The following is a 539,215-nucleotide window of genomic DNA, read 5'->3' on the forward strand; positions in this document are numbered from 1 at the left end:
TATAAAGAATAAAATTATAGAACGTATAAACAAACATGGTTTAATGGGATGGGACAGAGTCAGCATGGGTTCAACCAAGGGAAGTCTGGCCTCACCAATTTGCTTCATTTCTTTGAAGGCATGAATAAACATGCAGATAAAGGTGAGCCAGTTGATGTAGTGTATCTAGATTTTCAGAAAGCTTTTGATAAAGTTCCTCATGAGTAGTGGTGTGCTGGTAAATGTTTAACAACAGGCTCTCTCCTCGGTCCACCTCTGCGCCCCCTCCAAATTGCAGAGCTTGCTATAGCCGGGGAGAGAGCCTGGGGGGGGGGGCAATGCATTACTCTCTCCAGGAAAAAAAAATTTAATGCTCCCAGGTTCCAATCTAATTCATGTTTAATGTGGGATAAAATGCCATAAATAAGTAAATAAATATAAACTTTTAACGTTGAGAACCTGATTCTCATAACATGATGTCTGTTTTAGAAGCCCTTTACCAGGAAAAAAAAAATCTCTGCAGTATACCCAAAATGACACAAACCAAATTAGCATACAGACCAGGAATTAGGAGAACAGACAATCTTGCCAACTCTGAAAAACAATGTGTTATCAAAATCTCAGAACCTAACAAACAGATCCCTATTCAGACACTTGGCCTTGCAGTCATACATGCAGAACAGAGATAGCCCCTATTCAAATTCTTCAAAAATTAACCTGAAATCCTAAGAAGTTAGACTGTGCATGCAGCACAATACCAGAAAGAAACAAGTTGCTATACATTGCAAAATATGATAGCAGATTTAAATTCTCAGTGGACACATTCCAAACACTAAAATGAAAATAAAATGATGTTTTCTACCTTTGTTGTCTGGTGACTTTGTTTTTATGATCATGCTGGCTCAGTATCTGATTCTGCTGCTCTCTATCTGTTCCCTTGACTCCGTTTCCAGGGCTTCCTTTCCATTTATTTCTTTTCTTTCCTCCTTTCTTCTTCATTTCTTGCCCTCCATAAGTAAAAGCTGGGTCCTCCGCAGACTTGACTGGATCCAACTTCTGCCTATTTTCTCCATCCATGTGCAGTTTTTCTCCTCTCTTCCTTTTCCCTCATCTCATCTCCTTCCTCTCTCTTCCCTCCATATCCAGCATTTCTTCTCTTTCCCTTCCCTCTCCACCATCCATGTCCAGCATTTCTCCTTTTTCCCCTCCATTCATATTCATCTCAATTTCTTTCTCTTCCCTCCCCTCCATCTATGTCCGAATTCCTCCTGCCCTCTCCTCCATCCATGTCCTGAAACTCTCCTCTCTCCCCTGCCCTCCCCTCCATCCACCCATGTCCAGCAACTCTCCTCTCCCCTCCCTTCCATCCAACCATGTCCAGCAACTCTCCTCTCCCCTCCATCCACCTATGTCCAGCAACTCTCATCTCCCCTGCCCTCCCCTCCATCCACCCATGTCCAGCAACTGTCCTCTTCCCTGCCCTCCATCCATCTATCCATCCATATCCAACAGTTTTCCTCTGTTCCCTGCCCCTCTTCATCCATCCATATCCAGCAATTCTCCTCCACTGGATCTCCAGCCCTCCCTGAACCTGGGGGGGGGGGGGGGGGATCATTGGGGGGGACCTGTGGTCCACCGGACCTCCAGCCCCCCTGTCTCTGGGGGGATTGGTTGGTCACCCACTAGGCCACCAGGGACTGTTTGCTGAGGGGAATTAGAGGGGCTGGAGACCCACCAGATCTCTAGCCCTCCCTGAACCTGGGGAGGGGGGGGGGGATCGTCGGTTTACGGTGCTGTTTTCTGATCATGTGTGTATGTGTGGGGGGAGGGAATAAGAAATGACCTCATTTTAATGGCACTTGCGCCATCCCTTGGCGTGCTTGTTATTCCCCACAGTTGGGGCCTCTGAGCATGCTGCGCCGGCAAACCTGGGTGCTAGTCTGGTGCTAATGGCCTTTGCTTTGCGTTTGCTTCTGAGCATCAGGGCCTCAGAGAGAGAGAGAGAGAAATAGCTCAGTATGGTTATGCATTACTAGGGAAAATAAAGCAGTTCACAATAGAGAGGATACAATAATGAATTGCATTTACCATTCAAGCAATTTATTGCTTAGTTACAGGAGATTTCTCTTAAGTAAAGTAATAAAATCATTATCTCTGACACAATTCCCACTTGTAGCAGGCAAGCCACACAAAGGCTTTCTAGCACTAACTTCCCTTCTAACCAAATTAGGTTTCTGATCTGAAGCTAATCAAAAAATGCATCAGGTTAATCCAATAAAAAAAGGTATCATCTTATTTTCTTTTCTCTGTTTTGTTTTATTTCTATTTATTATCTTTAAAAGTGGACTAACAGGGCTACCACATCACTTCTAACCAAAGAAACGATCTTATGTTATCATGTTATCAGTGCAATGTCTCTGGAAAATTGTCAAGGGGCATAGAATCACCAGAGCTTCTTCCCAGGCAGAACACTGTCTCGGGATGCAGGCAGAGATAGAATCCCGCAGCTGCCAGCAACCTTGAATTAGTATCCCTTGAGGGCAAGGGATTTTCTAACTGAGGAGATACCCTATGGAATGGGTATAACTAGAGTGACAGATTTTTTCCAGAGTCCTGGGGTGGGGGGAGGGGGGAGGGAGGTCCTTGCTAGAGGGCAGGAGTGGTAGGATATCCCTCGGTAGGAGGAAGCCCAGCCTATGGGGAGTGGTTTGAAATAGAATGCAGAGAAATAATGCCCTGGTACTGAAGAGTGACGGGGGGGGGGGGGGGGGGGGGGGTTGGAAGGAGATAAAGCTAAAGTTATGCCCTTTGGGGGCGGGGCCCGGAGGGTCTCTGGTTGCCTGTAGGTCTGGAATTGCCTGAACATTCCCTGCCACTGACCAGGAGGAGAGAGAGGGAAGTCCTGACAACTGTCTGGAGAGAACCTCTGGCTGTGAGAGGCAGGTTGTGGCTGTAATAAGTAGCCACTAGGAGACAGTGTGCTAAGGGTGGGTAGAGGAAGGCCCAGCCAGGGTGCAGGGGACTGCAGCCAGGGAGAGCTTGTCCCAGAACCAGGGTGGACCAAAGGTGGGGGTCACTGCTGGAGGAGGGTCAGATCGAGGGAAGTCTGAGCTCACAAAAGTGAATCAGTGTTATGAAGAGGAGTACAGCCTTTGGGAATAATAATATCTTATGTACTTATGTACTTATCTCTCTACAGAATGGGCATGAACAGGAGAAACAGTATATATGTAAATAGCCCTGAATAAGAATTTCCCTGTAGATACACCTGAGGAAGATAGTGGCAAAGGTGTTCCCTCTGGGAATAACAGAAGGTGAATATTAAGGTTTTGGAGTTTATCATGTGACAGTGCTGGAAAAGAGCTTGAAGTTAAAGTCTGCTTATTGCAGTGGTTTGCAAATAAAAGCTAAGTTTCGTTATTAAACCTTTGGAGTGCTTTGTGGTTCCTGGACTGAAGAGCTAAGTGGAACCCAGAATTGGCGAGAGAATCTGACCTCCCAAACCCCCAGATCGCTATTCCAGACCATAGATCCACTACCAAGGTCCAGGGCCGCCGAAAGGGGGGGACGGGGGGACAAAAGTCCCCGGGCCCGGGCCTCCAGAGGGGGCCCGGCGCCACCGCAGTCAGGCCCACCCGCTGTTGCTCCCAAACTAACTAACCTTAAACGCCTCATTCCTTGCCTTTCACCACCTTCGCGGCAAGCAGCAACAGGGCAGGCCACTCCTTCCTTCTGTGTCCCGCCCTCACCTGACGTAACGTCCGTGAGGGCGGAGCACGGAAGGAAGGAGAGGTCTGCCCTGCTGCTGCTTGCCGCGAAGGTGGTGAAAGGAAAGGAAGGAGGCGTTTAAGGTTAGTTCAGGGCCCGGCAGCGGGTGGAGGGGGGGCCCGGCGACCTCGGGTGGGGGGGTCCGGCGGCGACGATGACCTCGGGTGGGGTGGGGCCCGGGGGCGGCCTTGTCCCGGGCCCGGCTCTGGCTCTCGGCGGCCCTGCCAAGGTCGACTCTAGGTGAACTGGAATGGATGAGTGAGGTGAGAGTGGCCCTGAATGTGAAACTGAACTGAACTCTGTTTGTGGCCCGGGGCCAGAGCTAGTGCACGGGTGAGACCTGGGTTACATAACCATCTCCTCACTGTCTTCTGTCTATCTCTCCCTCAGATAGCATCAGCCCATCTCTCTTCCTCTCATTCATATATATCAAAGTGGGTCATGATCAGCAGAGCTAGCAAGTGGCACATACAGAGAATGGTTCTATGCATCATCATGCTTCTGTTGCTGCCATCGACTGAAGAAGGCAGGAGAGAGGGGAAGGCCGCAGTTCAAGCTGGAGAGGCTTAGCCTCCCCAAGCCTCATACAGGGCGCCTATGTTGACAAACTGAAGGAAGGAGGAACAGGGAGTGACCTGGGAGTGACCTAAAGCAGCAGAAAACTTGCATAGGCTGTTTTTTTTTGTTTTACCAGGTGCTCCGCACCCCCTTCTTATATCTCCTATACCCCTTGGGGTATGTGTACTGTGTGTTAGGACCCTATCCAGCTTATAATCGAAAAAGAAAAACGCCTATATTGCGACCCAAATCAGGAGATGGGCGTTTTTCTCGCAAAGGCGCCCAAATCGGTATAATCGAAAGCTGATTTTGGGCGTTTCCAACTGCACTCCGTCGCGGAAACGAATAAAGTTGATGGGGGCGTGTCGGAGGCGTGGTGGAGGCGGGACTGGGGCATGGTTATCAGCTGAGGAGAGATGGGCGTCTTTAGCTGATAATCGGAAAAAAAAGGCGTTTTGGCCGCGATTTTGGGTCACTTTTTTTGGACCCTTTTTTCTCACAAACAAGTCCCAAAAAAGTGCCCCAACTGCCCAGATGACCACTGGAGGGAATCGGGGATGACCTCCCCAGACTCCCCCAGTGGTCACTAACCCCCTCCCACCAAAAAAAACCCCACTTTAAAAACTTTTTTTCCAGCCTGTATGCCAGCCTCAAATGCCGTACCCACCTCCATGACAGCAGAATGTGTTCGATCCTGTCACAGCCTTTCCCTGGGTCAGATGTGGCTCTCGGGTGCAGTACAGGGTCACATCAGCATTACATTGTGGTGGGTGTAGGGTATTGGGCTCCGTGATTTCATTAGCTTGTGTTACAATCTCACGATGTTGGTAGTTGGTAGGCTCTTCTCCCATGGTGCTTTTCCCCATGCCTACTGGGTCAGAGTGTGCCCTGTTGTGTTTCCTGTTGTAGTCCATGCAGTAGTGGCCATTTTTGTAAGCCAGTTTTAGTTCCCTTTCCTGTGTTAGCCACGTTAGAGAACTTAGTTCTTACCTTGAATGTGGCTGAAAGAGGGCATTGTACAGCATTCTGCCAGCTCTGACCTACTGCTAATCTCAGTACCAGGGAGACTCGTTGCCAGTGGGGCACAACCTCTGATCTGCAGTTAACTGTGAGTAAATGCGGTTATTCCAATAAAGGACGTTTTCGGAGAGATTAGTCTTCAGGTGTCACCTGTTGTGCCAATGTTATACAGCAGCAACAAGTCCTAGAGGCCTGCGTGTATGCAGGTCCCTGGAGCACTTTTAGTGGGTACCGCAGTGCACTTCAGTCAGGTGGCCCCATTTGTGGGTAGTGGGTAGTGTACATTTGTGAGTAGTGGGTTTTGGGGGAGGGGGGTTGGGAGCTCAGCACCCGTGGTAAGGGGGCTATGCATGTGGGAGCTTTTTCTGAAGTCCACCGCACTGACCTAGGGTGCCCAGTTGGTGTCCTGGCATATCAGGGGGGCCAGTGTACTACGAATCCTGGCCCCTCCCATGACCAAATGGCTCGGATTAGGACATTTTTGAGCTGGGCATTTTTAGTTTCCATTATCGCTAAAAAAAAAACAAATGTCCAGCTCAAAAACGTCCATTTTTTCGTAAATACGGTTCGGCTCGCCCCTTCACGGACCCGTTCTCGGAGATAAACACCCATGGAGATAGGCGTTTGCGTTCGATTATGCCCAGTGATGTGCTGGAGCAGGCTCTCACAGGCTCACAAGAGCCGGTTGTTAAGTTTTTAAGAATTTTGGGAGCTGGTTGTTAAAGTAGGGCCCTCCATGGCTACTTTAACAACTGGCTCCCAAAATGTGGGCTTGGGCCCCCCTGCTGAATTATCTTTTACTTTGCTGGTGGGGATGCTGAGCTCTTCCAGCCAAGTAAATAGACTACTGCTGCTCCCCACTCCTTGTTTCCAGCTCTGGGCAGCAGGCTGGGACTTCTCAAGCATGTTCCAGGATGCTGCTCAGAGCAAGACGTAGGGAGTGGTGGCAGTCCATTTATTGGCTGCCAGCAAAGGTATGCCTAGCGTGCCTGCACGAAGGGAGAGAGGAGAGTGAGGCAAGTGTTGCTCCCCCCGTCCCCCCCCCCCATCCCCGGCCACCCCTGGCCCTTCCAACTGCAGAGCTGGCTATGTCCGGAGAAAGAGCCTGTTGTTAAAAATTTACCAGCACAACCCTGATTATAATCCTCTACGTCATAAATACTTGCATATCTGCAGCAGGACATGTTTATTCATTCCTACCCTAGCTGAGGTAATATTTAATCACCTCTCTGACCTCATGAGCATCTCTTTAAATTAGTCCCCTTATTTTTTAACTCCTCTTACTCTCTTACCTATCTATATGTTCCATCTTCACTTATACTCTACGCTGTCTATTAAAATGTTTTATTACGTATTGTGTTGACTTTGTAAGTAGTATACATTGCCATACGTTGTATTGTTATTTGAATATTTTTACAGCTGCAATTGTCTATTGCTTATGTTTGATTTATTCTTACAGTATACTGCCTTGAACAAATTCCTTCAAAAAGACGGTAAATAAATCCTAATAAATCAATCAATAAATAAATATATGTCATCCTCATGTATTTTGCACCCTAAATTTGAATCTTAAGCTGTGAGAAAATGTCAGACTCATGTATAGGTCACTACAGAAAAACACACTTGTACCCAATATGCTGAACTTCACAATTGTGTATAAGATATTCATTAGAACTATTATGTTCAAATTCAGGCTAAATAAATTGCAGCATTTAGGAGACGTGGCATGGAAGAAGAGCATATCTCCAAGCCTTCACCAAGTCTCTCTCTCTCTCTCTTTCTCTCTCTTTTTCTCTCTCTCTGCCTTCCCACCCACAATGGGTCTAGCACCTCCCCTTACCTCCCTATCCCTCCTGGGGTCCAACATCTCATCTCCCATGCCCTCCTCCAGTCCCATGGGCAGCATCTGCCAACATCTTCTCCTTTCCCCTTGTGGTCACTGTCCCGTATGCTTCATCTGGTGCTCCAAAGGTGTTTTGTGCTGGTGCAAGGACTTCCTAGACAGGCCCGCATTCATGTGCTGCAGGGTCCTGCCCTATCCCCAACAGGAAATGCATCATGGGAGCTTCCTAAAGAGTGCATCTTCTTTCCAAAAGACTTTACCTCCTGGAACTTATCAAACCTGTTTTAAACCTAGGTATGCTAACTGCTTTTACCACAGCCTCTGGCAATGTGTTCCAGAGTTTAACTATGCTTGAATGAAAAAATATTTTCTCAATTTTTTTAAAGCATTACTATGTAACTTCATTGCATGTCCCCTAGTCTTTGTATTTTTTGAAAGAGTAAACAATTGATTTGCTTTTACCTGTTCCACTCAGGATTGTGTAGACATCTATCATACCCCCCCCCCCCCCCCCCTCAGCTGTCTCTTCTCCAAACTGAGTCCTGGGCATTTTAGTGGCTAAGAGTGCTTCCAGCTAGGCACCTCTCTTCATTTTTCTTGAGACGGTGACATATAATAGTGGCTTGCCTCAGCCAGCTCCTACTTTGTTACAGATGGATGAGTTCTTGCATTTACTTTCAGCATAGGCGCCCGGTATAAGAGGCTTGGAGAGGCTAAGCCTCCCCCCTGCTGCAGCAGAATGGATCAACTGTGGAGTCCAACTGCTCTGAGGGGATTAAATTGTTGATTTACCTCCATCCTCACAGCAGGAGCTGCAGTGAAAGCCCTCTAGCAGTTGTAGAAATTGGTTTATGGTTTGTTTACCTTACTGCTGGGAAAGCAGGGGGGTTGGCTGGAGGTGTCCTGGGTTGCCAGAGAGATATTTAAGGAGGATGACTTCCTGACCTGCACTGAGAACAGATAGCAGCAGAACGGATACTGGGCCAGCATGATCAGAAAAAGTCACCAGACAACAAAGGTAGAAAAGATCATTTTATTTTCATTATAGTGTTTGGAATATGTCCACTTTGAGAATCAGGGGCTCAACATTAAAAGTTTATATTTATTTACTTATTTAAGGCATTTTATCCCACATTAAACATGAATTAGGGTGTTTTGTGGCTCTACATGAGAATTGTGATGACATGATCCCTTGTTTCATATTGTTGACGGTCTGCATTTTCCGTATGGGTGGTATATTGGTGTATTAGGTCTGCCCAGTGTAATATTTATGGTACAGTAAGGTTCTGAGTGTGTTTTTGGACAAAGTTGTGCATAGTGTTTTGCAGCTGAGCAATTGTGGTTAGAATATGCTTTGAGCAACCACATATGATACATATCTAATATCTAAATTTAATAAAAGGTATTAATTGTGACTTTTATTTTTATTTATTTATTTTTTCTGCATGTTATCAGACAATTATGGATTTAAGCTCCACCCCTGGCCCCACCCCTAACCCCGCCCCCTTTAGTCTCCCCAAACAGTTGGGCCACCGACCACCTATGACTTTCAGAGCAACTTCAGGGGTTTTCTTTACTGGGTTGTATCAGCTTCCCATGGGTTCTTCTCTATTACTTATAAGATTGGTCACAATGGCGATGGCATTCAGCTGATTAAATCACCTGCAGGTTTATGACATTATTCTCTGTCAGAAAGGGTCAAAGGCATGATACTATTTATTTCGTGCACTCAGGATAGAAGTTGATGTGACAGTTCAAGAGGAGAGCAAAAGTAGGATAGGATATGATGCCAAGACTTTGAAATAGCTTGCTGGTGGAGCTTTTTATCAAGAGATCCTATATGAAGTTTCTAAAGCTGGTAAGACCTGGCTAATTGTTAAATTTTTTTGAGCATATGGACCAATTGTGAGTAATTGTGTGACTACAAGTTAGGTTGGGTATATCTTGCTATATTTTATCTTTCTCATTAGTATTTATTATTTCTGTGGTTTTTGTAGCTTTTGTTAACTTTCATTTATTTTTCTTATTTACTACTTGAAAGCTTGAAAACTATTGAAGTGATCCCTCTCAGTGTCCTGCCCTCCCCTAATGTAATTTCCTGTTTCTGCGAGGGCAGGATGCTGGGAGGGAGGGGAGGGCTGGAGGTGAGCCTGCTGCCTTCACTGCCACTTACCGGGTTGTGCCAGTCCTGTGGCAGCCGTAGTTCCACTTCCGATGCGTTCTGGTTGGGACCCAAAATATTGAGGGTACTTGAGCACCCACAGAGTTGGCGCCTCATGGTATCCTCTCTACATCTCATGGTGGGGCAGAAAAGAGATGATCAAAATGATGGTCTCTCCAAAAATTAACTATATTCTGAGTTTCCATATCATCAAGCTGATCAATCCATAGACTGGTGGGTTGTGTCCATCTACCAGCAGGTGGAGATAGAGAGCAATCCTTTTGCCTCCCTATATGTGGTCATGTGCTGCCGGAAACTCCTCAGTATGTTCTCTATCTCAGCAGGTGGTGGTCACACACAGCAGCAGCTCTGGCTAGGCCTCCAAGCCTAATTTTTAGGTTTTGTTGAGTGCCTGGGGTTGAGGGCTCTTCTTGAGCAAGTGCAAACCTGGTGGCGCCAGGTCCCTCCTTTTCTCCCCCCTCCCGCTGGCTCCGTTAAAAAAAAAAAAAAAAAAAAATTTTGAACGTCCTTAAAGTCGTTTATTTCGACGTTTATTTAAACGTTTATTGCAGCTACTCACTGGGACACCAGGTCGTTACAGCTCGGAGCGGAAAGCAGGTAATTTTTACCTTTTTATAGCGGGCAGGGGGTTCCCCGATTGATCTCCACGTGGCATATGGCGTCGGAGGGCGAGGGCGCAAAGAGTCGCTCCCCGGATCGCTTAGGCGCTTCTAGAGGGGATGCGGGGGTCTTAAAGTCTGATTCGCCCTTGTTGGGTGACAGTTTCGTGACCGATGAGTGTCCCGGTCCTTCCTCCGGTGTGGCGGTTTTTCCCGCCATAAACGCCCATCCCCCGCTGCTCGCCCCCGCCATCTTGGCCGGCCACGCGGCTCGGACGGCTTCTTCATGGGCCGCCCTTGAGGGAGACATTAATGCCATGGACGCCCTTAATTTGGGCGACGGCACCAAAGCGGCTAAAGTTAAGCGCCGTTTTTCCCGCGCGGCTCCTTCGCGGAGTGTCGCGCCGGACGCCATTTTGGATGCGCAGCATGTCTCTCCCCCGCTCTTGCGAGCGCCGGTTGAGGGTGCGTCTAGGGCTGTAGCCCAGGCTGCGGAAGTGCACAGTCTGGGGGGTTTCTCCCCCGAGTTTGTTTTGCTGCTGCATCAGGCCTTCCTTATGCAAAACGCTGCCCCTGCTCCCTCGTTTGGTAAAGAGGTTGAGGTCCCCGGAGGTAAACGCCCTCGGGTTGATTCCCAGGCCTTGGAGGACCTTGTCTCCTCCGATGTAGATGAGGGCAGCGTATCTGAGTTCTCCCAACGGTCCTTTGCGGATTCCTTGGAGGAGACGGAAACCCGCTCGGTTGGAGCGGATGACCCCTCTGCAGCGCGGCTTTTTAGCTCAGAGGATTTGCCCAACCTGTTAGTGCAGGCCATGGGCATTTTGAAGATTTCCTCTCCGGAGGACGTCTCTCCCTCAGCCCCTGTTGGCTCTGCCATTATGCTGGGGACGAAACGCCCGCCTAGAACCTTCCACGTGCATGATGCCATGCACACCCTAATTTCGGCTCAATGGGATGTCCCGGAAGCGAGCCTCAAAGTGGCTAGGGCTATGTCCCGCCTCTATCCTTTGCCTGAAAGTGAACGTGAGGCCTATCTGTGGCCTACCGTGGATTCTTTAATCACTGCAGTGACTAAGAAAACGGCTTTGCCGGTGGAAGGTGGCACGGCCCTAAAGGACGCCCAAGACAGAAGATTGGAGGCAGCCTTAAGGTCGTCCTTTGAGGCGACTGCTTTAAGTTTGCAGGCCTCGGTTTGCGGTTCCTATGTGGCCAGGGCGTGCCTGACTATGGTGCAGCGGGCTTCCCCCTCGGATCATTCCTTGAGGGCTGATTGGCCGGCCCTGGAATCGGGCTTAGCCTATTTGGCAGACTTGCTGTATGATGTCTTGAGAGCCTCAGCTAAAGGCATGGCTCAGACAGTCTCTGTGCGGCGGTGGCTTTGGCTGAAACATTGGTCTGCTGACCACGCCTCTAAATCCCGCCTGGCTAGATTGCCTTTTAAAGGCAAGCTGCTCTTTGGGGTCGAGCTGGACAAAATCGTGACCGATCTCGGCACGTCTAAGGGCAAGAAGTTACCAGAGGTCAGGGCTTGGGCTAGTACTCGTTCCGGTACCTCCAGAGGACGGTTTCAGGAAGCCCGTCGGTACCGCCCGGGCAGGTCGGGCTCCTCTGTCCCCTCTTCCTTCAAGAGGACTTTCTCCCCCAAGCAGCATTCCTTTCGCAGAGACCGCCGTCCAGGAGGTGCTCCCTCCGGTCCTCCCCCAGGGTCTCGTACCCAATGACGGGGCCTTGGTCCACGCCCCAGTGCAGATTGGAGGACGGCTGTCCTCGTTTCTGGGCGAGTGGACCACAATAACTTCAGACGCTTGGGTGCTGGAAGTCATCAGAGACGGCTACAAGCTAGAGTTCTGCCGACCCTTAAGAGACGGGTTTGTACTCTCTCCCTGCAAGTCTCCGGTCAAAGCTGTGGCAGTGCAGCAGACCTTGGACAACCTGATCCGCCTGGGTGCGGTCGTTCCGGTGCCAGAAAATCAGATTGGCAAGGGACGTTACTCCATTTACTTTGTGGTACCAAAGAAAGGAGGTTCTGTCCGGCCTATCCTCGACCTCAAAGGGGTCAATCGGGCCTTGAAAGTGCGGCACTTTCGCATGGAGACTCTCTGCTCTGTTATAGCGGCAGTGAAGGCAGGAGAGTTCTTGGCTTCCTTGGACATCAAGGAAGCGTACCTGCATATTCCCATCTGGCCTCCTCATCAACGCTTCCTGCGTTTTGCAGTCCTGGGACGACACTTCCAGTTCAGAGCCCTCCCTTTCGGGTTGGCTACTGCTCCGCGGACCTTTTCCAAAGTAATGGTGGTCATCGCGGCCTTCCTGCGAAAGGAAGGAGTACAAGTCCATCCTTATCTGGACGACTGGTTGATCCGAACCCCCTCTTATGCAGAGTGCGGCAAAGCTGTGAACCGGGTGGTTGCTCTTTTGAGCTCCCTGGGGTGGATCATCAACTGGGAGAAGAGCCAGCTGCGCCCGACTCAGTCCCTGGAGTATCTGGGAGTTCGATTCGACCCCCAAGTGGGCAGAGTGTTCCTGCCAGACAATCGGATTGTCAAACTTCAGGCTCAGGTGGACCAGTTCCGAGTAGCCTCTCCTCTTCGGGCTTGGGACTATGTGCAGCTGTTGGGCTCTATGACGGCCACGATGGAAGTAGTGCCCTGGGCCAGGGCTCATATGAGACCACTTCAACACTCTCTGTTGCAGCGCTGGACTCCGATGTCGGAGGATTATGCTGTGCGCCTTCCCTTGGACCCAGCAGTGCGCAAGGCGCTGAGCTGGTGGCTGCAGACAGACAAGTTGTCTGCAGGAATGCCTCTGGTGACCCCAGAGTGGATTGTCGTCACGACGGACGCCTCTTTGACGGGCTGGGGAGCCCACTGCTTGGGAAGGACAGCGCAGGGGCTCTGGTCTCCTGCAGAGGCAAAGTGGTCTATCAACCTCCTGGAACTCAGAGCCATTCAGTTTGCGCTTTTGGAGTTCATCCCGGTACTGGCGTTGAAGCCAGGACGGGTCCTGTCGGACAATGCCACTGCTGTGGCCTATGTCAACCGCCAGGGAGGTACCAAGAGTGCCCCTCTAGCCAAGGAGGCCATGAATCTATGCCAGTGGGCGGAAGCGAACCTGGAACAGCTGTCAGCGGCCCACATTGCCGGAGTCATAAATGTCAAGGCGGACTTTCTCAGTCGCCATACCTTGGAGCCCGGAGAGTGGCAGCTATCTGCTCAGGCGTTTTTGGACATCACGAAGCGCTGGGGCCAGCCGAGCCTAGATCTGATGGCGTCATCGGCCAATTGCCAAGTGCCGCGCTTTTTCAGCAGAGGACGGGACCCTCGATCCCTGTGGCTGACACAAGAGCTTCTCTATGTGTTCCCGCCCTGGCCCATGTTGGGCAGGGTGCCAGACCGGGTGGCAAAGCATCCGGGCCGGATAATCCTGGTGGGTCCGGATTGGCCCAGACGTCCCTGGTATGCGGACTTGATCAGGCTCTCAGTCGACGATCCTCTGCGACTGCCTGTGGAGCAGGGCCTGTTACATCAGGGTCCCGTGGTGATGGAGGATCCCTCCCCCTTTGGTCTTACGGCCTGGCTATTGAGCGGCAGCGTCTGAGAAAGAAGGGCTTCTCAGACAAGGTCATCGCCACTATGCTGAGAGCGAGGAAGCGCTCTACTTCTACTGCTTACGCCAGGGTTTGGCGTACCTTTGCAGCGTGGTGTGAAGCAGGCTCACTTTCTCCCTTCACTGCTCCAATTTCTTCAGTGTTGGCGTTCCTGCAAGAAGGTCTGGAGAAAGGCCTGTCGCTCAGTTCCCTTAAAGTCCAGGTAGTGGCTCTGACTTGCTTCCGGGGCCGCCTGAAGGGTGTTTCCCTGGCTTCACAGCCAGATGTGGTGCGATTTCTCAAGGGAGTTAATCACCTGCGCCCTCCTCTGCACTCTGTGGTGCCTGCATGGAATCTCAATCTGGTGCTAAGAGCATTGCAGAAGCCGCCTTTTGAACCCTTGTCGAGGGCATCTCTGAAAGACCTGACGTTGAAAGCAGTCTTTTTGGTGGCTATCACTTCAGCCAGAAGAGTTTCCGAGCTCCAGGCGCTCTCATGTCGAGAGCCTTTTCTGCAGTTCACTGAGGCAGGAGTGACTATTCGCACAGTGCCTTCCTTCCTGCCCAAGATTGTTTCTCGCTTCCATGTGAATCAGCAGCTCTGTCTCCCTTCCTTTCGTAGGGAGGACTACCCAGAGGAATACTCTGCTCTCAAATGTCTGGATGTGAGACGAGTCATCATCAGATACTTGGAAGTGACCAATGATTTCCGGAAATCGGATCATCTGTTTGTCCTGTTTGCAGGTCCTCGTAGGGGTCTGCAGGCTGCTAAGCCTACAGTGGCAAGATGGGTCAAGGAAGCCATTGCAGCGGCTTATGTGGCCGCGGGGAAGGTGCCGCCTATCCAGCTGAAGGCTCACTCCACAAGAGCTCAGGCGGCCTCGATGGCAGAGGCCGGTTCCGTCTCCTTGGAAGAGATATGCAAGGCGGCAACTTGGGCTTCGGCCCATACATTCTCCAAGCATTACCGCTTGACTGTGGCTGCTCGGGCGGAGGCCCGGTTTGGAGCTTCAGTGTTGCGGTCAGGGATTTCTATGTCCCGCCCTGGGTGAGTACTGCTTCGGTACATCCCACCAGTCTATGGATTGATCAGCTTGATGATATGGAAGGTAAAATTATGTATCATACCTGATAATTTTCTTTCCATTAATCATAGCTGATCAATCCATAGTCCCTCCCAGATATCTGTACTGTTTATATTCTGGTTGCATTTCAGATTCAAGTTTAGTCTTCAGTTCCTGTTCAGGAAGACTTCGTGTTCAAGTTATTTTTTCACTTGGATTCTTCAAGAGTTGAGACGAGTTTGTGTTACAGTGAGCTGCTGCATTCCTCTCCCCTCCGTTTTACGGGGCTGGATTGAGATTTAAATTCTGCCGGCACTCCCTCCCGCTTCGTGCGGCTGTAGGGCAGCTTTGTACCCCTCCCGCTTCGGCGGTGTTAGGGTCAGTCAGCTCCTCCCGCGGTTGCGGTTGCAGGATAAGCCAGATCTCCTCGCATCGGCGGGTGTGGTGTCCCTCCCCCGCTCCGCGGGGATGAGCTGGACGGATTCCCCTCCCCCACTTGTGTGGGGATGAGCTGGGTTATTTCCCCTCCCCCGTTTCGGCGGTGGTGAGCTGGGCAGAGTGTCCCTTTGTGGGTGTAATTCTCTAAGTGCTGAGTCCTGCGGATGGAGCTTTGATATCGACATACTGAGGAGTTTCCGGCAGCACATGACCACATATAGGGAGGCAAAAGGATTGCTCTCTATCTCCACCTGCTGGTAGATGGACACAACCCACCAGTCTATGGATTGATCAGCTATGATTAATGGAAAGAAAATTATCAGGTATGATACATAATTTTACCATGATCCCCTTATTGCTTCACAACACATTTTACAAACATGCGTGGGATAAACACAAAGGAATCCTGTTTGTTTAGAAGAAATGGATCTACAGAATCTTAGTGGACCTTGGGTGGCAACGCCACTAATTGGGAAGCAAAACCAGTGCTGGGCAGACTTCTTTGGTGTACGCTCTGATTGTAACTGAATAGATATGGATGGGTTGGAGTCTAAATTTAAAGGGCATTGACGTTAGCTTCAGAACTTTTAATACAAGAACAGTGCTGGGCAGACTTTTACGGTCTGTGTCCTGAGAATGGCAAGGACAAATCAAACTCGGGTATACATATAAAGTATCACATACCATGTAAAATGAGTTTGTCTTGTTGGGCAGACTGGATGGACCGTTCGGGTCTTTATCTGCCGTCATTTACTATGTATGTTACTATATACATCCAGATATATATATTTTTCTGTTCCTGGAGTGCTCACATTCTGAATTTGTACCTGAAGCAATGAAGGATTAAGGGGTCATTTTACAAAGAATTCATACCAATTAGTGTCAATAATTACTATTACTACTACTTAACATTTCTAAAGCGCTACTAGGGTTACGCAGCGCTGTACAGTTTAACAAAGAAGGACAGTCCCTGCTTAAAGGAGCTTACAATCTAAAGGACAACATGTGCAGTCAGCTTCCAATCTAATGGACAACATGTGCAGCAGTCAATTGGGGCAGTCTAGGTTTCCTGGATAAAGGTAAAATGATTAGGTGCCGAAGGTGACATTGAAGAGATGGGCTTTGAGTAAGGATTGTTAAGTGGCAATTATCAGTGCTGATTGGCTTAACTAATTAAGTTGTGCGCACAAATCCAGATGACTGGATTTGTATATTTCTGCACACAACTTAAGTCACACTTATAGAATCAGGGGTTAAAGCACCTTAGTAAATGTACCTCTTTGTAATTTGTAATTATTTGACTTAGGGATCCCTTTAATAAGCTGCGGTAAAAAGTGGCATTAACACGTCCTTAAGTGGGTTTTTCCCACATGCTAAGACCAATTTCTTTGCAGCAGTGAAAAGGCTGATTTTTCCTTTTTTGCTTTAATGGCATTGCGCTAATGTCACCATTAGCACATAGCCATTACAAAGCAATTACTGCAGGAGCACTTACAATACTTAGGGCCTCTTTTACAAAGCTGCGCTACCGATTCCTGCGTGACAAATTGAGAGGAAGCCCATAGGAATTGAATAGGCCCTTATTTTGTAGGCAGTGAGGGCTCCTGTTGTAATCCTGCACTTATCAGTTAGCGAACGGTAATGTGGACACAATGATTAGTGCTGGAATGCCCACTCTTCACCACCATACATGCCTCCTTCATGCTAAAATGAAAAATATTTTTAATGTGCAAGTAACGCACACCAATTGGGAGCGTACCACAGGATACCTGATTGCGACCTGCAGTCAGCCTTTTTAAGTTGCAGTATGTGTGCGCTAGCATTTATCACTGCTTAGTAAAAGGACGCCTTCGTTTTTATTGTACTCTACTTTGAGTTTTTGGTTAGAACATAAGAACATAAGAGTAGCCATACTGGGTCAGACCAATGGTCCATCTAGCCCAGTATCCTGTTTTCCAAACAGTGGCCAAGCCAGGTCACAAGTACCTGGCAGAAACCCAAATCGTGGCAACACTCCATACTACAAATCCCAGGGCAAGCAGTTGCTTCCCATGTCTGTCTCAATAGCAGACTATGGACTTTTCCTCCAGGAATTTGTCCAAACCTTTTAAAAACCCAGATACGTAACTACTGTTACCTCAAAGAGGTCCAGAGCTTAACTATTCGTTGAGTGAAAAGATATTTCCTCCTATTTGTTTTAAAAGTATTTCCATGTAACTTCCTTGAGTGTCCCCTAGTCTTTGTACTTTTGGAATGAGTAAAAAAGAAAAAAAATCGATTTACTTTTACTTGTTCTACACCACTCAGGATTTTTTTTACCTCAATCAAATCTCCCCTCATCCATCTCTTTTCCAAACTGAATAGCCCTAACCTCTTTAGCTTTTCCTCATAAGAGAGGAGTTCCATCCCCTTTATCATTTTGGTCGCTCTTCTTTGAGCCTTTTCTAATTCCGCTATATCTTTTTTGAGGTACGGTGACCAGAACTGAATGCAATACTCAAGGTGCAGACACACCATGGAGCGATACAAAGACATTATAGTATTTTATTCACCATCCCTTTCCTAGTAATTCCTAGCATCTTGGTTTTTTGGCCTCCATCGCACACTGAGCAGATTTCAGTGTATTATCTACAATGTCACCCAGATCTTTTTCTTGAGTGCTGACCCTCAAGGTGGACCTTAGCATCAGGTAACTACGATTCAGATTACTCTTTCCAATGTGCATCAGCTTGCATTTGTCTATATTAAATTTCATCTGCTATTTAAATAGACTATAAATTCTTGATTAAATTAAAATTGAAATTATATTAAATTTTAAAATAGAATACTAGAAATTAGGTCCTTTTATAAATATTGTAATTCTGTTTGTTATAGGTTGACACAATAAATTTCATACATATCAGTTACAACTTTGGAGATAGATTTTTGATGTGATACAAATTTTTTCCTTTAGAAAAAATATAACTGAGAAGATTTCAGATTCTAGGGAAGAATGGTTGTTCACAGGTTGGTGCTTTTATAAAATGTATTTCTGGCCACTTGGTGTCCCTCTTGATCTGTGTTTAATTTATTTTTACTGAAAGGAGGATACATATTACTAGTTTCAGACTAATATTTTCTCCGACAAAGGTTATTGAATGAATATGCCTGCTATTGATCATGGCAAGATTTCAACACCCTGCTGTCTTCACAGGTTAAAAATGATCAGAAAACACATGGCTTTCATATTCCAGCTTTTTTCTAACAGTGCTTCTGCTAACTCATTATTCGCTTTTGAACATGCAGAAATAAAGATCAAAAAATAAACAAACAAAAAAGATGATACCTTTTTATTGTACTAACAATACATTTCTTGGTTTGCTCTTGAAAGTTAACACCCCCTTCCACAAGACCAATAGAATGAGCAGGTCAGAGCAAAAGATTTAAGCCCATTCCTATCAGAGATATACTGCATGAATCAAAATAATATTTTTATTTGATATCAGTCCTGAATCAAGCTGGTGATTTTTCCAGTTTCACACTATTGTACTCCTCACTTAGTCCTCTTATATTATACACGAGGAGCTCAGTAGTTGGTGGCAGTGGCGTAGCCAAGGGTGGGCTTGGGTGGGCCCAGGCCCACCCACTTGCAGCTCAGGCCCACCAGTAGCAGCACACCTATGATGTGGCCGGCAGAGATTCCCAAGCTGAAAACTCCCAACAACTGTCCCTCCTGCAAACCTTATAAATAGCAAATCTTCACCTGCAGGAAGCAGCAACTGATACATACTGCTTACACCGGCCCCACAGCCTTCCCATTGACGTATTCCCGCCTATGCGGAAACAGGAAGCTGCATCAGTGGGAAGGATGTGGGGCCTACATGAGTAGTGTGTATTAGTTGCTCCTCACTGAAAATCTGAAATTTAAAAGGTGTGCAGGAGGGATATTTAAGAGACCATATGGCATGCAGGCGAGAGGAGAGACCAAATCACCTATGGGATGGGGTGGGGCTCTTCTGCCCACCCATCTTGGACCCAGGCCCACCCAAAATTGGGTGTCTGGCTACGCCCCTGGTTGGTGGGATGGTAGTTATATAACTATACAGAGATAAGTTATACATATAAGGCTAGATTCTATATATGGCACCTGAAAAATCCACGTGGAATAAATTTCTACCTAAGCATATTCTATAAGTGGCACCTAGATTTAGGAGCAGTATATAGAATGTGCTTAGTTGATGTCTTAGCACTTAGAACAACGCGTATCCATTTATACTAAGGGAAATGTGGCGTAAATATCGACAAATAGATTTATGCGCAGAGCGGCATATTCTATAACAATGCATGTAAATTTTGGAATGCCCACAAAACACCCTTTCCCCCACCTATAACCACGCCCCTTTTTGGCTCTGTGCATTAGAATTTAGGCACTGTGCGTTATAGAATACGCTTAGCTAGTTATGCCCATAAATTCTAATTATTGCCAATTAGTGCTCAGTATTGCTTGTTAAGTGCTGTTAAAAACATTGATTGGCTTGTTAAGCCAATTAAATTACATGCGTTGTTATAGAATATGCTTGGATTTGGGGGCAGAACGCTAGGCGCGATATACAGAATCCCAGGGATAAAGTCCTAAGTATCTTTAGAGAGAATGAACGCACAAGTGTTGCCTCTGAATACACATATATATCTTTATATAAATAACTAGTCCATGTAAAGTTACACTTGCTATCTGTGCAGCAGTACTTATGTATATGCCTTATATAGATAGCACCTGAATAAGAGGAGCCAAGATGATCAAGGAGTAAAAAGAAGCACCACAGGAGCCTTAAATCACCGATGAACGTTTATTAAAAATGACCTGACAAGGCTGTGTTTCAGCCTGTGCCTGCAGGCATCAGGGGTCCTAACAAAACTGAAAAAATATATAAATACATATACATAAACAAATGGGTGATTTTATGAAAGACAAGGTTTTAGACCCTGCTGAGGACCTTCCTAAATTCTGCCCAAATTTAAAGGGGTTGACATTCAGCAGGCGTCACTTTGCATTTTGTTGACTGTTACTGCCGGTATACCTGGAAAGTCAATGCCAGGCCATTTCTGGGTTTACGGAGCCCAAAAAAACATTGCTGGTTAAGTGCAATATTCATCAATTAACTGGCTATGGTGAACCACATAAAGATAGAACTGACTTTTATGTGGTCCTATTTATGCAGTTACTTTGGCCGGTTAAGTGCTGAATATCGGTACTTAGGGTTTTTTTTACTAAGGCGCGTTGGCGTTTTTAGCGCACATTAAAAATAGGCACACACTAAACACTAAAGACACCCATAGGAATACATTGACATCTTTAGCATTTAGCACATGCCAAAAACGCCAGCATGCCTTATTAAAAGACCCCCTTAATCGACCAAGTGCTGACTCTGCCGCAGAATGCTCCCAAAATCTGGTTATGAGTTGGGCACTTATCAGACATTTCAGTGACATTAACCGGTTAAGTGCCACTGAATGTGACTGGTTAGCCCCGAATAAAATATTTACCTGGCCAGGGCTGTTTCTGGCCAGTTAAATCGGTTTGAACATTGACCTCAATATGACATACTTTGACCAATATTTAAAAAAAAAAAAAAAAAAAAAGCTGAGCTCCTTAATTTATGTTCCTGTTAGCCTCCTAAATTTGTGCCCTATTTGCCCTATTTTCAGCCAAATTTAGTAGCATAACTTTTCAGTTGAAAATTCATCTTTTTAGTTGAAATCTCTTTTATTAAGAAATAATAGTGTAACAATTTGTAAACAACATAAAAAAGTTTGAACATTTCTTAAATTTCCTCTCATTAGTCAGAAAACATATAGCTAACAACTCCCATCTATGCTTTTTTTGTGGTGCTTACTTGATGTCTTCTTTCCAATATTCTCTCATAACTTCTAAATAAACTAAACAATTCTATCATAGATGTACAAGTTGATGATGAGTTTTATTGCAACAGAAACCAAAAAGTCAAAAAGACACGTGGCCTTAGGTACATATTCAGGAAGAAACAATGACTTCCATATGATTGACTTGGCACCCTGTCAAAAGAAACCAGACAAAAGAAACCAGACAAAAAAGTTCCAAACAAAAAAAGTTCCCGATATAAAAGTCCCTGACAAAATAGACTCCTGACAAAAGGGCCTGATGAAATAGATTTACTGAGAAAGTCCACGGCTTGTCACTTGAAAGTCCTGGCACCTGCCTACAGCTTGACTTCACTATCCACACTTGGTATCTAGTGAGAATCATAAATCTGCTTGACAAGATAATCCAGCTTGATTAAGGGGTTTCCCTGACCTGTTTTGTGTAGAGTCTATTTTGTCTTGGGGTTTTTTTTGTCATGGTCTATTATGTTGGGGTGCCGATTGACTTAAATTAATTTGCAAAATAGCAGAAGTCCCAACTGATCCTTTACTTGACCAGCAAAGATCATCATGAAGAAGTCCACCCCATTTAGTTTTAACAGGTGTCCATAAAACAAGTAAGAAAAGATCTAAGAGCTGTAGAGACAATATGGAAGAAATAAAAAAAAACGATACCTTGGCGATATATAGGATTATATTGGCTGAATATCAGTGATTATGTGACAAAGAAAGGAGTATGTACTTCAAAGAGAAGATTAAGGCTTCCCTAAATAAACCTAGAGAACTATTTCATACAGTAAAATACTTAATAGAGGGAAGGAAAGATGAGTTAACTAAAAATGTTGACCCTCAGGATTATGCAGTTTGGCTAAATCAGAAACGTAATACAAAAATATCAACCCAAAATTTGATAATTTAGTTTTGCCCGCATCAAAAGTAGTGGACCATGCGTGGAATTCATTCCACATGGTAGATGAAACCATGGTAGAGAATCTGGTGAAGAGCTTATTTCCCACCAGTGCTCAAGTAGATCCCTGCTCCTCGACAATATTTAGATCAATGCCAGAGCAGGGGCGTAGCCAGACCTCAGCGGGAGGGGGTCCAGAACCAGAGGTCGGGGGGGGGGGCACAGTTTAGCCCACCTCCCCCAGCTGCTGACCCCCTGCCACTCTTGACCCCCCCTGCCACTGCCGCCCTCCCCTGTCGCTGCCACCGCCACCAGGTACCTTTGCTGGCGGGGGTCTCCAACCCCCGCCAGCCAAAGTCTTCTTCAGCGCCGGACTCCGGCGCCTTCGCTGATCTGCTTCTGTCAGTCCTGACTCGTGATGTCCTGCGTGCACATCCTGCACGGGGCTACATACAGGACGTGCACACAGGACGTCTGGAGTCAGGACTGACAGAAACAGATCAGCGAAGGCGCTGGAGACTGGGGAGGGTCAGCAGCGGGGGGAGGGGGGATCGAAAGTGGCGGGGGAGGGTCGGCGGCAGGAGGGGTCAAAAGTAGAGGGAGCCAGGGCTAAATCTGTGGGGGCCCATGCCTCCGTGGCCCCACCTTGCTACGCCCCAGAGATAATTGTTCCTTTTTTGAAAAATCTAGTGAACAAATCTCTGCAAGAAGGTTTAGTAATGGACTCACTTAAAGAGGCAACTGTTAAGCCATTATGTAAAAAATCATCACTGGATATAAGAATAATGAATAACTACAGACCTATCTCAGTTGTACCGTTCTTAGCAAAAACTTATTGATTTTTGCTAAGAACTTATTGCACCAATTAATGGAATTCATAGAAGAAAATCATTTGTTAAATGGCAGTACTGTTTAACTTATTTATGGCATCCCTAGGGAATGTTTTTGATTTAACATATCGTATAGAATATACACAGATGATGCACAATTCATTATTCCTGTTAACAAACATGATTAGGATTTAACTGTACAACTGAAGAATATTTTTGACAAAATTGTTCATTGGATGGGTCAAGCTAAGATGTCTTTAAATGTTGCAAAGACAGAAATAACGTATGTAGGTAGGACTCTGGATCCATCTCTATCAGGAATGTTTGAATATCAGGGTGACAAAATGGTCATGATGCCCTTTGTCTATAATCTGGGAGTCTTCCTAGACACTAATCTAAGTATGCAAAAACATATAGACCATGAGATTTCTGCCTCTTTTTTTCAACTTCAATGCCAGGCCATTTCTGGGTTTATGGAGCCCCAAAAAACATTGCTGGTTAAGTGCAACATTCATCAACTAACTGGCTATGGCAAACCACATAAAGATAGAACTGACTTTTATGTGGTCCTATTTATGCAGTTACCTTGGCTGGTTAAGTGCTGAAAGATATGGTAACACCATATGATTTTCAGACAATTGTACAGAGCTTGGTACTGACAAAGATTGATGTAACTCTCTATTCCTGGGAATGTCATCAACCTGAATCCAAGCTCTGCAGGTCATCCAAAATGTAGTAGCACGACTGATCACTGGAATCTCAAGGTCTGAACACATTACTACAACACTAAAAAATTACACTGGCTTCCTGAAACATACAGAATTCAATTCAAGACTCTGATATTGACTCATCAACGTATATTTGGGAGTGTTCCAGCCTACTTTCGAAATACCCTGCAATCATATAATCCAAAATAAGCACTAAGATCCGAAATGAGACATCCCATCAGCTCTGTTTACCTTCAGCTAAAGCATATAATCACGCAGAGACAAAACTGCGGGCCTTCTCTATCGTTGCCCCATCCTTATGGAATGCTTTACAATTGAAGTGGCTGCTAAAAACACATCTGTTTGTGAAAGCCTTTTTGGCTACATGAAGAATTACCTGATTGCCCTGATTGCCTCCTGCTTTTTTTTTTTTGTCTTTGTTTTGGTCAGAACCATCTTTCTTGGTCATGTCTTAGCGTCATGTGCTTAGCGATTAATACATGTTTAAGCCTATCAGGCTTACTTTCGAAAGAGAAGGGCGCCCATCTTTCGACACAAATCGGGAGATGGGCGTCCTTCTCTCAGGGTTGCCCAAATCGGCATAATTGAAAGCCGTTTTTGGGTGTCCTCAACTGCTTTCCGTCGCGGGGATGACAAAAGTTCACAGGGGCGTGTCGGAAGCGCAGCGAAGGCGGGACTGGGGCGTGGCTAACACATGACCGTCCTCGACCGATAATGGAAAAAAGAAGGGCGTCCCTGATGAGCACTTGGGTGACTTTACTTGGCCCATTTTTGCTTACGATCAAGCCTCAAAAGGTGCCCCAACTGACCAGATGACCACCGGAGGGAATCGGGGACGACCTCCCCTTACTCCCCCCGTGGTCACTAACCCCCTCCCACCCTCAAAAAAACCTTTTTAAAATATTTTTTGTCAGCCTCTATGCCAGCCTCAAATGTCATACCCAGCTCCCTGACAGCAGTATGCAGGTCCCTGGAGCAGTTTTAGTGGGTGTAGTGCACTTCAGGCAGGCAGACCCAGGCCCATCCCCCCCACATGTTACACTTGTGGTGGTAAATGTGAGCCCTTCAAAATCCACCTGAAACCCACTGTACCACATGTAGGTGCCCCCGTCACCCCTTAGGGCAATGGTAGTGGTGTACAGTTGCGGGGAATGGGTTTTGGGGGGGGGGGGCTCAGCACCCAAAGTAAGGAAGCTATGCACCTGGGAGCAATTTCTGAAGTCCACTGCAGTACCCCCGCCCGGTTGGTGTCCTGGCATGCTAGGGGGACAAGTGCACAATGAATGCTGGCTCCTCCCACGACCAAAGGGCTTGTATTTGGTCATTTCTGAGATGGCGTCCTCGGTTTCCATTATGGCCGAAAATTGGGTACAACCATCTCTAAGGATGACCATCTCTAAGGTCGACCTAAATTTTGCGATTTAGGCGTCCCCAAACGTATCATCGAAACAAAAGATGGACGCGTATCTTGTTTCGATAACACTTCACCAGGACGTCATGCAAGGACGTCCTCAGGAAAACTTGGGCGCCCCTTTCGATTATGCCCCTCCACGTATGTAACTATTGTCACACACCTTGGGTAAAGGCGGGACATAAATGAAGTAAATAAATAAATAAGGATCAATGATATAAAAATATTGATTGAATAATTGTTTCTGAGCTAGAGGAATGTTGGCAATGCAACCAAAAAAGCTGCCACTGATGATCTGATAACATGGCTTGGAAATCATGTTCCTATATCTTTTGCTTTATAACACAGTTCCTTCTGGTCAAAGTCTGAAAGAGCTTATAAATAGAAGAAGTGATACTCTTAGATGCCATAAGTTTAACAAATAAAATGGATAGCCACCAACTACTTGGTAAGTTCCCCAGATCAATCTTGGAACACTGTATTGCATTATGCAGTTGGAGCCATGCATAAAACTGAGCAGCTGGAAGGCCAAATTGCTCTTTGAGGGGTACTTTTACGAAGCTGTGGTAAAAGGGGGTATGCGTTGAGGCCCCCTTTTACCGCAGCAGGTAAAAGGCTGTCTATTTTTTGACAAAGAAATGGTCATGCAGTAAGTGAACCATTTACAGCACGGTCATTTCGGTGGGGAGCCCTTACCGCCATCTATTGAGATGGTGGTAAGGGTTCCTGCGCTAACCCAGCTGGAACTGGGCAGCATGCGGCACTGCTCGATTACTGCCAGTTAAGTTCCAGTGCTATAAAAATAGGGCATATTTTTGTAGCGACGGAAATGGTGTGAGCTAGAGGTAGGAACTACCGCCAGGCGTCTGCGGTATTTCCGGATTGGCAAACAGTAAGCCCACAGTGGGCTTACCGCTGCTTTGTAAATGGGCCTCTGAAAGCTTGAAAAGACTTAAATCTACCGTTTTGTAAATGTTGCCACAATGTCCAGATTTGACTATGTTGCCAAACTGACCAATGTATTGGCCTATTTGCTATTAGAAATTTTGACTTATTCCAAATTAACATTGGCATCATATTGCTTTGATTTTCTATGCGCAACTGCTCCAGTCAATGAAAAGCCAACAGAGACTGGAAATTGCAGGAAACTTTTTCCCTCTTGAATAAGAGGTCATTTCAGCTAAATAATATAATGGGATTCGACCCATTAGGGATTCCTCTAATAGCAACGAAACAGGCTTATACATGTTAACATATAACTAAATTCAATAACTTCCTTGCCTCAACAAATTTGGAATTCTCTTCCTAAATCAATCAAGTTTACAGATGATTACCTAACTGTCTTCAAAAAACACATTTCCGCAGTCTGGACTTTCTGAATACAAAGAACTCTATTTGAATTTTACCCACACCCTTTTCTTAATCTCGTTTCCTATCTAGTCCTGCCTAATTATGCTCTCACCTATCAACCCATAATTATTTGTTTGTCCTTGAGATAATCTAAATCACTGGTTACTTACTGCACATGTATTAATTTCCTTCTTGACCTTATTGTAATGTGTGTTATATTCTGTAATTTATAATGTTTTATTCACTTTATTGTTTGTTTGTAAGCCACATTGAACTTGAGTCTATTTCAGGCTAATGTGGGGTATAAATGTAATAAATAAATAAATAAATAAATAAATAAGTAAGTAAATAAATAAATAACTAAGCCAGAAGATGGTGGACAAAATTTAGTAATTTGACATCTCCATACTGTTTAGATTGTTGCAATTTCTGCATAGCAATTATAGGTGGTTGACCCTGCCATAAACATTTTGAAAGAATGGCTTCTATAGTTTTATAAAAAGTTTTACGGAAGTGCAATACACCATAGACCTGTTATAACTCTGCTCGATATTGTGCGAGATCGGTTACAACATGGTCAGAGATTGGACCACAGATTTTTCTATGTTTCAGGTGCGAGCTAATTAGTCTCGAACTTGCTAGGGTTATTTTAGGCGGTACTTGCCAAATTTAGGAGGCTTCAAGCAAAGCATTAAATGCTAACATGGAAATATATAAAAAAAAAGAAAAAGAAAAGCATGGTCAGTGCAAGAAAAGCTAGAAACTTTAGATCTTTTAAAATCAGGAAAAATCCAAGCGGAGGTGTACAGACATATGGGCGTCGGCGAGTCCACTCTCTGTGGGTGGATCAATAATGAAGCAAACTTATGGCATGCCACAAGTGATTTTGATGCTGATGAAGGTCTCCAACGAAAATGGCTAAAGCAAGCAAGCCATAGCCACCTGGATAAAGCTGCGTTCACTTGATTTGCCCAAGAATGAGCAGAAGGAACACCTATCTCCAGAGAAATAATCAAGAGTCAAGTAGAAAAACTAAAAAAAGGAACTAGACCACCAGCGCAGGATACAAGCAGAGGAGAAGGCTTACATGATTTAAAAAGAGGCATGGCATTCAGAAAGTTGCAATTTCAGAGGGAGTTTGATCGGCTGACACTCAGGCAGCTGATGATTATCCACCAAAGTTAAAAGCTATCATAGAAGAAAGAGATTATATTCCAGAGCAAGTTTACAATTGAGATGAGACAGGACTTTGCAGTCGCATGATTCCTGATTAGACACTAGCCAGTAAATCCAAGGAACAAAGGGTGCAGCGTTTCAGATTGATGAAAGACAGAGTGACATTGCTGTTTTGTGTAAATAAGACTGGCATGCACAAAGTAAAACCACTGTGCATAGGGAAATTGAGGTCCCCCTGGTGTGTTTCCACCACAAAAAATTGCAAATGCTAGCATTTTCTTACTGTCACAGTAAAAACGCATGGATGACTGCCAACATTTTTGCAGAGTGGTTTCACAAACTGTTTGTGTCATCTGTGCACGCACATTTAAGTAATTGGTATCCGGTCTAGCTCGCTTGCTGTTGGCCTTCATTAAAGTGCTTCCTGCTACCTTGCTGGTAATCTTGTGCTATGGAAGCTTAGGCCAACTACTACCTGACTCATCCCTGGACCTCTTTCTGCAAAGCGTGCACCACTTCTGGGCTACTCCTGGTCATTTTTACATTTCACAGATCCTGCCTACCCTCCTGGTGAATCTCAAGACTTGACCAGCTTTGATCCTAACCTGGGTGTGACTTGCCTGCCGCCAATTCGGGCCTACCTAGCCTCCAGGCTAGTTAGGCAGTATAAATGTGGCTGTGGCCCAAGGGCTCACCTTCCCCACACACTCCCCTGGAGTCTATATATGGCAACCAAAATACCCAAGATGTGTAAGCCAATAAGTGCCAATAATTGGGTGCTAATTGGCACCAGTTAGAATTTGGGTGCACATCTTGTTATGCACTATTCTATAACAATGTTGGCCTAAATCCCATCGCGTGCAACCAAAAAGGGGTCGTGGCCATAGGCGATGCACAGGCAGGTTAGGTGCATTTCTAAAATTTGTTCGGTCAAATTGGGCACTTAGTTTCAGCAGGTGTAAGTTCTGGCATCCAAAGTTGGGCACTGAAATCATATCTCAATGGTATTCTATAATGGGCACTCATCTTTGAGTGCCTATTATAGAATAGCATTGAGCGCCGATGTTTGAGTGTCAATTCCTGAACCTAGTCCATTTTGTAGAGTTAATCTGCTAAATAAGGGTAGCCTGTTCTCAAAACAATGATTCCCTTATTTGGCAGACTGGTCCTGCAAGCTGTCCCTCTCCCCAAACTTATTATCACTCAATAAACAAGAACCCCAGTGATGAGAATGAGTAAGAAGGATTTATTATTTAAATATACACACACAAAGGCCCTTTTGGCAACTGGAGTGGAAGAGTAGCCTAATGGTTAGTGCAGTGGACTTTGATCCTGGGGAACTGACTTCAATTCCCACTGCAGCTCCTTGTGACTCTGGGCAAGTCACTTAACCCTCCATTGCCCCTGGTACAAAATAAGTACCTGAATATATGTAAACCGCTTTGACTGGTTTCTTTTGACAGGGTGCCAAAAACCTCAGAAAGGCGTATATCAAGTCCCATTTCCCTTTCCCCTTTTACTAAGCTGCGGTAAAAGGGGCCCTGTGCTAGTGGTGACAGCCATTTTTGTTGCATGCCAGGGCCCCTTTTACCACAGCAGGTCAAAAGGTCAAAAAATGAAATGCCACACCTCCAGTACACACTTGCTGCACAGCCATTTCGGGGGAGCATTTACTGCCACCCATTGAGGTGGCAGTAAGGGGCAGTAACTGGGCAGCGCACGAGGCTGCCTGATAACTACCGGGTAACCCACTGCAGAAATATTTTGTAAATATTTCCACTAGTACCGGAAATGGCACACGTTGGGGGTGGAACTACCGCCAGCACCCATGTTGGGATGGCAGTAGTTTTGGGTCGCCGTGCAGCAACCCTTTAGTAAAAGGGCCCCACAGTAAATAGAAAAATGTAATGAAGCACAGTAACCAGATAAACAGAAACATTTAGAATTAAAGTAAGAGCGTTCAATACTACTGGGCAGGTCTTGCAAGATCCAACCAATGGGGAGTCTGTTGCTGGCTGCGCAGGACATATGCACAGGTATCATACTTCAGATAGGTAAACAAGTACAGTAGCCTCATAATATTTACAGTCAGTCACAGTTAAACAGCGCACTACTGAACAGATTTATTTATTTTTATTTATTCATACTTGTATCCCACAATTATCCAAAAGCGAATTTTGGTTCAATGTGGCTTACATGTAACAACTGTTAGAGATTACATTGATTCAATTACATGATGCTGTGTTTTACAGTGGTTGGCAAGGTAACTATTAGTGCATATGGAATTCTCATTGGGTTTTATGATGATGATGATCAAAATATCCAATGAATTATTGTCACCATTAGGGAAATCCATTTTCAGCTGCACAGGGCATCTGTTCGAGTGTCATAGCTGCTGGTGGCATTGTGTCTGATCCATCCTGAATCCCAGTGCAAATCCAGCCCTCAGTCTAATATTCTTGCAAGGATAACTATGCCATCAGCTACTCCGCCTCCTTCTGCCTTCTCAGTAGATTCAGTTTGTAAGTTCCTCTTTGTGTGTGGAGCTGTTTTTTTTTCCACACATTTCACAATAGCTATGTTTATATTATACTAAGTTAAGATGGTACTTTTAACTGCAGAGACAATTAAATTAGTACACTCCATTACAGAAACAGAAATAAGAAATATTACAATTTGTGTGAGCAAGTTCATGAATTCTTTTCTCATACAATTTCCATCTGTTAAACTTTTCTCACAAATTTGTATTATAACTATACTGGCTATTTAAATAGTATAGCCAGTTTCTGAGTATGTATTTTTCCTCTTAACACACACAAGATTCAAATAAAGGAGTAAGTAAAGGACAACTGAAACCAAAATGAGGAAATACATATAATAAAATGTAAGCCACTGCGGGTTTTTCCACAGAAAGGCAGTCTATCAAGTCTATGACCCTTTATTCTGTACCACTTTATGTATATGTAATTAGATCACATGTTTTGTTGCTTACAGAAATGCAGCCAACACCCCCTCTGTCCCAGTCCTACCTGAAGGGCCAGTCTAGTGGTCTCTGAGGAGGAGGGGGGCATGTTCTTTCCTGCCCGCTGCACTGCTGCTATTGCTCCGCCTGCTGGCGCCGCCGTGTTTTCAAAATGGCGGCCGAGACTTCCTGCAGTAGTCTTGCGGGTCTTCACAGTCTTGCAAGACTTTCACAGGGAGTCTCAGTCGCCATTTTTAAAGTACGGCAGTGCCAGGCAGGGGAAATAGCAGCAGCACAACGGGCAGGGAAGAACATGTTCCCCCCTGCAGAAGCCACTAGATCACTAGTGGTGCGCCTTTAAAGGTAGGAACGGGGAGGGCTGTAGTGTGCGGTGGGCATCCGGGCAGAGCCTCTGAGCCGGTTGCCCGAATGGTCAGTCCGCCCCTGCATTTGGGGTACCCAGACAGTGTTGTGGAATAACTTAGGCAGAGTAAAGAATTTACATGGTGTACTTTGGTATAATCAATGAAAGTATGCAGGAAAATATGAAGAGAAAATATCTAGTATACTTAAAATGAGGGTTGATTTTGGAATTAACCATGTTTGTATGTGCACGATATAAAAAGTGTTCCCGTTGATCTCTATCTCTATGTCTCCATATACATATTCGTATATAAAGAGTGTACAGCATTAACTTTGTGTTGTATACAGATAAGTATAGTTAGTGAAAACACTTACAAAAACATTAAATACATACATATACACACATAGGAAGGAATTCAATAAATGGTACCCAAAATTGTGTGCTGAACAAATTGAACGCTAATCACTATTGTATAAAGAGAGTGCACCGTTTATAGAATAGCTTATGTACACAGTCTAACCTCTAGGATCCAGGAAGCACTGCCCAAACGTCTGCCATCTCATCCCTCCATTAGAGAGCACTATGCTCAGTCATCCCACTGTATTTTCTAGCATGTTTCTGTGATTGTTGAATGTGGGCATTGCTACTTCAGGGTACCTTGGAAACTATTGCACAGAAGCTTTATAGAGGGGGGGGGGGGGGGAAGGGTAAAGGTTAGCATAGGGGCACACCATTCATGTTTCAGCTCTGCCCTTGTCCTTTGTTGGCCAATACAGCCAACTCTGCTGACAACATCATATTTGTGGCATACATACATACAGCCTACATGAGGTTAGCAAACTTTGTGCCAGTCCAGAAGGTCTAGAGGAGGCGGCAATAGAAGTATTGCAACAAAGTAGGTTCACATGTGCATAGGTTCAGAGGGAGGTCTCCACACCCATTCATTTGTTACATGTGGCAATCAAGCCCCAGAAGACTGCACTAGCGGCCTCAGGCCACACATGGGGCAGGGGGGGAGGGGGGGGGAAGCCCTCTCTGTCCATGCAGTGTTCCAAGCAAGCAAAGTGGTAGAAACATTTTGCCTACAAATAGCCACTTAACCTTTCTGTTCCCTTTCCCCTTGTCCAAACAGTTTGAAGACCATGTCCAGGATATGCAATGTGAAACACAGCGGCATGAGCACGGCACTCTGTGTAGTAGCCTCCCACCATGCTCCCCTGGTATGTTTTAGTCAGATTAGTCAGAGTGTTCCCACTGTAGATCACAGACAGGGACACTGCTGGTGGTAGGAAGGATGAACTTCTCGATACAATGCACTGCTGTTACTGATGGAATTGTGGATAACATTCTAAGGTGTGGTCCCTGTGTGTAACCACACTGCACACCCAGGCCCCAGTGTCCTTACCATTACCCCTTACAAACTTGTCTTCTGCTCTGAAATACCCATTGCACCAGGTCTGGATGACTCCACAGCAGCTGGTCACATTTATTTTATTTATTTAGATTTTGTTCACACCTTTTTCAGTAGTAGCTCAAGGTGAGTTACATTCAGTCACACTGGATATTTCTCTGTCCCAGGAGGGCTCACAATCTAAGCTTGTACATGAGGCAATGGAGGGTTAAGTGACTTGCCCAAGATCACAAGGACAGTGGGATTTGAACTGGCCACCTCTGGATTTCAAGACTGGTGCTCTAACCACTAGGCCACTCCTCCACTCCATTGATATTAGACAGGTAATCAGTTTATTCAGGGCTGTAGGTAAGTCAGGTTCAATGGGTATGAGTAGCTGCACATCATCCAGGTAGATACAGAACTGCCACCTTACATGCAGTAGTGGACACTGTAGGGCAGGTTTCTGATTGAGAGTATTGTGGAGGGAAAAGGGAGGATTGGGGGGGGGGGGGGTTCTCTTATTTTAAAAAATTGGTCAAGGGCGAAATGTTAATGCACTGTTTGTCTAGTTCTATGCACCCTGTTTAAAGTGGACTTTTTGTTACCATTTTCTTTGACAATTTACATGATGTATTTTGCGCATATATTTTTGTTTTTGATTTTGTACTGTTCATTGTGACTCTGGGCAAGTCACTTAACCCTCCATTGCCCCTGGTACAAAATAAGTACCTGAATATATGTAAACCGCTTTGAATGTAGTTGCAAAAACCTCAGAATGCCGGTATATCAAGTCCCATTTCCCTTTCCCTTACTTTTGGCTCATTAAAGGTATTAAAAAGAAAGAAAAGAAAACCAATAGGCAGGCAAGGGTTTATATTTCCCCTACATCCATAGAAAGGGCAGGCTGAAAGACAGTTAACAGGTTGCCCCCACCAAGTGATGGACAGGGCTAATAAACCATATAGGACAGGATTCACATGGGGAAAATTGCACTCTTTAAAGGGAGATTAATGGTTTTAGAGAGTAGCAATAAATATCTTAAGGGTGGGGGTATGTGGTGATTAAGGCAGTGACCCAGTTTCTCCTTTTACCCTTGTCCCTATCAGATTCACATATAAAGAACTGCAGGAGAGGTTTAGAGCTAAAAGAGGGGAGAATACCCAGAATGGAGGCCCTAGAGTGGAAAGGGATTTTTCCTGAGGCTGCAGCAGTCCTGCTGCTGGCAGGTGCTGAGGGGGAAAATGTCAGCTCTTAAGAGCCACTAATGGAAAGATGGAAACAGTCCCTGGCAGATGTCCCACTTACATTAGGAATCTACCTTTAAAAATGTGTCTCCTCTTTTCCCTGAGAAGCAAAGAAAGGTTATTCACCCTAGGGGGAAAGGAGGGAGAGGAAGCTCCTGTATTGAAGCAGGTTATTCTAAAAGGGTGGGATGGATCTCTAAGGATTGCAGAGGAGGGAAGTCCCAGACAGTTTCCTTGGAGGACAGTCAGTACATGCTCCGACCCAGAGCTTCTGACTGTCTCTGTCTCTGACCTCCACCAGTGTTGCCAATCTCACATATTTCCCATGAGTTTGGGCTTCTTTTTTTCTGAACTTGCATTTCTTTTTTGTGAAGTCCCGGATAGCTTGTTTTTGGGCTGTTTTTTTTCTGTCTGTGCTTGTTTTTACGCTTGGAATAACTCACAGAAAACCCCCCGCATGTATAGAAAAAACAGTGTCCTTCACTCTTTTCCTTGCTGCTGCAACCTCAATTTTGTTTTAAGAACATAAGTATTGCTATACTGGGACAGACCGAAGGTCCATCAGGTCCAGCATCCAGTGGCTAATTCAGGTTATAAGTACCTGGCAAGATCTCAGAACAGTATAATACATTTTATGCTGTTTATCCTAGAAATAAGCAGTGGATTTCCCTCAAGTCCATTTTAATAATGGCTTATGGACTTTTCTTTTAGGAAGCTATCCAAATCTTTTTAAACCCCACTAAGCTAACTGCTTTTACTACATTCTCTGGCAGCAAATTTCAGAGTTTAATTACACTCTCAACTGATAGACACATGGATCTGCTTTTCCTGCTTTAGATCTTACTCCTTCTCCTCCTGCCAATGTCACCCCTGACAATTACAGATAGGTCTCGCAGAAACTCATACCTGTCAATCTTTTTAACTTTCTCTGTTTTCTTTTCATTTTCTCACAACCAAACAATATGATTAAAAAAATGAAGTTCTAATCCAGAATTTCATGCGAGTTATTCAGTCAGACTGCTTGCTACCAGGGACACTTTAACCACCTATGGAGCCCTGGGCAAACTTTTATGGATGACCCTCCCACCCCCACCAGGGCCAGCCAAGCAGCTTCCATAGCCCCCTGCCAGCCAAACATCTTCCTGCTGAAGCAAGTGCAGTATAAAGGCAGGGGGGGGGGGGGGGGGGGGGATGCTGTCCACTGGCTCTGCACTTTAAAAACAGGAAGTCCATGACAGAAGAGGCAGGACCAGCACAGCCATCAGCTTTGCAGCCTACACAGCAGCTCCACACCATACCACTTGCTTACTTTTTGCTGGAAGCAGGGGGGGTGGGTGGAGGAAGCCACCAGGACCAGAAAGAAGGGGAAGAAAAATGCTGAGATGCCAAGGCTGGCCCATCCCAAACAGTGAGATTGAAGGGCAATGAGTGAGACTTTCTCCTGGTGCATTTAGAGTATGAATTTGGCACAGTGTGAAGGGATTGCAGCCTGAGGAAGGGCTGCTGGTTACTTTTATTGACAAGAATCTCTTGTATTTTGATGTGTGAAATCTAGTATATTTCTTTTGTAGTCTTACCTATAAAATGCAGCAATTTAAAGTTACAATTAAAATAACCCTATGTTAAATATATCAGGCAGAGCAATTGATGCAAAACAAGCAGAAGAAATTACCTGAATTTGCAGTGTTCCTCCTCTTTACTACAGTGAAATTAACTGTGATGTGATTGAAGACCTCTGTCTTGGTGAATTGGAACAACAAACCCAAGGGTGGGTGAGGGGGGTAGGGTGGGAGAGGTTATAAGTGCCTATAGACTGTCTGATCTGAGGGTAATCACTGATTTCTCATTCAAAAAGAACAAAACTGATCACAACAAAAAGCCACAAAATTTCCAGAAACTAGTATAGAAAGGAGAAAAGAGAGAGAGAGAAAGAGAGCGAGAAAATTAGTGTTATAAATAGAAGGAAATATTTTTGCACTAAAAGAATAGTTAAGCTCTGGAACTCACTGCTGGAAAATGTGGTAACAGCAGTTAGTGTATCTAGGTTTAAAAAAAGATTTGGATAAGTTCCTGGAGGAAAAGTCCACAATCTGTTATTGAGATGGACTGCTTGCCCTGGAACTAGTAGCATGTGATGTTGCTACTAATTAGGTTTCTGCCAGGTACTTGTGACCTGGATTGGCCACTGTTGGAAGCAGGATGCAGGACTAAGTGGACCATTGGTCTGACCCAGTATGGCTATTCTTATGTTCTTAAACAGGTTTCTTCCTCCTTTTGTGGTCAATTCAAGAAACTGCAGCAAATGAGCTCTTAATTAAAGCAATATAACGCTGACTAATCCAGACTGCTATAGCAGGACACTCAGGGCAAGCCATTCACAGACTTATTCAGAAATGAATCACCCCAAACAGTGAATTAGAATAAAATGACGCCACACTTATCCCCTGGATGCACTTGGATGCACATTGCCCAGCTTCTCCACATGGTAATTTGTGAGAGGAGGTTCATGAATCCTTTTCCTCTGATGTCACTGTCCGGGCTCATAATCATAGATGTTCTACAGTCCAAGAAGGCTCCTCCATTATTTATGGTGTTAGGGCCTGGGCTCCTTGATGCTTGCTCTGTGGCCTAAGCTGGCCTCTCCACCATCTATGCCTCACTGTCTTTGATATGGTTCTGGTTTACTTTCTATGCATTAGTTTGTTTATGCATAAACAAACAGATGCATTGGCATTCTTGTATTTTTGTAAAATGTGCTTAAAAATAGTTCCATCACAGGAGCCAAATGTTGAACATTTTGGGGACCACTTTTCACTTCTAGAAGTAGAAACCTAAGTGGTTAGGCAGGAAGAAAACCAGAGGTCTATTGAGACCTAGCCTTTTCTGATAGCTGTGTGATAATCCTTATTCACGTATCCAGAGGCAGATAAAAACATTCCAAATGCAATCAGTTTAGCAACATTCTGAAACTAAATTTGCTTAGATGGTTCCTCCAGAGATGAAGTCCAATGGCAGTGTGAGACAATTTTCATTCACGTTTCATGTAATGTTCCTGTTCTGTGGAACGCCAGCACTTTACGAAAGGGAAATTGTTCCCAATCTGCTTGCTTAAGGTTGTTTTCTAATAATATCGGGCTAGGTTGGAAAACAGCAGGGGAAAATCCTTATAGCAGTGATTGACAGTTAAACACAAGACTTCAGACACTCTGGAATTTTAATAGGCACTTGCTGGAGGTAAGTGCCATTCAGTGTAGCAGTTCTATAATGGGTGCTATCTAATGTGGAGTCAGACCCTAGCTGTGGAAATAGGGATGAGGTGGTGGATAAGGGTGGAAACACTTCTGTGCGAATACATTTTTGTCTGGGGCTCCAGTACATTTTGGGCAATAAAACAGAACAAGGGCAACCCCATTTACTTGGTTAAGAAACAAATATTTGAAATTCTTATATGTCTTTGGGAATAAGCGATAAGGAAAAGAGATATGTAAGTATTTTAATCCCTTCTTAACTAAAATGAAAATATATTTTTTCTCACATTCTATAAATGTTTAGAGCATTTTTCTTTTCCTCGTGGCAATATGAATTTACTGTAAAAATAATGGGGCAGATATTCAATGGGAGTTATGTGGTGGTCATCAAGTAGACGATTCATAAGCCCCAATCTGTATGTTGTTTTTAATTATACAGATAATATTGGGCTGTTTACATTGCTAAAAAGTATTTTTGTGGGGGTATCTTGTTTCACTGCAGAGACTCAACCATATACGTGTGAATTACATTGTCCAGTGGGTTTGATCTGATATGTGAGAAAAAACAGTTGTGGGAAAAACTAAAGACCCTTTGATGTAAAAGTTGAAGACAACATGTCCCTTCAGTAGAATAGATTTTTTTTCAGTAGATTAGATTTTTTTTAAGTGGCCAGTACAAGAAAGCCATTTTAAAACTAAGATTTTTGAAACATTCTACTTATTTGTTTCTATTTTTTTAAATAGTTAATATATGCAAAATGTGTATGTAGTTTTTTTTTGTTACATTTGTACCCGCGCTTTCCCACTCATGGCAGGCTCAATGTGGCTTACATGGGGCAATGGAGGGTTAAGTGACTTGCCCAGAGTCACAAGGCGCTGCCTGTGCCTGAAGTGGGAATCGAACTCAGTTCCTTAGGACCAAAGTCCACCACCCTAACCACTAGGCCACTCCTCCACATCTGAGAAATATTGTAATTGCATTTTCGGCCTTTATTTATTTATATATATATTTATTTATTTATTTATTACATTTGTACCCCGCGCTTTCCCACACACAGCAGGTTCAATGCGGCTTACATAGTAAATAGAATTACAAAGTATTATAAGGAGAATATAATAAATTGTGATAAAACATATTAGTAGAAAGGTTTTAAGAGTATGTGAATTGAACATGGAAAGGTAAACAAGGTATGATAGGCAAAAGGGAAGAGATTGGGAGGGGTATGGTGTAGGGAGATGGCGAAGAGAAGACTGAGGTATGAGTATAAGGAGTTTGGGAGACATGGTAAAAGGTATAATCATCTTCATAGCATGAGATGTGTGGGTGAGCTTAATAGGCTAGGTGGGGTCATTAGGGTAAGCTTGCTTGAAGAGATGTGTCTTCAACAATTTTCTGAAGGGTGAATAAAGGTTGATTGTTCGGATGGATCTTGGTAGAGCGTTCCAAAGCCCAAAAATGAGAAACTGGATGCGTAAGAGGTTTTATATTTAATTCCTTTGCAGTTAGAAAGGTGTAAATTGAGGTAAGTACGTGAGGACATTGATCTGTTTCTTTAACATAGCCTTTCCCACAATGTTCCATCATGCTTTGTATGAATAAGCATGAAGGATCCATATGACTGCTTCAGAAACTATCCTGCAGTTGTAAGGTCCTGAGGAGACTTTGGGTAGACAGCACGTGTTGAAGAAATAATCAGCAGGAATAACTGCTGGATAAAAAAACAATAGCTGGAATGGTCTGTCTGTATAAAAATTCCTTCCATATGGAACAGCCCACTTGCATGCACTGGTTGAAGCGCTGTTTATGCATAAAGGAAGCTGTGCAAGTTTCACAGTGCTAGACACTCTCTGTCTCATTCTATAATGGCTGCTTAAAGTTAGGCATCATGGGCCTGGTATCCAGCTGTGGTGATCAGCATTTTGCTGACTGCTGCTGGCGTTAAACCTAGAAATTCAATGCCAGGCCATGTCCGGGCACTGGCATTGAATTTTCGGGTTTCCAGAGCTGGCTAACACACAGTTGGTTAAGGGACTCATTTTCAAATATTTACAAAGTTACATAGGTTACTAGGGAATTTTATAAGTCTAAATGCTTTGAAAATACACCTCCAAGTACGATATTCAGCACTTAACCGGCTATGGGGCACCACATAAAGATATGACTGACTTTTAAGTGGTTAATCTGGTTGGTTAAGTGCTGAATATCGGCACAATTGGCCAAGTGCCAACTCCGGTCCAAGAATGCTCCCAAAATAGCCGGTTTTCATTTCAGTGCTAACTGGTTATTTTTAGAGGTATTAACCAGTTAAGTGCCACTGAAAATTAGCTATTAACCTTTAAAAATTGATATAACCAGCTAGGAGCCATTTCTGACCAGTTAAATGATTTTGAATATCAACCCCACTGGAAACTACAGGCCGGTAAGACTCACTTTGGTTATTGGAAAAATAATGGAAGCAAAGCTGAAGGAAATGATAGCGCATTTCCTGGAATCCAATAGGTTATAAGATTCGAGACAACATGGTTTTACCAAAGTTAAATCATACCAAACAATTCTGATTGAATTCTATGACTGGGTGACCATAGACAATAACAGTAGTAAAAGTATTCAAAAAACAATACAAAGTATGGCATAGTATGAAACATTACAACGTCAACACAATATGCAATAAAACAATTTAATAGACAGCATAGGGTGTAGGCAAAGATGGAACATATAGATAGATCAGATAGAGTAACAGGAGTTAGAAATAAGGGGGCTAATTTAGAGAAAGTTGCACTTGAAGTCAGAAAGGTGAATGAATATACTCTAGTCTTAGCTAGGATAACAGTGGATAAGCAAGTTCTGCTATAGTAAGTGCAGCCAGTGTTACTCCTTGTGTGTGTGTGACTAGCAATTAGTTACTTCTTCCACTAAAGGCCTGGGATAACAGTCAAGCTTTCTTTCACCTGCTTCCTGAAGTAGAGATTGTCTTGTGTTAAGTGAAGCCTTTCAGGGAGTGCATTCCAGAGTGTGAGTGCTATTCCAGAGAAGGCTCTCTGGCGGGTATCATATCACGTGATGTCCTTTGGAGATGATGTGGTTAGGGATACTTCTTGGGAGGACCTTAGTGACCTTGGAGGTGTGTAGAGGGAAATCCTGTTCTTCAAGTATTCTGGCCCATTTTCTTTAAGGGCCTTGAAGATCAGACATAGAGTTTTAAATTTAGCCCTGTCTTGCTGATATGGTGTGATGTGGTCACATTACTTACAACTGCAGCATTCTGAACTAATTGGAGCTGAAGCAAATCCTTTTTGGTCAGACCACTGTAGAGTGTATTACAGTACTTCAGTCTTGATGTTATCATGGCGTAAACCATTGTGACAAGACTTGCTTTCTCAATGTGTGGAGAGGGGCACTGCAGTTGTTTTAAACAATAGAAGCACTTCCTAAAGTTTGCTTGGATTTGGGGGATCAGTGTAAGTGTGTGTGTCTATCTGTACCTCAAGGTTCCTAACTTTTGATTTAAGGGGGACTTTGTATCTCAAAGAGATTTTGATGTCAGGTATGTGCCTACTTTTGTTAGAGACCCACAGGAGCTCAGTTTTAGCAAATGTTGTTGTTTTTAGCCCATTCTTGAATTATTGTTAAACAGATAATCAAGGCTGTAGGTAACTCTGATTCAGTGCGTATGAGTAGCTGCATATCATCATTTCATAAATATAGACCTGAGTGTTCATCAACCAAATCAGCTCAGCTAGTGGCTTGAGGTAGGTATTGAACAGAATAGATGACAGTATTGATCCTTGTGGTACCCTGTAGGTCAGTGCCCATGGTGGCAATGAAGTGCTGCTGAATAGTATGGACTGCTGCCTATCTGATAGGATCCAAACCAATCAAGTACTGTGCCACTGATACCTGTTTCTGTCAGTCATGCTAGCATGATACTGTGGTCCACAATGTCAAAAATGGCCGAAAAATCCAGCAGTACTGAGGTGAATTCCCTGTCTCGGTTTCTGGAGGACCATCTAGTAGGGATATGTGAACTGTATCTGTTCCATAACTGGGGCTGAATCCAGATTGACATGGATCTAGCCAGTTTCTGTCTTATAGCCAATCAAGCTGAACACAAGCTGTTACATATGTTTTACTAGAAATGGGATATTAGATACTTGCTGGTAACTTTCAAGCTTGTCCTGGTCAAGGTTGCTCTTATTTAGTAAAGGATATACCATTGCCCTTTTTAATGCTGTTAGTAGTTTCCCATTAGAAACAGAGGAGTTCATGATTTTAGTGGCACCTTCTATGAGGCCCCTGTCTTTGATGGGCAGGGGTTGAAGGAGTAGGTAGTCGGTTGAAGGCCTCTTAGGATTTTGACAAGGTTCACTAATGTTATTTGGTTAAAAGAGTCCCATATGTCTGTGTGAGGAGAGGGCAAGTTTGTGCACTCCTGGTTAGCTGACCAGAGACTGGAGGGGCCTGCCGGTAAATCCTGGTGGAGACTTTTAATTTTGTTGCCACAAAGGTACCTGGAGGTGATGGGGGAGGGTCAGCGCCGGCGGGAGGGGGGGAGGGGTCGAAAGAGGTGGGGGATTGAAAGTAGAGGGGGCCAGGGCTAAATCTGTGGGGGCCCATGTCCCCGTGGCCCAACCTAGCTATGCCCCTGCTGTAGTTGTCTTTTCATCAACATGTGGATAGTCTAAGGCCCAGGCCGTCCCATGTTGATACTTAAGTCTCATAAAATTGCATCCTGTATGAATAACTTTATTTTACTGATTTTCATAATTCTTCTCTATGGGCCCCATTTACAAAGCGGCGGTACCCATACTTTTGCTTTGCCGCCCATCATTTGGCACTTCCGCCAGCCAACCGCAAGAGCCGGCAGAAGTTCTCCCCCCCCCCCCCCCCCACTATACGCCATTTCCAATGTGATGGGTATTATTTTGGGGGGGGCTGGAGTCCTTGCTGCCTCCTAAAAAGGTACTTACCGCAATTTCCTTTTTTTGCCTTTTACCACTGCGGTAAAAGGGGCCTCGGCACATGGCAAATCCACATGCTGATGCTACCGCAGGGCCCCTTTTACTACAGCTTGGTAATTAATTTCTTAATTGCTTTTTCTGTTTTAAAAATTTCAATTAAAAGATTTGCTTAAAGGTGATTTTGGCATCAGACATGAAAGTTTGCCTGGGTTTGGCCATATTAAAATGGAGCAGTGTGTTAAGTGAAGCGTGGGCAAATTTTTAAATGTTTTGATTCTTGACCTTATTTGACATCAGAGTGGGAGCATGCTCATTACACTTTCACTGTCCTGTTCCAGATGCTGATGATCTTAGGAGAGCGATTCTGTATATTATGAAAAGGTTAATAATAGTCAAGAAGGTAATAATATACTGCACAATTTCAAGCATTTGGCAGAGGGGCGCCAATTTAAAAAGGCACGGAAAGGGCATTTGAATTATTTTTCTGGGATACCCAAGCCCTTCAATCTCTGTATTTTAGTGATTTTCAACATATGGTGAAATAATGATAAAAAGGTATCTCAGTCCATTGAGCGGCATGATAACAGTTTACATACTACACAGATCAGGTTCACATTTGGGGCAAATATCACCCATGGGTCTAGCTGTAAACTTGTTGAAAATTAGCTGAAATTGATGATGTTGAGGTCATGTTAACAAGAGTCACACTGAGAGGCAATTCAACTCCTTGCATATGTAGTCTTTTTTTTTTCTCTCTTCTTGAAAATAGAATTTGAATATTTTTATTTGCCGAGGTCCATAAGTAACAGTTTTAGATGAGTTGTATCCTAACACAGGGGCCCTAAGGTGCAGTAAAATATGGGCTTACCACATTATAACATTGGACTTTCTTATGTGATAAGCCCAGATTTTATGAGACAGGTTTTTTTTTTTTGTTGGTACCTGCAAAAGTTAACATGGGAGCACTTACATGCGCTAGCTGGAAATTCAGGAATGTCCACTCTCCAGCCATGATATGCCTCCCTCATAAAAATATTTTTTAAAAAGTAGGCAATGTGCAAGTTGCCTCCTACAAATAGGCCAAATACCAAAAAATGCTTCAACACAATTTTTGGCAGCCAGTTAGCATGTGCTAACTGCGCATGAAGGACTTTATCCCCTTTAGTAAAAGGCAATATTGTTTCTATGCTGTGCATGGAGGGGGGGGGGGGGGGGGGGGGGTTGATACTTCAATATCATGTTTTAAATTACTAGGGACAGGCAGGTCTTCTGGAGTTCTGCAGAATTTGCCTCTCTCTCTCCCTATTGAAAATGTGATATTGAAACAGCACACCCCCTACTGGCAGGAATGTAGGTGGAGGACTCCTGCACAGCTTAGAAGGAACATTGGAAGGGACCCCACAGTAACTTGTACAATTTAATAGCCTAAAAGCTTTGATTACTTAACACTGATTTAAAAAATATAATTATTGAGACTTTGAAAGTACCTTTTGTTAGCAGGTTGTTAATCCTGTATTTTAGTTCCGGTGGTTTTGTTATATAGCAGCCTCAGATGCTGTATCTTTAAGTGGCTGCATCTTCATTCTTTTTCTTTTAATACAATGTTCCTCAGCTTAAGTGGAGCCTCAATTTAGCTCAGCATAAGCTGGTTTCCCAGCTTTAGGTTTAATGTTGATTCTAATTAAGGGGCCCTTTTACTAAGCCACGGTAAAAAGTGGCCTGCGCTACTTTTGGCACATGAAATTGGCACATGCTAGGCCATTTTTTACCGTGGCAGGAAAAAGGCCTTTTTAAAAATGGGGCAATTAATGGCTGTGTGCTAATATTACTGCCTGAGCCCTTACCTATTCAGAAGGTGGTAAGGGCTCATGTGCTACTTGTGCGGTAATCGGGCATTGTGTGACAATGTTGCCATGCTGCCGATTACTGCTAGGAATGCCCCCCCCCCCTACAGTAGAAAATAGAAAATCATTTCCTACCATGGGAAACTGCGCATGCCAACTTCAGAACTACCACTGAGTGCCCAAGCTGCCCCGGTGGTAGGGTCAATTTGGCGCACACTGCCTGCTCAGTAGCCCTGCTGCAGCTTAGTAAAAGGGCACCTAAGAGAGTAAACCAACTGAGCTCCTGGTCAATGACCTCCTGCCTAACCATCTACACCTATCTGACGAGGTTTTGAATCAGGGTGGAAGGGAAAGGGGAAAGGATTTGATATACCACCTTTCTATAGTTATCAAAGCAGTTGACACATTACATACATATACTTATTTTGTATGTGGGGCAATGGAGGGTTAAGTGACTTGCTCAAAGTCACGTGGAATTGAAATGGGATTTGCTTTCTCTACCTCACCACCTCTCCCTCCACTAGTCCGTTCCCCTCTCTCTCCTTCCCCTCATTCCCTTTCCTCCTTTCCTGAAGTTACTATTGAGGAAACTACACTTCTCCTTTCTTCCTCAAAATGTACCACCTGTTCCTCTGATCCCATTCCCACCCACCTTCTTAATGCCATCTCTCCTGCTTTTATTCCTTTTATCTGTCACATTCTCAACCTCTCACTTTCCACTGCGACTGTCCCTGCTGCCTTTAAACATGCTGTGGTCACACCTCTCCTTAAGAAGCCTTCACTCGACCCTACTTGTCCCTCTAATTACCGACCCATCTCCCTCCTTCCTTTTCTCTCCAAATTACTTGAGCGTGCTGTTCACCGCCGCTGCCTTGATTTTCTCTCCTCACATGCTATTCTTGACCCACTACAATCTGGTTTTCGCCCTCTCCACTCAACCGAAACTGCGCTTACTAAAGTCTCCAATGACCTATTACTGGCTAAATCCAGAGGTCAATATTCCATCCTCATTCTTCTTGATCTTTCCGCTGCTTTTGACACTGTTGATCACAGCATACTTCTCGATACCCTGTCCTCACTTGGATTCCAGGGCTCTGTCCTTTTCTGGTTCTCTTCCTACCTCTCCCTCCGCACCTTTAGTGTTCACTCTGGTGGATCCTCTTCTACTTCTATCCCTCTGCCTGTCGGCGTACCTCAGGGTTCTGTTCTTGGTCCCCTCCTCTTTTCTATCTACACTTCTTCCCTTGGTTCATTAATCTCATCCCGTGGCTTTTCCTACCATCTCTATGCTGATGACTCCCAAATCTACCTTTCTACCCCTGATATCTCACCTTGCATCCAAACCAAAGTTTCAGTGTGCTTGTCTGACATTGCTGTCTGGATGTCTCAACGCCACCTGAAATTAAATATGACCAAAACCGAGCTTCTCATTTTCCCCCCCAAACCCACCTCCCCGCTCCCCCCGTTTTCTATTTCTGTTGATGGCTCTCTCATTCTCCCTGTCTCCTCAGCTCGAAACCTTGGGGTCATCTTTGACTCTTCTCTCTCCTTCTTTGCTCATATCCAGCAGATTGCCAAGACCTGTCGTTTCTTTCTTTACAACATCCGTAAAATCCGCCCCTTTCTTTCCGAGCACTCTACCAAAACCCTCATCCACACCCTTGTCACCTCTCGTTTAGACTACTGCAGTCTGCTTCTTGCTGGCCTCCCACTTAGTCACCTCTCCCCTCTCCAGTTGGTTCAAAACTCTGCTGCTGTCTCATCTTCCGCCAGGGTCGCTTTACTCATACTACCCCTCTCCTCAAGACCCTTCACTGGCTCCCTATCCGTTTTTGCATCCTGTTCAAACTTCTTCTACCAACCTATAAATGTACTCACTCTGCTGCTCCCCAGTATCTCTCCACACTCGTCCTTCCCTACACCCCTTCCCGTGCACTCTGCTCCATGGATAAATCCTTCTTATCTGCTCCCTTCTCCACTACTGCCAACTCCAGACTTCGCGCCTTCTGTCTCGCTGCACCCTACGCCTGGAATAAACTTCCTGAGCCCCTACGTCTTGCCCCATCCTTGGCCACCTTTAAATCTAGACTGAAAGCCCAACTCTTTAACATTGCTTTTGACTCGTAACCACTTGTAACAACTCGCCTCCACCTACCCTCCTCTCTTCCTTCCCGTTCACATTGATTTGATTTGCTTACTTTATTTATTTTTTGTCTATTAGATTGTAAGCTCTTTGAGCAGGGACTGTCTTTCTCCTATGTTTGTGCAGCACTGCGTATGCCTTGTAGCGCTATAGAAATGCTAAATAGTAGTAGTAGTAGTAGGCTACTTCTCCATGTCTGAGTGGTTAAGGCCATAGGTTACAGATCCATTGGAGTCTCCCTGTGCAGGTTCAAATCCTGCCAAATACACATTACAGGGCTCTAAATTTGTCTTATTAGTAAAGTTCTTTCTCTCTTTGGGAAGTCTTACCATTTAAATGGTGCACTCCTTTCACCGTTCTCCTAACACTGAAGCGGCAGTCATGAATAGTGTTTCACAGGAAGTAGCAGTTTCTTTCAATTGAAAAGAAGCTCTGGAACAGAGGCTCTCAATCCAGTCCTCTGGATCACGTGGAGGGGCATAATTGAACGAAAATGTCTATCTCCATGGGCGTTTATCTCCGAGAACAGGTCCGTGAAGGGGCGGACCAAACCGTATTTTTGAAAAAAATAGATGTCCATGTTTTATTCGACAATTTGTGAGCTGGGCGTTTTTGTTTTTCAGTGATAATGGAAAATGAAAGCGCCCAGCTCAAAAATGAATAAATCCAAGGCATTTGTTCGTGGGAGGGGCCAGGAGTCGTAGTGCACTGGTCCCCCTCACATGCCAGGACACCAACCGGGCACCCTAGGGGGCACTTTTACAAAAAAAAAAAAAAAAGGTAAAAGAGCTCCCAGGTGCATAGCACCCTTCCCTTGTGTGTAGAGCCCCCCAAATCCCCCTCAAAACCCACCACCCACAAGTCTACACCATTACTATAACCCTAAGGGGTGAAGGGGGCACCTACATATGGGTACAGTGGGTTTGGGGGGGTTGGACAACTAAGCATTAAGCAGCACAATTGTAACAGATAGGGGGGGGATGGGCCTGGGTCCACCTGCCTGAAGTCCACTGCACCCCCTAACAACTGCTCCAGGGACCTGCATACTGCTGCCAGGGAGGTGGGTATGACATTTGAGGGTGAAAATAAAAAGTTGTGAAACATCATTTTTTGTGGTGGGAGGGGGTTAGTGACCACTGGGGGAGTCAGGGGAGGTCATCCCCGATTCCCTTCGATGGTCATCTGGTCATTTAGAGCACTTTTTGGGGACCTGTTTGTGTGAAAAAAGGGTCCAACAAAAGTGTCCTAAATGTTCGCTAAAAACGCCTTTATTTTTTCGATTATCGCCCTAACGCATACATCTCTCCTCGGCCGATAACCACGCCCCAGTTCCACCTTCGCCACACCTCTGACACGCCCCCATCAACTTTGTCCGCATCTGCGATGGAGTGTAGTTGAAAACATCCAAAATCGGCTTTCGATTATACCAGTTTATTCGTTTTTGTGAGATAAATGTCTATCTCCAGATTTGGGTCGAAATCTAGGCGTTTTTCTCTTTCGATTATAAGCTGGCTAGCCAGTCAAGTTTTCAGGATACCCACAATGAATATGCATGAGACAGATCTGCATACAATGGAGGTAGGGCATGCAAATCTATCTCATGCATATTCATTGTGGATATCCTGAAAATCTGACTGGCTCAGTATTTCCCAAGTCGAGTCCTGGAGTTTCCCTTGCCAGTCAGGTTTTCAGGATATCCACAATGAATATGCATGAACTTGATTTGCATACACTGCCTCCATTATATGCAAATCTCTTTCATGCATATTCATTGTGGATAGCCTGAAAACATGACTGGCAAGGGGTACTCCAGGACTGGACTTGGGAAACACTGGGCTAGGTGTGTCCTGAGGACTGGGTTGAGAACCCCTGCTCTGAAATGAGGGGGCATAGGATGAAGATAAAAGGGGATAGACCAGTGGTTCCCAAACCTATTTCTGAAGGCACCACAGCTAGTCAGGTTTTCAGGATATCCACAATGAATATTCATGAGATAGATTTGCATGCAGTGGAGACAGTGCATGCAGATCTCTTTCATGAATATTATATCCTAAAACTCTGACTGGCTGGGGTGCCTCCAGGCCCAGGTTTGGGAACCACTGGGATAGACTCAGAATTAAGCTGAGGAAATACTTCTTCACTTAAAGGGTGGTGAATTTGTGGGATGGACTCCCACTGGAGATGAAAATATGGGGCGAATAGATGGCATAGATAGTTAGACTGGATAGACCATCTGGTCTTTATCTGCCTACATTTTTCTGTGTTTCGTTTGGAAACGAACTGAAAAGGTAAACTCTGGTGAAAAATTAATTTTCTGATTTTTAACCTCATGTACAGGGTTCTCTTAATTTGTAAGCAGTGTGCCTAGATGTTTTCTTCCAAAAAAAAAAAAATTGTAACCATGAATTTCCTTGTTCTTCCAGTTCCGTCCTGAAATAGTATTGCACAACTGCTATTTTAAATTTTGAGTAAAGGCTGGTCAGAGTTGTTTATTGTTCCACTTGCTTACACCTTAGAGCTAATAAATCCAAAGTCCCTGTTATCTTAGTACTGACGGCTGTCCAAATGGAAAGACAACAGGTTAATCTCGATATTTAAAACCTTACATAAGTAGGTAAAGAAACCCATTGACGTTCTTCTTTTTGGCAACATTTGCAGTCAGTATTTAATATACTAGTAGATAAGATGCACTTGATTGGAGAATGGTTTCCAGATAAAAAAAAAATTAGGAAAACAGTGGCGCCCATTGTTGTCGTTTACCTCCACGTTTGGCAAGATTAGATATTTCAGTTTTAGGTATTTATTGTATGCTGCTGCCAACTAACAATAGGATTCCAAGACCGGTGGGGCCATTAATTTATTCCTATTTATTTAATTAAAGGCCAGCACACACACACACCCAAAAACAAACTGAAAAAAAAATCAAATGTGGCCTTAAAATTCGTGCATGTCTGGGTTTCTTCAATTCGGTAAACCATGGTAGAAAAGCTGATAAAATTATGTAATGGACGAAGTCTGAACGACGTCTTCTGAAATACTCGCGTTCATTATCTTTAGAGCAAAAAAGTGACTATGTAAAAAAATAAAAAATCTAAAACGTTCAGACCAAATTTAAAAAAAAAAAACTTTTTTTGAGGACTTTGCCCATTATAGAAAGGCACTGCATATTTTACACATTGATAATATGTTTATTTTTCAGCACTGTATTTGTATGCCTTTAGGAGTTAACACTAGATGGACATTTTGAAAGATTAAAGGATCAAATGTTACAAAACACCAAAAAGTACTAATTTTTTTTGTTGCTTTGCAGATGGTTTACTAAAATTTCCGTGACTTTTTCTGCAAGTACTTTTTAACTGCATGCATAGTCAGTACAGCACTCTGGTGTTAAGCGTGATAAACCGTATTGTCAGTACAACACTCTGGTGTTAAACGTGATAAACCGTAGCTGTTCCAGGACTCTGAAAGGTGTTTTGGGATTAAGCTACTTCACCAGCGTCGGCCCCATAGAGTAACACAGCTGGTTAGGTTTCGTCAGCCAGATCCTCGCTGTGAATCCACGACAAGAATTCCAGTAAGTTGGCAACAATGAAGCACAAAGAAAATAACAATAGGGAAAACCCTTCAATGCAGAATGGAATTTTTCAAGCACTGTTCTCCTACAGTGACGGCAATAAGAGAACAGAGAGGAGGCCGAGGGCGTTTTTTTTTTTTTTTTTGTTCTTTATAGGACAGCGTGTTTCCTCCCTCTGGATTTTGTGATGCACAGCTCTGATCCCCTCTTTGTGATTCTTAGGTGCCAGCAAGCTCATTGAATATTCTGATCTGCCCCCAGTGTTTTTTGTAGTTTGACCCCGGTGCTGTGTCGTACCACTACACCAAAGAGCCCGGAACATGTATAAAATCACAACCTCGCCGAGCCCACCCTGATTTCGCCCTCCTTAGACCGTAAGATGTTTGTGGCTGCTTCCAAAAAAGTGACAATTCAGAAAATATAGTCCGGCGGCATCTGATCTAACAAACAGTAAAATCTCCAGTGATGCTGTCTAGACAAGAATTAGTGAAAGAGTAGTGGCAGAAAAATACTGCAGGCTGACCTGTATGTAAATGCCGGCAATAAACTGCTTAGTTACCCCAGGAGCCTAATATATAGTAGTTTGGCATCTTGTCCTTGCACTACAGGGAATTTACAGGGACGAAGGCAAGAGCGACAGGCTAACTACTTAACTATTTCAGCACTTCAGAGGATCTTTACTCAGAGGAGGGACGGAGAACTTTATTTAAGATGTGGTTAGGCAAGACATGAGTGAGACATTTGGATCCGGGGAGGCAAATAATTCTAAAAAGTGATGCAATTCATGAGAATAGCTACACTTTATACTTGTATCAAATGTGTAGAAGGAAATCTATTCACGTCTATAATTTATTGTAGATATATCACTGACTTTCTTATATATTAAAAAAAATTAAAGCAAGGTATTATACCAATCTTATATGAAGAGGGTGAAGGGTGAGGAATTCAAGTTCAACCTTTCTCTGTGAAATTCATTTTTCTTTCTAAAATAAAATAAAGTTTTCTGTTTTCTACAAACTTTACTTCATAACGAAAGGCGTATTGCAAAATTAATGTTATGACTCTACAACGTAGATTTCTTTGAATACATAACTTTTTACATTTCACTCCCTACCCCCTAAAAATACCTTATAAGGATTTTATATGAATGCAGAAAGCAATATGTAATATTTGATCTGTAATGCTTGACCTGGGTCACAGATAAGGCACTTACCAGCAATGCATTTAAATTCATTTATGAAAATTGGTTTATTTCGTTATCGTTAATGCTGCCTTGTACTTTGGATTCAAGCACAATGCATTGTTTAAAAATTTTTTTTCCCACTTAATGTAAGCCTTGAGAGAAGTACATTGATCTTCCAATCCTCCCCCTTCCTTAAAGCACAGAGATGGCTGGAGGATCAGCAGAATCTTGAAAGGTTATTAGTTCATGCTGATTCCAGGGTTGGCTGGTATAAAGAGCTTTAAGCAATGTTCAGAGGGTGGGAGTTTATTGAAAACGAGATGTCTTAACCGGAGACCACGCCTTTCTCTTACAACTAGTGGCTTAAGAAGAAGACGCACACTAGACTAATTTTGCAGCCGACTCGGGGGATTCAGTTTAGGGCCAGTTTCCTGGCCGCGGCATCCCCTGAGGGGCAGCGAAGGGAGTTCACTACAGAATGCAGCAACAGGCGGCTGCAGCTGCCACTGCTCTGACCCTGGGAATCCTCTGCACCTTCTGTGTGTTGCGCATCACTTGTCAGGGTAAGCATCGGCAACCTGCTTTCTGATTTTTGATCCAGCTTGAACGAGATGCTAGGGATTATTTTATATAAAAATATTAAAAAGAGTGAACTTTTAGTTAGCTGTAAACTGAGTTTTAAAACTTTTATTTATTCCCATAATCTAAATATTGAAGTGCAATCTGATGAAACCAAAAGGTTGAAATTTTTGGAGTGATAGGACAGGGCAAGTATTTATTTATTTTTTTCAAAAAGTGTGCTTCCAATTCCTATACTTGATATAGGAATTGCAACATTTGGAAATACAGTGACAGATTCAGATGGTGCAATGCACTCTATCAAGTATTTATTTTTCAAAAAGTGGGCTTCCAATTCCTATGATATAGGAATTGCAACATTTGCAAATACAGTTACAGATTCAGATGATGCAATGCACTTTATTGAGCCGGAGACAAATTTTCTAATTTCTAAACATTAATTAAAATGCTTCCCAATATATACATTCAAACCTCATCAACTATCCCAGTTAAATAAACTCCATGCTTCCTTTTTAAGAATTTACAAAGATATTCCGTTTGTATGCATATATCCTTGCCCTATCAAACAAATGCAAAACTTGCCATCTATATCTTGCTGTGTGACTATGAGTAGTAGTTTCCGCAAAAACGATGTGTAGTTCGCGGGCGGGCACTTTAAAGTCTTTCAGACACAGATCCAGACCGCAGGTTCTGAGTGAACTTTTTTTTTCCTCAGAGCTTTCGGCGTTGCCAGGCAACACCAGCACGTGACTCGTGCGGGCCCGCGCGACTAATCCAGCGCTGATGGAGTCTTCTCCTCGCCGTCGCTCTGCCACCGAAGCTTTCTCTCCCATCCCCTGGACTCAGAACAACTTAATTGCCGTATAATGAAAATGGAACCTTTATTGTTGCGGGATTAGTTTGAAGTTAAAATTGATTTCCTGCCCCAGTACTGGCTTTCTCAGCGCTGCTGCACCCAGACGTATTCAAATTGTGTAATCTGCTTTCTTTGCTCGACTCCTAGTGTAAGCTCCTTAAAGGGAATCAGTTATACTGCAAATGCTGCTCAGCTCACCTATGCCTAGTTTCGAAAACTTGCTCCTGTTTAGACAAAGTTCAGGTCATCTCTGGTGACTGCTGCTAGCACCCAATGAATTTAGGTCAAGGTCTGCTTAGAAACAGGTGCTGTTAATGGTAGTTTCTCTGTTATTCATAGGGGCTCATTTATTACTTTTTTTTAAAAAAATGAATTTTGGTCAGCTGCAAACAAGATGTTTTTCTTGATAGATCTTGCAACATTTTTGTGTTAGTGTAAAATATTTTTGTTTTCATTTCACCTTATCAGGTCATTACGCAGAGTTACACAGGGTGAAGTAACAAAATTCAGTATATACTCTTCATATGATGTCGTTGAAAAATTTGAATTATCCGTAAAATCCGCCCCTTTCTTTCCGAGCACTCTACCAAAACCCTCATCCACACCCTTGTCACCTCTCGTTTAGACTACTGCAATCTGCTTCTTGCTGGCCTCCCACTTAGTCACCTCTCCCCTCTCCAGTCGGTTCAAAACTCTGCTGCCCGTCTCATCTTCCGCCAGGGTCGCTTTACTCATACTACCCCTCTCCTCAAGACCCTTTACTGGCTCCCTATCCGTTTTCGCATCCTGTTCAAACTTCTTCTACTAACCTATAAATGTACTCACTCTGCTGCTCCCCAGTATCTCTCCACACTCGTCCTTCCCTACACCCCTTCCCGTGCATTCCGCTCCATGGATAAATTCTTCTTATCTGCTCCCTTCTCCACTACTGCCAACTCCAGACTTCGCGCCTTCTGTCTCGCTGCACCCTACACCTGGAATAAACTTCCTGAGCCCCTACGTCTTGCCCCATCCTTGGCCACCTTTAAATCTAGACTGAAAGCCCACCTCTTTAACATTGCTTTTGACTCGTAACCACTTGCCTCCACCTACCCTCCTCTCTTTCTTCCCGTTCACATTAATTGATTTGATTTGCTTACTTTATTTATTTTTTGTCTATTAGATTGTAAGCTCTTTGAGCAGGGACTGTCTTTCTTCTATGTTTGTGCAGCGCTGCGTATGCCTTGTAGCGCTATAGAAATGCTAAATAGTAGTAGTAGTAGTACTTTTTCAATAACTTGCCCAACATGGTTAATAAACAAAATATACTACATAAACTAATTCAAAAAATAAAGGGACCCTTTTACTAAGCTGTGTTAAGTACTAATGTGTGCTTACTTACCGCAGGTTAAAGACCACTACCACAGGGCAGACTCAGGCATCCCTGCCATGGTAGTTTTGGCATTTGCATGCGCTTCCCATGTGCTAAAAAATATTTTTATTTTTCACACTGGGTGCGTGTTTGGGGGGCAGAGAGTAGATGTGCCCACCACTGATCGGTTAGTACAGCTACGTTGTCATGCGCTAACTGCACAGCACGTGGTTAGCGCCCTTACCACTTAGAAAATAGGTGTCAGTAAGGGCCAGGGCTGCTGAGGGACACAGCTGGGCTTGGGGCAGGACCACCCCCCACCTGGGCCGCTGCTCCACTTGCCCACTGTGCCCCCCACACTTGGGCCACTGCCCCCACCCCGCCCTTTACCTTCCTGTGTCTGCTTCTCCCTTGGTCTGCCATCTTCTGTTCTTGTGTGCCGGGCCCCAGGATATTGTGTTAATGCAGTTATCCAGGTCCTGGCACAAAGGAGTAGGAGAGAGACAGACCCAGAAGCAGGGAGGCAGGAAGAAGCTTCTGCTTACTCGAAACCTTGCTGGCACTTGGAGGCCAGGCCTGGGGAATCTTGCCTCCCCTCTCGAGGGCCCTGATAAGTGCTCCTGTGCTAATTGGTAAATTAGTATGTAGCCATTAATAGGGGAAATAGGTAATGTGGTTATTTTACAATCGTGTTAAAAATGGCCTCAGCGTGAAGAAGGCCCCATGCTAGTTATAGTGCAGGCCATTTTTTTTTAGTGTGGCTTAGTAAAAGAGCCCCCAAATCATCTATGTATAAGCTTGTCTAATTTTATACAAGTTGACTAATTTGATGTAAATCTTGGCTTTCTACAGGCAACAGTTTAAAAGTGGTTTGGACAATTTCTATTACTAAAATAGAGAGTGAAGGAGTGGTCTAGTGGTTAGAGCACCAGTCTTGCAATCCAGAGGTGGCCAGTTCAAATCCCACTGCTGCTCCTTGTGATCTTGGGCAAGTCACTTAACCCTCCATTGCCTCAGATACAAACTTAGATTGTGAGTCCTCCTGGGACAGAGAAATATCCTGTGTACCTGAATGTAATTCACCTTGCGCTACTACTGAAAAAGGTGTGAGCAAAATCTAAATAAATAATCTATATATATAAAAGGCACCTCCAACGTTCTAATGAAGCCTCAAGCTGGAAACTTGAGGCGCCCGAGATATCCGGTTTGGCCTGCAGTCAGTGTAGCTCCGCCCTCGCGTCAAAACGCGATGACGCAGAGGGCGGGACGGGCCTGCAGTCAGTGTACCTCCGCCCTCGCATCAAAACGCGATGACGTAGAGGGCGGGGTGGGGAACACACAACGCACGAGTTCCAGAGATTCAGTGACAGCAGTGGGGAGTCCCACACATTCAGTGACAGCAGCGGGGACAGCGTTGCGAACTTTAATCTCAAACTCACAACCAAGTGACTGAGGGACGGAGGAGGGGGTCTGGAACTCGGAAGGGAGGGAGGGAGGATGGTGGGCGGGAAATTACCTTGCTAGCGCCCGTTTCAATTTTTTCCGAAATGGGCATTTCTTACTAGTAATAAATAAGATGGACTTGGAAAAGTCCACTGCTTATTTCTAGGATGAGCAGCATAAAATCTGTTTTACTTGGGATCTTGCCAGGTACTTGGACCTGGATTGCCACTGTTGGAAATAGAATACTGGGCTTGATGGACCTTTGGCCTGTCCCAGTATTGGCAATGCTTATATTCTTTTCTGAATTATAAAGAAGTATTTATTAAAAATACAGAGATAACAGAAAGACAGACATCCAAAGATATACAGTAGCATGCTCATACATAACAATACAACATTAAAGATCTCAGATAAATATCCAAGTTCACCTTAAAAACAACTTCTAAATTTTTAATTTAGTGTTTATGAAAATAATCCCTAACCCATTCCCCCCCCGACAACCCCCCCAAAAAAAACTCAAAACGAACAGTGAGTTATAAAAGGCACCCAAATATCCTCCCACTTTGTTAAAGTGTGATGTCTGATAGCCGACAACCTCTCCATTTCACAAACATACCCCAACTTATTCAACCATGAAATCAAGGGTGGAGCATGTGCAGACTTCCAATGAGCTGCAAGCGTAACCCTGGCAGCGGACATAGCATGACGAACCAAAACACCCTGGGATGTGGTTAGACCTGGAGGAGTACCTGGAAATAAGAAAAATTCTGGGGACCACTTAATAGATTTTGAAAGCCCTTTCTGGAGTCGATATTGAACTGCCTTCCAAAATGCTCGTACCTTAGTACAGGTCCACCGGACATGACTCATGGTACCCCTTTGACCACACCCCCTCCAGCATAAAGGCGAAACTGCCTTAAACATGTAATGCAAACGAACAGGAGTCAAGTACCACCTATATAAATCTTTTACCGCATTTTCTTTAAATGGTACCGAAACAGACGTCTTTAATAGCACATGTTCCATAAGAGCCCAAACATCATCACCCAATGTCAAACCCAGCTCCCGATGCCAATGCATACGATGCTCAACAGGATAGCGCCCCAAACCACGTAGGTAAGCGTATAAACAAGAGATAAGACCCCTTGTAGCAGTGGCGTTCCTAGACTCGACGACACCCGGGGCGGATTGCCGATGCGCCCCCCCCGGTGAAATGACACCCCCCGGGTGCACGCCACTAGGGGGGGTGCCGCGACATGTGCCTGTTGGCTGTGAGTTCGAATCGCTACATTAAATTCTCTCGTTCGCTGCAGCTCCCTCCCTCTGTCCCGGAACAGGAAGTAACCTGTTCCGGGGCAGAGGGAGGGAGCTGCAGCGAATGAGAGAATTTAGCATAGCGATTCGAACTCGCAGCCGACAGGCGCGCGCCACGGCACCCCCAGCGGTGTGCACCCGGGGCGGACCGCCCCCACCCACCCCCTTGGTACGCCAATGCCTTGTAATCCCTGCATCTTCACACAAGTCTTCCAAAAAGGAAGCCGCCTTAGTCACCAGCGGCTTGATTATACAAGAAGTTAGAAAATGCTTAACTTGAACATAACAGTGACCGGACAAAGTAAATATATTGCAATAAAAAATCTGTTGACTGAAGAGGTTATCTCATAAAATCCAAAAAGTCCGTGTGTGCCAACTACTGTTGTGGCTCACAGGTCTATGTAAATTTGTAATCATTGATCACCTCCAGCCAGCCAGTAGTACCAAATGGTGCTCATATATACAAGCTTAGGTGCCTCATTGTCTTTCAATGATTAAATGGAAGCATAAATACATTGGCACAAAAATATCTATGTGTACTACTGTTCAAAAAGTTCAAAAATTAAACATTATTGCAACATTATTGCAATAAATAAGCAAATAATGCACAAAATCCACTTAACTTGAGAGCTCCAAACTCTATATGCTATCTTCTAAGGCTGGAGCTCATCAGGTTTCACCGTAGCGTTGTGAAACCTTACTGGCAACTCCGATAATGTTGTAAGCCCCATATAGAGTTTGGAGCTCTCAAGTTAAGTGGATTTTGTGCATTATTTGCTTATTTATTGCAATAATGTTTAATTTTTGAACTTTTTGAACAGTAGTACACATAGAGGGGCATAATCGAACAGAAACGCCTATCTCCATGGGCGTTTATCTCCGAGAACGGGTCCGTGAAGGGGCGGACCCAAGCGTATTTTCGAAAAAATTAGACGTCCATGTTTTATTCGCCAAGTTGTGAGCTGGGCGTTTTTGCTTTTCAGCGATAATGGACAATGAAATCGCCCAGCTCAAAAACGAATAAATCCAAGGCATTTGTTCGTGGGAGGGGCCAGGATTCGTAGTGCACTGGTCCCCCTAACATGCCAGGACACCAACCAGGCACCCTAGGGGGCAGTTTTACAAAAACAGAACAAAAGGTAAAAGAGCTCCCAGGTGCATAGCACCCTTCCCTTGTGTGTAGAGCCCCCCAAATCCCCCTCAAAACCCACTGCCCACAAGTCTACACCATTACTATAGCCCTAAGGAGTGAAGGGGGGCACCTACATGTGGGTACAGTGGGTTCGGGGGGGGGGGGGGTTGGACGACTAAGCATTAAGCAGCACAATTGTAACAGGTAGGGGGGGATGGGCCTGGGTCCACCTGCCTGAAGTCCACTGCACCCCCTAACAACTGCTCCAGGGACCTGCATACTGCTGCCAGGGAGGTGGGTATGACATTTGAGGGTCAAAATAAAAAGTTGTGAAACATCATTTTTTGTGGTGGGAGGGGGTTTATGACCACTGGGGGAGTCAGGGGAGGTCATCCCCGATTCCCTCCAGTGGTCATCTGGTCATTTAGGGCACTTTTTGGGGCCTTATTCGTGAAAAAACAGGGTCCAGGAAAAGTGCCCTAAATTCTAGCTAAAAACGCATACTTTTGTCCTATTATCTGTGAAATGCGCCCATCTCTGTTCGGCAGATAACCACGCCCCAGTTCCGCCTTCGCCACACCTCTGACACGCCCCCATCAACTTTGTCCGCATCCACGACGGAGTGCAGTTGAAAACGTCCAAAATCGGCTTTCGATTATACCGCTTTATTCGGTTTTGTGAGATAAAAGCCCATCTCCCGATTTAGGTCGGAACTTGGTCGTTTTTCTCGTTCGATTATAAGCTGGATTGATATTTTTGTGCCAATGTATTTATGCTTCCATTTAATCATTGAAAGACAATGAGGCACCTAAGCTTGTATATATGAGCACCATTTGGTACTACTGGCTGGCTGGAGGTGATCAATGATTACAAATTTACATAGACCTGTGAGCCACAACAGTAGTTGGCACACACGGACTTTTTGGATGTTATGAGATAACCTCTTCAGTCAACAGATTTTTTATTGCAATATATTTACTTTGTCCGGTCACTGTTGTATATTTTTACAAATTATTGTTGGACAAAGCTGAGCCATTGATTTTGTCTTTTTGTAACTTGAACATAGGCATAGATATCCGTGGGCGAAATTGAATAAGAATCTACTAATGTTTGAAAAGATACAAACTGTGCGTCATCAAAAAATGCTTATATTCTTATGTTCTTACATATACAGCATTATATACACTGATGATGCCATATAAATAAATAATTTCATAGCTAATATATTGTAAAATTCTGAATACTGTAAAGCAAATGAGATGTTCAGATTTTACGGAATTGTCAAAGATAATAAATAGAAATTAAACAAAGAAAAGAAAAGAAGATACCTTTTTTATTGGACTAACAATGCATTTTTGATTAGCTTTTGAAGTCAATACCTTCTTCTTCAGATCAGAAATGAGCAAATGATGGCATATATCAGAATATATATGTGAAACATAAAAAATGTTCCAATGACAGTCTCATGGGGAATGTAGGGGTGGATGGGGAGGGGGGTGGGAAACAGGGAGAGATGGATGGGCGATCAGAGGGTGACAAAAAATTAGAGAGCAATAATCCATTGATATCTTAACATTGATATCTTAACACATATCTTATTTGCTGTGTAACCCAAACTAATAATTGGAAAGTAGAAAGTAACAGTACAGTTCTATCATGATCAGGGGTCCTTTTACCAAGCTGCGGGAAAAAGGGCTCTGCGTTAGCGGCGGGGGACGTTTTTCCCATGCACCGGGGCCCTTTTTACCACAGCGGGTGAAAAGATCCCAGGCACACATGGCCATGCGGTAAGAGAGCTCTTACCACATGGCCATGCGACAGGGAGCCCTTACCGGCCCCCACTGAGGTGGCGATAAGGTCTCCCATGCTAACCTGGCGGTAACTGGGCAGCATGCAGCAATGCCGGATTACTGCCAGGTTACCGCCGTGCAAGCCATTTCCAGGGGTTTTCTTTTTCCCCTGGAAATGGCATGTGCTCGGGGTGGGACTACCGCCAGCAGCCACGTTGGGCTGGCGGTAGTCCCAGAAGAGCGAGCTGTAAGTCCACATTGGGCTTACCACCACTCTGTAAAAGGTCTATTCAGTACTTTTTGCTTAAGGCAATAGCTTCTCTAATATGTAGTACACAGGTAATCAAAGTGTTTATTTTGCAAACCATTATGATGAGATTAATACTAATAATAAGTCAGGGACCCTTTTGCTACGCTGTGTTAAACACTACCACACACTTAATGCAGGTTAAAATGGTGTACAGTGGATGCGCTCAGGCTTCCTGTAGTAAAAACCACACCTGCTTGCATTAACCACGCAGTAAAGAATATTCTTAATTTTTTTTTAGGGGGTGTGTCAGGGGGGCAGAGAAGGGACAATCTCTGTGCTAATTAGTGCTACTACATTACCACATGCTAAATGGTTAGTGCAGGAATAGCACGTGAACCCTTACTGCCTACAGAATGGGTGATGGTAAGTGCAGACATGCAACATTGGTGTATGACCATTAATGGACAAGAAAAAGACCATTTATACAGCTGCAGTAGAAATGGCTTTAGTGGGCTAGAAAAACCTGCATAAGGGCATGCTAAAACCACTTTTTACTGCAGCTTAGAAAAAGGGCTCCAGAAATTCCATTGTTGCAAAAGAGGTTGAGGGGAAGTGGGATCTAAAGTGTGGCTGTCCTACTTCCCAGCTGTTGCACTTAACTATTAAGTAGTATGGTTGCTGTTAGTCTATTTTAAAGGTAATAAAATAAGTTGATACCTTTTTTTATTGGACTTAGCAACCCTTATACTAAAGCTTAGTGCATGCTAATGGAATTAGGGCACACTAAATGCTGCATGTTCTAATTTATAACTTTGGGCCATGTGGCACTTAATGCACCCTAATATCTGTTAGCACATGCTAAGCTTTAGTAAAAGGACCCCTTAATATATTTTTTGGAAAGCAGAAGCTTCTTCCTCAGGTCAGGTATGAGCAAAATTAACTTAGAGTGGCATAAGATGGGTGCCCATCTGTAAGGGCGCCCCGGCGAAGGGGCGCGGCAACCCGTATTATCGAAACAAGATGGGCGTCCATCTTTCGTTTCGATAATACAGTCGGGGACTGCCAAATCTCAACATTTAGGTCAACCATCTTGACATTTAGGTCGACCTTAGAGATGGGTGGCCTCGTTTTTCGCTGATAATGGAAACCGAGGACGCCCATCTCAAAAACGACCAAATCCAAGCCATTTGGTTGTGGGAGGAGCCAGCATTCGTAGTGCACTGGTCCCCTCTCACATGCCAGGACACCAACCGGGCACCCTAGGGGGCACTGCAGTGGACTTCACAAATTGCTCCCAGGTGCATAGCTCCCTTACCTTGGGTGCTGAGCCCCCCCAACCCCCTCCAAACCCCACTACCCACAACTGTACAACACTACCATAGCCCTTAAAGGGTAACAGAGGGCACCTAGATGTGGGTACAGTGGGTTTCGGGTGGGTTTTGGAGGGCTCCCATTTATCACCACAAGTGTAACAGGTGGGGGGGGGGGGGGTGGGCCTGGGTCCGCCTGCCTGAAGTGCACTGCAATACCCACTAAGAACTGCTCCAGGGACCTCCATAGTGCTGTGATGGAACTGGTTATGACATTTGAGGCTGGCATAGAGGCTGGCAAAAAAATGTTTTTAATTTTTTTTTTGGCTGGGAGGGGGTTGGTGACCACTGGGGGAGTAAAGGGAGGTGATCCCCGATTCCCTCCGGTGGTCATCTGGTCAGTTCGGACATCTTTTCGAGGCTTGGTCGTGAACAAAAAGGGACCAAGTAAAGTCGGCCAAATGCTCATCAGGGACGCCCTTCTTTTTTCCATTATGGGCCAAGGACACCCATCTCTTAACCACAACCCCGTCCCGCCTTCGGTACACGCCGACACCCCTCCTTGAACTTTGGTAGTCCTTGCGATGGAAAGCAGTTGAGGACGCCCAAAATTGGCTTTCGATTATGCCGATTTGGGCGCCCTTAGGAGAAGGACGCCCGTCTCCTGATTTGTGTCAGAAGATGGGCGCCCTTCTCCTTCGAAAATAAGCAGGTTAGCTATTAGGCATTTTCTCTGTAGTAACTCTGTGCATGTTGCTTTTTGTGACACTTGATCAAGAAATGATGTCCTCACTCCTATTCACAAAAAACCTGCAGGTAGCTGGATAATGTCTGATGCAGGGATTTAATGAGGCTGTGAGACTTGCTTCTAACATATGTGACTTCAAAGGCCTGCGACAGGAAAACTCAGAGCTTTTTTTGAGGGGCTACTTGGGGGTACTGAGTACCGGCACCTTTTCCATTGTCTGCTAAAATTTATTCCTGGTCCCCAAGTTTTAATGAAAGTGCTCAGGCTCTACACACCAATTCTGCCTTGTCATAGATTCTGTGACTGGTTTCAGGGGGCCTGGCTATTGTAGGATGGGTTCCTCAGTGATCACCCCCAAACCTGAAGGGTGACCTGGCATTTGAGTACCGACACCTTTTTTGCTAGAACAAATGCACTGGGAAAACTTAGCAGATTTGAGACAGCAAATTACATGAAACAGAGCTACAAAGATCACATAGAATTCTGTTTTAAGTATTTACTGTGGCTTTGGTCTCAGGTGAGGCTGCATGCATATCTCTGTACTGATTTTGACATTCTCCCATACAGTTGTATATGTGTGCAGTACATGTATAATCCATTGCACATATGTATTTTCACCATACATTTTTGTAGAGATTGTTTATCTTTTGATTTGAATATGTAGGGTTGAGTTATTACAGGTTTGTGCCAGATTTGCACAGGTGCACAAATTATAACAGTTTTGGGTCTATCCTTTGTCAGGGATGGATAATTCCTGAAGTCAGCTCACCTGGGTGCTTAAAACTTGATACTTTATTCCTAAAATTCAGTAAGGCAAAACAGAGAAATAAATAATAATGATAATGGAAGATTTTTATTCATAAATATGATACAAATGTTTAATAAGTCAGCTCCAATGTCTCTTTTTCATCTAAGAATGTGTGAATGAACCATCACGAAAAAGAGCAAATGATGGCAAAAGATGAGTTTTTAAAATATTAATTTAGTGTATGCGGAAAGAATAATATTATATGACCATATAACCAGATAGAGCCGGATTCAGTAAATGGCACCTAGCGATAGGTGCCGGGGAAAATCAGCGCTCAGTGTTGAAACCTGATGTAAATCCTGGCATGCAATATGGGCATGCATCTCCAAATTCTATAACAGTGTACATAATTCTTTGAAACTCCTCTGATCTGCACATACCCCTCCCATGGCCCCACCCCCTTTTGAGTTGCATAGGAGAGGATCTGGGCATGGATCGTTATAGAATCTCAAGCAGCCAGATCCATGTGCAAATCCAAATTAGTGCCAATTAATGTCACACTCTTGGTCCCAAATAAAATTGCATTAGCTTTATGAAGACACATACATTTTGTAGGTGGATCCAACAAATAATAAATACAGAAAAGAAATCATAAATACATAAAATTATAAACTCATGAAATTACAAATGGATAATAAAAATGAAATGACAGAGGATGACTAGAGAACAAGAAATAATAAAATGGTGAATGGACCCAATTGAACAAACTCAAGTGAAAGATAAAATGCATACTAATACTAACATCAGTGAAGCCTTAAGTGATCTTGATGATCAATTAAACAAAAGAAATCCATGTCATTTGGTACTCATGAGGACTCCTAATGAAGGCTTGATAGCTGAAATACGGCCCATGCTGGGTCTACCTACAAGGGTCCAAGAATGTGCCAATAAATCCCTAATTTTTACCTATCCTGGAACAGATTTGTTCTTTGGCCACTTCCACTGATTTTGTTTGTTCTGTTGATTTTTTCTCAGGGAGTATTTTTCCTCCCCCACATTTGATATGTAACAGTTCTGCTATTAGTAGGCACCAAGTTATACATTGTGAGGGGGTAAGTGACTTGCCCAAGATCAAAAGGAGCATCAGTGTGAACTGAAACCTGGTTTCCCTGGTTCTCAGCTCACTGATCTAACCTTTAAGCTCATAGGTTCATTGTTAATATAGTACAGAGCTTCAGAGGATGATTTTTAACAACATTTCTTTGGGCAGAACAGTGCTTTGCCTAGGAAAACAGGATATTATAAATTGTCCGCCTTTTTTCATTTAATTTCAATGCACTTTGTACTATAACATACAACTGTGTCCAAAAAGACATTGCAAACCAGTAGATGAACAGTGTCTAGGCTTTTCTTTTATTATAACCTCTCCCTTCCCCCTAATCATACCCCTCCCCCTTTATTCTTAATAACCTCCCCCTCCCCAATAGTCACTAATGCTACAATACACAATCCCCTGCATGGGTGGTAGTTTCATATATGCTGCAAGGTTTCACACATGCAGGGGGAGGACACAGTCTGCCTCTATCCCCCACCCATGTGGATCTACTCACATCCAACCATTTAGTCACTGGAACCCCAGCCTTCTATTCCTGGCTTGCTATATTATGAAAATCAGTTGAGAGCCTTCTAGGAGATAATGACTGGATGTAATTGGCCACTGTTGGAAACAGGATACTGGGCTAGATGGACCTTAGGTCTGACTCACTATGGCAATGCTTATGTTCTTGTGACAACTGCACCTCAGGGAGCAGGGGTACCTTTTACTCAAACAACATTAAATTGTGTAGTGTGTTTTGTCAATGCCAATAAGGAGGTGGGTCCTTTTAGATCCATATCCCTAGAATCACTTTCTCTGCTAGGAAACCCATTTCCCCCCGGATTTTATATATGGCTCACTGAGTAGCGCATGTTACATTGTATGTGTGGTCAATTTATGTGTGCTACTCAATGAGCCTATTAGTGTTGATAATTGGGCGATAATGACCAATTATCAACACTAATTGGCAATAATATGAATTTACGCACGCCTGACCTGAGAAAACAGCATCAGAGTGAGAAGGGGGGGGGGGGGAAGAGAGAAAGTGTGTGAGGGGGTTGGTGGATGAAAAGAGTCAGAGAGGCACACTGACCTGGGAAGATAGCAGGAGAGAGGGGAAGGAAACAGCGGGGATGAGATTTGATATACCTACTTTGAGGTTATGGAAGGCTAAGCCTCTCTTCTCTGTGTCCCTCTCTCCCATCCAGCATTACTCTCTCTCTCTCTCGTTTCTCACCATCCAGCATTACCCCATCTCTCTCTCTCTCTCTCTCTTCTCCCCCATCCAGCATTACTCTGTCTTTCTCTATGTTTGTCTCTTCTCCTCCATCCAGCATTACCTCCTCTCCCTCTCTTTCACTTCTCCCCATTCAGCATTATTCCCTCTCTCTCTCTGTCTCACATCACCCCATCCAGCATTACACCCCTATCTCTCACTCTCTATGTCCCTTCTCCCCCATTAAGCATTACTCCATCTCTCTCTCACTCTCCTATTTCTTTTTCTCTTTCTGTCTCTCTCTCGTGTCTCTTTTCCTTCATCCAGCATTGTCTCATTTCTCTCTCCCTTTCTTCCCCCATCCAATCCATCCAGCACTGTCCTCTTCTTTCTCTCTCTTCCCCCTTCCTTCCCGCTCATCCTGTTGCAGTTTTCTGGGTCAGGCCATATCATTTCTATAACCAAAGATGTGCAGGACTGTTTTCTTGCGTGTGAGGCAAGCTCAGCTGCTCCCAACCCTTTGACGTAAACTTCCTGTGTCGGAGGGGCAGGGGCAGCTGAGTTAGTGGCAGCATGCACAGTAAAATGATTCTGTGTATCTTTGCTTGTAGAAATGATACCGCCTGACCTGAGAAAACAGCAACAGGGTGAGCAAGAGGGGGGGGGGGGGGGGGGAAGAGAGAGAAAGGAGAGGTGTTGGGGGGTGTTGGAGAAAGAGAGACAGAGAGGCACACCACCAATCTGAGAAGAAAGCAGGAGAGAGGGGAAGGAAACAGTGGGGATGAGATTTGATATACCTCTCCTAGCCTCTTATATGGGGCGCATATGGGACAAGTACATAGGATCTCTAAGGGAGTGATAGGGAGAGTAGACGGCATGTATAGACAGACGGGACAGGCCATATTGTCTTTATCTGCCTACATTTTTCTTCATTAAAAAAATCTTTTTATTAGAATTTTTAAAGGTACAACAAACAATGTACAGGAATAAAAGATTTTTACATTATGGAAAATACAAATGATTTAAAGAATAAGTACAGATGTATGCCTGAATAAAGCCATTTAAACTCAAAAATAAGATGTATCATTGTTGAGAAATATGTAAACAAACATATAAAACAGTTACTTAAACATAGCATAACAAGGTAACACTCACATCACTAATAAACAATTGAGCATGAATTGTTATATGCAAATGTAGATGGGGAGGAAAAACATAGAAGAAGGAAAAGAAATGTATGTATATGTCACCCAATGGCTAGAAGGTTATTACAGTAATTATCTAAAGTTTCATATTTTCTGGTTGAAGTTTCGAATTATCTTTCCAGTGTAAAACTACAAGATGTTGGGCTATGGCTAGCATTATCTCAGATATAAGACGATTTGGGTGTGATGATTTCGAATGATAATGCCATATGAAATATCAGGTTTGTTGTGTTAATATTCTATCCTAGATAACTTTCCAGAAATTACAAATGGTGGGACAGTAAAAGAGAAGTTGTGGTAGGTCTCTTTCTGCCTGTTATTTATTTATTTATATTCCACCTACAACTAAGTGGTTTACAGTAAAAACATACGTAATCAAAATCTAAACAAAATAAAACTCAAACTACAAAGACAAAATAAACTCAAATTACAATGTACAGAAACTAACATATTAACCCCATGCCTGCACACACAAGTGTGTCTTTAACATAACCAACAGTTTGTAGAGGTGGATGAGTTAGGAAGTTTGACATTTTTATGTTTTGGAACATAATTCCTGCCAATTTATTGAGTTGGGGGAAATTTCCAGGTTTTGTTCCCAGTTAACTTCAAGTGTGCTGTTGGAATGAGGTTCTGCATTTCGTATAATTTTGTAGACTTTAGATGCTGTTTTTGTTGAATTAAGTAGCATTTGCATGTTTTGGGAGAAGTTTGATTTTGCAGGCCCATATGTAGAGTCAATTAAAAGGGAGAGATGATGGGTAAAAGGAGACCAATTTATGTATTCTGTCTGTGGTAAGTTAAATTGTTGAGCAAGGGAATCAAATGGAATAAAGGTGCTGCCCTTCATGAGTTGTGAGACTGACCAAATTCCAGATGCTTTCCAGATTTTCCAATTTAGGTGGGAGTTTTAACTTAATCAGTGCATTAAACTATAAGAGATATCAATGGACCATTTTTCTTTTCAGGAGATCTCTAAACAACACAGTGGTGGATTTTAATGTGAGTGATTTGTGTGGAAGGGGAAGTTTATTCATAGTAAGGAGGAGATGAATTTGGTATGGTTTATGAGAGAGCATTCAAAAATTAGCCATCTAGGGCTGTCTGGGGAGGTGTCAAACCACTTAATGGCCTGAGGCCTAAAAAGCTAGATGTATGATATTAAATCCAGAAAGTTAATACCCCCTTTGTCTTTAGGCAGTTTCAATTTGTTCAGGGCTATGCAAGGGACTTTGCCTTTCCAAATAAATTTAGATTTATTTATTTATCTGTTGCACTTGTATCCCACCTTTTCCCACCTATTTGCAGACTCAAAGTGGCTTACATAGTACCGTGCTGGCGATTGCCAGTTCCGGTATGACAAATACATAGTGATATCATGGTAGAAGTCGTGTGTGACAGACACATTATGGAATAAGAAAGAAGGAAGAGTTATGTTAAGATACTGTCAATGTTTTAGTGTGAAGAAAACAGTGGTCATGATTATTTTAGGGGCAAGTATCATCTTGATGGCTTCTGTTCTACCCCATCAATTAAGGTAAAGTGGTGACCATTTCTCAACTTTATTTTTAACCATAGCAAGAATGGAGGCCATATTAAATTGAACAGTTTGTTGTGTTGATGCCATACCATACATCTAAATATTTTATTTTGTTTTGTTCCCATTCAAAAGGATAATTAGCATGAGAGCAGATTTTGTCCAAGTTATTTTATATCCGGATATAGCAGAGAAGGATTCTATGCATCTTAGTATTGAGGGAAAGGATTGTACTGTTGTGTACATCATAATGTTATCTGCATATATTAATAATTTAAAATTGTCTTCATGGAATTTAATATCTTCAATAAGTGGCTAAATTAGCTCTTATGGCCAGAGCTAGGGGTTCCAGAGCTAAGTTAAAGAGTAGGGAGGAAAGTGGGTATCCCTGTTTAGTACCTCTATTAAGGGGAAATTTTGAAAAGAGATAACCATTAATCATGATGGATGCTACTGGATGATTAAAGAGTAAGTTAATCATATCAATGAAAGTGTTGCTGAAGCCAAACCATTTAAATCTATGTGAAAGATATTCCCATTCAATTCTGTCGAATGCCTTTAGTATGATCTGTTTCTGGTTTTGGAATGACTATTATTCTGAATTCAAGAAAAGAGCCTTTATTTTGTGAAGAGGTTAAGAAGGAATTGTATAGAGCGAGCAGGCATGAAACTAGCAAGTCTGATAGAGCTAAATAAAATTCAGTGGTGAGGCTGTCATGAATTATCTTGCACTGAAAACATTTTAGTGCAAGATAATTCATTTGCTAAATCTTCATTTTGTTTAGAAGTGACAGTCCGGTGAGTGAAGTGAGAAGTGATGTTAGAGAATTTTGTTTCGGAGAAATCTATTTCTGAGCCATAGAATCGTTTATAATAATCTATTAAATTTTGAGCAATATCATGTTCAGTTGTAAATTGCTGATTGTTAGAGTCAGTGATAAGAGTGATTCTGGATTTGTTTTGATTTGGTTTTAAGAATTACACAAGTGAGTGGCTAGACTTATTGCTCTCAGCATAATATTTAGATTTGCGTAATGAGATGGAGTGAATGGCTTCATGGGAAAGTTGGGAATTACAGTTATACTTTAGGGTTTGCAGCTTCAAAAAAAAATAATTGGGTTTTGAGAGACAAAGTATTAATTTCCCAAGGGCCATGTTTACTAAGCTGTGCTGTAGGCGCACATGCTAAACATTAGCATGCACTAACACTAGAGACACCCATACGAATATATGGGTGTCTCTAGCATTAGTGCGCACTAAAAATGCTAGCCTGCCTTAGTAAACAGGGCCCCAAATGTTTTATTTCAGATTCTAGTTTTAAAAATTCATTTTTATGTTGTTTATTGATGCCTGCTGCATAATTAATTATAACACATCTGATGGCTGCTTTACAAGCATCCCACCAGATGTTAGTAGAGTAGTCTGACATTGGATTAAGAGAAAATAATTCTTCTGTTTTAGATCTAAGGAGAGTGACAAATATTTCATCTCTTAGTAAGGATGGTTTAAGTCTCCAAGTTCTTTGTGATAGAGGTGTTGCTAAATTAGAGAGGGATATGGAAATAGCGGAGTGGTCAGAAATAGTTTGACTGAGGATTTCAGTATGGGGCATGTGAGATATAAGTGGTTTTGAGATAAGAAAATAGTCTATCCTGGAATAGTTTATGTGTTGTGGTGAGAAGAAGGTGTAGTCTCTCTCTGTTGGTCTGAATACTCTCCAAGGGTCTGTAAGACCTAGAGTTGACTTTAGGGCTGCAATAGCAGAGGTGGCTTTAGTGGTGCGATAACAAGTTTTTGACTTTCTGGCTAGAGTTGAGTCTTGGGTCCGATTGAAATCGTTTCCTAGGATTACAGGTGCATGGTGCAGGGTGTAGGGAGCTATCGCAGCGGTTAAACTGTGAAAAAAATTGAAGGTCATCTGAGTTAGGGGCATATTTATTAAAAACATTAATAGAACAATTCTTAATCAAAAGTAATGCCCCTACCCATGTCCCATTGTCTGATAGCTGTTTAAGTAGTGTATAAATTATGGATTTGTGAAAAAGTAGGGGTTCCAGGGCTAAGTTAAAGAGCAGGGAGGAAAGTGGGCATCCCTGTTTTGTACCTCTATTAAGGGGGAATTTTGAAGAGAGATTACCATTAATTATGATGGATGCTTCTGAGAGAATGAAGATGGGGCTATGAGTGAATAATTTGGGTATCAGATAACAATAAATGGGTGTCTTGAATAAGTGCCAAGTCTGCATTAAGATGGTTAAGATATAAGAGGAGTTTATTTCCTTTTTTATGGGGTTCTTCAGCTCCTTAATGTTTAAAGAGACTATTAGCATAATGATGGGCAAATATCTTCCCAAAGTGTGACAGTGTGAATTAAATACAGTTCCAGGACATTAAGAATATGAATGCGAATGTATAGTTGTTTGAGGTATTCCACAGAAGTGAGTATGGTGATGTGAGTATAGAACCAGGTGTAAAAACCAGAACCTAAGAAATTAGCCAAAAGGTTGCTTATCCCATACCAGTGGGAATAAGCACTGGCTTTAGCGGAACTGTGTGGGTACATAGTGAGAGGGTAGACAGGTGTCATAGCCCAAGTAATAAACTATCGCACATCTTAAAGCTGAATTTGAATGTAATAAGATTGATAATTATAGCATATATATAGTAAATAGCATTTGTTGTTATAATAAGAAATGTTATATATCAACAGAACAAAACAGTAGTTTTGTTTATATTTACCATATTTGAGCTCATTTGAGAGGATGAGAGAGTATATTATCATTAAGATCAATCTTTTCCCTTCCATCATATCGCTGATCCCTGAGAGACAGCACTGCCACGACCTGGGAAGAAAGATGGGCTGTAACAGCGATGCTGTCCCGGGAGCCGCGATCTCAGTGCATCAGAAGATGTTACAAAAATCTTTTATGAATGAAAATAGAGAATAGGTATCAAGGAGAGAAAACTTGCATTAATATTACCAATGTGGATAAACATTGCAAATCAGATTAAATCACATAGGTCCCATATAACAGATAGAATGGAGTGGTCCAAAGTTTTCCGATCACAAGACCAGGAGGAGTGTTGCTGAGATGTTTATTAGATAGAGAAATTCTAAAGAGAACGCAAAGGAGTCCGTTGGGTAATGTGCCATATTCTAAGGCACAAGCTCCACATACCGCATATGAAACTTGCAAGGTGAAGGTTGAAATCTTCAGATCCTGTTGAGAGGAAGACTTCGTTGGTTGGAAATCGAATTGATAGTCGTGTCAGAGGTGTTTTGGCGCTGAAGAGATCTTGGGTCCAAAAGTGAGTGGGAGCTAAATATTAAGTTGAATTATGCTGCAGTAAGGAGAAAAAGGGGGGGGGGGAAACCCCTATAATTACAGTTCAGAGAGAGTCCATGAATTTAAGCATAGGTGAAAGTTAAGTGAGAGCTTAAAAATATTTTTACACAAAATATGTTATTTGACACTTGGGGGCATTAATTTAAAAGAAGAGTCGTGCTATGGTTATATGCCTGGACATCTTTGAAGATCAGTGTGTCTGTGTTTGTCCCTTGGAAACATATGAGCACGTCCCTATATATATGATAAAAAATAATTTTATGGGGTGATTCAGATACAGCCAGCGCTGTGACCTTCCTGTACCTCATAGCCTTAGAAGAGTGTGATTGGTGTGGTGCTCAAAATCCGCTACTGTTCAGCCTAGCAAGAGCAGCACAGGACTTTGGTACTGTGATGACAGCACACTGGAAACAGGGCTGGTCCAAGGCTGACACTCTAAATGAACTTTCAGCTGTGTGCTCTTCCCATAGGTCTTTCTGTTCCCTTCCATCCTGTCCCCATAGTCCAGAATCTCTCCTTCCTCTCCGTAGTCCAGCATCTCCCCTTCCCTCCCTATCCCTCCAGATGTCCAACATCTCCCCTTACTCACACCTCCACCTCAACCCTCTCCCCCTCTCCCTGATGTATCCACCATCTCCACTTCCCTTTCTCCTCACCCAGGTGTCTAGAATTTACCCTTCCCTATTCTCTAACACCTTATCCCTTTCCCCCTGCTTTCCAGCATCTCTTTCTCTACTCCCCTGAGGTGTCCAGTGGCTTTCCGTCCCTTTCCTACATCTTCCAGGGAGGCACCACCATGATAACCAGCATGTCCAAGGGAGACTTGGCACAGTCAGTAAAGGGCCTTGAGCATCCATGAATGTTCAAGGCCTGTCAGAACCCAGCTCCTCCAAATTTCCTATTTCAGAGATGGTGGAGCATGGCAGGCCTTGAGCATGTGAGGATGCTCAAGGACCCATGCCAGTCGTACTGAGACTTCTTTAGACACACTAGCTTCCATGCTGGTGCTGGAGGAGGTAGGAAAGGGAAAGGACACCACTGGAAACCCAGGTGGAGGGTGGGGGCTAGAGAATGGGAAATGCTGGACACCTTGGGAATGGGGTAGGGAAGCTGCCTATAACTCCCTGTAAATGCAAAGGTTAGGTGAATGCCACCCATTGACCTAGTGGTAAGGGCTCACGCGCTACACATGTGGTGACCAGTCGGTGCATGCCAACTGTTGATTAATGCCGGAAACACCATAAGTGGTAAGAAATAAAAAATAATTTTGTCCCAGCATTATGGGCGCACGTCAAATCTGAAATTACTGCTAGGAGCGCACTAGCCTGGCAATAGTCTCATTTTGGCATGTGCTGCACATGAATAAAGCCTACCACATCGTTATAAAAGGAACCCATAATTCCCTGGAGTGCACATAAAAATCACCATTAAGAGATGACAGGGAGTCCCTCCCTTTAAGGGGCTGTTGATCCAGTAGTTTGCATTATAAACAAACAGTTATTTAATAAAACTAATATCTATAAACTGATTTTGCTCCTAATGGATAGCAAAAGATTATTTGTAAAGGAATGAATGGAGTTACTTGAGCAAACATAATTCTTGCCCCATTTTTAATTAAAAATAATTTGAGTAATATACATTGAACAAATTTCTTATCTTCCTAGTGTTTAATGGGTGAAGAGTTGAGCTTTTGTTAGCAGAAATTTAGTTTTTTTTAATGTGGGCAATGTCCTTTTTGTTTCTTGCTCCTTTTGTAATAATTTACCTTTTTGCTAGAGGCCAGCTAGTGAACCATAGCAGGAATTTGCTCATTAATCACTTGCGGTTAGAAATAGGACAAAGCTCCAAATAACAGTTAAAAATTTAAATCAGTGACTATTCACTTGGTTAGGATTTCTTACTGACTGCTTGACTATTGTAAAATGATTAAGATTCAAAGTCCAACCAGAGAAAATAAGCTTTGTCAGTTGAGATGTTAAATAAGATATTGTGGATGTACAATGCATAGGGAAACCTTGAGTTCTCTGTAAGGCAATCCCAATTGCCCTTTCACTTGCTGAGCTGAGTGGAAATGTGAGCAATTAAATCCCATTTTAATCCAGATTTATTTTTCATGTGTTTTTGCAGGAAATGAACAAAAGATTCATTTGCAGTGAGATTGACTGCAGTAAAATAATGCTTTTTTCTGTACGACCTCTTAGACAGTCAAGAAATCAAAGGCTGTCTCTGATCTATGCCATGCATGCCACTTTGAAAAATTAATTGATTAACAAGTAAAAAGGCACTAATGTTAAATTTTTCATTTTCAAATGCCATATTCAAGATTATATTTTGCCTATAGGACTTCTTCCATCTTGTTCTAGTGGAAGACATTTATCTTTTAGCTCACACTAAGGGGCCGTTTTACTAAAGGTTTGCTGTGTGGTAACGGAACTACTGCTGGCCCAATACAGCCGCTGGCGGTAGGTCCATAAATTGTAGCACGATGCTAACCTAGTGGTAATCGGGCAGAGGGTGGTTACCACCAGGTTTTCGCAGGAGCCCTTACCACTGCCTCAATGGGTGGTGATAAGTGCTCCCCCCCACATGGCCACGCGGTAAGAATAATCTTACCGCTTGGCCAAGTCTTTCTTAGGGGCTTTTAACCCGCTGTGTTGAAAAGGTCCCTGGGATGTGGCAAAAACAGCTCCTGCTGCTATCGCAGGGCCCTTTTTACCGCAGCTTAGTAAAATGATCCCTTAATATTTTATATTTTGACAGAAAGATATGGGATAAGTGCAACTGCATACTTGAAGGCTTGTATCATAAATTTGCATAAGGAGGCCTACCTGTCCTTCCAACTATCACCCCAACTCACTCTTCCCTTTTCTATCCAAGATACTTGATTGTACTGTTCACTGTCATTCTCTTGACTTTCTTTCATCTCAAGCTTTTCTTGATACACTTCAATCTGGCTATCGCCCTCTTTATTCAACTGAAACAGCGCTTGCTAAAGTTTCCAATGACCTGTTCCTGGCCAGATCCAAAGGTCTCTATTCTATCCTCATCCTTCTCGCTCTATCTGCTGCTTTTGACACTGTTGATCATAGCCTGCTCCTTGATATGCTGTCCTCACTTGTTTTTCAGGGCTCTGTTCTTTCCTGGTTTTCTTCTTATCTCTCCCATCGTACTTTTAGTTTATACTCTGGTGGATTATCCTCCACTTCTATCCCACTATCAGTTGGTGGATCTGTTGTGGGACCTCTTTTTTTCACCGTCTATACTTCTTCCCTTGGCACTCATCTCATTCCATGGTTTTCAGTATCAACTTTACGCTGATAGCTCACAGATCTACCTTTCCACACCAGAAATTTCAGCAGGAATCCAGGCCAAAGTATCAGCCTGCCTGTCTGACATTGCTGCCTGGATGTCTCACCGCCATCTGAAACAAAACATGACCAAGACTGAGCTACTTACTCTTTCCCCTAAACCAACCTCTCCTCTTCCCCCATTTTCTATCTTTGTGGATAACACTCTCATCCTCCCTGTCTCATCAGCTCGTAACCTTGGGGTCATCTTCGACTCCTCTCTTTCCTTCTCTGCACATATTCAATAGACTGCTAAAACCTGTCATTTCTTTCTCTATAATTTATTTATTTATTGTTTTTGTATCCCACCTATTTGCAGGCTCAATGTGGCTTACATAATACTGTGATGGTGATCGCCAATTCAATATCACCAAAATTCATCCTTTTCTTTCTGAGCACACTACCAGAATCCTTATCCACACTCTAATCACCTCTCACTTAGACTATTGCAACTTGCTTCTTGCAGGTCTCCCATTAAGCCATCTCTCTCCCCTTCAATCTGTTCAAAATTCTGTTGCACGACTTATATTCCACCAGTGTCGCTATACTCATATTATCCCTCTCCTTAAGTCACTTCATTGGCTCCCTATCCGTTTCTGCATACTGTTCAAACTCCTCTTATTGATTTACAAGTGTATTCACTCTGCAGCTCCTCAGTACCTCTCCACTCTTATCTCTCCCTACACTCCTCTTCAGGAACTCCATTCACTGGGTAAATCTCTCTTATCTGCACCCTTCTCCTCCATGTGATGAAGCTACAAAGTAGTAAATCTAAAAACTTTTCTTCACTCAACATGTATTTAAACTCTGGAATTCATTGCCAGAGAATGTAGTAAAAGCAGTTAGCTTTGTGGGATTTAAAAAAGGTTTGGATGACGTCCTAAAGGAAAAGTCCATAGACCATTATTAAAATGGACTTGGGGAAAATCCACTGCTTCTTTCTAGGAAAAGCAGCATAAATTGTATCGTACTGTTTTGGGATCTTGACAGGTAACCTGGATTGACCAATGTTGGAAACAGGATACTGGGCTTGATGAACCTAAGGTCTGTCCCAGTATGGCAGTACTTATGTACTTATGCACTGCTAACTCCAGACTCTGTTTCTTTTATCTTGCTGCACCATATGCCTGGAATAGACTTCCTGAGCGAGTACGTCAAGCTCCATCTCGGGCCGTCTTCAAATCTATGCTAAAAGTCCATCTTTTTGATGCTGCTTTTAATTCCTAACCCTTACTCACGTGTTCAGTCCCCATGGTTTATCATTTCCACTTTAGTAATTCCTTTATTCCTTATTTGTCCTGTTTGTAAGCTCTAGATTATAAGCTCTGCCAAGCAGGGACTGTCTCTTCATGTTCAGTGTACAGTGCTGCGTACATCTAGTAGTGCTATAGAAATGATAAGTAGTAGTAGTAGTAGTAACTGACATGAGCTACAGCACCAGCACTAGCATGGGCAGAAAAAAAAATGACCCTTAACTTCCTAGTCTCTTCAACCAATGTGTATATAATTATATTTGTAACAAGGAAATATGGTTAATTGAACTCTTCCTGCTAACCAAAGAGAAAAAGCTAAATCAATTTTTAAATTTTATTTATAAGCTTTTAAAATAATATACAAGACAACTCTTGCTCAAGAAATACAGCCATGTGCAGCAAGAAAAACTCCCTGTAAATTAACACCAAGAAAACAAAAAGTAGAAAGTTTATGTCAATCTCTGACCTTCAAAGACCATGCGAGGGTGGAGAAACCAAGATTCAAGGCATTGTAAAAGGCAAAGAGAAAACATGAAGTAGGCAAAGCCAGCTTTCTTGTGTGTTTGAGTTTTGTCCTATCATTTGATGGCGTTCTGTTTCTTTTATTTTTATTTTTTTAAATCACTGAGATATGGGAATTCTCAGGATGTAGCAATCCATCAAGTTGTTATTAAACTTAAACATAAGCATACACATAATCCAAAACTATCACACCCTCTTTATTAGCAGATGCAATCCATTATATTTCCCACGTACTTAATAGTAGGAAAAACATATTTAGGCAAATTCTGAAACTGCCTGTTATCTAAGAACTGTTGCAACTCTACTGGGTCATGGAATATATGCCTATGTGCCTGCCATTTTATTATACACTAACAAGAAAAGTGCAAAAGAAAGGTTGTACCCATAGATATACTAAGGGGGTCTTTTACTAAGCCATGGTATTGTTTTTAGCTTGTAGTAGAAATCAGCTGGCGGTAAACGCCAAGACACCCATAGGAATATAATGGGCATCTCAGCATTTACCGCCAGCTGATTTCTACTGCAAGCTAAAAACGCTATTGCGGTTTAGTACAAGACCTCCTAAATGTCTCTTTGCCAAAGCCTCACATCTCTCCTGAGAGGCACGAGAATTATCCAAATCCTATTTTTTAACAGCATGCCTGCAACATTGTTAAGCGGGCATGTGTATCTGAATCTTATAATAGATCAGGATTGAACAAATGCAAGGAAAGCATCTAGAAGGCTCCTTGTATAGTAGGTGTAAAGTTCTTTTAAATAAATGATCTACATGTTGACACTTTGAAGAAGGTTATATTGGAAATTCAAGTAAGCATTGTTAATTAGTTATTGTAGTCAAATGACTTTAAAGAGTTAATAGTTAACACTAAACCTGTTAAATAAATAAATCAGTTCTACTCCTGGGCACATCCAAGAAATCTTTATGGTCTAGCTGATTTCTGTGTCATATGTCAATCTGTCTGCTATATGTTGGAAAGTCTTGAACTAAATTCAAATGGAGAGAGTGAGCGAGTTCAAAATACATAGTGTATGTCTTTGCACAGTTTATAGCCTTTTCAACATTGGTTCATTTGCCTGTTGACACATCCATTTAAGAATTTAATTGCTTCTTCAGCTCATCACATTTTGAGATTAGTTTAAAACAATTAAACCTAATGAATAAATATGGGACTATTGAAATAAAATGATAATGTGTAGCTGATATCACAATAAATTTTTATGGCGATTGTCAAGATTGTTGTAGTTGTCTGGGTCTTGCTCTGTCTGAGTAAGTGGAACTGACATTTCAGCCATCATGCTGTACCTTTCTTCAGGGTATGCTATGAGGTCTGCAGTTTGTCTAATATATATATAGTGGGTTCTCAAACCTGATTGTCTAGGGTTTGAGGTGATTTTGGTGGGAAAGTCCATTGGTTAGAATTTTGGTGGGAAAGTCTGTTGGTGAAATGGTGGGAAATAAATTTTGAATTTTGATGGGAAAGTCCATTGGTCATGATTTCCAATTCTGGCGAGAATGAGGCTGGAAAGTCATGGGGGGGGGGGGGGGGGAGAGGAATTTCTGTAGGCCATATTCTAAAACTTGGGGGGGGGGAGACATTTGTCCTTAGCCCCAGTGTTTTTGTGCTAAATTTCCTTTGGATGAGCAGTTGCCATGCTTTTTTTTAGGATGAGCCCTTTGTCTCTAATGACATTATTAGGGTGTCTTGCTATCTTTATTGCCTCTTTGATTCTTGGGCGTGCCTAACACGTGGACGTCCTCGACCCATAATCAAAAGAAACAAGGACGTCCCTGACGAACACTTGGACGACTTTACCTGGTCGTGTTTTTCTTACGACCAAGGCACAACAACGTGCCTGAAATGACCAGATGACCACTGGAGAGAATCGGGGATGACCTCTCCTTACTCCCCCAGTGGTCACTAACCCCCTCCCACCCTCAAAAATATCTTTCAAAATATTGATTGCCAGCCTCTATGCCAGCCTCAGATTTCATACTCAGGTCCTTGACAGCAGTATGCAGGTCCATGGAACAGTTTTAGTGGGTGCAGTGCACTTCAGGCAGGCGGACCCAGGTCCATCCCCCCCTACCTGTTACATTTGTGAAGGAAACAGCGCGCCTCCAAAACCCACCAGAAACCCACTGTACCCACATCTAGGTGGCCCCCTTCACCCATAAGGGCTATGGTAGTGGTGTACAGTTGTGAGTAGTGGGTTTGGGTTTTTTTTTTTTTTTTTGGGTGGGGGGGAGGACTCAGCACACAAGGTAAGGGAGCTATGTACCTGGGAGCAATTTATGAAGTCCACTGCAGTGCCCCCTAGGGTGCCCGGTTGGTGTCCTGGCATGTCAGTGCACTACAAATGCTGGCTCCTCCCATGACCAAATGGCTTGCATTTGGTTGTTTCTGAGATGGACGCCCTTGGTTTCCATTATCGCCAAAAATCAGAAACGACCAAGTGTAGGGACGACCAAATCAAGGGACGACCAAATTTAAGGATTTGGATGTCCCTGATGGTATTTTCAAAACAAAAGACGGATGTCTATCTTGTTTTGAAAATACAGGTTTCCCCGCCCCTGGATCAGGACGTTTTGTGAGGATGTCCTTATCAAAACATGGACGTCCCTTTTGAAAATGCCCCTCTGTGTGACCCAGGCTTCCATCTGTCCACTTTCTGATCATTTCATCCATTGGTCTCAGTCTCCATAGTGAATTTTATGTTGTGGTGGCCACTATTCAGATGGTTTAGAAAATCGCAGAGTTTTTTTCCATCCATGGGGTCAGATGACAAAAGTGTTGTCTACATAGTGAATCCATAGTTTTGGTTTGAGCTTGGCATTCTTCGATAGGGTGGATTTGAGAGACTCCAAGAATATGTTGGTTGTCACTGGGGAGAGGAGAGAGTTCTGTTTGGGCATAGTACCATTCCCGGTACTGAAGGAATGCTGTCTTTAAACAGAATGCTGCTAGGTTAGCCCATTCCATTGGTAGTCTACCTGTCTATAGCTTCTAGTTTATGGCCTGGACTGCTTTATCCACTGGGATTTTGATGAAGAGGGAAACCACATAAAAACTGACCAAAACGTCTGTGTCACTTAGTCGCAGGCTGTTAATGATTTCTATGAAATGGGCAGAATCTCTGATGTTCAAAGCTATGTCATCAGTTAAAGTTCTTAATTTTTGGGTCAGATAGCATGCTAAAGGGTGGGTTGGAGAGTTGATTGCACTTACAATGGATTGCATTGGAACTCCTGGTTTTTGGATTTTGAGTAGGCCATAGAATCTAGAGGTCAGTTGGTTATCTCACTTCAGACTGGATTTATCTCCAGCTCGATGGACGTGACATTGGTTATCCAGCTTATTATTTCTCTGTGAATTTTCTGGAGTGGGTTGTTAGAGAAAAATACATATGTGTCCTCTGCTAGGAGGTTGGATATCTTTTGGTGATAATCTATGGCATTCATCACTATGGTCATATTCCCTTTGTCCACAGGGAGAATCACTAGGTCCTGTCATTTTTGTGCTAGTCGCTCCTCATGTGGAAAATTGTGTCGAGATGGTTTGGTTTGGAGTAATATGTTGGTGGTTTCTCTGCGGATGTGATCTGCTTGATCTTCAGGTAATTCTGTGAAAGCACTCTCAATTCCAGCCATGATGTTTGTGTTGTGAACCCCGTTCAGTGTTACTGTGAAATTCAGGCCTCTTGACAAGAGGGAAATTGTAGCTTGATCCAGTGGTTTAGAGGTTAGGCTGGTGAAGTATTGGTTAGGGTTGCAGGAAATTTGCATTAATGAGTATGAGAATTAATCTAATGCCTCTATAATGAAGGATGGCTAGGTGCAAAGTCCCTGTTCTCCTATGATAACTCAGAGATAGAAAAAATATGAAAATTCTGTGGCATAATTTGTTTTAAACACCAAATTTTTGTTTTTAATACATTTTTGTGTTTGTGCTTGGATACATTGGGGCCGATATTTAGACCGTGGTAGTTAGCCCTGCTAACTCCTGTGGTCCATGGTGATGCTGGAAATTCAATGCCGGGCCATTTCCAGTGACCAGCATTGAATATCCGATTTATTTTTAGCCAGTTTCAACATAAACGACTAAGTAGATATTAGCCGGTTATCTTGAAACTGGCCAAAGATATTTCATTTTTCAAGCGGCCATATTTGGCCACTAGGGCTGAAAATCGGTGTATAGCCAGTTATATCATCCAATATAACCGGTTATCCACTAGCCACTAACTGGCAATATTCAGCGAGTGATAGCTGGCTATCCCCCGTTGAATATCGCCAGATAGTCGGTTATGGGGCATTTAACCGGCCAGGTGCCAGTCCTGGCTGGTTAAATGCTTTTGAATGTGGGGGAGATTCTCTTGTTTTTTTTTTCATTGCCTCTTCCCATTGCAATTCTCACTCTTTTCAGTATTTATCTTTTACCAACACCTTTTATTCTTATGTTCTAGCTGTTCTCTCTTAGTCTTCCTCTTTCTTTCTTTCTTTTCTCCTTCCCCAATCTCTTTTCTTTACTTCCTTGTAGGTATCTCGTGGAGGGGCATAATTGAACGAAAACGTCTATCTCCATGGGCGTTTATCTCCGAGAACGGGTCCGTGAAGGGGCGGACCGAACCGTATTTTCGAAAAAAATAGACGTCCATGTTTTATTCGACAATTTGTGAGCTGGGCGTTTTTGTTTTTCAGTGATAATGGAAAATGAACGCCCAGCTCAAAAACGAATAAATCCAAGGCATTTGTTCATGGGAGGGGCCAGGAGTCGTAGTGCACTGTTCCCCCTCACATGCCAGGACACCAACCGGGCACCCTAGGGGGCACTTTTACAAAAACAAAAAAAAGGTAAAAGAGCTCCCAGGTGCATAGCACCCTTCCCTTGTGTGTTGAGCCCTCCAAATCCCCCTCAAAACCCACTGCCCACAAGTCTACACCATTACTATAACCCTAAGGGGTGAAGGGGGGGCACCTACATGTGGGTACAGTGGGTTTGGGGGGGTTGGACGACTAAGCATTAAGCAGCACAATTGTAACAGGTAGGGGGGGGATGGGCCTGGGTCCACCTGCCTGAAGTCCACTGCACCCCTTAACAACTGCTCCAGGGACCTGCATACTGCTGCCAGGGAGGTGGGTATGACATTTGAGGGTGAAAAAAAAAAGTTGTGAAACATCATTTTTTGTGGTGGGAGGGGGTTAGTGACCACTGGGGGAGTCAGGGGAGGTCATCCCCGATTCCCTCTGGGGGTAATCTGGTCATTTAGGGCACTTTTTGGGGCCTTATTCGTGAAAAAACAGGGTCCAGGAAAAGTGCCCTAAATTCTAGCTACAAACGCATACTTTTTTTCCATTATCGGCGAAAGGCGTCCATCTCTCCTCGGCCGATAACCACGCCCCAGTTCCACCTTCGCTACGCCTCCGACACGCCCCCGTCAACTTTGTACGCTTCCGCGATGGAGTGCAGTTGAAAACGTCCAAAATCGGCTTTCCATTATACCGATTTATTCGTTTTTGTGAGATAAACGTCTATCTCCCGATTTGGGTCGAAATCTAGGCGTTTTTCTCTTTCAATTATAAGGTGGATAGTCTCCAATTTCCCTCTCTTTCTTTATCCCTGACTAGTCTCCCTTCTACTTCTCTTTGATTTCCATTCCTTTAAAATCTCCACTCTCTCCTCCCTTATTTGTCTTCTACCTGCCATCATTCCTTCTCTTCAGCAGCAGTAGCAGATGGAAGAGGGCCACTGTTGTCAGAAGGAGAGTACTGCTTCAGGCAGAGGAAAAGTATGCAAGGCAGGTGGAAGGGCCAGTGTTTCTTTACTAGGTCCTATGCCTACAGAATGACAGAAAGTCAGAGACCTTGGTTAGGCTACATTTATAATTTTTTAAACTGGCATTTTATTTAACATTTCTCAGAGGTATAAACACAACCTACTAGAACCTTTGGAGAGCATTAGACAATTGTCCACAGTCTTCATTTCATTTATTAGCTCTTATGTCCCACATTGTCCAAACAAAGTTCAGTTCAATGTGGGTCACATTAGATATAGCAATAAAAATTCTCAACTTACATAACAGTAAAAACAGATCCATTAACATTCAGATACTGACACAGTAAATAATGAAAATATATATCACAAGAATATATACATATTGCATTGATACTCAGTCTATACATAAATGCTTGTCATAATGGCTAAACTTCTATTACTAGAAATTTTTTAAAGAGGTGTGATTTAAGCATTTTATGAAAAGGTAGATAATTAGTTATCCATCTTATCTCTTTTGGCAGTGAACTCCACATCTTTGTTGCATGATATGAAAACCCTGCAGCATGAATTGATTTCTAAATTACACCCTTACAACTAGGGAAGTGAAGTAAAAGAAACTTTTGAGCACCCATCAATGCATTCCTTAATGGGAAATCTCATAGAAATCCCTTGAAGCAATCCACAAGAATAAAGATCATAGGATCCTACAATATTCCAACCCCTCATTCATTCTCCCCAACCTTCTCCTTTCCTCTTGTCCCGGGCACCTAACCCCTCCCACAAAATTTCCATGGCACCAGAAATGTTGCACACGCGAGGCAGAACTACTGCCGATGACCACGTTGGGCCAGCAGTAGTTTCTTTCGTAAAAGGGTCCCTAAATGCACAGACATTTACATGTGCCATAGCCCTGTTATAAGTGTTCATACCTACATATAGGCATCCTGCCCAGTTATATCATTTTGAATATTGACCCCTTGAAGTCCGGGAGTCTGATTTCTGGGTGACCCATCTCTCTTTTTGTTCATAAACTAAATAACACTGCTGAGGATCCCTTGCTTGGATATTAGAAACACCTTCCCCATTTTGAACTCTTCTTTTTGGGTTCTTTAATTATTTGTCTTGTTGCTAAAGTTGCCATGTGGATCCAGTTTTCCACAGCAGGCTAATCCAGTCGTTCTTTTACTCCCCTGCATCCATGAATGTAGGTGCCAGCTTTTCTTATGAAATTGAGAAGTACAGGTTCATGTGTGCAATATGAGTAAAACCAGGATTGGAGCCAGTTGGCAACTTGCTATTCACATCTTTCCATCCTGGCACCCAGAGCATAAAGTGGAGTGGGCTGGTACTCTGTTCAGGCACTTCTCCACGACATGTTGGGCTGGTAAGAAGGAGCAATGCCTGTGACTAGTGAAGCTCCTTTTATTGGCTGCCAAAGAAAAGCTCTGTAGCTCTTCCACCCCAGCCAAGCTGAGCTGGAACAGAATCAAGAAGCTGGCAATACAGAGGAGAGAGAGAGAGAGAGAGAGAGAGAGAGAGAGAGAGAGAGAGAGAGAGAGAGAGAGAGAGAGAGAGAGAGAGAGAGAAGTAATGGCGAGCAGAGGACAAAAAAAGGATAAGGAGAAGGCCAAAAGCGCGGAAAGCGCAGCAGAAACAAAACAAGCGCCGGAAAACCCCGTGTTCTCATTGGAGCAACTATCGCAACTTACAGCGGCGGTGGAGAAGGCAATGGAGCCGAGATGGGAGCGGCTGGAGGGGCGGCTAGCAAACATGGAGACGCTGCTGGGAGAGACGGTGCAAAGAGCGACGGAGCTGGAAAGCAGGGTCTCGGCGCTAGAGGATGCAGGGGCACCGGCAACTCAAAAACTGGAGCGAGCGCTGGAAAAGATTGACAAAATGGCGTCGGCCTTAGACGACCTAGAGAATAGGTCAAGGAGAGCAAACCTCAGAATCATCGGCGTCCCCGAATCAGTGGGGGTCGGTGTACTGTGCACTAAAATAGAAAAATGGCTAAAAGAAGAATTTGCGCTCTCGGATCACGCGGGCCCGCTTTGTCTAGAGCGGATCCATCGCGTGGGCAGGAAACAAGAAGGGAGACAGGCTCCGAGAGCAGTCATCTTAAAAGTACATAATTACTTGCACAAAGTGGAAATCTTGCAGGGATACCGGATGAAAAGGGATTCTACTCAATACGAAGGACACACAATCAGAATATTTCAGGACTATTCGGCACAGTTGCAGGGAAGGAGGAGAAACTTTACCCCGTTGTGCAAGAAACTACACCAGGCCCGCATTCAATTCATGCTGATTTACCCAGCTATCCTCAAGATCAAGCACAAGGGCCGATGGAGGTCTTTTGAGGACGTGGCAGGGGCCTCAGCGTTTATAAATGAGATAGAGAATACTGCAAATCATGTTCAAGCTAGTAACAACGCTAAATGAAGTTCCTGTGCATAGGTATGATAAAGAAAATGTAAAAATGTTATTTTTTCAGCACACTGAGGGTTGAAATACCTTGTAGCAGTAAGGGGTGAAATCTGGGCACCTTGGAAAAGTTATAGAGGTGGGGGGGCCACTGGCATTGAAGTGACTCTAGGTCTGTAGAAATATGGACCCAGAACTACAGTTGAACAGGGAGGGGCAGGGAGGGGAGGGGGGAGGGGGGGAAAGGGGGAGTGGATGGGAAGAAATAGGGAGCAGAATCTCAAAACAACGTGGCACCTTATATGAAGTGAACACAAGGCAGGGAAGTCAAAGTCAGAACGTAGGGGGGGAACTAGGTGAGCTGGATAGCTGGGCACAGCAAAGCTCTGGGGGGGAGGCTGGGCGCCCCTGGGGCAACATAATGAGAGAACTGGCAGAGAAACAAAGTATAACTCCTGGTTAAGAAGCAGAGAGGAGAGGTAAGGGTGGTCTCCTGGAATGTTTGCGGGATTACGTCCCCAATAAAGAGAACTAAGATTTTAGATGCCCTGAAACGACAGGGGGCCCAAATAGCTTGTGTTCAGGAGACCAGGCTCTCACAAGAGGAAAGCGAAAAACTGAAAAGGCAATGGGTAGGAGAGGTACACTGTTCCCCAGCAAAAGGTAGAAAGGGAGGGGTGGCTATTTTAATCCATAAAGCTCTAGCTTGCCAAGTAACACCGTTGTTTAAAGATACAGAAGGGAAATATGTGGGGGTTAAACTCAAGTTACAAGGTAGGGACCGGCTCTTGATAGCTGTTTATGCACCAACAGGACCCAATAAGGCTTTTTACTCGCAGTTGCTGGCCAAATGTCAGCAGTACCCAGAACTGCCCATAATAGTAGCAGGAGACATGAATCAGGTCTTTGATCTGGAAATGGATCGCTCTGGGTCTAGTCACAAAGGGACTTCTTCGGGCCCCTCATTGTTGGAATCTTTCTGTAGGTTAGCGAGGCTGGTAGATGCGTGGCGGCTGATGAATCTGGAAGAGAGGGACTACACACACATCTCAAGGGCCCATAGGACCCACTCTAGATTAGATTATATTCTCCTCTCGCAGGAACTCTTTAGTCAAGTGCAAGGGGCAAAAATAGGGTCGGAGGGTCCCTCAGACCATGCAATGATTTGGGTGGATTTTGAAGCGCAGCCATACTACAGAGCCCAGGGGAACTGGAGGTTCCCAGCTTATCTCTATCATTCGGCAGACTTTAAGAAGTATTTGCTTGCAAAGTGGGAGGACTACTGTACATTCAATGCGCAGCACACAGAGGACCCAGTGCTCTTCTGGGCAGCGGCAAAGGCAGTCATACGGGGCCACATAATTGCATATGTCAGTCAGCGTAATCGCCGCATTGCAAAAGGCATTATAGACAGAGAACGTCAGCTTAGAGAAGCAAAGCGGCGACATGTAAAGTCACCCACTACAGGGAACTATGAAACGCTGTTGGTGGCACGAGCAGCTCTGAATGAGTTGTTGCATGAACGAACGACTCGCTCCCTAATATACAGAAAATACAAGATGTATAAATATGGAGACATAGCAGGGGGGCGCTTGGCAAGGATGGTGAAAGGGGCTCGAGGATCCCACTTTATTGTGGCAATTAAAAATAACATGGGGCAGGTGAAGACTAGAACTGAAGAAATAGCTGAAACATTCTGGAGTCATTTCGCAGCACTATACCAAAGGGGGGAGGGGAATTCAGAGGCAATAAGAACCTATTTGAGAAACTCGGGGATACCACAACTCACTGCGGAAGAGACAGCAGGGCTAAACGAACCGATAACTGCTAAGGAAATCCAGAAGGCTATCAAGGCATTAAAACTATACTCGGCGCCTGGGCCAGATGGCTATTCGGGTGAATTTTATAAATTATTGGGGAATCAGTTGATAGGACCGTTATGGGAATATTACACCGAAGTGATAGAACAAGAGACCCTACCCCCACAGGCGAACACAGCTTTAATCAGTCTGATACCGAAGGGAGGGAGAGATTTGATGAACCCTGGGTCGTACAGGCCGATATCACTGATTAATGTAGACCTAAAAATCTTGTCACGATTATTAGCAGACAGATTGGCTCCCTTGCTGCCCAGGCTGATCCATGATAGTCAGGTGGGCTTTGTCAGAGGGCGGCAGTCAGTGCTTAATGTGCGTAAACTACTAGCGACCGTGATTCATGCAACGGTAGAAGGGGAGGGTGGTCTTATAGCCAGCCTGGACGCAGAGCGCGCCTTTGATAGGGTGCTCTGGCCCTTCATGTTCGAAACTTTGCAGTGGGTAGGAATAACGGGGTGGTTTTTGCAGGCCATAAGAACGTTATATTCATCACCAAAGGCAATGCTCATAATTAATGGACTCATGAGATAGACATAAAGTGTGGGACTCGGCAGGGCTGCCCTCTGTCCCCTCTCCTGTTTGTGCTCTCATTGGAACCATTGTTGTGCAGGGTGCGGGCAGAGGAGGGAATAGAGGGAATAAAAATCCAAGGGACAGTAACAAAAATTCTTGCCTATGCAGACGATCTATTGCTGCTGTTGGATGAAGGCCACTCATCACTGAATTGTTTATTAGAGGTGCTGCAGACATATGGGAACCTGTCAGGCTTTAAACTTAACCTCACAAAATCGCAGGGGCTGCCATTGGGGAAAAGAATAAGGGACAGTTGGAAAGGGGGATTTCCACTGGAATGGGCAGAAGGAAATATTAAATATCTAGGAGTCCGGGTGTCAGGGGACCTGGCTACACTGTACAAGCTAAATGTAATTCCAATGCTGATGGAAACCCGACGGCTTCTGCAACTCTGGGGTGCCTGCCCCATTTCGTTAATGGGTCGAATAGCGTTGGTTAACATGTTGATAGCGCCTAAGTGGCTTTATCTATTTCAAATGTTGCCACTGTTCATGCGGAGGAGGGAGGAGAGGAAGCTCAATAAACAGATTCAGGAATTCCTGTGGAGGGGAAGGCGTCCCAGATTGCCAATATCGGTGCTGCAGAAGCCCAGGGCCCATGGGGGAATGGGGTTGTTGAATGTAAGGTACTTAGGAGTGTCCTGCATACTAAGACACATCAGGGACTGGCTGGCTGGTACGCAACACTTCACGCCAACTGCAATAGAGACATTACTGTCTCCCAGGGAACACCTGGGATGGCTGCTGCACACCACGGGGAGGAGGCCGCAGCTGGAGATCAGGAAAAATCCATTCGTCAACTCAGCGCGGGAAGCATGGAGATGGCTGTGTAGGCGACACAGATTCTCGCCGGCAGCGACGCCCTTCCTGCCACTAAAACATAATCCGGATTTCCCGGTGGGAACCTCTTCTAGAACATTTGAGGAATGGCACTCGCGAGGGATTTTATATCTTTATCAGATACTGGATGAGGAAGGACAACTTAAGAGTCTGGCAGAACTGCGGCGAGAGTTTGGGCTACAGAGAATAGACCCCCTTGCATATATGCAAGTGAGACATTATATACACTCATTGGGCTGGATGAACCTATGCGAGGACGTGCAGGAGGTTATCAGCTCGGCATTGACTTTGGGAGCGCAGAATGTGGTGCCATTGAGATTCTTTCACAGAAACCTCCTGGACTCAACAGAGGACATAGACTACAGAGGCTATGCAAAAAAGTGGACGACAGACCTTAAAGAGGAAGTGACAGAGACGCTGTTTACAGGATTCTTGAATAGTATACGGAAAAGTGCCACGTTCCCCCGTGATTGGGAGTTGCAGTACAGGTTTGCACTGAGACTTTATGTGGCGCCTGACCGAGCATACAAGGCAAAGTTCGGAGCCTCAGGGGCATGTTTGAAATGTGGCCAAGATCCAGCTACATTGAGCCATATGTTTTGGACATGTCCGCAGGTGCAGAGCTTCTGGAGAGCGGTGATAGGAGCTACTGAGAAGTATTGGAACTGTGCAGTGCCTGTACAACCCTTGCTCTTATTCGAGGACTTTAAAAACGTGGGCCGCCGAGTTGCGGGCTTGAAGGGATTTTTACAAAGAATGATGTTGCAGGGGAAAAGAGTACTACTGACAAACTGGAGAGAGAGTGCAAGACCAACTTTGGCCCAATGGAGGGTACAGATGATAGAGATGTTGAAACTAGAAAGGCGTGGAGTACAAGACTTTGACACAGAAGCGGGTAAACACCTGACAAGTATTTGGAGTAACTTTTGGGACACTCTGCAGCCAGCAGCCAGGAGGAGACTACTTAATTGCTAATTAGATATGTGAGACTTTGGGCAGACCCTGCAATGCCTAGGAAGCCACTAAACTGAGGAGTAGAGGAGGGAGGGTGGGAGGGAGGGGTGAGAAGAGAAGGGATAGCAGGGAGGGGGGAGGGACAGGGATTGCTGGGGTAATAAAAGTTGTTAAAAGTTGTTAAAAGAAATAATCAGACAATACGTTGACAGTAGTAGTTATCAGAAGTTAACATGCGGTAATACCTTGAGTTGTGATATGACTACAATACATGAATGTATTTTGTTTAATAAAAAGATTTAAACATAACACATAATATGGAAATGAACTTTCAGAAGGTGGAGTTCTTTAGAATTAAAAGCTTAATCCAACACAATCAGTAAGAATGAGCTTTTAATAAAAAAGAACCCAACCTTCTGAAGGTCCATTGGAATAAAAACAGTTTTTTGTAGCGGGAGATGACTTGCTTGTGAAGTGGTGATACATACTCTCTCCTGATAAAGCTGAACAGATCACTTAGAACAATCCTAGCAATAACACAGGCATATGGTTTGGAAACTGAGACGCGTCTTTTGCACATTTGCTTTCTTTAATGTATGTATCCTGAAACTGCCCAGTGTCAAAGATGAGACTAAAAACATCTGACTCAAATCTCAGCGGGAGCAGTGAGCCTTTTTTAAACTGCTGGCTATGGTGTTTAAAAACTTATTATGTTCAGCACCGCTACTTGGAGAGGGGACAGCGCTGAATGTACATATAAGGTAGACACTTTTATAACAAGGCGCTTGATAGGAGCCCGTTCTATAAAGAAAGGTAGCTGTCTTCTTTCCTTTATAGAACACTAGTGTAATTAGTACATGCAAATGTTTGTGTATTGCGCAATCACTTACACCAGTCAAAGAACTGGTACGAATGATCGTGTCTAAGCTTTGGAGATATGTAGATATGTGAATGTCTTGTAGTATTCTAAAAGTACATATGGAATGTGTGTCCCGGCTCATATGTACATCGACTTGTCGAATACATGCTGTGCTATGCAAGATACCTGTGTATTTACTGAAGAGCGCTTAGGAGAATTCTGGCATATATGTATGGATATGCACACATACATGCATATATACTAGATTCTAAAAATTTATGTGTGTAAGCCATGTGTATATGTTAGCACCCATATAATTACCCCCATAGTGGCACTAATCAGCAGCTATACATAGAGTTAAGCAATTTAATTTAGCACTACTTTTTTGCAGGTCTAAATTAAACCCTTAGCTATACAGAGAGTGGCTGAATATTGTTCTGTCCATATAGTTGGTCAGTCTACTCTTGTTCCACCTTAACTCCCCATAGTGCAGCAACAATTAGAGAAATTTTCAGTGCTTCTATGGCTGGCAGCTGGGATATTAATATTTAAAAGTCTAGATCAAAATAACTGGGCAGACTGATTGGAGTGATTGGTCTTTATCTGTCATCATTTAGGGGTCATTTTACTAAGGTACACTGAAAAATGGCTTGCGGTACTGTAGGCACGGGTTTTGGGTGCGCACCGATCCATTTTTCAGCATACCTGTAAAAGCCTTTTTAAAAATTTTTGCTGAAAATGGACATGGGGCAAAATCAAAATTACCCTACGTCCATTTTGGGTCTGAGAACTTACCGCCAGCCATTGACCTAGCGGTAAAGATTCATACGGGCATTAATGACATATGCGCATCAAATGCCACTTGGCAGGCGTCCGATATGCGCGTCTGAAAATAAAAATTATTTTTTGGATGCACGTAATGAAATTACTGCAAGAGCCACACAGTAGCTGGGCGGTAACTCCATTTTGGCGCATGTTGGGCTCACATAAACGCTTACGTGGCTTAGTAAAAGGGCCCCTTACTATACCAGAATTCTCCTAAGCGCTCTTCAGTAAATATGCAGGTATCTTGCATAGTGGTTAGAGCACCAGTCTTGCAATCCAGAGGTGGCCAGTTCAAATCCCACTGCTGCTCCTTGTGATCTTGGGCAAGTCACTTAACCCTCCATTGCCTCAGGTACAAACTTAGATTGTGAGCCCTCCTGGGACAGAGGAATATCCAGTGTATCTGAATGTAACTCACCTTGAGCTACTACTGAAAAATGTGCAAGCAAAATCTAAATAAATAGCACAGCATGTATTTGACAAGTCGACATCCATATGAGCCAGGACTCACATTTCCATATGCATTTTTAGAATACTACAAGACATTCACATATCTCCAACGCTTAGGCCCAATCATTTATACCAATTCTATGGCTGATGTAAGTGATTGCGCAATACGCAAACATGCACATGTACTATTTACGCTAGTGTTCTATAAAGGAAAGAAGACAGCTACTTTCCTGTATAGAATGGGCTTTTATCAAGTGCCTTGATATAAAATTGTCTACCTGATATGTACATTCCGCGCTGTCCCCTATCCAAATTGCGGTGCTGAGCATAATAAGATTTTAAACATCCGTACCAGCAGCTTAAAAAAGGCTTACTGCTCCCGCTGAGATTTGAGTCAGATGTTTTTAGTCTCATCCTTGACACTAGGCAGTTTCAGGATACATACAGAAAGCAAATGTAATTATATAAGTGCATCTCTTGTTTTCAGGATTGTGCAGAGAAAATCCTCAAGCCTGCAGCATGGCTGTGGGGAGGAGAAACCTGGCCCAAATCTTGCAGCCTCTGTGTCTCAAGCACTCTGCTGGCAAGAGGATTGCTCAGTGCTCTCTTCCTAAGACACTAGTGAAAGTTGCATAGTAACTGTTGCTATGGCAACTTGATATTGCCTTTTTTTTTCAATGTTATACTGGGAAATTTGTTCCCTACTTTGGACTCCCTAGTTCAAGGACCTGTGATCATTATCTTCACAGCATTTCTGGCCCCTGTCAGCTTGAGGTGCTGGAGACAGGTTTAGGAATCAAATGTTGATCTAGGACTCCTAGTTTTCTTTAAATAAATAATAAGTAAGTAAGTAAGTAAATAAATAAATAAAAAGCCTTCTTTGCACTATAGACTATAATTAGATGTCTATCTATCTATCTATCTATCTATCTATTTTGGCACAACGGACTCTTGCGTTAGCGTTATTGAACATATTAAAAAGTTCTGGTTTGCTTCTGTGTAGGCCTTTATGCTGTATTTAGTAAGACTGTCTGTCTTGGAGGCTCTGCCCTTAACAAGCACAGAATGTGGTAACACTTGTTCATTATTCATCCTGACAAAGCTGTAGATGCTCCATATTTGTGAAAGTCCCTCATTGTTCATCTCTTATTCTATAGTCAGCCCTTTGTCTGGTTAGACAATTCATCCTTTGAAAATGCACAGCATGCTTTCTTTTGTGAGCTGATGGACTTTTTACTAAATGTGTGTTTCTCCCAAGCATCGACTGACCAATTAAAATAATATTTGGTTGAAGATAAAGATTAAATTGTCTTGGTTCATAAAAGTAATAATAAATATTGCATTTCCATGTTGTTTTAATCTCATATCAAGATTTGTTTTAATTTCAATTTTTAACAGATGCGCTAAAATATTTTAAAGCAATATCACATGCTCAGAGCAGTGAATGTAAAAATCAGTAAACCAGTTCTAAGAAATCATTTCTTCATGATACAATCTCAAGTCCCAAGGTGGTGGAGAGGGAAGAGAATATTTATGTAAAGCTACGTTAATGGTTAAAGCAGCAGGTTGACAACCAGGGTTCAAATCTCCTGCCACTCCTTGTGATTTTGGGTATCACTTAACCCTTCATTGCCATCAGTATAAAATTAGATTGTAAGCTCTCTAGGGACAGAGAAATACCTGCATTATCTGAATGTAATTCACCTTGAGTTACTACTGTAAAGGCCCAAGTTAAATCCAAATAAGTAAACAAATAAATAGTTTTACACATGCAGAATTCCAAGTCATGCCATTCTTTTTTTTGAATCTTTCTTTCTAAAATAGGCACTCCTGCTGTTAGTACCAGAACTTACACATATATTTACTGTGCACTCATTGTTTGTTTAGAAAAAAACTCCATGTTCAGAAAGCCTTCTGTAAAATACTCTGGGGGGTCTTTTACTAAAGCTTAACCTGAGTTATCTGCAGCAGGGCCCATAGGAATAAAATGGGCCCTGCTGCAGATAACTCAAGCTAAGCTTTAGTAAAAGACCCCCCTCTGCTTGTTACTTGGACAAGTTTCTAATTTGAACCAACTGTCACAGAGTTCTCCTGGTCCTGAAACTATCAACCTAGCTAAGAGGGGTGACATATTGAGGGGGAACTGAATTGACTCGGGGAGGGGGGGGGGGGGGATTTCTCCAAGTGGATTACTTTTGCGCTTACCATGACAGGAATGAACCTCACTCCTAAGCAAGGGCCTGTGGGGTATTTATTTATTTTATTTATTTGTTACATTTCTATCCCACATTTTCCCACCTAATTGCAGGCTCAATGTGGTTTACATAGTACCGTAAAGGCGATCGCCAATTCCGGTATGAACAAATACAAAGTGATGTAGTGGTAGAATAAAGTTCATGTGTAACAGACACATTAGGGAATCATAGAGGGGAAGAGTTAATTTGTGTCCAGTACGAGCTTTGGTTTCGTTGTGTTGCAGTGATTCAGGCATTTAAGTATGATCTTAGTCTGTCAAATTTACTGCTAACGCTCACCATAGAACTTGCATTGCACCAAAGAGAGCTTCAGGTCTGTGGCACCCAAAACAATGCATCTTTTTGCCACATTTTCTTAGTCTTGGAGGACTGCATTTCTTGGTACTTGAGGATCTTCCCTTTCTCCACGTGATTCACTGAGTAATCGCTTGGGACCGACACCTCTATAATCAATGCTGTTCTGCTGTTTTTCTCTTTTACTACTAAATCCAGTTTTCTGACATCCAGCTTTTTATCAGTCAGGATGTGGATGTCCCAAGTAATCATAAATTTTTCATTTTCTTAGGGTCATCATGATCCTAATGTGTTTCTGGTACACAGATGTTGTAATGCTTATGGAGTTTCCAATGAATGAGATGTGCCAACTTGTTGTGATTTTCTGTATAAAATGTTTTTCTGCCTTCAGCACTTTGCAGGCAGCCACAAGATGAGTAACTGTTTCTAGCTCTTTCTTACATAATCTACAGATGTCAGCTGCACCAGTTTTTTCAATGCTTGCTTTAAACCATCTTGTCTGTAATCTGCTGTCCTGGGCTGCAACTATCAATCACTCATCATTAGGTTTCAATTCACCTCTTCTTAGCCGTTCATATGTCTGATATTGATTCACAAATGGTTCCTGGCTTAATATTTTGTATTTCCCACTGTACTTATGCATTTGCCACTTCTTGTTTCTCCCCTGCTGATCCAGTTCCTTGAAGAGATTTTTCTTTTCCTTCACTGATTCTGTTGCTTCCTTCCCTTTTGGTACTGATGGATTTTCAACCAATTCTTCTACCCATTGGAATGTTTGTCCAAGTTCAATGATGGAACTGGATTCTGGAAGTTTTCTTTCATATTTCAGCATATTTTGTTCATTGGGATCTGCTGATGCCATTAGATAAACCTGGAGGCCTATGATAGTAGCTTCCTTTAGATCTAGGAATATACAGTCTAGGCATACACTGATTCTTTTAGATGACCTCATGGGCATGAATGAGTATTCTTGTTTGCATATCAGTTTATCAAAGTCTTTAAAAGGCCATTCTACAATACCAAAGCTATATAAGAGTGTAGGAACTACCAGTTGTTTAATAGCCTGTATCTTATTCCGTGATATTAATGTACTCTTCATTATCAGGTTTAATCTCTTATAATATTCTTTACTGATTTTTTTTCTTTCCCTGATTTTCTTGATAGTTGTTCCTTCCTCCACTCCTAGATATTTATATACACCTTGTGATGCTTTTACTGATGCAGATGTTGATGTTCCATAGGTTTCCTTGCACGGCTCCCACATACTTCTTACAATGGCCAGTTGAGACCTAAGGGGATAAGATATCCTCCCTTTGGGGAAGTTCTCCTTCTACTGTAATGATGACAATTCATAAGTCTTCTCCAGTGTTGTACCAAGAGCTGTGTGAGCATTGAGGCCCCACAGGTTGCAAATATGGAGGGGCACAAACATTTCTCCAAGCTCACTATCTTGTCCATTGGTGGTAGTGAAGTGGGGTAGAGTAGGGTGGGGAGGGGTGGAGGGTATCAGTGGGTAAGTAGCTTGGTACAGACCTGGTTTCCTCAACCTTTAAGAAGAATGGGCAAAAATGGCATCATCCTTTTGTACAAAATTGGTAGACACTTACCCTAAATAACTAATGGCTATTATTGCTGGAAAAGGGATTTCCAGCACGCATTTAGTCAAGGAATGTGAAGACATACACAATCAAAACTTTTTGGTGTCTTATTCTTTTGAAAGTGTAGAGTATGTTGTGTTGAATGGTAAAACAAACTCCTACTTTAATGCATTTCGAATTGTGTTTTTTAGACAAGAGAATGTGAAAAATGTACAAGGGGATGAAGACTTTTCCAGTGCACTGTAGTATGCTAATTTTCAAAATGTTTGCTTCTAATGCCTCTCCAAAGTGGTTATTTTTCTAGAAAAAAAAATCGGTACCGGGTTGCGGCCAGTGGCGGGAGGGGATCCCACCTTCCACTACATCTGCATTAGAGAAAACAAAGCACTTTTAAAAAAGATTCCAGACTGATGACTTGGCACAAAATTCTCACTGATTGAATCTGATCTCTTGTGCCTAAGAAACAATTTGCTTCCCTCCTGGCAGAAAAGCCATCATGACTGCATCAAATTTTCTTGGTCTCTGCAATGCTTAAAATATGCCCTTTAACACAGGGAAAGACCTAAAGTTGTTGCATTCACTTCATTAACTTCTTGCAATTGGGTTCCTTTTGGACTCTGTTATGTAGAAGGGAGGACAGGAAGAATATCTGGCTTTGTCTCTTTCAGATAAACATAATAATGTAACTATAGTGCAGTATGGTAATTCCTCCTCATGCAATATGCTCATATTTTGATCTGAAATGCAAGAAATATGAAGTAGCTTGGAGAGAACATAAGAACATGATGGACTGGATAAAGTAAATGGTGCTCAAAATTCTATAATAGGTGTTCCAGGATCAGTACTTTTTATACAGTAGTGCATAGCGCCAGGGTCTATGCCCAACTTTGGGTGTGAGGAGTTACACCAACAGGTAAATCCTGGCATGCAAGTTGGGTGCAAATTTGCACTATTCTATAACAGTGCAAACATTTTAAGGGAGCGCACCTGACCTGACATGCTACTCCCATGCCCACACTCCCTTCGCAGATCCATATGGAAACAGGTGTTATCCTATAAATGGGCACATAAATGTATTTTTGCGCAGATCTGCTGTTTCTGCCACATTTCAGCACCTTGCATTTGTTGGAATGCTTTTCCACGCTGAAGTAGCACCCAACATTCAGTGTCATATATAGAATTCCCTGTATATGTGCAATACATGGATCAGACAAAAGGTCCATCAAGCCCAGTATCCTGTCTCATACAGTTACTAATCTAGGTCACAAATACTTGGCTAGACCCAAAGAGCAGATCTATTCCTTGTTTCTTGAACACATATCTATTAGTTATTTGGCCAGTATGGTTTATATGCTTTTCCTCTAGGAATTTGTCTAAACCCCTTCTAAACCCAGCTCAGGCAGTTATGTTCTCTCCAAGATACTTTGCATTTTTTACATTTCATCAAAATGTAGGAATAAATTGCTAGAGGAATAATATAGCTGCTTTAACTTGAATAAGGGAAAGAGATTCATTCTTCTTGCATTCTCTTGACCTGTATTCATCCATCTTGTGTTCCCACAATCAGTTGTTCATCATTAGTGCAGTACAGTAGCATGGCCTTCATTTATAGTATTCTCTTTCACCCTTACTTGAAAGCTTTGTTCTGTCTTCTGAACCCCTGGTAGGTCATACAAAGGTAGTTTCATAACATGTCTGAAATACTGCTGAATGTCACATCACATGGGCAATGACATGTCTCTCAGTGAGGGAACAAGCTCTTCATAGCATAAAGGGCACATCTTCTTTGTTCTCTTTCCTGTCTTGTGCTGCCTATCTCCCATCTTTCCCCAGTTGCTGTTGTTTTACTTTATATTTCATTAAGCAAATAACCCTGATAAGAGCTGTCAACAGATGGAAAATTAAATGTAAGGTGGGGCAGAAATCACATGACCCATGACTGTCTAGACTTTGCTTGGTTGACCTGATTGGAACTGATAATTGCCTCTTTGAAAAAGAATTTTACATTTTTTGTGATAGATGAAGCTCTCTGGAATTGTTTTTCTTTTTAACTTAGAATAAAAGAATTTGGTTTAACTCTCATGAATGAAACTAACATCTTCCACATAGCCACAGAACAGATACAATCCTGGGAGAGGCAGTGTGAGTTTCTCTAGACTGTCCTGCCGATGTACTTCAAATCTGCTTTACAAGGATCTTCTTGGGTAATTCAATTTTCAAGGAAAACAAAGTCTAATTTGTGCTGTAGGATGGTGTCATAAAACAATATTAGTGACATCTATGATTCTGAATTTCTTTAGGTACAGTAATAGCTATGTCTGAAAATGCCAAAATACTTCATGGTGATTCCATGTTTTTGTGGCAGAATGCTATGGTTCTTAACCAGTTTGTTTATGGTATATACAGAGAAGCAAATTATTAAACAAAATATCTCTTTGGGGGGGGGGGGGGGTCAAAAAATAAGCTCCCTCCAAAATGGCGGAGAGCATTTCTAAGGGAAAAGCTGTTCCAGCATATGCAGCATAGAAATTTTGATTTCAGTGAAACATATCAGTTAGGGAGTTGCTCATTTCAAACTGCCTGTCTATTCTTCTCCAATCTCCTCATCTTAGGTAGAAAGACACACTCATACACACAGGCACAAACAAAACAGACACACACACACACACACACAAATAAAACAAAGACATACAGATGCATAGACACAGACATGGAAGAACAAACAAAACAACCCACGAATACACTCACAGAAACAGATACACACACATACATAACACAAAAGAACATAGAAACGTAAATAAAATGTAGCAGACACATCAGTACCAACAAAACATAGAGAGATTGGAAATGATTCTAAGAAGCATGCTCTCTATGGTTTCCCCACAACACATTCTCCCCAGTGCTGCCACACCCCAAACCCTATCAGTCTGTCTCTTACTGATACAGATATGTATTTGATATTCTTTGTTATAAATGCTATATAAACTTTCTTAAATACACATCTGAATCAGGAAGACACCTAGAAGGGCATTTTTGAAAGAATGTCCAAGACAAAATTGGGGTTTCCTGCTCATAATGCCCCAAAAACCTCATTCATCTCACAGCCATTTTTGAACAGGAAAAACGTTGGGATTTCTTGTTTTAAAATATATGAGAAGGATGTTCTTGTTCTGAAAATGTCCAAAAAGAACAGCCACTTACCAAAATGAAATGCCAAAAAAGCAAGCAGAAAAATGCCTGTCTGGCATCATTTGTACAAAGTTGGCCACACAGACATTCTTGCAGAGCAGAGGGACAGCCTAGTGGCCAGTGAAATGGACTTTAAACAATGGGACACAGGTACAAATCCCACTTTAATTTTGTTATATGCTATTGTGAGCCCTCCAGGAACAGATAAAAACCTACTGTACATAAAGGTATACCACTACAATAGGCATCACATTTGCAGGTGTCTTATAAATTCAGGTATAGTATTTCTATGTTCCAGGAGGGCTCACATATTTGTACAGAAATAAAAGAGTTAAAGTGTGAGTTACAGCTGGGTCTCATTGTTTAAAGTCCACTGCACTGACCACTAGGGCTACTCCGTACATTTGTTTTCTGCTCTATTAGAAATGATCATAATGCCTGAAGCTGTCATAGAGCCTGGTATCCACTATCACTTTCACTTCTTAGGGGTGGGGGTGGGATGGGAGGGGGTCAGTAACTACTAAGAGATGAGGGCGGGGTCATGCCTTAATCCATTCAGTGATCAGCTGCTCAATCAGTACCATTTTGTACCCCGGACGTGATTGAAACACGTCTAGATAAACTTCCTTCTTTCTTGCCATGGATGTTTCTTCCATGGCATCCATCTGATTTGAAAATGAATGCCCTAGTAACTGAGCTCTGTAATTTGCTACAGGTTGCTATATATACCACCATGGAAAGCATGACGATCTCTGTTGCTATGAGAGAGTATACCATCCAGTCCAGGTGATATGCTACTCTTTAGTTTGTCAAATCTTCCCAGAGTACTGATAGAACTAAAACGTAATCTTGCAGAGATTATTCTTAATTAGTAATTTATCTTTAAAATAAGATTGGAGGGTGGCCAATGTAATGACAATTTTTAAGAGTTCCAGTGTTGACCTGGACGCTAAGCATATACATAGACATGGATTAATGAGACAAAAGCAACATGGATTTAGCCAGAAATCTTGCCACACTAATCTGCTACATTTCTTTGAAAGGTGAATAAACATGTGAATGCATGTGAGCAAGTTGATATGTGCACACGCTACCTGCGTGCTAAAAAATAAAATTTATTTTTTTTCACTGAGGGTGTGCATCTGGAGGCAGAGAGTCATCATGTCTATGATAATCAGTTAACACAGCTACATTACTGCATGCTAACTGATTAGCACAGGAGTAGCTCATGAACCCTTACCACCTATAAAATAGGTAGTGGTAAGGGCTCATGCGCTAATTTTTGTTAATGGTCATGCATTAATGGTAACATTAGCACATGACCATTGGTCATTTTCTGGCGGTGGCAAAAAATGGCCTTAGTGCATGGAAAAGACCCACTTAAAGGTGCGCTAAGGCCACTTTTTGCTGAAGCTTAGTAAAAGGACTCCTAAATATGCAGATGACACAAGAGGATTGTGAAAAATTGCAAGAGGATCTTACATTTAATTTGAGCAAGTGCAAAGTGATCCATTTAGGGAAGAGGAACCCAAATATAGTTGATGCACATGATGCAAGGTTCCACATTAGGAATCACCACCTAGGAAAAAGATTTAGGTGTCATCGTTGATGACATATTGAAACTCCATGCTCAGTGTGCAGTGACAGATAAGAAAGCAAATAGAAACTATTAGGAAAAGAATGGAGGAAAAAACTGAGAATAATATAATGCCTTTGTATCATTTCCTGGTGAGGACCGCATCTTGAATATTGTGTGTGATTTTGGTAACCGCATCTTATAACATACTAGTAAAAAAGGCCCGTTTCTGACACAAATGAAACGGGCGCTAGCAAGGTTTTCCTCGGAGTGTGTATGTTTGGGAGAGTGTATGTGAGTGTTTGAGAGTCAAAGTGAAAGTGTGAGTCCAATCCATGCTCCTCTGACACCTGGCCCCTCCATTCATCCCTATCCAGCAATTCCGCTGTCTCCCTGAGGCCTGCCCTGCAATCCATATGCATCCATGGCCATCTGTCCCCTCCATTCATCCCTATCCAGCAATTCCCCTCTCCCTGAGTCCTGCCCTTCCAATCCATGCCCATCCATGCTCCTTTGTCACCTGGCCCCTCCATTTTTCCCTATCCAGCATTTCCCCTCTCTGCCTGAGGCCTGCCCTGCAATCCATATCCATCCATGCCCATCTGTCCCCTCTATTCATCCCTATCCAGCAATTTCCCTCTCTCCCTGAGTCCTGCCCTCCCAATCCATGCCCATCCATGCTCCTCTGTCCCCTGCCCCCTCCATTCATCCCTTTCCAGCAATTGCCCTCTCTCCCTGAGCCCTGCCCTCCCAATCCATGCCCATCCATGCTCCTCTGTCCCCTGCCGCCTCCATTCATCCTTTTCCAGCAAGTCCCCTGTCTCCCTTCCATGACCCCCCCTTGCATCCATGCTCGTCTCTCTCCCATGTCCCAGCCTGGGCCGCCCTCTTCTTCCCCCCCCCCCCTCGCATCCATGCTGTCGTTTCTCCCCTTGCCCTCCCGGTCCCATTGTTTTTCTTTTGTGGCCACCCTCTTCGCTCCCCCCAACATGGTATTTTTTTTTCTTCTTGTTTTTAAATTTACCTCCGTGGCGGTTCCGGCAGCGAAGCGTCAGGGAAGGAGGCGGTGCTCCCGACGTCTAGGTTTCCCTTCGCTGTGTTCCGCCTTCTTTTGACGTCATCCTTGACGTCAGAAGAAGGCGGAACACAGCGAAGGGAAGGCTAGACGTTGAGAGCGCCGCCTCCTTCCCTGACGTTTCGCTGCCGAGCGTTGCGATTGGTTGAGTGTCATTGCTCCGCCCTCGACGTCATCACGTTTGACGCGTGGGCGGGGCAGACACAATGCGATCTCACCCCCTTCACTTTTGGCTAACAGAGGCTTCATTCGAACGTTGGAGGTGCGTTTTATATAGAGAGATATAGTGAAATTAGAAATGTACTGAGAAGAGTGATAAAAGAGATGAGGTGTCTTCCCTATGAGAAAAGGCTAAAGTGACTAGCTGCCTTATTTTTGAAAGAGAAAGACGCCCATATTTCGACCCAAATCGGGAGATGGGCGTCTTTCTCCCGTGGGTGCCCAAATCGGTATAATCGAAAGCTGATTTTGGGCGTCTTCAACTGCAATCTGTTGCGGAAACGGCCAAAGTTGATGGGGCGTGTCGGAGGCGTGGTGAAGGCGAGGAGAGATGGCCGTCGGCCGATAATCGAAAAAAGAAAAGCATTTTTAGCGTGAATTTGGGTCACTTTTTTGGACCCTTTTATTTTCACGAACAAGTCCCAAAAAATTGCCCTAAATGACCAGATGACCACCGGCGGGAATTGGGGATGACCACCTCTGAATCCCCCAGTGGTCACTAACCCCTTCCCACCCAAAAAAAACAACTTTAAAAACTTTTTTTCCAGCCTGTATGCCAGCCTCAAATGTCATACCCAGCTCCATCACAGCAGTATGCAGGTCCCTGGAGCAGTTGTTAGTGAGTGCAGTGGACTTCTGCCAGGTGGACCCAGGCCCATCCCCCCCTACCTGTTACATTTGTGCTGGTAAATGGGAGCACTCCAAACCGCCCCCAAAACCCACTGTACCTACATCTAGGTGCCCCCCTTCAGCCATAAGTGCTATGGTAATTGTGTAGAGTTGTGGGGAATGGGTTTTGGGGGAGGATTTGGGGGGCTCAGCACCCAAGGGAAGGGAGCTATGGACTTCAGAGGTAGTTAACTTTTTAAAAAATTGTTACAAGTGCCCCCTAGGGTGCCCGGTTGGTGTCCTGGCATGTGAGGGGGACCAGTGCACTACGAATCCTGGCCCCTCCCACGACCCAATGCCTTGGATTTGTTCATTTTTGAGCTGGGCGCCTATGGTTTCCATTATCACTGAAAAACGAAACTGCCCAGCTCAAATCCACACAAATCCAATGCATTTGGCTGGCACAAACCGTATTATTGGAAAAATATGGACGCCCATTTTTTTCCAAAATACGGTTTGTCCCGCCTCTTCATGTACCCGTTCTTGGAGATAGACGCCCATGGAGATGGGCGTTCACATTCGATTATGCCCCTCTAGGGCTCTTTAGCTTGGAGAAAAGATGGCTGAGGGGAGATATGACAGAGATCTATAAAATACTGAGTTGAGTTGAACAGGTAGATGTGAATCTCTTGTTTTCTGTTTCCAAAAATACTAGGACTAGGGGGCACACAAAAAGAAGCTCCTAAGTAGTAAATTTAAAACAAATTGGATAAAATATTTCTTCACTCAACGTGTAATGAAACTCTGTAATTTGTTGCTAGAGAATGTGGTAAAGCAGGGGTTAAAAAAGGTTTGGATAATTTCCTGAAAGAAAAGTGCATAAGCCATTATTAAGATGGACTTGGGAAAATCCGCTGCTTATTGATAACATAAGCAGCATAAAATCTGTTTTACGGTCCTGGAATCTTGCCTGGTATTTGTGACCTGGATTGGCCATTGTTGGAAACAGGATACTGGGCTTGATGGACCTTCGATCTGTCCTGGTATGGCAATGCTTATGTTCTTATTTCAGATTTCACTTGTGGACTGTGGTCTCAAAGCAAATGTGCACCCATACTTTCACTTTTGAACTTTGCCATGGGCTCAGAATATTTGCAGACACTTTCACTTGCTTCTTTGCCATGTAGAATTATGCTGCAAAAATACATGTGTAGACTTGACAGTGCAACCTGTATACTTTTCCTCCGAAAACCTAAAGGCATCCCTGTGAATGCCTCCTCTAAACACATCGAAAAGTGCACATGTTATGGAGCCATGCATGTACTTTTAATCGTACTGAATGAGAGCCTTTTTGCAGAGAGCCAGTTTCTTTGCATAAATTGTATTTCACCAGTGTAAATGGCCTTTTCTTAGCCATATTTTATTTTTGTGTTGTACATGATGTCTTGTATAGGTTTAAGAAAATATATAACAATTTTTAAACATTAATTGGGCGTGAACTTGTTTAGAAATATGGTTTTGTATAGTGGAGCATATATGCAGTTTAAATATTAAAACATTGCAAGCAAGCCTGTAGAATTTCTAAAAATATAACAATGCAATTTTCAAAACAAGATGGGTAGATGTAAAGTCCATAGCTACTTTTCTCCCTGGATTTTGCACTGATTTTGAAAATGAAAGGTACATACTAGGAATGTGAATTTCTTAGCACGTGTTTAGTTTGTTAGTGTGCCTTAAAACTTTTAGTGCATGCAAAATCAATTTAATGGGCATTAACCTAAAACTTAATGCATGCATAACCAATTTGCATGCATTCAAAAGTTCTGATGCATGTTGAAATAGGCTGTTTTTATTAAATCAAATGTGTGAAATTAAAAAAAAAATGCCTGAAAATCAGGGGAAAAGTCTGATAATTGTCTGAAAATAAATGATCTAGTTTTTGTTCATGTATAGTCCTAGTTCACTCATATTTTCCCTTTGAAAATTGCCTTGAGAAAAAATATCCGCAGATTGCCACCTACTATTTTGTGGATACCTTTCCCCAGAAAAACAACCCATCTTGTGGCCTCAACTGGTCTGTTTGCCTCTGAGTCCACTTACTTTTTAAGCTGATAAGAGTATACACAGTGTTTAGCCCAGCACATATGTTGCAGGAAGAAAGGTTAAGCATTTTTCAGCCAGCCTATTTACCTGGGTAAATAGGTTTTTGAGAATTTCTCTCCTAGGACCTCACCTAATACAGATAATGGTGTAGCATCTCTTTGATATTATTACAAGCCTTTTATACTCTTGTGAAAGTAATCTGCATTTATTTATGCCTTTTTAGATTTGTCTATCAAGAGTTGTTGTAGAACAGGGTAGCATAGATCTCATTATGGAGTAAAAGAAAAGCTCTTTATCTCTCATGACAGCATTCAAAGAGAGGCTTGTGGGATTCCAGACTGAATTTGTACATTCCTTCAGAAGCTTTTGATAGGGAGGCTGTTGAGCTTTAAAGGTAGTTGATAAGAAACCTGCACCACCAACCCCAGACCTGCACCACCTACCACCACCATACATTAGACCATAGAAAGTATTTGGGTATACAAACTGTGGTACCACTTAGTACCACCTTTCATCAAAGTGAAATTTTTGAGCAGTTGCAGCATACATTATAAATCAGAATGTCACTCCCAATCAGGTTGGTTCATTCAGCACAAACTAACATACTCATGCCACAAATAGTGTGCTTAAGTGATAGTATTAATATTTTGATATATGGATAACACAATTTATTTCTGCTGTAATTATCTTTGTAGGAGGTCACTGGCTCTTATTTTTACTGAATTTGATTTTCTTAATAACCCCAAATAATTTCACACATAAAGTAATTGTCATTTTAAAAGGCTAGTCTTTCAAGCTAAGGTGAATTTTGTGAACAAATATGACCTTTGCATTGCCTGAAGCAGTGCATAGTTGCACATGGTGTCAATTACAAACATTTATTAGTACATATTTTAAAATAATGCATTCAATTGATAAATGTAAAACTAAGTGGTGAACAGCTAACAGAACAGTGAAGTTTCATCGTGTCCACAAAATCCTATAAGAAAAGAAATCTTTATGTACTGAGAATTTTTGAGAGCTTATGTACTAAAAAACGCATGCACAATTAAGTGATTCTGGGATAATTTAACTTACATGGTACATATTTACAAAGACCAGCACATACACAGGGGCAGAGCAGTGGCATATCCAATCAAGGTATGTGTGCTGTGTACACACCTCCTGTCAGTACCTCCCTTCTTCTTCGCACCGTATCTCTTCCTTCTCTTTCCAGCCCAGACCCCTAAAGATCAGCAATTCCCACCCTCCCCCACTACCCCCTGTGCCTTAAAATCACTTCCAGCCTTTGCCCAGCCAGTGCCAGCGCCAGTGGCACTCATAGGCTGTCTGCATGGGGCTTTCTATCTGAACTGTCCCGTCCCCTTCTGATGCAACTTCCTGTTTTCTGAAGGGCGGGACGGTTCAGAGAGAAAGCCCCACTGTGGACTGCAGGTAGCCTGATCTTTGCAGGGATGAGAATGGAAGGGAGAGATGCAGCAGGAGAAAGAAGGGAGGGAAATGTAGATGTACTCCCTATCAAAAATTCATGGCTACGCTACTGGAGCAGAACATAGGCAGGGTTTCCACTTATACATGTAACTTACAGAATACTGTAAATGGGCATCTGTCTCATTTAGGCGTTAGCACTTACACTAGCTATATTGTTATTGCCTAAATGTTAGCCATGTTGATACCCTGCTAGGCTGGTATTCTGTATAGGAATGTAGGTACCTACACTCCTTTATAGAATAGATTTGAAAATATCTATGTGGAAGAGTTATATATACACTGGCTGCTGACGAATGCGTAACTCCATTTGAAAATTGACCTCTCTGATTTTAGCATAATTTTTCAGTGCACATGGCATGTTGGGTTCTCATTAACATCACCAAAATCTGTCTTATTCTGAATGTATTACCCTTTACTCATTCTCCCCTTCCACTTAGACTACTGTATTCTGCTTTTTACAGGTGACCCACCGAGCAGTCTATTAAAATAATTTGCTGCACAACTTGTGTTCTTCCAGTGCTATTATGACTTCATAACCCCTCTTTGAAACCACTTTTCATACTGCTCAAGCTTCACCTACTCATATCCAAATGCCTTCACTCAACAGCTCCTCATTACCTCTTCTCTGTTATCTTTCCCTATATCTGTCCATTCATTGGTCAAGATGTTGCTATTGGTGCCTTTCTCCTCCATTTCAAACTCTTGACTCCACGCATTTTACTTTGCTGTGAAACGCCTGGAGTGGTCTTTAATTTCACGTCATACTTCCTCTTTGCACATATTCAAGTCTCACCTAAGCACTCACCTTCTTGATGCTGTGTTTCAAATCTTAAGCCTGGGTGTCCTTGATTATAATCTAGTTGGTTTTATTATATAAAATATGATTAAAATTATTTCCTGCAACCTTTGTTCTTGTCTGTGAGTCTTGACTGGATTATAAGTTTTATGGACAAGGATTGTCTCTTATGCACATCTTTATAGTGTTGTGTCCATCCCAAAATTGATCATATCAGCACTTTGGGCAGTAGGGGTAGGGTTGACGGCATCATCTGAGGAAGCCCAACCCCAAATTTCCCTCTGAGACTGTATAAGATTTCAGAAGAGCTCAGTCTTCTGTTCCTAGAGCAGGTGTGTTAGCAGCAGTGGACTGGAACGCCACTGCTTCACTCTCTGATGAAGCACTTTGTCCCCTCCCCCCTACTACCTAGGTTTGGTACCCTGTGATCATCTTTCTCATAGCTTAGTGCTTCATAATTAGCAGTATGGAAATGAGTAATAGTAGTAGTAGCAATGATATGCAATGTGCAAATTCAATGTTTCATGTTAAAGAGATAGCTACTTTGTAAGCATGCATCCTATGGTAGGGATGGGCTGTCATTTGTGACAAAATATTGCTCACCAATAATAGTGCACACTCTTTCCCAACTATTGGGAAAAGAGTGCACCCCTCTTTCATGCAGTATATTGTGCATTAATACTATTATTAATCATTTATATAGTGCTACTAGAGGTACACATTATGGGCTGGATTCTGTATATGGCATTTAAAATGTATGTGCATTAGAATGCCCAGTGTACCTGAATTTAACTCACCTTGAGCTACTACTGAAAAAAAGGTGTGAGCAAAATCCAAATAAATAAAAAATAAATAACACACTTAATGCTATTCTATAGACCATGTCTACAGTAAGATGCGGTTTATAGAATAGTGCATAGGCTGGGGAAATGCACATACATTTAAGGCATGGCCATTTATGCCACTGAAAACCTAGTGTAAATGCCTGCACCTAAATGTATGCGCATTCCCCTGAATTCTATAACAACGTGCATAAATGCGATTGACATCCCCAACACACCTACACTCCTCTTATGGCCATGACTCCTTTTCAGATATGCACATTGGAATACATATTTAAAAAAGTCTGTGTAAATTCCAATTATTAGGGACAATTTGTTGTTATCAGCCAATTATCATGACTAATTGGCTTATTACTCAATTGAATAGTGTGTGTAAATTGGCCACATACACTACTCTCCATGCCATATATAGAATCTGACCCTATATGCAGGTACTTTTTCTGTCCCTAGTGGGCTCACAATTTAAGGTTTTTTTTAACCTGGGACAATGGAGGGTTACGTGACTTGCCCAGGATCACAAGGAGCTGTAGTGGGATTTGAACCCACTTTCCCAGGATCTCAGCCCACTGCACTAACCATTAGGCTACTCCTCCAAATTACCAAGGTCACAGAAAAACACATCCCCCCCTGTTTACAAAGCAATGCTAACAGCTGCCGCATGGCATTGCCGACACAGCCCATTCACAGCTTTATAAACAGGGGGGATAATTTTTGGGGCCACCCATCCTATCTTGTGGTTCATCTCCATTAACATATCCAGAAGTTAATGTGTTAGTTAAGCCATGGGAGACATCTTTCCCTTTGAAGTCACAGCACAAAAAATACCCCTGTCACCCATCTCTGTCTGAAATTTCTGTATTGAATCAAATTCTTACGGGAACCTTTATCCCATTGGTTTCAGAGTGTGCATCTGGGCAATTTCGATGTGGGAATGGACGCTGTATTCCTATAAGTTGGCGATGTGATGGTACAGGTGATTGTGCAGATAATACAGATGAAGCTGGATGCCGTAAGTCACTTTAACAAAGTTTCTTTTTCTCTATAGATGAGACAAATATTTAGAGACTAGATCTTTATGAGCTTTATTTGTACAAATATCCACCACCACCTCTTTAGGTAATAAAATGCTACCATTTTTCACTGTTTCATTCCCAAAATTCCCAATTTTAGTGCAAGCCAATGGTCTTTTTTGACTAAATATTAACTGCGATGCCCTTTTCTACACATATTTTATGTTTCTCTGATGCAATCTAATGTTTATGAAATTCACAATGTTGGTATATATGCTGCAACAGAATGATAGCTACAAATAATGGAACATGTGTTTTTTGCTTAACATCAATATGTACAATCGTACGTGATGATCTTAAGGTGGCCAAACAGGTAGAAAAGATGATGCGAAAGCCAGAAGTATGCTTGGGTGCATAGGGAGAGGAATGGCCAACAAGAAAAAAGAGGTGATAATGCCCCTATATGTCTCTGGAGGGGCCCCATTTAGAATAATGTATACAACTCTGGAGACCGAACCTTCAGAAAGATATAAATAAGGTGGAGTCAGTCCAGAGGGCGGCTACAAAATTAGTCAGTAGTTTCTATCATAAAGGGTATGGGGACAGCCTTATAGACCACAATATATATATTCTGGAAGAAAGGCGGGAGAGAGGGGATATGATAGAGATATTTAAATATCTCTGTGACATTAATCCAAATTCAAATCCAAATCCAAATAAATGTAAAGGAAGTGAGTCTTTATTTCTTCATTCAACGTGTAATTAAACTCTGGAATTTGTTGCCAGAGAATGTGGTAAAAGCAGTTAGCTTAGCAGGGTTTAAAAAAAGGTTTGGCTAACTTCCTAAAAGAAAAGTCCATAAACCATTACTAAAATGAACTTGGGAAAATCTACTGCTTATTTCTAGGATAAGCAGCATAAAATGTACTGTACTGTTTTGGGATCTTGCTAGGTACTTGTGACCTGGATTGGCCACTGTTGGAAACAGGATACTGGGCTTCATGGACTTTTGTTCTGTCCCAGTATGGCAACACTTATGTACTTAGTCTATTCCAATTGAAGGAAGCTGTGGAATGAGAGGGCATAGGATGATGTTGTAGGCTTAGGGGTAATTTAAGGAAATACTTTTTTACAGAAAGGATGATGGACATGTGGAATGGCCTCCAGGAGGAGGTGGTGAAGACAGAATGTATTTGAATTCAAAAAAGTGTGAGACAAGCACATAGGATCTCTGAGGGAGAGGTGGAGTTAGTGTATGGTGTGGATGGGCAGAATGGATGGTCCATTTGGCCTTTATGTGCCTTCATGTTTCTATGTTTCTATTAATAGGGTGTATACTAAAACATGAGTCAAGTGTTGGTCAGTGGCAGAAGTTATGTGGATTGTGACAATAGTATATCTGTCCTGTGTTCTCTGGATAAGTTATCTGCATAGTAGACCTAATATTGTCTGTATCTGGATAAATTTGGGACTACCCTGGCACTTGCCCACGTTCTGCTCAGCACAATCTACATAGTGCACTGCAGAGGTGGTATGTAATGTTATTCAGAGGCACTATCCAGATAGTACCTCTGAATATCACAGTTAGCAGCACTTATCCAGTAGGAGGTACTGTTATTCTGATAAGTGCTTTTGAATACTGACCTATGAATGCTTGGTATGAAGAAGGTGTCAAATCTTGGGTTTTATTAAACACTTACTAAACAGTGGGTGGAAGAGAGCATTTCATGCTATTTCAATGTACATTCTAAAGCCTCATCTGTATGTGATAACTGTTCATTTGCATATGTGTGCAGACTAATTTTAATATGTGTATCCTAACATCTAACTCCAGTCCAGCATTCAAGATTAGCCATTTCTGCTAAGTTTTATTGCTTAATCCCCAAATATCTTATTTTAAGTAGTGTATGGCTTAGGAAGCATATTTAGGATATGATATGTATTCCATGAAGTTTGCCTTTGTAACTGAATATTTTTTCCCCACTTTTATTCATTTTTGCCTCAGAGGCTCCTTTAATGCCATAGAATTATCTGGGAGTTACATTCTCACTTTTGCCTTAAAACAGTGAGTCACCAAAGCCAAGATGTCCTCAGTTTATTATATGGGTCTCTTGAACTTGTCTCCTCTTAGATCTAAGTCTGCCTTCTTTACATACTAGCTAGCCCTAGTCACTCTCATGTGTGGGAGCTGGATTTGGAATTAAATCAGATTATCTCATGTAGCAGCATGTAGCATAACTGAGGGGTTATTAAAGTCATTATCTAAGTACTATCTATGGGCCCTACAACTTCCAGCGATCTTATGTTTTGTTACTGTTTTATGTCCTGCACCCTCCTTTTGTGCTTTATTACTGTTATTATTGCTATTAATGTTATAAGACTCTATAAATTTGCATTATTGTAAACTAGGCCTCTTTTGTCTCTTGCTGAGTCTTTTGCCCCTTTCTTTTTAGTTTTAGTTGTAAACCACTTTAATTTTTTATGTTTTGCTTTAGTGGTATATCAAATAAAGATGAAATGTGAAATGTTAATCAAATTTAGAAATATATTCTAAAAGTACTGGTCCCCATTTTGGACTAGATTCAGAAAATGGTGCTCAAAAGACAGCACTGAAAAAAATCTGCACAGAGTGCCATCCTATAATTGGTGCTTCAAGTTGTACGCCATTTAGAGCCAATTTCCATGCCAAACTTTGGTTGCGAGGATTTACACCAACTGAAACTTGGTGTAAATCCTGGAATGTAATTTAGGCATGAATCCCCAGTATTCAGTAATACTGCGCACATCTTTAGTGAATGACCCTGATCCTCATATTCTCCTCCCTTGGCCACTCCCCCTTTTGAGTTGCATGCTATAAGTTTTGCATGCGGATCTTTCTAGAATAACACCTAGCAAGATGTGTGCGTAAATCCAAATTGTGGCCAATTAACACCAATAATTGATTGGTATCACCCAATTATTGGTGCTAATTGGCTTATTAGCCAATTTATCATTTCATTTATTAAAATTTAATATACCGCTTTCCTTGCACGCAAATTAAAGTGGTTTATATAAAATAATAATAAAACATGAAATCAGAAAGGAATGCCAATAATTAGATAGGAAAGACATACCTGCTTATTTTCCAAGGAGATCGCCGGCCATCTTCCGACACAAATCGGGAGATGGCCGGCCATCTCCTGAAGCCGGCAAAATCGGTATAATGGAAAGCCGATTTTGGCCGGCTTCAACTGCTTTCTGTCGCTGAGCCGGCCAAAGTTAAAGGGGGCATTTCGGAAGGGTGTGGAAGGCAGGACGGGGGCAAGGTTATGAGATGGCCGGCTTCAGCTGATAATGGAAAAAAGAAGGCCGGCTCTGATGAGCATTTCGCCGGCTTCACTTGGTCCATTTATTTTTACGACCAAGCCTCAAAAAAGTGCCCTAATTGACCAGATGACCACCGGAGGGAATCGGGGATCATCTCCCCTTACTTCCCCAGTGGTCACCAACCCCCTCCCACTCAAAAATAAAAAATTAAAAAACATTTTTTTGCTAGCCTCTGCCAGCCTGAAATGTCATACCCAGCTCCCTGACAGCAGTATGCAGGTCCCTGGAGCAGTTTTTAGTGGGTGCAGTGCACTTCAGGCAGGTGGACCCAGGCACATACCCACCCCCACCTGTTACACTTGTGGTGGTAAATGGGAGCCCTACAAACCCCCCCAAAACCCACTGTACCCACATGTAGGTGCCTCCTTTTACCCCTTAGGGCTATGGTAGTGGTGTAGAGTTGTGGAGAGTGGGTTTTGGGGGGCTCAGCACCCAAAGTAAGGGAGCTATGCACCTGGGACCAATTTTTGAAGTCCACTGCAGTGCCCCCTAGGGTGCCCGGTTGGTGTCCTGGCATATGAGGGGGACCAGCACACTACAAATGCTGACTCCTCCCACGACCAAATACCAAGCTTGGATTTGGCTGGGTTTCAAGATCGCCGGTATTAGTTTCCATTATCGCCGGAAACCAATGCCGGTCATCTCTAAAGCCGGCCCAAATGCTGAGATTTGGCTGGCTCCAACCGTATTATCGAAACAAAAGATAGCCGGCTATCTTTTTTCGATAATACGGTCGTGGCCAAATAGATGGCCGGCGCAGTTCGATTATGCCCCTCATAACTATCACAGACAAACTAGCCAGAATTTAAACCAAGATAAAAAGTTTGTAACAAACATTTACAACCCCTCATCCCTCACTGCAGAAATTAACCTGGCCATGTGTAATAGGCCTGCTGAAAAAAAGTATGTTTTTAGAGATGCTGTACATGAAGAATATGAAGTATCAAGGTGAAGATGTGGTAACGAATTCCATAATACAGGTGAAACAAAGTAAAAGGCACTCAATATTCTTGACTCTATTTGAGCTTTAGAGGAGTGAGGGAGAACCAATCTGTTGTCATGCAGTGAACGTAGAGTACGGGAGGGGGTGTAGGGAATCACCACGGAAGAGAGATAAGCAGTAAAACCACTGTACAGAACCATATGTGTTAATGTTGCAACCTTGAATTTAATCCTAAATTCAATAGGGAGCCAGTGAAGTCGCTGAAGAAGCGGTGAGATGTGATCATAGCAAGATGCCTATCAACAAAAGTACAGGGATGTCAGGTGGTGACAGTGAACTGGTAATCCAGTTTGCCACCGTTTTCTCTGTATTTAGGACTAGAAGATGGTCCTTTAACCAGACTGCCACATGCTCTAAGCAAGTTAGAATAGGTTTTAAATTCACACAGAACAGATCTGTGTAAAGAATCAAAGAAAGTTATCTGCGTAGGGAACTAATTCCCGAGGATTCTAAAAGCAGGGCCAGAGGACTCACAAACAAATTAAAGAGGATCGGTGCAAGCACAGACCTCTGTGCATCCCACAAGTGATAGAAAAAGAGTTTGAAACAGAAGAAGATTGAACTGCCTTGAAAGAACGTTGCCCAAGAAATGATGTGAACTAATCCAAGACTGTACTAGGGATACCTAAACATGAGTGTCGGTGTAGAAGAAGATTGTGAGTTATCAGATCAAACGCTGCAGATAAATCTTTCCCTTTTTCAGATTACAATGAAGTTTACTAACAGGCTCATTTTCAAAAGAGATGGACGTCCATCTTTCAACATAAATCGGCGCTTGGACGTCCATCTCTCAGAGACGTCCAAATTGATATCATTGAAACCCGATTTTGGACGTCTCTAGCGAAAGTCCGTCACAAGAACATCCAAATCTCAAGGCGGCATATTGGAGGCGTGGTGAAGGCAGGACTTGGGGGCATGCCTAAGACTTGGATGTCTTTGAGCCATAATGGAAAAAGGCAGAGACGTCCTAAACTAAAACTTGGATGTTTTCATCCGGACGTGTTTTTAGGAGTAGCCTAGTGGTTAGTGCAGTGGACTTTGATCCTGGGGAACTGAGTTTGATTCCCACTGCAGCTCCTTGTGACTCTGGGCAAGTTACTTAACCCTCCATTGCCCCTGGTACAAAATAAGTAACTGAATATATGTAAACCGCTTTGAATGTAATTGCAAAAACCTCAGAAAGGCAGTATATCAAGTCCCATTTCCCTTCCCTTTATTATGAATAAGGCACAAAAAGGTGCCCGAAATGACCAGATGACCACTGGAGGAAATCGGGGATGACCTCCCCTTACTCCCCCAGTGGTCACTAACCCCCTCCCACCCTCAAAAACATCATTAAAAATATTACGTGCCAGCCTCAGATGTTATACTCAAGTCCATGACAGTGCATGCAGGTCTCTGGAGCAGTTTTAGTGGGTGCAGTACACTGCAGACAGGCAGACCCAGGCCCATACCCTCCCTACCTGTTACATTTGTGGAGGAAACAGCGAGCCCTTCAAAACCCATCACAAACCCACTGTACCCACATATAGATGCTCCCCTTCACCCGTAAGGGCTATGGTAGTGGTGTTCAGTTGGGGGTAGTGGGTTTGGGGGGGGGGGTTGGGGGCTCAGCACACAAGGTAAGGGAGCTATGTACCCTTTTATGAAGTCCACTGCAGTGCCCCCTAGGGTGCCCAATTGCTGTCCTGGCATGTCAGGGGGACCAGTGCAGTATAAATGCTGGCTCCTCCCATGTCCAAATGGCTTGCATTTGGACATTTTAGACATGGACGTCTTTGGTTTCGAAAATCGCCAAAAGTCAAAGACGTCCAAATCTAGGGATGTCCAAATCCAAGGACATCCTTGGTATTTTCAAAACAAAAGATGGACGCCCATCTTTTTTCTAAAATGAGCTTTTCCCCACTTCCGGATTTGGACATTTTACAATGACGTCCAAATCCAAACTTAGATGTTTCTTTCGAAAATTCCCCTCTATGTAACGCAGTAAGCACAGTCTCTGTACTGAAACCAGCACGGAAACTGAATTGGAGAGGATGCAGAGCATTGATGGATTCAATATGTGCTGAAAGCTGGTTAAGGACCACTGATTCAGTAATCTTAATAGATTAGAAACCAGACGGTAATTTTTTGATTGCATAGGATCAAGATCATGTTTTTTAGAATAGGCTTGATCAAAGCAGACTTCAAAGATGCTGGTAAAGTACCAGACAGCAGACTTAGTAAGAATAGTGTACAAAACTAGAGTTAATTCCAAAGAATAGATTTTTAACCACTTTGAGGGAAGGGGGTCTAAAGAGCAGAAGGTGCCATATAAGTGTGTCAATAATTTAGAAAAATATTCCATAGAAGGCAAGTTGAAAGATGACCAAAGAACAGACTGAGCTCCTACTGAGGAAGTAGGGTCTGGGAGGGGAAATGAAGGAAAACTCATCTGGAACAACTCGATTCTAGTTGCAAAATAATTTGCCAGTGAATCCAAAGTTAGTTGGGCTCTAGGTCCCAAATGTAAGGGGATAGTAGTAAAAGCATTGAAAACTTTGAACAATTGCTTCGTAGAACTAGATGCCTGTTGGATCTGCTTAGAATAATAAATTTGTTTAGCCATGCGTAGTTGAGCAACATAGTGTTGCTGTGCACCCCTGGCAATCCTTCGTAAGGTATCTGACTTCTGTTTTTGACAGTGGCGCTCAGTTCTCCTCATTTGACAATGATATAATGTTAGTCTCCCATTGGAACCAAGGCTGATGTGTAGAGTTCTGACATTTAATCAGAGTCAGTGGAGCTATACTATCTAACTTCTCTTGTAGCAAATTGCTCCAAATAGACACCTGCTCCTCTAGTGATAGTTCTGAGAAATTACAGGGAAAACAATCTCTCATAGATGACAGAGTTGACGGGTCTATCTTACCTAAGTGTCTAGACCAAAAGACTTTCTGAGTGGGTTTGTTGACCGGTATAGCCATATAAAGAGTGAAAGTAAGAAAAAAAGTGATCAGACCAAGAGACAGGTGTAGTGCAAAAGGAAGAAAGACTGAAAGGAGAGCAGTGGGGGGAAATAATCAGATCAAGTGAATGACCGGCTACATGACTTGTAAATGAAATATGTTGTATCAGATCCAAATCTGAGATTAGGGAGGATATATGTGCAGATTGAGGATGCCCCACGGAATCTACATGCGTATTGAAATCACCCATAATTAAGAGATTGGGATATTTAGCTGTTCCCAGTTCTCTGCCTTCAATGATGGGGAACAGTAGATTAAGAGTAGATAAATTGTGGGATGAGAAGAAACTTTAGCCAAGATAAGTTCCAAATAGGTGAAATTATGAGAGGTAATCTCAGTGATTTGAATAGTAGGAGAAGAAAACAGTGCCAGACCTCCCCCATGTTTCCCTACCAGCCAAATTTCAGTAAGCCCAAATAAGTCCAGATGATTGGTAGTCAAGAGGTACTTAATCAAAGGAGATTTCTTTTTCAGAGAACGACAGTTTAATAAGGCACAGGATAGAGGCAAGAGGGAAAAAGCAAAAGTAGGAGTGGACTTCTGACAGGAGAGTAAGTGTTGCAAAGAAGGAGCCGGATTCAAAACTTTCCCTAGGGGGCAGTATCCCCACCAACTAGGAATAGGGAAAGTATCTGTAGCCATAGGAAAGAGAAACGGAGAGAGACTAAAGGAAAAAGAAATAGGCTCAGAAAAACAGAAGAAAAAAAGAGAGAAAAAGAAGGACCTGAGCCTATTTAGTTGCACCTACATCTCAGGATCATGTGCAATTTTGCACGCAGAAATTTGCATTCCATTTATAGAATCCTGAGGTTTATGTCTATGGAAAAACTTGAGTTGCTAAATATTGCTGTTATTTGCATACATATTAAATTATTTTATTTTATTTTTATCATGAATTTTATATTTTGGCATTTTTAAGGAAGCAATTCTGCTCAGTGCAGAACATTTTCAGAACGTGTGAAAGGCAGTTCTCTAGCTATGCACCAGTGATTAGGCACTTGCCACTTATGGGGTCTTTTACTAAGCTGCAGTAAAACGGTGCCTGCGCTATAATCAGCGCATGTTTATGATGCGCACTGAGGCCCCCTTTTACTGTAGTTGGTAAAGGAATCTCTATTCTTCCCAAAATGAAATGGCCGTGCGGAAACTGAACCATTTGCTGTGTGGCCATTCGGGGGGCAGCACTTACCTTCACCCACTGAAGTGGCGGTAAGGGCTCCAACGCTAACCCAGCGCTACTTGATTACCGCTGGGTAACTATTTTTATAGCATCAAAAATGGCGTGCGCTGGGGGTGGGAACTACCACTGGGTAGCCTGGCAGTAGTTCTGGATTGGCACGCGGCAAGCCTGTTGTCGCGCACCAACTCTTTTGTAAAAGGGCCCCTGTGTTCCCATTTGCCCTAAGTGCTAATCTACAAGGACACCTATAAGTGGCATTGCATGCATCGGCAAGGAGGGCGAACGTGTGGGTGGAGCTTGGGAGGGGCATTCCTTCCACTGATGTGCATACTTTATAGAATACTATAAGATGCGTGCCTTGCTTGCCATATTTACACCTACCATTGACTTGTATACATTTCAATGTGCCAATGCTAGTTTATGCTAGTATTCTTTAATGGCTTCTGGGTGCTGTATTGGAGCTCCTAAATGTAGGCACTAATTTATAGAATTGTCACCATATTGTAACATAATTAATATAGTACAGTACCATTGCCTCAGGTACAAACTAGCCCTCCAGGGACAGAGATATACCCAGTGTATCTGAATGAAACTCACCTTGAGCTACTACTAAAAAAGTGTGAGCAAATCCAAATAAATAAATAATAATCGCAGCATAAGGCTTTTGTGGAAACAGAACTGAAAAATAATTTTTCATCAGACTACAGGTATATTTTATCTCCCTCTGAACTCATCTCAACAATAAACTTTGGCTAAGGACCACCATCTATGGCTCCTTCCAGAACCCAACTGACATGGACCCAAAATCTGGCCACTAGGTGCCAATACTGAGCAATAGCTGAGACGCTCTCCTTCTCTTTTTTCTTTTCATATAATACTTTTATAATAATACATTATATATTTATATCTACTAGCTCGCCTCACCTGTGCAGGAAGCCAGTTTCAATGCCATGATGGAGAATGTATTCCTCGAGCTTGGGTTTGTGATGTCGAGGAAGACTGTGAAGATGGGTCAGATGAGAATCAACAATGCCGTAAGCAATGTTTATGACCATATACCACTCAGCCTTGCTCTACAAACATTTATAACTGACAACCCTTGAATGTGACTTACTACACATCCTACAGCTGCCCTATTTAATTATACATATAAAACAACAGTGTCCCATGGGATAAGGTGGTTGAAGAGGTTGATTATTCTTTTCTTCTCTACTTTTGTGGTCTGGGCATTTTATTTCTATAATTAGGTTGGTCCCATTCTCTTTTCCACTTTCCATGTGTCAATCTTCACCTAAATTATTTTCTAGATTGACCATTCCACTTCTTTTTCCTCTTGTCTTCTTCCTTTCTTTCAATACATCTATCTGGCACTGATCTTTCATTTTCTGCCCCCCACCACACTTTTCTCTTCTCTCCCTTTCTCTCACCTTATAGTCCTCAGTCTCCTTTTCACTTTCCATCTGTCTACTGGTTTTTTCCCATATCCCTCCCATTGATCCTCTCTGTCTCTCTCCTTTCCCAGTTTCCTATCCTGCCTCCCATTCTCATCCTCTGTACTCACCCTCTTAGCCCTCATCTACCCTCTATTACCATTCATCCCCTCACCAGCCTAAGCGCCATCCCTGGCTTTCCTTCCTTCCCTCACCTCCAGGCCATTCTTCTTTCTCTTACCCTATACCCCATACTTCTCTTTCACCATTTTTAACCTCATTTCCACCCTCACTCATCCCCTTCACAACCCATCCTCTTCTTCCCATACCACTCCTCAGTACCCCATCCCTTTTCAATGACTCTCATCCTCTCCAGTCTTCCAGGTCATTCACATTATGCCGTATCCTTTCCCCAAACTTCATCCCCTTTTCTTGCCCCTCTTCTCTTATCCCTTATTTCACATCCTCACTCATTCTCTCAACCCATCAACATGTCCCCATTCATACCTACCGATACCAAAAACGCAGAATCCCCTCAAAATTCCCATGACATTTTTCCTATCTATAATTCTGTGCTTTGCTCCAATACTATCATTCAATTACCAAATCCAGTCATCTTCTGATCTGTCCCCCTTCTCCCGACCCCCTAGTTCCATCCATCTTCTGCTTTCCAGTGTCTCCTGTTCATTTGACATTTATTCTCTCTTCATGCCCACCGTCATTCTCTTTGTGTCCCTATCTGTCATATCCAGCACCTACACTCTGTGTCCCTGTCCCTATTTCCCTCATGTTCAGTAACTGCCCTCTGTGTCGCCATCCATCCCCCTGTGCCCATGTTCCTTCCCAGCCACTTTCCTCCTCTCTTCCCCTTCTCCTGCATTCCCACCTGGGCCAGCATCTCATCCTCTTTCTCCCCTGACCCTTTCCCATGGTACCACATCTCTCTCTCTCTCTCTTTTCCTGGCTCCAGCATCTTTTGCACTCTTACCCAACCCAACCCATCTCATCTTTCTCCTTGTCTTCTACCCAACTCCGCCATCCCAGCATTTCTCTTTCTCCCCCGCCCACAGCTTCTCTCCTCTTCTCTTCCCTGTCTCCACATCTGAAATCTCACTTCCATGTTCCCTCTCGCCCTCTCCCTGTGGTCTGATGGCATCTCTCTCCCTACCTCCCTATGTGATGTGGCATCTCTTTTACCCTTCCTTCCCCCCGCCATCTGCAATGCAGCACCTCTCTCTCCCTCTGCTCTCCATGGGGCCAACTATCTCTCTCCCTTCCTGACCCCCTCCCCCCCACCCTGTAGTCCTTCAATCTTCCAGGCTGCTGGCAGTGCCATTGCTGACATTGATGCTGCCGGCAACCAGCCCCGGAAGCCTTCTCTCTGCTACAAATTCCTATTCCTGTATTGGTGGGATGCTACAGAGAGGAGACTTCTGGGACTGGCTGAAGGCAGTGTGCTTTCATTGCTAACACTGATGCTGCCAGAGGCCTGGAAGATTGAAGAACTGCAGTGCGGGGGGGGGTGGGGGGGTGGGGGGGGTGAGGGGGTGGGAAGGGAGAGAGATAGCGGACCCCACGAGAGGATGCTGGATAGGTAATGAAGGATGGCAAGCTGTTTTTCTGGGGTGGCGCTTGCCAACCTGTAGTGATACCTTTGGCACATAGGCATTATTTTGTTTGATAATCCATTAGGGGGAGCAAAAGACTGCTTCCCTTGTGCCTTCCTTGCTATGCCTCTGGTGTATAGATGTCAACTTCACCTACTTCTTTAGCTATAATCCAGTCACAGAAAAAGCAGGTGTAATTTCACATGCATATGTACACATGTTCCCTTAAAGTGTGTAGCTAAAAAGTATGCATGCCCTTTATCCCAGTGTGAACAGTTTGAAAATTACCACCTAATGATAGGTAAAAAAGAAATAATTTGCACATTATTATATTTTTTATGAACTGAAATGTGTTTAAGAAGTACTAGTTTTAGTAAATTAGACTCTGGGGCCTCTGTACTAGGACTCAGAGATATAAACCCCTTCATTCCAGAACAGATGGCTTAAAATTACATGCTGATTGCATGTGTAAATTATAGAATACCCCCATCCATGTGGGTAAGTTTACCTGCAGAAATAGCAGCATCTCAACTAATCGCTATGCTGTAAGAACTCAAATGGCAATCCCATAACTGTTAGAGGGGAGGACATTTATGCAGGTAAATTACAGAATACTGCTAGTTGCATGTATAAATATCTCATTTAGGTGCAATCATTTATGTGAATCATAGACCTCTTCTAAATGTTCATGTTTACAGTTCAGCATGTTGATGTGAGTTTACACTCAAGAAGAACTTTTAGCTGTATAAGTGTCTTTAGAGAATACCTGTGTTGTTCATCCGCCAAAATAGAGGTACCCTGCTATAGAACTGCCTCCAGAAGGGGCAATTCTGTAACGGGGCACCTGGTAGAAGTCTATTATATAAAGGAATGTGTCTCAGTGTTCTCCCCATAAACAGTTGCCAGCTGGATGGCATGAAGTGGTGGGGGAGTACTGCGCAGTAACATCAGCCAAGTGTGGTGCACCCATTCAAAAGGTTATGGCAAGAACACAGCACGTACTTTGCTTTATAGAATAATAGAGTAACTGGGTATACATGCACTCAACAGGTACACATGTGCACTTATGCCAGCCGTAGAGCTGGTGTGTTTGTTCCTAAATACTGGAGATACAAACGTAAATGATCCTATTCTACAATTCATGCACATGTGAACACTGCCCATGCTCTGCCAATGCATATGTCCCCCTTGCAAATATGCCCTAAGTAAATTAAGCAGGTATTTGCAATATAACACTTAGACAGGATTTTTAGCATTTTAGCACATATATGCAGAAATGTCAGGGCCTTATCTCCTTTCATTTTCACTCCTTTTATATTGTAATATCTAATTTGGGTCTGATATTTTTTCATCACATACAGTGTGTGGGCCTGATATTCAGACTGTGGGAGGTAGCCAGGTTTCTTCCTACAGTCAGTGGTTAGCCTGGATATTCGATGCCGGGCCGTTTCTGGTGACTAACATTGATTATCCAGGTGTTTTTTGGCCGATTTAAACTTAACTGGCCAAGTCGATATTCAGCACTGGCTGCTTATGTTTAAACCGGCCTGGTATTTTGGCAGCCTAATTTGGTTGCCCCCCTGTTTACAAAGCTTTGCTAGCAGCTGCTGCGTGGTATTGCTGACACAGCCCATTCAAAGTGAATGGGCTGTGTTGGCAGTACTGCAAGGCCAAATGCTAGCACAGCTTTGTAAACAGGGGCCTTTGCCAGCGATGTACTTAATATTAGTGGATAGCCAGTTATATCGCACGATATAACCGGTTATCCACTAGGCGCTAACTGTCAATATTCAACAGGAGACAGCCAGCTATCTCTTGCTGAATATGGACAAATAACTGCCTAAGAGGCTCATTTTCAAAGCACTTAGCCTCCCAAAGTTCCATAGAAAACCTATGGAACTTAGCCTCCCAAAGTGCACTGTGGCATGGGAATCACACAAACCTGGCTGTATCATGTTTTAAAATCTTGCAGAATTTTTTAAAATATTATTTTGTCAAACTGCTTAAATTAATCATTCCTTTCAATGGTTTTTCTCTTTAGACAGCAAAATCACCACTTTCTTCAGCTTTAAGGGCTGATTCTAATGTCCTTTAAATCTGAAGTAATAACAGCAAAGTTTGTACTAGCAGATACAGGACAATTACAAAAATTATTAAAAAGTCATCTATTTATTAAAGCTTATAGAATTGATAAGCGTAAAAGAAATACCTCACAGGTTTGATTATTTTTTAAAATGGGAGAAACAGCTTGGCAAATATTATTGAACTATTTGTTATTATAGTTTATGTGATGTTTACTAAAAAATTAAAAAAAAATTATTAAATATGTTTTAATTTGGATTGTTTCATTCTGTAATTTTAAATGAAATTACTTTATGAATTTTATTTATGTAAACGTGTATACTGCTTAGATATAGATGTCATATGTTGCATCTTTGCTTACACCCTATGATGTCTATGAAAATGTTTTATTGTGTATTGTGTTGACATTGTAATGTAGCATACCATGCCATACTTTGTATTGTTGTTTGAATATTTTTACTGCTGTAGTTGTCTATTGCTTATGTTTGACTTATTCTTGCTGTACCCCACCTTGAGTGAATTCCTTCAAAATGGCAGTAAATAAATCCTAATAAATAAATATAAGTTAATAAACCATAACCATTACTACAACCATAATTTCATTTATATCTCACAAATGTGTTTCTTTTTCCAATTCCCAGAAAACCGGCTTTAAAAATACCAAGAGATCCAAAATTAGTTAAAGGAGAATTGAATAAACACAAATGCCTCACAAATGCTCTTGACAGTATTAGACAACTTGGATTCATGCTTTCTCTATTTTTGGATCTATGCTAATGAAAAAGAAATGACCAGAGTTGTCTATCTTACAGCGGGACGGACATGTTCAAGCCAGCAGTTTACATGTTCAAATGGACGCTGCATCCCTCGTGAATACAGGTGTGACCGAGTTAGTGACTGTGTAGATGGAGCGGATGAGAGGGCCTGCCGTAAGTCTTTTAATTCTTAACACTAGATCTGATTTCATCCTTATTCCTTCAGTATTTTAATCAGTTTGTAAGATTAAGGGGCTCATTGATGGACAATAATGGCTACAATATGTCACTTGTTATTAGAATTTCCTTGCAGATTCTTTCATGGATTAGAGCTGATGCTATCATAGAATTCCATTACTGTGGGGACTTATCAAGTTTAAACTATGGGATTCTACAGAGTGCTGACTTTTTAAAAGTTTTTCTTAGATCTTAGTATTACACAGTACATTTTCCAAGAGAAAATAAAAATGTGTTTAATACATATAGATATATTTACCTTGAAATACATGTATTCAGAGGATAATTTTCAAAATCCATGTATCTGGCTTCTTCATGGGAACAGGGATGGAATTTGATATACTGATTTCTGTGGTGACAATCAAAGCAGTTTACATATTATATACGGGGACTTATTTTGTGCTTGGAGTAATAGAGGGTTAAGTGACTGCCCAGAGTCACAAGGAGCCCCAGTGGGTATTGAACCTGGTTCTCCATGTTGGTGGGCCTCTGCATTAACCATTAGGCTACTCATCTACTATTTTGAAAGTATTAAATTGGCCAAGTGTTGCTCCGGTTGCTTCCTTTTGCCTTGTATTAGGCAGGTCTATTTTTGGCTGCTATAACTTAGCCAATCAGCCAATGAATATGGGCTTAGCTAGCTATGTGCATAGTGGCCCAGAAACCCCCCAGAAATTCAATGCCAGTCACCAGATACTGCTTGGCATTGAATTTCCAGGTTCTCCACTGACCATGGGACGCTGCCCGGCTAATTCCCATGGTCTGAATATTGGAGCCCTTGAATTTACCCCTATATGCCCCTGTTAATGTCATATCTGGGCATATATAAGATTATACTTATCAATAAATGTGCTATCCAGTATTTGAAACTTAATTATGACAGCCCCCAGAACTATTAATCTCATATCACATCCTGACAAAATGACACTTATCTTTGCTTTCAACTTTTCCACAAGCTTTGCTTAAATGAAGCAAAATAGCCTAGTAGTGTTGCTTCAAAAGAAATATTTCATTGAAAGCAGACCACTCATTACATGGTCTAATGCAGGCATGTTTAAGCTGTAAAGGAGTTAGTAATTCAGTTTCCTTCTAACTGAGTTACATTATTTAAGAGACCAGTCAACTGCAAAATGCCACCAATATTAAGTAGCCCAGCAATTTAGCAGTTAATAAAATGGAACGATCCATTTTACTACTAGAGGGATCAATGGCAAGGAAAACTAGTCATGCAGAGGCTAAGATAAACATCAGAACAATGTAGCAGATATGGGTCACTACATCAGTATAACTGGAGCTGCTTTTTACGTCATAAGAAATGGTGCTGTTTTAATAACTGTATTATTTTCCTTACAATTCTAAACACAGGCATAATGTGACCTAGGCCTCACTGTGATGCTACTTATTAGGCAACCTGTTTGGACTTTTAAGCCAAGGAAGCAATCTTTCAAGAAGAGCCATTAGGAATATACCTCACTCTAATAAAATGTGTAATTTTAAACTTATATAATCAAACAAGAAGTGATTCAATGTAACTTTTGAAACATCATCATATCTGGTGTGTGCAGAATACAGTGAATCAAAGTAAGAGAAAAATGTCCAAAAAGTGCCATAAAGCACCACTTGACGGATATCTTCTCTAAACGTTCAAATCGGTATTTTCAAAACCCGTTTTGCAGACTTTTATCTATGCACTTCACCTGCTGTGCATCCAAATCACAAGGGGGCATGTTGGGGGCGTTTTGAAGGCAGGATTAGGGCAGGTTTGGGGCGTGCCTAACACTTGGATGTTTTACAGCCATAATGGATCAAAATGAAAACATCTAGGGCGAAAACATCAATGTTTTGGTCTAGATCTGTTTTTATAACAAATAAGACACAAAATGGTGACCTAAATGACCAGATGAACACTGAAGGGAATCAGGGTTGTCCCCCTTACTCCCCCCAGTGGTCACTGACCCCCTCCCACTCCATCCCACACCCAAAAAATGTGAATAAAAATAGTACTGACCAGCCTCTATGACAGCCACAGATGTTATAGCCAGGTCCATTACAGCAGCATGAAAGTCCCTAGAGTAGTTTAGTGGTGGGTGCAGTGCACTATAGACAGGTGGACATAGGCCCATACCCCCCCCCCCTTCCTGTTAAACTTGTGGTGGAATCTGTGAGCCCTCCAAAACTCATCAGAAACCCACTGTACCCACATATAAGTGTCACTTTTACCCTTAAGGGCTATTGTAGTGGTGTACAATTGGGGGTAGTGGATTTTGGATGGGTTTTAGAGGGCTCAGCAGACAAGATAATGGAGCAACGGTGAGATTGTAGTGGTGTACAATGAGGAACAGTAGATATTTTTCTGCTCCTGGAGGACTCGCCGTACAATATAAGGAGGTTATGGTGAAATGTGTACCTGGGACCTTTTATGTGAAGTCCACTGCAGTGCCTCCTAGGCTGTCCCATTACTCTGCTGAGATGTCTGTGTGACCAGTCTATGAAGTATGATGGCCCACAGACATCCCAATGGCTGGTTATTGGACGTTTTTCTCTTGGGTGTTTTGTTTTCCAAAAGGTCCCAAAAGAAAAATGCACTGACCACAAAATATCCAATTAGTCAACTGGTTCCCAGTTAAACATTGGTTCTAAGGGGCTATACCTGGTGGTCTGGTCCCTCCGTGCTCTCCCCCTTGAGTTTTTCCTTCCTTCTACCATTGAATAACATGAACAAAAATGAAAGATAAAGATTGTTGAAGTCAAAATGATTAAATAGGTTGACTCCCACCAGACAGGACTTAACAAAGATCTGGGTTTTCTAGCCCATTTTAAACCATAGCATTCTACTGTTTTGTCACCCTCTTATCTACTATCCATCACTCCCTGTGTCTCATGCACCCAGCTCCACCTGTTTCTCACATAACCCACCCCACCCTCTTCCTGTGAGACTGTCATTGAAATGCTTTAGAGTTTCACTTATATATACTGATATTTGCCAACATTTGCTTATTTCTGATCTGAAGAAGGGTTACCTTTGAAAGCTAATCAAAAAACATATATTCTGTTAAGCTAGTCCAATATAAAAGATATCATCTTATTTTCTTTTCTGTTTTGATTTATTTCTATTTATTACCTTTAAAAGTGGCTACCATATAACTTTACTCATATAAATTGATACAATTAACTTCTGCTATAAAGTTTGTGTGCTAATCTTTTAATTTCTGAAAATCGAAAGGACTAAGACCTGTATCATGCTGTAATTTTTTCTTATAAAATTACACAGATTTTTGCATCAGTTTCCTGTCTCTTTTTTTGTTTAGGCCATTTCAGCCAATAGAGCAATTGTACCAATAGATCAATTGTCTTTTGGACCAACTGACCCATTAGCCATTGTGTATTTTAGAACAATTGTCCATTAGACAAACTGTCAGACCAGTTGTTTGGTACCCTTCCAACTGGAGGCAAAAGTGGAGCATCAATACTCAGGGGTCCTTTATCTAAGGTGCGCTGAAAAATGGCCTGCGGTAGTGTAGGCGTGTGTTGTGGCCGCGTGCAGAATTATTTTTCAGCGCACCTGTAAAAAATGCCTTTTCTTGGGCCGAAAATGGGTGTGCGGCAAAATGAAAATTGGTGCGCGTCCATTTTGGGTCTGAGACCTTACCACCAGCCATTGACTTAGCAGTAAGGTCTTACGTGTTAACTGGGTGGTAATGGTCAACACGCTTTCAAATGCCAATTACCGCCCATGTGCCAGAAAATAAAAAATATTTTCTGATGCGTGTAGTGGATCGCGTCAAAAATGAAATTACCGCCTGGCCACGCGGTAACTCAAAATTGACATGTGTTGGGCATGTGAAAGTGCTTACAAGGCTTAGTAAATGGAACCCTAAGTTAGGAACTGTAAAACATGTTCTCTTCTTCTACAGAGGTTGAGATGTTTGTATTTTGAGGTAAGGGAACTACTAACAGGCTATTTCACGATGGAAGAAAAGTATTAACAGCCCTAGAGAACTTAATCGCCACATGCTCATCTCATCAGCAAGTTAGGCACCAGAATGATGCACAACAAGCACAAATTCTGTAACAAATACCATTAAAGGCAGTTATGCATGTAATTGCAAATTAGTGCCAATTAAAACCAATTATAGCTACTAATTGGTTATTAAGGCCAATTAACAGCTAATTAACTCCCCCCCCCCCATTCCCTAAGCCATGTGGCAATGCTGACACAGCACATTCAAAGTGAATGGACTTACAGCATCAGCGCAGGGCAGCCGCTACAAGGCTTAGTAAACAGGGAGGTAAGTCATTAAATTATATGTGCAACTGACCTTATTCTATAAGCTGTGCATGCAAATTTGCATTCAAATCTGAAATTTCTGTGCACATCTTTCTAGAATTAGAGAATTAGGGGGGGGGGGGGGAAATTATCAACATGGGCTACTGTTAAGGTGTGTTATTTTACTGTTATCCCCAGTTATTAGTAACTAGGTCTCATTGCATAAAATAGGACCAGAGCTAAAATTTATTTATTTATTAAAATAGCACAATTTGGTGGTAAAATAACATGTCTTAACAGTTGCCCTCATTAACAGTGCCTCTTCAAGTGCCCAATCAATTCTGCTTCTTTATTCTTAGGCAGCTCAGCCGGACAAACGAGATCTTTTAAATTGCAATCTCTACTAATTGCTACTAATGATTTGCTCTCAGAAAAAACATTCATGAACTGTCAGAATTGGCCAGTATTTGTTTAAAACAGATGCTGTCTTTGGCATCAAAGAAGAATAGCACAAGTACCATGTCATGCTGATATGTTTTTCTCCAGTCACCCGATAGTAAATTATAATTATTGTGCTCGGAAATAAGCTTTGTGAGTTATTGAATAAGGGTAATCCCTTATCTGCAATTTCATTTTTAATAGAACTGCACATTGTGTATATTTTTTAACATTTGAACAGACTCTAAAAACGAAGTCAATTTTTAAAAAGGGTTCCAGAGGTGATCCGGAAAATTATAGACCAGTGAGCCTGATGTGTGTGCCAGGCAAAATGGTACAGTCTATTATAAACAACACATTTACAGAGCATATATATAAGCATGGATTAATGAGACAAAGTCAACATGCATTTAGTCAAGGGAAATCTTACCTCACCAATCTAGTACATTTCTTTGAAGGGGTGATTAAACATGTGGATAAAGGTGAGCCGGTCAAAATTGTGTATCTAGATTTTCAAAAGACATTTGACAAAGTACCTCATGAAAGACTCCTGAGCAAATTAGAACGTCAAGATAGAAAACTATTACTACTACTAATCATTTCTATGGTGCTACTAGATGTATGCAGTGCTGTATGCATTATATGCAGGTACTTTTTTTCTCTGTCTCTAGAGGGCTCACAATTTCAGTTTTTTGTACCTGGGGCAATGGAGGGATAAGTAACTTGCCCAAGGTCAAAGGAGCTGTAGTGGGAATTAAATCCATGTCACCAGGATCAAAGCCTGCTGCACTGAACATTAGGCTACTCTTCCAGTAGAGTAGGGTTAAATGGTCAGTATTTCCAGTGGAGAAGGATAGATAATGGGGTTCCCCAGGAGTCTGTGCTAGGACCGCTGCTTTTTAACATATTTATAAATGATGTAGAGGTGGGAATGACTAGTGAGGTAATTAAATTTGCTGATGTCTCAAAGTTATTCAAAGTTGTTTAATCGCAAAAGGATTGTGAAAAATTACAAGAGGACCTTATGAGACAGGGAGACTGGGCATCCAAATGGCAGATGATGTTTAATGTGAGCAAGTGCAAAGTGTTGCCTGTGGGAAGGAGAAACCTAAACTATAGCTACGTGATGCAAAGCTCCACATTAGGAGTCATTGCCCAGGAAAAGGATCTAGTTGTTATAGTTGATGTTACATTGAAACCTTCTGCTCAGTGTGCAGTGGCAGCTAAGAATGCAAATAGAATGTTAGGAATTATTAGGAAAGAAATGGAAAACAAAAATGAGAATGTTATAATGCCTTTGTATTATTCCATGATGCGACCACACCTTGAATACTTTGTGCAATTCTGGTCACCACATCTCAAAAAAGAAATAGTGGAATTAGAAAAGGTACAGAGAAGGGTGACGAAAATGGTAAATGTGACCTTGGGCAAGTCACTGAGGGGCATTTTTACTAAGGGGCATTTTTACTAAGTGGCGGTAAGCCCAACGTAGGCTTATTGCTCGGTGATCCGGAACTACCACAGGCCCAACACGGACACTGGCAGTAGTTCCACCCCCAGTGTGCATCATTTCTAGTGCTAGTGGAAATATTTAGAAAATATTTCTGCAAGGGGTTACCCTGCGGTAATCACTGCCCAGTTAGCATGGGAGCCCTTACCGTCACCTTTTACCACATGGCCGTGGTTTTTTTTTAGCCTTTTTACCCATTGTGGAAAAAGGGCCTCTGTGTGCTGCAAAGACAGCCTATGCTGCTAGCGCAGGGCCCTTTTTACCACAGCTTAGTAAAAGATCCCCTTAGCTCTCCATTACCTCAGGTACAATATCACACCTCTCCTCAAGTCGCTTCACTGGCTCCCGATCCGCTACCATATACAGTTCAAGCTTCTCCTATTGACCTTCAAGTGCACTCAATCTGCAGCCCCCCATTACCTCTCTACCCTCCTCTCCCCGTATGTTCCCACCCATAACCTCTGCTCTCAGGACAAATCACTCCTTTCTGTACCCTTCTCCACCACCGCTAACTCCAGACTCCGCCCCTTCTGCCTCGCATCACCTTATGCCTGGAACAGACTTCCTGAGCCCATACGTCATGCGCCCTCCCTGCCCATTTTCAAGTCCTTACTCAAGGCCCATCTCTTCTCCCTTGCTTTTGGCGCCTAACCACCTTCCCATTCCTGATACCTACACTGACTACATAGTTTTTACCTTTAGATTGTAAGCTCTCTTGAGCAGGGACTGTCCTTCCTCATGTTTAAACTTGTACAGCGCTGCGTATCCCTGGCAGCGCTATAGAAATGCTAAGTAGTAGTAGTAGTAGATTGCGAGGCCAGTAGGGACAGTACCATTATCCGAAAAGAAAATTGTAAACCACTTAGGTCTAGGCAGTATATAAATACTGTAAATAAATAAATCTTGCTGCCTAACTGTTGGTGACTTTCACAGAATTGCCCCTATTACCTTTGAATTTTATGGGGGTTTAAATGTTCCCCAGGTTCTGTCTGGTAATGCCAATCGGCTTTCCACTTACCAGAGAGAACCTCTAGAAGGCTAACCATATAATCATCTGACTCCATATTTGTGTGGGAGTATGGGAGTACTTCCTAATACCCAATCAAACCAGCAGGATAGTTACACCGAATACAATAAAGGAGAAAGGGAAGATTGTAAAGATATATAGTTTTATTTGCCAATTTACCAAGATAATACAAAATAATTAGATACACGAGCAGGTGTGGAGGTCCGATGGGCAGCATGACACGCCTTTGGAGTTCTCCTCCTTGCTTACATTTGCTGTCAGTTTTTATACCCGCTGTCTTGCATTCAAATCAATAGGCTCTCATACACCCCTCTATGATAACCTTGTTTACACAGATGACCCCACCTTTCAATCTGACCACAGATCTATCTCTGGAAAAATCTTGTCCAGATGGTCCTAACTGAGTATAACCACAAACTTCCTAAACTTCCCTATTCTCAATGTACTTCCCTGTTCTTGTACTTAGCACCTGGCTAGGTTCTTTTCAATTTATTTTTAGTTATTTCACAACTTCCAACTGTCAACTGTAAAAGAAGCCTCTTCTAATTTTGATACAGAGACAAAGGAAGCCATTTTACAGATGAGAGATTCCATTTTGATTTCAGAGTCCTTGACCATTCTTTTTCCAATTAGGCCTCAGTCTGGGCTTTAGGCTGGGCCTTGCTTTTCCAGCAGGCTTCAAGCTGTACCATAATTCTACACCTTTTTCACAGTTCCTTTGTTTTCAGAGGCTCTATTCAAATGGACTCCCAAGTTTGAGGAGTAATTTTACAAAAAGCATTCCATGGGTAATCCCTGTTTTACCTGCAGAACAGGGTTTTTAATAAAAATGTCTAGAAGTATGCACAGTGACAAGAAAGGAATGTACTTGTATGCAACATAAGGGCACAGTATGGTGGAGCTGGAAATGATGCTTCTAGGGCCCTTTTACTAAAGGGCATTAAGCCCTAACACACACTTAGCACATGAAAAACAGGCATCGCAAAACGGGTTAAAGCGTTTTTCACTATTTTGCCTGTTAGAATGTGCTACTTTATAAAGACATATAGGTGTCAATTGGTGTCTTGATAGAATATCCCCCCAAAATGGCACCTACTTTGCCTTTCAGCCTAGGGAACCTGTTATAAAATTATTCTCCACATGCTGCACAGAAATGGAATAAACTCTTTTCTAGGATTAGTTCCCAAAAAGTTTCCATATTAGTAATGTCAAAAATGATGTTTTCACATCTGTAAATAACTGCTCTTTTTTTTACCTAGAATATCCCATATGCACTCAGCTATCTTGTACAAATGGAGCGTGTTTTAACACAAGCCAGCGCTGTGATGGCACAGTTAATTGTAGGGATGCATCTGATGAAGCTAATTGCAGTAAGTACTGTTGAGAATCAAGATAAGACAAACCAAGTATTTTTAATAAGTTTCTGTTCAGAATTCTGTAGATACGTCTATTTATTATCTTATATATAATATCTTAACTTTGTATTTCTTGCTCTGTTTTAGCTCAGAATTGTGGCAGTGACCAGTTTCAGTGTGCCAACGGAGAATGTACCCTTCGAGACTTTATCTGTGACCATGATGACGACTGTGGAGACAGGAGCGATGAACAAAATTGTGGTACTGTGATTTTATGTATTTGAATTTGCAGTTCTGTTAGGGGTTGTAACAATTTCAATATCGCCATACATTTCCACATTTTTATCTTTCACATGCTCAACCTGCTAAGTCTCAGAGGTGGCCAGCTAGCACTTCTTAAGGTGGATCAAAAAAGTCAAAGCACAAATAGTTCAGAAGGAATCTTGAAGAATGGAGAAAGAATCCAGGGGCTGTTGTACTAAAGGGCAGTAATGTTTTTGCAGAAACCACACCATAACAGCAAAGCCTGTATGGTAAATGCAGGGAATGTGTCCAGCCTCTAATTCCCTAATCCCCTTTGCTCTGATCCCTATGATAACCGCCCCCATCTGATTTCTCTTTGCCCCAATCCCTCAACAACCCTCCCAATCTGATCCCCCCACCCAATCTGCCCCTGGTAAAATCCTCTGATCTGATCCCCCTTTTTCGACCCCCCCCCCCATCTGATCCCTCTCCAAGCCCTTCCCTGGAGCAAAGTCCCTCTCAGTTTGGCTCTAACCCAACCCTTCTGCCCCCTGGCTCTCCCAATCATCCTAACACTCACCTGGGCGTAACCCATGGTTGTTTAGTGTAACAGGGCAGGAGTGATCCTCTTCCACTCATATACCTTCTGGCTCTGCTTCCAAAATGGTGTCAAAGACCCCTTATAAGGGTGCTACCACTAGGGGTCACCAAAAGCACATGTAGGTTATAAACTATATAGCTATGTGTGTGCTTCAGTTGCCTACAATTTAACCACAATTCTAGCAGCTTGTGAGGCTATTTTATAAAGACAGATAGGTGCATTCGTGTTTTGGATGTCTGAAAACCAGCATCTATTATTTTATTATTTATTTTATTTAAAACTTTCTTAGCCTGTCTACAACTAAGTGGGTTACATATGTACATACACAATAATAAAAATCAGAAAACAATAAAACAATGCAACATGTATTGCTTGGACATCTGAATCCCGATTATATAAAGCCAGGATATGGATGCCTAAAACTTCAGCACATTTATATGGCAAGGAGGTGTGGTCTGGTTGTGTTTTGGGTAGAACTAGGGGGGGGGGGGGGGGCAATATATGGATATCCAAGGACATCCTTGTCCAAAATGATGGATGTTGCTATTCAGACCTGGAAATTGGCACATTCAGGATACAGAAAGATCCACTGAAGGGATTAAGGCAAGTCACCTCCTTAATACTTCAGTAGTTACTGTCCTTCCCCTCCCCCGAATGTGAAACTAGCAAGGGATACAGGACTCTGTGACAGCTTCAGGAACTATAGACATTCATGGTAGTAACATTTTTTAAAAATAACCTCTTAATAACTCTCCATATACGTAGAGTTGAGGACTAGCCTAATGATTAATGCAGTGGGCTGAGAACCAAGAGACCCAGGCTCAAATCCCATTTTAGTTGTTTGTCTTTTATTTTTAAATTGTGAGCCCTCTAGACAGAAAAATACCTACTGTACCAGAATGCATAAGAAACCTGCAAGCCTGAAGGCCATTGAAGTCGTATACATTAAGGTACAGTAGGTATTTTTCTTTCTCTGATGGGCTCACAATTTAAAAGAAAAAATAATCACAAAGAGCTGAAAGGGATTTGAACTTGGGTGCCCTGGCTCTCAGCCCACTGCTTCAACCATCAGGCTACTGCTCTGATCTGTATTGGATATCTATGTGGCCATTTCATAACTTGGATGTTCCTATACTGTTATAAAAATGTCCCTTGGTTTGCCCCATTCAAAATTTGGATATTTCAGTTTGCAAAATGGATGCTCATGCTGGATGTCACCAGGCATAAACATCCATTTCTCATGTATTTTAGAACAGGCTGTAAGTCAGTAAATCCTGTTCTAAAATACTTGATAAATGGACATCCATATGTGACATACCGACTTGGATGTCCGTATTCTGAGCTGGACGTCCTTTCTAAAATGCTGCTCCACGTGACTTTATAAAATATCCTCAAAAAAGGCTTCTACTTAGACTCCCAAAATAGATGAACTGTTACAAAATTACCCTCCATGTGATTTCAGCCACAATGGAGGTGTTTTTTAAAATTAGAATGGTTGTAGATTAAGGAACAGTTCTTGAACGGCATAAAGCATATTTTTTAAAATTAAAAAAAAAGAAGAAGATAATTGGCATACGTGGCAAAAGTCAAATATCATAGGAGGATAAAAATAATCTTTTTGACAATTTTCAAACAGAATTTGGCCTCTCCAATCAACAATCAGGGGTTCCAAATACCTCATTTGCTTAAAACCAGTTAATTGGATTTGAAAACCATAACTGATAATTGGTAGCTACAATGCTCTGTACTAAAGTATTAACAACGTCAAAACAAGCTTCTACATTTTATCAAATATTAAAAACAGTTTTGAATTAAAGATGCACTAGAAATAAAAGGCCTAAGAAGTGGGAAACATTTTTATTTATTTATCTATAATAATTTGATATACCGCCTGAACTAACAGGTAGACCTAGGTGGTTTACAATTCTAAAAATTAGTTACAAATATGAAAGATAGGAGAAAGGAACTACAATGTTCAGATAGTAAAGTACATAGCAGTCATACAAGAAAGGCCAATACATATCCATACAGGGATGGTGCAAACAAAAGGGTCCTTTTACAAAGGCGTTCTGAAAAATGACTTGCGGTAGTGTAGGTGCGGGTTTTGGGTGCGCGCAGAATCATTTTTCAGCGCACCTGTAAAAAAGCCCTCTTTTTTCCCCCGAAAATGGACGTGTGGCAAAATCAAAATTGCTGCGCATCCATTTTGGGTCTCAGACCTTACCGCCAGCCATCGGCCTAGTGGTAAAGAATTTGGGAGGTAATGACCTATGTATGTCAGATGCTACTTGGCGTGCGTCCCCTACATGCACTAGAAAATAAAAAATATTTTTCAGATGCGCGTAGTGGACGCACGCTAAAATTGAAATTACTGCAAGGGCCAGGTGGTAACCAGACGGTAACTTCAATTTGGCGTGCATTGGGCGCACGTAGACACCTACGTGGCTTAGTAAAAGGGACCTAAAATGAGGGGGTAGTGGAGGGAGAGAGGTAGGGGTTGAGTTCGAAAACCGACAACTGTGATCGTAATTGGTTATTTTCGAAGGTCGAATGCCTGGTGAAACAGCCAAGCCTTTAAGGCAGGCTTAAACTTTGCAAAGGATAGTTCAATACGGACTTCGTAAGGAAGGGAATTCCAGTAAGCAGGGGCTGCGAAATAGAAGGCACAGTGTCTGGTTGATTCTAATCTAGCTTGTTTGGAATTTGGTAGAACTAAATGGTAATCTTTGAGAGAGTGCAACAGACGAATTGGTGAATATGGAACTGTAAGATTAGCTAGGTAATCTGGGGATCCCTGTCGGAAAGCTTTAAAGGTAAGTGTGAGGAGTGGGAAAATGTTTTAGTTGGCAATATGCAGTTGCACATTTTGGCACACAGAGCAGTATGGACATAAGTAAACCTTCTAAGGGGCTCTTTTACTAAACTGTGCTAAGCACTAATGCATGTTATCACATGTTAAAAACCACTACCGGGGCACAGTCAGGCGTCCTGCGGTAGATTTTGGATCGGTGTCAGTTCCCACACGCTAAAAAAATACTTTTTCTTTTTTAGTGCTGGGGGCAGAGAGTAGGCGTGTTCTTTGCAAATTGGTTAACACAGCTGCACTGATGTATGCCAACTGGTTAGCATGTGATTAGTGTGGGATCCCTTACAGCCTAGAAAATAGATGTTGGTAAGTGCTCACGTGCTAATGGGGAAATTAGCATGTAGACATTAATAGAGGAAATGGAAAATGCAGCCACTTTATAGCTGCACTAAGGGGCCCTTTTACAAAGGGTGCGTAAGGACCTATGCGCGTCCAGCGTGTGCCAAATCAGCATTACTGCCACGGCTATTTTGATTAATTCTAAATGTACTTATTTTTAAGTTTTTGTAATTCCTTGGATATGCCCTTGCTCAATTCTCAGATGTGATTCACTTTGAATTTCAAGGAGGAGTTGGTGGAATACAAGTGCTGTATTAGATTAGATTAGATGATGGCATCATCTACCGATATTCTGAAGTATTTGAAGAAAAACATATAAAATAGTTATCTTAACATAAACCCATATTATGTGTTCTAATACTTCTCTGTTCCAGATTACCCAACCTGCCGAGGAAATTTTTTCACTTGCCCAAGTGGTCGTTGTATTCCTCAAAGTTGGATTTGTGACGGAGATGACGACTGTGATGATAATGCAGATGAAACAGGATGCGGTGAGGATCATTATTATTATTATTTTATTATTATTTTTTTCACGTTTCTTATATCTTTACAATTTCAGAGATTACAATGAAAATAAATAAAACAGGAAAAGCGGTGTTATTTCAGACTAGTCAGATGTTTTATTTTGGCTTATTCATAGCTAGGATTACTAACATGCACTATTGCATTATCACACATCGATGCTGTTAATGTGCGTTGGTGTCCTTTTACTAAGCTGCGGTAAAAAGTGGCCATAGAGTGCCTTGAGGCAGGTCTTTCCCACATGCTAAAGGCATTTTTACTGCAGCAGTAAAATGGCCAATTTTCTATTTTCAGAATTAATGGCCATGCACTAATATTGCCATTAGCGTGCGGCCATTAATGCCACCCATTTTGTAGACAGAAAGGGCTTACGCACTAATCCTGTGCTGATCAGTTAGCATGTGGTAATGTAGATGCGCTAACTGATTAGTGCAGAAAAGTCTACTCATCACCCCCAGACACGCCCCATCCACAAAAAACAAGATTTTGTAGTGCACAGGTATTGCACGCAAATTAGGAACTTATCACAGGATGCCTTATTGTGTCCCACAGTAAGCCCTTTTGAGCTGTGGTAGGTGCATGCTAGCACTTACCACAGCTTAGTAAAAGCAGGGCTTTTTTGAGGGGGTACTGAGTACCAGCACCTTTTCCATTGTCCGCTAAAATTGACCTATGGACCCCAAGTTTTAATGAAAGAACTCAGGCTCTACACACCAATTCGGCCTTGTCATAGATTCTGTGACTGGTTGCAGGGGACCTGGCTGTTGAGGGGTGGATCTCTCATTGTTCACCCCATCTCTGAAGGGTGGCCTAGCATTTGAGTACCGGCACCTTTTTTTTGCTAGAAAAAACACACTGAGTAAAAGGACCCCGTCATTAATAACTAGGCTCCATTGAATAAAGTGGGACAGCTGGTAAAATAATATGCAATAATCACATTAATGCACTCTAATGCATCAGTATCCTTAGGGGCTCATTTTCTGTGGTGCGCCAAGGAATTAGTGCATTCTTTTTTTACATATTATTATTATTATTATTTGTTACATTTGTATCCCACATTTTCACACCTTTTGCAGGCTCAATGTGGCTTACATATAACCGTTAACAGCGTTAGCTGGTTACGGTTTGAACAAATACATAGTATGAATGAATACAAAGTGATATTGTGGTATAATGAGGTATATGTATGGTAGGAAACAGTTGGGGGGAAGAAGAGTCAGGTAATGTCCGTTATGGTCTTTGGTTATATTGTGTAGCAAGTGACCGGTATTTTTATGTTGGGTCAGTGGGGTATGCTCTTCTGAACAAGTCTGTCTTTAGTGCTTTCTGAAAATTTAGGTGGTCGAGTGTGGTTTTTACTGCTTTTGGCAATGAATTCCATAGTTGTGTGCTTAGAAGATGATGCATTCTTTGATTGGTAGCTAGTGCAGTGAGTGGTTTGGCGCTGTCAAAACGTGTTTTTCCAAATATAAGCCTGGCTGCTGTATTTTGGGCAGTCTGAAGTTTCTTTATGATTTGATCCTTGCATTCCACATAGATTCCATTACAGTAATCTACGTGGCTTAATATCATGGACTGAACCAGGTTACAAAATATTTCCCTCGGAAAGAATGGTTTTGCGCATTTGAGTTTTCACATTGAGAAAAGCATTTTCTTTATGGTGGATTTCGCTTGGGTGTCTAGTGATAGGTTATGGTCGATTGTTACTCCAAGAATTTTCAGGCTGTCTGAGACAGGGAGGGTGTATCCTGGGCTGTTAATGTTTGTGGATTTGTATGTATTATATTGGGATGAGATGATGAGACAGGGTGTTTTTTCTGTATTGAGTTTTAGTTGGAATGCATTTGCCCATGGGTTCATGATGTTTAAGCTTAGTTTGATTTCGTTGGTGATTTTTGCCAGATCATGTTTGTATGGGATGTATAATGTAACGTCATCAGCATAGATAAATGGGTTGAGGCCTTGGATGGATAGGGTCTTAGCTAGTGGGGTCATCATGAGGTTGAAGAGGATCGGTGATAGTGGTGAACCCTGCAGTACTCCGCAGCCTGGTTTCCACGGTGACAATATGTTTGTTTTTGATTTCACTTGATAAGTTCTTGTGGTTAGAAAGCCCTTAATCCATTTCAGAGTGCCATCACTGATTCCGAAGTATTCTAGGAGTCTTAGCAATATGTTATGGTTGACCATGTCGAATGAACTTGACATATCAAATTGGAGGAGGAGAATGCTCTTGCCCATTGCGATTTCCTGCTTGAATTTGGTTAGGAGAGTGAGTAGTACTGTTTCGGTGCTGTGTATGGGTCGAAAACCTGATTGTGACTCATGTAGTATAGTGAATTTGTTTATGTAGTCATTGAGTTGTTTGGTCACCAGTCCTTCCATGAGTTTCACTACTAATGGGATAGAAGCTACTGGGCAGTAGTTGGTAATATCATTTGTTTTTTTTCTTGGTGTCTTTTGGTATTGGGGTGAACAGGATGTTGCCTTTTTCTTGAGGGTATATACCCTGTTGTAACATGAAGTGGGATGTGAGATCTATTATGAAGCGTTGGGGGGCAGATCGTATTAGGTAGCTGGGGCAGGTGTCTAAATACAGGGCATGTTTGTTATAGGGTATTAAGCTCTTAATGTGCACTAATAGGTATACAGAATGATGGTATTAAGTTGTTCTGTAGTATATCTGTTAGCAGGCACTGCATTAATGCACATTAGCACAGTAACTCACCTTAGTAAATCTAGCCTTAAATTCTCCATAATTTATCCTTTTCACGGCCATAATATCACACAGGACAGAAACAATTATTCACTTGGTTGCTTTTCTTTCTGTCTCTTAAGGTATTAAGTAAATAGTGTTTAGGTCGTTAATCTTGGAATTAAAAAGATGAAATTATTGAAAGTGATTTCATGGGACATTATGGCAAACATTTGCTGAAGCTATTAAATTTGTATTCTCACCTCTGCTTTAGTGAATATCTCCTTAATGAGTACCCAGCTCTGGAGCATCTTGAAATTAAGAGAAGATATTCGCCATCTGTGCGTTTGGTGGAGGATTTTCTTTGATCTAAGTGACAACCATTAATGAATTAAAATGTTCTAATTATAGAAAAAATGAAATCTTTTCTCACTATTACATTAGTTTTCTATGTAGCATTATAATACGACAAAATTAAAGTGTACATAACATAAACAAGTTAAATTCCACAGAAAAATGACTCATAACTCTTGCAAGGATACCATAAGCATTTCCTGACACTTATATACAAAAAAACAAAAACAAAACAGCTTATATCTGCAAGCAGTGGTATTTGCTGGTATAAATGCAATTTTTTTTTTTTTTTGCAATGTACACATTTAAATGCTGGCACATACACATGTAAATACAGGATTTTGTAAACTATGCATTCAAGAGGAGCCAGTTAAGGAGCTGCATTCTAAAATTGATTCACTTCTCAAAACTTCAAAACTTCAGGTACAAATGAGCAGTTAGCTCATACGTATGCATGATTTAGAGGAGACATTCTGACAGGGAATTTTTAAAAAATATGTGTATATTTCCTTGTAAAAGAGGAAGTTGTCATGTATTTTAGAAGTCCACTACATCACACCCAGAACAGTCCCCTTGAAATCTGTGGATGTACTAGTACAGATGTGGGTAATGGTTTTTTTTTTTTTCTGTACACATAAGTAGCTTTTTACACATGCCTAGCCCTTCTAAGATAACCTCCTGAAGGGGGTGCAGAAAGGAGTATGGCCCTTTGTTGTGCTCCTTTGTGTTCCACAGCAGGCAGCCTTTTAAAAAGAATGCATTGTGTGTTGCTTATTGGTATCACTCTAAGGGTGTAACAATGTGTCCAGTGCTGAAGACTCAAGAGAAACACACACACAGCTGACTGCAGCAATCACTGCAACTTTTTGTACTAGTGATTACAGTTCTGACTGAAAATATGTGGCCAAAGACAGGATACCTTTTTATAGTAGCTATAGAGAGAGTGTGGACAAAATGTAAAGTTCTCTCTTGGACAACCTAATGTTGTTACTAATTATCAATGCTTTTTTCTAGCAAGAAAGATGCCAGTACTCAAATGCCAGGCCACACTTCAGGGGTTGGGTGATCACTGAGGGACCCATTCCACAATAGCCAGGCTCCCTGCAACCAGTCACATAATCTATGACAAGGCAGAATAGTTGTGTAGAGCCTGAGCTCTTTCACTAAAACTTGGGGACCGTGGGTCAATTTTAGCAGACAATGGAAAAGGTGCCGGTACTCAGTACCCCTAAGTTCCCCTTCAAAAAAGCCCTGCTAATTATTAAAACTAAAATGAGCTGGTTTAAATATCTTTTCTATTGCTTAGGCACACTTTATCATTCCATTTGACCTTTTTTTGTCTTTTCTTCCCTTGTTGTGATTAGACAGTGGTCCTCCTCAGCAGTGCTCCCCAGGTGAATGGGCTTGCCCGACTTCTAGACACTGCATTCCATACACGCAAGTATGCGATGGGACTGTACACTGCCCTCTTGGAGAAGACGAAACAAATGTCACTGCTGGCAGAAACTGCAGTGAGTATCAATTCAGTGGCAGGCATGGAGTAACATCACTTGAATTTATGTCTCTGATAGACTACATAGCAATGAAAAAAATACAGTTGATTTAAAATACAAAGAGCTATGAAAAAAGCTGCTTCCCATGTACACATAGCCACAGTTATCTAATTTCGAAACTAGTTTTTGATTATTTGAGTTTGCATATTGCTCTTCAATTTCTGTGCTGTGATATATCCTTCAAGCCAACACTCATAGAAGGAAGACAGCCTATTATTTTGGGATTCATGTGATCTGGGCTGTGGGATTTGTACTTAAGATTAGATTACTACCTTTCTAGATTGGTTCATTAGGTATTTCCTTGCCTAATATTAGTTAAAATCCATGCTTTGAGCCTCAGGCAATTGAAGATTAAAAGGCAATTCTATAAACTAGACGCTCACATTTCCGTACATGCTGCATGCATAAAAGATTAGAATAATGGCATTCTGCATAAGTTCTATTCTGCAAATACCCACTTAACATACATAGATGGTATTTGCAAGGGGGCAGCTACAGGGGTGGAGCACGGGTGGGACATAAGCAGGTCTCTCATTTATGCAGGTAAATTTACAGAATACAGGTGTGTCCCTGCCCATTTAGGTACCCATTCTTATGCCATCTCTATAGCTGGCATAAGTGCCAACATGTTAGGTGCATCAATACTGGGTTATGCTTCTTTCTATAACAGAACTAGGCACCTTGGTGCTGTTATAGAACAAGTTTTACCCTGTGGCCTCAGTGTATTTTTTTTTTATTTTTTGTTACATTTGTACCCTGCGCTTTCCCACTCATGGCAGGCTCAATGCGGCAGGCAATGGAGGGTTAAGTGACTTGCCCAGTCACAAGGAGCTGCCTGTGCCGGGAATCGAACTCAGTCCCTCAGTTCCCCAGGACCAAAGTCCACCACCCTAACCACTAGGCCACTCCTCCACTGTACCTAAATGAAGGCAAATTTGAAAGATCACCAGTATGAAAAGTAGGATTTGAACCCTAGCTTCTCTGGTTCACTAACCACTAAGTTACTCCTCCATGCCATAGATCAAGCATGCAGTGTAGAAAAATGTTATTTTTCTATCAATTGTCAGACTTGCTCTGACCGTGATGAAACATTGCTTATTTTTGAACGAGTCTCAGTGAACTAACAGACAGTCTTTATTCTATAGTACAGTCTTAACATTTCTCAGTTCCCTGTTATGATTCCCTCTTCTTTCATAAGATGTGGGAAATGAGAGCCCTCAGGCACAAGCTCTGCTTTTCTTGTTATAGTGAATTTAAGTGGTAAATATATTGTGGAATGCTTTACATGCAATAGAGGGTTAAGTGACTTGCCCAAGGTCACAAGAAACTGCAGTAGAAATCAAACCCAGTTCACCAGGATCAAAGCCAACTGCACTAACCATTAGGCTAGACCTACCCCACTGCTACCTGGATAATTTCCTTTACAAATTGATTCCATTGCTCTTTCATTGATGTTCTTTATGAAGTGTGGTGTATTGTTTATGGCTTTCATTTTCTTTTAGGTATATTTCAATGTGCTGCCTTGAGCTGCCAGCATCGATGCCATGCCTCTCCATCTGGTGGGTCTTGTTATTGCCCCTCTGGGTACGTCATAAACATCAATGACAGTCGTACCTGCATCGGTGAGTGATATGTACGGAAGGTTTTTACTGAACAATTAACCAATGCATCTGCAGGTATATGTGAGGTTTACTTTTTATTAAAAAGAAAAGAGAATATTGATATGCAGATAAATCTCTTCTCAGTTTGGGAAGCCTATATCAAAGTGTGGACATCTGGTGAACTACAGAAATATTTGTATGAAAACAGCAGAGATTTAATTTAGGTAAATCAATCTCTCAAGGAAGTGCTTTTTGTTTCTGGATCCATCTTTAAACTTGGTAATTAGGGAGTCCTTTTACTAAAGTTTAGCATGTGCTAACAAACATTGTGCTTCATGGCCCAAAGGTATAAAATAGGACGTGCAGTTAGCACATGCTAACCTTTAGTAAAAAGGCCCCTAAATGTAGATATTCTAGGGACTATTTTCTGCTCTGCATGATAGTCTTCATCACATAACTCATCCTATTTCACATGTTAATTTTGTCCTGATTATTATCTCAGCCATCTAACTCCCACAGTTACTTCTCTCGGGGGGCCCGATGCTCAGAACCCCTGCCAGAACAGCGCAGGGAATGAACTCTCTAATAATCAATGTTAATAACATGCAAATTTAGGTGCATTATTAGCATTGATCATAGGGGAACCTCTGCATGAGGATTGTGCCTGGGCATGAATTCAAGGCACAATCCTCTCACAGAAGAAGTTTGATGGGTCCAAGCTAAACCCCGGACCTGTCAAACCTAAGCTCCGGTGATCTGGTGGACCGCCAGACCCACATACCCCCCAAATGCATAAGCCCCCCACCGACAATACCTAAAAACCTGGTGGTCCAGTGGGACCCTTATTAGACCCCCCCCAACCCACTCACTCACTCACTCACTCACTCACTCAAGGGCTAGTCTGATGGGCTAGCCTGGTGATCTAGAGGTGGACCTGCCTGCCCCCCCAAACCCTCAGACCCACCCATACCTCAGAACAGGACAAAGGACTTGCACTTCCTCCCTCCTCCTGTGGGCACTGCCTCAAAATTGATAGTTCTTCATCCTGTTTTGATGTATGGGAGTAGACCTACCACTAGACCACCAGGCTAGCTCTTGGGTGGGCAGGGAGGGGGTCTAGTAAGGGTCCCACTAGACCACTAGGTTTTTGGTATTGTCAGTGTGTGTGTGTGTGTGTGGGGGGGGGGGGGGGGGAGCTTATGTGTTTGTGGGTTAAGGGAGTCTGGAGGTCCACCTGACCTCCAGACCCTTGTGTTTGGGGGGTGAGGGCCTGGAAACATGCAAATGCACGCTGAACAGGGTCTCCCCAGTCTTCCCCAAAGCCCTGGCAAACCCTGATGCCAGCTCTGAGCTGGTGTAGGGTTTGCTGTGGGAGCAGTGTCCTTGTTTGGTGCGCTGCCTGCTGAGCATTGGAGAGGAGCATTTGCATGCTGATTGCATTCAGAGCCAGTGAGCTTGTTATTTCTCGCGCTCGCCAGCTCTGAACATCTTGCGGTAGCAAATGTGGGCACAAATCCGACGCTAACGGCCTCTAGCGCCCACATTTGCCTCTGAGCATTGGGGCCTCAGTTTCAGGACACTTCATGGAATGAAATTTGTTCGTTTCAGTGTAGAATATGTGTTTATTTTATTCTGAAATTTAATCAACTGGGAAAGAATCTAAATGAAAAGTAAAAATAATTTTTCACAAAACCTTGGAAAAATGAGAAGCTAAACTGTGAACTATAACTATAACTAAAGCCAGTGGCTTCCAGATTTGTTCTTGGGAGCCTGTAGCCAGCCAAGGTTTCAGGATATGAGTGATGAATGCACAAGATAAATCTGCATATGTTGGGAACTCAGTGTTTTTGCAGTTTTATCACCAGCATTTTCATTCTGATCATTCTCAAAACCCAGTTGGCTATGGAGTCCTTAGTATAGATGTGGGAACCACTGAGCTAAACTCTTAGTAGTTCAATTTGGGAGCACAGCATGTCAAGTTTAATTAGTGTCACTGAGCTTGCATTCTTTCCCTTAGATGAGGACAGAGGAGAAGCTCTACTTCCATGAGGTAGACAATCTTTTGCACTGAAATCTCTGTGTAGAAATAACATTCTGGTATTAGGATAAAAAAAGAAGTGCATAGATTTGTTTCACTTGTCATCTTGCTTCCTTTCATGGAGGCATTATCAAGCGAGGACGAAATGCTGAGCTGTTTAGCAGAAAACACTGTTCCTTTATCCTAATCCACTCTTAGTTTTGATAGTGTAAGGTTGAAAATGTATTCTTGTTATTTCAAGAGAATTGTGTTTACTCTTAGTGTTAGCAAGGAGTTATAAAGGATGTACTATAGCATGGAACATATGAAATGAGTGGAGATGTGTCCTTTTGATTTAAGAAAAATGAAGCTATGAAGTGAGAAGTATTTTGTATTTAGACCCTGTTTACTTGGGCGCGTTATAGCGTGTTAGTATTTTTAATGCGCATTAACCATGTATACGCGTTAACCGTGTACACACCTACAATATCCCTAAAGGCACCTACACTGTGCATGCACTAATTGTAGGTGCGTTAAACATGCTAACGCACCTTAGTAAACAGGGCCCTTAATTTGTTTTCTGATTTCAATAACAAGAAAATTCTACATTCCATTCATTTGTGCATTTAATATATATTTTTTAGATATATGTTTGGTGTATAATAATTTTATTTTGTTGGTTGGTGCTAGAGAAAGAATTCCCAGACAATGCAGAATGAAAAATTCTTTCATTTCATTTATTTAAATTTATAAACACGCCTTTCTTTTCACCTCTAGGTGTGGTAAAACATAAATATTCATAATAACCAATAAACAATAAGCACAAAAAATAAATTAAAACAATAATCACAATAAGCAAAATTTAAAATATAAAACAATTCACAATATACCAAATACAAATGATAATAAAAAATTAGACAATCCTGCTTATTTTCAAACGAGAAGGCCGGCCTTCTCCTATAGCCGGCCAAATCGGTATAATCGAAAGCTGATTTTGGCCAGCTTCAACTGCTTTCCGTCGCTGAGCCGGCAAAAGTTCAAGGGGGCATGTTGGCAGTGTAGCGAAGGCGGGACGGGGATGTGGTTAATGGAAAAAAGAAAGCCGGCCCTGATGAGCATTTGGCCGACTTTGCTTGGTCCCTTTTTGTTCACGCCCAAGCCTCAAAAAGGTGCCCCAACTGACCAGATGACCACTGGATGGAATGGGGGATGACCTCCCCTTACACCCCCAGTGGTCACCAACCCCTCTCACCCAAAAAGAATATATAAAAATCATTTTTTTGCCAGCCTCAAGTGCCATACCCAGCTCCATGACAGCAGTATGCAGGTCCCTGGAGCAGTTTTAGTGGGTGCAGTGGACTTCAGGCAGGCGGACCCAGGCCCATCCCCCCACCTGTTACACTTGTGGTGGTAAATGGGAGCCCTCCAACCCCCCCCAAAACCCACTGTACCCACATGTAGGTGCCCCCCTTCATCCCTAAGTGCTATGGTAGTGGTGTACAGTTGTGGGTAGTGGGTTTTGAGGGGGATTTGGGGGGGGGGGGCTCAGCACACAAGGTAAGGGAGCTATGTACCTGGGATCAATTTGTGAAGTCCACTGCAGTGCCCCCTAGGGTGCCCGGTTGGTGTCCTGGCATGTGAGGGGGACCAGTGTACTACAAGTGCTGGCTCATCCCATGACCAAATGCCTTGGATTTGGCGGGGTTTGAGATGGCCGCCATTAGTTTCCACTATCGGCGATCTCTAAGGGCAGACCAAATGTTAAGATTTGGCTGGCCCTGACCATATTATCGAAATGAAAGATGGCTGGCCATCTTGTTTCGATAATACAATCTGGTACGCCACTTGACGGGGCCGGCATTAGAGATGGCTGACCTTATAGATGGCCGGCCTGTTCGATTATGGCCCTCCACATCACCAAATACAAGAAAAATAAAGCAGCTGTTTTTGATATAGGTTTCTAAGAAGCCATCATCATTATAAAAACAGATACATCTACAAATTCAGTTTTGGGTCTGAAAATGTTGCATTTAGATCAGTGTGTGAAGGACAATTTTACCAAATAATTATGCTTTTTTTAATGCCAATATCCTAGATTTTGATGATTGCAAGATATGGGGAATCTGTGACCAGTTGTGTGAAGACCGTGTTGGCAGTCACCGGTGCAGCTGTGTGGAAGGTTATGTCCTGGAACACCACAGGCATTGCAGATCTAACACATCATGTGAGCATTTTGGTCTTGCTTGTTCTTAAATTTGCATGCAATGGAAGCAGAGTATGCAAAGCTCTCTCATGAATATTCATTGTGAATGTCATGAAAACCTGACCGGGGCTCCTGAAGGACAAGTTTGAGAACAACTGCCTGGGGAGTTTTTGGGAAGAAAAATTGGCAACAGATTTCTTCTAGTAATAAAAGTACACTTTAATATCTTCCCTAACACTAATCTTTCCTAGTGTTATATTAATTGTTTTTCTCTTTGTTTGTGAAGATTTTCACCAGATTTTGATTATTTGGACTGCTCAGACCACACCTTTAACTTCTATGCCTCCTCGGTATATACATGTGTGAATAGTGGTACTGTAAAATCACTATTTACATGTGTATGCCATTTTGACACATGTAAACCCCATTCAGACTTCTATGATGACCTCTTTAGAAAGCTAATGCACACTTACTAATGACCTACACAAGGAATTACTTCCACTGTAGGGAAGTACATGAAAAATTTGTGACTTTTTTTTACTTCCAGTTTAGCACTGAAACTTTACTTAAATCCCTAAGGTGAAGTACTTCTAATTTTCAGTTGACTTCAATAGGCGATCAATTGTTAGTTAAAAAACTGAACCCAAGACCTGAAATACCCAAGTTGGAGATACCTGCAGATGAGATTCTAAATTTGGGAACCCACAGACCTGGCACTGCTTGAATGAAGGCTCCTAGGTCTCAAGGACCCCTATACCTGGGTGAACTAGGAACCCTGAAGCCTCCACTGAATTGTTTTACCTATAACCACTCACCTACTCATCTACCACTATCTATTCACCTACCTACCCCCACCCAAATCTCACCTATCTTGACCCAGCCGATGACCCACTAACTGCCCTGCCTCCTTATCTACCTAGCCCCATCCATTCACCAATCCATTCCCCAAGCCTCTTACCCAACATTCCACCAACCCATTAACCCACCCCTTCACCTATTAGCAATTAGCCCACTAATCCACTCCCAAATCCTTTTACAACTCCACTACCTACTCATTAACACCCAATTACCCCACCAACCCCCATCACTAATCTACACAACTATGACCCCCCACCCACCCACCCACCCACCTTTCCCCCAAACTAGATCTTCCCTACCCCCCTCCATCCATCTACCCAATCCCCACTTGCCTATCATAGGAGTAATGGTAGATTGGGGTTGTGTAGGTGGGTGTGGAGTATTTTAAACTGGGGTTAGAGGATTAGTGGTTTGGCTGTTAGGTTGGCATGTTTTATAAAGTTAATTTCACATGTACGTGGCTGCATATATGTGTAAATCGCCTATTATAAAATTCTGACTGGCATAAAAGTATTCATGTTGATATGATAGTGTGCATTTTGCTGGTAGGTGTGTACAGGGAGGTGTTTAGGTAGAACATGGGTGGAGTTCACAAGTATACACCTAAATTATATGTGAATTACACATATGCTTTGATAATTTAGATGCAGACATTTGCACCTGCTCGAGAGCAGGGGTACATGTCCATGTCTGCAATTTAAGTGTGCTTTCTGTTGCTTATGCTAGTATTTTATAAAGATACATATGCATGCTTATCTGTTTTTATAAAATAGTGTTTATGTAGGCACCTACTTGCCCTGACAAAGTGGGCACCCCTTATAAAATTACCCTTATACTGTCTTGCAGCTAATTTTGAAAGGAAACTCCAACATGTTTTCTGCTTGAAAATTAGTAGCTGCAAAGTTCATGTGTGAATATTCTCTGTGTATTTTGACCTCTTATTTTTGCAGACAGCTAAGTATGTGCACATGTGTGATGTTTTCTGCCTTCGACCTAAATGGATCTATAGGACCACTTTTTTCAACTTAGATACAAGTGCACATACCGTGGAAGTCTGCACACATTTTTACCCAGGCAGAGGAGGGCAATTTTCAGCCAGATCATTTTACCTAGGTAAATCACTATTTATCCCAGTCAGGGGCATAGCCAGACATGTCATTTTGGGTGGGCCCTCCACCCCTGGATCTGGCATTTGCTTGCAGTGCAGCAACTTCCCCCTTTCTGAACCCCTCTTTCTGCTCTACCTCAGCATCTTCGCCGGTGGCAGCAGCGATGCACATCCATTGCTTACTTTGGCCCCACAGGCTTCCCTCTGCCTCATCCTGCTGAAGAGGAATCATGGAAGTAATGTCAGGGCATAGAGAAGCTTGTGGAGCTGATGCTGGCAGCAAATGTGTATTACTGCGGCCACTGGTGAAGGTGATGAGGTAGAATGGGGAGGAAGGGGTATTGCTGTGCTGCAGGCAGGGGGCAAATGCTGGGTCTGGGGGAAAGGGAGAGAGGGGAATGAAGTGGCTGCCACTGAGCTGTTTGGGGGCTCCAGACAGGGGAAACATAAGTCAAGAATGGGTGGGCCTGTGCCCATCCAGACCCACCCATAGCTAGACGACTGATCCCAGTACATACTTTAGATGGAAATTGTACTGTCCATGTACAACAGATCTGTTCTAAATACCTAAGCTAGGCTTTCCCAAACCTGTCCTGGAGACCCCCCAGCCAGTCATGTTTTCAGGTTATCCACAATGAATAATGAATATGCATGAGATAGATCTGTATAAATTGGAACCCGGTATATGCAAATTTACCTTATGCATGTTCATTGTGGAAATCCCAAAAACCTAATTGACTGCAGAGTCCCCATGATAGGTTTGGGAATCCGTGGTCTAAGTATAATCCAATGCAGACTTTCTAAAACTTGCTTTACTTATGCTACTGAGTTGTCTTAGTTTTGCAAAATATTCTGCCATTTCCTGTGAAAGATTTAGACTAAAATCATATGTGAAAGTAAAGCAATGCAAAATTTTCACAAAGGAGAAAACGTATTTTTCACTCCTCCATAATTTCCATGCAAGCAAAGCATATTGGTTTTCTGCCTGGACTGAGTTTTGAGTATCTTGTGTCCTTATTGTACCTTATTAATAACTGGCATTATTTTCAGCTGGGGTGCCACAGATCATTTTTTCTAATGGCCGTGATTTGCTGATTGGAGACATTCATGGGAGAAGCTTGCGTACATTGGTACGGTCTCAGAACCGTGGAGTTGCAGTTGGTGTGGACTTTCACTTTTATTTACGACGAATATTTTGGACAGACACAGTGCAAGATAAGGTAGGCATCAAGTTCAAACAAACTATAACATATCTGGAAGGAGAAGACTTGAAAGCATGTGTGTTGATGGCTTTTTCATTTTTTACTGGCAGGAAAGGACTACATCTGTGTCTTTCAACAAGAGAAGCTCTTGAGATATTTTATGTTGTTCACCATTACTTTGATATATTAAACAAAGTGTGCTATTATGTGATTGTCTCTTGAGCAACTTTCTGTTTTATACATAACGGCATCCAAATGCCTAAGTAAAAGAAATAATAGGCAAGCTTTCAAAATTGGTCACATTCTTCTTAGTAATTTGTTGGAACTTGATCTTTTAAAATGTAAAATCATCTTATTTTGCTGAATGATAAATATCAGAATTTTGTTGGAGATTTTAAATGGGACTATAATTGAGCACTGGCTTATTGCCAGTATTTTTCCAAGGGTGCCAATAGTTTATACCTTGCTTATTAGTAAATAGAAGACACACAGCATAAAGTAGTTGTTTCTCAAATGAGTTAACAAAATGTTACAGCTTCTTATTCCCATTTCTTTCTCTTGAGCTGACAGCCCAGTTCTTAAGTTAAGACTTTGAGGACGTCAAACGAGTCTGGTTTTCAGTATAACAATATTGTGCATATGGGTCTTGTGTTTTTTGCCAAATATGTATCCAGGTACATTTAGAGGGGTATTTTTGATATGACATTCAAATGGTGAAATAAACATTTATCTGAAAACATCTAACAGTGCAAGTCCATAATGGGAGAAAGAACTAAATGTTTTCCGATATTTGAAAATACAAAAAAAAAAAAAGACATTTAGAAATAAATGCAGCTATTTTTATTCTTTAAAACCCCATAGAATGTTGTAAACAAATTATAAATGAATGTCTGTCTGCCTGAGGAAAACTAACACGCTTATTTTCGAGAGAGAAAGACGCCCATCTTTCGACACAAATCAGGAGATGGGCATCCTTCTCGCAAGGTCGTCCAAATCGGCATAATCGAAAGCCTATTTGTTGACACCCTCGACTACTTTCTGTCGCGGGGACAACCAAAGTTCACGGGGCGTGTTGGCAGGGTAGCGAAGGCGGGACTGGGGCGTGATTAGGACATGGTCGTCCTCGGCTGATAATAGAAAAAAGAAGGGCGTCCCTGATGAGCACTTGGCCGACTTTACTTGGTCCATTTTTTTTCATGACCAAGCCTCAAAAAGGTGCCTGAACTGGCCAGATGACCACCGGAGGGAATTGGGGATGACCTCCCCTTACCCCCAGTGGTCACTAACCCCCTCCCACCATAAAAAACAAGTTTAAAAATACTTTGCCAGCCTCTATGCCAGCCTCAAATGCCATACTCATGTCCATCGCAGCAGTATACAGGTCCCTGGAGCATTTGTAGTGGGTGCAGTGTACTTCAGGCAGGCGGACCTGGGAGGGGGTTGGGGGGCTCAGCACCCAAGGTAAGGGAGCTATGCACCTGGGAGCAATTTGTGAAGGCCACTGCAGTGCCCCCTAGGGTGCCCGGTTGGTGTCCTGGTATGTGAGGGGGACCAGTGCACTACTAATGCTGGCTCCTCCCACGACCAAAGGGCTTGGATTTGGACATTTTTAAGATAGACGTCTTTGGTTTCCATTATCGCCGAAAACCGAGGATGACCATCTCTAAGGTTGACCTAAATGTCAAGATTTGGGCATCCCCCACCGTATTATCGAAACGAAAGATGAATGTCCATCTTGTTTTGATAATACCCATTGCCCCGCCCCTTCGCGGTACCATCCTTAGAGTTGGGCGTCCTTAGAGATGGTCGTCCCCGTTCGATAATACCCCTCTAAGTCTCTGAAAACATATGGGAGGGAACCAAATTTGACAAGGTGGAAAATGAGGGTAAAAACATTAGCTGTCTGTGCAATTCCATTGAACAAAACAGAAAAAATTGAACAGACTATATATGAACAAGTGGGGAGAAATTGAAGCATGCTCATGGAATACACAACCAAAACCTTTATTTACTGCAACCTGTTCCTTCCAGATCTCCCAATGAACCCCCTCTATCCATTACAGAGTATTCAAAATTCTGCTTTCCTCAGTGTTGCTACATCCATATAAATCCCTCTTCTTAAATCACTACATTTATTCCTTATCAACTTCTGCATAAATCTAAAGCTGTCCTTTACTCACCTAGAAGTGCATTCATTTTGCAGTTCCTCGCTATCTCTCCCTATACCTTTCTTCATGAATACCCTTGTTTGACCATCTAAAAACTCTTTCCCTCAATATGGGGTTAATAACATTGGCTGAGGCAGCTACTGGTTAGTATTGAAGCAAAGGTATTTGTGAGTTGCAGGCTGAAAGTGGGGAAGTATGGATAGGTGAGGAAAGTAAAATGAGGCAAAGTAAGCAGGATAGGGAGGTAGGTTAGCAATGGGGAGAAAGGCTGATTAGAAGGGAGGAGGGAGGTAGGATTGGATGGCTAGAAAAGGGAGGCAGGGTAATGAGTAGGAAAGTTCTGGTGGGATATGGGTTGTTGGGAGCTGGGAGGGAGAGAGAAATAATGGGTAGGTTAGCTGTGAGTTAAGATTTCCCTCCTTCCCAACCCTATTTTTGTGGTTGGGTCATTTTCTGTATGGGGGGGGGGGGTGTGGAGTGGGGGAGTGGGAATGGTTAGGGGGAGGGCTAGGGGTGGGGGTCAGTTGCAGCTTGGGTAAAGTTAGATGGAACCTATTGGCCGAGGGTTGTAAATTATTGCCACCAGGTGTGGTGGGAGTAATAATGTTTGTGGGAAGAACAGTGATTTGAAATGCGCATTCTTGGGCTTCACTGCCATGAATACATGCACAGCTTGACATATTGCCCTGAGTCACCATGAGTCACACATATTGATGGTTGCGAATAGCATGAAATTAAGAAGAGCTAGTTTCGACAATGAATAGCTTTCTGGGAATTAAGAAGCCACACTGGGGCTGTTGATATTGTGTTTGGGTTCTTCAGTGATGCATGTTAAATGGAAAATGTATGAGTTTAATGTCTTTTAAAGATGATCAAAGCTGTGGCCAAATATTTGCCATTGGATAATTGCCTTGTGTGGTTATTTAGTATAAGTAAGAAGATGTATGCATGTTGGGCTTTTGGTAGGGTGTAAATGCCATGTTATGTACAAAGTACACTTTGTCCACAAAGGAGATGCTTTTCTCCACATTTAGGAGATGTATTTCCAGGGTATATTTTGATCTTTCTCTATTTACTTCATGCTTTCTGCCTTGCTGTACTGTATGCTTGGAATAGCTTTCATCTTTTGGAGCATCATGCTCCCCTTCTGGCTTTATTTAAATCTAGTCTAAACCCCCCACCTTTTTGAGGCTACTTTTAAATCTTAACGCCTTTTTCTGTTAGACCTCAGACCTCAGATTCCTTTGCTTTGCTCAGGCTTCAGTTTTTCTATCCGACTCTTCCCATTAATGTTTGATTGTCGTTAGAGTTGAAAGAGACTCAGATGGTAGTAGGGACTTTTATATTGATAATTTTTGTGCTATATTTGATTATTTAAATAGTTATGTATGTATCTTATTAGCCTAAAGTAATGTGATTTGGTTGTGAGCTTTGCCCAAAAAATGTAAAGTAAGTTGACATTGAGGCCCATTTTCAAAACAGAAAAATATCCTTAAAGCAGCACAAAGCGGCAGATGGACTTTTTTTTTTTCCAAAACGTCCACATCGCTATTTTTCAAACCCATTTTTAAGACACTTTTCTATGCACCCAAATCACAAGGGGGCATGTTGGGGATGGGATTTGGGCATTCCTACAACTTGGAGGTTTTTCTGCCATAACAGAACAAAGCAAAAACGTCTGGAACTAAAAGTTAGATGTTTTGGTCTAGACCTGTTTCAATTATGACTAAGTCACAGAAAGGTGCCCTAAATGAACAAATGATCTGGAAGGATTAAGGCATGACCCCCCTTACTCCACCAGTGGTCACTGACCCCCTCCCACCCACCAAAGATATGAAAGAAACAGTACATACCAGTCTCTATGACAGCTTCAGATGATATAGCCAGTCCTATTAGAGTACTACTACTACTACTACTTATCATTTCTAAAGCACTACTAGACGTACACAACTTTGTACACTTGAACATAAAGAGACAGTCCCTGCTCGACAGAGCTTACAATCTGATTAGGACAAACAGGACAAACGAGAGATAAGGGAATATTAAAGTGAGGATGATAAAATAAGGGTTCTGAACAAGTGAATAAGGGTTAGAAATTAAAAGCAGCATCAAAAAGGTGGGCTTTTAGCTTAGATTTGAAGACTGCCAGAGATGGAGCTTGATGTACCGGCTCAGGAAGTCTATTCCAGGTATATGGTGCAGCAAGATAAAAGGAACGGAGTCTGGAGTTAGCAGTGTAGGAGAAGGGTGCAGATAAGAGAGATTTACCCAGTGAACGGAGTTCCCGGGGAGGAATGTAGGGAGAGATGAGAGTGGAGAGGTACTGAGGAGCTGCAGAGTGAATGCACTTATAGGTCAATAAGAGGAGTTTGAACTGTATGGAGAAATGGATAGGAAGCCAGTGAAGTGACGAGGAGAGGGCTAATATGAGCATAAAGACACTGGCGGAATATTAGTCGTGCAGCAGAATTTTGAACAGATTGAAGAGGAGAGAGATGGCTAAGTGGGAGACCTGTGAGAAGCAAGTTGCAATAGTCTAAGCGAGAGGTGATAAGAGTGTGGATGAGGGTTCTGGTAGTGTGCTCAGAAAGGAAAGGGTGAATTTTGCTGATATTATAGAGAAAGAAACAACAGGTTTTAGCAGTCTGCTGAATATGTGCAGAGAAGAGGGAGGAGTCGAAGATGAACCCAAGGTTACGAGCTGATGAGACAGGAAGGAAGAGAGTGTTATCCACAGAAATAGAGAATGGGGGAGGAGGAGAGGTTGGTTTAGGGGGAAAGATGAGAAGCTCATTCTTGGTCATGTTTAGTTTCAGATGGCGCTGAGACATCCAGGCAGCAATATCAGGCAGGCTGATACTTTGGCCTGGATTTTGGCTGAGATTTCTGGTGTGGAGAGGTAGATCTGGGAGTCATTAGTGTAAAGATGATACTGAAAACCATGGAATGAGATCAGAGTACCAAGGGAAGAAGTATAGATGGAGAAAAGAAGAGGTCCCAGGACAGATCCCTGAGGCACATCAACTAACAGTGGGATAGAAGTAGAGGAGGATCCACTAGACTATACACTAAAGATAAGAAGAAAACCAGGAAAGAACTGAGCCCTGAAATCCAAGGGAGGACAGCGTATCAAGGAGTAGGCTATGATTAACAGTGTCAAAAGCAGCAGATAGATTGAGAAGGATGAGGATAGAATAGACCTTTGGATCTGGCCAGGAACAGATCACTGGAGACTTCAGCAAGCGCTGTTTCAGTTGAATGAAGGGGGCGAAAGCCAGATTGAAGTGGATCAAGAATATCTTGAGATGAAAGAAAGTCAAGGCAACGGCGGTGAACAGCACGTTCAAGTATCTTGGATAGGAAAGGGAGGAGGGAGATGGGGTGATAGTTAGAAGGACAGGTAGGGTCCAATGAAGGTTTTTTAAGGAGTGGTGTGACTACGGCATGTTTGAAGGCATCAGGATTGAGGATATGACTGATAAAAGGGATGACAGTAGGAGAGATAGTGTTAAGTAGATGGGTGGCAATAGGATCAGAGGAACAAGTAGTTAGTTTCGAGGAGGAAATAAGATGTGTAGTTTCCTCTTCAGTGATTTCAGAAAAGGAAGAAAAGGAGGCAGGGGTTGGAGGGTTGAGAGAATAGACTAAGGGAACAAGAGGTGGAGGTGACCTGGTTGAGAATTCAAGTTTAATCTTGTGAACCTTATCATTAAAGAACTCAGCCAGAGTCTGGAGGGAAACTGAAGAGGGGGGGGGGGGGGGGGTTGGAGGTGAAGGCACTTTGAGGAGAGAGTTCAGTGTGGCAAAGAGACGTTGAGGGTTTGAGCCAAGAGAATTTGTCAACTGGATGAAATAGTCCTGTTTGGCAAGTAAAAGAGCAGACTGGAAGGAGGTCAGCAAGAATTTGAAATGTATGAAGTCAGCATGGGCACGGGATTTCAGCCAAAGGTGTTCGGCAGAACGGGCACAGGAACGTAGGTAGCAGATTCTAGAGGTAATCCAAGGCTGGGGTTTGGTATGTTTTACAGAACGGGGAATGGGAGGAGTGAGAGTATCCAGAGCAGAGGAGAGAATAGTATTATAGGAAGAGACAGCCTCATTGACAGACTTGGATAACATAGTGGTAGAGAAGAGATTTGAAACACTGGAGGACAGAGTAGAAGGGTCAATAGCCTGAAGATTCCTAAATGTATAGGTTAAGATTGGACGGGACTGGGGAGGAGGGTATTTAAGTGTGAAAGTTATCAGATGATGGTCAGAGAGGGGAAGAGTTGAGGCACAGAAACTGGAGAGTGAGCAGTTTGAGAAGAGGATAAGATCAAGACAGTGGCCATTCTGGTGAGTGGGGGCAGTGGAGCACAGTTGAAGATTGAAAGAGGATGTTAAAGCAAGAAACTGAGAAGCATAAGAATCAGAGGGATCATTAGCATGAATGTTAAAGTCCCCAAGAATGAGGGAAGGAGATGAAGGTTCAAGAAAGAAGGAAAGCCAGGCATCAAAGTCAGTGAGAAAGGGAGAAAGGAAGAAAGGGGGTCGATAAATGATTGCTACTCGGAGAGGCAGAGGAGCAATAGACAGATGGAGTAGACTTCAAAGGAAGAAAAACAGTGAGATTGAGGTGGAAGAAGAGGTTGAAATCTACAAGAGGGTGAAAATAGTAGCCCAACACCACCTCCATGGCCAACCAGGCAAGGAGTATGGGAGAAAAGATAACCTCCATGGCATAGGGCCGCGACTGAAGCAGAGTCTTCAGGGTAAAGCCAAGTTTCAGTTAGGGCAAGCAGATGGAGAGTACGAGAGATAAAGAGGTCATGGATGTAGGAAAGTTTGTTACAGACAGAGCGGGCATTCCACAGAGTGCAAGAGAAAGGCAGGGAAGAAGGGGGGAGGAGAGGAACAGAAATTAGATTGGAGATATCACGGTGTGACCTGCACAAATAGGATGAGAGCTGATGTGGATGACCAGGATTGGGATTTATGTCCCCAGCGGAGAGCAGGAGAAGGAGCAAGAGAGTACGGAGAAGAGTAGGAGAGGTATGATGACAGTGATGAAGGCGAGATGTACTCAGATAGAAAGGAGATGGATGAATGGAAGGAAGGAAATGTTGAAGGTTGAGAGCTGAGAAAAAGGAAGAGGAAAAAACAGATGGTGAGATGATGAATACAGAGGGTGGATAATGTGTTCCTGCAGTGTACAGTGGTTTCAGATGGAGAAACAGATTAGGAAGGGACAGTACCAAGAAGAAAAAGTGTATTGGAGCCATAAGTAGTAACTGTGAGAAAAATAAATGTAAAGAGAAAAGTGCCCTGCGCCATACGGCGTGCGGCACCTAGAGCAGAGGCCCTGAGTGGATCGGAGTGGACCTGGGAGTCACCTCGGAGAAGGCTGTAAAGGATATGCAGATGAGCTGCAAGTCCTCCACAGCACCTGAAAGGCAGCAGGTGGAAGAGCTGGGCACCTCTCAGCCGAGAAAAGGCTTACCAGGGATTAGGCCGAAGCCAGCATTCCTCCCCCTGAAGGTCGCCTGAGTAGCAAGCAGGTCTCTGGAGTAGCATAGCGGTAGATGCAGTGCACTGTAGAGAAGGGGACCCACATCTCACTCTGTTACAATTGTGATTGAAAGTGTGAACCCTCCAAAATCCACTAAAAACCTACTGTACCCACATATAGATGACACCTGTAGGCAGTCATAAGGGCTATTGTAGTGATGTACAGTTGGGTAATGAAGGTTTTTGGTAGGTTTTGGAGGGCTCACCATACAATATGGAGGGGGTAATGGTGAGATGTGTACTTGGGACCTTTTATGTGTTGCCCACTACAATGCCCCCTAGGGTACCCCACTGTTTTGCTGGGATGCCTGTGTGACCAGTTTACCTAGAATACTGAACTCCCATACATCCAAATGGCTTGTTTTTGTGCGTTTTACCCTTGGACTTTTTTTTTTAATGGTCCTAACAGATAGACACACTGAGCACAAAAACATCTAGCAAAAGGCCATTTTCAAACAAAAAGTTGGACCTTTCTTTTGTTTGAAAATGGCCACGTTCACTACTGGATTTTTGGATGTTTCCGCAAAATATCCAAAATCGGGACGTCATTTCAAAAATGCCCCTCAATATGTTACATTACAAATTAATATTACAATATATTCATCAGATGCTGTATTTTCAAAGGGATAATACTTGCTTTATATTTCAGGTTTTTTCTGTGGATATGGATGGCTCAAACATCCATGAAGTCTTGAATGTTTCAGTGGACACACCAGAAAATTTAGCAGTGGACTGGGTAAACAATAAACTCTACATAGTAGAAACCAGTGTGAACAGAATAGATATGGTAAATGTGGATGGAACAAACCGTATAACCCTCATTGCTGAAAACTTGGGAAATCCCAGAGGGATTGCACTTGACCCAACAGTTGGGTGAGTAATCTATATGAAGCAAAAAAAAAAAAAAAAGAAAAAGAAATATCCTAGGTCAAAAAATATCAAATCAAGTGTATCATATGGATCAAAATTATGAAAGACTAAAGAAAAGCTTTTACACATTTTACCCTCCTGGTTACTAAGCCTCACTAGCATCCGCTGTGCACTAATGCCGACACAGCCCATTCACTTTGAATGGGCTGTGTCGGCACTGCCATGCTGCAGCAGCTAGCACGGCTTAGTAAACAGGGGGATTCATTTGCAAATCTGTTTTGAGTACATTCAGGTCATATAAAACACCAAAGCTATTAATAAAAGTGTGAATGCATTAAAACAAAATAAAACAATAAGATATCAGTGAACTATATAATATCAAGCAGTGCAAATCACAGTATAAATCATGCACTAAGTATTTCTACATTTCTGAATGATTTTGCAACCTTGTTAACCGCTTTTTCAATACAAATTAGTTTCAAAGAGCAGTATCAGAGTTATACATGGAAGGCACAATTGTTAGCTTTTATCATATTTTATCATAGAAGTTTTCACCATAATGTTTTTCGTGAGCTTGAAGTGTAGCCACATACTTTTGGCAAGTTTTCCTACAATAGCTCAGTTAACTTTATCTGGTGCCTTCATTTGTGGTGACCACAAAAAGTCTGTAGGTTACCTCATTTGAGAAAGGTTGTCTTATAATTCTGATCAGAGCTGTGCTACACTACTTATTGTAGCAATCTGATTATTCCTTGTGGTACTGAGAACATACAGTATACTATTGCAATATGCTGTAATAGTTAGCATAAGGAAGCTAAGGACTTAAGTACAAAAGTGTTGTCATACTGGGAGAGACCAAAGGTCCATCAAGCCCTGAATTCTGTTTCCAACAGTGGCTAATCCGGGTTGCAAGTACCTGGCAAGATCCCAAAACAGTACAATACATTTTATGCTGCTTATCCTAGCAATAAGTAGTGGATTTCCCCCAAAGTCTATCTATGGCTTATAGACTTTTCTTTTAGGAAGCTATCCAAACCTTTTTTAAACCCCTCTGCCACAAATGTACATAAGTAGGAAAAGAATAGAGAGGCTTGCATTTGTGAATGCTTTTAACAGGTTTGTAGAAGGGTGTGTTGGATTTATTACGTATATATTATGCTAACCCTCATTAGGGGGCCCCTTTTACTTAGCTGCGGTAAAAGGGGCCCTGCACTAGTGTCAGTGGCCATTTTTGCCATGTGCTGAGGCCCTATGGCCACACGGTAAGATTGCAATCGCATGGCCAAGTGGGGGAAGCACTTACTATCACCCATTGAGGTAGTGATAAGGGCTCCCGTGCCAACATGGCAGCAACCAGGCAGCGCTGCCGCTGGGTAATTGCTGTGATAAAAAATAGGGACCTATTTCCCCTAGCACCTAAAATGGCACGCGCTGGGGGTGGAACTACCGCTGGCACCTTCATTATGCCAGTGGTAGTTCCTGATTGCCGTGCGATAAGCCCACAGTGGGATTACCACTGCTTAGTAAATGGGCCCTTAAGATTTTTCCAGTTGTTGCGACTTGTCAATCCTTAGTGTCCTGATTACAAAGAAAAGATAAATCAGATAGAAAAGAGGCTGTTCCAGAAAAAAATATTTTATTTAAGATTGTATTCAGATTTGCCAAATTTAGTTCATTTTGTCCCTTTTGAGGATAGTTATGGTGCCCAAAGAGAGCCAGCCAGCCAGATAATAATCCCCTTTACACAATTCCTTCCAACATTTCAAATATTGGAAAATTCAAAATACTATCATTGCTTTATTTCTTTGGCTTCATTCAAAACGTATATGCAACCAAGTATTTATCACAAATGGGAAATGTGAATGGATTGTTTGAATTGTGTAATCCATGCTTTTCTAGAATCTAACATTTTTCTTTGAAATTTGGGGTAATTTTATAAACTTTATTTTTCAGGATAAACCCTGCTTCCCTGTGGAAAGGGGCTTTTAGAAAATTACCCCAGGGGCTACTAACATATAAAGTAGTCAGAGATGGTTTGTGCCTACTTTTATGTGACCCAAGTGTAGGCATGTTTGGGGAGGAGTTGGGGTAAAGTGTGGATGGAATCACAAAGTAAAGTGTGGATGGAATCACAAAGTACACCATATTTTATGCGTGGAAATTTACACCAGTTCCTGAGTAGATGTAGAGAGGTGTGGTAGCTGTGTTAGTCCACTCTTAAAGGTTATCAATAGAAATCAAACAAAATAAAACATGGAAAAGAAAATAAGATGATACCTTTTTTATTGGACATAACTTAATACATTTCTTGATGAGCTTTCGAAGGTTGCCCTTCTTCCTCAGATTGGAAATAAGCAAATGTGGTAGCAGATAGTATATATGAGAGAAACATCAAAGCATTACTTTGACAGTCTGAGTAGATATAAATGCATATATGTCCATTTTACCCACGATTGCTACAGAAATACCTACATTGTCTTTATGAAATAGCCTCAAAATAATTACTTACATGGACTTCCTACCTAGGCAACCTATTATAAAATTACCCTTCACATGTGTTACCTTATGCTAGTTCTAGACATGCATAACCTGTCATTTAGATATGTATATTGAATATATGGTCTAAATCCTGATTCTTCAAAGCTGACATGTCTAAAACTCAAAAACATGCATATAGCAAGGGGGCACGGTCTGGCTGTGTTTGAGGTGGGACTTGGGCGGAGTGAAAAAATAGATGTGCATTCCCCATTTCAGAAGGGATATGCATGTCTCTGACTAAGAAGACATAGGATTTACACGTGCTCCCCAATATTTCTAGGATTTAGAAAAGTTCTTGTTTTGTGTAGTGCCCCACTGGAGAGGAGCTTTCCCCCTTAAGTCCACAATGTTTCTATCTTGACCCTCCACCAGTAGTACCACACAAGGATATTGGACGCTGTGACAGTGTTAGAACATGTAAACGGATGTGCCGGCACATAAACGTGTATGATCTGAAATGCAGGCACATATTTATGTGGCTGTGTTGTGGCTGTTGATATTTTAGATGTTTATTACTCTAAAATGGATGTTCCTGCCACATGTGACTTGTCCATTCTTTGATGCACTTTAGAGCTGGCTTACATTAGCAGATTTTGTTCTAAAATACTAAAGGAAATTGAGACGTCCCAAACAATATTCCCTATATGTTGTGCGGTGTTCTCCAACTACATTGCTGTCAGTGTATATGTGTGTGTGTGTGTGTGGGGGGGGGGGGGGGTGCTTCAATATTGTGTTTTCAATTGCTAAGGACAGGCAGGCCCTCTGAAGTTCTACTGAGGGGGTCTTTTACTGAAGATTAGCTCGAGTTATCTACAGCAAGGCCCATTTTATTCATATGGGCCCTGCTGCAGATAAGTCGTTAATCTTTAGTAAAAGACCTCTTGAACTTCTCCGTCCCTTGTTATTGAAAATGTGATATTGAAACAGTCCCCTACTGGCAGGAATATAGGTAAAGGACTCTGCACAGCTTAGAGGGAACATTGGCCCCAACCTAGACATTTTAATTGCTATTTGTACATCCTTTTTAAAATTATGCTCAAAACTTCTGAATTAGACCATAAACACAATCTGATTGATGGTGACCTTATCAGCAAGTCAATAATATATTTGAATTAAAAAAGTACTTGGAAGAACATATTACTGTTAGCCAATATTGTTTGATACCTACATGGTACTGTATTTTTTATTACATTCTTTGTGGTCTATTTTTCATAGTATAGCCTTCAAATTGATAAAAGTTTCAACATGCATTTGTATTTCTTCACTGTTACATATCGATTCTGAAATATCATTTAAGTATGTTCCAAATACAGAGCATTTATATGATTATCTATTTAGCAAATAAGGCTGTTATGAAAAGGCTAGCATCACCTCACTCTCATGATTCTTTTGTAACTAAACTGCAATCAGTCAAGGCTGGACCTGTGTCTCAGTCATACCCTTTCAAGCTTCATTTGCTGGAGATCTTAGTTCACATCCAATATCTGTCTGGGTTGGGCCTGATCATTTTCTGGATTTGGAGTTATTAGTTCAGTAAGGGATATGATGGGCCTTGATGAGTCAAGAGCATCTATGACAGTTCATCTTTGGGGAGATGCTCTTCTAGCCCTTAATCTAGTAAGAACTTTCTGGAGGTATGTAGGCACACTAGCTAGAGGAGGGGTTCAACGATGGACGTGAAAAGGGAAAAAGTTGAAAAAGAATATAATAAAGCAATATGTTTTGATTTTTTAATTAGTTCAGAGTTTTCCAAAAAATGATTTCAAATCTGAGAAACCATGGAACCTTTACTCTTCTTTTTTCTTTTACAGTTACTTATTTTTCTCAGATTGGGACAGTCAGTCAGGAGAGCCTAAGTTGGAAAGAGCCTTTATGGACGGTACACATCGTCAAGACTTGATCAAAACAAAATTAGGATGGCCAGCTGGCATAACTCTGGATATTCTGTCAAAAAGGATTTACTGGGTTGATAGCCGCTATGATTATATTGAAACCACAACCTATGATGGCCTCCACAGGTAGGAAATACTAGATGAAGCACTGCCATTGTATGTCATGCATTCCAGTGAAGATCATTCTGACAAATAAGATACATAATACTCTGAACGAGAGCAGGTTTCATTGTTAAACTAGGTATAGGTGAGCCAATTCAGGTCCTACCTGAACCAGGGGATTTGCTTAATCAGAACTGAACTGGAGCAAACCATAAATTGGATCTGATAAATCATTTGCAGTTCAACTTGAAACCTACATACTACTCTCTTTGATCTGGTTAAAACTCGCATACATGCATATGCGACTTTATATTCAAATATTTTATAATCTTTTGAACAAGTAGAGTGTATGAATATTTGTATAAACTGAAAGGTTAACTTCATGGAATCTTTTGATTCTATATTTGTAACCCTTGGGTTACAATCATGCTTCTCCAAAGTTTATCTAATACTCATACTGACAGGTTACGTGACTTTCATGATTGTCATGATTTATAGTATTGTTGTTTCAAAGAAGTCCATGATGTATCCAAATGTGAAAATAGTTCAAGGTTGTCATTTCAAGCTTTCGTGCTCTGATAGACAGGTAGTCCATGGGTCCAATTATTACCAAAGAGATACAGTGATCAATAAAGTAAAACCATACACTAATATGTAAGAAACATTTTAAAAAGGACAATACAGTTCATAAATGATAAAACCTTGACATGGAGAAAACACAAACAGGAGTCCGTACTCTGCACAAAGCAAGCAAACAAAGAAAAGCAGCAGAGTGGAAGAGAAAGGCAGGAAGTCTTTTATTAACAGTTCTTCGATCTGACTCAACATAGACCATGTTTCGGCGACAGGGCCTGCATCAGGCGTTTGTGACTATGTGCATGGACAATAGGTCTAGAAACAAACTAATCTATATCACATGAATAAACAACTTGTCAAAGTAATCAATTGTACCTATGAATGGCTGCAGATCAAGCTTCACATTAAAAAATGCATCTAGAGATTCACCTGGTGTAAATCCTGGCATGCAAGTTGAGTGCAGATCGCCAGAATTCTGTAAGAATGTGCACATCATTTGTAAATGCCTCTGACCTGCCCATGCTCCTCCTATGGCCACACCCCCTTTTGGATTGTGCGTGAGAGGATTTGGGTGCAGATCTTTATAGAATCACATGCAGCCAGAGCCATGTGCAAATCCAAATTAGTGCAAATCAACATCAGCTCGTTATCTATTTGCAGGCAGATCTCAGGATCACATGTAAACTTGGGCACCATTTATAGAATCCAGGGGTTAATAGTTTTCAAAAGTCATGTAGGCTCAGATGAAATAAAAGTTTTTTCCCATTTAGGGAACAAATTATCAGTGTGAGCTACCATTAAGACATGCTATTTTACTGTTAACCCCAGTTATTAGTGACTAGGTCTCATTGCATACAATGGGACCTGTGCTAAAATAGCATGAGTTAGTAGTAAAATAAGATGTGTTAATGGTAGCAGAGGCATAGCTATCTGGAGTGCCAGCGACAGCTCCCCTTAACAGACTTCCAACAGTGCTGGCACCTATTTTTCAGCAGTTCATAATGCCTAAGTAATGGGCGTGCGCACCTACGCAGTCCCTGTCTGTTCCTCCTGGCGTCACAGCCTGGCTATGCTTCTGAATGGTAGCCCACGTTGATAACTATGCCCCTTTGTGTTGATAGGGTGATATGCTTACCACATCTAGACCATGGAAAACTAGTATGTCTGGTGGGTAGTAGTGGGCGATGATGGTGAGTCAAGATGGCAGATTAGCAGTACCAACCTGGCAGTACTGTTGGGAGTTTTAATAAACCCCCAAAATGTTAATGGTATCATTTAGAACTTGAGCCTTGTGATCAGATTTTCTCTGGTCCCAGAAGAGGCAAAGGCTCTCAAAAGCAATTGCTTGTGAATATGAAGCATGGAGATCAGTTCAAAGTTAAACTAGTCTGCTTTATTTGGAAGCACATATTCATAGGAAAGCCTATCGCTAAGCTTAATGGTAGCCAGAGGGAGAGAGATGTTATTCTGGGAATAGAAGGAAGTCACAAATAGGAGCTTTCTTGATATATTTTATTGCAGGTCATAGAGACAGAGGTTAAACAGAACATAGGAGGCAACTCTAACTTCTTGTTTCTTAGCCCAGCACCTCCCAGTGATTGTTAGGCTTGTTGATTCAAAAAGTTAATGCCATCTGTATTCAAATTCTTTATGAATTACTTTTGCAAAGTTAACAGTAGCATTGCAACAATACCTACAAATGCACATGGTACTGAAGGCAGTGGATAGTATATCAGGTACAGAATTTAAGATGGTATGGCAAAGGAGCAGAGGATGACAAAGTGAGTTCAATAAAGAATTCTTTACTAACTACTCACGGCTTGGAAGTGATTGTCATCCTCTGCTCCTTTGCTATATCTGCTGGATTTCTGTAGCGGGAGTTTCCTGTTCCTGCTTTGCACACAGAATTTAAGACACCTGCACATATTGATCTAGACTTTTCCTTTGTCATTTAAAAGATTGTTCATATTTCTCTGCTGACATAGACTCATATTTGTGTTTTAAACACACTACATTCCAGGGGTGTAGCCAGACCTCGAGGTGGGGGGGGGGCCAGAGCCCAAAGTGAGGGGGCACATTTTGGTCCACCTCCCTGCCACCCCCCACCGCCACCTTGCCACCCCCCACCCACCGACTACTGCTGCTGCTGCTCCTGCTGCTGGGGCACAGATCCAGTTTGGGGGGGCCCATGCCCCCATGGCCCCTGTAGCTATGCCACTGCTGCATTCCACTGACACTTGACATCTACTATATAAATGTGTTGTCTTTCCAGTTAGATACTGTTAATGTAAGAGCTAAAAACAATAGAAAATGCAACAGGTAAGAATCCTCTTCAGATAGATGTAACAATCACAATGGACTTCCAGATAAGGATACAAAATCACAGCTGCTCATCCAAATTCGATATTGAACAGATTTTATTCCACACAGTTACCCAAAAACATTGCAAATTTAAACAGCATGTGGAGGAATGTATCTATATTATAATTACAGGACTAACAATAAGTGTTATACCCATTAGTAAATTTTTACAGGCCCTTTTAAATCTGAGTTTAGCGCATTCTAGTGTGGGACTTTCTCATGTACTAAGCTCAGATTTACCACAGCATATTTTTAAGGCCATTTTTGTTTTGCAGGTCGCAGGTTATTTTGTGCTAACAGGCAAAATGCCATGTTTTGCAGCAGCCTGTTGGTGGATATTAAATGCATGTCAAGAGCCCCTTAGACACTTTAATTGGGGTCCACAAGGCTTTTTGAGCTATAAAAAAAATAAAATGTGTCAGCGAGGATGAGCTCAAAATATGAACTGATAATTTATTTAACGCATTTTCCATACCACCTGAGCCTACACATAGGTATATAGGGGAGGAGGGATTCTATATATGGTGCCTAAAAAATCCGCACGGAAAACATTTCCACCTAAGTGTATTCTATAAGCAGTGCCTAGATTCACGCATGGTATATAGAATATGCTTGGTTGATATTCTAGTGCCTAAAATGATGTGCCTACATTTACACCGATGAAAATGTGGCATAAATCCCGGCACGCAGATTTAGGTGCAGGGGACCATATTCTATAACAATTTTGGAACAAAGATAATTTATTGATATCAGAAAATGTGAAGAACTACCAGATATTGGATATCACTATTTTAAAATTTAATGTTACCTTTGTGATAAACATTTGAATTTTATATTTAATTAAGAAGTACCTTGGTTTTTTTTAAACAGAAAAACAGTAATTCATGGAGGGTTGATTCCTCATCCCTTTGGAATAAGCCTTTTTGAGGATAATTTATATTATACTGACTGGACCAGACTAGCAGTGATGAAGGCCAATAAGTTTAAAGAAACCAACCCACAGATCATCTTCCAGTCCTCACTGAGGCCGTATGGAGTAACAATCTTTCATGGCCTCAGGCAGCCCCATGGTAAGACAAACTGTTTATAAGTCTTGATGTCATTATTCAATTTATTTAAAATAATTTGCAATGAGAGTAAAGGGTGATGGATTTGATAAACTGCCTTTCTGTGGTACAACCAAAGTGGTTTACATATTTTGTTTATTTATTTATTAGGATTTATTTACCACCTTTTTGAAGGAATTCACTCAGGACCCCTTTTACCAAGCTGCAACAAAAGGGGGCCTGCTCTGGTGTTGGTGCAAGTTTTTGATGTGCGCTGAGGCCTCCTTTTACTGCGGTGGGTAAAAGGTAGGTCTTTCCTTTTTTTTAAAGAAATGACCATGTGGCAAGAGAAGCACTTGCCATGCAGCCATTTCATGGGGAGCCCTTACCACCACCACCCATTGAGGTGGCAGTAAGGGCTCCTGTGCTAACCTGGCAGTAATAAGGCAGCACAAGGCACTGCCTGATTACCGCCGGGTACACACCGGCGCTACAAAAATAAATAAAAACTATAAAAAATATAGTTGCTGAAACAATAAAAATTAAATAATAATAATAATAAACAGGATAGGGATAAGTAGAAGTTGAACAGAGGGACAGATAAGTTAGAGTAATATGAGTTAGATAGTCACCTTTTTACTCTCTAACTTAAGGGAAGATTGCATATGAAGTCAGAAAAGAAAAAGATCTCAGCTAGGGTAGGAGTAGATAAGTTACAGTGAGTGCAGCTAATGTTAGCCCTTCTGTGGCTAGTAGAATGAAGCACAGAGGAATGCTAAGGGAGAGAAAGATATTGAAGAACCTAATAGTTGGTAGGAATGGGCAGACTGGATAGGTTATATGGTCTATGCTGCCATTTTCTAGGTTGTGCTCCTTGTCACCATGCTACTTGTTGCTCTCTTGCCACTTCTCTTACACTGGACCTTAGCCTCTCCTCCGATGACCCCTGCCCTGCTGACTCCATCTCCCTCCCTTCCAATCCCCATACTCCTTCGGCTGCATCCTCCCTTTTTCTCCGATCCCCAACCACTGCAAACAGGGCCGTGTCTAGGGTCTCTGTGCCCCCCTGCAGACTATCAGTTGGCGCCCCCCCCCCCTCCATGTGGCACAAGATGGCAAGGCTTACAAGCCTTTCTTGAGAAATACTTGATCGCAAATAATTTTTTATGATTTTTAACCGTGAAAATGATCGCTCACCACTTGCCACATTGACAGGAATTGTCAGCAATATTCTTAGAAAACAAATTGCTATACATTGCAAAATAAGATAGTAGATGTAAATTCTCAAAGTGGACATATTCCAAACATAGAAAACTATGGGGGTGAAAAATAAAAACAGAGACAACCGGGCCTGAAATACAAAATGTGAAATAAATGTTAAAAAATCAAGAGCACATGGAAAAACGAACATGGCCTACAGTACTCTGTAACCACTCCCCGAGGAATAATCTTCAAATGTTTCTGGTATCCGTGACAGAGTTCGTTGAAACTATGATTTTATGGTCCTCCTGCCCAGAATGAACCACATAAAAGCCAGGAACTGTGCAATCTCTGCAGCACTGTTTCAGGCTTGGGCAGACCCAAGTGGGCCTTACAGTCATTCCCTTCTGTCATTCTCCATATCTCTCTCACCCAGACTAAGCTGTATATAATCTTTAACTACCAATAGGGTGAGCGGATGCCTTTCTGCCAGATCATAAAGAACAGAAGCCAGCGCTGGATTCTTTTTTAAGTTCTTTCTCAAAGGCACTTTCTGCACAGACATAAAAAGGTTAATAAATAAAAACAAACAAAATCCATAACCTAAAAACAAACAAAAAAAAGCACTGACTCTAAAGTTTAGCAATTTCATTAAAGCAAAATGTATTTTCACATATCACAAACTCTTCCTATCCAAGCAGAATGTTTTATATTTATTTATTTATTGCATTTGTATCCCACATTTTCCCACCTCTTTGCAGGCTCAATGTGGCTTACAATACATCATGAATGGTGGAGATATATAAGAAATAAACATTTAGTAATTACACACAAAAAAAAGCAATCAGATTTTCACTTACCAGCTCTTCATGACACACCACAGCTAAATTTCCTCTTTGAACCTACTGTTTGAACCATCAGCCAATGAAATGGCTTTTAGCTATAAATATCTCAGGTTACCTGATAATTATGCACACATCATTGCAGTCATGCCCTCCTCTCAGTGTACATACTCTGAAAAAAAAACTTGGAACCACTTACAGATTTTAACAAACAATTACACTATTTATTTGTTTATTTCTCCCCAGTCTCACTTGCACACCTCCCTCAAAACCTGTTCTCTCTTTTTTTTTTAAAATATTTTATTTATTGTTTTTATACATAGTAAACAAGTATAAACTTGTAAAGAAAAATCCACTATTACAATTAAACCTAAAGATATTATTCATAACACAAATTAAATATTATAGCTTCATTTAAAGTCCACAACAGGAGTCCAAGATTCCTAAATAGGAGAAAACAGGTAATAAACTTTATAAATCAAGTTTTGAGATACAGACGAGTTTCTATTCAACTTTACTTAACTAGGAGCTCTCTTAGATGTTAAAAAAGATGACAATTGGTCAGGATCAAAATAAACATATTTCACGGCTTGATAGGAGATTAAACATTTGCAAGGATATTTAAGGTAAAAAGTTGCGCCAAGTTGAAGTGTCTCCTGTCTCATCTGTAAAAACATTTGTCGTCGCCTTTGCGTTTCCCTCGCTAGATCTGGAAAAACATGAGTTTGCAAACCATGAAAGGTTTTTTCTTTATTCTGAAAAAACTTCTTTAAAATCCAGATCTTGTTCGAAGGTAACGCTACTGTGGCCAACATAGTAGTTGGTGTTATCTGTTTTGAATCCGACATTTCAAGAAGGGCAGAAACATCCAATGGTTGCGCATTCTGAATATTATTCCTTTGTAAAGGATCCAAACCCTTCACAGGTATATAAAAAACCAGTGAAAAGGGTGGCATATCTTTATCTTCTATCTCTAGAATTTCTCTGAGGTAATTTTTTAGCATCTCCCGAGGGGAGATAAGTGGTTGTCGCGGAAACTTTATAAAACGCAGATTATTAGATTTTGAAGTATTTTCCAGCATTTCTGATTTTCTCCTTAAATTAACCAAGTCTTTAAGCATTGTTGTTTGCTGTTTGCTGTTTGCTGTGATTTCAACTCTAAAACATCCTTTTCCTGTTTAGCCAAATCTGCTTTAACTATTTTCACCTCATTCTCAATTTCTGTTACCTTCCCATCTTATATCACAACTTCATTTCTTATTTTCCTCATCTGGGGGGCACAAAAACTTCCCCATTTCTGCAATCAACTGCCATAAATTGTCCAATGTCACTTCATCTGGTTTCTGAAAAAGTTTAGCAAATGCAATGCTCTCACTCTCTTCCTGTGAAACATGTTTCTCACCTTTCAATGTCCCTCGCAACTCCTTCTGTGTTTTTCCGGCAGTGTCAGATAACAGGGAAGAAGCTGACAAATCTCCCACGTTCTCCGTTAAGGCTAACACTGCCACCCATCCAGTTCCACCCTGTAACACTTCGGTATTCAGGGCTAAGGACCCCGCCACCGGAGAATTACTTCTCACAGGCTGGGGAGGAGGGGCCCTTGCATCGGGGCTCAAAGAAACTTCCAGTTCAAGGTTCAGCTCCTGGTCTCCTATCCTGGGCTGTTCCAGCGAACTGCTCACCGACGCTGCTGTTGAAACCTGAGCTCGTTGCAGATAAGATTCAATCAAGCCAGAAGATATCAAAGGTCTTTGCTGCTGGGCTAACAGTAAAATCTGGAGGAGCTCTAAAACACGTCTGTCTCAGTCAGCGGCCATCTTGGAACTCCCAAACCTGTTCTCTTTAATTTGAATGTTGTTCAAGCTCACCCTGAATATGGAGTTCTTCCCACACCAAAGACATATATATCACTGGTTGTACTCTTTGAAGCAACTTTAGCAGAGCGTGTCTGCCTCAGTTAGCACTGCTGGGCTGCCTTCACTTCCTGACGCGGAGAGGGAAGAGCAGGGGAGAGAGGAGAATCACAACTTCGGGTAAAAGATTTTGCAAGTGAATGGACCTGGGCGGCACCCTCCAAAGGTCGGCGCCCCCCTGCGGTGCTTACCCCGCTGACTGTACAGCTTTCTAATTCCTGTCCCACCTGGCTTTGCCTGCTTCACCCCTCTGTTTCTGCCTCCTCTCTTAAAATGTGGCCTTTTGAATGTTCATATGCTCTGACACAAATCAGCCTTGATCTTGGACTTGATTTCTTTTAACGACTTAGACCTCTTGTTCAGCACCGAAACCTGGCTCCATCCATGGGACATCTCTGCTCTTTTAGATGCTTGCTCCCCCCCCCCCCCCCCCCCAGTTTCCTTTCAATCTGTGTCTGAGGTACTTTTGCTATGTCTCTCCACTCCCGTTCACCCAATCTTCCTTGTTATTCTATATTATCCTCCTCTGCCTTCAGTGTTTTCTATTGATGAACTCTCAGACTTTGTTTCTGAATGCTCTACATTGTTCTCCCCACTCCTTCTTGTAGGTGATTTCAACCTTCCTCCCTCTGTGGTTTATTTCTCCTTTCTCTCATTAACATCAAGTCTGAATGCCCAACACATTACCTTTCCAATTCATAAAGCTGGGAATACTTTAGATTTTGTTTTCTCTACCCCTTACTCTTACTATCCCTGTGCATTCTCTTCTTGCTGTTTATGTGCCTTGGTCGGACCACCATTTTGTTACTTTCTTTTTGGTTCTTCCTGTCCCTCTCTATCCTCCCCCTGCACTGCTCCCATGTTTCTACAGATCCCTTGATGATAATGCCTTTTCAGCTCTTTCCTCGTTTGTCGCCCAACTCCCTCCCTTGTCTCCCTCTTCTCTGAATTCCCATCTCTTTGGATCAATCACTTCGTACACTCCTTGATAACCATGCCCCTTGGTTTCAAAGACTGCCACCTGCCTTCACTGCACGCCTTGGCTCTGCCCTGCCCTCCGCCTTTTGTGTTCCCACCAATGAGAGTCTGAAAGACACTGGCTCCTCCTCAGCGCTTTTGTTTTTTGAAGATGCTACCACGAATACAGGAGAGCTCTATGCTCAGAGAAGTCTTCATTTTTCAGGAACAATATTGCCCTAGATATTGTTCCATGTGCTTCACACCATCTTCCTAGCTTGCACTATTACTCCATGTTATGACCCCTTCATTTTACCTTTGAGCACTTTGCCATCTGCCTGGCAATCAAAACTTCCTAACTTCATTCTGCACTTCCTCCTCTGCTGAATCAATTACCTTGGAACCATAACCTTTGATCTCTTCTTCTCCCCCCTCTCCTTCTACTTGCCCTTCTTCCTCTTGGTCCTCCTTCAATTTGTCCACAGCATTTTCTCTCTCTCTCGCATCTTAGTCTCCCTTAATTCCTCATCATCCTCAGCAGATCCATGGACCGCTGTTGTAGTCAAACGTCTCAGCCCTGTAATCATCCCGCTTTTACTTCCCCTACTCTCCTCGTTTCTCCATTAAAGTATAGCTCCATCCTTATGGAAGCATGAATCTGTTCGCCCTTTACTTAAGACGCTTAAACTCAATCTCTCTGTCAATTTTCTGCCCCATCTCTAGTCTACCTTTCATTGCTAAAATTCTTGAAAAATTGGTCTATACACAACTCATTCAACATATTCAATTCAGTAATATCCTCCATCTATTTCAGGCAGTCTTCCAACCAAATCACAGTACTGAAACATTACTACTCTCTCTATATGAACTTCTTCGCACTTCACTTGATGAACGCCACTCAGTAATTGTAATCTCTCTAGATCTGTCTTTAGCATTTGACCTCATCAACCATACTCTTCTATTGGTATCTCAGACACTGCATTTTCTTGGTTTGCTGATCACTCCTATCATCTATCATTTTACAATGAGACCATGGAATCACTTCCACTTCACTCTGGAGTCCACCAAGGCTCTATGCTGTCATCGGTCCTCTAACATTTTCTTGGCCCCTCTCCTTACCATCACTGTGTCCAGGCTGTTCGCTCCATTCTGCCTGCTACTTCATTATGCCAACTCATTCAAACCTTGGTCATATCTCGCTTGGATTGCCATTACAAAGTATCAAACATCTCCAGTCAATTCAATCGATGGTGGTTAAACTTCTCCACAATGCACAACATTTCGATCATGTCACTCCCCTTCTGATGTCCAAACACTTTATCTTAGCACGCATAAAGTTTAAATTACTTCTATTGGTCTATAAATCCAGATCTCCCTCTGCCCCTCTTTACCTCAACAAGTTACTCATTCCTTATTCTCCTCTCTGCTGTCTGAGATCGGCTGATAGCAGTCTTCACTCCTTACCACCACCATCTCTTGTTCATAAGTACATAAGTACATAAGTAGTGCCATACTGGGAAAGACCAAAGGTCCATCTAGCCCAGCATCCTGTCACCGACAGTGGCCAATCCAGGTCAAGGGCACCTGGCACGCTCCCCAAACGTAAAAACATTCCAGACAAGTTATACCTAAAAATGAGGAATTTTTCCAGTCCATTTAATAGCGGTCTATGGACTTGTCCTTTAGGAATCTATCTAACCCCTTTTTAAACTCCGTCAAGCTAACCGCCCATACCACGTTCTCCGGCAATGAATTCCAGAGTCTAATTACACGTTGGGTGAAGAAAAATTTTCTCCGATTCGTTTTAAATTTACCACACTGTAGCTTCAACTCATGCCCTCTAGTCCTAGTATTTTTGGATAGCGTGAACAGTCGCTTCACATCCACCCGATCCATTCCACTCATTATTTTATACACTTCTATCATATCTCCCCTCAGCCGTCTCTTCTCCAAGCTGAAAAGCCCTAGCCTTCTCAGCCTCTCTTCATAGGAAAGTCGTCCCATCCCCACTATCATTTTCGTCGCCCTTCGCTGTACCTTTTCCAATTCTACTATATCTTTTTTGAGATACGGAGACCAGTACTGAACACAATACTCCAGGTGCGGTCGCACCATGGAGCGATACAACGGCATTATAACATCCGCACACCTGGACTCCATACCCTTCTTAATAACACCCAACATTCTATTCGCTTTCCTAGCCGCAGCAGCACACTGAGCAGAAGGTTTCAGCGTATCATCGACGACGACACCCAGATCCCTTTCTTGATCCGTAACTCCTAACGCGGAACCTTGCAAGACGTAGCTATAATTCGGGTTCCTCTTACCCACATGCATCACTTTGCACTTGTCAACATTGAACTTCATCTGCCACTTGCACGCCCATTCTCCCAGTCTCGCAAGGTCCTCCTGTAATCGTTCACATTCCTCCTGCGACTTGACGACCCTGAATAATTTTGTGTCATCGGCGAATTTAATTACCTCACTAGTTATTCCCATCTCTAGGTCATTTATAAATACATTAAAAAGCAACGGACCCAGCACAGACCCCTGCGGGACCCCACTAACTACCCTCCTCCACTGAGAATACTGGCCACGCAATCCTACTCTCTGCTTCCTATCTTTCAACCAGTTCTTAATCCATAATAATACCCTACCTCCGATTCCATGACTCTGCAATTTCTTCAGGAGTCTTTCGTGCGGCACTTTGTCAAACGCCTTCTGAAAATCCAGATATACAATATCAACCGGCTCCCCATTGTCCACATGTTTGCTTACCCCCTCAAAAAAATGCATTAGATTGGTGAGGCAAGACTTCCCTTCACTAAATCCGTGCTGACTTTGTCTCATCAGTCCATGTTTTTGTATATGCTCTGCAATTTTATTCTTAATAATAGCCTCCACCATCTTGCCCGGCACCGACGTCAGACTCACCGGTCTATAATTTCCCGGATCTCCTCTGGAACCTTTCTTAAAAATCGGAGTAACATTGGCTACCCTCCAGTCTTCCGGTATTACACTCGATTTTAGGGACAGATTGCATATTTCTAACAGTAGCTCCGCAAGTTCATTTTTTAGTTCTATTAATACTCTGGGATGAATACCATCAGGTCCCGGTGATTTACTACTCTTCAGCTTGCTGAACTGACCCATTACATCCTCCAAGGTTACAGAGAATTTGTTTAGTTTCTCCGACTCCCCCGCTTCAAATATTCTTTCCGGCACCGGTGTCCCCCCCAAATCCTCCTCGGTGAAGACCGAAGCAAAGAATTCATTTAATTTCTCCGCTACGGCTTTGTCCTCCTTGATCGCCCCTTTAACACCATTTTCGTCCAGCGGCCCAACCGACTCTTTGGCCGGTTTCCTGCTTTTAATGTATCTAAAAAAGTTTTTACTATGTATTTTTGCTTCCAACGCTAATTTCTTCTCAAAGTCCTTTTTTGCCCTCCTTATCTCCGCTTTGCATTTGGCTTGGCATTCCTTATGATCTATCCTGTTACTTTCAGTTGGTTCTCTTCTCCACTTTCTGAAGGATTGTTTTTTGGCTCTAATGATTTCCTTTATCTTACTGTTTAGCCACGCCGGCTGACGTTTAGTCTTTTTTCCCTTTTTCCTAATACGTGGAATATATTTGTCCTGAACCTCCAGGATGGTGTTTTTAAACAGCATCCACACCTGATGCAAGTTTTTTACTCTGCGAGCTGCTCCTTTCAGTCTTTTTTTCACCATTTTTCTCATTTTGTCGTAATCACCTTTTCTATAGTTAAACGCTAGCGTACTTGATTTCCTAGTTTCACTTCCTTCAATGCCAATATCAAAACCGATCATATTATGATCACTGTTATCAAGCGGCCCTCGTATCGTTACCCCCTGCACTAGATCATCGTCTTAACAACACTTAATACTCTGCCTTCAGCTGTTTGGGCTCAAAGTTTGGAATGAACTCCCACTTCATGTCCGTGATCAACCTACTACTGCAACATTCAAATAGTCATTAAAAACTCACCTCATCAGACATACATTTGCTCTACCACCATAACTGCTTTGTGTACATTGCTTTTCTAAGTTTCCTTTTCTTGCTTCCCCTTTTCTCCCTGGCTCAACTCTGCCTCTCTCCCTCCCTCTCCTTTTCTTTTAAAATGAATTTTGTAAACTGCTTTGAAGCCTATCTAAGGCCCCATGTGGTATATCAAGCATGTGGAATAAATAAAAATAAATAAATAAATGTTTATAATAGCAACATATTTAAATACATGAAACTGCTATTTGGATGAAATGGGCTGCAGTCCTAATTACTTGGTTTGTTTCATATTTTCTCTCCAGTAAGAAATCCTTGTGGAAATAACAATGGGGGCTGTGAGCAGATCTGTGTTCTAAGCCACAGGACAGACAATGATGGATTGGGTTACCGCTGCAGGTGCAAACTGGGATTTGATTTACATGGGGATGGGCGCCATTGTGTTGGTAAGAAAACGTTTTCATGAACACCCTTACTGATGCTAACTGAAAGGATTATGGATGCTTCAATCTTTGTTTTTTTATAAACCACCATGCACAGTGATCTCATGCTAACAATGGGATATTTTGGCTGTTTTAAAGAAACATACTCTGAAAGACCACTTTATATACAACCCACTTTTTTCCTCTTACACAAATATGGGGAAAAAAAGGTATGTTTGGTAGTGAATCTTTTGGAATACTCAACATTTTTAAAAATGAGTCGCGCAATAAAACTGTAAAACCCTGTCTAGTGGGTTTCTCTAACAGTTTAACTAGGAAAGGAAACTAGGGGATAGAGGTCAGTGGCTGCCATTTTGAACCCAGAGCCAGACCGGGCAGGAGCAGAGAGGGACCAGTCCTGCTCGAGTCCACTAGCCCACCATTTGTGGCCCTCAAGTAAGGGTTTTCAGAAGTGTCTTGAAGGATTGGGAGAGGGTTAGGTGGTGGTTGGGTGAAGGGTCTTGATTATTGGGGTGGGATTGTGTAGGGCATTCTTGATTGGGGGGTGGGTGACTCTGCCCAGATAGGGTGTTCTGGTTAGTTGCGGGATTCAGGAAGGATGATTATGATTGTTGGGGGAACAGGAGGGGTGATTCTGAATGTCAAGGGGTAAATCACGCTATTGGACTGCTGATAGCTCTGCTGCACCTATCACCCCTTGTTGAGGTCGTGGTATTTGCAGCAGCACTATGGTCAGGTGTGACAACTAGCATGCGATCATGACTTGCACACTAATTGTCACTAACTCCTCCACGCTGCCCCTATCGTGCCTAATTTCCATCCCTCCCAGTATTAAGTGGTCTGCATGGGTTTGCGCTAGTGTTTAATGAGTGGTAAAACCCCAAGCTAGCTGCTTATTGTAGTTTAGTAACTGAGAAGCTTTCTAGGTTTGGAGGTGTTTATGTTCACTATTCTCTTTCCACCCAATATTCATAGCGGTGAGCATTTTTTAAAAATGCCTACTATTACCAGCTAGTTTATAGTTGTAGTTTATTTGGGTTTGCTATACCGCCATTGACTAACTCATAGGTCACAGCGATGTACAATTCTAAAAACAAAGAAAACAGAAAAGAACTACAAAAATTGACAGTACAGTATTCTGTGATACCAACCATTCAAGAAACAATCACACATAGAGTAAAAGGCAGGGGAATGGAGAAAGAAAGGGATATTGCAGGAACCGGGTAGGAAACGGTAAAGCCTTATGCGGAATTAAATGTTTGCTGAAACAGCCAAGTTTTGAGCATTGTTTTGAATTATTAAATGATGTTCAGAATAGATTGAGAGAGGAATAGAGTTTCAGAGAAAAGGGGTAGCATAGAAGAAAGCCCAATGCTGAGTAGAATCCAGTTGTGCAGAACTGGGATTGGGAGAAATAATCGGTGGTCATTTATGGAAAGAAGACGACGTGCTGGGGAATAAGGAATAGTAAGGTTACAGAGGTATGGGGGTGTCTCAACTGATAAGCTTTACAGGCGAGTGTGAGAGTCTTAAAAACGATCCGTTGATCAACTGGGAGCCAATGTGATTTGAGAAAGAGAAGAGAGACATGATCATATTTTTGGGAATGCTGAGGCAACTTGAGTGCAGTATATTGGAGAGTCTGGAGTTTAGTTCCCAATATTGAGTCCTAGGCTATGTCCAGGCACCATCACTGAATATCAGAGGTTAAATGAGGGCGGGCTGCCTGCTGGAACTCATGTGAACCCAGCCGATATTCAGCTGGGGCCCACATAAGAAAGTTATGTAGATCCCAGCAGAATATCAGGCTGGGACCAACTTAAAAAATGTCTTTTCCCCCTTTTCTGCCCCCTGATATTCGGTGGCACCCCCTAACAAAAGCCCCTCCTGGTCAGCATTCCTCTCCCCACTCCCACCCCACCTCCCGATCAGGATAAGACCCCCCAGGGCCTACTTGACCTCTCAGATAGTCCAGTGGGGTGTCGGGGGCAGCAGTGAACCCGCTTTGTTCCTGCCCCTAGCAGCAGCTTCCTCAAAATGGCTGCTGTGACCTATCGCTTTTATAGAATTAGGGGGTTAGGTAGTCTTTTATAGAATAGTGCATAGCTGGAATTTTGGTATTTACATGCATGTGTGCACATATATGCTGGTATTCTGGCCTTTTACACACATTCTTGTTGCCAAAGAATAAGCTCAGTGCAATAGAATTACTTTTAGAATGTGCTTAGATTTGAACTTCTGATTTCCTTAAGTTAAGCAGGTCTACAGGTCTGAGTATATAGTGGAGTGGAAACTGGGACTGCATTAGTTTGTGCTGCAAAAAAAAAAAAAAAAAAAAAAGAACCAGTTGGTAAACTTAACTCTGACTCATGCGTCTGTGTGGGAACTGGCAAATATCTATTTATTTACTAATTAGGATTTATTTACTGTCTTTTGAAGAAATTCATCCATAGTGGTGTACAACAAGAACAATCTGGAGATAGGCAATAACAATGAAAAAGACAAAAGAGAGACATGGGAAATGTCAGAGGAGGGAAGAAGATTTCAGACAATGATCTAAGAACTTTTGTTTCTTCTGTCTCCATCTATTCTTGTGATGATGGTGGAAACGGGGGTTCCACCTCTTTGCATAATTTTTTAATTTAATTTATTAAGGGGCCATTTTATGAAGGCATGGTAGGGCTGCCGCACAGGTGACATGTGCCAAAACAGCATTTCTGCTGGGAGCTCCCAGGCACCCGGTGGTAGTTCTGATTTTGGTATGCGCCGTTTCCCGCAGTAGAAAATAATTTTTTATTTTCTACCACGGGGTGTTTCCAGTGGTAAGTGGCAGTACGGCCACATTACTGTGTGCTGCCTGATTACTGCTGGGCTAGCGTGTGAGCCCCATTCTAAATAGGCGGTGGTAAGGGTTCAGAGTCGACAGCAAATGGCCACACACTAATTTTAATATTAGCGCTCCATTTAAGAAAAAAGCTTTTCCCCCACCATGGTAGAAAGTGGCCTTGCGCATAGCAATTTCATGCACCAAAACTAGTATGGGCTACGTTTACTGTGGCTTAGTAAAAGGATCCCTAAATTTCTTAGCATTACAGAACTAACACTGTGGCATTAAAAAGTCTCTGTAGCCTTTAGACTAAAATAAATCCCTTCAACAACAATCTTTTTTTTTTTTTTGTCTTTTCTTAGCTGTCCGGCAGTTTTTACTCTTTTCATCACAATTAGCTGTCCGTGGAATCCCATTCAACCTCTCCACTCAGGAAGATGTGATGATTCCTATCACAGGAAGCCCCTCCTTCTTTGTTGGGATTGACTTTGATGCACAGGAAGACACTATTTTTTATTCAGACACAAGTAAAGATATGATTTTTAAACAAAGAACCAACGGAACAAGTGAGAATCGCCCTGTTCTTTTTTTTTTTCCAACAATCTCTCTGTCATACTGTCTAAATATTGCAAAACAGTACTGGTCTATCATTACTAATATATCTTCATGCTTTTTCACTCCATGCACTTTGTTTCTAGTTTTTATAAAAGTTATGCAATCATAGATGTGTCAGTTGTCTTCAGGCTTAATTGGTATGCAACTAGTTGAATGGTTACAGAAAGAGAGAAAAGGAAAAGGGGGATGAAAGTAGAAAATCAAAATAGAAATCAGAACTTTCCTTACCTGTAACCTAATCCACTCTGTCTCCTTTACCCTAACTATGTATTTCTCTTCTCCGGAACTGGTATCACCATTTACGGAAATATGTAAGCCACATTGAGCCTGCAGATAGGTGGGAAAATGTGGGATACAAATGTTATAAATGAATAAATATAAAAACTTTGGGGCTCTTTTTCTAAATGTGTCCTAATGTAGAACCTTTCCACGGTAAGCCCATTTCTAGCACAGCCATAAATTTGTCATTTTTCAATTATTTCATTTTATGGCCATGTGCTACTGATAGCATTAGTGCATGGCCACTGAATAAAATTAACATGACAGCCCTTACCTCCGCTATTTAGGAGGTGCTAAGAGCTCCCATGTTAAGTCAGCATTATTCAGTTAGTGAGCGCTAATGTCAGCTTGCTGGCTGAATAGTACTTCTGCGCTCATTTTCCGCTCATGATATGCCCCACAAAAATAAAAAAAAAACCTGCACAGTTAGTGCAATGCAAATGGCAAAACTATCGCTAAATGCTTTACTTCATCTCTAGCCCTCTGAGTCAAGAGACTGACCTTCTCCCCAGGTCCAAACTCTCTGACTAGATTATTCGTGGGCTGCACTGATTAACAAGCACCCTGGAGTTTATCATTGTGTCAAGTCAGTATACTGATAAACACCTTATGCTGCCCATTAGGAGGAGCATAGACCTTAGTGGTTCCCAAACCTGGTCCCGGAGGCACCCCAGACAGTCAGGTTTTCAGGATATCCACAATGAATATTCATGAGAGACAAATGCATGCAGTGGAGGAAGTGCATGCAAATCTCTCTCATGAATATTCATTGTGGGTATTCTGAAAACCTGACTGGCTGGGGTGCCTCCAGGACCAGGTTTGGGAACCACTATCTTTGAAGAAGGGCCTATACACTCTTACCCTACCATCATATTGTAAATCTAGCTAAGATACATATCAGAGGCTTAGGAGCTATGCAGTTAAAATCAGATAGAGTGACTGATCCACATTTTCAACAATTTTATCAAGGGGCATTCCCAGGGGATGTGAGTTGGCCATAGGATAAAACTAGTGGGCCGATATTCAAGGTGATTTAACTAGCCAGAAACAGCTCCTGGACAGTTGAATTGCTTCGGAGCTAACTGGTCATATTCAGTGGCACTTAACTGGTTAGTGCTGTTGAAAATGTACGGTTAGCATCCAACTCGAAATGAGGTATTTTGGGGTGTTAACTGGCTCCTCATACCCAGAAATTCAATGCTAGAGCCCAGACATGGTCTGGCACTGAATTTCTGGGTTTAACACTGGCAGCGGTCTGAATATCGGGCTCTAGGGATTTAAATATACATACATCATTTCATTTTCTGAAGTGTACATGATTTAAAATACACTTCTGTTTTATATCTTCATGGCCACAAATATGTGCATATTTTGACAGTTATGTGGCTTATCGAAAATGTAGCTAATAAATGTAATCTCTTATATATTGTATCACTTGTAGGTAAAGAAATTCTCACAGCTAATAGGGTAGAAGGTGTTGAAGACCTGGCATTTGACTGGATCTCAAAGAACCTCTATTGGACAGATCCAAGATATAGAAGCATTAGTGTCATGAAAGTGGCTGATAAATCCAGACGAGCCATTGTTCAGAATTTAAATAATCCTCGATCAATAGTGGTGCATCCAGTTATGGGGTAAATATAATTATACTATTGTTATGCTGTTAATACAATGCAGTGGCATAGCCAAGGGTGGGTTTGGATGGACCCAGGCCCACTCAGTAGCAGAACATCCCCAATTCCCACCAGCCAAAAATTCCCAACAACTGTCCCTCCTGCATAACTTGTAAATAACAGATCTTCACCTGCATTGAGCAATGACTGATACATACTGCTCGCACCAGCCCCACAGCCTTCCCTCTGATGTATTCCCGCTTATGCTGAAACAGAAAGTTGCATCAGAGGGAAGGCTGTGGTGCCAACATGAGCAGTGTGTATTAGTTGCTGCTCTCTGCCAGTGAAAAGCTGCTATTTAAAAGGTATGCAGGGGAGGTAGGGATGTTTGAGAGACACTACGGCATTCCAGGCGAGAGAGGGAGAGACCAAATCACTTGTGGGACAAGGCGGAGTTCTTCTGCCCACCCATCTTAGGATCAGGCCCACCCAAAATTGGGTGTCTTGCTACGCCCCTGATACAATGTAAGCTATCAAGCTATATTAGTTAAACAGTGCTTTGGGTGAATCTCTTCATAAAGATGGTTAATAAATCCTAATGAACAAATACATTACTTTCCCTTTAAGAGGTCCCATAGACTTGTAAAGTTTCTCCTATACAATTTTCTCTGCTCTGCCTGTAGCTTATTTCTCCAAATATTTTCTCTCCAGTCTTCTTTCTCTGCATCCTTTGTTCATCTTACCCTGGCACCAATGGTTGTGCCAGGAACAAGAATCTATCTATTTATACACATGCAGAGTAAAGATTGTTTTCTTTTATGCACTGTTAAGCACCTGCTGGACATTAGACATGCTCTTTCCATTAGTATATAAAACTCTGTGGTAAGCGGAATGTAAAAAGGTGAACACAAATTCCATGCTAATTCATAAATACTTCCAATGCAATAAGATATTCTAAAATTTAACACACATTTTAACTTACATTTAGCACTGATGTAGTGCTTTTACTTCCACTTACTTATATGGGAGACAAATTGAAGTTAAAAACTATCAGCTGCCAACAGAACTGGGATCCCTAGGTTGGGCCAACCTGAGTCTGGGGCCTTCTAAGCTCAAGGTCCCCGCATATTTTTGCTCCCGTTGAAGAAAAAGGATCCTATTAGATAGAATATATTGTGCCTGATATTTAAAAAATACAATGTAATACAATAAAATACTTATATTCTACTGCAGACCAAGAAGCTCTATGTGGTTTACAATTAGAAGGTACTACCCATATCCAATGACACACAAAGTACATAACTCAACTAACAATTAACCAAAGAACTTTTGAAATAGAAACGCTTTCATTACTTTTCTAAATTTTATGTAACACACTGCAGATCTAATAGACAAGGGAAGAGTATTCCAACAACTTGCTGCTTGAAAGACAACAGAAAACAATAATCAATGTAGAGAGTTTTTTGATTAAAACCAAAGAACGCCACACAGTATATATAAGATAAGGATAAGAAAATCACTATAAATTATAAATGAGTGGAATGGTAGCTTTCAGTTATCACTTAAATAGGAACATTAAATTGAATGATAGAGCTATAGTGTTGCTCTCATTCTGCTCCGCTGACACATCCTTGTGCTACCAATATCAATCAATATAAGTGATAACCATAAAATGTGTGACATGCTAAGGCAAAAAATCAAAAATACAAGTGACAGTTCCACAATTCAAAATTTAGTCCCATAAATACTTCAAAATCAAATGTCCACTTAGCTAAAATCAAATGTCCACATATTTCCTAAAGCCTCAAAAGCCGAATCAAATTTAATCTTCGCTGGCACTATGGGATTCTACAAAGCTTGGTTTTGGATACTTCCTTCATCAGGAACTTCCAGGCTAGCACTGCAATCCAATACGAAGCAAAAATCACAAGAATGGCTGCAACAATGGTGATGCTGAGAAGAGAACACCAACCCTGTAAACCAGAAGACCAGATATACCCAGGAAGTTCTCAACAAACTTTATCAGTGAGGCAAATCTTACTTGATAATATTCCACTCAATGGATTCATTCATCCCTCTTGGCTGAATGGACTGTAATTTAAAAATTTAATAGTGTTCTCTCAATTCGAAAGCTCCACACCCTTAAGAGAAAAACTACATTGGCTTCCATTCAGAGAACGTATTGTATTCAAGGTTTGCATCCTAATTCATAAAATTATCTATGGAGATGCCCTGGTTTACATGTCAGATCTTATTGACCTACCACCCAGGAACATCAAAAGATCTTCACGCACATTCCTAAATCTACACTTCCCTAGCTGCAAAGGATTAACATATAAATTAATACATTCATCCAGTTTTTCTTACATAGGAATGCAGCTTTAGAATGCACTACCACTTGATGTGAAAAAATAAGCGACCTAATCAATTTTCAGAAATCACTGAAGACCTATCTCTTTAATAGAACATATCACAACGATCCATCACTTGAACTTTAGTACATTACTGTTTTAATTGTTATTTCATCATTGATCTCGCTATACCTAATGTTTTATTCCACTATGTTACTCATATTCTTGTGCTATTATTGATTGTATCTCTACTCAGTCTTGGCAATAGCCAGGGCGGAATATTGTAAGCCACACTGAGCCTGCAAATAGGTGGGAAAATGTGGGATACAAATGCAACAAACAAATACATAAATAAATAAATTGTAACTGAAATTTATGATCTGCAGCATTAGATTTGATTTGTTCAATAACAAATCATTTTAATTCAGAAAAGTATGGTTTGTTTCAACACAATGGTTCACCATAGATGTATTCAGTGCCTGAGAGTAATACAACTGTTCTATCAACCTTGTTCTTACCATTCATATAGTTTGTCCTATATAAACTTTGCCACATGGGCAAACAATCACATATATGACGAAAATGGAATCACAAGTAGTATTTGCATGAATGTGACGAAAATGGAATCACAAGTAGTAATTGCATGAAACCGATAACTCTTGCTTGTAATTTGATTGGTCCATGATGAGCACTCCAGTGCTTCATTGCATACACTTTAATAACCATAGCTATTATAGGATCCCTGCTCCAAATTTGTATTTGTACAGGGTGTTTCAGAACAGAAGAAACAAGCTTGGTCTGGTATATGCAATGCAAGGACCCTGATTAAAAATCTCATGCAGTGCCAGAATGTGCCAGTGAGACTTACTAATCTTAGCTATATCTTGTGCTCGATTTGAAAAACTAAGAATACATACATGTTGGTGTAAAGGTTCCTTTTCACGTTCCACTAATAATAATTCAGGATTTGCATATTTGGCACAATTATAAGCTTGTTTTAATATCCCATGGGGGATATCCCCAATGAAACAATTTCTGAAAAGTATATTAGCTTGACATTTAAAAGTCTTATCCATTGAGCAGATTTGACGTATCAGCAAGAACTGTCCAATTGGTAAAGCTTTACAAAGTTGATACGGATGACAGCTGTCAAATTTTAAATAATTATTCCTTTTCATATCCTTCCAGAAAACAGTCATCTCTGTACTTGGTTGTGATGCATCCAGATTAAAAAGACAACGTCTATGAATCGCATTCATACTTTAATGTGGGTGAACCAGGAAGAGGAATACAAACGTTTCTCCACAAACTCGGCAACATATAGATTAGGCACACTAGGGGCCATGGCTGTGCCCATGGCTACTCCGTGGGTTTTCAGGAAGAAGGTATCTTCAAACTTAAAGTAATTGTTCTTCAACACCAGTTGTGCTAGAGCCAACAAAAACTGTTGGGATATCCTATGGGTAGAATAATGTACTTACTTCGCCTTGAGGTATATTATAGTAGATAGCTTCCAGATCTAACGTGACTAAAATATCAGTGGACTGAAGATCACACAAGCCGCCAAGGTTCCTTAAAAAATGTGTAGTATCTAGTATATATGATCTTGTTTGTGGAACTAAAGTGTTTTGTACCAAGGTACGTAGGGCAAGCCTACAAGAGACTGAATCCCCACATGCAGACAAGGAAAGTGGCTGCAAACAGTCAGGCAAGGATAAAGCAGAGAGGACAACAGGATTTGAACCTACAAGAAGCAAAGCAGGAAGTGGAACTCAAGAGTCCAAGAAGCAAGGCTCATTCCCACAGGCCGCAAGGCCGAACTGGAACCCATGCACATAGGAAGTAAAACAGAACTAGAATCCACACATATAGGCTGCAAGGACAAACTGGAACCCATGCACACAGGAAGTAAAGCAGAACTAGAGTCCATACATACTGACAGCAAGGCTGAACTGGAACCCTTGCACACAGAAAGAAAAACAGAACTGGAGCCACTCACACAGGCAGTAAATGGGATAAGACAAACAAGGAAAAAAAAAGACTGGAACTCACTCACACAAGCAGCAGACGGCTGCACAGGAACCCAAACATAAAGCAAGACAAAACAAAGCTGGAACCTACTCACACAGACAAGCAGCGGGGAGCTGCGCTGGAAACCACACACCAGGAATGGTGTCTCAGGACCCATGGACAGCAGGAAGCTAGACAGGGCATCTGAGCTAGAGTTGGCCCGGGATTAATTCGGGTCTTGGTGTCTGATATCATCAGGTGTGCCACCGGCTCTCCAGGTCCCACAATGAGTGCTTCCTCCTGTGCATGTAGGGGATTCCTCCTGCTGCGCGCCTGCAGCGGGACTGGTGTCAAAGTAGGACCATGACATAAAGGTTTTAAAAAATAGTCCACAAACTTCAAGGCTGGTTCCAAAATAGTGCCTCAAAGAGATACAATAGGGCAGCACAAAGGATTATTGACCAATTTATGTACTTTTGAGACTACATAAAATACTGGAGTCTGTGGAGAAACTGATGTCAAATTTTTTTCTCTGTCTTAGTCATCTGCCCATCCATTAAAGCTGTAATAACAAACTCATTCAAATTTGATTGTAAATGACTGATAGGATCACCCGCTAAAGGAACATGGCAATCTTTATTGTTTAAGTGTTTCCATGCTTCTTCCACATTTTGATCTCTATGCCACACAACTGTGGCACCATCCTTATCAGTCAGTTTGATAACCAGTCTTGGATCTTGATGAAGTTAATGAATCGCTTTGAACTCATCCCTTGTTAGATTAACAAATGATTTGTGAATAGAATGCAACTCTAGTTCTTCAATGTCTGGGAAAACCAACTGTTCCCTGTGAGTACATTATTCTACCCATAGGATATTCCTTGAGTTTTTGTTTGATCTAGAACAACTGGTGTTGAAGAAGAATTACTTTAAGTTTGAAGATATCTTCTTCTTGCAAACCCATGGAGTGGCCATGGGCACAGCCATGGATGGCCCTTAGGGTGGCTAATCTATATGTTGCTGAGTTGAGAATAAGCAGCATAAAATCTGTTTTACTGTTCTGGGATCTTGCCAGGTACTCGAGAGCTGGATTGGCCACTGTTGGAAACAGGATACTGGGTTTGATGGACTTTCTATCTGTCCCAGTATGGCAACACTTATGTTCTTATGTTAATCTGCAAACAATCTGGACACCTTTCACCCAAAGCTTCTTTTCCATGTGCCTCTACTACAGAATCTCTGTAAACCATTCTCATTTCTAGGGCTGGGTTGAAAAAATAGTGACCTTGAATTCTAACTCAGAAACCCTGTCTGTTTCTGATCTCTTTCGACCCATGGGACTAGATTTAGTAAATAGCTCTGAAAATTCGGCGCCCAAAAACATTAGCGCTAAGCGCGATTCTATAAAGGGTGTGCTGAACTTTTAGGTCTTATGCTGGTCTTACGCCTGGGTGTGCTCAGGCCATATTCTGTAAATGCATGCACAACATTTAGGAATGCCCCGACACGCACCTGGCCATGCCCTCTTTTCAGATATGCACTCTAAAACTTAGGTGCCGAGCCTTACAGAACATCGTGCAGCCAGATGTATGTGCAAATCCTAATTGGAGCCAATTAACTGCAATAATTGGTTGTTAGCACCCAATTATTGCTAGTTAAGAGCTCGTTACTCAATTAAGTTGCATGCACAATTTGGGCACCATATAGTGACTCCAGGGATGGTGGTTAAAGGTATCACATGCACAGTTTCTGGATCTAGACTTTTGTCCATTCCTGGCTTTTAAAACTTGCATCCCAGTACGCTGAAGAGTTCATCACTCTGTTTCTTCCATCTAAAATCTCTGCAACAGCAAAATGCTTGGTGGGAGATAGAAGGGTGTGGAAGAAAGGGATGGTTCATGCTACCTGTCACCTGCTACCTCTGTTATAAATACATATTTTAAGACATCATGCTACTATGTCCTAGGCTTTTAATTTATTATTATTATCTCAGCAGGATGTAACATAAAATCATTCTTGTATTTGCTTCTATAAGCTCCAGTTCAGTATCTTATTTGACACTTTGTGATTTTTTTCCCCTGTAATAAAAATATTTTTCTACCTTTTTCATACCTCCAGGTATATATTCTGGACAGACTGGTTCCGCCCTGCCAAAATCATGAGGGCATGGTGTGATGGATCACATGCCCTGCCAATTGTGAATACAACCCTTGGCTGGCCCAATGGTCTGGCTATTGATTGGAGGTGAGTTAACCCATCAGAGCTGCATTAGAAACTGAATATTTACTTTCTCTTCTTTGAACATACAGAATACACAACAAATAACCATTTGTGTTCGGCAGGGAAATGTCATGGACATTTAAAGCCCTATTGTGTTTTTCATATATATGGAGTAACAGTGGGCCCGATATTCAGCTGGCAGCAATCAGTGTTTTGCTGACTGCCATCGGCTGTATACCCAGAAATTCAATGCTGAGCCATGTGCAGACTCTGACTCTGGTATTCAATTTCCAGGTATATGGAGCCAGCCAAAATATAGTAGGTTTAGTGCGATATTCACCACTTAACTAGCTATTAAGAATTGCGTAAAGATAGGACTGCTTTTTATGTGGTCCTATTTATGCCATTAACAATAACTGGTTAAGTGCCAAATATCACACAACTGGTTAAGTGCCGACTTCGCCTCTGGAAATACCCCAAAGTAGCTGATTTCAGCTTCGGCACTAACCGGGCATTTTCATCGCCACTATCCGGTTAAGTGCTGCTGAAAATGCCCAGTTAGCCCTGGACAGGTGATATAAACAGCCAGGAGGCTACATTCAAGGAGGGTCTGATGGACAGGAGACAAGGTGATGTCACAAGGGTGAAGACTGTCCACACAAGGAGGTTTTAATTCTCCCCAATGTAGCCACTTCCATCTTGGTACACTCAAAACATTGTAATTGATAGGGTGACAAGCTCCGCCTTCTGGCTTCAGGCTAAAAAATGGGCCAAGCACTCTCCTGAGGTCTCTTGTTAATCAAAACTCCTTGGCTACATTAGACCCAGATATTTGATACTGGCCATATCCAGGCACTGGTATTGAATATCAAGGTATTCAGAACACCCAGAAGTTTTGTGGATGCCACCTGATATTTAGTGCTAGCATCGAATACCTAATCGGGCAAAGATGTGGTCTTACCTGTCTTGTTGGGTATGTGTACACCAGTGCTGAATATTGCCGGTGACAGCATTATGTTCCTGCTCTGCCCTAGACCACACTTACTGGACAGTGCGATGACAGTCACACTGTGCGATTAACTACTGCTGAAAAAATGGGGTAAGAGCAGTCAGCATAGTTTAAGTGGGCAGTAGCCTCTCCTACCTGCTTAAACCACACTGAATATCAACCCAACAAGGGCAAAAAAGTTAAAAATATATATTAAAAAGCAACCCCTTAATCATATTGGTAATGGTAGAGTAAATAATATATTTGGGAAAATGCTATTATTTTTACCTTTGATCTTGTCTACTATTCAGTTTCTTATGCCAAAATTATAATAAATTTTGTAGCACACTTTGGATGGCAACTGATCTTGCAGACTTACCTTTAAAATCTCATAAAGAATGTATATGTATACAGACCACCCATGGATATTTAGCACCTCTTACTGTCCATATAGCAGCACTGATTATTCATAAATTATTTCAAAGCTATGGCCAGCATTTAAAACAAATACCGACGACGGATTTTGAATATTGACCAAAAGTATGTAAGATAAGAGTTTGGCCTATTTATTTATTTATTTTTAAGTATTAACAATAAATCAAGAAATCTCTTGACATGCAAAAATGGAAAAGATTAGACATTGTTTTTCAATTCAAATCAACTATAAAATAATACATTTTTATCTCATCCATTTCAAGTCCGCAATGGTAGAAAAGAAACAAGGTACAATTTCATGAAATAATTTTTCACTAAATAAGCTTAGGTAATTGAAGAGACTCATAATATGCCTATCATAACCATTACGGTGTAGATGTAGATAATGCTGCTAGTTGTTGATTAGGGGTAACAACCATCTTTGAATCTAGAAAAGAACTCAAATGAGTTGGATCATAAAAAATATATTTAACTGAATTAATTTTTAACACACATTTACAACTGTAAGACCCTAGGACGGAGCTTTAGAAATGCTTGACGTCTCTTTTGTGTTATTCTAGCAATGTCAGGAAATATTCTAATTTTACTGTTCATAAAGCGTTCATCTCTATGGCGAAAAAATTGTTTAAGGATCCAATCCCTATCAGGTTCCAAAACAAAAGAGACAATTAATGCAGCTGGTGTCCCCTTCTCCTCTTCTTGAATTATTTGTGTTAAATTCAAAATGTCAAATGAAACTTCTGCTCCTTGTTCAATTTGGGCCAATCTTTTTTTTATTTTTTATTTTTCCTTCTTATATGGTGGTAAATAATACATTTTTGACACAGGTGGATAAGCTTGTTCAGGAATTTTTAGGATTTCTGACAAATATTTCTTGAACATTATTAATGAAGCCAATAATGTAGTTTTAGGAAAATTAATCAACCTAAGAGTCTTTGCTCTTAGTTGATTTTCCAAGTTTTCAGTCTTTTGGTGTAATAAAGCATTTTCTTTTATCAAATTAAATTGAGTCTGCTGACAAGATTGAGTTTGGCTTATTGTTCTTTAAAATATGAGATTTATTCCTCTATCTTTGACAATGGTCATTTCATCAATGTGCCCCCAATTCTGTCAGGTGGCAGAGCATTAGTCTGTCGTCCCCCATATTATACAGATCCTTCATCTCAGCCAAAAGACCCAAGAAGGGATCATTTCTAGATCATAGCTTTAACCCTCTCCTTGGATCTTTGCTCCTGTGTTTAAGGTGTCTGTGTGAGGGGGTTTGGGGGCAGGGGCATGTATTTGTTTTTGAGTTGGTTTTTTTTCCTATTTTGTCTGGGTTGGGATATGTGTGTGGGAGGGTAGTTTTTTGGGTGGGGATGTAATGGGGGTAGGTGCATATGTTCTTGGGCGGTTGATGGGGACCCATATAATAAAATAGCGTAACCTAACTAAGGGGGGTCTTTTACAAAGGTGCGCTAGTGTTTTTAGCATGCACTAATGATTAGCATGTGCTAAATTCTAGAGACGTTCATAGGAATATATGGGCATCTCTAATGTTTAGCACACGCTTGTTTTTAGCATGCACTGAAAACGCTAGCGCACCTTTGTTAAAGGAGCTCTAAATAAATACATAGGCTCAGTTAAACTGGGTATTTGCAGTATTTAATTTAGAATAAATGATAGAAGTGCATACTGTGTTTCCACAGTCTTTTATTTGTTTTTTATTTTATTTTTTTAGTTCTTTAAGGTTATACTGGGTAGACGCCTACTTTGATAAAGTTGAGCACAGTACATTTGAAGGTTTGGAGAGGCAGACTCTTAACCGCATAAGCCAGATGACTCATCCATTTGGTCTTACCATTTTTGGAGGTAATTTTATTTTTTATTATGGAAAAATACCTGCTATAAAGAATCATATACAGTATGTAACAAATGTGAACATTGCAAGATGCAGATATTTGACACTAGTTATCTTCTGCTCTGTTTATTTTTATAAGAAGAGTACTTTTGAAAGACATAGCACTAATTATTGTGCTTTGCAATGTCTGCATGTTACTTTTGTACCTTGAAGAAATTAAGGGGCCCGTTTACTAAGCTGCACTAAAGAGTGGACTGTGCTGTTTTTAGTGCATGGGTTTTCTGCACGCTGATGCCACTTTTAGTGTGGCAGTAAAATGGCCACAATTTCAACCTTCCCCTTAATGGCCTCATGCTAATTTCCCAATTAGTGTGTGGCCATTGGCGTGTGATCCCTTACCGCCACCTGTGATTTTCAACCAGTGTGCCGCTGCACATTGATGTGCCATGGATGGTCTGCAGGTCTGCCGCAGGACTCTCAGTGGTTGTGGTGACTGGCAGGGATCCCCAAGCCCTGTCAGTTGAAGATGTCCCTGAAGACACCCTAAAGCTCCTAAGCACAGCTCAGCAGTCAGCAGCTGCTTCCTGAGCTGCCGATGCCGGTACTCTGCGCATGCTCAGTTTTCGCATATGCGCAGAGTACCAGCGTCGGGAACATCCAAAAATTGTTTTTCTTCTCTGGGTCAGGGTAAGTAAAGTGTCAATCAAAGCTGTTGTTGAAGCGTCTTTCTCCTGCAGTTGCCTGCTGGATTTTTCTTCCTGTTTTTTTTTTCTCATTTCTTAGGAGCTCATAAATTTTTCTCTTGCCTTTATCAAATAATATTATAGACTGGGCATGTTGCTTCTCAATTTTCTCTCTCACAAACCTCCAACAAAAATGTGTGTGTGTGTGGGGGGGGGGGGGGGGGGGAGCAACTTGAGGGGGCAGAGCGAGAAGGGGGTGGAGAGGATATATATCCTTAAAACACTCATGGTGTGCCTTGACAATTGGTGGTGATGAGTAGGGGGCAACTCGAAGGGGGAGAGCAGAGCGAGAAGGGAGTGGAGAGGACATATATCCTTAAAAAACTTATGGTGTGCCTTGACAATTTTAGTGCCTTGTCAGTGTGCCGTGAGATGAAAAAGGTTGAAAATTTCTGTAGTAGGTGGTAAGGGCCCCTGCACTAACCCCTTGCTAATTGGGCAGGGTGTGACAATTTACCCATGCTACCTGATTAGCACAAGGCATGCTTACTCTCCGCCTTCAAACACACCCCCTGTGCTAAAAAATATTTAATATTTTTTAGCCCGGGATTGGCATGCACCAATCCCAGAACTACCGCAGGACTCCTGAATGCATCCCGCGGTAATGCCCTTTTAGTGTGTGGTAAGCACATGTTAGTGCTTACTGCTGTTTAGTAAAAGGGCCCCTAAATAATCATAATTTTATCTTTTTTTTTTTCAAAGTGAATTTTTCAAGTCAGGTTCAGCTCCATTCCACTGGGTTTGAGGCTATTTTATTTAGTGTCCTGGGGCACTGACTAGCTCTCCAGGTCAGGCACACCTGACCTGGGCCATAAAACAAAACATTCACTCACACACACAGTGATTGTCTTCCCTCACTCGAGCTTGTGCATAGGCTGGGGCCAAACTTACTCCGGTAGGCCATAGGGTAATACCACTCCAAGGATTATAATTTTATGCAATAGCAAACTTTGCGCCCCCCCCCCCATCCACCTCTGCACCCCTCGTCCACCTCTGCGCCCCTGTCCACCTCTGCGCCCCCCCATCCACCTCTGCGCCCCTCGTCCACCTCTGTGCCCCTGTCCACCTCTGCGCCCCCCCCAAATTGCAGAACTGGCTATAGCTGGGAGAGAGCCTGGGGGGGGGGGGCAATGCATTACTGCCCAATACATACACCCAAATTCTGTCACCCCAAAATGGAACAGCTCCTGATACACAAACTGAGATGTTCCTTTTTGGGGTGACAGAAACCATAACACGCCTACACAGGTACACATTAATCTCCCTCATCTTTTCCCCACAGAATCCGACAAAATCTGACACTTCACCATAAATGCACAAACCCTGGCACACTTTCTGAACACAGGCGCCTCTTCTTTTAAAGACTGCTAAATATGCATATATTAACGTGATCAATAAAACATTTGCCAGCTATCTTTAACCACTAGCCCTCCAAACACCTAAAACTTCAACATAGACATTTTCTTTCTACAGCAGTGCAATCCTGGCCTCACAGATCATAATATGTAAAATAGACATCAAAAGAAATAGAAGACAGTGAGAGCAGGAAACAACAGGTACTTGTGGGAAGCAAATCGGAAGGGAAATTTTGCAAAGAGCCCCAATCCTATTTGGGACAAACTTTCCCTACACATCTCTCTTGCACCAAGAAAGAGGGAGCCCCACCTATCTTGCTATTTTCCCATATTGGAGGGAGCCAGACAGATTTCTAGGGTCATAATTTCTGGAGATGGGCTTGCATCATCAGAGTGCCACTGATCCCCCCCCCCCCCCCAAGGATAGCCATTAGAATTGTTCCCTAATCTGCATGGCTTCCACCATGCAACAGTATCTAAGGCACTGGAGGGTCTATTCAGCCTCTGCCCAGGCAGGCAGTGAGTGAGTGCCAAGCCCTGAACCAGCAGCCCAGCTGGATCTGTAAACACCTTTGCCCTTTCTGCAGTCTGGTCGGACTCCCTGCTGCTCTGCTGGCACAGGCTGTCTCCTTTTGCATCAGCTGCTTGCCCTCCCATCCTGGGCTCCGTTCAGGGCTGTAAAACCAGGCAAGCAAAGGGGAGACACTCCCATGCACTTAAGAGGACCGCTACACACACAAAACCCATTATGGGGGGGGGGGGGGGGGGGGACGAATCAGGGAACTCAGTGCTGACTTCCTCTTTATCCTAGTCTGATTCTCTCTCTCTTCTTACCTCTCACTTTCTCTCTCCTCCCTTCCTTCCCTCCTGTGGTTTTTCCTAGAGTGAAGCTGCAAATCAGTTTCCTCCATCCGCTCCAAATGTTTCCTTCTACTGGGTCTTTCCCATGTGCAACAGAAGTTGCAAAAGAGGGAAGGACTCGGGGCTGGCTGGAGAGAGCCTGTTGCAATCACTGCAGACAGAGCTGGGTCCCCGTTTTACAACAGGCTCGCAAAATTTTTGAAAAGATAACAACCGGCTCTTGCGAGCCGGTGCGAGCCGGCTCCAGCACACCACTGGCTCTGGATTACATTTTGATATCCAACTCTTTTCAACATTTTCTGTTTTTTGTTTGTTTGATGGTACTTGCCTTTATTTTTTGTCTGGTATCCAGATATAACCTGCCATGGAATATCCAGTTATCCTGCGGTGGCTTGTGTACAAAAAGATGCTGACTGCTGTGCTGTTGTGGCTGAATATTGAATATGGATGTGGGCTGAATTCTGCCCTGCCTGCTCCCCACAAAATTCTATTGGGGACCCTTTTACTAAGCTGTGCAGGCGCCTACGCGGGCCCAACATGTGCCAATTTGGAACTACTGCCCGGCTACTGCTTGGCCTGGGCTGTAATTTCATTTTTTACATGCGCCCACTACACACGACGGAAAATTTACGGCATGCAGTGCTAACCTGGTGGTAATCGGCATTGTAGTGCACTGATGATTACCGCCCAGTAAATGCGTGAGACCATACCGCTAAGTGAATGGGTGGCGGTAAGGTCTCAGGCCCAAAATGGATGTGCGCCAATTTTCATTTGGCTGCATGTCCATTTTTGCCAAAAAAGGCCCTTTTTGTAGGTGCGCTGAAAAATGGACCTGCGTGCATCCAATACACGTGTCTACATCAATGCAGGCCACTTTTCGGCTCACCTTAGTAAAAGGACCTCTCAGTTTGGATGTTATATTCTACTTCTTTTTTTTTTTTAGCCTAGCTGTATAAATGTGTACATAATACAACCTACTCAGCATTGCTCAACTGTCTGTAGTATGCATCTCCTTGTATAATACTGAATTGCGCTGTCATTCATTCTAGCTTATGCTTATCTTACTGACTGGAGGTTGGGTGGAATAGTCCGAGTGAGAAAAACTGATGGAGGGGAAATGACCATAATTCGACGAGGCATTACAAACATTATGCATGTAAAAGCATTTGATCCTAATTCCCAAACTGGTGAGTAACTGCTACTGCAACTGAATGTAACTTGCATTGACCTACATCTAAAAAAAATGTGAACTAAATCCCAAATCCTCTCCCTTTTTATACTGAGCGCAGCGAATATGGCATTTTATGTTCTGCCCAAGAGAAAGCATTTGTAATCCTTTTGAATGTGTAAACACATTTTTACAGGTAGGCAGTGTCTCCAAACTTGGGAGAGAGAGAGTCTGGGTGAAAGCTAGGGAAGGTGTATGAAAGACAGACAAGCTGGGTGAATGTTGGGGGGGGGGGGGGGTATCAGAGAGAGAGGCTGGGTCAAGGCTGAGGAGGGAATATGAGAGAGAGAGAGAGAGAGAGAGACTGGATGAAGGCTGGGGGAGAGCATACGAGAGAAAGACTGGGTGAAGGCTGGGGGAGGGCGTATGAGAGAAAGACTGGGTGAAGGCTGGTGAGAAGGTATGAGAAAGAGAGAAGGCGGGGGGGGGGGGGGGGGGGGGGGGGGGGGGGGGGAGAATTCAGTCCATGGAGATATGTAAAACAAAGAAGCAATTGCCTCTTTGCTTCACCTGTCAAGAGGGTGCTGTCACGCAGTTGACAACCTGCTTTGGGAAGGGAGTCTGCTGGCTTCTGTTAGTGATTAGAAGAAGCACCTTAAGGGACTGATTTACTAAAGTTTCTTTGCCCAGTGACACAAAATAGGGAAAGAGTCTTAGTAAACCAGTTTCTGAAAGAGCTACTGCTGATCTGGGAGGGAGTCTCCTCCCAAATTCACTGAGGACAATATTGGAGGGATGGGAAAGGAGAATTGAAAGAGGTCTCAGTTGCTGATTCCTAAGTTTTTCAGCTGGTTCCTATAGTTCATGAAAATTTGTGGAGACCTGTTCTCTGTGCCCTCCCCAAGCGTATCCATTCCCCTCTTGAAAGCACCCCCCACCAGAAGAACCCCTCCACCTGCCAAACTGTAGGCAGCATCTATAGAATTTGAGAGTTTAGGCACCTAGTTTATAAAATTGTCACCTTAGGAGGAGCTCTATAAGTGGGGCCTTCTTTTAGGCACTCAAATGTCATGTGGTGAAAGCCTATCCTATAATGACTTTTGGGTGCACAGAGTCTGTTATAGAACTCTAGTATAACCTAGTATCAGCAAGCCTTACATTTAGGGACCCACAGTAGACCAGCTGTAGAGTAGGTGTAAGTGGGTGCCCTAATGTGGCAAGGGTGTGTGAAACTTACCCACACAGAAGCACCCACTTAGAGAACTGTCCCTAAAGACTAACCCTCCATTGCCCCAGGTACAAATAAGTACCTGTAAGCCGCATTGAGCCTGCCATGAGTGGGAAAGCGCGGGGTACAAATGTAACAAAAATAAAATAAAAATTCCATATAATAAATCGGCACTAAAATGAAATACTCCTAAATTTAGGTGTACTTTTTAGAATACACATATTTTCGTGCAGTTTATAGAATACTAGCCGTTGAGCCCGTAAAAACGGGCTAGTAAAGGAAGGGGGGGTTTGAAAGGTCCCTCCCGGATAGGTCGCCGCCCCCCCGGAGTCCCCTCCGCCACCCCTCCACCCGGGCCAGGTACCTGGCTTCACTATTCAAACCGCCGGAACGCAGCACACAGCTCATCTGAGCTGCCGTCGGCCTTCCTTCTTCTCTGCGTGTGTTCCGCCTTCGTGTGACGTAACGTCGGCGGAGGCGGGACACAGGCAGGTAAGGAAGGCCAACGGCAGCTCAGATGAGCTGTGTGCTGCGTTCCGGCGGTTTGAATAGTGAAGCCAGGTACCCGGGCCGGGTGGAGGGTGGGTGGCGGCGGCGACTCCAGGTGGGTGGGGGGAGCGGTGGCAAATGCGGTTCCCTCACTCGCAGGTGCACAGGTTCCCTCTCTGTCACACCCCCATCATCACATATTGACGCGGGGGCGGGACAGAGATGGTCTCTACTGCGCATTTGCGAGTGAGTACGCCTCTTGCCATTTATATGTTTGATGCTGGGTGCCCAATTGCACGACAAAATTTAGTCATGGGCAGTTATGCAAAGTAAAACTTGGTGTAAATGCTGATGCCTAAATTAGACATGGACCTGGTGTATTCTACAACAGCTCGCATAGATTTTAGAAAAGCCCACAACCCACCCATTCCATGCCTATGGCCACGTCCCCTTTTCAACTATGCAATTTAGATTTTACACGAATCACATTATAGAATACACGTAGACAGTTGTGCATGTAAATTGGCAATTATTGGCACTGATTGACTTGGTAACCAATTAAGTTGCGCGTTAAAAACCAGAATACAACTGGATTTGTGCACGCAACTTAATTCGCGTTATATAGAATCCAGGGGTAAATGTATGAAAATATGTGTCTTTAGTGATAGACTCCATTAGAACCAATGAAAGCAGCAGTAAATGCTGAATATTTTTTGGCTTGTTAAGAGCTAAGGCACTTCTGGAACTGGTCAGATGTACAGTAAAAGGAAAGAGAGAAGCTAAACAAGATGGATCTGCCTTACACTTCTGAATTGTCGTTCATAATGTAAGACAAGTTTATCTTTATTTAAAATGTCTACCCTACACCTACCAACAATTGTTTGTTCAAAGTGATTTACAATTTAACTTTAATAAAACCATATAAAAATTGATAATAATAAAAACATAACATAGGGCTCCATTTGCTATTGTGTTAACAAGGTAAATAACAGAAGCCCTATTATTCTCAGTGGGACCTATGTACTAACTATGTACTAAATTCAAATTAATACCTGTTAATATGTAGTAAACAGATCTCCTACTATATGTGGGGGATAATTTTATAAAGATTTTTCTGCATTTTACAAACAGAGAAGCGCTTTTATAGAGTTGCATGAGTTCATGAGTGCATATAAAGTATGTGCATGATGGAACGATGTGCACATGGGCATTCTTGGGCATGTAGCTTGGGTGGAAAGGAGGTGCAGCTATGATGTACGAATTTTATAAAATACACATGTACACACTTAGAATGTACATGCACACTTATACACCATTTTGGAGCAGGTGAAAATTAGTGCACTTAACCGGTTAATGCTGCTGAAAATGTCCACTTAGAGGGAGATTCTTTATATGGCGGCCTAAAAAATTGGCACTGAAACCAGAGCTGACTAACTAGCTTATTTTCGAAAGGGAAGGACGCCCATCTTCTGACACAAATCGGGAGATGGGCGACCTTCTCCTAAGGGCGGCCAAATCAGCATAATCGAAAGCCGATTTTGGCCACCCTCAACTGCTTTCTGTCGCAGGGATGGCCAAAGTTCAAAGGGGCGTGTCAGTAGTGTACCGAAGGTGGGACGGGGGCGTGGTTAAGAGATGGCTGACCTTGGCCGATAATGGAAAAAAGAAGGGCGTCCCTGACGAGCATTTGGCCCCTTTTTGTTCACGACCAAGCCTCGAAAAGGTGCCCGAACTGACCAGATGACCACCGGAGGGAATTGGGGATCACCTCCCCTTACTTCCCCAGTGGTCACCAACCCCCTCCCACCCAAAAAAAAAATTTAAAAACATTTTTTTTGCCAGCCTCTATGCCAGCCTCAAATGTCATACCCAGCTCCATCACAGCACTATGCAGGTCCCTGCAGCAGTTTTTAGTGGGTACTCCAGTGCACTTCAGGTAGGCGGATCCAGGCCCATCCCCCCCCCACCTGTTACACTTGTGCTGGTAAATGGGAGCCCTCCAAAACCCACCCGAAACCCACTGTACCCACATCTAGGTGCCCCCCGTTACCCTTTAAAGGCTATGGTAGTGTTGTACAGTTGTGGGTAGTGGGGTTTGGGGGGCTCAGCACCGAAGGTAAGGGAGCTATGCACCTGGGAGCAATTTGTGAAGTCCACTGCAGTGCCCCCTAGGGTGCCCGATTGGTGTCCTGGCATGTGAGGGGGACCAGTGCACTACAAGTGTTGGCTCCTCCCATGACCAAATGGCTTGGATTTGGCCGGTTTTGAGATGGCCGTCCTTAGTTTCCATTATCGGCGAAAACCAATGGCGGCCATCTCTAAGGGTGGCCCAAATGTTGAGATTTGGCCGTCCTTGACCGTATTATCGAAACGAAAGATGGCCGCCCATCTTTTTTCGATAATACAGTCGGGGACACCACTTTACGGGGCCGTGCTTAGAGATGGGCACCCTTATAGATGGGCACTCCCGTTCGATTATGCCCCTCCACGCTACCAGTATAGTAGAGGCTTAAATTTGTTACTTTTTTGGGTTTCTCACATAAGTACCCTGTTATAAAATAATCTTCTAAAAACGCCACAAACGCTATTTGAGCTGCCCCACTACCCTATTGGCTAGTCCTGATCTACCAAACCTAGAACAGTTTCACCTAGTTAAATTAGCCAAATTGGTATTTGCAATCATAGAAAATGTATTACATCAAATTCAGGAAAACACTGGGCTTAAACCATTGCATCACTGGAGCAACTTAAATGTAAGACACACTTGGCCAGTCATGTTTTCAGAATACCTACAATGAATATGGATGAGATAAATTTGCATGCACTACCTCCACTGTATACAAATCTATCTCATGCATATTCATTGTGGGTATCCTGAAAACCTGACTGGCTGGGTGTGTCCCGAGGACTAGGTTGAAACCCCCTTTTTTAAGTGAATACTTCCTATCATGTATTCAATATCTTGGATCATAAATGTTCTCAGTGTTGTCCTGCCACTCTCAGGGTCAGTCCTGAGTCCTATACCCTAAACACCAAACTGGCCAATACCAAGCTTAATTTTTGGTATTGTGTGGCTAGCATCTGTTCACGCTGGTTTTGCTTGTTATAGAGAAATATAATTAAGTACGTTGCATCCTTCTCATTCTCTCTCTCTTTTATATTTTAACAAGGTACGAACTATTGTAACAGGTCAACAAATCCCAATGGAGACTGCAGTCATTTTTGTTACCCGGTGCCTAATTTACAGAGAGTTTGTGGTTGTCCATATGGGATGAGGTTGGGTCCTAACCAGTTGACTTGTGTTGAAGATCCATCAAGTGAGCCACCTACGCTACAGTGTGGATCCTATTCATTTTCTTGCACTAATGGAAAGTGTGTTCCAACATACTTCCGCTGTGATGGGGTTGACGATTGCCATGACAACAGTGATGAGCAGAACTGTGGGTCACTCAGTAAGTAGTAAAACAAGATGAAATCTTTCTCTTTGATCATCTTAACATTGTTAAGGGATTTTTAATGCTGATAAAGTTAATACATTCTACTTGACCATTTCGGTGTCATTTTTTTAAGTTCTGCTTTGTACAGTCTGATTCCATAAGTGACATTGATGTGTTGTGGGGTCTGAAAAAGCAGACTCATGAAAGCATACTTGAATGACACTTTACGCAAATATTCAACATGGGGTGAATTTTAGAACTTCATAAAGAATTAAAATGGAATTGATCTGTATCACATAAGTTGTAATGTTTTTATTCAAGAAATAGCAATATAGCGGCCCTTTTACACACTAAGCAGTTAGCACCAGTGGCGTAGCTACAGGTGGGCGTAGGTGGACCGGGGCCCACCCACTTAGGGTTCAGGTCCGCCCAAGAGTAGCACATGTTTAGCAGTAGCTAGTGGGGACCTCAAGCTCCGCCAGCTGAAAACTCCCCCCTGATGGTAACAAAAACGCTGCTCTCCACGATTTTGGCACTTGCGCATGCTCAGTTTTCAGCACATGCCTGCTGCAGGCTGCCAAAGTGGAGAGAAGCATTTTCCCGGCAGCTGAGATATGTTTTTGGTGGGAGGGGGAGAACACTTGGTGCCCACCCACTTCTTGCCTAGGCCCACCCAAAATCTGCTATCTGGCTACACCCCTGGTTAGCACATTGGCATGACATAAGAACATAAGCATTGCCATACTGGGACAGACTGAAGGTCCATCAAGCCCAGTATACTGTTTCCAACAGTGGCTAATTCAGGTCACAAGTATCTAGCAAGATCCCAGAACAGTAAATAGATTCCAGGCTGCTTATCCCAGAATTAATCAGTGGATTTTTCCAAGTCCATCTTAATAATGGCTTATTGACTTTTCTTTTAGAGGCCCTTTTACTAAAGATTAGTGCGTGCTAACGGAATTAGCGCACACTAAATGCTATGATGTCCATAGGTATAAAATCGGCATCTTAGCATTTAGAGTATGCTTAGTACATGTTAAGCCTTTAGTAAAAGGACCTCTTAGAAATGTATCTAACTCTTTTTTAAACCCTGCTAAGCGAAATGCTTTACCACATTCTCTGGAAATACATTTTAGCGCTTAATTACACGTTGAGTGGAGAAATATTTTCTCCAATTTGTTTTAGCACATGCTAATTCAAATGCTAACTGCATAGTTTATTACAGGGTGGGAAATGGATGGTTAATTGCATGGACTTCACTTTGCAGTTAATGGTTAGGCACTGGAGGAGAGCTGACGTAAGCTCATTAGCATACAGTTATGAACCCAGCCAGCCATCCAGGGAGGCAGATCGACCAATTATTATATAGAGATAGGGTGCAGGGCAGATGTATGTGTAACTCCTAATTGCTGCCAATTAATGCTAACAATTGATTGTTATCACCTAATTAGGACACCTGTACAGAATTCCCTCCTTACTGTACATTATTACCAATACAGATAGTGCATCTGCACTTACCAACTCCTCAATGGGAGGAAACAAGTTCATCTGTGCAGAAAGTACATTTTCCACATGATAAAGTATTTTTCTGTGTGGTAGCTGTATGGGGAAAGGAGGGAGAGATGAAACTGAAATTAGCACACACCTTTCTCTGAAGTTCAAGGAGAGTTACATTTAGGTACATTACAGATTTTGGTTTGTACCTGAAGCAATGGAGGGTTAAATGACTTGCTCAAGATCACAAGAGTAGCAGTGGGATTTCAGCCCTGGCTTACCTTTTTCTCAGCCCACAGTTCTAACCATTAGGCTACTCTTTCACACCTTGGTAGCATCCTGAAGAGTTAGCAAACAGGTTTTGTACTTCTGCATGGTATTTTGTACATCTAAATATAAAACCTTCGCACACTGTAGTAAAAAAAAAAGGGGCCCCGTAGGCATGAATATTATTTAAACTTTCATGTAGATGGAAAATTGAGAATACATGATAGAAGTGCTAAGCTGTGCAATGCAATAGTTGCTGGGAAAAAAATCCACTGAAAAAAAAAGTTTAAATTTTTGTGAGTATGTGTTTACTCTCTGAGCTGCAGTGGTTATCTTAAAGACTTTCCTCTAGACTTTGCTTTTGGTCAGGAACAAAAAGAAAACAAACTGTGGTAATGTGGTTATTATTGGTCAGTTATATGGAGGACAATTTTCAGCACCATTTCTGTGTGTAAAATTGTGAGCCTTTAACATTTCTCCCACCCCTAATATGAGTATGATTATCTCTGCTGGTCTACAATCCTGCTTATAATCGAACGAGAAAAATGCCCAAGTTCCGACCTAAATCGGGAGATGGACGTTTATCTCACAAAAACGAATAACGCGGTATAATCGAAAGCCGAACTTGGACGTTTTCAACTGCACTCCATCGCGGAAGCGTACAAAGTTGACGGGGGCGTGTCGGAGGCGTGGTGAAGGCGGGACTGGGGCATGGTTATCACCCGAATAGAGATGGGCGCCTTTCGCCGATAATGGAAAAAAAGTATGCGTTTGTAGCTAGAATTTAGGGCAGTTTTCCTGGACCCTGTTTTTTCACGAATAAGGCCCCAAAAAGTGCCCTAATGACCAGATTACCACCAGAGGGAATCGGGGATGACCTCCCCTGACTCCCCCAGTGGTCACTAACCCCCTCCCACCACAAAAAATGATGTTTCACAACTTTTTATTTTCACCCTCAAATGTCATACCCACCTCCCTGGCAGCAGTATGCAGGTCCCTGGAGTAGTTGTTAGGGGGTGCAGTGGACTTCAGGCAGGTGGACCCAGGCCCATCCCCCCCTACCTGTTACAATTGTGCTGCTTAATGCTTAGTCGTCCAACCCCCCAAACCCACTGTACCCACATGTAGGTGCCCCCCTTCACACCTTAGGGCTATAGTAATGGTGTAGACTTGTGGGCAGTGGGTTTTGAGGGGGATTTGGGGGGCTCAACACACAAGGGAAGGGTGCTATGCACCTGGGAGCTATTTTACCTTTTTTTTTGTTTTTGTAAAAGTGCCCCCTAGGGTGCCCGGTTGGTGTCCTGGCATGTGAGGGGGACCAGTGCACTACGAATCCTGGCCCCTCCCACGAACAAATGCCTTGGATTTATTTGTTTTTGAGCTGGGCGCTTTCATTTTCCATTATCGCTGAAAAACAAAAACGCCCAGCTCACAAATTGTCGAATAAAACATGGACGTCTATTTTTTTCGAAAATACGGTTTGGTCCACCCCTTCACGGACCCGTTCTCGGAGATAAACGCCCATGGAGATAGACGTTTTCGTTCGATTATGTCCCTCAATGTGTGCTATAATATATCCACTACTGATGAACATTTTTTTATATAAGAGAAATGGATCCTCAGATAGCGAGCTATGGGTATACTTCAAACCCATAAAAACACCAAGCTCTTCACTGGTTCATTAATTTTTTAATATGCATTTTCGTATGGCTTTTCATCCCTTTAATATTAATTTTTAAAACCGTTAGTAACTTCTTTTAAATATTTTAAGTTATTTTGAAAATATTTAAAAGAAATCACTAAAAATTATAAAAATTAATACTAAAGGGATGAAAAATCATATGAAAATGCATATTAAAAAATTAATGAACCAGTGAAGAGCTTGATGTTTTTATGGGTTTGAAGTATACCCATTGTTCTCTATCTGAGGATCCATTTCTCTTATTATTGCATGTATTTTCAGTACTGCTATTTATTATAGTGTCATTACTATTCTTTCTGCTGACTTTCTACAGTGTGAGTAAATGTGCCTTTATTGCTCATAAGTGCTCTCTAGGGTAGACTACGTAACAACAAGAAGAGTTCTTGTATAATAAAACTGTGCACATTGGGTCAGATTTAGTAAATCACCTTTGGGTAAGACGTTGGCTAGTTTGGGTTTTAACATTCTGATGTATGCTGATGATATAACAGTTTTTGTTCCTTTTGAAGGACATCTTTTGAATTTGCTCCCCATTGCATACAGGGTGATTGATATAACAGAAGGATGGGCAACTATTTAGGTTTAAAAATGAATAAGGATAAAATGAAGTTTATTATGTTTGGGAATACATTTAATATGGGTAATAAGGATAATTTATGCATTGATAATGTTAACTTTCCATTGGAATCCTCCTTAGAATTTTGGGAGTGATTTTTGATAAATATCTCTCATTTGAAGAGCAAGTGCAGTTTGTAGCTAGCAAGGTGTTTAGAGTATTATGGAAACTACATCATATAGGGTCAAGTTTTAGCCAAGAAGTGTTAGATCAATTGTGCAAACTTGATGGCATTCTTGGCTGTTAATCTTTCTGCTCACTATGGGGTCCTTTTACTAAGTTGCGGAAAAAGTGGCCTGTGGTAGTGTGGGCGCATGTTTTGGGCACACGCTGGGTCATTGTTTTACTGCAGCTGGGAAAAAAAGCTTTTTTTAATGGGCCGGGAAATGGGCATGCACTGAAATTAAAACTAGCACATGCCTATTTACAGCCTGAGCCCTTACCGCCACCCATTGACCTAGCAGTAAGGGCTCACACACTACCTGTGCAGTAACTATACAGCACATGACAACTGCAGATTACCTCTGAGAATGCCCCCTGTGGTAGAATACAGACAATTATTTTCTACTGTGGGATTCATCATGCACCATACTCAAAATTATCACCAGGCATACGTGCTAGCCTGGCGGAAGTGCTGATATGGCATGTGCTACCCTTCCCATGCCTTAGTAAAAGGGCCCTTATAAGATTTGTTTACAGGTCGTTATAGAATAGTGCTTAGTTAATTGATTGTTAGCACCCAATTATTAGCACTAATTGGCCCAATTTACACACGTTTCAAAATAGTGTGTTATTTATATTATTCCCCTATAAATGCCCCCACATTAATTCTGCAATATCTGGTTTATTTATTTGGATTTTGCTCACACCTTTTTCACTAGTAGCTCAAGGTGAGTTACATTCAGATGCTTCTCTGTCCCAGGAGGGCTCACAATCTAATGTTGTATCTGAGGCAATGGAGGGTTAAGTGACTTGCCCAAGATCACAAGGAGCAGCAGTGGGACTTGAACCAGCCACCTCTGGATGTCAAGACTGGTGCTCTACCCACTAGGCTACTCCTCCACATGGTTAGCATGTACTAATCATAATGCTTTAGCCAAATAACATGGGAAAACCTACTTTCAGCCAATGACATGCCCCTTCAAAAAATGTTTCTAAAAATCAGTAAAGCACAGGTTAGAGTGTGCAAACAGGTAAAATGCCACAAAACGCTTTAGTGCAGTCTGCGGTAGCCTTTTAGTGTGTGCTAACTGTACTTTAAGGGCTTAACATCTTTTAGTAAAATGACCCCTATGTATATCTCTCTATCTGTGCAGGGAATGGTGCATTCTAGATGTTACCGCACTGACATTGTGCTGTTTTCTTCTCTCTTATACAGACAATACTTGTTCTCTTTCTGCATTTACATGTGGTAATGGGCAATGCATCCCAGGACTCTGGCGCTGTGATAGGCATAATGATTGTCTCGATGGGACTGATGAACAGAATTGTCCTACTCAAGGTCCTAGCTCCTGTCGGTCAAGCATGTATACTTGTGCTAATAACAGGTGCATTCCTCGCATCTGGCTCTGTGACACAGATAATGATTGTGGCGATGGATCGGATGAAATAAACTGCAGTAAGTTACTGATTTCCAAGAACATTTGATAATGGTATTCAGTGAAAAGCAGTAGTAGATGAAATAATTATAGAATGATGGTAGGGTTGAATACATCTACTGTAGTATTATGATGATAAAGGCATCTGCCAAATAGATGTTTTCATCACCTTGTTCATTCAGCTTCCATCACTAAATTGACCTAAAAGATATTTACCTAATTTGACTGAGCACACTGGGTAAGCCAGGTTATTCATATGTGCCAAAAAAGACTATGTTTATATCTTGTATGAAAGACCTGGGGCAAAGCCAATGCTATTTAATCCTGATAGGATGCCATGTGGCATTCCTATCATGTACTTATTTTTAATAATTTAGGGGTCCTTTTACTAAAGCTTAGTGTATGCAAATAAATATTAACACATATTCTATGGGCCATATGGCACTTAGTGCATGCTAATGCCCATTAGCATGTGGTAAGCTTTAGTAAAATGGATCCTTAATTCATTATGACATCTATTAAGGATGGGGGGCGTTATCAATGTGAGTTACTGTTAAGTCAGGTTATTTTACCATAAATTGGGTGATTTTAGCACAGGGTCTCATTGCATAAAATGGAACCCTGTGCTAAAATAAGTCAAGTTATTTTAGCACAGGGTTCCATTTATGCAATGAGACCCTGTACTAAAATCACCCAACTTATGGTAAAATAACCTGACTTAACAGTAGCCCACATTGATAACTTCCCCCCTTTAGTGTGAAGTCTTTCAGCCTCTGGTAACCAGAGCTCATATTGTGATGTCATAATGCCTCATTCCACCGATGCCTAAGAGTCAGACTCATGGCTTGATTGCACTATACGTGGCTCCTTTTTACTACATATAGCAGTGACTTTGATTTCAATTTCTAGAGACATTTTTTTTCTTTAATTAAGGGGGTTGGAGTTATCAACATGGGTTACTGTTACGATGTGTAAATTTACTGTTAACCTGGATTGTTAGTAACTAGGTCTCATTGCATAACATAAAGTAGGACCCTGTGCTAAAATAACCCGACTTTTGGTAAAATAACATGACTTAAATGTAGCCCACATTGATAACTTTCCCCACTTAATGATGCAAAAACTAATGCACGTTAGATGCAAAACATCTTCAGGAACTCCTGGGGTCATTCTCAGTACTTTTTGGAGGGCTGTTGCATAGTTAACACAAAGCAAAGCTTGCTACTGCTCATTAATGGCATGGCAGATAATTTGAAATTGAGTTAGGTAAAATAAATTGTCTTTATTTGATATATTGCCTGTCAGAGGCATCCAAGCAGTTTACACCAACTAAAAATCAATTAAAAATAAAATAAAAACCACATAAGAAGGCCAAAATTACAATACAAATTCTATCACAAAGCTCAAGACATAATTAAAACTTAAAACACCAATCAAGGTATAAGAATAACCACAATTACAACATTAAAACCCAAACTAAGAAAATAAGACATAAAAGGAAGGCAAGATGGTACACAACAACAAAAACAACAACAACAACAACAACAACAACAAAAGACAGAAAAGCACAACAAACAATTGACCTAAAAATACCAAATGATTAGTCCCATGAGGTATGCCACATTATTTTGGGGGGGAACACTAATGTGAAATAGTATGTCTTCAATGCATCGCTAAAGTGATTATGAAAATTCTCGGAATGAGTATAATATAGAACGGTAAAGCATTCTAAAGTGTCTGAGCAACAGGGCTAATGCAGATATTTTATGAACCATCCAACCGCACTTTATAGTGGGAGAGAATAACCAACAGGTACTGTTGTAAGGCATAGAGAAAAAGTGTATGTGTATAGTGTACAAGAATATTGAAAACAAATGCCTGATGTGCAATGACCAAAATTTTAAAAGGAATGCGATATGTAATAGGTAACCAGTATTCTTGAATTAGCAAAGGAGTAACCCTATCAAATCATTTTCCCCTAACAGAAGTTAGCAGCTAATGTGCATAATGACCTATGTGTTAACTGCAAAGTTCATTCCAAACCTCCTAATGATAATTTCAATATTCAGGGGTACATTCAAGAACGGTCGCCAAAAGTTAGGTGCCAAAGTTATGCACATAAGTGCATGCATTCTAGAACATGTGTGCCCAAGTTATGGGCATGCCCTTGACCTGCTAATGCCCCTCCCCAGTCCATGCCCTCCTTGCAATTAAGCACTATGGATTTTGCACTCATATGTTATAGAATATTGATTAAAGTCAATTGTGTGCGCACAACTGCTAATTGGTTTAATTAGAGCCAATTAACACTACTTAGTGCCAAGTTTTTCTAGTTATCATCAACTACCAGCTCATTATTATATAAAGTTATGCACGCAACTGACTGCATTCTATAACTTGTGCAGGCAACTTTGCATGCTAAGCAGAAAGTTGGGAGCCCAGTTTATAGGATTTGGGGTAAAGTTATGGGGTAGACATGTTAGTCCACTTTTAAAGATAATAAATAGAAATAAAACAAAACATCGAAAAGAAAATAAGATGATACCTTTTTTATTGCACTAAATAAAATTTTTGATTAGTTTTTGAAGATAACCCTTCTGATCTGAAAAAGAAGGGTTACCTTCGAAAGCTAATAAAAAATGTATTGTTAGTCCAGTAAAAAAGGTATCATCTTATTTTCTTTTCTATGTTTTGTTTTATTTCTATTTATTACCTTAATTTAAGCATAATTGTTTATCACAGCTATCTTTGCCCACTAACTGTTAACACACTGCATTAAAAGTGGCACCATGTGAACCGCTAGCATGCACCAATTCCCCTGTTAATCAGATAATGTAACTCGGGGGCTTTTTAACTAAACCATTAAGCGCTAATGCTCACTTAATCTGGGAAAAAAGGCTGGTAATTTTCCCTTTTGCATGCACTATTTTTCAAGGTGGCATATCAAGGACAGAGAATGGGCATGGAAGCACTATTTAGATAGCACAAATTAGCATGAAACCAACTGAATAAAGCAGGGTTAACATGGGAGCCCTTAGTGCTTCCTGAATAGGAGGCAGTAAGGGTTCCCATATTGATTATTTGCAGTTGCCACATGCTAATGACAACATTAGCACACAATCTGAAAATAAAAAGATTTAAAATGCCCTAGTTTATGGATATGGTAGAAATGGATTTAGCGCATCCTGATGTGGGACTTTCCCACATGTTAAGAATATTTTATAACGCATTTTAGTGCAAGGGCCCCTTAGTAAGTCAGCCTCTAAATGTAAAGCATAACAAACCCATTGATACTGAAGAATATATTAACATTTTCAGTTCTCAACAAGCACCACCTTTTTTTATTAAAGTTTATCTTCTAAAAGATGGTGACACAGAGCAACTTATGAAGCCATCACAATTATAATTAGGGTCCCACTTCCTCAAGAGACTCTATAAATGTTTGTTAATTTTATATGATTGTGCTTGGGGATTTGAAAGACCTGGCACTCAAACATCTAGGGAGAATTTGTTTCTTTACAGATGAGTTTCATCTTGATTGGCTCTTATATTAGCCTGCTGTTTGTTTGTTTTTAGAATAAAAACAAATGCAAGAAAAATATGTAGACACTCCTGAGGACTTGGGTCCATGATTATAAATAAGTACGATGGTTCCATGAGTTGCTCTATAAAGACTGCCACTTATGATAGGAGAAAACATGTAGTAGAGGGTTTTTTTTTTTGGAGAACTGGTATTGCTTTTCAGAATATGTACGTTTTAGAGGGTAGCTATTAAAGCCATTTCTGCAGGTAAAATGGCGCTTTACCTGGGGACATGGACTTTTATAAAATTGCTTGTCCAATATGGACTAGATTCAATAGATAGCACCCAAATTTGGGTACCAAAATAAATCCGTGTGGAGTGCTATTCTGTAAATGGTGCTCCGAGTTGCGTGCTATTTAAAGAATAGCAAGTAGGTCTGGGATCCACACCCAACTTTGGGCACGAGAATTTACACCAACTGAAATGTGGTATAAATCTGCTGTGTAAGTTAGGCACTGATGCTCCAAATTCTATAATACTGCACACATCTTTAGTGAATGCCCCTGAACCGTCCATGCGCCTTCCATGGCCTCGCCCCCTTTTCAGATGCACGTTAGAAGATTTACGTGTGAATCTTTATAGAATAGCGCCTAGCAAGATGCATGTGCATATCCTAATTGGAGCCAATTAACTGCAACAATTGGTTGTTAGTACCCAATTATTGCTAGTTATCAGCATGTTAGGGCCCCTTTTACCAACTGCAGCAAAAGGGGGCCTGCAGTGGTGTTGATGCATGTTTTTGATGCGCGCTGAGATCTCCTTTTACCGCACCTGGCAAAAGGTAGGTCTTTCTTTTTTTAAGAAATGGTCATGTGTCAAGTGAAGCACTTGCCGCATAGCCATTTTGGGGGGAGCCTTTACCACCACCCATTGAGGTGGCGGTAAAGGCTCCAGTGCTAGCCTGGTGGTAACCGGGCAGTGTGCAGCACTGCCGATTACCGCCGGGTACACACCTGTGCTACAAAAAGAAATATATTTTTGTAGCGTCGGATATGACAGTGCACTGGGGGTGGGAAGTACCACCAAGCTACTGTGGTAGCCCAGCAGTACTTCCTTTTTAGCAGGCGGTAAGCCCACGTTGGACTTTGTAAAAGGGGCTTTTACTGAATTAAAACATGTGCACAACTTGGATGCATGCTCAAATTTAGGCATGTAATTTTGTGCATCATATATAGAATCCAGGGGTATGTGGATAAAAACAAGTGTATAGTGCCATTTCATGGGGTGGCAAGACATTCCTAGTGGTGAAATTGGGGTGGGGTTTGAAATACTCGCAGACCTTTTGAACTTTCAAATGTATGTGGATTTTTTTGAATCAGCTGGCATATACCAAATATGGTAAATAATTGAATTAATTGCCTTATTCTCTGAATCTGATAACAAGAATTTAAGAACTGAGCTACAATGCAACAACTGTTTTATGCTAGATTTTACAGGGACATGTGAACCTGGTCAGTTTCAGTGTCCAGACCATCGTTGCATTGATCCATCATACGTCTGTGATGGGGATAAAGATTGTATGGATGGAGCAGATGAAAATAATTGTGGTAAATGATTTTATTCTTCATTGTAGTCTCTCTTTAACTCTTTTGTTCATTGCTCAATCAGGCCCTTAATCTGTATTTTGCACAGGGCTAGGGATGTGCATAGCAAAACTTTTACAGTTAGTTTTGCATGAGTTTGAGAAAGTTTTGTCAATTTTCAGATTCTTTTAGTTCATTTCACAAAATAGAGCATGTAACATTTGATTGATGCTTCTAAAATTAAAGGTAAGCACATTAAAAAAAGCTTTGCACCCACTAATATGGCGATTTTATGTTCATAAATTTGACTTAGTGCACATTCCTTATGCACATAAAATTAACAAAACAAATGCCCATTAATGAATGCAAGATTCCTAGCAGAGTTCCTGTTTTGTCTCTGGCAAAATATGTTTCTTTCTTGTGGAATTAGCTGGTCTTCACCATAGGCACCAACATTTCAAACATAATACACACTAATTGTGCCAGACACAGAGCTGTGGGGCACCTTTGAGGGCACTGCAGTGGACCTTACATAAAAGGTCCCAGGTACACATCTCACCATCACCCCCTTATATTGTAAGGGGAGCCTTCCAAAACCCACCAAAAACTTACTGTACCCAACTATACACCACTACAACAGCCCTTATGGCTGCAGGTGTCATCTATATGTAGATACAGTAGGTTTTTCGGTGGGTTTTGGGTGGCTGACATTTTCCACCATAAGTGCAACAGTTAAAGTGGATTATGGGCCTGAGTCTCCTTCCCCACAGTGCACTGCACCGGCCACTAGGCTACTCCATGGACTTGCTTGCTGCTGTAATAGGACTGGCCATAACATCTGATGCTGTCATAGAGGCTAGTATATGCTGTTTTATTCACATCTTTGGGGAGTGGGAGGGGTCAGTGACCACTGGGGGAGTAAGGGAGGGTAATTTTCTTTATTCCTTCAGTGGTCATCTGGTCATTTATGGCACTGTTTTGTGACTTAGTCTTTATTAAAAGAGGTCTAGACCAAAACATGCAACTTTTAGACCTGGACAATTTTGTTTTGTTCCACTATGGCAGAAAAACGTCCAGGTGTTAGGAATACCCACATCCCACCATTAACACACCCCTGACTTGCCTCCTTGTGAATCTGATGCAGTGCTGACAGCGTGCGTAGAAAAATGTCTAAAAATGGGTTACAAATATAGTGATTTAGACGTTTTGGGAAGAAAAACATCCAAATGGCATTTTATACCATTTGTAGACATTTTTTCTCTTTTGAAAATGAGCCCTATAATAACCTATGGAACTTTGTAAGTCTAAATGCTTTGAAAATGAGCCCCATTATGGTGTAAAATAAATAATGCATGAAAGATTTTTAATTAGAAAGATAAACAATGTATTATAAGTTGTAACAAATAACATCTATACAAATGCACATATAGCAGTGTAAAAACAAATAGAACATTGATTAATAAAGCCATAATTAATAAAAACATCTCTGTTTCCCCTGCCCCTTCATAGGGCTCTTGGCTGTACTCCTCCAGTCTTAACCTGCTTCTCTGGGATGTAGGAATTTTACTCCTGGGACTACACTCCATTCTCCTGTTGTCTTATCTTAAACTTGGGCTGCTATTAAGACAACTCTTGTCCTCTGGACTTTGAAGTTGGGTAGCACCCAAATTCTCCTGTTTTCATTTGGTATGGGCCTTGGTCAGTATCCAGCTCCCACTGACATTTAGAGCTCTGCCTTGTCAGCTTGGCAGAAAGTGAGAATAAAGAAAGATACTTGCTCTTCAAAATCACTCTCTTGTATAATCTCAGGAAACCTTCTAGCTCCTTCCCTGTCATTTGTGCTGGGAAGCCAGCTAGAAAATTCCTACTCTCTTATACTTTTAGCCCCAGGCAAGTGGTATCCCTACATGCCACTGACTTGCTAAGGCACTAACAGCCCATTTTTGAAAGAGAAAAACATCTAAAAAGTGGCATAAAACAGCATTTGGACATTTTTCTCACAATACGAAGCATAAAACCTAGTTTGAAATGGTATTTTCAAAAAAGAAAAAAATGGACGCTTTTCTTTTTTCGAAAATGGCCTTCCTTCCTATTTGGATGTTTTGTGCAAAATGTCCAAAGTTGGACTTAGTTCTATTCTATTCTATTCCTGTTCTTATATCCCACCTAAATCAACCAGGAATCAAGGTGGGTTACATCCAATTAAGACAACTAAAAATATCTTTGCACATACCCTATACATTCTCCACATATTTACTAAATAAGTAAGTTTTCAATGCTTTTCTAAATATCATATAATTGAAAAGTGCCCTTATCTGAACTGGTATAGACCTTACTAGACTAAAAGTTAAAGATTCTTTTATGGCTATGTTTAAAACATACTTGGTTAACAGAAGGACTGCCCAGCGAAAGTAAAGTACCAAATCGTGAGGCAGAATGAACAGTCGGAAAAGCAAGTAGTGAAAGAAGAGCTTGGGGAAAACAACCATTAATTATCATTAAGACTCAACATGCCATCTTAAATTCAACATGGGCATCCACAGGTATCCAATGTAGATCTCTCAATAATGGAGTCATATCGAAAATGCCCCTAAATGTAACCCTGGGAAACCATTTTATCTGTGCATTCCAGTGGCAGCCACACTACTCTACAAAGGTGTGAACAGCTCTGTGATCATTTGAGCATTTGACCATCATAAAACTTATTTATTCTTTAGAGGATCTTACTATTACTAATGTTAATGTTATTAATTGTGAATTTTGGTCTAGTGCATTCCAGGTGTATGCAAGGCTGTACAGGGAAACATGGAAGTAATTTTCACAGCTCTGTGGTCAGTTGGACTTTGCACCAATTTTGAAAGGGAAAGATTTTCTCATTGAAAATTGCCCAGAAAAAAATGCTCACAAAAATTTTTGCTTGCTTTTTAATATGGATACTTTTCCTTAAAAAAATATTGATAATGCAAAACTAGACAAGTTATTGCCAACCCTGACCAAACTCTGCCCCTGGCCTGCAGGTACAAGTTTGCATGGTGTTAATTCCCATACATTCTTTTACCCAAATAAAGTGTGGGCATTTTTCAGAATGCCATGTAGCCATTTATCCAGGAAAATGGCTTTTGAAAATTGTCTTCCAGATATACAATTTCTTCTCCTTGGAGCTTACAGCCTGATCAAGACAGATAGAGACAGCAGGCCACTGCTGAATAGATTTAAAGTAGCTAGGACTTATTTAAGGAAGGGGCAACTAACTGAATGTCATCAAATTTGATATATGCATCTAGAAATATTTCAAGGGGAACTGTGGTTGTGTAAATTGCTACTACTTAGACTTTTATTTAATAGGCTTATAGTAGATTGTCAACCCGAGTTCTGTCTGAGATAAGCAGAGAAATTCACTGACTGAGCACAGACTGATGAATCTGTTGCATGAACAGGAAGAACTTAGGCTCAGTGTACTTGTATCTATTGAAAATGCTAATTAAATATCTACTTGTTTCAGCATACAACTGCACAGCCTTTCAATTTAAATGTGCAAGTGGAAACCAATGTATCAATACTTACTACAAGTGTGATGGAGTTTTTGATTGCAGTGATCACTCAGATGAGATTGATTGTCGTAAGTATTGCAAAACGTAACAATTATATTTAAGTGTGAAATACTATCACTATTAAGTAAGTTTAAACAAACCAGTTTCAAGCAGTGGATTAAAAGTTTTTTTTATTTGATCTTAGGTAATCTTTCTATATATATCTGCAAATCCATCCCTGAAAATGTCTTTTCCCTCTTCTCTCCTGATACAGACATACAGACACATTCACATATGCATAAGTACCTGTGGAGACATATATGTAGACAACACACATACAAACACACACAACCCAGAGATACGCACACAACCCACAGATACACACACATAAAAAAAACCAGACATATCACACTCACACACAGACACGGAAACCCACAGACATATCAGACATGGGTGCATGTGCACCGATTGAGGGCTGAATATTGACACTTAACTGGTTAACTTCTGGCACTGCCCATGGACCACCCAGTGATTAGCCAGTTTTGGCTTAGACAGATAGTGCTGATATTCAGCAGCACTATCCAGTTAAATACCACTGAATATCAGCAGATAGCCCCACACGGGTGATTTAACCAGGCAGGAGCCTCTCCTACCTGGTTAAATTGTTTAGTTTGTTGAACCTTGTGTTTTTAGATGACAAGGAGAGGGTTTAAAGGCTGTGAAGAGCAGAGGAAAAGGCTATTTGGCTCATCTAAGTTCTATCCTGCATCATTGTCTTTGGTGGTATTAGCAAAGGGTCATCAATCTCCCATGATGCTGACCATCAATAAAAGCCATCAAAATCCAGCTTTGAAGGGGTATACAGAACACTGCCCCTCACCCTTAAGGATAGTCCCACCCAGGTAGGAAGTGAGATGGGAGGGTTGGAGTCGAAGGTGCAGGAACCAGGAAGTATAAAATGTAGGGCCAGACTGGTGATAAGGAGGCCCAGGGAAAGCAGAACTAAAGCCCTAGCATGTGCCTCTACAACATATGTCTAGGGACCGTGACTTGGCTGAGGTAAGCCAACTTTTGTTTTGATTTGATACTTGTAAGCCTTGCTCTGGGGTCTGGCTGGAGCCAGGCCTGGAACTCAGAGAGAGAGAGAGAGAGAGAGAGAGAGAGAGAGACAGACAGACAGACAGACAGACAGACAGAGACAGAGAGTGAAAGTAAAGAACTTACAGGCTGCATTTGAGATGTGGCAGCCAACAACCTCAGATTGTATTTGGGCCCTGTCAGCCACAGGCCCTGGTTAAGATTGTATTTGCTACCCCAAGGGACTTTTCACCTTGTGTTCCTGGCCCTGTGACGTAACAGGCCTCAGTTTTTTGGTTAATAAAGCAATTGCTTCAGTTTTACACCTTCGTCCGGCTGTGTTATTGTGCAGGCCCACCCTCAACCCTCACTCGTGGTATCAAAGTCTCAATCATTTTGGATTGCAAAAGATCCTATGCCTTCTACTTAGAGAAGACTATAGCCCTTACAGTGTCCATCCAGTTATTAGTTTCTTTTGATCCCAGTAAAGCTGGGACTGCCATTGCCAAGCATATACCATCCAGCTGACTAGCAGACTGCATCAACTGAATTACTGGATCTATTTTGTTTTGGTTGAACTAGATTGTTAAGGCATGTGAATAACTGTTGCTAATGATTAATTTCTGTGAGTTTAATCATGCCAGTTGATATTTGGTGTTAAAAAGCCTGTTTTTTTTAAAACAAATTTTCTTTTAGCTACCAGACCACCTGGGATGTGCCACCAGAACGAGTTCCAATGCCAGTCTGATGGAATTTGCATTCCTGACAGCTGGGAATGTGATGGGCATCCTGACTGTGTGGATGGGACGGATGAACATCACACTTGCCCCATCAGAACCTGTGCACCATCTCTCTTCCGTTGTGACAATGGAAACTGTGTCTACCGTGCTTGGATATGCGATGGGGACAATGACTGCAGGGACATGAGTGATGAGCGAGATTGCCCAACTCAACCTTTCCACTGTCCTAGCTGGCAGTGGCAGTGTCCAGGCCATAGTGTGTGTGTGAACCTCAGCAAAGTGTGTGATAATAACCCTGACTGTCCCAATGGGGCTGATGAATCCCCACTCTGCAGTAAGTTTTCTTTAACATCTATCGTAAAATGTTCTTGCAAATTTTATTTTTATGAAATGCAGGACCAACAGGAACCGCTGTGCTGTTACTGATCTTATATTACTGTCTCCTGAAATAATAGTGAAGCAGGGGAAGGAGTATTATTATAAAATTTAGAAACACATTTAAAGTACAATAGTTGGATATTTTAGGTATAATTATAACCAATGTGTTCTACATAGAAATGTAAAAAGAATGTGTGTGGCTCATATTTCGATTTATGCAAGCTGGAGATTTATCAATGAATGCTAAAATCAATGAATGATTTTTATCTATACTGTTTTCCTCTAAGTTTGATCAATATAATCAAAAGGTGCTGGAAAAACTAGTAACCTGAATTTGTGCTTACTGTGATTTTTCTAATCAATCTAAACTTAATCTGTTTTTCTTTCCTTCCTCTGTTTAATCAATGCAAACTTTCAGATGAACCTCAACCAGGTATGACTGTGAAATCTGTTTCTTTCCAAATTCATAAAAATGTCTTGGGGTATAATCAGTACTGTTGGCTAATTCTGCTTCTTACTAATTATATATGTTTTTTTCTGAGTGGCAGTTATTGGTTATAATTCACAACCCAAATATAGGTCATGTGGTTCATATCTATTTCTGCTCTGATATTTATACCAGATTAACCCCCTCTGTTTACTAAGCCGCGCAGTAATGCCGACACAGCCCGTTCAAAGTGAATAGGCTGTGTCGGCATTACCTTACTGACAGCTGCTAGCACAAGTTAGTAAACAGGAGGGTAAGGGAAGACTATAGTTAAGATGTATTATTATACCACTAACTTGTGCTATTTTAGCACGGGTCCCATGTTATGCAATAAGACCTAGTTACTAATAACTGGGGCTAAAAGTAAAATAGCCCATTTTAACAGCAGCTCACATTGGTAACAGACTTTGTTAAAAATTCAGAGAATACATTTATTTATTTGGATTTTGCTCATACCTTTTTTCAGTAGTAGCTCAGGGTGAGTTACATTCAGGTACACTGGTTATTTTTCAGTTCCTGGAGATTTCACAATCTGATTTTGTACCTGAGGCAATGGAAGGGCTAATTGACTCGACCAAGATCCCACCTTCTACTAGTCCCCCCCCCCCCCCCCCCCCCCCCACACACACACTTTGACATCACCAATGAGAGGAAATAGTGGGCTGGAAGCAATTTTTTTTGCCCCTCTATATCTGTGTCCTGTGTGTCTGCTTCTCACACAAACCTTCCTACAGTTCTGGCCACAGTTGTGAACTGAGGACTTAGCATAGTGGTGTTGATTGTTCATTTTGATTTGCAGCCTGTATTTTTAAGCCTTCTCAGCATTTGTTTATTTCTGTTTTATTTTGCTTGTTACCCCAGATCAGGAAAGTTGCTCTGATAGTAATGCTGGCTGTACACATTCATGCCTTCAAGGACCCTTTGGAGCTCAGTGTGCATGTCCAATGGGTTACCAGCTTGCAAATGACTCCAAAACTTGCATTGATATCAATGAGTGTGAACTTCTAGGCTTCTGCAGCCAACGATGTTATAATGAAAGAGGATCTTTTAGGTGTTACTGTGATGATGGATACCTTATAGAACCTAATGGAAGGACTTGTAAAGCAGCAGGTGAGGAATACATCTTTAAAATTGTGAGGATAACTAAAGTAAGTCAACAGCAGCATTGTGTATCTGTTTATCTGACTTTAGCATATTTTCTTAAAGCTCATTGGTATAGTAAAAGAGATGAAGATACATTTAGTGGTATGTCTACTAAAAGGCGCTAGGAAATGGGCTTAGTGGGTAATAATTTGGAACTTTCTGGCACGTCCAGGAAATAGGGCATTTCCAAGTATTTCATTTTCAGGTTCTGCGTACACATAACCTGAAAAAAAGTGATGCAGGAACACTTACTGCCTCCTAAGTAGGAGTCCCACGTTATTGACTCAATAACCAGTCAGCGCATGCAAATGTCAATGTGCTAGTTGTATAGCCTGACATACCATTCTCCTCCCCTGATACACCCCTCCAAAAAATAAATATGAAAATACAAATAATGTGTGCTTAGCATGCACAAAAACATTACTTACCGCAAAACACTTTAACATGCTTTGTGGTAAGCCTTTCATGAGTGCTGAGCGAGTGTTAGGGCTTAATGGTATAGATCCAATATATCACACCTAAAAAATTGGGGCTGAAAAAAATATGCCTAGGTATATTCTATAAACTACGCCTAAATTTAGGCGCAGTTTATAGAATACACCTAGTGCCCAATTCCTGCATTTACGCCAAGTAAAATTTGGTCTAAATGCCGACACCTAATTTACATGTGGAATGGGCATATTCTATAACCGTTCATAATGCTGTCTCCTCCCACGCCCAAATGGCTTGCATTTGGACGTTTTAGACTTGGATGTCTTTGGTTTTGAAAATCGCCGAAAATCAAAGACATCCAAATCTAGGGACATCGAAATCCAAGGACGTCCATGGTATTTTCGAAACCAAAGATGGACATCCATCTTTTTTCAAAAATGATCTTCTCCCTGCCTCCGAATTTGGATGTTTTAAAAAGACATCCAAATTCCAACTTAGATGTTTCTTTCGAAAATGCCCCTCACTGTCATCTATTTTGAAACATTCTTGAGCCAGTTAAGAAATAGACTATGGAGATCTTCAGGACTAAATTTGCCAAGAAGTACTACCATTCCACCATACACTAACATGCATTAAGGTGCATTATTTACCACAGGCCACATTTTGTGCAGTGAGTTCTTTTTACTAATAGTGTTCATTGATAGTATTCATATACTAAAACAGTAGTAAATATACATCCCCAGTCTGTAGCATTTTTTTCCCTATATACCACAAAACAGAGTAACAAATTAAATGGCAAGCCTGTGTTTGGCATGTTTAGGCCTTTCCTTCAGTTCACTTCATACAACCGAAAGTTGTTTATTTGGATTTTGCTCACACCTTGTCAGTAGTAGCTGAAGGTGAGTTACATTCAGGTACACTGAGTATTTCCCTGTCCCTGGAAGGCAATGGAGGGTTACGTGACTTGCCCAAGATCACAAGGAGCAGCAGTGGGATTTGAACTGGTTTGATTGTTCATCCAGAAACATTCATATCAGCACAGTTACTGTGATTAGAAGAGCCAGTTATACTGATAGATATTTAGACTACAATGAAAGAATTATGTAATCACTTCTTCTAAAATTTTACAAGGAATTTTACTGGCCAGGAGACTTTCCTGCCTGGTTAAATCACTTTGAATATCGACCCTAGTATGCCTAAATTGCCTGACGAGCAACTGTCAGGGAGGCGTACATGTAGGCGTATCATGGGCGTATCATAGGAAAATTCCCAAGTGACGCACACAACTCACATGGCGCACTTAGGCATGCCCACTTATGTCAGCTATGACCCGTCTTAGGTAGATGCACTCAACTTTTGACATGCCAATGCGACTTTCTGCTAATATTCTATAAAAGCTTAGATGCATTGTTAAGCCATTATAGAACTAGCCAGTGCATTATTTCTAGCAAAAAAGATGCCGGTACTCAAATGCCAGACCATCCTTCAGGGATGGGGGTGATCACTGAGGGACCCACCCCACAATAGCCAGGCCCCCTGCAACCAGTCACAGAATCTATGACAAGGCAGAACTGGTGTGTAGAGCCTGAGTTCTTTCTTTAAAACTTAGGGACCATTGGTCAATTTTAGTAGTCAATGGAAAAGGTGCCGGTACTCAGTACCCCCTCAAAAAAAGCCCTGGAACTAGCACTAAGCATGCCCCTTGTGGCGCCTCAAAAGAGGTGCCAATTTATAAAATTGCTACCATAGCCTTCAACTTTGAGATACCTTTGTATTAGACATTTACCCCCCCCCCCCTTATTCAAGACCATTTAACTGGCCAGGAATAGCACCTGGCTGGTTAAATGGCACTTAACGGGCTATCTGGCGATATTCAGGAGGGGACAGCCGGTTATTCCCCGCTGAATATTCCCAGGTAGCGCCTAGGAAATAACTGGCTAAAGTGTGCAATTGTCTTGCTCCACCAAAGGATGAGCAGCTTCGCTAGTGTGAGCCCTTGGATCCGGCCGGAGACGGCGGAGTGAACCCCTCCTTCTCCAGAGGACAGTCGACCCACCCCCACTCTTCGCCTGGGAAGGCCGCCGTTCCCTGGAAGTTGAGCCTCCAGGTGCGGGCAGCCTACAGGGCTTCTGGAACAGGGGGCGGACAGACCCAGCGGACAGCGCAGGCTCTGGATCCCCGGGATTCAACTGGTCCGAGGTCCCGGGGGAACTGGCACGCCGGCGTGGTGGACAGCGGCAGCAGAGGTAGAGGCAGGCAGCGGTCAAGATGAGTCCGTAGCAGGCAACGGTCAAAGCAGGCAGTGGTCAAGAAGAGTCAGTAGCAGACAATGGTCAAGGCAGGCAGCGGTCAAGAAGAGTCAGTAGCAGGCAGTGGTCGAGGCAGGCAGCGGTCAAGAAGAGTCAGTAGCAGGCAGTGGTCGAGGCAGGCAGCGGTCAAGAAGAATCCGTAGCAGGCAATGGTCGAGGCAGGCAGCGGTTAAGAAGAGTCAGTAGCAGGCAGTGGTCAAGGCAGGCAATAGCAGATAGCAAGGTACAGAGTTCCATCCAACGATGCGGAGCTCTCAGGAACAAGAAGCTGAAGCACTGGCTAGGAGGAGTGGTGCTCCTTAAGTAGGCCTTCTCATTAGCGCGGGACCCCAGCTGGTGCTTCCTGCGGTTGAGCCTTCACGTAACCAATCCGCGGTGACGCTAGTCACCGCTTCCCCTGCTTGATCCTGCAACCGGAAGAGACGCCGGCTATCCTCCACCGGCGCCATATTGCAGGGGTTCCATCCCGGAAGTGGAAAGCCGGCCATCGGCGGAAACAAGGCGAGAACAACTGGCGATCCTCTGTGGCCGGACTGCAGGCAATAGCCACCGGAGGACATGCGGCGAAGGCCGGCCATCTGTGGCGGCCCCAGGCCCCATGGCCCACTGGTACTGGCGGCGAGCAGGTGAGTGTTGGTCCCGGCGGAAGACGGGACAGCAATACAGCTGGCAATCACCGAATATTCTATTCATATCCATCTGTTGTAAACGGCCACATCAGGCCTCTGAAATAGCTGGTATATCTTTAGCCGGTTTATAGTTAACCTGCTATCTTCGAATATCAACTTAGCCGGTTAACTTTAAACCGGTTAAAAATGAATCGGATATTCAGTGCCAGTCACAGGAAATAGCCCCGGCATTGAATATCCGGGCTGACCGCCGACTGTGAGAGTTAGCCAGGTTCTCTACCACAGACTGAATATCAGCCCCTTAGAAATGTCAGAAGCCGCAGTGAACAGTATACTTTTTTCCTACATTTTCTGATATAAAAAAAGCTAATAATTGTAACTAGAAATTAAATTTAGAAAGCATGAAAATCAGATTTAACAAGTAAAACCTTTCCTTCTGCTTTTGATTAAGTGCACATTTCCAGCACTAGAAAACAAGTTTGTATATATTCTGAGGAAGTGTGCCATGATTACAGAGAGATATTACCAGTAAGGCTATAAGGTTGACTATAGTTGGTGAAGTCAGTCTTTCATTTTTCTCAGTCACACTTTGTTTGCAAATACTGAAAGCTAATCTTTCATACCTTTGAAGTGGATCATATAGATTTCTAGCAACTTAGCATTTTCTGCTGCTTGAATAATTTTTGCTCACTCATTTTACAGAATCTGGGAACCTTCTGCTTCTGGTGGCGAGCCGCAATCAGATTGTTGCTGACAACATCACCACCCAAGCTCACAACATTTATTCATTGGTCCGAGATGGTCGGAATATAGTAGCAATTGATTTTGATTCCGTTACTAATCGTATTTATTGGTCTGATACAACACAAGATAAAATTTGGAGTGCTTTTCAAAATGGAACAGACAAAACAGTGGTAGGTTTACTGGGAATTTTAGTGTTATTTTGCATGCCTATAATACAGCACTAACTAATTTGAAAATATATTGGACAGTATTTAAGAGGAAAAAATATTGTTGGGTATAATGATAGTGAAACTAATGATTGTAAGACAGGGGCTTTTTTTTTTTTTTACTAAACCAGGGTAAAATTTGCAATTACCCCAGCTTCATGTGGGACTTTACCATGCAGTAGCTGCAAATTTAATGCGGCAACCAGGGGTGTTCCTAGCGTTTGCTGTTAAATTTGCAGATAGGGCACGGTATTGTGCTTGTAGTTAGCGCAGAAGCACTAAAGGGTAGAATCTATATATGGTGCCTGAAAAATCGGTGCCGAAAAAACCTGCCTAGGCATATTCCATAAAGTATGCCTAAATTTAGGCATACTTTATAAAATACACCTAAATTTCTGTGTGGATTAAAGAATACTTTGAGCGCCCATCCACATGACTAAATTTAGTTGTGGGCAGTTACGCCAAGTAAAACTTGGTGTAAATGCCAATGCCTAAATTAGGTGTGGACTGGGTATATTCTATAAAAATGTGCATATATATTAGAAATGCCCGTGCCCCTCCCATTCCATGCGTACGGCCATCCTCCCTTTTCAACTATGTGACTACGCGTATCACGTTTTAGAATATACTTAGGGCCCTGTGCACTAGCATTTTTAACATGTGTGCTAATGCTAGAGACATCCATAGGTGTCTCTAGTGTTAGAGCATGCTATTTTTTAACACACGCTAAAAATACTAACTCACCTACAGTATGGCTTAGTAAACAGGGGCGTTAAACAGTTGTGTGCATAAATTCTAATTATGCCAATTAGTGTCAATAATTGCTTGTTAAGTGGTAGTTATTGGCACTGATTGGCTTGTTAAGTAATTAAATTGTGCGCGCAAATCCAGAATACAACCGGATTTGCATGTGCAATTTAAGTCGCATTATATAGAATCCGGGGGGGGGGGGGGGGGGGGTAAGCGCCTCCTACTTATCTTTCGCTGTCCTATTTATATTGGAGTTCTTTCCTTCCTGTTGTTTTTCTTGTACACCAACTTGTTGCAACTTTTTAAAAGGCAGAAAGCATCATACATGATGTATGAGCAACCAATTTTTACTTCTTGTCCTTGATTTGTCATCGCGGTCACAGAATGTTTAGAACACACCCTCTAATGCTAAATGCTGGTGACACTTGGAAAGTGCCTACATATCAAGAAAGGAAGAATGAAGCTTATGCATACTGTAATGAAGGTTATACAGAGATAACGTTTTATGAAGCAGCTAATTTACCAATTGGAGAGGAAGTGGAAGAATGAGTGGTAATGATGAAGACAGAAAGCAGTGAAGGAAGCGAAGTAGATAAACAAAGCCCTAAAGTGATGCAACTTTTCATTTGGCCAGTTAACCATGGAGATCTCTTTCATCACATTGGAAATACTGGTTATCTCATTTCAAATCAGGAATGTTCATGAAAGGGTGCTGATATATGTACTGCAAAACAATTTGATTTCACGGTGATATGCTTTTGGACAGGGAGAGGGAGAAAGGGAGAATAGTCCCAGGGTTAACGCCTTAATCTAAAGGCAAAGAAAACAGAATATACAGTTTATATCATAGAATAGTTTTGGTAAACCTTCAAAGAGGGAATTCTTGGATTTCCAACTGGATATGTGAGGTAATCATCCTTGAAAGTTATTCCATCTAAAGGGCAATTCTATATAAAAAAAGTGCCAACATTTACATGTATACATGAATACTAGCATGTATGTGCATATGCCAAATGCATATCTCATATGTGCATGGTGGCAGAGTCTGGGTGGAGATCATGCTTACACATGTATCTTATAGAATTTATTTATTTTAGATTTAGCTCTGAACTTTTATTCATAGCTTAAGGTGCATTACATTTAGGTAAACCAGGTATTTTTCCCTGTTCCTGAAGAGCTTACAATCTAAGTTTGTACCTGACACAATGGAGGGTTATAACTTACCGAAAATCACAAGGAGCAGCAGCCGGATTTGAAGTGGGCTTCCTTTGTCTATTTCCTCCACTCCATTTGCGTATCTCCAGCATTTAGGTGTGAGCATTTATCGCAGCTCTACGGATGGTGTAAGTGCTTATGTCTAACTTCTAAGTGTGTATTTACCTGGATAGGCTAGTATTCTATAAAGGAAAGTAGGCGCCTATGCTCTTTATAGAGTAGGCTCCTATCAAGTGCTCTCCAGTCACCTAATTGTAGATACCCTGTTATAGAATTGTCCACCTACTGGATTGGATGAGTGAATCAACATTGGTGAGGGGTGGGAGATAGGGTTCCATCTTCTGAGGAAGTAGCTAGAGAGAAGATAGAAGATATTCAGGCATCATTTGGGAATGAATCTATGGAGGGGACTAAAAGGGAGGAGAGAGCTGGTGTTGTAGTTGATGTTGGGAATGAAGGGGTATTGGACAATGTGTGGACTCTAATGGAGGAGTTTGCTTGGGTAACACAAGTTGAAAGATGGAGGGTGCTTCAGCAGATGTGGTACATGACTTGTGGGTTGGATATGAGCCCAGCTAAAATAATGAAATTGCTGAGGGAAGAAATAGAAGAAGATTTGGTATCTACTGTAAATCAGCCCCTCCAGTTGGACAAGTTTCCGAAGAACCTTATCTTCCCTGGTTGGAGAAGCGATAGAAAATGTTTGTTATAGACAGATGGTTGGCTCTTTGGAACAAGCTGGATGGAACCAGTTTGATGGATACAGTTGGAACATGGAGTGACTTGGAGGGAGGATTCATTGTTGATTCTCCTCGATTTGTGAGCCATGTTTGATACCTTGAAATGTCCTATTTCTGGAAGTTTTGTGTAAGGCTGATTTAAAAGGTTAGGTTCTAGGTTGGTTTGCATTTCTTTGAGGGCAAGGGAGTATTATATTGAATGGGTAGGGGCTTGTTCTGAAGTTTCACCTCTAGGTTGTGGAGTGCCTCAAGGCTTAATTTTATCCCCTTTATTGTTCAGTCTTTATTTGGCACCACTGAAGAATATGATTAAGGAATTTGGGATAACTTGCACTTGTATGCAGTTAATGTTGTGGGGCAGATTGGAGAAGATCAGGTGAAGGATCTTGGAGATCTGGTTGGCGTGAAGTTTTATGGCAAGGTGTTGACCGTTTAGCCAGAATTAGGAATTTTTTTCTTCCTCCAATTGCAGAAATTAGCAGTTTAGGGGTGATGCAAGATTTTCTTTTGTACAACACATAGCAAATGTGGTGTGTGCTGCTTTTTGTTCCTTGAGACAAATTCGTAGGCTATGGCCATTTCTTACAGCAAGTTCTTTATGGACAATAGTGCAGGCCTTAGTATTAACAAAGCTTGTTTACTGTAATGCTTTATATCTGAGTGTGTCACAAGAATAATCTGAGGCATTATAAGTTGGTACACTATACTGCTGTACTGTTGATTTTTGGAGCAAATAAGTATTACTCCTCTTTTCTATCACATTCATCAGTTGCCAGTAGAGTTCAGGGTAAGATTTCAAATTATTCTCATTTTAAGAGTGTTGGATGGCAAAGTTGTTAGGGAAGTACAAGACATTGTCCCTATTATTATCTAACAGTCAGGATCTATTCTCTCTTTCTTCTTTAGAGGAAGTTAGATTGGGGTGCACGTGGCAAGCAACGTTTGGATATGTGGGCCTTCAGTTGTGGAATTCATTGCCCCTTGAGATTTGTTTGGCAACTCAATTTCTGTATTTTAGAAATGGTGAAGGCTTGATGATTTGTGCATTATTTCCAAGGCTATATGGGGGAGTGAGGAAAGGGTAATGTACCTGTGACTTTAGGAAATTGGAAGACTGTTGGGCTCATTTTCAAAAGAGAAGGATGCCCATCTTTCGACATAAATCGGAAGATGGGCATCCTTCTCACAGGGTTGTCCAAATCGGTATAATTGAAAGCAGATTTTGGACGTCCCCAACTGCTTCCCGTCGCAGGGACGGCTAAAGTTCAAGGGGGCGTATCGGAGGCGTAGCAAAGGTGGGACTTGGGCGTGCCTAACACTTGGATGTTCTTGACCCATAATCGAAAGAACCAAGGACGTCCCTGACGAACACTTGGATGACTTTACCTAGTCGTATTTTTCTTATGACCAAGGCACAAAAAGGTGCCCGAAATGACCAGATGACCACCAGAGAGAATTGGGGATGACCTCCCCTTACTCCCCCAGTGGTCACTAACCCCCTCCCACCCTCAAAAAAATCTATGCCAGCCTCAGATGTCATACTCATCACAGCAGTATGCAGGTCTCTGGAGCAGTTTTAATGGGTGCAGTACACTTCAGACAGGCGGACCCAGGCCCATACCCCCCCTACCTGTTACATTTGTGGAGGAAACAGCAAGCCCTCCAAAACCCAGCACTAACCCACTATACACACATCTAGGTGCCCCCCTTCACCCGTAAGGGCTATTGTAGTGGTGTACAGTTGGGGTAGTGGGTTTTGGGGGTGTTTGGGGGGCTCAGCACACAAGGTAAGGGAGCTATGTACCTGGGAGCAATTTATGAAATCCATTACAGTGCCCCCTAGGGGGCCCAGTTGGTGTCCTGGCATGTCAGGGAGACCAGTGCACTACAAATGCTGGCTTCTCCCATGACCAAATGGCTTGCATTTGGTTGTTTCTGAGATGGACGTCCTTGGTTTCGATTATCGCCGAAAATCAGAAATGACCAAGTCTAGGGACGACCAAATCTAGGGTCTACCAAATTTCAGGATTTGGGCGTCCCTGACCGTATTATCGAAATGAAAGATGGATGTCCATCTTGTTTTGAAAATACAGGTTTCCTGGATGGGGACGTTTTGCGAGGATGACCTCATCAAAACTTGGACGTCCCTTTTGAAAATGCCTCTCCATGCGTGCAAATGGCAGATGAAATTTAATGTGGACAAATTCAAGGTGGTGCACATTGGAAAGAATAATCCGAATCATAATTACCTGATGCTAGGGTCCAGCTTGGGGGTCAGTGCTCAAGAAAAAGATCTGGGTGTTGTAGATAATACGCTGAAATCTTCTGCTCAGTGTGCGGCGGTGGCCAAAAAAGCAAACAGGAAGCTAGGAATTATTAGGAAAGGGATGATGAATAAGACCAAAAATACTATAATGCCTTTGTATTGCTCCATGATGCGTCAGCATCTTGAGTATTGCATTCAGTTCTGGTCGCCGTGTCTCAAAAGAGTTATAGTGGAATTAGAAAAGATTCAAAGAAAAGAGACTGAAATGATAAAGGGGATGGAAGTTCTCTTGTATGAGGAAAGGCTAAAGAGGTTAGGGCTCTTCAACCTGGAAAAGAGATGGATGAGGGGAGACATGATTGAGGTCTACAAAATCCTGAGTGCTGTAGAACGAGTAGAAGTAAATCGATTTTTTTACTCATTCCAAAAGTACAAAGACTAGGGGACACTCGAGGAAGTTACATGGAAGTACTTTTAAAACAAATAGGAGAAAATATTTTTTCATTCAATGAATAGTTAAGCTCTGGAACTCTTTGCCGGAGGACATGGTAACAGCAGTTGGTGTATCTGGGTTTAAAAAAGGTTTGGACAAATTCCTGGAGGAAAAGTCCATAGTCTGCTATTGAGGCAGATATGGAAAGCAACTGCTTGCCCTGGGATTTATAGTATGGAGTATTGCCACGATTTGGGTTTCTGCCAGGTACTTGTGACCTGACTTGGTCACTGTTTGAAAAACAGGATACTGGGCTAGATGAACCATTGGTCTGACCCAGTATGGCTACTCTTATGTTCTTATGTTCACAGTATGGCTACTCTTATGTTCTTTAGAGAACATGCCTAGGCATGTTCTTATGTTCTTTTGAGTTTGGAGGTAAGAGCTTATGGGTTGGGGGTTTTTATTTTATACATCAGGTCTTTTAAAATTGTACTTTATATGGGAAAAGGATTTGATATACTGCCTTTCTGTGGTTACAATCAAAGTGGTTTGCATATACAGGTACTTATTTTGTACCTGGAGCAAAGGATGGTTGAGTGACTTACCCAGAGTCACAAGAAGCTGCAGTGGGAATGGAACCCAGTTCACTAGGAGCAAAGTCTGATACACTAACCACTAGGCTACTCTTCCACTCCTTATTGTAGTCATTGTAGTGTTAAATTTATGGAAGGTGGATTATCACATCTTTAGAAACAGATAACTAATTTATTATGGGGTCCTTTTACAAAGTGGCGATAAGCCAAACGCGAGCTTACCGCTCGCTAAAAGGGAAGTACCGCTGGGCTACCGCAGCAGCCCAGCGGTAGTTTCCAACCCCAGCACGCGTCATATCCAGTGCTACAAAAATATTTTTTATGTTTGTAGCACTTGTGTGTACCCAGCAGTAATTGCACTGCCTGGTTATTGCTGGGTTAGTGCTGGAGCCCTTACGACCACCTCAATGGGTGGCAGTAAGTGCTCCCCCATAAAATGGCCATATGGCAAGTGCTTCACTTGCCTCATGGCCATTTCCTGCCGTAAAAGGGAGCCTCATCACATGTAAAAAAAAAACACGTGCTGACACCTGCGCAAGACCCCCTTTGCTGCTGCTTCATAAAAGGGGGCCCATGTGTTGCAGTATGAAAAGGAGAGAAAGAGAGTCTCTAAAACTTACATAAAAGGGATTTACAGTAGGACACTGATTATCTGAACTCCGATTATCAGGATGTCCAATTATCCAGATTGCTTATGCTTCTTGTCTTTCCTATTTTTTAAAATCATAATCTCTGTATCATAGCTATCACATTATGCTTGATATACAGTAAACATTTTTATAACATCACAAATAGCTTGATATTTTTTCCCATTTATAACTGAAAACAAAAAATAATGCTTAACAGGCAACTCTCAAACTATATTCTCTTTTCAAAAAGGAATGTCCAATTATCCGGATTTATGATTATCCGGACCACCCTTCAGAAGATAGTCTGGATAATCGGAGTCATATTGTATTTAGCTTTCCTAAGATATATGAGACCTCTGAGCTCTGCTTTGCTTTTCTTCCAACCCAAAGAATGTTGAAAAGGAATTGTACATTAGAAGCTGAAAGTACCTGGCCATCTGGGAGCAAAATAACTTTCTGAAAACTTATTTCAATGGGACCAAATTTGGCATGGGTTAAAACAGGGAAATGCAAATCAAGTTTGAAAATTGGTCAGATTATACAGGGGGTTGCATAGAAATAAAGTCCCCAGTAAAAACGCCCTAATGTGTTTCTTTGGGAAAGGCTGTTCCAGCAGCTGCAGCACTGAAACATAGCAATTGGGGAATATCTCCTTTCAAAGTACCCCTTTCCTCACCTCATATAGAGAGACACACACACAAACATATGCATAGGCACTGATCTACATTCACATACACAAATACAGACATACACATAAACTTACACACATGCATGCTTAGAGGTGTTGGAAATGACTCCAGGAACAAGGCTGCACATGCTGTTCCTACCACACCCCCACATATACACCCAACTGCAGGTACCCGGTCAAAATAGCCCCGATAAAATAGTCCCGCCAAAAAAGCTCCAAACAAAAAAAGTTCCCGACCTAATAACCCCTGACATAACAGCCAGGGCCGTGCCTAGGGTCTCTGGTGCCCCCCTGCAGACTATCGGTTGGCGCCCGCCCCCCCCCCCCCCCCCCCCGTCCAGTAGAGCAGGAACAGAAGGGAGCAGGCAAGTAAGCCGGACCTCAGGAAAAAATAGCACTGTATTGTATGTATCCCTCATTGATAAGTCTCTGACTCTAAAGTTTAGCAATTTCATTAAAGCAAAATGTATTTTCACATATCACATCCTATCCAAGGAGAATGTTTTATATATGTCACCCGTCTGTGGTAAAACTTCACACAGTATCAAAATACCTCTAATATGTAGTCGTGCCAGCCGAGGAAACTAACTGTGCTCAGCTCACAAGAGACAGAGTGAACATAAAATAAAACTTCATCCTTAAAAGATAATATCGGATGAATGCATGAAGGTGAATATGAATTCCTGTGAATGGAGTCAATTTGATTTACAATAAATCCAGATACTACTCCCTCATATATATAACAAAAAATTATTTAAGTGGAATGGAATTATTTGACTGTACTGGCAAACAGAAAGAAATACTCTATTGCATTCTAATCTCCTTTGCACCAAAGGTTATAATTCAGATCAAACATTTATCTCTGATCAACTATCTCAGATCAAATATTTATTTCAGATCAAATATTAAGGTTTCCTTGCTTACAGTCACTTAAATCTACCTAGCTTATAGGATTTAAACACTCTTAAACTGAAATTCACCCTTTTCTATTCTTCATAAACTTCAAGTAATCCTGAAATATTCAGATCCTTTTCTCACTAGAGAAACTTCAATCGCCACCAATCTCTTTTCACTTATATTTTCTCATTTACCACAATCAGGCACTCTTTTATAACTTCAGTCAACAAACACAGGAAGTCACAGCTGGATGTCTCTCTTGGCAAAGGACAGCTCTCACTCTGTTCATTTCCAGGGCAGATTTCTTAACAGAAGCTGATCATCCAATCAGAGAGCTCTATTTGAATGCAGATTAAAATACAGACACTCATGGGAATGTTTAGTGAAAAACACCAGACTAATTTGCATATGATTTAAACAAATCTGAGCATATGACAACCAAGTACAGACTCCCAGCACCTGAATTCTGCAATTAGATTTAAGGCAAATACTTTTAAATCTTATTTTTAGCACTTTTAAAATTTCAGGTTCTCTTTAATTTGAATGCTGTTTCAAGCTCTGAAACTCACCCTGACAGAGGAGCTAGCCCCAAACTGAAGCATAAATAGCAATCTGGTTGTATTCTCACGTAACTTGGTAACTTGAAGAGTGTGCCTGCCTCAATTAATACTGCTCCTTTGCATGAAAAGGGGAGGGCAGCGGAGATAGGAGAATCACAAGTTCAGGTGAAAGATTTTGCATGTGAGCTGTTTGGGCAGGCTAAAGGGGGCAGGGTTAGGGGTGGGACCAGAGGCGGGGCTTACATCCATAATTGTCTGACAACAGAAAAAAAATAAGTCACAATTAATACCTTTTATTAAATTTAGATATTAAATATGTATCATATGTCAAAGAATAAAGTGGTTGCTCAAAGCATGTACTAACCACAATTGCTCAACTGCAAAACACTATGCACAAATTTGTGCAAAAACACACTCATAAACCTTACTGTACCATAACACTGGGCAGACCCTAATAAACCAATATACCACCCATACGGAAAATGCAGACCGTCAACAATATGGAACAAGGGATCATAATATCACAATGCTCATGTAGAGCCACAAAACACCCTTTTAGGGTGGAAAGTGTTCACAATGAGCTCCTTTTATGAACGACTATATGTAGATCCTTCAAAAGGTAGTGTGTCATGATTTAGGCTCTAAAACCCTTTCTGATGATTTGGTGCCACCTCAGTAAGGCCAATACACAATCTCTCCACTGCAAAACACTATACACAAACTTGTGCAAAAACACACTCATATAGCCTTACCAAACCATAACAGTACTAATTCCAAGGACAGGACGAGCTAAACCTTATGCGTGGAAAGGCAGCACTGTAATTACACGGGGGCTCTAAAACTCCAGTGCACAACCTAATGAAACAAACAAAAAAAAACCCCAAAAAGGGCTGAAAATACTACACGCTAGCAGAATACTGCACCTTGATCACACATGAAAAACACATGACACAACAGATATGAAGGCAAAATACTGAACTGGAAAGTTACCTCAAGAAGTCAGACTCAGCATGCAGCAATACTAGAAAAATTGAAATTTACATGCAAAACATCACAGATGCACATTTCCAAAAGCTGACATATTCCAGTTAATAAATTCTGAATAAAATACTTTTTTCTACCTTTGTTGTCTGATCATTTAGTTTTTCTATTCGCTTTGGTCCCAGTGTCTTCTGTTTTATGCAGTGTCTTCTTTCCATTTGATATTTTTTCTCTCACCATGTCCACCATCCTCCTGTGTCCTTATGCGTCCTGTCTACCATCTGTAGCCCTGTCCCTATCCTTCAGTATCCCGATCCAGCTCTTATATTCAACAGTTTTCCCTCCATCCATATCCAGCATTTCTCCTCACTTCCCTCCATCCATGTGCATATACTTCCCTCCCCTCCATCCATGTCCAGCACCTTCCCTCTTTCTCTCCTACCATGCCATCCAGTGTTATCCCTCTTTCTCTCTCCATCCTTCCACCCATTATCCTCTCCCAATCCTTCCGTCCATTGTCTTCCTCTATCTCCCCTTCCTTCTAGACAGTTCTCTCTTGACCCTTTTCCATTCAGCATGTCCTCTCTCACCCCATCCTTCCAGTGTCTTTCCTCTTTCCCTCCCTACCAGTTTCTTCCCTCCTTCCAGCATTTTTCCTCTTTCTCCCTTCTTTCATCCAGCCAGCATTTCTCAGTCTGACACCTAGGGTCTCCCCCAGTTTCTCCCCAGCAGCTTCTCTCTCTCTCTCCTGCCCATGTCCCCTCTTTCTCTCTCCATCTCTTTCTGGCTCTCCCCTGCTTTTTTCCATGTCCCTAGCTCTCCCCTGCTCTTTTCCATGGCCCCTCTTTCTCTCCCCATCTCTTTCTGGCTCTCCCCTGCTTTTTTTCCATGTCCCTGGCTCTCCCCTGCTCTTTTCCATGGCCCCTCTTTCTCTCCCCATCTCTTTCTGGCTCTCCCCTGCTTTTTTTCCATGTCCCTGGCTCTCCCCTGCTCTTTTCCATGGCCCCTCTTTCTCTCCCCATCTCTTTCTGGCTCTCCCCTGCTTTTTTTCCATGTCCCTGGCTCTCCCCTGCACTTTTCCATGGCCCCTCTTTCTCTCCCCATCTCTGGCTCTCCCCTGCTTTTTTTCCATGTCCCTGGCTCTCCCCTGCACTTTTCCATGGCCCCTCTTTCTCTCCCCATCTCTTTCTTGCTCTCCCCTGCTTTTTTTCCATGTCCCTGGCTCTCCCCTGCTTTTTTCCATGTCCCTGGCTCTCCCCTGCACTTTTCCATGGCCCCTCTTTCTCTCCCCATCTCTTTCTGGCTCTCCCCTGCTTTTTTTCCATGTCTCTGGCTCTCCCCTGCTTTTTTCCATGTCCCCTCTTTCTCTCCCTATTGCTCTCTGGCTCTCCACTGCGCTGGCCATGTCCCCTGGCTCTCCCCTGCTTTTCTTCTCTCTTCGCCTACCTTTTCCAGCCAGTGGCCACGTTCCCTTCTTTCCCTCCGGCCCGGGCCTCTTTAGCTGACAAAAGAAGAAAAAGAAGCGTGCGGCCGCAGCAGCGTTCAGACATGCGCTGTCGGCTCTGCCGGTCCTCTGCCCCCGGAACGGGAAATTGACGTCACGGGGCAGAGACCGGCAGAGCCGACAGCACATGTCTGAACTCTGCTGTGGTCCCGCGCTTCTTTTTCTTCTTATGCTGGCTCCGAGAGAAGCGGCGGCAGCGGATCAGCTGCATAGATGTCGTTCCTGGCTGCCGCTGCGCTGCTCAATAGAAGCGGCAGCAGCAGCACAAGATTTTGTCAGGAGTCTCGGCAGGGCCGCGGGGAAGGTCAGAGCTGGGCTGGGGAGGCTTAGCCTCCCCAAGCCTCTTATACGGGGCGCCTATGGTGGCGCCCCTCGAAGGCAAGGGCCCCCCTGCGGCGCTTACCTTCCTTACTGCATCAGCACGGCCCTGGTGGCGCCCCTCGAAGGCAAGCGCCCCCCTGCGGCGCTTACCTTGCTTACTGCATCAGCACGGCCCTGATAACAGCCACTGTCAAAACGGCCTGCCCACAATATAGCCTTTGACAGATTAGCCCCCTGACAAAAGGGCCTGATCATGCTGCCCAGAATATGACACTGCATTTTTTTCTAGGGGGCTATTTTGTTAAGGGGGCTATTTTGTCAAGGGTTATTTTGTGGGCGGAGCCATTATGTCAAGGGTTATTTTGTTAGAGGCTGATTTGTCAAGGACTATTTTGTCAGGGTTATTATGTCGGGGTGCCTCAACTGCCACATCATTATCTCTGCTGAACTGATTCTTAGTGATTCAGATGTATACTTAATTTTCTTTGTTGTAAATCCTTCTATGAAATCTATCAAATGAACAATGTAACTTTATTAATGACTTCCATGTATGATGATTGCTATTGGTTGTTATGTGCATTGACTTCTATTTTGGAAAAGTACAATAACTGTTGTCTTAGGACAGTGACACCCTGTAGTTAAACTGTAAAATCTATCCCCTGAAATCTGTTGATGGTAGTAACATTTACTCCGGATTCTATATATGGCGCCTGAAATTCTGTGGAAAAATCAAAGTGTATTCTATAATAAATTAAGTAGTTAATTAGCTAATCAGCGCTGTAAATTGGATATTAACAAGCAATTATCAGCAATTGGCATTAATTGAGACTGACGTGTACAACTCACTAAGTGTATTCTGTAACCAGGTGTGCCTCATCTCATAGTTGAAAAGGAAGCATCGACGTGGAAATTTCTACAATTTATGCACATTATTATAGAACTAGGAATAAATGCCCGTTTCTGAGGGCAATGAAACGGGCGCTAGCAAGGGGCCCCCTCCATCCGAGCTACTTGCCTTGTTCGGTGTTCGCGTCGCTGTGTGTGGGTAGGTTTTTTTTTTTTTGTTTGCTGCGCCTCCGTGGCCGTGCCTGTGGCATTTCGGTTTCGGGCCTCGAGTGTTATAGCTCCGCCCTCGATGTCATGACGTTTTGACGCGAGGGCGGTACAGACACTCCAGGGCACACCGGATATCTCGGGCGCCTCAACTTCCGTGGAGGCTTCAGAACGTTGGGGTTGCCTTTTATATATATAGATATATCCACTCTGTTCCTAATTTAGACATTGGGATTTATGCCAAGTAAAACATGGCATAAATAGATACGACCAAATTTGGTCACGTGGCAAGGCACTCTGTGTATTCTCTAGACACCGCATGGAAATTTAAGCCTATTCTATAAAATTTAGGCATACTTTAGAGAATATGCCTAGGCATAATTTTCTACAATGCAGATTTTTCAGGCGCCATATATAGAATCTTCCCCTTAATGGTTAGATATATTATTTTAATTTATTCTTTGGAACCACTCCATTCAAACCACCTCTCCTCTTCAGGCTATTGACATATAAACACATACACGCACACACACACACACACACACACGAGTTGCAAAGAATTCTATGAGCATGTTTTCCTCACTTGTTTATGACATGATTTGAATCTTTAAATTTGCTGAAATCAATCATTTCTTTCTTCCCAAATTTTTTCAAGTTTCAAATTTAGATGACTGAAGCCCTACAATGATGCAACTTTGGCCAGTTTGCCATGGACATCTGTTTCTTCACTTTGGATATACTGGTTATCTCATTTCAAATCAGGAATGTTCATGAAAGGGTGTTGATATATGCACTGCAGAACAATTTGATTTCATGGTGATATGTTTTTAGATAGGGAGAGAGAGAAAGGGAGAATGGTCCCATTGATGATTTTTTAATCTAAAGAAAACAGAATATGCAGTTTATATCATAGAATAATAGTTGAACGGCATAAAAAATGTTTATATTTAGCTGTTTGAAAGATGCTGTCTAACATTTGAAAGATGGCTTTATTCCTTCCCACGAAATTGATGATCTCAACAGTTCTTCATCCAACAATTTGTTTCTCAGGTGGAGTTTGGTAAACAGTAGTATGATTTAAATTAAAATGTTCAATAATAAACAGCAGCTAACGCTGGCATTTTTCCAATTAGGTGTTTGACAGCGGTGTCACTGTGACTGAAAGTTTAGCAGTAGATTGGGTAGGCCGCAATCTCTACTGGACCGACTACATCCTGGAAACAATAGAAGTCTCAAAACTGGATGGGACCCATAGGACTGTCTTGATTAGTGAAAACGTAACAAATCCAAGGGGTCTAGTATTGGATCCCAGAAATGAGTAAGATATATATTTTTTGTGTTTTTTTCCTGATGTAGTATTAATTTAAAAATTTGAATAAAAACTTTTTGAATAAAACAATTTAAAGTAACTACAACACCCACTTTTAAGCTGTGAATGAGATATGCTGCAAATCACCAAAAAAAGAGAACATTTGTAGCTTTATATTGTGTGGTATACATTTGATAGAACATGATCTTTTCTGATTTCAATATAATAGAGTTTAATTTGGGGCTTGGAGGGGGAGGACTGATGGGAAATGAAGAAGCTGCAGCTTGCCGTGGCTTGTCTAGCTCTTTCTCAATGTCCCCTCAATGACTTCTCAGATTTTGAAATCTACAAAAAAACTCCATTCAGTATCTGTCATAATATTTTGACAGTCCTGACTGAAGAGGAAGGAAAAAAGTCTCAGAAAGCACCTCAGTTATCACTGTGCTCTTCACTGCCAATTACTGGCTAAAAAAAAAAAATCTTCCTGTAAATAACTCAGTTCATTATATATTTCTTCAAACTGCTTGAAGTTTTTCTTCAGTTTACACTTCTAAACTTAAGTGCTCAAAAAGCATACATTTAACTTGCAGTTATCGGGTCCCACTCTGATGACGGCCAGCCCTATCTCAGTGTCTCCTCAATGACATCTCAGATTTTCAGCCACCAACAGGAGGCTTATAGAGGTTAGCTTTAGGGTTCAATGGGAAATGCCATGGTCTGTCTTCTGATATTTTATGAATGCTCAATAAATCCATGAACTGGACCTCTGTTTTTAATTTCACTGGTCTATCCTGGAAAAATGTCATTTCCAGTTCCCTCACCCATTCTATACCTATCCTCATGGTAGAAAACAATTAATTTTCTTCAAGGCACCGCTGCTTTTAGGTAAACGTTTTGTAATTTAACTCTGTGGCAAAATATGTTTGCTTTCTCTCCTTTTCTTTGTTTCTTTTTCTTTTTTTTTTACCGTTAGTAATCAGTTCCTTTTTGCAGTGCTCATGTGATGTTTTGGACAGACTGGGGCAGAAGTCCTCGGATTGAAAAAGCCAGCATGGATGGCACAAGGCGAACAGTTATCATTAGTGACAAAATCTACTGGCCTAATGGACTTGCGATTGACTACCCAAACAAACTGATCTACTTTGCTGATGCCTACTTGGACTACATTGATTTTTGTGATTACAATGGAAACAACAGACGTCAAGTTCTAGCCAGTGATTTGGTAAGATTGTAAGAGTCTGGATAAAAGACACAATATTTGGGGAGATGGGCATTCAAATTCCCATGTTTAAACCAACACCATCTACCTAAAGTGGTAGAGATCCACAGAGGGAGAACCTCAACTAGGTAGGCTGGATTGGCCAGCTGGTCCTTATTGACCATTATTTACCATGTGAATATGTATATCATAGTGTGAGATCCTATCCTGCAGTTCTCTGCTCTTTCTCAGCGATAAGCTCAGAGTGGGCCCTGGAATAACTTGAGAAGAACAAATATGATGAGACAATGAAAATGATGCTAATGGGAGAATAACAATGGGTCCTTTTACTAAGTTGCACTAAGCCCTAATGGTCCTGATTTTATATATGGTGCCTAAAAATAACGCGCGATAGGAAATCATGCTTAAGCGTATTCTAAATACTGCGCATAAATCTATGTGCAGTACTTAGAATACGCTTAGGTGTAGTTCATGCAACTAAATCTACGTGCGTCCATTTACACCAATGAAAAGCTGGTATAAATCCCTGCGCGTAGAATTATGTGCACTGGCCCATATTTTATAACAACACATGTAGATTTTGGTGCGCCTGCAAAATGCCCATTATCCACGCCCCCTAACCATGCCCCTTTTTGCCTGCACATATTAGAATTTAGGCGCAGTAGATTACAGAATACGCTTAGCAATATATGCATGTAAATTCTAATTTTTGCCAATTAGTGCTCGTTATTGCTTAAGAGCTGTTAAAATAATCTATGCATGTAGTTATAGAATGTGCCTAGATTTACATGCGGAATTGCACGTAACTCTAGGCACACTATAGAGAATTCAGGGGAATGTGGTCTTAGCGCACCGAAAAAGGCTTACCACAAGGTGCACTGAAACATCCTGCAGTAATTTCCCTGCTTGCATTCCAAATTGTGCGCTATTTATTTTTTTTGAATTATTTTATGGAAGGGGTGTGACATGGGTGGGGAATGAGTGTGGAAACGCTAACCAGCTAGCGCATTCACATTATTGTGTGCTACCTGGTTATTGCAGGGTTAATACAGGAACATTTACCACCTCCTAAATAGGAGGTGGTATGTGCTCCTGCATTAATATTTTTGCAGATCCCACACATTAATGGAAAAATAAGCAAGGAAACGACAAAAATAATAAAGATTAAGCCTTATTTTATAGTTGCAGTAAAAGTGGGCTTAACATGTGGGAAAATAAAAGGCCCAATGTTTTTTCAATACCACGCATAGAGTATGGCCATAGAGTTTTGTCATGTTTCTATCTGAAACATGAGAGACTACCCACAGGAAAACAGATACCGCTAATCGTTCCTATACAAACAAACCCTCACAAAGAACGACCATATCTCAAACAATTTTTTACCTGAATTGGTTATTACTCTATTTACTATTAACTTTCTCTTTGCTTCATGTACAATTTCTCATGCATAATAGATTTTCTAAATGTTAAACATCCATAGCTATCCCAGTATGTTTATGATATTGTATTGTAAAATTTGATTCTTACAACAAATTACTTTGTTATGTATCCTATACTGTTGTAAGCCACATTGAACTTAAACTTGTTTGGGATAATGTGGGATATAAATGTCACAAATAAATTAAATAAATAAATAAATAAATAAATAAATAAAAGAAGCCAATAAATTATCAGGAAGACATGCTTGTTTTAATTTCCCATAAGTAAAAGGCAAATGATATACCTATTCATAAATAAAAATGTATTGTTGCTTGTTGCATTTCCATTTGCATTGGTCTCAGTATTATTAAGAGTTCGGAGCATTGTGTTTAGTTGGTGATGTACGTGTTTGCTGCTCACTAGGTTCTCCAACATCCGCATGCTATAACTCTCTTTGAGGATTTTGTGTACTGGACTGACAGATACACTAATCGAGTAATTAGAGCCAACAAATGGCATGGAAGAAACCAGAGTGTCATGATTTATAATATTCGGCAACCCACAGGGATTGTTGCAGTCCATCCTATTAAGCAGCCTGGTGGTAAGTTTTTTTGCTATTACATTATTTACATTAGTGCAAACCTTGTAAAAATAAAAACATTACTAACAGTCTCTTTGCATTATTTTTTCTAATTCCTGTTGTGTTTCTGAACGTCAGAAAAGAATGTTTATGGAAATGAACCTTTACCACATGAGGCTGGGTTTGTGGAAACAGCATAGGTTCTGAAAATCAATCCTCTTTTCTATGATTTTATTTAAAACTATCTATAAACTACCCATCTTATCCCATTGACTTTGGTGTACTACAAAACATAATGCAAAAATACATTTTGAAATTTGACTCATATACTCACATTAATATAAAAATACTTACTCTACACTCCTAAAGAGTATGAACAGTCTAAATTATATGCTGCATATATATATACATATATTTAATGGCCATGCGCTAATTTTGAAGACGCAAAGGAGTAGTGTTTGCAACAGGATGCTTCTGAACACAAAGAAGGATGATGGTGCAGTCGAGGGATTCACAAAAAAAAGTAGTCTTTATTCTAAAAGTCAAACAATGATTATTTGACTTTTATGCCTATGTTTACTAAGGTGCGCTATGGGCACGTTAGTGTTTTTAACGCGCGTAAATGGTTTACACACGTTAAACACTAACGCACCCATAGAAATGTACAGGCACATTAGCATTTAGCGCGCCTTAAATATAAAGGTGCAATAGAAACACTAACGCACCTTAGTAAACATACCCCTTAGAATAAAGACTTTTTTTTTGTGAATCCCTTGACTGCATTGTTTTGCTTCTTTGTGTTGAGACGTGTCCTGTTGAAAACACTGCTCCTTTGTTCTTCTTCACATTCATAGTATTTGTGTTCTTCAATCTTGGTGACTTTTCTTGGGACATGCACTAGGGACATGCACTAATTTTCCCATTAGCTCGTGATCCTCTACCATCACTTATTTTCTAGGTGGTAAGGACTTAAGTGCTAACCATGCACTAATCAGTTAGCGTACGGTGATGTAGCTGTGCTGATTAGTGCAGTGCACACCTATTCTCCATCCCTGACCCTCTACCAGCGCCAAACAATTTCTATTTTTAGTGCGCGGGAAGCGCATGCAGGTTACAAAATTAACACGGGATGCCTGAGCGCACCCCATGGTATGGCATTTTAAGCATAGTAGAAGGACCCTTAAATGTTTAATGTATTTTATTTTAAAGCTAGCTGTGTGCTGATTTCATTTTGTGAACTTTTGAGATAATGTCTAGATCAAAACAAGAGGAAGATAATCATTTTTGTACCACTGTTCACATAATTATAGTGTGTGACTAGAATTGTAGCCATAACTGGAGATTTGAAAGCAATCAACCTGATTTGAGATCAGCTGCATTGTTCTAGTTTTCCTTAGATTTAGTGGGATAATTCTTCCCAGTGAATGGGCTGTGTCGGCATTGCCATGTGGCAGCCATTAGCGTGGCTTAGTAAACAGGGGGATAAGTGTATTCTGTAACATGGTGCACTTAAATTCTAAGTCACATAGTTGAAAGGCGGAGTGGCCATGGGTGTTTCTAAAATCTATGCACATTGTTATAGAATACACCCACTCTGCACCTAATTTAGGCATCGGGATTGACGCCAAGTAAAGCATGGCATAAATGACCGTGACTAAATTTGGTTGCATGGAGAAGTGTTTGGCATATTCTGTATACCTCGCAGAAATGTAAGCCTATTCTATAAAATATAGGCATGTTTTAGAGAATATGCCTAGGTGTTATTTTTTTCCTCACGGAATTTTCAGGCGCCATATATAGAATCTAGCCCTTTATGACAAGCCATTTCCATGTACAAACTTCAGTTTTATGCATGCAAGTGACTTTTCCATTTACCCCTTCAATAATCATTTAGAATTCTTTTGGTAAAGCGCTTCATGTTTTAGTGCAGTAGAATCAAAAGGCCATAATGTCATTATTCACCAAAGTTACTGAAGCGCTTCCCATTGATTAGCTTCTAATTGATTCTCTATGAAAATGAATTTCTCTAGTCTATTGGAGCTTTGTTTTTCTAACTTTTTCTTATGGACAAGTCATGCAGTGTCATGAAGTATTCTGAGGTGTATATGAATGAAATACTGTATTTATGGCATTTCACTCCTGCATGAATTCTCTTGGTGCACATGAGATAGATGGCACTGAAGCACCCAAACACCGGTGCTCATATTTTATGCCAGATTTGTATATGACACATGATTGATCTTTTTTTCTCATGTAGGTTTCAATCCGTGTTCAGCAGCCTCCTGTAGCCACCTCTGTTTACTCTCTTCATCTGGGCCACGGTTTTACACCTGTGCCTGTCCCTCGGGCTGGATTCTTCATTCTGATTCCATCAGCTGCAGAAGAGGCAAGCATACATCTAATTTTCTGGGTTTTAATGTTCAGTTAAAAGAAAGACATGGACGGATCAATATTCAGCTGGCTAAATTAGATCTGGATATTCAATGTTGGGACCTGCCAAGGCACTGGCATTGAATATGCAGGTCATCAGTGGACACAGAAGTTACACTGGTGCCAGTCAATGTTCAGTGACAGTACCAGCATGCCTAAGGGATCCTTTTTCTAAGCTGCAGTAAAAAGTGGCCTTAGTGCACCCTTTCTCAGGTTTTCCCCAAGCACTAAGGCCATTTATACTGTAGCAGTAAAATGGCCGATTTTCTATTTTTTTAATTAATGGCCATGCATTAATGGTTCCACTCTGAATCGATAAATAGTGATTTCTCCAAACACACTTGTCTGTTCAGGGAACCTTTATCAAACAATTCTTAATTTTTCTTTAATTGTTGTCCATTAACAGAAGGAAAAGTGCCTCATTTGTTGCTGAAACCTCAACAGCATTCATAGGAACTGTATTCAATCATTGGCTCAAAAAACCTCTGTATCAATTATATACATTTTTTTTAATTTTTTTTATTCAAGACTAAAAGTCCTCATTTACTGAACAGATCTGATTAATCCAACTGAAAATCCTTATATTTTTCAATCATTGAGCATAAGAGAGGCTAAAAGAGACTTAACTTTTAATTGGACAATCAATAATTGAAAAATATAAGGATTTTCAATTGAATTTATCAGATCCGTTCAGGAAATGAGGACTTTTAATCTTGGATAAATAAAAGAAAAAGAAAAATATTTATATAATCGATACGGAGGTTTTATGAGACGATGATTGATGAATACAGCTGAGCTAAAGTGTACAGTTCCTATGAATGCAGTTGAGGTTTCAGCAACAATTGAGGCTCTTTTCCTTCCATTAATGGACAAAAGTTAAAGAAAAATTAAGAATTGTTTGATAAAGATTCCCTGAACAGACAAGTGTGTTTGGGGTGATCACTATTTATTGATTCAGAATGGAAACTGTTTTGTAGTGACCGTATTCTTCATTGGCTATTGGATACATTACTACTACTACTACTTATCATTTCTATAGCGCTACAAGGCATATGCAGCGCTGTACACCATACATACAAAAGACAGTCCCTGCTCAAAGAGCTTACAATCATGCATTATTGTTGCCATTAGTATAAAATGACCACATGAGCAGTTACTGCCATCTATGTTGCAGGTGGTAAGGGCTCACATGCTAATCCTGCGTTAACCAGTTAGTGCACAGTAATATAGATGTGCTGATTAGCGCAGCAATACCCTCTCTCCATCCCCAAAGACATACCCCCCTCCCAGAAAATTTTAAAAAAATATATTTTTTAGCCCATGGTTAGCACATGCAAATTTGAAAATTACTGTAGGGTGCCTGAGTATACCATGGTACTCCCTTTTAAGATGCAGTAAGTGTGCGGTAGAGCTTGTCGCAGCTTAGTGAAAGGGCCCCTAACTGCGCAAACAAAGGACTGTTTTTTATATGGTTCTGCCTGCCTGATTAGACATGAAAGCACCGGCACTGAATATCATTGGTGCCCGACATATCTTCTGGTTTCACCCTAACTCTGCTCCATACTGTCCCAGCACTGCCCAGATTGTGCCATTGAGTATTAGCAGATAGCCAGCTTAGCATGATTCAAGTTTGCAAAAGCCTCTCCTGCCCTCTTGCCCTCTTAAATGATGTTGAATATTGGCCCTGTATAGAATAAATGTATATACTCGTGGGACTTTTCATCGAAAAGAAATGTCCATCATGGAGGCAGTTTAAAGTGTCTGTTTGGTAAAGCAAGTCACATAAGTGAATTTACTTAGGAGCCCTTTTACTAAGGTGCGCCAAAAAATGGCCTGGACGTGTATTGGATGCACACAGGTTTATGTTTCAGCATGCCTGTAAAAAAGGCCTTTTTTGGGGCCGAAAATGGACGTGTGGCAAAATAAAAATTGGTGCACGTCCATTTTGGGCCTGAGACCTTACCGCCACCCGTTGACTTAGCAGTAAGGTCTGACGCGTTAACTGGGCAGTAATCATCAGCTTACTGTATGTACACTGCCAATTATTGCCCACCACGTGGTAGAAAAAAACATTTTCTGACGCGCATATAGGACATGCGTAAAAAATGGAATTGCTGCCCAGGGCTCATGGTAGCCATGCCAGGCGGTAGTTCCAAATTGACACGCGTTGGACGTGCATAGGCGCCTATGCGCCTTAGTAAAAGAGCCCCTTAAAGACTTTTAAAAATTAGATGCGTTATATTCCAGATCAAAGTAAAGTGTTCATTTAAAACTATTGTACAGTGAACCTAGTAGAGGAATTGAGAGCTGTATGCTTCCTTTTTCACATTTTAGACAGCAACACAGAATTTGATTTCTGAACGTTTACTGTTGGTTATGGACAAAGAGAAAAGTGTACAGTTCAATTTGAATCAATAAAACTGTTTATGTAGTAGCTGAGAAAGGAAAATATTGTAGTCTATGTAGTGAACCAATTCCTCATAAGAACAGAACCTACTTATATTAGTTGTGATCTATGATGTTATATTAGGAAGTTAATTGGTCACTCAGGGCTGATCATATACATGCTGGGGTCCAGGGCAGAAAATATGAAGGGGACTTCCTGATCCCTCTCTTCCATTGCCCCCCCCCCCCCCCCCAATCTCCCCACTTACCATTACTACCACATATAATACAATCCAGGCTTCAAGAACCCGGCACCCCCCCCCCCCCCAATTTTCTTTTTAAATAATGTTCAATGGACTTTTCCCTCAGGAATCTGTCCAAACCCCCTTTAAATTCTGTAAGGCCATACAGCACAAACTTCTGATAAGTTGGGGTAGCACCAGTGGGATTATTAAGAAGTCTGGGAAGTACCAACCCAAATTATAAATTGACATTTTGTTTAAAAAAATCTATTTTCTCTCTCTAGAAGTTATTTTCTGCTTATACTTCAGTATTGTACATTTTTACAGACACATTTCAAACTTGGTGATTCTTATGCTGTTTGGCATTAATGTGAAAGACTGTGGTACTTTATGCCACCTGCAGGTCGTATACTTCAGTAACAGTGTTTACTGACTTCTTCAGTGTAAAGTTGGCAGTGCTGAAGCAAGTTTTTTCTTCACCAAAATCAGCTGCTTCTTTGATGAGATGGTTAGTCATGTAGGCTTCTCTCCCCTTCTGTTGAATTCAGGGGAGACACAATCTGACCTTTTATGCCTGAGAATGCTCTACTCTTTAACAAATATTCAACTAGCATAGCATTCATCCAAAATTGTGGATTAACAGCTGGCAGAACTCTCTCTAACATTTAATTAAATTTTCTTGGTCCTCTGCCTTCAGAGGGGGCTTCTCTAATGAGCCAAGTGTATTGTGCCATTTGTGTGTGTGTGTGTGTTTTAAAATCATGTGAGGATTCTTACAAGAGTCTTTCTGGCTGCTCAACCACCAGGCAACAGGCTTTGAAGCCTCAAGGTCTGATGTAGGCAAACCAAAACCCAATACCCTTAACATTAAGGGCCCTTTTACTAAAGGGACCTTAATGTTACTTAATGTGCAGTTAGTGTGCCAAAAAAGACACCATGAAACGTGTTAAAGTGTTTTGAGATATTTTGCCTATTTGTGTGCACTAATCACTTGATATTTATATTCTTTCAAATTTTTTTGAGAGGGAGCATGCCATGGGCGGGTAATGGGCATGGAAGCATTATTCAGCTAGTGCATTCACAATAGTGCGTGCTAACTGGATAATGTGGACTTAATGTGGAAGCATTTAACACCTCCTAAATAGGATGTAGTAAGTGCTCCTGAATTATTTTTTGCAAGTCCCGTGGGATGTGAAAAAAAATCCTGTACATACTGCTGCATAAAATATGGGCTTAGGGAGAAATTCTATATATGACACCAATTGTTATATGCTACTTCCGCACCAAAGTTTCGGCGCAAAAAGTGTTCTAACTGCTACAAGGCGCCGAAATGGGGCAGAACCGTCAGATCTGCATGAAAACACACTTACCCATTTATAGAACAGCACATAAGTATTTTTTGTGCAGATCTGCAAAAGGGGTGTGGCCATGGGACGTTCCCTTAAAATGCGCACAATGTTATAGAATTTGGGGGACTTGCGCCCAACTTGCACGCCGGGATATACATCTGGTTTCAGTGGTGTAAGTCCAAAAGCAAACCCTGGCATTATAGTTCATTAGGGCTTAATGCCCTTTAGCACCGTATTTATTGAAGTGTGGTATGAATGTGCAATAACTTCAAAACCTGTGTGTTAACTACTGGGGGCATTTCCAGTAGTTTCCCATTTAGTAAAGGTAAAGGAACTGTCATTATTGTAGATTAATGGCATTGTAGATAACATAATATAGTTAGCCAAACCTATTCAGATGTCATTAACTGAGTCACATAATCTCAACTTTCTCAAGAACACTAACACTTAGTTCCCACTCGTGCTCCTCCATTTCCATGCCTTATTCCCCACTAACCTCAGATTCCATATAGGTCTCCCAAATCTGGGCACGAATCCCATATCCACATGCAAACTAATTAGTTAATGAGCTGTTAACAATCAATAATTGGTGTTAATAGGCACTTATTTGGAGTTACATGTGGATCTGCCCTGTGCCCTATTCATTAACATGCGTTCCTAAATTATATGGAGTGCAATTCAAAAGAGAGCATGGCTTTGGGAGGGGCATGGGTGGGTCAGGGGTGTTGCCAGAATTTAGGTGTTATAGCAGTGGTTACCAAACCTGGTCCTGGAGGCACCCAAGCCAGTCAGGTTTTCAGGATATCCACAATGAATATTCATGAAAGAGATTTGCATGCACTGCCTGCACTGCATGCAAATCTCTCATGAATATTCATTGTGGATATCTTGAAAACCTGACTGGCTTGGGTGTCTCCAGGACCAAGTTTGGGAACCACTGTGTTATAGAACAGTATCATTTATGCGCTCAACTGCCATTAGTTGGATGCCAGGTTTCAGCAGGCATAATGCTCACACAGCTTAGTAAATAAGCCTCACACAGAGAATATTGTTAAAAGGTATATTAAGAATGAATAGAGTGCCATTGACTTGTATTTATTTTTTTAGATGAACAACCTTTCCTCATAGCTGTAAGAGATAATATCATTTATGGAATGTCCCTTAACCCTATTGAGAAGACCAATGATGCTATGGTCCCTATAGCTGGCATACAGAATGGATATGATGTTGATTTTGATGACTCTGAACAGATGATTTATTGGATTGAAAACCCAGTAAGTACTGAGTAATGGAAAATGCAGAGAAAACAAAGAAAGGAATTAATTGATATGTGATGTGCTCCCTGTGGAGGTCTATAAGGCCTCAAAGTGTTCGGTATAATGCAGTTTTCTGATTTATTTATTTATTGGGATATATTAACTACCTTTATGTAAAGATTTACCCAGGATAGTATACAGTAGGTACAATGTAGCATAAAATGTACAATTATGTCAACAGCATAACAATAGTAAAATGACCAAATATAAGCATAAATACAGTCAATGAGGTAAACTTGGAGTTGGCAAATTGAAACCTAGGACTAGGACTAACATGAAACTGTATCAGAAATATACACATTTAACAGCACTGTAAAAAATCGTAACAAAATATGAAAAATGTCAGTAGAATACAAATGATATCATAATAGGTAGCATGGAAAAACTTTCAAATAACATCAATAGCATACTCATGATGCCAGCACAATACCAATGAAATACCTAATAGGCATGCATTAGAACATTCAAATAACATAGATATGATGCTAATGCTGTTTGTATAACATAATGAAACATCTTATTTCCTGTTTTCATTTTGCTTGATCTGTATTATGGAAAATGGGGCTTTTTGTGTGCTAACTGTTTTGTGTATATAAGGCCATGTAGTAGTTTTCATTTCATCATATAAAATATGCTTAATTCATATTTATTGCTAATATGTTAGTGTCTATAGCTTACCACTAGGGGTTTTTTTTGTTTTGTTTTTTGCATTTTTCTGGCTTTAGATTGTTGAGATAGGCACTTCTGCTGATGGAAACAGAAAAGATGTCCCTGAAACTTTCTTACTTTTCTCATCTTTTTTCCAAGGGTGAAATTCACAAAGTGAGGTCAGATGGAACAAACAGAACAGTGTTCGCTCCAGCGGCTATAATAGGCTCTCCTATTGGACTGGCTTTAGACTGGATATCAGGAAACCTTTACTACACAAACCCTGCCACTCAGTCAATTGAGGTAATCACATAAACGTTTTCTGCCTTGAAATCTGAAAACAAATAACAGTTCCCCTAAACACAGAGGTACTGCTGTGAAAGGATTTTGGGGCCCTTTTACTAAGCTGTGGTAGGGCTACCATGCAGGTAGCGTGTGCCAAATTGATCTTAACACCAGGGTAGCGTGGGTGCCTGGATGTAGTTCTGAGGTTGGCGTGCACAGTTTTCCATGGTAGAAAATAATTTTCTATTTTGTACTGCGGGGGTGTTCCCGGCGGTAATCGGCAGCGCGGCCACATTGCCGCACACTGCCTGATTACTACTATTTAGCATTTTTTAGATTACAGCACTAGTGGCATGTGAGCCCTTACTGCTAGGTCAGAGGGCAGCAGTAAGGGCTCAGGCAGTAAGTAGCCATGCGCTACTTTTAATATTAGCACACGGCCATTTACTGCCATTGTCGGCTCGGCACATGAATAGAGGAGAGTGGAGCACAGCACTAATTTGGGCAACGCGGTCCAGAAGCACCAACTTGAAAGATAAGTGATGGTGCTAATTAAATTTCTGTATATTGGAAATTATTTACATAATTGACTAGTTGATCTGAGACTACCTATATCAGCAGGGAATACGTTACATCAAAAGATTTTTTTGGCCAATGATGAAGGCAGGATCCTTTGATCCGTTCTAGCTTTAGCAGATATATGTAAGATCTGTAAGCTCTTTGAGGCCTTTTTCCTGCTAAACATTAAACTGTATTTTATGCAGTTTTGATGATTGTCATTTTGTGGCAGCGGATTTTTTGTATGTTTAGTAGCGATTCTAGCCTATTTGCACCCGAGGGATACATTTTTTAGTCCATTTAAAAAAAGGCCTTTTTACTCGCTGTGGTAAAAAATGGCTCAGCGTGTGCCAACTTTACGTGCCCAAACTAGCGCAGGTCACTTTTTACTGCAGTTTAAAAAAAGGGCCCCTTTGTGAAATGCTGCCTCTGTCCTGAGAAACCGAAATGATAGAAATCTGTAGTAGCAGCAATTTATGTTGGACTAATATAGGACTTCTTTGATCTCCCCTCTTCTTGGCCCATATGCTTTCCCTCATTCTTCCCTCATCATTATTCATACACAAGGCAATTCTATAACCTAGACACCCACATTTACATGCACGGCACCCCCTCCGAATTCTATGTATGGTGCCCAAAATTGGGTGCCGATATGTGGGCACCAATTCAAGAAGTGCGCCCAACTAAATTGGCTAAGGAGCCAATTAGTGCCAATAATTGGGTGCTAATTGGCACTTACTGGCACCAATTTGAATTTGACGCACATCTTGCTACGCACGATTCTATTACAATGTGTCCCGAAATTCCAGTGTGCCCAACCGAAAAGGAGGCGTAGCCATAGGAGGTGCATGGGTGGGTCTGGGGCATTCCTAAAATTTGCATGCAGTGTTCTAGAATACCAGTAGTTTGTGCTCAAATTGGGCTCCGGAAATTATATCTGGTTTCAGCACTTATATTTGGGTGCTGAAATCAGCGTTCAATGCTATTCTATAATGGGCGCTCAACTCTGAGTGCTGATTTTTGTGCACCATATACTAAATCTAACCCCATGTACGTAAATGAATACTAGCAATTATCCACCTGTGTGCGCACATACCTGTGTAAGAGCTAGCAGAGCACCTAAGTGCTATTCTGCAAATCCCTGCCTCAGTGGCATAGCCATGGGTGGGCCTGGGCCCACCCACTTTGGACTCAGGTCCACCCAAAATTCTAGTGCCCTTCGTATAGCTGGTGGGTATCCCCAAGACCCACAAGCTGCAGAGGTCATCCAGAGGCACTCACTCAGTTCTTCATTGGCATCCTTAGCAGTGGCGTAGCCAGACCTATCATTTTGGGTGATCCCACAATTAAGATGGGTGGGCCTTCCAAAACTCCCCTCCCTTTGTCCCGCATCTCTCTACTTCTCCTGTGACCCCAGATCTGAGTGTACCAGTCCTTAGAGGGGCACTTTCAATTCACAGGTCAAATAAATAACCTTTATTTTGGTTCATTAATCCTTAGGGACTGATAGACGGAAGAGGGAGGAAGTTGACTTTTATAGGGTAATTTTAGAAAAGGATGTCTAAATCTGCAGTGATGGGGGTTTTTGCTTTTGTTGATTTTTAAACTAATCCTCCAATATTCAAAACCATTTAACCAGCCAGGAATGGCTCCTGGCCGGTTACATAGCTTTTAAGCACCTAACCGCGGATAATCAGCAGGAGATAACTGGCTATCTCCCACTGAATATCACAGTGGATGTGGCAATCATTTATTTAAACATTTCTTAAGTCTGAGAGTCCACTTTGGAACCAGAGACAAAGGGACTTTATCTGGATACTTATTCAGGTACCAGTCTGAATGTTGCTGATTCCTGGATATGTTCTGGCAGCCACATTTTACCCAGATATTCAGCTCTGGTATCCGAGTATAAAAAAGTTGCAGTGGCTGGCATAAAAAAAACAAAACAATGCTGACCACCACAAGCTAAATATTGACTTGTACACTCTGTTTCCTCTTTCCTCTTTTTTGATAGCAGCTAGCCAGTGCAGCTGTTCTGCTACACTAGATGCCTCACATTCTCCCTATTGCGACTGCCATCAGTTGTTAGCAGATAATTAAACAATGGAATTTGCTGGAATAAAATGTAGTAGATAGTAATATAGATGAGTTTAAGAAGAAAAGTTTGGATTAGTTTTTAGAAGACAGATAGCCTTAAGTATCTCCAACTCGCACTTCTGGGAGTGAGCAGCAAGGAATGGAATCTGATGGGTATTTCCTGGTAATCCAGACTGGTTGTTGTTAGTGACTGGTTGCTGGACTCCTTGGCCTATTGATCTGACACACACAGCATGTCACTTCTTAAGTTTTTATGTTACTGAGCAGACTGGGTGAGCCAAGCAGTCATTTTCTGATGACTCCAACTATAAGGCCTAGTGGTTAGGGTGGTGGACTTTGGTCCTGGGGAACTGAGTTCAATTCCCAGCACAGGCAGCTCCTTGTGACTCTGGGCAAGTCACTTAACCCTCCATCGCCTGCTGCATTGAGCCTGCCATGAGTGGGAAAGTGTGGGGTACAAATGTAACAAAAATAATAAGGAAGAATTACAGTAACTTGGCAAAACAGTTACTTTTCAGACTAACCAGTTATGATGCAGAGCATATATGTTACATGGGTTTTAATAAACTGTGAAACATAAAGGAGAAGCGACTGTTTACTACAGATGATGAGTTATTTTTGTTGTTATTTTTATTCTGTATTATAGGTAATAAAGATCCACGGAGAAATAAAATACAGAAAAACTCTAATTACCAATAATGGTAATTCGGTAGGTGCTGGATTGCCTATCGGTATAGCTGTTGATCCTGCTAGAGGGTATGTTTCTTAAACTGTTTCATGTTTTTAACATCCTGTCTTGGTTAGGTCAATTTTTATAGTCCATGAGGAACTTGCAGGGCCCACATGCTGATTTTCAAAGGGAAACTTCCTAATGAAATCCCATTGGTTGCTTGGTCCAGTGGAGATTCTTTATCCCATGCACTTTGCTGGAGCAGAGCAGGCAGGGTAAGGAATTCACTGGGACTTCAAAATAAAATCCCCAAACCTTGCCCCCAGCACTACCCATTTTCCAGGCAGAAAGCAGGGAAATTTTCAAAGAGCGTTTCTTCTACAGATATGCATCTGCTAACCACTGAAACCTCTTTGAAAACTGCTCACTCAAGGTACAGTATGCAAGATAGGATTTCCTGTATTGTGCACAACACTATCTCCCTAATTTAATTCTATTCCTGAGTTCCACCTAAAGGGATTGTCTGTTTTATTTGATTTAGTTTTTTTGAATAACAAAATTTCAGGAGAGTAAAATAAAATATATTTCTTGAATCCTGAATTTCAGCTTGTACGTGAAGGTAGAGGAAAAAATTACTGTAAACAGAAACTTTCCCTAAATGTTCACATTTTGATATTCTATCATCTTTGCTTTCAATATTTTTTTTTATTTGCTAAATTTCTCAGCCATTGCAATGGTAAAATATTTGGCAGCCTGACCTCTACAGTTAGTACCACAAAACTACAGCTAGGAAGTAAAGAGTCATTTTGACTATGAGAACCACAGGAACATAGGGGATTTCTCTTGCCTGTTCAGTACCCAATGGGGGCAGAGGGGGGGGGGGGGGGTTCTGACATTGACAAGGGATTAAGGGTGTAGTATTTTTAACTTACCACCAGCATGGTCCTTTCAAAGATAGCAGACCTCCATCTTATTTCTATGGTTAGGAGTGCACCATATTCTCAGTTGCAGCAATACACATATATACACACACACACAATTTCCATAGGATTCATTATCAGGTTAATGAATACTGCTACTACTACTACTACTACTACTATTTAACATTTCTAGAGCGCTACAAAGTGTACGCAGCGCTGTACAAACACAGAAGAAAGACAGTCCCTGCTCAAAGAGCTTACAATCTAATAGACAAAAAGTAAAGCATTTAAATTTAAAATATTTAAGCAGTCAAGCACAAGAGAACAGTCACAGAAGGACAGAAGATGTTGAAGGGTGGTCAGTGTGATTAGGTGTAACTCTGGTTGGAGTAGTGGGAGAAGGTGATAGAAGAATAGAAATGGGTGAGGTAAAGTAATGAGTGGGTTGATAGGGAGGTTATATAAGACATACTGCTATAAAATTTTACATGGTGAAACAGCAGAACAATGCAAATGCAACAATTTATGCAGCTTAATAAATAGGGCCCATCATTTAATTGTGAAAATATTAATAACCAGCCTAAATTACTCTGTTTTACCAGAGGTTTCAAGTAGTCAAAACTAAATTATTAGACAATGACCAGGACTGGCTTACCCGTTAGATGACCTAAGCAATCAGTTAGGACAGCAGCTTCTTGAGGAGGAGGGGGCGTGGCAATGAGTAGCCACATTCAAGACTAAACAGTTCTTCCTGACAGCCACCCAAACATGAAGAATCATCTGCATGCACTTTTACTTGCAAGGAGGGTGAGCAATTTTCAGATAACTCATTTGCCTGAATAAATGGCTTTTGAAAATTTCCTCATTATGTAAATATATACAAAATGAAATATGATGTCCTTTTTTGAATAAGTTTGTTCCGGGAAGGATGATGTTGGGGTAGTCATGATTGTTGAGCTTAATTATTGAATTCTCAGTGGGGGGAAGGGTTAAGGCCTTGACAATATACTATGGGGGACAAAGCTGAAGGTTTGTTAAGGGAACCTAACACTCTAGCACCCATGGCCAGATTAACAGTATATTGGGCCCAAGGCAGACATACATTTTTGCACCCACCATATTATGGTCCCCTATTCATTTCATTTTTCATCCCTTGAGTCATTTACTTTCCTGTCCCCCCTCCCCTAGTCTTCATGTATGTCCTTACTCCCACATTTGACCTCTTCAGAAGTAGCATGGAAAAGTGCAGAGCCCAGTTGTGCATGTGGCAGCGATAAACTGTGCACTGTGGCGCCCTGGTATACTGCTGCAAACTCACAAGAGAACCTCTCTCCAAAATTGAGGGTGGCTGACTGGCTGGAGGGGATGCCCAAGCTCCACCAGCTGAAGAGGTCCCCTGCTCGAGGTCTGAGTTCCATGCTACCTGAGCAGCAAGGAAATTAGCAGCATGCTTCAGCCGCTGATGCCATCACTTTCGTGCATTCTCATTTCATGTTGATCTGAGCATGAGCAGGAGTGCTGGCATCAGTGGCTGAAACATGCCGCCAATTTGCTCTTTGCTCAGGGCTCAGGCAGCAGTCCTCTTTAGCTGATTAATAAAGTTAAAGTGTGGGAACCACTGGCTGAATGATTAAGAGAGCTGTCAATTCTAGGAGGGAGATGTTAGGCCAGTCCTAAATTTTGACCACCCTATCCTGGTGCATTATGGAACCTGCAGTGCTGATTTCAGGGGTTAGAATCAGGGACTACAAATGGTATACCAAACCAAGTTGTAAATTCAAAAACAGGAAAAACCCAAAAGTTTTGTAGATGGAACTAAATAACTTGGCAGCTCTGGAGCAGTGAGCTGAGAACCAGGGAAGTTGGGCAAGTTATTTTCATTCTCCATTACCAGTGGTACAAACCAGAGATGCCATGGTTGAACTTCCCCAAAGAGTAAGATATATGGACAATGTTTCCAAGGTATTTATTTACAAAGTTATTGAAGTGAAAAAAGCTTCATAAATGGAAGATGCAAAAAATAATTAGATTTAGCTTTCTTTGATGCTTCTAAAAGGATATAGACATTGTAGAGACAGTATTAGGACAGCTTTCAAAATAATTTGCCCAGGTAACTTAAGTTAGCTGGGTAAATTATTTGGGCTGTAAACTTTCCTTCACTTAGTATGTGCACAGGTTCATTTGCACCAGTTGACTTCTCTACTCCAACCCACATTTTCAAAGGGAGACTGTCCCAACCAGAGATACAGAAACACACACATGTGCATGCACTCTCACTCTTCAAATACATGTATTGCTTGTAACTCCAAGGAGGTTTGATGACCAGAGATGGCATGATCCTATCTCAGCCATTTTATGGGCTGAAGCCAGTGGGCGGAGCTTGCCACCATATTATTTTGTCCAAAGCAATAGCAACTGCTATTGAAAATAATAGCAAACTTGTGAGGTTTTATTAAACTGCTTGGTTAGGAGGGGTTCGTGCAGGGGGTGGGAATGTAAGGGGAGTTTCTGAGGGGTCTGTGAGAGAAGGGAGGGTTATATTCACACATAGGACATCACTGGATAACATAGAACTATTCTTTAGGTGACTACTTAAGGGGAATTGTTCTGCCATTCTCTTTTATTATTCAAGTTGCAGACAGAAAAGCTATTTAAATGAACGTGAAATGTTTTCATCAGTGCTCCAGAACTTGCTTTGTTATTTGCAGGGCTGTATTGTGGATTTCAGTGCTGCGCTATATGCTCTGGTGAAACTGCTACAGCTCATCCAGAAAAGCCAGTCTTTTCCTCCACTGGTCGGGTGACTTTTTCCTGTCGAATTTGCCATTATTAAAAAAAAAAAAATCCCCAAATAATAATAAATTAATTAACCCCCCCCCCCCCCCCCCACTCATTCACTTCATAAGACAGATTCCAAGGCTCCTATACTCCACCAGCACTCAGTCATGGGCCAGAAGCTGAGTGGACTAAAAAAAAAAAAAGTTAAAAGAATTAGAAAGATGGGTGACAATAACAACTTTGTACACACACACACATGATGAGAGAGGAGAGCCAGCCTTTGGTAATTCCTTTCCTAAGCTTTCAGCGCAGGGAACAGAAAAGCTGATTTTTCCACCTGCTAGTGAGCCCGAACATAGGTCTGCTTGTCCGAATGAATGGTTTGGGTTGGTAAGGTGTTGGTCTGTCCAAAAATCAAAAACACAACACACACAATTTCTGGAGCAGCCTTTTTTTTCCTTTCTTTTTTGACAGTGTATTCTACTGATGCCTCGGCCCCCGTGCAATCACTGTACTATGGTGGTGGGATTCACTTCTCTCTCACACACACACACATAGACTCTAACTGATGAAAGGGCAGTGTGCTTTTTCGAGCAAAAAAGGTGCCGGTACTCAAATGCTTGGCCACCTTTCTAGGGTGATCACTGAGAGACCCACCCCATAATAGCCAGGCCCTCTGCAACCAGTCACAGAATCTATGACAAGGTAGAATTGGTATGTAGAACCTGAGCTCTTCCATTAAAACTTGGGAACCATGGGTCAATTTTAACAGACAATGAAAAAGGTGCCGGTACTCAGTACCCCCAAGTACCCTCTCAAAAAAAGCCCTGTGAAAGGGTATTCTGTTTTGATACTTCTTGTATGTACATTCATATGCTGCACAAGCCAACATGTTTCTAACTATAACTGAGATAAAATAACAATGAACAACAACAATGTGGATGCAGCAGCTGCTAGTTTGTTTTGGACAAACCAAGATGGCGGCTTCTGGGGGAGCCGGCTTCAACTTTTTGATATCATTCTGTCTCATCAAACTCACCCTCTCCTTCCTGTAACTAAAGCAGCCTTCCCACTGACTGGATCCTACCACACCATCAGAATGGGGCAGGACTGGAGAGTTATAGAGGGTTAAACTCTGAAAAATACCTAGACACTTTAGTCAACCTTATGGTTTTGAGATGGATAATTTACAAATCTGTAGAATTTTGAAAATAATCTAGTTAGCTATCCTAGCCTCCTGAGTACTAAACATATCTCACAGGGTCCCCCCCTAAGCTTAATGGTCCATAGTTTATGCCTTAATCTGACCCTGCTTGCATTCGTCCAGACAAGTTTTTTCTTTTTTTTCTCTCAAGGCACACTTGCTCATGGCTTAATATAATGTAAAAGTAGCCAGGATATTATTAACTCTTTCTGATCTCTAACTTTTGTTTCAGGAAAATGTACTGGACAGACCAAGGCACCGAAAGTGGGATCCCAGCAAAGATTGCCAGTGCAGACATGGATGGATCTAATGCAGTTGTGCTGGTCACCGGTAACCTTGATCACATTGAGTTCATAACCATTGACATCAACGATCAGAAACTGTACTGGGCTGTGACAGGCTCTGGAATGGTAGGAACATTACTTTCTATGTATATCATGATTCGTAAGTCTGTGTGCCACATCTCACCATGCGTAAACTTCCCTCTGCCGCATCCCGCCCTGTGTAAACAGGAAGTTGCATCACAGTAGGGATAGGGCAGGGGTGACAGGTTTTTCTCCTTCAAGCTTAGTGCCCACACATCCAACCTATTGGACTGCCCAAAAATTGACTTCAGGCTACGCCACTGTAATAGAGCAAGATGTACCTTGCACTAACACATTCCTTCCCCCTCAAAATGTTACAAGATGCCATGGTGTGTCTGCAGATATCATTCATGGGTAAACAGCATAGAAATACCCCCTGACATAGCCATCCTTGTAGCAGTGACATGTTGCAGAGGGAATAGCTCTTTGTGTGCCAAATATATCCTACAGTTTCAAAACTACCCCTGCACCCTTGCTACTTTTACAGGGATGGCCTCACAGTCCAACACCATCAGTAGCTATAGATGAACATCCTTATTCTCAGAGTCTCCCCTCTCCCCCAAGAGGGATGCAGGTACGTGTAGCCTGGGGAGCGTATTACACGACTTCCAGGATATGCAATGCACTGGAAATTAGATAGTCCTAAACACATCTGACACATCAGGCAGGACACAGAAAACCATTATTCCAGAAAAGGCAGTAACCAGGGCTGCAGATACCAGGGGTCTGCAGTAGCCTGCTGGCATCGAAGCCAACATGTAGGTGCATTCAGCCAAACATTGTGAAAGATCCATCAGTGTTTAATGTCACATGATTAACAAAGTGATGTCATTAAAGCCAGTCTACCCAATATTTAGCTCTATTTAACCGGCCAGGAGTGGCTCCTGGCCGGTTAAATAGCACTTAAACGGCTATCTCCCACTGAATATTCACGGTCAGCACATAGGGGGAGATTCTATATATGGTGCCTAAAAAATAGGCGCAGAAATCAGTGCCAACTAAGCATATTCTATAAGCGGCATCTAGAGTTAGGCGCAGTATATAGAATACGCTTAGTTTGTATCCTAGCGCCTAAAACTACGCGCATCCATTTACACCAATGAAAACATGGTGCAAATTCTGGCACATATATTTAGGCACACTGGGCTATATTATATAATTACTCATGTAAATTTCAGAATACCCATGAAACGCCACTTTCCCTGCCCATTACAATGCCCCTTTTTGCCTGCAAGCATTAGAAGTTAGGCACACTGCAGTACTGAATGCGCTTAGTGAGTTGTGCACGTAAATTTTAACTAGTGCCAATTAGTGCTCATTATTGCTTGTTAAGAGCTGTTATCAACTCTGATTAGCATGTTAAGACAAGTAAGTTATGTGCGTTGTTATAGAATATGCTTAGATTTTGGTGGATACCTCTAGGTGCACTCTATAGAATCCAGGGGATAGCAGCTAACCATCTATATCACATGACATAACCAGCTAGCCATGAATATTCAATGCTGGCCATCTAAATAGCAGGCTTATCTTTGGCTGCTATGAACTTATCCAGCCAGTGGTGAATATTGACTTAGCTGGCTAAGTTTATAGCAGCCAAAACTAAACTGGATATTTAATACCGGTCACTGGCATTGAATATCCGGGCTCACCGCCAACCGCGGGAATTAGCCAGGCTGCCTCCTGTGGTCTGAATATTGGTCCCAGTGTGTCCAATGTTGCATTTTAACAGTAATTTTGTTTATTTTAAGTATTTAGCACACTCTACCGATTATGCCCAGAACGCTACATCATCACTTTCACAGTTTAATACTATGGCTTTGTATATTACCCCTGAGCGAATGGTGTTTCCAGAGTTTCATGGCTCTGCATGGTATGCAGAGCTGGTGGAAGAGATGTCACTCTGACTCAGTAGCTCCAGTACCAATGACAGCCCATCCAGTAGCTCTAAATGCTGTGCCAGTCCTGTGGTGCCTGGGGTGGAAGGTGGCAAGGGTGTATGGGTTAAAGGCCACGAAAGGGGTTTAGGTAGGAAATCGGGTGCAGGGGAACTATGTGGCAGATATTAGAGGGAGGGGGAACTGTGTTTGAGGATGGTTTGGGGGGGAGGGAGCTGTGTGGAGGAATGAGTTTATGGGAGGGGCCTGTGTGTGGGGATGGGTTTAAAGGATGGGAGGCTATGAAAGCTATGAAGTACTATTAAATTATGAAATTAACCTTGATCACATATTGCTATTGTTATGAATAAGACATGAAGTATTCCTGCATTATGACTTGTGTCCTGAGATGTGTGAGGATCTACTTGTTTCTTCTGAAAAGCACATGATACAAAATATGTATCACAGTAGCAGAACAGATGACAGCAGAAAAAGAACAGTCAGCCTATACTATCAGACTGGATATTCCTGTCCACATTACCATGGACACATTTTCGATAACAGGCCTATCTTTAACTACTACTAACTTAACCTAGTGTTGAATATTGGCTTAGCCAATCAAATTGCCACAGCCAAAACTGAAACCAGATACTCAATGCCGTTGCTGGATACAGCCAGGTATTGAATATCCAGGGTCAGTGCCGGCGGCAGCAGCTAACTGCAGTGGTGTAGGAAGGGGGGGGGGCGGTCCGCCCCGGGTGTACGCTGCTGGGGAGGGGGTGGTGTCGGCTCCGCTGGTTCCCTGCTCTCTCTGCCCCAGAACCGACGCAGCTCCCAGCGACATGCACTCGGGGCGGAGTGGCCCTCCCACCCGTCCCCTTTCCTATGCCAGTGGTAAGAATGTGCTCCAGGGGGGTGCGCGCTCCGAGGGAGGGGGGTGCGCCGTGCTGCACCCGGGGGGGGGGGGGGTGCGCAGCCGGGTGTCAGCCGCCCTCGCTACGGCACTGGCTAACTGTGCTGCCTCCTACCGGCTGAATATTTGGAGGACTGTGTATACTTTTTGAACATACATGCAGAGGCCTGCCTATTAAAGTGCAATACGTTTTTGCACTTACCACATATTAGTCGCAAACTTATCCTGACTATAAATGATTGGGATGTGGCAAGCATTTACCCTGCATAGGCATACATTTACAGGGGAATTCTATAAATTAGGATCCCATTTTAGGGCATTCTTAGTGCCCTAGAAAAAACTGCAGTGCCATATTCTGGGCTACCTCATCGGGCCCTTTTGCCAGGGAGCTAATTTGCCAAGGGCTATATTGTGGGCAGGCTGTTTTGACAGTGGCTGTTATGTCGGGAGCTTTTATGTTTGGAGCTTTTTTGTCGGGGTCATTTTGACTGGGTACCCCAATTCTATAACGGCTTAAGGGCATGCCTTAGATGTTATCTCATATTAGCATAAAGCTGCATTGATGTGCCTACTTGCATTCCACTGATAGTATTCTATAAGTTGTGCATGCTCCACCCACATTTATGTCCAAGAAACAAGTAGGCAGGTGACTTACAATATGCAGCATGAAATAAAAAAAAGAAGCAGATCGCCACAAGACTTTCATAAAAAGTCCAATTTATTCATCACTAAAATCATAAATAGATAAATAATGAAAAGCTTGACACAGCTATGTGTCGACCTCACAAAGGGCTGAGTCAGGAGCAGTCAAGAAAATTTTCAGCTACTGGGCTTAAAACAGTTTCTCTCTTAAAAAGCAGCAGCAACAGCAGCACTACATATTTGTGGTTTTAGTGGTGAATAAATTAGACTTTTTATGAAAGTCTTGTGGCAATTTGCTTCTTTTGTTATTCCGCTCAAATGTATGCCCCTCTGCTGGTTGCTCACTAAGCGATTTAGGTGCACTTTTTCTAGAGTACTGCCATGTACTTATATGCATGACTGTCAATTATTGGCACCAATCATGCAAGTATGCACTACTATTCTATAAACCAGACGCAGTATTGGTGCTCAAATTAAGATGTCATCTTATAGAATTGCATTTTTACTGCACAGTAAATATATTGTTAGATAGTCTAGTTTAATTTAGTTTTTTCAAGTCTTGCTATTCCATCCTTCATACAATCAGAGCAGTTTACAGTCACTAAAAACAAAATACCATACATTTTAAAAGAAAGGAATTAGGATCTCCAACTCAAACAGGAAAGAGAAAATGAAAAGTAAAGAAAGAAAGACTAGTAAGTCAAGCTGAGGCACACATAGCAGCTCAAACATACCGGCCAGTACTTCACAACTCCAGGCCAGAAAGTAGGGTAAGTGCATCTGGTGATACATTTACTGCAGCCCATAGCGATACAACAGTTAAACCTAGCTCATTCTCTCCATAGCTCCACCCCACACCCACATCCTCCTAATCATCCTCTCCATAAGCCCCCCCCATGCCCTCAATCTCCCCAATTATCTTCTCCATACTCCCCCACTATCCCAGTACCCCTGATGATCCTTTCTATACACCCCCAGCCCTGATTACCTGATCATCCTCACCATGTCCCACACCACCTCCGATCCCCATACCCGCTGCTGAATATCGACCCCTTAATTTCCTGCAAATTCAAAAGGCAAAATTCCACAAAAATAAAAACATACAAAAAATCCTAAGTGTACTTAAGGCACCATAGGGCTTTGACATAGTTCTGAGATATTAAGGTTTAATTGAAATGTTATGCAATGATCCTAATGAATTTACAACTATTCTCACAGATTGAAAGAGCAAATTTGGATGGAAGCAATCGTGTGACTATTGTTAACCACCTGTCTCACCCCATGGGAATTGCTGTACATAACAACTTCCTGTATTACACTGATCGAGACTATGAGGTCATTGAGAGAGTTGACAAAACAACTGGAGCAAATAAAGTAGTAATAAGAGACAATATTCCAGGACTGAAGTGCCTGCGTGTGCACTACAGAGATAGTAAGTAAATTTTGTTGTAGGTTCAAGTACAATTTTCATAACAAAAATCAAAGTTCTATGACTGCTATACAGTTGCTTTAGAGCTACAATTTCAAAGTATGTAGTTGTGGTTCTATTTTTGGGTCAATTTATAAACTATGCATGGGGCTGGAAGTCCCATGGGTATGTTGTATCTTCAAGACTGCAAGCCTTTTCCAAATGGAAACCCAGCAGGTTTTCCTTTTTGAAAATGCCAGTGGCCACAGACTTCACTTACCATGCATCCATAAAAGCAAAGAAACACAGAAAATGACAGCAAGTAAAGACCATATGATCTTTTAAGTCTGCTCATCCATACCAATTACTAAGTTCTACTGTATAATCCTTTTCTCTCCCTCGGAGATCCTCTGTGGTTGTCCTATACGTCTTGAATTCAGACACCACCTTTGCTAGAGGCTTCTCTACATAGTCATCACCCATTCCATAAAGAAATATTTCCTTTCGTAGCACCTCCTTGAGGGCATTCTGGGGCCCAACCTAGCTGGATTCTCCCATGGGCAGTCTCTGTCAGTTGCTTGGTACCTCCAGCTATTTGAGTTTCTGTCAGGTATTTGGATACTGAGCTAGATGGACCATTGGTCTTCTCCAGTATGGCTATTCTTATGTTCTTACCTGGGTAAGAAGATAGCAGGTGAGATTGCCCTTTTCTCCCTCCAGGAAAAATCTTAGACACTGCTGTGAACAGGGCAGGCTAATAAATTAAGCAGGTTTTATTAAACTATTTACATTGTCCTCTATATACACTGTCTTATGCACCTAAGAAATGAGGATTTCTTATCACATCAATTCAGTTACCATAAACAAACATCAACAAATTTCTTGGTACTTAATTCAGTACTTATGCACTTAAACCAAAAGCATTAGACTATACCTCAGATCAGTGGCGTACCAAGGGGGGGGGGGGGCGGTCCGCCCCGGGTGCATGCCACTGGGGGGGGGGGGGGGTGCCGCGCGCCAGTCGGCTCTTCATTTCCATGCTCCCTCTGCCCCGGAACAGGAAGTAATCTGTTCCAGGGCAGAGGGAGCATGAAAGGTGGTGTCTGAATTCAAGAAGTATAGGACAACCACAAAGGATCTCCGAGGGAGAGGAAAGGATTATACAGTAGAACTTAGTAATTGGTATGGATGAGCAGAAGTAACCTGTTCCGGGGCAGAGGGAGCATGAAAACGAAGAGCTGACAGGCACGCGGCACCCCCCCCCCCCAGCGCGGCGTGCACCCGGGGGGTTCTTTCGCCGGGGGGGGGGGGGTTGCACTGTTCCGGGGGGCGGGGGCGCATTGGCGATCCGCCCCGGGTGTCAGCGCCCCTAGGAACGCCACTGCCTCAGATCTTTAGAACCAGTAACTTATAGTCTTTCACACCTTTCAACCCCTTTCAGTCTTCCTTGCCAAAGTAATAGATGTAAGCTCCTCTCAGCTTCTCAGCTAAGTTAGTATGTAGGCATGGCTGTATTGTCTAGGTACTTCCTCTCCTTTCCTTGTAAGTCCACCCTCTCCCAGTCCCCTCAGATCTCACCCCTCTGCTGGAGGCTTCTTGGGCTGGACTTCCAGGCTGGCTATGCCTGTCCCTGCGGTGGCTTCCTGGAAGCTTTCCCTGGGCTCTGAGGACAGGCTGTCCTCTCCAGAGCTATTCTCCTCCACTGGGATCCTAGTGCTAGCTACACCTAGGGAGCTTTCTCTGTTGCTGGGCCCCTAGTGCCAATCACATCCCAGAGCCTTGTCCCTCGCTGGTCCTCTCGCTGTAAGTACCCTGGTACTTTAATCCAAGGAGATGGGTGGTGGGTTTACACAGATAAATAGCTGTTTCCCCTTGTAAAAATCTTTGAAAATAGTCCTAGTGATATAGAATAGTGCCTCGGTCCTTGAGGGCCACAGTCCAGTCAGGTTTTCAGGATTTCCCCAATGAATATGCATGAGATTTGTTTGCATGCACTGCCTCCATTGTATGCAAATAGATCTCATGAATATTCATTGTGGACATTATGAAAACCCAACCTGGCGAGCTATGAGTTTGGACAGCCCTGATTTACACCAGCTGAACCCTGGTGTAAATCCCAGTGCCTAAATTAGACACGGATTCCCCTTATTCTATAACAGCGCTTGTAAATTGCAGGAATGCCCCGATCCACACATGATCCTTCCATGGCTGCACCCCATTTTGGAGCTGCACATAAAATTTACATGTGGATCCCAGCGCATACATTTAAATTGATTCCAATTAGCACCAATAATTATTAGGGTTCAATTATCAGTGCTAATTGGTTCATTATTCAATTAAATTGCATGCACTAATTGGGTGTGCAACCAAATTTGCACGGGCAGTTCTAAGCACCATATATAGAATTTGTGGGTTAGGGTGGAAATTATCAAGCTGCGTTAGGGCTTTAAATTTAGTTATTTGCCTCTTAATGCGACTTAAAGGGCCCTATTGCACCCTGACAAAATGTACCGTGGCGATATTTAAGTAATGAGATGCAAAACCTGACACATTGAGGGAAGCTCTGATCTATTTTCAGTTCCCAGTGTTTTACGATGGCACTGAAAGAATTAATCTGCCAATGTATAATCAAACTCTAATTTTAGTAGCAGCAGTTAATAGTTTTTAACATTGAGCACTGAGAATTAAATATAAATATCTCTTTATAATTCTGTTTCCTGTCTTCACATTAGCTGCACTTTCAGAAATGAGTCACAAATGACTTACACTCTTTTTCTTTTGTGCCGTAGATTCTGCTGGATCCTCAAATGGCTGTAGCAACAACATTGGCGCTTGTCAACATCTTTGCCTGCCGAAGCCTGGAGGTCAATTTTCATGTGCGTGTGCCACAGGCTTCCAACTAAACCAAGACAGACGAACGTGTGCTCCATATAACTCTTTTCTAATCGTCTCCATGCTATCTGCCATTAAAGGTTTCAGCTTAGAGACATCGGACCATTCTGAGGCTATGGTACCAGTGGCAGGACAAGGTAAGTGCAAGTGAAATTAAAAGAACCTTAGTCTTTCTTTTGCATTCAGTTTTTAAAACAATCCTATTATTCAGGGCTGTGGAGTCGGAGCTGGAGTCAGAGTTGGTAAAAATGTACCAGCTCCGATTCCAGCTTCAAAATAAAAACTTACAACATTATGATATATGGTAAATTTATCATTTTGTACTTATACATTTTTTTTGTCCAGGTTCTTTTTTCAGACTTCAAATGAATATATTTTGTGGTCTATTAGTCCTAGTTTTGTGCATAAACGATAGCTTGTGTTTCTGTAATTTACTATACATAATTAGAGTTGGAATCAGAGTTGGTCAGTAGAAAAATAGAGGAGTCGGAGTTGGAGTTGAAGGTTTGGTATACCAACTCCGTAGCCCTATTATTATTAACATTGGGCCCTATTTACTAAAGTGCGCTAGCATTTTTAGCGCATGCTAAATGCTAGAGTCACCCATATGTTCCTATGGGCAACTTAGCGTTTAACGCGTGATAATCATTAGCATGCATTAAAAACACTAGCGCTTAGCGCAGCTTGGTAAACAGGGTCCATTATGTCTTCGTGCATGGTGTGTCACAATGTTGACTGGTTTTAACTCCATTAATTCGGGTTCCACGCAAGGACCTGGGAATCAGAGAGATATCCATAGGCGGTCGGTGACTCAGCTGTTTGGAGAGGCTAAAGTGAGTAGGGCTAAGGTGAGGCTATGGGGCAGAGCTAGGGTGAATTATGTGGTGGAGTGCAATAGAGCAGGACAAGTTAAAACCTTTGGAGTGCGGGGGGGGGGGGGGGGGGCAATGCCTCTGTCAGCAGTAAAAGAACAGTGGGACACTTTTGAACACAGTAAGGAAGGAATCCTTCATTTTGTGAGTCTGTTGCAGCTGTATCAGCTGTCTCCCCAGTACCTTTGCACACTGAATATACTCCAGAAATTATGTGCCCCCCCCAAAAAAAATCAAAAGAATGCACCAACATAATTACACAGATTAATATTTGCACTATTCTAGAAATATATGGAAGTACTTAACACTTGCTTCCCCAGCCACCCTAGCTCTCTAGTCCAGCATCTTCCTGTTGGTCATGTGAACAAATACGTTCAACAACACTGTAACAGAAATCTTGTAGTTAATGGAAATTATAAAATGATTTGCCTGTCAGGAAGTTTATTTTTTGGGGGTGGGGTGGGGTGGGGTAGGCTGCTAAACGGCCACCTGGCTTCAGATCTACTGGCCTTTAGTTTATTGCTGAGGGGCCATTTTACTAAGCTGTGTAAGTGCCTATGCGCACCCAATGTGAGCCAATTCTGAGTTGCCGTCCAGCTACCTCATGGCCTTTGTGGTAATTTCATTTTTGGCATGCGTCTGCAACACGCGTCTGAAAAATATTTTTTTTCTGGCGCGCGTCAGCTACGTGTGTCAAGTGGCATTTGACGCGCATAGGTCATTACCGCCCGGTTACCGCATGAGACTTTACCTCTAAGTCAGTGGCTGGCAGTAAGGTCTCAGACCCAAAATGGCCACGCAGCAATTTTGATTTTGCTGCACGTCCATTTTTGGCAAACATTTTTAAAAAGGCCTTTTTTACAGATGCATGGAAAAATGGATCTGCGCGTGCCCAAAACCCGAGCCTACACTACTACAGGCCATTTTTCAACATACCTTAGTAAAAGGACCCCTGAGTTACCAAACATATTTGGAATGTTTTATATGTATTAGCTGTATCTAATACTTAGTGCAGCAGTCTGAGAACCAGGGAAGCCATCTTGGATAAGTCACTTAACCTTCCATTGCCTCAGGTACAAACAGATTGTAAGCCCTTCAGAGACAGGAAAATTACTACTGTACCTGAATGTAACAGCTACAACTGAAAGAGGCATGAGCTAAATCCAATTCCCAAATCCAGCACCATGCAGTAATACAAAACCCTACAACATCACTCAGGACCCTATAAAGTAATTCTACCATACCATAACAGTATTAACTTCCAGTGCTCACACAACAAGGGCCTTCCTCAGAAACAAAGACGAGGCCAAACACAAATTTTGGGCTGGTTTCCGTGCAAAAGTCGAAACTGAAACCAAATTTCTCTTCCTAAATGGCATTAATGTGTGCTAATCTGATAGCAACTGTAGCTATTGGTTGAAAATGTACTTCTTTGTTTTATAAGAGTTTCATTTAATTTGTTGAGAAAATCAGAACAAATTCATAGAGAACATGTTTATGTTTAAATTCATTAACTAAGCCCATTGCTAAACATTGCAGGTCGCAATGCACTTCATGTGGATGTTCACATGTCCTCTGGCTATATATACTGGTGTGACTTCAGCAGCACAGTGGCTATACAGAATAGGATCCGTAGAATTAAACCTGATGGATCCTCTTTTAGGACCATTATCAACAGCGGAATAGGGAGAAATGGAGTCAGAGGAATTGCTATTGACTGGGTAGCAGGTAGGTAAAACAATGCAAATGTAAGTAATAGCATGATATTAAGAGGGATGCTTTTAAAAAAAAAAGTCATTTGATCTATAGCAGGAATACTCAACCTAGTCCTTGGAACACATCTAACTCTGAACATGGAAGAAATAGATTTGCATGCACTACTTGCATTGTAGGCAAATCAATTTCATGCATATTCATTGTTCCAGAAAATCTGCTAGCTTTATTCTGAAGACTGGGCTCAGCACCACTGGTCTATAGCATCTGCATATGGATAAAGTATCAATCTCCTTTCTTTACCATTCTTCTCTTTGACATAATACCTCATGTCCCTTTATGGAAGAACAATAGATACCATTGGTTGAAAGGAACTGAATTGTTGTTTCCATGAATGGACATGTTGGACATTTGCTCCCCACTCAAGTCTGGTTTATAAAATTCTTATTTGCAAAAAATAGGGCAAAAATGTATTTTAAAATAAATCAAGCTCTAGGCATCTTTGGAGGTATTTGTTTTTGATAGGCACCCAGCAGCTCTGATCTGACTATTGGTCTTAATGAATTTTCTTTCCAGGAATACCAAATGCAGAAATGTAATAAAACTATTATACATTTCCATACACATGGATTTATTCACTGTACATCTCAGAGGCTAAAAGGTTACTTATCATGTTGGTATCAGTGGGTATAAGGGGGTAACTTATATTTTTCTTTTCTGTTTAGGTTTTGGCAGCTAAGTTAGGTCATCCATAGATTTAGCAGTTCATTCTAATATATCCCCAAATGAGACATCATCTCCCAAATTCTATAAGTGACACTTAAAATTGTGTGCACAATGGGTGCATGCCCAATTTGTGTGTGCAAATTAATAGGCAAATAGCACCAATAATTGGGCGCTAACAATCAATTATTGGTGCTAATTGACAACAGTTTGAATTCACGCATGCATCTTGCTAGGCGCTATTCTATAAAGATGTGCCTGCAAATTTTTTAGAGCACAACTGAAAAGGGGGCACGGCCATGGGAGGGGATGGGTGGGTCAGGGGCTTCACTTAAGATGCACATAGCATTACAGAATATAGGAGACCTCCTAATTTAGGTGTGAGAATATACTCCAGGTTTCAGTTGGTGTAAATTTTGGGTGTGGATCTCAGTGCTACGCACTATTCTGTAAATGGCGCTCAACTCGGAATATTGTTTTTAGAATAGGGCTCAGCACTCATTATTTTTTTTTTTGTTACATTTGTACCCCGCGCTTTCCCACTCATGGCAGGCTCAATGCGGCTTACATATTGTATACAGGTACTTATTTGTACCTGGGGCAATGGAGGGTTAAGTGACTTGCCCAGAGTCACAAGGAGCTGCCTGTGCCTGAAGTGGGAATTGAACCCAGTTCCTCAGTTCCCCAGGACCAAAGTCCACCACCCTAAACACTAGGCCACTCCTCCAGCCCCATGTGCATACCTTTCGTATAAGAGGAATTCCATATAACCATTTGATGAATGAACAACAAAATCCCTTTAACATGTATGCATCAGTTTTTAAAAGTTACAATATAAATATTTGTTGATAAGTTTAAGCTGGAACAAAAACTGCTGCCACATACTAAAGAAAAATGTTTTTATGTCTGAAAAAATATATAAATATGAAGCATACCTTTTGCAATACTTTTTTTTTCTGCATTTTGTTTTGATTAGACTCTTGCAGAACCTCATTAAAAATTGATTGAATTGGACTATTTTATAACCTCACAAGTGACTAACAATTGCTGCTGTTCTAGTAAAAAAAAAAATTACCTTGTGTGCCACCCTATGTTTATCTTTATTGTACCACAGGAAATCTCTACTTTACAAATGCTTTCGTGACTGAGACCTTCATTGAAGTTTTACGGTTAGACACTTCTTATCGTCGTGTTCTGTTGAAAACTACACTGGACATGCCACGACATATTGTAGTAGATCCAAAGAGCAGATACATCTTCTGGGCGGACTATGGGCAAAATCCAAAGATTGAACGTTCATTCCTTGATTGCACCAATAGAACTCTTCTGGTATCTGAGGGTATTATCACACCTCGTGGCTTGGCAGTGGATCATAGCAATGGCTATGTTTACTGGGTTGATGATTCTTTAGACATGATAGCAAGAATTCGACCCGAAGGTGGTGATACTGAAATTGTGCGTGTTGGGAGTCGCTATCCCACACCATATGGCATTACTGTTTTTGAAAATACAATCATCTGGGTGGATAGGAACCTTAAAAAGATTTTTCAAGCTAGTAAAGAGCCAGGAAATACAGAGCAACCAGCAGTTATAAGAGACAACATTAACATGCTGAGAGATGTTACCATATATGACAGTCGTTTTCAACCTCAGTCACCTCAAGAGGTCAACAATAACCCTTGCTTGCAGAACAATGGAGGATGTTCCCAGCTGTGCTTTGCTTTGCCTGGAGTGCAGACACCAAAGTGTGGGTGTGCCTACGGGGCAATAGGAAGTGATGGGATGAGCTGTGCAATTTCAACTGAAGATTATCTGATATTTGCCCTTGAAGGCTCACTTCGTAGTTTATATCTGGACCTGGAAAATCACGCTTCACCATTTCGCACAGTAAACGTGCTTAGAACTGCAGTGGCTCTAGACTTCGACAGTGTGGACAACAGGATATATTATACACAAAATTCCGGAGCAGGACGCAGCAGAATCAGTTACATCAGCCTTAATTCACTTAGTGATGGACCCACCACAGTTGCATCAGGTACAATATGGGGTTTGGAAATGCTGTGCAAACACTGTTTATTACCCACCAGTGTAATATGCTTGTTTCTCTGAAGACATGACAGATCACTAGTCATACGCATGGATCAAATGACTACATGTGATATTGAGCAGAATGAACTTTTTAGAATTTTCTGGTACAGACTAAGGGGCCCTTTGCTATAGTGTTTAGGCTGCTAATGTGCAGTTTAGCATGCAGCAGCAACTAATGTTCAAATGCAGTAACTATTTTTTGAGGTATTTTTAAGGTTACTGCACTCTAAGTCATGCATTAAGGGCATTCTGTTTTAGGGAGCGTAATTAGGTGGGACACAGGCAGAGAATGGGCATAGAGAACATACAGCAATGACTTAATGCTCTAAGGGGTCCTTTTACTAAGCTGTGGGAAAAAGTCCCTGCTACCATAGCGGCGTGGGCTGTTTTTCCCGCACACCAGGGCCCTTTTTACCGCAGTGGGTAAAATACCCCCCCCCCCAAAATGACCACACGGTAAGATAACTCTTACGGGGTGGCCATGCAGCGGGAAGCATTTACTGTCGCCCATTGAAGTGGCGGTAAGGGCCCCAGCAGTAACTGAGGGTAACTGGGCAGCATGTGACAATGCCCAATTACCACCAGGTTAGCACTGCACTATAAAAAATTTCCTGGAGTGCCAGAAATGGCGCACAATCGAGCTGACACATTGGGCCGGCAATATTTCTGGCATAGGGTGTGGTAAGCCCGAATTGGGCTTACCGCTGCTTTGTAAAAGGCCCCCTAAGTGCTTCCGCTCTTATGGCAGCCTGATTGCTGTGCTGTAATGCAAATGTTAATGCACGACCTGAAATGGAAAATGGAGGGCACCCCCCCCCCCCCCAATATTTCCTGCATTAGATTTGCATTAACGTTCCTCATTAAGCCATGGTAGCTACAAACTCTAACACAAAAAGAGCCCCCAAGTGTTTACTGCTCATGTGTGTGACTTTTAGACTGTCATAGTTGTGTAGCTACTCTCTTCTTTTTTAGTGTCAGTCTTATGAGACACCTTTCCAGCATGGTTAGCAGTCTCTTCAGCATTTGTACCATTTTTAATTCTGGTCTGAGCCAAAAATGTTATTTTAATTCCTCTTATTTCCCTAATCAGGTTCTTGATAGGCTATCTCTTTTGAGGAGATTTGCAAGGTTGTGGTGTGGAGTTCAGTCCACAATCATTCCACATTATTGAACATTGTGTAGTAGGTGACCTAGGAATGAGAGGAAAAAAAAACAAAAAAAATGCATATTGTGATTTTCATACCTAATGTACCCTTGGCCTAGACCACTGTTTCCCAAAGCCGGTCCTGGAGTACCCCCTTGCCAGTCAGGATTTCAGGGTATCCACAATGAATATGCATGAAAGAGATTTGCATATAATGGAGGGAGTATATGCAAATCAAGTTCAAGAATTTGGGAAACTCTGGCCTAGACAACTATGCAATGCATGCCCTTGTGCACATAGTGGCAGTAGAGTTCTTTATAACTGTCAGAGTGGGGATTAGGTTAGAAAAAAAATCACATATCGTGAAAATGTCTAAGCACTCTATTCTAGTTATTATTCCCCTGATTCTATAACTGGGCACCTGCATTTATATACTGCTTGCATGTGCAAATTTACAGAATACTAGTATTATAGGTGCACATAAGTGGCATACCACCCCAAGTCGTTATAGGTTGCCCAAAACTGTGCGCAGATGGCAGATCCATGCATGAATTAGTCAGTTAGGCACTAACAATCTGTTATCGGAGTTGATTAGCACTTAATTGGCAGTAATTAGGAGTTATTTGCGCATCTGCCTACAGCCTTTTCTATAATATACGCGCCTACATTTCATAGGGAGCAACTCAGAAAGGAGCGTGGCCATGGGAGGGGCATGGTTGGGTCAGGGGCATTCCTAGAAATTAGGCGGGATGTTATAAAATAGCTGGATTTGCGTGCCTAACTGCCATTGGTTGCGAGGATTTACACCACCTTTTGGCAGGTGAAAGTGCTCACACCCAAAGTTAGGTATGATAAGTGCACCAAGCTAGTATTCTGGAAAGGGTGCTGTGCATAGAGTGCCCTTTATAGAATCCTATCTTAGCGTGGATCATAACAGCGCCTATGTGTGGACGCCATTTACTGAATCTTGCCCATAGTGTATAACTGCAAGTGGGTGTTCATGGGGAGGGGGAATGAGCGAGACTTCCACTTACGCACGTAACTTACTGAATACTGTATATTACTCATGCCCTTGTCACATTTAGCTGCTCACAATTATACCAGGTCTATGGTTGGTGTAACTGCAGGTGTAAATGTTTGGTATGGTGTTACGCTAGTATTCTAAAATGTCATTATAAAATAGGCTTTCACCACACAACATTGGGGTGTCTAAATGGTGGTGCCCAGTTGTAGAATTGCCTCCTATGATATGTTAAATTGAAAAACCAGAATATTCCTTGTATGCACTGTGTAGTTTGGAAAGTTGTATGTGTAATGCTCTCCTGGTCCCTTTTTCTAATTGCTCTGTTTTAGACTTGGGTGCTCCTGATGGCATAGCTTATGACTGGATCAATAGGAGGATTTATTTTAGTGACTATCTAAACCAGTCAATCAGCTCAATGGCGATGGATGGATCTAACCGTACAGTGATTGCACGGGTTCCCCGGCCCAGGGCTATCATGTTGGATCCTTGCAGAGGGTATGTGTGGCTTTCATTGTAAGCAAAATTACTACTACTACTATTACTATTTAACATTTCTAAAGCGCTACCAGGGTTATGCAGTGCTGTACAATCTAACAAAGAAGGACAGTCCGTGCTCAAAGGAGCTTACAATCTAAAGGACAAAAAAGTGCAGTCAATCAAATTGGGGGCAGTCTAGATTTCCTGGATAGAGGTACAATGGTTAGGTGCTGAAAGTGACATTGAAGAGGTGGGCTTTGAGCAAGGATTTGAAGATGGGCAGGGAGGAGGCGTATGGGCTCAGGGAGTTTATTCCAAGCATAGGGTGAGGCGAGGCAGAAAGGGCGGAGCCTGGAGTTGGCGGTGGTGGAGAAGGGTACAGAGAGGAGGGATTTGTCCTGTGAGCAGAAGTTACGGGTAGGAGCGTAAGGGGAGATGAGGGTAGAGAGGTAATGAGGGGCTGTAGACTGAGTGCATTTGTAGGTTAGTAGGAGAAGCTTGAACTGTATGCGGTACCTGATCGGAAGCCACTGAAGTGACTTGAGGAGAGGGGTGATATGAGCATATCGGTCTAGGCGGAAGATAAGACGGGCAGCAAAGTTCTGAACGGATTGAAGGGGGGATAGATGGTTAAGTGGGAGGCCAGTGAGGAGTAGGTTGCAGTAGTCAAGGCGAGAGGTGATGAGAGAGTGGATGAGAGTTCGGGTGGTGTGCTACATAAGTACATAAGTACATAAGTAGTGCCATACTGGGAAAGACCAAAGGTCCATCTAGCCCAGCATCCTGTCACCGACAGTGGCCAATCCAGGTCAAGGGCACCTGGCACGCTCCCCAAACGTAAAAACATTCCAGACAAGTTATACCTAAAAATGCGGAATTTTTCCAAGTCCATTTAATAGCGGTCTATGGACTTGTCCTTTAGGAATCTATCTAACCCCTTTTTAAACTCCGTCAAGCTAACCGCCCGTACCACGTTCTCCGGCAACGAATTCCAGAGTCTAATTACACGTTGGGTGAAGAAAAATTTTCTCCGATTCGTTTTAAATTTACCACACTGTAGCTTCAACTCATGCCCTCTAGTCCTAGTATTTTTGGATAGCGTGAACAGTCGCTTCACATCCACCCGATCCATTCCACTCATTATTTTATACACTTCTATCATATCTCCCCTCAGCCGTCTCTTCTCCAAGCTGAAAAGCCCTAACCTTCTCAGCCTCTCTTCATAGGAAAGTCGTCCCATCCCCACTATCATTTTCGTCGCCCTTCGCTGTACCTTTTTCAATTCTACTATATTTTTTTGAGATACGGAGACCAGTACTGAACACAATACTCCAGGTGCGGTCGCACCATGGAGCGATACAACGGCATTATAACATCCGCACACCTGGACTCCATACCCTTCCTAATAACACCCAACATTCTATTCGCTTTCCTAGCCGCAGCAGCACACTGAGCAGAAGGTTTCAGCGTATCATCGACGACGACACCCAGATCCCTTTCTTGATCCGTAACTCCTAACGTGGAACCTTGCAAGACGTAGCTATAATTCGGGTTCCTCTTACCCACATGCATCACTTTGCACTTGTCAACATTGAACTTCATCTGCCACTTGCACGCCCATTCTCCCAGTCTCGCAAGGTCCTCCTGTAATCGTTCACATTCCTCCTGCGACTTGACGACCCTGAATAATTTTGTGTCATCGGCGAATTTAATTACCTCACTAGTTATTCCCATCTCTAGGTCATTTATAAATACATTAAAAAGCAACGGACCCAGCACAGACCCCTGCGGGACCCCACTAACTACCCTCCTCCACTGAGAATACTGGCCACGCAATCCTACTCTCTGCTTCCTATCTTTCAACCAGTTCTTAATCCATAATAATACCCTACCTCCGAGAGGAAGGGGCGAATTTTGCTAATGTTATATAGAAAGAAGCGACAGGTGTTGGCTGTCTGCTGGATATGGGCAGAGAAGGAGAGGGAGGAGTCGAAGATGACTCCGAGGTTGCGGGCAGATGAGACGGGGAGGATGAGGGTGTTGTTGACTGAAATAGAGAGTGGAGGGAGAGGAGAAGTGGGTTTGGGTGGAAAGACAATGAGCTCGGTCTTGGCCATGTTCAGTTTCAGGTGGCGGTTGGACATCCAGGCAACAATGTCGGATAAGCAGGCTGATACTTTGGCCTGGGTTTCCGCAGTGATTTCTGGTGTGGAGAGGTAAAGCTGGGTGTCGTCAGCATAAAGATGGTATTGGAAACCATGAGATGAGATCAGCGAGCCCAGGGAAGAGGTGTAGATTGAAAAAAGAAGGGGTCCAAGGACAGATCCCTGAGGAACTCCAACAGAGAGCAGGATGGGGGTGGAGGAAGATCCATGAGAATGTAGTCTGAAGGTACGGTGGGAGAGATAAGAGGAGAACCAGGAGAGGACAGAGCCCTGGAACCCAAATGAGGATAATGCAGCAAGAAGTAAATTATGATTGACAGTGTCCAAAGCGGCAGATAGGTCGAGGAGGATGAGGATGGAGTAGTGACCTTTGGATTTGGCAAGGAATAGGTCATTACAGACTTTAGTGAGTGCCGTTTCTGTCGAGTGTAGAGGGCAAAAACAGGATTGAAGCGGATCGAGGATGGCATGAGAGGAGAGAAAATCAAGGCAGCGGCTGTGAATGGCGCGTTCAAGTATCTTGGAGAGGAAGGGTAGGAGGGAGAAGGGGCGGTAGTTGGAAGGACAGGTAGGGTCTAGTGATGGTTTTTTGAGAAGTGGTGTGACTACAGCATGCTTGAAGGTGTCAGGGACAGTTGCAGTGGAGAGAGAGGGGTTGAGGATATGACAGATGGGGGGGGGGGGGGGGTGACAGTAGTAGAGATGGTGTTTAGTAAGTTGGTGGGGATGGGATCAGAGGAGCAGGTGGTGCATTTCGAGGAGGAAAGAAGGTGGGCGGTTTCCTCCTCAGTGATATCAGGAAAAGAGGAGAAGGAGGCCTGGGTTGGTTGGTTGAGGGAGTGGGTTAAAGGGTGAAGAGGAGGAGGTGGCTTGGTAGTGAATTCGAGGTTGATCTTCTGCACCTTGTTACGGAAGTAGTCAGCTAGTGACTGAGGAGAGAGTGAGGGGGGGTGGGAGCAGAGGGCACTTTGAGGAGGGAGTTAAGGGTGGCGAAGAGACGACGAGAGTTGGAGCCGAGAGAATTAGTCAATTGGGTGTAATAATCCTGTTTGGCAAGGAATAGGGAGGACTGGAAGGAGGATAGCATGAATTTGTAATGAATGAAGTCGGTTTGGGTGCGAGATTTCCTCCAGAGGCGTTCGGCAGATCGGGCGCAGTAGCGAAGGTATCGGATGCAAGGGGTCAGCCAGGGCTGGGAATTAGTAAGCCTTGTGGGACGGGAGATGGATGGTGCAAGTGTGTCCAGAGCAGTGGAGAGAGTGGCATTGTAAGCCGAGACAGCCTTGTCGACAGACTCGGAGGACATGATGGAAGGGAGGAGATTAGAGATACAAGAGGATAAGGTGGGAGGGTCGACAGCCCCTCGAATATTGTGTTCAATTCTGGTCGGCGCATCTCAAAAAAAAAAATAGTGGAATTAGAAAAGGTACAGAGAAGGGCGACGAAAATGATAAAGGGGATGGGATGACTTCCCTATGAGGAAAGGCTAAACTGTCTAGGGCTCTTCAGCTTGGAGAAAAGGTGGATGAGAGGAGATATGATAGATGTCTATAAAATAATGAGTAGAGTTGAATGGGTAGATGTGAAGCGTCTGTTTACGCTTTCTAAAAATACTAGGACTAGGGGGCATGTGATGAAGCTACAATGTAGTAAATTTAAAATGAATTGGAGAAAAGTTTCTTCACTCAACGTGTAATTAAACTCTGAAATTCGTTGCCAGAGAATGTGGTAAAGACAGTTAGCTTAGCGGAGTTAAAAAAAAGGTTTGGACGGCTTCCTAAAGGAAAAGTCAATAGACCATTATTAAATGGACTTGGGGAAAATCCACTCTTTCTGGGATAAGCAGTATAAAATGTTTTGTACTTTTTGGGGATCTTGCCAGGTACTTGTGACCTGGATTGGCCACTGTTGGAAACAGGATGCTGGAGTTGATGGACCTTTGGTCTTTCCCAGTATGGCAATACTTATGTACTTATGTAATATGGTGAACATGAAAAGTGTGTAACCTGCTAGATAGACCTGGCTATGTGGGTGCCTGTATATTCACTAGGATTGGGTCTGTACCTGCTGGACAGACCCAATTGCTAATTAATTCTATCATCACAGGAACCTTATAGTTTGCTCTTCTTGACAGATACATGTACTGGACTGACTGGGGTACCAGTGCTAAGATAGAACGAGCCACACTTGGAGGAAACTTCAGAACAGATATCGTGAACACCAGTCTGGTGTGGCCAAATGGACTTACACTGGACTATGAAGAGGAACGAATATACTGGGCTGATGCAAATTTGTATGTGAATTTTATTTTATTTTTAAAAATGTAACCTTATTGTGTGTCTGCCTCTCAATTTATATCTATACAGCTACATAAATATGTGTGTCGGATTGTAACTTCACTTTGACTTTCTTTATGGTATCTCCATTCCTATACTAAGCTATTAGGAAGTCTTTTCGAAGCAAAATGATCAAACTAAAGATGCTACAGATTTGTACTTAAGATTGAGTTTTTGTTTTCTTTTTTAAATTTTTGTGCAAATTGTTGCATTTGAATGTTGTAGTTAGTGAAGACTATATTTTAGTAATTACGACTATTACATTTAGCAATATAATAGTACTGGTATTTTAAAACTATACGTGATCAACCTGTGCAACTGATATTGGGCCTGTACCTATGGGAAAAAGCTTAGGGGGTCATTTACTAACTGTGCATGCTATTGTGTGTTATTTACCTCAGGCCCTATTGTGTAAAATGGACTATGCATTAAATTACACAAGGATAAAGAAGAACAAAAAACCTCGCAGAAAAAATACCACAAGGAAAACAGTGAAGGTGACTCAATAAAACGATGATGCTGTATGTAATCTAGAAGATTTGTACTTTGCATCAGAAGCTATGAGGGTTGAGTATTTCTTCAGCGAATAAGTGAAGAATACATACAACAAATTTCATCCATATATTCATCTACACAAAACAGGAAGACTCCTGAGGCAGGCTGATGGGCTGAAACACGGCTGTGTCGAGTTGTTGTGTTGACCATAGAATCATTGTTGTTGACCAATAAATCTTCTAAACTACATACAGCATAATTGTTTTATTGAGTCACCTTCACTGTTTTCCTTGTGCTATGCGGTAAATTATACACATTAGTACATGCTGTTCGTAAATACCCTCTTAGGGGCATTTCTATGAAATAGATGCTAACAATGATGTGAGTTACGCATTTACATGTTTAGAATATTAGCATATATGTCAAATTTGCACCTAAACGCTATTGTATAAATATGTGCCTATCTTGTATAGCAGATATTTGCAAGGAGGTGCCTGGGCAGGGCATGGGTGGGGCACACACTTACATGCATACCTTATAGAATAAAGGATAAAGGGTCATGCATTTGATATACCACCTCTCTGTGAGTACAACCAAAGCAGTTTACATATATTATATGCAGGTACTTTTCTGTCCCTAGTGGGCTCACAATCTAAGTTTGTACCTGAGGTAATAGAGGATTAAGTGACTTGCCCAGAGTCACAAGAAGCTGCAGTGGGAATTGAACTCAGCTCTTCAGCCCACAGCAGTAAAAATTAGGCTGCTTCTCCACTCTTATAATTTATCCCGCAAATTTTATATATGGGGTCTTGAGTTGTGCATGCTAATTTGGCCACATGGCCAAATTGCACGCACAGCTTAATTGATTAACAAGCAAATCAGTGCTGATAATTCGTACTTAACCAATTAGTAGCACTAATTTGCTTTAATTATAATTTATGCACACAACATTATAGGCGTATTCTAATACATGGTGCATGTAAATTCTAATGTGCAAAGTCAAAAAGGGGGTGTGGCCATGGGTGTGGAATGGGCGGGTTGAGGGGATTTCAAAAAGCTATATGCATTATTATAGAATACACCCGATCTGCGCCTAACTTAGACACAGGTATTTAGGCCTGGTTTTAGGTGGCCTAAATGGGTGCACCTAAATTTTTGTTGCAAGAATATATTTGAGCATATTCTATATACTATGCCTAACTTTAGACGTAGTTTATAGAATCACACTAACTGCATGGTTTTATGCTACCAATTTTTAAGGTGCCATATATAGAATTTCCTCCTATGTGCGTATATTTGCCAAGACTTTAATGGAAGAAGCAACTAACCAGCTAGACGTACACACAAGGAGTTAACACCAGCTGCACATACTGTTTCAGGATTTGCTTATCCACTCCTACTGTAGCTGAAATCATTTTCATGCACCTTTTCTGACCCTTATGTCTATCTTATCTGTCTATATTTTCTTCTTTCACTTACACACTGTGCTGTCTTTGAAGCTGTTTTATTGTGCATTGTATTGAGCTTGAATTCCACCCCAGAGCAGTTAATAAATAAATCAATAAAATTTAGGTGCCCACAGTATACTAGATGTAGGAGTCCACATTTATACCAGATGTATGGCAGGCATAAGGCGCATAAATACCCAGTTGGCTAGTATTCAGTAAGGGAAGGTAGAAACCTATGGCGCTCATTTTCGAAGCAGATGGACGTCTCAACTTGGCCAAAAAAAGTCCATCTGCTGAAAATGTCCAAATTGCAATTTTCAAAAGGCAGACTGTAGATGTTTTGCACTGCAGTTTGTCCAAATAGCATGGGGGCGTGTTGGAGGCATGTTTTGAGTGGAATTAGGGCGGGCCCAAAATTGCGACGTCTTTCAGCAATCATGGAATGAGAAGAAATGTCCACGTTGAAAATGAAGGATGTTTTTATCTAGACCTGTTTCAATCACATCCAGGTTACAAAAAGGTGCCCTGACGAGCAGCTGACCACTGGAGGAATGAAGGCATAACCCCTCCTTCATATCCCAGTGGTTACCGACCCCCTCCCACCCCCCTAAGAAGTGAAAGTGACGGTGGATATAAGGCTCTATGGCAGCTTCAGGTACTATGGCCATTCCTAATAGAGCAGAAAGTCTAAGGAGTAGCCTAGTAGTCAGTGCAGTGGACTTTGTACAACGGGACCCAGGTCTAACTTCCACTTTAACTCTTTTATTTCTGTAAAAATATGTGAGCCCTCCTGGAACATAGAAATATCTACTGTACATGAATTTATAAGACAACTGTAAGCGTGATGGCTATAGTAGTGGTGCATGTTTAGGTCAGTGGCGTTCCTAGGGGGGCTGACGCCCGGGGCGGATCGCCGATGCACCCCACCCCCCGGGTGCAGCGCGACCCTCCCCCCTGTGAAAGGACACCCCCCCCGGCGAAGGAACCCCCCCGGGTGCACGCCGCTGGGGGGGGGGAGTGCCGCGCGCCTGTCCGCTTCTTTGGTTTCCATGCTCCCTCTGCCCCGGAACAGGAAGTAACCTGTTCCGGGGCACAGGGAGCACAGAACGAATGTAGTGGACAGGCGTACAACACCCCCCCAGCAGTGTGCACCCGGGGCAGACCGCACCCACCGCCCCCCCCCCTAGGAACGCCACGGGTTTAGGTACAGTAGGTTTTTTCCTGTTCCCGGAGACAATAATATATAACAGAATTAAGGTGGAATTTGTACCTGAATCCCATTGTTTAAAGTCCACTGACCACTAGGCTGCCCCTCTGCACTGCAGAGACGACTGGGAGGACATTTTTATACAAATGGTGCCGTACAAATGTTTTTTGTGCCAGGTTTTGGCATTCATATTTTGGAAATTTCATTTTGGAAAATGGCCGTTCAGTTTGGACGTTTTCAGTACAAGAATGTTTTCCCCATGCATTTTCTCACATATTTTTCAACAGGAAAACCCAATGTTTTTCCTGTTCAAAAATGGCTGTGAGATGGACGTTTTTTTGAGCGCTTTGTGCTGGACATTTTTTTTTTTTTGCACTTAGATGTAATTTCGAAAATGTCCCTCCATATGTCCTTATATGTCCTACCAGCCGCCCTCTGGATGCTTAATTGTAGGCACCCAGATATAGAATTGCTATTTTAGTGAATTTAGCCCATCTTTAAAAAAAGTAATCAAATGAATTTCATTTATCATGCAGAGGTTTATACATGGAGAGGAATTTGCAGTTGGACATGCAGATTTAAAGATGTTTTAATATCTGCTTTAGACAGAAGATCGAGCGCTGTTCCTTAACTGGCACAAACCGTGAAGTGATTGTGAGCACAGCTGTGTATCCATTTGCCATGACCTTGTATGACCAACACATTTACTGGACTGATTGGAACACCCGCAGTGTATACAGAGCCAACAAACATGATGGATCGGATCAGATTATAATGATTCAAAACCTTCCACAGAGACCAATGGATATTCATGTTCTCTCGAAAACCAAACAGCAACAGTGTAGCAACCCATGCACTCAGTTCAATGGCGGCTGTAGTCACATCTGTGCACCAGGTACCAAAAAAACTTTATTTGCATCAGAAATAAATGTATCAAAAGCAAAACACTGTTGTAGATGTTAAGTAATTATAGGCAACATAAAATATATGCCGGCATGCACTTCAAAATCAGCAGATTGGAACCGATCTTGTCACATGCTTTCAAAGATCAGTGAACAAATTGCCTGAATTATTCATTTTCAGCCTTTTTCTCTGGATCCTTTTCAAGTTCTCAGATATTCCTCATGCAACTATCAATATTTAGAAAAAACTTTATTAAATATCAAATAATTATAAAAAAAATATACCTAGGGTTTGTAGGGTTTATAAGTTCAACAAATTTAAAACCAACGTCAATCTCAATATCCAAACATTTCAGCTTCTATGTAGCTGGGGTGAAGGTGGTGCGTTCATACCAACTTTTGGAAGAAGCGTTTGGATGATATTTGGGACATGTGGCGGAGCATAATCGAAAGGAGTGCCCAAGTTTTCCTGAGGACATCCTCGCAGGACGTCCCAGCGAAGGGGCAGGGAAACCCGTATTATCGAAACAAGATGGGCGGCCATCTTTTCTTTTGATAATACGGTCGGAGACGCCCAAATCGCGAAATTTAGGTCATCCTTATAGATGGTCGTCCCCGATTTTCGGCGATAACGGAAACCGAGGACGCCCATCTCAGAAACAACCAAATGCAAGGCATTGGGTCGTGGGAGGAGCCAGCATTCGTAGTGCACTGGTCCCCCTGACATGCCAGGACACCAACTGGGCACCCTAGGGGGCACTGCAGTGGACTTCACAAATTGCTCTCAGCTGCATAGCTCCCTTGCCTTATGTGCTGAGCCCCCCAACCCCCCCCCCCCAACCCCACTCCCCACAACTGTACATCACTACCATAGCCCTAAGGGGTAAAGGGGGGCACCACCTATTTGTGTGCACAGTGGGTTTCTGGTGGGTTTTGAAGGGCTCACATTTACCACCACAAGTGTAACAGGTAGGGGAGGATGGGCCTGAGTCCGCCTGCCTGAAGTCCACTGCACCCACTAAAACTGCTCCAGGGACCTGCATACTGCTGTCATGGAGCTGGATATGACATTTGAGGCTGACATAGAGGCTGGCAAAAAATATTTAAAAAGGTTTTTTTAGGGTGGGAGGGGGTTGGTGACCACTGGGGAAGTAAGGGGAGGTCATCCCCGATTTCCTCCGGTGGTCATCTGGTCAGTTCAGGCACCTTTTTGAGGCTTGGTCGTAAGAAAAAATGGACCAAGTAAAGTCGCCCAAGTGCTCGTCAGGGACGCCCTTCTTTTTTCCATTATGGGTCTAGGACACCCATGTGTTAGGCACGCCCCAGTCCCGCCTTCGCTACGCTTCCAACATGCCCCCGTAAACTTTGGTCGTCCCCGTGACGGAAAGCAGTTGAAGACGCCCAAAATCAGCTTTTGATTATGCCAATTTGGGCGACCCTGGGAGAAGGACGCCCATCTCCCGATTTGTCTCGAAAGATGGGCGCCCTTCTCTTTCGAAAATAAGCCTGCTAGTGTCCTATTCCATAGAAGAATACGTTTGGTTGGGACTGGGGAGATGTCGCATGTATACCATTGACTAAGTGCTTGATGTTAATGCAATAGGTCAGCTATTTGTGCTGTACTAGCTACATAGGAGCTGAAATGTTTGGATTTTGAGACTGATGTTGGTTTTAAATTTGTTGAACTTATAAACTCTACAAACCCAAGGTATTTTTTTAAATAATTATTTGATATCTAATAAAGTTTTTTTTTCTAAATATTTATAGTTGTTTAGAGATATTTATCTTTATAAGTGCTACAACCATATTGGAATTATTGTACCCAGTATTGGTGCTCATTGATATTCCCCATGAAGATTTCAGCAGTAAACGTGAGAGATGATGGAATCCTAACTAGCTGTAAGGTTTGCCAAACAACCTTGACTAATTTCATGTTGTCTTAAATCATCTTTTGTTTTCCCATGATCCTCTTAGTTATTATAAACATTTCATAGGACTCTTCCACAATCTGCTACATGATAAGGCCCTAAATGTTAGGATTAGTCTGCTCCAAATGTATCATTAAAACATGTGCACTCTAATTGAAGGAATTAGTTTTGAATGTAGCTCATGCCTGTTCAGTTATAGCTCAAGACAGTAGGTGTTTTTCCTGTCCCTAGAGGGCTTACAGGCTAAGCTTATAGGGTTAAATGATTTGCCCCAAATCACAAGGCGCTGTGGTGGGATTTGAACTGGACTTCCCTGGTTCTCAGCCTGCTGCTTTAGCCATTAGGCTCCTCCTCTGCTAAAAGCTTAAAAGGTTTGAAAACTTAGCTGTAAACACCTGATTTTTTTTTCTGTTCATGAGCCTATAAAATATATAGAAGCTAATATATTGGTTTCTTCAAGTGCAGAAATTGCACCCAATTTATCAGGGAAAACATCTCATTGTTTTCAGTAAGGAAAACATTGGCATAAAATTGGCTCAGTTTTTACAACAAAGAAAGGTTGGTTCAAAACTCTTTAATAAATTACTTCTGTTGTCATTATCCAAGAGTAAATATATGGTTGTTAAAATGGATGCAGTAGTATTGAAATATTCCTCAAGGCCTAGCATGAACAACCAAAACATACTTGTGCTGTGGACAAAGAAACAAATCACAAATGTGTTGCACTGCAAACTTTTATTCTAATGACTGTTTTGTTTTCATTATTCAATCTTTATTAATCATTTTGGAATACAACTGACAATAGCCTGTTACTTACAGTACATTACTTAGGAGGAAAGGCGGGAGAGGGGAGAAATGATAGAGACGTTTAAATACCTATGTGGCATAAATACACACGAGGCGAGTCTCTTTCAATTGAAATGAAACTCTGGAATGAGGAGGCATAGGATGAAGGTAAAAGGGAATAGACTCAGTAGTAACCTTAGGAAATACTTTTTTATGGAAAGGATGGTGAATTTGAGGAGGTGGAGGTGGTGAAGACAAAAACTGTTTCTGAATTCATGCAAGCTTGGGACAAGTACATTGGATTTCTAAGGGAGAGGAAGGGATAGTGGATGGCATGGATGGGCAGACTGGACAGCCTTCATTTTTCTGTTTCTTACTTATGTATAACATCCAGAATGTATTTTTATATTGAACTGTGAAGCTTTAGTAGAGCAACCGTGGTTCCTCATTGCCTTGGTCACACAGGGAAAATAAATGCCTGTGATATGCTAGATGTGAATTTTGAGCAATATGGTGAGAATCAGACTTTAATGTGTTAACATTCAGATCATTTTTGCTGCTTTTGTTCAACAGGGCCCAATGGTGCAGAGTGTCAGTGTCCGGCTGTAGGTCGCTGGTATTTGGCTAATAATAACAAACACTGCATTGTGGACAATGGCACTAGGTGTGAAGGGGGACAATTTACTTGTTTAAATGGACGCTGCATCCCAGAGCGATGGAAATGTGATAATGACAATGACTGCGGTGACAGGAGCGATGAAGTGGAGAGTGTGTGTGGTAAGGCCTTTCAGCATTATATTGCATACAGAGGGACACCACGGGGCTTACTTTCAAAAGAGAAAACTGTCCAAAAAGTGTCATAAAACACCACTTGGATGGATTTCTTCTCTAAATGTCTATCTATGCACTTTGTCTACAGTGTGTCCAAATTACAAAGGGTTATGTCGGGGATGTTTTGAAGGTGGGTTTATGGGGGGCTTAGCACTTGCCTAATACTTATACATTTTACAGCCATAATGGAACAAAACAAAAATGTACAGGGCATTAACTTCAATGTTTTGGTGTAGACCTGTTTTCAGAATGAATAAGGTATAAAAAGGTGCCCTAGATGATCACTGGAGGGAATCAGGGATGGCCCCCCCTTACTCTCCCAGTGGTCACTGACCCCCTTCCACCCCCCAAAAAATATGTAAATAAAAGTAGTACTCGCCAGTCTCTACAACAGCCTCAGAAGTTATAGCCAGGTCCATTGGAGCAGCATGCAGGTCCCCGGAGTAGTGTAGTGAACATAAGAACATACTGGTCTGACCCAGTAGCTATACTGGGTCAGACCAGTGGTGCATCTAGCCCAAACAATGGCCAAATCAGGTCACAAGTACCTGGCAGAAACCCAAATCGTGGCAACACTTCATACTACAAATCCCAGGGCAAGCAGCTGCTTCTCATGTCTGCCTCAATAGCAGACTATAGACTTTTCCTCTAGGAATTTGTCTAAACCTTTTTTAAACCCAGATACACTAACCACTGTTACCACATCCCACGGCAAAGAGTTCCAGAGCTTAACTATTCATTTAGTGAAAAAATATTTCCTCCTATTTGTTTTAAAAGTATTTCCATGAAACTTCCTAAAGTTTCCCCTAGTCTTTTTACTTTTGGAACGAGTAAAATATCGATTTACTTCTACTCGTTCTACACCACTCAGGAGTTTGTAGACCTCAGTCATATCTCTTTTCCAAGCTGAAGAGGCCTAACCTCTTTAGTCTTTCCTCATACAAGAGGCATTTCATCCCCTTTATCATTTTGGTTGCTCTTCTTTGAACCTTTTCTAATTCCATTATATCTTTTTTGAAATATTTTTATTTTATTTTTGTCACATTTGTACCCCACGCTTTCCCACTCATGGCAGGCTCAATGCGGCTTACATGGGGCAATGGAGGGTTAAGTGACTTGCCCAGAGTCACAAGGAACTGCCTGTGCCTGAAGTGGGAATCAAACTCAGTTCCTCAGGACCAAAGTCCACCACCCTAACCATCAAGGTGCGGCTGCACCATGGAGCGATGGAAAGGCATTATAGTGTTTTCACCATCCCTTTCCTAATAATTCCTAGCATCTTATTTGCTTTTTTGGCCGCCGCCACACACCGAGCAGAAGATTTCAATGTATTATCTACAGCAACACATAGATCTTTTTCTTGAGTGCTACCTCCAAGGTGGACCCTAGCATGAGTTAACAATGATTTAGATTATTCTTTCCAATGTGCATCACCTTGCATTTGTCCACATTAAATTTCATCTGCCATTTGGATGCCCAGTCTTCCAGTTTCCTAAGGTCTTCCTGCAATGTTTCACAGTCCGCACGTGTTTTAACAACCTTGAATAGTTTAGTATCATTTGAACATTGGATCACTTCATTCATTGTTCCAATTTCCATATCATTTATAAATGTGTTAAATATTACCGGTCCCAGTATAGATCCCTGCGGCACGTCACTGTTCACCCTCCTCCATTGAGAGAAACAACCATTTAACCCTGCCCTCTATTTTCTGTCCAATAACCAATTCCTAATCCACTTCAGAACCTTGCCTCCTATCCCATGACTCTTTAATTTTCTCAGGAGTCTCTCATGAGGAACAGTGCACTGTAGACAGGTGGACCCACACCCAGATCCATACAACCCCTTACTTTTTACACTTGTGGTGGAACCTGTGAGCCCTCCAAAACTCACCATAAACCCACTGTTCCCATATATAGGTGCCCCCCTTCACCCATAAAGGCTATTGTAGTGGTGTACAGTTGGGGATAGGGGGTTTTGGAAGGCTCAGCAGACAAGATAAGGAGCAAAGGTGAGATGTGTACCTGAGAGCATTTATATAAAGTCCACAGCAGTGCCCCATTGCTCTTGGGATGTCTGGGGGACTAGTCTGCTAAAATTTCTGTCTCCTCCTACATCTCAATGACCTGATTTTCTACGTTTTCACTTGTATGGCTTTTTTTTCAAAAATGACCTGAAAAAATAAACACACAGACACAAAACCTTGTTGCAAACACTTTTTTCGATAAAAAGATAGAATTTGGGTCATTTAGCATAAAATGTTCATTGCCCTCTATCCAGCTTATAATCGAACGAGAATAACGCCCAAGTTCCGACCTAAATCGGGAGATGGGCGTTCTTCTCACAAAAACAAATAAAGCGGTATAATCGAAAGCCGAACTTTGGACGCTTTCAACTGCACTCCGTCGCGGGTGCGGACAAAGTTGACGGGGGCGTGTCGGAGGCGTGGTGAAGGCGGAACTGGGGCGTGGTTATCGGGCGAACAGAGATGGGCGCCCTTCGCCGATAATGGAACAGTTTTGAGCTAGAATTTAGGACACTTTTCCTGGACCCTGTTTTTTCACGAATAAGGCCCCCAAAAGTGCCCTAAATGACCAGATGACCCCCAGAGGGAGTCGGGGATGACCTCCCCTGACTCCCCCAGTGGTCACTAACCCCCTCCCACCACAACAAATGATGTTTCACAACTTTTTACTTTCACCCTCAAATGTCATACCCTCCTCCCAAGCAGCAGTATGCAGGTCCCTGGAGCAGTTGTTAGGGGGTGCAGTGGACGTCAGGCAGGTGGACCCAGGCCCATCCCCCCCCTACCTGTTACAATTGTGCTGCTTAATGCTACTAGTCGTCCAACCCCCCCAAACCCACTGTACCCACATGTAGGTGCCCCCCTTCACCTCTTAGGGCTATAGTAATGGTGTAGACTTGTGGGCAGTGGGTTTTGAGGGGGATTTGGGGGGCTCAACACCCAAGGGAAGGGTGCTATGCACCTGGGAGCTCTTTTACCTGTTTTTTTGGTTTTGTAAAAGTGCCCCCTAGGGTGCCCGGTTGGTGTCCTGGCATGTGAGGGGGACCAGTGCACTATGAATCCTGGCCCCTCCCACGAATAAATGTCTTGGATTTATTCGTTTTTGAGCTGGGCGATTTCATTTTCCATTATCGCTGAAAAGCAAAAACGCCCAGCTCACACCTTGACGAATAAAACATGGGCGTCTTTTTCTTTTAAAAAATACGATCCGCCCCGCCCCTTCACGGACCCGTTCTCGGAGATAAACGCCCATGGAGATAGGCGTTTCTGTTCGATTATGCCCCTCTATGTCTGTCATGTTTTTTCTTTAAAAACATTTTTACAATTTTGTAAATGTTAACAAGTAACAGGAAAAGGCTTGTCCTTTCAACATGGCTAGAAGTGTAATGTGTGGTAAATTAAAGAGTCCAAAAATATTATTTTGTTTTGACTAATGCAAATATGACTTTTACTTTTCATGCAGTCCATTTTGCAGCTATTTTTGCCCTGGCAGGTAATGGAAGAGCATTGACTTTGGTTTGACCCTCCTGTAGAGAAACTTAGGAAGCTGAATTTATCTCTGTAATTTTTCTTTTCTTTTATTCACAGCATTTCACACCTGCCTACCCACAGCCTTCACGTGTGGAAATGGACGGTGTGTACCGTATCATTACCGCTGTGATCACTACAATGACTGTGGAGACAACAGCGATGAACAGGGCTGCTTGTTCCGAACCTGTGACTCCAGTACAGAATTCACTTGCAACAATGGACGGTGTATAGCACTTGCATATGTTTGCAATGGCATTAATAACTGTTATGATAATGGCACTTCTGATGAGAGAAATTGCCGTAAGTACCTTGTGAGAAATGCATGTGGATTTGGGCAATTAACCTTTTATAGCTGAGTCTTTTATTGCAGGTTGTACTAAGACAGGGTCTTTGAGGGCCACAACCCAGACAGGTTTTCAAGATTGCCACAGTGAATATGCATGAGATATATTTGCATACAATGGAAGCAATATATGCAAATCAATCTCATTCATATTCATTGTGGCAGTCTTGAAAACTCGATTGGGTTATGGCCCTTGAGGACTGTGGTTGCCCACCCCTGTACTATGACATTGGTATTCAGCCGACACTCAGGGCTAGATGCACTAAAAAATCATTAGAGCCCTTCCCTTACCAATTCCCTTAGCAAATCGGTAAGGAACAGGCATGCATTAAGGAAAGGGAATGCAAATGAGCTGCTCGTTGTAGCTTACTTGCATTCTCTATTCCATCGGTAAACAGTCAGCCAGTCGGCCGGTCAAGCATGCACAGAACAGCCAAGTGTTATGCTGGCTGCTCTGCGCATGCCAAATATGCCTCCCTGTGCCGCCCAAAAGGAAGCCGCTGCGCCGCTCACCTCCTCCACGGCGTGCTGCAAGAAGGCTCCGATCCTAAGGAGAGTGCAGTTGAGGACGTCCATCGAAAAAGACATCCTTTTTGGCCATCATCCCCCCCCCCCCCCCCCCGCAATAATAAAAACATCCTTTTTGGACGTGCTTCACTCAGCTGAGAGACCAGGAAGTCTCTGAGCCAATCACAACGCGTTTAGCTGAGCTAATTTAAAACACGTTAAGATCCATGAATCCTTTGGGTATTTGCAATACTTTATTAAATATGTTTCCTTGCCAGATTTGTTGTTATTTTCTTCATCTTCTCTCTCACCCTCCCTGACCTACCACTTCTAAACTTGTCATACATGCATCATGCACCATGAGGGAGAAGTTAGTTCTGCATCCCAGAAAAATCCTCAGAGCTCTGTAGTTCAATTATTTCATGATGTTCCCTATGAATCAATCTAGAACAGCAGTGACTCCTGCTGGACTTTGTGAGTTCTTTCATATTTTTGGATGACAAATGTGCATAAACTACAGACTCACACATTAATTTCACCCAGTAAATAGGATAAATTGATGTCTTTAATATGACGCCAGCTTCTGGTTACACCTTGACGGTATTCATTGCAATCTCTAGCCTCCTGTGCATGGGGAGGGGGGATGAAGGGTCTGGCCTGAAGAAACTTGTGGCTATATTTCCACAGTGCACAGAGATGGAATATCAGAGCAAAAAGCCAAAGAAAAAGAAAAGAAAAAAAAGCTCTAAAGAACGTTCCCTAAAACATACCAGTGCATAGTATAATTATATCGTTGCTGGGCAGAACCTAGATAGCACAACTAATCAGATACACATTCATAGAGCCTGGCCAAAATAGCATGCACATATACAGAAAAAGGAATGTTTCTCTCAGTTACTAACTGATAAGATGGGGGGGGGGGGGGGGGGGAGTGAAGGTCTCTGGCTGCTGGCAGAGGGATTCAGAGACAAAGTAGTGCAAACATGGGAATGCTAGATAAGAAAAACAGATGTGAAGCCAAAGGTAAGGCTTTGGATAAGCCTCTGGAAAGCCCAATTTATAGCCTATGTGGGCTTAATTTCTACTGACAAAAGCAAGTTTGTTCCATTCTGTATCAAATCTGCATGAAATACAGTTACATATATTGGAAACCCAGTAGATGCAAATTTCTTTCACATATATCCATTGTGGATGTCTTGAAAACCCAACTACCAAAAGCACTACCAAAAATATAGCCAAGAGTATGCAAAATAACTAACCTAAGCAAAACCCTCTACACCTTTCAGAAGAAGATTACAAAATCTGATATTTCCTGGTAAAATTATCAAACTATTGTTTATTATAAAAAACAAAAATTAAAAAATACAATCCAAACTACTTAATTTTTGCTGTACAAAGTTATAAGAGATTAAGGGCCAGTAAACCAAAAAACAATGAGTTAAACAAACAAGACCTCAGATTTCCATGGGCGCCAATAGACAAATATAACCGCCCACAAATAGGAGTCTGTTACTCTCAATGGTCTTAATAAGCTTGGCTGAAGCGAGGCTGGAGCTTGGCTAAAGTTTGGCTGCTGCTTGACTGAAGCATGGCAGGAGCTTGGCTGAATTGAGGCTAGAGCTCGGCTGAATTGAGGCTATTGCAGGCTGAAACTTGGCTAGAGCTTGGTTGAAGTTTGGCTGGAGTGGAGCTGAAGCGGAGCTTATAGGGGCTTTGCAAAATGATGTTATCTGGGGAGCCTGGTAGAGCCCTCCCAACCAGGTGCACAGGAGTGCAGCGCATGTCAATGTGCGAGAGTCTATTGGTGTTGGCTCCTGTCCTGTCAGTGGTCCCAGCAATCAGCGGCAGATAGCTCGGGTTTCCCCCTACCATGAGAGGTAGGTCCGGGGTGGCCATGACACAGGCCATAAAGCTTGGTTTTGATTAAAATATTTAGCACTGGGGTTTTTTGAGCAGTTGGTTTTTCTCATATTAGTTTTTTCCCCTGCTCTTTTTTCCATATGCTTATTAAGACCGATGAGAATAATGGACTCCTAGTTGAGGGCAGCTTCTATTAGCTCCCATGGAGATTTGAGATTTGACTCATTGTTTTTTGATTTACTGGTCTTATTCTCTCATAACTTTGTATAGCAAAAATTAAGTAGTTTGGATTGTATTGTTTTTTATAAACATTTTATAAATAGGTAGAAAGGGGCATGTTTGATATGATGTCTAAATCCGATTTTGGACGAAAACGTCCAAAAATGAAGTGGTAAACATAGCAATTTTCAAATCAGAAAAACATCTGTCTTTTTGTTTTGAAAATAGCCATTTCCTAGACATTTTGTGCTCAGTGCATTTTTCTTTTGTGATCATTAAAAAAAAAAGTTCAAGAGAAAAACGCACAAAAACAAGTCATTGGGGTATATGGGGGGGAGGGGAGGCAACATTCTTAGTAGACTGGCCACACAGATATCCCAGCAGAGCAGTGGGGCACCCTAGATGGCACTGTAGTGGACTTCATATAAAAGGTCCCAGGTACACATCTCACTGTTACTCTCATATTGTTCTCTTATATTGTATGGTAAGCCCTACAAAACGCACCAAAAATCTACTGACCCAACTGTACACCACTACAATAGCCCCTATGGCTGCAGGTGTCACCTATATGTAAGTAGAGTAGGTTTTTGGTGGGGTTTGGAAGGCTCACACTTTTCCACCACAAGATAGAGTGAGATATGGACCTGGGTCCCCTCTCTACTTGGCACTGCACCGACCACTAGGCTACTTCAGGGACCTGCTTGCTGCTCTAATAGGACTGCCCATAACATCTGATACTGCCATACAGGTTGGTATGTACTGTTTCTTTCACATATTTGGGGGAGGGAGGGGCTCAGTGATCACTAGGGTAGGGTTACCATATGGCTCCAGAAAAAGGAGGACAGATTGAGCCAATCTGGGTTGTGGAGTAAGAGGGCTCATACCTTAATCCCTTCATTGGTCATCTGGTCATTTAGTACACTTTTTGTGACTTAGGACCCTGTTTACTAAGGTACGTTAGCATTTTTAGTGTGTACTAAAAATGTTAGCGTACCTATAGCGCAGCTTAGTAAGCAGGGCCCTTAGCTGTGATTGAAACAGGTCTAGACCAAAATGTCTAGCTTTTAGGCCTGGATGTTTTTGCTTTGTTCCATTATAGCAGAAAAACGACCAAGTTTTGGGAATGGCCATATCCGTCCCCAACACATCCCCTCGTGATTTGGATTCACTGCAAACTGCATAGAAAAACATCTTAAAAATGTGTTTCAAAAATAGCGATTTGGACAAAAAATGTCCATCTGCCACTTTGTGCTGTGTTTTGGATATTTTTCTGTTTCGAAAAAGAGCCCCCAAATACCTCAAGATCCTCAGGCAGTTAAGCTTTTAATCTTTAGATTTTTAAATTAAAAGTTTTTATATTAGAGTGGAAAAAACCTTAGATGCATGGTTAGCTTGCATATACAAGCATGACAGTCCTGGCCCAGTGGATCTGTGACAAGTTCTACACCCTTCCATTCAGGAGACCTGTGTTTGAATCCCAGTTAGATTCTCTGTTGCTGGGGCTGGGCTGGAGATGCTGTGCAGGTGTTCACAAACCTCAGTGAGACTTAGCACCCACATTAGCCAGGTTACTGAGAGATTTATGGTTAGTGGCCTTTGATTGAGGCCTTTCAGAGTAATAGCTGGGCTGATTTGGGAGAAGGATATGTAGAGGAGTATGGTAGCCGTGTTAGTCCACTCTTAAGGTTATCAATAGAAATCAAACAAAATAAAACATGGAAAAGAAAATAAGATGATACCTTTTTATTGGACATAACTTAATACATTTCTTGATTAGTTTTCGAAGGTTGCCCTTCTTCGTCAGATCGGAAATAAGCAAATGTGCTAGCTGACAGTGTATATAAGTGAAAACATTCAAGCATTACTATGACAGTCTGACAGGGTGGGAGGATGGGGGTGGGTAGGAGGTATGCATGGGGACATCAAAGCATATCATTGATATTCTAACAGGATGGGTGTGGATAGGTGAGGGTGGGGTGATCAACAGAGACATACAGCTTTATGGTTTATAATGGGTTAGGAACCCCAGATCCTTGTTAAGTCCTTTCTGTTGGGTGTTAAAATATTCAATCTTTCTGACTTCAAAGGTCTTACGTTCTTGTATGGTTTTAAAGTTACCTTTCAGGATTCTCACTGTGAAGTCACTGGTACAGTGTCCTGGTCCTGTAAAATGCTGACCAACAGGGGTGGGAGCCCTACTGGCACCAGTATTGTTCATGTGATGTCTATGTAAATTGAATCTTGTCTTAAGCATCTGGCCTGTTTCTCCAATATAGCATCCTTCGTTACATTTTTTACACTGAATGATATATACCACATTGGAAGATGAGCAAGTGAAAAATTCCTTTATGTTGAATATCTTTCCTTTCTGGATGACTGTGGATATAAAATAGAGGAAAACCCCCTGGGTAAATGTTAGTGAAGGCTCTTGACACCATAGCCCATTGGAGGCCAGCTCCAATTGAACTGGAAGCTTGAAGAACTAGTAGGAACTGTGCCAGTAAAGAACAGAGATGTTAAAAAGCTTCATGCATTTCTTTTGCAGCTGAGCGCACTTGCCAGTCTGGATTTACAAAATGCCAAAATACCAACATTTGCATACCTCGCACTTATCTTTGTGATGGAGATAATGACTGTGGGGATATGAGCGATGAGAGTCCCACTTACTGTGGTAAGATGATGGCACCCTTATTTACAAACACGATTTCTAAAAATAGCTCTAGTGCAGTAGTGGGTTTTATTTTCTTCCTTTAGTACAACTCCTTAGTACAACTGGGGTAGAATTTGTTATATATAAAAAAAGCACTTACATTTTAAAGGAGAGGGTAACTTAAAGATAACCATGAAATAAAGTGATCACAATAGTGATATTTCACTTTTCATTTTTAGAATAATTATTACAGATATACATTGCTAAGCCTAACCTTTATCGGTGTTGCACAGTCCTGAGATTACGATACTAAGCTTTCTATAAAGCCTAGGGTGAATAAGTTGGCACACTAGATGAGCCTTAAAGTCCTATTACATTTATTTATTTATTTAATACATTTGTATCCCACACTTTCCCACTAAAAGCAGGTTCAATGCGGCTTACATAGTATTAGGTTATACAGAATTTTGTTAGATAAGGTAAGAAATTAAATATAACATAGGAATAGCATGGATGGGTCGGTAGAGATAGGCGATAGGGGGGTAGTGATAGAATGGATGGGTTGGTAGGGATAGGTGATGTGAGGGGTGATGTGGAAGATATGGTCTGGGTCAATGTTGTTGTCGTTGTTTCTTCAGTGTTTGTTAGGTAGATGGGTTCATACTGTAAGTTTAATCAGGGTCTTTAGAGTAGGCTTGTTTGAATAAATGGGTTTTAATGCTTTCCTGAAAGGTAAATGGTCATTGATTGATCGGATATGTCTAGGGAGGGCATTCCAGAGTTGGCTGCTCAGGAAGGAGAAATTGGATCAATGATAAGTTTTGTACTTGAGACCTTTACAGGATTTAGTTGGCGTAAATGATTGTGTCTAAATTTTAGTCACGAGAACGGATGATACATGTATTCTATAAAGTATGCTTAACTTTAGGTGAGGTTTATAGAATAGCATTAAGCGCAGTTTTTTTTGTTGCGGATTTTTTGGCTGTCATATATAGAATTCACCCCTAACTGGGTAAATACTCAGATACAAATTGAACTGTCCTAACTTTATTCAGGGGCCATTTTAATAAAGGGTTGGCACACGGCAACAGGCTTGCCACACACCAATCTGGAACTACCGCAATATCCTGGTGGTATTTCTCACCCCCCAGTGCGCACCATTTCCATTACTACAAAAATATTTCTGTTTTTGTAGCACAGGTGCTTACCCGGTCGTAAGTGGTTCACTTTAGTTCCAGCAAAAAAGACAGCCTTTTACCTGCTGCAGTAAAAGTGGGCCTCAACGCATGTCAAAAACACATGCTGACACTAGCGCAGGCCCCCTTTTACCACAGCTTAGTAAAAGGACCCCTCAGTTAGTTATCTGCGTACTAGTTTGAATGTCAAAGATACCTGGATAACTGCTGATGGCCAGGCTATATGATACTCAGTACCAGCTTGTATTCAGTTACTGGTGCTGAATATCCAGGTATATAAAAAAGCAGTAGCTGGTGTTTAAATCAATTGCTGACTGTTGCAGCTGGATATTGGGGGCCTATTTTATTCTTTCACATGGGATATTTCCAGACCAACCAATAACAGGTATAGAACACTTTACAATTCAACATACAAAAAAACATTATATTTCCAATTTTGCTGTCACATCAGTAACAGCAACACAGACTCGTTCACCTGCTTGACAATATGTGAAATAACACATAACACTGCAAGTGGACACTCAAACTTACCATACCATACCAGTAAGTTCAAGAATTCAAACTGCACCAACACTATCTATGAAAAATCATCACTGCAAATATTCTACAACACCAATACAGCTCTAGATGTGAAAAGAAAACAAGCCAGACTGCTATGGATTCCTACCAAGAACCAACATATTACCCAAATCTCTCACTTCAGTTACACATGGAAAACACAGACCATCACCCGTAATTTCATAATGGTTTTCAGTGCACAAAAATCTTGCTGAGACATCTTCTAGAATAATTGTTAGTAACTTGTGCTTGATGCTGAAGAATGAAAAGTCTTCTACTTTTTTCCTTTGCCAGTTTCCCTAACGTGTACTGACAGAGAATTCCGTTGTACCTCTGGTCGCTGTATTCCTACTCACTTTTATTGTGATCGGGGTATAGACTGTGCTGATGGATCTGATGAACCTGCTTCTTGTGGTAAGTTGTTTCTTTAAAATGAACAATATTCTGCCTTTCAGAAGAACTAAAAGACAGTAAAGCTGGATGCTGCAAAAAACAGCAACAACAAAAATACTTTTGCAAAAAGCCAGTTTCACAGACCAAGATCTAAAACCTTGAAAATCAGCACACTATTCAGAAAATCTCTAGAAAATATTCATTTAATATTTTTTTATTTTTGCAAACTCTGAGACAGATTCAGGGCAGAGGTAAAAACAAACGCTCCTGCAATCATTCACAGTTCTTGCATGTTATTGTGTACAGTTCATGCAAAGTAAATCTGATGTATATTGACTGACATTCTCACCACTGTGTGGACAAAAACTTGGTCAAACATGCCTTGTCCATGGCATCTGATGAACTTGCTCTTGTTACTACTGTATGATGTCAGTATTCTGCTTTTGTAATTTCTTGGTTTTTGATGTATCAAGGAACTGGTATATCATGTTGCATGTTTGTTACAAAACTAAAAACTTTAAGTCCCCACTCTATATTGTTAGACACTGTGAGGATACCAAGATTTCCTTTTGGGAAGGAAAAAGCTACAGAGCTCTCAAAATATTTCTGATTTATTCTGGGGCTTAACAAATTCACTCATAACCACTAAAAAAAAAATCTTCCCAGAGATTTTAGACATTGAGATCAATTAATCACTATGACAAAAATTGTCTTAGAATGTTTTTCAAATCTTAAATCTGTTGGCTCTCATCCCATATTGGCCAGCATTTTGCTATCATCTGAAGGTTGCATCAGGGAAATTTCTGGAGGAGTAGCCTAATGGTTAGTGCAGCAGGCTTTGATCCTGGCAACCTGGGTTTGGTTCCCACTGCAGCTCCTTGTGACCTTGACCAAGTCACTTAACACTCCATTGTCTCAGGTACAAAAACTTAGGATCCTGTTTACTAAGCCGTGCTGTAGGCACATTAACTTTTTAGCATGTGCTAACAATAGAGACACCCATTATTCCTATGGGTGTCTCTAGCGTTAGCGAGTGCTAATTTTTAGTGCAGCTTAGAAAATAGGGCCCTTAGATTGTAAGCAGTCTAGGGGCAGAGATAGTACCTGCATATAATGTGTAAAGTGCTGCATACGTCTAGTAGAGCTATAACAATTATTCCTAGTAGTAGTAGACTTCTACAACTAAAATCCATAACAAAAAACAATCAAGTTCAAAATTCAAATAAAACCCTAATCATTCCAGTGTTAATACTCACTGTCTTATCTGCGCAAACTGGTTTCTCTCTTACCATAAAACAAAAAATGGCAGCTGGGTAAATGCTATCAAAGAATAAACCAATCAATGTGTTCCTGTTGTTTTATTGGCTACTGAGGTCCTTTGTTCAAAACTAGTTTCCTTTGAGGTCCTTTTACTGAGCTGCGTTAGGCGTAAATGTGTGCCTAATGCAGCAAGAATGGACTACAGTGGGATGTGTTACAGTGTCACATGATGGGTTTTGAATGTGTATGCACTAACTTCATGCTGAATCATTTTTTTGTATTTTTTTAAGGGCATGTCAGGAGTGGGTATTCCTGCGTTAACCACTTAGCACATCTACATTACCGTTAACTGGTTAGTGTGTGGATAGTGCAGAAGCCCTTATCGCCTGCAAAATAGGGGGCGGTAAGTGCTCCTGTGGTAATTTTTAAAAATGGCCACATGCTAATGGCAACATTAGAACATGATACATTCAAAATGTTTGCTGTAAATATTGAAGGCATCAGCAGTGGTTTCCCTAGGTATTATATTTAAATATTAGATAAATGAAACCTCAAAAGCATAAAGCTCAGAAGCTCCTACTGGTGTCTTTGACCCCAAAGGCTTTTACCTGACATAAACATATGTATTATCATCGGTTTTCTAATCAGTGGGGAAAAAAAGAAACAGTGAAATCAACTCCTATTGGGAAAAAATGGTAGTATAAAAAAAAAAAAAATCCCCTACCGAGTCCAAAATTCTATACAAGAAAACCACTGAAAGAACTGTTCTACTATAACTAGCCAATGAGACAGCAGAAACATGTTGATTGGTTCATTCTCTGATAGCATTTACTTAAGCCTTGCTACTACAATTTTTTGTTTTATGAAGAGAGAGGAATTAGTATGCAAAGATAAGACAGCGAGTATTAATACTGCAATGATTAGGGTTTTATTTGAATTTTGAACCTGATTGTTTTTGTTTTGTTTTTTTCTGAGTTTTGGAGTTCCTCAGATTTCTCTGATGCAGTCTTCAGATGATAGCTAATTGATCTCATCATCTAAAATCTCTGGGAAGGTTTTTTGTGGCTATTGTTCTGGCATCATTTGCATTAAAGCAGGCTGTTTGTTGTTTATGTATATACTAGTAAAAAAGGCCCGTTTCCGAAACCAATGAAACGGGCACTAGCATGTGGCTTTTTTTTTTGTGTGTGTATGTGTCACAGAGTTATTTTGTGTGTGTGTGTGTGTGTGTGTGTGTGAGGGTGTGGTGTGTGTGCAGGTTGTTGATGTGTGTCTTTTTTTGTTTTGTTTTTTGCTTGGGGGTTGGGGGATGTGCTGTGCTGTGCTGGCAAAGTGGGTTGGATTGGTGTGTGGCTTTGAGGGTGTGTTTCTGTTGTATTGTGTGTGTGTGTGGTTTTGTCTGTCAAGGAGGTTTGTGGAGGGGGTCTTTCTGTTGGTGAAATGTAAATGTGGTTGTAGGGGGGTCAGCCTTTGCTGAGTGTTGTTTTAGATGGGCGGAAGGTAGAGGAGCACGTTCTTTGTCTGTCGTTATTGTTTGGTCGTTTCAGGGCTGCTGTAGGGGAATGCTGGAAGAGAAATGTGCTGTTGGAAGCAGCGCCATCTTTTTCCATTGGGCTGGGGTTCTGGGCATCCTGGAGGTGGGTGACGGCTTGCCTGAGGACGGGGATGGTTGTTTTAAGTTGGCGGAAGGGAGAAGAGCACGGTCTCGGGCCGTCGGGGGGGGGGGGGGTGATCCGGTATGTTTGGTCCATTTCAGGCTGGCTGCAGGGGAATGCTGGAACATATATGCGCTGCAGGAATCAGCGCCATCTTTTTCCGGGTGCTCGGGGAATCCCCGAGGTGGGAGACAGCTTGCCTGAGGCTGGGGATGGTTGGGCACGTCCTTGGCCGCTTCGGCAAAAGGGGAAGAGGAAAGGGGTGGGGAGTTACCTGCAGCCGCCTGAGAAACCATGTATTCTTTGTTTGTTTTGTATTATTAGTTTGCATTTCTGTTGAAGAAAGAGTGGATGCCTTTCGAATGATGAAGATGATGCGTCGGTGTGCGGTTGTTTCGTTAGTTTGGCAGCCAGTCTCCAGCGATTCCTAGGCAGGGAAGGAGTACTCCTCCCCCTTCCTTGTTCGCTGTTTGCTGCTGGCTGTGTCGCGGGTAATCCTTCCAGCTGGGCCGCAGCTTGTCCTGTTCGCCCACGTCCCAGATGGTGATGGGCACGTTGTTTTCCGGCTCCTCTGACTCCATGTCAAGCGATCCCAAATATAGTCTGTGCTATAGGCCCTCTGGCACTCTTCAGTACTGGCATTAGGCATTTAAAAATTTCTCCCCCCTCCCCCGGTCTATTTTTGCACATACCCACAGCAGGAATATTCTTCTCTCGTTCCAGCGGTGGTTCTGTGCTCTCCGTGCTGCACAGATAATGAGCCATTCTGCTGGGGAATGCTTCTCCCTTATTGTCATGTAGTTTCCTCTGATTGGTCCGTCTTACGTTGCCTAGTGTTGCCTGGGAACGGTGTTGTGATGGTCCTTTGTGTTTCAGAATGTTGAGGGTGTTTTTTCTGATTGGTCCGTCATGTGAGGGCGGGGCAGAGAGACATGGTCAGTGTTGTGGCTTCACTACCATGAATCCATGAACCCTTCAGGGAGTGACTGAGTGACTTCAGAACGTTGTCTTCAGAACGTTGAGGGTGAGTTTTATTATAGTAGATGTTAAGCGTTGTCTGTAACAGATTACATTGCCTGTATCTTTAAATAAGGTTGTACTTTTGAACTATAAATCCCTGTAATCCTGCTTTTGAGAGTTTTGAAGTTTTTTCCTTCTCAAGAGAAAGTATTGGTATAATGTATGTAATGATTATAGAGTGTGGATTTAAAGTTTCTAGTTTTGTGTAACATCTCCTCTCACATCAATATTTTGGTGTACGAGTATTTCTTGTTACATACATTCCAATAGTTTAATTACCACCCGTTCTTAACTTAGAAAACATGTTGTCAGGAGGTTAATTATATATTACAACAGCCCTCACAATTTCATTGCTCTAACAGTTGTGCCTGCTGCTTCCATGAACAGCCAATTATAGACTGTTTCTTCCAAACTCATTTGATTTATTACAGGGGTTACCATTTGAATTATAAACTTGGGTGTCTGTAAGAGTCCCATTTTCAAAAGGAGCCAGGCTTGATCTACAGCGTCACCCTTCCCATACCAGACAGCCCCCAAAGCTTATAACCTTTCTCACCCAGCAATCTCAATCTACATGAAATTTCCCCCTTTCCCTAGTCAAAGCTAGGTTGCTAATTTATCTGCTTAGTTTACGGATGGAAAGAGGTAGGTCAGTTTTCATCTTGCACATCAAGCCTGACTCCTATACAGACAATCAAGCCAATGAATATGGGTTAAAGATTTTTAAAATCCATTTCATTAATCTCTATATTTTAGTGTCATATTTTCTTGAAACGCTGAACTATATACAATGACAGATCAATTCAAATATAGGAGTGTAGCCACGGGGGGCATTGGGGGCCTGAGTTTCCTATGCTGTGCTCAAGCTCCCTCCAAAATTGCGGCACTAGTTTAATGACTGATGGGGATGTCTAAGCCCTGCCAGCCAAAGAGGTCTACTGCCCGAGCCCCCCACCTGTACTGTCTGAGCAGTGCAGAAGTTGGCAACATGCTTCAGCCTCTGATGCCGGCACTCTCATACATGCTGACCTGAGCATGCGTGAAAGTGCCAGCAGCAGCAGCTGAAGCATGCTGACACCTTCTACACTGCTCAGGCAGCACAGATGGGGGGCTCAGGCAGTGGACCTCTTCGGCTTATAGAGCTTGGGCATTCCTGCCAGCAAAGGTATGATTTAAATGGTGGTAGAGGGGAGAGGAAGGAAATGAGCTGAGAGGAAATATATGGCCCCCTCCGCCCACCCCTGGACCTCCCGAAAAAATAGTGGTCTGATTGTCAGGACTTTTAGTGCAGCAGAAACATATGGACAAATCAGTCTTGCCATGTGGAATAATGCAGGTCTTGTCTCTGGAGATTTAAGTTGAATGTTGCCCAAATGGTTTCTCTCTTCTTATATGCTCCTCCCCAAAGCAAATCTATTCCAAAGAGTGCATCTCTCTTGGAGTAATCACCATGGCCTAGTTTAACAAAGAAAAGACATGCTCTCCTTTGTTAAGTACCCCAGGTGCGGAGCTGTTCAAGTGACCAGTTCAGGTGTGATGATGGCCGATGTATTCCATCGACTTGGATCTGTGATGGTGACAATGATTGTGGAGATATGAGTGATGAAGATCAAAGGCACAATTGTGGTAAGTGTATAACTGGCATAAAAAGGCAGTCCATTTTATAATGTTTTACTCCCTGGGAACTTGGTGACATCACCAGAATCCTAAATAAGTCCCATGGTCAGGGTTGCCAGATGGGAAAAATTTTCCCCACCCAAAATCAGCCCCGCCTCCAACATCATTGACCCCACCTCCAACATCATCAACCCCGCCTCCAAACGTCATCGACCCCACCTCCAACGTAATCAAGGGTGTGGTATCAAATGGCCCATTGTTGCTGGATGGTATACATGTGCATAACTTAGGTTTGAGCAGTTGCATCTGCCACAGAGCTGGTGTGAGTGCACCTATGTGCTGGAGATATATGTGTAACTTATAGGAGTCTGTAAGTTAAGTGTATAACTGTGCACCATGCTTGGAGTCTGCCTGTGTGTGCGCCCACCTGTAAAGTGTGTGCTATTGAAGATATACATATAGTTACTTAATGGTAGGCAAAATATTGGTATATACATCTGTATGTCCACATATACAAACCAGCTCTATGGCAGATGTAAATTATCTACATTCTGTATTCTGTACATATGCACAGGTTTGTTACTTGAACTCGTCAGTAAACGCTTCAGCATAAGAAATTGTGGAATTTTTTTGTGGCCAGATGATGGTATACCGGGCCCACGCCTTATAGCTGGATAATACAGGCTGGCTGGGTGGTATTACTGAGGCCTTTTTTCTCCACTTTCTAACGGCTGGGTGGTGTCTGAGGGTTGGAGTCACATCGGGTGTATTGAAAGTAGTAGTATATTTGCAGCCCAGTAGCTGTAAGGTTAGATCTTCAGATGTAAATTATGCACATGAATGCTGTCCTTCTATGCTAGTGTTCTATAAAGGAAAATGGGCACCTATGTTCATTTATATAATCACATGTGCAAACAAACCCAAGAATTTCTGGAAAAAACTATTACTGTTAGGGTTTATATAGGTGCGCAGATATAGAATCACAGTGAAACCTCGGTTTTCGTCGATAATCCGTCCGAAAATACGAAAACTGAAACCGACGAAAACCGAGGCAATAAGAAATTTTTTCTTTTACATGAATAAAAAAGACAAATGTATAGAATGAATGATTATTTAACATGGCATTTACCTTTCTGAACACTATTCTTGGCGATTGGAAGAGGGAGAGAGAGGTGCAGATATTATTGTTTGAAAGGGGGATCCCCCTCCATAAATTCATATTTGCAATCTGTTGTCTGAGAGCAGGCAGTGATCACACAACAAGAAACAACGCATTGTGGGACAAACAACAAAATTCTTATTTGCAATCTGTTGTCTGAGAGAAGGCAGTGATGACACAACGAGAAACAACACCCCAGAAGAATGCCACAGGAGAACGCCCCAGAAGAACAACGCAGGAGAACGCAAAATTAGCAGTGTGGGCACGCCAATGAAATCCGAAGCAACCGATGAAAACCGAGACAAATTTTTCGCTAATAAATTCAACAAAAACCAAAAACGACGAAATACGAAGTCAACGATAACCGAGATTTCACTGTACACTCTATCAGGGCAATTCTATAACAGGGCACTTAGGGGCCCTTTTACTAATGCATGCTGAAAAATGGCATGTGCTGGTGTAGGCGCATGTTTTAGATGCGCACAGGTCCATTTTTCAGCACGCCTGAAAGAACGGCCTTTTTGTGGCCGAAAATGGACGTGCAGTAAAATTAAAATGCGCGCACGTCCATTTTCAGTCTGAGCCCTTACCACCACCCATTGACTTTGCAGTAAGGTCTCACGCACTAACTGGGCGATAAGCGTCAATGCACATACACTGCCAATTACCGCCCGGTTAGCACCACATGGTAGAAAATAAAAAATATTTTCTGCCGCGCATTTTGGATGCGCTTAAAAAATGGAATTACTGCCCGGGGCACGTGGTAGCTGGGCGGTAGTTCCAATTTGACGTAGGTTGAATGTACGTAAGTGGCTATGTGCCGTGGAGTGGCATAACTGAACAGGGCTGGCCATCTATAAGGGCGGCCATCTCTAAGGCCGGCCCTGTAAAGCAGCACACCTGACCTTATTATCGAAACAAGATGGCCGGCCATCTTTTGTTTCGATAATACGGTCAGGGCCGGCCAAATCTCAACATTTGGGCTGGCCTTAGAGATCACTGGCGTTAGAGATGGCCGCCATTGGTTTTCACCTATAATGGAAACTAATGGTGGCCATCTCAAACCCAGCCAAATCGAAGCCATTTGGTCGTGGGAGGAGCCAGCATTTATAGTGCAGTAGTCCCCCTCACATGCCAGGACACCAACCAGGCACCCTAGGGGGCATTGCAGTGGACTTCACAAATTGCTCCCAGCTGCATAGCTCCCTTAGCTTGTGTGCTGAGCCCCCCCAAAACCCCCCAAACCCACTACCCATAACTGTGCAACACTACCATAGCCCTTAAAGGGCAACGGGGGGCACCTACATGTGGGTACAGTGGGTTTCGGGTGGGTTTTGAAGGGCTCCCATTTACCACCACAAGTATAACAGGTAGAGGGGGTGGGCCTGGGTCCACCTGCCTGGTGCACTGCAGTACCCACTAAAAACTGCTCCAGGGACCTGCATAGTGCTGTGATGGAGCTGGGTATGACATTTGAGGCTGGCATAGATGCTGGCACAAAAATGTTTATATATTTTTTTTTGGGTGGGAGGGGGTTGATGACCACTGGGGGAGTAAGGGGAGGTCATCCCCGATTTCCTCCGGTGGTCATCTGGTCAGTTCGGGCACTTTTTTGAGGCTTGGTCCTAAAAATAAATGGACCAAGTAAAGCTGGCCAAGTGCTCGTCAGAGCCGGCCTTCTTTTTTCCATTATCGGCCGAAGCCAGCTATCTCGTAACCATGCCCCCGTCACGTCTTCGGTACCCTGCTGACACGCCCCCTTTAACTTTGGCTGGCCCTTTGATGGAAAGCAGTTGAAGCCGGCCAAAATCGGCTTTCGATTATACCGATTTGGCCAGGTTTTGGAGAAGGCCGGCCATCTCCCGATTTGTGTCGGAAGATGGCCGGCCTTCTCCTTCAAAAATAAGCAGGTTAGTAAAAGAACCCCTTAGGCACCAAGAGGATGCATGGTAGGAGTCTAAATTAGGAGCCTCCTTTCTTTTATAGATACTGGCATAGTCAAGTATATATGCACATAGTATTTGTAGCATTTGGGCGCAAGCAGTTATGCCAGTCTGGAAATACGCACATAATTTATTTTTTGTCTTTAATTGTGCTGCTGAAGTCTTTAGGGGTAATTCTGCAAAGAAGATACTTAACATTTACACACAAATTACACTTACTCACATTACAGGTGTGTAAATGTTAGTATCTTCTTTATAGAATTACCCCCAAAATACGAACAGGTTTCAGTAGTCAAAGACTTCAGCAGTGCAACTGCAGACAAAAAATAGTTAATTATTCGAAGAGAGGTTTGAAATAGTAATGGTGCATATAGTAGTTAGAAATCAAAAATTGTATTTTCAGGTCTGTAGTTCAGTGAGAGACAGTTCTACATTCAAAATGACTAGAAACAAGGGCAGTAGAAAATCTCTCTTTTGGACATGTCCTGACCAAGCAATCAATATCCCTTGGTGGGTTGCATGAGGGAAAACTCTCCTTCCTCTCTATTTTACTCCAAGCTATATCATATTGATGTTTGGTTGCGCTCTCTCCTCTTGCAGAAAAGCTTGCATGAATCAGTGTGACATACTGAGGCAGGCATGTGCGGTATCACTCTGATCACTTGGACAGTTTACCCAACCACTCAGGGAGTGTTGCTTAAACTAAACTAAACTGGACTGAACTTGTGTGTTTTCCCTCTGTGGATATGTGAAAAGCCTGTAATGCCTGAACTGCAAAACATAGATCTGGTGCCCCTTAAGAAGACTTGTCTGTACAGGGCTAAACTAATTCTTAGATATCAAAATGGAGAATTTCTTAAAGTTTTGCTTCATTTATCCCCATTGCAAACATTGTTCCAGTTTTTGCTGTGATGTGTTCTTCATGGAAAATACTGGCATATTTTAGTTTAAAATCTGGAGTATTTTTTGCCTTGGAGAAAAAAATGGAGTGATACTTTTTGAAGTCGGCACTGTAGAATTTTAGATCTAATTTATTTAGGGGTCCTTTTACAAAGCTGTAGCAAAAAGTGACCTTTGCACACTCTTATGTGGGTCTTTCCTGTGTGTAAAGGCCACTTTTTGCCATGGCTAGAAAATGGCATATTTTCCATTTTCCAAATTAATGACCAACAAACCCAACAAATTTGTGGATAAAAACTATCATCAATAAATCACAAACTCACAGTGGAGAAAGAGACCTCAGTGTACCAAAAGTCCAATATATTTGTGAGGACTCAGATAAACTATTTCTATGAGTAGAAAGTAATATATTGGGAGTAACAAGGCCTCTTTAGCATGCACTATTCAGCAAATGTTAATTACATGGAGGTTTTTCTGACCAGTAATAGTTTTTTCCAGAAATTCTTGGGTTTGTTTGCACATGTGATATTTTTGTGGATTTTGTTTGTCCCATTTTGTGTTATTAAGAGTTTTTCATGTGCTGATGATAACAAAAATTAGTGTATGAGTTCTTATCGCCACCTATTGTGTGGTCGATACAAACTCAAATGCTAATCATGCACAAATCAGTTAGTGTGTGGCTGCGCTAACTAGTTAGCACAGACATGCCCACTCTCATAAGAACATAAAAGTAGCCATACTGGGTCAGACCAGTGGTCCATCTGGCCCAGTATCCTGTTTTCCAAACAGTGGCCAAGCCAGGTCACAAGTACCTGGCAGAAACCCAATTAGGAGCAACATTCCATTCTACCAATCCTGGGGCAAGCAGTTGCTTCCCCATGTCTGTCTCAATAGCAGAGTATGGACTTTTTCTCCATGAATTTGTCCAAACCTTTTTTAAACCCAGATACGCTAACCGCTGTTACTACATCCTCCGGCAAAGAGTTCCAGAGCTTAAATATTCATAGAGTGAACAAATATTTCCTCCTATTTATTTTAAAAGTATTTCCATGTAACTTCCTTAAGTGTCCCCTAGTCTTTGTACTTTTGGAACATGTAAAAAATCGATTTACTTCTACTCATTCTACACCACTCAGGAGTTTGAGGACCTCAATCATATCGCTCCTCATCTATCTGTTTTCTAAGCTGAAGAACCCTAACCTCTTTAGCCTTTCCTCATACGAGAGGAGTTCCATTCCCTTTATCATTTTGTCACTCTTCTTTGAATCTCTTGTAATGCTGCTATATCTTTTTTGAGATATGGTGACCAGAACTGAACGCAATACTCAGGGGCAGTCTCCATTCCTGAACACACCCCTCTCGGCCAAAAAATAAAATTTATTTTTTAGTGCATGGGTAGCACTCGCAAATGTGCATTTTACCATGAAGCTGCCTCATTGTAGCCCACAATACGCCATTTTAAGCTGCAGTAAGCATGCATTACTACTACTACTAATTTCTATAGCACTACTAGATGTACACAGTGCTGTACACATTACATGCAGGTACTTTCTGTGTCTCTAGAAGGCTCACAATCTAAGTTTTTGTACCTGGGGCAACAGAGGGTTAAAGTAGTGCTTACTGCAGCTTGGTAAACGGGCCCCATAGAAAGGTTATGCAAAAGTTTCGATTTTTACTGTAGGTCAGGCTAGGAAAATAGAATGTACATGAATAGTATTAAAATTCCATCATTATAGCTGCTAAGCTATTGCAGTGGTATATTGTATATTAATGCATGGATTTGTGTTAAGCTAACCGCAACTGCACATTGACTGAATTTACGTGTGTGAACAATCGACCTCCCCTTCGAAGATGCATCCCCCGAACATGGATCTGTGATGGAGACGCTGACTGTGCTGATGGCTATGATGAGCAACAAAACTGCACAAGAAGATCCTGCACGGAAAATGAATTTACATGTAGCAATGGACTGTGCATCCGGAATTCTTACAGGTTTGTGGAAATACCATTTAAGATTTTACTAGTCTATTCACAAAAAATAAATATTAGCAAACCACAGCTATATAAGTGATACCTTTTGCTGGACTCATCTAGCATTTTTCTTGTCTAGCATCCAGACCAGCCATTCCCAACTCAGCCCTCAGGACATACCTAGTCCCATCGGGTTTTCAAGATATCCACAATGAATATGTATGACAGAGATTTTCAAGCACTGCCTCAATTGCATGCAAATCTAAGTCATGAATATTTATTGTGGATATCCTGAAAATCCAATGGGACTAGGTATGCCCCGAGGGCTGGGTTGAGAATGGATGATCTAGACTTTATCATTCTCTTCTTTGGGCCAAAGCAGAATAAGCAAGTCAGAGAGGGAGAGAATGATGCATTGATTCTGTTTGGTTTTGAAGAAGGGGATGCTAACTTCCAAAAGCTAGCCGACAAATGTATTAAGTTAGTCCAATAAAAGATATCGTGTGATATTTGATTGATTGATAACCTTAATTTCCATACACTTAGGTGGGCTAACATGGCTTATAAAAATTATAAATAAATAAAAAAAAGCAAACAGTGTGCTATTCTATTCAGTAATCAAGGTTTTGTTTTACTGTGCTGCAGTTAATGGATGTGTTCTTTTGTATACACTGATTTGCAAAAGATAATAAATAACAGACCTTTATAGATCAGGAGTGCTAAATTTGGAGGAATATTCATCATTTGGAATTTTTCTCTTGTATCCAAAAGATATGCTCATGTCTGCTTGGTGTCACATAAAATATTTGGACTGCTGCGAAAGTCATAGTTTGTGACCTCCTCAAATCACTTGCTAGACTCTTGGTAGCCTTCCAAAATGCTGCTTCTGAGAAACAATATTTTGGTGACTTTTCAGCAGTGTAATAGCTGTATAATGTTTTTGGTCCAGAATGGGCAAAAACTTTACACAGATAGTATTGTCCATATGAATAAAAAGTATTAGTGCCCCTGCTGAGTATTCACATACAACTTCATATAGATATCTCATTTATATAGTTATACCTTCTATTTGTGTGGTATCACCTTATATGTTCAACTTACATGGATGGTGGCCCTAGAACACCCCAAATTCCGCCCAAATTTAAAATGGCTGACTTTTTGATTTCTATGGCTCAGAGTTCCATGAGCTCAGAATTTTTAAAGAAAGCACTTACGTGGTCGGCACCTACTGCCAGTCTCATAAATGCTTCTGAAAACTGAGGGCCAATATTCAGAAGCAAATGTCGGGATAGCTTTGGAATTATCTGGATATTTGTGTAGGCTGGAACTGACTATGGATGTTCAGGATCGAGCATCCAGGAACTATTCCTGTTTCCACTAGATACCAGGGAACCCCTGATAAGAGACAGGGTTGTCTGTTGGGAGGTGGGGGTCTTTTTGAGGCTGCCAGGGTGGGGTGCTATTGGGGAGTGGGTGGTGTGTGTTGAGGATTTTAGAGAAGGAGGCTATTGAGAGAGGAAAGATATATATTAAGGATGTTGGCAGAGAAAGGCAAGGGGTTTGGATGGTACTCTGGCTGTGGTAAATACATCTGTAAAATCTTCTCTGGTAACATCACATGGTCACTTACCATGTGCTAACTGCAAGATGCTGTCCAAACCCATAACCAGCCCATTCTTCGTCTGTTTCCTGCCCCCTTCCATAACAAGTAGTTATTAGTTGAAATAGGGCATGGTGTTACAGCCATAGTAACAGTTACTGCAACACTTTTAAATCATATGGCAACTTCTTACTGCACTGTAATAAACAGGCCTCTTAGTTTGACTCAAGAGGTTTAAAAACAAATTGAGTAGAATTGTAGATTGTCATAAATAACTGCAAATCGGCTGGTCAGAGTTCTGCTTCCCAGATCAGCTACCGGTGGTGCTGTTGTGATAGCATCCACTGCCTTTGGGTGGAGGGGGTTGCATGGAGAGTCATAGTCATCATGCAGTGGTGACACCTTGTGGCTAAATGTGGCATTACTAGGTTCCAGAAGGAGCCCAGGTGCATGGAGCCCAGCTGCAATAACTGAACTGAAGGAAGAAGGTGTGAAGAGATACAAAATATTCCCAGATAGTTTTGAATGAAGATTAATGGCCCCAGATCTCAGCCCTTGTCCAGCTGATCTGGAAGCCCAAAGAAGCAGAAAAAACTGCCAGGTCAAAACATGTGTGATTCATATTATTGTGGAAGCTTTTCCCAGGTGCATTTTTAAAGATAGAACCAATTCAGACATTCTGGGAGAAACTAATGAGGATCCTACTGTGTTTCATTGCATTCAAACTACAATATCTAGGTGTGACAGACGCAATGACTGTGGTGATGGCAGTGATGAGAGGGGATGTATATATCAGCCCTGCTCGCAGAACCAGTTTGTTTGTCAGAATGGCCGCTGCATTTCCAGAGCTTACATCTGTGATGGAGATAATGACTGCGGAGATGAATCGGATGAGCTGGACCACCTCTGCAGTACCCCTGAACCAACGTGTGCACCCCACTATTTTAAGTGTGACAATGGGCACTGTATTGAAGCTGTTAAAATTTGCAACCGGCTAGATGATTGCAATGATAACAGTGATGAAAAAGGATGTGGTAAGTTATGTTCCCCGATTTTGGTGAGATAAGAGGGTGTGGCAGTAGTTTTGAATTGTATATACAAGAAAAGTGCAAAAACACAGCAGCCTCTGTGGATCCCCAAATCTGTGTATCCTGTGCCTAACGTTGGCTTCTTTCCTATTGTGGGGGTCATTTCCAAATAGCCCACACTAATGCCATTCATGTACATTATTTAGTGTAGGGCAGTGTTTCCCAAGTCTGTCCTGGAATACCCCCTTGCCAGTCAGGTTTTCAGGATATCCACAATGAATATGCATGAAAGAGATAGAGGCAGTGCATGCAAATCAACCTCATGCATATTCATTGTGGATACCCTGAAAACCTGACTGGCAAGGGGGGTAGTCCAGGACCGACTTGGGAAACAGTGGTGTAGGGTCTATATTTTGCAAGGGCCTCTGTGATAAACATCCCTCTATGCATCCTGGAAACATAATCCTTCTAGCGTTGACTTTAATAAGAGTAAAAACGATGTTGAGAGGCAGCAACTTGTTTTTATTAACTTATCTATCTATCTATCTATCTATCTATCTATCTATCTATCTATCTATCTATCTATCTATCTATCTATCTATCTATCTATCTATCTATAGATAGATAGATAGATAGATAGATAGATATAGATAGCTTAGACTCAGGAAAGACATGTCAAGGTCTTGTATTTGTAGTTACCCTGGCTTAACACAGAATTTTTCTGCATGGTAGCTGCAAATTTAATGCAGCACCTATTGAGGGTGTTCCTGATATTTTCTTCTGCTCCCAGTTAATGTGGTGGAACCTAGCACCTCCCTCCTATTTAGGAGGCAGTAAATGGTCCCACATGAACTTGGCATTAGGATGTTAGCATGTGATAAGTGCAGCACATTAACTGCCAAATACCTTTCACACTACTCTCCGTCCATGCCACTTGCTCTGACTCAAAAACCACTTAAAGCAAGGTTTGCCTCACAGTAACTGCCAAATTTATTTTTATTTATTTTTGTTACATTTGTACCCCACGCTATCCCACTCATGGCAGGCTCAATGTGGCTTACATCACCACAAAGCCCCTTAAGAAGGCTCTAGCAGTTCCTTTGTGGTAAACTGCATGTTAAGCGCTTAATGTGGCTTAGTAAGAAGCCCCCTTAGTATTTTACTAAAATTATATTTTCTGTCACCTTTCAAAGCTACCAAAATAGAGGCAAGTTCCAGCCTCCTATAGTTACTCTTACTATGAATCACTTTGAGAAATCACTATTGTAATAATATAGCAATTATTATATAGGTATTTTAAAAATGTGATTATTCTTTTGTAATCCATCTTTCCACAGTAACCCAAATCTGATTACTGCAAAGCATATCATTGTAGAAAAATACCTGAATACATGTAATAATAATTCAGGGTGGGCAATGATTAAAAATTCTAATTGTGATGAATCATGCAATTAAAATTTTTAATCGTGCACTTAATCGTGATTATTCATGTCATGTATTTTGGGCATTTCTCTCGCCCTTTCCTACTGGCTCTCTCCTATTGAACACAATCATTTCTCTCTATCTCTCTTACCCTCTTTGTTTTTTTCTCTCATGCCACCTTCCCCAGCCTTCATCCAGATTCTCTTATACCCCCTCCCCAGCCTCCACCAAGATTCTCTCATGCCCCCCCCCCCCAGATTTTTTAAACACAGATCCCCCTCCCCCCCATTTACCTCAACAGCTCAGGCTCCAGATTTTCCCTTTTTTCTCGCTGCCTCAAAGTCCTTTTTCCCCCCCTGCATGGCCGGGCTCTGCAGCTACATGAGCTGCACCATGCAGGAAGTTGGTGTAATCTCACAGGACTTGAAACCATGAAACATCCCCAGCTTCCTGTACAGCGCAGCTCATGCAGGGGAATTACAAGGACTTTGAGGCAGCAAGAAAGAAGGGAAAATTTGGATCCCAAGCTGTTGAGGTAAACGTGGGGCATGGGCCAGGTCTGTGTTAACAAAATCAGCCGCTGTTAAAACACTAACACATTAAAATATTTATGCATTAATAGCATTATTAACATGTTAATTGTCCACCCCTAATAATAATTATTATATATATTGTGCTTGCTATACTATTATAATAGTGAATTATTGTTGGGCTACCATTCTCTGTAGTGACTGAAGGGATATCTAATCTAAGATCCTTCAACAGGCCATATGGAGGATAGTGTTTCAACAGGACACTAGGGCTATGAAGACATGTAGTCATATATGTTGCATTTATTTGATAAAAGTCAAATATGCACCTATGTGTCTTTATGAAATAGCTTCTCCAGAAATTCCCACACAAAGTTACACCTGTTCCAAGGTAAGTATAACTTTTCTACCTAAGTTGTGTGGATATGTGTATATTTTATGACACTAAGAAACCACCAAAGTAGCTGAATGGCAATGTGACAAAACAGTGGGTTTTTAAGCCTGTAAAACTGTATTATTTCTTAAAGTGTATTTTCTAGTTTGGCCAGCAGGTGGTGCATGTTTATGTTTCAAGCTATTACAGAGAAAAGACTATTCCTTCTTTAGTTAGCACACAGAGAAGTGATGTGGCCAGCTACTTTTAAAATTTGTTGTTCTGGGCTCTGATTGGCCAAGGAGCTCAAATTCATCTAGGATGGTACCGGCTTTTTCTCCAGTCTTAGCCAAGAAGAAAAGAGAGAAAGATCTCTTTGCTGAGATCCTGTGAACTGTTATATTTGATAAACTTTGAGAAGCTATATTACCTGTACTTTCCAGGCACTATTCAGGCATTGAACAAATATTTAGATAGTTTTATAATTAATCCATATTTAGTTATCTGTTACTGTTTGCTGATTGCACCTTTCCTGTTCATTGTTCTAATTTTTTCATGACAATAAACATTTCTAGTTTATTGCCTCTGCTTGTCTGGATTGATAAAGAATCCTGGTGGATTGTATATTTGGTCTGTGAGTGCTTTCTGGGAACTGTGGGACCACTGGGAGTGTGGCCCCCAGTAATCTAGAAATCACTGGGGATAATTTGAGAGCTGGAGACTCTTCCAGAGTAAGTTGGGACCCACTCAGTGGGAGGAGGGTGCTAGTGTAGAGCACAAGCGGCAGGTGCAGGTGAACCTGAGTTGTGTTGGGGAAAGACCCTCTAAATGGCCGCGGGGTAGCCCCAGGAGAGTGGCTAGGCATTTCATTACAGACAAATTTGTGATATACAGTATAGACTGAAAGACACATTTGACCCAAGTGCAAACAGTTCTGTCGAGCCTGCAGAAAGCCAGTTTGATGGCGAATCTAAAGAAATGCTTTCTGGGAGGACAAGAGATCCAGTACCTAGGATATCCTGTAGGGAAGGGGCAAATGTCCCACAGATATGGATAGTAGTTGCAATCACTCAAGTTCCTATTCCTCACTCAAAGAAGCAAGTGCATCCCTTCTTGGGTTTGGTTGGATTTTACTGATAATTCATACAAAATTTTGCAGAAAAGGCTGAGCCATTGAACTATCTCCTACAGAAGAAGATACCAGAAAAGATTACCTGGTTGACTGAGCTGGACGCCACCTTCCAAATATTGCAAGAAGCCTTGTGCTCTAACCTGGTCTCAATTAGTCATAACTTTAACTGTCTATTCATTGTCCAGACTGATGCTTTGGAGGTGGGGCTCTAGATGCACTATCCCAAGAAGTAGATGGCACAGAACATCCAGTGACCTCATAAGTCAGAAGTTGCTAGCCTGTGAGAAGAATTACACAATGATTGAAAAGAAGACACTAGCTGTAAAATGGGTTTTGGAGACATTTCAGTAATACTGGGGTGATGGTTCATCGTTGTCATGATTCATTAGCCTCTCATGTGACTGGTCAGACATAAGAAAACCAATGGCCGAATCATGAGGTGAGTCCTGAGCCTACAGCTTTCAATTTGACTTTTATTTGTAGCACCAGGCTGAAGAGAAGCATCAGAATGTGGAATTTCTCTCTCATGAGATGGCTTCCACTGAAGCAAATGCTCGAATGGGGATGGCTGAGCAGAGGGGGCAGATATAGGAGTATATTGGAAGATACCAGTTACTCCTTTTCTATTGAACTCTAAACTACTTTATGTATTCTATGGAGCTTACAAACTGTAAGAGGAACAGGTTTCAGTATGTTTTTCTTCTGAACCACACAATTTAAAGAGCTTTTGCTCACTTCTAAAATGCTGTCTGGCTGAGTTTGTGAAGACTCCTCACCCTGTGCCTACTCATTCTATCACAGGCCTTTACACATGAAAAAATCCTTTAGAAAATAACTTCCTTGGTGTCCTTTCAAAGAAGCCCAGCAGGTTGAATGCTCTTTTTGTTCTGTCCTTGTTACAGCCATGAATTCATTTTTGTTTCACCACTGTTGATTCTTTGAATAAATCAAATAGAATTCCAAAAATGCTGAACACCACTAATCACAAAAAGTGGTTTGATTGAAAACAACGGCTTGAAACATTGTACAAATGTTAAAATTGACAGGCTCATCAATCATGACAATAAGACTCGTGGTTTGCATTTAAAGAAAAAGCTTTTGAGTACATTTATTTAGTTAGTTTTATTAATGTATTGTCATCTCGTGTTACTTTTGTCTTTTTCATGACTGCCTTTGTCCTTTCTGAATTGCAGGTATTAATGAATGTAATGACCCATCACTCAGTGGCTGTGATCACAACTGCACAGACACCCAGACAAGCTTCTACTGTTCTTGTCGCCCAGGATACAGACTTATGTCTGATAAGCGGACCTGCGATGACATTGATGAATGTAGTGAGACTCGATCAGCATGTAGCCAGATCTGTGAGAACACTGTGGGCTCTTATATCTGTAAGTGTGCTCCAGGCTACATCCGGGAGCCGGATGGACGGCGCTGTCGGCAAAACAGCAACATCTCTCCCTACCTCATTTTCAGCAATCGTTACTATCTGAGAAATCTCACTGCAGATGGACAGTCCTACTCCCTAATTTTACAAGGACTAAGCAATGTGGTGGCACTGGACTTTGACAGGGTAGAAAGAAGATTATACTGGATTGATATGGGCAGGAGAGTTATTGAAAGAATGTTCTTAAATGGGACTAACAAGGAAATGGTTATTAGCAATGATGTGCCACATGGGGAAGGATTAGCTATTGACTGGGTTGGCAGGTAAGAAAAATGTCATTTAAGTCTTTCAGTTCTAGTAAGTGTTTTTATTGTTATTGGTTTTTTTTTAAATTTAGACTTTTCTATGGAATGGCCAGTTTAAATATTTTGGTTAACCTGTGTACTAGCAAACCAGTAGCTAGTGGTTACAGTAGCATGCTGAGTACCAGGGAAGCCAGGGGTCAAATTCTGCTTCCCCCAGTGATGCTCCTTGTGACCTAGAGTTAAGTCACTTTGGAGGTAATTCTATAACTTATAGGTACTTCGATGTTACATGGGGAAGGTCTATTCTATAATGGCATGTGGGTGCCTAGATTCCATACTAGCATAACCTTACATTAGCGTGACATATTTATATAGATCTGGTGGAACTGCAGTCACCTAAATGTGCAAGCTGCACACTTAAATGGCAGCAGGGGTGTACCTAACATGTTTGACACCCAGAGCAAATCATTTCTTAACATCCTCTCATGTCATCTACCCTTCTTTCAAACCCTCCCCCAATAGTCTGGTAGCTCCTCCTTTTTCAACTCCCTCCTACCGCCACAATTCTGAACAACCTTGTGCTTCTAGACTCACATATCTGCAGGCCTTTCCTTAGACTAGAGCTGTCTCCTTCCCTTGTTGCTGTAGGGGCAAAGATGTATCTTTCCAGATTGGAATACCCTACTTCTCAGGCAGGGGCATTGCCAGACCTCAAGGTGAGAGGGGGCAAGAGCATAAGGTGGGGAGGCACATTTTGGTTGCCACCGCCCTGCCCCCCTCCACCACCCACTGCCGCCGCTGTACATCTTCGCTGGCGGGGTCCCCAACCCCCGCCAGCTGAAGCACCACCACTGCAAATATCTTGGCTGGCAGGGGTCTCCAACCCCCATCAGCTGAAGACTTCGTCCAGCGCTGATCTCCGGCGCCGCCGCATTGCCTGCCCTGCTCTCTCTTCCCCTCATGTCCTGCATGCTCCTTTTAGTGAAACTGAGCAAGTTCACTTTCACTAAAATGAGCATGCCCGACGTGAGGTGAAGAGAGAGCAGGGCAGGCAATGTGGTGGCACTATCGCAGACCAGTGCTGGATGAAGTCTTCAGCTGGCGGGGTTTGGAGACCCCCGCCAGCCAACCAGGGGCCCAGCTGTTGGGGAACTTAGGACAGGGTATGCAGTTCCCACTCTTGTCACCTTCCTTCTCAGCCAGAACAAACAAAAATAAAACCATCAACAATTTACCTGACTCCTTTTGCATGCTGGGAATGTATTAATTGGGTCCCTGCACATGGGGAGAACCCCTCTAACCAAATTTTAATAAATTAACTTTTAAAACACCCTAGAATAATGGTACTTTCTGGTGCCCTCATGATGAGAGCACAGCATTAGTAAGGTGGATTGGGGGATCTTACATATGGATCTAAAATATCCCTCTCTTCCAGAGATATTATATATATATATATATATATATATATATATATATATATATATATATATATATATATATATATATATATATATATATATATATTAGTCTTCATTGCAAATTAAGTTTTTGTGATTTTCATTGTACTTTCTTGTTATGTTTTCATACATTTGTGTTTTTACACACATTGTATGGTTGCAAAAAAATGTTTTCCATGTGCAAATTGTATACAGCATTAATTTATAGGTATATACACATACAAGCAATTTGCATGCACTTCACTTCATGGGGCCAATAGTCAAAGTGATTTCATCAAGCTGGAGAAACTCCTGCCTGGTAAAATTGCCTGTGGGGAGTTATCCACTGATACTAGGCAGCACCTAACTGGATAATGTGGCTAAATATCAACACTAACTACCTCAGCTATTCAGTGGGTGGCCCAGGAGCACAGTTGGCACTTAAACAGTTAAATACTGATGTCTGGCCAAATAGGACCCCAAGAATAGCAGTCCTATCTGTCAATGGTTTAACTTAACCAGTTAAGGCTGAATAATAGAAATAGTCACCTCTGACAGTCCTAAAAAATTTCCTTATGATTAGTTATGGTCTAATCTACTTTTTATGCGTTGGGAATATTGTGGTAAATTATTGAACCTCCCCTGCATTTTAATAAACAAATTGACCAAAGTGAAGCATCTAGGCATAAGCATTTATACCAGCCTTAGGGCTAGTGTAAGTGACTGCGCCTTGATATAAGTGTGTTTTTGGTCATTTGTGCTGGTATTCTATAAAGAAAAGTAGGTGGCTTCTTTTCTGTATAGCATAGGCTTAAAATAGGTGCAACGACCAGCATATTTCCTGGGCATCATGTTATAGAATTATCTCCTTTGATAGCAATTGTATAACTAGGGACCTCCATTTAGGTGCCCTGAGGGTGGACGGTAGGAGCCTATTCATTTTGAATATTGCCCAGCCAGATTTTCTTTATTTTTACTTGTTCTCACAAAGTTTCTGTCTCAAAGAATATTTAACAACATCTGCATTGACTTGGGAGCCTAAACGTGTCAAATTTGTTGAGAAGTTGTCAGCCTGTGCTTGCAGTTTATGAGACTGGAGGGTAATAATCTCCTGTTGGTTTAACAGAGGGCTGCCGAATGCAAGCTCTGACTATCCCTAGTGGGCCTCATTGGTTCACATTCACACTATCAAACTTTAGATTTTGGCTTTTATTTTCGACTTTGGCCAAAACCAGGTGACAAGTTTTGTCTGCAGTTTCGGTTTCAGCTGAAAGTATTCAGACTGCTTTGGTAACAGTTTCGGTTTCAGCCAAAACTGAAAAAAGCAATTTCGGTCAGCCTCTAGTGCTGCTTTATTATGAAAGGTCTTCTATATAGGTCTCTAATGTGTTTGTTTTTGTCAGGGTTTGGTTACTGGAGCTGTAAAGGGATTCCACCCGTTCCTGTAGTCTTCAGTATCTTGGAAGAGATGTTACAGGGGTCCATTTTCATTTTTCCACCCAGGGCCTATTGAGTCCTAGCTACACCATCGGACAAAACACACGTATTTGTAAACAAGTTTGGTGTAGGCATGTTCTGGGATAGAGTATAGGTGGAATATGAGTAAAGTCACAATTTTGTTTATAATTTTTAGAATACGCATGTAAATATATGCAAGTTAATTTTGTTATGATTTCTGCAGAATTTGTGCCATTCTAATGCATAAAAATCATCATGTGGCACTGCATAAGCTTATGCAGGATCTGGATGGCTGGTTTGTGGTGTGGGCCAGGGAGCTAGCGGGACCTGGGTAGCATTGTGTTCAGTGTATGCTCCTAATGTATACGCTCACTGTTTTTTCTCCAGGCTGTTTCCCACTTGATGTCCTGGGGGGTGGGGGGTAATTAGCTTCTTATTGGGGGGGATTTTAATATTACCACACACCCTACCATCGACTCTCATCTGCCGAAGCCTCGAGCCTCTGATTGGGAGGGCAAGGGACTTAATTTTTTGCTGCACGAACTTAGCCTGCTTGACATCTGGCGGTTGCTTCACCCTGCATACTCACTTAGATTATATTTATCTATTTACTTATTTAGATTTTGCTCACACCTTTTCAGTAGTAGCTCAAGGTGAGTTTCATTTAGGTACACTGGATATTTCTCTGTCCCAGGAGGGCTCACAATCTAAGTTTGCACCTGAGGCAATGGAGGGTTAAGTGACTTGCCCAAGATCACAAGGAGCAGCAGCGGGATTTGATCCGGCCACCTCTGGATTGCAAAACCGGTGCAATAACAGTAATATGTTATTGGCTTCTTCTTTTCTTCTCCAGGTGACAGCTGCTGGCGGTTTCTGACCATTGTTTAGTTGGGTGGATATTCAGTGGCACTCGGGGTATCAAGCAGAGGTGTGGCATATGAATCCAACACTGTATTTAGACCCTCGGCTCCGAATCTTTTTACGTTAAGCATGGGACCATTATTTGATTGACAGTGACCCTGGGGAGGTTGATACTGTGACTTATTTGCAGGCGAGAAATGCTGTTTTATGGGAAACTTTTGGCTTATGTAGCACATTCGAGACGGGAGTGGGACAGTTGTTGATTGTCATTGACTGCACAATTGCAGCGGGTGCAGGGTGTTCACATTCTTACCAGAGATCCCACGGCACAGCAGGATTATATTGACCTGCCTAAGCAGATTAATGAGTTGTTAAGCAGCAGAATATTCACATGTATAAATATGATCTGCACCACTGGGGCAACAAGGCTGAGAAATTGCTTTCTGCTTTGGTCTGGCGGGGGGGGGGGGGGGGGAGCAAAGCAGGTGATCAGTCAGGTGTGCACATTGGCAGGGCATTGGGTTACCATGGCAAGGGATGTCCAAGATGCATTTGTGACTTTCTGTAAGGCTCTTTACGATCGAGGCTATAGCAATAATGTGCAGCAGGATTCCTTCATTCAGGGTTTAGAGCTGCCCCAGTTGACTCAGGTTCAGCGAGACATTTTGAACATGCTTATTACGGCCCTTGAGATCTCGCAAACTATTAAACACCTTAAGCTGGCCTTGTCTCCAGGACCTGATGGCCTTGGAGCTGAGTTTTATAAAACTTTGAGAGGGAAGATCATGCCCCCTTTTCAGGACTTGTGCAGGCATCTTTGTACTTCTGGGGTAGAGGGGTGCAGGATGACCCATGCCCTTGTCGTAGTGTTGCCCAAACCTGGTAGGGAGAGGGAGTTGTGAGGTCTTACCGTCCCATTTCATTACTAAACCAGGATATCAAGATGGCCCGTCGTTTAGGAAGTGTGTTGCCCGATTTGGGAGAGGATCTGTCTGTGGACGAGTTGCCCGCTTGCTTTACAGCGGCTTTTAAGGTCATTCCCAATGCTGGGCTCCATGAGTTGCAGTAAACTCTTGCATGGGGCTTACGTTACTTGCCAGAGGGAGTTGTGGAAGGATGCCACCTGTTTGCAGTGTCACCGGTTTGGAGGCACCTTGATTCATCAGTTTTTGGAGTGTCTAATGAGTTTTGGGCAGGAGTGATTGATTCCTCAGAGCGAGTGACAGGCCTGTCTCTTGAGTGGTCTTATAATGTGTTACTGTTGGGTGTGGGGCTGTGTTGAGTGAACAGGGGGTTGTTGAGTATCAGAGTCACTTTATTTGTTTGGCCTTAGTCCTAGCCCGGAAGACCATACTGGTTCATTGGGTGGCTGAGCAACCACCATTTTTGAGGCATTGGCATTCTCTTATAGTCAGATGGCCTGTTGGGAGCAAGAGCGCTGGCAGTCTTCCCATTGGTTAACAAGACAAGCATATCTGCCGCTTTGGCACACTTATGTGGTTTTATTTCCAGGGACTTCGGGAGACCTCAGGATTGGAGGGGGGGAGGAGGTGGGTAGTTTGTCTGTTCGTCTGTAGGGTATTCAGAAAATGTTTGGGATGTTTCAGTTAGCAGTTTACTTGAGACAGACATGGGGAAGCAACTGCTTGCCCTGGGATTTGTAGTATGGAATGTTGCCACTATTTGGGTTTCTGCAGGTACTTGTAACCTGGATTGGCCACTGTTGGAAGCAGGATACTGGGCTTGATGGACCATTGGTCTGATCCACTATGGCTATTTTTATGTTCTTATATTGTTGTTGCTGGATTTTTTTTTTTTTTTTGCCTTACTCTCATTGTGCCTAGTGCTATTGATTTTTGCAGACTTTGTTGTATGCTTTCTGGACATTCTGTACACTAACAAAGATATTTGCAAAAAGATAAATAAATAAAATCACTCTCAAAAGAAATAATGGTGATTCTCAAAACTTGGGAAGTGAGGTAATTGGCAGTGTTTTAAAGGCATTTACCTGTTTAGATGGCTGGGGGAAGAGAATATTACCACATGTAAATTCAATTATAAAATATATACATGCTATTCCCTGCCCTTCCCCCATCCACTATCTGGATTAGTATCAAGCACAGTGCATACAGATACTTTTAATTTACAGGTGAGCTTTGCACGTGATAATTCTCAACAAGTGACAATATGATGAATGTGAAGTTACATACACACTCAAGATTTCAGAATATTAATAAAAAATAAAATGGCCAGTGCATTTTCTTTCTAAGCACTGATTGTGGTGCTGGGACAAATGTAGGGTGATGGCAGAAAATGCTAAATGAGGGTCAGGTGATGAGCAGTGAAATATGATTATATTGAGTGTATGGAAATCATAATGCAGTCTTAAGTCTACTTACCCCAGAAACTCCAAAGATTTTCACTTGATTGTTTAATGTTGCTGTGACATTTTCTATTGTATAAAAGTATTGTAAAGCATTCTAAAATAAAAATAAACTAATAGCATTGTGTTATATGATTCCTCTAATGAATTTCAGAAAAATGTACTGGGTGGATGCTTACAAAGACTGTTTGAATGTTGCTGAGCTCGATGGCAGATTTCGCAAAAAACTGGCGGATCACTGCGTGGACATTAACAATACCTTCTGCTTCCAGAACCCCAGAGCTCTCGTGGTCCATCCAAAATATGGGTAGGTCACTTCCCAAATACTCTTATGTTTCATAGTTTGTACATACAGGGGTCCTATTCCTATGCTGCGATAAAAGGGGGCCTGAGCTAGCGTCAGCGTGTGTTTTTGACACGTGCTGAGGCCCCATTTTACCACTGGGTAATGGCAGGCGCTGTGGGTGGTAACTACTACCAGGCTCCGCGTGCCAACCCTTTAGTAAAAGGGCCCCACAGAGACCTATGCGATAAACTTTAGAATGGGCATTCAGGGGCCCTTTTATGAAAGCGTGGAAAGCCTACCTCAGGTTTGCCGCATGACAATTCAGCTCTACTGCCAGGCTTCTGGCTACCATGCTAACCTGCTGTGCATGGTCCGGTTACACCGGACCATGCACAGCACTGCCTGATTACCACCGGGTTAAGCACCAGTGCTACAAAAATAGAAAATATTTTTGTAGCACCGGAAATGGCGCATGCTGGGGGTTGGAACCACCTCCGGGCTCCTGAGGTAGTTCCAAATTGGCGCTCGGCAAGTCTGTTGCCACACACCAACCCTTTAGTAAAAGAGCCTCATAATTAGTTTAACCTGATGTATCTTATGCATTGATTACCAGTCTAAATGTGGCTTTAATCTACAACCCCCTTAAGATAAATTATTTTAGTCTGCTTATATAAATTGTTTATTTCAGACATCTTTGGAGTGCATATAATTACTTAAGCATATATTGCTTTTCAACCTATTTTAAATCATTTCTTATAGGGATCCTCACTTTCTGATTTAAAATTTTGAAAACGAGGTGGCACATTATTGCTCTGCTACTAATCATAATTGTCTGTTTTAACAGGCAGGTTTACTGGACAGACTGGGGAGACAGAGCATTTATTGGCAGAGTGGGCATGGATGGCAAGAACAAGACAGTAATTATCTCCACCAAACTGGAATGGCCCAATGGACTTACCATAGATTACACCAATGACAAGCTTTACTGGGCAGATGCCCACCTGAACTACATTGAGTACGTACATAGAGAAGAATAAAGCAACTGGGTAACTGTTATTAAAAAAATTTCACTGGTAACGCTTTAGATAAAAAGCGCCTGTTAAGTATCTTAAAGAGAAAGGGAGTGATGGTGGTCCATGACACTCCTGGCTCCTTTTACTAAGCCGTGTAGGCGTCTACACGCGCCAAATGCATGCCAAATTGGAGTTACCGCCCAGTTACCGCATGGCCCTTGCGATAATTTCAATTTTGGTGCGCATCTGCTACTCACATCTGAAAAATATTTTTTATTTTCTGGCGCACGTAACGGACGCGCACCAAGTGGCATATGATGCGCTCAGGTCATTACCGCCCAGATTCTTTACCGCTAGGTCTATGGCTGGCGGTAAGGTCTCAGTCCCAAAATGGACGCGCGGCGATTTTGATTTTGCCGCATGTCCATTTTCGGCAAAGAAAAGAGGCCTTTTTTACAGGCACGCTAAAAAATGGATCGGCGTACGCCCAAAACCCATGCCTACACTACCACAAGCCATTTTTCAGCGCGCCTTTGTAAAAGGACCCCTCCATTTGTTTTAATATCAATTCGCATGATATTTAAAGGAAAATGACCGCTAAAATGACACTTAGGGGCCCTTTTACTAAGCCGCAGTAGTCTCTACATGCATGCAGTGTGCGCCCAAATGAGACTAGCACCAGGCAGTGCACCGTTTTGATGGTAATTTCAGATTTGGCGAGCACCCATGTGCGGATGAATTATTTATTTATTTCCTCTTATGCGCTTCAGTTCCAGTGGTAATTGGTACTTGGCACATGCAGACCGGTCACCATGTGTGTAGTGCATGAGCCTTTACTGCTAGATCAATGGGTGGCGTTAAGGGCTCAGGCCGCTATTGGGCATTCTGGTTTTATTGTTACCGCAGGCCCTTTTCACGTCCCATTAAAGAAAGCTATTTTTTGTAGATGCAGTAAAAACTGACCTGGTGCGTGCCCAATACATGCGCCTACTCTACTGCAGGCCACTTTTTACTGCGATTAAGTAAAAGGTCCCCTTAGGTTGCTATCCAGCATTGAATATGCTAGTTAGCGGCTTAAAGATAGCCAGTTATTATCGAGCGATATAACAGGCTATCCACCGATTTTTAAATGGCAGCCATATTTGGCCTCCATAATAGGTAGAATTACTTTAGCCGGTCAGAATTTAACTGGCCAGTGCTGAATATCAGCTTCGCCGGTTAAAGTCGTACCAGCCAAAGTTAAACCGGATATTCAATGCCGGTCACCGGAAACGGCCCGGCATTGAATATCTGAGTTTAGCGCAGACCACGGGAGACAGCTTGGCTATCTCCTGTGGGCTGAATATCGGGTAGAATATTTTTAATGCAGTGCACATAGCATACTTCAGTTTTGGGATTTACAAATCTCACAAATATATACATACTGGGACCAATATTCAGCCCATGGAAGGCAGGCCAGCTAAGTCCCGCAGTTGGCGCTGAGTCCGGATATTCAATGCCAGGCTGTTTCCAGTGACCGGCATTGAATATCCGGGTTGTTTTGGTTGCAGTAAACTTAACTGGCTAAGTTAATATTCAGCGCTGGCTGGTTAAGCTTATAGTGGCCAAAGATAGGCCTTCTATTTCGGTGGTCCAATTTGACCACTTAACTTGGCTAGCGAAGTGCTGAATATTCGCGGATAGCCAGTTATATCACATGATATAACTGGTTATCCACTATGCGCTGACCACTGAATATTCGCAGATAGCCAGTTAAGTGCTATTTAACTGGCCAGGAGCCATATCTGGCCAGTTAAAAGTGCTGAATATCAGCTGAATTAAGAACTATATACGTTAAATATGTATATATTAAGAACTGAATACGTTAGATTTACATTTTAAAAATGAGTTCAATGACTGCTTTCTAAACTTCAAGCCACTGTGTAGCTGGTCATTTGTGTGGCATCTACACATGTAAATAGTGTCATTTATATGAGTATATTGCATACATGTGTAAATGGTGGTTTCAGAAAGCTGATACTATTTACAAACAGCAATTTCAGCATTTATCATGCAGTAAAAACACAAAATTCATGTTCAGAACAAGGGGGAGCCAGGGGTCAGCTGGCACCATTTTGGAGTTTGGTGTTAGCAGGGCAGGAGTGACTGGGGATAACTTCTGCCCCCTTTGGACCCCAGGGCTATGAACTATGCTGTAGGGGGAAGGGAAGACCTTGGTGGGGGAGGAGATCATTGGGCATACTTCAGCTGATGGTGAGATTTGGAAGTCAGGTAATAACATGGTGTAAGTATTCTGATTAGAATAATTACCACAATGGCTATGCCTAAGAAATAATTTGCTCCCAATTTTGGCCCTGGAAGCTTGGAAATCTTGGCTGTGCTAATGAAAGGAAGTGCCCAGTTATATATATTATGATTTATTAGAGTTAAATCATAATATTCATATGGCAATCAGGCATACCAAAAATTGGCCCTTGGTAGCAAATGAATACAAATATATATATATATTCTGGTATACAGCAAAACTAGGATTATTCCTTAGTAAATTAGTTATTGCACAGTACACAAGTGAAAGTGAAAGTTTGGAGACCACACTCCAAATTGGCCTGACCTGTACTTTCGCAGAATGATGAAATGTACATCTATCACTCCCACACCATAGGAATGTACCTTTCTCACTAGACCTAGACCTAGACCTCCAGCACATCTCGGGGTCATCCTTCCTGGGCTGCAGCTAGCTTTAGACAGTAAGCATAGGTCAGCTGTAGCTGATGTCACAGAACTCGGGATGGTGAGCCCTTAGGCTGCAGCCAGGCTGTAGCAGATAAGTCCTCTGGGGAGGCGCAAAGCAGAGGCAAACCAGACACTGAATGCAAACAAAATACCAGACATGGAAAATAGACAGAGCACACTCAAGACAAGGTGAAACCAGAGCCTGGCTAAAGCAAAAACCAGGAACAGAACTTAACAAAAGCAGGAACTAGGAACAAAGGAAGGGCACTTATACGGGCCACAAGGCCGAACTGGAACCCACTCATACCAGAGGGAAGGGGAAAAACAGAACGGAATCTCTCAAGCAGTGCACACACACTGCACTAAACAGAGCCACAAACCAGGGGTCAAAAGACCCTACACACAGGCACAAAGAAACTGAAGGGGAAAGGACAACCCCACTTAGACTCACATGGTAGAAACCACAAGTAATAGATAAGAAAACCACACAGGGAGGCAACACAGGGCTGTGCTTAGAACCACAGCTATACACGAATAGTCCTAACCAAGTCAAACAGAAATCACACAGAGAGGTAGCTCAGGGCTGAGCTAGTAGTCCCAGCTAGACAAAAGAGCTGTCCACTCATGCCACACAGAGAAGCAGCTCAAGGCTGAGCTATAAGTCACAGTTAACAGAACCACCCACTCAAACAGAACCAAACAGAGAGGATGCTCAGGGTTGTGCTAGTAGACACAGCTAAACGGAAGAACAGCCCACTCGTGCCATACAGAGAGGCCGCTCAGGGCGGCGCTAGTAGTCACAGCTAAACAGAAGAGCAACCCACTCACACACAAACAGAAACCAAACAGAGAGGACACTCAAGGCTGTGCTAGTAGACACAGCTAAATGGAAGAACAGCCCACTTGTGCCACACAGAGAGGTCACACAGGGCTGCACTAATAGTCACAGCTAAACGGAAGAGAAACCCACTCAAACTCAAAACAGAAACCTCACAGAGAGGACTCAAACAGAAATCACACAGGGAAAGCTGAAGACAAAGCCACACGTCCATAGTAAAGGAACACTCATAGCTGTACCACACAGCACTCAAGGGAAAAAGGAAGCCATTCATAGGAACACTCTAAGCTGTACCATACAGCACTCAGGGAAAAGGGAAGCCACTCAAAGGAATACACAAGGGTGTGCCACCAGGCACTCAAGGAAAAATGGAAGCCACTCATAGGAATACACAAGGCTGTGCCCCACAGCACTCAAGGGTAAAGGGAAACCACTCATAGGAATACACAAGGGAGTGCCACAGAGTCAAATAACAGACACTAGAGACAAAGAGGAAAGCAAGCAAAAAAGAGAAGGCTGCCTTTACATACACGAGTCAAATAAGGAGCAATACTCACAAGAACCAAGAAACAAACACAGCAGACAAAGAGTTAATGCAGGCTAAAAAGGGAAGGGAAGCTTCTAATACACAAGTCAGAAAGAAGCAGTGCTCACCAGAGCCAAATAACAAACACTTCAGACAAAGAGTAACAGCAAACAAAAGAAAAACAAGCAAAGAATGTTCTTACCAGAACGGTGAATCCCCTGGCTACATGAATGGATTGATCGACCTCCCTGCTAGAAACAGATCTATTTCTTCACAAACTTATCTTAACCTACACCTTCCCAATTGTAGAGGAATTAAATACAAGACCTACTACGCATCCAGTTTCTCCTTTTTGGGCAGCTAGCTTTGGAACGCTATACCCAGACCAATCTGATTAATAAATGACTTCTTGCCCTTTAGAAAAATGCTGAAAGCTCATCTCTTTAAGCAAGCCTACCCAAATGGTCCACTCGTCAACTCGTCAAATCTCGTCAACTTCCACCCCCAATTCTGTTCTGACTTAAATACCAACCTCCCATCCTTCTCTTTCCATCTCTCCTTAATTTTATCCCTCCTTACCCTTTCTCCTAAATTACACTATCCTATCCTGTCTACCCTCTTTTATCCTAGTCATATATTATCTAGCTCAACTTATCATACACTACTAAGCCCAACTTTTTCATTGTTTTACTACTGTTTTATTAAAATTCTATTAACTTTGTATTTCAAATTACTATGTAAGCCGCATTGAGCCTGCATTGTGTGGGAAAGCGCGGGGTACAAATGTAATAATAATAATAATAAAAACTCAGCCAGCACACAGCTGGGTAGGGAAAGGAAAGGCAGGCAGAGAGAGAGAGAGAGAGAGAGAGAGAGAGAGAGAGAGCAGACACAGCTGCACAGAAGCAAAGTAATCAAAGAAAGAAGCTGGCAAAAACCAGGTCTCTGAATAGTGAAAGGTAACGAGGGAAACCACACAGGGAAACAAAACAGGCTAAGCTGGAGAGCCTAGTTAACAGGGAAGTAATCCATATAGGTTCAAACCAGAACCACACACACACACACACACACACACACACACACACACAGAAACAGAGCAGGGCTTTGCTTGGAGTCAAAGCAACAGGAAAATAATTCATACAGGTTCAAACCAGAACCAAACACACTGGGTTCAGAGCTGTGCCCAATGGCACAGCTAACAAGAAGACCAGTTCCCTCAGAATTAAACAACAAGAACAGGACAACAAGGGACACCAAAGCGAGGCTTGGCTAACAGGAAGAAAAACAACAGGAAAAAAGCAGACTGGAGAGGTCACAGAGCTAGATACAGAGAAACAGTAGGTCTGGACAAAAGGGCATGGCCACAACCGTGACAGCTGAATGGTATGAGTGGCTTCCATCACTTCCACCAGGTCATCACTGTTATGGAAGCAACTGTGACAGAGAGGTTAGGAAACTTAGGTTTTTCTCTGATGTTACATTAAGCTTCATATATCAGAATAGCTGCGAACACCATCAAGTCTTCTTCGGTAACTATCTGTACGAGGGAAAAACACAGGACAAAAACAGCTACTCTGGATGAACTGGGACCCTAACTCTTGCTTGTCAAATCAGGTGTGGTTGGATAGAGGTACCACATAAGCAGGTGATGGTCCTTTGTACCAGGACTGGTCATAACTGGTGTAGATACATTGTTGGTTGTCCAAGCTATATTTGGCTGGGAAACTCACTTGCTCTCATGTCTAAATCAGTGAACAATTAAATTGGAAAGAGAACGGAAATAACTGAACTCCAAAACCACCACACACATACACAACCAGAGGGAAAGTGGACAACCACACCTTCTGGGAAACAGCAAGGAACGAACATAGCAACCTAACACCAAATGACACCCACTTCATGTGAAACTGGGATGAAACAAGTGAAAATATCCTGAATAGAATAGCATCACTTAAAACAAAAGCAAGAAACAAAAAACAACGAAGACTCTGGTTCAACGATGAACATAAAGAAAGCAAAATCAGAATGCTATAACACATATGCGAACCCAGAACAGATAAATAAAAAAAAAAAAAATTCAAAATCATGAACAGTCTAATGAAAACCCAGTATGTACTGGCATCAACCAAAACACCACCCAATGCGAACAAGCTTGCACAGTATTTTGAACAAAAAATAATAAAAACAAGATCCAACCTTGCGATACCTCAGACATCCATCACAGACTTCTTACAAGACTGCAAAACCAACAACATCCAAACCATGGCAGACAGAATCTGGGTCCTTTTTCAAACCTCTACAACAAATTCTACTCTTTAAAACCCTGTCTTGCAGGTGTGAATTCACGTATATTTATGAAAATATGTGGAGAAAAAAAGACTTCAGAAACCACAGGAAAATTCTCTGTAAAGGAGCACCTTTCACAGTTGAGAGAACTCCTCTCTTCAATCACTAGTCTTCACAAAAAAAATTCCACTCTTCTTATTCATAAAATACTTGTGCATACACCTTTGACAATACAAAAAGGTAGAGGCTGATCACTAAGCCACAAATGCGGTGAAATATACTTTAAATTATAACTTAGCTTGAATCATCTTAATATCGACAGTCCATCTTCTCTTCCATAGTGTCCAATAATCATAAGCCCAACAGGAGAACCCTGTTTCACCAAAACCGGGCTGTTTCAAGGGCTAGAATTACTTTCAATTTCCAAGCTTCTGACGTACACCACAATATTGCCTCTTCTTGGCATCTTTAAACTTCAAGTGGCTTCTCTTCCATATATATACACGTCATTTCCCACAATGTCATTTCCCACAGTGACGTCGACATTAAACAAAGGGCTATAGTATTACCACCATCACGCATCAAGAGAGTCTCTTCACAAAAAAGCTTTCCACTCTATCGATATATTTAAACCTTTCGGGATTACGGTTTGTAATGTATATATCCATCGTTCTTTTTGTCTTAATAATTTCCTCACGTCTCCTCTACGCTCTACGCTCCTTTTTCAAACCACCATAAACAAGCAAAGTGAAGGCAGCACTGACAAAATACACACATGCAAAATGCTTGCTAGACAAATGCCCCAACTATATGATGGAAAACCTATCGGAATGGTTCATTGAATGCATCACCAAAAACTTCACATATATGTTCTCAAAAGGTAAAGGTGAAATCATACTCACTCCAATACCCAAGAACACAACTAACAAGATCAACGATCTCACAAACTACAGACCAGTGGCTTCAATACCACTGTTGACCAAAACAATGGAGGGCCTGGTAGCACAACAACTAATGGACTACATCAGTGGTGTGCTGGTAAATTTTTAACAACAGGCTCTCTCCCCGGTCCACCTCTGCGCCCCCCCCCCCCCCGTCTACCCTTGCGCCCCCCCGTCCCCCTGTGCGCCCCCCATCCACCTGTGCGCCCCCCCGTCCACCTCTGCGCCGCCCCAAATTGCAGAGCTGGCTATAGCTGGGGGGGGGGGGGGGGGCGCAATGCATTACTCTCTCCAGGAAAAAAAAAATTAAATGATCCCAGGTTCCAAATAAAAAATGTTTAATGTGGGATAAAATGCCATAAATAAGTAAATAAATATAAACTTTTAATGTTGAGTACCTGATTCTCAAAGTGAACATATTCCAAACACTATAATGAAAATAAAATGATTTTTTTTTCTACCTTTGTTGTCTGGTGACTGTTTTTCTGATCATGCTGGCCCAGTATCCGATTCTGCTGCTATCTGTCCTCTTAACTCCGTTTCCAGGGCTTCCTTTTCATTTATTTCTTTCGTTTCTTCTTCATTTCTGGTCCTCAACTTCTGCCTATTTTCTTCATCCATATGCAGTTTTTCTCCTCTCTTCCTTTTACCTCATCTCATCTCCTTCCTCACTCTTCCCTCCCCTCCATCCATATCCAGCATTTCTTCTCTCTCCCCTCCTCTCCCCTGCCCTCCATACACCCATACCCAGTGACCCTTCTTTCCCCTGCCCTCCATCCACCAAATCCAGCAGTGACCCTCCTTTCCCCTGCCCTCCATCCACCCATACCCAGCGACGACCCTTCTCTCCCCTCCATGATCCACCCATGCCCAGCGACTCCCTAGTTCTCTCCCCTGCCACCCCCTCCTGAGTTGTTAATAGAATTCTCCTCCCTCCCTCCCGTCACCGATCTGACTCCTTTAATTCTTTGGGGCAGGCAGTCTTGCCTGCCCGCTGCAAGTGCTGACTCTCTCCTGCTGCCACACTGGGAAAAGACCAAGGGTCCATCGAGCCCAGCATCCTGTCCATGACAGCGGCCAATCCAGGCCAAGGGCACCTGGCAAGCTTCCCAAACGTACAAACATTCTATACGTTATTCCCGGAATTGTGGATTTTTCTCAAGTCCATTTAGTAGCAGTTTATGGACTTGTCCTTTAGGAAACTGTCTAACCCTTTTTTAAACTCTGCCAAGCTAACCGCTTTCACCACGTTCTCCGGCAACGAATTCCAGAGTTTAATTACGCGTTGAGTGAAGAAACATTTTCTCCGATTTGTTTAAATTTACTACACTGTAGTTTCATCGCATGCCCCCTAGTCCTAGTATTTTTGGAAAGCGTGAACAGATGCTTCACATCCACCTGTTCCACTCCACTCATTATTTTATATACCTCTATCATGTCTCCCCTCAGCTTTCTCTTCTCCAAGCTGAAAAGCCCTAGCCTCCTTAGTCTTTCTTCATAAGGAAGTCGTTCCATCCCCGCTATCATTTTAGTCGCCCTTCGCTGCACCTTTTCCAATTCTACTATATCTTTCTTCAGATGCGGCGACCAGAATTGAACACAATACTCAAGGTGCGGTCACACCATGAAGCGATATAACGGCATTATACACATCCTCACACCTGTTTTTCATACCTTTCCTAATAATACCCAGCATTCTATTCGCTTTCCGAGCTGCAGCAGCACACTGAGCAGAAGGTTTCAGTGTATTATCGATGACAACACCCAGATCCTTTCTTGGTCCATAACTCCTAACGTGGAACCTTGCATGACGTAGCTATAATTCGGGTTCTTTTTTCCCACATGCATCACCTTGCATTTGCTCACATTAACGTCAACTGCCATTTAGCCGCCCAGTCTCGTAAGGTCCTTCTGTAATTTTTCACAATCCTGTCGCGAGTTAACAACTTTGAATAACTTTGTGTCATCAGCAAATTTAATTACCTCGCTAGTTACTCCCATCTCTAAATCATTTATAAATATATTTAAAAGCAGCGGTCCTAGCACAGGACCCCTGAGGAACCCCACTAACTACCCTTCTCCATTGTGAATACTGCCCATTTAACCCCACTCTCTGTTTCCTATCCTTCAACCAGTTTTGAAGGGATATCCCCTGACCTCCAATTCCTCTGTAGTCTTTTCATGAGGTACCTTGTCAAACGCCTTTTGGAAATCCAGATACACAATATCAAACCGGCTCCCCTTTGTCCACATATTGGTTTACTCCTCTCAAAGAATTGAAGTAAATTGGTCAGGCAAGATTTCCCCACACAAAAGCCGTGCTGACTCGGTCTCAGTAATCCATGTCCTCGGATGCGCTCTGTAATTTTGTTTTTAATAATAGCCTCTAAAATTTCCCCTGGCACCGACGTCAACTCACCGGTCTATAATTTCACGGATCTCCCCTGGAAACCTTTTTAAAATGGGCGTTACATTGGCCACCCTCCAATCTTCCGGTACCATGCTCGATTTTAAGGACAAATTGCATATCACTAGCAGTAGCCTCCGTAAGCTCATTTTTCAGTTCTATCAGTACTCTTTCAGTTCTATCAGTACTCAATCACAGCCAATACCTTCACCATTAATCTCCAGAAATTAACAACAAATGAATATTAAAACACTTAATAAAAGAAAAAAGAAAACTAAATCATGACCAACCACTCTCCAAAAAAATGGCAGCTTAAAAAACTGCTGAATCAGCCAACATGTATAACTATAGGAGGGTTCAAAGTTAAACTTTGTAACTAGTATCATATGTATGAAAACACTACTCGAAATTAACAAACTGAATAATAGGCTACTGACTTACAGAAACTAATCCCAAAACTCTAAAACCCAAAGGAAACATATTTTAAAAGCAACTCTATCAGTAATCAGATAAAAGGTATGCTAACATCAAATGGTGACCACCTATGTGTGATAAAGCACAGGATGAGAGTAATGGTGAGGGCATTGGCTATAACTTATTTCTTTCTCCCATCCTGTGAAACAATGCGCTTGCCAGCTCAGATCTCTATTTGCGTGCAAATGAGGGTCTCCACATTCGTCCCTAATGATCAGTGGGCAGCACGCCAAACAAGGGTGCTGCTCCCGATGCAAACCCTACATCAGCTCGGAGCTGGCATTAGGGTTTGCCAGGAAGGAAGGAATGGGGGAGACCCACTGAAGAGGTTTTACAGGTCCAGGATTTTCTCCTGGACCTGTCAAACCTTTAGCCTGCCCCTCCCCCCCAACATAAGGCCTGGAGGTCCAGGCCCCCCACCCCCAAAATAAAAAAACCCTGGTGGTTTAGTGGGACTGCCAGCTTCCTCCGCCCCCCCCCCCCCACATTAAACAAAAATGCCTTGGTGGTCCAGTAGACCACTAATTCACTGCCCCTCCCACCCACCAACATCAACTAAAATGCCTGTTGATCCAGTGGGCCATTATCCCTCTCTCCCAAATCCCCCTTCCCGTAGCCTACCTGTTGTAGTAGATGGAGGAGGGAGAGACTAGCACTCCCTCCCTCCTCTTCGGCCGCCTCTTCAAAATGACGGTGCCTTGCCCGGTACATCGTGGGATACAGTGGGCAGGGTTAACCCTTTATGGAAGTTAACCACGCCAGCACATCCCAGGATGCACCGGGCAGGGCGCCGCCATTTGAGGAGGCGCCAGATGGGGAGGAAGGGAGTGCTGGTCCCTCCCTCCTCCAACTACTACAACAAGGTAGGCCTTTGGTGGGGGAATTGGACGGTGTTGTGAGAGAGAGATAGTGGTCCACTTGATCACCAGGGCATTTTAATTGATGTTAGTGGGTTGGAGGGGGTGAAGCTAGCAGTCTATTGGGAGTGGGGGGGGGGGGGGGGGAAGCTAGCCACCAGGGTTTTTGAGTTTTGGGGGTGGGGGGCATGGAGGGGGCGGGCTTAGGTTTGACAGGTCTGGGAGAAAATCCCGGACCTGTCAAACCTCTTCTGCTGTTTGACAGGTCCAGACTTTTGATAGCCCAGACCTGCCAAACAAGTGCAGGAGGCTTGTGCCTGAGTGCATTCTCAGGCACAATCCTCCCGCACTTTACCCCTACAATCAGAACAAATTACATGCCTATATTTGCATGCTATTAGTTCTCATCATAGGGGCATTAAAGTTCCACTGCCATTTTTAATGCTGTTGGTAGTTGCCCATTAAAAAGAGAGGAGTTCACAATTTTAGTGGCACCTTCTATGAGGTAGTTGGTCGAAGGTCTCAGGATTTTGTCAAGACTCTCCTCTGTTATTGGGTTAAAAGTGTCCTCTATGTCTCTGTCAGGAAGGGGTGAGTTTGTGCACTCTTAGTTAACTGATTGCAGACTGGATCGGATTGCATTGACAGGTGTTTACTTATCACAAGTAAAGCGTTCATGAGAAATCAACATTCATTGACTGAAACTGTGAGACAATGCATTTCTGTAATTGTTATACATTTTCTTCTTACTCTTTTAGATATTCAGACTTAGAAGGAAGACATCGTCACTCTGTATATGATGGTACTCTTCCGCACCCTTTCGCCATTACTATTTTTGAAGACACGGTGTACTGGACTGATTGGAATACCAGGACAATCGAAAAAGGGAACAAATATAATGGACAGGACCGGGTAATCTTGGCGAACACCACTCATAGACCTTTTGACATACATGTCTACCATCCATACAGGCAACCCATTGGTGAGCAGAGTTAATGTAATTTTTTCTCATTCTTGGGTAGGATGCATTTAGTTGTCTTATATAGCAGGAAGGAAACTTTAACAGGAATTCAATATAGCATAATGCACTTTCTGTCTTCCTAAAGAAAGAGGTTAAGAAGAATGGATCAGAAATTATTTTTGGCCGCTTTGGGGTTAACTCTCATGCAAAGTGTGTGTGTAAAGTCTGTGGATACTTTTTATCCACAGACTTTGTTTCAGTTTTCAGAGGAAAAGTATTCCATTAAAAATGGACTTGGGAAAAATGTGTGCACACGTGCAGTTTCTATTTCCATGAAAACTTATAGGCACTATTTTGGTCAATTTTCAATGAGTTTTGGAGCCGTACTCTGGGATTTAGGGGCTTAAATTGCCCCCTTCAAAATTCAACAAGAGCTATGTTTCTAAATTTAGGATCTTTATTTTAATAATATCCTAAAGTTAAGATCCTAAAAAATAAGCAGCTACAGGAATGGATTTAAGGTGGGCAGAAAGTTAGAAGCTTGCCAATGATTTTCAGTCAACACACAAGGGTGGAGGCAAACAAATTCCAAGAGACCAGCCAGCCAAAGAGTAAGAGCATTAAAAAAATGTTTAATAGGGACCCAACACGATCTGTGTTTCAGCATGCAAGCCTTCCTCAGGGGTCTAAAAATCATAAAAGCATAATGACATAAATACAACAAACATAAACAAATGGAATATAAAGTACCAATATAAAGTATGAAATATAACATGTAGAATATAAAATATGTGGAGGGGCATAATTGAACAAAAACGTCTATCTCCATGGGTGTTTATCTCCGAGAACGGGTCCGTGAAGGGGTGGACCGAACCGTATTTTTGAAAAAAATAGACATCCATGTTTTATTCGACAATTTGTGAGCTGGGCGTTTTTGTTTTTCAGTGATAATGGAAAATGAAAGCGCCCAGCTCAAAAATGAATAAATCCAAGGCATTTGTTCATGGGAGGGGCCAGGAGTCGTAGTGCACTGGTCCCCTTCACATGCCAGGACACCAACCGGGCACCCTAGGGGGCACTTTTACAAAAACAAAAAAAAAGGTAAAAGAGCTCCCAGGTGCATAGCACCCTTCCCTTGTGTGTTGAGCCCCCCAAATCCTCCTCAAAACCCACTGCCCACAAGTCTACACCATTACTATAGCCCTAAGGGGTGAAGGGGGGGCACCTACATGTGGGTACAGTGGGTTTGGGGGGGGGGTTGGACGACTAAGCATTAAGCAGCACAATTGTAACAGGTAGGGGAGGGATGGGCCTGGGTCCACCTGCCTGAAGTCCACTGCACCCCCTAACAACTGCTCCAGGGACCTGCATACTGCTGCCAGGGAGGTGGGTATGACATTTGAGGGTGAAAATAAAAAGTTGTGAAACATAATTTTTTGTGGTGGGAGGGGGTTAGTGACCACTGGGGAAGTCAGGGAGGTCATCCCCGATTCCCTCTGGTGGTAATCTGGTCATTTAGGGCACTTTTGGGGGCCTTATTCGTGAAAATACAGGGTCCAGGAAAAGTGCCCTAAATTCTAGCTACAAACGCATACTTTTTTCAATTATTGGCGAAGGCGCCCATCTCTGTTCGGGTGATAACCACGCCCCAATCCCGCCTTCACCATGCCTCCGACACGCCCCCGTCAACTTTGTACGCTTCCGCGATGGAGTGCAGTTGAAAACGTCCAAGTTCAGCTTTCGATTATACCGCGTTATTCGTTTTTGGGAGATAAACGCCTATCTCCCGATTTAGGTCGCAATATAGGCGTTTTTGTCTTTCGATTATAAGCTGGATAGTATAATATATAGTATATAATATCTAAAATAAATCATATTATATATAAAATATAAAATTAAAATAAAATAAGGAACCCAGTAACCAAACAGAGGGAGGTTATATATAAAAATTGTGGTTATATAAAATATATATTTTATATTAGGGTGGATGTGTTAAAGGAAGCTACCATCTAGAAAGATGGACAAACCATTATTCAAAGAAAATATGCTTCACTATTATGCAACACGGAAAAGCTAGGAAGTTATGGAAGAGGCATGCATAAAGGTGCGCATACAAACATAGTCACAGTGAAAATGAGACAGAACTGTACGTACCAAAATACTGTAGGTCGCAACGGTGCTGCTGAGAACAAGTGAGCCTATATAAAGGCATAATCATAAGGCGCTGGGGAAAACCAAAAACAACAACAACAACAAAAATACAAGCAAAAAGAGGAAAATTAAAATGCGAAAAATAAAAAGAGTGGGAAACCCTGAAAAAACAACATATGAACCAAAATGGAAAGACGCTCTGATGGACAGAAGGCTCAGGACTGAGAGCATGACTGAAAAGAAAAAGAACCAGAACTGGACCGTGAAACGAGGACCACCAGGAGAACTCGAAAGAAAGGGGACCACCGCAGGGATAGAGAGAGGGAGATGGAGAGGAAAGGGGAAAGGGAGAGGGAGGGGAGAGAGTGAGAGAGAGAAAGAGAGAGAGAGAGATTGAGAGAGAGAGAGAGAGAGAGGGGAAAAGGGAAGGAAAAATCACCAAAAACCAGTGGAGAAGAAAGGAGGGAGGAGGATGGAGGAGCTGACACTGGCACCCTGAAGAAACAAAGATAGACAGGCTAGGGCAGAAAGCCCACAGACCCAAAGGAAAGAAAAACGGAGCCGTACCTGCATCAGACTAGTGATAGGACTCGAAAAGAACCAAACAAACCGAGAGGAAAAATGCGCCAAAATAAAAGTCAAAAGGCAGTGAGTAAGGAGATGTCACAGAGAGAAACAAAAAATGAAAAAACGGAGCAATAGAATGGGGTGTATTGAAGATGTATGTGATGCAAAAACATATTGTAAATTAAAATGGGTATATGGCAATATTGTAAAATGTGACTGTATCAAAGTATGATATATACTGGGTCAAGGTGAAGCTATATTATAATGATAATAGGAATTCTATACCTAGATGCTCAGAGAGCTGCAGGCATATGAATATTGCATATTGTGGTATAATATGTGGTTAAAATACACAAAAACAAAGGGAGAAAACAAAAATTACAAAAAATAGTACAAAATGTAATACAAAAAATATAAAAAAAAACATAAATATGAAAAATAAAAATAAAGCATCTGATACAGTTATAAAAACATATTGATGGTGACAATATTTCTGTGCTAAAATCCACTAAAGACTCACTCTAACATATACATGGATACTATAATAACACAGACATATCAATTTTCCACATAGTAATTTCATGTATACATTAATATGATTTAAAAGACAATGATAATAATAGCTTGATGCTCTTACTCTTTGGCTGACTGGTCTCTTGGAATTCGTTTGCCTCCACCCTTGTGTGTTAACTTTCGTCTTTTGTGGAAGTTGTGAACCCTTTTGACTTGCCATTCGAAGGGATGTTCAAGGCGGTTTACAGTTTAATTAAGAAAGAGAAAAGGAACTCCATCAATCAAAGGAAAGATAAGGAGTGGGAGGGGTAGAGAGACAATTCAGTCAGTCCGCCAGTCCACTGCTGTAGGACGGCAAGCAGTCAGGAAGTAGAGCATGATAGCCTGGAAGGTAGTTGAAAAAGCTGAGTTTTTAAAGGGTCCTAAATTTATTAGGTAGGAAGGCTGTTTACATATATCAGGAGGCAAAGAATTTCATATGGAGGGCCAACAAAGTTAAAGGCAGAATTATGCATGAACTGAAATTCAGAATAAAAACTGACAGAATGCTCAGACAACATTCATAAGTAGAGCACAATGAGCGAACAGGACAATATGGGATATGAGAGAAAGGTAAGAATTTGCTGATGCAGAGAGGATTTCATGGGTCAGAATGATCTTAAATTAGGACCTTGGATTGGAAAGGGAGCCAGTGGTGCTGACTCAGAAGGGGAGTTACTCAATCAAATTTGTTCACTTGACAATAGACATGAATGGCAGTATTTTAGATGGAATGAAGATGCTTAAATAAAACAGAACTAAGTTCAGCTTAGATAATGTTGCAGTAGTCTAGATGAGTTAAAACTGTGGCATATAAGATAGTTATTCAGGCTTGTGAGTCAAAGTATTTACGGATAGAGTGAAAGCTGCATAAGGAGAGGAAGCAAAGCTTGGAAACATTAGATATATGTTGACTGAAGTAAAGTTGCTGGTCCAGATTGACACCAAGGTAACAAACAAAGTAACCAAAGGAACTGGTCTGCTATGAAGTGAAGGGGAGATAGTTGGAGATGATGGATGACCGGTCAGCCAGCATGCAGGGCCAAGAATCAAAAGGTTGTCATGAAGCCAAGAAGGAAATGTATCTAGATAGGATTGAATGTCAGTAAAGCCTAAGCAGTCAGGATCATGAAAGGAGAGTAAGAGGATATCATCAGCATAGTTGAAGATTGTGATGTTATGATTCTGAATTAGAGTAAAAATAGAATTAAGGAAGATGTTAAAGAGAATGGGGCAAGGACAGAGCCCTGTGGAAGACCACAGGGAAAGGAATAGGGAGTGGAGGTACCCAAGGATGTGGTGACAGAATAGACATGATTAGAAAGATAAGACTGAAACTAACTGAGTGCTATGCCAGAGAAGCAAGTCTAGCAATGAGAAGCTTCTAAATATTGATCCCATAGTAAACAAAAGACAAATGTGACTGTTGTGGTCTTTCTATTCTGGTGCCATTTTAGAATTTATTTATTTATTCGTTTGTTTATTTATTTATCTGTGGAGCCCTTTTACTAAAGCTTAGCATGTGCTAAGTGTCACATGGCCCATAGGTATCAAAAAAGATGCGCAGCATTTAGAGCTAGATTCTATATATGTCGCCTAAAAATTGGCGCTGAAAAAAGCACTATTCTATAAGCAATGTTTAAAGTTAAGTTTGGTTTATAAAATATCACTTACACCCAGGAATTGCACCTAACTTTAGACGCAGCCATTTATACCAACTGAAACGTGGTGCAATGTACACACCTAAATTAGGCGTGCATTCTCTGTATTCTATAACAATGTGCGTAAATGCTAGGAATGCCCCATTCCTCCCATTTCTATTCCCCCTTTTTTTACCTCACACATAAAATTTAGGCACAGAGCCTGCACCTAAATTTATATGCATACGTCCAATTAAATCTAATTAGTGCTAATAATTGCTAAATGCCAATTATTGGCACTAATTAGCACATATTCAAATAAAGTTTGTGCACAAATTCGGTGGGCACCCAAATTTGCACATATAATTTTTGGTGACTTTTATAGAATTAGGTGGTTATAATGTCCATTAGCACATGCTAAGCTGTAGCAAAAGGGCCCCCTCTGTGATTTATTTACCTCACTGAAACATCTTTAAGGTAGGATCATGTCAAACAGTTTACAGAAATATGTCTGTCTTCGTAATTTGCTTGCGAAACAGATTTCTTTATAACTGTTCTAGAAAGAATATGAATACAGGTACATATATGCCATGTACTGTTTCCCATTTTCCCATTCCTTCCCTTTTTCTCCCAGTTTTTCCTCAGTTCACATGTTCAGGAAATGTACAACTGTGCTACCATGTAAATGAATACATGGACCACCGAGCACATGGTAGAGTGTATGCTACATGCAGCGAGGTGGTCTTTAGAAAGATTAGTTTCTGTATGGCAAAGGGCCCAGGTATCAAAAAGGTTTTTATCATTTTCTCTAATTTCATATTTATCGTTGCTGCCCAAGAATATTGCATCATTCCCTATTGTGGATTAATCTATATGCCCTGTCTGTGCCCTCTCAGTGTTTATCTTACCTTCTTGTTTTTAACAGTAAATAACCCCTGTGGTTCCAATAATGGTGGATGCTCCCATCTCTGCCTCATTAAAGCTGGTGGCTCGGTTATAGCTGCGAATGTCCAGACAACTTTCAGATTGTGCAGTTTGGTCCAGCGCAAGGTGCCAGCCCTCATGCACCAGCACCCAGTTCCTCTGTGCAGATATTGAAAGGTAAATTCCTCGTATTTTCATTTGTATCTGTTTCAGGAATTCCCGATTTTTCTTAAATGAGCAGGGACACATGACTATTTTCATGGCATTCTTGATGCCTTCATTGCAGCTAATGCCACTTGTTAAGGGCAATTCTATAATTGACACCTAATTGTGCTTATAAGATGCAGAATAATAGCAAGTGCCACTAATTGACAGTGGCATGCACAAGTGCCAGGCGCTATACTATAACACATTTGCTATATCACATAGCATAAAAGTGCAAGGAGGCATAAGCATTGGCGGGTCAGGGGTGTGTATCTAGAATACTACATACATAACTTATAGAATACTAGTAAAAAAGGCCCGTTTCTAAAAAAAAAAAAATGAACGGGCACTAGCCAAGGCTGTCTTGTAATGGTGATTATGTTTTTAAGGTTCTCATCGAAGGGATTTCTTCCTCTCCACTGCCCTCCCCTCCATGTCCAGCGATTCTTCCCTCCCCTCCCATCCCCTCTGTATCCCGCTATTCTGACCTCCCATCCATTTCCAGCGATCCTCCTCTGCCCTGCCCTCCCCTCCGTATCCCAGGATTCTGGCCTCCCCTCTATGTCCAGCGATTGTTTTCTACCCTGCCCTCTCCTCCGTTGTCCCGTGATTCTCTCATCTCCTCCCATCCCCTCCATGTCCAGGATTCGTCTCTACCCTGCCCTCCCATCCATGTCCCCTGATTCTCTCCTCTCCTCTCCTCCCATCCCATCCCATCCATGTCCATCGATTCTCCTCTGCCCTGGCCTCCCCTCCATGTCCAGCGATTGTCCTCTGCCCTTGCCTCTCCTCCATGTCCAGCAATTCTCCTGTGCCCTGCCCTCCCTTCCGTGTCCCACGATTCTTCCCTCGCCTCCCATCCCCTCCATTTCCAGTGATTCTCCTCTGCCCTGCCCTCCCATCCGTGTCCCACGATTCTCTCCTCGCCTCCCATCCCATCCATGTCGATTCTCCTCTGCCCTGCCCTCCCCTCACCTTGATGTCCCTCGATTCTGTCCTTCCCCCCATGTCCAGCGTTCCGTTTCCTTCACTTGTCTTGCTTGCGTTCGTAACATCCTGATGTCAGCTCGCTTCCAGCGTTCCCTTCCCTCTCACTGTTCCGCCCTCTGATGTCATTTTGTCTTTACGCGAGGGCGGGACAGTGAGAGGGAATGGAACACTGGAGGCTTGCTGACGTCAGGATGTTACGAACCCAACCAGCCATGGAACGTTGACTATAAGATTATAGAACACTATAAGTTACATGAACTTCAGGGCACAATTAGATGCCAGCAGGCAAACAAGCGAAGGTGACACAAAAGATGATGTAGAAAAAAAACGTTCATTCATCTAAATTGAAGTGCGCGCTCCTGTGTTTGTTACAACATTTTGCTCCAATTTAGAGGTGGGTGCTCCTGTGTTTGTTACACCAGATGCTAGGTCATTTCTTTCAGATGCTATAGAATGCAGAGAAGTTCAACTTTTGCACTAGACAGGGACTTCTGAGGCAGGCCCTCATGGCTAAAACACGATTCGTGTCAAGTCCAATGCATATTTTTGAATAAAACTTCTGATGTGAACTCTTTGAGTCTGCTGGCCGTTTTTTCTACATATCTTTTGTGTCACCTTCGCTGTGTTTGCCTGCTTGCATTGACCTGTGTGGAGGTTTTTTGTTCTTTTGTGCTTGTTGATTCCACAATTAGGGGCCAACACTTAATAACTGCTATGGATTTGGTATAACTGTTGGTGCTTAACTTTAGGTGCACCAATCCTGACTTACTCTACTATTCTATAATGGACTCTTGGCACAAGAAAGCCATTATAGCAGCCATTCCTAACCCAGTCCTCAGGGCACCCTAATCCCATTGGGTTTTCAGGATATCCACAATGAATATGCATGAGATAGATTTGCAAGCACTGCTTCATTGCATGCAAATCTAACTCATGAATATTCATCGTGCATATCTAAAACCCGATGGGACTAGATGTCGGGAATGCTTCATTATAGAATTGTCACTAAACAATGGCATTGGGGTGCTCAACCACTGTCCCCTTTAAGCTATGTGGCTGCGTGGCCACATGCCTACTGGTAAGAGGCTGCACAGCCATCCTAACCCACTGTGCAAACCAGTGAGAACTGCTCCATCCACCGCTGCTACTGCTTTCTCAAATTAGCAGCAGCAGTGGTGGCAAAACAAAGTACATACATCGCGGGGCTGCACTGTACATACCCTTGGCTGCTGGTTCTGCCCCCTCTGACATCACTTCTTGTTGTGAAGCAGAGCAGGCAGCCGTGGGTATATATTGCAGCCCCACGATGTTTGTATTTATTTTGCCGCTGCTACTAGCTATTTGGGGAAGCAGCATCGGTGGCAGGGGTGTTGGGAAGGAGGCAGACACTGGATGGAAGTGGGGAGGACAGAGGGGCACATGCTGGATGAAAGTGGGGAGACAGAGGGGCAGATGATGGATGGAGAGTGGGGAGGAGAGAGAGGCACATGCTGGATGGAAGTGAGGAAGAGAAAGCGGGGCAGAATTAAAGTTTGCTTACCTCACCTATCTGGAATTGTCTGGTTGTTCATCTGTGGCCCTCTTCGCTGTTTGTTACCTCAAAAAGTATGTAAAAAGTCAGAAAACTTATCTTGAACCAGCTGTCAGACAACCTCCCAACATGAATATGTTTTGAATATTGCATCAGGGGTTGTTCCCTTACTGGCAAAACCTTCATTCATTCATTCATTCATTCATTCATTCATTCATTCATTCATTCATTCATTCATTCATTCAGAAGTTCATTTCAAAAACAATACTAGCACTTCTGGGCTGAAAAAAAATCCCTGTATCTAAGCCTTTTCTGCTCTGAAATACAGGCAATGGATGCTGGTTTTGCAAAAATATTTTTTACAGGGGTTGAGCAGGAATAACTGCTGTGTGTTCTACAGGTGTATTCCCATCTGGTGGAAATGTGATGGAGAAAGGGACTGCAGGGACGGTTCTGATGAGCCCTCATCTGTCCGCTGCGGCTCTGTCGAGTGGGACAGTTTCCAGTGTAATGAGGGGAACTGCACTAGCTCCCATTTCTTTGTAACGCTCTGTCGGACTGCCTAGATGGATCAGATGAGGACCCCATTTTGTGTGGTGCGTTTCAAAATCCAGACTGTATAAGAACCTATGCTTTTCTAATGTTTAAATGTATATAGCCACCTTATCAGTAATTAATAGGGTTTTTTTTAATCGATATATGGTTTTAATCCAATCTAGTGACTTCTTCATTGAAAAAGTAAACTAGATATTTTTTGTTTGGTTTAATTCCTCATATATGTCAAAAAATCATGTAAAATATCTTAAAATTATCCTACTCTGATCCCTTAAATTTTAAACATTAGTCTACTGCCGAAGTTGTTCAGCACAAATGACAATTCTATAACTGGGTACACGCAGTTATGCATATCTTATGTCCATGGGTGCCCAGAAATTTCACACGTAGGTGCTACTTTGTCACTGCAAGGGAGTGTACACATAGGGGAGCAAGGGAGTGACATAGGCATGTCTCTAGCTTATGTGCATAACTTATAGAATATGATAAGAATGTAGCTTGCCGCACTCAGGCGCAACCATTTACACCTAGCATTGACATGGCATAAGCAAGAATGCCAAAATGTAGGCGCACTGATGCCAACTTACTCTAGTATTCTATAATGGAATCATGGCATCAGACGAGTTAGAGAATTGCTCAGCATGTGGCAACAAGGCACCTACATTGCAGTGTCCAGTTATAACTTGACCCCCAATGTATATTTTCTTTGGTTAAGATGCAGTCAGCAATAGGCAAATAAAACAATAATGTGCCTACAATGAAATATCTAATTACAGTGTTTGCTTTGTTCAGTCAACCACCAGTGTGAAACTCATCAGTGGCAGTGCGCTAATCGACGCTGTATTCCTGAAGCGTGGCAGTGTGATACAGAGGATGACTGTGGAGATAACTCAGATGAAGAGAGCAGCCACTGTGCTAGCCGCACCTGCCGTCCCGGACAGTTTCGATGCAATAATGGCCGCTGCATCCCACAGAGCTGGAAATGCGACGTGGATAATGATTGTGGGGATCATTCTGATGAGCCATTCCATGAATGCAGTAAGTTTTGCATCTCTTAAAAACACCACCACATCATGGGTCAAAGTGTATTAAGTCAAACAATGGAGTAATGTGGACAACAGGACACTTCCAAACACACCAGAAAGAAGGTAGTAGTTGTATTCATTTTATTTCATAAAATTTAGCGACTCGACATGGCACTGTGTTGTAGCCACAGTGCCTGCTCCAGGAGTTTATGAAATACAAATAAACAAATAAACTGAATACAACTATTACCATCTTCCTAGTGAGTTTGGAAGTGTCCTGTTGACCACATTACTCTATTGTTTGACTTATTATCTGTGTAGTGGTCCTCGTTCCTCTACTTTGGTGGTTATTACCAAAGTGTATTAAGCAATTACAGGCACAGAAGGGGAACGCACTCAATATATCAGATCTTTGTGGTGTGAGGGCTTTGGTAACTTCCCCAAAGTCTCCGCAATTAATAGGGGTAGAAGTAGTTATTTGGGTTTTTTTTTTAAATAAATTCGGACATTATTATTAATTTGACCTCCCACACTGTTCTCCAGATTCTATATAGGTCACCCAAAGTTGGGAGCACAAATTTGGGTGCAGATCACAAATTGTGTGCAAACTAATTAGCTAACTAAGTGTTAACAATCAATACTAGTATTAACAGACACTTAATGGTTGTAATTAGGAATTATGCACTGATCTGCTCCGCACTCTGTTCTGTAACATGCACCCTTAAATTTCATAGAGTGAAACTCCAAAAGGGATGTGGCTATGGTAGAGGCATGGGTGGGTCTAGGAATTTGGCACAGTGTGATAGAATAATGTCATTTATGTGCTTGACTTCCATTAGTTGGGTGTGTCTATAATTTTAGCTATAAGCTTTAAGGTTTTACTTCAGGTATACTGCATTATTTCCCACCCCCATCTCTCTTTTCCTATCAGCCACATAAAGGAATTTCTGGCTGGTCACATGCTCTGATGGGGCCTCATGTTGCTAAGGCAACTCAGATACCTCATATATCCTGTTACAAAAGTAATTTTCTGAGAAAAGGTATGGCAAGGACCAATTGCAAGCTTCCAGCACATATGAAAGTCCCAATTACAAGTCTCCAGCCCATATGCAGCACCTATGATTGGTCCAGGGTAGAGGAGAGGTGGATGCTCACCACAGCTTATAAAACCATGCTGCAGACAAAGGAACTCTGAAAAACTAGGCATGCTTGGAGAGAGTTTCAGATCCGTCCAATGGCCTATGGTTTTTTCCCGAAGGGGTGCACTTCCACCCCTTCATAGAAACTAATTCTCTATATCTAAGAATCTTTCTTTCTTTCATTCATTCTTTCTTTCTCTGCTTTCTCTCTGTTCTGTGACCTTTGTATGAGGAACAAACTCTTTTTCCTTTTTTTTCTCTTCTTTATATAGTCTAATGACTTCTAATTACCAGAGGTACTGATGTTAGATTTTGTAAGTTTTGTTATACCTTGAAACTGATGTCTGATGCTGTGCTGGTGGGTGAGTAATTAAAAGACTTTTCTCTCTGATTCTTGTACAAAATTTTCTATAATATTTTATAATATTTTGATAAGTTTTTTTAGAGAATAGCAAATAAAATGCCAACAATTATACCAGCTTTTGGCAGGCATAAGTTCTCACGCTCAAAGTTAGGCACAAGAATCATGCTAAGCTAGTATTCTGTAAATGTTGTTCTGCGCAGCACACACTTGCAGAATTCTAGCTTAGCACAGATCATCCCTGTGCCATTTACTGAACTCCACCTGCATGGATACTTTCCTGTATTTACAGAAATTAGAAGTGCGTCACAATCATTTGAAGGCTCTCTCGCTCTCACATTCCTTGAGCCCCTTCTCTCATTCACTCGATCCTCAGTGCCAGAAATCTGATACTGTTCACTGCTTTCATGAGAGACATGCTTAAGAGAAGAAAAGCCAAATGGCCCAGATTTCAGGAATTAGAAATCAGAGCACATTTTCCCGCATACCGCCTCCCCCCTGCCCCATCCTATTTTGCTGTACCTACAAGTCCATGTGCTCTGAGTGCATTCTTTTAGCCACTGTGAGTGCACTTTTCAGCACTGAGAATTCATCTATATTGTTTCCACTGTGTCTGTATCCTTCCAGAGGCTCCAAGAAAAGAGCGTATCATTTGATGCTGCTTTTTTTTTTTCATTTGCAAAGCAAATTTATACCCTGGATGCATCATCTGAGGAAATGTCACTGTCCTACAGTCTCACTCTTTGAATGGTTCACTCTTGGCACCTCTGCATTTAACACACATAAATTATCATTTTAATTTAAAATCCTGAATTATATGCATTTTAATTGATTGTACTTATGGCATTTACTGTTTACAGGAGCTCAGCCCCCTTCCCATACAGTTCATTATATTGGAGTACTGTGATTTGGTAATTATAGAACAAGCATCATGTCATGTATCAATACATTTTACATATTTGTCTAATTATACCTAAGTGAGGACATTATAATGCCTTTGTATCGGTCCATGGTGTGACCGCACCTTGAATACTGTGTTCAATTCTGGTCGCCACATCTCAAAAAACATATTGTGAAATTAGAAAAGGTACAGAGAAGGATGACGAAAATGATAAAGGGGATGGGGTGACTTCCCTATGAGGAAAGGCTGAAGCATCTAGAACACTTCAGCTTGGAGAAAAGACGGCTGAGGGGAGATATGATAGAGGTCTATAAAATAATGAGTGGAGTGGAACGGGTAGACGTGAATTGCTTGTTTACTCTTTCCAAAAATACTAGGACTAGGGGGCACGCAATGAAGCTACAAAATAGTACATTTAAAATGAATCTGAGAAAATATTTTTTCATTCAATGTGTAATTAAACTCTGGAATTCATTGCCAGAAAATGTAGTAAAAGCAGTTAGCTTAGCTGGGTTTTAAAAAGATTTGGATGACTTCCTAAGGTAAAAGGCCATAGACCATTATTAAGATGGACTTGAGGAAAATTCACTGCTTATTTCTGGGATAAGCATCATAAAATGTATTGTACTTTTTGAGGATCTTGCTTGGTACTTATGACCTGGATTGGCCACTGTTGGAAACAGGTTGCTGGGCTTGATGGTCCTTCAGTCTGTCCCAGTATGGCAATACTTATGTACTTATTAATTTGAAGATGTGTGCACGCACTGGGGGGGTGGGTCTGTGGGTGGAGAATGGGCATGTTCTGCATTAACAATGATCTGGGGCTTGCGCCAAAAGACATATGAGACTGGAAGATCTGAACATGAAAACCCTAGAGGAGAGGAGGGACAGGAGAGATATGATACAGACATTTAAATACTTGAAAGGTATTAATATAAAAACAAATATTTTCTGGAGAAGGGAAAATGGTAAAGCTCGAGGACATGAATTGAGATTGTAGGGTGGTAGATTTAGGAGTAATGTCAGAAAATTCTTTTTCATGGCGAGGGTGGTTGATGCCTGGTATGCCGTCCTGAGAAAGGTGATAGAGAAAAAAGCTGTGGCGGAATTCAAAAAGATGTGGGATCAACACAGAGGATCTATAATTAGAAAATCAGTGGTATAAAAAACAAAACTTAAATGATTGCATATGTGTTTGCATGTCAAGTGGTGCTTAGATGGCAACTCTGGCCATTTCAGCTAAGGCTGGTGCTGGGCTGGCTTGTATGGTCTGAGTCCCGCATATAGCAATCTGGTTTAGGATGGACTGGAGAGATCTTTGATGGAAACTCCAGTAATTTGGAATGTGAGGATAGTGCAGGCAGAGCCGGTTTTAGACATGTTGGGGCCCAGGGCAGAAATTAATGAGGGGGCCTCTGATCCCCTCTCCTCACTGCCCCCTCTGCCCCCTCTGCCCCTGATCTTCTCACCTGCCATTACTACCACACATGTAAAAATTAAAACACAAATAATAAAACTCAAATCACAAAGATATCAAAATAAAATAAGCATATAAAATATCAACGACTTCAATTTGTGGACTCCTTCTCAACCACAAACATAATACAAAAGAATGTTACAAAGAATACATATATGTTTAAACTAAATATAAGTAATGTTACATACAATAAAAGCTAAAGAATATCCAAGTGCAAAAAAAACATGCAAAGCATGAAAAACACACATTGCAACTTCAAAACAGAGTAAATATCAAATAAATATCCCCTGGAACATCGCAAATGAAAAATTGAGTGTTATAGTTTACAGGCATGGTGCAATAATTGCAAAGTAGTCTCTAAATTAAACATACTATATAATATCACTCTTTACAGTTACATTTTGATCTCAAAATCCATAGCAACTCAAACTAAAGAGAGTCTGTATCTTAAATAACATAGAAACATTAAAACTACTAGCAAGTGTGCAATTTAAAGCATTTGAATATCAAAAGATATTAACAATATGATTATGAATTAATTAAAACATTAAAATAAATTAAAGGTAAAATATTAAGGCTACCCATAATCGCTAAGAAAGTGTAAATATAAGACCATTAAGACATCCTCAATCATGATTTTAAAAAAGGGCACACAAAGATTAAACATAGGACAAAAAAGAAACACAGCCACAATGCTTCTACACCATAACAGAACGGTTGTCAAATTAAAATCTAATCAGGGCCCTTAGAGCCTAAAATAGTAGTAGAAATGTTTACAATAAAAAAATTACAAAAATGTATCACACTCACTGTTCTCTACCTACCTACCCATCCTATTACTACCCATCCATCCTTCTATTATGTTATACTTAATTTCCTACATTACATAACAAAATTCTGTGTTACCTATTACTATGTAAGCCGCATTGAGCCTGCTTTTAGTGGGAAAGTGCGGGATACAATATAATAAATAAATAAATAATAAATAAAATAATCCATTCTATACAATATTAGTAAAGAAGCCAGTAAGCTCTAAAAACAGAAAAGCTAACTTAACAGCTCCAGGGGGGCCCAGTGGTCCGGGCATCTCTTCCCTTTCTCCCCACTATGGTCCGTCTAACTCCTTTCCCCTCACCTTCCCAGCCTTCTTTAAATATCAGTTTCCCTTCTCAGAGGGGCCTCAGCGTGGCAACCATTTTCACAAGCTGCCTGCGGCTGTCCCAAAGCTTCACTCTGCCGCGATCTGCCAGGAAGAAACAGGAAATTGCTTCAGATGGAGGTGAATCACAGCAGAGGAAAAGCCTTGGGGCAGTCACAGACAGTTTTTGTGAATGGCTGCCGCACTGTGGCCCCTCCGAGAAGGGAAATTGATGTTTAAAGAAGACCGGGAAGGTGAGGGAAAGGGAGGAGATGATGGACCGTAATGGGGAGAAGGGGGAAGAGATGCCCGGACCATGGGGTCCCTGGAGCTGTGGGGCCCAGAGCAGCTGCCCTGTTTGCCCTCCCCTAACACCAGTCCCGAGTACCAAGCAGACTTTTATGGTCTGTGTCCCGCAAATAACAAGACGGATTTGGATAGGCTGGAGTGGGCTTTGACGGCAATTCCAGTAGTTGGAACATAAGGACAGAGCCGGGCTAACATTTATGGTCTATGTTCCAGAAACACCAAAGAAGGACCATGATTAAGTATATAGTATCACGTTCATTGTTGATTTAATCTTGAATTGTGAATGAATGTGACTGTTGGGCAGAATGGTTGGACCATTCAGGTCTTTATCTGCCATCACTTACTATGTTACTATATAATTGGTTAGTGCATGGGCATTACTGCACACTAACTGATTAGCACAGGTTTAGCGAGCAGGTTCTTACCACCTATAAAATAGGTGGTGATAGAGGCTCACTCACTAATGGGAAAATTAGCACGTGGCCATTATTAGGAATAGTCATTTTATTCTAGCAGTAAAAATGTCCTTAGCATGTGGGAATGACCTGCATAAGGGCACACTAAGGCCACATTTTACCGCAGTTTGGTAAAAGGAGCCCAATAGAGTATTCTATAAGTTACACCCATACTCTGCCCCTATGTACATCCCTTGGCAAATACATGGTATGTAAATTAAGCTAGTAGTTGAAGAATAGTACACTCAGGAGACAGCGAAGATGACACAATGAGACGATGATGCTCTATGGTCTAGATGATTTATTGGATATAACAAAAGAAAGGGAACGAAGTACAAACTAAAGTCCAAACAGAAAAAACAGCACCACGGGCCTTTAAAAATGGAACACAGTTCTTTAATGAATGAGCCTTGACAAAAAGACCCGACACGGTGCTAGTCACCGAAACACGGCCCGTGTCGGGTCTTTTTTGTCAAGGCTCATTCATTAAAGAATTGTGTTCCATTTTTAAAGGCCCGTGGTGCTGTTTTTTCTGTCTAGATGATTTATTGAACAGCACTACAACTTGACTCAAATCGACACGGCCATGTTTTGGCCCAGTGGCCTGCCTCAGGAGTCTTCCTGTGTTATGTAGATAGGTCTGCCTGTGTCTCTCATTATGATGGCATGTATCAAATCCTGTTTTTGTAGTACACAAAAAAGGCGGGAAATCTACTAATAGCGCAGCACGCTCACTGCAAATACCACTAGGTATAAAACATAGGTATCACCTATGTGATAACATAAGTAACTCTCTCTCCAGCACACTCTGCAGCACAAGAGACAAAGGCAGATCTATCTACATAACACAAGAAGACTCTTGAGGCAGTTCATTGGGCCGAAACACGGCCGTGTCGAATCAAGTTGTGAGTCAAGTTGTAGTGCTGTTCAATAACTCTTCTAGACCATACAGCATCATCGTCTCATTGCATCACCTTCACTATCTCCTGAGTGTGATTTTCTCTGCGAGGTCTTTGTTCTTCTGTATTTTTGTTGCTTTCCCAGTTGAAGAATAGTGCCTAAGCAGAATATTGGCATTTATATATGTATGTGTGCACATACTAGCATATACATCATTATTATAAACATTTACATGCATAACACACACTTGAATATGAGCACCTAGTTTACTGAATTGCTATGTATATGTCTTGACAAAGTTACCTTGCATTTTAGTGGGCCCTGCTTATCGCTGTGATAATCACACAGAATTCAGCTGTAAAACAAACTATCGCTGTGTACCATTTTGGGCTGTATGCAATGGATATGATGACTGCAGAGACAACAGTGATGAGCAAGGCTGTGGTAAGTATAGGAAATGCTTCAACTGAACGTATATGGGGTTGTATGAACATTTTTGTCTAAAGTTCAAAGTATGGATAACATGAGGAGGGATCTCGCAAAGCTTGAAGAATGGTCAAGAATTTGGCAGCTAAGATTTAATGCTGAAATATGCAGGGTCATGCATTTGGGCTGCAAAATCCAAAAGAAGCAGTTCAGTATAAGGAGTAAAGTATTTATGTGCATGAAAAATGATCAGGACCTGGGGTTGATTGTACCTGAGGATCTTAAGGTGGCCAAACATGTAGAAAAGGCAGCTGCACAAGCCAAAAGAATGCCTGGGTGCATAAGGAAGTGAAATGGCCAGCAGGGAAAAAGAGGTGATAGTGTCTCTGTATAAGTCTTGTTTTTTTCAGAGAGACCTCTTTTAGAGTACTGTGTACAGTTCTGGAGACTGCACCTTCAAAAAGATATAAACAGGATGGAGTTTGTCTAGAGAGCAGATACTAAGATGATCAGTGGTCTTTGTCACATGCTTTGGAAGAAAGGCAGGAAAGGAAGATAGCAATAGAGAGATATTGAAATACATCTGTAACATAAAGGCACATGAAACAAGCTTCTTTTAATTGAAAGGAATCAAGAATGAGTGGTCACAGAACACACAAGTGAACGGGGATAGACTCAGGAGTTAGCTGATGAAATATTTCTTTACAGAAAGGGTGGGGGATGCTTGGAGCAGCTTCCCAGCAAAGGTGGTGAAGAAGAAGACCATATGGGGCCAATATTTAGACCGCAGGAGGGCTATAACTCCAGCGATTGGTGGTCAGCCTGGATATTCAATGCCGAACCGTTTCCAGTGACCGGCATTGAATATCTGGTTTATTTTTGGCTTGTTTAAACTTAACCAGCTAGGTTAATATTCAGAGATAGCTGATTAAGTTTAAACCAGCCAATGATATTCCAGCTGTTTACATGGCCCAATGTGGCCACTTACAACAACCGGCTATGTGCTAACTATTCGGGGATAGCCAGCTATATCGCACAGTATAACTGGTTATCTCCTAGCCGCTAACTATATTCAGTGGTGCATAGTCAGCTATCTCCTGGTGAATATTGCTGGATAGTCAGTTATGTGCCATTTAACCAGGCAGGTGCCGTTCCTGGACAGTTAAATGGTTTTGAATATCGGGGGTATCTGACTTCAAAAAAGCATGGGACAACCACAGAGGATCTCTAAGGAAGAGAAAGGAATTTCAGAGCTTAGTAGATGCTATGGATTGGCAGATTAGATAGGCTATACAGTGTAATCTTCATCTGCCATCATTTCCTATGTTTCTAGCAAATAAGGCTAATAGTGCTTTGTATTCTCTACCTACTGAGTTAAGGAACTAGATTCCAAGAAACTCATTTGGCAACATATCTTCAGCATAAATTATGTATTGCAGAGGAGATGACATGCGATCCACTGGGAGATTTTCGATGCGACAATCATCGCTGCATCCCTCTGCGTTGGAAGTGTGATGGGGATAACGACTGCGGAGATGAGTCAGATGAACGGAACTGCAGTGAGTACTCCTAGAATACAGCAAGAATTTTAGGTGGTCTTTTAAGAAACTGCTATATAATGTGACCTCATAACATGATGAAGGGAAAATAGAAAACAACCTATCAGGATGGGTCGAGCAGGCACTGATATCACTCCGTGATGTAGGCAGGTTCCTGCAGGAAGTAGTATTGAACTTGGAAGATAGGTGGCTGTTGTAGTACATCTAAAGACTGGAGGCTGCAGCTGCCAGAGGTCTTTAAAAACAGAAGTGGAACCATTGCAGGAGCCAGTGGGAATGGCAGGAAAAAGAGGGACAAGCTACAGCAACAGTTGTGACTATATAGAACAGGGGCTAAGAGTGTGACATAGCTTGCTAAATGGAGGAGTACTGATGGGAAAGAAGCATGCTTGGGCTTGGGTAAGAGCTATACTTTATTTCAGTAGCTGCAGGAGAGTCACGGGGTAGGAGAAAAATGAGTTTGGGCCAGGCAGGGAGCCCCAAGTCTTCCAGTGGCTACAGAGCAGCCACCCATAGGATGAGACGTGTGTTGGGGCTGGGTGGGGATTTGCAATTTTTCCCATAGCTTCAAGGTCTTCGTGGAATCTGTTGGTGGAAGAGAGATATTTAGGGGCCTAAGAGGAAGCCACAAGTTTTCTGCTGATGACAGCATGGTCTCTAGAAGCCTTCAGCTTGGCTATGAATATTGAAACCTTGTCTTTATATTTTTCTCTGTAAGATGTATGGTTCCATTAATGTACAGCAGCATGGAACACACTCCCTCAGTACAACTAAAAGAGCACACGATATTCCACAATGAGATCAGGAAATAACACACACAAAGTAAATGATGATGGCTTTTATATGGTCTACAATGGAAAACAGACTACTTGTAACCATATCTGTAGTTTATATGCATAACTAATTAATTCTCCTTGAAGAATCATAATAAGCAAGACTTGGATGTTGAATGTTCTCTTGGTTTGGATTTTTATGCAGACAAGCTTGATTCTATTTTTTTTTTTTAATCAAAGATCCCCGTGAATGCACAGAGAGTGAATTCCGCTGTGATAATCTGCACTGCATTCCTAGCCGCTGGATATGTGACCATGACAATGACTGCGGAGACAATTCAGATGAAAGAGACTGTGGTATGGTTCAATCTTTCGGTCTAATTTATTTTATCTAAGTGCAATTGTGGAAACCGCGAAGGTGAAACCTTTAGCGTAAAAATGTTCCTTCTCTGTTTTAAAATGATCTCACTGTGCTAGACTGGGATTGAACATATATAGGTTTTAATGTGTAATTATGCATTTCTTTAGAGATGAGAACCTGCCAACCTGGGTATTTTCAGTGTAACAGTGGACACTGCATTGCGGAGAGATTCCAGTGCGATGGCAATGCTGACTGCCTCGATATCTCTGATGAAGCTGCTTGTCGTGAGTGTGAAACTTTACTGTGAGCTTCTATGTGAAATTTAGGATTAGAAAACTGGGAATTGCCTGTTATTTAATGTGAATTGGTCATATCTTTTTTTTTCTTAATCAGTACTTTTGTGCTGGCAAAAACATTTAGAACACACCATGGGAATCCAGAATTTGCAGGTTCCCAGGTAGGGAAGTAGACAAGGGCTTCACTCAGGGGAAAGGGTATTTCAACAACAGTCTCTTGGAATGTGTTGTTTTATGTCAGTTAGTAAGAATTATAACAGCAAAGTGGCACCTCAGCTTGGTCGCCTGATAGAGGTGTAAATGAACTGTAGAGGTCTAGGTAACCAAGCATTGTTAAGAACAATTGAATGGATGCGATAAATACTATGTCCACTTGCTGGTTTCTTTGGCCTCCGATTTAGATAAGAATTTGATTTTGAAGAGATATTTTCAGAAAAAAATGATATATTTTTTTTGTGGTACAAAAATTACTATTTTTTTTCCTCTAAAACTCTGAGTTTCAGCTTTAGGTGTGTCTTTTTTTCTTAAATTTACTACTACTAGTCATTTCTGTAGTACATCTAGTAAGATGTAGTCAGTGCTGTACACATTATATGCAGTTACTTTCCGTCCCTAGAGGGCTCACAATCTAAGCTTTTTTTGTGCCTGGTGCAATGGAAGGTTAGGGGGTCTTTTACTAATCCATGGTGAAAGTGGCCTGCAGTAGTGCGAGTGCATCTTTTGGGCACATGCTGGGCCATTTTTTACCACATCTAGGAAAAGGGCATTTTATTAAGGGGCCGGAAAATGGATGTGCACTAAAATTGAAACCAGCGAACACCCATATCTCCCTGTGGTAGTGACCTGCCAACCTGGCTCCTTATCTAATGTTCCAAATGGTTTAGAAACTTTGGGAATGCTTTATCAAGCATTTTTCCCAGAGCCACTTAACAGATTGAAACCTTTTTAATCAGTCCTCCAGATACATTTTGTGGAGCAAAGTGGGCTGAACAAGGTATAAGAGGTTTCAGGTTTATAGAACAGCATACATCATAAAACAATGCATAAGGACATATTACGTATCATTCAGTTCAAAGGAGGATTACTTATGAGTCCACTGTATTAAGGCCTTATTCCAAATCCACAATATAAAGAATATAAGACCAAAAGATGATCTAGACAAGTTGCAGGAATGAAATAACTCCATTACAGGTAGCACACGTTATAATAATCAAGAAAGGGGAGGAGGAAAAAACGAACTAACATGTAATTCCAGCAGCCCTAGAAGACAGAAACCTAGTAAGCTGTGAGGGCTCATAAAAGATATACTTACTATTTATACTTCATTATAGATTTACAGGGGATGTTGGGCCAGTACAATGCTCCAACCTGTAGTACCCCAAGTTTCTAAAGGAGAAATCCTCTTCTTCTTTTCTGGGTGGCCTTAGCTACATCTGGGTAAACTCTAACTTTTAAACCCCAAAACAAAGAGTCCTTATATCGAAAGAAAGCTCTTAACAAAAAGTCTCTGTCCTAATCTACAAACCCTGTCTTGATCAGTGTAGCAAGAGTTGATTTTTCTTCTTTATAGTAAGGTTTAGTTATGTGACCCAGATTCCCGCCCCTCACTCAGGCCCTTTCTTTTTAAAGTGGAGAAGGTAATACACTTTGGAGAAGACAGGAATACATTTTCCAGAATCCAAAGAAGTTCTACAATGTATTTCTTCCACATAACCTGAGGTGAAATTGTTCTTAAGAAAATTAACCAAAGATTACTTCTTGACATCACATTTTCAAGTGCTTCAGTCTTATATGACAAAGAAACATGTCCTTTTAGAAGCAACTCATTAACATCTTCCAGTTTAACCAATTTTTATTCTAAGAAACCAAAGTTCTTCCACATTTCATTCCCTAATGGTGACTATCAGGTTTATTTTCGAAAGAGAAGGGTGCCCATCTTTTTACACAAATCGGGACATGGGTGTCCTTCTCCCAGGGTTGCCCAAATCGGCATAATTGAAAGCCGATTTTGGGCGTCCTCAACTGCTTTCCATTGCGGGGATGACCAAAGTTCACGGGGGCGTGTCAGAAGCACAGCGAAGGCGGGACTGGGGCGTGCCTAATACGTGGGCCTTCTCAACCTATAATGGAAAAAAGAAGGGCGTCCCTGACGAGCACTTGGGCGACTTTACTTGGTCCATTTTTTGTTATGACCAAGCCTCAAAAAGGTGCCTGAACTGACCAGATGACCACCGAAGGAAATTGAGGATGACCTCCCCTTACTCCCCCAGTGGTCACTAACCCCCTCCCACCCTAAAAAAAACTTTAAAAATATTTTCGCCAGCCTCTATGCCAGCCTCAAATGTCATACCCAGCTCCTTGACAGCAGTATGCAGGTCCCTGGATCAGTTTTAGTGGGTGCAGTGTACTTCAGGCAGGCGGACCCAGGCCCATCCCCCCCTACCTGTTACACTTGTGGTGGTAAATGTGAGCTCTTCAAAACCCACCAGAAACCCACTGTACTCGCATGTAGGTGCCCCCCTTCACTCCTTAGGGCTATGGTAATGTTGTATAGTTGTGGGTAGTGGGTTGGGGGGGGGGGGTTGGTGGGCTCAGCACACAAGGTAAGGGAGCTATGCACCTGGGAGCAATTTATGAAGTCCACTGCAGTGCCCCTTAGGGTGCCCGGTTGTTGTCTTGGCATGTGAGGGGGACCAGTGCAGTATGAATGCTGGCTCCTCCCGCAACCAAATGGCTTGGAATTGGACGTTTCTGAGATGGGCGTCCTCGGTTTCCATTATCGCCGAAAATCGGGGACGACCATCTCTAAGGACGACCATCTCTAAGGTCGACCTAAATTTCTCAATTTGGGCGTCCCCGACCGTATTATCGAAACAAAAGATGGACGCCCATCTTGTTTTGATAATACGGGTTTCCCTGCCCCTTCGCCAGGACATCCTGCGAGGACATCCTCAGGAAAACTTGGACGCCCCTTTTGATTATGCCCCTCCACAGCAACTATGCTGAAGAAGAAAAAGCTGTCCCTCCAACTAGGACTTACTGATTGGAGGCATCTTCAGCGTCACTGGGTCCAAGAGCTTAACTTTGGCTACACCCTTCTGTTGCGTTCCATTGTTCCCAAAGAAATGGAAAGCCATGAGAATAGAATCACCCTCCTCCTGCTGAATATCACTTTCATGGCAAGCTACTGCCGCAGCAACTTCTGACACAAACATCAATGTCAAAGAAGCCTCAGGACATTCCTAGCAGTACTGGAAAGGAGGAGGTATGCACTGCCAGAGATCGAGAGATACTTGAGCCAGGAGATTCATCAGCACACCTTCCCCTGAATGAGAAATCAGTGGCTCATCCACTCCAGAGTCTGTGGAGTACCTCCAGCTTCAGCCCCCTGACTACCTGCAGATCCATGGGACTGTGATGGCAGCTCTCCAGTCATAAAAATTTGCTTCGCCTTACGCTTACCCCATTAAATAATTTTTATTTGAATTTTGTAACAAGAAGGCCATAACAGTTAACAATTAGTTAGCCATAAGATTCTTCAACACTTTCAAATTTCCATCTACCAATGGTCCCAAATTATAATGAATCCTCTTCCCCTACATCCTCATTCCTGACCCTCTGATTCCACCAGCTAGCAATCTGGACAGATCCTTCTTCCCATAAACTCCTCCCTCCCCTCCCCAATTTCCCTCCCTCCTCCTCTCTAGCTCCCCTCTTCTCGGTGTTCTCTCTCTTTTTTTCTGGCAATGTGTCATTTGCAGTATTACAAATACTACTACTACTATATACTACTTAACATTTCTAAAGCGCTACTAGGGTTACGCAGCGCTGTACAATTTAACAAAGAAGGACAGTCCCTGCTCAAAGAGCTTACAATCTAAGCAGAGCTTCCAAATTACACAATTTTAGAAGGAGGGTGTTAGGCCAGCCCTGGTATTTTAACACAATGTTCAGATGTGGAACCTGCAGCACATGATTTCATTGGTGTAAAATACTACACTGCACTGGGATGTAAGTGAAAAAGCACAAATAGACAACAATCTGCCTCCGGGAACTGGGCAATCTGACAGTTCTGAATAAGTGAGTAGGTGACAAAACTTTGGTGTTAAAAGAAGAACTGAGGTTGTTGAATAATTAAAATACTGCAATTTTTTTCTGCCAAAGAATACATTTTAAAATTTCTATATATTACTTTTAACAGCTACTCGTTATCCAAATGGGACCTATTGTCACCCTATATGTTTGAATGTACGAATCAGGTTTTGCATTCAGTCACAGTGGAGATGTGATGGTGATGATGACTGTAGAGATGGCTCTGATGAGGAAACTTCATCTTTGCTGTGAGTTCTTTGACATGGGCTCGCTTATTTGATTTCTTACATTGATGTCCTTTTTTAGTGTTCTTAAACTGAGACTGTTTTCTTTGCTGCTTTTGGTTTGGACTAATCTACTATTAGGTGTTTGTGCCTTTGGGACCCTAATAGGTATGTGTCCCGTTTAATGTTTTAATAATTATTGACATTTTAACTTACAAAAATTGACTTTGAGTTTTATTTAGATATCATTTTGATTTTAATGTTCAGATGTTTATGATTTGATTAACAATAATAATCTTTGTGCCTTGCTTTTCATCCTGTGCCTTTGAATTCATAAGTGCTGAGAGTTGTGCTTTTTAATATTATTAGTATCAATTATATATGTACTAACATCTTTGAATTATATTAGTTATTAGTATGTATCCGTTGAAAATTGATAATCTTGTCTTTAGTATGTATGTAAATTTAAATTTGAGAACATATTTTACTTTATGGTTTAGTCATTATTCATTTTTAATAAATGTGTGTTTTATATGCTTAACCACAAAGTTGTTAACCCCTAACGCTGCCTCTCGAGAGGTAAAATGTAGCCATGCCGGGTTGTGTTTTAAAGTGGCAAGAATAAAAGCATTTTAGCTTTCGAAGATGTGTGTTCTGCTTTGTGGACTGCACATTAACCAGGGCCATTAATGTAAAATATAGAAAATCAGGGTTTTTATGGCTGTGGTAAAAATGGCCGTGGGTTGCAGAAAAGACCTATGTAAGGGCTCGCTGAGGTCTATTTTTATTGCAGCTTAGTAAAGGACCCCCTAATTGCTTTATGGACCTACAATGACCATAGTGTGAGGACTGCAAATCACCTGAAAGTGTTTTACTCAATTGACTGTATCCCACCATCGAATGTTCTTTATACATATTTTTTGGCAAGAAGTGTTATTTTGATAATAACTCCTTTACATTGATCTTTTTTTAATAATAAATACATTATTGACATTTCACATAGAGGGGCATAATCAATGGCGCCGGCAAAATCGATCGCGGCAATCTATTTTGGCGGCGCCGCAACAGCTGGCCGGAACCGTATTATCGAAAAAGATGTCCGGCCAACTTTGTTTCGATAATATGGTTGGTGGCCGGCCAAATGCCACAGATCGCCGGGTTTGAGATGGCCGACTTTGTTTTTCAGCGATAATGGAAACTGGAACCGGCCATCTCAAACCCGGCCAAATCCAAGGTATTTGGCTGTGGGAGGGGCCAGCATTCGTAGTGCACTGGTACTTCTGGAAGTGCACGTCAGGGACCGCCATCAAGGGAAAATACACAGCAGGGACTTTTTAAAATTTGTATGAAGTCTTTCTTGAACATTTCTCAAACAGTATCACAAAATACAGCACTCCAGAACAAGTAAGTCATAACATAACTCAGCAAGATCCTTTTTTTTCTTTTAACGAGCTGGCCGACTGGCTTCCCTCCTAGGAAGGAAATGTTTTAAATTTTTTTTTTTTGGGTGGGAGGGGGTTGGTGACCACTGGAGGAGTATGGGGAGGTCATCCCCGATTCCTTCCGGTGGTCATCTGGTCAGTTTGGGAATCTTTTGAGACTTGGTCGTGAAAATAAATAGACCAAGTAAAACCGGCCAAAATGCTCGTCATCGCGGGTTTTCTTTTTCCATTACAGCTGAAGCCGGCCATCTCGTAAGCACGCCCACATCCCGCCTTCACTACCCTGCCGACACGCCCCCTTGAAGTTTAGCCGCCCTCCACGACGGAATGCCGGCGAGTGTGTCCAAAAATCGGCTTTCGATTATACCGATTTGGCCGGTTTTAGGAGATGGCCGGCCATCTCCCGATTTGTGTCGGAAGATGGCCGGCTATCACTTTCGAAAATAAGCTGGATAGGCAACTTGTTATGAAATGACCTCCTCTGAGGGCAATATGAAAAGGTATTTCCATGGATAAAACAGCATTTATCACAAAAATTGGCTTTTTCAAAATTTCTTACCCTCTAGGTAGTTAAAAATATGCTGCTGTTCTAAAGTGGACGCATTTCCGGAGTGAGGATAGGGAAGGGAAGGCAGCAATACATGTAGTTTTGTATTTACAGCATGGTAAAAATGGCCTTAGCGAGGAAGATAGACCCGCATAAGAGTGCGCTAAGGCCTACTGTTACCACAGCATAATAAAAGGACCCCTTAAGGAAGGTTTTATAAAGTCACCCTGTAATGAAAAATTAAGTAAAACTTTTTATACAAATGTATTCCCTATTGATGTCCTGAGTATGTCAATTAGTAGCTAGAGCAAACCTTGAAAATTCATATATTTTATCAGCAGACTGGATATATATATTTTTTGCCAACTTACAATAAATAAGAATAGAATGATGGCAAAACATTGGTAACCACCGCTTAGAAAATCCCACTTCAAAATCCTCATTTTAACCCTACCAGTCCCTATACACTTTCAGTCTCTCAGTCATAGTCTTGCTCTCTTAACTCAAAGCCTCCTATTTGCTTTTCATTGTATGTTCTGTTGCTTTGCTTGAGTCATTTTTGTGTGAATATGGCAACATATGTGCATAAATGGCCTCTTCAAATACACCTACTGGCGTAAAGGTACACACAATAATATGTTGGTGCATACTTTGTCAGTAGAAGTGGACAGAGGTGGAATATAAAAGTATGCATGTAGATTAGAAAATATGCTAATCTACATGCATACTTGAATAATGTGAGGCACGGGACACTTCATTACATGCATTTACTAGTGCTATAGCAATGAAGTAGGAATAAAAATAATAAAATGAATATGTATTGCCTTTCAGTGGATATTGCTTGTGAAGAGCCCTTTCGCTTCCGCTGTGAAAATAAACCGCTGTATTTACCACCATGAGCTGTGCAATCAGATGGATGACTGTGGAGATGGAAGTGACGAGAAGGATGACACTGTAAGTCTTGCTCTAAACTTTTGAGAAACTCCAATCAGAGGTGAACTGCTGTGCTTAGCAACCTTGGCTGTGAAGACAGACTTGCACATTCAGACCTTTGCCATAGATACATATTTCTTACCCAAATGGGAGGAACAAACCAAAAAGACTGCATCAGGTGATTGATTGGCCGTGCCGTCACATTGGGGTCCTTATTTAATTCTTTATTTAGATTTTGCTCACACCTTTTTCAGTAGTAGCTCAAGGTGAGTTACATTCAGGTACACTGGATATTTTTATACCAAGCTGTGCTAGAAAGTGGCTGGCGCTGCAATTAGTACATTGGTTTGCCTCATGCTCCAGTGACTTTCTAGTGTAGCTGATAAATGGTAGCGGTCGAGTTTTTTTTTTTTTTTAATGGCCATGTGCTAATTTCCTCTGTAGTGCATTACTTGTGATCTGGATTGGTCACTGTTGGAAACATGATATTGGGCTTGATGGACCTTTGGTCTGTCCCAGTATTCCAACGCTATGTTCTTATGTTTTGTAGAAAATTTAAACTGAAATTTGGCTCCTTTTGCTACAACCACCTTCCACAACCTGGTCTGCCCTTTTAGCATCAGGAAAAACTCACATTTGCTACTTTATTAGCAAAACAATGTTTAGGCTTCCAGTCTCTTGCAGGCTCCAAAGGAAAATAAAGCATCAAGGATGCCCTGGAAAATATTTCTTCTTCATATGATTCTGCCCATTTTAAAACCAAATTGTCTTGAGATAGCTGACATCTACCACTTGTGTCATGGTCACTACTTCTTTGTTTAGTCGATAGAAGGAAGTACATTTCAGAAGTATGTAGAACAACTTCTTTGGAGGCCTTCAAGATTTCCTGCTCATTTTTCTTAAACATATCCCCAAAGGCATAAATATTTTATTCTTATAGGTGCAATTCTCTAATCTCTCAAGTTTATTAAGAAGGGCAAGGTTGTCCTCAGTTGAGGAGATTTATAGCAGAAGTGTCATACTTTATTAATGTATCCTCCAGTGATAAATCCTGAGCAGAGACCTTGGACTCACTTCTTAATAATCTTTTCTGTCTCAAATATATGAGCTGACATTCATCATGTTAGATTCATAATGCCCTGCTATACCTCCTCAACCATAGCAGTCTGCATCTTGGCCAACCTGCTCCTCAATTCAAGGCATTAAAGTGCTGTGATTACTCCATACTCCTTGCAACAAACATCATAGAAGTGATCTCATAAGTACATAAGTATTGCCACACTGGGACAGACCAAAGGTCCATCAAGCCCAGCATTCTGTTTCCAACAGTGACCAATCCAGGTCACAAATACCTGGCAAGATCCCAAAAAAGTTCAATAATTTTATGCTGCTTATCCCAGAAATAAGCAGTGGATTTTTCCCAAGTCATTTTAATAATGGTCTATGGATTTTTCCTTTAGGAAGCCGTCCCAACCTTTTTTAAACCCGGCTAAGCTAACCGCCTTTACCACATTCTCTGGCAACAAATTCCAGAGTTTAATTACATGTTGAGTGAAGAAACATTTTCGCCAATTCATTTTAAATTTACTACTTTGTAGCTTCATTGCATGCCCCCTAGTCCTAGTATTTTTGGAAAGGGTAAACAAGCGATTCACGTCTACCTGTTCCACTCCACTCATTATTTTATAGACCTCTATAATATCTCCCCTCAGCTGTCTTTTCTCTAAGCTAAAGAGCCCTAGCCACTTCAGCCTTTCCTCATAGGGAAGTCGTTCCATCCCCTTTATCATTTTCATCACCCTTCTCTGTACCTTTTCTAATTCCACTAGTTTCTTCTGATGCGCCACTCCTAAGCATTTGGCATTATCCTCAGCTTCTGCCATGGGATGTTCAGCCCCCAGTGCCAATCTTGTATGGTGGTTTGATTCTGCATCAAGAGATATCCTAATCCAAAATACACTGGCAGAAAATAAAGGAATCTGTTGAGTAGCAGTGCTAGAGCATTCTGTCAGAATCCAATGATGCAGCTTGAGGTCAGAATTTCTTGCTCCATCCTCAACCAACATAGAACAGGAGTCTCAAACTACAGTCCTGGAGGGCTGCAAGCCAGTCAGCTTTTCGGGCCATCACAAATTAATATTCATGAAGGATGTTTGCATGCACTTCCTCTCTTGTATGCAAATACCTCATGTATAAAACTGGTTTGCTGCACTCTGGAATTGCAGTGTGTCATCCTGACATAGAGATATTACTAAATTAATAAATATAACAGAAACCTTCAAAACAATTTTAAACAAAAATTATCACTCTCATGATTCATATATATATAATCATTTTTTGAAATAAAATCCAAAACATTTTTTTTATTGTGCTCAGTTTTTGGTATATTGCTGTGGACTAGTAATCCAGGCTTAGCAGGAACACCACCCATACATCATAGCACATCCTACCTCCATCCTAATAGTATTGTTCAATAGATGGGCAAAGTCCAAAAGAATATAATAAGCTTGATGTTCAAAAAAATATATAAATAGCAATTACTTAACTTAAGTAGAGATGTGCAGAAAAAAATCTTCTTCCTGCCAAGTTCTTGTCCACTGCAATGCTTTTTTTTCAAAAAAATCCCTCTGTGCAGGATGTAAGACCATAAAGGTCACGATTCAACAGTTTCAATTCCCTACATGGGCCATGTTTCGCCAGACTAATGGCGTCTTCAGGGGAACTGATTGTTCAGCAATACCAGGGAGGAGCCCCACTCTGAACCGGACAGAGTGGGGCTCCTCCCTGGTATTGCTGAACAATCAGTTCCCCTGAAGACGCCATTAGTCTGGCGAAACATGGCCCATGTAGGGAATTGAAACTGTTGAATCGTGACCTTTATGGTCTTACATCCTGCACAGAGGGATTTTTTTTGAAAAAAAAGCATTGCAGTGGACAAGAACTTGGCAGGAAGAAGATTTTTTTCTGCACATCTCTACTTAAGTTAAGTAATTGCTATTTATATATTTTTTTTGAACATCAAGCTTATTATATTCTTTTGGACTTTGCCCATCTATTGAACAATACTATTAGGATGGAGGTAGGATGTGCTATGATGTATGGGTGGTGTTCCTGCTAAGCCTGGATTACTAGTCCACAGCAATATACCAAAAACTGAGCACAATAAAAAAATGTTTTGGATTTTATTTCAAAAAATGATTATATATATATGAATCATGAGAGTGATAATTTTTGTTTAAAATTGTTTTGAAGGTTTCTGTTATATTTATTAATTTAAAAATTTGAAACCGTTTTTTTGAGAATACCCAGAATTACGTTTGGTATAGAGATATTACTGCCATACTGAGAGGTCATAGGAGGCCATAGGACAAAATACAGGGAAGGGAGCAGTGAGTGGTTGTTTTTTGGTTTTCACCTATCTTTATGTACATAGGAGCTATCTCTGTGGGTGCTTAAGCATCCCTAATATTGAACAACCTCCTTGACCCCTATGTCCATGGAGGGAGAGGTCATTTTCATTGGGTTTAGTACCCCCAATAATCTTGAAAAGTTGGCTCATATGTTTATATATAATTATTACAAAGACAGAAACAAACAATAAAGTCACAACAGAAATCAGCAGCTGGAACTTACAATATTTATGAGATAAGGTGCTCACCATCTTGGATTCTTCCATTGCCCATTTGTTGATATTTTAAGAGTTTCCTGGAGTGTTGCTTGAAACAGAAATTGCTAATCTCTATCCCCTGCTCCAAGTGGACAATTTAACATTATCATGTCTTAGTTTATTAAAATATATTGCAGCTTCAGTCTTATAGAACAAAATAGAATGAATGACAATCAAATATTTTTAAGTATCACATTCCTTGTCTTGCAGTCTTCATTTCTGAAGGCATTTTTCCAGTGTAGAACAGAAAATAAGTGAAGAAAACTTAATGGTTTGATAAATATGTTTTTCTTTGCATGCAGGTAGAGCACCTACTCCACACCCTTGTACAGATGAAGAATATAAATGTGCAAACAGCAAGTGTGTCGCTCTGAATCTTGTATGTGACAATAATGATAACTGTGGTGACCAATCAGATGAAATCGGTTGCAGTAAGTGCAATTTTATTATGATTACTTAATGGATAAGAATGCAAATTTGGAAAAGAAAATTCTACAGAATCTCAGAGAAAATGTCACTAGACTACCTCCTTCTGTCTTTATTATCTTTGGAGACCTCCACCATCAATGTATAAAACAATGTGAAAGAGGAGTATAAAATTGTGACCATCTCTGGGAAAAGGTAACTAACCAGAAACAAAAAAATGAGGTTTTAATGAATTTTGTTAGAGCAAACAATTTGTAATACAATATCTCAAATCCCATCCTTTCATGTGAAAAAATAAAGTTGCAGAAATTCAAGCTTATGGACCCATGACATGAAAAAATGGCCATTTTCCATGTTTTGGATCTGCTACTTTAGTCACATTTTCCTAAATATTGTTCACATATACAAGCTATGAAAAGGGTAGATTACATTTTGTTAAATTTCTAACAAAAAAACAACAAAACAACAACAACAAAAAACCCCAATGGTATTGGAATTAGCCCTTAACTGAATAGAGAGGGTAGACAGGGTGGGTGCAGGGGCATTGCACCTGATATTTAAAGCTGCGTAACTGCTGATATTCAATGGCACAGTGGACAGTACCACTGAATATCACCATTAGCCATTAATCACCCTTGCACTCTCCGGTTAATCCCAGGGTGGTCCGTGGGCAGAGCTTGACCACTGTTGGTAATTAACTGGTGAAGTACATAAGTACATAAGCATCGCCATGCTGGGACAGACCAAGGGTCCATCGAGCCCAGCACCCTGTCTCCGACAGCAGCCAAAAGAACAAACAATTTGTCTTGCTCATCCCAGAGATAGTGGATTTTTCCCACGTCCATTCAATAACATTCTATGGCCTTTTCCTCCAGAGTCTAACTAGGCGTTGAAGAAAAATTTCCTCAGATTCGTTCCAAATTTACTACACTGCAGCTTCATCGCATGCCCCCTTGTCCTAGTATTTTTGGAAAGCGTAAACAGACACTCCACATCGACCCTTTCCATTTCACTCATTATCTTATAGACCTCTATCATATCTCCCCTCAGCCACCTTTTCTCCAAGCTGAAGAGCCCCAGCCTCTTCAGCCTTTCCACATAGGGAAGTCGTCCCATCCCCTGTATCATCTTTGTTGCCCTTCTCTGCATCTTTTCTAATTCCACTATATCTTTTTTTAAGTGCGGCGACCAGAATTGTACACAATACTGGAGGTCACACCATGGAGCGATACAATGGCAGAATAATATCCTCATTTTTGTTTTCCATCCCTTTCCTAATAATACCCAACATTCTATTTGCTTTCCTAGCCGCAGCAGCACATTGAGCAGAAGGTTTCAACGTATCATCAACGATGACACCTAGATCCCTTTCTTGGTCCGTGACTCCTAACGCTGAACCCTGCATGACGTAGCTATAGTTTGGATTCCTCTTTCCCACATGCATCACTTTGCACTTGTTCACATTAAACGTCATCTGCCATTTAGACGCCCAGTCTCCCAGCCTCGTAAGGTCCTCTTGTCATTTTTCACAATCTTCCTGCGATTTGATGACTTTGAATAACTTTGAGTCATCAGCAAATTTGATTACCTCACTAGTTACCTCCATCTCTAGGTCATTTATGAATATGTTAAAAAGCATAGGTCCCAGCACAGATCCCTGAGGGACCCCACTAACTACCCTTCTCCATTGTGAATATTGAGCTTTTAACCCTACTCACTGTTTCCTATCTTTCAACCAGTTTTTAATCCACAGTAAGACACTACCTCCGATCCCATGTCCCTCTAATTTCTTCTGTAGTCTTTCATGAGGGACTTTATCAAATGCCTTCTGAAAATCTAGATACACAATATCAACCGGCTCACCTTTGTCCACATGTTTGTTACCCCTTCAAAGAATGCAGCAGATTGGTGAGGCAAGACTTCCCTTCACTAAATCCATGTTGACTTTGTCCCATTAGTCCATGTTTTTGAATGTGCTCTGTAATTTTGTTCTTGATAATAGTCTCTACCATTTTGCCCAGTACCGATGTCAGACTCACCGGTCTATAATTTCCCAGATCTCCTCTGGAACCTTTTTTAAATATCGGCGTTACATTGGCCACCCTCCAATTTTCTGGTACCACGCTCAATTTTAAGAATAAATTACAAATTACTAACAGTAGCTCTGCCAGCTCATTTTTTAGTTCTTTCAGTACCCTGGGATGAATACCATCTGGTCCAGGAGATTTGCTACTCTTCAGTTTGCAGAACTGCTCCATTACGTCTTCCAGGTTCACAGATATTTCATTAAGTTTTTCTGACTCGTCAGCCTCGAATACCCTGTCCAGCACCGCTATCCCTCCCAAATCTTCCTCAGTGAAGACCAAGGCAAAGAACTCATTTAGTTTTTCTGCTATTTCTTTGTTTTCTTTGATCGCCCCTTTTACACCCTGGTCATCCAGCGGTCCAACCAATTCTTTTGCTGGCTTCCTGCTTTTAATGCATCTAAAAAAATTTTTACTATCAGTTTTTGCCTCTAATGCTATCTTTCTTTCAAACTTTGTCTTTGCCTTTCTTATCAGCACTTTGCATCTGACTTGACATTCCTTATGCCGCTTCTTATTTTCTTCATTCGTTTCCTTCTTCCATTTTCTGAAGGATTCCTTTTTAGCTCTAATAGCCTCCTTTACCTCATTTTTTTAACCATGCCAGCTGTCATTTAGTTTTCCGTCCTCCTTTTCTGATACGTGGAATATGTTTGGCCTGGGCCTCCGGGACGGTGTTTTTGAACAGCATTCACGTCTGTTGTAGGTTTTCAACCCTCTCAGTCGCTCCTCTAAGTTTTGTTTTACCGTTCTTCTCATTTTATCATAGCTTCCTTTTTTAAAGTTAAACACTAACATATTTGACTTCCTATGTTTAGTTTTTGAAAGCAAATTTCAAAGGCGATCATGCTATGATCACTATTGTCAAGCGGGCCCCGGACCGTTACCTCCTGTACCAGATCATGCGCTCCACAAATGACTAAGTCTAGAATTTTTCCTTCTCTCGTTGGCTCCTGTAACAGCTGCTCCATAAAGCTGTTCTTTATTTCATCAAGGAAGTATACCTCCCTAGCGTGCCCTGATGTTACATGGACCCAGTCTATATGGGGGTAATTAAAATCACCACAATTCTTGAAGATTCTACAATAACAAAAGTGTTCAAGGGTGAATATAGACTCCCAATTATGAAAGATGGTGGAGAAAAAAGACCTCAGTGAAAACCGGACACTCCTCTTTTTAAAGGACACGCCTTTTAGTTAGAGAGGGGACCTCCTTAATCATCAGTCTTAAAAAAACTCCACCTGAATTACTTTCATACTGCATATTACTACTACTACTATTTAACATTTCTAGAGCGCTACCAGGGTTACGCAGCGCTGTACAAAAAACAAAGAAGGACAGTCTCTGCTCAAGGAGCTTACAATCTAAAGGACAAGAAGAACAAAAAGGACAAAAAGTGCAATCAAAAATTGGGACAGTCTAGATTTCTTTGGTAGAGGTACAATGGTTAGGTACCGAAAGCGACATTGAAGAGGTGGGCTTTGAGTAAGGATTTGAAGATGGATAGGGTGGGGGCTTGGCGTATGGGCTCAGGGAGTTTATTCCAGGCATAGGGTGAGGCAAGGCAGAAAGGGCGGAGCCTGGAGTTGGCGGTGGTGGAGAAGGATACTGAGAGGAGGGATTTGTCCTGTGATCGGAGGTTACGGGTAGGGGCGTAAGGGGAGATGAAGGTAGAGAGGTAGTGAGGGACTGCAGATTGAGTGCATTTGTAGGTTAGTAGGAGAAGCTTGAATTGTATGCATATGCCTAAGCACCCTTTCAAACACTCATAGATGAAGACACTGCTGCTAAATACAATGTAACGAAAAAAACGTTACTTATCTTGGATAGTGAAACAAATGTAGCCTTCTTCCACGTCTCCTTGCAGTTTCTTAATGCACTTCTTCACTCTCTTCAATTCAATTGTGAAAGAGGAATCAGAGGAGTTTCATTGGCACGACGGTGAAAGAGGAGTTTCATCAGCACGATTGTGATATCGATTAATTTAAATCGGTGGCATAAGGACTGAGCCAGTTAAACATTAAAGGACCTTTTTTGTTCGTGTCAATTTAAAATTGTTGAAGAGTAACAATGGAATATATTATGGTGAACAGCTGAGATTCTCTGAGAAATTCGATTAAGGGATGAAAAATTGTTTAAGTATTATGTTAACGTTTTGATGTCTGAGCATATTGTACCAGTCTTAGGTGAATGAATGATGTATGGAAGTGTGTGAATGAGGGTAGTGCATTGTGTTTATTATACATCTTTTGATGGTTATAGAAAATTTATGTTTAAATAAAAAAAGCATTGAAAAGGAGAATAAAGTGCAGGTAATGTGTAATATTATTAATGAATATTCATGAGAGAGATTTACATGCAGTAGAGGCAGTGCATGCATATCTCTCTCATGAATATTCATTGTGGATATCTTGAACACCTGAATGGCTGGAGTGTCCCAGGAGATTTGGGAACTACTTCATTAGGCTATTCATCCACTCCTGGCTCTGAGCCTGTGCACCAGGGCTCCTTCTGAATCCATCTACTAGGTGTCACTTTAATTCTCTCCCCACCAGAGAAGTTCTGAAAGTTGCCTTAGCAGCATCCCAAACCTCAGCCAGTCTTGAGAGTGGAAGACCTGATGCAGGTGTCAAACTGGAAAACTTCCACTGGCACTGCAAAGAGCTACCACTGAGCCCAAGGGCAGTGGAACATTTTTTGGGTAGAGGGGCCAAACAAACCAATCTCTACTACTACTACTTAACATTTCTAAAGCGCTACTAGGGATACGCAGCGCTGTACAATTTTAACATGGAAGGACAGTCCCTGCTCAAGGAGCTTACAATCTAAAAGATAGGTGTACAATCTAAAGACAAGTGTACAATCTAAAAGACAGGTGTAAATCTAGAGACAAGTATACAATCTAAAAGACAAGTGTAGAGTCGATCTGATAGGGCATACTATATTTCTCGAAAGGTTAGGTGCCGAAAGCAGCATTGAAGAGGTGAGTTTTAAGCAGAGATTTGAAGATGGGTAGGGAGGGGGCTTGGCGTAGGGGTTGAGGAAGGACAGTCAAACTGGAAAACTTCCACTGGCATTGCAAAGAGCTACCACTGAGCCCAAGGGCAGTGGAACATCTTTTTGGGTAGAGGGGCCAAACAAACCAATCTCCAGGCCTGTCCCCAAGCTCTTTAGTTGCTGATGCTGTGTTGGTGAAAATACTGGTGAGACCATGGCCCTGTGGCCCTCCTCTATTCTGCTGCCTATGACTGAGCCACCAGACCAGCTCTGTGTCATTATTCAAGAAGAATAATAGAGTTAAAAGAGAAGAGTATCAGTAGGGACCAAAGTCCAAGTGTGTGAGATTGCCCTAGGGTCACTCAGCAGGACTGTAAGAAATTCACTTGAGGAGAACACAAAGCAGCAGGAACCTTAGCCAATTCTAAAAAGTAGATTTATTTGTTTACCTTCACATATAAAAAGCCAGTATTTCAGTCTCAGGAAGAACTGTCATCTGGCTAGGACTGCAGCAGCTTTTTCTTTGGGAAGATGATCAAATCCATGTAACCTTTTGAGTCTGCTGAGATGCCTGCTGCTTTGCTTTGACATTCTTCACTGAAGATTAGGATAGTCACCCTTTCTATGTAATGTGCATCCACAGAATAGATTTTTATTCCTTTTGTTTCTTTTTTTTTGCTTTAGAAGACTTTTTTTTTTTTTTTTTTTTTAATAATGGGAACTTTTTCTTAGACACTTTTTCAGGTGTTGATTTTGGTCACACATTTAAAAACTTGTGCTTCGATAAACTGGTTAGACTATAAGGTGTCACCAGCCTCTGTCATTTTAGCTGCTACAGTCTATCACTGTTACCCCTTCGGAAGTCTTTAGCATAACCAGTTTTACTGCATGACTGGCTTTATATTTTAGACCTGTGTTCTGCAAAATGTCTTTGCTTTTCCGGAAAGATTTAGTCTGCAACAGCTGGATGCTAATTATTTGGGCGGGTTTGGTGGATGGGCAAATTTGATTAAGGAGGTATATTCTTGTGCATAATTTCTCAGATACCTCCAGATGAAGAATTGTGTGGCACTGTTGAATAGTGGTTTAATTCCCTTGTCTTGTTGCATTATTTTCCTCAGCAGATTGTCCTCTAAGGGGAAGGGGGAGGAGTGATCCTCAGTTTGGAGTGATCTATAAATGTTTTCACACCCCAGGGCTCCAAAGACCATTAATTTTTATCCTGGCCCCCACCTCTTTTCTTTCAGTATATGCCTATTCTTTTCCAAGGGAGCAGGTTCTCTTCACGAGGAAGGGATTTCCCTCAAGGTCCAGGCATATATTTCCCTCTTCACTACAAATACTTAGAGAGATATGGGGTATCAGAGAGATATGGGGTGCTCCACCTAACTTTACTGAATGCTGGTGCAAAAGTTACTGCTTTGAGATAGTCTTTCTGTCCTGAGGTTGTACAGCATTAGTTAAACACAGTATAAGCACACATGTCTGTGAGCCTTTTAGAATAATCACCAATCTTTTTGAAGTCCTGTGTTTCCCAGGTACCAGTGGTGTATTTAAACTAGGTGCATGTGTTGCATATGCACCCCCTGTAAGACCTGCCCCCCTGTCCCCATCTTAAAATCCTCTCTACTTCAGTCTTCACCTGGGCAGTAGCAGCGGCACTCATAGGCTGCCTGTGGCCTGCACTGAAAATTCCTCCCTGAACCATCCTGCCCCTTCTGATGCAACTTCCTGTTTTGTAAAGGGTGGAATGGTTCAGGGAGGAAGTGCTAATGCAGGCCACAGGCAGCCTATGAGTGCTGCTGCTACTGCCCAGATGAAGACCTCAGCAGAGAGGATTGTAAGGTACAGGGAGGAGATGTGTGTAGGGGGGGAGGGCACAGGGGCGGGGGCAGATGAACCCCCTATAAAAAAAACTTCCTTGCTATGCCACTGCTAGGTACTAGACAAACCTATTCCCTTCTGAAAATTCACGGTTTGTTTATGTTTATTATGTACTTGATATACTGCTTTTCTCCAAACAATCTAAGTGGTTAATGGTAAAATTTAATAAACTAGAAATGAAAAGGAACTACAAATATGTGCAGGCAAGGGAAAATCGGGAAACAATGGAAAAAAAATCAAAAGGGGTGGGGGAGAAGATCATCAGCTACTCATACTGATCAGCCATTATCAACCTGCTGTCCCAGCAAAGGTCTTGAAGAAGAAATGTGCCTTCAATTTGCCTTGAAAACAAGGATAGTAAGCATTCCAGAGCATTGGAGCAATACAGTAAGAAGCATTGTGTCTTGTGGGTGCAAGGTGGGAAGGAAAGATGGATGGGATCACAAGGTGGTGTTTGTGTACAGAGCAAAGAGCTTGTGTGGGAGTGTAGGGTGTGATTTGAGAACAGAGATAGAGAGGGAGGCCAGTGTGGAGGACCTTATGGGATAATGTTAGAATTTTATGTTGGATATGACATGAGACTGGAAGCCAGTGGTGTTTGAACAGGATGGGGGAAACGCAGTCAAAACACTGTGCATGTGAAAGAAGAGGGATGGCAGTTCTTAGGCTGTCTGAATCAGCTTCAGAAGAGAAACAGTGATACCCACATAGGCAGCATTACAGTAGTCAGTGAAGGAAGTGACAATCTTCCCTCTTTCATGCAGAGTCTCTCAGAGAGAGAATCTTTCCCCACAATATCTTCTCCAATAGGCTCCTGGTTGGTAAGATACTAACGTAAAACTCAAATGAGGCTTCACACTGGACACTTACTAAGCTCAAAGGATGAGCCTTAAACACACTGTCAAGAGAATCCACACAAATCCAACACCACACAGTCTCCATTTTATGTAAGAGTAGGCAGAACCATTGCAGCCATTCCAGCAGAGTACGCTGTAGCAGAATGGCACTCACCTCCTCTCTCTACTAAATTGGTATGGCTCTGAACTCAGGAACATACTGGACTAGTGAGGGTCTTGAAAGGATCCTTACAGTACACAGTTCTTGGGTGTATCTCGTGCAGAATAACTTGTAGAAGAATATTCAAAATAATTTATTAAAGAGAGATGGAACTTTCAAGGAAGTTGGGAGAATTGTGCCTATAACTGTATGCTGGTAAATATCTTTTTGCACAATTCACGTTTTCACAATGACAGGTTTGCAAAAGTAGAGCGATTGATGCCACTACTGTTACTTAGCTGCATTTACATAAGTAGATTTGCAAAATGGAGGCGTGATTAGCACATCAGAGTGACAACCAGGGAAGCTTGGTTCAAATTTCACTGCTGTTCCATGTGATCTTGGGCAAGTCTCTTAAACCTCCATTGCTTCATACAGAAAATTAGACTGTGAGCCCTCCAGGGGCAAAGAAATATGGTGTACCTGTAACTCACCTTGAGCTTATTACTGAAAAAAAAAACTGTGAACTAAATCCCCCAAAAAGGATTACTGTATATTGTATATACTAGGTAATAATGGATATTTATGCGGTATCTGTACATTTATTTAATTGGTGGGATCTCATTCCTTCTAAAATATGATTCTTTTTCAGACATAGGAACAGAACGAACTTGTGCGGAGAATATCTGTGAACATAACTGTACAAACCTCAATGGAGGAGGCTTTATTTGTTCCTGTTGGTCAGGATACAGCGTCAGTGATACTGACAGAAATTCTTGTGATGGTACAGTATTGTAAAACTAGATCTTAAAACTCTCTGAAAGGCAACAGGCTATGTGGGTCTCTCAGAACACTTTTCTTTCTGGATACAGTTTTTCTTCTCAACTATTTATTAAGGGACTATTTTACTAAAGCTTTGTGCTCGCTAACGGAATTAGCACATGCTAAATGCTAAGAAGTCCAAAGTATAAAATGAGCCTCTTAGCATTTAGCATGTGGTAAGTCCATTAGTGTGCGCTAAACTTCAATAAAAGGACTCTTAAGTATGAGACTGAAGTGTGTGGAAATATGTTTGGTCTAAAATCTTAGCAGTTTATATACATTGGGATTATTTTTATTTGGCCAGTTTGTCTCTTGTAATTGACAATATATGCATGTATTATTTAGTTATGATTTGAATTATTTGTCTTTAATCATATAAAATGTGAAACTGTTCATAGCAGCGACTGATACTACGTTGTAATATTGATAGTAATCACATGTATACAGTACAGCCAGTAAGGGAATCTGCTGTAATGAAAGAGGTTTGAGGGGAAAAAAGAAGAAAAAAAAAAAGGATTAGTTTAGTAATAAAGCCTACATTCCTTCTAACCCCTTTTGTAAAATTATTGAATTCAATTTCTAAAAATTGTTGAGCATAAGGATTGTATCTGATCATTTAAAAGAAGTCTATTAGGTATTTCTTTCCGAATAGATTTTTCCTTGCTTACCTTCCACTTAGCAGGTGCAATTTCTAAACCCTACAGGGGTGCTTACAAGCTTAATATTCAATAGGAAACTCCCTGTGGAGTTTCCCTCTGCAGAATTTAGGAAGGTGGAAGAATGTAGATCATTTCAACTTGCTTTGAATATGGATATTGATGTTCACCTATTTTTATGTTTATGCATATTGATTTTTATCTATTTTTATCTATTTTCTTTTCATCACAAAGGAAAACAAAGTATGTGGGAGGATTTCAAAGTGAAATATTCATGTGTGCTTTCCTCCTCTAGCCTAACTTTCCCCCCTTTATCCGAGTGGTGCACACTATTCACAGAAATTTTACCCTCTCTAAAGAGAGGGTAAACTTTTCAAATTGCATTTTTATGCTGGACCTTGCTTTTTGTTGGAGAACATGACATCCAGTGTAGAAATCAAACTGTGATGTTACTGCTATGCTGTACATAAGATCCTTTTCTGTGCTGATAACAGGCATCCTTGGCAGGTCTGAGACCTGGACGGTAATCTCCTCTAAACATCCCTCAGTGGCCGGCAGTTAGCCACCACAGGAGAGACAGTTGTACCTTTTCCCTTCCCATACTCAAACTTGTCACTTCCACCGCTGTTACAGTTGAGCATTAAAGAAAAACTCTTAAGTAACTTCAGCAACCACTTATTTCACTGCCCAAAGGTGTACTACAGAATGAAAGACAGTAGAAAGAGCTATTTGGATTTCATGCATTTATTTAACAGTCCTGACTATAGGGTGTTTTACTAAGCTGTGGTAAGCACTAATGCATGCATATCCACAGCTTAAAATGGTGTACTGTGGGGCGCACTGAGGCATCCCGTAGTAAGTTGCAAATGTGCATGCTCTACCTACACACTAAAAAATATTTTTTATTTTTTAGCTGAGGGGATGGAGAGTGGGTGTTTCTGTGCTAATCAATTAGCAAGTCAGCATTGCTGTATGTTAACTGATTAGCGCAGGATTAGCGCATGTGCCATTACCACCTTCAAAATAGGTGGCGGTAAGGCCTCATATGCTAATTTCTGTTAATGGCTGCACTCTAATGGCAACATTAGCATATGACCATAATCAGCCATTTTCCAGTTGCAGTAGAAATGGACAGAGTGCAGGAAAGACCCATGTAAAGGCAAGCTAAGGCCACTTTTTGCCGCAGCTTTGTAAAAGGGCCCTAGTGTCACTACAGTGTTTTCATGAAGGCCAGAAACAGTGGCTAGACTAAACTCTAGAAAATATTAGAGGTATGTTTCATTTCTTTTAAATAGATATCAACGAGTGTGAGATCTACGGGACTTGTCCCCAGGACTGTAGGAACTCAAAGGGGAGCTACGAATGTTTCTGTGCAGATGGCTTTAGGTCTGTTGGCGATCAGCAAGGAAGACAGTGTGCAGCCAATGGTAAGGTTATAAAACAACATTTTAGTTTTCTTAAAATGTTAAACAACCAAAAGGCTGTGGCCCTTATTTTAGAAGCCCTATTAGTGGTTTACACGGGTAAATACCTGCATTTACACTTACCTATCAATACATGTGTAAAACCTGATTTTAGAAAGCCAGAATTTGCATGTGTATATCTGTACTGCATGTAGATTGCAAGGGGGCGTGATTTTGGGTGGAACTAAAATCTTCATATGTATTTCCCATTTCAGAAAGAGAATGCACGTATATGTTCCATTATATCAAACACTTTCAAATATCTTAAACTTCTACCCTCTCCATATGAAAACCTTCAAAACACCATACTGTGGAATCAAACCTGTAGTGGTAACACCTTTTTCTTAATGGAGGAAAAGACCTAAAAAAAAAGCCAACGTGGTACTTCACAGAGATTATCTGGAATATAGTAGCCACAACTTATCCATCATCATGGGTCAAAAACCTCCCAAAAAGTTTTTATAATTTTTCATAAGCAAAATTTGCTTTAGTCTTTCAGAAACTTTTTCATCAAAATTAAAATTATACCAAACAGGAGCAATTTAAATGAAGAACACTTAATTTAATTGTCCCGATGGGGTCCCGTTTCGCCCATCGCTTTTTCAAGGGATGTAGAGTAGTACTTATAAGTATTGCCATACTGGGAAAGACCAAAGGTCCATCAAGCCCAGCATCCTGTTTCCAACAGTGGCCAATCCAGATCACAAATACTTAGCAAGATCCCCAAAAAATACAAAACATTTTATACTGCTTATCCCAGGAATAGTGGATTTTCCCCAAGTCCATTTAATAACGGTCTACGGACTTTTCCTTTAGGAAGCCATCATAACCTTTTTTAAACTCCGCTAAGCTAACCGCCTTTACCACATTCTCTGACAAAGAATTCCAGAGTTTAATTACACGAGTGAAGAAATATTTTCTCTGATTCGTTTTAAATTGACTACATTGTAGCTTCATCGCATGCACCCTAGTCCTAGTATTTTTGGAAAGCGTGAACAGACGCTTCACATCTACCCGTTCAACTTCACTCATTATTTTATAGACCTCTATCATATCTCCCCTCAGCCGCCTTTTCTCCAAGCTGAAGAGCCCTAGCCACTTTAGCCTTTCCTCATAGGGAAGTCGTCCCATCCCCTTTATCATTTTCGTCGCCCTTCTCTGCACCTTTTCTAATTCCACTATATCTTTTTTTAGATACGACGACCAGAATTGAACACAATATTTGAGGTGCAGTCACACCATGGAGCGATACAAAGGCATTATAACATCCTCATTTTTGTTTTCCATTCCTTTCCTAATAATGCCTAACATTCTATTTGCTTTCTTAGCCGCAGCAGCACACTGAGCAGAAGGTTTCAACGTATCATCAACGACGACACCTAGATCCCTTTCTTGGTCCGTGACTCCTAACGTGGAACCTTGCATGACGTAGCTATAATTCAGGTTCCTCTTTCCCACATGCATCACTTAGCACTTGCTCACATTAAACATCATCAGCCATTTAGACACCCATCTATCAGTCAGTCTGCATTCACCATCTTCTATATATCTCGCTCCATTGCAATATAGAGCAATGCTCCAGCTCCTGTATAACACGTACAGCTTCAGAGAAACTTCAAAAAGGCACCGGCACTGAAACGCACATTATATCAACATCAGGATTTACAGCTGCTCCTTTGCATAAATAGATTTGTAAACAGTTTGCTTTGGCTAGCCCTTTATGGGAGGAATTAAGGAAGCTCTCCCCCTTATTCCCTAGTGTTTATTTCCCCCCTTCCAATCTGAACATAAATAACGATTGATGCCACTACTGTTACTCAGCTGCGTTTACACATGCGGATTTGCAAAATGGCAGGCATGGACATGTAAATGGAGGAGTACCCTAATGGTTAGAGTAGTAGGTTGAAAACCAGGGCAGCCCAGGTCAAATCCTATTGAGGTCCTTTATGATCATAAAGCCTCTGGTATAAACTTAGGGCTCTATTTACTATGGTGTGCTAGCATTTTTAGCGTGCGCTAAATGCTAGAGATGCCCATATATTCCTATGGGCATCTCTAGCATTAACTTGCGCTAAAAACGCTAGCGCACCTGTAGTGCGATTTAGTAAACAGGGCCCTTAGATTGTATGACCTCTGGGGATAGAAAAATTGATGAGTAAATTGCTGTGTTTTCTGTGCTCGGGTTTTCAGTATGTATCTTTGGGCCCTGCTTACTACGCCACGTTATAGGCGCGTTAGCATTTTTAACATGAGATAACCATGTACGCGCATTAACCGTGTACACACCTGCAATATCCCTATAGGCATCTACACGTTTAGCACACGTGCTAATTGTAGGTGCATTAAAAATGCTGACACACCATAGTAAACAGGGCTCTTTGTGAAATGGCTGCTCCTACAGCACATGCACTCCTGCATGCATTAAAAAAAAAGGCTCTACATTGGCAGATCCTTTTCTAAGATGATCCCAGAACTGTACGTGTCCTGACTTAAATGTATCAATTCTGATTCCTAAATTCTATCTAAAATGAGTTTGCAAATGTTTATTCATTTTATTCATTTATTAAATCCAGTTTGCCAACTGCCCTTTCATTACATTCTCTAGGTAAATTACAAACATTTAACATAAAAAAGCACAACAATTAAAAATAGGTTAAACCACTAACAGCCAAAAGAGGGCTAGATTCAGTAAATGGCACTTAAAAATCAACACTCAATGTTATTCTATAATGTGCATTCAAAGATGAGCATCCGTTATAGAATTAGTGTTGAGTGCCGGACACCAGGATTCATGTCAGCTGAAACCAGGTGTAATTCCCAGTGCCTAATTTGGACACACACATCCTCGGTATTATATAACGCTGTGTGCAAATTTTAGGAACACCCCTGATCTGCCCATGCACCTCCTGTGGCCATGCCCCTTTTGGATCGCAAGCAATGGGATTAGGATGCATATTGTTATAGAATTATACCTAGCTAGCTGAGCATGCAAATCCAAATTGGCACTGATTAGTTTCAATTAGCACTCAATTATTGGTACTAATGGGCTCGTTAGCCGATTTAGTTGTGCACACATCTGAAATCGGAGTCCAAATATCAGTGCCCTATTTTGGGCACTATTTATAGAATCCAGGGAAGAATGTACAAAAATAAAAATAACATATTACTAACACCAAAAAATAAGACCAAATTTTTTATGTTTAAATATTTTATTGGTTTTGTTATAAAAGAGAAAGTAACAACGAGTAATAGTGTTAATGTAATACTTATTATAGCAAAATGCAAATCTTCAGGTTCAATAACAGGAGCTTATAGGAGAAAAAGAGAGGAGAAAGAGAGAGAGAGAGGGAGAGAGAGAGAAAAAAAGGAGGATTTATTTAACACACAGAATAATTAGACCCATAAGACTAAATTTTACACCAGTAATAAAACAACATAGCAGACAAATAAAATGATCTGATACAATAACGAAAATCAGTAAACCTAAACAGTGCTTAAAATCTATGAAGTCAATATTCAAAGGCCCTTATTAAGATAGCAGGTGCTGCTAACCAGATAAATGCTGGCCAGGGAATATTCAATGGCACTAACCAGGTAACTATCCAAACAAAGGGGTATGTTTACTAAGGTGCATTAGCGTTTTTTGATGCGCCTGTAAATTTAAGGCACGTTAAACGCTAACGCGCCTATACATTTCTATGGGCACGTTAGCGTTTATCGCACGTAAACCATTTACGCACATTAAAAACACTAACGCACCCATACAGCCGCTTAGTAAACATAGGCGAAAGAACAGTGAAAAGGCTATCCCATCTTTATCTGGTTAGTGACTTAAATATTGCCACTAACCAGATAATGGCTCTGCTCAGCGCTGATTATAGATATTCAGTGCCCGTTGGTATCCAGGTACCGGTGCTGAAAATCCAGATTATATTAACCAGAGTGATAAGTATTTTTTTTTTTAATGTTGACTGCCTCAGTTATATATCAGTTATATATCCGCGACAAGGTGCAGAAGATCACTCTCGAATTCACCACCAAACCATCTCCTCCTCTTCACCCTATAGCCCACTCCCTCAACCAACCAACCCATGCCTCCTTCTCCTTTTTCCTGATATCACCGAAGAGGAAACCGCCCATCTTCTTTCCTCCTCGAAATGCACCACCTGTTCCTCGGACCCCATCCCCACCAACTTACTTAACACCATCTCTCCTACTGTCACCCCCACCATCTGTCATATCCTCTCTCTCCCCACTGCAACTGTCCCTGACACCTTCAAGCATGCTGTAGTCACACCTCTGCTCAAAAAAACATCACTTGACCCTACCTGTCCCTCCAACTACCGCCCCATTTCCCTCCTACCCTTCCTCTCCAAGATACTTGAATGCGCTGTTCACAGCCGTTGCCTTGATTTTCTCTCCTCTCATGCCATCCTCGATCTGCTTCAATCCGGCTTTCGCCCCCTACACTCAACAGAAATAGCACTATCTAAAGTCTGCAATGACCTGTTCCTTACCAAATTCAAAGGTCACTACTCCATCCTCATCCTCCTCGACCTATCTGCCGCTTTTGACACTGTCAATCACAATTTACTTCTTGCCACACTGTCCTCATTTGGGTTCCAGGGCTCTGTCCTCTCCTGGTTCTTCTCTTATCTCTCCCACCGTACCTTCAGAGTACACTCTCATGGCTCTTCCTCCACCCCCATCCCACTCTCTGTTAGAGTTCCTCAAGGATCTGTCCTTGGACCCCTTCTTTTTTCAATCTACACCTCTTCCCTGGGCTCGCTGATCTCATCTCATGGTTTCCAGAATAATCTTTATGCTGATGACACCCAGCTCTACCTCTCCACACCAGACATCACTGCGGAAACCCAGGCCAAAGTATCAGCCTGCTTGTCCGACATTGCTGCCTGGATGTCCAACCGCCACCTGAAGCTGAACATGGCCAAGACCGAGCTTATTGTCTTCCCACCCAAACCCACTTCCCCTCTCCCTCCACTCTCTATCTCAGTTGACAACACCCTCATCGTCCCCGTCTCATCTGCCCACAACTTTAGAGTCATCTTCGAGTCCTCCCTCTCCTTCTCTGCGCATATCCAGCAGATAGCCAAGACCTGTCACTTCTTCCTCTTCAACATTAGCAAAATTCGCCCTTTCCTCTCTGAGCACACCACCCGAACTCTCATTCATTCTCTCATTACCTCTCGCCTTGACTACTGCAACCTACTCCTCACTGGCCTCCCACTCTGCCACCTATCCCCCCTTCAGTCCGTTCAGAACTCTGCTGCACGTCTTATCTTCCGCCTGGACCGATATACTCACATCACCCCTCTCCTCAAATCACTTCAGTGGCTTCCGATCAGGTACCGCATACAGTTCAAGTTTCTCCTTCTAACCTACAAATGCACTTGATCTGCAGCCCCTCCTTACCTCTCTACCCTCATCTCCTCTTACGTTCCTACCCGTAACCTCCGCTCTCAAGACAAATCCCTCCTTTCAGTATCCTTCTCCACCACCGCCAACTCCAGGCTCCGCCCTTTCTGCCTCGCCTCACCCCATGCTTGGAATAAACTCCCTGAGCCCATACACCAGGCCCCCTCCCTGCCCATCTTCAAATCCTTGCTCGAAGCCCATCTCTTCAATGTCGCCTTTCCAGCTTATAATCAAAATTTTTCGCCGGCATTCTTCCGACATAAATCGGGAGATGGCCGGCCATCTCCTAAAACCGGCCAAATCGGTATAATTGAAAACCAATTTTGGACACACTCGCCGGCATTTGGTCACGGAGGCAGCTAAACTTCAAGGGGGCGTGTCAACAGGGTAGTGAAGGCGGGACGTGGGCGTGCTTACGAGATGGCCGGCTTCAGCTGATAATGGAAAAAAGAAAACCGGTGATGACGAGCATTTGGCCGGTTTTACTTGGTCTATTTATTTTCATGACCAAGTCTCAAAAAGATGCCCAAACTGACCAGATGACCACTGGAAGGAATCAGGGATGACCTCCCCATGCTCCTCCAGTGATCACCAACCCCCTCCCACCCAAAAAAAAACAAACTTTAAAACATTTCCTTCCCTAGGAGGGGAAGCCAGTTGGCCAGCTCATAAAAAAAAAAAAGGATCTTGCTGATCAGTTATGTTATGACTTACTTGTTCTTGAGTGTTGTATTTTGTGATACTGTTTTGATAAATGTTCAAGAAAGACTTCATACAAATTAAAAAAGTCCCTGCGGTTCATTTTCCCTTGATGGCAGTCCCTGATGTGCACTTCCCTTAATAGCCGTCTTTCTCTCCGAAAGTGCAATTCTCTTAATGGGCGGCTTTCTCGCTGAAAAGGGAAATCAGAACAGTTTTTGCTCACCATTTTTTTAATAGTAACAGGGGGATTTGAACCAGCCACCTTGGCATTATAAGAGCCATGATGTAACCACTTGGCCACAGCTTCACTTACTTGACTAGCCCTCCCTTTTGATTATACCCCTTCAGGTCTCTCTCAGTCAATCACAGTGCCTTTAGCTGTCTGTGAGTGGCTGAGAGAGACCTGGGGGGGTATAATCAAAAGGGAGGGACACCCAAGTAAGTGGAGCTCTGGCCAAGTGGTTACATCAGTGGGCTTGTAATCCAGCGGTGGCTGGTTCAAATCCCCCTGTTACTACTAAAAAAAATGGTGAGGTGAGCAAAAGCTGTTTTGATTTCCCTGTTCAGGGAGAAAGACGGCCATTAAGAGAAGTGCACTTTCGGGGAGAGAAAGACGGCTATTAAGGGAAGTGCACATCAGGGACTGCCATCAAGGGAAAATGAACTGCAGGGACTTTTTTAATTTGTATGAAGTCTTTCTTGAACATTTATCAAAACAGTATCACAAAATACAGCACTCCAGATCAAGTAAGTCATAACATAACTGATCAGCAAGATCTAAACATCCAGAAGTACCAGTGCACTACGAATGCTGGCCCCTCCCATGGCCAAATGCCCTGGATTTGGCTGGGTTTGAGATGGCCGGTTCCAGTTTCCATTATCGCTGAAAAACAAAGTCGGCCATCTCAAACCCGGTGATCTATGGCATTTGGCCAGCCCCAACCGTATTATCGAAACAAAAGTTGGCCGGCCATCTTTTTCGATAATACGGTTCCGGCCAGCTGTTGCGGCGCTGCCAAAATAGATTGCCGGCGATCGATTTCGCCGGCGCCATTCGATTATGCACCTCTTTGGCACCTAACCACTATTCAAGAAATCTAGACTGCCCCAACTTGTCATTTCGTCCTTTAGATTGTAAGCTCCTTTGAGCAGGGGCTGTCTTTTTTTGTTAAACTGTACAGCGCTGCGTAACCCTAGTAACATAGTAGATGACGGCAGAAAAAGACCTGCATGGTCCATCCAGTCTTCCCAACAAGATAAATTCATATGTGCTACTTTTTATTTGTACCTGTCCTCTTCAGGGCAAAGACCGTATAAGTCTGGCCAGCACTATCCCCGCCTCCCAACCACCAGCCCCGCCTCCCACCACCAGCTCTGGCACAGACAGTAGTAGTAGTAGTAGTAGTAGTAGTAGTAGTAGTAGTAGTAGTAGTAGTAGTAGTAGATAAATATTAAAAGCCACTGTTAATAGTCAACACTTAGGAAAATGTATAACTTTTAAATGTTACTATTAGTTTTAAGGGAGTTGGAAGAAGTGATTAGGTGAATGACTGAATGTGCAGCATGCTCTTAGCCATGTTGAACCTACAGAAAACCGGAATCTTTGCAGATTGAGATAAAGGGAACTATGTAAGAAAGCTAAACTTGTAGACATTTTTTTTATTGATCCAATTAAAAGTGTCACAGTATACAAGGATTCAGTGACAGTAGAACATTGGGGGGGGGGGGGGGATTTTCAAAGTCATTTACACAGATAAATATGAATTGACCTGGGTAAATTAGCCTAATTGAAAATGGAAGTGGGCTTCCACACCCTATGCCATTTTAATCAGATTAAAAAGAGGCCCTCACAGAGGGGCGGGGGGGGGGGGGGGGGGGGGACACCATACTTAGGATGGACAGTAAACAGCACTCATGCATTAACATTTTCAAATCTACATGCACTCTTTTGCCTTTGGTTAGCTGTCCACAGAAATAGCAATTGCAAGCAAATTCTTACAGGTAATTTTCAGAGAAAGCACAAAGGTAGTTTCTCATTGAAAATTAGCTCCACAGTGCACAAATCAGGGGCGTATCCAGACACCCAAGTTTGGGTGGGCCTGGACCCAAGGTGGGTGGGCAGAACTCCACCTTGTCCTACAAGTGATTTGGTTTCTCCCTCTCTCGCCTGCATGCCATATGGCCTTTCAAACATCCCCTCTCCCCCGCATACCTTTTAAATAGCGGATTTTCACCGGCAGCAAACAGTTGTTGCGAGTTTTTGGCTGGTGGGGCTTGGTGTCCCTGCCAGCCACGTTATAGGTGTGCTGCTACTTGGTGGGCCTGAATCTAAAGTGGGTGGGCCTGGGCCCACCCCAACCCACCCTTGGCTACGCCACTGGCACAAATACAATAGTACTTGTATATCTTGTAACCAGGGGGGCTATTGAAAACATAAAAACAGCTTTGAGTTAAGATTTTTGCTATTGCATGAAAAAAATGCATTAAACAATGGCATCCTTTTGTTCCACATAATGCACTTTTGTAACAATAACATGAGACATATTTGCAGGAAGGGTTTTCTCCATGTTGCATTTCCAGCAGGAGTCTTGAGCATAGAGTTCTGCATATTCAGCATTTATTCAATAAACCATCACTTAGCATAATATTTAACCATGTGTTGACTGAATGAAGTCACCATCCACTTGTTTCTTACATTATGGCTGTCAACAGAAAGACATTACTGCAGATTACAAGCTTTGCATGCTGAAATCAATGGATACTGTAGCCCTGAAGATGAAAGAAAAAGATAGATTGAATGCCAAGTAGGAATGTTGGCAGTCATCCACATTCTGGGTTTGTGTCACTCTCTGAAATGCAGCAGGCTTAGAATAACTAGACGTTTAACTCAGAAAATGAAATGCCTAGAGTGGCAAAAAGGAAGAATGCCAGTGTTCCAGTCAGAAATGGATGATGGATGATAGATGAAAAGTACAAATGATACTGAGTACTGCCAGAGGCAGGTTAAAAATGCAGAGAGGCTCTGATCTTTTACTTGGCAGGAAAAAAAAATGACAAAAATTGCTCAGTGATTACATGCCAGATAAGTCTTTAGAAAAGGCTACCTAGCATTCATCTTTGCATTCTTTCAGCTTAAAGAATTTAAAATACTAGGGAGCCAAGATGGGAAAGATTAAATATGAACAAGGAGAGGAGGTACAAAACTGAGGAAAAGATGAAAACATGCAGCATTTTACTCTAACAATATAAAGATATAACTACTAGAATTTGAGGGCTGCATATTAAAAGGTGTACGTGCGCTGACGATTACTGACTGGTTAAGTCAATGGGTGGTGGTAAGGTCCCAGGCCCAAAATGGATGCATGCTGCTTTTTTTTTGTGTCATATTCATTTTCGGCAAAAAAAAGTCCTTTTTTGCAGATGCATTGAAAAATGGACCTGCGCACGTCCAATACATGCACCTCCCTGGCAGCCCTCAAATCAAAATATAAATACCTTAGTTTGTGAGGATCCCTAAGCCCCACCAGATGAAGATCTACTTTTTTGGTGGTCAGAACATCTACAAAGCTTGGCAGTTGGTGGCAATGTCCCTGAGCTGCCAGCATTGGAGTTGGTCCAAGAAAACAACAGGGCAATCTATCTGCAAGATCCAAGACGGCAACACATAAAGCAGAACAAATGATGAAATCGTCAAACAACAATGTATTGTTGGTTGAATAAATTCATCTTCATATAGATTTCTTCATCTGTTCTGCTTTTTGTGTTGCAGCATCGGAGTTGGTCCAGGGAAATTGCTGCTGACTACCAAGTACGGTAGGAATTCTGTGTGCTGGAGCAGGAGGTCTTCAGCTGGTGAAGCTTGGGGATCCCTGAAAGCCATGGCAAAGGTGTGCCACTGGTCATAAGTACTTATGTCAGCCATACATAGCAGATGTAAATGCTTGTGCCCAACTGCCATAGATTATGGTGTAACTTACAGTATTCTATAAGTTATGCACATAACTGTGAGTTCTGCCCTCACTTCATCCAAACTCTGCTCATGTGTATGCCAAGTTGTCAGATACACAATATGTAAGCACTGTTCCCTCTAAGCTGAGCGTGAGTCCTCCATCCACAGTCCTGCCAGTGAGGGTTGCTCTTTCATTAGCACATTTTCAATAGTGAATGACAAACAAGTTCTGCATTACAGGGAATCTGCCCGTCCATAGCGATTGAAAACACACTACCTCCTACTGGTAGCAATGCAGTTAAAGGACACCCGCTTAGCTTTGAGGGGACAGTGTGTGTAAGATATGCATATGTTTACAAAGTAGAGCTTAGGCACATTTTTGCCATTTACATGCATATGTGCACTCTACATGCATATATGCTAGTATTCTAGTCATTTATGCATGTATTCAGTGTATACATATTAGCACCTTAAATATAGAATTGCCCTCATTATGCATCTGTTTTTGTGACACCCTGAGTGAGGGGCAAGGGTGGGCCTATGGAATAACACAGCTGGACAAGGGATATAAGTGAAAGCAAGTGTTTTATTTAGTTTAATCCTGAATAAGCAGTCTTAAGCAGGTGTCAGGCTAGCAAGGCTCAAACACAGTCTGTGACCCTGCCCCAAACACAGCCTGGGAGTCTTTCTCGGTTCTTCTCCGAGTACTAGGGTCAGTCTCGAACAAGAAGCAAAACGACTTACCTCAGCCAGGTCACAATTCTTAATCATAGGTGGTGGCATACACTGGGGCTTCGATTCCTTCTTATCTCTCTGCCTCGTTAACCTCAGTCAGTCCCTGTCTCATATATAGTTCCTGCTTTTTGGCTCCACCCCTTCTCCCAGCTCACTTCCTCTTCAGTGGGACTAGTGTTCTTAAGGTGGCTCAGGCTGTCTATTTTATGTTGACTATAATTGAACTGCTTAGATTATATTCTAATAGGCAGTATATCAAATAAAAACTGAAATGTGAAACTTGTATATTTAATTCATTTATGATATAGTTTTTTAATGTACAAAATATAGAAAGTCGTACACCATATTGAGAAATATTATATGCCTTCACACCCAGACATTGATATGGAAAATGAATACTACCCTTTGTTCATTGCTAGGAAATGCTCCGTTGTTGCTTCTGCCAGATAATGTGCGCATTCGAAGATATAATCTCTCATCGGAACAGTATAGTGATTATATTGACAATCAGGAACAGATTCGCGCTGTAGACTATGACTGGGATCCCGAAGGCATAAAACTCAGTAAGTATACACAACCTTTCAAAATAAATAGCCTCATTATGCTTTTAACTCTCAGTAAACTAATTTATTATTCAATGGTTAAAGTGACATTGGGCAAACATTTTCGTTTGCTTTGGCAGAAAGTAGAAGTATAAGTTATATTTATCGTGAGGGATGTCTTATGTTGTATGTTTTATTCTTTAGTTGAATTTGAGACCACACCCTGAGGCAATGAATTGCAAAACATGCCGCATGTAGGTGGAGGCGTCCGTGTACTGCATTGTATATAACCTTGTATGGAAGATATGCAAGTGATACAAATTGAAGCTGTAAGGCGTTTTAAAGAATTGTTATACAAGATGAAAAATATTTTCTAAGAATAAAGCTTCAAGATGGTTGGAATACAAAAAGAAGTTTGGATCTAAGTGATGTTACAAATAGACTTAAAGATTAACAGCTGGGTTGTTGATTATTTATATACAGAGATACCTTCGCTGATTTGGTAGACCAACTAAGGAGATTTATATTGGACTATTGCATGTCAGATACAAAGAGCAGTCTCAGGTACATGATTGTGATACTAGAAAATCACGTTACACAACCAGAAACAAAGGAACTATTTATTATTCTGCTCCATTTTCTTAATGGAAGGAACACAAGTGTTTAGAGACTGATATATTAAAATGTGAATTTTTTCCTCAAGGAACTCTTCTCAGAGAAGGGAGAACAACTGACACACAAAACCACTCACAGAGGGTGGGGGAGAGGTACCTGTTACTTTCTCCTTAGACTTTATTGCCTGCTGTCCATAAGACAAAAAAAAACAAAGGGGTCTTTAGGCCTTCTAATTCTTTGTGGACAGCAGGAAATAAAAAACTAAGAAGAAAGTCACAGGTGAGGTGTACCAGCTCTGATACTTGGCCCTGGAGGTGCACACTCCGGACTCCAGGTACCTCCTCAGCCCCTCCACCCCCCACACCCTCTGTGAGTGGTTTTGTGCCTCAGTTGCTCTCCCTTCTCTGAGAGGGTTTCCTTGAGTGTTACTCTTCAGGAGAATGAGGCAATTGCGCTAAAAAAAAAAAAAAAAGAATCTTACACAAAGCCTCTGGGAGTAAGATGGTCTGAGGTTGGATTCTCTATTTAGCCCCAGTTATGGAGTCACAGATCAGGCTCAATTGGGTGCCTGTGACTCTATGGCTGCAGCTGTGGAAAAGCAGTGCTACTGCAGTTCCTGTTCCGCACAACAGTTGGTTTCCCTTATGTCCAGACTTTGCTGGGTCTGCTCTGAGGCAGAGTCGGGGGATGCTGCGCCTCTGGACACTGCCGACAGTTTGGCGGGGCAAGCACATTCAGCATCAGAGGGCCTGTCAGGTGAGGTGTCTGCTGTACAGTGCGGTTTTGGGGGAACCACTTCTGGTGGGAAATGCCGCCATCTTAGGTGCGCTCGGTTGGCACCAGTTCTTGATGAGCAGCGTGATTACAGGAGGCTGATACCCTTAACCCCAGAATTTGTGCTTCTCTTCCATCAATCATTCTGCCTCAAGCAGAGTCTTCAGGTGCCAGCTTTCCTGGATCCCTCTGGAGCATGACCAGCTGAGGGACCCTCTCAAGAGACAAAGCAGCACATGACTTCACAGGATTTAGATGAAGTGGTCTTCTTAGTTCTCTTTCTCCCTAGGAGGAAGATTTAGATAAAGACTTCTCAGGACTGGATGATCTTCTGGATGAGACTATGGAAGTGCCCCTGGTGGAGGACCCTTCTGTGGTCTGTATCTTCCACATTCATGATCTATGTTGTTTGATCTCTCAGGTCTTAGAGAGCCAGCACCCAGGAAAGGGGACCCTCTTTTAAAGGGGGTTCAGAAACCTCCAAAGCTCTTTCTATTGAATAAAAATCTGAAGGAAATGGTTGAGGCTGAGTGGCACTCTCTGGATGCAGTCCTTAAAATTGGCTAGGCCATGGCCAGGCTGTATCAGCTTCCCTTGAAGGACCTTGATGCATTCCATTTACTCAAGGTAGATGCGCTGGTTACAGTGGTCACTAAAATGTCTACTGTCCTAGTGGAAGATGGCATGGCCCTTAAGGACCCTCGAAATCATTGTACAGAGGTTCTTTTGAAGTGCTTATTTGAAGTGTCTGCACTGGCCTTGCATGGGGCCATATGCTGTGTGGCTAGACCTTGTGTTCGGTGAGTGGAGTGTCTTCCAGATTGCCTGGGGGAGAGTTCTGAGGGTGTCATAAACCTGGAGATGGACACAGCCTTTTTGGTGGATACCTTATATGATTTGGTCTGAGTGTTATCAAAGACTTTAGCCCTGGTGGTGACCGAGAGGCATTTTCTTTGGCTTAGGAACTGGGCAGTGGATTTAACCTCTAAGGTCCGCCTTTATCAGTTGTCCTTTCAAGCGAAATTGCTCTTTGGGGAGGACTTGGAGAAGTTGGTTAAGGATCTTGAGGAGTCAAGGTGCCAAGACTCCTGGAAGATCTCGAGCTTCCGGTACTGGCCAGGCAGAGCCTTGGTTGCTCAGTGGGATAGATATTGGTCTTGAAGGCTTCGGTTCTTTCAAAGAAGCCAATCTGGGGGTCAAAATAGAGGACAGGGGTCTTCTGGAACCTTCTGTGCTTGCTTTGGGGGTTATTCTCTGTTTGTTCCCATCAGAGGGTGCTTGCAACTATTTCATTGGAGATGGGCCTAGATGATATCAGACCAGTGGGTCTTCATAGTTCTTCAGTTTGGCTATGTCCTGGAGTTTTGTAATCCTCTCCTGGGTTCCTTTCTGGTCTCTCCCTGCAAGTCTCCTCGGAAAGCACTGGCTGTTCATCAGACCCCTGAAATGCTTTTGGCAGGCAGAGAAGAGTTCTGGAAGATATTCCATTTACTTTATGATGGCCAAGAAAATGGGCTCCTTTTGCCCTATATTGGACTTCAAGAGGATCAACAGGGTGCTAAGAGTGCTATCCTTTCATATGGAGACTCTAAAGTCTGTGATAGTGGCAGTCCATTGAGGAGAGTTCCTGACGTCCTTAGATCTCTTACAAGCTTATCTACATATTCCAATCCATCCAGACCAGCAGAGATTTTTATGCTTTGTGATCCTGGGATATCACTACCAGTTTCAGGTGCTACACTTTGACCTAGCCACTGCTTCTAAAACCTTTTCCAAGGTGATGGTGGTGGTGGTAAAACAACTCCTCAAAGGGGAAGTGTTGATTCATCCCTGTCTGGAAAAAATGGATGATTTGTGCAAAATCCTTAGAGGAGAGCAAGAGCATTGAGGACCGAGTGGTGATTTTCCTTCAGCATTTCAGCTGAATACTGAATTTTGGCAAGAGTTCTTTGACTGCTGCTCAACCTGTGGAATATCTGGGGTTTTATTTTGATACCCTGATAGGCAAGGACTTTCTTCCATAGGCCAGGATTCAGAAACTTCAGAATCAGATCAGACTTCTCCTCAGGTCCTTCAGACCTATAAGTTATGCATGTAAGTTGAAGACATGCCCATGCATCTCCCATGCTCTGCCCATGCAATTATGTGCTATAGCACTTAAACGCTCCTTTATAGAATAGTGCATATAAACGGCTAAGTGCCAATTATCTCAGCACTTACATATGCCTGGCACGTGTAATTGCACACTCTCGGTTATAGAATTACCCTTCTCATGTATGTAAGTTTACCTGAAATGAGCTAAGGTGTTCCCAATGGGTGGAGATGGGGTCGGGTTTGCACTTAAAATTCAACTGTGTGTGAATAAACTAACCCTGAAAATCTGGGCATACAAAATGTGTACATATAGTTTCCCTGGGGCCATTTTTAGAACAAAAGTATGAATATACTTTTGCTTTGAAAATCAGATGGTCTACACTGAGAAAACATTGCATTTACCTGTCATGCGTGCACACATTTATAAGATCACTCTTTCTCTGGCACTCTGTCTGCTGTGCCATTGTCAATGAGAGGAGATAGTGGGCTGGGAGATTATAATTTGATATGTTAGACTATTAAGCATCAGCCTTTAAAATTTTGACAGTGTGAAAATGGACAGTCTTGTTTTGATGTAGTGAGTTCCATAAACAGGTACATCCTATTCATTTCCACTTTTGGCTCATGGTAAGTTAAAGTTGAAAATATAACCTACGGAAGATTACAGAGAAATGTATTAATCAACTATACTAAGAATAAGATAAATCAGAATGCATTTACCATTCCTTCGTGATAAAGAATTCCTCTTGATTTTTGCTTTTTTCATAGGTATCGTTTATTACAGCATTCAGGGGAGAGGTTCACAATCTGGTGCCATCAAGCGTGCTTATATACCCACATTTGATGACCACAGTACCAACCCAATAAAAGAAGTTGACCTGAATCTGAGATACATAGTTAATCCTGATGGAATAGCTGTGGATTGGGTTGGAAGGTAAGCTTATTTGGAAATGATTTATTTAAAAATGTCACTCAGAATGTGATATGATGTGTTTATTAGCATGCCCTAAAACAAATAAATAAAACATTTACCCCAAAATTCTATAAGCTTGTGCACCAAATTTTATACTTAGTGCACAAAGTTGCATGCACAAGTTACAGAATAAGGTCAGTTGCATGCATAACTTAATATAATAATGAGCTGACGATTATTGCTAACTAGCAGTAAGTGGCACTAAGTAGTATTAATTAGTGATAACTGGTACCAATTAGCAGTGATGCGCGCAACTAACCTTAGTCGGCGCTGTAGAGCATGTGCTCACAAAATCCATATTGCACAATTACAGTGGGGGCATGGACTCATTCTCACTGTTTTTCTTTTTTTTTTATTTGTTTATTTATAAATTTAATGATTACATTTATGAAAATACTCATAAATTCGTATATTGAAAAACAAACATTAATCAAAGAAAAATAGGCATATTATCTTAATATATTTAGTCCACAATATAATGATCCAAGATCTAGGTAAATTAAATTCACTGTTTTTCTTCCTTCAAAGTTCACTCCATCCATCTATTCACGCCTCTGCCTCTCCGAGTAGCAGTTATTTATTGACCCCTGATAAGTCCCTGTCTTCCTTTCTCACTGACTTTTACTTTCCTTCTTTCTTGAACCCTCCTTCCCTCATTCTTGGGGGTTTTAACATTAGCGCTTTAGAAATGTCAAGTAGTAGTAGTAGTAGTAGTGAATGATCCCTCTGACTCTTATGCCTCTCAGTTTCTTGCTTTAACATCCTCCTTCAATCTTCAGCTGTGCTCCACTATCCATATTTTCCAGAATAGCCACTGTTTTGATATTGTCTTCTTTTCCAACTGCTCACTCTCCAGTTTCTGCACCTCAGTTCTTCCCCTCTCTGACCAGCATCTGATAACATTCACACTTAAACAACACCCCCTAGTCCCGTCCAATCTTCACCTATACATTTAGGAATCTTCAGGCTATTGACTTTTGCACTCTCTCCACCAGTGTTTCATCACTCTTCTCAGCCACTATGTTATTCAGGTCTGTCAATGAGGCTGTCTCTTCCTATAATACTGTTTTCTCATCTGATCTAGATACTCTCACTCTTCCCATTCTAAGTCCTGCAAGGTGTACCAAACCCCAGCCTTGGCTAACCTCTAGAATCTGCTACCTACGTTCCTGTGCCTGATCTGCTGAATGCCTTTGGCTGAAATCCCATGCCCATGCTGACTTCATACATTTCAGATTCTTGCTGACCTCCTTTCAGTCTGCTCTTTCACTTGGCAAACAGGACTACTACATCCACTTGACAAACTCTCCTGGCTCAAACCCTGAACGTCTCTTTGCCACACTGAACTCTCTCCTTAAAGTGCCTTCACCTCTAACCCTCCTTCGCTTTCTCCTGAGACTGTGACTGAGTACTGTTATGATAAGTTTCACAAGATTAACCTTGAGTTCTCAACCAAGTCACCTCCACCTCTCCTTCCCCCAATCTATTCTGTGAAACTTCCTTCAACCTCTGCCTCCTTTCCTGAAATCACTGAAGAGGAAACTGTACATTTTCTTTCCTCCTCCAAACTGACTACCTATTCCTGTGATCCTTTTTCCAACCATCTACTCAGCACTATCTCTGCTACTGCCATCCCTTATATCTGTCATATCCTCAATCTTTCACTTTCCACTTCAACTGTTACTGATGCCTTCAAACATGATGTAATTACACTATGCCTCAAAAAACCTTCATTGGTTAATAAACCTGCGGCTCTTTTGATCTGACCAATAAATGTGTAATTGTCTGTTTTTATTGATATGAATGAAGTATTTGAGTACAGCATATTGTGAATACTGATGTTATGGGTATCTGTCGGCACTATTTTCTTCTCAGTGGCAGAGTTTGAAACTGGACAGGATAAAGAGAATATCTGCTAAAGGGCATTTTATTTTTGTATTTTTTTTTAAAGAGGATTCAGGTAAAAAATAAAGAACTACAGGATAAACATGTATGAAAAAAGAAAGTAGTTCAAACAGCTATAAGAATTTTGCAAGAGTATGGAAAATATGTTGGGGACAGTAGCATGGATGGTAAAAGCTGAGAAAAGTTTGAGAGGTGACAACAGCATAGGAATCCCCATGCATGCTTGGTTTTCAGAATACTGAAGGGTCATTTTACTTAGACGCTCTATGGGATTTAATGTGTGCTATAATGATTAGTAGCCCATTTCATTCTTTTGGGCTGCATGGCACTTAACACACACTAATTTGTTAGCATGTGCTAAGTTCTTTAGCGTGTCTTAATGAAAGGACCCCTGAGACAGCTGTGCCACATCTGCAGTGTCAGATGGCATCACCCATATGTGTGGCTGATCTCCTCCTGCTTGTTGATAGAGAATAATATTTAATATTCAAAATAATAATAATACTAAAAATCTTTGGCTGTGCTATAGAGGAGCATGTGGGAATAATGAAAATAGCTTGAAACATGTCCAAGTAATTGGAAAATAAATGTGTTATTTCTTGATAATGATCTAATAAGTAGAAAGAGATTACGGATAATGCTAAAAAATGGGGTAATAATAAGCATCGCACAAAGAATTTCATTGCTGTGTGTACTACTGTAAAAGTTCTGACCTATGCAGTCAGCTTTAGCTCTACGTGAAGTGGAATGAGATGACCACATGATGGCATGATAGGATAATGAGATACAAAGAGCTCCTATGCCAGCCTCATTAAAAAAAAAATGAGAGGTAGCTGCCGCTAAGGGCAAGCTTTTATTGCATGCTCAACACCGAAAGCCATTTTTCCTAGCATCACATCTCTTTCTAAGGCAAAATTTGTGCTGATCTAGAATTGTGTAGTTGTAGCATATTTATGCTTTTGCACTATTATCTAATGCATACTAATTTTAATAAGAATTTTTTTTCTGAAGTCCACTGCAGTGCCCCCTAGGGTGTCCGGTTGGTGTCCTGGTATGCCATTGCACTATGAATGCTGGCTCCTCCCACGACCAAATGGCTTGCATTGAGTCGTTTCTGAGATGGGCATCCTCAGTTTCCATTATCGCTGAAAATCGTGGACGACCATCTCTAAGGTCGACCTAAATGTTGAGATTTGGACGTCCCTGACCATATTATCGAAACGAAAGATGGCCGCCCATCTTGTTTCGATAATATGGGTTTCCCCGCCCCTTTGCTGGGACATCCTGCGAGGATGTCCTCAGGAAAACGTAGGCACCCCTCTTGATTATGCCCCTCCACATATCTCCGCTGTTGAAAAAATATTATTCACAACTAAATTAATATTAACATATATCAGTTGCACGTAACAGGGAGACAAATGTCATTGTCTTTGAGGACCCACCATAAATTCATGAATTCTGGGAGATAGAGAATAGAACAAAAACCCAAGGGGCACAGGTGCTATGAAAGCAAATGCAGCAAGAGTAGAGCTGCATGCCATTGCATTATCACAAGATGAACCAATGGCAGGGAGAGGAAATCCCAAGGAATGAATGCCTTTTAAGGATGAACAGCTTGAGAAACTCTTCCTCAATGTAGAATCTAGAGAGAGAAAGGAACTGAAATCCAACCTGAAATTACAGATCAGAAGACCAGGATCTCGGACCTGAGCTATGAAAGATAAAGAACTGAGGACAGGAGGGAGGGTGTGACAGAGCTCAAGTACCCTACATAAAGTTTGTGAACTCCTTAGAGATCACTATTAGCTTGAATCTATAAAAACAAGTCCTTTGGAGGATATGCATTCATAAACTGTTATCATTTACATGTGTTTGTTTTTCTTTGAACTGGATAACATCTAAATTAATTTCTGTATTTCAAGCTCTCTGAAACTCTATCAGCAAATTACTTTTTGTGCTTAAGAATTTCTCATGATCATCTTTCTCTGAAGACTAAAGTGTTATGAAAATAGAATGAGAGAAAGACTGATAATCTAATAGACATCATACAGTAGATGTGTTAAAATTAGTGTTTAATTACTAGACTTCATTAAGTTTTATATGTACAGCATACTATGAAACAAAAGTGTAAAAAATACCATTTGCCTATTATTATTATTATTAATCCAGGCATCTTTATTGGACTGATGCGGGGACAAATCGAATTGAGGTGGCCAAATTAGATGGAAGATACAGAAAATGGCTTATTTATAATCAACTGGACCAACCAGCAGCTATTGTGGTGAATCCCAAACTTGGGTAAGTAATCATGACATTGGGGTAAATTCTCAAAATGTCTATGTGCCAAGATGATGTGCACTAAGCGTGAATTCTATAACACCGATTGTGTGTGCAACTGCCATTATAGAATACCAGTGTAAGTCTGCATTTATGTGCCTAATTTTAGGTGTGAGCACTTAAGCCAGTTTAAAGGCTGTCGTAAATGCTCGTGCTTAACTCTAGGTAGTTATAACATTCTGTAACTTGTCTGCCGAAATGCCTGACATGCCATGCCCCTCCCAGCTGCATGTCCCCACACCCCCTTGAAGTTGCACATTCTGGAATTTGAGTGCGCAATTTATAGAATAGCGACTAAGTGTAGTTATATGCTTAACTACTAATTGGTGCCAATTAGCCAGTTATTACATTGTTACGTGCGCAGATTTACATGCTAATCAGAAATCTGAGCATGCAAATTTATAGAATTAGAGGGCTCATGGTAACAGATCTCATCAAACCCATTATTGGGCCAATCTCGGCACTAAGCAGTTCAGGGGAAGTTTCATACTGAAGCTTCCAATGACTTCAGGGGCTAAGGGCGTCCAGAGGACCTAGGCCCCCCTCCTAGTAAACCAGTAGCTATATGAGGCTCAGAGAAGCTCCCGCTGCTGCTATAATGGCAGCGCAGCATAGCACTCTGGCACCCCACCTTCAATGACACATATTGGCACCCTAGGCAGTTATCTGGCTCACCCACGTGCCCTGCTTGTATTAAGGAATCCCTTTGCTGTCCTCCAGGAAGTGCACATCACTCCATCCTTGATATTTTTTTTTTACTATATGACAGTTTATTTCTTTGTGGTGAAGGGAAAGGGTGTAAGAATCAGTTTTATAGTTTTCAAAATTAAAATCAGTTTTTTTACAACTGTAACAATTAATATTAAGAATTAGGGAAAAATACTATTAAAAACGTACTACATATTTATTTACTTAACAGAAATTTGCTATACCGCCTTGACTATGGGGTCCTTTTACTGAGGTGCGCCGAAAAGTGGCCTGCGCTGTGTAGACGCATATATTGGATGCGCGCATGTCCATTTTTCAGTGAACCTGCAAAAAAGGTCTTTTTTTGGCCAAAAATGGATGTGCGGCAAAATTAAAATTGGCGCATGTCCATTTTGGGCCTGAGACCTTACCGCCACCCATTGACATAGCAGTAAGGTCTCACACGTTAACCGGGCGGTAATGGTCTACACGCGTACAATGCTAAGGTTAGTGCCGCACACGTAAAAAATTAAATTACTGCCCATGCCACACAGTAGCCAAGCAGTAGTTCAAAATTGATGCACGTACGATGTGTGTAGGCGCCTACACGGCTTAATAAAAGGGCCCCATATGTTTCCCTGTATGTTACATGATAACAAAGAATAAACCTGGAATGCTGTAATGACACACACTTTACTTTTTTAAATGTTCTCTGTAGTGTGTGCTGCTATGCAGTCGATAAAAATCCTTAAGTCTGGGCTCAGATATTGTGAAATAAATTGATGGGTCTGTGGACTGACACATTGTTCTGTTTAACCAAAGAGGAAGACATGAATTATTGAAACTGAAAACTTTTCAAACTCTACTTACCTAACTGTTCTGTAGGCTGATGTACTGGACAGATTGGGGAAGACAACCCAAGATCGAATGTTCGTGGATGGATGGTCAGAACAGACAGCCCCTGATTTCAGATGATCTTGGTTGGCCAACAGGCCTTACCATTGATTATTTGAACAATGACCGGATCTACTGGAGTGATTCTAAGGAAAACATTGTGGAATCCATGAAACCTGATGGAACAGACAGGATAACTGTTTTAACTGGAGGTTAGAAATGGTCTTGAACTGTGTTCATCAGTTGTTTTGTGTTGTTCTATAAAGTGCTCATGCTCATATTTTTTTTCTAAAAGTACAGTAATTGCTGATGAATCATTCTAGGTGTTGTGATTTAAGTTTTAATATTAATGGAAGTATTCAGGTATTCATTCACCAGTATCCTCTTCTCTCTGTCTCTCTGCCCCCTCCTCCCTCAATGTGCACAAACACACACACACACACACACACACACACACACATATGTATAAGAGACCAACTATGTCATTACTGGGAAGGAAAAGCCTCAAGGAGCTCCAAATCCAATGATTTTAAGAGTTATATGCTAATCAATAAGAGCCTGTTGAAAGCAGAAAGCTAGAAGTGCTGTCTTGTGAACCCCAGTGAAATGGACCCTGAAGCAGAAATACGAAACGCTGGCCACCGTTGGACCAAAGGGGATCTTATCTATGGCTAAGAAGCTGGCTCTCAAGATAAGTGCACTGTTCTATAAGAAAGTGTCACGTCTGTGGCAGTGACCACCCTCAGACTTACCTTGTTCCTGGAGGTCAGCTTCCTAGCTGGCTCCTGTTTCTTCTGTCTGTCCTTTCTGAGCTAGCTCTGGCTCCCTCTGCTGGCTGCATCAGCAGCATGACACTAATTGCTTCACTATACTGCACCTGTGGGTGTTGCCTGGGTTAGCTCTGTCTGTCTGTCTGTCTGTCTGTCTCTCTCTCTCTCTCTCTCTCTCTTTCTCTCTCTCTCTCTCTGTGCTGGCTGCTTCCAGCATGACTCTAATTGCTTCACTACACTACACCTGGGTGTGAGAAGCCTCTCTGTGTTTCACTGTGCTTTCTGCCTGCTCCTTGGTTTGTGCCTGAACAGCCTCCGTAGTTACTTAGAGATTGCTGCAGCTGCTCCTCTGGTGTTGAAGGGCTTTATTAAGCACTTAGAGACTGCAGCCTTTGCCTTTGCATTGTCTAAGGTCCCTGGTATGTTAGAGTGCTCTGTGCACTGCTACATTGTCCAGTTCAGTGTGAGTTCCTAGCGTATGACTAGTTAGCTTGGGCACAGCTTTGCTTGTTAGCCTGTGTACAGCTTTGTGTTTGCTTAGTGTGAGTTCCTAGCGTATGACTAGTTAGCTTGTGCACAGCTTTGCTTGTTAGCCTGTGTACAGCTTTACTAGTTCTCCTGTGTTTGCTTAGTGTGAGTTTCTAGCGTATGACTAGTTAGCTTGTGCACAGCTTTGCTTGTTAGCCTGTGTACAGCTTTACTAGTTCTCCTGTGTTTGCTTAGTGTGAGTTTCTAGCGTATGACTAGTTAGCTTGGGCACAGTTTCGCTTGTTAGCTTGTGTACAGCTTTCATAGTTCTCCTGTGTTTTGCTTAGTGTGAGTTTCTAGCTTGTGACTGGTTAGCTTGGGCATAGCTTTCCTGTTAGCTTGTACAGCTTTACTAGTCTTCTTGTGTTTAGCTTTCTGGTTTTCCCGTGTGTGTTTTCTTTTGCTTCTGGAGCTTCAGCCCTAGTCCTGTCTGTTGCCAGTACTCCTTGTTACTGGAGCACCAGCCATAGTCTTGCTCCTTGACCTGACCATTGCCTGAATCCGACTACTCTCTGCCCGCTGTCTGACCTGACTACTGCCTGGACCCGGATATTCACTGCCTGCGGTCAGACCTGACTATTGCCGGAACCCGGACATTCCCTGCCTGTCTGCCTTGCTTTCGCCTAGGTGCCTGGGGGCACTTCTGTATCCTGACTCCTGTTGTTCCTGCCTGCTAGTTCCAGTTCCGGTTTTCCTATAAGCCCTGCCGGCCGCCCGAACCTGAGGGCTCAACCCTCGGGGAACGGTGGCTAAGCGTAGGTGAAGCCTAGATCCAGTGTGTTCCTGTCCAGCGGGTTCCGGTCCCGTGGGTTCCAGTCCAGTGGGCTCCACTCCAGTGGGCTCCACTCCAGTGTGTTCCAGTCCAGTGGGCTCCACTCTAGTGTGTACCAGTCCAGTGGGTTCCAGTCCAGTGGGTTCCAGTCCAGTGCGCACCCGTCCGGTGCGGTCCAGTCCTGTGTATTCCTGTGCAAAACTCCAGTCTGGGGTTCCAGTCCAGTCTTGCCTTGTGACCTTGCCTGCCACCGCCATGCCACGGTAGTGGTCCAAGGACTCACAAACCCAGTGCTCCTGGGGAAGAAGCCTGACAGTATGCCAAGGTCCTCGAGAACGCAACAGAAAGTTTGATTGCACTATATGAACTGAACATTTTTTGCATGTGAATTTTATATATATATGGAAGGTTTTTGCCGATGATGAACAGGAGATCTTATTGATCAGCATATAGCTTTTAAAATTGTTAGATTTGGAGCTCTTTGAGGCTTTTGTAGTTGGTCTCTTTTTGAAGGTGTTTAATTGTATGTATGTATATGCAGAAACATAGAGCTCATAGTTCATAAACAAGATAAATTTAAACATAGCATCAAAATAATTAAAATTCTTCCCCCCCCCCCCCCCCCGCCAATATTTAAAACCATTTAACCGGGTAGGAAAGGCACCCAGCCAGTTAAATGGTACTTAGCTGGCTATCCTGTGATATTCAGCAAGAGATAGCTGGCTGTGTCCTGCTAAATATCGCCAGCTATCTGCCAATATTCAGTGTGAGTTTTGCGGCTATATTTGGTCACGTGAATACTTATTTGATTATCGTAACACTTTGTTCTGGGTGCTCCGGAGTATTAGTACTCTTCACATGGGACAAAGCACATTGGTGAGTTTAGTGACTAGAAGTAACAAATTTGATCATATCACTTGTGTTTTGATTAAACTTCACTGGTTACCAATTAAATAGCACTCACATTTTAAGATCTTGATGTTGATTTATAAATGTTTAAACAATGAGGCACCTATCACTCTGGCAAATTTAAGAATCGAGGTGCCCTTTGGCACGTAAGGGCCTATGAGTGTGAAGCGTGTGTCAAATCAACACACGCCGGGCTAGTGTGTTCATCTGGCAGTAATTCTGAGTTTGACATGCACCAAAAATTCTCAGTAGAAAATAATTTTCTATTTTCTACCACAGGATAGTTCCCGGCGGTAATCGGCAGTTGGTGCATGCTCAAACTGTTACCACGTGGGTAACACATGAGCCTTTACCGCTAAGTCAATGGGTGGTTTTTAGGGCTCAGGCCATAAATAGGCATGTGTTGGTTTTCATTTTGCTGCACGTCCATTTCCTAGCCCAAATAACCCCCCCCCCCCTTTTATCCAGACATAGTGGAGAAATGGTCCAGCGCACGTCCAATACACACGCCCACACTACCACAGGCCACTTTTTGGAGCGCCTTTGTAAAATGGCCCCCTATTGTCCAAAAAGATCTCTCCATTTAAATAGTAAGCTATTGTTTGATATACCTGTGACAGAACAAGTGTGTTTTAAGCTTGTAAAGTGTATTGGGTATTTCCTGAAGTGTTTTCTCTAGTTTGGCTAGCAGGTGGTGCATATTTATGTTTTGAAGCTGCTGCAGAACCAAGGCTGTTTTCTTTGTTTAAGCCTTTTGGAAAGGCAGTCTGCAGTATGTTTTCAAACTTGTTCTGGGCTCTGAATTGCCCAGGAGCTCAGTTTCAATTGGAGTGTACCGAATTTTGCCCCAGTCTTAGCCAGGAAGAAAAGAGAGTAGGATATCTTTGCTGAGGCTCGGTGAACAGTTATATGTCCTGATTTCCCAGGTACACATTAGTTAGTATACAAATGTTTAGTTAGTATTATAATTGATCCATATTTCAGTTACCTGTTATTGTTCTGCTGATTGCACTTTTTCTGTTCATTGTTCTAATTTTTTCAGACAAACATTCCTTTTAGTTTATTGCCTCTGCTTGTCTGGACTGATAAAGAATCCTGGTGGTTTGTATGTTGGGTCTGTGAGTGCTTTCTGGGAACTGTGGGACCACTGTGAATGTGGCCCCAGTAACTTAGAAATAAACTGCGATAATTTGAGAGTGAGAGACTTGCCCAGAGGCGGTTGTGACCCAGTCAGTGAGAGGAGGATACTAGTGTACAGCACAAGTGGCAGGTGCAGGTGGACCTGAGCTGTGCTGGGGATAGACCCTCTAAGTGACTTCAGGGTAGCCCAAAGCAGGTGGCTAGGCATTTCATGATAGACTCTTAGTCTATCTTTATTGGTGAAAGCATGGTGGGGTTGTCAGGCAAAGTGTTTGGCGTGAGGGTCTTTTTTTATCTGTAACCTCCAGACACAGAGCACAGTGAACAGTCCAGCAGTAACAGGGTCCCTTCCCAGTTCAGGTTTTTTTTTGGTAGTGTTAGGAGATTAGCAGTGTGCTGATGGTGACTGGCAGCGACCAGCAGACACTGTAGATGCCTGACCTAATAAAAGAGCAACCGGATTGCCTCAGTGAGAAGGAGGAGAAGCAGGACCGGCCTGTGCACAGTTCTCCTGAGGGGAGACCAGACGTCTTGTGGACAACAGCCCATTCATTGGCAGAGCTGGGTGCCATGCCAGCTGAAATCCGGCAGATTTACATGATAGAGCAACAGCAGCTAGATCAGCTGCGGCATGAGGAACGGGAAGAGTGACAGGGGGAAGAGGAACGGGAAGAGTGACAGCGGTGAGAGGAGCAGGAACAGCAGCATGAGGAGCGGGAATTTCAGCTGCAGAAATTAAAGATGAAGATGGAAATGGCTCAAATCCAAAGCTCCAGCCCGAGGCAGGATCCACATCCCGTGTCGGGCCCAACTTGTTTTTGCAATTTGATGATACCCAAAGTGACTTTGATGGATATCTAACTGCCTTCGAAAAAATTTACCGTTTCAATGAGTTTCCTCAGAAAAACTGGGTGTGCTATCTGGGAGGAAAGCTCACTGGTAGAACACTTGAGGTGTTCCATGGACCAGTGGCGTTCCTAGCCAGGATGGCACCCGGGGTGGATCGCCGATGTGCCCCCCCCCCCCCGGTGAAATGACACCTCCCCCCGGCGAAATGACACCCCCCGGGTGCATGCCGCTGGGGGGGGGGGTGCCGCAGCGCGCGCCTGTCGGCTCCAAAAAGTTCGCTAACTTCACTCGTTCGCTGCAGCTCACTCTGCCCCGGAACAGGAAGTAACCTTTTCTAAATCTGCTATATCTTTTTTGAGATATGGCAACCAGAACAGAATGCAATACTCAAGGTGTGGTCGCACCATGGAGCGATACAGAGGCATTATAGTATTTTCAGTCTTATTCACCATCCTTTTCCTAATAATTGCTAGCTTCCTGTTTGCTTTTAGGCCACCACCATACACTGAGCAGAAGATTTCATTATCTATAACAACACCTAGATCTTTTTCTTGAGTGCTGACTCCCAAGGTGGACCCTAGCATCAGGTAAATATGATTCGGATTATTCTTTCCAATGTGCATCACTTTGCTTTTGTCCACATTAAATTTCATCTGCCATTTGGATGCCCATTCTTCCAATTTCTTAAGGTCTTCCTGCAAAATCTCACAGTCTGCACGTGTTTTAACAAGCTTGAATATTTTTGTGTCATCTGCAAATCTAATCACCACACTCATCATTCTGATTTCCATATCATTTATAAATATGTTAAATAGCACTGGTCCCAATACAGATCCCTGCGGCACTTCACTGTTCACCCTCTTCCATTGAGAGAAAAGACCATTTAACCCTACCTTCTGTTTTCTGTTCAATAACAATTTCCTATTCCACACCAGAACCTTGTCTCCTATCCCATGATTTTTTTAATTTTCTCAGTAGTCTCTCATGAGGAACTTTATCAAGAGCTTTTTGAAAATCTAGATACACTACATCAACCGGCTCACCTTTTTGCACATGGTTATTCACGCCTTCAAGGACATGAAGCAAATTGGTGAGGCAAGACGTCCTTTGGCTGAACCCATCTCATTAAACCATGTTTGTCTATGTGTTCTGTAATTTTATTCTTTTTAATAGTTTCTACTATTTTGCCCAGCACCGATGTCAGGCTTACCGGTCTGTAATTTCTCAGAGCATCATTAATCTGTAATTATGCACGTAACTTGTAGCCATGCTCCCATTCCACCCTGACACACCCATGACCCTACCTTTTAAACTTGTGGAGGAAACTGCGAGCTCTCCAAAACTCACCAGAAATCCACTGTACCAACATAAAGGGGCCTCCTTCAGGTGTAAGGGCTATGGTAGTGGTATACAGTGAGGGTAGTGGGTTTTGGGAGGGTTTCGGGGGGGTTCAGCACACAAGGTAAAGGAGCAATGGTCAGATGTGTACCTAGGAGCAGTTTATGAAGTGCACTGCTGTGCCCCCTAGGGTGCCCTATTGCTGTCCTGGGATGTCAGGGGGACCAATCTACTAAAAATGCTGGCTCCTCCTACATCCCAATGACTTGATTTTGTGCGTATTGCCAGCATTTTTAGTAGTGGATTTCTGGTGAGTTTTGGAGAGCTCACAGTTTCCTCCACAAGTGTAACAGGTAGGAGGAGGTAGAAGCCTGGGTCCACCTGTCTGCAGTGCACTGCACCCAACACTAGACTACTCCAGGGACCTGCATGCTGTTCTAATGGACCTGAGTATAACATCTGAGGCTGGCAAGTAATGTTTTTCATCACATTTTGGGGGGGGGGGGGGGGGGGTTAGTGACTACTGGGGGGGAATAAGGGGAAGTCATCCCTGATTCCCTCCAGTAGTTATTTAGGGCACCTTTTTGTGCCTTATTTGTTATAAAAACAAGTCTAGTTCAAAACGTCTTAGTTTTAGTCCTGGACGGTTTAATTTTGTTCCATTATGGCAGAAAATCATCCAAATCTTAGGAATGCCCAAGTCCCGGCCTGAACATGCCCTTGACACGCCCCCTTGAGATTTGGATGCACGTCTGATGGACTTCATAGAAAGACATCTAAAAATAAATTTGGAAAATACTGATTTGGACGTTTTTGTGAGGAAAAACATCCAATTGCTGCTTTATGCCACATTTTAGACGTTTTTATGTTTTGAAAATGAGCTCAATAGTGGAATTAGAAAAGGTACAGAGAAGGGCAATGAAAATGATAAAGGGGATGGGACAACTCCCGTATGAGGAAAGGCTGAAGTAGCTAGGGCTCTTCAGCTTGGAGAAAAGATGGCTAAGGGGAGATGTGATAGAGGTCTATAAAATGAGTGGAGTGAAATGGGTAGACATGAACTGCTTGTTTACTCTTTCAAAAAATACTAGGACTAGGGGGCATGCAATGAAGCTACAAAGTATTAAATTTAAAATGAATTGGAGAAAATGTTTCTTCACTCAATGTGTAATTAAACTCTGGAATTCATTGCCACAGAATTTAGTAAAAGCAGTTAGCTTAGTGGGGTTTAAAAAGGGTTTGTACGACTTCCTAACGGAAACCTCAATAGAACATTATTAAAATGAACTTGGGGAAAATCCACTGTTATTTCTAGGATAAGCAGCATAAAATGTATTGTACTTTTTGGGGATCTTACCAGATACTTGTGACCTGGATTTGCCACTGTTGGAAGCAGGATAATGGGCTTGATGGACCTTCAGTCTGTCCCAATATGGCAATATTTAAATACATAAGTACTTAATATAGAAAACTGACACTTATTTCTAATAATTTAATTTTCTAATTGCAAGGTTTGTTATTTTTTTTTCCTGTAATAAAAAATACACTACAGTAACATAATCAAAAATATATTAGCTTATACGAATTTACAGTATGAGAAAATGTACTTTTCAGCATTACAGAGGAGTTTTATCTCAATAGATACAGCTGAAGCTTATTTGCTTTTTATTAACTATGATGTTTATTCATTTTTAAAGACCTCGGCAACCCTTATAGCCTAGATGTGTTTGAAGGACATTTATACTGGACATCAAAAGAAAAAGGTGAAGTCTGGAAGAAGGATAAATTTGGAAGTGGAGTAAAAGTGAAAGTACTGACCATAAACCCTTGGCTCACTCAAGTGCGAGTCTACCATCAGCACAGATATAATCAATCAGGTAATGACTTATTTTGCATGGGATGTGCACAGCAAATGGAAACCAGGATTTGAAGAAAATGGGATATTATTAACCTTACAAGGCAACTTAAAATTTTGTTAAGCCCGTTTCTATAACGCAGAATTAATACTGATGTTACATCTCCCTCATAAGAAATCCACTTTCTGGATTGCTATGGATGTTGTAATATTAAACCCAGCAATGCATTGCTCTAGCTATTAGGAAAGCAGCTGTTTGTAAATTATGTGATTGTACCTATCACAGGAGATTTGCATCCTGTCTAAGGTAGAGGGTAACTCTGCAAAAAAATTCTAAATGGAGCCATATAGATTTAGGTGGTAAGTACATGCACAATTGCCAGTATTCTAGTCATTTGTGTGGGGGTGTGGATCAAGGGCAGACTCACAATGCTCTGGGCAGTAAGGGTCATTGGGCCCCCCCTGGCACTGCCTGTGACCCCCCATCTGCACACCACTGTCCATCCGTCGTCCCCGACACACTAGGGTGCCCTCCCCGGTCCTACGTTGGCCTCTTCGGGGGCAGGAAAGATCCCCAGTCTTTCTTGCCCACTGCCGCTGCTCTGCCTGACACCGCCGTGTTTTCAAAATGGCTGTCGAGTCTTCCTGTGGTAACCTCTTGGGTCTTGGCAGTCTCGCGAGACTGCCACAGGGAAGTCTCAGCAGCCATTTTGAAAATGTAGCGGCTAGATGGACCTTTGGTCTGATCCAATATGACTATTCTTTTAATGTTTTCCTGTCAGCTATAGGGCTCCTTCTGCTGAGCTGCAGTAAGCGTTAGTGCGTGCTTACCACAGCTTAAAAGCGCTTACTGTGAGATGCGCTCCGACATCCTGTGGTAAGTTCCTAATCTGCACATGCAAACCATGTGCAGATCAATTTTGAAAATGACAAGATATCGTCAGAATTTATCAGGATATGCTCATTCAAAAGAGTCTGTAGAAATCTACTTTATTAAGCATTGTATACGTTGTTGATATTATATAGTTTCAAAAATATTTAGCAAGATAATTTAAATCAGCTTTATTTTTGTTGAATTTGCATTTTAGTGTCCAATCCTTGCAAAGATGTTTGTACCCATCTGTGCTTGCTGAGACCAGGCGGATACACTTGTTCCTGTCCTCAGGGTGCCTGGTTTATAGAAGGCAGTACTACAGAATGTGATGCAGGTATGGTTAACTAGCAAAAACAAAAATGTTAGTCTATGAGGCTTGTGCATGAAGCAGGCACAAAAATGAACTCTCACAATGGGGCAAAGCAACAGCAAAACTTCACACATAGTTTTACTTTGAAACTTGATGCAGTTACAAAGTATCATTGACTTTTGCACCTGCTTTGTGTGCACAGAATCAGAAATGCAAGCCATCCTCCCCAGAACTAAATCCTCCTCTAATTGTCCCTACAACTTGTATTTTGCTGAACAATGCACATATTTTGTAACTCAGTGTGCACAGGCAAAAAGAGGTGTGGTTATGGGTGGGAAAATGGACATTTCATGGGTATTTCAAATTTACGCGCATTGTAATAGAATATGGCCCTCTGCGCTTAAATCTATATGCCAGGATTTATGTAACATTTTCATTGGTGTAAATGGAGGTGCATAGTTTTAGGCGCTAGGATATCAACGAAGCATATTCTAAATGCCGCGCCTAAATCTAGGCGCCGCTTATAAAATAGATTTGGAGGAAATGTTTTCTGCTTGGATTTTCTAGGCACCATATAGGATCTGGCCCTTTATGACAAAGACCACTGACCATTTTAGTAGCTGCCCTCTGGACCGACCCCATTCTGTTTATCTCTTTGAAGATGCAGTCTCCAGAATTGTACACAATATTCTAAATGAGGTCTCACCAGTCTTATACAAGGGCATCATCATCTCCATTTTCCCGCTTGCCATTCCTCTCCCTATGTATTTAGCCATCATTCTAGCTTTCACCATCACCTTTTCTACCTGTTTGGCCACCTTAAGGTCATCACATACAACTATGCTCGTCCTGCTCCTCTTTTGTGCACAAAAGTTCTTCACCCCCAAACTGGACTGTTACTTTGAGTTTTTGCAGCCCAAATGCATGACCCTGCATTTTTTAGCATTAAATAGCTGCCAAATTCCAGACCAATCTTCTAGGTTTGCTAAGGCCTTCCTCTTCTTATGCATACTATCAAGGGTGTCTGTCCTATTGCAGATTTTGGTATCATCTGCAAAGAGGCAAACCTTACCAGACAACCCTTGAGCAATATCGCTTACAAAAATGTTAAAAAGAACCATCCCAAGATCTAAACCTTGCAGCACAGCACTAGTAACATCCTTTTCCTCAGAATGAGCTCCATTTACCACTACCCTTTGTTGTCTTCCACTCAACCAGTTCCTAACCCAGTCAAAAGCATTGCTAAAATCTAAATAAACCATATCTAGCGCTCTCCTTCGATCCAACTCTCTGGTCACCCAGTCAAAGTAATTAATCAGATTTATCTTACAAGACCTGCCTCTAATGAAACCATATTGCCTCAGGTCCTGTAATCCATTGGATTCCAAAAACTTTAATATTTTCTGTTTTAAAAGTGTTTGCATTAATTACAGGCCAGTAAGTCTGACTTCTGTGGGAATTAAGGGGCCCTATTACTAATCTGCATAGGTGCCTATGCGCTCCCAACGTGCGTCAATTTGGCCCGTGCGGTAATTTCATTTTTAAGTGCATATTTTCTAGCACGTGCCGAAAATCAGGCGGTAACTCTGAATTGACATGGGTAGATGATTACTGCTTAGTCAATGGCTGGCGGTAAGGTCTCAGACCCAAAATGGACGCACACCAATTTTTATTTAGCCGCACGTCCATTTTCAGCAAAAAATTAAAAAAGGCCTTTTTTACAGGTGCGCTGAAAAATGGATCTGCGCGCGCCCATAACATGCGCCTACACTATCACAGTCCATTTTCAGCGCGCCTTTGTAAAAGGACCACTAATTTACCTACCACAGAAATCAGACTTACAGGCCTGTAGTTCCCAACCTCTTCCTTACTTTTGGCTTTGTGGAGAGGAATCACATCTGCTCTTCTCCAGTTGTCCGGGACCACTCTCGACTCTAGAGAAGCATTGAAAAGGTCAGCCAGCGGAACCACGAGAACATCCCTAAATTCCTTCAGTACTCTCGGATGTATGCCATCCAGCCCCATCGCTTTGTCCACCTCGAGTTTAGCCAGCTCCTCACGAACACAGTCCTCTGAAAATTGTTCAGGGACTACCACCCCTCCATTCCTGTTTATGTTTGTCTCTGTGGCCCTACTCCCAGCCCTTCAGCTGTGAACACAGAATAGAAATATATGTTAAGCAATTCTGCCTTATCTTTATCAGTTTCTACATCTTCCTCCCTTTCAACTTTGAGTCTCACAAAGCCACTTTTGCACTTCCTCATATCATTAACATATCTAAAAAATGTCTTGTCCCTCCATTTTTCAGTATTGGCTATTTCGCCTGCCTTCCTTTTTCTGCGATCTCTCGTAGTTTATAAAGGGTAACCTCTTTTCCTTTACCTTTTAATCTACTACTTTTGAGAGCCAAAGCAACCTCCTTTTCATTTTACTTTTATTTACTTTCCTCATAAAAAGGTTTGTTGCCCTTACACTAGCTCCTTTCCGTTTTGCCCACTGCTTTCCAGCTTCATTCAGATGTTCCCATCCAGTCAAGAGTTTGTTCAGATAATCCCCCATTTTAACAAAGTTAGTATTTTGAAGTCTAGAACCTTCACTTTTGAATGAACCTGAATCTTAATATTAAACCACACCATCTAATGATCACTGGATGCCAGATGACCACCTACTATAACATTAGAAACACTCTCCCCATTAGTAAGCACTAAGTCCAGTATGGCCCCAACCCGTGTGGGTTCCATTACCAACTGCTGGATCTCCCTGCTTCTAAAAGACCCTGCAATATAGATACCTCAATCAACATCTGGCATAGTAAAATCACCTATTAGTAGTATTTCTTCTTTCACAGCTATATTTTGAATGTCTTCAATTAAATCTCTGTCCATTTCTTCTGTCTGTGAAGGAGGCCTGTATTTCACACCAATGTAAATACATTTGTCATTCCCTCTTTCGAGATTGACCCACAGTGCCTCTTCCCTATCTGTAAGTTCTGCAATTGTGTGGCTTTAATATTATGCTATTCCCCTCCCTTTCTTCCTACCCTGTCTTTCCAGAACAGATTATAGCCCGGTATCACTATATCTCAAAAATACTCCTATAGGTTCCCAATACTTATATCAAAATACACCAGATTAATTTAAACATACATCAAATACAAAAACTACTGGTATATCACATTGTCAAAACACTTTTATTATGCAATTATAACATTACACTAACCTCCCCTGTTTACTAAAGCTTAGCTCGATTTATCTACAGCAGGGCCCATAAACTGTGCAATCCACATCACCCGTTCTTACAAATGTAATATTACAACACTCGTAAGTACAGCCACGCACTATAGCTAAAGATCACTCAATAAAGATTGTTTTTGTTTTGTTCTCCCCAAAAGTAGTGTGGGCTACTTTTTACCATAGCTTAGTAAAAGGGCCTCTAATGTTGCTATTAGCATGTGGCTATTTTTAAAAATTACCACACTTACCGCCACCTATAATGGAGGCGATAAGAGCTTCGGCGTTATCTGTGTACTAACCAGTTAGTGCACTGTAATGTAGATGCATTAACTGATCAGCACAGGAATGTCCACTCTCTACCCCTGACAAGCTCCCTAAAGAAAAATACAAAAAAGTAGTTACCACACAATCAGCGCATACTAACCCCTTCCCCCCTTTTACAAAGCTGCGCAGCAATGCCAACACAGCACTTTGAATGGGCTGTGTCAGCATTACTGCACGGGCAGCCACTAGCATGGCTTTGTAAAAGGCGGGGTAAAGTATCCCATGTTAGGCCATTTTTGCTGCGTTGGGTACAATTTAGTGCCTAACGCAGCTTTGTAAAAAGGCCCCTCTGTCTCTTCTCATTGAATTGAAAATTGTGTTTCCACTATTATTATTTTCCTTTTTTATTCCCAAATGTTGTGGGCTAAATTTAGTTTAAAAATATTTCCTTATTTGATTAATATATGATATGTGATTTCTTTTTTCTTTTTGCATTCATAGTGATTGAATGTTATAATCTTAAACTGGCATAAATAATATTTTTTTTAAAGAAGCCAAAGTTGAGGAATATGTAGCTCAAAATAATATATCCCTATTCCTCTAGTAGCATTTTGGATCTCATATTTTCATTTTCATTTTTTTGCAAATGTTCCACGAATAAGCTTACATTTGTGTAATATTGCACTTAACTGAATTATATACATGAAAAGTTTTAAAATTCAGAGTAATCTTTCACCGTTAAACTCATGCATTCTGCTAGTTCTAGTTTGCTGTGTATTAGCAATAATTCATAATTTTTTCCCAGTGTCTGATGGCCTTAACAACCAGGAACAGTGCCAATGTCTGGGCTTCTATTGTGCTCAGCTAGGAAACAATTTCCACCTTTTGAAAAGCTTTGCATTAAAAAATATTCTCAGTAGCTTCACCGACTGTTTTTAAAATGCATTAACTTTCTACTGCACCCGTCTATTTTTGTCTTGGCAACATGTAGCTGTCATTTTCATTTCTGCATTCCCGAAAGAACGAACATTTTATTGAGTTGCCTGATATTATGCAAGCACACCTGTCTTTGACCAGATTTAAGGATCTGAGAAAATACATGCACAATCCATTTGTCACCCTTCTAGCCCTCAAAATATGGGTTTTTATGGGAGCAATTCGTCTTTACACTGAGCCAAGTTTAAGATAAACAAGTACAAAAAGCCCCACAGCTGCACAAAATCTATGCCAGAAATAATAAAATGAAACTATAGTACTTATAATGCCAAGTGTGAGACTTCCGGATTTACATAATAGCATGTATTTTATGAAATTTATGCTTGCTGGATGGGTTGAGGGTTCTGTAGAAAAAATCTCTCTTATCCGTCCCCTTCTCCTCTACTGCTAATTCTAGACTCCGTTCAATTTGTCTTGCTGCACCCCACGCCTGGAATAGACTTCCCGAACCTGTGCGTCTGGCCCCCTCTTTGGCCGTTTTCAAGTCCAAACTTAAAGCCCACCTCTTTACCACTGCTTTTGACTCCTAACCACTTCTCACTTGCCCTGTCCTTTAACCTCACCTATTTTCCCTTACCCTTATTTGTTCTGTCTGTTTACCTTTCTTATCTAGATTGTAAGCTCTTTGAGCAGGGACTCTTTATTGTGTATGGTGTACAGCGCTGCGTATGCCTTGTAGCGCTATAGAAATGATAAATAGCAGTTTATAGATTTGACATAGGGCTTAGAGAATAGATTTTCCAGAGAAATGTTTATCATCCTAACTGCATTTTGCAGCAGGGTTTGGGCCCTGTTTACTAAGCCGCGCTTTAGGTGCGCAAACTTTTTAGCGCACTAAAAGTTAGCATGCACTAAGCACACTAACGCTAAATACACCCGAAGTGGGTGTCTCTGTCATTAGTGTGTGCTAATTTTTAGTGCATGCTAAAAAATTAGCACACCTATAGCGCTGCTTAGTAAACAGGACCCTTTCTGTTAGAAGCTATTCTTGTTTTATTTGTAAAATTGGAATGATGGGAGTGATTTTATACTGTAAGCCATTTCTGTGAGTGAAACCACATTCTGGAGGTAATTTTATAAGGGGGTGCATAGATGTAGTGTAGTGGATTAGTAGCTTATTGGCTAGAGAGCCAGACTGACAAGCCAAGTTCAAAAATCCTGCTGTTGCTCCTTGTGATCTTGGGCAAGTCACTTAACCCTCCATTGCCTCAGGCACAAACTTAGATTAAAAGCCCTCTGGGGGTTATTGTATCTGAATGTAACTGCCCCTTGAGCTACTACTGAAAATGGTGTGTGCTAAATCCAAATAAATACATTTGTAGGTATAAAGTACACACCTAACTGGGGGTTATTTCAGTAATTGACACATGTATGTGGTCACATATGTGTGTTAATTGCCTCTTATAGAATTATGACCAGCATAAAAGTATGTGCATCACTCAGTGGGGACTAGTTGATGGTGAGCATGCTCACAGGTGCTGTTTGAGTACAACATAGGCAGAAGCATTCAAGTACATGGGTAGATACTATGAGTTATGTACATTTTTGATAACAAGCAGATGGGCAACTGGTCCGCTAGTCCCAGTAGGTTTGATAATGTCATTCCACCAAAGGGCTTTTACCTTAAGGTTATGTAATGACACAAAGACGCTTTTCAGTGTATTTATTTGTAAATGAAGGAAAAGCCTCAAAGCACTCTAAATCTAACGATTTATAAAGCTATATTTGATCAATAAGATCTACTCTTCATCATTGGCAAAAACCTTCCATTCACATATAAATGTCCCAAAAAAAATCACACCCATAAAGATTTTGAGTATTTACACTGTTTGAATTGTAACGAGCCAGCTTCTTAGCCACAAACAACATCCCCCGGACCAACGGTGACCAGCGTTTTGCACTGCTGCTTTGAATATTTGCACTCTTTGAATTGAACACTTTATGGGTATGATATTTTTGGGACTTTTACACATGAATGGGAGGTTTTTGCCAGTGTTGAAGGGTAGATCTTATTGGTCAAATATAGCTCTATAAAGCTCTTTGAGGCTTTTCCTTCCTGTTTTTGAGATTTAAATCTCTTTTCTTGAAGTGCAACATAACATTTGCACCTGTGTTTACAAAGGCGCACTATAGGTGCGTTAGTGTTTTTAATGCGCGTTAAACACTAACTCGCGTCAAACAGTAACGTGCCTATAGGAATGTATTGGCGGGTTAGCGTTTAATGTACCTTAACTTTAAAGGTGCGTTAAAAATGCTAACACGCTTTAGTAAACATACCCCTTGGATTGTAGTTGATTTTGTGATTCCAAACGCTAATTTTGATTTTGTAGTTTATTTGTACATATACGTATATTTATGTATTTATCTATAATTGTTTATCAAATGTTTTATGTTATACTAATTAATGTGGACTTTTTAACAGTCAATTGGTTTAACTTATATTTACAATATGCTCATGTTTATATGCAATGTATATGTTTTTATTTCTGTTTTTATTTGTTTATTAGTATAAGCAGCCCTGCTGGGCGAAACATGGCTATGTTCAGCGCCCTTTTTCCCACTCTGTATTAAAAAAAGGCTTTTAGCTCACCTTTCATCATGTCTGCTTCTTCATCTTCCATTTTTGATAACAACCAGTCACTGACATTTAACCCAGCCCTAGGGCTGGTGTAAGTGATTGTACCTTAAATTTCTCCCTAAATTGCACTCAAAATCCCCTCTGAATGCATCTATATCCAAGTCACATAAAAATATGTGTGCTTGTCACCATGCATACTTTTACATGGGTGGGGGTAATTTTATTTGTGGCATGTTATACGCATATAGGACCACATTCAGTAAATAGCACCAAATTTGGGTGCCAGAAAAAAAATTGGCACCCAGGATTATTCTATAAAGCGATGAGTGCCCTCTATAAAATAGTGTGTAGAGCCAATTACATGTCCAGATTTTGTCACCAGGGCTTATGCCTGCTGAAACCAGATGTGATTCCTGGCACCCAATTTTGGCACCCATCCAAGGTATTCTATAATGCTGCATGCAGATTTCCAGAACGCCCCTGACCCTCCCATTACCATTCCTCCTTTTGGGTTGTGCACTATAGAATAGTGCATAGCAAAATGAGTGTGCAAATCCAATTTGGTGCCAGGAATTAACATCAATTAACATCAAAAATTGATGTTAATTGATCAATTAACATCACCACTGCCCAATTATTACTGTTAATTGGCAAATTTAGGTGCCCTTTTCAGCCAGCCACATCACTGAGGTCTTTTTAAAGACCAGTCTGTAATGTCACAAGGTCAAAATACAACACATTAAGGATTTTGCTCATTCGTTTATTCATAAGATTCCTGATGCAGGCCTTTTGGCTGAAACACAGGTCCTATGTCGAGTCCTTGTTAAATGACATTTGTTCAAATCACTTCACTTCTTAAAATTGATTCTACTTGGGTAGAGCAATTTTTAAAAGCTTTTTTTGTAGAATACTTGTTTGTACCCATGCAAAATCACTATTTAAAATAAAGTTCATTGGGAGGAAAACACTATTTGAAATAATGTTCCTTGGGAATGTGGTCAAAATATGCACACTGAAAAGAGGTGGGGCAAGGTTGGGTAAAACATGCATGAGGATTTCATTTTGAGGTCTCCTAGAGTACTTGCACTCCATATCTTCCCAGATGTTCAAAGGGAAATTTCTTGGAGGTGAGCAGAGTGTTTGCTTCAAAACGTTGTTGAAGACTCATGGGCCTGTATGTATTATGCATAATATACAAATTGTTCCAGATATCATCATTTAGTAGGAAAATACAAACACGATACATAATACTCCACCTCTGCAATTTATTAGTACAAGCTAAGGGCTTCTTTTATCAAGCTGCTCTAGCGGATCCCGGTGCGGTAATGCCGACAAAGCCCATTCGCTTTGAATGGGATCTGTCGGCATTGCCACGCAGGAACTGCTAGCACAAAGGCAAAATCTAAGGCAAAAATAAGTTGCAAAGATGTGTAAAGTAAAAAATTCTCAAAATAAAGATTGCAAGACTGGCAATATCCTTAGATCTGGCTTAAGACAAATAGTCAGTTTTCTGTATCCATGGCACTAAAACAAATTAGAAGTGCATTATCGGCCTTTCTGATACTGACTCATTAATGCATGCATGGCATTCCATTTCCTTAGCCATTGAATCCCCTCCTACAATGCCACCAGCATGTCGGTGTATGAATGGCGGAATGTGCTACATTGCTGAAGATGACCTCCCAAAATGCAAGTAAGTCATTCTGCTCCAGTACCTCCTTGGGACTGTGGGTTTCCAGAGGGGCAATATTCAGAGCAATGACAAACACAAAAAGGGTAAGTGGCTTATCTGTGTATCTTTCTGCCCAATATTCTGCTGCCCTGTCTGTTTAGAGGGGGAACTGTGAATATTAGGTCCTGAACTTAAAGGGATAACTTAGCATTTTAAGTTAGGACAGCTATTTGTGAAGTCCTTTTAAACAGTTAAATTTATCTGGCAAGAAGTTGAATATTGGTGTTGTTTAAGCTCCTCCAAAATCTAAATGGATAAACTTTGGCCAAACATCAAGTTATCCAGCCAATTTTTATCCATTAGCCAATATTAATTAAAAAAAACAAACTAACCCCACTGTTTACTAAGCCATGCTAGCGTCTGCTGCGCGCAATGCCCTGCGGCAGCTGCTAGCGCAGCTTAGTAAACAGGGGAGGAGTAAGGAAAAACATTAACAAAAACAAAATGCTTATGTTGTTTTATATTAGTTTATAAGCTATGGTATGTTTTAGAGGTGCATGAAACTGGGGCTTTCTGCTTCTGTGGTAACATTTTGAAAATTATCTACCACCATGAATTAAGTTGCTGTAAAATGTTTCTTGTTCTGTTTGTTTGTTTTCGGAAAACTGGTGAAATTTTTTTGTAAAGGTCAATTGTTTTTGTTGCAAACATTTCAGAACTGTTAAATTTCACCATTTTCTGACTTTTCTGCCATTCAAATTCATAATAAACATTTCTACAAATTTTTGAATTTTGTTTAAAAATATGCTTGTAAATGGACATTTTATTTGTTTTCTCCTCCCTTAATTTTCATTCACAACTTCATCTCCTAGGCGAGGGTGTAAAGAGGTAGAAAAAGCCTGAGAAAGATACTGCCCATCTGACTACCAGTGTATTTTCATTTTGAGGGAAATGACAGTGAGATGATTTGTATATTTAGGAGGTAATTCTAGAACGGGGCTGCCCACTTTTAGGTGCCAGAAAGTTCCATATTTGGGGCCTATTCTATAAAGAAAAGTAAACACCTACTTTCCTTTATTGATTACTAGTATAGCAGAGCAAATATGAGCATACACTTTAGACATTACCGCTTGCACCAGCCTAGAACGCAACAAACGAGCCCTTTTACTAAGGTGCAGTAAAAGAGCACTACTGCAGGATGCACTGAGGTGTCCTTTGGTAGTGTTCTGTTTAATGCACGCTAATTCTGTGCTGGAAAATATTTTTTGTTTTCCAGCACAAGAGGCGTGTCTGGGGGCGGACAGTAGACGTGCCCTGTGCTAATTGGGTAGCACGGGTACATTGCCGCACACTGCTTGATTAGCGTGGGAGCCCTTTCCGCCTAGTAAATAGGTGGAAGTAAGAGCTCCCGTGATAACGGCCATGTGCTAATTAGGAAATAAACACATGGCCATTACAGGACAAAATACAAATGCAGTCATTTTACCACCATGCTAAAAGTGGCCGCAGCACACGGTAAACCCACATGCTATAAACAGTGCCGGCCACTTTTTAGTGTGGAATAGTAAAAGGGCCCTGTAGAGCTGGAGCAAATGCTCATGCCTAGAATGCATCAAAATTACATGTAAATTATAGTATTTTATAATTTACATGCTTAACATTGTACCCTGCACATGTTCCACCCAGACTCGTAGACACCCACCTTCAAAGTACACATCATCGAATTTAGATGCCGTGTTATAGAATAACACGTAGGTGGAATATTGGCATTTGAGTATGTGGAAGAAGTCTGGTCATTTATATGCATTCATGGCACTTAAATGTTGGAGTCCTACTTATAGAATTGCCCTCTAAGAGGGTAATTTTCAAACGATTTTGCTTGGTTAAATCCGTATGTACTCTTCTTAAGGAAGTGTTTTAAAACTGAACCCTTAGGGACCTTTTTATTAAGCTGTGGTAAAAGTGGCCCTGCACTAGCAGTAGTGGCTGTTTTTGCCACACGCCAGGGCCCCTTTTACCGCAGCGGGTAAAAAGGCCAAAAAAAGAAATGGCTGTACATTAAGTTCACACTTGCCGTGCGGCCATTTTGTGGGGAGCTATAACCGCCACGCATTGAGGAGTCAGTAATGGCTCCTGCACTAACCTGCTGGTAGCCTGGGCAGCACACGGTAAGCTCTGTGCTAGAAAATCAGGTTTGATTTTCTGTAGCACCGGAAATGGCATGTGCTGGGGGGGGGGGGGGGTGGAACTACCTCCAGCACCCACATTGGGCCAGCGGTAGTTCCGGGTTGCCATGCGGCAAGCCCGTTGCTGTGTGGCAACCATTTAGTAAAAGGGCCCCTTAGTGCAGGTTGAACTGTGTGCACTGTTTCACAACACAAATGCTTTTATTCATAGAGAAAAGTGGATGGGGTTAGGTTGAGAAAAGGAAGGTATGTGTGGGAGTTTCATTTTGAAATTCCTGTTCATACTTTAGTACTCCTGCATTCCCCTGCCAGCCACATTTTTAATGGGAAACCTTGCAGGGAGTTTCCCCTTGAAAATTAGCTATCAAGCCTTTGATACAAAATATCTACAGGGCTGCAAGATCCAGGACTATTTTGCAAATTGCCACCTTAAAACTTATAGGATTCATCTACTGATAAGGGTGAATTGTATTGTATAATAACAGATATAAGCTGTGTTTCATTTGCAGGTGCCCTTATGGTTACACTGGAAGCTATTGTGAAATAGGGTTCTCGAGTGGCGTGCCCGGAGGAACAGGTAATCTTAAAGTCTGTTAATAAAAAAATTAGGCTGTAGTACCTCTGCATGATTTTGAATATATTTATAATTCACTTTTGTCAGTCTGAAATGGTTCCCCTGTCTCTATTCTGTCCCTAACAGCGGCAGTTGCAGTCTTGCTGACTATTATCCTCATATTAATAATTGGAGCCCTGATAGCTGGAGGCTTCTTTAATTACAGACGTACTGGTTCTCTTTTACCATCGCTTCCCAAGTTTCCAAAGTAAGTTTCATACAGATAAGTAAGTATAATGGGTAACACATCCATTAACATTTTTGTGAAATCTGATGCAGCCTGATACATTTTATAAGACAGAATCATTTTTTTGTATATTTTTTGCTTGCCTTATTACAGTAACACCCAAGGTAAGGCACAATCTGTCAGATTCTATATAGCGTGCCTAGAGATCCATGCCAAAATCCAGGCAAATTCTATAACAATGTGCATAACTTAATTGGCTTAACAAGCTAATCAGCATTGACAACAGCACTTCACAAGCAATAATAAGCACTTATTGGTAAAAATTAGAATTTACACGCACAACTCGGTAAACATATTCTGTGATGAACTGCTCCTAAATTTTAAAGTGTGCAGTTCAAAAGGGGCATGACTATGGGCAAGAAAATGGGTGTTTCATGGGTGTCCTAAAATTTACTCACGTAGTTATAGAATATGGCCCAGTGCATGTAAATCTACATGCAGGAACTTACACCACATTTTTGCTGGTGTAAATGGAGGTGCATAGTTTTAGGCGCTAGGATATCAACTAAGCGCATTCTCTATACTGTGCCTAAATCTAGGTGCCACTTATAGAATACGCTTGTGTAAATGTTTACTGCACTGATTTTTTAGGTGCCTTATATAGAATCTGGTCCAATGTGTCAAAGTTACAATTCTTTAAATCAATATTTCAAGGCAACAAATAACAATTTACAGCCTCTTTTATCAAGTCGCGTTAGTGGTTCCTGTGCGGCAGTACCGAAGCAGCCCATTCATAGTGAGTGGGCTTTGTTGGCATTACCGCACTGGGAGCCGCTAGCGCAGCTTGATAAAAGAGGTTCTTAATAATTAAGAACTGTGAACTGTAATATAACAATTTTAGCATAATTTGTTTTGTTACATTTGTACCCCGTGCTTTCCCACTCATGGCAGGCTCAATGCGGCTTACATGGGGCAATGGAGGGTTAAGTGACTTGCCCAGAGTCACAAGGAGCTGCCTGTGCCTGAAGTGGGAATTGAACTCAGTTTCTCAGGACCAAAGTCCACCATCCTAACCACTAGGCCACTCCTTCACTCCACCATAATAAATCAACAACTTCAAAAACTCCATAGCAACACTAATGATGCTAAAAATAATAGCCACAATTAAATTCATTAATGTTATTAAGGCAAACCCCATAATTTCTTAGCAGATCATCTAGGTAGGGAGGCCAAGTTGGTGCCTGTTTTGAAGCTGTTTGATAAAGGCATGTAGGTGCTTATCCTGCTTATTTTCGAAGGAGAAGGCCGGCCATCTTCCGATACAAATTGGGAGATGGCCGGCCATCTCCTAAAGCTGGCCAAATCGGTATAATCGAAAGACGATTTTGGCCGGCTTCAACTGCTTTCTGTCGCAGGGCCGGCCAAAGTTAAAGGAGGTGTGTTGGCAGGGTACCAAAGGCAGGACAGGGGTGTGGTTAAGAGATGGCCGGCTTTGGCCGATAATGGAAAAAAGAAGGCCGGCTCTGACGAGCATTTGGCCGGCTTTACTTGGTCCATTTATTTTTAGGACCAAGCCTCAAAAAAGTGCCCCAAATGACCAGATCACCACCGGAGGGAATCAGGGATCACCTCCCCTTACTCCCCCAGTGGTCACCAACCCCCTCCCATCCCAAAAGAAATTTTTTATACATTTTTGTGCCAGCCTCTATGCCAGCCTCAAATGTCATACCCAGCTCCCTGACAGCACTATGCAGGTCCCTGGAGCTGTTTTTAGTGGGTACTGCAGTGCACTTCAGGCAGGTGGACCCAGGCTCATCCCCCCCTACATGTTACACTTGTGGTGGTAAATGGGAGCCCTCCAAAACCCACCAGAAAGCCACTGTACCCACATCTAGGTGCCCCCCTTCACCCGTAAGGGCTATGGTAGTGGTGCACAGTTGTGGGTAGTGAGTTTTGGAGGGGGGGTTGAGGGGCTCAGCACACAAGATAAGGGAGCTATGTACCTGCAGTGCCCCCTAGGGTGCCCGGTTGGTGTCCTGGCATGTGAGGGGGACCAGTGTACTACAAATGCTGGCTCCTCCCACGACCATATGCATTGGATTTGGCCGGGTTTGAGATGGCCGCCATTAGTTTCCATTATCGCCGGAAACCAATGACGGCCATCTCTAACGCGGGCCCAAATGTTGAGATTTGGCTGGCCTCAACCGTATTATTGAAACGAAAGATGACCAGCTATCTTGTTTCGATAATACGCTTTATAGGGCCGGCCTTAGAGAATGCCGCCCATATAGATGGCCGGCCCCGTTCGATTATGCCCCTCCATGTGTCTTTATAAAGCTGTCTCACAAAAGCTGATGAAATCGTAGCTAAAATGCAGCTGCGTACATTAAGTACATAAGTATTGCCACACTAGGACAGACCAAAGGTCCATCAAGCCCAGCATCCTGTTTCCAGCAGTGGCCAATCCAAGTCGCAAATAGCTGGCAAGATCCCAAAAAGGTTCAATACATTTTATGCTGCTTATCCCAGAAATAAAAGACTGAGCCAACACTCCGTCGAGTATAGAAAAATCGCAAAATATCCAAACAAATATGAATGTAGGTTTTTTGTATCTACAAAAGTGGAGTAAAGTCTCATATAGATAACACGAAGAGAATTATTTTCTCACTCAATCACTGAATGTATGATTCGTGTATACAATTTAATCATTGACTTAACCTCCACCAACCTTTATTATTAACTAACTTATAACATGTGTTGAGCAAACTCTCACAATCTAATCGTAATCAACAACAAAATGTGTCTAGCACTTAGCTTAGGCAGGATGGTGTACTCAAAAACCCCGACAGGTCCCCGTTTCGTACTGTCTTTATCAAGGGGGAGTCACCAATTCCGGTAGCTGCCTCAAGTGCATATGTTGTGCACCTGAATTAGGCCTCAATATTCATCTATGTGCAGGACCAGCTTAACCATTGGACCAGGTGAGGCACTGGCCCAGGGCACTGGCAGTTAATGGAGCCAAAACACCTAGCCTCATCTGGTTTGAAGGTGAAAACTTTTCTTCTCCTTCCCATCTCTCCTTCTCTTCCCTTCCCTCTCCGGGGTCCTATCTCTGTGTCCCCCCCTCCCCGTAGGTTGGCACTGCTCCTTCTCCTCACTCACTCCTCCATGGTCCTGTTGCCCATGCTAGCTCTGGTCTTGTGGTGGCTATGACCCTAAGGTAGGCCCAGTGGGGGGGGGGGGGGGGGGGGGAGGGTGGTGAGGGGGATCTTCAAGAGGAGGAGCTACTCATAGGTGGATCCAGGAGGAGTCTGCTTGCAGGGAGCTTGGGGAGTTCAGAATAGATGTATGTGGTGGTGGTTGGGGCATTGGAAGGACAAAGTTTAAAAATGATAAGGGCCTCGATATTCAGACTGCAGGAGATAGCTGGGCTGTCTCCCGCAGTCCACACTGAACCTAGATATTCAATGCCGGGCCATTTCTGGTGACCGGCATTGAATATCCATTTTAATTTTGGCTTGTTTCACCTTAACCAGCCAAGCCAATTTTCAGTGCAGGCAGATTAAATTGGAGCCAGCCAAACATGGTCGCAAAACTTAGCCAGCTCCATGATGAAAATCGTGGGATAGCCAGTTATATCACTTGATACAACCGGCCACCTTTAAGCCACTAGCTGGCAATATTCAGCACCGGATAGTTGGCTATCTGTGCTGAATATCGCTGGATAGCCGGTTAGGTGCCGTTTTGGCGGTCATTTCCCTTTATATATCGGCCGAAAGCCCCTACCCAGGAAGTTATCAGGACCTATCAGGACATAGACCAAAGTTCAGTGCACTTGATAGGTGCCAACTTTGCCTAGACTCCACCCCTGGAATGACCCAGTACTATCCAGGTAGTGTGGGGATGGGCAGTGCTGATATTCAGTGAACTTCTCCTGCCTGGTTAAGTCACTTTGAATATCTACCCCATAGAGTTTTAAGAATGTATACCCTTTTTATTGCTTAAGAAATGACTGGTTTCAATTAAACAAGCGTATCTTGATGAGAACTAATCATTCGCATTGTACTGGGGTTCACATATGGAGAGAGAGGGAGATGGAGGGGGCTAATTTTCAAAGTTTGTTGATAGGTAAACTGCTGCTTACCTGCAATTAAAAAAAAAAAAGCCTGCTGAAAATAGCTCCCTTTCGATGCAGATAGAAGCATGTACAATGGCCAGAACACAGACACTTGTGCCTATGTTCAAAAAGAGGTGAGGCTTGGTTGGGCAAGGAGAGTACTTGCAGGGATTTCATTTTGAAAGCCTTGTGCATGCTTTCTCATGGTTACACTTGTAGCTGCTTCAAAACACAATCAGTTATACATGCTCTTCCCATTGTGTACACCCCCTTGCATTTCACTTTGGAATGAAAGCAACAAAGAGTGAAAAGACCAACTTGATTTTGTATTTATTGTATAGATTTCTGGTATTAAAAATGGGGTTGTGAACTGTTCTATAATGTATTATTTTGTGCTCTTTTCTTTTCTAGCTTAAGTAGTTTCGTAAAGTCCAGTGAAAATGGCAATGGGGTGACTTTCAGGTCTGGTGCAGATGTTAGTATGGACATTGGTGTGTCTGGTTTTGGAGCTGATTCTGCAATTGACAGAGCAATGCAGATGGTGAGCTTATGTCATTCTCAAAAATCTGGGGAATATTGATTGTGTTAAAACTATAAGAGTATATATAATATTGTGCACAGTGTGTGGTTGGATTCTTAAAATGGTGCCACAGACACAGAATAATCAGATAAGTTGGCAAAGTGACAATTGAAACCCCACCCCTGATCATTCGATCCCTCCCCCCCCCCCCCCAGCAAGCAAGAGCTTCTGATACAAGCAAGAGCTCCCTATGGGCAAGCACCCCTTGTTTGGCAGCTTGACCCCTAGCAGTAAGACTGCGAGATTACCACTAAGTATTGACTGGTGCCATTTTGAACCTGGTAATCAATGGAGATTATTTCTGCCACCCACTAGACACCAAGGAGACCTCCAGTAAGAGCCAGGGGTGGGATCAGAGAGTGATGGGGCTCTTACCTATCAGGGGTTACCTGTAGGGGAGGGGATTGGGTAATTGCTGAATGGGGTTTTTGGCTGTTGGGTTGGTAGGGATCAAGGGTGAGAATGTTCTGGAATGTGAAAGTGGGGGACTGAAGGTGAAAATCTTGCTCCTGCCCCTTTATTGGCATTTAAACATACCTTGGGGCAGGTGGAAAACTGACATGGAAAAGTTTTGGTAAATTCATGTAGTCCCCTTGTAAAATGAGGAATGTGATAGGTCCACCCAAACCATGTCCCTTTGAAACCTCTGCATGGTGTGGATCCCAAAAGGTAAATAGTGACTTTCTAAAATTGCTATTTGTACAAGTAGCCAATCTACATGTGTACATGCCACTATTTACATGTGGATATGCTTCTAAAATAAGGGTCATGGAATCTTTGGATATTCAAAGAGAATCCTTAAAGGGTTATGGAATAGGAAATAATGCCCTATTAAGGCTAAAAGACAGGTAACAGAAAGTAGGAGTAAATGATCAGTTCTTCAAGGATCTGTACTGAGACCTGTGTAGTTTGGTATATTCATAAATCATCTGGAAAAAGAAGCAACAAGTAAGGTGATCAGATGTACACATGATATAAAATTATTCAAAAACATAACAGCAGAGGATTATGAGGAACTGCAGAATAACCTTGTGGGACTAAAAGACAGGTCATTTAGCAGATGAAATTTAATGTGGACAAGTGCAAAGTGATGCACATATTGATAAATAATCTCAATTATAAGTACATAATGTTAGGAATCATCACTCAAAAACAAGATCTTGGGCTCATTGGGCCCGATATTCAGACTGCAGGAGTTAGCCGGGCCAACTCCTGTGGTTGGTGTTGAGCCCAGACATTCAATACCAGACCGCTTCCGATGACCAGCATTGAATATCTAGATGTTTTTTGGGGCAGTTTCAACTTAACTGGTCAAGCCAATATTCAGTGCTGGCCAGTTTAGTTGAAACTGGCCAAAGGTAGGCCTGCTATTTGGCCGCCAAACTTAGCCAATGATGCGCTGAATATTAGCAGATAGTCTGTTATATCGTGCAATATAACCAGTTATCCACTAAGTGCCAGCTGGTAATATTCAGCAGGAGATAACCAGCGATCTCCCACTGAATATTGCCGGATAGCTAGTTAAGTGCCATTTAACTGGCTAGGAGCCGTTCCTGGCCAGTTAAATGGTTTTAAATATGGGGGGGGGGATTGTGGCTATGTTGAAATTTTCATCTAACTGTGCTATGGCTTCTAAAAAAAGCAAATAGAATATTAAGGATTATTTGAAAAGGAACAGAGAACAAAACTAAGAATATCATTAAGCCTCTGTCTAAGTTTATGGTATGACCACATCTTGAGTACTATATACAGACTGATAGTCCAGCTTTAAAATGTACAGTATATAGCAGACAGGGCTGATTCAAGGGATAGTGGCGCCCTGAGCCAATTTGCTTTGGCGACGCCCCTCCCTATCATATCGCTTCCGGTATGTAGTCCCTCCCTCCCACTGTGGGTTCAGCATCTCTCCCTCCCTTGGGCTAGCATCTTTCCCCCTCCTCTGTCCCCCTCCCCAAGGGTCTGCCACTACTCCCTCATCTCTCTCACTTCCCCGTGGTCCTGTAAAATTTGTCAGTCACAAGCGATAGTATCATGACAGGCTGCCTTCAGCCAGTGCCTGGGTCTTTCCTCTGCCGCACCCTGCCTCCTCTGATGCAATTTCCTGTGGGCAGGACACGTCAGAGGGAAGACCCAGGGCCTGTCATGCTGCTGCCACCAGCAACTGATGTAAACTTTACAGAACCAAGGGGGAGTGAGATAGGTGAATAATCCTGTCCCCCTAGAAACAAGGCAGCTAATTTGCAAACTCCAGTGTGGAAGTAAACAGAGCAAATCAGTAGTAGATACAAACAAATTTTTATTGTAGAGTTTCAACCAAATACAATGCCCAACACAGACCGTGTTTTGCCCACAAAGGGGCTGCGTAAGCGGCTATGTGGTTTATATACTAATCTTCACCACCAAAGAATTAATGTCCTTGTGAGTTTGTGGGCACGCTGCCATCTTCTGGAGAGTGTTTTGACAGTGCTGTTTTTTATTGACTATGATGCCATATTCACAAGGGCATTAATTCTTTGGTGGTGAAGATCATTATATAAACCACATAGCCCCTGACGCAGCCCCTTTATGGGTGAAACATGGCCTGTGTCGGGCATTGTATTTGGTTGAACTTCTATGATAAAGATTTGTTAGTACCTACTACTGATCTGCTCTGTTTACTTCCATAATCCTGTCCCCCCTGCCATGTCCTGAAAATTTGGTGTGAACACCACAAACATACATACACATATATATACTCACATATGACAGATGTGGTTTCATAAGCCTTGATTCTTTCCCTTCAGAGAGAAGGCTAGATTTTGCAAGGTAAAGAACTTGTTTTCTAAATATAGTCTAATTCTGTTTTTGCAGAATGAAAACTTTGCAGAAGATCCAGGAAAAAAGCCCATCACATTTGAAAACCCAATGTATGCAACCATGGTTCAAAGTGCAGCTGGTGCTGTGAACCTTGAACAACCGGCACAAGTAAGCCATGAACTGCCAGACTGTGGTTGATTTTTTTCCTCTTTTTGCCTTTCTTGATTTCCTCATTTCTTTCATGCTTCCTCTGCTTTTCACCCACTGTTATTTCCGCTCACTGCTCGCTCCCTTATCACAGCTCCCTTTGCAACAGTGCTCTCTCTCTCTCTGGAAGATGCAAAGTATGTAGAACCAATGAAATGTATGTGCTCACATCTGTTGCTTCTTGTCCTCCAGTAAGTTATTTCGAATTAAAGACTGAATATTCAGAGGGTCTTAATTCAGTATACTATTTGTAATCTGCTTAACCAGCAAGCCAGTTCAAGACGGTTAACAAGTCAACAAATATATTTGCATATTATCAGTCCCTAGATAAAACAATATAAAAACTATGACAAAAAATAACAACAAATGATATCAAATAATAAAATGAAATAATTAAAATAAAGTTCTGCTAATGACACACACCTAAAATCTAACTCCAAAAGTCAAATAACCATGTTTTAATTTTTTTTCCAAATCTTCATCTAGTCCTATTCCTGCTTTAAATCCCCTAGCAAGGAGTTCCAGGCCTAGTGCAGCCCTTTTAAAAATGCCTCAGTAAATTGGCTAGTCTATAAGGTGCTCACAAGCCTTTGACTGCCCTTCTGGAAATGTATTCAGAATTAATTGGTGGTATTACCTGCTGAATGTAGTCATAGAAGTTACATTTAGGAGGGAAACAGGGATGGACTGAGAGTGGTCTGGGCCCCCCACCTGGCCTCTGCCCGACACCCCCCCTACTGCTGCGCTGATGCCCCCCTACTGCTGGTGCTGATGCCCCCACTGCCTTGGTCCTACCTGAAGGGCCCTCATGGTCTAGTGGTCTCTGCTGGGCAGGAGGGGGAGCATGTTCTTTCCTGCCTGCTGTGCTGCCGCTATTCCCCCACCTGTCGGCGCCACCATGTTTTCAAAATGGCATCCAAGACTTCTCGCAGTAGTGTTGTGGATCTTGACAGTCTCAGCCGTCATTTTGAAAAACCAGCGGTGCCGGGCAGGGAGAATAGCGGTAGCACAACGGGCAGGAAAGAACATGTCCCCCCCACACACAGAGGCCACTAGATCACCAGTGGTGCATCTTCCACAGAGGCCACTAGATCACCAGTGGTGCATCTTCCACAGAGGCCACTAGATCACCAGTGGCGCACCTTTAAAGGTAGGAATGAGTAGGGCTATAGTATGCCCAGTTGCCCGAATGGTCAGTCCATCCCTGGAGGGAAGTCTACAAATGGTGTCTAAAGTTAGGCGCCAAAAAACAAGTGGGTGCCAAATCTGTTATAGAGGTTGATATTCAGACCGTGGGAGTTAGCCAGGTTAACTCCCGCAGTCAGCTCCAAAACCAGATATTCAGTGAAGGGCTGTTTCTGGTGTCTGGCATTGAATATCCAGTTTACTTTTGGCTGATTGGACTTTGACCAGACAAGCAGATAGTCAGTGCTGGCCGGTCAAAGTCAAACGGGCCAAAGATAGTACTGCTTTGCACGCGGCCAAATATAGCTGCTAAAGTTAAGCAGCTATACAACAAAAATCAGCGGAAAGCTGATGATATCGCCCGATACAACTGGCTAGCCACTAACTGGCAATATTCAGTGGGACGTGACGAGCTAGGATTCTATATATTGCGCCGAGATTTCCGTGTGGAAATTGAAGCATATTCCATAACAATGTGCATAAGCTAATTGGTTAACAAGCTAATCAGCACTGGTAATTGGATGTTAAAAACCAATTATCAGCAGTAATTGGCATTAATTAGAATTTATGTGCACTACTTGCTAAGTGTTCTGTAACGTGGTGAGTATAAATTCTAAGTTGCATAGTTGAAAAGGGGCGTGGTCATGGGTGTGGAATGGGTAGGCCACAGAAATATCTAAAATCTATGCGCATTGTTTTAGAATACACCCACTCTGCACTTAATTTAGGCATCGGAATTTACACCAGGTTTTACTTGGCGTAATTGGCCGCGACTAAATTTAGTCATATGGACTGGTTCTCAACATATTCTATAAAGCACATGGAAAGTTAGGCTATTTCTATAAAGTATGCCTAAATTAAGACGTACTTTATAGAATACGCTTAAGCGAATTACATTTTGGCGCCAAATATTTAGGCGTAATATATAGAATCTAATGCTAAGTGAATAAAGATACATCTGAGTATGATGCACTAGCAACACGGCTTGATAATAAGATCTTAAAGATCTGTTGTTTGGAGAAATAGGATGTAATCAGGACTAGCACAAGGATAATTGACTTGAAAATTTTTAATAAAGAAATAGATGGACTGGACAGCTCAGTGGATTGGCACAAGTATACACAGATATACAGCCTTTCACTTCTCTGTCACCATTTCATGTTTGGCTCAGTTCAGTGACAACTCAAAGCAGTTAGTGCCAGTTACCATCAGAAAGGTGCTTGATGGTCCGTGTGACAGGAATTGGTGGCTTCAATTCACTTGCCAGTGGACAAGTTCTTATGTTGCTAAAAGAAAACTTCCTAATTTGGCACCAGTTCTCACCATTGTTGATAACCTGTGCAAAAAGGCCAAGGATTTAAGAGGCATTAAAAGTTAATTGCAGCAGACCAGGGCTGAGGCATATTATCAGTGCATATTAAAGGAGTGACACTTTGATCCTGTCTATGCAGTACTTAGAGGACTTAGGAATCCAGCCCTATCATTCCAGCACCTTTTACAATCACTGAATTCACTTAACTCCCTCGCCCCCTTTTTACATAGCCATACGGTAATGCCAACACAGCCCATTCACTTTGAATAGGCTGTGTCAGCATTTCTGCACAGCGCAGCTTTGTGTGGGGGGGGGGGGGGGTAATTATTTTTGAAGCAAGATTTTAAAAAGACAATGAAATATACCTATAACATAGTGTTGACTGCACTAAATATTTTATTATAGCTATTGAAATAACACACACAGCTGTATTTCTCTGTTCTGTTAACATTAGTATTTAGAATAAGGAGGTATTTTACTAAGGTGTGCTAGCGTTTTTAGCTCGCACTAAAAATCAGCTGGCATTAAATGCTGAGATGCCCACATGAATATAATGGGCGTCTTAGCATTTAGTGCCAACTGATTTTTAGCATGAGCTAAAAACACTAGCACACCTTAGTAAAAGACCTCCCCACCTTCCTTAATGAGCAAAGACTGAATTACTTCATTATATGCATAATTTTATTTAACTGATTTTGTATTGTTAATGCTTTGATAGCTGACTAGAGCTTCATGTTTTTAGTCTAGGGAGATGGGCGAGAATTTTGATAATCCCGTCTATGTTCGTGTTATATCGCCTACACTTGCACAGTCTTCTGCTAGTACAGAAACTCCCCGGGTAAGAAGTGATCATGTTTTAAAAACTGAGAGGCCCAATATTGTAAATTTTTGTGTAGCTAGCATTGGAAGTTATCCAGATTAATCTTCCTGCTTCAGACTTCCACCCCCCACTCCCACTTCCCCACACACCCTGCTGACGGCTTAAATTTTGGCCAGAAAAAGTGTATCCGGTGATATGGATGCATCATCTAGGGTATTCCATAGATGTGGTTAGAGTTTAGCTAGATGAGTTTTATTTAACCAATTTCATATTATTTAATGCTTGGATTGCTGACTAGGGCTTCATGTGTTTACAGTCTAGGGACATGGATGAGAATTTTGAGAATCCTGTCTATGCTCGTGTGATATCAGCTACGCCTCCACAGCCTTCTGCTAGTACAGAAACTCCCCAGGTAAGAAGTGATCACATTTTGAAAATTGAGAGGCCCAATATTCATATTTTTTATGTGGCTAGCTTTGGGATTTACCCAGATACATCTTTCAAACCTTTATTTATTTATTTGTATTTGGGATTTATTAACCACCTTTATGAAGAGATTTACCTAAGAGATACCCCCATTGCTGACGGCTTAAATTATGGCCACACAAAATTTATCTGGTGATATAGAAACAAAGTTTGAGGCATTCTACAGGCATGGATAGAGTTTAGTTGGACAAGTTTGGTACCCCCAGACGCTATTCTTAAGTTATCCAGAAATCTTTATCCACGATAATAATACATGGGATCAGAACATTAGTTTGATAATACAGATAAAGTTACATGTAAACAAATTTCAAATTACAACTTGCTTTGAAGAGTAACTGAGGGTCAATATTTAGTCTGCGGTAAATGGCTTGTAAGCCACTCACAGCCATGGTCTGAGTTAACCCTAGATGTTCAATATCAGGGCATGTCCAGCCTCCGGCATTAACTATCTGGGTTAGTGCTGTTGCCTAGAAGCTAACTGCGTTCTTGCTGATATTACGACTAGTGCGTAGTTACCTTGGCGGATAAAGTTAGGACAGCCTTTGACTTGTCTTAACTTTATCCACTCACTTAACCTGTTAGCAGACTGTATATTGACACTAACTGGGTAAATTCTGGCTCTGCCAATGCTCCTCCCCCAGACTGCCTCCAACCTAGCCAGTTAGCACTTTGGCGGTTAGAGGGGATATTCAGCAGCACTGTCAAGTGAAATGCTGCTGAATATTTGGGAATGGCCAGCTCAGTGGGGTCTAACCAGGCAGGAGCTTCTCCTGCCTAGTTAAACTCTTTTGAATATTGACCTCTGAGCCTCCCCAAGCCTAAGCAGTCACCCAATGGGACCAGATCTCAGGAGATAATCCGCAGGTTGTGAGAAATCTTTATTTGATTAACTGTATCTGGTTGTTTTAAGTGGTACATAAGTGCTGCTGATCTTCTAGATAATGGTATCCAGATAAAGAGATCTAGTCAACTTTCCCATGGACCACTCTGCTGTATATGTGCACATGATGCATCCTATCAATTAAAGACAGTTAGAGATGTATCATTGTACTGCTGTGGATTTACAGCCTGCTTCACTGACACAGACTACTCAATAATTACTGTGGATTCTTTTGGATTCATATTAGGTAAATGAGACCTTTATTAGAGGTTCTAAAATCTACAATGACTAAGATATATACAATGATTAAATCTTATAACTAAAAGAAAGCTATAAGATAGATATATACATATTATATATACAACATCACTGGTCAGGAATTTCAGGCTCTTATCTCATCAGCCTGGAAGCCTGTTGCAGCGAAAGCCCGAAGTCTCCTTATTACCACGAACAAGTCTTTTCTGTGCGATGCGTCCACCCACAGATGAGCCTCAGATCTTTGCTGCAACAAGCCCCCCTTTTTATTAAGCTAAAGCTTATTTTTAGAGCCAAGGAAAATTACAGGAATGTACATGAGGATGCAGTCACATGCTCTTGGTTCAGGTAAACAAACCACTGGCCAGGTGGCTTATCTCCTGAACTTCAAGCATACCCTGCCTCCCTCCTGCACAAGCTAGCTTCAGAGATGTGCCTTATCTTCTACATTCCAACTTATTTTCACACAATCAAAGTTAAACAATCATTTTTAAACAGAATTACTTCTAATCACAAATACAGACCCCAAGTGCACTTGTTAGTCAAGGCAGATAGAGTTGAAAAGCAATCTCTAAAATCCTTTTTATTACAATCATCCAAACTATGGTGGAGATATTTTTTCCAGAGATCATATTTTGCTGCAGACATGAAATAGATTTGATTAGCAATTTGGTCCATAAAATTATATAAACTGAAGGAAGATGCAAATGCATGTAAGGAAAATACTGGAGATACTAGAAATTCCAGATAAATGCTATAACCAAATGATCTAGAGATGGGAATAACTAGTGAGGTAATTACATCTGCTGATGACACAAAGTTATTCAAAGTTGTTAAATCGCAAGAGGATTGTGAAAAATTACAAGAGGACCTTATGAGACTGAGAGACTGACCATCTAAATGGCAGATGGTGTTTAATGTGAGCAAGTGCACAGTGATGCATGTGGGAAAGAGGAACACAAATTATAGCTACGTAATGCAAGGTTCCACGTTTGGAGTCACCGACTAGGAAAGGGATCTAGGCGGCGACGTTGATGATACATTGAAACCCTCTGCTCACTGTGCTGTGGTGGCTAAGAAAGCAAATAGAATTTTAGGTATTATTAGGAAAGGAGTGGAAAACAAAAAGTGAGGACGTTATAATGCCTTTGTATCGCTCCATGGTGCGATCACACCTTGAATATTGTGTTCAATTCTGGTCGCCACATCTCAAAAAAGATATAGTGGAATTAGAAAAGGTACAGAGAAGGGCAACGAAAATGATAAAGGGGATGGGATGACTTCCCTATGAAGAAAGACTGAAGCGGCTAGGGCTCTTCAGCTTGGAGAAAAGACGACTGAAGGTAGATATGATAGAGGTCTATAAAATAATGAGTGGAGTGGAACAGTATTTCCAAAAATACTAGGACTAGGGGGCATGCAATGAAGCTATAAAGTAGTAAATTTAAAATGAATTGGAAAAAATGTTTCTTCACTCAACGTGTAATTAAACTCTGGAATTCATTGCCAGAGAATGTGATAAAGGTGGTTAGCTTATCAGGGTTTAAAAAAAGGTTTGGATGGCTTACTAAAGGATAAGGCCGTAGACCATTATTAAAATGGACTTGGGGAAAATCCACTGCTTATTTGTAGGATAAGCAGCATAAAATATATTGTACTTTTTTGGGATCTTGCCAGGTACTTGTGACCTGGATTGGCCACTGTTGGAAATAGAATACTGGGCTTGATGGACCTTCGGTCTGTCCCAGTATGGCAACACTTATATACTTATGTAACACTCTCTTCTCCTGAGTATTGAGATAAACTCCCAAATATTCCAGGTTCTGAGCGAGTTCCAATTTGATCTGGTTGAAGTTGCTCACCCAGCTGAGTGACTGTAACAGTTCAACTACCTTGGATGCTGCCTGCACACTTTCCTGCCAAGAAGAGGCTCTGAGCAACCAATCATCCATATGTATATGGAATCTCCTTCACAATACAGAAAGACCACCACCTCCACCACCAGGGCTTTTGAAACTGTCCTGGGAGCCATGGAAAGTACAAATGAGATCACCTGAAACTGATAGGGACTGACCAGGACCACAAACTTCAGATACCTTTGATGAGGAAACCAATTTGGAATGTGGAAAAAGGCTCCTTGAGATCTAGAGCTTACAAAAATTTGCCTGGATGAATAGAATCCATCACTGATCGAAGGGTTTCCCTTCTGAAATGGGAGACTCTCAGGAAATTATTGATCATCCTGAGGTCCAGAATTGGTCAAAATATGCCTTCTTTCTTGGACATGAGGAAGTAGATGTGGAGGGGCATAATCGAACGCGAACGCCTATCTCCATGGGCGTCTATGTCCGAAAACGGGTACGTGAAGAGGCGGGACAGACCGTATTATGGAAAAAATGGACGTTTTTGAGCTGGGTGCTTGTTTTTTTAGCGATAATGGAAACTAAAAATGCCCAGCTCAAAAACGTCCTAATCCAAGCCATTTGGTCATGGGAGGGGCCAGGATTCGTAGTACACTGGCCCCCCTGATATGCCAGGACACCAACTGGGCACCCTAGAGGTCAGTGTGGTGGACTTCAGAAAAAGCTCCCACATGCATAGCTCCCTTATCACGGGTGTTGATCCCCGAACCCCCTCCCCCAAAACCCACTACCCACAAATGTACAACACTACCATAGCTCTTAGGGGTGAAGGGGGCACCTACATGTGGGTACAGTGGGTTTTGGAGGCCTCCCATTTACCAGCACAAGTGTTACAGGTAGGGGGTAGGGGGGATGGGCCTGGGTCCACCTGGCTGAAGTGCACTGCGGTACCCACTAAAAGTGCTCCAGGGACCTGCATACACACCGGCCTCTAGGACTTGTTGCTGCTATATAACATTGGCACACCACTTGACACCTGAAGACTAATCTCTCCGAAAATGTCCTTTATTGGAATAAGCACGCTTACTCACAGTTAACTGCAGATCAGAGGTTGTGCCCCACTGGCAATGAGTCTCCCTGGTACTGAGATTAGCAGTAGGTCAGAGCTGGCAGAATGCTGTACAATGCCCTCTTTCAGTCACATTCAAGGGAAGAACTAAGTTCTGTAACGTGGCTAACATGTGAAAGGGATCTAAAACTGGCTTACAAAAATGGCCACTACCTCATGGACTACCGGAAACAAAACAGGGCACACTCTGACCCAGTAAGCAGGGGGAAAAGCACCATGGGAGTAGAGCCTACCAACTACCAACATCGTGAGCATTTGCCACAAGCTAGTGGAATCACGGAGCCCAATACCCTACACCCACATAACAGAAAAGGTGTCACACTCACCCAAGAGCCACATCAGAACCAGGGAAAGGCTGTCACAGGATCGAACACATTCTGCTGTCATGGAGGTGGGTACGGCATTTGAGGCTGGCATAGAGGCTGGAAAAAAAGTTTTTAAAGTGGGGTTTTTTTGGTGGGAGGGGGTTAGTGACCACTGGGGGAGTCCGTGGAGGTTATCCCCGATTCCCTCCAGTGGTCATCTGGTCAGTTGGGGCACTTTTTTGGGATCTGTTCGTGAAAAAAAAGGGTTCACAAAAAGTGACCCAAAATCGCGGTAAAAACGCCTTTTTTTTGATTATCAGCTAAAGACGCCCATCTCTCCTCGGCTGATAACCACGCCCCATTTCCGCCTTCACCACGCCTCTGACTCGCCCCCGTCAAATTTACCCGTTTCCGCGATGGATTGCAGCTGGAAACACCCAAAATCGGCTTTCGATTATACCGATTTGGGCGCCCACGGGAGAAAGACGCCCATCTCCCGATTTGGGTCGCAATATAGGCGTTTTTCTCTTTCGATTATAAGCAGGATAGTATTTCCTTCCCTCAATCTTCTCCTGGAGCAAAAGTTACCAGCATTGGCTAGTTTGAGGAGGCTTCTGTTGCCTGTTTTGTTTTTTTTTGCTTAATGACTACAAGGAGACTCCAGAAAGAAATCTGCAATGAGGTGGGAAAATTCCAGTTTGTGGCCTTCTTTGATGATATCTAAGACCCACTGGTCAGACATTATTCTGATCCATTCCTCAAAAAGTTGGACAAATATTCTCTAACCATTTCCCCTAGGGTATGGACCTGGATCCCATCATTGATTAGAACGAGAGGCATTGGGCAAGTGAGATGCCTGATATCTACTTTTCTTGTCTCCACACAAAAAAATGCTGTCTTGACTGGTAACAGTTTCTTTGATAGTAGCACCTTGGCCTATAGGATGACTAGATGATGCACAAGTTCCCCTGGCTCATCACTACCTACTATCCTATCCTCTTTTGAATTGCCCAAAGAGCAGGAGGATCAATATTTGGACAGCTGCACTGGATATTGTATCATCCAGTTTCTTGCCTGACTTCCTGTTGCCCTCCCTCTCCCCCCGCACTTATATTTAAATTTGGGTATTCTGTTGCAATTGGATTGTCTCAGCTGGCAGTGGTACCTGAGCCAGGGATTATAACTTGGGAAGTGAACTGTATATGATTGTGCCAGGGAGGCCCCTATAAATAGCATTGGTTAGTTGAAGGGCTAGATGAATCCTGATACGCCACATGGCACAAGATATGTTTGCTGTGTCTGTGGCTGGGCACCTTTGCTGAGCAGTGGAGAAATCTTGGAGATTAGCAGAGACGACAGCCTTACTGGTCCCATGATGGGCTGATGGGGCAAAATGATTTCTCATGTGTGCTTATTGACTCAGGTACTGTTTGCAACTTTTGAATCATTGTATTGTGGAGGTGTTATACAGTTTGGACTCAATTCTGTAAATGGCACCCAAATTTGGGCACCAAACAAATGCACACTAAACGCTATTCTAGAAATAGCACTCCAGTTAGGTGCTGTTTATAGAATAGCGCTTAGCACTGGGATCTGCATACAATTTTGGATGCAAGGATTTACACCAACTGAACCCTGGTGTAAATCTCCACACCTAAATTAGGCATGGATCCCCCAAATTCTATAACATTGCATGCAAATTCTTGAAATGCCCCTGATCCGCCAATGCCCCTCCCATGGCCACACCTCCTTTCCAGATCCATGCAGAAAAATTTACATGTGCATCTGTATAGAATAGTGACTATAGTGATGCACAGATAAATTCCAATTATTGCCAATTAGAGCCAATATTTGATTGTTAGTGCCTAATTATTGGTGCTAATTGGATCATTAAGCAATTAAATTATGTGAACAATTTGGGCGCACTCCCAAATTTGTTGAGGCGACTGTTAGCCACTGACACCATGTGTGCAGCATTGAATTATTGGCCCACCAGATCCTCTGTTTGTTGGTGCAGTGGAGAGGGGAGGGGGATTTTCCCGGGCCAGAGTGAGCGCAGCTTGGATGAGAAGTATCAACTGCTTATAAAGATATTGCTTTGTATCTTTCAGGAAACAAGGTGGAGTTTCCTTAAAAGAAAACTGAAACAAAGTACTAACTTTGAAAACCCAGTATATGGAGAGGTAATTATTAAATGGTTGCGATGTGTTCAATGAATACAAAATGTAACTCTCATTTTCCCCTCTTCCTGGCATGCTTTTACAGAGTTTTGTGTCACCCACAGCCAGCATAGGTTTCCCACAGATCAATTCTACAACAGTGAAAATTAAAATTGTGAAAAGGAACTGTGCAGGTTCTGAGCACTGAGGTAGCCTTGCCCCTTCCTCCGATTATGTGGCATGCATACTTTTCACACCATGAAAGTATGAACATATTTCCCTTTTTTGAAAATTAGACTAGGAAACATACCCACACACATTTATCCATACAAATTTTAATAAATATATTTTTTCTGAGTTTAAAACTATATAGATAGTATGGTGTCAATATTCAAAGTGATTTAAAGGGTCGGGAGAGCTTCCTTCCTGTTTAACTTGCTTGTGCTTACCTAGCCACCAGTATTCAGCAGAACTTAACTGGACAGTGCCACTGAATATTGATACTCATTGACCATGTTCCAAGTGGGTAGGTCAGGGGTGTTAGAGGGAGTGGGCCCAGGGAAGAGCTGGGAGTTATGCAGGTGTCAACAATATTCAGTACCAGCACCTACATGGCTACCTAGGCATGTAGGACCCATAAAAAGTAGTCCTAGCTTTGCCTGGTTAGCTCTGCACTGAATATCAGCTGGCACCAACATAATTTCCAGTACTAACCAGCATATAGGTCAATGTCCTCCCCTCCTTTTCATTCCCGCCCTCCCAGCAAGTTCTTGTCACCCTTCCCACCCCCCAACAAATAAACACACCCCTTCTCACTACCCTGATAAATAAACACCCACCTTCCATCTTCCACAACTAAAGAGTTCCCAACAAGTAAAGACCTCCTTCCCACCCATTCCAGTCAGAATTGCCCTGGTGATCCAGCAGGGCAATGGGCGTAGGAGCAAATCCAACTTACCTCTGCCCCTAGCATCTCTGTGGTAAAAATGGCTGCCATGACCTCTAGCATTAGTCTAACTAGAGGTCACAGCAGCCATTTTCACCATGGAGCTACTAGGGGCAGGAGTGAGTGGGGGCTACTCCTTCTCCCATTACCCCACTGGACTACCAGGGAGTTCAGGTAGGGGCCTATTCTGAGTGGGAGTTGATGGGGTTCTTTACTCATCAGTGGAATGGGAGAGGGATTTTACTTGGTGGTGGTGGGAGGGGGGGGGGGGGGGACATGGACACAGGACTTATGGCCAGGACCACTTAAGGGCTGTTGGCCTGCACAATCTGATCAATCAATATTCAATGGTGGCGCCTAGACACTCCTGACCACTGCTGACTGAAATTTGACAGGTATGAATTTAAAAGTAGGTGTATAAGTGCAAACCCTTCTCCTGCCTTGCCCCTGATAGGTGGGTAAATTTATGCATGCTTTCTGTAGGTACTATATATAAATGGGTTTTTTTAACTCTATTTTTATTATTTTTCAAACATGAATTGGAATGGGGTTTCTATGTATGAATTTTGCCAAAATATCAAGTGCATAATTTTATAAAAGATGATTTCCATGGATAAAGCACTTCCTTGTCCTCGGAAATGACTGAAACTTAGCGTCCCTATTTGAGCAACACTCTTTGAGTTCTGATGCTTCAGCAGCTCCTCACCTATGGACAGTAGTCTCTCCTCTGCACTGGCTAGCTTCTTTACCAGTTCATCGTGAGGAATGTCATAGGCCAGGGCTTCCAAAACCTGTCCTGGGGGGATGGCCATAAGCGGGGCGTGGACATTTCTAAAATCTATACGCATTATTGTATAATACACCTGATCTGCACCTAATTTAGGCATCAGGATTTACACCAAGTAAAACCTGGCCTAAATGGATGTGATCAAATTTAGTCACATGGCCAGCCGCTCAGCGTATTTTGTATTCCGCGTGGAAATTTAAGTCTATTGTATAAAATTTAGGTGTACTTTAGAGAATATGCCTAGTCATAATTTTTTCAGGCGCCATATACAGAACCTAGTCCTAAGCGCCATTCTATAAAGGGCATGTGCTCTTTATAGAATCATGTGTAGCACTGATTTCTGCATCTAACACTGAGCGCCAGACTGATGCCTGCTGAAACTAGGTGTAAATGCTGGTGCCCAAGTTAGGCGCACTGAGGCAGGTATTCTATAACTAGGTGTGTAACTTTTCAGAATGCCCCAATACACCCATGCCTCTCCCATGGTCATGCCCCCCTTTTGGGTTACACACTATTGGGCTCATTTTCAAAAGAGAACGACACCCATCTTTCGACATAAATCGGAAGATGGGTGTCCTTCACACAGGGTTGTCCAATTCGGTATAATCGAAAGCCGATTTTGGATGTCCTCAGCTGCTTTCCGTCACAGGGATGGCCAAAGTTCAAGGGGATGTATTGGAGGCGTAGCGATGGCAGGACTTGGGCGTGCCTAACACTAGGATGTCCTCGACCCATAATCGAAAGAAACAAGGATGTTCCTGACAAACACTTGGATGGCTTTACCTGGTCGTGTTTTTCTTACGACCAAGGCACAAAAAGGTGCCCGAAATGACCAGATGACCACCAGATAGAATCAGGGATGACCTCCTCTTATTCCCCCAGTGGTCACTAACCCCCTCCCACCCTCAAAGAACATCTTTAAAAATATTGATTGCCAGCTTCTATGCCAGCCTCAGATGTCATACTCAGGTCCATCACAGCAGTATGCAGGTACCTGGAGCAGCTTTAGTGCACTTCAAGCAGGTGGACACAGGCCCATCCCCCCTTACCTGTTATGTTTGTGGATGAAACAGCAAGCCCTCCAAAACCCACCACAAACCCACTATACCCACATCTAGGTGCCCCCCTTCACCCGTAAGGGCTATTGTAGTGGTGAACAGTTGTGGGTAGTGGGGTTTTTTTTGGGGGGGGGGGGTTGGGGGGCTCAGCACACAAGATAAGGGAGCTATGTACCTGGGAGCATTTTATGAAGTCCACTGCAGTGCCCCCTAGGGTACCCGGTTGGTGTCCTGGCATGTCAGGGGGACCAGAGCACTACAAATGCTGGCTCCTTCCATGACCAAATGGCTTGCATTTGGTCATTTCTGAGATGGATGTCCTTGGTTTCCATTATCGCCAAAAATCATAAACGACCAAGTCTAGGGATGACCATCTCTAGGGATGACCAAATTTCAGGATTTGGGCGTCCCTGACCATATTATCGAAATGAAAGACGGACATCCATCTTGTTTCGAAAATATGGGTTTCCCCGCTCCTGGATGGGGACGTTTTGCAAAGATGTCCAAATCGAAACGAGGACGTCCCTTTCAATTATGCCCCTCTATGGGAGTTAGATGCCCTGCCTTATAGAATAGCATGCAGCCAGATGACACACAAATTCTAATGAGTGCCAATTAACATCAATAATTGGTTGTTGACACCCAGTTATAGATAGTTAAGAGATTGCTAACCATCTTGGCAGTGTGCCCAAATTTGGGTTCACAGCTTTGGGCATCATATCCAAGGGGGCATATATATGGGTGGAGCACGGATGGGACATAGGCAAGTCACCTACTTATGTGGATACCTTGTAGAGTACTGTATATTGTGAATACTGCATGGAACACTTAAATGCGCCAACATGTAACAGCCATTGACCTGATGTAAGTGAGTGCACTTAAATGTAGGTGCATTGATACTGACTTTCAATAGTAGTTGTAGAATTGGCACTCAATGCATGGCATTGAGGCATCAAGTTATAGAATTGTCCACTATCATATGAGATTAAGAGCAAGCTTTTAATTGCATGTATTGACTTATACAAAAAAGAAGGAGAAATGTGTTTTAAAAGACCTTAGAAATACTATGGTTATTTATATTTCAATACTATTTAGATGGAAAAGGAACAGGAGCAACAAGGAGTTAGCGAGGAAACAACTTCATCTTCTTTACACAAAAAGAACCAACCGCCCACCTTCACACCCTCTGAAGACACATTTACAGACACCGCCAATCTTGTCAAGGAAGATTTTGTAGTATAACTAGTTCATCCATTAGGGAATAAATATCCACCCTCATTTGCACATTCTTTATATAAAGAGGCAATGCTTTATGAAAATGCGTTTTTTCTAGCCTACAGCAGAAGAAGCCTGCTGAAAAAAATGCCTTGGGGGTTTTGTAAGTATGCCAATTCGTATTTTTATGAATAATTATCATGATGTACTATTCTGTATATCTTTGCACTGATGTGGTCCGAAAATAATGTTAAAAATATAATGTATTTTTGTAAATTTTTAAAAATTATCTCATTAATGTTGCTAATAGAGATATGTCTGAAATTGGTTGTGGCATTTTTTGGGAAACACTAAATACTGATTACAGTGGAAATTCAGGTTACATAGAGAGAGAGTATTCATGCGCAGAACCTGTTTAACACCACCCCTTATGGAGGTATTAGGTAGTTCTACTCCTTTAACACTATCCTTGCCTCCATTTTTGCACACTCATGCACATGTGTGCATGCTCCTTTTGATTATCATGAGCAGTGACATGATGAATCAGTCATCTGGTTATTCTTGAGCAAATTATAGCTATGTACGTAACTGATGGCTTTCCTTTAATTCCATCTCTAGGGAATGTAGAATAGACACTACAGTTGGACAGGCCTACTTTCAAATTAAGAGCGTACACATTTAAAGGGAGACATTTTCAATGTGGGCTACTTTAACACAAATCATGCTATTTGAGCATAGGGTCCCATTTTATCTTAATAACACAACTTGTAAAATAACCCCACTTAATGGTATTCCACGTTGATAATTCTCTCCCCTAATAACATGTTATTTAGCTTTTGGCAGGGAAATAAACAAATCTTTTGAAAAAAAAAACCCCAAAAAGTTGGACTGCAATTTTTCTGCCTCTTGTATGTTATGCAATGTGAAAAAAAAATACCAGATAGGAAGATGCAATGACTTCTTTGCCCTTGGAAATGACTTTGAAAATTAGCCTTCATTAGTTAGGTAAACTTGTTTCAAAATACAAATTTACATTTTCTTGAAAAACACCACACTTAGAAAAGGTAAGATCCTGTAACGTGAAATAATTCCATGTACTTCTAGTCTGGGTTATTTTGGATTCATCTGCACCATTTTTTAAAATACAGCTGGCTTTGGGGTTCCCCCTCAAAACTAGCCATTTTCTCAGTGTAAAATATTACTCGTAGCTAGCTCTTTTACATTTTTGGGTTACCCACAAGGAGCAGAGATTTCCCCCAAATCTTTCAGCAACAATACAGATAAAAATGGTGAAAAGAAACTACCCAAATACTAAGCACTCTTGTCCTTGGCCCCCTGTCACAATTACTTGGCATGCATACTTTCACACCATGGAATTTGCTGGAGTTTGTTAGTCAAAATATGTATGCAATAAAAATGTTTGCACACACACCAAATCATGAATTAATATTAATCTATAAACATGTACAGTGGCATTGTCAATTTCCTTACTATACAAATGTGTGAAGAAAGCATTGATGAGATACTGAGTATTCACAAGCGCCTTTCTCATAAAGTCGTGATTGTAAAAGTCAGGCTTACTGAATTACAGAATGAAGGCATAGAATCTTGAAGAATGTTTGCATGCTGCGCTCTCTGTCCTCTCCAGATATAATAAAAGAGAACGGATGTATTAATCAAAGCCAACAAACACTGTGCCAGCATAAACTTCTCGTATTACAGAATTTCTTTACAATTTCTTCCAGTTCAAAATTTCTCTTGGCAGTCAGCTTCAACTAACTTATATTTACTACCAACCTGTAATGTTTCACAATCAAAGCATTCTGACCATTATTGGAGTCTGCTCCAAAAGCCATCTGCACACTTGCTAGTGGTAGATAGGGTTTTGTTTTGTTTTTTAAACCCTTTCTTTTCCTTTAAAGAAAATGCAAAATTGACCAGTTATTAATTTTATCTAATTCTTGAAAATGTAATTGTGATTGTCTATTTATTTCCTGAAACAAATATTTAAAGTAAGGGAAGAAATGTCATTTGCCAGGTTATTTTCTTACCTTTCTTTTTTTATCATCTTTCTATTCATTTCTGTGATATGCCATGACCATTTCAGAAACATCTGTGCATCAGTGCAGCAGCCTGCAGGAGAAACTTATCAGTTGATTTAGAGGCCCTGTATGCAGACTGTGCTGAATTGGTAATAAATTAGATTTGTGCTACTGATTATTTTATACCAGAGTTGACAAAATATATGTTATTTTTACCTTACAGCTTGTTATAATTGTTGGGAGAAGTACTTTTGATTAGAATAGACAACAGGAAAATGATGCTGCTGAATAAATCTAATAAAGGTGTTATTTTATCATATTTTTCCTGACTAATTTGTTTTCAGATGTTCATATTTTTTAAAATTTTATTTATTTATAAATTTACATCTATAAGTCAAGGATTTACACTTGTACAGAAAAGTGTTATTTATTTTTTGTTACATTTGTACCCTGCGCTTTCCCACTCATGGCAGGCTCAATGTGGTGGGCAATGGAGGGTTAAGTGACTTGCCCAGAGTTACAAGGAGCTGCCTGTGCTGGGAATTGAACTCAGTTCCCCAGGCCCAAAGTCCACCACCCTAACCACTAGGCCACCCCTCCACTTGTAAAGAATATTACATAGTATTATACACACTACCTAAACACTCAAGTCCACATTATTGAAATCCAAGATTAGATGAAAAAATGAGGAATATAAAGCAAAACTATAAGGTAAAATTGCACCTAAGAAAGAGCTGGTAATTAAGTGATTCTAATTAACCTCCTAAAGATCTTTTAGACACGACAAAAGATGATAGATGAGAGGGTTCCATAAAAACATATTTAACTGCATTCAGTGGCATACCAAGAAGGTGGGGGCGGTCCACCCCGGGTGCACGCCACTGGGGGAGGGGGGGGTGCCGTGCGCCTGTTAGCTCCGAGTCTGCTCATTCCCTTCCTGCTGTTCCCTCTGCGCGGAACAGGTTACTTCCTGTTCTGGGGCAGAGGGAGCAGCTGGGAGGGAACGAGCGGACTCGGAGCTAACAGGCGCGCGGCACCCCCCCAGCAGGTAAAAATGCACCCAGGGGGTGTAATTTCACCGGGGGGGGGGGGTCGCGCTGCACCCGGGGGGTGTAGTTTTGCCAGGGTGGTGGCCGCGCTGCACCCGGGGGGGGGTGCATTGGCAATCCGCCCCGGGTGTCAGCCAGGCTAGGAACGCCACTGACTGCATTATATCTTATTATGCATTGACAAGGAAATCTAGATGTTCATATATATCTGTTGGTATTTATATCCCACATTTGCCAAAATAGTTTCAGTTCAGTATGGAGTATATATTAATATATTAAAATGCATAGTAGCTAAATAAAATTCACTTTCATGGGCACTTAGAAAATAACTACGGTATGGTAAATAAAAGAGTACAATTAACACCTTGCTGACAATACTTATGAATAACTTTAAGAACACTGTTCTTTAATGTTTCTGAAAAAAAATATTCATTAAGGGGCCCTTTTACTAAGATGCACTGAAAAATGGCCTGCGTTGGTGTAGGCGTGTGTATTGGATGTGCGCAGGTCCATTTTTCAGCGCGCCTAAAAAAAAGGCCTTTTTTGCCAAAAATGGACGTGCGGCAAAATAAAAATCAACACACATCCATTTTGGGCCTGAGACCTTACCGCCACCCATTGACTTAGCGATAAGGTCTCACGCTTTAACTAGGCGGTAATCATCAGCGCACATACACTGCGGATTACCGCCCTGTTAGAGTGATGCAGTAGAAAATAGAAATTACTTTCTGCCGTGTGTTTTGATGCATGTCAAAATTAGAATTACCGCCTACGCATCTTAATAAAGGGGCCCCTTAGGGATTAATACATAGCAAGAAACCATAAGATGGTATTCTACAGGTTCTAGCAAATACTACTTTTCAAAAGAAGTGCCTGAAAGAATATTTAAGAACTAGATTAGTGTATACTTACTGTAGAATCTTAATAAGTATTAACTCATTTTGAGATTTTATGAACCTCCATCATTTCACAATGGAAGACCTGCCAACATTTAGCAAACTTAGGGATCCTTTTACTAAGCTGTGGGAAAAAGGACCCTGAGGTAATGGCAGGGGCCATTTTTCCTGAACGCCAGAGCCCTTTTTGCTGTAGCGGGTAAAATGCTCCCCCCCCCCCCCAAAAAAAAAAGACCATGCGGCCATGTGGCAGGGAGCACTTACCGCCACCCATTGAGGTGGTGGTCTCCCACGGTTACCCGGCAGTAACTGGGAAGTGCGCAATGATGCCTGATTACTGCTGGGTTAGCGCTGTGATGTAAAATAAATTTTATGGCGTGATGGAAATAGCGCTTGCTGGAGCCACAACTAGTGTCGGTGGCAACGTTGGACTGGCAGTAGTTCCAGGATAGCATACAGAAAGCCCATATTTGGCTCTTATCGCTGCTTTATAAAAAGGGCCCTTTGGGGTCTGTTTTACTAAAACAAGTTGGGGTCAATATTCAACATGATTTCACCAACCAGAAATAGCTCCTGGCTAGTTAAATTGCTTATTTGGGGCTAACTGGTCATATTCAGTGGCACTTAACTTAGTGCCTCTGAAAATGTCCAGTTAGTGCCCAACACAATACCAGCTATTTTGGGGGTGTTCCAAGGGCGGAGTCAGCACTTAGGGCCCCTTTTACCAAGCAGCAGTAAAAGGGATCCTGTGGTGGTGTCAGTGCATGGGTTTGCCATGCACCAGGGCCACCCTTTTACCACCACCCAGAAAAAGGAAATTCCAGGCAGGGGACAGAAATGGACAGGTGGTAAGTGAAACACTTTCTGCATGGCCATTTCCCCGGGGGAGTCCTTACCTGGATCAAGCGACCCTCAGGGGGAGGAATGCTGGCTTCGGCCTAACCCCTGGTAAGCCTTTCCTCAGCTGAGAAGTGCCCAGCTCTACACCGGCTGCCTTTCAGGTGCTGTGGAGGACTTGCAGCTCATCTGCATATCCTTACAGCCTTCTCCGGGGTGACGCCCAGGTCCACTCCGATCCACTCAGGGCCTCCGCTCTAGGTGCCCAGCGCTCCCACTAGGTGCTGTGGAGGACTTGCAGCCCTTCTGCATTTCCTCACAGCTGTATCTGGGGTGAGTCCAGTTCCACCTTGATCTTCCCAGGGCCCTCGCTCCAAGTGCACAGAGTTTCCAGGTGCTTTTTAGCTAGGATCTGGCGACCCTCAGGGGGAGGAATGCTGGCTTCGGCCTAGCCCCTGGTAAGCCTTTCCTCAGCTGAGAGGTGCCCAGCTCTACCACCGGCTGCCTTTCAGGTGCTGTGGAGGACTTGCAGCTCATCTGCATATCCTTACAGCCTTCTCCGGGGTGACACCCAGGTCCACTCTGATCCACTCAGGGCCTCCGCTCTAGGTGCCCAGCGCTCCCACCAGGTGCTGTGGACTTTGGTTTGGATGCAAGGTGAGATATCAGGGGTAGAAAGGTAGATTTGGGAGTCATCAGCACAGAGATGGTAGGAAAAGCCATGGGATGAGATTAATGAACCAAGGGAAGAAGTGTAGATAGAAAAGAGGAGGGGACCAAGAACAGAACCCTGAGGTACGCCAACAGGCAGAGGGATAGAAGTAGAAGAGGATCCACCAGAGTGAACACTAAAGGTGCGGAAGGAGAGGTAGGAAGAGAACCAGGAAAGGACAGAGCCCTGGAATCCAAGTGAGGACAGGATATCAAGGAGTATGCTGTGATCGACAGTGTCAAAAGCAGCGGAAAGATCAAGAAGGATGAGGATGGAATAGAGACCTCTGGATTTAGCCAGTAATAGGTCATTGGAGACTTTAGTAAGCGCAGTTTTGGTTGAGTGGAGAGGGCGAAAACCAGATTGTAGTGGGTCAAGAATAGCATGTGAGGAGAGAAAATCAAGGCAGCGGTGGTGAACAGTACGCTCAAGTAATTTGGAGAGAAAAGGGAGGAGGGAGATGGGTCGGTAATTAGAGGGACAAGTAGGGTCGAGTGAAAGCTTCTTAAGGAGAGGTGTGACCACAGCATGTTTAAAGGCAGTAGGGACAGTTGCAGTGGAAAGTGAGAGGTTGAGAATGTGACAGATAAAAGGAATAAGAGCAGGTGAGATGGCATTAAGAAGGTGGGTGGGAATGGGATCAGAGGAACAGGTGGTACATTTTGAGGAAGAAAGGAGAAGTGTACTTTCCTCTATAGTAACTTCAGGAAAGGCGGAAAAGGAATAAGGGGAAGGAAAGAGAGGGGAACGGACTAGTGGAGGGAGAGGTGGCAAGGTAGAGAATTCAAGGTTTATCTTTTGAACCTTGTCATGAAAGAATTCAGCAAGGGGTCTGTGGTTTGTCTTTAATTACAATGGATAGTTGGTGACATGCTGTGGGTTTATTGTATAATGATTTTGGTGGGATGGTTATGGTGGGTATGTGAGTTTGGGTGGGGAATGGGGGGGTCGGTAGCAGCTTTTGAGTCAGCCGGATATGTGGGGATAAAGAGTCACCAGATGTGGTTAAGTGGATATTGATTAAAAGATATTTTGATGGAAAAAGTAACTTGTGGACGGAACCGTCACGAGTGAGATGTGGCTTGATGGCACCATGAGTCACATAGAATAAAGGGGGTAATTTTGGACAAGTCAGAGAGCCAGTTTTGTTACCGAATGGCTCTGAACTGTTAAACCGCTCTGGGAATGCTAACATTGGTATGGAAGAATTTAATGTATTGGGTAAAGGTTAAGTTATAGAATTGAGTTATATATTTATATATGGTTAATAAAGCTGCGGCCAAAATTTAATTCCAATGATGACTTGTGGTATTATTATTTATAAATTAATAGATTGTAAGATGAGGACTGGATGATGTGTGAATGTCAATGTTATGGACACATAAAAAATGAAATTACCACCCGAGCCATGCAGTAGCCAGGCGGTAGTTCTGAATCAGCGCACATTGGGTGTGCATAGGCACCTACATGGCTTAGTAAAAGGGCACCTAAATTTCTAGGCTTAATGCTGGCAACAGTCAGCAAAATGCTAAATGCTACCAGCTGGATATTGACACCTTAGTAAGTAGGTCCCATTGAAAATGAGGCTTGCATTAAATAACATGTGTTAACACTTTACTGCAAGTTAGTATATATTTTTTTTGTTACATTTGTACCCTGTGCTTTCCCACTCATGGCAGGCTCAATGTGGCTTACATATTGTATACAGGTACTTATTTGTACCTGGGACAATGGAGGGTTAAGTGACTTGCCCAGAGTCATAAGGAGCTGCCTGTGCCTGAAGTGGGAATTTAACTCAGTTCCTCAGTTCCCCAGGACCAAAGTCCACCACCCTAATCACTAGGCCACTCCTCCACTCCTTTTTTTATCTCACTTCTGTTCATTCCTAAAATGATACAAAGGATTAAAGTTTACTAATACTCCCAACTTTACTGTGCCTTCCATTATGAATCAGTGGAAAACTGGGTGCTGCTCTGCAAGTATCACAGTGACACCTTAACTATATCTGAATGCAGTGTGAACACAAAATCAACAAAGGAAGGAGATTTTTAATAAGAGGGAACACATTTTTATTGTATAAAAAGTGTACAAAATATACTGCTAAAATAGGAAAGGAGACCTAGATATAAGATCAAAACAGGAAACAATTTAACCACAACTTGCCACGTGGAGGGGCATTTTCAATATGACGGCCAAGTTCAATTGTAAATATTTGGTAAAACGTCAAAAATTCTCCTCCTGAACATAGAAATTTTCAAACCAGAAAAAAAGCCTATTTTTTCATTTTCAAAATCTCTGCTTTCCAGATGTTTTTGTGCTCAGTACATATTTCTTTAGATATTATTTTCAAAACATTCTAGAGTAAAATGCATAAAACAAAGCTATAGGGATGGCATTGTGGCATCATTCCTAGTAAACTGGCCACACAGACATCCCAGCAGAGCAGAGAGGCAGCCTAGAGGTCAGTGCAGTGGACTTCACATAAAGGGACCCAGGTACAAATCCCATCTTAACATCCTTATTTTGTATTGTGAGCCCTCTAGGAACACCTAAAAACTTACTGTATCTAACAGTACACCACTACAAAAACACTCAGGTCTGCCCGTGTCTCCTATCTATAGGTATAGTTGATATTTTGTGGGTTTTGGAAGGCTCATAATTTTCACCACAAGTGTATTAGTTAGAGTGGGATATGGACCTGGGTACTTTTCTCTACAGTCCACTGACTGACCACTAGCCTACTCCTGGGACCAGCTTGTTGCTCTAATAGAAATGGCCATAATAACTGAAGCTGTCTCAGAGCCTGTTATGTACTGTCACTGTCACATCTGTGGGGGTGGGATGATCAGTGACTATTAAGGGGATTAAGGGGTGATCATACCTTAATCCCTCCAGTGGTCAGCTGGACAGTTAGGGCACCTTTTAGTGACTTAGTCTTGATTGAACCAGGACCAGAGTTTTGCCCTAGACACTTCTATCTTGTTCCATTATCCTGGGAAATTGTCCTCTGGACCCACCCAATCCCATCCAAAAGAGGCCCCAACATGCCCCCAAAATGTCCCCTTGCGATTTAGATGAATTGTAGAGAAAACCGTCTGAAACCTGAGTTTCTAAAATTGCAACTTGGATGTTTTTCCATGAAAAATGTCCATCTGGTGCTTTGTGCCACTTTTGAGACTTTTTTCTCTTTTGAAAATGAGCGCCAAAGTGTGATATATATATATATATATAGAGAGAGAGAGAGAGAGAGAGGAAGGGTAATGAATCAATGATGAGAACTTTAGCATCAAAGCAGTTAAACTTCCCCTTATTGATTTCCTGTTTCCCCATTATTTTAGCATTTTGGCATTCTTTGATATCCTATAATGTTTCTGTGTATTAAGAGTTGTCAGAGCAGTATAAAATAACCACCATCACCATACATTATATGATTCAGACTAGAGTTATTCAAACATATAACTTTAGAAGTAGACGCCTTTTCAAAATAAAAATACAAAAACATAACACAAGGCTTGCCCTACTTGATCAGAGCAATGGTTCATCTAGCCCAGTATCCTGTTTCCAACAGTGGCCAAACCAGTTCACAAGTACCTGGCAGAATCCCAAAGAATAGCAAGTTTTCATGCTACCAATCCCAGGGACACGAAGTGTTTTCCCCCAGGTCTACCTTTATAATGGTTTATGGACTTTTTCTCCAGGAATTTTTTCAAACTTTTTAAAACACCAGCTACTTTCTAACTGCTTTCACCACACCCTCTGTCAATGAATTCCAGATCCTATGAACTGAGTAAAAAAGGTGAGTCATACATGTGAATGATAAAATTCTTTTCTGTCCCATTTGATTCTAGGTTGGAGCATTCGGTTAATTATTAGACATCAACATGGTTTAGGCTCAGTAACTTCTTGCTCCCTGCTGGAGCTGGTAACTTTAAAGTCGACATGATATCAGATACAAAAGCAGATGCATAGGACAGAGGAAGCCATAACAACCTTGCATTGCATCCAGCAACATATCATGTCCTGGGATATTTGCTCCATGCACTTTGTTACTTTAGAAAGGTCAGTGTCACACAACATGTTTACTGACAACTTTTGAGCTTTTAGATCTAGAGAGAAAAATATCACCTTTAGATGGTGCCAAAACTGTTCAAAAGCATTGAATTTCCGGGTTTATCGCCAGCGGTAGTCAGCAAAACACTGATTGTCATCGGCTGAATATCGGACCCAGCACATTTCACAACAGCCCTGAATGTAGTTAAGGAAAGTGAAAGAGTTTGCTGTCAGAAGATGTAATAAACATCAATAGTATAGCTGGATTTAAAAAGATTTGGATAAGTTTATAGGGCATAGGTCAATTTAAAAATTATTAGCTAGGCAAAGATGGGGATCACGGGCTCTTATTTCTGGAAATGAGCAACCAGAAAGGGATCTTCCCATTAGGATCTACCAGGTACTTGCAGGTACTCCAGCATTTGCTGGAGCTGACATTGCTGTCACTGGGGCAGGCTGCATACCTTGCCATCATTCACTCTCCCCAGACCCCATTAGTGTCCTGTAGCCTTACATTGCTCAAACCAGCTACTCTGTGTTATAGGGGTACCTACTATTGCTGACATCTCATGGTAACTACTGGTACTACGGTCTTTCATTTTGTGTTTTCATAAAAGTGAGAAAGTGAGTATTATAATAAACTGTATTCAAGTAACAATGCACACATGTAGTAGATCATTATTATCCGGAAAGTATGAACTCCCCCTCAAATCACAAGTCAGGAACCTTGGAATACAGTTAGATTCAACACTTACTCTGATTCCCCAAATCCAAGCAACCTTCAAGCGCTGCTTCTACTATTTGCGACAGCTACGCTGCCTCTCCCCTTACATCGAGAAGGTAAATCTTATCCCAGTTGTACATGCCATGATATCACCAGTAAAGTTCCAGCACTACAAAAATCTACCAGAAATGGTGCGCTGGGGGTGGGAACTACTTCCAGGCTCCTGTGATAGCCCATTGGTAGTTCCCTGATTGGCGTACGGCAAGTCCATTGCCGTATGCCAACCCTTTAGTAAAAGGGCCCCTCAGAACCTTATTCCTAGAGAACTTTGACCCACTATGTACTTATTGGAAAAGAAAATAAATTCTATTTATTGAATAGCGGCCTGAGATTGATACTATCTAAACTATAAGCTACTTTTGCCAATATTTGAAAAAAAATGAAAAGGAAGCTGAAAGAGACAGCCAGAAAGGAAGAGGCCTCATAGTTAGAGCAGTGACCTGAGAACCGATCGGGGGCATTCGTGAAATTTACGCGTTTTATAGAACAAGGGAAATCCATGTATAATTTAGGTGTAAGAATTTGCACCAGGTTTTTGGTGTAACTCCTCACACCTAAAATTGGGTGTGGATCTCAGCGCCAAATGCTATTCTATAAATGGTGCCCAAATCTAAGTGCTGTTTATAGAATAGCGCTTAGTGTGAAATTTTATCAGTGCTGATTTTTTTGCGCCATATATAGAATATGACCCATATGTAGAATCTGGGATTATGTGTAAGTTGCAAACAGGGCTTCTAAAATAAGGGCCAGAGTGGAACATCTATGAATACCTTTATATTTAACAATGTTTACTATACATATATGACCTTGTTTACTAAGGCCCACTGTAGGCATACTAAAATTTTGGCGCACACTAAACCTTAGCGCACACTAATGATAAAGACACCCATTATATTCCTATGGGGTCTCTAGCATGCTGCTTTATTTATTTATTTATTTGCTGCATTTGTATCCCACATTTTCCCACCTATTTGCAGGCTCAATGTGGCTTACAATATTACATCACATTAATCACATTAATGGGATAAGAATTTCAGAATGTAGATACAGATAAGGTGCATAAGAATATCTTGGCAATCATATTAACGGAATGAGAATTTCAGAATTGTTACAAATAAGGTTCATAAGAATATCATGTAGGATAGGAGTGGATAAATAGATAAAACATAACATAATGATATCAGGACAAGATATAATATACAGTAATGAGGATGTAATTTGGCTTGCCACTCTCCATAACTAGCTTGCCCCCTTGTTGCCATCCCAAATATTTCTATCTAGTGACGCCACTGATTTCAGTCATCTAGTGCATCAGGACCAGCTCTGCAAGCACAAGAGTGCAGGAAACACTGCTCTGAGGGCTGTCTGACACATCACAGCAATTCCTTTCCAAGCAAAATAAAGTGCAAATGCAGTCAAGGCTGATGATAGGGGCAAACATAGAGCCCCAAATTTACCTGAATCTGAAGATGAATATTGCACTTAATCAGCTATTTGTTAGCCGGCTCTGCAAACCTGGAAATTCAATGCCATTGTCCAATATCTTTATTGATTCCCATTAACAAATAACAAACATCCATAGAAAACAGCAGTGTTTTGCTGCAAGCATAAAGAACTCATTTCTCTTAAACTAGGGGTCATAATTCAGTGCTCCAAAACTATTATTGGAAGAGTTCTTAATATTCAGCTTACAAAGCTGGAACATTATTTGTGGGAAGAGGCTTTCCAGGACTTCATTGAAGATAATAAAGGTCATTTACTCTGGGCAAGACCCAGGGTCGCCAAGAGACTGAGCTGGGCCCGGGGCAAGGCCGCTCCCGGGCCCCCCCCCATGCCTGTTGCCGCCCCACAATCGCTATCACTGTCGCCGCAGTCCCCGGTCTCCACCCGCCCAGCCCATCGAAAGCCCCCCTATGTCCACCACCGGGCCCCCTGCATTCAAATCAGCAGCACCTCACCTCTGTGTGAAAGCGGCAGATCGTCTCCCTTCAGGACCTCCCTCACTGTGTCCCGCCCTCGCGGAAACAGGAAGTTACATCAGACAAGGGCTGGACACAGGGCCTGAGGGAGGCATTCTGCTGCTTTCACACGGAGGTGAGGCGCTGCCGATTTGAATGTAGGGGGCCCAGTGGCGGATGGAGGGGGCTGTTGACGGAGCCGAGGGCGGGCGGGGTGAGACTGGGGACTGTAGCACCGGCGGCCTGGGAGCAGGAGGAGAGAGACCGCTTGGAGGCCCGGGCCCAGGGAATTTTGTCCCCCCCCCCCATCCTCCCTCTCGGCGGCCCTGCCAAGACCTCAGTAAGGGCGCACTAATGTTACTTTTAACATCACTTAGTGATCTGAGAGGAGTTGAGTTTATTCTACCATGACATTTGATCTAACAAGTGTTTGCTATAATATAGTTGCATTATATGAAAAAACCCAAACAAATCAGATTTGATGCAGACTGGCTTGAATTTTTATTGTGAGATGGATTTCTACACACTGAAAAGAGATATGCATGATGACTACACTTCCTGCCCAAATAAGCCATAGCATAATTCATTACTTGCTTCAAAATATCTCATAAAATAACTACAGTACACTGAGTACTGACTGTTGGCTTCAGTGTGAGTTATCTTGTTCCAAAGATTTCCCTGCCAATTTTTCCAGCTGTAATGGCATTGTATTAAAATTGCTTATGAGGGATATATGAGTTCTACAATTAAGGCAATCTAATTAAGTTAAATTACACAGAACATAATTCAAAAGAAAATTTTCAAAGTCATTTAGATGGGGCTGCCCGAAAATTGTCCTGCCTCAATCCAGCTGGATACCATGGTATGTGCATTCTTAGACACGTTCTGAGGAATCATTCCCCGTGATGTGCTCTGGGTTTGATAAGAAAATAATGCACACAGTTTTCAAAGGAAATATATAAAAGTTACAAAGCAGACAGTTTGAAAATTGTCCCCTTAATTAAATAACACCTAGGGTAATTCATTTAGGGGTCCCATTCCCAATCCTGACTAAAAGGTGGCTGACGCTGTTGTCAGCATATGGGTTTTCCACATGCTGTGGCCACTTGTAGTGCTGCGGTAAAATGGCCGCAATGCCATATTTTTTTGTAATGTCCACACTAATTTCTCCATTAGAGTGTGGCCATTACTATGGGAGCCCATACTGCCACCTATTTAGGAGACATTAAGGGCTCCCACACTACTCTCATGCTAATCAGCTAGCATGAGGTAATGTGCCCATGGCCGCCAAGAGAGGGGGGGGGGGGCAGGGGAGCAAAATTTCCTAGACATGGCCTCTAAGGGGGGCCTGGCGCCAGGGTCTGTCCCTCTTCTGCTCCTGCTGGGACCCGGGTGATTACGTTAATGCGATAATCCGGTCCCGGCACACAGGAGCAGTAGATAAATAGACCCCACCATGGGCCGCCCTTGGAGGCTGGGGAGAAGCAGATGTACTGATGCAGTAAGATAGGGGGCAAAGGGTGGTGGCAGCCTAAGTGAATGAGGGTTGGCGGTGGCAGCTGTGTCCTAAGTGGGGGGGGGGGGGGGGCGGCAGCTGCGGCAGCTCTGTCACAGGCCTGGCTCTGTCTCTTGGTGGCCCTGAATGTGCTCACGCTACCTGATTAGTGCAGGCATGCCTACTCTCCACCTATGGGCACGCCTCCCATGTTGAAAAATATAAAATATTTTCCAGTGCAGGATTATCACATGTTAAGCAAAAAACTACAAGGGGATGCCTTGTAATCTAGCCTAATCTAACCTCTCCTGCCCGGTTAAACCTTTTGACTATTAGGCAATTTTTTTCTTTTGCCAATAATAGTGCACACTTTACAAATACTCTACACTTTTTCCCAATAGTGTGTGCATGTACATTGTGAATGCACGAATTAGTGTTACCATGTGTGCACTATTACAAATAAGACACACTCTTAACAACTGTTCCCAAAATGACAAAATGGCCAACCCCCCCCCCCCCCCCCCCCCCCCCGAATAAAATAAAAATTCCTGAAATGTATCTTCAGAAAAATCCTGGTGCTTTCAGTCGCTCAACTTAAAATGTGTACCATTAAGAATGAAAAACTGGTCATTCAATTTCTGAATTTAGGCTCACAGGAAAGAAATAATATGCCAATTATAAATATATTGTTGTTGCTTCCGAAGGAGAAATTTTGAAAAATTACCTTTCATTTTCCTTATTTGTTCTATTACAACCCCCCCCCCCCCCCCCAAAAAAAAAAAAATCTGATACAGTATGATTTGCTAACTGCCAGCGAGATAGTAATGGTGCTGTTTCTTGATTGGTACGTAGAGCAGAACAGTATTCAATTATTCGAGTTTTGATTTTCTGGGTCATTTTCCATAATCACATATACACACATAGGGGGGATTCTATATTTGGTGCCTAAATCTATGTGACTCCATTTACACCAATCAAAACATGGCGTAAATCCCAGTACATAGATTTAGGCGCAGAGGGCCATATTCTATAACAATGCACAAAAATGCACTTAGGGGGTTGTTTACTAAAGCTTAGCTCGAGTTATCTGCAGCAGGTCCCATAGGAATAAAATGGGCCCTGCTGTAGATAACTCAAGCTAAGTTTTAGTAAACGGGGGGGGGGGGGGGGGCAGTGATTTGTATACGTAAATTTTAATTAATGTCAATTAGTGCTCATTATTGCTTGTTGAGTGCTGTTAACAACGCTGATGGCTTATTAAGCCAATTAAGTTACACACTTTGTTATAGAATATGCTTGGATTTCAGCGCAGAACGCTAGGTGTAACATATAAAACCCAGAGGATAAGGACAAGGACATAAAATTGCATATATCACTCCCTCTATTTCACAATTTGTGTGAGTTTCCAATCTATAGGAAAACGAAAACACTTCAAAATAATTACTAGTATGATTGCTGTGGTTGTAATATAGAGAGCTCGATATTCAAAAGCAGTTATAAATGGATATTTGTATATGTGCAACTTGGCCATTTAGATCATTAACCTACTTATAATCGAACGAGAAAAACGCCCAAGTTCCGACCTAAATCGGGAGATGGACGTTTATCTCACAAAAACGAATAACGCGGTATAATCGAAAGCCGACCTTGGACGTTTTCAACTGCACTCCATCGCGGAAGCGTACAAAGTTGACGGGGGCGTGTCGGAGGCGTGGTGAAGGTGGAACTGGGGCGTGGTTATTGGCCGAGGAGAGATGGGCGCCTTTCGCCAATAATGGAAAAAAAAGTATGCGTTTGTAGCTAGAATTTAGGGCACTTTTCCTGGACCCTGTTTTTTCACGAATAAGGCCCCAAAAAGTGCCCTAAATGACCAGATTACCACCAGAGGGAATCGGGGATGACCTCCCCTGACTCTCCCAGTGGTCACTAACCCTCTCCCACCACAAAACATGATGTTTCACAACTTTTTATTTTCACCCTCAAATGTCATACCCACCTCCCTGGCAGCAGTATGCAGGTCCCTGGAGCAGTTGTTAGGGGGTGCAGTGGACTTCAGGCAGGTGGACCCAGGCCCATCCCCCCCTACCTGTTACAATTGTGCTGCTTAATGCTTAGTCGTCCAACCCCCCCCCAAACCCACTGTACCCACATGTAGGTGCCCCCCTTCACCCCTTAGGGCTATAGTAATGGTGTAGACTTGTGGGCAGTGGGTTTTGAGGGGGATTTGGGGGGCTCAACACACAAGGGAAGGGTGCTATGCACCTGGGAGCTCTTTTACCTTTTTTTTGTTTTTGTAAAAGTGCCCCCTAGGGTGCCCGGTTGGTGTCCTGGCATGTGAGGGGGACCAGTGCACTACGAATCCTGGCCCCTCCCACGAACAAATGCCTTGGATTTATTCGTTTTTGAGCTGGGCGCTTTCATTTTCCATTATCACTGAAAAACAAAAACGCCCAGCTCACAAATTGTCGAATAAAACATGGACGTCTATTTTTTTTGAAAATACGGTTCGGTCCGCCCCTTCACGGACCCGTTCTCGGAGATAAACGCCCATGGAGATAGACGTTTTCGTTCAATTATACCCCTCAATATGATATGTGTTATAAGTTTTAAAAAGGGGTTTTGGATAGATGAAGGGAAAGAAAAAATATACTTTTAACAAAGAAATTCAGCTACTCAATGTATAAATTATATATTGAAATGCTGACAGATAAACAGCAAGTGATAACTCATATTGCTCTATATAATATCCGTCAATATTCTGATGTAAATAAAATAATTTATAAAAAGGAGGCGATAAACTCTTCACAATGTAACCCAAAATTGTATTGTAACAAATTGTACTTCCATCAATCACAATGTATTGTAAGCCACACTGAGCCCGCAAATAGATGGGAAAATGTGGGATACAAAAGCAATAAAATAAATAAAAAATAAATAAATACCTTTAAGTATCTTTTTAAAGTTAGATGTGTATTTTCAGTGTACAGAGATGCCAAGGGTGGCCCAGCCCAAAACTAGAGACTTACCACCACTATGCTAGAGATTTAAGACCAATGAGTGATTTTTCTTTCGAGGGCCCAGTCATGTCTTAAACCAGTTCTAGCATATGTACGTTCCACAAACTGACATATTCTAATGAATAAATACAAAATAAAATTAATTTTTCTACCTTTGGTTTCTGCTTTATTCTGTCTTCTCTTAACTCTCTTGCTATGGCATTTTTTTCTCACTATGTCCATCATTCATCTTCCCTCTGCATCCTTACCTGCCCTCTGTGTCCCTGTCCCTATCCTCCTACTATGTTGAGCATTTCCCTCTTCTGTGTCCTTATTCTTGCCCTGTTCATTGTCTCCCCTCTGAATCCATCTCCTCCCTCAGCATTCTCAGCATTACCATTCTGTGTCCCTATCCCTTCCCATGTCCAGTTTCTTCCCTCCCCCACACCACACATCATCCACCCTGACCTTTAGGGCCAGCATCTCTCCATCTCTCTTCCTTCCCTCCTTTCCTCCACTCTCCTCCTCCCCTGAAGCACACCATTTCTCTTTGCTTCCTCCAGTCCCCTCCAGTACATCTGTGGACAACATCGCTTTTCCTTCCCTATTGTCCATCCACCATAGGGGCCAGCATCTTTCCTCCTTTCTTCCTCTTCCCCCCAAATCCCCACAGACCAGCATCTCTCTTCTTTCCCTCCTGTCTCAACCTTCCATGGGCCAGCATTTCTCTTCCTTTCCTCCTGACCCCTGGCCCCGACCCTCAGGGGCCACATCTCTTTTCTTTCCTTCCTGCTCCCCCTCCTCATCCCAGTGGCCAGCATTGCTCCCTCTCTCTGCCCTTCCTCCTACCCTCATGTTGTCCCCAAGGGGGGCGGGGGTCCAACAAGTGTCTGTTTCTCTTCTCTCCCTCCTGTTGTGTGTTTCCCCTCCTTCACACGGGACCAGCATCTTTCCCTGTTCCTCTGTCCCCATAATGCCGGCATCTCTTCTCCTTTCTGCCCCATCCCCAGGGTCCAGCAAGCATTCTTCTTTCATCCCTCCCTCCTGCACCGCTCTCCCCCCCCCCCCCCCAACCCCCAGGTGGGTCCAGCATTGCTCTGTCTCCTACCCTGACAAGTCTGGACATCTGTTCCTCCCCCATCCATCTGCAGGCCCAGCCACTCTCACTCTCCAAACTCCTCCCCCGCCCCCCCCCCCCCCAGCACACTGAACATTGCCTGTCTGGCCAGCAGCACTGAAGACACTTCTGGCTAGTGAAGACCTCCTTCCCTCTGCCACAACAAACCTCCTTTGATTCAACTTTCTTTTTCTGGCAGGTGGGCCACGTGGGCTGGGAGGAATATCTCTAACACTGCCGGCCAAACAGGCATGATTCACAGTGTACTGGGGGTTGGAAAGTGAGAGGTGCAGGGCTGCATGACTGGAAGAATAAAAACAGATTTCAATTAGCACCAATAATTGCTGTTAAAAACCAATTATTGGCAATAATTGGCTTATTATTCAATTAAATTACATGCACAAATTGGGTGCATGCCCTAATTTGCGCATGAAATTTTTTTTGTGACATTTATAGAATTAGGGGGTAAATGTACTTTAATTGATGATATTTCACAAAAAGTATGAATAATTAATCTTATACTTTTGTCATGTATTTCTTTTGAAGTTTTGTCATTTCAATCTCTTAGAAGCAATGGAAAAATCTACCAGTACTACAACTGATTTAGTAGGTAATTCACCTCGACAAACACATGACTTACCCACGTCATAGGGGCCAATATTTGAATTATTCTATAGCATGCAACTGCAGGGTGCATATATGTGGGCAGAGCATGAGTGAGCCTTGGGTGTGTCTTCAAAGGACGCATGTAACAACTATGCACACCACTTATAGGGCCTTTTACTAAGCCATGGTAGTGTTTTTGGTGTGTGTTAATGATTAGCACACACTAAATGCTAGAGATGCCCATATATTCCTATGAATCACATAGATCTGGACAATTATAATTATAATTATGCGGGGATTATCATATACCCATGCATCATGAACCTTCCCAGGCACAAATCCACTTCTATACCGTTCCTGACCCCCATTTTACTGCTGCCAGTTAAGTGATTGAATTTATCTTGCATCGCATTGTTGAAGCTAAGAAACAGGCTTTTGTTGAAAAATAAGAGGATTGAAAAAAATATTATCCTTTTGAGAATAAAGGGGAAAGGGAAATGGGACTTGATATATTGCCTTTCTGAGGTTTTTGCAACTACATACAAAGCGGTTTACATATATTCAGGTACTTATTTTGTACCAGGGGAAGTGGAGGGTTAAGTGACTTGCCCAGAGATTGACACACAAAAAAATACACTTGACAGGATCAATGATGATCTGCACTTGACTGCCTGAAAACTGTTTCTTAAGCAGTCTTGTTGCATATATTCCTCTGGGCATCTCTAGCGTTTAGCACATGCTAATCATTAGCGTGTGCTAAAAATGCTACCGCGGCTTAGTAAAAGACCTCTTGAGTGCATATAGGTGTGACCAGGGGCGTAGCCAGACTTTGGTGAGAGGGGGGGTCCAGAGCCCGAGGTGAGGGGACACATTTTAGCCTCCCCGACGCCGCTGCCCCCCGCCATTGCCGAACCCCACCCCGACGCCACCGCAGCCACCACCCACAACAATTTTGACCCACCCGCCGACTCTCTCGACCCCCCCCTTCTGCCGCCAACCCTCCCCCGCCGACACCATCGCCTACCTTTGCTGGCAGCGGACTCCAACCCCTGCCAGCCGAGGTCCTCTTCTTCCGGCGCAAGGCTTCGTTCTGTTTCTGACTCAGAAACAGAACGAAGCCTTTCGCAAAAGAAGAGGACCTCAGATGGTGGGGGTTGGGGTCCCCTGCCAGGAAAGGTAGGCAACGGCGATGGCGGGTTGGCGGTGGGAGGGGGGTCAAGAGGGTCATTGGCAGGGGGGTCCAGGGCCAAATCTACGGGGGCCCAGGCCTCCGTGGCCCTATGTAGCTACGCCACTCGGTGTGACAATTTACACCTGTCATCGACATAGCCTAAACCGAGAAGTGTTGATGCCAACTTATACTAGAATTCTATAATGTCATCTTGGTGCACAGATGCCATTATAGAATTGGTGTCCGGAACATGGCATTGGTGCGCCTAAATGGAGGTGCCAATTTATTGCCTCCATATTATCTACAGTATATAATGCAACAGAGAGAACTTACCATGAATATGCTTCAAAAGTCTTTAATGCTACCAACATTTTCTGTTTGTAAACCAGAGACGTTTGGCATTAGAAATATAAAATGTACTTTAAATTTAATTCTGGCATTTAGCCATCAAGATCACAGTTAACCATCAAGTTCACACTGGGGATCAATCTAACATTATAAGCAGGTACTGTATCAATCTGGTTTTTGCCCTCTACACTCGACAGAAACGGCACTCTCTAAAGTCTGTAATGACCTGTTCCTTGCCAAATCCAGAGGCTACTATCCATCCTCATCCTCCTTGATCTGTCCGCCACTTTTGACACTGTCAATCCTGATTTACTTCTTGCCATACTGTCCTCATTTGGGTTCCAGGGTTCTCTCCTCGCCTGGTTCTCCTCCTATCTCTCCCACCGCACCTTTAGAGTACACTCTCATGGATCTTCCTCCACCCCCATCCCGCTCTCTGTTGGAGTTCCCGAGGGATCTGTCCTTGGAACCCTTCTTTTTTCAATCTACACCTCTTCCCTGGGCTCACTGATCTCATCTCATGGTTTCCAGTATCATCTTTATGCTGATGACACCCAGCTGTATCTCTCCACACCAGACATCACCGCGGAGACCCAGGCCAAGATATCGGCCTGCTTATCCGACATTGCTGCATGGTTGTCCAACCGCCACCTGAAACTGAACATGTCCAAGACCGAGCTTATCGTCTTTCCACCAAAACCCACTTCTCCTCTTCCTCCACTCTCTATCTCAGTTGATGGCACCCTCATCCTCCCCGTTTCATCTGCCCGCAGCCTTGGAGTCATCTTCGACTCCTCCCTCTCCTTCTCTGTCCATATCCAGCAGAGAGCCAAGACCTGTTGCTTCTTTCTCTTTAACATCAGCAAAATTCGCCCTTTCCTCTCAGAGCACACCACCCGTACTCTCGTCCACGCTCTCATTACCTCTCGCCTTGACTACTGCAACCTACTCCTCACTGGCCTCCCACTTAGCCATCTATCCCCCCTTCAATCCATTCAGAACTCTGCTGCACGTCTTATATTCCGCCTGAACCGATATACTCATATCACCCCTCTCCTCAGGTCACTTCACTGGCTTCCAATCAGATACCGCATACAGTTCAAGCTTCTCCTTCTTACCTACAAATGCACTCAGTCTGCAGCCCCTCATTACCTCTCTACCCTCATTTCCCCTTACGTTCCCGCCCGTAACCTCCGCTCACAGGACAAATCCCTCCTCTCAGTACCCTTCTCCACCACCGCCAACTCCAGGCTCCGCTCATTCTGCCTCGCTATGTTTGGAATAAACATCCTGAGCCCTTACGCCAAGCCCCCTCCCTACCCATCTTCAAATCTTTGCTCAAAGCCCACCTCTTCAATGTTGCTTTCGGCACCTAACCTTTATACCTTTCAGGAAATCTAGGCTGCCCCTATTTGACTGCCCCTATTAGATTGTAAGCTCCTTTGAGCAGGGACTGTCCTTCTATGTTAAATTGTACAGCGCTGCGTAACCCTAGTAGCACTTTAGAAATGTCAAGTAGTAGTAGTAATAGTATCTGTCCCTAGAGGGCTCACAATCTCCATTTTTGGCAGGTGACTTGCCCAGGGTTGCAAGGAGCTGCTGTGGGAATTGAACTGAGGATGCTGGAATCAAAGCCTGCTGCACTAACCATTAGGCCACTTCTTCACACAATAGCACTGGTTAAATAATGCTTCATTAGTCTATTTTCAGTGTTAAATAATGTACATTATCCCCCTGATTCTATAAAGGTCACCAAAAATTGCACATGCAGATTTAGGGATCGTCCCGATTTATGCATGCAATTTAATAGAATAATGAGCCAATTAGTGTCAATAATTGGCTTTTTAGCAAGCAATTATTGGCACTACTTAGATGTAATTAGGACTAACATGAATAAACTTAGGTGTGGGATCCACTCCTAAATTTATGTGTCATGGGCGTTCCGGGGGAGGGGGATGTTGAGTTACACAGAATATGGATGCTCTGCACCTAAATATAGGCAATTGCACCACGTTTTGATTGGTGCAAATGGCGGTGACTAAATTTATGCATGACTTCTCCACTTAAGTGGTTATTCTATAAACTGCGCCAAACTTTAGGCGCGGCTTATAAAACAGTTTACACGGGTATTTTTCGTAGCTGTTTTTATAGGTGCCATATATAGAATCTAGCCCTATTTTTCTTTATATTAGTATGTAGTATAAATAAAATAAATTTGAGAGGCTTCTATATGTTCGTTGTACAATTCAGAGGCCCAGTGTGTTGACAGCTTGCTTCCAATGTTGCAATAGAGCAGAATCAGATAGTAACATAGTAACATAGTAGATGACGGCAGAAAAAGACCTGCACGGTCCATCCAGTCTGCCCAACAAGATAACTCATATTTGCTGCTTTTTGTGTATACCCTACTTTGATTTGTACCTATGCTCTTCAGGGCACAGACCGTATAAGTCTGCCCCGCACTATCCCCGCCTCCCAACCACCAGCCCCACCTCCCAACCACCGGCTCTGGCACAGGCAGAGACCGTATAAGTCTGCCCAGCACTATCCTCACCTCCCCAGCCCTGCCTCCCAACCCCGACTCTGGCACAGACCGTACAAGTCTGTCTAGCACTATCCCCGCCTCCCAACCACCAGTCCCGCTTCCCACCACCGGCTCTGGCACAGACCGAATAAGTCTGCCCAGCCCTATCCCCGCCTCCCAACCACCAGCCCCGCCTCCCGATCTTGACTAAGCTCTTGAGGATCCATTCCTTCGGCACAGGATTCCTTTATGCTTATCCCACGCATGTTTGAATTCCGTTACCGTTTTCATTTCCACCACCTCCCGCGGGAGGGCATTCCAAGCATCCACTACTCTCTCCGTGAAAAAATACTTCCTGACATTTTTCTTGAGTCTGCCCCCCTTCAATCTCATTTCATGTCCTCTCGTTCTACCACCTTCCCATCTCCGGAAAAGATTTGTTTGCGGATTAATACCTTTCAAATATTTGAACGTCTGTATCATATCACCCCTGTTTCTCCTTTCCTCCAGAGTATACATGTTTAGTTCACCAAGTCTCTCCTCATACGTCTTGTAACGCAAATCCCATACCATTCTCGTAGCTTTTCTTTGCACCGCTTCAATTCTTTTTACATCCTTAACAAGATACGGCCTCCAAAACTGAACACAATACTCCAGGTGGGGCCTCACCAACGACTTATACAGGGGCATCAACACCCCCTTTCTTCTGCTGGTCACACCTCTCTTTATACAGCCTAACAACCTTCTAGCTGCTGCCACCGCCTTGTCACACTGTTTCGTCGCCTTCAAATCCTCAGATACTATCACCCCAAGATCCCTCTCTCCGCCCGTACCTATCAGACTCTCCCCGCCTAACACATACGTCTCCCGTGGATTTCTACTTCCTAAGTGCACTTTGCATTTCTTTGCATTGAATTTTAATTGCCAAACCTTAGACCATTCTTCTAGCTTCCGTATGTCCTTTTTCATGTTTTCCACTCCCTCCGGGGTGTCCACTCTGTTACAGATCTTAGTATCATCCGCAAATAGGCAAACTTTACCTTCTAACCCTTCGGCAATGTCACTCACAAATATATTGAACAGAATCGGCCCCAGCACCGATCCTTGAGGCACTCCACTACTTATCTTTCGCTCCTCCGAGCGAATTCCATTCACCACCACCCTCTGGCGTCTGTCCGTCAACCAGTTCCTAATCCAGTTCACCACTTCGGGTCCTATCTTCAGCCCCTCCAGTTTATTTAAGAGCCTCCTGTAGGGAACCGTGTCAAAAGCTTTGCTGAAATCTAAGTAGATTACGCCCATAGCTCGTCCCTGATTCAATTCTCCTGTCACCCAATCAAAGAACTCAATGAGGTTAGTTTGGCACGATTTCCCTTTGGTAAATCCATGCTGTCTTGGATCTTGCAACTTATTGGCTTCCAGGAAATTGTAGTGGGAGGATTTTCCAAAGGTTCTTCACAGAGAATCCTTTATGTAAGTTTAATTATAGATCATTTATTCTGTGGTGGTGGTGTTTGGTCAATTCATTTGGCTGGGTCTGGAAGCACAATGCAGTTGTATAATGGCTAGCATTCAGACTTTACCTGTGGTTGTTATGCAAGACTAATCTTTAAGGTATAAATAGCTACTGAGCTGCATTTAGCATGCTGTTACATGTTCACTTGGCACAGAAATAATATTACCTCAGAGGCGCAGCAGGTCAAGCTTCATTAGGGAAAGCTAATTTACAAGTGCACTGCTTAAGTATTCTTAAGAGTTAGCTTAGTCTATTACTAGTTTATTGGGGGAATTTTTAGCGTGACTGTGCTGGAGAAACACTAGTTTTAAGCTTTGCTCACTACTTATAGACTGTGATGAAAGCATCAGACAATGATATGCTTTCTAATTTAGTGTTTACCAACCCTTTTGTCAAGACACACCTAACTGTGTCTGGTTTCAAGGCTGTGGCAATGAACACGCATGATATCTTTTATTTATTTATGCATTCTAGTATTCCACTGTGATCCAAAACAGGTTTTGGTTCAAAGTGGCTTACAATGTTCATTTAGGTGAAAATTACAATTATTGTTTACAGTTAAAAAGTAGAAAGGACATTGATATCTATTTGCATACACTAGGTCTCCAATGTATGTAAATGTATTTTATGCATGTTCATTGTGGGCATCCAGAAAACCAGAGCAGTTAGGTGTGCCCCCAGGAGAAAATGGGAAAACATTCTTCTAATTGTTTGTAACAGATACTATAGTTATATTAATAAGTATTGGAGATATTCAGTCACTATGTATATGGCAGTTCATTGGCTGTCAATTGTTAGCAATGTAGTCCCACCATATAGTGATCAGGAGGAAATCATCTGAAGAGTTGCAGGCAAGCACATGAAAAATACCAGAGCTGTTACTGCAAACAGAAAGACAGACTGATAGACAGAATCCACCATTTGCTCATCTTACATCTCTGTGTCTTGTCAGCCTAGCTCCAAATCCTTTGAGATGGAACTCTGAGATAAGGTCTGGGTTTTACCTTTTGCTATGATGATAAACACTAGAGAAGTGAATCATCTGAAACAACATGGGAAATATTAACATTTAACAAGTATCACTGTAATCCACACCAATCATCCACAAATCAGAAAAAAATCCTCAAACTTAAGTGGCAATAAGTAAAACACACAGTCAAAAACTGCAGTAATTCATATCATTGGCATTAAAAAAAAAAACTCCATCCGACACCACAGATTGGATAGGATTCACAGTTAAACACATAAATGTTTTTTAAAAAGTTCATTGTGCACTAAGAAAATCACTTGTCTGCAACTTGGCTGTAATCTATCCATCTCAATTCACTGTTGCATCAAATGAACAGGATAACTCGTCCCAAAGAAATCAGATTCTTAGTGTATGGTGAATCACTTAACTGTTTGAAAGCATTTATGTGTTTGTAATGTATGTCCTATCCAATCTGTGATGCTAGATGAAGTTTTTTTATGTCAATGTTATGAATTATGGCAGTATTTGACTGTCAGGCTTATTTTTGAAAGAGAAGGGCGCCCATCTTTCGACACAAATTGCAAGATGGGCGTCCTTCTCACAGGGTCGCCCAAATCGGCATAAGCGAAAGCCGATTTTGGGCGTCCTCAACTTCTTTCCATCATGGGGACAACAAAAGTTCATGGGGGCGTGTCGGAAGCGTAGAGAAGGCGGGACTGGGGTGTGCCTAATACATGGGCATCCTCGACCCATAATGGAAAAAAGAATGGCGTCCCTGACAAACACTTGGACGACTTTACCTTGTCCTTTTATTCTTTTAACCAAGCCACAAAAATGTGCCCTAAATGACCAGATGACCACCGGAGGGAATCGAGGATGACCTCCCTTTACTCCCCCAGTGGTCACTAACCCCCTCCCACCCTCAAAAAAAATTTAAAAAATATTTTTTCCAGCCTCTATGCCAGCCTCAAATATCATACCCAGCTCCATGACAGCAGTATGCAGGTCCATGGAGCAGTTTTAGTGGGTGCAGTGCACTTCAGGCAGGCGGACCCAGGCCCATCCCCACTACCTGTTACACTTGTGGTGGTACTACTACTACTACTACTACTTAACATTTCTAGAGCGCTACTAGGGTTACGCAGCGCTGTACAATTTAACAAAGAGAGACAGTCCCTGCTCAAAGAGCTTACAATCTAATAGACAAGTGAACGGTCGGTCCGATCGGGGCAGTCAAATTGGGGCAGTCTTTACAAAGTGGTAAATGTGAGCCCTTCAAAACCCACCACAAACCCACTGTACCCACATGTAGGTGCCCCCCTTCACCCATAAGAGCTATGGTAGTGGTGTACAGTTGTGGGGAGTGGGTTTTGGGGGGCTCAGCACACAAGGTAAGGGAGCTATGCACCTGGGAGCAATTTCTGAAGTCCACTGCAGTGCCCCCTAGGGTGCCCGGTTGGGATCTTGGCATGTCAGGGGGACCAGTGCACTATGAATGCTAGCTCCTCCCACGACCAATTAGCCTAGGCCCACCCAATTTGGGTTCAGGCCCACCCAGCAGTGGAGCACCTTCATTAGAATGGCAGCAGAGGGAGCAGGCTGAGCTCCGATGCTGCATCTGCCTCCCTCTCTCTCACGGCAGCGCTTCCCAGACGCTGCCTACCTACCGCCACCATGATCCTGCATCTACCTCCCTCTGTCTCAGCAGCAGCGGACCAGCGGTAGCGATTCATGCTGCCTCCTGCCTCGTTCTAACCCGGAAGCATCTCCTCTGCCACGTCTCGCCCCCATTATTACAACTTCCTGTTTCTGCTGGGGCAGGACGTGGGCACGCAGCAGAGGAGACGCTTCCGGGTTAGAACGAAGCAGGAGGCAGCATGAGCTCAACCTGCTTCCTCCAGTACCAGAGCTGTTAAGGGTGGTGCCCCATTGAAGAGAGGGAGAGTTGGGGGGAGGTCTCCTTTCAAAAAGATAGATGGTGCATGGGGAGGCATTAGGTGGAGAGGGGCAAGAGAGAGAGAATTGTGGGACATAGGGTAGAGAGGGGTAAGAAAGGAAAAAATCTTGCATGGGGAGGGGAGAGGGACAAGAGAGGGAGAAATGTTGGACATAGGGGTAGTGGGGAGGGAGAGATGGTAAATGTTGGGCATGGGGTGGTGAGGAGGGGAAGATAGATGGTGAAAAGATGGTGGAGGGCAGGAAGAGATGTTGTAGGGTGAAGCGAGAGATGTTGGATGGGGCACAAGAGAGGGGGAGAGGCAGAAATGTTGGAAATGGCAGTGGAAGGGAGGAAGAGAGAAAATGCTGCATGGGGGGAGGGGGGAAGAGAAGTGTTGGACCCATGGCACAAGAGAGGGAGAAATGGTAGAAAGTGGGAGAGAGGAAGATATATTGGACCTGGGGGTGAATGAGAGGGAGAGAGAAACACAGGAGGTGGAGAGGGGAGAAAGGAGGAGATGTTGGATTCAGGAGCAGAAGGGTGATGGAGAGATGCCGGACAGTGGAAGTGAGGGAAGAGAGAGGGAGAAATGTTGGAACATGGGGGAGAGGGCAGGAGGGAGCAGATGCTAGGCTAGAAGGGTGGAGGGAAGGAAGATGGTGGAACCATGTGGGACAGGCCAGGAGGGAGAGGAAGAAGGTGGCAAGGAAATAAATAAATAAATAAAAAGATAGTGATTACAGAGGATAGAAATATGGGAATGAAAGGGAATGGAGGGCTGAGGAAGGAGTGAGATGGGGAAATAGAAAAGCTAGTGGGTGAGAGAAAAGATGAAAATCTGATAGGTAGCTGTAAACTAAAAAGGAGGAGAACAGTGAGAGGGTGAAATTTGAGTTGACAGCAAGGCAGAAAGAAGAAAAAAGAGAGGAAAGAGCTAAAAATAAGAACAGTCAATATGTCAGAAGCAGGTGTAGTGATGGTAAAAGAAGACAAATGGACAGCAGCCGCTTGAAAGAGAATTAGAAGACGACAGACAGGAAAGCAGAAAAGAAACAGCAACCAGCATGATGGAAAAATACAATGTCCAGACCACAAAGGTAGAAAAAAGCAATGTATTTTGAATGTTTTAAGTGGAATATGTTGGCTTTGGGAAATCTACATAGCAAATGTGTTTGTATCGTGTTCAGGGGAAATGAAATACATTTCTGCTTTTATTTCTCCAGTGTTGAAGTACATGCTAAGTTTAAGTTTTTGGGGTTCTGAGTTCAATTTTTGCCTAAATATTTTTATTTCTGATATGTGATCCCTTGTTCTGTATTTGGTGAGGGTCTGTTGGTGTGACAGTAATAGCAGGTTGGGAAATCGGAGGGAAGGTAGGGAGGAGAGGGGATCAGGGAGGGGGCCTTAGCATGTCTAACACCAGTTCTGACCCTTGCTGTATAGCTGGTACGGATCCCAAGCCTCCCCAGCTGAGGACTTCCTCCAAAGTCGGCCAGAACTTTCTTCTACCAAGCTCTGCAGTCGGTGACAGCATGCTTGAGTCACCAACAGCTAAGCAAGCATAAGCACCAACAGCTAAGCACGGATGTTGCTGCTGCCTGCCAAGTTTGGTAAAAGGGAGTTCTGGCCACCTTCAGAGAAAGTCTTCAGCTGACAAAGCTTGAGGATCCTTATTAGCTAATGTATTTATATTTTGCGGTAGGGCAGGGCAGAGAAAATATTGTGCCCACCCACTTTGGGCTCAGGCCCATCCAAAATTGGCTGTCTGGCTACGCCACTACACTGTACCCACATGTAGGTGCCCCCCTTCACCCCTTAGGGCTATGGTAGTGGTGTAGAGTTGTGGGAAGTGGGTTTTGGGGGAATTTGGGGGGCTCAGCACCCAAGGTAAGGGAGCTATGCACCTGGGAGCAATTTTTGAAGTCCACTGCAGTGCCCCTAGGGTGCCCGGTTGGTGTCCTGGCATGTGAGGGGCACTAGTGCACTATAAATGCTGGCTCCTCCCATGACCAAATGACTTGGATTTGGCCGGCTTTCAGATCGCCGGCATTAGTTTCCATTATAAATGCTGACATTTGGCCGGCTCCAACCGTATTATCAAAACAAAAGATAGCCGGCTGTCTTTTTTTCGATAATACGGTCGGGGCGCCGTTCAATTATACCCCTCTAAGCCGCTCAAGCAGCGGCCATGCGCTAATGCCAACACAGCCATTCACTTTGAATGGGGTACGTTGGAATTGCCGCATGGAGCCGCTAGCACAGCTTTGTAAATGGGGGGGGGGTGGGGTGGGGGGGGGGGTGTTAATTTCCTGAATTTACAATTCAGATTCTATGCTGTTGACATTCAATTTCTAATCAGGACTGACAAGGCAGTAAAACAATCTTTTGATTTTTTGCATCTTTGCAAGCAATTAATCAGTGAATGAAAGGAAGCCATCTGAAGCTAAATATGTCCAAAAATCAGATTTTGTTATTATTGGGATATCCCTTCATTGATATTCCTTCTACCTTCGTAATTGATGATGTTGCTATCTAGGGGTAATTCTAGATTCTGCTCTTGCCGTGAAATTTCAAGTACAAGAAAATTATTGGTGTTGTCTTCTATAAACGTTTTAAACATCTCAGATTTCAGACTAGTAATCTAAAGCATAATTACTCCCTACTTCAGTTATTGTAATACTTTGTTGATGGCATTGCTAAAATGCTTTCTGATAGCGTTACAGGTAGTATCCTCTCTAACCTCATCTCTATTTCTCTACTCCCCTCCTCTTCTCTGCCCTTCTCTTGCGCCCTATGGAATGCCCGCTCTATCTGTAACAAACTCGCCTATATCCAGGACCTCTTTATCTCGCCTCTTTATCTCGCGTCACCTCCATCTGCTCGCCATAACAGAAACCTGGCTCTGCCCTGATGACTCTGTTCAGTCGCAGCCCTGTGTGCCATGGCGGTTATCTATTTTCACATACTCTTCGCCCTGCTGGCCGTGGGGGCGGTGTTGGACTACTTCTCTCTCCCTCCTCCAGATTTCAACCCCTTCTTCCACCTCAATCTCACAGTTTTTCCTCCTTTGAAATCCACTCTATCCGCCTTTTCTCTCCTCTGCCTCTTCGAATAGCGGTCATTTATCATCCCCCTGATAAGTCCCTTTCATCCTTTCTCAGTGACTTTGACGCCTGGCTTGCCTTCTTCCATGATACTTCCTCCCCCTCTCTCATCCTTGGTGACTTTAATATTCCTGCTAATGATCCTTCCAACTCTTATATTTCCAAGTTACTCGCTTTAACGTCCTCCTTTAATCTCCAACTATGCTCCACCTCCCCCACTCATCAAAATGGTCACTGTCTTGATCTCATCTTCTCCTCCAACTGTTCACCCTCTAGTTTCCTTGCCTCTGATCTTCCCTCCTCTGATCACCATCTTATAACTTTCACACTTAAATCTCCCCCCTCCCAGTCCCGTCCTATCTTATCTAATTTATCTAGGAATCTTCACGATATTGACCCTTCATCTCTATCCTCCCATGTTTCAAACCTCCTCTCTACTGTAGCACTATCCACGTCTGTCAACGAGGCTGTTTCTTCTTACAACAATACTCTATCCTCTGCCTTAGACACTCTTGCACCTTTGATGACCCGCCCTGTAAGGCGTACAAAACCCCAACCTTGGCTGACTTCTAATATCCGCTACCTACGTTCCTGTACCCGCTCCGCCGAACACCTCTGGCGGAAATCTCGGGCCCTTGCTGATTTCTTACACTTTAAGTTCATGCTGACCTCCTTCCAATCTGCTCTTTTACGTGCCAAACAGGATTATTATATCCAACTGACCAACTCTCTTGGCTCTAATTCTCGACTTCTCTTCACCACATTGAACTCTCTCCTCAAGGTGCCCCCTCCCCCAACTCCCCCTTCATTATCTCCTCAGACCCTTCCTGAATTCTTTCACAACAAGGTTCAAAAGGTAAACCTTGCTTTCTCTACCTTGCCACCTCTCCCTCCACTAGTCCGTTCCCCTCTCTCTCCTTCCCCTCATTCCCTTTCCTCCTTTCCTGAAGTTACTGTTGAGGAAACTACACTTCTCCTTTCTTCCTCAAAATGTACCACCTGTTCCTCTGATCCCATTCCCACCCACCTTCTTAATGCCATCTCTCCTGCTCTTATTTCTTTTATCTGTCACATTCTCAACCTCTCACTTTCCACTGCGACTGTCCCTGCTGCCTTTAAACATGCTGTGGTCACACCTCTCCTTAAGAAGCCTTCACTCGACCCTACTTGTCCCTCTAATTACCGACCCATCTCCCTCCTTCCTTTTCTCTCCAAATAACTTGAGCGTGCTGTTCACCGCCGCTGCCTTGATTTTCTCTCCTCACATGCTATTCTTGACCCACTACAATCTGGTTTCGCCCTCTCCACTCAACCGAAACTGCGCTTACTAAAGTCTCCAATGACCTATTACTGGCTAAATCCAGAGGTCAGTAGTCCGTCCTCATTCTTCTTGATCTTTCCGCTGCTTTTGACACTGTCGATCACAGCATACTTCTCGATACCCTGTCCTCACTTGGATTCTAGGGCTCTGTCCTTTCCTGGTTCTCTTCCTACCTCTCCCTCCGCACCTTTAGTGTTCACTCTGGTGGATCCTCTTCTACTTGTATCCCTCTGCCTGTCGGCGTACCTCAGGGTTCTGTTCTTGGTCCCCTCCTCTTTTCTATCTACACTTCTTCCCTTGGTTCATTAATCTCATCCCATGGCTTTTCCTACAATCTCTATGCTGATGACTCCCAAATCTACCTTTCTACCCCTGATATCTCACCTTGCATCCAAACCAAAGTTTCAGCGTGCTTGTCTGACATTGCTGTGTGGATGTCTCAACGCCACCTGAAATTAAATATGACCAAAACCGAGCTTCTCATTTTCCCCTCAAACCCACCTCCCCGTTCCCCCCGTTTTCTATTTCTGTTGATGGCTCTCTCATTCTCCCTGTCTCCTCAGCTCGAAACCTTGGGGTCATCTTTGACTCTTCTCTCTCCTTCTCTGCTCATATCCAGCAGATTGCCAAGACCTGTCGTTTCTTTCTTTACAACATCTGTAAAATCCGCCCCTTTCTTTCCGAGCACTCTACCAAAACCCTCATCCACACCCTTGTCACCTCTCGTTTAGACTACTGCAATCTGCTTCTTGCTGGCCTCCCACTTAGTCACCTGTCCCCCCTCCAGTCAGTTCAAATCTCTGCTGCCCGCCTCGTCTTCCGCCAGGGTCGCTTTACTCATACTACCCCTCTCCTCAAGGCCCTTCACTGGCTCCCTATCCATTTTCGCATCCTGTTCAAACTTCTTCTACTAACCTATACATGTACTCACTCTGCTGCTCCCCAGTATCTCTCCACACTCGTCCTTCCCTACACCCTTTCCCATGCACTCCGCTCCATGGATAAATCCTTCTTATCTGTTCCCTTCTCCACTACTGCCAACTCCAGACTTCGCGCCTTCTGTCTCGCTGCACCCTACGCCTGGAATAAACTTCCTGAGCCCCTACGTCTTGCCCCATCCTTGGCCACCTTTAAATCTAGACTGAAAGCCCACCTCTTTAACATAGCTTTTGACTCGTAACCACTTGTAACCACTCGCCTCCACCTACCCTCCTCTCTTCCTTCCCGTTCACATTAATTGATTTGATTTGCTTACTTTATTTATTTTTTTGTCTATTAGATTGTAAGCTCTCTGAGCAGGGACTGTCTTTCTTCTATGTTTGTGCAGCGCTGCGTACGCCTTGTAGCGCTATAGAAATGCTAAATAGTAGTAGTAGTAGTATCCAAAAACTGAAGGAGGTGGAGTACCAAAATAAATCCGCAACCCACAATAATTTTCTCTCACCTAAACACATACCATTGGAAATATCCAATAAGAGTACACAAGGAGAAAAAAGCCTAAGGCCACATTATTACTTTTTTGCTTTGAAGTTCAGATCTACAGTGCTTTGGGTGAAGCTCTTCATAAAGGCAGTTAATAAGCCCAATAAATAAATACATTAAGAGCTGCACCCAATGATATAAAACTCCCTGAGTTTGGTGGTAGGGAGGGTTTACTATGCAGGCCTGAGAAATCTTGGCCTTCAGTATATTATCTTCCTTTCTGCATTTCTCATTGAACTACATGAATGTGGCTAAGCTGTGAGTTGTTTTCTGCTAAACACTGAGAAGCTTTCCTAGGATTGCAGGGTCAGGTAGAAATCATTACCAGCTGGAATAATTTATGACACTATTTGAAACTGTCAGATAAGGTCAGTGGTAGTGTCCCTTCGGTCACTGAACCTGCACAGTTGGAAATGAACTATGTGCCATTTCATGTCAAGGACTGACATTTTATCCATGGTCAGAAAATACAGAAGAACAATCATGACAAAGTCATTAGGGCTGAAAAAATAATAGTGCAGAATGGCAGACAATTTACTGCACAGAGGTGGAATTTGAATTAATCATTTTATATATAAAATAATGCCCTCCCTTATTTTCTTCTTTCCTTTTCCTTTCTCTTTTCTTGCACCCAACTTTGGGTTTTCCTTTGGTTCCATCCCATTTTGCAATCTCTGTGGAGCATTTGATTTTATTGCTTTATCTAACTCGAATGGTTTCCTGTAAAAATATTTCCACAGTGCTGCTCTTTATCAAATTTATACTTGTGTCTGAATTTGTAAATTGAATAAATATAAATTAAAACAATACCTTTTGTATACCTAATCTCAGCCTCAGAATCCACAAATTACCATTTTTTCCGAACTCAAATTGCTGAAATGGGCTAGTAATGACCATGGAGTAGCTCACTATCCTATAACCCTTAAAACAATACATGCTCTACCACGTCCTCTTGATATCTCTGCAATCCAGATGATGTACATGTGTAAATAGTGGCTTCCTAAAATCACTATTTGCATGTGAATGTGATCTACATGTGTAAATGTTGCTATTAGCTTGTGTAGAAACTTCTAAAATGTCCTCCATAGATTGTAAGAGAGGTACATTGTGCTTTTTATTTTCTTTTAAATAAGTTTGCTATCTTACCACATACTTGTCACTCAACTAGGGCAATCAATACCAGAGTAAGATGCGGTACAAAGCCTGAAGTCCACCAGGTAGGTGTATGAGTGCATATATTTTGACTGTGATCTAGAGTCTGGCTGACCCCATGGGGGCAGTGTGGATCACCTCTGAAGCTCTTTCTCATTAGGTGCATTTGCACTGGGCACAGCCTGACTAGAATCGGTTTAGCCATGACCACAATCAACGTGGAAGGACAAAACCAGATATGCCACAAACTATACAGCCAGGTTTGAGTTTGGAAGGTGAATCTAGATTGGATTTCTCAAAAGCAGGTGCCTAAGAGGGGAGTCATAAATGTCACGGTGAAGTGGAAACTCTGGGATCTGAATGAGTAAACTCGCTGTGGTGCTCCAACAATGAAGGTCTGGTGGGGCAATTTTACTCCACACTGGCAGCCGTTGAGTATCGGTCTGTCATAGAGTACAACTAATGATCCATACTGCAGATTTAAGCTGTGTATCCACCAATGCACATTCACAGATTGGGCCCAGACTGGCACACAGTACTCTACCATGGAGTAATAGAGCACCCAGACTGTTTGTTCTAAAAGGCTTTGTGGATGCATTCCAGTTTGTTCCATCCAACTGAGGTCAGGTTATTATGCAACTTTATTTAACTGCCAGCTTTGTTAAGGTTTTTTCTTTTCTTTTTTTTTTTTAAGTGAGGATGTGGTCTATAATGACCCCAAGGTATACTGGATTTGGTTCATGATACAGTCTTTAAATAAGTGTTATATTACTTTCCATCTATAACTGTGAGTCATGATTGTTGTAGCCAGAAAGATGGGACCAAAAAATGATAATGAATAAACCATTCTTTTTTGTATTTAGTTGATTCCAGAAAGAATTGGGGGGGGGGGGGGGAGGGGTTCGCTTACAAATTATTCCACAGCACACTTTGGTATATAACTGAACTCCACTTTACTGAGCAAACTTTAATCCACTGATGAGTTTACAGCTGTTTCTATGAGGTAGATTCTGTACAATATTTACACTCCTTTCTATATGTTAATGTAAAGTTATTTCCTTCCTCTTAGGATTGCTCTGCACCCTCTCAAACATCCTTATCCTCTCTCACAGCTTTCGAACTCCTGCTTTCATTAGAATCTAGAGAATTCCTCTTTTCCCCCCAGACCTCAGCTGTGTTAGCTTCCAGTGGGTTTCATCTTCAACTCAGCTCCAGATTGGCACCACTGGGCTGTTTATTGTACTTAGCAGCAGGAAAGGTTCCTGGGAAAATGCTCCAGTTCCATACCTTGTCAGTTGCTCTGGACCCCCTTGTTCACAGAAACTGCAAAAGCCTTCTCCTCATTTGGAAGTTCACCTTCTATGGCTTATTGCTCAGGGTATCCCTATTCCTCCCTACTACTATCCCTATAGGGTATCCCTATTCCTCACTATTTCTCTTTTCTTTTCTGCCTAGGTACCTAGATCTAACCCCATATTGGTCTGGTAGAAAAGAAACCAAAAATCAAAACTCCTATCAGGGTTCTCCCTTTTTCTTTTGCCCTGAACCCAGGTGGTGATTCAGGGCCCACTCTCAATGAGACCTAAGGCTTCCCACCTTAGAGCACTAGGCCTGACTTAGAGGGAGGCAAAAAAAAGGGCGAAAGACCCCTTTCTTCCAAAATCTGGGTCTTAAAAGAGTCAGAGGAACTCCCTAGCTCCTCCCCTGTGCCATCCTATTGGGACTCCAAGTAGAACAAATCCCAGAGGCAGGTCCACCCCTGAAAAGGTAGGTCAGGAAAATTCAGTTCCTGTTGCAAAGGTTTTAGTGAAACCCAGATCACCTTAGAAATAAAAGATGTGTACCACTTAATAGGCACTGAATTTACTCAAAATAATCCTAACTTCTGGAAACCAAAAAGTGGGAAATATTCAGGTCTTAGTGAGGGATAGATATTTACCAGATTTTCAATACTATGACCTGAGATAAGGTATCCACAGCAAATAGGAGAAGAAATCAGAATGGAGGCTCTATAATTAGCCCTCCAGTCTACCCACAGGTGTGTAAAGAAACACCCATTCACCTTTTTGCAGGGGTTCTCAACCCAGCATTCGAGACACATCTAGCCAATCAGGTTTTAAGAACACCCACAATGAATATGCATGAGATAGATCTGCATACAATGGAGGTAGTACATGCAAGTTTATCTCATACATTTTCATCATGGGTATCCTGAAAACCAGGCTTGTTTGGTGTGTCCCAAAGCCTGGGATGAGAACCCCATTTCTACCCCACCTTGGATGCTCATGCCCTCTTGCTGCTCTGGCTTCTACATGGCGGTCTTTCTGCCAAACGATGGGAAGATGAAATTGAAAGAGGACAGCTGGACATAGATTACCAGAGCCTGCAGAACTGACACCATGACTCCACCTTTCCTTGAACTGAAGAACCAATATGAAACCATGGAAGTGGAGGAGGCATGAATATCCCCAAAACAGGAGGAACCAAAACTGAAACCCCCCAAAATTGTCAGATTAGTAACCCTAGGAAATGAAGGCTAGTAGAAGTTGATAGCTCCTTTCTAAAAGGTACAGAGGTGTCAATCTGCCAGTCAAACATGATGTCCCAGGAGATGAGCTGTCTGCCTGGGGCCAAGATCCAAGACATTACAGAGACTTTATCAAATAAAATCCTATTAATAGCATTTGATGTTGCTCATCCATGTTGGAACAAATAATACTGCTAGGTATGGATTGTAAAGCTTAGTAATTGGTATGGGTGGGTATACTGGAATGACTGGCCTTTATTTGCCCTAATTTTCTCTGTTCTATCTGCTCTTTTGTTTCCAACTGCAGATTATCAGTTCAGAAAACATTTAATCACAACCAAGCTCAAGATGGATTGTAGATACACATGACAGAAACAGAAATGCTATTCAGCATCAACGTGTAACTCGTCTTAAGAAGGGACCCTAAGATTATGCAGCCCTCTAAAATGAGTGTGATCTCTTTAAGACTTGTAACATTGCAAGTTGAGCGTGTTCAGGCAGTCATTGATCCTGCCAAGCCAGGATCAACTGACTGCGCAATGCTTACTTATAATCTGTTTGTAATTAAGATAAGAAACCACTCCATGTTTCATTTTATTAGAAGAGAAATTGAACTGGGAGTCATCAGTGTTCTTGAGGACATTGTACTAGCATTACCTGTATATCTGTTTGTGCATAAATGCATATTAGACTATGAAGCTGGTAGTAGCATAGTATGATTCAACTGCAGCTGTAAATTGAGTTAATGCAAGTAATGCAATTAATCTCTTAAATTGTCTTGCGCTCAATTGTGTTATATATTTGACAGAAGGAATTGTAAGCGTATGAAGTTTTAAGTTGGTGTAGCTCCTGCAAGAGAGCACTGAACATAGGCAGTGATCCTGCTAGTCAAGCAAGGATCAAGTCTGTTTGTTCTTCTTTGTTATTATTTGTAATTAAGGGCATAATCCATGGTGAGAACTTCAAGACTGCCTGATTCCAGAGATGTTGGAGAATCTTTCTGTAGTGCTGGAGCTGGAAGTCCTAGAATCTGCAGCTACAGTCTGCACCATTACTTCATGCTTCTTACTAGCTGCACAGTATGGTAAACAAATTGGGACACTGTTAAGCACCAAGACTTGCTAGATTATACTAATAGCTGTGCAGAGTGCAAAGAAGTCACAAAATATGGTGGGAAGTACCAGACAGATGAGCGAATAGTCCGTATATAGCAGCTCTTTATTGTACAAGTTTGCAAACAGGACTCGACATGAGCCGTCTTTCAGTGCACAGCCTTCCTCAGGAGTCCATAATTACCATACAGTACAATAAAGATGTCTAGAGATGGTGAGCTGTATCAGATACAAAATTCTTAGGGCTATACACTATTTGAAAGTTTTTACAATAAAGAGTTGCTATATATGGACTATCTGCTCATGCGTCTGGTACTTTCCCACTGTATTTTGTGACTATTTGTACTCTGTGGGCTTCCTTTTTGGTTTTCTCTTTTCGTTGCTGCAAAGTGCAAGGAAGGGCAGTTGCATAATTCTGAAACCTTTCCTTATAAGTTACCGAGAACACATTGCTACAAGCTGCCACTGTTAATAAAAACTGAATTCATTCATATGCTATTGAGTTGTGCAACTTCATTATTGATGCTGGTGGGAACCTAAAATACAAAACAAAATAAGGCTCGGGCTCAAACAGTAGAAAATCAGACCCTTTGTTCTAATATTTGTTTACTGGGTTGCAAAGAATTATGGACTGCAACGGCTGCAAAAGTGTGTTGTAAGCACTTCTTTGTGCTAATTTAAATAGGGAAGCACTTTGAATACTTATGCAGCACCAGAAGCGTAGCCAAGCTGTGATGCCAGGGGGAGCAGAGAGGCATGTGCATGCACTGCGTAGGTGCAACAGACCTCCTGAAAAATAGGCGCCAGCACTGTCCGAAGTTCATATGGGGGAGCAGTCGCTTTCCTGGCGCCCCACCTAACTACGCCTCTGTGCAGCACTTAATCTCAGAGGTTAGATAAAAGCAAGTACAGCTTTGAGAAACTTGCCTCAACATGCAGGTTGTGCTGTTGCATTAGTTATACAGTATCCCCCTAATGCTATATATGGTGCTCAAAATTCCACATGCAAATTTGGGCACACATCCAATCTAGGTATGGAATTTAATCAAACAATGAGCCAATAAGTGCCAATAATTGGGCTCTAACAATTATTGGTGCTAATTGGCACCAATTTGAATTTATGTGCACATCTATAAAGATGCACGTGTAAATTTTTACACATGGATTCAAAAGGGAGCGTGGCCATGAGCGGTGCATGGGTGGGTCAGAGGCATTCCGAGAATTTGCACGCAGTGTTATAGAATAAGGCAGATGCACACTAAGTTAAGCATGAGGATTTACTCCAGTTTTCATTTGGTGTAAATCCTTGCACCTAAAATTTGGTGCAGATCCCAGCACTAAGCACTATTCTATAAATATGCTATAGTCTATAAATTCATTTTTTTTTGTGCACGAATTTGGGTGCCATTTATAGAATTTAGTCCTATATTTTGGGCGTGTTGCACATTGCCTTGATCTTTGTGTACCACAATCTCTGACAATGCAAAATGAAATCATGCTGGTCAATATTTAATACCATTTAGGACATAAGTGCCCTCTGTTCCCCCCCCCTCCCCCCACTCTCACCTCAATCACTGGCTGACTACTTCCGCGACAAGGTGCAAAAGATCAACCTTGAGTTCACTACCAAGCCACCTCTTCCTCTTCACCCTTCAACCCTCTCCCTCAACCAACCAGGCCTCTTTCTCCTCCTTTCCAGATATCACCGAGGAGGAAACCGCCTGCCTTCTTTCCTCCTCGAAATGCACCACTTGTTCCTCTGATCCCATCCCCACCAACTTACTTAACACCATCTCTCATACTGTCACCCCCTCCATCTGTCATATCCTCAACCTCTCTCTCTCCACTGCAACTGTCCCTGACACCTTCAAGCACGCCGTAGTCACACCTCTCCTCAAAAAAACATCACTTGACCCTACCAGTCCCTCCAACTACCGCCCCATCTCCCTCCTACCCTTCCTCTCCAAAATACTTGAGCGTGCTGTTCACAGCCGCTGCCTTGATTTTCTCTCCTCTCATGCCATCCTCGATCCACTTCAATCCGGTTTTCGCCCTCTACACTCGACAGAAACAGCACTCTCTAAAGTCTGTAATGACCTGTTCCTTGCCAAATCCAGAGGCCACTACTCCATCCTCATCCTCCTTGATCTATCCGCCGCTTTTGATACTGTCAATCATGATTTACTTCTTGCCACACTGTCCTCATTTGGGTTCCAGGTTCTGTCCTCTCCTGGTTCTCCTCCTATCTCTCCCACCGCACCTTCAGAGTACACTCTCATGGATCTTCCTCCACCCCCATCCCACTCTCTGTTGGAGTTCCCCAGGGATCTGTCCTTGGACCCCTTCTTTTTTCAATCTACACCTCTTCCCTGGGCTCACTGATCTCATCTTATGGTTTCCAGTATCATCTTTATGCTGATGACACCCAGCTGTATCTCTCCACATCAGACATCACCGCGGAGACCCAGGCCAAGGTTTCGACCTGCATATCCGACATTGCTGCATGGATGTCCAACCGCCACCTGAAACTGAACATGTCCAAGACCGAGCTTATCGTCTTTCCACCAAAACCCACTTCTCCTCTTCCTCCACTCTCTATCTCAGTTGATGGCACCCTCATCCTCCCTGTCTCATCTGCCCGCAACCTCGGAGTCATGTTCGACTCCTCCCTCTCCTTCTCTGTGCATATCTAGCAGATAGCCAAGAGCTGTCGCTTCTTTCTCTTTAACATCAGCAAAATTCGCCCTTTCCTCTCAGAGCACACCACCCGTACTCTCATCCACGGTCTCATTACCTCTCACCTTAACTACTGTAACCTACTCCTCACTGGCCTCCCACTTAGCCATCTATCTCCCCTTCAATCCGTTCAGAACTCTGCTGCACGTCTTATATTCCGCCTGAACCGATATACTCATATCACCCCTCTCCTCAGGTCACTTCACTGGCTTCCAATCAGATACCGCATACAGTTCAAGCTTCTCCTTCTTACCTACAAATGCACTCAGTCCTCAGCCCCTCATTACCTCTCTACCCTCATTTCCCCTTATGTTCCCGCCCGTAACCTCTGCTTACAGGACAAATCCCTCCTCTCAGTACCCTTCTCCACCACCGCCAACTCCAGGTTCCGCTCATTCTGCCTCGCCTCACCCTATGCTTGGAATCAACTTCCTGAGCCCTTACACCAAGCCCCCTCCCTACCCATCTTCAAATCTTTGCTCAAAGCCCACCTCTTCAATGTTGCTTTCGGCACCTAACCTTTATACCTTTCAGGAAATCTAGACTGCCCCAATTTGACTGCCCCTATTTGGCTGACTGTACATTTGTCCTTTAGATTGTAAACTCCTTGAGCAGGGACTGTCCTTCTATGTTAAATTGTACAGCGCTGCGTAACCCTAGTAGTGCTTTAGAAATGTCAAGTAGTAGTAGTAGTAAGAGTAGCCATACTGGGGCAGACCAATGGTCCATCTAGCCCAGTATCCTGTTTCCAACAATGGCCAAGCCAGGTCACAAGTACCTGACAGAAACTCAAATCGTGGCAACATTCCATACTACAAATCCCAGGGCAAGCAGTGGCTTCCCCTTGTCTATCTCAATAGCAGGCTATGGACTTTTCCTCCAGAAACTTATCCAAACCTTTTTTTAAACCTGGATATGCTAACCACTGTTACCACATCCTCCTGCAACGAGTTCCAGAGCTTAACTATTCGTTGAATGAAAAAATATTTCCTCCTATTTGTTTTAAAATTATTTACATGTAACTTCCTTGAGTGTCCCCTAGTCTTTGTACTTCTGGAATGAGTAAAAAATTGATTTACTTCTATTTCTTCTACACCACTCAAGATTTTGTAGACCTCAGTCATATCTCCCCTCATCCATCTCTTTTCCAAGCTGAAGAGCCCTAACCTCTTTTGCCTTTCCTCATACAAGAAGCATTTCATCCCCTTTATCATTTTGGCTGCTTTTCTTTGAACCTTTTCTAATTCTGCTATATCTTTTTTGAGATACGGCGACCAGAACTGAACGCAATACTCAAGGTGTGGTTGCACCATGGAGCGATACAGAAGCATTATAATATTTTCGGTCTTATTCACCATCCCCTTCCTAATAATTCCTAGCATCCTGTTTGCTTTTTTGCCTGCTTGGATTTTGGCATGGAACGCTAGGCGCATTATATAGAATCCTGGGGTATATGCCTTTATTTTGGCTTATAATGATAATAAAGATATTTCTATATAAAATCAATAGCAAATGCTTATGACTGCCTGTGTATTTTTAAAAATTTGACACCAAAAATTTTAAATCACCAAAACAGCATAAAAAATTTATTTTTGGCGTTTCAGCCATAAACCGAGCATCCTGGAGAGACGAGCTTTCGAATCAGACAAGGTGCCATGAAAAGAGCACCTGAAAGAAAACTGCCGTAAATTACCACTGTAAAAAATAATGCCAGGTTGGAGCAGGCATTAGGCTGTTGGAAGAAAGGATTTCTTATGATTCTCATGCTTCTTTCAGGAATCTTTCTGCAAAATCTGATGGTTTTGATTGCTTTTGGAAGCAGAAGGAAGCCCGTGCAAGCCCTTAAATGCTGGTTGTGAGAAACAGCAGATCCAAGTGAAAGCACAAATTGGCATCTATCTCCTGCATCATAGACTATGCAGTGGATTTTTCAAAGTCCATCTTAATAATGGCTCCCCCACCCCTATGCCCCCCAGGCCTACCTTTATAATCCCTGGTGGTCCAGGTTCCAAAGGGCAGGAGCAATACTCACTCACTCCTGCCCATTGCATCTCCAGCTTCAAAATGGCTAACAGCTACCAGCTGAATATTGACTAGATATAGCTTTACCTACATGTAGGATGGGCAATCTCTGGGTAATGCACTGCTTTATCCATATAAATGGCTTTGAAAATTACCTTTTTGTGGGCCAAAAATACTGGATGTAAACTGGGATGCCGGCGCCGAACCCCCCTCCTCCCTGGAGGCCAGGCGCAGGGGAATCTTGCCCCCCTCTTCACGGCCCAGTACAGGACTGTTCCAGTATTCAAACAATTAGTTTCTCACATCAAAGTTCAACTGCTCCCTTATGAAGCAAAGTGAGAGACATTAAAGGGGCAATTCAGTAAAAGTTACCCAAAGTTGAGCATGCAGGTTTGGGCGTGGTCTCAGATCTGTGCATAAACTAATTGGCCAATTAGGCATTAACAATCAATAATAGGTGTCAACAAACATTTAATTGGCAGTAATCAGGAGACACACACAGATCTCCCCTACAACCTATTCTATAACATGCACGTCTAAATTTCATAATATGCGAGGCCATGGTGGGACATGGGCAGGTCACGGGCATTCCCAGGATGTAGGCATGATGTTATAGAATAATGTCATTTACACGAATAACTGCCATTAGCTGGGTGCCAGCATTTATATCAGCTTTTGGCAGGCATAAGGGCTTTGCCCATAGTTAGATGCGGGATCCGTGCTAAGCTAGTATTTTGTAAAGGTCACTCCACACAGAGCGCGTTTTGCAAAATACTAGTTTAGCATGGATCTTCCCAGCACCTAACTTTGGTTGCCTTTGTGTAATTTCCCGCTAACTACTTCAATATGGCATTATTATTTGAGAAACAGTGGCGTACTTAGGGAGAGTACAAGGGGAGTGGTCGGATCCCCTAAATGGATTTTTTTAAACCGCGCCTATGAGCGCATGCCTTCCTCCTTGCATGTGGTGCTATGCTTGCTGCTAAGCCTTCCTGGCCCCAACCACTACTTTCCCCTCTTTGCTATTGCCTTCTGGCATCCAAGGCTGCAACCAAAACTAGAACTGTAAGCTTTCTCTTCACTCCCTGATTGGTGCTACTGCCTCTCCGACACGGCGGAAATAAAATGAAGCCGATAGAGGAAGTTACATCATAGTTAGTGGAGGGGAGGAGGAAGAGGAGAGGGACTAACAGAGCTGGCAGCGTGCCAAGGGCTAAGGCCCTGTAGGCGGCTTCATTTTGATTCCAGCTGAGTCGGATAGGCAGTGGAATGGATCAGGGAGTGAAGAGAAGGGAAGGGAAGCTTGTGGACTCCAGAAGGCAATGGTGCCAGTGATCGAGCCAGTAAGTGAGTGAGTGACCAGTAGGAGGACGGAGTGGGGGGAGAGAAAGATGGGGTGAGGGAAAGAAAGAGGGAAGAATCTGCATGGTGGTGGATTGGAGGAAAAAGAGACAGGACTATGTCAGAGAGACAGACTATGCTGGATGGAGGGGGGAGGAGAGAGGGCAATACTAGATTTACTGGAGGATGAGAGACAAAAGGGTAATGTTAGATGGGGAAGAAAGAGAGAGGGTGAGATAGGACACTGTTAGATGGGAGAAAAAAGAAAGAGGTAAGAGAGAGGTAATGTTGGATGGCGTAACCCTAGTAGTGCTTTAGAAATGTTAAGTAGTAGTAGTAGTATGGTGGGAGGTGAGAGATACAGGAGGAATGTTGGCTGTGGGGCTTAAGACAGAGAGAGAGAGACAGACAGACAGACAGACAGAAGAGATCCTGGATGGCTGGGGGGAGGACGGAGAGAGGTCGAGAGAGAGAGGAGATTCTGCATGCCTGGGGCAGGGGTGGGGCAGAGAGAGAGAGAGAGAGATCCTGAATGACTGTGGTAGTAAGGCGGGTGGGGTGGGAAGAGGGAGGGAGAGAGAGAGGAGATCCTGTATGAATATGGCAAGGGGATAGGGGAAGAGAGGAGAACCTGCATGGCTGGGGCGCTGGGAGAGAGAGAGAGAGAGCGAGGAGATGCTGCAGGGCAGGTAGCAAGAGAGAAGATGGCTGGGAAGGAGCAGAGGTGAAGGGAGGAGACAGAGGAAATCCAGCATGGCAGGGGCAGAGAGAGAGAGAGAGAGAGAGGGGACGCTACATAGAAAGCAGAGAAAGAGACAGGAGATTCTGGATGGGGGTCAAGAGAGGAGATGCTGCATAACTGGGGAGAGGGCAAAGAGTCACAGAGGATATAGTGCATGGATAAGAGGAAAGAGATTTGAAAGGAGATGCTGTATGGCTGAGGGGGGAGAGAAATATGGAGAGTGCATGGCAGGGGAAGAGAGGGAAGAGTTAGTGAAAGACTGAGAAATAAGAGAAACGGAATGGGAAGGACTGGGTGAGGGAAAGACATGGAAAGCAATAATAATAATAATAATAATAAAGGAAACTGAAGGCTGGATACTAAGAATGAATGATGTCTGAGTGAAGAGAGAGCCAGTAAAATAGAAGAAAGCTGAATGGGAAATGCCAATGTCAAGATACATGTAGTGGAAGAGGTGAAGATGACATGAGGAGTGAAAACAAAATGAGACCCTGGAAAGAGTTAAGAGAGGATAGGAAAGCAGCAACCAGTGACTATGACCTAAACAATTAGAAAAATTAAATGGACAGACAACAAAGGTAGAAAAAAATAATTTTATTTTTCATTTAGGGCGAAATAATGTAGAAGTTGTGTTAGTCCACATTATCAGAAAATAAAGCAATACCATTTTATTGGACTAAACACATTTTTTTTGGCTAGATTTCAGAGGCCAAAATCTCCTTCCTCAGGTAAGTAACCTGACCTGAGAAAGGAGGCTTTCGCCTCCAAAGGTTGGTCAAACAATTTATTAAATTAATCCAATAAAATGGTAGCATCTTATTTTCTATTTTAGTTTTATTTTTATATAATCATTTTTAAGTTCATTGGAATGTGTCACTTTTTAAAATGTACATCTGCAATCTTTATTTTGTACAGTACAAAAGAAAATGCATCACTATTTCAATTTCTCTGGTGTCACTGTCTATGCAGAGTCTGGCTTTTGGGGGTTTCAGTTTCAGTTTTGTGTACATATTTCTATTTTTAGTTTGTGGTTACTTATTCCACTCTTAGTGAGAATCTGCTTGTGTTCTGCATTTGGGAAAGAGAGGCCAGTTATTCTGATGGCACTGAATGTCTGACTTTATCTGCCATCATCTATTATGTTACTATGGGCCCCTTTTACTAAGCTGTGGTAAAAAGGGACCTTCACTATCATCAGCATGTGTTTTTGACGTGCGCTGAAGCCTCCTTTTACTGCAGTGGGTAAAAGGCTGTCCATTTATGAGGAAAAAATGGCCGTGCAGCAAGTGAGCCAATTATCTCATGGCCATTTCGGTGGGGACCCCTTACAGCCACCCATTGAGATGACGGTAGGGGCACCCGCACTAACCCGGCGATCACCGGCGCCAATTACCACCAGTTAAGTTCCAGTGCTACAAAAATCTTTAAAATTTCTGTAGTGCCAGAAATGGCATATGCTGGGGGTGGGAACTACTGCCGGGCTAGTTCCAGATTGGTGCATGGCAAGCCTTTTGCCTTATGCCAACCCATAAGTAAAAGGGCCCCTTAGTTAGGGCCTGATATTCAGAAAGTTCTGAGCTCCTAAATTTATGCTCCTAAGTCAGTCTCCTAAATTTGTGCCCTATTTTCAGCCATACTTAGGAGCATAACTTTTCTGCTGAAAATTTGTCTTAATTAATGAGCTTAAAAGTTGTGCTAGTAAATTTAGGCCTGCCATTCATTTGCCTAGATTAGTGGTTCTCAACCAGTGTGTCGGGTCACACTGGTATGTCCTCAAGAGGTGGGAGGTTTGTCACAAAAAAGTTTGGTGTAGAAAGCAAGCTTGTGTTTTCTTTACAGCCATCAGTGCCTGCAAGCTGGAAAGACCAGTAATCTTGTGAGAAATCCAGGTAACTGGTCCCTATTTCTGCGTCCCCACTACCCCCAATAATAACTGCTGTCTCCAGCTCTGAATTTTAGTGTCCAGTGTGTCACATTCACGAACCTTGTCTATCAAGTGTGTCACAACAGGGAAGGTTGAAAACCACTGGCCTAGATTTATGAACCTAGTACTGAAAATCACTGCTAAGAAGCACATAACTTCTCCACTCTATATCCACCCCGATTGCCACCTACTTTGTATGCTCTTAAATTAAGAGTTCAGTGAAATTTTGAATAAACATTTATGCACTGAGCCCTAGTATGCTTTCAAAGAGACCAATTTATTTATTTATTTATTTATTTTCAACTTGCTATACTGTCTTAATTAACTAGCAGGTGTAGATAATGAAGGCAGTATAGCAAGTTGGATAAATAAATAAATTGGTCTCTTTGAAAAGGTACAATATGCAAGAGAGAGAAAGGAACTACAATGAGAACAGGAAAGGATATCCATGCATTCTATCACAAATGTACCAAGGATAGACTGGGGAAAAGAAAATTTAAAGGGTGAGAAAAGTAGGCAAAAGGAAAAATGGGAGTGGAGGGTGAGGCAATCAAAATACTCAGAGAACAGCATAACTCTCAGTTAGGAGCATAACTCTTCTGAATATTGAACTCATAATTGATACTTTATGCTAGATTTTCTGCATTATGGACCCTGTCTATTAAGCCGTGCTATAGGCGCGCTAGCGTTTTTAGTGCACGCTAATGCTAGAGACACCCTTAACAATATATGTGTGTCTCTAGCATTAGCGCACTCTAAAAACACTAGCACACCTTAGTAAACAGAGCCCTTCACTCTTCACAGAGTTCAACTTTGTTTATTCAACTTCGAGTTTTTCTCGCTGTTATAAGAGGCATAATACAAAACTTTTAAGTTGGTTAACGTGTCTTAAGTTATTTCAGTAAAAAAGGTATCAGCTTATAGATTTGCTTTGTAATTTATTAACCTGTATTTCTGTACATTCGAGTGGGAGTAACATGCAACCACACTCCTGTACCAGCACTGTCAATAAATCCTTCATAGCACATCCTTAAGTACACATAAGCCAATATCATGCCATGCTAATATAGGCTGCAAGTGCAAAAAAAATATTTGTTCGGTCAATGTTTGCATTGTATAGTGTTTGCATTTGGCTGTCACTTGGCAGTACAGTGAAAAGGTCAGATAAGTTTCAATTTGGCTGTTACCTTTATAGGAGAGTTGGAACCTATGTACATTCCCCTTGGAAGATGTGCTAATCCCAATGAGACTCCAAAGCAGCCACCAGTGTCATCTAGGCTTGGGGCATATAAACAGTGCCTTGTCTTTTTCAAGAGTGTCTAGTTGCACCTTCTCCGTTGTGGGATGCTGTGGCTTGTTTGCCTATCTGGCGCCTATTTTACAAAAGTCTGCTCCCCCAGACGTCAAACCTTAGCTACGCCTCTGATGAGAATAAGTTAGGAGTCTGCTCCATTCGTCTTGGTGATAACTGAGGAAGCAACAGACACTGTATTCTGTCCATTGGCCATCAAGTTTTATTTTTTCTTGATACACTGCCTATCAGGAATATTATCTAAGATAAATATCAGTAAAAAAAAAAAAAAAGAAAGTTAAAAAAAAAATTCAATATAGCAATAAAATGAAGGTTAAAGGCATGGAGATAAAGGAATAGAAGGGAAAAAAGAAACAGAAATATAGTGGCTCTTTTACTGAAGATTAGTGTGTGCTAATGGTCATTAGCATTCGCTAAGTGCCACGTGACCCATAGGTATAAAATAGAACACGCAGCATTTAACATGTGCTAATTCCATTAATATGTGCTAAACTTTAGTAAAAGGGCCCTGTAATGATTTACAAAAAACTGTAGAAAAAAAAATACAGTACAGTCCATCAGTTTGGAGATGATGGATGGTGACGATTCACAGCTGGACATCCAACAATTGACAGATCTTCCAGAAATGTCATATGAAGTGGGTGCCTTAGTCCAGATTTAATGCTGGTGGTCTCACATGCCCCAGTCCACAACATACCTGTAGGAACCACGTAACTTTGTAAGTCTATCAGCTTTGAAAATGAGCACCTCAGTGTCTTTACACATGATAGAACTGTTACACAGCACTGATATTATCCAGTTGTACTTTGCTTTTCAGGATCACAAAGTCTTGCACGAATGTCGGCATATATGACAAGGGTATCCAGAGAAATTTGGCATCGCTACCAGCACTGTAACGAGTCCAAGGATACAGGCTAGTTAAAGCGTGCTCCATGCACCACACAACCAAAGAAAGGTCTTCATTAATAATCCGTTCAGTAAATTCGTGTTTTTTTGCTGCATCTGGAAAAGCCAAAACATTCATTGTTTACAGATAGCCAAAAAGAAACACAAAGTACAACATTTTCTCTCCTTCAGTCACCACTGGTCATTAACATGCCTTAGAAGGACTATCATTATTCTCATTCCTCCGCTTGCTACCATATTGAATAACAGGCCTGCTGCTAATGTGATTGATTATTATATTTGCTATTCAGTGTGAATTTTTGGATACAGTGGATTATGAATACTTTAAATAAATAGAATAAATGTTAACCCCTTCTCAACCCTGCTTCCAGGAAAACTCCACTTAAGCACACGCTCATATAGTCCAGGAAATTTTTAAGAAGCTATTTTTTTGCATAAAGCTCCGTTTTGTGTTCATTAATGGCTTTATAAATGGGGATATAGAGTGCCTATCTATGTTGATGATGCACCAGAAAATTAATTTGTATTATATGCCTTACTACAAAAAACACTCATGGCAAAGAACAAAGCAAAGTATCCATGTAATATAACTTTAAACAATAGGCTATAAATCAAAATTTTACATGTAAGTACAACTACGAATTTTTTTAAAAATGTATTCAATAAAAGATAAATGAGGGACATTCATGCTCTCCTTTACCAGATACTCTGTGTGAAGCCGCACAAAATCCTGCAATGATTTTCAGCACCTAGCTTATAAATTTAAGCAACAATGGCAGTCATAAATTTATATGCATAACTTTTCAGCTCCATAGCTTAGAATCTTAAGTTTGGCTAAAAACAGGGTACAAATTTAGTAGCCTCACTTAGGAGCCTAAATTTAGTTGCTCAGCTTTGTTTTGAATATTGAACACAATGTGACCAATATGGAGATACTACGTATTGTATGGCATCCTACTTATGACTGGAATGGACCGCATTTAGGCCAGGATTGGACATGGGTAGGGGAGTTGTACAGTTTCTCCCCTTTCTTCTCCTCCCTCACCAAGGGCCTTTTTACTAAGCTGTGGTAAGCCCAATGCGGGCTTACCGCTCGCTAAACAGGAAGCACCGCCGGGCTGTACTACCACAGAAGCCCGGTGCTACTTCGCATCCCTAGTGCGCCGTCGCCAGCACAGGCTCCCTTTTGCCACAGCTTGGTAAAAGAGGCCTCCGGTGTCTTACCTCTTCCTTCTTTGTCCCCCAATTATCTGTCTTTCTTCTTCACCCACCCCAATATCCTTTCTTCTCCCTTCCTCTCAGCAGTGGCTTCAGTTGCAGCTCTGGGCTTCCTTTGTAGAAGCCAATACTGGCCTTTTTTCTCTAGCAGCAACTGACATTGGTATATTCAGTCTCCTTCCTCCACTAACAACTTCCTTCTTCATCCTGTAGTAACATACCGTACTATCAGCTTTTAGGAGGAGAAGATGCTGGAAAGCACCAATGGCCTGTTGCTATTTTTCTAGAAGTAAAGTAAAAATCAGTTAAAATTGATGTTCACCTTTGCAAAAATCAAGGTATTTATAGGTGAAAATCAGTTTAAACTGATAACGAAGGACCTCACACACATATTAATTTTAAAGTATCACACCACAAGCTCACATGTGCAACCCAAGTATCTCAGGTTCACAAAGTTGTTTTTCAAGGTTGATAAATAGGTATTTCCAGTTGGTATAGGGTTGAAGTATCTATAAAATCAGATCATAAAGTAATTCTTCGAATAGAAACCGGGAAAGTAAAATATGAGAATGGAACATACATTGCTGTAATTCTTTAATTATGGTCCAGCTGTTCTTACCTCTTTGTATATAACCTTCTCCATATTGCCTTTTAACATCTGTTGGAAGTGTATTCCAAATGTCCAGTTTTTCTTTCAACACCTTATTTACATCAGCTAATGGTGTTCTGAATAATCCTGGCTCAATGCAAGAAACCTTCACTCCAAATGCTTTCATGTCTCGTCTGCAACCATAATACAATCCTATTATTAAATTGATTTCTTTTTAATCGGGTCACAAGCAGATTCTAGAAATGGGAATGACGAGTGAGGTGATTAAATTTGCAGATGACAAAAAACTATTCAAAGGTGTAAAAATGCATACAGACTGTGAAAAATTGCAGGAAGACCTTAGGGCATCCAAATGGCAGATGAAATTTAATGTGGACAAATGTAAAATGATGCACCTTGGAAAAAATAATCCAAATCATAGTTACCTGATGCTAGGTTCCACCTTAACACCTATGTTTACTAAGGTGCGCTATAGGCACGTTAGCATTGTTAATGCATGTTAATGGTTAACATGTGTTAAACGGTAATGTGCCCATAAAATGTATAAGCACGTTAGCGTTTAATGTGCCTTAACTCTAAAGGTGTGTTAAAATTGCTAACATACCCCTAAGAGTCACTACCCAAGAAAAAGATCTAGATGTCACTGTGGACAATATGCTGAAACATTCTGCCCAGAATACAGTGGCAGCAAAAAAAAAAAAAAAAAAAAGCAAATAGAATACTAGGAATTATTAGAAAAGGGATATAAATAAGACAGACTATTATAATGCCTCTGTATCGTTCCATGGTGCGACCTCACCTTGAGTACCGTCTGCAAATCTGGTCATCGTATCTCAAAAAAGGTATCGCGGAATTAGAAAAGGTTCAAAGAAGGGCAACCAAAATGATTAAGGGGCTGGAGCTCCTTTTATATGAGGAAAGGCTAAGAGGTTGGGGCTCTTCAGCTTGGAAAAGAGACAGCTGAGGGGGGATATGACTGAGGTCTACAAAATCCTGAGCAGTGTAGAACAGAAATAAAACTAGAGGACACAATACAGATACATGGTAATATTTTTAAAATGATTAGGAGGAAATATTTTTTTCATTTGACAAATAGTTAAACCCTGTAGCTCGTTACCAGAGGATGTGGTAACAACAGTTAGCATATCTGGGTTTAAAAATGGTTTGGACAAGTTCCTGGAGGAAAAGTTCATAGTCTGCTACTGAGATAGAAATGAGGAAAGCCACTGCTGTCCATGGGATTGGTAGCATGGAATGTTGCTACTATTTGGGATTCTGCCAGGTACTTGTGACCTGGATTGGCCACTGTTGGAAGCAGGATACTGAGCTAGATGGACCAACGGTCTGCCCCAGTATAACTTCATACGTTCTTATGTACTCCCAGGGATAAACAGTGGCTATTGCAAGGTCTACCTTAATAATGGTTTATAGACTTCACCTCCAGAAAATTGTCTAAACTTTTTTTTACACAATCCACTGCCCCTACTCCTCACTTCTTTTAAACACTTTATTTTGAATAACAATAACAATCTTAACAATGAATATACTTTCACATCACTATACAGACACCCGAACTCACTCATACCAGCCTTTCACTGTGTCATTCAACCCAGTCTTTCCACCTATAAGGTATATCATATATAGCTACAGGCCAAATCACCGCTATAAATCCAGGGATACATTGTATCTTTGTATCTTTCACATGTACCCCAGTCCCATGTAGACAGTTTTTCTCCCCTTCCAACCAAAAATAATGTGTTTGAAGCAGTTGGGACGCTCTGCAGGGAGTCCCGTGCTGGACTCATTATTCCTAAGGTGTTTAGGGTTGTTCCTCCTGAGGAAGGATTATCCAAAATGTGGTTCTCGCATCGAGGAGCGTGGAGCGAATGAGGAAGTGAAATGAGGTGAAAGGTTGAGTGACGTATGCAGCCACCGGAAGCCCTTGCCAAGCTGCACTGCAACATCAAAGCTGGATTTGTGAGGCTATCGTGTGGGCTACGGAGTTCCAGTAGTCGAAGATGCACTGCTAAGTGACATTATTTTTGGTTGGAAGAGAGAGAAAAACTGTCTACATGGGACTGGGGTACATGTGAAAGATACAAAGATACAATGTATCCCTGGATTTATAGCGGTGATTTGGCCTGTAGCTATATATGATGTACCTTATAGGTGGAGAGACTGGGTTGAATGACGCAGTGAAAGGCTGGTATTACTACTACTACTATTACTACTATTTAACATTTCTAAAGCGCTACTAGGGTTACGCAGCACTGTACAATTAAACATAAAGGACAGTCCCTGCTCAAAGAGCTTACAATCTAAAGGACAGGTGAACAGTATGAACAGTATGAATGAGTTTGGGTGTCTGTATAGTGATGTGAAAGTATATTCATTGTTAAGATTGTTATTGTTATTCAAAATAAAGTGTTTAAAAGAAGTGAGGAGTACGGGCAGTGGATTGTGTATGCAGGATTGTACTTCTGGTTAATTTACTAAATCCCCATTGAATATATATTAAACTTTTTTTAAAACATGGCTACATTAACTGCTTTTGATTTATATTATACTAGTAAAAAAGGCCCGTTTCTGACTGTAATGAAACGAGCGCTAGCAAGGTTTTCCTCTGAGTGTGTATGTTTGATAGAGTGTGTGTGAGAGTGACTGTGTGATAGGGAGTGAGTGAATGTATGAGTGTGTGTGTTTGACAGAGAGAGTGAGACAGAGTGTGACAGGGTTGATGCTGCTTTAGTGGGAGTGGGTGGCAGGCGGTTTAGAGTTTGGTCAGCGTTGTTGTGTTGTGTGGGCTGTTTGTAAGAGTGCTGGTAGTTTTGGGGTTTTTTTAAGTTTTGAGGAGAGATGCAATGAGTGTATGTGAGGAACTGAGGGGTGGAGGGGTTACCATTGCTGGGGAGTGGGGTGTCAGTGATTGAGTGTGGAATACATAGAGTGTGAGTGCCCATGTATCTATGTCCTGCATCAGTGTGTGTGTGTGTTTGGGGTGGGGGAGGGGTGTTAACTGGGATCCTGGTTGGAGGTTGTTTAGCGTTGAGTGAGTGGCGATGTTGTATCCATGTCGTGTGTGTGTGTGTGTGTGAGATTGACAGGGGGAGGGGGCTGGGGTTTGTAGGGGGCTGGGAGGCAAAGGGGGGAAGTGGGAGTGGCCATGTTGTATCCATGTCCTGTGTGTGTGAGATTGACAGGGGGAGGGGGGCGTGGGGGGGTTGTAAGGGGTTTGGGGGGCGAAGGGATCTGGTTTTGGCTGACCTCATGTGTCTGGCAGTGGCGTACCAAGGGGGTAGCGTTGGGGGCGGTCCGCCCCGGGTGCATGCCGCTGGGGGGGTGCCACGCGCCGGTCAGCTACGTTGGTTTCCATGCTCCCTCTGCCCCGGAACAGGTTACTTCCTGTTCCGGGGCAGAGGGAGAATGGAAACCAACGAAGTTGAGGCGTGCACCCGGGGGGGGGGGGGGGGGTTGTTCGCTGGGATGGGGGGGGGTGTCCTTTCGCCGGGGGGGGGGTCGCATTGCACCGGGGGGGGGGGGGGCGGGGTGCATCGGCGATCCACCCCGGGTGTCAGCGCCCCTAGGAACGCCACTGGTGTTGGGGCTCATTGTGAGGGAAGTGAGATGTGTTTGGGCTAATTCTGAGCCAAGTCAGATGATTGTCATTTTTTTTTACAGCAAGTTGGGGGTTGGGAAGGGTGGAACTGGGATCGTTCATCAGTGTGTATGTGAGTGAGAGGGTTGATGGTGGAAGGTAGGGGCAGGCTTTGCTAATTGTGAGGCTGCAGTGTATTTCTGTGTTGGTGTGTGTGCCAGTATCAGAGGAGAGTATCAGAGATGGGGGCAGGGTTTGGAAACTGTGAGGCTGCATTGTTGTATTGCTTTGTGAGACAGATTTTTTTTTTCAGCCTTACCTTCTTTGTTTGTGTTGGCTGTGGTCCTCTGCCTTCCGTTTACTTGATGGTTTTTTTTTCTATCATTCATCCTGTCTGAGTGATTGAGTCTTTATGGGGGAGGGGGTGTGGCTTGGTGGGCGACCTTCCTTGTTTCTCCTCCCTGTCCTCTTTAGAGATTGACAGGGGGAGGGTTATAGGGTGTGTGAAGGGGGGGAACTGGGATCGTGCTGTGAGACAGAGTTTGTTTTACGTTGTTTCTCTTGGCTGTGCTGCTATCCGTTCCATTTGCTTCAGCTGGGTTTTTTTTTTCTATCACTCATCATGCCTCAGTGAGTGAGTCGTTAGGGAGGGGGTGTGGCTTGGTGGGCGACCTTCTCCAGCTGTCCCTTCCCTTCGTGTCAGCAGGTTTTTTTTTTTTCGATCACTGAGGCTGCCTCATGCGATTGGTTGTCATTGCTTCGCCCCCGACGTCATAACGTTTGACGTGTGGGCGGGGCAGACACTCATGGAGCAAAAAGCGGTCTCAGCCACCTCACTTTAGAATGTTGGGAAAGTGAGGCTTCATTAGAATGTTGGAGGTGTGTTTTATATAGATAGATATGTTAAGTTGTAAACTGTCTAGTACCTGGGATAGTGTGCTCTAGACATTGTGGAAATAGATAAATAAATAAACATCCTCTGGCAATGAAATCTTGTTGAATGGAAAAATATTTCTACTATTTGTTGAAATATACTACTTAGTAACTTTGTGATGTGTCCGCTAGTCTTTGAACATTTTGAAAAGGCAAGCAAACAAGTTTGCATTTATCCATTCCACTTCACTCAGGATTTTGTAGACCTCTGTCTCAGCCATCTCTTCACCAAGTTGGAGCCTTAACCCTGTACTGTTCTAGGCAAAGTATAGTGTAACTTAAACAGCCAGCTAAACCATCCTCAAGTAGAATCTTTACCAGTAGATTCTCAATTCTTAAGCAAATCTTCTTTATAGTATTAATTATAATAAGCAAAGAAAATCAAGCTTACAGTTCAGTTGCTTGGATAGAATTATTGACTTCTGCACATAGGGTCCCTTTTACCAAGATGCAGCAAAAGGGGGCCGATGCTGGCATCAGCGTGTGTTTTACACACGCGCCAAGGCCCCCTTTTACCGCAGCTGGTAAAGGAGAAGGTCTTGCTTTCCTGCAGGAAATGGCTGGGCGGCAAGTAATGGTGGCAGTAAGGGCTCCCACACTAACCCGGTGGTAACCGAGCAGTGCGTGGCACTGCCCAATTACTGCCGGGTACAGTCCGGCACTACAAAAATAAATACATTTTTGTAGCACTGTAAATGACGACACAGTAGGGGTGGGAAGTACCACTGGGCTGCTGTGGTAGCCTGGTGGTACTTCCGTTATAGCGAGCAGTAAGCCAGCATTGCGCTTACTGCCGCTTAGTAAAAGGTGCCCATAGAGTTTGTGTCCAGCCACCCCAGAGGCAAGGAGATGGCAAGAACCTCAGCTCAGCTAAGAGGAAAAGCTGTAACACTCAAAGAAGAATAAGGGGGAGAAACTCAGGGAAAATAAATGGGGAGATGGAGAAAAATCTTGATGGAATTACAGTAGATTAAGGAGGGATCAGCTACCTAGAACAGCTGCTGATCACCAAGGTGTGCAACGAAGACTGGGCTCTCTCACACAGCCGCAGAGGCAGAGAGGGAGGGCTGGCCCTAGCTCAGAGCTCACCGTCAATAAGGAAAGCTCACAAGGAGTCGATCACAGGATACTGCAAACTATAGTGGGGGGGAGGGGGTAGCCACAGTGCTATCTATTACACAGACAATGCAATTGAGATAATACTCATATTAAATATACACAACAATACACCCCTGCCTCCATGAATATGGGGGCTGTACAAACCTCTTCAGCCTTCCCCTATATGAGAATCATTCCATATCCGTAATCATTTTGATCACCCTTCTCTGTACATTTTCTAATTCCACTATATCGTTCTTGACATGCAGTGACCAGACTTACACACAATACAATTCCTAACATTCTGTTTGATTTTAAGGCCACTACTATATACTGGCAACAGGACAGAGGAAATCCAAAGCACAGGAAATGAAGCTGAGCACAATGGGCCTCTAAGAACGGATTGACAGCCAAACTTTATTGAAGGACCCAACATGGCAAAACATCTGTACTAGGGATCATCAATGTAGGCAGCACAGTCTGGATAATATCTTCTGTTCTTTCAATATCTGCAGGGAATGCCACTACATATAAAGTCAAAACTTAACCAATTTCAATAAAATTTGGGATATATCATCCTGAATAAATTTGCAATAACCTAAAGGAAATGTTCAAAATGGCCCCCATTGGCATGCACACATGCTTAGAGTAATTTTCTACATTGATTAACCACAGCCTCGATGACACCCTGACTCACGTTGGCCGACACCTCAGTCAGATGCTGCTTGAGGCTGTCAGTGTCACTAATCAACCTATCATAAACATGCTACTGCATGAGACCCCAAATCCTGAAATCATCAGGGTTCAGGAATGGACTGTTAGAGGGCCACAAGTCCAGCAAAATGAAACCCAGAGTCATTCTCTGTAGCAGCTGGATGGTTTCACGAGCATGATGAGCAGGTGCTGTCCAGACACAAATTTTTTTAATAAGGATCAGATCCTCCTGACTGAAAACTATGGTAACTGTTTATGTTTAAAGCAAAATGGCATCTGCACATATCATGACGATAATTGCAAATGTATTCAGGATGATATATCCCAAATTTTATTGAAATTGATCAAGTTTTGACAGAGTTATGGAGTAAACAAATTTTGTATAGGTTTTTTTTTTAAAACACAGCGAGCCCAATATTCAGCACTATTTAAACAGCCAGGAGCTGTTCCTGCAGCTCATTTGGGCAGCGCACGCCTAAATGAGACTAGTACCAGACCAGCACACCCTCCTGGCGGTAATTTCAGATTTGGAGCATGCCCATAATGCATGGATGAATTATTTATGTCCTCTAAGGCACGCCGTTTCTGGCGGTAATCAGCATTTGCCATGCGCTGACTATGGTCACTGCACATGTAGCGCATGAGCCTTTACCGCTAGATCAATGGGTGGCATTAAGGGCTCAGGACGGTTTGCGGTGCGCGCTGGTTTCATTTTTACCGCAGGCCCTTTTCCCATCCTATTTTTTAAACAAGCCATTTTTTGTAGATTTCGGTAAAAACTGGCCTGGTGAGCACCCAATACACACGCCTACACTACCACAGGCCACTTTTTACTGTGGCTTAGTAAAATGACCCCTAATATTCAGGGTGAGATAGTCAGTTATCTCCACTGAATATTAGCATTTAGCAGTTAGCCCCTAACCATCTATGTCACATGACTTAGTCAGCTATGCGTGAATATTCAGTGCTAAATCAGCTAAGCCGAGCAGTTAAGATAGGCTGCTTAAATAGTAGGCCTATCTTTAACTACTATTAACTTAACCAGCTAGCGTTAAATATTCTTGTAGCCAATTAAGTTGCCGTGGCCAAAACTGAAACCAGATATTCAATGTAGAGAGTTGCACGGGGACAGACATTTCACCTGTCCCTGCTGGAATCTAATCCATACCTACCCGTCACCACTGGAATCTCTTCCATCCCCGCCTGTCCCTACAAGTAATCACCTCCATCCACGCCCATCCCTTGTACTAAAATAACCTTATTTGTGGTAAAATAACCTAACTTAACAGAAGCCCATGTTGATAACTTCCCCTCTCAGTGGTTATGAGGATTTCAATGCTATCAACGATATCCATTAATTTTTTTAGTGCTATTATAATTGTTAGGCTAGCCTAGAAACACAAGAAAAGGATAGGTAGGCTGGCCTGGCATTACACTTCCACAGGAATTCTGCAAGACCTGTGTCCATCCCCGTGGAGCTGGAGGGGATCCCCAGAGGAGTCCCGTGGACCTGGAGGGAATCCCGACGGAAATCTAGCTAATCCTGTTCCCTTGTAGCTCTCTAATTCAATGCCAGTTGCTGGAAATGGGCTGGCATTGAATGTCCGGGATCAGCGCCATCAGCGGCAGCTAACTGCACTGCTTGCTGCCAGTTGAATATCGGGGGGGGGGGGGGAGAGTATATATCACAATTATGTCATTACACATTTATAGTCTTGTATAAATGATTGCCATCCAGACAAAACTTACCTTAAACTGTCAGTAAATCCTTCTACTCCAAATTTTGAAACAAAATATCCACCTCCACTAGTTGCTACTCTTCCTCCAATGCTGCTTATATTCACTACTCGTCCCCTGGCTTTCTTTATCAAGGGAAGCAAAGCCAATGAAACATTTATTAGGCCCAGCAGATTAACTTCAATGGGTGCTCTGAAATCGTCAATGTTCAGCCAGTCAGTAGGAGCCAATTTTCCCATGATCCCAGCATTATTTATCAGACCCCAGAGACCTACAGAGAAATTGAAAAAAAAAAGTTAAACAAAACTTACATCACAAGGGCGGCTATTTAAATCCCCTTGATTCAGGGGATTCAAGATTCAAAACTGGAGTTTATATGGTCATGGCATTCTTGGTCTCTAGGAAAAAAGTAAACAGGAAAAGGAGGAAAAAACCTCACGTAAAAGTGAGCGACAAACAAAAAAGTGAGGTGAGTCCAAGGAGGATATCAAGAAGTCTTTAATGTAACCAGCTAAAAGCGACCCAAAACGGCTTTGTTTCGGCATAAAGGCCTGCCTCAGGGGTCAAGTTGATCTCTTGTGTTATGGTGAAAAAGCTTAACATAAGAGTAAAGTCAAAGAGCTGGCTGTTGAAGCTCTGTGAAATCCTCGGTAGGAAAACGCCGAGCTGCAAACACCGTCAAACCGACACAACGTTGGTGATGTAAATTATGCAAAAACATTTCTCCGGTTTGACGGTGTTTGCAGCTCAGCGGTTTTCCTACTGAGGATTTCACAGAGGTTCAACAGCCAGGACTTTGAATTTACTCTTAAGTTAAGCTTTTTCACCACAACATAAGAGATCAACTTGACCCCTGAGGCAGGCCTTTATGCCAAAATACGGCTGTGTTGGGTCACTTTTATGCTGTTTACATTAAAGACTTCTTCATATCCTCCTTGGACTCACCTCACTTTTTTGTTTGTCATTCTTGGTCTCTAGGTTATGAATGTTGGTTGATGAATACAATAATATAGTTTTCTTGGTATTTCAATTGGATAGCCTTTAGTTGATTACTCACCTCACTTCTTCACCCATTTATTCAATCTTAGTCTATAGGCCATTGATATGAATATTTTTAAAAAGACTTTCACTTCCAATGGCATAAAAAGCATTTCAGTCTAGTTCTGTTTAAGGGGAGGGGGATTTCCTGTATAAGAGGATACTGCTATATGGAAACTTTTGCCAGATACAGAGAAAGGGAGACATTTTGAGTAAATAAAGCCATAAGTCCATGGATATTTATGGAGAAATCAATGAATATCTGTGTATATACTAATCATGATATAATAAATAAAATATGCAGTGCTGCTCTATATCCCATTTGCATACTGAGTGCTTGACCCAGGGTTTCATCCCTCCTCCATTTTGAGCTTTCACTTTCACAAAATACAAAAATGAAAGCGACTAATTTCTAAAAATAATGATATTTCCTTAAATTTTGAGGCCTTGCTGTGGAGGGGTTGAGGTGGTCTGGAAGACACCCTTTACAGAATAGTGTTTAGCGCCAGTTTCCATGCCCAACTCTGGGTGCCAGATTTATGCCTGTTGAAACCCAGTGCAAATTGCGATGCCCAAGTTGGACGTGGAGACCCATTATTCTATGTGCACAACTTTTTGGAATGCCCATGACTCTCCCATGGCCATGCCCCTTTTTGGGTTGCGCTATGGGATTTAAATGTGCAGCGTTATAGAATAGCATGTAGCCAGATGCACCTGCATATCCTAATCTGTGCCAATTAACATTAATAATTGGTTGGTAGCATCCAATTATTGATGGCTAACAGCTTTTTAGCCAATTAAATTGCACACATATCTGAGAAGTGTGCCCAAATTTGGGCGCCATATATATAGAATCCGAGGGGTTAGTTATTTTCCTGTTTTTGCAGTATATTAAATAAAGCTGACTAAGACTATGAGATGCTGGACATGAGAAAAGGGAAGCTGGGCACATATCAGTAATATGATTGATTTATTTCTTTACAAAATAAGATAACTGAAAAAATGTCATACTTCCTGTATTATTTCGAAGGTAATCACATTTGGCACAATGCAAACCTAACGTTATAGTACTTACCTTTCTCTCCCACTTCATGTTTAATGCTGTCAGCCACCTCATTAATATTTTCAGAATTTGTCACATCCAGTAGCATTGGTTTAAGGCGTTCAGAGGTTGCTGCTTTCAGTGACACAGCACCTGCTTGTGTCAAACACCCAGCTAGAACCCGAAATCCTTTTTTATCAAAAGTCTTTGCAGCTAAATTTCCAAAGCCTGTGTCGCATCCAGTGATAAAAATATATTTGTCTGTAGTATTTCTAATTCTTAATTCATTTCTTATTTTCCATGCTAAAAAAAGTGCTAAAAAAAAAATGGTATGCACAGCAACATATATAATATCATTTTCACTGGCAGTATTTGGTTACTGCTTTCTGAAATAAAGAGAGAAAACAAAACATGTCAAAAGTAGGTATTAGATTGGTTGAAGGGTCTTATCTTCTTTTGCCGTAGTTTAATCTATTTTTTCTAACCCACTCTACTAACTCTTATGCATTTAACAGGACAACAGGGAAACTGGTCAGCATAGTGTAATTTCATCAGCAAATAATTCACTATAAATTACAAATTATTTACAGTTCAGTGAGAAGTAAACACAAGCTAAAAGCATAAAATATACAAAGTAATCTCAAGACCCTATATGTTAGTTTAGGTATCCCTATTCCATTAGCAATTTTAAATAACTACTCACTAATACTAAGAGGCAGACAGTAGTCCAGCAGTAGGATGGATGCAATTCATTCTTTTACATTGAGTGCCATATGTATGATTATCTCTCAGTTGTTGAGAGATCATGGACTAAATTTAGTAAATTGTGCCTGTCATGAAATGGCTAGCACCCACCTTTGGTTAACCCTGCTGTCACCTGGAGGGTCTGTCCCCAGCAGTGCTCAGGCCCGCCTGCACCTGGGCATGTGCTCTACATTGCACCCTCCTCCTACCGACTGGGTCCCGCTTGCCTCTGGGCTAGTCTCCCACTCTCAAGTTATTCCCTGGTGATTTCTAGAACACTAGGGCCACACTCCCAGGGGTCCCACAGTTTCTAGAAAGCACCCACAGACCCAAACCACAAACCACCAGGATTCTTAGTCAGTCCAAGACATCAAAGCTAATAAACTATCACAGAAATAGAACAGTGGACGATATAAAACAGGTGGAAAAACAGCAAGCAATAACAGGTAATTGAATAAGGATCAATATTAAAGCTATCTAAACACTTTGTCACTAGCTGGGTAGCACCTGGGGAGTTTCAGGAAAATAACTGCTCACAGTTCTTGAACAGGGCCTCAGGGCAGAGATGTTTACCCTCTGCACTCCCTATCTGGGGAAAATCCAGTACCTCCTGGATGAATTTGAACTCCAGGGCCAATCAGAGCCCAGAGCACCAACTTTGAAAGTATCTGGTCAATGGCACTTCAGATTACCTTCCCACAGGGCTAAAACTGAAAAAGAAAAGAGCCTTCCCTGCAACAGCTTTAAAACAAAGAACATCACCTGCTGGCCAAACAAGAGAAATACACTGCATGAAAATATTATAATTCACAGGCTTGAAAACCCCCCGATTCGCCACAATGTCTAAATTTGGTTGTCAAAAAATGAGCACTAAGCATTATTCTATAAATGGCGCTCCAAGTTGGGCACCGTTTATAGAAAAGTGAGTAGTGTTGGGATCTGCACTCAAGTTTTAGGCACAAGGATTTACATCTACTGAACTCTACTGTAAATCTCCACACCTAAATTAGACTTGGGACTAGATGCACAAAACACCGGCTGAAACATCAACTCAGAATTACCAACCAATGCTCAACACTAGCAGCAAATTATATGCATGCTGTTAGTGTTGAGTATTGGTCAGTAAAGAGGTCCAAACATTCTTGGCACATGCCCACAAGAGCTGTGTATATGTCCAATGAGTGGACCTCTCCTGACCCCCAATCCAAAAAAAATCCCTGGTGGTTTGGTGGACCTCTACTGACCTCCCCCCCCCCCCCCCCCACCCAAATACCCTGATGGTCCAGCTGATCCAACTTCCCAAACCTCTCCCCCAAATCTCATATATATATATAGGACATCCATCTGTGAGTTAAAATCTCCCTGATCCTTAGGAAATGCCTTCTTAACTGATCACAAGTAATATATGCATGATAAAAAGTGGTATAAATTCTTCAAGAATTTGAAGAATCTTTCTTAAATATTGCTTAAACATATCACATGGTGATATAAGTGGTATTTTAGGAAAATATATTATACGGGGATCAGGAAACCTCACATTATACTTCAAAGTTTCTCTCTTCTGTCTTAAGTTAATATTGTCTTTCATTAGAGTAGCATTAACATTTTGAACATTTTTAATTTGCAAGACATGATCATCCAAAGTATGATTAATCCGTACAAACTGTTCTTGAAAAGAATTGATTGAAGCTGTATTATCTTGCAAATCTTAATTCATTGCAGCAAGCTGCAAAGATGTTGCTTTTTGTAGCTCAGACACCGCAGTCCATATTGCCTCCAAGGTAAAGATTACAGGCTTCTGTAACAGTATCTTAGGAAACGGTACGTATTTTCCGGCTGCCACTTCAGCCGTACCTCAATCCACAGCAGATACAGTCTCCAGGCCTGAAGTTGCTATGCTTTCTCCTACAGATGGCATCATACTATGCTAACCTGGAGACAGAAGAAACGCATCCTCTCTTGCGCTGGAGGTTTTCCCTCAGACCAGCAACGGCTCTAGCATTGTGTGCTGAACTGAGCTGGTAGGATCCAGTGGGCTAACTAGTGACTACTGGGGAGGAGACATGCACAGATTGGGGGTCATTGATAAATCTGAGCCAAGGTTCCACAATAATCTCCTGGTGCCAGCGTTGAAATAGCCAGTGACTCCCTGAGAACTAGAGATAGGAGACTTTCTCATTGTAGAAACAAACTCATAGGGCCAATGATAGGTATGGAGAGCTATAGCTGGGGATTCGAGGGAAATACCCTTAGCTTTCCCTTCGTTTTTACCATCTGGGAAAATATCAAGCACAGTTCAGCACCATGCTACTGCCGCCATCTTGCCTCCACCCTCCTCTATGATGTTTATTTTTATATTCTGTTCTTTTTGTCTTTGTTAAAACTTTATTTTCTCTATAATATCATGATTTTAGCTATATATGGGTTGTTACTTATATAATTGTTTTTAATTTACCTATAATTTACTTATGGTTTATATTTGTATATATGGTTTTTTATGTTTGTTGGTTTATTTTATTTCATTTCAAGTTATTCATTTTTATAAGTAAATGCAAATTTGATTAATATATTTATGTTTATTTTAGACTATTAGACCCCTGACATAGGCATATCTGTGTGACTTTATACTGCCTTTCTGGCTGCCTCTGCTTCTTATTTGTTAGATTCATGGGACCCAGACTAGAGCCAAACATGAGTGCACCCAACCAGTATCAGGCACCCTGAACTTTGCCTGAGTGACATCACTCAAATTCACCCATGACCTTTCTTGTGGAACTGGGGCCCAAGGCAATTTCTCTGCTTCTCCTCCCTTTACCAAAAGCCAGTGCTCTGAGTATGTTTGTGCTGATTTCCAGACTGGCATTAGGCATTATACATTCATTACAATTTTCAGTTGTATTGAGATAGAAGTCCCTGTTCTGCTTTAAAACAGTTCCTTAAAAAAAAAAAAAATTACTGCAGGGTTTAACTGACCTGAGCCTTGCAGTTCCAAAAGCAGTTCACTACATGGTAATTCTTGTTATCAGGTTTAAAATCTTTAAACTTTTCTGAGATTAAGCTGTTGCACCATTTTCCATCCTGAAAATTTAACCTACACACTGAGAAAAAGATAGTAAAAGAACATTTGATACACTCTCTCTTACCTGATTCAGAATAGCTACTGAGTCTTCACAAATACAATCTGTTTAACAAACTACTTCTGCGATAGTGTTTCTTTTTCCTGCCTAGACCAATTGAGGAAGTACCTTGTAGAGATGCAGAACCTTTTTCTCAATCAGTTAGAGAAGTTGTTAAATAAGAGCAGCAGCCTGCCGGACAAGGATATGTCATAAGCCTTGCTCACCAGAGCACTGCTCTATCATAGTTTCTATACATGACCTGTTATGATTCATGCAAATGTTTATTGTGTATGTGCCACTCTGTATCTGAGAGGGTGGAGTGCAGGTTCAGCAGGTACAGTTCCTTCACAACTGCCATGTAAACAGAAAAGGATAAAGCCTATAATAAATAATGAGAGCTTTCCACAAATGAACCATTTAGGGCTCTAATTTCAAAGGGTCTGCTCATACAATGTGTGCGTTAAAAACCAGTTTTCTCAAAATAAGAATCCTGGGAGTTTGATTAAAAGAACAGGTGGTACTATACTGTGTATATTTTTCTTAAATCCAGTTCCATTTACTTGAGCGTGTAGATTTGTAGACAGGCAGGATATGAGAATATCATAAATAAATAAATAAACCAGCCAGAAACAAACTGAAAGGTTGGGATTGGAGGTTGCAGGCTGCTGATTGCGCCAATGACTGTGTGACTGATATTTTAGTTCTGAGACTGCTGAGCAGAACATGCCCTGGCTATCCCAATCTCCTCTGCAGTCGCCGAAAAAGCAAGCTTGGCAGTTTTCTGTTGGCAGGTTGATGTCTTAGTGAAAAAGAAGATGACGAAGAAGCAAGTCAGCTTTAATGCAAGTAACAGTGACCAAGTTGCAACCCTGACCTTCTCTATACTTTTTTTTCAGTTGCAGATCATTTACTACATGACTAACAACAATGCTACAGGTAATCCTTGTGAAACCCTAACAGTGGCGTAGCCACAGGTGGGCCTGGGTGGGCCAGGGCCCACCCTCTTAGGGCTCAGGCCCACCCAACAGTAGCACACGTTTAGTGGTAGCTGGTGGGATCCCAAGCTCAGCCAGCTGAAGACTTCCTCCTGATGGTATCAAAAATGCTACTCTCCATGATACCGGCATCTGCATATGTTCAGTTTTCAGCGCATGCGTGATGCAGACTGATAAGGTGGAAAGAAGCGTTTTCCCACCAGCTGAGATATTTTTTGGGTGGTGGTTGGGGGAGGGGGAGAACAATTGGTGCCCACGCAGTTCTTCCCTAGGCCCACCCAAAATCTGTTGTCTGGCTATGCCCCTGCTACAATATAACAAAAATTCCCACCAAAATATGGAGAGGGAAAACTTTCACTTTATATGTATTTGGTTCATGCCTTTCTCAGTTGTATCTCAAGGTGAGTTACATTGAGGTACACTAAGGGGTTCTTTTATTAAGGTACTCTAAAAAATGGCCTGCGCTAGTGTAGGCGCGGGTTTTGGTACATGTAGATTCATTTTTCAGCGCTCCTGTAAAAAAGGCCTTTTTAAAATTTTTGCTGAAAATGGACGTGCAGCAAAATCAAAATTGGCGTGTCCATTTTGGGTCTGAGACCTTACTGCCAGCCATTGACTTAGCGGTAAAGTCTCACGCGTTAACTGGGCGGTAATGACCTAAGTGTGTAGAAAGCCACTTAACGTGCACCTGCTACACACATCAGAGATGAAAAAATATTTTTTGGACATGCATAGCGGACGCCAAAAATGAAATTACCGCAAGGGCCACACGGTAGCCGGCGGTAACTCCATTTTGGCATGCATTGGGCACGTGTAGACGCCCACACGGCTTAGTAAAAGGTCCCCTAAGTATTTCCCTGTCCCAAGAGGGCTCATGATCTAAGATTGTACCTGAAGCAATGGAGGGTTAAGTGACTTTCCCAAGGTCACAAGGAGCCACAATGGGCTTTGACCGGGCCTTCCCTCGTTCTCAGCCCACTGCTCTAACCATTAGGCTATTCCTTCAAGTCCTGATGTTATATTAATTTTCAGTTTCTTGCAGTCCAACATCTGCATACAAATGTCCATATTATACTTCTGTGCTATGATTGTTCTTTTCTGACAATGTATCATGTTAGTCCTATTACTAGGTTTAAATTTGCCTATCTCAAAGTTTACTTCATTGATTGTATTTATGTTTATATTTGATAAATTTGCAACTCTTATGCTGTTTAAGGAGTGGAGGAGTAGCCTAGTGGTTAGTGCAGTAGACTTTGATCCTGGGGAACGGAGTTCAATTCCTACTACAGCTCCTTGTGACTCTGGGCAAGTCACTTAACCCTCCATTGCTCCTGGTACAAAATAAGTACCTGAATATATATAAACCACTTTGAATGTAGTTGCAAAAACCTCAGAAAGGTGGTATATCAAGTCCCTTTTCCCTTTAAAAATGGTAAGTTTTATGTCAAGCTATGCCTGCTGTACACCATCTTGGATGAATCTCTTCATAAAGGTGGTTAATAAATCCAAATCAATATATCAATACATTCTTCCTTATTTAGTCATGTGTACAAGGTGATACACAAGAAGGCAACCTTTAAATAAACTACAGTAAATGGCAACCAAAGTCAACAGTTAGTGTGCTGGGAGTAAAATACAGTTTTAAAAAAAGAAAAAAGAAAAAGTAATCTTCAAAATCAATTCTTTAACTGGGTGCCAAAGTTAGGTTCCTAGATTTAGTGCAATGAGAGACCCTTTTACTAAGTCACGGTAGGTTCTATATGTGTGCAGTGTGCACCAAAATTAGATCAATGGGGGGCGTTAAGGGCCGAGGCCGGTTTTGGACGTGCACTGGTTTCAATTTTACCGCATGCCCTTTTCCCGTCCCATTAAAAAAAGCGGAAAAAAGCTGGCCCAGCGTGCATCCAAAACACACGCCTACACTGTCACAGCCACTTTTTACCTTGACTTAGTAAAAGGACCCCCTGAGTGAGAATTCCATTATGGTATTTGGGTGCTAAGATTCAGTTCTAGAATACGAACTTGAATCAGCATCTCTGTGCCTAAAATTAGGTGTGCCCACTTACACCATGTCAATAGCAGGATCAATACATGTGCCTAAATGTTGCACTTTAGTGCATAACTTGCAGCATTCCCTTTCCTACAGCCCCTTGCATTTACATACTATATTATTATTATTATTAGCATTTGTATAGCACTACCAGACGCACGCAGCGTTGAACACCTGACACAGATAGTCCCTGCTCAAACGAGCTTACAATCTAAATAACACAGACAGACAAGACAGTTGTGGATGAGGGAAGCACTGGGTGAGAAGGAAGGAAGGAACAAGGGAGGGCAAATGAGGGCTAGGAGCCAAAAGCAGCAGTGAAAAGGTGGGTTTTCAGCATGGATTTGAAAACAGGTAGAGATGGAGCTAGACATATAGGTTCAGGAAGTCGATTCCAGGCATAAGGTGCCACGAAAGAAAAGGAACAAAGTCTGGAGTTAGCAGTAGGGGAGAAGGGGGACGACAAGAGAGATTTGTCCAGTGAGCAGAGTTCATAGGAAGGAATGTAGGGAGAGATGAGAGCGGAGAGGTAATGGGGGGCTGCAGAGTGGATGCACTTAAAGGTCAGTAAGAGAAGTTTAAACTGTATGCGGAAGCGGACAGGGAGCCAGTGAAGTGACTTGAGGAGTGGGCTAGTGTGGGTATAATGATTCTGGCGGAAAATAAGTTGTGCCACAGAATTTTGGACAGATTGGAGAGGAGAGAGATGGCTGAACGGAAGACCAGTGAGAAGTAAATTGCAATAATCCAAACGAGAGGTGACAAGGGTATGAATAAGGGTTTTGGTAGCGTAATCAGAAAGGAAGGGGCGGATTTTGCTAATGTTGTAGGTAAAGAAATGACAGGTTTTGGCGATCTGTTGAATATGTGCAGAGAAGGAGAAAGAGGAATCAAAGATGACTCCAAGGTTACGAGCCGAGGAGACAGGGAGGATGTGAGAGCCATTAACCGAGATAGAGAAAGGGGGAAGAGGGGAGGTGGGCTATATGAATTGTGCTCCTAAATTATAGGATAGCGCTAACACTATTAACAGGGGGTCTTTTACTTGCTATTCTGAAACTACCGCTGGGCTACTGCAGCAACCCGGCAGTAGTTCCCACTCCCAGTGTGTGCTATTTCCGGCACTACAAAAATATTTATTAGTTTTGTAGCGCCAGTGTTTACCCAGTGGTAATTGGGCAGTGCTGTGCGCTGCCCGGTTACTGCTGGGTTAGCACAGGAGACCTTACCGCCATCTCAATGGCTAGTGGTAAACGCTCACCCTTGAAATGGCCGCACGGTAAGTGGTTCACTTACTGCACGGCCATTTCTTTAAAAAAAAAAAAAAAGACAGCTTTTTACCTACTGCAGTAAAAGGGGGAATCAGTGCACATCAAAACACGTGCTGATGCTAGCATAGTCCCAGTTAGTATTCTATAATTTTACTGGCCACTCAACCACCAGTATTCAGTGGCACTGAACTAGACAGTGCTGCTGAATATCGGCTCAGATGGGCCATAAAAAAGTGGCCATCACATATAAGATGTATGTCGATGTATTTCTTGTTATTAAAGGAGGAAAAGCCTCAAACAAATGTTGGGAAGCTCCTTTGTCAATATTTCTATCGACCTTAGGGAGGCCCACACATTCATCACTGGCGGAAAAACCTCCTGTCTTTATTATTCTTGAATGTTCACTATTGCTCTTGAACCCAAAAATTGAAAAGAGTCTTATCTTCCGATCAATCTCAATCCACTGACCATGGCCCAGAGGGACTATCAAAACCATGGGGATTGAGGAGCTGTTCCAGGAGGGGGAGGGTTTGGAAGGAGGGGGATTCTTTTTGTTATGGGCTGGAGGGAGGAAGAATAAAAGGAGGGTGCTCTTTTGTGGGCTGGAGGTGGCTTGGAAGTTTTTAAAAGGGTAAGGAAAGGCATATGGGCGCCAGCCGATATTCAGCTGAGGCACGCATAACTGTCTTATGCACTCCTTGGCTGAATATCATCTGGAACCCACATAATCTGTGGCAGTTAGCTCCACTGAAATTAGCCTCTGATATTCAGTGCCGATGCCCGGACATGGCCTGGCATTGAATATTTTGGGATAATTCTACCTGCAGTTATCAGCATTTAAAAGAAAAACAATGACCACCATGAGCTGAATATCTACCCCTTAGTGCACAAATGCCATTTATATTTACGCATCAATGTAGTGAGAACATTATATTACGATGTAACACGCAGTTCCCGAGATGTGTTGTCAGCTGAATAATCATCTTACACCCTTTTTCTGTGTATGAAATTTGATATTATAAACTGAGGTGGAATTATTAAGTTCTCTGCAAAGAGATCACTGGAAAATGCTGATCATTTTGAAATAGTAGCATCATTTCTTATCCTAGTAGGGTTGGCCAACGGGTATCTGACTCCTTAGGTGAACCTTTAGCCATGTGCCCCCCAACCAAGGGGCCACTCAAGACTCTCCCCCACCACATATTCTGCATCTCCCCTTACCTTCCCTTGCCTACTCTGCACCTTCATAGTCCAGAATCTTCCCTTCCCTACCTCTCCCACTCATAGTAACAAGCACTCTCCTTCCCTTCCCTGCTGTACCCTCCCCCATAGTCGAGCATATCCCCTTCCCTGCCTCCCACCCCCCTCAAAGTTTTCAGAGGCTTCCCTTCCCCTCCCTACCCCCTCAGTATGATAATGGTAGTCAGTGTATTTACAGAAAAGTCATTATGGCTAGCACAGGACCTTGAGCATCCACACATGCTGAAGGCTTGCTGGGTCTCACTGCCTCTGAAACAGGAATCCTGAAGCAGGTGGAACTAGTCATCATGTGCAGATTCTCAAGACCCAATGCCAGCAGTGGTGAGTCTTCTGTAGACCCATCCCCTCCAAATTACGCTGCCTTATGTAACCAGTATTATATATATATATATATATATATATATATATATATATATATATATATATATATATATATATATATATATGGCAGGAGAAGAAAGCCAGGGAGTGTGTGGGGTAGCTGAGAGGGTATGGGAGCTTGTCCCATTTTGGAGGAAGACCTCATGCGGAATCATATTTCTGACATGATCCATGGAGTTCCTGGTCATCTTGAACATGAAGAAACCAATGGGGTCTGATAGGAGTATCCCAGAGTGAATTGAGGCTTGCTGGACCATGGATATGATGTCGCACATATGTGCAGTGTTCGAGGAGCATGCAGACATTGCTGAGCACGCATGTCAGGAAATTTAGGCCTAGAGACTCTGGAGGTATACCGGAGGTTTAAGAGTACTGTACCATCAATTATTTAATTTAAAACTTAGTGGGGGCTCTAGTTTTGACCTGAAAAAAGAGTCCTATGGAAAGAGACTGATTTGTTTTGATTAGGCATGTTCGCACATGTGCGAATCACGTACAGATGGCGCAGTTTAAATTAAAAGTGTGGGGGGGCTGTCTAGTGACACAGGTGACCCCTGAACAGTGCGGAAAATCGCACATGTGCAGTGAGGTCACTGAAGACCTGCACTGACACCTACAAATTAAAATTAATATTGTATTAATTTAGAAAAGGTGTAAAAAGTCAAAAATTAAAGGATTCAAGTGTAGAGAGCTTGCAGACATTCACACAAAAGCCATTTAAGCTCCATTTGTTTGCAAAACGCTGTGATTTTCGGAAGTCCTATTTAGGGTTTTTGTGGTTTTAAAAGAATGCAAATTTTTACATAGTTCATGTTAGGGCATTGCTCTGACCTGAATTATATTATTAAAATCCCAAAATAAAGGTTTAAAAGGTATTTTTACTATTGAATAATGTAATGGAATGTTAGTGTGGGTCTGAGTGTTTGAAAGGAGGTCTCTGATTGGCTGCACTGCTAGAAAAATGAATTTGACAAGAAACAGCTGGGGAGAGAGCTGGGAAGACATCGGACACAGAAGAGATGTTTCCTAAGGTGTCTGATTGAGAGAGTGAAATGTGAGGGATATGTGTAAAATTTGAATGAAATAAAAAAGAAACGTTTGAATGTGAAGTAATTGAGACTACTTAAAACCCGAAAGGAGGTTTTGTTTATTTTTTGATAGGAGAACTTTACCTTTATATTAGTCTTTGAGAAAGAAATAGAATATTAGATGGATGTGGAGGAGTGGCCTAGTGGTTAGGGTGGTGGACTTTGGTCCTGAGGAATTGAGTTCAATTCCCACTTCAGGCACAGGCAGCTCCTTGTGACTCTGGGCAAGCCACTTAACCTTCCATTGCCTCATGTAAGTAGCATTGAGCCTGCCATGAGTGGGAATGTGCAGGGTACAAATGTAACAAAAACAAATCTGAGAAAATCTTCACAGAAATGTAAGTTGGTGAGGAATTTGATCATAATTCTGAAAAATGGAGATGTACTTCTGACAGATTAATTCTGTGTATGTTTGAAAGAGTGCAGTAGCACTCTTTAAAACTGAAGATATTGTATAAGGAACTGATATAGTACTGTTCCTGAGAGAAAATAAATTACCCTCCATTTTTTTTTTAAGTTGAACCTGAAGGAAGAAAATAAATTTGGAGCAATACAAATTTTCTCCATTGAAACTCAGATTCTGAATCTACAATAAGATTCACTTGAATCCAAAGAAAGCAAAAGAAGATTTATTATAATTCAATACCTCCTAGACCATTTTAGAGTAAATTAAAGTTTGATGTGTATGTGAAAATGTAAGTGGAACTTCATTGAAAAGCCTGCAGCAGTGAAAAGGACCTGCTCTCCTTTGACAGATTAAGGAAAAAAGTAAAATAAAGTCAGTCAGGAACTCAGTTCTCAGGAATCCAGAACAGTAAAATTGAGTTTATTTTATTAGATTTTACAGTACAGGTTCCCATAATAGGCAGGCATATTATTGACACACACTGTATGGTGATAGATTCTCTCCAGTTATGTTAACTTTAAGAAGAGGTTAGGGAGAAGATCAAAGCAAAGCAATCCAAGACAGATGAACCAATGAACCCAAGAGAACCTGAAGACAAAAATAAGTAAAAAAAAAAAAAAAAGAAAAAAGAAAAAGACAGTTACTAAGGACTCTAGGACTTTTACAAGAGATAACCCATTCACACTTACATATATACTTACTTATACATACCTTTGAAGATCTGGGACCTGGAAAAAAGAAAAAAAATATGTGTTAATAGTTTTAAAATCTTAGTAGAAAACAAATCGAGAAAGTAAATTGCAAGATATACTTACTTTTTAGTACACCCTGAAAGGAAAAGGGAAATATTTTATTTGAGAGTGAATTCATTTGATTTGTTAACTTGTTTAAAATATTTCTGGTACAATATTCACCTTTTTTGTGTGGATGTACATCTATGAGGAAAAGAAAATTAGAATTGTAATACCTGGATCCAGTAGATAGAATTTTAATTATTTATTGTGCACTTTTAAGATATTTAAACAGTCTTTAACATTATTTTTTAAATTTATTTCAAATTCTTACAATCAAGTAAAACTTGTACAGAAAAGTAAGTTATTCGCTGTTAATTACAAATTATGATTCTGAAGAAAATAAATTTATCCAATAACAATCCTCAAGTCCTGTACTTTAGATCCAAGAATAAATAAGTGGAATTATTGTATATCAATACTATTATAAGCAATATAACCCGAGTGGTCACAAAGAGCCCTATTTACATTTCTATAGTATCGTTAACAAGAACATCAATATCTCTTGGCTACCAGAAATTCAGTGAGATGTGAGGGCTCAAAAAACACATATTTAATAGACTGATATCGGACTACACATTTGCATGGATACCATAAATAAAAAATAGCACCAATTTGAAGAACCCTTGGTTTAAGTATTAAGAACTGTCAACGTTGTTTTTGAGTCTCTCTTGATACATCTGGGAATACACATATTTTAAGTCCCATAAAGTGTGGAGGAGTAGCTTAGTGGTTAGTACAGTGGACTTTAATCCTGGGGAACTGAGTTCAATTCCCACTACAGCTCCTTGTGACTCTGGGCAAGTCGTTTAACCCTCCATTGCCCCTGGTACAAAATAAGTACCTGAATATATGTAAACTGCTTTGAATGTAGTTGCAAAAACCTCAGAAAGGCAGTATATCAAGTCACATTTCCCCCTTTATCTTTGTTCTTAAAAAATATTTTCATCAGCCACATTTTGTCCGGAGTTAAAGCAACAGAGGCCAGTAAAGTTGAGGCAATAACTGTTTCTGAGTCTTTATCATTTTTAATTAGTTATATTTGATGACAAGTGCAATAAATTCACTGTTTGCACTTTAATGAAGTATTTGTTTATAATTACTACTACTACTAAACATTTCTAGAGCACTACTAGGGTTACGCAGCGCTGTACAAATTAACAAAGAAGGACGGGCCCTGCTCAAAGGAGCTTACAATCTAAAGGACGAAATGTCAAGTTGGAGTAGTCTAGATTTCCTGTGTGACATATAAGAGACATGTAACATAAATTGATTCTCTTAACAGCATCTCACTTATCTACAATAATTTATAGTGGTTTTCATCCGGTAACACCTTTTATGGATGGAGTAATTTCTTTTGTGTTATCTCCTTCCTGTGAGTTGAACACAGTCTGAGGTAACTCAGCTTTCCATGATACACAAACAGGTAAAAAAGTAAGACTGTGTGCATCTCTCAGCTGAGGGTAGCTACACTTAGTTGGACAGAGGGACCCTTTTACCAAGCTGCGGCAAAAGGGGGCCTGCGATGGTATTGGCGCATGTTTTTGATGCATGCTGAGGCCCCCTTTTACCGCAGTGGGTAAAAGGGTAGGTCTTTCTTTTTGGCAGGAAATGGCCATGTGTCAAGTAAAGCACTTGCCGTGCAGCCATTTTTTTTTGGGGGGGGGGGAACCTTTACTGCCACCCATTGAGGTGGTGGTAAGGTCTCCTGCTCTAACCTGACAGTAACCAGGCAGCATGCGGCACTGCCCAATTACTACTGGTTACACACCAGTGTTACAAAAATAAATATTTTTTTGTAGCGCCAGATATGATGGCGCACTGGGGGTGGGAAGTACCGCCGCTTTGTAAAAGGTGCCCTTAGCAGTGGTGTGCTGGAGCCGGCTCGCACCGGCTCGCAAGAGCCGCTTGTTAAATTTTGACAGCTCTTGCAAGCCGGTTGTTGTTGGGGGCAAGCCAGCTCCATTAGGGGAGGTAAGCATGGCAGGAGGGCGCCATCACAGGCCATGCTTACCTCTCCTGCCGCTCCGAAGCATGTCCAACGATGTCCTTCGCCCCCACCCTCCCCTCCCGCTCCCATCCGTCTTTTTTTAATTACCTCCGTTGAAGCGCACGCGATTTAAAGCCCTGCTGCGTGCTGGCCGTCTCCAGGCTTCCCCTGCTTGCTTCGGATGATGTTCGTGCCTTAGTCCCGCCTTCATTCTGACGTCATTTCCTTTTTTAGTGAAGGCGGGACTAAGGCACGAACATCATCCGAAGCAAGCAGGGGAAGCCTGGAGATGGCCAGCACGTAGCAGGGCTTTAAATCGCGTGGGCTTCGACGGAGGTAATTAAAAAAAGACGGATAGGAGTGAGAGGGGAGGGTGGGGGCGAAGGACATCGTTGGACATGCTTCGGAGCGGGAGGGAAGGGCAGGGGAGGGAGGAGAATCGCTGGGCATGGATGGGTAGGGGGGGCAGGGGAGAGACTTGCTGCGCATGGATGGGTAGAGGGGGCAGGGGAGAGACTTGCTGGGCATGGGTGGGTAGAGGGGGGCAGGGGAGAGACTTGCTGGGCATGGATGGGTAGAGGGGGGCAGGGGAGAAACTTGCTGGGCATGGATGGGTATAGAGGGGCAGGGGAGAGAGGAGAGTTTCAGGACATGGATGGAGGGGAGAGCAAGAGAAATTCTGGACATGGATGGAGGGGAGGGAAGGGAGAGAGAAGAAATGCTGGACATGGAAGGAAGATAGAGGAAGGAGATTAGATGAGGGAAAAGGAAGTGAGGAGAGAAACTGCACATGGATGGAGAAAATAGGCAGAAGCTGGATCCACTGTACAGTCAAGTATGCAGAGGACCAGAAATGAAGAAGAAAGGAGGAAAGAAAAGAAATAAATGGAAAGGAAGCCCTGGAAACGGAGTCAAGGGAACAGATAGAGAGCAGCAGAATCAGATACTGGACCAGCATGATCAGAGAAACAAAGTCACCAGACAACAAAGGTAGAAAAAAAATAATTTTATTTTCATTATAATGTTTGGAATATGTCCACTTTGAGAATCAGGTGCTGAACGTTAAAAGTTTATATTTATTTACTTATTTATGGCCGCCCCCCCCCCCCCAGGTATAGCCAGCTCTGCAATAATTTTTTGGGGGGGCGCAGAGGTGGGTGGGGGCGCAGAGGTGGGTGGGGGGCGCAGTGGTGGACAGGGGGGGCGCAGAGGTGGACGGGGGGGGGGGGGGGGGCACCGAGGTGGACCGGGGAGAGAGCCTGTTGTTAAAAATTTACCAGCACACCACTGGCCCTTAGTCTGCCTAGTGGTCAGGCTGACATAAGTGTCCCCCTGTATCCTAGCCTTTGTGATACAGGAAACTGCCTGCACTTTCCCTCCTGTGTGTACAGCTAAAAGTGCAGGCCGGTGGGGGGGGGGGGGGGGGGGTACATTACTGCTATTAATTATAATTAACTTTGTAATGAATCAATATGAGTAAGGAGTAGGAATGAGAAGATTCAGTTGCAGAAGTTTGTAAGATGCTAAAAATAATATACAGCTATAGTTTTCTGTTCATATTTTCAGTTTGTAATATCAAATTTCATACACAGAATATAGATGCAAGATGATTTTAGAGTTGAAAGTAAATCTCAGGGGTTGAGTCACTCATTGAAAGTAGGAACTGTGTTACATTGTAATATCATGATCACACCCTTTTCTTATTGCACAGTGAGGAATGTACTTTAACTTGTCTTTAATGCATGTTTCAACCAAGCAATAACATCAGGGAGGCTCCATTCAACTGTCTGTCTGTCTATCTGTATACACAGGCACAAAGACAAAGACACACACACACACACAAAGATACACACAGACATGGAGGCAGACACACATACACAAAAACATAAAGATACACAGATGATGCATACACACATATACACATAAAGTCACACAGATACATACAGGCACAGAGGTACACAAAGATACACAGATGATGCACACACATATACACAAAATCACTCAGATAGACACAGACACAGAGGCACACACATATACACAGACATAGAGGTGTGTGCATGCATACACACACACATACACAGAAAAAGACACAAATACACAAAAGGGGGGGGGGGGGACTGACCCAAGGGCCTCTAGACTCCATTTAGTTTAATCACTTTTGATAGGTGGTTAAGGGGCCCATGACCCTGATTGCCAGGGGGTTCCTGCATACACATTAAAACACACACATAGAAAGTAAATCACATAGACACAGAGGCACACGCACACACACACAACCAGAAAAAGACTCACATATACACACACACACATTAGAAGACACACACGAATACACATGACACAGAGGCAGGTATGTGCACACTCAGAGAAAAAGACACATATAAATACACCCACACAGATATACACAGGCATATATGAGAAGATTCAGTTATAAAAGTTTGTAAGATGCTAAAATGAACATGCAGCTCTAGTTTTTCTGTTAATATTTTCAGTTTGTAATATCAAATTTTATACACAGCAAATAGGTGCAAGGTGATTTTTAGAGTTGATAGTAAATCTCAGGAGATGAGTCACTGAAAATAGAAACTGTTACATCATAATATAATGATCACACCCTCTTACTGCACAGTGAAACATGCACTTTAACTTGTCATTTATGCATGTCTCACCCATGGAATAATATCAGGGAGGCTCCATCCATCTGTCTATCTCTACACACAGGCACAAAGACACACTCACACACACACACATTAAAAGACACACAGAGATACTTATGGACATGGATATTCACACATGTACACAAAAACACAAAGAGATACACACAAACACAGAGGCACCCACACATACACAAAGATATACAGATGATGCACCCACACACACAGAGGAGTAAAGATGGCTGCGGACTAGGTGGTCACGGAGCTGTTGCTTCAGAGACCCTGGTTCAGGTTACGGCTGAAAAGGGGCCATTTGACCCAAATACGGAGTCAAAGTCGGCAGACTAGCAGTCAGTTGCCTCTCTCCGAGCAGGCCGGCGCTGGGTGCCGAACGCAGCTCTCTCCCTGCAGTAGGGCCGAGAAGTAAACCCGATGTGAACCCAGCTCCCACCAGGTACCCGGAAGGGCGCTCCTACCTGAACCAGAACGAAAGGACCAGCGTTGGAAGTTGACCGCAGCTTCTCCCAGCCATGGGACCACGGCGCTACTCGGAGTGAATACCGATGCCAATCCATAGCGCAGCATCGCCGGTAGGCAGCAGCGCGAGGGAGTGCAGAAGCATACTAGACAAAATAGCACCCTTACGAACAAGAAAATTACAAAGACATAACTCAATACCATGATTCAACGCCAAACTGAAAGAACTAAAAACACAAACCAGGAAGCTTGAACGAGCATGGACAAAACCCCAAAATGATTACACACTCAATGCTTGGAAACAGATACAAAGAAAATACAAATACGCAGAAAGACAGACCAAAAGGTCATACTATAAAGCTAAAATAGGACCAGATTACAGACACGAAGAAACTATACCAACTAATACACAAACTACTAGACACTACCTTGGTCACCACAACCAACACAGACACCCCAACGACAGACCAACTTGCCAAATGCTTCAATGAAAAAATTGTAAAACTAAGTAGCACACTTCCTCAGAACACTACCGATATCGAAAGTTTCATCAATAGTATGGACCCAACCTTAGGAGAATACCCAGCGGACCGAACCTGGTCAAACTTCGCTCTCCTCTCGACCGAAACAATTACCCATGCTATCCACAGGTTCTCCAACACTCACTGCAAATTGGACACCTGCCCCAGCTACCTGATAAAATCCGCCCCCGACCGCTTCATAACAGACCTCACATCCCACCTAAACTTCATGCTCCAACAAGGTCTCTTCCCTAAGGAAAATGGTAACATCCTACTCACCCCTATACCAAAAGATACCAAGAAAAATACAAATGAACTCACCAATTACCGCCCAGTAGCATCCATCCCACTAGCAGTCAAACTGATGGAATATATGGTAGCCAAACAATTTACTGATTACATAAACACATTTTCAATACTACATGAATCACAATCCGGATTGCGCCCCCTCCACAGTACCAAAACAGTACTAACTACCCTCCTGGCCAAATTAAAGCAGGAAATAGCAACAGGCAAAAGCACACTTCTCCTCCAATCTGACATGTCTAGTGCATTCAATATGGTAAACCATAATATACTATTAAGACTCCTACACTACTTCGGGATTGGTGGAAACATACTCAGTTGGATCAAGGGTTTCCTAACCACCAGAACATACCAAGTGAAATCTAACCCAAACATATCACCACCGTGGAAAGCAGATTGCAGAGTACCTCAAGGATCACCACTATCACCGATCCTCTTCAACTTAATGATGACCCCACTAGCAAAGTCCCTATCCACCCAAGGTTTCAACCCATCCATCTATGCAGATGGCGTTACAATATACATTCCTTGCAAACATGACCTGACAGAAATCACCAATGAAATCAAGCTCAGTATGAATACCATGACCTCATGGACAAATGCATTCCAACGAAAACTCAGCACAGAAAAAAACACATTGCCTCATCCTTTCATCCCAACACAACACGAACAAACCCTCAAATTTAAATGCCCCAGATCAAACCCTCCCTATCTCAGATAGCCTGAAAATCCTCGGGGTTACAATCGACCGTAACCTTACACTCAAGAGCCAAGTGAACTCTACAACCAAGAAAATGTTCCACTCAATGTGGAAACTCAAACGCGTGAAACCATTCTTCCCAAAGGAAACATTCCGCAACCTGATACAATCAATGGTACTAAGCCATGCTGACTACTGCAATGGAATCTATGCGAGATGTAAGGAGCAGCTCATAAAGAAACTTCAGACCACTCAAAACACAGCAGCCAGACTTATATTTGGAAAAACGTGATTCGAAAGCGCCAAACTGCTCCGAGAAAAATTGCACTGGCTCCCAAGCAAAGAACATATTGCTTTCATGATCTGCACCCTGGTCCATAAAATTATTTATGGCGAAGCCCCTGGATACATGATCGACCTCATAGACCTACCAACCAGAAACACAGTCGTATCAACACATACATACTTAAATCTCCACTACCCAAGTTGTAAAGGATTCAAATACAAATCAACTTCCGGAAATTACTAAAGACCAACCTGTTCATAAAGGCATACCCTACCGACCCAACTTAAGTGTCTGAACCCTGCAACACAATGTAACTAAAACTCATAATGAACACTATCAGGGGCATTTTCGAAAGAGAAGGGCGCCCATTTTCCGACACAAATTGGGAGATGGGCGTCCTTCTCTCAGGGTCGCCCAAATCGGCATAATCGAAAGCTGATTTTGGGCGCCCTCAACTGCAGTCCGTCACAGGGACGACCAAAGTTCACGGGGGCATGTTGGAGGCTGTAAAGAGTATGGAGGACAGGCCCCAAAGGAACCCTGGGATAGGCCAGAATATCCCCGGTATAGGCAGGCATTCCCCAGGAAAAAACTAGAAATAAAGAACTACAACTCCCAGCATGCCCCAAGGGAGACCGGGGATAAGAGAAACTATCTGCATTCCCTGGAGTCTCCAGAGGAGGGCCGCAGGGGAAGGAATAAGGCTGATTCTCCAACCTGGTGGAAGAGGTGGTGGAACAGGTGGGTGGAGAAAGAAGAGCCACCAAAGAGCTTTAATGAAAGAAAGGGGGATCAGCTGGGAGAAGGGCGGGGCGAGGAGAATATGGATTGGGCTCCTGAGGAGAGAGAGGCAGAGAGTGAGCCTTGCCCTATGGAGTTGACTGAACCGGAGAACACCCTGGAAGAGCCGATGGACTTTTCAGCTCTGGCTCAGCGAAAGCCAAGGAAGTAGCGGGGCCAAGCCGGGTCGAGCGGGAGGAGGTCAGGTAGGAGTATGACTGACCAAGAGGGTGGGACCCTAGGCTTTGAGCCCGCGCAAAGCCATTACTGTGTTTTTGGAAAGCCTGGCTAAATTGAGCTGTGTTTTGAAAGCTTGGCTAGACCTGAACTGTGTTTTTGAAAGCCTGGCTAAACTGAGCTGTATTTTGGAAGGCTTGGCTAGAACTGAACTGTGTTTTGGAAAGCCTGGCTAAATTGAGCTATGTTTTTGAAGGCTTGGCTAGACCTGAACTGTGTTTTTTGAAAGCCTGGCTAAACTGAGCTGTATTTTGGAAAGCTTGGCTAGAACTGAACTGTGTTTTGGAAAGCCTGGCTAAATTGAGCTATGTTTTTGAAGCTTGGCTAGGACTGAACTGTATTTTGAAAGCCTGACTAAACTGAGCTGTGTTTTTGCAAGCTTGGCTAGAACTGAACTGTGTTTTTTTGAAAGCCTGGCTAAACTGAGCTGTATTTTGGAAAGCTTGGCTAGAACTGAACTGTGTTTTGAAAGCCTAGCTGGACTGAGCTGTGTTTTGTAAAGCTTGACTAAAAGTGAACTGGGTTTTGGAAAAACCCGCTACACTGAACAGGGTATTTGTTTTCTTTCTTTTTTTTTATTATGTGCTGCTACTCTCCCCCAGGAGGGAGGGAGAGGCAGCAGCTGTGGAAGCCGGGACTGGGAAACTAACCGGCTTGAGAAAGGTGAACGATAACTGTGCTTTGTTTTGTGTTTTGGTGCCACAACTGAGGGAAGGAGGGAAACCCCTTTCTAGGCAATAAAAAGCTTCATTGTTCTGAGGAAAGAAGGGAGCAGTACTGGAAGGTGTTCTTCAGGTTGTGGAGAGCTGCAACCGCTGAGAAAAGAGGATCCACTTTACGATTGGTGTCAGAAGTGGGATCGCTTCGCCGACCTGTCGCTCGAGGAGGCCAAGACCAGCAGGACAGAAAAGCCCGACGGAGGGGCCAACGCTGAGAAAGGCGCAGACCCGTCTGGGGTTCCGGTAAGCGGGGCCTAGATTGGGGGATATAAAGGGATCCTAGTAAAAGGGGAAAACATAAGTAGTGAAACCGCACTTGGAGGTGTCCTCTGTTTTTTTCCCCCACCAGGAGTCGCTGTTCCGGAGCAAGGATGGACCCCAAGGAGATCTTCGCTTGGATGACGATGCAGTTCCAGAAACAGCAAGAACTGACGGGGAAGATGGTGGAAGACTCCTTGACGGCGGCACGAGAGCAGCAACAACCGGTGCTGAATATGCTCCAGGACTTTTTCCAGCGAGGGATCGAGGCTCCCAGGGGCGGTGGAGCCGGAGCAGCTGGACAGGGGCCAGGAGGAAGCGGTGCGGTAGGCCCTTTATCCCTGAACTCACTTACTTGGGGAAAGTTGTCTGAGCAGGATAATGTAGATGATTTCCTGACCGCCTTCGAGAGGGTGGCAGTGGCCGCAGGGTGGCCACAAGAGCAGTGGGCCATGCGGTTAGTGCCTTCATTATCTGGGGAGGCTCTAGGAGCCTTTAGAGACTTGGCTCCTGGGGACGCTGCTAACTATGGGAGGTTGCGAGAGGCCATTAAAGACCGGTATGGACTGAGTACCCAGGCTTATAGGCGTAAATTTCGGTCCACTAAATGGGAAAAGGGGGAAACCCCTAAAGCGCTGGCCACTAGACTGATGGACTTGGTAAAAAAATGGTTGGAACCTGATCGCCACACCACGGGAGAGATTCTTCAAGAATTAGTAGTGGAGCAGTTCCTGCAGGGCCTTCCCAGGGAGATACGGGCAGGATTGGTCCAAAGGGGCTGTAAGACGGTGGAGGCCGTGACAGCCGGGTTGGAGTGTTATTTGGAAGCCCAACATTGAGGAGGACCCGACCTGGAGGGTGGGAAACCCCGACCGGGGGGGGGGGGCTGGGGTTCCAAAAGTTCCCTCTTTAAGACAGATCCCCAGGGGGGGAAACCCGATTACAGCTGGGGTGGTAAAAAGCCCGTAGTGCCCTCAGGCCCTGAAAAAAAGGCCCCCTCGTATGAAGGAAAACTCTGTTATAAGTGTGGGAAGACTGGGCACTTCAGGAGGGATTGCCCAGGTCGAGAGGGATGGACCTCGCAGGTTGCCCAAGGGTTTAGGCCTCGGTATACTGCTAAGGTGGAGGTTGAGGGTTTACCGATTGTAGCCATGTTAGACTCCGGGGCAGACCAGTCCATGATCTCTAGGAGGTTATGGGAACAAATAAGAAAAAGGAGGACAGGAGGTAAGGATACCTATGAGGGAGCAGTGGCTATTCAATGTATACATGGGGCCAGTACTCGTTATACCCTCCATAGGGTTCACGTGAAGGGGCCCACAGGGGAGATAGAGATAGCCATTGCCGTTCTGCCCAGACTGCCCCAGGAGATGATTTTGGGAAGGGACTGGCCCCCCTTTACCGAGTGTATTAGTGAAAAAAGAGTGTTGGTCACTACCCGCTCTCAGGCTCGGCGAGACCCGGAGGTTGAGGCAGAGGGAATAGGAGGTATTTTTCCTTTTCAAGGGGAGGTTTTAGGGGAGCCGGGAAAAGAGAGAAAGGGGAAAGCTTTGAAAAAAAAGGAGCAGAGGGGCAGATGGGAGGCCTTGGAGCAAGCAAGAAAAGAAAGTTATCTGCCAGTGGCCCCGAAAGAATTGAGCGAGCAGTTTCCCCAGTTTCATAGGGAGCAGGCCACGGACCCTACTTTAGAATATGCCTGGGAACGGGCCCGACAAGGGGAGGGCCAGGAAGCCCCGGGGTTCATGATAGAGGGGGACATTCTATATCGCAGGGTACCCAATTGGGAGAACTCTGAAGCGGGGAGACAGCTAGTAGTCCCCCAAGCTTTCCGTCCCCTAGTAGTAAGGCTCGCGCATGATCACCCTTTGGGGGGGCATAAGGGCTCCCAAGCTACCCTGACTCAGATATTGGGCCGGTTTTATTGGCCAGGAGTTTATGGGGAGGTGGAGAGGTATTGCAAGTCCTGCCCCAACTGTCAGAAGGTGGCAGACCGGCTACCGCCTAAGGCACCGTTAAAACCCCTTGCTAGAGTGGAACAACCGGGGAGGAGAGTAGCCATGGATATTATTGGCCCAGTAACAAAATCTCAGAGAGGCTTCCTCTACGTTTTAGTGGTTATGGATATGGCCACTAGGTACCCCTGGGCCATTCCTTTGAGAAGCATATCAGCGAAGGTCATTGCCAGGGAACTGATAAAAATTTTTTGTGAGGTGGGATTCCCCCAAGAAGTTTTGACCGACAGGGGGTCCAACTTTATGTCAAGTACCTTAAGGCAAGTGTGGGAGGCTTTTGGGATACAACATATCCGTACAGCGGCCTACCATCCTCAAACTAATGGGATGGTGGAACGTTTTAATAGAACTTTAAAGGGTATGTTAAAAAAAGCGTTAGGCGAGGATAGGACGGGTTGGGACCAACTGTTACCCTTCGTGCTATATGCCTACAGGGAGAAGGTGCAAGACTCATTAGGAGTTGCGCCTTATGAATTGATGTTTGGACGGAGGCCCAGGGGCATTTTAGATATTTTACAGGAACACTGGGTACCCCCGAACACCTCCGATCAGTCAGTGGTCGAATACCTACAGGCTCTGAGGACCAGATTAGATAAGTTACAGGAATATTCCCAGGATATGCTTGAACAGAGCCAAAATCGTCAAAAGGAATATTATGATAAGGGTACTCGTGAGAGGGAGTTTGTAATAGGAGATAGGGTCCTTATCCTAATCTCGGAGGATCCTCATAAGTTTGCCTCTAGGTAGAAGGGTCCCTGGGTGGTGAGGAGGAGACTTGGGCCTCTTACATATGAGGTGGCGAACGAAAAGGGGCGGGTCCAAACCTTCCACGTTAACCTGATGAAACCCTGGGTAGCAAGGGTAGGCTTTCAGACCCGGGGAGATGAAAAGGAGGGAGAGGAGTTGGGACCGCAAATAAGAGATATTTTCAAGCCCGGTGAACCAGGGGTTAATCCCCGGTTGACACAAGTACAAAAGAAAGAGATAGGAAGGCTCCTGAAAGGGTTTGATGATGTGTTGACGGCCTGCCCGGGAAATACTCACCTAGTGGAGCATGACATCATAACGGAAAGGGGTAAAGTAGTTCGGCAAAAGCCATATAGGCTGTCCCCCATGAAAAGGAGGGAGGTGATAAAACAGGTCCAGGAAATGTTAGACTTCGGGGTGATCGAAGAGTCAAATAGCCCCTGGTCGAGCCCAGTGGTGTTAGTACCAAAACCCGAAGGGGAGTGGAGATTCTGCATAGATTTCCGCCAGCTTAATAATATCTCGCAGGCAGATGCATATCCTATGCCCTATATTGAGGAGCTGGTGGACAGGCTAGGATCTGCACAATATCTCACCACCTGGACTTGACAAAAGGGTACTGGCAGATTCCCCTTACGTCAGGGGCACAAGCTAAGACCGCCTTTAGTACGCCCATAGGCCTGTATCAGTTCAAAAGATTGCCCTTTGGCCTTAATTCAGCAGCTGCAAGCTGCCAGAGGTTGCTGGACAGGGTTCTCCGACCACATCAGGCATATGCCGCCGCCTATATGGATGATGTGGTAATACATAGTGGAGACTGGAACACCCATTTAAACCAGGTAGAGGCAGTGCTGCAGGCTTTTAGGGAGGCAGGTCTCACCCTGAACCCAAAAAAATGTTATTTTGCGCAGTACAGGGTGAAGTATTTAGGGTATAATGTGGGAAGGGGAGAGGTCCGGCCCTTATTGAATAAGGTTAAAAGCATCCAAAAGTTTCCCAGGCCAAACACCAAGAAACAATTGCGTAGATTCCTGGGGATGGTAGGGTATTACCGCAGGTTCATCCCGCATTTTTCCGCAATGGCCACTCCCTTAACTGACATGCCGAGAGGGAAGAATCCGGACCACTTGAGGTGGGGAGGGGAGGAGTTGAGGGCATTTGAACAGATGCAGAGGGCCCTGTGCCAGGAACCTGTGCTGAAGGCAGTTGATTTTGAAAAGCCCTTTATCCTTCAAACAGATGCTTCAGGGAGGGGGTTAGGCACAGTGCTGTCCCAAGAGCATGAAGGGGAGGAACACCCGGTGCTTTATTTAAGCCGGAAGCTCCTGCCTCATGAGGAACATTACTCCACCATAGAAAAGGAGTGTTTAGCCATACAATGGGCAGTGCAGGAGTGTAGTGTTTATTTAGAAGGGAGAAAATTTAAGTTGGTAACGGACCATGCTCCCCTGAAATGGTTGAATGTAATGAAGAATAATAATGGGAGACTAATGCGTTGGTACTTAGCATTGCAGCCTTTCCAATATGCTGTGGAGCATCGTCCCGGGCGATGTTTAGGAAATGTTGATGCTCTGTCCCGGGTGGAGGAGGAGGAGGAAAAAGAATGTGGGGGTGGAAATTTAAGGGGGGGGGGTATGTAAAGAGTATGGAGGACAGGCCCCAAAGGAACCCTGGGATAGGCCAGAATACCCCCGTTATAGGCAGGCATTCCCCAGGAAAAAACTAGAAATAAAGAACTACAACTCCCAGCATGCCCCAAGGGAGACCGGGGATAAGAGAAACTATCTGCATTCCCTGGAGTCTCCAGAGGAGGGCCGCAGGGGAAGGAATAAGGCTGATTCTCCAACCTGGTGGAAGAGGTGGTGGAACAGGTGGGTGGAGAAAGAAGAGCCACCAAAGAGCTTTAATGAAAGAAAGGGGGATCAGCTGGGAGAAGGGCGGGGCGAGGAGAATATGGATTGGGCTCCTGAGGAGAGAGAGGCAGAGAGTGAGCCTTGCCCTATGGAGTTGACTGAACCGGAGAACACCCTGGAAGAGCCGATGGACTTTTCAGCTCTGGCTCAGCGAAAGCCAAGGAAGTAGCGGGGCCAAGCCGGGTCGAGCGGGAGGAGGTCAGGTAGGAGTATGACTGACCAAGAGGGTAGGACCCTAGGCTTTGAGCCCGCGCAAAGCCATTACTGTGTTTTTGGAAAGCCTGGCTAAATTGAGCTGTGTTTTGAAAGCTTGGCTAGACCTGAACTGTGTTTTTGAAAGCCTGGCTAAACTGAGCTGTATTTTGGAAAGCTTGGCTAGAACTGAACTGTGTTTTGGAAAACCTGGCTAAATTGAGCTATGTTTTTGAAGGCTTGGCTAGACCTGAACTGTGTTTTTTGAAAGCCTGGCTAAACTGAGCTGTGTTTTTGCAAGCTTGGCTAGGACTGAACTGTGTTTTTTTGAAAGCCTGGCTAAACTGAGCTGTATTTTGGAAAGCTTGGCTAGAACTGAACTGTATTTTGAAAGCCTGACTAAACTGAGCTATGTTTTTGAAGCTTGGCTAGAACTGAACTGTGTTTTGAAAGCCTAGCTGGACTGAGCTGTGTTTTGTAAAGCTTGACTAAAAGTGAACTGGGTTTTGGAAAAACCCGCTACACTGAACAGGGTATTTGTTTTCTTTCTTTTTTTTATTATGTGCTGCTACTCTCCCCCAGGAGGGAGGGAGAGGCAGCAGCTGTGGAAGCCGGGACTGGGAAACTAACCGGCTTGAGAAAGGTGAACGATAACTGTGCTTTGTTTTGTGTTTTGGTGCCACAACTGAGGGAAGGAGGGAAACCCCTTTCTAGGCAATAAAAAGCTTCATTGTTCTGAGGAAAGAAGGGAGCAGTACTGGAAGGTGTTCTTCAGGTTGTGGAGAGCTGCAACCGCTGAGAAAAGAGGATCCACTTTACAAGGCGTAGCAAAGGCAGGACTGGAGCATGCATAAGAGATGGGCGTCCTCGGCCGATAATGGAAAAAAGAAGGGCATCCCTGACGAGCATTTGATCGACTTTACTTGGTCCATTTTCTTTCACGACCAAGCCTCAAAAAGGTGCCCAAACTGACCAGATGACCACCGGAGGGAATCGGGGATCACCTCCCCTTACTCCACCAGTGGTCACCAACCCCCTCTCACCCTAAAAAAAAAATTTTAAATTTTTTTTTTTTGCCAGCCTCAAATGTCATACCCAGCTCCATGACAGCAGTATGCAGGTCCATGGAGCCGTTTTAGTGGGTACTGCAGTGCACTTCAGGCAGGTGAACCCAGGCCCATCCCCTCCTACCTGTTACACTTGTGCTGGTAAATGTGAGCCCTTCAAAACCCACCCGAAACCCACTGTACCCACATGTAGGTGCCCCCCTTCACCCCTCAGGGCTATGGTAGTGGTGTACAGTTGTGGGGAGTGGGTTTTGGGGAGTCTGGGGGGTCTGGGGGGCTCAGCACTGAAGGTAAGGGAGCTATGCAGCTGGGAGCAATTTGTGAAGTCCACTGCAGTTCCCCCTAGGGTGCCCAGTTGGTGTCCTGGCATGTCAGCGGGACCAGTGCACTAGGAATGCTGGCTCCTCCCACGACCAAATGCCTTGGATTTGGTCGTTTTTGAGATGAGCGTCCTCGGTTTCCATTATGGCTGAAAACCGGGGACAACCATCTCTAAGGTCAACCATCTCAACATTTAGGTCGACCATCTCTAAGGTCGACCTAAATGTTGAGATTTGGGCGTCCCCAACCGTATTATAGAAACGAAAGATGGACGCCCATTTTGTTTCGATAATATGGGTTTCCCCGCCCCTTTGCCGGGATGTCCTTAGAGATGGGCACCCTTAGAGATGGTCGTCCCCGTTCGATTATGCCCCTCCACATAACTCTTCTTCTCTACGATTCCCAATGTGTCTGTAACATATGAACCTTATTCAACTATAACATCACTTTGTATTTGTTTCTCTACCGGAGTTGGCAAACGCCTTCAGGTTACTATGTAAGCCACATTGGGCCTGTAGATAGGTGGGAAATGTGGGATACAAATGCAACAAATAAATATACAAAGTTGCACAGATACACACAGGTACAGGGCACACACACAAACAAATATAGGCTCGCACGCATGCGTGTGCACATACATACACATACACACAGAGAAAAAGATACATATACTCACAAGGGGGGACTGACCATTGGGACATTAGGGCAGTACCTGAGGGTCCACAGCAGTGCCCGAGGGCCCCAAGCCTCCATTTTGTTTAATCACTTTTGATAGGTGGTTAAGGGGCCCATGACCCTAATTGCCAGGGGCTCCTGCATACACATACACACATTAAAACACATATACAGGTACACATGGACACAGAGGCACATGCACATACACACATACACACACAATGAGAGAGAAACATGCACACACACACACGGCCGGAAAAAGACCCCTCCACACACACACATTAAAAGACACACAGAGATACACATTGACACAGAGGCACACACGCATGTGCACACACATGCACACACACAGAAAAAGACACACAGATATACCCAGGCATAGGTATGAGAAGATTCAGTTGTAGAAGTTTGTAAGATGCTAAAATGAACATGCAGCTGTAATTTTTCTGTTAATATTTTCAGTTTGTAATATCAAATTTCATACACAGAAAATAGATGCAAGATGATTTTAGAGTTGATAGTAAATCTCAGGGGTTGAGTCACTCATTTAAAGTAGGAACTGTGTTACATTATAATATTATGATCATACCCTCTTATTACACAGTGAGGCATGTTCTTTAACTTGTCTTTTATGCATGGTTCATCCAAGCAATAACCTCAGGGAGGTTCCATCCATCTGTCTGTTTCAGGGGTCACAATACAACTGCACTTATCAGGATGTGCTTTGGTCTGTGCCTGGCTAGATGACTGACATTATGGCAAGCCACTTAGTTTAGACTACTCCCAATAGTAAAAGAGGAACAGAAGTCAAGGAAGCAGAAAGAAAAGCAGTGGCGTAGAGGAATCTTTTACAGAGGGTGCATCTCCCGTTCACCCTCCTTCTGTCTTCTGCACGCCTCCGCACCCTCCCCATCCCTGCACAGGACTTCCTCTCTGAACCTTCTCACTCTTCACAAAACAGGAAGTTGTGTCAGAAGAGGTGGGGCAGTTCATGGAGGAAGTCCTAGTGTAGACTGCATCCACATTTAGGGGGTTACTGTACAGTAAACATATTTATTTATTTATTTATTTATTGGTATTTATTAATCACCTTTATGAAGAAGTTCACCCAAGGCGGTGTACAGCTTGGCAGGTAGTGCAGCAGGTGCATGTGTGCTAGCTGTCAATACACTTACTGCAGCCCCATGTGGTAGAAATCTTTGAGTCCTGGGCGTCTCCACCCATCAGCATCGGCATCAGCATACCTACCTACCTCTGACACGCTGGTCTTCTCTTTGGCCAGCTGGGGGTGGATGCTAATCTTCCACTTTAGCAACCCCACCCTCATCCACCCATGAGAACCAGCATGCATCCCCTCCCTCCCACCAAATCTGATCAGTACCAGCATAAACCTCACCCCCCAAACTTCCCCAAAGATGCATCCAGCCCCCATGGCACTTACAGGGGGTTTCCTTGATGAGTTAATGGTGGGTTGGAGCAATGCCCAGACACCCATATCCCATTACCACCTAAGTTGCCAAATAAGGGCGCCCAGGCCCAGTAATAATTTTCAGTTTGAACACTGGTGGTAGTACTGTAATACAGCTGCTAACCTAGGCTGCAATGGGGGAGAAGCATCTGGGGATTGTTCTTGTCCTGCTACTAATGCACCATGGAAACCCTCAGTAGGTGCCAGGGGGTTTGGATACCACTTTTGGAGGGTGAGGGTACCTGCTGGTACTAATCAGGCTTGGTCGTAGGGAGGGAGTTCATATTGGTACTGACCGGGGGTGGAGAGTAAGTTGGGATGCTGGAGTGGAGGATTAGCCTATTGGGGGTGGATCAGTCTGCATGTCTTTTCAAGGATATTGAACAACAGCCTTCAGAAAAAGACAAGCTGTTGAATCCCCTGAGTCTGCAATTGGTGAAATAGGGAGCCCCTGTCGGAAGAATAAAAAAGGAATCTGTCTTCACTCAGTGAATTTTTGAACTTTGGGACACTTTATGAAAGATAAGTTATTTTGTTTGTTTTGTTTTTTTAGTTTTTACTCATCTTTGATTTATAATGGATTTTGAGTGAAGTATGGATTGTGTTATTTGTCTTTTGTGACTAAAGATTTCCGATAAGTGGAGTTTCTTCTGACCAATGATTATATAATTCCAAACTGGCAGAGACTTCTAAAGGGTTGTGAAATCTTTGACTTAGGGCTTTTTCTACACTTTTTTTAGAAATTTTTTGGGATTTGTTATGGATAATATTATAATTAGTGGTACCGGAGACTTTCTGTGTTTTCTGTTTTGGAGTAGATCTTTCTGATTCCCAGCCTTTCTCTCATTTACTCTGCCCCTCCTGCAATGGTGAGGAAGGGCTGGTGTAAGCATTGTGGTAGATCTGCCACTGTTGCCACCCGATAATCATGGCATTCTCAGTGGCTGACTAGTTTGTCTAATGGTTTCACCAACCCTGGAATTGACCCCCTAAAAATTCAATCATTGCAAATACACATTCTGTGTACAAATATACTTCAGTATAAATTTTGAAGAAATATATTTGCTGTGTAAAAACATCCCGAGCTGAAGTTGATCCCTGTGAAACACACTCTGTACTGTCCTTGCCCCACCCACTATGCTGCGACTAACACAGGAGAGAGAATGGATGAGGAGTGGAGGATTAATCTTGAGTGGAGGATTAGCCTAAAGGTTAGTGCAGCAGGCTTTGATCCTGACAATCTGGGTTTGATTACCACTTCAGCTCCTTGGGTAAGTCACTTTAACCCTCCATTGCCCCAGGTGCAAAAACCTATGATTGTGAGCCCTCTAGGGACAGAGAAAGTACTTGCATATAACATGTACATCTTAAATCTGGTAGCGCTATAGAAATGATTAGTAATAGTAGATATTTGAACCCCTGTCTCCCTAGTGCCCTTTGTGGCCACCTTGCCTGCACAGCCCTTGGGACTGTCCTGGGTGCAAACAAGGGATATTTTTAAATGAGTGATAAATGCATTACATTGGTGTTGTAAATAAGGTAATTTCCCTTCAGGACACAGATGGGCAGATGATCGAAAGCCCTGCGCTGTTCCAAGCGCTCTAAAAATAGCCCTGGAACAGCATGGGGCTTTACCGCCCCTATGATCAGAGATAATAACATGCAAATTTAAGCACACTATTATCACTGATCATAGGGTAAAGTGCAGGAGGATTGTGCCTGTTCTTGAGCTCAGGCACAATCCCCCTGCACTTGTTTGATGGGTCTGAGCTGTCAAAAGCCCAGACCTGTCATACACAAGGGCTGGAGGTCCATGGGACCACCAGACCCCAAACAGCATGGCCCTGGTGGTCTAGTACTCCACCCTGAGCCAAGCGGCACGGGGGCTGGAGGTCCGACGGACCTCCAATCCCCCCAACACAAGTTCAAGGGGGCCTGGTGATCCGGTGAGTCTCCAGCTCCCCTACCCCCCCCCCCCCCAGCATCCACTCAAATAGCCCTGGTGTCCCAGTAGGCTGTGAGTCAATCCCCCTTTATATGGTATGAAGACCTTCCCAGTGCATCCCAGGAGTCGCCATTTTTGAGGTGGCACTGATGGAAGAGGAGGGAGGCCACCTCCCTGCTCCAACAAAGGTAGGGAGTGGAGTAGAGGGCTACTAGACCACCAGGTCGGGGGGGGGGGGGTGACTCGTGGCCCACTGGGCCACCAGGGCTATTGTGTGTGAGTTGATGCTGGGGGGGGGTTAGGGGGGGCTGGAGACCCACCGGATCTTGTGTAGAGGGGGTTGGGAGTAAAATAGACCTCCAGCCTCTGTGTCGCTGGGGGAGGTCGGGTTGGGGTTCCTGCTCCTGAAAGTGGGGGGGGACTGCTGCATTGGGGGGAATGGGGAGCCTGCTAGCATACAAATACATGCCAGACAGGGCTCACCATTCCTCCCCAATGGTCTGCAAGCCCTAAAGCCAGCTCTGAGCTGGCGTAGGGGTTGCAGCAGACAGTGCGCCAATGTTTGGAGCGCTGCTCGCTGATCATTGGGGAGGAATACATTTAGAATGCATTTACATTCTACTTGCATTAAGAGCCGTGTTTTACATGCATTTGCATACTAGTTGCGTTCAGAGCCTGTGAGTGCGTTGTTTCATGCTCTTGGGGGATCTGATCATGGGGAAGTAGCAAACACAGGCACTAGTATGGCGTTAACAGCCTCTAGTGCCTGCGTTTGCTTCTGATCATTGGCCCAAGAGTGAAAATCAGCAAGCAACTTGAAGAGGAACTCTTTATGTAGCATCACAACAGTATTTATTATCATGTAATACAATCTAGCTAAACTGAAAAGGAACATTTTGCCCTGGATTCTATATTGGTCGCCCAGATCTGCATGCAATCTAAATTAGTTAATGAGCTAATTGGTATTCTATTCTATAACATGTGCACCTAAATTTTATGGTGCACAATTCAAAAGGGGGTGTGGCCATGAGAGGGGCATGCGCAGGTCAGGGCATTCCAGAATTTAGGTGCAATGTTATAGAATAGTGTCATTTATGTACCCAACTGCTATTAGTTACGCACCAGCATTTACACCAGGTTTTAGCAGACATAATGCCCGTGCCCAAGCTAGAATTTTGAAAAGTGTGCTCTGTGCAGACTGCCCTTTGCAGAATATTAGTTTAGTGTGGTTCTTCCCAACACCTAATGTTGGGCACCATTTACTGAATTCCCTCTTTTGTGTACTAAAGGTGTCATCAGTGATATCAAGCTACCTGTTTTTTGTTTTTATTCCAGCCCATACTTTTCCTTTGAACTTTCATGACATGAATATCAGGAAAGCAAAATTCTGCTAATTCATTGTGTCTATCCTGAAATGATACTGCGTCGGCTAACAACATAGAATGCAGATGGATCACACTAAAGGATTTCTATTCCGCATGGCTTGCACATTTAGAAGATATTTACTCTGCCCAGGGCAATGGCCCTGGTTTTGTTCACCAATGTATTTGTTCTCTGAGAGCCTTCTTTCAGAAGAGCTGATCTACTGCACTGAAAGGAGAAGTTCCATGAACTCTGTCTCATTCTAACTATGCAGTCATCTCAAAACCAGATTTTTTTAGGGAATAGAAGGAGCATAGTGAGGCAACTCTATATCGGTCAGCTTAATTTTCCTATTCTAATGTTGTTTCTTGTTTTCTTTCAATGCCTAAAAGAAGAGGCAAGCAGCACTCTTACCCTGCAGAGCCTAATGGATTGGTTGACGCTCTCAGGGTCCGACGTAAGTACCACAGATTTAGCACTCCTATAGCAGCTCTGTTCCCGATCAAGGCCTGAGTATGCAGCTACCCTCATTACAGAGTACCCACAACCCCCATATCTACTAGAATGTTTTTCAGCTAACCCCCAACCTATGAGATGACATGGAAAGGAAGTGGGGGTGGGGGAAGCCCTTTGGATAGCATCCTCCAGTGACCAATAGAAAAGTGCTCAGCTTGTCACACATACCTACCTAGCACATTGCAACTGCTAATGGTAGGGGAAATAAGGCAGTAATCTCATACACCCACAGTGGGAATCAAACCAAGGTGTTCTGAAGTTAGGGAACACAGTCCTAACCTCTACGCCAAACATGTATCTGACAAAAGAGTGTTCAAAAAGAACAGTACCACAGAGGGCCATCACAGCATCAGTTGCCTTCCAAATGGATGATCTGTCATGCCCCTTAAACCACACTCTTTGGATATTCCATTATGAGCTCCAAAGTTTGGTATGATGCCCTATGAGACATCCCTCAAGATCTAAGCTGGGGGCCCCTGAAATCTCCACATTATAGTGGGTCCCCAACCTCCCCTTATGGAACCTATGTGTACACGTCCTCCCCCCCCCCTCCCCGGGCACCCCAAAAGTATGAGCATGAGTTATGGGGTAATGTGCAGCCACTGCCATCAGTGAGAGTATTAAAACAGCTAGCATGAGTACCCCACAGGTAGATGCCCCCAAACCTAGGTTACAGTGGCGTTCCTAGCCTGGCTGACACCCGGGGCGGATCGCCGATGCGCCCCCCCGGGGTGCAGCGCCCCCCCCCCAGTGAAACTACCCCCCCTGGATGCAGCACGACCCCCCCACGGGTGCATTTTTACCTGCTGGGGGGAAGCCGCGCGCCTGTCAGCTCTGAGTCCGCTCGTTCCCTCCCTGCTGCTCTCTCTGTCCCGGATCAGGAAGTAACCTGTTCCACGCAGAGGGAACAGCAGGGAGGGAACGAGTGGACTCGGAGCCAACAGGTGCGCGGCACCCCCCCAGTGGCGTGCACCCGGGGCGGACCACCCCCACCGCCCCCCCCCCCTTGGTACGCCACTGCTAGGTTACGCACCTTGACGTCTGGAAACTGCTTTCTCCTGAGGGTCCCAGCAGAGGTGGCCAGAAGGATAGGCAGCACCGACAGGGTCCCCTGCCATCTCCCAGCCAGCTGTAGGACATATGGGCATGGGGACGCACACACACCCACATCCCTGACAAAAATTGTAACAGTGGCCCCATCCATGCAACAGCGCAGTGCCATACTATGTACAAACCAGTGCCGGCTCACCCAGTGCCCTCCAGCAGGGCCAGAACCCATCCTTTGTTCCCATAGCCAAACAAACCTCTCAGGGGACAAACAGCTCTGTTATCTTTGCCTCCGGGGTTCCCTGCTATGTCATCTCATTGGTGCCAAACCTCAGACATGTCCCCTAGGTAACAACAATTGCCCCCAGTTGTCACTGTTTCTGCCTTCCGATAGCTAGCTGCACCACTATGCAAGTCATGTAGGATGTGTTGATCTCGATTGCAAACCTTTTAAACACATGAGGCACACTCCAGCTGCTGAACAGCCTGCCCAGGACCAGGCCGCCCAGATCCTGGGCACCTGAGAAAGAGCATGGAAGGAAGTTGTGAGGGTCCCTGAGCCTGGGAGGAGCCACTCCTCCACAACCTGGAGGCTGAGGAGGGGGAGAACCCCTGGAAGGACATGCCCCCCACTAGAGAGGAAGAAGGGTGCTGGAACAGCCCCCCCCCCCCCCCCCCCGCAGCTACACTGGAGGGTAGAGCTGCTGGTGGGCCCACCCAATCAGACACTCTAGTCCAGCTCTTGCTGCAAGTCTCAGCCATGCACAGAGATTTGCAGCAGGAGCTGGTGGCCCAATGAGAAATACTGGACCAGATTGTGGCAGCGCTAAGGATGCTCCATGAGCAGATGCTTCATGAGCAGCGGTGGCAGCCTTAATGAGGCCAATAGACCATCACCACTGTAGATAGTTTAGAGTGTTGTATTATTACAAATATAACGTTTACAGTTGTTTGCATGCAAAGGTCTGCATCTCCACTGTGTAAAAAAAATGTATTTATTTATATGATATGCAAGGCTGACAGGTAATGTGGTTTAAACACTACTAACCAAGCCCTGGGAAAGGGAAATTGCAGAACTGGGGGGGGGGGGGGGCAGGGTCAGTGGCGCATGGTAAACAGGGTATGCACGTATGCACTGCAGGGGGGTGCCAGAAATGGTGCATGCTGCATGACATGTCTTCCCCTCCTTCCACCCCCGTCTGGTGGATTTTTCCTGGCGCCTACCTTTGACCACCATTTACTGAATCTGGCCCAGAGTGTTTTTCTAATAAAACAAAATAAAGTTTCATGTGCACCTGACTGCTAATGTATTACTACAACAACTCTCAATCTGGTTGCTCCATGGTTACAAAGTGCTATTACCTGCACTTGTTAGCAGATGTTCTGTTGCGTCTCCCTCATCTGCCTGGTCTAACCTAGAAATGTTTTTTCTCTAAACAGAGGATTCCGGTGTGGGAGCGATTCAAACATGCTGCCTTCGGCCTCCTCTGCACTCTCTGCTGCCGCAGTCCACCCAGGTGGGAACAGGAATTTGCGCTTATGACAGAGGTGGGCAAAGGCAGCATGTTTGAATCGCTCCTGCGCTGGAAACCCTCTGTTTAGAAAAAAAAAACATTTTTAAGTTAGACCGGGCAGGTGAAGGAGACGGAACAGAACATCTATTAGCTTGCATTAGGCTTTAGTAAACGAGGCTAAGAGCTCCTTATTTATTGATGGAAATTGTTGCACTGAAAAAAAAATCTGACTTGGCCTGTCCAATTGATCAACTCAGTTTTACGCACATAAATCCTGTCTGTGAGGAAAATATGTTCAGAGAAGTTTATATTTTGGCAGTGGTATCCACTTGGATGTTAATAAGAGGAACACTGTAAAAGATGTTTTATTTCTAAAATACTACTACTACTACTACTTAACACTTCTAAAGCACTACTAGGGTTATGCAGCGCTCTACAGTTTAACAAAGAAGGACAGTCCCTGCTCAAAGGAGCTTACAATCTAAAGGACAAAATGTGCAGTCAATCAAATTGGGTCAGTCTAGATATCCTAAATAGAGGTATAATGGTGGTTAGGTGCCGAAGGCGACATTGAAGAGGTGGGCTTTGAGCAAGGATTTATAAGCCATGTTTTTCTTTCCAAAATCAGGGGTGTAGTATCAAACTTTTTGTTGCACAACCATTTTTATTTGTGGTCTCTGGAATGGTAACAGCTTTCGATAACTGACACATGGCTATTCAACTGTCCTCTTTTGTACTGTTTCAGTTGATGAACCTTCCAAGGACATTAAGGAGAATTCATCTTTCTACATTTTTAGAACACATGAACACAAACTTCAGGCATAGAATTATTCACTATTTCTGTTATATCATGTTCATGGGCAAATATTTTGTGGGGTTCAATTTTTTTCTTCCAATCTAAGTTCTGTTGATACGCAACCAAACTAAAGCACGTAATGGACATAACACAACTCTTCCATTCTCCGATTCCCTAATGAGGCTGTGCCACATGATCTTACCACAACATCACCCTGTATTTGTTCACAGCGGAGCCTGCAAAGGCCATTCTGGTACTATGTAAGCCACATTGTGCCTACAAATAAGTGGGGAATGTGAGATACAAATGTAATAAATAAATAAATAAATATTAAATTAATCACTTTGGGAAGAGGAGGTTATCTGTCACTCACTAGTGGAAAAGAGGTGTGATACTGTAGCACTTCAGAGTACTGTTGTTATTACTGTTCCAAGAGGGTCTGGTAGAGCAATGGCAGCTGTGTATAGTGGAGTTGGCTCCTCCTCCCCACCCCCACCTCGGTGACATCATTAACAAGTACCACAGATGCTCAAAAAGCATACATGGCCATGGGCACATGAACTACAGAACATGTCCGAAGGGGTCCACCACCTTAATGCCCCTTCAGTGCC

At 42.4% G+C, this 539,215-nt stretch overlaps 1 protein-coding gene across 1 annotated transcript; it reads left to right on the forward strand.

Moving 5' to 3' along the window:
• Nucleotides 1-106,856: 106,856 nt before the first annotated feature.
• Nucleotides 106,857-441,350, forward strand: LRP2 (LDL receptor related protein 2). Its single transcript, XM_030210857.1, has 69 exons — nucleotides 106,857-106,901; nucleotides 111,456-111,551; nucleotides 116,374-116,493; nucleotides 130,072-130,182; nucleotides 130,315-130,428; nucleotides 134,591-134,707; nucleotides 139,152-139,298; nucleotides 156,697-156,920; nucleotides 161,267-161,473; nucleotides 165,257-165,456; nucleotides 174,668-174,808; nucleotides 177,995-178,198; nucleotides 179,968-180,160; nucleotides 186,618-186,743; nucleotides 189,863-189,993; nucleotides 193,991-194,128; nucleotides 198,997-199,278; nucleotides 204,721-204,960; nucleotides 209,951-210,070; nucleotides 213,549-213,665; nucleotides 215,350-215,727; nucleotides 217,120-217,368; nucleotides 221,474-221,685; nucleotides 235,488-235,672; nucleotides 236,657-236,885; nucleotides 238,725-238,902; nucleotides 246,395-246,561; nucleotides 247,411-247,554; nucleotides 250,838-250,947; nucleotides 255,996-256,173; nucleotides 256,616-256,702; nucleotides 260,776-260,989; nucleotides 263,755-263,994; nucleotides 266,269-266,457; nucleotides 268,280-269,200; nucleotides 271,751-271,916; nucleotides 276,198-276,356; nucleotides 280,155-280,444; nucleotides 283,739-283,942; nucleotides 287,610-287,852; nucleotides 293,027-293,152; nucleotides 295,180-295,299; nucleotides 300,708-300,839; nucleotides 306,623-306,824; nucleotides 309,142-309,437; nucleotides 314,082-314,598; nucleotides 320,873-321,025; nucleotides 321,849-322,019; nucleotides 333,838-334,061; nucleotides 343,947-344,192; nucleotides 351,175-351,303; nucleotides 352,725-352,844; nucleotides 353,858-353,974; nucleotides 354,146-354,262; nucleotides 358,476-358,614; nucleotides 361,572-361,690; nucleotides 365,482-365,610; nucleotides 376,340-376,471; nucleotides 387,749-387,892; nucleotides 392,123-392,288; nucleotides 396,402-396,530; nucleotides 398,142-398,362; nucleotides 406,154-406,333; nucleotides 407,400-407,519; nucleotides 419,125-419,245; nucleotides 423,753-423,882; nucleotides 426,772-426,885; nucleotides 430,540-430,653; nucleotides 441,204-441,350. Exons 1-69 carry the CDS (start codon nucleotides 106,857-106,859, stop codon nucleotides 441,348-441,350), a joined length of 12,591 nt encoding a protein of 4,196 aa, XP_030066717.1.
• The last annotated feature ends 97,865 nt before the right edge of the window (nucleotides 441,351-539,215 follow it).

Source organism: Microcaecilia unicolor, chromosome 7, assembly GCF_901765095.1.
Source record: "Microcaecilia unicolor chromosome 7, aMicUni1.1, whole genome shotgun sequence".
Taxonomy (NCBI): domain Eukaryota; kingdom Metazoa; phylum Chordata; class Amphibia; order Gymnophiona; family Siphonopidae; genus Microcaecilia; species Microcaecilia unicolor.

Bases quoted from the DNA above. Each gene is read 5' to 3' on its own strand.
- LRP2 (XM_030210857.1), top strand. From the start codon at position 106,857: ATGGTACAGGTGATTGTGCAGATAATACAGATGAAGCTGGATGCC. The intron at 276,357-280,154 runs GTATGTGAATTT...TATCTGCTTTAG, and splicing joins TACTGGGCTGATGCAAATTT to ACAGAAGATCGAGCGCTGTT. The intron at 426,886-430,539 runs GTAAGCCATGAA...ATTGCTGACTAG, and splicing joins ACCTTGAACAACCGGCACAA to GGCTTCATGTGTTTACAGTC.